Source organism: Osmia bicornis, chromosome 4 (assembly GCF_907164935.1).
Source record: "Osmia bicornis bicornis chromosome 4, iOsmBic2.1, whole genome shotgun sequence".
Taxonomy (NCBI): Eukaryota; Metazoa; Arthropoda; class Insecta; order Hymenoptera; family Megachilidae; genus Osmia; species Osmia bicornis.
In genome coordinates this window covers 10,597,165-11,072,747 of record NC_060219.1, presented here as the reverse complement: position 1 = coordinate 11,072,747, position 475,583 = coordinate 10,597,165, and the positions used below count along the sequence as shown (strand labels likewise).

General features: G+C 41.2%; 53 protein-coding genes across 112 annotated transcripts; 26 read left to right on the top strand and 27 right to left on the bottom strand.

Moving 5' to 3' along the window:
• Nucleotides 1-8,486: 8,486 nt before the first annotated feature.
• LOC114875615 (steroid receptor seven-up, isoforms B/C) lies at nt 8,487-48,643 on the bottom strand. Of its 3 annotated transcripts, none has more exons than XM_029186103.2 (4): nt 46,860-48,643; nt 40,617-40,766; nt 30,632-31,180; nt 8,487-10,980 (listed from the first exon to the last, which is right to left on the bottom strand). In XM_029186103.2, exons 1-4 carry the CDS (start codon nt 47,239-47,241, stop codon nt 10,706-10,708), a joined length of 1,356 nt encoding a protein of 451 aa, XP_029041936.1. In that variant the 5' UTR covers nt 47,242-48,643; the 3' UTR covers nt 8,487-10,705. The 3 variants fall into 3 exon arrangements, with proteins under 3 accessions (XP_029041936.1, XP_029041928.1, XP_029041944.1); XM_029186095.2 differs by having other exon boundaries at nt 30,632-31,183; nt 46,860-48,629; XM_029186111.2 differs by lacking the exon at nt 46,860-48,643 and adding an exon at nt 40,869-42,064 and having other exon boundaries at nt 30,632-31,183.
• Nucleotides 48,644-101,616: 52,973 nt separating this feature from the next.
• LOC114876352 (sorbitol dehydrogenase-like) lies at nt 101,617-105,733 on the bottom strand. The gene is made up of 8 exons (XM_029187733.2): nt 105,437-105,733; nt 104,762-104,795; nt 104,476-104,636; nt 104,251-104,414; nt 103,982-104,166; nt 103,731-103,912; nt 103,505-103,626; nt 101,617-103,351 (listed from the first exon to the last, which is right to left on the bottom strand). Exons 1-8 carry the CDS (start codon nt 105,488-105,490, stop codon nt 103,201-103,203), a joined length of 1,053 nt encoding a protein of 350 aa, XP_029043566.1. The 5' UTR covers nt 105,491-105,733; the 3' UTR covers nt 101,617-103,200.
• An 886-nt stretch (nt 105,734-106,619) lies between these two features.
• Nucleotides 106,620-108,830, bottom strand: LOC114875945 (serine/threonine-protein kinase RIO2). The gene is made up of 6 exons (XM_029186843.2): nt 108,566-108,830; nt 108,184-108,325; nt 107,715-108,093; nt 107,347-107,631; nt 107,024-107,283; nt 106,620-106,942 (listed from the first exon to the last, which is right to left on the bottom strand). The coding sequence occupies exons 1-6, from the start codon at nt 108,629-108,631 to the stop codon at nt 106,686-106,688; spliced, it is 1,389 nt and encodes a 462-aa protein (XP_029042676.1). The 5' UTR covers nt 108,632-108,830; the 3' UTR covers nt 106,620-106,685.
• Nucleotides 108,831-109,647: 817 nt separating this feature from the next.
• On the bottom strand, nt 109,648-114,407 carry LOC114876019. Of its 3 annotated transcripts, none has more exons than XR_003789327.2 (4): nt 114,202-114,406; nt 112,730-113,728; nt 110,659-112,654; nt 109,648-110,427 (listed from the first exon to the last, which is right to left on the bottom strand). XR_003789327.2 is itself a non-coding variant. In XM_029187019.2 (4 exons), exons 2-3 carry the CDS (start codon nt 113,627-113,629, stop codon nt 110,903-110,905), a joined length of 2,652 nt encoding a protein of 883 aa, XP_029042852.2. In that variant the 5' UTR covers nt 113,630-113,728; nt 114,202-114,407; the 3' UTR covers nt 109,648-110,824; nt 110,894-110,902. The 3 variants fall into 3 exon arrangements, 2 of the variants coding, with proteins under 2 accessions (XP_029042852.2, XP_029042836.2); XM_029187019.2 differs by having other exon boundaries at nt 109,648-110,824; nt 110,894-112,654; nt 114,202-114,407; XM_029187003.2 differs by lacking the exon at nt 114,202-114,406 and adding an exon at nt 113,895-114,155 and having other exon boundaries at nt 109,648-112,654.
• Nucleotides 114,408-114,541: 134 nt separating this feature from the next.
• On the top strand, nt 114,542-134,090 carry LOC114876033 (TRAF3-interacting protein 1-like). Of its 3 annotated transcripts, XM_029187049.2 has the most exons (5): nt 114,542-114,705; nt 130,842-131,018; nt 131,153-131,328; nt 131,434-131,631; nt 131,698-134,090. In XM_029187049.2, exons 2-5 carry the CDS (start codon nt 130,848-130,850, stop codon nt 133,628-133,630), a joined length of 2,478 nt encoding a protein of 825 aa, XP_029042882.2. In that variant the 5' UTR covers nt 114,542-114,705; nt 130,842-130,847; the 3' UTR covers nt 133,631-134,090. The 3 variants fall into 3 exon arrangements, with proteins under 3 accessions (XP_029042882.2, XP_029042867.2, XP_029042877.2); XM_029187034.2 differs by lacking the exon at nt 114,542-114,705 and adding an exon at nt 129,354-129,376 and having other exon boundaries at nt 130,842-131,328; XM_029187044.2 differs by lacking the exons at nt 114,542-114,705; nt 130,842-131,018 and having other exon boundaries at nt 131,259-131,328; nt 131,391-131,631.
• LOC114875944 (DET1 homolog) lies at nt 114,898-118,012 on the bottom strand. The gene is made up of 8 exons (XM_029186828.2): nt 116,898-118,012; nt 116,686-116,823; nt 116,474-116,618; nt 116,282-116,390; nt 116,013-116,205; nt 115,657-115,940; nt 115,383-115,589; nt 114,898-115,306 (listed from the first exon to the last, which is right to left on the bottom strand). Exons 1-8 carry the CDS (start codon nt 117,303-117,305, stop codon nt 115,123-115,125), a joined length of 1,668 nt encoding a protein of 555 aa, XP_029042661.1. The 5' UTR covers nt 117,306-118,012; the 3' UTR covers nt 114,898-115,122.
• Nucleotides 118,185-123,192, bottom strand: LOC114876124 (E3 ubiquitin-protein ligase Iruka-like). 2 transcript variants are annotated; one of them, XM_029187224.2, is made up of 8 exons: nt 122,298-123,192; nt 121,832-121,960; nt 121,582-121,748; nt 121,385-121,495; nt 120,096-120,268; nt 119,897-120,012; nt 119,696-119,793; nt 118,185-119,517 (listed from the first exon to the last, which is right to left on the bottom strand). In XM_029187224.2, the coding sequence occupies exons 1-8, from the start codon at nt 122,379-122,381 to the stop codon at nt 119,427-119,429; spliced, it is 969 nt and encodes a 322-aa protein (XP_029043057.1). In that variant the 5' UTR covers nt 122,382-123,192; the 3' UTR covers nt 118,185-119,426. The 2 variants fall into 2 exon arrangements, with proteins under 2 accessions (XP_029043057.1, XP_029043067.1); XM_029187234.2 differs by having other exon boundaries at nt 120,096-120,256; nt 122,298-123,186.
• On the bottom strand, nt 123,443-130,132 carry LOC114875902 (mucin-5AC-like). 2 transcript variants are annotated; one of them, XM_029186738.2, is made up of 6 exons: nt 129,760-130,132; nt 128,937-129,097; nt 128,636-128,855; nt 127,462-128,558; nt 127,087-127,388; nt 123,443-126,941 (listed from the first exon to the last, which is right to left on the bottom strand). In XM_029186738.2, exons 1-6 carry the CDS (start codon nt 129,821-129,823, stop codon nt 126,869-126,871), a joined length of 1,917 nt encoding a protein of 638 aa, XP_029042571.2. In that variant the 5' UTR covers nt 129,824-130,132; the 3' UTR covers nt 123,443-126,868. The 2 variants fall into 2 exon arrangements, with proteins under 2 accessions (XP_029042571.2, XP_029042580.2); XM_029186747.2 differs by having other exon boundaries at nt 127,462-128,546.
• Nucleotides 134,091-135,069: 979 nt separating the features above from the next.
• On the top strand, nt 135,070-137,310 carry LOC114875974 (very-long-chain 3-oxoacyl-CoA reductase-like). 2 transcript variants are annotated; one of them, XM_029186895.2, is made up of 4 exons: nt 135,070-135,176; nt 135,921-136,296; nt 136,376-136,719; nt 136,868-137,310. In XM_029186895.2, the coding sequence occupies exons 1-4, from the start codon at nt 135,085-135,087 to the stop codon at nt 137,127-137,129; spliced, it is 1,074 nt and encodes a 357-aa protein (XP_029042728.2). In that variant the 5' UTR covers nt 135,070-135,084; the 3' UTR covers nt 137,130-137,310. The 2 variants fall into 2 exon arrangements, with proteins under 2 accessions (XP_029042728.2, XP_029042738.2); XM_029186905.2 differs by lacking the exon at nt 135,070-135,176 and adding an exon at nt 135,697-135,800.
• Nucleotides 137,311-137,397: 87 nt separating this feature from the next.
• LOC114875857 (elongation factor-like GTPase 1) lies at nt 137,398-157,670 on the top strand. Of its 3 annotated transcripts, none has more exons than XM_029186647.2 (6): nt 137,398-137,732; nt 137,800-141,108; nt 141,175-141,297; nt 141,369-141,517; nt 156,887-157,074; nt 157,250-157,670. In XM_029186647.2, the coding sequence occupies exons 2-6, from the start codon at nt 138,563-138,565 to the stop codon at nt 157,436-157,438; spliced, it is 3,195 nt and encodes a 1,064-aa protein (XP_029042480.1). In that variant the 5' UTR covers nt 137,398-137,732; nt 137,800-138,562; the 3' UTR covers nt 157,439-157,670. The 3 variants fall into 3 exon arrangements, with proteins under 3 accessions (XP_029042480.1, XP_029042472.1, XP_029042490.1); XM_029186639.2 differs by having other exon boundaries at nt 137,398-137,737; XM_029186657.2 differs by having other exon boundaries at nt 137,398-138,323; nt 138,520-141,108.
• Nucleotides 141,542-149,358, bottom strand: LOC114876096. The gene is made up of 6 exons (XM_029187168.2): nt 148,794-149,358; nt 146,576-147,296; nt 143,791-144,045; nt 142,702-142,852; nt 142,488-142,610; nt 141,542-142,429 (listed from the first exon to the last, which is right to left on the bottom strand). The coding sequence occupies exons 2-6, from the start codon at nt 147,275-147,277 to the stop codon at nt 142,308-142,310; spliced, it is 1,353 nt and encodes a 450-aa protein (XP_029043001.2). The 5' UTR covers nt 147,278-147,296; nt 148,794-149,358; the 3' UTR covers nt 141,542-142,307.
• On the bottom strand, nt 150,804-155,298 carry LOC114875993 (protein giant-lens). Its single transcript, XM_029186940.2, has 4 exons — nt 153,476-155,298; nt 152,085-152,305; nt 151,683-151,854; nt 150,804-151,606 (listed from the first exon to the last, which is right to left on the bottom strand). The coding sequence occupies exons 1-4, from the start codon at nt 153,728-153,730 to the stop codon at nt 151,358-151,360; spliced, it is 897 nt and encodes a 298-aa protein (XP_029042773.1). The 5' UTR covers nt 153,731-155,298; the 3' UTR covers nt 150,804-151,357.
• Nucleotides 157,671-158,296: 626 nt separating the features above from the next.
• On the bottom strand, nt 158,297-160,727 carry LOC114875965 (serum response factor-binding protein 1-like). The gene is made up of 3 exons (XM_029186882.2): nt 160,573-160,727; nt 159,695-159,748; nt 158,297-159,612 (listed from the first exon to the last, which is right to left on the bottom strand). The coding sequence occupies exons 2-3, from the start codon at nt 159,719-159,721 to the stop codon at nt 158,458-158,460; spliced, it is 1,182 nt and encodes a 393-aa protein (XP_029042715.2). The 5' UTR covers nt 159,722-159,748; nt 160,573-160,727; the 3' UTR covers nt 158,297-158,457.
• LOC114875913 (ATP-dependent Clp protease ATP-binding subunit clpX-like, mitochondrial) lies at nt 159,729-165,014 on the top strand. 7 transcript variants are annotated; one of them, XM_029186812.2, is made up of 9 exons: nt 159,729-160,099; nt 160,186-160,482; nt 160,734-160,860; nt 161,343-161,486; nt 161,570-161,767; nt 161,858-162,006; nt 162,115-162,238; nt 162,547-163,448; nt 163,530-165,014. In XM_029186812.2, the coding sequence occupies exons 4-9, from the start codon at nt 161,417-161,419 to the stop codon at nt 163,779-163,781; spliced, it is 1,695 nt and encodes a 564-aa protein (XP_029042645.1). In that variant the 5' UTR covers nt 159,729-160,099; nt 160,186-160,482; nt 160,734-160,860; nt 161,343-161,416; the 3' UTR covers nt 163,782-165,014. The 7 variants fall into 7 exon arrangements, with proteins under 7 accessions (XP_029042645.1, XP_029042638.1, XP_029042630.1 ...); XM_029186805.2 differs by having other exon boundaries at nt 162,115-162,256; XM_029186797.2 differs by having other exon boundaries at nt 162,115-162,292.
• LOC114875958 (solute carrier family 25 member 46-like) lies at nt 164,697-167,054 on the bottom strand. The gene is made up of 5 exons (XM_029186869.2): nt 166,773-167,054; nt 166,375-166,657; nt 166,207-166,263; nt 165,845-166,121; nt 164,697-165,769 (listed from the first exon to the last, which is right to left on the bottom strand). The coding sequence occupies exons 1-5, from the start codon at nt 166,936-166,938 to the stop codon at nt 165,356-165,358; spliced, it is 1,197 nt and encodes a 398-aa protein (XP_029042702.1). The 5' UTR covers nt 166,939-167,054; the 3' UTR covers nt 164,697-165,355.
• A 1,515-nt stretch (nt 167,055-168,569) lies between these two features.
• Nucleotides 168,570-170,325, top strand: LOC114876440 (chaperone protein DnaJ-like). Of its 3 annotated transcripts, none has more exons than XM_029187946.2 (2): nt 168,570-168,638; nt 169,161-170,325. In XM_029187946.2, exon 2 carries the CDS (start codon nt 169,278-169,280, stop codon nt 169,947-169,949), a length of 672 nt encoding a protein of 223 aa, XP_029043779.1. In that variant the 5' UTR covers nt 168,570-168,638; nt 169,161-169,277; the 3' UTR covers nt 169,950-170,325. The 3 variants fall into 3 exon arrangements, with proteins under 3 accessions (XP_029043779.1, XP_029043766.1, XP_029043771.1); XM_029187933.2 differs by having other exon boundaries at nt 168,582-168,841; XM_029187938.2 differs by having other exon boundaries at nt 168,582-169,070.
• A 190-nt stretch (nt 170,326-170,515) lies between these two features.
• On the bottom strand, nt 170,516-172,103 carry LOC114876429 (vacuolar protein sorting-associated protein 37B). Of its 2 annotated transcripts, none has more exons than XM_029187911.2 (5): nt 171,998-172,103; nt 171,584-171,828; nt 171,332-171,503; nt 171,165-171,247; nt 170,516-171,087 (listed from the first exon to the last, which is right to left on the bottom strand). In XM_029187911.2, the coding sequence occupies exons 2-5, from the start codon at nt 171,713-171,715 to the stop codon at nt 170,818-170,820; spliced, it is 657 nt and encodes a 218-aa protein (XP_029043744.1). In that variant the 5' UTR covers nt 171,716-171,828; nt 171,998-172,103; the 3' UTR covers nt 170,516-170,817. The 2 variants fall into 2 exon arrangements, with proteins under 2 accessions (XP_029043744.1, XP_029043753.1); XM_029187920.2 differs by having other exon boundaries at nt 171,926-172,008.
• A 3,866-nt stretch (nt 172,104-175,969) lies between these two features.
• Nucleotides 175,970-212,958, bottom strand: LOC114876882 (protein split ends-like). Of its 7 annotated transcripts, none has more exons than XM_046285386.1 (18): nt 210,994-211,225; nt 206,032-207,066; nt 205,095-205,585; nt 202,813-203,113; nt 198,030-198,654; nt 196,358-196,816; nt 195,896-196,198; nt 195,368-195,787; nt 194,925-195,281; nt 194,365-194,849; nt 193,097-193,323; nt 182,464-182,781; nt 182,008-182,384; nt 181,593-181,865; nt 180,865-181,321; nt 178,890-180,790; nt 178,591-178,790; nt 175,970-178,467 (listed from the first exon to the last, which is right to left on the bottom strand). In XM_046285386.1, exons 4-18 carry the CDS (start codon nt 203,091-203,093, stop codon nt 177,756-177,758), a joined length of 7,395 nt encoding a protein of 2,464 aa, XP_046141342.1. In that variant the 5' UTR covers nt 203,094-203,113; nt 205,095-205,585; nt 206,032-207,066; nt 210,994-211,225; the 3' UTR covers nt 175,970-177,755. The 7 variants fall into 7 exon arrangements, with proteins under 7 accessions (XP_046141342.1, XP_046141339.1, XP_046141340.1 ...); XM_046285383.1 differs by lacking the exon at nt 210,994-211,225 and adding exons at nt 209,790-210,003; nt 210,341-210,747 and having other exon boundaries at nt 205,095-207,066; XM_046285384.1 differs by lacking the exon at nt 210,994-211,225 and adding an exon at nt 212,780-212,958 and having other exon boundaries at nt 205,095-207,066.
• LOC114877092 (mucin-5AC) lies at nt 189,542-192,297 on the top strand. The gene is made up of 3 exons (XM_029189238.2): nt 189,542-190,089; nt 190,651-191,098; nt 191,262-192,297. Exons 1-3 carry the CDS (start codon nt 189,771-189,773, stop codon nt 192,295-192,297), a joined length of 1,803 nt encoding a protein of 600 aa, XP_029045071.2. The 5' UTR covers nt 189,542-189,770.
• LOC114877098 (Meckel syndrome type 1 protein-like) lies at nt 210,933-223,958 on the top strand. Of its 2 annotated transcripts, none has more exons than XM_029189260.2 (4): nt 210,933-210,961; nt 221,616-222,309; nt 223,089-223,444; nt 223,517-223,958. In XM_029189260.2, exons 1-4 carry the CDS (start codon nt 210,948-210,950, stop codon nt 223,914-223,916), a joined length of 1,464 nt encoding a protein of 487 aa, XP_029045093.2. In that variant the 5' UTR covers nt 210,933-210,947; the 3' UTR covers nt 223,917-223,958. The 2 variants fall into 2 exon arrangements, with proteins under 2 accessions (XP_029045093.2, XP_029045086.2); XM_029189253.2 differs by lacking the exon at nt 210,933-210,961 and adding an exon at nt 220,770-220,859.
• Nucleotides 215,490-216,980, bottom strand: LOC114876946 (39S ribosomal protein L44, mitochondrial). The gene is made up of 5 exons (XM_029188938.2): nt 216,728-216,980; nt 216,285-216,651; nt 216,114-216,198; nt 215,714-216,017; nt 215,490-215,642 (listed from the first exon to the last, which is right to left on the bottom strand). The coding sequence occupies exons 1-5, from the start codon at nt 216,786-216,788 to the stop codon at nt 215,527-215,529; spliced, it is 933 nt and encodes a 310-aa protein (XP_029044771.1). The 5' UTR covers nt 216,789-216,980; the 3' UTR covers nt 215,490-215,526.
• Nucleotides 217,180-223,182, bottom strand: LOC114877109 (rhomboid-related protein 3). 5 transcript variants are annotated; one of them, XM_029189273.2, is made up of 5 exons: nt 222,443-223,182; nt 219,480-219,558; nt 219,211-219,399; nt 218,760-219,082; nt 217,180-218,681 (listed from the first exon to the last, which is right to left on the bottom strand). In XM_029189273.2, the coding sequence occupies exons 1-5, from the start codon at nt 222,493-222,495 to the stop codon at nt 218,171-218,173; spliced, it is 1,155 nt and encodes a 384-aa protein (XP_029045106.1). In that variant the 5' UTR covers nt 222,496-223,182; the 3' UTR covers nt 217,180-218,170. The 5 variants fall into 5 exon arrangements, with proteins under 5 accessions (XP_029045106.1, XP_029045145.1, XP_029045125.1 ...); XM_029189312.2 differs by lacking the exon at nt 222,443-223,182 and adding an exon at nt 220,913-221,027; XM_029189292.2 differs by lacking the exon at nt 222,443-223,182 and adding an exon at nt 219,979-220,068.
• On the bottom strand, nt 223,948-225,520 carry LOC114877135 (ER membrane protein complex subunit 7). The gene is made up of 4 exons (XM_029189338.2): nt 225,224-225,520; nt 224,809-225,067; nt 224,655-224,729; nt 223,948-224,576 (listed from the first exon to the last, which is right to left on the bottom strand). Exons 1-4 carry the CDS (start codon nt 225,430-225,432, stop codon nt 224,445-224,447), a joined length of 675 nt encoding a protein of 224 aa, XP_029045171.1. The 5' UTR covers nt 225,433-225,520; the 3' UTR covers nt 223,948-224,444.
• Nucleotides 225,521-225,883: 363 nt separating this feature from the next.
• LOC114875796 lies at nt 225,884-242,246 on the top strand. Its single transcript, XM_029186506.2, has 6 exons — nt 225,884-226,062; nt 228,342-228,547; nt 233,207-233,339; nt 234,447-234,580; nt 234,780-234,981; nt 236,176-242,246. The coding sequence occupies exons 1-6, from the start codon at nt 225,999-226,001 to the stop codon at nt 236,277-236,279; spliced, it is 843 nt and encodes a 280-aa protein (XP_029042339.1). The 5' UTR covers nt 225,884-225,998; the 3' UTR covers nt 236,280-242,246.
• Nucleotides 242,247-242,774: 528 nt separating this feature from the next.
• LOC114877327 (trypsin-1-like) lies at nt 242,775-244,808 on the top strand. The gene is made up of 4 exons (XM_046285390.1): nt 242,775-242,952; nt 243,271-243,405; nt 244,077-244,208; nt 244,590-244,808. The coding sequence occupies exons 1-4, from the start codon at nt 242,926-242,928 to the stop codon at nt 244,806-244,808; spliced, it is 513 nt and encodes a 170-aa protein (XP_046141346.1). The 5' UTR covers nt 242,775-242,925.
• Nucleotides 244,809-245,693: 885 nt separating this feature from the next.
• Nucleotides 245,694-253,554, bottom strand: LOC114875786 (angiopoietin-2). 2 transcript variants are annotated; one of them, XM_029186487.2, is made up of 10 exons: nt 252,480-253,554; nt 248,823-249,103; nt 248,077-248,609; nt 247,723-247,988; nt 247,296-247,632; nt 247,081-247,212; nt 246,626-246,813; nt 246,291-246,434; nt 246,084-246,208; nt 245,694-246,025 (listed from the first exon to the last, which is right to left on the bottom strand). In XM_029186487.2, exons 1-10 carry the CDS (start codon nt 252,650-252,652, stop codon nt 245,934-245,936), a joined length of 2,271 nt encoding a protein of 756 aa, XP_029042320.2. In that variant the 5' UTR covers nt 252,653-253,554; the 3' UTR covers nt 245,694-245,933. The 2 variants fall into 2 exon arrangements, with proteins under 2 accessions (XP_029042320.2, XP_029042329.2); XM_029186496.2 differs by lacking the exons at nt 245,694-246,025; nt 246,084-246,208 and having other exon boundaries at nt 246,636-246,813.
• A 1,998-nt stretch (nt 253,555-255,552) lies between these two features.
• LOC114876185 (SURP and G-patch domain-containing protein 1) lies at nt 255,553-260,207 on the bottom strand. 3 transcript variants are annotated; one of them, XM_029187377.2, is made up of 9 exons: nt 259,920-260,207; nt 258,166-259,652; nt 257,794-257,896; nt 257,087-257,271; nt 256,633-257,015; nt 256,229-256,553; nt 256,069-256,153; nt 255,867-255,996; nt 255,553-255,793 (listed from the first exon to the last, which is right to left on the bottom strand). In XM_029187377.2, exons 1-9 carry the CDS (start codon nt 260,141-260,143, stop codon nt 255,767-255,769), a joined length of 2,949 nt encoding a protein of 982 aa, XP_029043210.2. In that variant the 5' UTR covers nt 260,144-260,207; the 3' UTR covers nt 255,553-255,766. The 3 variants fall into 3 exon arrangements, with proteins under 3 accessions (XP_029043210.2, XP_029043220.2, XP_029043229.2); XM_029187387.2 differs by having other exon boundaries at nt 256,633-257,009; XM_029187396.2 differs by having other exon boundaries at nt 257,794-257,884.
• Nucleotides 260,208-260,289: 82 nt separating this feature from the next.
• On the top strand, nt 260,290-263,575 carry LOC114876195. 5 transcript variants are annotated; one of them, XM_029187420.2, is made up of 8 exons: nt 260,290-260,870; nt 261,006-261,204; nt 261,264-261,456; nt 261,734-261,869; nt 261,943-262,092; nt 262,171-262,300; nt 262,390-263,401; nt 263,483-263,575. In XM_029187420.2, exons 2-7 carry the CDS (start codon nt 261,172-261,174, stop codon nt 262,573-262,575), a joined length of 828 nt encoding a protein of 275 aa, XP_029043253.2. In that variant the 5' UTR covers nt 260,290-260,870; nt 261,006-261,171; the 3' UTR covers nt 262,576-263,401; nt 263,483-263,575. The 5 variants fall into 5 exon arrangements, with proteins under 5 accessions (XP_029043253.2, XP_029043277.2, XP_029043243.2 ...); XM_029187444.2 differs by having other exon boundaries at nt 260,290-261,204; nt 261,271-261,456; XM_029187410.2 differs by having other exon boundaries at nt 260,290-261,204.
• Nucleotides 263,576-263,763: 188 nt separating this feature from the next.
• On the top strand, nt 263,764-266,744 carry LOC114876218. The gene is made up of 5 exons (XM_029187457.2): nt 263,764-263,856; nt 263,926-264,194; nt 264,263-264,281; nt 264,461-264,565; nt 265,483-266,744. The coding sequence occupies exons 2-5, from the start codon at nt 263,997-263,999 to the stop codon at nt 265,527-265,529; spliced, it is 369 nt and encodes a 122-aa protein (XP_029043290.1). The 5' UTR covers nt 263,764-263,856; nt 263,926-263,996; the 3' UTR covers nt 265,530-266,744.
• A 1,225-nt stretch (nt 266,745-267,969) lies between these two features.
• On the top strand, nt 267,970-282,926 carry LOC114876494 (dynein axonemal heavy chain 7-like). Its single transcript, XM_029188015.2, has 43 exons — nt 267,970-268,038; nt 268,114-268,263; nt 268,324-268,898; nt 268,982-269,203; nt 269,276-269,573; nt 269,646-269,993; nt 270,059-270,324; nt 270,398-270,551; nt 270,617-270,843; nt 270,919-271,120; nt 271,201-271,438; nt 271,556-271,671; nt 271,734-272,012; nt 272,089-272,346; nt 272,401-272,685; nt 272,743-272,991; nt 273,160-273,505; nt 273,573-273,742; nt 273,821-273,952; nt 274,017-274,238; nt 274,295-274,746; nt 274,810-275,007; nt 275,111-275,719; nt 275,783-276,092; nt 276,154-276,399; nt 276,497-276,726; nt 276,792-277,011; nt 277,094-277,282; nt 277,410-277,784; nt 277,854-278,026; nt 278,090-278,335; nt 278,401-278,688; nt 278,749-278,940; nt 279,020-279,246; nt 279,325-279,695; nt 279,763-279,943; nt 280,008-280,196; nt 280,276-280,873; nt 280,947-281,157; nt 281,675-281,909; nt 281,983-282,134; nt 282,220-282,504; nt 282,586-282,926. The coding sequence occupies exons 1-43, from the start codon at nt 267,970-267,972 to the stop codon at nt 282,790-282,792; spliced, it is 11,190 nt and encodes a 3,729-aa protein (XP_029043848.2). The 3' UTR covers nt 282,793-282,926.
• Nucleotides 282,927-283,167: 241 nt separating this feature from the next.
• LOC114875520 (dmX-like protein 2) lies at nt 283,168-300,332 on the top strand. 4 transcript variants are annotated; one of them, XM_046285592.1, is made up of 41 exons: nt 283,168-283,450; nt 283,869-284,066; nt 284,157-284,310; nt 284,440-284,520; nt 284,856-285,068; nt 285,142-285,277; nt 285,355-285,552; nt 285,649-285,830; nt 285,891-286,100; nt 286,191-286,347; nt 286,416-286,780; nt 286,857-287,149; nt 287,229-287,435; nt 287,514-287,804; nt 287,872-288,018; nt 288,087-288,345; nt 288,427-288,668; nt 288,757-288,973; nt 289,048-289,410; nt 289,474-291,735; nt 291,946-292,266; nt 292,353-292,457; nt 292,528-292,698; nt 292,780-293,010; nt 293,082-293,219; nt 293,284-293,516; nt 293,587-293,768; nt 293,855-294,221; nt 294,308-294,556; nt 294,641-294,893; nt 294,982-295,186; nt 295,264-295,531; nt 295,601-295,774; nt 295,846-295,944; nt 296,693-296,779; nt 298,109-298,169; nt 298,247-298,455; nt 298,534-298,678; nt 298,745-298,962; nt 299,024-299,107; nt 299,156-300,332. In XM_046285592.1, the coding sequence occupies exons 1-41, from the start codon at nt 283,364-283,366 to the stop codon at nt 299,282-299,284; spliced, it is 10,191 nt and encodes a 3,396-aa protein (XP_046141548.1). In that variant the 5' UTR covers nt 283,168-283,363; the 3' UTR covers nt 299,285-300,332. The 4 variants fall into 4 exon arrangements, with proteins under 4 accessions (XP_046141548.1, XP_046141547.1, XP_046141549.1 ...); XM_046285591.1 differs by having other exon boundaries at nt 286,170-286,347; XM_046285593.1 differs by having other exon boundaries at nt 283,169-283,450; nt 299,168-300,332.
• Nucleotides 300,317-302,963, bottom strand: LOC114875503 (asparagine--tRNA ligase, cytoplasmic). The gene is made up of 8 exons (XM_029185874.2): nt 302,656-302,963; nt 302,183-302,593; nt 301,962-302,119; nt 301,752-301,895; nt 301,402-301,679; nt 301,069-301,318; nt 300,744-301,007; nt 300,317-300,662 (listed from the first exon to the last, which is right to left on the bottom strand). The coding sequence occupies exons 1-8, from the start codon at nt 302,687-302,689 to the stop codon at nt 300,531-300,533; spliced, it is 1,671 nt and encodes a 556-aa protein (XP_029041707.1). The 5' UTR covers nt 302,690-302,963; the 3' UTR covers nt 300,317-300,530.
• Nucleotides 302,964-304,507: 1,544 nt separating this feature from the next.
• LOC114876307 (WASH complex subunit 1-like) lies at nt 304,508-306,690 on the top strand. Its single transcript, XM_029187630.2, has 4 exons — nt 304,508-304,648; nt 304,739-304,868; nt 304,945-305,500; nt 305,575-306,690. Exons 1-4 carry the CDS (start codon nt 304,627-304,629, stop codon nt 306,373-306,375), a joined length of 1,509 nt encoding a protein of 502 aa, XP_029043463.2. The 5' UTR covers nt 304,508-304,626; the 3' UTR covers nt 306,376-306,690.
• Nucleotides 306,691-307,007: 317 nt separating this feature from the next.
• Nucleotides 307,008-309,643, top strand: LOC114876413 (adipokinetic hormone/corazonin-related peptide receptor variant I). The gene is made up of 8 exons (XM_029187873.2): nt 307,008-307,413; nt 307,663-307,942; nt 308,070-308,218; nt 308,406-308,511; nt 308,575-308,782; nt 308,891-309,014; nt 309,115-309,247; nt 309,328-309,643. Exons 1-8 carry the CDS (start codon nt 307,403-307,405, stop codon nt 309,397-309,399), a joined length of 1,083 nt encoding a protein of 360 aa, XP_029043706.1. The 5' UTR covers nt 307,008-307,402; the 3' UTR covers nt 309,400-309,643.
• Nucleotides 309,644-310,011: 368 nt separating this feature from the next.
• LOC114875678 (N-acetylgalactosaminyltransferase 7) lies at nt 310,012-313,594 on the bottom strand. Of its 3 annotated transcripts, none has more exons than XM_029186252.2 (11): nt 313,267-313,576; nt 312,815-312,990; nt 312,472-312,677; nt 312,221-312,387; nt 311,927-312,134; nt 311,665-311,841; nt 311,357-311,600; nt 311,038-311,259; nt 310,863-310,961; nt 310,670-310,795; nt 310,012-310,594 (listed from the first exon to the last, which is right to left on the bottom strand). In XM_029186252.2, the coding sequence occupies exons 2-11, from the start codon at nt 312,968-312,970 to the stop codon at nt 310,454-310,456; spliced, it is 1,746 nt and encodes a 581-aa protein (XP_029042085.1). In that variant the 5' UTR covers nt 312,971-312,990; nt 313,267-313,576; the 3' UTR covers nt 310,012-310,453. The 3 variants fall into 3 exon arrangements, with proteins under 3 accessions (XP_029042085.1, XP_029042239.1, XP_029042112.1); XM_029186406.2 differs by having other exon boundaries at nt 313,460-313,575; XM_029186279.2 differs by lacking the exon at nt 312,815-312,990 and having other exon boundaries at nt 313,460-313,594.
• A 277-nt stretch (nt 313,595-313,871) lies between these two features.
• Nucleotides 313,872-320,160, top strand: LOC114875710 (girdin). The gene is made up of 17 exons (XM_029186318.2): nt 313,872-314,604; nt 314,697-314,785; nt 314,862-315,171; nt 315,252-315,365; nt 315,436-315,623; nt 315,694-315,775; nt 315,852-316,030; nt 316,110-316,236; nt 316,303-316,429; nt 316,513-318,050; nt 318,130-318,330; nt 318,410-318,555; nt 318,635-318,727; nt 318,811-318,871; nt 318,949-319,057; nt 319,122-319,228; nt 319,314-320,160. The coding sequence occupies exons 1-17, from the start codon at nt 314,554-314,556 to the stop codon at nt 319,545-319,547; spliced, it is 3,756 nt and encodes a 1,251-aa protein (XP_029042151.1). The 5' UTR covers nt 313,872-314,553; the 3' UTR covers nt 319,548-320,160.
• Nucleotides 320,161-320,737: 577 nt separating this feature from the next.
• On the top strand, nt 320,738-333,144 carry LOC114875715 (NGFI-A-binding protein homolog). Of its 2 annotated transcripts, XM_046285336.1 has the most exons (12): nt 320,738-321,228; nt 322,279-322,621; nt 329,913-330,014; nt 330,187-330,324; nt 330,430-330,740; nt 330,817-331,029; nt 331,099-331,349; nt 331,544-331,646; nt 332,373-332,443; nt 332,594-332,705; nt 332,775-332,831; nt 332,944-333,144. In XM_046285336.1, exons 1-12 carry the CDS (start codon nt 321,058-321,060, stop codon nt 333,049-333,051), a joined length of 1,980 nt encoding a protein of 659 aa, XP_046141292.1. In that variant the 5' UTR covers nt 320,738-321,057; the 3' UTR covers nt 333,052-333,144. The 2 variants fall into 2 exon arrangements, with proteins under 2 accessions (XP_046141292.1, XP_029042189.2); XM_029186356.2 differs by lacking the exon at nt 320,738-321,228 and having other exon boundaries at nt 321,621-322,621.
• An 820-nt stretch (nt 333,145-333,964) lies between these two features.
• Nucleotides 333,965-335,809, top strand: LOC114875587 (protein AATF). Its single transcript, XM_029186027.2, has 2 exons — nt 333,965-334,283; nt 334,352-335,809. Exons 1-2 carry the CDS (start codon nt 334,072-334,074, stop codon nt 335,709-335,711), a joined length of 1,572 nt encoding a protein of 523 aa, XP_029041860.2. The 5' UTR covers nt 333,965-334,071; the 3' UTR covers nt 335,712-335,809.
• Nucleotides 335,810-335,929: 120 nt separating this feature from the next.
• Nucleotides 335,930-338,838, top strand: LOC114875573. The gene is made up of 3 exons (XM_029185991.2): nt 335,930-336,398; nt 336,480-336,803; nt 336,887-338,838. The coding sequence occupies exons 1-3, from the start codon at nt 336,310-336,312 to the stop codon at nt 338,355-338,357; spliced, it is 1,884 nt and encodes a 627-aa protein (XP_029041824.2). The 5' UTR covers nt 335,930-336,309; the 3' UTR covers nt 338,358-338,838.
• A 128-nt stretch (nt 338,839-338,966) lies between these two features.
• LOC114875567 (ribosome biogenesis protein BOP1 homolog) lies at nt 338,967-342,364 on the bottom strand. Its single transcript, XM_029185978.2, has 8 exons — nt 342,108-342,364; nt 341,133-342,017; nt 340,358-341,036; nt 340,061-340,270; nt 339,686-339,963; nt 339,518-339,617; nt 339,246-339,441; nt 338,967-339,162 (listed from the first exon to the last, which is right to left on the bottom strand). Exons 1-8 carry the CDS (start codon nt 342,216-342,218, stop codon nt 339,009-339,011), a joined length of 2,613 nt encoding a protein of 870 aa, XP_029041811.2. The 5' UTR covers nt 342,219-342,364; the 3' UTR covers nt 338,967-339,008.
• An 87-nt stretch (nt 342,365-342,451) lies between these two features.
• Nucleotides 342,452-344,000, bottom strand: LOC114875594 (RAB6A-GEF complex partner protein 2). Of its 3 annotated transcripts, none has more exons than XM_029186040.2 (6): nt 343,863-344,000; nt 343,671-343,792; nt 343,504-343,611; nt 343,288-343,437; nt 343,109-343,221; nt 342,452-343,036 (listed from the first exon to the last, which is right to left on the bottom strand). In XM_029186040.2, exons 1-6 carry the CDS (start codon nt 343,982-343,984, stop codon nt 342,506-342,508), a joined length of 1,146 nt encoding a protein of 381 aa, XP_029041873.1. In that variant the 5' UTR covers nt 343,985-344,000; the 3' UTR covers nt 342,452-342,505. The 3 variants fall into 3 exon arrangements, with proteins under 3 accessions (XP_029041873.1, XP_046141546.1, XP_029041593.1); XM_046285590.1 differs by having other exon boundaries at nt 343,291-343,437; XM_029185760.2 differs by having other exon boundaries at nt 343,109-343,437.
• Nucleotides 344,001-344,264: 264 nt separating this feature from the next.
• LOC114875469 (DNA repair protein xrcc4-like) lies at nt 344,265-345,586 on the top strand. The gene is made up of 2 exons (XM_029185781.2): nt 344,265-344,401; nt 344,486-345,586. Exons 1-2 carry the CDS (start codon nt 344,270-344,272, stop codon nt 345,299-345,301), a joined length of 948 nt encoding a protein of 315 aa, XP_029041614.2. The 5' UTR covers nt 344,265-344,269; the 3' UTR covers nt 345,302-345,586.
• Nucleotides 345,586-347,333, bottom strand: LOC114875604 (achaete-scute complex protein T8). The gene is made up of 4 exons (XM_029186067.2): nt 347,093-347,333; nt 346,696-346,873; nt 346,418-346,618; nt 345,586-346,239 (listed from the first exon to the last, which is right to left on the bottom strand). Exons 1-4 carry the CDS (start codon nt 347,132-347,134, stop codon nt 345,821-345,823), a joined length of 840 nt encoding a protein of 279 aa, XP_029041900.2. The 5' UTR covers nt 347,135-347,333; the 3' UTR covers nt 345,586-345,820.
• Nucleotides 347,334-347,370: 37 nt separating this feature from the next.
• On the top strand, nt 347,371-350,813 carry LOC114875442 (KIF-binding protein). Of its 2 annotated transcripts, none has more exons than XM_029185726.2 (2): nt 347,371-348,511; nt 348,631-350,813. In XM_029185726.2, the coding sequence occupies exon 2, from the start codon at nt 348,649-348,651 to the stop codon at nt 350,455-350,457; it is 1,809 nt and encodes a 602-aa protein (XP_029041559.2). In that variant the 5' UTR covers nt 347,371-348,511; nt 348,631-348,648; the 3' UTR covers nt 350,458-350,813. The 2 variants fall into 2 exon arrangements, with proteins under 2 accessions (XP_029041559.2, XP_029041569.2); XM_029185736.2 differs by lacking the exon at nt 347,371-348,511 and adding an exon at nt 348,528-348,546.
• Nucleotides 350,785-351,977, bottom strand: LOC114875476 (60S ribosomal protein L14). 2 transcript variants are annotated; one of them, XM_029185811.2, is made up of 4 exons: nt 351,877-351,977; nt 351,468-351,569; nt 351,057-351,251; nt 350,785-350,970 (listed from the first exon to the last, which is right to left on the bottom strand). In XM_029185811.2, the coding sequence occupies exons 1-4, from the start codon at nt 351,877-351,879 to the stop codon at nt 350,821-350,823; spliced, it is 450 nt and encodes a 149-aa protein (XP_029041644.1). In that variant the 5' UTR covers nt 351,880-351,977; the 3' UTR covers nt 350,785-350,820. The 2 variants fall into 2 exon arrangements, with proteins under 2 accessions (XP_029041644.1, XP_029041652.1); XM_029185819.2 differs by lacking the exon at nt 351,877-351,977 and adding an exon at nt 351,679-351,699.
• A 246-nt stretch (nt 351,978-352,223) lies between these two features.
• On the bottom strand, nt 352,224-357,590 carry LOC114876481 (chromosome-associated kinesin KIF4-like). The gene is made up of 13 exons (XM_029187988.2): nt 357,295-357,590; nt 357,005-357,230; nt 355,673-356,374; nt 355,148-355,588; nt 354,686-355,079; nt 354,217-354,583; nt 353,862-354,156; nt 353,666-353,793; nt 353,386-353,562; nt 353,125-353,310; nt 352,871-353,047; nt 352,736-352,800; nt 352,224-352,663 (listed from the first exon to the last, which is right to left on the bottom strand). Exons 1-13 carry the CDS (start codon nt 357,298-357,300, stop codon nt 352,645-352,647), a joined length of 3,183 nt encoding a protein of 1,060 aa, XP_029043821.2. The 5' UTR covers nt 357,301-357,590; the 3' UTR covers nt 352,224-352,644.
• Nucleotides 357,591-357,972: 382 nt separating this feature from the next.
• LOC114876361 (protein regulator of cytokinesis 1-like) lies at nt 357,973-360,458 on the top strand. Its single transcript, XM_029187743.2, has one exon. It carries the CDS (start codon nt 358,154-358,156, stop codon nt 360,092-360,094), a length of 1,941 nt encoding a protein of 646 aa, XP_029043576.1. The 5' UTR covers nt 357,973-358,153; the 3' UTR covers nt 360,095-360,458.
• Nucleotides 360,459-360,636: 178 nt separating this feature from the next.
• LOC114876400 (T-complex protein 1 subunit gamma) lies at nt 360,637-363,049 on the top strand. Its single transcript, XM_029187847.2, has 4 exons — nt 360,637-360,819; nt 360,916-360,977; nt 361,252-362,389; nt 362,471-363,049. The coding sequence occupies exons 1-4, from the start codon at nt 360,783-360,785 to the stop codon at nt 362,884-362,886; spliced, it is 1,653 nt and encodes a 550-aa protein (XP_029043680.1). The 5' UTR covers nt 360,637-360,782; the 3' UTR covers nt 362,887-363,049.
• A 494-nt stretch (nt 363,050-363,543) lies between these two features.
• Nucleotides 363,544-372,629, top strand: LOC114876372 (death-associated protein kinase 1-like). Of its 6 annotated transcripts, none has more exons than XM_029187769.2 (21): nt 363,544-363,752; nt 363,826-363,906; nt 364,200-364,278; nt 364,349-364,461; nt 364,531-364,691; nt 364,773-364,893; nt 364,984-365,284; nt 365,361-365,409; nt 365,696-365,812; nt 365,895-366,167; nt 366,235-366,417; nt 366,498-366,612; nt 366,688-366,879; nt 366,954-367,195; nt 368,117-368,206; nt 368,436-368,600; nt 368,675-368,893; nt 368,955-369,134; nt 369,201-369,494; nt 369,579-369,901; nt 369,988-372,629. In XM_029187769.2, the coding sequence occupies exons 1-21, from the start codon at nt 363,713-363,715 to the stop codon at nt 370,148-370,150; spliced, it is 3,501 nt and encodes a 1,166-aa protein (XP_029043602.1). In that variant the 5' UTR covers nt 363,544-363,712; the 3' UTR covers nt 370,151-372,629. The 6 variants fall into 6 exon arrangements, with proteins under 6 accessions (XP_029043602.1, XP_029043611.1, XP_029043621.1 ...); XM_029187778.2 differs by having other exon boundaries at nt 363,545-363,752; nt 363,826-363,920; XM_029187828.2 differs by lacking the exon at nt 363,544-363,752 and adding an exon at nt 364,010-364,125 and having other exon boundaries at nt 363,849-363,920.
• Nucleotides 372,630-373,121: 492 nt separating this feature from the next.
• LOC114875646 (tropomyosin-2-like) lies at nt 373,122-375,093 on the top strand. Its single transcript, XM_029186158.2, has 7 exons — nt 373,122-373,258; nt 373,363-373,658; nt 373,738-373,871; nt 373,955-374,143; nt 374,224-374,299; nt 374,365-374,497; nt 374,562-375,093. Exons 2-7 carry the CDS (start codon nt 373,419-373,421, stop codon nt 374,642-374,644), a joined length of 855 nt encoding a protein of 284 aa, XP_029041991.1. The 5' UTR covers nt 373,122-373,258; nt 373,363-373,418; the 3' UTR covers nt 374,645-375,093.
• A 380-nt stretch (nt 375,094-375,473) lies between these two features.
• Nucleotides 375,474-377,167, top strand: LOC114877034 (tropomyosin-2-like). Its single transcript, XM_029189124.2, has 7 exons — nt 375,474-375,561; nt 375,932-376,184; nt 376,280-376,413; nt 376,474-376,662; nt 376,737-376,812; nt 376,875-377,007; nt 377,085-377,167. The coding sequence occupies exons 2-7, from the start codon at nt 375,945-375,947 to the stop codon at nt 377,165-377,167; spliced, it is 855 nt and encodes a 284-aa protein (XP_029044957.1). The 5' UTR covers nt 375,474-375,561; nt 375,932-375,944.
• Nucleotides 377,168-379,399: 2,232 nt separating this feature from the next.
• LOC114876521 (Down syndrome cell adhesion molecule-like protein Dscam2) lies at nt 379,400-445,993 on the bottom strand. Of its 7 annotated transcripts, XM_029188139.2 has the most exons (31): nt 445,530-445,993; nt 406,307-406,657; nt 403,959-404,123; nt 399,214-399,360; nt 398,974-399,091; nt 396,737-396,898; nt 396,334-396,617; nt 392,857-393,001; nt 391,854-392,005; nt 391,498-391,770; nt 390,912-391,196; nt 389,593-389,892; nt 386,503-386,622; nt 386,240-386,413; nt 385,991-386,141; nt 385,762-385,910; nt 385,561-385,692; nt 385,176-385,476; nt 384,839-385,017; nt 384,586-384,755; nt 384,371-384,509; nt 384,181-384,298; nt 383,665-384,116; nt 383,404-383,585; nt 382,930-383,323; nt 382,653-382,796; nt 382,437-382,577; nt 381,553-381,764; nt 381,319-381,472; nt 381,145-381,247; nt 379,400-381,000 (listed from the first exon to the last, which is right to left on the bottom strand). In XM_029188139.2, the coding sequence occupies exons 1-31, from the start codon at nt 445,555-445,557 to the stop codon at nt 380,748-380,750; spliced, it is 6,078 nt and encodes a 2,025-aa protein (XP_029043972.2). In that variant the 5' UTR covers nt 445,558-445,993; the 3' UTR covers nt 379,400-380,747. The 7 variants fall into 7 exon arrangements, 6 of the variants coding, with proteins under 6 accessions (XP_029043972.2, XP_029043931.2, XP_029043902.2 ...); XM_029188098.2 differs by lacking the exon at nt 389,593-389,892 and having other exon boundaries at nt 382,653-382,781; XM_029188069.2 differs by lacking the exon at nt 390,912-391,196 and having other exon boundaries at nt 382,404-382,577.
• An 18,831-nt stretch (nt 445,994-464,824) lies between these two features.
• LOC114876263 lies at nt 464,825-465,891 on the bottom strand. The gene is made up of 4 exons (XM_029187521.2): nt 465,503-465,891; nt 465,351-465,396; nt 464,914-464,980; nt 464,825-464,828 (listed from the first exon to the last, which is right to left on the bottom strand). The coding sequence occupies exons 1-4, from the start codon at nt 465,719-465,721 to the stop codon at nt 464,825-464,827; spliced, it is 336 nt and encodes a 111-aa protein (XP_029043354.1). The 5' UTR covers nt 465,722-465,891.
• Between the last annotated feature and the right edge of the window lie 9,692 nt (nt 465,892-475,583).

Here is a 475,583-nt window from a genome sequence, read left to right as displayed (position 1 = left end):
TTTTCACGAGTATATCCTGGCAATGTTTAAGACACAAACTGTTTCGAACTCTGCGTTCTTCGTGCTCGAACCGCGACCACCCTTTCGCCGTGTAAAGTAAAACAGATTTCGATATATAATTGTACGACACAGAGCGTTTAGATTTACAGAGTACGATTTAAGTCGACGGTTTTTAAACGAGATAAAAAGGTTCAACGATAAAGGCGAAACTATTTTCTGCATCGATTGAGACAAAGTGGACGATGGAGAAGAAACGTATGCGAGAAGGGGGTGAAGAGAGCGGGATGGATGGGTGACAAATTGAAAAGAAGACGAAAGTTGACAGAAGCGTGAGTTGATGAGACAGAATGAGTGTGAGGGAGAGAAAGATTAATAAGCTTAGTAACCCGTTACTATCTAGTACAGATGCTCTAACGTCCAATGCTGCTAAGTAAATGAACGGAAGTGATCGCGATTTATTTATTTATTTAAAAAAAGAAAAAGAGAATTTTAAATAAACTAAAACAATAGCCACGAGATGCCTTCGATGCAGCCAAGCAAGTCTTTTCGGTGCCCTGGACGCGGACAGCTTGGAAAAGTGTCTAATTAAAAAGTGAGATTTTCAAGCGATCGAAAGTGAACACCGAAGGTGACTCGATGTATAACTTATTTCTATCGATTCTCTGTAAACGTATTCCGAAAGAAACTCCGCTAGATTATACGATATTCGTCGTCGGTGTATATTGTACATATTACGAGAGCCAGTCGAGTCGTAACGACGCGTGACATTCGCTGATTAATTATTCGGAGCAAAGAGGAAGGAATTCGTTTGCATTGTCCGCGCGAATCGTTTGCTCGCACGAAAGAAACAGTTTGCTTGAAATTGCTTCGAACAACGCTGTAAAAGCTGTTAAACGCGTTCGCTATTAACGCGATTAAAAGGAAATAATTTCTAATCATTCTGCATCGAAGGGAAGCGAAAGAGGTTTGATAGCGAACGCGTTGATCGGCCATCGATTGCTTGCTAGCGATCGTATTCTCGACGTCTGATCGATCGAATACGGTTTTCGAATTTAGAAGAAAATGTATTGTTGGTAAGTGTGCGTGTTTTACTCGCTATACGGCGCAACAAGATAGGCGTTAGTCGTTCCCCGTTAAATATTAGTCGTCGCTATATTCGATCGGCTGAAGATACTTGGCGAGCGAGCGAAAGTAAACGAGGCGAAGGAACTCGATCGTTTCCAAAAAGTCCGTGTCGATTTTTCTAGGTTCGCACAGCATCCTCTGGTCTAGATTCTGTCCAACATCGATTGGCCGGTTAAGTAGATTTTATCGAGTAAATCCCACCATTCACCACTATTTAGATACTTTAACCCTTTCGCTGCGAACGACTTAAGAGGCCCCATCGATCAGAGCCAGCGATCATTTATCGAGCGCGTCGAAAGGGTTAAACGCTCCGTCGCTCCATCTCTTGTCTTCTCGCTCCGCGTTTGCTCTGCTCTCGTAAAACGAAATTTTGCGGCATTGTTCGATCTAGAATCGTAGAAACATTTCGAGCCAAAACGTTTGACTCCAATGCTTTACTCGTGGCCAGTCTTGTGCGTATCCTTATGATTTTTAATTAGAATCGTTAGTATCGCTTATTAAATTACCCCTCTTCGCACTTTCTATCTTTCTCATTAGCATCGTCGCTGTTGTAGCTGTTGTCTTTGATCGTTGCCGGTGTCGACGCGTTTAATTCGCTTCGATCCATTGTCTTGCGGGAGATTTTCGAACGAGGACCGTGGATCGAAACGATCGATTCTCTTATCACTCTGCTTGGCGATGCGGTTTTATTTTTCGGACCAAGAACGAGACGAACGCGAAAGCGAGTTGACGAGAGCGTTCGGATATTTTATAGTAAGCTTGTGATTCGATTAAAAGAATTATCGTCGAGTAATAGAAGGAAAAAAGATAAAGAAACACGATGTATAAAGTGAAATATTGCTTTTCACATGCGATATACAATATTGTAATTATAGCGATTGTCGTTAATAAATTGTTTTTTATTTTACTTTTCGACAGTGTAATGCAATTTTCTTCTTTAAATCTTATTTATAGTGCTTGATTGCAGAATATTTTATTAGCGTTAGTCAAATGCAAAGTCGCATATTTTATTTAAAAGATAATTGTTTAATTTTATTGTAAATCTGTTGCGCCATCTATACAAAAACGGCTCAAACTATTGAACAACTCAGATCGATATTTTCAGGTACCACTAGCGCCATCTATCGGAGTATCGCGTAAGTCGTTAAGGTAATTTACCGACTGCCTGACGGTAAAGACTTGGCATTAGGTTTGACAGATGTAAATGCACTTTGGTAAATAAATCATTTGAAAATAGCAACTGAATTATTATTTAATTTACTCAATTTCATTTCTGACTTATTTATTTAATGCTAGTAACTTCTATTCTCGGCTATTTATTTAATTGACATAAATTCTTCTATCATTTTAATTATTTAACATTTCTTAGTTATCTTATATATGTAAAGCGCAAAGAGATTCCAATATTTTTATAAAAAGTCTATTGGTCGCATATTTTAGCTCATGGGGTCCTTGACACCCCGGATGCCAATATGTCGGTATGTAAAGAGAGTCACCTGTGCATCGGGGTCCCTGGTACCCCGGATGGCAAAATGTCGATATGCAAAGAGCATCACCCGTGTATCGGGGTCCCTGATACCCCGGATACCGTAAGTTCGGTATGCAGAATCATCGAATCACCGGGGTCCTTAGAACCCCGAGACAATAAAATTTAGGTATAAAGAATCGTCGGTGCTTCGGGGTCTTTAGAACCCCGAGACGTTATAATTTTGGTATGCAGAATCATCGTCGCTTCGGGGTCTTTAGAACCCCGAGACAATATAATTTAGGTATAAAGAATCGTCGGTGCTTCGGGGTCTTTAGAACCCCGAGGCGATATAATTTTGGTATGCAGAATCATCGTCACTTCGGGGTCCTTAGAACCCCGAGACATTATAATTCAAGTATACAGAATCGTCGGTGCTTAGGGGTCCCTGACACCCCGGATGCCAAAATGGCGGTAGGCAAACATTGTCACCGGTGCTCCGGGGTTCCTAAAACCCCAAGATGATTTCATGTCGGTAAACAAAAATGGGAATCGGTGCTCCGGGGTTCCTGACACCCCAATTAGATATCAGGTCGGTATGCAGAGATAGTCACTGGTGCTTTGGGGTCCCTGGTACCCCGGACGCTATATTATTGGTAGGCAAAGAGTCACTGGCGTTTAGGGGTCCCTAACACCCCAATATGATATCAGGTCGGTATGCAGAGATAGTCACTGGTGCTTCGGGGTCCCTGGCACCCCGGATGCTATATTATTGGTATGCAAATGTAGTCACCGGCGTTTCGGGGTCTTTAATACCCAAATATGATATCAGGTCAATACGCAGAAGGCGTCATTGGCGCAGGGGGTCTCTAACAACCCTCGATAATATCAGGGCTGTATGAAGTGGGCACAACCTGTATAATTTTTTTCCAGAGTTTATTTAATTTTCTTCATTTATTTTTTTTTGGTTATTAAATAAGCTCATCGAAGGGGAATAACATTTATGATTATATCCCTCTTCTGGGTCTCAGCCGTGGGCCCCATTTATTTTACTTTTTCCAGTTATTTATATAATTTTATCCCCCATTATAGGCCAAGGCCATCTCAGTATCCCTTACATCCCTGCATTCCTTATATCCCTGCAAAACATTAAATCCTTTTTTTTTTTTTTTTTTTTAACGTGGTGGAAATCTTCAGAAAGACACCTTCAGCCCCCCTGGGAAGGGGCAGAAGGTAGTGTGGGATTTTTACCCACTAAAACCACCACGGTGGCCTGCACTAGGGCGGAAGGGAGGGTCCTTAGGCCCTCCACCATGTGCCAAACTCCGCCGACATCGGGGGCCACACCCGATGCCGGCACTCCTCGGGCCGCATGCGTTGGGTACCGGGGCCCCAGCCCCGGACCCCTACGGAATTCCTTTACATCCCTACATTCTTTTCATCCCTACATTCCTTTCAACCCTATATTCTCTTCATCCCTACATTCCTTACATCTCTTCATCCCTCAAATCCTTACATTCTTATCATCCCTTATATCCCTTCATTATTATCATCCCTACTTTTTTTTCATCCCTACATTCCTTACATCTCTGCATCCCTTATAATAAATATATTATAAAGACTGCTTCGAGTAAAGGTAAGTAAAGGTAAGTAAAGGTAAGTAAAGGTAAGTAAAGTCTTGTGAAAAATAATTTTAAATCTAAATTTTTGCAAAATTTAGTTCCTTTTTTTACCGCCAGAGGGCGCTGATTCGACGTCGAAAATTTAGTTCACATTTTTGCCGCTAGAGGGCCAAAAAATTTTCGAAGTTTTCGCGAAATTCTCGAAAAAATAGCGACCCCTAGCGGTAAAAATTTGAACTAAAATTTCGATGTCGAATCAGCGCCATCTGGTTTTAGAAAAAGGAACTAAATCTTGTTCGATTTCTGGCCCTCTGGCGGCAAAAATGTGAACTAAAATTGCGATGTCGAATCAGCGCCATCTGGTTTTAGAAAAAGGAACTAAATCTTGCTCGATTTCTGGCCCTCTGGCGGCAAAAATGTGAACTAAAATAGCGATGTCGAATCAGCGCCCTCTGGTGGCGAAAAAAGGAACTAAGTTTGCATAAAATCGCAGGTCTTATAGCCGCAAAAATGTCAACTTAATTTTACTGGGATGTATGGAATGCAGGAATATAAGTGATACAAGGATGTAAAGGATACAGGCATGTAAGGGATGCACGGATGTAAGGGATGTTGGGATATAGAGAAGGCAGGGATGTAAGGGATGAAGAGATGTTAGGAATGTCTGGATGTAAGGAATAAAGAGATGTAAGGAATGTAGGGATATAAGGGATGAAGCGATGTAAGGAATGTAGGGATGGAAAGAATGTATGGATGAAAAGAATGTAGGGCTGAAGAGAATGTATGGATGAAAAGAATGTAGAGATGAAAAGAATGTAGGGCTGAAGAGAATGTAGGGATGTAAGGAATGTAGGGATGAAAAGAATGCAGAGATGTTAGGAATACTGAGATGTAAGGGTTGCTGGGATGTAAGGAATGCAGTGATATAAGGGCGCAGAGATATAGTGGAATCATAGATATAAAGGGTGCAAACGGAAGTAATAAAATTTTATTATAAAAGATCTTCAGCATAATGACAGTTGCTCCAAAAAATTAAAAGAACTTTTGCCCATAGAATATGAAACAGAAAATTTAAACGATTTCCGCTGTACGTAACGCGCTGATACGCTCTCTGTTGGCAAGATTCCTGAGTATATTTTGCGCATGCGCATTACAATTATTTATTATAAAACCAAGTTGTAGATAATTAAGAAATTATTTACTCAGAAACAATGAAACTGATAGATTTGTAAATCACAAACGATTTCCAATCAATTAAAGTTATCAGTTATCGCAAAATCAGTTTATTATAAAAAATTAATAAAAAGTAAGGCATGTAAGGCACCGCAGATTGTAGGAAATAAAATGATTTGTGGGATCCAGGGCTGTATGGGAAGCTATAAGGCATATCCTCCAGTCTTCTTATCTATCTGTAGTCACTGTCGTAAGTCTGGAGCTCTGAAAAATAATCAACTGGTGGCGCTACCAGTTTCGATATAGATGTTCGAGTATCGACTATCGAGTCTCGCTTATTCGCGCATTTGATTAAACTAATGTATTGTACAAATCATACGTGTTTCATTTTAATTGAACTGCGAAAGCGGCATGACGAATAAATCGATTAATTGAAATTCCTTCTCAATTACCTCCATTGGGAAATGTGTATAAAGCGAAACAACTCACCCACGTGTTACTATATATTAATTATGAAAACCGAAGAATCGCGAATGAAAAGAAAAACAGTAAAAAGAGGAGGAGAATTAAAAATTGCGGTATCTGCTAAAATCGGATAACCAACGAAAGGAAAGAAAGGTTCAATACGAAAAGCCTGTTAAGTCGGTCGGCTTGCGAAAATGCGACGCGTACAAATGGAGCGATTATGCGAGCCTCGTGACGCGTCGTTCGTCGCGAGGCTGAACAAACGAGGAGTCGGAAAATGTAATTGGATCGATCCTGGTGACGAATAGTTCTAGATTTCGAAAGCAGCTTCGATTTCGTACGCGGAAATGGTTCGTATCCGTCGATCGCGGATCCGCGATTATCCGCGATTATCCGCGTTCGACAGCCAAACCGCGTCCAGAGAGGAAGAACGAGCGATTAGCGGGCAAGAGAATGATTATCAGTAGAGTGCGATTGGCGATGCCCTCTGACCTCTTTCGGGACCGTCGCTCCGCCTCTCGTTTACGCGTTTACACCGATGCCACGACGCGTTTCTACATTATTTAAAAACACACGTAGAAACTCTATCCATAAACCCTTTCGGACGTTTGTTCCGCGAACAGAAGACGTCGCAGTCAACGCGTGGGTCGCGAATACCAATTGAAAGCCAACGAACGCGCATTACTTCATCAAGGAACGGAAGACACGGAAGTCGGATTACCGGGGCGCGTTTCCTTTGATCGCCGAGGAATTGAAAGGGTCGGCCGCGCGCGTCTCCACGCGACTCGTCGACCACGCTCGAAGAATCGGTTAATCGAGCTAGATCGAGGAGAGGTAAAGCCTCGCGCCGGATGCCTGCCTCGTTCAGTTTCTCGTTCCAATTTCGCGGAACGTGACGCCGCAATCGTTGTTTTCAACGCTGGTTATCGTCGCCGAACACGATTACAGAAGACGGGGAGGAACGACGCGACGGTTGTTTACTCGAATCGTCGCTCGCTCGACGATCGACGATCGATGGTTAACGAAAGGTGATGCAATCGAGGAGGACGATCGAATTTCTGTTATCTAGCTGAACATTTAGTACCACAAATATTACATATTGCCATTGGAAACGAGACGAAATTAATGCGCCATCGTTGCGTTAACATGGCAAATATTTGCACGTCCATCGCTGTGGGAAATGTCCGAGTGAAACGATTACTTTTGCGAAATCACGCGAACAGTTGCATGAAAATTTGATAAATTCGGAAGAAAGAGTTATCGAACCCACGATCTACGGGCGTATCTTTTCCAGAGGACGATTTAGCGAAATTCCAACGCTGGATGCGCTCCAAAATTTCTCTCTATCTCCACCTATCTCTATCCACAATGAAACTCGAACTGGTGCTCGAGATTCATCCGAGAGACCGCAAACTTTCCGCTCCGGAAGCGGCTTTTCACCGTTGATCGTTCGCACGTAAGAGCATGCCGATAACGCCGGGTTCGATCTCGATCTCGATCTGGGTTCGTAGGTTCGGCCGTTTCAGCCCGACGTTTACCGAACGTTCAGAAAAGAAGAAGCGGAATTTTTGAACGCGAGCCAAAGCGCGAGGTTATCCGTTCGAAAAAAGCCTGCCTCTCTTCCGCGCCCGTTTGTTTCTCCTGCCAAGTTAGATTTATCGAAATTCTAAGCATCCGGCTGGCTCTCGGAGCTGTCCGTTCGGCACGCTGCAGCTCTCTCGCGATCCAGCCACGCTTTTTGCCTCCCTCCACCCTTTCGCGTGATTTATCCGCCTTTTATGCGCGCTCTCGAAACACTCGCGGTTCCTAAGGGGAAAAAAAAAGAAGAACACCGAGAAACTTCACCACCGAACGGCTGCCGAATCGATGCGAATCGCGATCGATCAGTTCAGGGTAACAGGGTGGTGAGTTTATGGAAAATCGTCGAGTAAACCCGACGAAAGGGGGAAAAAGGCAGGCAGGCTGGAAGGGAAAAGAAAAAGAAAGGAACGAAGGGCAAGGCGAAGCAGGCGAACGAGCAGGAAGACTGGCAGGCAAAAGGCAGGCTCGCAAGCAGGCTGGCAGGCAGGCAGGCAGGCAGGCAGGCAGGCAGGCAGGCAGGCAACAAGGGGAGAGGTTAAAGAAGAATCGAAACGAGTCGCGTTCCTCGAGCGAGGGCAGCCGGGGTCGAGCTCGCAGACGGAGGCATCGCCGTCACGTCGGCCAGAAATCACTGCCGTGCGTCAGGGAAAATTCGCTCGGCGATTGTTTATATTGAAATACGCTCGTGCAGGAATGCTCTGAAACGCAGGGCCTCTGTGCGATCTTTCCGAGCCACGCCACTTGCCCGCTAACGACCGAGGCAACTGTTGCTTGATAAAACAAGATCAACCCTGACACCAGACTGTCTCTAATTCTTTCGAATAGCTTTGAAGAATTTCTTGATCCTCGAGGGCAAAGTATTTCGGCGATTTATCGTCTAAGATAACCGAAAATATTGAATATGTACACCCAAGGGTGGCTATCCTGAAAATAAATTAAAATTTAAATTTATGTTTAAGAATCTTTTATAGAACATTCTTAAAGGGTACTTACGTGGTTGATCCTCGATTCATCCCTATGATCGATGTCGCGTTTAATTGGTAGCTGATTTCAAAGTGTTTGTAATCGTATTTATATTTGTATTTATATATATATATATATATATATATGTATATGCATATATTAATTATGTACACGTTTTATACAAAAAGGTTCTCGCGTCTTTATACATAACTTTATATAGATGTCTTTTTCGGCCTACGTACATTGAACGGTCGTAACGCAACGGTCGTGTGTCGGTATACATATAATACAATTGTTCAGTTTGACGAGCACTCGCGCGCGTTTCGCGACGCGTACGCGTCTCGAGCGGAATCCGAACTCGAAAATTTGTTCATCCCCGTTTTGGATCGCGTCCGATCGAGACGCTCCGCGTTTCCTATGTATGTGTGTCAATGTGTATCGTGTGTCTGTACGCGTCGCGGGTCGCTTTTAAGAAACGATCGCTGGTTAAAAATATTAGAAATATCCCATATACCCCTAAGTGGTTCTCTAAGTAACTAGCTCGACATTGCCACATTTAACGTAACGCAGTACATTTGAAAATGTCTCGTTTCGCTCGAACGATACGCGCATCGTTCGCATCGCATCCAGGTATCGTACACTATTTATAAACTCGTTAAAAAAAGAAGCACCGTCTCTCGAAAAAACATTCGAATTCTAATTTTCCACGTACACGTGTATATCACATTGCGTTTGTCGAATATCCTCGCGATCCTTTCCCCGCGGATTTTCTCAACTTGCCCATCGATGGACCGCAAGGCTCGCCGGAAACCAAACGACCATCACCGTCGAACGCATCCGGAAGAAAAATATATTTGTCCGCGGGTTGCTCGTTTAGTCACCGACCAACCTTTCGCTTTCTCGCTTTAATTATTATTCGCTATCCGCCAAACTGAACACGGTGTCGTTAAAAGTTTCGCAAATCTACGAAGGAAGGAGAAGGTTTCGCGAGACAACGCATCGACGCTTTTTTTTTTAAATCACGCTAATCGGTAAATCAGGGGGATTGGTGATCGCAAACTTAAACTGGATAGCCGGGGCAAAGGCTATTAGCGGGATTAAGATCCGGAAGCTCCGCGCACCCCGGACGAACGATAAATAATATCCTCGCAGCTGAACCGTTACGTTCCGCTCGACGTTTCTCGGAGTTCCTATACCTTTCGTACAGCTCCCTTTTTATTCTTCTCCCAGCTATCGTTTCCTCGTTCCGTGTAATCGAAAAATTGACCGAAAACGTTAAAAATTGAAGGACTTTGACGCAACTCGAAGCGTAAAAGAAGGTAAAAAGTTTTCTCGGCGAGGCAACGTGCAGAGAGAAAGAGAGAGAGGTAAAATGAAGAGAAAAAGTTTGAAGGTTCGATAAAAAGTGCGATTTTACGGTGTCAGCGCGAAACGTGCTCGCGAGTAGACGCGGTGGACAGAAGGCGATCGAAAGCGAACTGTTTTTCGCGAGCAGGAAAAAAGAGAAGGATAGTGGAATCGTGGGGAGATTGGTGGGAACGAGGCAACGAACGGGGAGAACGAAACGTCGAAACGAATGACTAAGGGCTTCGGCATGACTGGACTAACGGCAATTACTCGACGCGAAGATCGATGCGAGATACCGAGCGAGGATCTACCAGATCCCCCGCCGTCGATTACAAATGCTAATTTATGATTTCTTCGCGCCACGCCATGCCACGCCACGCCACGCCACGCCACGGCGAGTTACATCTCTAACCAGCTATCCTTCTCCGTCCGTCGAAAGGTTGCGGCTATTCGGATCGTTCGGGACGCGTCCTTAGAAATTAGAATGTCGCGGATGCGGGTTCAGCAGGCGACGCGAACAGAGTCCTTATCTATTCTCGATCGATCCGATGCGATCGGCTCGATCGGGCCGCGCTCACAAAAGAAACTTTAAACGCTTTCTGGCCGTGCTGCTCGAAGAGCCAGTCGGCGCCTTCGATTCTTCGTCCGAGTAACGTCTTTATCGCGTCTCACCTTTTCTCCGCCCTTCCTTTCTTTCGAGCTGGCTTCCCTCGTAACGCGCACGCACCCGCCGCCCACTTTTCTCTCTACCTTCCTCGACCATCCACCGTCGTCAACTTTCAGCTGTTGTTTCTCATCTTCGAACGAACGAAAGCAACGGTGCCAGCTTCCGAAACGGTTAGAAACCGTGGGGCGTGGAGGGAAATTGGCCGGTGGTTTGAACGATCGCTGGCTCCGGATCGCGAGACGAGACGGGAAGCGAGCGACAGTATTAGGCGGAAGCTAGCTGTCGCCAGACAGAATGTCACATCGTGGACATGTACGGCCAGTTGAAGCTGCTACCGCTCAACAGCATGTCCCTGATCAGCGTCTCGATCGGCGTTTTCCCGACAAGCCGTACGAAGAACAGCTGCTCGATCACTTGCGACGACACCGTTCTAAGCGACGGCAATCTAAGCAACAGCTTGCCGAACCTCGTAGGTTGATTCGGGTACTGTGTCCTGCAGTATTCCTCCAGCGCGCACTGAGATTTTTCCTGAAGCGACTCGATGTGCGCCACGTCCGACAATCCGCATGCGTCTGAAACATAACGAACCAATTTCAATTAGATACAATTATTTTTCTTTAACTTAGAATTAAGGATCGATCGATCGTTAGAGAAAAAGGAACGAACGTCTGGTACGGCTACGGCGACGAAGTGAAAAAAATCTGCGAATTTCGGAGTCGGTTCGAGCTGTGGCTGGGGAACGTTTTAAGGGAGGAACGGATTCGCGGGGAAAATCAGCCTCGGGCGAGTAGACACGCAGCGGAGAATGAGAGCCAGGGGAGCGGTTGGAATGCGTGCCAACTAGAGAGACGTAGCCCGCGCAAACGTCGGACTAATCACGGGGCTCTGTCCCTCGGATACCACCCCGTGCCGCCGCCTCGCTCCCTCGTTTGCGCGCGCGAAACCTTTCGCTTTCGCGTTTTACGCGCCACCATTGTTTTTCTTTCCCTTCGAAAATCCAGCCTCCGAACGACTAACCCGTTCGAAGGTACAGTAACATCGGCGAAAGTATCGCGAAACGAAGGTTGCTTAAGCTTTGACGAAATCGATTCGAGCGAGACGCGTGTTTGAAAGGTGCGAAATCATATCGGGTCGGATACTTTCCCCGCAACCCTTCGCGCTATCCAACAGCCCTGTCCGTTACGGCATGCAAATAGCGTTGTTTCCACACGTACGCGTAATGGGCCATTAGGCGCACACGGCGATCGCTTTGATCGCTAAGGCAAGATCGGCTCCGTTTCGGCTGCGTCGAGAATCCGTTTAATTGAAGCATACCGCGAGGAATCCGCCAACGCTCGACCAATAAACAAACGGTCGGATTGGCTCTCCCGATGTCGTCAGCGCCAATTCACCGCATCAATTCGAATAATGCCGTTGAGTGGCGTCTCCGCGCCTCCACCCCTTTCCTCCTCCGAAACACGATCACGATTTCTCCTATCCCGTTCGCCTCTCCCTCTCGGTATGCTTCTTCGCGCCCGTTAACCGGCTAAATACCCTGGCGCCTCGTTGACCAGCCTCGCTCTCTAAATTGACCGATTTTAAACTCCCGTGTCTCTCTTTCTCTCTTGATCGGTCTGCGATCCGTCTCGCTCCGTTGATCGCGTTTGCGTCGAAGGACGAGGCTGAACGCGTCGAAGAAATTGATCGTTCCAACGTGCGACGACGAAAGGGGTGGGTAGAAGGTGGGTTAAGAAGACAGGCCGAGTAGGTAGGAAAGAAGAAGCGATCGAGACGAAAAACCGAGAGATTCGAGAGAGAAAGAGAAATAGAGAGAGAGTGGCGAGGATTCTTTCATGCCCTTCGGAAACGTCATATAGCTGTCGGGTGCCGCGGAGGCAATATTTCACGCCGGTAGGTCCGCCTGTCCTCCCGCTCTCTCCTTCGTTCCTACACTTTTCAAGGAGTTTTTACGGAGTCTCTCGATCTTTAATCACAGCTCGACCTTCCATTGTCAGTGACGTCACCTCCGACTCGGAAAGGGTGTTCGGGGGATGCTTTGTGTCGAGCCTCTCCGATCCCTCTCTCTCTCTTTCTCTTGCCGCGTCATTTGTCTCTACGACGACGACTAGGCTGCCTTATTTGTACGCGCATACATTCGAAGGTGCACGCGAACACGGCTCTTTCCCGGGCTAAAGATTTCGGTCAACGTTTCCGCTCGAACTCGGTCGCCTCGGTGTCGCGTAATTGCTCCGCGGAGAAAGCTCTCGAGACGTTGTTGGCTCGCGAGGAGAATAGCTAGAAACCGCGGAGGGATTATCGCGAGGACGAGCTACGTAAGCCGAACGTAATATAGGGTGCTTTGTTAGACGGACGGGAAAAGAACGCGTATCGATCGCGTCTCGAAATACACTTTTATAAATATGTATCTATTCCCTGTCGCGTATTTCTGCTTTTTTCATACGATTACGCGTTTTAATTACCCGCCACTCTTGGATCGAAGGAACGTTACTCGGTGAAAGCGATTTAGCGAGGGTAATTACGAGTTTGATGCGCTCGATGGCGCCTGAAACTTCCTCCTGGACGACGTTCCGGATAACGATCATGGTCGTAATCGACGGACAGCTTCGCGAATTTATTCGCTGCAGAAACGAAGCTGTCGTTAAACTCTGTCGTTTCGCGAAGTCTCTGGCCAACTGAGGTACACGCGTCGTCGATAACGTTTCCGATGCCCCGGGTTGGTCTACCGACGGAAAGGTTAAGCGTAGGAAACGGCAGGGGAGAGAAGAAAGGGAAAAGGTAGAAACGCATAATGGGTGCGAGCAGAAGGTTTGTACACAGAGCGACGGGGGCGCGAGGAACGATTATCATAACAAGGCTGGTATTTGGAGACAAGATGGCTCGACCCTATCGGATGTACGCATCGGGCGAACGCGACACGCATTTAATCGACCTACGTGCCTCCTCTCCTAGCCTGGTGGCTGCTACTTAGAACTCTACGCTACACCTCTCCGCGTATGTAAGCGTTTAGGATCCGTATTGTCATGTTAACGACACCGATGCCGATCCCATTAGGGCATTCGGGGTTACCTTTGCCCCTTACCTTTACACCGGTCGCTGCCGCGCAACCCCTATTCGAGTGGACCGGGGATGGTCTCTCGAATCGTGTTACGCGGTCGGAATTTCGAAGCGCATCGTGGCAGGTCGCGAGTCGAAGTACGCTGGCACGAAAGGAGGAGAAGCCGCGAACCCTCTCAGACGGATTATGACGCGCGGAAAGTTCGCGACCTTTTGTCTGGCGTTCGCCCTCGATGGCCGAACAACACCGGGGGTAATCCTCTAAACCGGGCCGTTACGCCGTTGTTGACATTTAGCCCCCGCGGCTGCTCTGGAAACCGGTCCAGGGTGTTATATCCTCGCGCGCGCCTCCGTCCACGCGAGTTCCGAGAGCGGAAGGAACGACCGGAATCGCGGGGAGAAGAGAGTCGGCCCGAAACCGCTCGACCCACTGTTGTCCGTCTATTCTTCCGTTTCGCGGGAACGGTCACGGAAGAGCGTGAGACGGAGAGAAGGGATGAGAGAGGGAAACAGGAAGAGGAAGAGGAAGAGGGATCAAACTTGATCTTCGCTGTACCTGCCTCGATCTACCTGCGAAAATAAAGCGAGCTGGATTTTCGCGCTTCTTTCGCTGGAAAACGCGAGACCATCGAGAGAAAAGGCGGAGCCGTGCCACAGCTCCGGGGAAACGCGAGTATTCGGGAAAGCGAGAGAACAACGGCGATCTATCGATAAATTCACTGGCCAGTGTAAACAATGTGGCAACAATGTCAATTATGCGGACGCCGATCGCGCGGCAGCCGTGGTAATTAATCGAATACGAGCGCGCGACTTTACGCCGTAATTAATTGCCACGTAGTTCGTGTTGCCCACCCTATCCCCTATACAGGGGATCGTTCCGATCGCCCTTTGCTTCTTACTTTTTAACTACTATTTTTTGGTGAAAAATACTTTTTTCTGTCGTTTGTACGTCGAAGGAGATGCTGAAAGCGACGGTTTCACGTGATCGCACGAATTCTCCGCAGGCGGAATCTGGAAACGGTAGACTAGGCGGCGCGTGGTGTGCGAGACGATAGGCTGGTCGCGATCGCGTGGGCGCGTAATATATTCTTGGGATAGACAATGTGCCGAGCACGTGGGCTATAGAAGCCAAGTCGACCGGACCCGGGGCCCCATAATGAAGCGTTGACGCGAGTATAAAACGAGCGCCGCTCGAGACAATGGAGTGATTGAGCGCGGGTAACGCCAAAGGGTTGCCCGCCGTCAACCCCGGGGTGAAAATGTCAGTAACCAAATGTCAGGCCTCGCCTCTAGCGCGCTCTACAACCATTCTCCGTTTCTCCGCGACCTCTTCCTCTTTCCCTACGTTCTTCACCCTCGCCCCCGTTCTTCCCTCTTTGGTCGCGAGCCCCTCCGCTCGTTTCGTCCTTCCCTTTTTCTTTCGTCCGCGTTTTCGAAACCCGTTCGCTGCCTCGACGATAATAAATCCACGGCACCGCGTTTCTAATCGAGCCGCGAGCGAAGCGGAACTCGTATCTCTCGGTGGTCGGGATAGTCGGGTGAAATCGAGTTTATCGCCTGGCGTTTCGTAGACGCGCCAATTTCACTCGCTTCCCCCGGCCCGTCTCGTTTCCGGTAGTTGTCAAAGCCGTAGCTAGATACGTAATCGTCGCGAAGATACTTTGCCGCGCGACAAAGGGTTACTTCGCCCTCGCCCTTACCCTAGCCTTCGGCCTGCTGAAAAAGATGGCTCGCGAAGAAAATAACGCCGGAGAAACGGACGTCGTTGGCGTTTCGGAATATTTAACCAGCCAGGAAGGATCTTTTTCTCACGCCACGCTGCCGAGATTGCTTTCTCCAACGCGAGAGTAATGCCATTTTCGGCTCGACGGATCGACGCGAACGAGAACGAGCGTCTCTTTGACGCGGCAAAGAACGGGTTAAGTGGGTTTTACTCGCGCCCCGCATCACCACTTTGCATTCGCGTTCATCCTCACCTCCGCCCGTCCTTACCCGTCCGTTTCTTGCTTTCCTTTATTCTCGCATCCCCAAACCTACTTAACCCCTCTCGAAATTTCTAGGACGGCTGGCTACTTTCCCTTTTCTATTCTTCCCTTCGGACTACCAATTGCATCGTTTTCTATTCCGACTCGATTGCAGCGGCGCGGAATTTATAAAATTTCGTAGGTTCGCCAGAGTCTGGCATACGCGCGTATACTCGACTCGGCGGCTAGCGAAGAGTAATGACTAGAAAACCAGTTTCATCCTGGCGAGATGTTGCACGATTCCGTTCGCTAGTACGCGAGCGGTGAATCGTAACGTGGCGTAAATCCAGCTTGCCTGTATCATGCGAGACGCGGCTCGATCGTGCTCGAATTAACGCAACCATTTGTTCGTTCCTTCGGCTTGGAACTCGTATAGCGGCTCCGACACCCGTTTTCTCGCGTTTCGCCCCGTTGCCTGGTTAAATCGGTCTCGTGTTTCCGATAGCAACGCGTGTCTCGATCGTTTTGCAAAGGAAAAGCCCGATATCCGTGATATTCCGTTCAAAGCCGACTCGAGAAGAAGAAGAAGAAGAAGAAGACGAAGCGACGCGATGGAAACGCGAATCCTCCGCGATAACGTGCTTCCGGAGACGATAGCCGAGGGATGCCGATGATGAAATCGACGCTCTCCTCGAAGATGTTTTACCGGGACTCGAGTTACGATAAACTGTATCGCGAATAGCCGACGCGACGCGACTCATGGACGAAGCAGAGCTCGTCGAGCGATAATCTATCTTTCGAAGCGAGACTATGACTAGCTTAGAAATTCGCGGATAATCGCGGAAATAGAATAAAAAGAGGCACGATTACCGTAGGTCAAACGCAGGCCTCGCCACGAAGGAATATCGAAGGAAGGAAGGAAGGAAGGAAGGAAGGGAATCTCTTTACGTTTGGCCCGCAATAAATTCAAGCGGGCGCTGCTTCGAGAGACGGGTTTCCTTCCAACCTCTACGGTGTCTCTCCATGTCGGTTCCGCCCATAGCTGATTTATACGCGCGCGAGATATACTGGCAAGCACCCAGCATACGCGCCTCCTACCAAGGACATCCGAAACGCGTAAGAAGAGAGCGAAGAGGGGATCTCAGAGGGGTGCGATCGCGGGGAAAAAAAAAAAACAAAAATCTCGCGAATCCATTAACTTTGCTCGCACGCGTGCAAACCCCTAAAATCGTAGATGAGAGATTATCCTCGGGGATACTCTGGTGTGCACGCGCGAAGGACTGGCTGGTAACGCGATAGATTGGACGTAATTAGGGGCTTGATAAAATTCGCTGGCAATCTAGGAGGAAACGCGACGCCCGAGGCGGATTCGTTTCGGCGAAACAGTACGGAACACGGGCCTGCTGGTTACTCGTAACAAACCGCAGACTCCCTGACCACCCTTGAGCGAAGCGTGCTCGCGTCATTCACGCAGACCGCGATATAACCTAATAGAATTATATTCCAAGTACGAGGGGTCGTGCTCGGTCTGCTCCCCCAGGAAGCGAGAGCCAGCAACGGCAGCAGCCAGCAGCAGGGGTCGCAACCTAACGCCACGAGGGATATCGTCTCGTGGTTCGCTTCGCTTCGATATACCCTTCGTGTGTCGCTCCCTCGCCACTTTGCTCGTTCCGTGGTTTCACGGCTCGGGATAATAACGACAGAGAGAGTGAGAGAGAGAGAGAGAGAGAAATAAATAATATCCAGAGTCCGAGAGCTTTCGACGGATTTTCATTTCTCTTATCTTTCGACCGCGATCGCTCCGATTACGCGAATCAAGAACGTTTGTCCCGACAACGGGTCCACGAATCGCGTTCGTTATCGCGAATCCTACGCGCGTAACGCAATTATCGCAATTAGTCGAGGGCTCGCGTTCGCGACTCCGCCAGCTAGATATTACGAATAGCGTGATTGCGCGTTGCTACCGTAAAAGCGTCACGATTTACAACGGGCCCGAGAAGCTAGTTACCGCGGATGACCGTGCAGCTTTACGAGGCGACGCGACGCGGGCCGACGCCGCGGATTTAGCCTCGATTCTCGGTCGCCAGCTGCGTCGCGTCATCTGCGCTCGCTAATCGTCTCGATCCTAGTTTTCCCTCCGATCACTCGCGTGGAATACAAATACTCCGGTGGAGCTGGAATGGAAAAGATAACGCGTTCAAAGGAGCAGGAAGACGCGTTCGTGCTCCTCTTCCTTCGAAGCCGGCTGGGGTAATTACGCTCGAATTTTTCCAAAGGGCCCTGGGCTCCGTGTATCTCGTTTTTCTTTCTCCTCGTTCCTTCCATTTGTCCACCTTTGCCTCTCCTTCTCCGTTCCTCTCGTCCAGCTCTCCTCTCCTTCTTCGACTATTATTAGCGGTAATGCATGCCATTAGCGTCAAGGTTCGTGCGCGAGAACGAGTCTCTCGATACACTCGAGGGAATCGGTCGTTTTATAAGCCGCGCGTGCATCGGCCTGCCTACTTTGCAGCTCCGAGCTTGCCTGGCCGCTTCGACGCCCGTTTGCCCGCTCCCCGTCCTCTCGCGAATCCGTTTCGCCGACCTCTTACGCTCCTCTAAGGCCAAAGAGGAAAGAGAAGAAACTCTTCTCCCGTTTCCTTCCTCTTTCTCGCGGAGCGAACTCGCGGCAAGCGAACCGTGTCGCGGTTGCATCGCGTCAAAGCGCGAAACCATCCTATATTCGCGCCCGTTGGCCGTTAAGGGAATGCGGAAACCAGCAACCGCTTGCTCGCTCCTCTGTTCGAGTTGGTCCGCGTCGAAGTATCCTGCCGCGTCCGCGGAAGCCAGCATCGGGAAAATTTATCGCGGACAGTTATCCGGATGGCGCGTGGAAAAAACCGGGCAAGATGGTACGCGACGAGTCGCGATCGCAGCCGGAGCGAGAGGAACGGCCCTTAAAACAGGGGAGACGCGGCTGCTCGTATCCCGTAGCCGCGTCGTTAAGCGGCAAAAAAATAATAAATCACCGGGATTTTTAGTCGGCGAGAGAGGAGATAAATTTAATAACTTAACTACCGCGAATCGTTCCTTCGGAGGCAAACGACGACTCGACTGTATTATTTCGGCGAGTGCCGGAGGGTACGAGAGGGAAGCTAGAAAAACCCTGGCACGATCGGTCGAAATCGTTAACGCGTTGACCGCCGCGCCGCGATGAAAATGGGTATGCTACCCGTCATCGAGTTATTAACGACCGCGGTCGGTTCGTCTCGCCGTTTCCTGCCGCTAATAAAGCTCTCTTTCTTTCCTCGTTTCCGGGACGCGAGCGTCCTTGACCGACGGGAACAGCGTTAAATATCGTTAAACAGGCGTGTACCATCGAAAGGTTCGGTCTCGACCGCGCGATAAATCGTCGGACCGATGAAAAAGAAATAATCGCTTCTCGGTCGTTCGATTTTTATGCGTCGCGTCGCGTTGGGTCGCACGCTCCTCCAGAAACATTACCTCGAGATATATCGCGGTGCGTTGGCAAGGTACGCGAACGGGGCTAGTCGCGAGGAGGATGTAAAAATCGAGGACGAAAAGGCAAAGAGAAATATCGAGCAGTATATCGCGGCTTCCCGTGGCTGGGATAAAGGTAACTCTTGGCCTGTTCCCTCTCCTTTTCGTCTGAGATACGACCTCGATTCCATACGGCCCGGTGAATCGGTCAGAAAACGTACGGACCTTTTTACCTCGTCTCTTCTCTCCCGTCCATCCGCGTCCCGTCCGTTCTTTCATTCGTGTACGGACCGAGGGAGGAACACCTAAATCGAGGCGGGTAAACGCGGCGGCCTCGTATTCGCGAGGATATTCACGAGCCGCATCCTCGCCGACTACTTACCGGCCGTGAAATATGAAATTAAATTCATTAAGCTTCTCGCGGTTATAATAAATCGAACGATTGTGGCCGGGATAGAAGACGTAGCGGGCTTATAACTCAGACGGTCTGAATGGAAAATGATGAGAAATGTCTCTCATTGAACGCTGGGGGGTCTCGGACCCTGTCCTCTCCCTCTCTTTCTCCACGATCTCCTTCTTTTTCTTCAGCTTCTCGTCGCATCGACTAACAGCTAAAGGCCTAACCGAGCAGAGTCGCGCCATAGCTGCGTTCTCCGTTTATCAAGCGATCTCCACGCATCGGTACAAAGAGACCTCGGAAATCTTCGACCGCCGCGTTCCGTGCCGCGTTGTGAAATTCGATTGGCCAAACGGTCGAGATAAGCGAAACCTTGCGATTGTCTGCGTACCAGCTGGATCGATCGATCGGTAATTCGTTTGAAAATCGCTCGAGAAGCGACGAGGAAGGTCGATTCGCGTATAAACTCGATCTAAGACTCCCCTCTTACTAATTTATTCGACGAACGCCGTTTCACCGCGTAAATCATTCGACGCGATAGAAAGGGAGCTGACTGATTCCTATCGGAGCGTTCGAACGAAACAAAGCTTGCTCGCAACAGTATCATCCTTCGATACCCCTTTACCTCCGTAATCGAAAGCAGGAATAACAAGACGTCCGGCAATGGTCTGCCTTTCGGAGCGCGTGGAGATTCTGTTCTGTTCGAAAGCAAAGCGTAAATTCCGTCAAAGTATGCACGCGTCAGTTGGCCGGTTCGCGTACTCGCGAACCTGTTCGATCGGGCAGAGGTTTATCTCGAAGCGTGCGATAAATTATATCTATCTGGCGGCCATCGGAACGACGACTAGGAAGCGTTTATCGTAAGCTTCGCTTCGCGAGGCGATTAAACGAACGGGTTTCCAGCCGGACAGACGGTCGAGGCGGAAAGCGAACCTCTACGCTTCGTGTTTCTTCACCGTTTCATTTCGATCCCCATCGAGTTGAAATTAATTTTCTAACGTGCTTTCGCACGATTGCAACAGTTTTCGTTCAAAGGTTCTTCGCGATCGAGCGATCGAGAGAAAGAGAAACGTGCTACGTAATGCGCGTGTAAGGTGAACCGGTACCCTCTCTGAATATCGAGCACGCCTCAAGATCGCGCCTCGAACACCTCAGCATTCTCTAATCAACTGGATGTCTAATGACTAGTTTGCGCACGCAACGGGCGAAGAGGAAGCAAAGTAAGTTCGTTTATCCGCGTAAAACGCGATAGGAGATTAACATCCGCTTGGCACGCGTTTTCCTAGAAAGAAATTTCCAAAAGATCCACTCGAAAGAGAAACGAGCCCACGGGACGAAGAAGGAGAGAGGTGGCCGCGTGAAAATTTATGACGGTGCCCCGTGTCCGAATGTCGTTAAACGAGCGGAGCATTCAATGGGGCAAATGGGCTGTGATTTGTACATTGACAGGCGCGTAATGCCACAACATCGAGAGGTATCGGTATTCTTCGTTCGAACAGCAGTCTCGAAGCGTGCCCGCACCCTTGCACCCATGCACCCTTGCACCGGCCCGAAGAATAGCCCGTGTTTTCCTCCAGTCGTTCGCTTTCCGCGCGTTCTGAAAGAGATAACGACCTCTCGAGCCAGTCTGTTCGGTCAACTATCCATTCTACGCTGTTTTCCTCTTTAAAAAGCAGAATCCCCGTAGGCGTGTCGCGTCGATTCCTGCCAGCTGCGCTAAACGGCCCGTTCGTCGAAATCGCTCGACCGAACTGCTTCTCCTCTCTACCTTTTATGTACTCCCTCTGTATATACTCTTCTCGATGCGAGAACGTTTGAAACGTAGCCGGAACACGCCGCGATCTCGGCTCCCCTCGAACCATCCTCCCGATTATCCCTTATCTTCTCGCTGCTTCGTTCCGCTAAACGTCGAATTCGCTAAACGATACATTCTTCGCGAATCCGGCTTCGATAACGGTAAAACCTTTGCCAGCGAATCGAATCTCAGCATCGATCGCGATACTTTAATTAGGTCTTCTTCTTCTTCTTCGCTGTGTTTCCTCCTTTGAAAGTATACTCAGGGATCTGTTTCCGTGGAGAAGACGTAGGATTTCTAACGGATCTTAAATACCTGTCGAATCGAGGAGATCGAATCGGTCGATTGGTCGCGCGCGTTTCTCGAGAGGCTGCCTCGAAACAGCTGGTGGCTCCTTTTACGGGCCACCGCGCCTCGGCGCACGGACAAATTTCGTTTTTCCAAGGCTTTTAGGAAGGTAGATAGAGATCAGCCGGAGCCGAAGGATATCCACGGTTTGTTGTCAATTGTGTACACACTCGTCGGTTGATTGGCTTCATTGTGGCCGATTCGGGCGTGCACTTGGCCCGTTTGGCGACTCGATGCAAGTTTCCTCGACGCGCGCCTACCTCGTCCACCGAAATCCTCCTTCCTTTTTCTTCCCTTCGAGGGGACGCGAAGTAGGTAGCGCGAAGCAGGGCCCCCAGACCCTTCCGTTTCTCTCTCTTCCGGAAATCTACTACCCTCTCGGTTGCGCCTTCCTTTCTTTCGAAACGAGCCGAACCTCGAAAAGCGCTTCTGCCAGGGCCCCATTGTCGCGCGAACGCGTCTTCGAGAGAAGAGCAAACACGCTTAACCTCCCGACCTATTGTCGCCGCAGATTATCCGATTTCCTCTGAGCGGCCGTTACGAGCCGCGTCGCGTCTCTCGCAGGTTGCTCCGTTTCTCTCGCAGTTTCACGCAACGCATCGTCGCAAGGACGAGCAATAATAACCCGTTCAATTCTACCTGTTTATCGTCGCTCGCACGTGCGCCCCTGCCTCCGGCGGCATCGCGACCGGACAATATCGGCCGACTATCCTTCGTTAACGAGACACCGGTCTCCGCGCGTTTACCTTAATATCTCGTTATTACAAAACGCCAAACACCGGCAGCGAACGGACTTTCCATAACCGGTTATCGGGGCAGGGGGTATAAATGATCGTAACGAGTCGACCGAGCGGAGTCGCTGCGATTTCCGACGGCAGAAAAACGATCGGTCATCGCGGAAACGTTTCGATTCTTCGGCTAGATTCGAAGGCTACGCGAGTAGACGAGGGTTTGGTGTTATTGGATTACGTCCGCATTGTCCCCGCGACGGACAGCTGTTCGTCCCGAAGGCGACGCAAGATGCGCACCGAATATGAAAATAATATTTCCTTTTCGCCAAAGCTATGATCGATATTTATTCAAGCGACCGTCGCGCGTCCGCCCCGGCATTGTGCGTCGTCTCGCATTGTATCCGAAACTTCGATGCACCGAGAGATGCTCTCCTCTCTCGAGATTTTCGCGTTCTCACAATGAACGAAAATCGCGCTTCTTAAACACGACCAGTCATCGTGATTTCCGATTTTTTCGAACAACGAGTAACCTTGCGTCGAGGATATCTGGTCAAGGTGCGATTTCTAAGGGAACTCCGGTGCCTTTCGTTCGACGCTGATCTTTCATTCAAACGAATTTCGTCTGTGGCTCGCGCTCTTCCATCGAGTTTCAGTTTGTTCGCGAAGAAAGGAAGGAAGGAAACTCTTCAATCCTACGGAATTGGATTCGCGATGCCGGTGAGTTTGAAACTTCGTTCGTGGTGAACAAACGGTACGCGTCTTAGCCGGCCAGCAACTTTGCGATTTCCCGCCGCGAAAGGGTTGCTCGCGTTCTCCTTTAATTCTCGGTTAAGTGAGAAGTTTTATCGGGCTTTCTTGTTTCCCGTTGGCTTCTCTCTTTCGAAGCAAACGAGAAAGCGTTATCGCGTTACCCGTCGAAAAACTGCATTGTCCGAAAGCTTTCGTTCGACGTTTGCATGGAAACGATTTCTACGGGGGTAAGCGAACCCGCGAGTTTCCGATCCGTCGGCGTTTAGAAGCGGAGGCGAGAAAGGGGAAAGTCCGGTTGTGAGATCGAAGAGAGAAGACTCCGATCTCTTACTCCTTCAAGCTTCTCTCGCCATTTCGCGCCGCGTTCCTCTATCCATCTATCTTTCCCCTCCTTCTCCTCTTTCGTTTCGTTTCGTTTCGTTTCGCTTCGCTTCGCTCGTCCCTACGTTCTTTGCTCCGGCTTTCCTCGTCCGCTCGAACGGCCGATAGATAATTGGCGTTGCGTGCTTCGAGATAAACGGCCGTGATTGGCGAAAATAACGATTAATAATTATCCACTCGCGGGATCCGAGGCGGTCTGCCCTCTCATCTCGGATCTCTCGAGAGATCCGAGCGAATAACCGGAGAGACGAAGGAAAAGGGTTCGAGAGAGAAAGAGGAGAAGCACGATATTCGACTGGTCGGGACCTCGTTTTCATCTTCCGTACTCACCCTCTTCCTCGTCCAACCGTGGAATCTTTTTTTTTTTTCTCAACAACCACGATCGAGTACCTGTATCGTAATCGCGCGACCGGCTAAAACGCAGCTCGCGTTGCTTCGTCAACGAGGCGACGACAGAGCCGGCCGAGATTAATCCGAGTAATCCCCGTGTCGCTTTTCGTTTGGCAGCTACCGTCTGCCGTGCACTCGCTTCGCGATAAACGACCGCTCGAGTGGCGCGTGCCACGCGTTTAGATTAACTGTCATTCACGCGTTCCCTTTGACTCTCGCGCGCTTCCATCCAGGCCCACCTACGTAAGTAGGTACTTACATGCACTCCATTTCCCTCTAGTTCTTCTTCCCATCGATGTCAGAAAACGACCAGACGGTTCTCGCGCAATTTGATTTTCCTCGGTAAACAGCTGAACGAAGGGAACTTCTCAAAGGGCCAAAGTAAACGGACCAACGGCGATACACGCGTCGACGTCGAGACGACGGAAATGTTGGCGTACCGTCGAGTTTTCGGGAGTTTGTTTCGATCGAACTCGAGGGCGGAGCGGTAATCGAGAACTCGCTCGTCCGATTCGTCGTTTCGTTAGGGAAAAAAAAGGGGAACAGGTGTACGCGGTAAAAAGCGCGTCCCGGTGGAATAATTGAAGGACGGCAGCGCGCCGGTGACGGGTCGGCTCCGTGACGCGATACCATTTGATAAGTTGTGTCAACTGCTCGTTAGTTAATTGTCGGTGCGCGACACTCTGTTCTACTCTGTCGCGATTTCACCCGTCTGCGGACACAACCGCACAACCCACACGTTCACCCTTATAACTTTGTCACCCTTTTCGCCACCCCCCCTGATGCTCGATTCCCGCAACCGCCAATGTACTGGCCGCTGTCCAATGAATGCCCTTCATTTCCATACTTCGTTCGACGGTCAGTGAGACCAGCTAATCAGATTATTTAACCCTCGTTCGACCCGCCTGTCATCTCTCGCTCCCTCTGCCTCCATCCCCTGCTCTTTCTCCTTTTCCACGCCGATCGACGTCCACCTTTTTTCCCTCGACCGACGAAAAAACGCGAACACTTTTACTCTTCTCTCGCGCATAAGAGATCTCGTCTCCGGGTAATCCTTTAAAGACCGAAAAAGATTCAACGCGACGAGCTTCGCTCTGGAATTAGTAGGAATTAGCATACCCTCGTATCGCGACAAAAATTCGCCTCTATTCTTTCCCGATCGAAGTACCTCGATTTACCTCGGGAAAACAAATAAGGAAGAAATTTAGCCCGCCTTTCGACTCCGACGAATCTGTTTTGCAAAACGAATTTCGCGGCGGGTGGAATCCGACCACGAGGTCGTTCGTAAAACGGTAGAAAGACGAGGACGGAGGGAGAAAGGGATGAAAGGATGCTGCAAGGGGTTATAATGTAATTGTATTAGTCGGGTAGGGTGCAGGGAGAGCAAAGGGGTCCTGCCGTAAAATTAATGCCCTTGGCTTATCAGTGGTCTGACACTTGAGTGGCAAAAGTGTCGCGGAACTCGAGGGGGCCGAGTAGGTCGTCGAGGAACGCGGACAAGCTCGTTTCGAGATACCGATTCGCGCATTCTAATCCTCCGGCATTCCGCTTCGCCTTCGCTTCGAGCGTGCAAAGAACGTGTTCCTCGACGGCCACCCTATTCTCCGTTTGCCGAAAAACACAGGGGCTCGCGCGGCTGTAACTTCTCGAACGTGGTGAACGTTTTCGGTAGCCAGTTTCCTTCCCTGCTAATGAGTGCCCCATTAGGAAGTAACGGAAGGTATGCGCCGCGGCTTCTGTCACGCTCGCGGAGTGCCGATCCTGCTCGATGTAAATCGGATTAATTAGGGGTCGGGCCGGCGCGGTGGGTCGGGAGGCGGAGAGGCATTTATTCGTGCGAGGATGACCGTGCTACTCGCGCTGTTAAGGAAGCGAACGAAATCCGAGAGAAAGAATCGACGAAGGAACGGCGTGAGATTGTTTTTCCCGAACTCTGACGATTCGAAAATCGAGAGAACGGGCGTCGATTTCCCGATTGTTCGTCGACACGGATTGAAAAAGAGAGGGAGAGAGAAATTGGTGGAGATCGAAGAGGCGGAACGTTTGAGCGGAATAAATAGATTCTAGTCGCGCAAGCTCGACGCGACGTAAAAGTGGAGTGCGCGCGGAGCGTGACGAATCTGGTTGGCAAACCCAATAGCAGCGAGTCCGAGATGTTCCTGATTGAGAAGTCGGAAGGAGGCGAAACGTGAACGCGATCGCGGGCATGAGACGGTGTGCGTGCGAACGTACGTGTATCGAAGCGTGGAGGAAAAAAATTGGATCGGTCACGGACACGTGGTGCAGCGGTACGAGATCTCGTTCGTTGCCGATTCAAACCGAAAAAGAACCCCGATGCGTTCTCCCTTCCCTTCGATTCCGTTTCGCCCCCTCTCGCCCACGTTCTCTCCGTCGCTCTGTCATCCGCCCTCCCTCTCAGCGCCGCAGAGTATATCGCTTTTCCTCTTTATTGCTCCCTTTTTCTTGCCGCGGTTCCTTCGGCACCCCTTAGACCAGGCAGAACGGTGGTGCGATGGTTGCGTTGGTGCGACAGCGGCCGCGGTTAGGGGATGCTGAGTCATAGAGGACGGTCGGCGTGCCGCATAGCGGATACATGGCGTGTCACCCCGAATATTATTCGAGTGCCTGACAGCGCAATCTGTGAATGCGCGATATTGTCTGGTGACGGCGGCAGCGGTGCTACGTTCCGACGGTTACGGCCGGCATGTGGGACTAGGAATGCCACGCATGGCACCCGCCAAAACATCATCCTTCCTTCCTTTCCGATCGTTTCAATTTTTACCTTCACCGCGAAATTCCACTTTTCTCGGATGTTTAAAAAATTCTTGGTAAGAAAAACACGAAGGAAAAAGAAGGCAACGCCTGGTGTCGTTAATAAGAGAACGTTGAAACGATAACAGAGACATCGTGGAGAATGGGAAACGAGGGAAGAAAACCGAGGGATGGCCCGTGTCGGGGTGGAACGCGTACGGTCTGGCGCATATTTAACGGCATCCCGTGTCAAACGAGGCCATAAAACACGCTTGCGTCTAAATAAAATGCCGTCTGCTCGTCGCCCATTCGGGGAAACTAGGCAACGCGGTCCGTCCTGAAGAAACAAATCTCTCTTTCTCCTAAAGCTTTCATCGAAGCATGGAAAAGCAAGCTACGAAGGTTACCCTCTGTATGCTGATACGGAAAAACCGTGTCCTTTGTGGTCGATTGTTTGGCATCTTTAAAGGCGATTCTACGCGTTTCCATATAGAACGGCTTGGCTAGTCGTTTCTCGAATAGCGGACTCGCGGAAGACGAAGGAATCTCGATAAAATACGGAAGAAGCTCCGAGGAACAGGTGTTCGCAGGCGCGTGTCGTGAGCAGTCTCTTTACGGCGGCTATTAAACGATCGGCGTTGATCCACGATCTCGCGTACTTCTTTCTAACGGTTACCTCCTAGTACGCCGCGAACGATCCAAATCCGGAATCGTGGACGGTTTATCGTTGAAGATAAACAATTCCAACGGAACGCCGACGGACTGACCCTTTCGAGGTTGTCTGCGGTGAATCGGTGAAAAGGATGGAGGCTTTGTTTCGTGGACGGCGTCGCCGGCCGATATCACGGTCGGATGAGTTTTCGGGGCAGCGAGAAGACGGAAGTACGGAGGATATTAGGTGGTGTTGGCCGACTAACTGAGTGGTAATACGCGCGAAGGAACGCGGGTTAGCTCGGTGTCGCGGGTCGTGGGTCGGGGGTCGGGGGTCGAGAGTCGAGGGGGCCAGCTAGAAGCCGAGGGTTCGTTTCGAGCGAGGACGTCGATAAGCGGTTCGCATTGTCCGACGGTCACGTGGCCACCCTTGCCACCCTCGCCACCCGAAAACGACGCCGCTGCCCGTCGTTTATATTAAACTCCGAGGTTAATACCGCAGCTTACTCTAATACCGGGGCAACCCTTTGCCCTGCGATACGCCGATAAGGGTTACGCGCGAGCTCGCGAATACCGTACCGATCCGTAGACCCTCTTTACGAGCAACCTCGCTCGCCCGCACAGAAATTTCCTCGAGAAAATCGGCCAAAACTCTTCGAACGTGTGCCAGCTTTTTACCCAGCCTCGCCTCGTTTCAACGCTAGACGGAGAAGAGAGAACGCGTCAAGCGGAACGTTGAAACGCGCGGTTGAAAAGAGGGCAGATAATAAAAGGAAAATGGGTAACGCTGAAAGTCAAGGGTTGGGGACACGACCCCGAACGGAACAGCGCGCAACAATGCGACAGATACAGAGAGAGTCGTGGATCGTGGTCCCGGATTCGCAGATAACGCGCGCCTCCCTTCCCAAAACCGTCCCTTCGCGCTTCCCTCCTGTCGTTTGCTCGTTTCGCTGGCATTCGAGGCTGACTCGCGTCCACCACAACGCGAAACTTTATTACTTACTTCTCGTACGATCGCGTATGATCGCGTACGATCTTTCGGCGAGGAGTTTGTTCGCGCGATAAGTCGACCGAGAAAGCGTAGAAATCCAATCGACTCTCTCCGTTTCTCTCCGGGGACGCGTCCAATTATGCCAGGCGAAGGCGACGTCGATGTTTCCCCTCGTTCGATCGACGAATCGGGGGATCGGTTCGCGTATGCCAATGGAGCCGAGCGAATAACGGATGCTCGCAGAGTTGACCGTGATAGACGCTGATTAGACGGTAACTCGGCTTTAGAACGCAACGTATCCGTCCTTCTCGCGCGATCCTTCCACCGGTTCTCGTTTCTCTGACCATCTCCGGCGGACGTTTCGAGAGCGCGACCGTTTCGACGAGTCGATAAATTATCCGAGGTTAACAGGTGAGCGCGAACGACGCGCGAACGACGCGGCGCGATAATAACGCGGACGATAAACGCGTCAATAATAGAGCGGACGGATCAGGGACAGCGATCGACTACGAATAGCCTCTATTAACTCGCGCATACCGTTACACTTCGATTTACTTTCAGCCGTGGACGATCGTACGAACTCTGCGAGATTAGCCGCTCGAAATCCGGTTGCCTCGTCGAAACATCTCGTCGCGTATACTTTCTCCTCGCGTCTCCGCGATGTCCCCGTTTGCTAGTCCGCTTCGATACTCTTTAGCCTTCCTTCTCGCGATCGGACGCGCAGAGGCGCGAAATCAACTCCGGGCAAAAAAGTAATCGTTACGCGTCCTCCTATCGGTCGAGAGAAATTATCGACTAAGAGCCAGAAATTTCATCGACAGTGATCGACTATGCGCGTCATTTACGCTTCAAGCGTTGCGACATCGTCTTCTCGAAAACGTCCGACGTATCGTTTCGCGGAAATTTACGCGCAACAGCGACAGATTAATCGTTCGCGAGTACGTCAAACTATCGATGCGAAATAAGCTTGCAAACGAAAAACGTCTCCGGTGCTTGCTCACCGGCTCGCTCGCCGAACCAAAGGGAATTGCATCGCATGCCACGTAATCGTGGGAGTGTTTCCCATCAAGATACACGTAGGTACCGGCACTCGCCGTAATGCCCTCCCGCATAAACATATCTGCATCGTGGCTTTGCATGCCTCTACGAGGTGGCCTCGAACCAGAGAACGCCGGAAACATCGGCCATTGGGAACGTCGTTTCCACTCGACGACTCGATACGAAATCCTCGTTGCTACAGGATTGTCGAGAAAAATTCGATGAACCTTTTCGGAGAATATTAACTGGAGTCGGCAAGAAAATAGGCAGACACGCGTTGAACGTTTCGTCGCCACCGAGTATGCGTCCTGTGCGCGGAGGAGAAAGCCAAAGCTAAACGAACTTTATAAACCGTGTCCTCGTTCCGCCGTTTTATCCGAACAATTAGACGCGTGATCCACGGTTACGAGCCGTATAAAAGAAAAGAAAAAAGGTCGCTGCCCCTCGAGATAAGCATCGAGCTCGACGTCGACGTCAGGGAGGAAAAAGGGCAAGGAAATCGTTCCCTTTTCAAAGGGATTTATAGGAAGAAATGATAATTTCGAAGAGTATCGAACGTTTACGGTGTTACGCAACGACGCGACGCGGGGATCGAGCACGCGTATCTTGAGAAATCTTGGAGCTGGAAGAAGGCGAACGAAGGGGGTGGGCGCGAAGGGCCTCGAAGGTAAAGGGCCCCGTAGCACGAGCGCAAAAGGGATCCACGCACGGTCCGTTCGAGGAGGAAAGAAAGAAAAAAGAAAAAGTAGACAGGAGAAGAAGAGGGTCCTTGGTGGCGAAGGAGAAAAAGGAGAAGAAAAAGGGGCCAGCAGAAGCGAAGGGTGGTAGGAGAAAGGACGAGGAGCGGGACATTAGCATACGCTAAGCCGAGCTAAGCGCACCCATATAGCACGGAAATAAATAGCCGCTTGTCTCGTATCTACACCGAGACGGTTTACCATGGAGCAGCCAACGGTGCCGGGGTCCCCCTAAAAACTGAACGCTCTCGGAACGTACGCCTTCTCGTACGCGTGCATGTTCGACCACCCACCGTAAAACCTGTATCCGTTCGCGAGCGAACTCGATCGTCTCGAAATTCTGAAATCGTTATCACCAGATGCATTCAGTTGAAACGGACTGTCGAACGGAGAGAAAGAGGATTCGCGAAGGGAAGCAGAAAGGCGAGAGCATTGTCGCAGCATCGACGAGCGAACGCGGCATTGTCGCCTCGACGAATCTGCAACGTTTGCTTAGAACGGGGATCGCGCGGTGGATGACAGTCGTGTAACCGCGATAACATCTTCGCGTCGATTAGACGAAGCTCGAACGGGCGACGCGCGTCAAGAGGCCGTCGCGATCCGAGAGTTCTTCCGGCGGCTCTGCCACCGTTCGCGAAACCGGCCAACACCATTGTCCCCTTTCTCAGCTACGCTTAGCTGCTGGTGGACCGATCGACGAACGAGAGAACCGCTTTCCAGATAGCATCGGCTAGTTAACGCGGCGATATAACAGTTGACGAGACTTACCTGTGGTGAAGAGGACGATGGCTTTCAGGCAACTGTACTCGGCGGAATCGACGTGCAACGCCTTCAGTTTTTCCACCTGTTCCTGAAAGATCCTGATGTGGTCCATGAAAGCGACGACCCGGTCCGCTGCCATTGGAGATGCGTGAAGACCGGCTGCCGCCAACAACGGCGCCACGTGCAGGGGCATCGAGCACTGGCTCGCGTTTAGCACGAACAACTCGCTCCAAACTAGCCTGAGCAGGGCGACCTGGTCGGTCACTTGAAGGTCCGGGAAGAACGGGATGTTCCTGGCCCACTCGACCGCGGAGAATAGCAATCTCGCGGCGAGTTCGCAGATGTTGTCGATTCCCATGATGTTGTTCGGTTGCATGCACTGGCCGTATCTGGAGGTCGGGTACGGTTCCGCCCTCAGCAGCAAACTTATGTAGGAGGAAAGGTAAGAGTGTCCGTTCAGGCTGGCGCACGCGACCGCGTCGCCGTTCGTCAGCGCGAATTGTCCGGGTAGACCTGGCAGCGACGGTTGCGACGGTGGCACTCGACCTCTTTGCACCGCTGTAACAAACATAAATCAAGAATTCTCCCATGCTTCTCTTAGCCACCTTTACTCGAACTTGCGCTTCCCAGAAGGCGAGTTCTCCCGCGAATCGTAAAAATTCCGACGAACCTGCTTCGCGATCGGCACCCGGCCACGCGTCGCCCTCGGCTCGTTCGAGATAACCGTGCCCCGCTCTTTCGGGAAAAAGTCAGGGAACCTCGGCTACTCGCACGCTCCAAGGGGGGACAGGGTACCACGCGTTTGTCAGAGTGTTGGCAAATATTGTGCAAAGGCAAACGTTTCGGTCGAGGGTACAGAAGGATCCTTGTTCGAAGAGAATCGACAAACGCGAAAACAAACTCGTATTCCTTATTATCCGACTAGACTTTGTTCCGCCATCGAAGGAATCGAAGGAGAAGCGAAAAAATAAAGAATGCCAGGGGGGTCAGGAAGAGGATCTTTCGCGTATTTCGCGTCCCTCGGCCATTCTCTCCTTCGCTCCGTTACTCCGTCTTTCTTTTTCTTCCGAGGCTCGAGGAGAAACGGCACCCTGCTGCGCACCGCCTGAATTCCAACCTCCACCCCGCGGCTAACGAACATCGTCTATTCCATCTTCCCCCTTTCCTTCTTTACTCCTCTCCGACCTCTCCTATACTCCTCCTCTCTGCTCCCGCCGAAAAAATCCTGTCCCGTGTTGCGACGTTCGCCGTTTCAGTCCTGGTACCCGGGGAACCACTTCCGCGATCTTCGATCCGGGCAGATATTAAACGCGACGCGATTCGCCCTTTCGAAACTAATCGCGGGCCGCGCCAGATCGCCGACTATCTCGGGCGTCGCGTCGCGTCGCGTCGCGTCTAATTCCTCGCGATAGCGATTCGCGATTCTTCTCGACGCCGGCGGGTCAGAGGTCGCGCGATTGTCGCGGACACGCGCGATTCCTCGAAAACCTCTATCGACGAGGAATTTTTTCCCTTGGAAAATCGGAGCAAGCGGCGAAGTAGCCGGTCGAATCGCGTCGAGGTTTGCGGAAGCGCGATTCTAGTCGCTCGCTTCGACGTTCGAGCGAACGGAATCTACGCTGTCTCTTGGAAAAAAACGCGTCGATAAGCTTATCTGAACGTGGCAAAGTCCGCGTTGATCGAACGACCAAGGAATTTTTTCGCCTTCCTACGCTGTCGCGATCGAATCGACTCGCAGAAATATTCGCTGCTCGTCGACGATCCACGGTATCTTTGATTTCGTGATCGAACGAAGAAAATTCGAAGAGTTCGAAGCGAGCCCCGTAGCCTGGACTCGACGCGAATAGACGATAGAGAAATTGCTGGACGTGGATTGATGATGCTGACGCGCGGTTCGAGAAGAAAGGGAAGCAACGGCGAGAATGGGCTAGCGGAGAAACGAAACGAAACGAAGGAAGAAAAAGAGAGAGGAGTAGATATCTATGGTGTTTGGTCGGTTCGAGGAGCGTTCGTATTTCAGAAGAATATCCGTCTCCGTACGCGGCACAATGAGCGGCAAGGCATCGTTCAAAATAATTATAAACATCGAGAAACGACGATCAATCTTCCGTTCCTCTTTGATAATAAACGAATTACAAGGATGACGTGGACTGGGAAACGAGAAAGCGAAGAAGACGCCGGTATGGGACGGCGACGAAGCCGCGAAAGGAGACGGATGGAATGGCATATGTAGGTGGGGAAGAGCGGACTCTAGGTGAGAAGAAGAAGAAGAAGAAGAAGAAGCAGAGGAAGGTAGACAGCAAAGGTGGAGGGTAGGAGCACCCGCGGAGCGCGTGATTTAAAATGCTAATTTTTTTCGTTCGCAGCGACAGCGCGTTGATTAAGATGATCGCGCGGTGGATGCCGCGTGGAAAGGAATTTCATTAGCAGCCATTGGTGTACGACTTAGAAATTTCACGCGGTTCTCGTTTATCCGAAATCTATTTTTTTTTCCAATAAAATTTTACTAAATATATCTTCGTCGCGAGGAAAGGATGGCGGAAACAGCCTCTCGAATTCTTCGAGCTGGTGGTTAATTGGAGAACACCTGCGAAATATTCGCGCGTACCCGTTAACGTCCGTCGTTCCGTTATGCGTCCTACACCGCAGGAATCTGCAGCTTGCCGGCTCGATTTTCCGGGGAACCTTTTTTTTCTCGCGTTTCCGCTCCTCCTCGTTTCTCCGAGACGACCGTCGACAAAATAAAACGCGATTCGCTCGACCGATCGCCATCGCCGGTCGATGGAACTTTATTTATTAATTCATCGGTCGCACGGCTGAGAATCCTCTAACGCGTACGTGAAAAGTCACGCATCGAGGTACGCGCGTTCGTTGTAAGAACGCGAGGAACGCGAGGAACGCTGAAAGAGAATGCAACATGCTACGAAGATAAATTAAGAGACGCGAGTTTCTCGAGTCTTAACGAGAAGAAGCTGTACACCACGGTTCACGATGTTACAAATACGAGGGATACAGTTATATTCGTCGAGTATAGGGGTGCGCGAGGTTAAACGAAACGGGGGATGTATTTTAGAGTCGTAATTGGAGCATCGAGCAGGGAAGATGAAGGAAGAGAAGGCGAGCAAAGAGACAAACAAACGGAGAGCCCGGAGCGGTTCGAAAGCTGAGGAAAAGAGAAGGGATGACCCGCGAATCCAGCTGCCTAGAATTTCACCGACGAAGGTGACGGCGACGCTGACGTGGTACACGACCATTGATACGAGGTCAATGGGTCGGTCGTCCAGCGTGCCCCTGATAACGACGCTCTTCTCGCGAATTCGCGTTTCTAAATCGATAAAACGCGTGTTAGCATCGACGTGGCGATTGCGCGAAGAAAAAGAGAGAGAAGCATCGATAACGGTACCATGTTCGCGCCAGGCTACCTCCTAGATCGTAAATTTTCAATCTAAAACACGGATGAGTTCACGGTTACCTGCGTCTCCCGTCGAACCATCGAGAAACGCCGGTTTCCAAACAAAATCCGCTTAATCGCGTCTTAGATCGCCTCGGGTGAACACGCTAGAAAGGAAGATTTTCTCGGATTTTCCCGGGAAAGCGAAACGTTAGGAGAGCGTTAGAATTGGCAAGATAATTAGTCGCGAAAGGAGGTTTACTGCGGGCGGCATCGATTCTCCGCGTGCGGCCTCCGACGATAAATAAACACCTACGTAACTGCCCGCGGCGGTCCCGCAACGGAACGACCTAATGATGGGAAGGAGTGCTCCTCGGCTTCTTATACCAACCTTTCGCTCGTCTCCTTTCCGAAACGATCAACGATCTCATAATTAGTCGCGTTCCGGTGTTCTTCGAAGCGATTCGACTTCGTTTCGACTCTGATGATCCTCGCGAAGTTGGAGAGAGGAAGGGTCAAGTATCGTTTGCTACGAATTAAAGGAATCGTTGCATGGAGAACGGTGGATGATAGAAGGAGGGAGAGGAGAGGAGGGTGTATCGCGTGGCCGATGCAACACGGACTGATTTTTACGCGGCTAATAAGCGGGTGCCGGTCTCCTCGGGCGGTAGTTCCGGCTCGAAGGTGGCAAGGCGAAGAGGAGTAGGCGGCCACGCCGAGAAGCGCCGCGAGTCGATGCTATTAAGATTTCCGTATCGTCGTCCCGTTAGGACGAGACCGGCCAACGTACCGGTTGCTAAACTCGCGCACCTTCCTTTCGTTTCTAAAACTCGCCAGTTAGTCATCACCTTGCAACAAGTTTCGACTTTTTTGCTCGTTATCCGCGTAGGTATATTCGAGTCGCCGCAAAGTTGCGTTTCCAGAGGTATCGAGGTTCGATCGGGATCCGGAGGAGGATGGAGGAGATGATCCCGAGAAGCGTGCACGAATCGGAGAGGAAAAGAGAACGGTCGGGGAAGGAGAAAAAGATCCGAAATACACCTGCGGATCGGGACGGGCAGAGAACCAGTCGACGCGGAATAACTGGTATTAATACGTCACGTAATTACCGTGCGAGAGAGGTGTACGGGTGTGTGCGTGTAGTCGAGGTTGGCCCGACAGGGCAACCCAGCACACGCGTACCCATCGCATCGCTTCGAGTCCGTTCGAGCCGCGGAAGATGGCGAGAGAAGGTGCATCGTGCAGCAAGTTTTCGAAGCGGAGAGGAGCTAGCTCCAGGCCATGCTTCTGTTCCGAGCCATTATGATAATTTCGCCGGAAAGAAGGTTACCGGCTTGCTCCGTTTGCCCTCGAGTTCGATCGTCGCGACGCTACTACTCTTATTAGTCGAACGCGTTCGTTTCACCCTCTGGATCTGGTCCCTTCTTCTTCCGGCGCGTCCCGATACGATTCAACCCCCGCGAAATTCTAGGAAAGCGTATTAAACCCCGGTGGTAAGAATCGAGGAAAGGATCGTATTTTGCGCGGATCGAAAAGGAGAGGAAGGGACGAAAGGAGGAGAAGAAGGGCGAAGGTAGAAAGGAGAAGAGAATAGAAGAGAGGGCAACGATGCACGGCCAGTGGGCCCGCCTAACATTCCCACGGTGCCTGCTCGCATGCTACTCCATGCTACGCTCTTACGTTATGCCAGATACATTAAGGTCGAGGAAGGTACGAACGGACGGTCAAGACGAAACCGAGTACCGAAAGGTCGAAAAGGGAAGCCGAAGGGTCCCGGGCGTGTCTCGCGAAACAGAAACAGAGACGACGAAGGAGTTTCGATCGTCCTTGCTCCTTTGTACTCTTTCGAAAAGAAAATTCTCCCTTCCGAGGACGGGACGCGTTTGTCATACGGAGAGTATGCGTGCGATTCGCGTGGAATCGCGCGGACCATGCGTGGGAGATTCTCGGCGAAAGAATTTCTTTCAACGATACGTCCTTCCTTCGTTCCGGTTCGCGGCCAAGAGAACGCTCTTTTGACCTACTGTCTTTCAAATCCTCCTTCGCGAGACCCTCCAACGTTTCATTTCCTCCGTTCGCGACGTTTATCGAAGGATTACGAAAACGTAAGTTTGAAAGGAACATGTGGAATCTTGGTTGGAAAGTAACGGCGCAATGGAAGGCGCGCAAACGGTCCGGGTTAAGCAAGTATCGGCCCACGTCTATCGAGGACTGGTTCGCGACGCAAGGCAGGTGAGTTCTACGAGTTAACGGCTGTTGATATTTGCATCGCCTTCTTTTTTTCTTTTCCTACCATAATTACCAGTACCCTTCTCCTCTTCCTATTTCCCCCCTTCTGCTCGGCTCCTTCTTTCTAGATTCCTCGCGTCTCCGTTCGTACGGCGAGCAATTTATCACTGATAATCTATTCCATCGCGGTGCTCGTATACCGTAGCTAAAAATATACCGAGACATTTTTCAGAGTTTCGCATAAATTGCAATAGATATTTCAATTGTTCCGTAGCATCGACAAGGAAGAAGGATTCGAACGATTGTCATCGGGGAATCGAGAATCGGTGGGTGTGCGCAAAGTCGAGTAACCTACGGTTTGCGCTGACCGCCTTTTCCGAGTGAACTTTCACATTCTGATCGCGCGAGAGCTCGAAGGTCGCTTCTCCTCGCTCGCAGCTGAACGGGTTACCTGCACACGTTCTTCCGTGAAACCGTTTCTCGAATGGAAACCGCGAAAACCGTGGAGGAAAGAAAATTCGTGACGTCGACGAAGAATAAAACTGATGGTTGGGACGAGGATAGGGGAGGAGGAGGGAAATTTAGCTAGACGTTCGCGGAGCAGAGGGGAAGGAACAAAGGGTAATACGCGCAACGTTGGACCTTGCACCGTTCTGAATATGCATAACGAGCCGGAGTTCCGATCGCAATCCCCCACGAACGGTGTCAGGTACTCTTGACCCGACGACAGTTTTGTCATGCTAATGCGACTATTTTGTATTTTAATGCTCGGAAGGAGATTATGCGTGTAAATAGGCAGGCTACGCCGCGGAGCCGTCCGCTTTGATGGCGGCCGAAGTATCGTTCGCCGCGGGAACCGTTTTCCTCGTTCCTGGTCCGATGTAAAACGCGGCTGAATCCGCGATACAAACCGCTTTCGGAGTTCGTCGACTCGTGCAACCTTGTCGAAAGAGTGGCTAGCGAAGCGATCGAAGAACTCGAGAACTCGAAAGAGAAAGGCGAATCTAGCCTGGACTGTGAACGGGTAAGGAGCGAGAAGACGGTAGTCTAGCGGATGGCAGCGCGGACCGAACGTTTCGACGCTATTAATCGTGACCCAGCACCGTCTTGGAATCCCGTCAAAGTCGTCCGCGTTTACACGCAGCCGTCTCTCGGACGTATCAAGAATCTTACCGCCTCGGGGAATCACGCGGATCGATTTGTTGGTACTCGCGCGTAACGGCTTTACCGTTCTCCAAACTCTATTCCGCTTCGAGCTCCAGTTCATCCACGCGTTCTTCGAAATACGGAACGAATTACGGTCGGTTTCGTAGCCCTACGATCGAAAAACGCTCCGTTTCCGTTCGGATTCTCCCCGGGGAGACGGCATTATCCGACGTTATCGGAGCGAGTTCCCCGTCGCGTCGTGTGCGGAGGATCAAGAATCGACCGCCACTCGGATTACTAATCATTTCCCGGGTCCGAGAAACCTCGCTAATTGATTAAAGTCACGATCCTGACCCTGCCGTAATATCGGCAATCTCTTCTCTCGGAGCGCACTGGTCTTCTCGGAGAGGTAGACATCGCGGACGTAGAGGAAAGTCGGGTGTGTGTGTATGTGTGTGTCAGGGAGAGCGCGAGAGAGAGAGAGAGAGAGAGAGAAAGAGAACACGTCGAAAAAGAAAAGGTAAGAGGCGAAAGAGTAGAGTTTATCCTCTCTCTCGCTTCGTATGTTGGCCTCGCGTAATTTTTTCCATCTCTTTCAGTCTTGGTTCCTTTCGAACCTTTTTATAATGCTCATCCTCTCCTTTCTCTCTTTCTCTCTATCTCTCGTCGTTTTGGAGTGCCCTGAACGCTCGTACGGAGAGGCCAACTAGCCACCTCCGTCGCCGTCGTCGTCGACGTCGTAGTCTTGGTCCTCCCATTGTTGCATCGTTCCAGCTCAGCAAGGGAAACAATATCTAATTTCAGTTAATGCGGCCATAATGGGCATCGTCGTTGCATTGGCATGCCGCGCGGCATGCTTCGACGCGGAGAGATAAGTGAAATCCAGCTTGCCGCAGCACCGTACACCTCTAAGGTCTACCCTCCATAACTCGGGTACGCTCTCTTTGGCTGTTGCTGTACCAAGCGAATTCTATACGTCGACCGGATGCAACGGAGCCTTCTTTATCTATACTTTCCTAATAATAGCTGCGATTCTGCGATCATCGGGATGAACGTGCGCGCAATTACCTCGGACGGTTAATCGATCGGGAACGTTGGACCGTGGAATCTCGTAGCGAACGGCCAGCCTCTTCCTCGACGGGTAAAAGTACTCGCTCGCTTGAGTTGCTAGCAAGCGAGTTCACCGCCCAACGTTCAAAGTAATTTCCCGCTCGTTCGACGATAACGGCATCGGGACTGGTTGGGTCGCGATTGATAGGGATTGCGTTTGTACAAGGCGTATGGAAAGGCGCGAGACGAAGATCTTCTTTCGGGATCGAGACGGTCAAGAATTTGCCGTGGTAACACGGCACGGCCACGGCGTGTATCGAAGCAGAGTCGCGCGAGGCTATTTTTCGAAGCTACCTAGACGAGGATAGGGAACAAAGTTCCACTAAACGTACCTTCTTCTCGAGCAGTCGCAATTAAGGGTTAATTAAATTGAGCGGCTTCCTAGATTTCTGTAATCATCGCGGACAGTATCTGCGGGGTAATCTTGAGCGCATCCTGTCTGCCTCGGGGCCCCACGGAAGGAAGGGGCCCCGAGGTAAGGTCATGCACCCCGCTGACCTCGGACCACCGACTCGCCGCCTCTTGCCCCGCGTAACCCCTTCCCCTCTCGCTCTCTTCTAGCCCCCTACCGGCCCTCTCTACCTCCTCTCTCCTCTCCTCTCCTCTCCTCTCCTCTCCTCTCCTCTTCTCGTCCTGGAGTACCTCTTCGCGTCTCGTCCCGTCTCGGCCGAGGAACGTCTTGCCGAGCCTCGACTCGCTTCGCTTCGACTTGCCTTGCCACGGCTGCTACAACCTCTATCCGGCATCCTTCTTACCTCTTCTTCCTATCCTTTCCCCGTTTCTCTCGCCTCTTCGCCTTTTCTCCTCACCCTCGTTCGCATTCGCGTTTCGCGCCGTCAATGTCCTGTTCCGTCGATATCGAGGCTCCACGTTTTCGCAGCTGTCGTCGGTGTCGTTCCGCGAGGATCTTTCTCCTTTTTCGAGGCACAGCTTCGACCCCCACCTCGTTTAACCTCCTCTCGAGCATCGTCGCGCTGCTTTTTCCCCTTTTGTGCGCGAGAACTTACGAGGCAGAAAGGACGAGAGACGGTTGCGTGCGTTGCGCGAAGCCAACGTTTCGAATTATCGTCAAAAGTCGAGGCATCATCGCGGATAATGAGCGGACGTGGCTGCGACAGGGCAGAAAACTCGGGCCGGGCCGCGTCTTCTCGTGGGAAAACCACGACGATCCTTCCTTCGGTGGAATCGTCGAGGAACGTAGCGACGTCCGCGATCGCGTTTAAGGGTTCGGAGCTTCTCGTTCGATACTAATTCTCGCCGATACGCTGGCTTAACCCCGCGGGGGTACGTTCCGCGAGCTTCCTAACGAGGTTTCTCCGGGCTACGCTCCCTGACCGGCGTTCGTGTCGATGACCGTCTCGCTTACGTACGCCTTCAACAAGGTCAGATGCTATCTGACCGCGAGAGCAGTCGGGATCGCGCAAACGCCATGGACATACCGGTCAATCTCGCGGGGAAAACGTGGGAAAATCGTTGATATTTCGCGAGACGCTAAGCGTCGCGTCGCGTCGGTGAAACGGGCCACGTTACGGCACGTAAATAAAAGTAGTTACACCTGGCCAGTCCGTGTCAGTGACCAGCTCGTGCGTGCTCTAACAAGGTCAGATGTTATCGCGGCTCGAACGGCCAAGTTCAAGAGGAAAGAAAATAAAAAAAAAAAAGAAAGAATCTCGGAAAGGGAGAGGCGTGGGAATCTTTCCGGGGTTTTCGTGAGGCCGCGACCGCCTCGAACCCCGTGCCCCTCTTTAATTTGTAGCTCGAGCGTGGCGATGCAGCGAGGGCGGTGGCGAATCGGACAGGTAAGGCGAATCTTTCGAAGCGAGTCGATGGATCGATCGCTGACGGATCGGTATCGGTGCGGGCCGATCCTAAAACGGACCGCGTGAAACGAGAACGCGTTCAGATATAAATAATCGCACTTGTACCGCGTTAGCGCGACGAGTTCCAAGGATGCTAGCGCGAATTCGTTCGGTTGCAAATAAACAGAAGCGTTTCCGTCTCGATGAACTCTGATCTTACCGAGCCGATTCGCAAGCGTTACTCTATTTTAAAAGCGGTCCCGGCTGTTCGGCGAAATCCGTTGGATCGATTCGAGCGAAAACATTCGATACGTACCTTCCCGACGCATGCCCATCTTCAGGCACTTTTTCAATCGACAAAACTGGCACTGATTCCTATGGTGTTGGTCGATCGGACAGTTCCTATTCCCTCGACACGAGTAAGTTAGGTTTCTCCTCACGCTTCTCTTGAAGAAGCTTTTGCATCCTAAAAAGAGGCAAAGTTTTACAAATTAGAATCTCAATCTCCTCTTGCCGATTTTCCTCGCATTCAACGGGAGAGATAAAGAAAGAACGAGAGTAACGATACTTTTAATCCTTGATTCGATCGCAAGATTGGCTGTCTTTAAATCGAATCGTGTTCGCTCGTATCGTACACTCGATGACTCGCCGTTTTCCCCGGCATCGCTTCCTCGAACGCTTCGCTCGAACTACCCTAGACCTTTCCCTGCTCACTCGTTCGCGGAAAGCATTTCGATTTCGTAACCGTGAACGAAACAGCGCACGATGAAATTCGGTGATTTCGTCGAACGAATGGACGCGATGGAGGGATCGTTGGTACTTGGAACTGATCAAGAGGCAATTCATATCGCGGCAACAAAGCGTCTTCTGTATGGAAACGCTCGAATCCCGATAAAGAGAATACCCTTGACGTCGTCGGCGATACTAATCGGAAATCACCAACTTTCCTTCCACTCCGGGACCGATCGTTTTGACCGACATTCAACCGGGATGATTCTGATCGCCTTATTTCCAGATTCGCTCGTTCCAACAGTTTTCGCTAATCGCGAAACCGTACAGCGAGTAAGTTCAAATCCGCGTCGTCGACGAGAACGGAACTGGCCGCGTCTTCGTGGTGGTCGTAATCGTTGTCGTCGCCGATGTTGCGAAAGAGAGCGAGGGGTCGCCGTAACTACAAATTGCGTCGTTACACGCAAATTACGCGATTATAGTACGCGAGTCGAGCACCACGAAAGACAGTTGATATGTATATACGCGAGTATGGCGAGAGAAAACGGTGAAACGGAGCCGAGGAAAATAGAGGAGAGAGCGAGGAAGAAAGGTAGAGAAAGGGAGAATACCGAAACAACTACTGTTTATACTTTCAGATTGCAACTCGCGCGGCCCTCGAGAGCTGAAATTGCTCGCGTCATTGAATTTTCATTGCTCCGCGCCTCTCGTTCGCGGCCATTCCACTCGATGCACTAGCTCGAAACAACAACATACGCGTCACGGAAGCGATGCTAGGAACGTCCTGCAGGATTTCGAGACGGAGCGAGAAACGATGGAGGGAAGGAAGAAGAAAAGGCAGGACGATTCGGTCAGTAACGTTTCGAGTCGGCCGCGTAAAATTAACGACATTGTTATAATTAATTAGTCGTATAGCTCGGCGCGGCTTGGTTGTTCGGGCAAAGCGGTGCGTAGATAGCGCGAGGGCTTCGTTAGCAAGATAATTGGTCACAGAGGATGCGTTCGGGATGCGTCTCGGTTGGTAACTCTATGCCCGATGCACGCGCCGATGTATGTACATACAATATAATACGCGTGTTCGCGTTAGATACCTCGCGTACCACTCGCGTGCACTCCGCTTCCAACTCGCCAGCTCCGAGGATCCTGTTAGTCGTCGCCTCGAAAGCCTCGGACCGAGCGGGTTGGCGCGATTTCCCGGCACGCAAATAATCGTCTCCACGACTGTTGTTGCACGGGCCGAACAATACGGTTGCGAGCTGGAACGCACGCGTTTCCAAGGGAAATGAGATTAATAAAGATTAGCAAAGTCGGAATAATATAATATGATCTCATTAGAGCGATTAGCCGGGGAACCGCGAAGCGGCCGGGCTGCAGAATGTCTGGCTTCTCGGTGCACGCGGTAGGGTATGCCAGGCATAAGTCCGTAAGTCGGTAAGTAAAACCGTAAGACTCGAAGGGAGAACGAGAGACCCCGAGAACAGGAAGCCCCTTGCGGGTGTACCTCAAACCGCGAGACCGGAATTAAATTTCCTTTTCTTCCCGAACGGTCCGCGAAACCCGCGCCGCCTCTCCCTTTTGCTCCAAATTTCTATCCCGATCCTCTCCCGCGTGTTTTTCTATTTCGTCGAGGATACGAGTTCCGTGTAATTCGTGACAAATAACGAGTCGGTCTTGAACGCTAGTTTACTCGCATGCCGCGAGCAATTACTATAATTGAGACAAGAGGCATTTTGAAGAAACGTTCGCGCCAAAGCGACCGACCACGCTCCTAGCTTCCACGCTTCTTCTCCGTTTTCCACGAAACGGGATAAAACGCTCTGGTATACTCGTTCGATTCGTTGAAATCGCTCGATGTTACGTAAAGGAAGTGACTCGATCGAAACTGGCGAGCTCGAAGTCTAAAGCGAGGAATTAACGTTATCATCGTGACGCGTGGAAAACATACATATGTATGCGGCGCGTACGTTCGCGTGCACGACACAAACGAATTAATTTATGTTCTTCGATGTACGATGTTAGCCACTTTCGAACTTTGACGTTGCTCCGTTAAATCGTTCTTTATTTACCAGGTATCCGAGGAGGAGGGAAAAATCTGCTGAATTTCGAGAATGAACGCGATCAAAAGGTACGACGATCTACCGAAATTCAGTACCCCGTGAAATAAAGGGTTAGCCGGATGGTTAGGACGGAATAATGAGAGGGTGTCCCGGGTAGAACGCACGAGACACAATACCATAATTATCGGATCGCTGGCGAACGACGCGGACACGATCGTGCTCGTTGGCTTTCCAATGGGTACTGTACACCGTGTCGTCTTACCATCGAACCGACTGCTTTTCTCTACGAAAGTTACTTGCAAAAATCAGAGACGCTCGGATAATTGGATAATTGCGATTCGTTTGGGATAAAAAAAAAGGAGGAAAAAACGTTTTCGATCAAAGATTTGTCTTCTCGATCGCGTCATTTTCCAAAGTTCGCACTGGCTGGACGTTAGTCGAGTTGGAGCAGCGAAGAGACAGGGGCGGAGGTGGGCGCCGATGATGGTGGAACGAAAAGAGAGAAAAGGGAGCGGCGATCGTGAAGGTAGTCGAGGTCGAACCGCGAACGACTATTGCGCAATAACCAAAGACGAAGAACCTTGTTCCAGACGCGGTACCGCGAATGGGAGGTTCCCGAGCCGCTGTAATCGGCAGATTAATGTTCGTTTCTCGAACTTAATCTCGGGCAAATCCAACGGACGGATTCGTCCGGGACAAGCGATTCGGGACGGTTCGATTCGATTCCGATCCGATTCGGTTCGACTGCTTCGAGAGAGCTCGTTCCGGAGATCGTCGGCCAATCGTTGGAGAATTTACGAGCGAAACGGAAAGAAGAGTCTCCGGTTTTCGTTCGTTTCCGGATAAAATTCGATTCCGATCGAGGCAGAGTTTCGCTGGTATCTCGGTCAGTTCGGCGGTTCCGTCGATCGACTCGATAACGCGATGCCGATCGTCTCGATCGAGCGCAACGAAAGACAGACGCGACAAATTGACGATAATTCGCAACCGTTTGACATCGGTTGACATCAAAATCAATTCGTCGTAATAAAGCGATCGCCGACAATCACCGCGATTACGCCAATGAACGTCCAATGTGGAAGGCGTATGCGCGCTCTGCCGTATCGGCCCCTCGATGTTTCTATGATTCTCAATAAAACGCGTCGTCGATCGTGCCAGTTGATGACGACGCCGTTGACGTCGTTCGATCGTCCGTCTCTCGTTCGCTCGATTTGTCGTTAACGAGTAAAATCCGCGCGGGGACGGGACAGATTTCGAACGATGAACGAGGTAACGCGCGAACATGGAACAAAACGGAAACGAAGGCAGCAGGATGTCGCCAGGTGTTAATTTTCTCGCTTTTCCAGTCGCTCAGTGTCGCTAGCGAGAATCCCGGCTATAATCGTTTCGGCCGAGAAACTAGCAACCGGTCACTGCTGGTTAGAAAAACGAGCAGAAACTATAATTAAAGCAACGGCTTGATCGTAACCGCACGGTACCGGCGCGGCTCGTCGAGTTACGAGTTTCACAGTCCTCCGGCAAGGTCACGTTTCCGGTCGTCCGGAAGAACCGAAATGGACGAATCCGAATTTAAGAGGGTGCACAGATTGGCTCTAACCCTTCCGATATTAACCTTTGCGTTTCGTTCAGTTGATCGCGACGCGACGTCTTAGAACTTGATCGAGTAACATTTGCGAAGAGTAGACGGATAAGAAAGCTTTTGTTTCGACAGATTTTTCGGATAAGAGTGTGTAACGAAGGTTCGAGCGAAAGGAAATGGGAAAGGAAAGGTTGCGAGTAGAGTACGGGAAATCGAGGGGAAGAGAAAACGAAGGGGTAGCGGGTAATTAAGATTGCCGCGAATAGAAATTATCGTCGGATTAAGCGCGTTATCGCGGTACCGCCGAGAGCAACGAAGCGACGAAGCGACAGAGAGAGAGAATGACTCGACCTAACAATGGTAAATATCGTTAGCGCGACTGTAATTGGAACACCAGGGAGAGGACTACTGGTCGAGCTGTAACTCGAGCGTTCAATTAAGAGACGGACTCTTAACCCGCTCGAATCCTACGTTTCCACGCGTCGAATCTTCGTACAGCTCGAGTCGGCACAAATTGTTGGGAATTAACGAGCGCGAACAGGCCGAAAGAGCGACGGGGAGAGAAACGGCCAGATGCGAGGCGACAGCTAATCTTTTAAGCATTATTTTTAGCGGCGCTTTAAACGCTTTGACGTCATTGGTCCCACTTCGACGCGGGGCGAAATCACCAGCTCACCACCGACGGTACCGAGACGTTTCTTTTCCAACGCGTTTCTTCGCCGTCCTAGAAACGATAATTTTTCCAGCCGACACGCGACGTTGAAAAAATGTCTCGTAAATATTTCATCGCGACTAGTCTTGCGCCAATCCGCGATGTAAATGCGTCGAACGAGTACAGCGTATACTTTGTCCAGGAGTCGACGTGGCCGTGCTCTCGCGTTCCTATGTATCGCATACGAAAGCGCAAACTACCATAGCATTTGCCAGCGACACAGAGAAGGACAGAGGGAAGAGAGAGAGACGAGTGCTCATGAATTTTAATGAGAGTTCGGTAGTCGGACGACCAAGGCGACCCATCAGCGCGCAAAAATATCCGGGGTTGTTACATGCGCCAGAAGAGATGGCGAAATGTATCGTCCGTCGACTCGCGACTCGATCGGGACTCGAAGCGTATCGAAAGAAAACGAAACGAGAAAGGTTGCGGAAAAGCTAACGCGATCGTCGGATCGGAATAATTAACGAGGACAACGCAAACTACTCGGACCCCCCGAAGGATGTTTCGAAACGAGAGCAGGGGACGAAAGGGCGTCGTCTCGAAAACTCAACGAGGCATCAAAGTTTTCGTCGTTAACAAAAAGGGGTACGCTCGCACCCTAATGTTGTACGTTTACGCCAAGCTCCCCGGCTTCGTCTCGACCAGGTGTCGCGCACTTGTTCCAGCGTAATTTCGGGGAGGAAAAATTTCGGAAACGAAAAGTCGAACGCCCGGAGATCGACTAAATCACTCGAACGAATCACGAGATATAAATTACTACCGACGATCCAGTATCGATGAGACGTAATTCGAGATAATAGGAAGGAACAGAAGCAAGAAACGAGGGTAAGGAAGAAGAGGGTGACCGCTAAACCCGTGGGAGGATGTATAACTCCTGATTTCCGAGAGAGCGCAATACATCCTGATTAGCCGTAGTCCATCCGACGCTTAGGCGGACCAGCCGTGACATTTTTCTTCGTTACACGCCGCGTTTCGAAGCGCGAATCGGTTGACGAGGATTCAACGAGGAATGCAGAACAGGGAAACCGAACGGACAAGCTCGAAAGCGAAGTAACAGACTCGTTTTCGGCCGTCGAAACGATTCGTTTCCCTCGTCCCGGAACGAACTTTGAAAATACCTACCGACAAAGAACGAAATAAACCCTCGCCCCGTAGCTTTTTTTCTCCCTCCCTTTCTGACTCGCGGTCTCCCTCTTCGACCGCTCTCTTCTCGTCCCTCCCGCCGCGTTTTCTCGGCCCTATTACATCGTTATTAGGCTCGTAACAGACGCGTAAGCGTTCCGGGGTACACCCCACCGAGTTATTAATGGCGAGTCTTTGTTTTTTCCTAGCCCGTGCGCGGCCGCCGGATCCAGGACGGTCCATTGCGTGGCGGCTCCAAGTAGAATAAGAAGAAGAAGAAGAAGAGGAAAAAGAAGAGAACTAACGGACAGGTCGAATCGATCGATTCGCGCGCGAGTAAACGAGGAGCAGACTTACCTTCGCAGGTGAACTGGCCGTAATGTTTACCGCTACTCTTGTCCCCGCAGACGACGCACTCGATGTTGGGCGATTTGTCGGTCTGCGAACTGCCGGATTGCGAACTGTTCGCTTGACTTCCTGGGGTAGTGCTGGGTGGCAAAGGGTCCCGAGGCGTGAGAACCGCACCGGCTGGAACTAGGCAGGTAATGTCCTCCGGCGTGGCAGAGGGTGTTAGGTGGGTCGGGGGCATCGGGGGCGGCGGCGCGATTTGTATAGGGCCCGGTCCAGCGGTGGAGGCTGCCACGGCAGCGGCTCCAGCGGCGGCTGCGGCTGCGGTCGCGGCCAAGCTGGCCCCGGGGTCCCGCGAGGGCCACGAGGGCGGCGCGGCCACCAACGCCATAGAGGCGGTGGTGCCGCGCGCCGGGAACCCCACCTCCAACGTGGTGGTGAACTCGGGGTGGTGGTGTCCAGCTGACACCCGGCCAGGGAACAACGTCGCTGTCGCGGCCGGGTAAACCACCCCGGCAGTCGCCAGGGCGTCAGCGCCTCCTGTCCCTCCTCGAACCACCCTGCCGGTTTCCTCTTCTCGGCCGCGACCACCGACCACCCCGAGACGGTTTCCGCCTCCTCGCCGTTTCTATCTTTCCTTTACAGCCCGGTTTACCACTTTTTCTTTATCCTACCGGTGATCCTTTTATCTTTCCTCTTTGCCTTATTCTACCTTTACCCACACCGGTCCAACACCGGTATCGTTCCTTTAGCGCGAACGCGCCAACTCGGTCACGCGGTCCAACAAAACCCACGCACTTACTTAGCTATATTCCTCACTCACTCGCGCACTCGTTCAGAGTACGCGCTACCTCGGGATCGACGTCCCGAGGGCGACATCCTTGTTCGTCACGCGCGTTCCGCGTTTCACTAGATATAGAGGCTAATGATCGAAGCTCCAAGTTTTCCTTCGTCTCTCGATTCGGATAGAGATCGAACGCGCACTAAATCGGACCGAGCACCGACCGTCGATCGACGATTCGTTCGCCTGTCGTGATTCACTGGTGTACGAAACTCGCGGTAACCCTCTTCGATGCTCCGTTTCCACGCACTTTGCACTGTCACTTGGGCTAACGCTAGTCGGAGAGAACACTCGTGCCGCGGGAAAACAGGTCGAACGCGTTGACACCGGGTCGAGTTTCGGATCGGAATCGAGATCGAGATCGGGATCGCGCGCACGCGGTAGATCAGCCGCGTATCCCCGCGTAGTAGTATCCGCGGTATCGTGGTATATCGACGCTGGGTGGATGCGCGGTGGCACGAGCCACCGAGACACAGGGCAGAGAGGGTGTGCGCTCTACGCACACCGTAGGGTGGGTGGTGGACACTGGAGGTGGGGGAGGAAGGAGCGAGAACAGAAGGAGAGGCGACGGCGGCGGCGGCGGAGGAGGCAGAAACGAGAGAGGAGCGAAGAAAAAAGAGAGTAGAAATAGGGGTGGGGTGGTGAGGAGGAGGAGAGCGAAGATAGAATGAAAGAGAAAGGAGAGAAGAGAAAGAAGGAGAGAGAGAGAGAGAGAGAGAAAAAGAGTGGGCGCGCGCACAGCCAAGTCGATAAGCCACGCGTGTGCCTGTGGGTACCCGAGTGCGCTCGTGCCGGCACTAGCAGCAGGAGGAGGAGAAGAGAGGTGATACTCGACTACCGCCTCGATACGACTATTCTTGGGGCCGACCAGAGACCGACTGCCGACTAAGACGACCCCTGACACCGACCTGTTCCCCACCAGGCCAAACTCTCTCGCGGGTTTCTCGCGGGTTTCACCGGTTGCCATGACTACCGAAGGTGGGGTCGAGTCCCGGGCGCGCCCCGATGCGCCTCTCATTGGCTGCCGCCCTGCCCTACCTCGCGCCCTCCGACCCCTCTCCATTCCGCTTCGCCCGTTTCACCCGCTTCGGCCGCACCGCGCGTCCTTCCGCGTACACTTTACCGCCGAACAGCCTACGCCACGATATCCTACCTCTTCTCTCTCTCGCGCCACCATCGCCACCGCTTTCCTTCCTCCTCCCTTTCACCACACTCCCGCTCCATCTTCTTCTAGCACGGTCAAACGCGCGCGGCCCTCCGCGCTGTCGCCCGTTCAAACTCTTTCCTCGACCAGGGTTACCGCGCTTACACTACCTACCGATTTTTTAATGCACTCGCCGAAATCGAACCAGTTTCCTAGACGAGCCAAATTACTCGACTCTTCATCTTCCACTTTCTCTCCGACAAAATGCGAAATCGCGTTTCGACCTCCGATGTCCGTCATAGAAAACCACCGTCGAAGGCTTCCAAGTTTTTTAATTTCCCTATTTTTTTTTTCTTTTTTCGTCTCTCCGCGTTTTGCTTCGTCTCGCGACAAACTTGCGCGTTTTCTTAAGCGGCAAGAAGGTTCCGTGTCGTCGGTTCATCTTCGGAAACTCGTCAAAGTTGAAGGACAAACGCGGTAGGATACAACGTTCTCGACGATAAGCGGTGCCGTTGGTCGTCTTTCACGGATTTTCTTCCGTTTCCTTGGATACTTCTTTTGCGAACGAGGTACGAGCTGAGATACGACGAGGGAAGCGAGGTCACGGGACTAGAGGGCGGCAACCAATCGGGACGAGGAGTCAAGTGGGGCGCGAAAAATGGGCCGGACCGTTTCAATCCACCCCCGAGGCTAAGGGTGAGGGTAAGAGCCGCGACGGAGTAGGGTAGACCGACAGGCTGGAAGACGACCGGGCCGTCGACGCAGGGTCAGTCAGGTCGCGGACCTGCACCTCTGCGTTTCCGTGTCTTCTACCTTTTTGCTTCACCCTGCTACGCTTCCAGGATTTGTTCTCCTTTCTTCCGCTTTTGCCCTCTGCTCCCTTTCTTCCCGAAAACATACCCATGCAACACGGGAGCACGTTTTCTTTCGCGCTTTCTTCGCTCGAGCGATGCAGCCTCTTTTTTGATACTTCTTCTTTCAACTAAAATATAATGAAATAAGATAAAACTCGACGCGCGATCGAGTAGAAGTTTACCGTAAGGGAAGAAGACGAGCGTAAGCGGTCTATCGATAAATCGAAAGAAGAATCTTAAGCGCAAGCGTGAAAATTAACGGTCGTTTGCTCGTTGATGAAAGATATAGTCGCGTGCGGGCGAATTTGTGTAATGGTCGCGTCGAATATCCGGGATGCGGTTAGCGAATCCGTGACTCGTAGAACGCGACAAGGATTCGAGGGTTGTTGAAGCTAGAGGAGCGTTGACGGTATTCGAAGCTGTAACAGGGAACAGGGAACAGGGTATAGGGAACGGGGAACGCGAAGGGGGGGCAGGGAAGAAGCGGGGTGGGTTGGCGCCGTGTACAAGTGCATATCGGTGAAGGGGTGGCCGAACAATGCGCTCGTTCAATGCGCTCTAGATATGATTACCGGAAACCATCCCATAATTACTTTTTGTACGTCGAAAACGCAGCGAGCCCCCTCGTTTCGTTTCCCTCCCTTCGGCCCTGCTTCTCTTCACCGCTAAAACCACCGACGGCCTTCTCTCTTTCTCTCTCTCTCTCCTCGTTGTTCCTTCTGTTGCCCCCCGTCGGTTCTTTTTCCCCTCTTAGCACCGCTGCCCTCTTAAAACGTTCGCAACGGCGCGGCCTTCTTCGCGTTTCAACCTGACACGCGCGATGCTTTTAAAGTGCCAGCCAACGTTAACGCCACTCTCGAGATGATTTATCGAAATCGTTGCGTTCGCCGCAACCGCGCTTCGACCATCGCCACTCCCGCGGCCGAATCTCTACCTCCGCTTCGTCTTTTTCTTCTTGGCGAATCCGCGCATCCACCGGATTCGATAACGTTCCGACGATATAACGCCGCTGGAATTTATAGTTGCCCATCGAGGAAAGTATAACGACGCGATCCAACGATCCGGGAATATCTACCGGCGGAATTGTCTCAACGTCTTTGACTGGTTTTAAGTTATTATCGTCCCGGCGCGAACTCTTCCCTTCGTATCGAGAACGGAGACACCGTTTTTCTCTCCCGAGTGGTTCTCATCGTACACCCGGCTACTCGGAGACAAGAAAATTCAAATTTCAACCGGTCGGAGTTGACCGCGACGGATAAAGGGTGCTGGATTCGATCGTTCGTATCTACTGCAATCACTGTTTTTACAAACTTTCTATGGTATTAAAGGAGAAACGGATTAGGAAATTGCAGGATCGAAACGGTATTGTTGAAAAATCGACAGGAAAGCTTATCGATCGTAACGAGTGAATCGGATTAGAAAAGAGTGGATCGGAGTAAGGTGTAGGGGGTCGAAGGGACGCGGAGGCGAGAAGATGGCAAAGGGGAGAATCACTGTTCGCTCGGAGCGGTGGTTACGGTGGCGGACGCGGTGGTGGAGGCGGCTACATTATGAGTGTGTTCATATTTCCTGCGTTGCCTCCTTCCTTCCCTTATCTGTCTTCCCTACCCTCCGAGCCCTTTTGTTCGCACTCTTTCGACTGTTAATGCCGCGAAATTAACTCCGGCAGGAGCGAGTTTAAGAACCGCTACAAGGTGCTGTATATACGTACTCCCGTTCCCATTCCCGTTCCCGTTCCCGTTCCCGTTCCCGTTCTCGTCCAAAGAGCGCCCGAAGGCCGTCTTCATTGTCCCGTCGGCGTATTATTTTAACATTATCTGCTACTCGACTGCCGCTTAATTAATTTATTTATGAGCCGAGGCGTACGACGATGGCCAACGATCGAAGACCAAGAGGGAAAGAGTCGGAGGATCGGACGGCCGAAGACGAGGGTGAGCGAGGGTGAAAGAGCTAGTGAAAAGGAAAGGGAAAGGGAAGGGGAAAGGGAAATGGAAAGAAGAGGAAACAGGAGAAAGAATGGAATCGTGCCGGTAGGAGATTTGTCTCCAGAGGTTCAACGGTTCAACCCCTTGTCACGACGACGGTGGTCGAGTTGCGTCGACTCGACGCTTCTTCGACCGAACAAGGTAGCCCTAATAACGCTTCTTCCTTTATTGCCTCTCCGCTTTATCGTCGAGCAAAGAAACTACTCCGCAAAGGGTGGCCGACCGGCAGCGTACGATCGCGAAACCCACCAACGAACAGTACCTAACCGGTAGTCAAGAAGAGGAAAGGAAAAGTTTTTCGAAACGTTTGGAAATTAATGCGAAAAATCGGTCGAACCTTTCTTTCCGAGATCGAGCAATATATCAAACGATTCCCTTCGAAGGGAGAAACCCCTCCGGGGTGGAAAGGGAAGTGGAAAGGGGCCATTTGCATAGGGGAAAGATCGAGGCACGGACAGGCTGGTCAGTCGGTCCGATTCGAGATCACCTGTCCCACGATTATCCGGGGTCAAGATTACCAGTGGGACTACTTCCCCGGGAACGGGCCCCTAGCCCGAGCGTCTTCCGGACGTTCGAGTTTACGATAAATTAATGGTTTTTCGGGGGGTCAACCTTCTCGACGGTCTTGCCAGTCGGTCTCACGCGAGAATTCAAATCGCCAACTGTCCTCTAATTATTTATGGTCGTTCGCTTCGCTTCGGCCACTCGGACACTGGTTGGACAACCTCGTCCGCCGAATTTTGTACCCGTTTCCACTGAAACTTCTTCGATCGAATCCGAAAATTTGCAACGAATTCGCGAAACTTTCGTTCCACGTCTTTCGAATTCAGAACGTTCGAATTTTTCCCAAGGTAGCCGAACAACGATTAGCGAAAGGCCGAGTTCGAAAACCTCTGTGTACTTTAGTCTGTTCGTAACCGTCGAACCGGACCCGGGACGAACAATGCCGGTAGGATCGTTAACGATTCCATGTCAGACCAGTGTGGTGATTCTATAAATCGGAAGAAAGAAAGAGAGAAAGCGAGCGGAGCGCAGGTGGGACGCTAATGGTTCCGCGTCAAACGTTGGCTGACCGTTTAAGGCTCTCGCCAAACTGTTCCGTAGTTTCATTAATCTCCCGTGAAATTTTCTCGTGTGTAAACAGCTTTATTGACAGCTTGGCCGATTTTTCGAGAGCGAGAGTTCAGCGAATCGCAAAATTTCAGGAAAAGGGCCGCTTTTACGTAACGTATCGATCGAAGAGCGTGTCGCTCGCAGATGCCAGTTCGTTTACCTTATCCTTTCCTTTTGCACGCCGTGTTCCGTTCGTTCTTTCCTATTAACCGTTCGAAAACGCGTTCGCGAGCAGCCGTGAAACAAGGGATTAATTGCGCGGAAAGGAAATAGCCGAGTTTCGACGACACGCGATGCGTTCGAGGATGAAAACGCGTGAGCGCGTAGGAAGGGTGATGGAAAGGCACCTACGCGCAGGGACCGCAAAGAAAGGTACTACGAGGGTGGCGAGAGTCCCCTGGGGGACCTATTGTCCGAATACCCTGATTAAAAACCCATTCCCCGGTTACGCGCTTTAGAAACCCGCTCGAATCGAAAATTTGAGAGCACCGCGCGATATCGTGCGTACACCGATTCGTTTAGGACCGATCATAAGGGAGAACCGAAGAAACCTCCTCGACTTTATCCATCTCTCTATCGCTCTTTCTCTTTTTCTCTTTACAGAAAACTGTAAACGCGGTGGTTGTAATAAAAATTTCGAACAGAGTATTATAAGAAAGGGGTTGGTCGGTGGGACGAGTTCGGTTCGGCAAAGGGAGCGAGTTTGGTGTATAGTTGGTGGCGTTAAAAGCCACTCGACGACGTAATTAGCAAAGCGGCGACGATAACGGGGTCGTGACGAGACGAGGCGAGGAGAGGAGCGGAGTCGAGGAGGCACCCTTCGTTCGCGAGAGCCAGAGCAGGGCGAACACGACTGTTTTTCTGGTCCATGAATCTTTTAACCGGTTACGCTTCGTACGGCGAGGGAAGCCCCTCGCGTGGAAAACGGTAAGCGGATACAGTTGTTTGCCATCTACCTGTTCACCTGTACGTTTTCTCGAGCACGCGAGTCGACATCGACAAAGGGGACGCGGAGAGATCGTTACCCCACCACGCGTACGAATATAATCGAACGAGTCCGGAACGAGAAAGGGTTCGAGCGTGGCAGCGTGGAACAAATCGAAGAATCGGTATGTCGAGAGTCAACGGATCCGTTTTCGAGAGGGATCGAACTCGGACGCGACAAACGCGGCAGAGAAGGTACGCAGGTGGTTATATAGGTGCATCGGTACATCGAGTCTGACTCGATAATCATCGGGGAGGCTGACGGTCAGCAGTTCGGGGGCCTATTCACGCGGCGTTACGCGGCCTTTCACGGATATCAGGTTGCCCATTAGCAACTAGAGAGGCTGTCCAGTAATTACGGCTTAATTAATCCTCCGAGGCTCGTCTCCGACTCGACTGATTAACGTGCGCCTCTCTCAAAGGAAGAGCCGGCAATACGATGACCTTCCACGCCGAAAATCCGCTACCGTGACCCGTGCTTGCTTCTCCACTTTGCCCTCTTCCATCTCTTCCTCTTCCTTTCGTTTCAGACCGTTCGAGGCCGAATTACACCATCGGTATCATCATACCTGGTTGTTCCTATCGTTTCGCAAAGAAGGTAAGAGCGAACGAGGAAGAAAAAGGAAAAGAGAATAAAGGGTCCCTTGGTGTTTTTCGAAGGACCGAGGATATACCGGCGCGGCACGGTGACGATGGCCGCCTCCCGAACGACCGAGAAAAGATCCTGAAAGGTAATTACTCCGTGCTAGGTGCAAACAATGGCTGTTCTACCCTTTGCTCCGCGTGAGAAACAAAAACTGCCCGTTAAGCTGGAACGAAACGCCGCTCCACGACGGCCTGTTTCGTATACCTGTTCGTGCGCTAACGGATCCACCGGCGCGGACCAACTACCTTTAACGTCTCACCGTCTTACCCAATGAATTACACGAGCATTAATCAACCGCATACGTCGAGGGATAGCCGAAATCGCTGGTAAGCGTGACAAGAGGGAACGTTTACGAGAAAATTTTTATCCGAACGCAAGGCATCGATTTGCCTGGAAAAGAAGCGAGTCTTCGAATCGAGGGAAAGGGGCTTTTAAACGTTCACGGACCATCGAAGGTTTCCCGTACCGTCAACGTTTTCTCCCCGATGAATGAGAACGGTGAAAACGGTTGCATACTAACCACCCACACGTTAATCGTCAATCCTGTTAGCGGCGCCGACAGGGCACCCTCCCGCGGCAAAGGATCATCCCTTAATCTGTTCATTCGCATCCCTGCGGCTCTCTCGCGGTGCAACCGCGCGGACAGAGACGACGCGATTTCGCAACTCGCACCCCGTGCCAAAACTCCCCCCACCTGACCGCCCCCTTTCGCCACCGCGACGACCGCATCCCCTACCCTCTCGCTCCGTTTCGTTTCGAGCCCTTACCGTACCGTTGCGCCACCCTTCTCCCCGCGTCTACCTTCTTTCTCTCTGTTACGCTGCCGCGCCCACGCTCACTGTCTCCGCTTTTTCGTCCGGCCCTCTTTTCGTCCACGCTCGATACGCGGAAGCGTACACGCGTACGCCCGCGCACCCTGACATCGACAATACGCATTATTTACGCGATGTCGCGCGCCCGTCCTCCGACCGAGTTGGTTATCCTCCGCCACCCCCTTTTCCCTCCTCATCGTCGAAAAAAGACACGCGAGTCGATCCGATCCCTCTGTTGAAAAGTTGCGCACACGCGAGCAACTCGGTCCCGCAGGATCCCTCGACCCCTGACCCGATCCGATGCGATGGTACCGATGATCCTTAGGAAAGAAAGGACGAAAGGCGATAGCTTCATAAACACGTTTTACGAGGTGGACCGATCGCCGCAGCCGCACGAGCCGCGGCGGACGCGGATACGAGGAACCGGGCAGGTAGGCTACCTTTTTCCTCTTCGTCTATCCGTCTGCTCGTTCTCTTTCCGTCTGTCCGTCGTTGGCCGGATTCTTTTCTGCTGCTTTGGGTCGGTGGCGCGACGGGTAACGCGGCGCACAATGGATAAATGAGATTTTTTGCGAGCGATTGAGATCCAAGAGCGGGTAGAGCCGGATGAAGACGCGAGGTTGGGAGCGTCGAGGGAGCCAGGGGAACGGGCATCATTGTCTCCCCGGGGAAGGACAGAGAGCGTACCGATGATAGGGTGCATCCCCCGAGACCGAGGGCTCCAAGAAAGGGTTGACAGAGGAGGCTTTTAATACTCGCGGTATCGTCCTTCTATTGTCGATAAAACGCATCCGCGGGATTACCATAAATTACGGCCGTTGCTCGCCGCGACACGAAATTTACCTCGAGCATCGATACGCCACCGCGTCGCGTCGCGACGCTGTCCTGGAAACGATCGCCGGGTGCGTCGCTGCCACCGAGTGCCTAGAAACTGTACCGTTATAAATGCGAGCTCCTCTCTCCTTTTCACTCTCTCTCTCTTTCTCTCTGTCAACGACGACGATGGTGGTGGTTTCGAGTTAGCAAATTGGCGAGCGTCGAGACACCGTTCTACCGTGCTGGGACACGCGGACAAGAAGCAACGAAAACGGTGCAAGGTTTCGACGCCGCGCCGTAACTGCCGCGAGACTGGCGGACACGCCTAATTAGGGGAAGCCAAGCCCCCGCGTCATAGCGAGATAATTAATTGAACCGTGGATTAATGCCGGAGGATTAATCTCTTCCTCTCCACCGAACGAACAACCGGATTTTACTTGCCACGCTCCGCGTCCGACCGGTCTATATATTCTTCTTCCTGGATAAATCCGCACTTTCGAAGCGGAATTACAACTTTTATCCGATTTACCAAATAGCTACGTCGCGTTTTCGATTCGATTGTACTAGAAGAAAATCGTATCTAAAGTGGAAGGTCTGTACCGTTCCGGTAACAAGGGCCACGAACGCGATCCTTGACACCGCGCACCATCGCGTCGGTGCTATCGATGATGCTTAGCAACGCGGAAGCCATTAGCCATATGGCATACGCCGTGCCACGTTGCATCGCGACCTGCACTCTTGTCCGTCCGCTCGTTCGTTCGCATTTGCTAGCTAACTCGCTTGCTCGTCCGTCGTTAAAGCATCAAGTAGCGTACCGCTACGCTCCCTGGCAATGGAATTAGACTCGATAATGGTAATAGATCCGGGAAAATGAAATAAAAACTCGACGATTTTGAACGCACCGATTGTTTCCTGGTATAAATATTCAACGCGTCACCCATGGGTCAACTCGGACTTCTCGGTGACGCGATGGATGCGGTCGCAATCGGCGCACTGGCGAACGTCGCGTACGCGGGACAAACACTAACGTACACGCGTGCATATACGTTAATCCTCCACAATGGGATCCTCTACAATGGCCTTTGTCCGCCGTGCTCGCGGAAAGAAATGAAAAACGAGGCTCTCCTCTAGCTCTTTTGCCCCTCGTACCAATCGTATCTCCGTCTTTCTTCGTTCGTCCACCAGTCTATTTCGTTTCTTTCCTCCTATCTAAACTTTCGAAGCTTCTCGATAGAGAACTGATCATAAAACTAGAGGAAAACGGGACGGCGGCTTCGAAATAACAGCGTCGTTACGGACGATCAAACTATCGAGTGGAAAATTGAACGGGACTCGGCTGGAGCGGCGACAAAAACTGTTCGCTGGATCTCGTTTAGGTTCCGCAGTGTCACGTAACGAAACTGTTCGGAAAAAGAGGTTGCTATCCTCGGGGCTTCTTGCCCTCTGTCCGGGATGGAGCGCGGTCCGAGGGTTACTCACGATTCGACTCGGTCTAATTGCAAACGACCCCTCCGAATCGAACGTTTTACGAGCCGTCGACGAATCTTAAGGAATTTGGTGGCGTTCGATCGGCGACGATTTCGAGGGCGCAAAGTTCTTGGAGGCTTGGGCGTCGAACCGGAGCAGGACGGTTCGAATGGCGCGAAGCAACGGTTGCACGGCTCGACGATCGTATTAGCCGGTAACGGTGCCTAATTCGCTGCAAAGCCGCTAATCCGGCAGAATTAATCCGCCTCGGTCGGTTGCTTTCCATCAATGTGTCGTCGTTCACGAAGCGCCGGGAGAGCGATGGGACACGGCCAGCTTCGGCCCTTGATTCTCCGCGGCCCCTGATTCTCTCGACCAACCCCTCCAGCCTCTCCCTCCTTTCCACCCCGATCCTGTTTCGTTCTTCTCTCCTTCTCTGGCCCATGTCTGTTTTATCTTCGCCCGTCTCCGTCGTACCCGTGGCCCCGGTCTGCGTCTCTGTCTCGGTTACTCCCGTCGAAGCATCGACGAGTCGACGACTCGGCTCGTTTACAGTGGGGCGTCAAGTTCGAAGCGAGTTTGCCGTAGCTCGAGCTGAAGCTCGGTCGGTCGCCTCTCGACAAGGATGCGAGCCACTCGAAAACGTAGCGTATTCTGCGCGGAATGCCGCGGGATCTGACATAATGCCCGTCATCCCCCGTCCTCCCGCAGCCCGCAACCACAACCCACCCTCTCCAAGTCTCTCCGCGCGCTGTGAGTAGGACGGATACGGTTGCGGCGATGGTTGCTACGGCGATGAGAGGACCGACACGACGAGCAACGCCATTCGAATCCATTCCCCAGCGATCGGCTCTCGTTCGAGATCTCCCGGCGTGCACGAAGATGCATTATTAAAAGCCGAACGAGTACTTTGTAACGAGTTACCCCCGTCGGATCCCTCCACCCTCTAACCACGGAATCGGCTTGACGTCGCCTCGCCTCGACGAACGCGATTCCGCCGAATCGCAACGCGGCGAATCCTCCGCACCACCGCTTTCCGAACCCATTCTTCGTTGCTTACAAAATTTCCCGTTACCCGATGCGATTGTTCGCGCTTCATCGCCGCAACGTCGATACGTTCGATCGAGGAGGCGACAACAACGCTAATTACCTTTCTTTCGGGAAACGAAATTCAAAAGTTTCCAACGATTCCGTCTTTCTGCCCCGTGTTAAATCGCTCCAAGCGTTTTTTGTTCCACAAATTTTTTACCCTGCCTTAGAGTTCAGATAAAGATCGAAGGGGTGAGTTGTGAGAACAAAAAACGAGCTTGGTTTTTCGACTTGTAGAACGTACACATCGATTTCGTTCGTAACTGTCAAACTGGAAAGAGAAATCGTTGCAGTAGGAATATCAACGAAGAGAAAACGATAAGAGAGAGAGAGTGTAATTCGGTTTTTTGATTGGAATGAATACCGCAGTGATTGCCATCGAGAACGAAATAGAATTTAGCGGAGAGACGAGGCTCGTAAGATTTCTACCGATTCGACGGATTGATATTCCTGCCGCTCGTTCCGGAGACGCGGCTCGATAATGGCGTATTGTTTTATTAATTTTATCCGGAGAACAGTCGCCTTAAACTATCCGAATATCCTCCGAGTAAAGTCGACGCGACTCTTCTCGCCCGAAATACATATATTTCAACGAGAAGCCGCAAAGGAGAACGGATCGAAAGAGAATAGTTGAAAAGCCGGGAACAAGGATCGATGGACGTACTGTTTGAAATTTTATGCGATTTCTCGTTCGTTCGGTCTCGCATCGACGATCGTCTATATAAAGCGCATCCGAAAGAATAGGGTGGAGAACCGCGCGCGGTCACCGAATTAATATCGGACTACCCTCTTTCGCGAAACCAGACCGCAGGTTGTTTCTCTATTCTCTGGTAACCGCGACCCCCCTCTGCTACTTTAGTAGGATCCCCTTGCTGCGAATTTAAATTTTCCCGAATTTCGTTTAAAACGTTTATGATCCGTGTCCAAGAAACGAGGGTCCTCGACTGTGTATCCCACGAGAGGTGTCTCGGCCCCAAGTTTGCGCAGCCGGACGAGTTCCGTGCGCATAGAGAACCGACCGAACCGGACCCGGACCAGGAAATCCATCGACTTTCCCATATCCGTGTCCGACCACATGCCTAATAAATTTCTCTCAGGATGGAAATCGCGTTCCTTCTCTATTCTTTCCGCTCTCCGTCCACCGGCTTCCTCTGCTTTTACGAGCGCGGACGAGACGTAAACAGTATAAGGCAAGGTTGAACGAGAAACGTTAGAAATTTCGTATCTAAATTTAAACAGCGAAAAATGATTGCGTCGCGGGCGATTTAGAAAACGCAGTTTAAGCCACGAACGATTTGCCTGGAAAAACCGGGGAAATGCGTTGGAATAGCGGAAAATACTTTAAGTAAGGAACAAATGGTCCTGGTAGAACGAGAAACGTTTAGAGAAAGATTGAAAGGTATGCCGTAGTTATGGTGAAAATATTGTTCGTAGTTGGAAAACGCGATCGTCGACGTGGTAGGGAGGAAGCAATCAAGAGCGTAATTTCTAAATCGCCACGCTAAACGATCTTTGTTCGTCGACGATCGTGTAAGGAGGTAGAAGGTAAAAACTACGTCCTGCTGGGATTCACAGGTAACGATTGCGGAGCTATACACGTAATATAATGGCAGTTAGCACCCTACTGCGGTCTGTAGTGGGTGTGTTGTGACACCGAGACCGGAACAAACAAACATCGTGTCCATTTTGGAAGGGTCCAGGACAAAGTGGCGGTGACCAGTGGCGAGAGAACCGCAAGTTTGCGGGTCGCGCGAACCTCTTGGACGCGTCATCCCCTCTCGCCTCTCACGAGAACTCGATCGAGAGGCCCTAAGGGTGCCGCTAAATAGCAGAACGATACACTCCCACGATCGACGCGATCCCATTTTTCTCCCCCTTAACCGAAGCGACGCGGTTCGTTCAGCTTTCTTCCGCGACATTACCTCCTCTAGCCTCGAGTCCGAACCGTCCGTCGTCGAAAGCATCGATCCTCCAACCGTCTATCGACTTACCGGTTTCGCGTTTGGCCCATCGTGGTAACAGGAATCCCCGAGGATCGAAGCAGAGTCGTCTTACGGACGAAACGCAACGACGAGGACCAGTAGAGAAGGGACGGTCCGAACGGAGCGGAAAACCGCTTCGAGGAACCGGACGGTTCGTGACCTCCGTGCTCCTGGCGTGCAGGACCAGCACGGATTCCCGGAGGTTTTCTTCGAACCAGTCGCGAACGTACTCGTGGCTCGTGTTCCCAGCCCCGGGATTCGAACGTACCCGGTTTCCTCCACGATCCACCAAGGAAATCGAGTTTCCTCTTCGAACCGTGCGATCTCACGAAGCGCGAAAGGACGACAAACGAGTTGTCGCGTTCGGGACGGCCGGATCCGAAAACCACGGGAACTCGTTTTTATTCTAGCCAGTTCCACCCGTCGAGATTGACGTTAATAAAAAAAGAAGAAGAAGAAAAATATATTCGATATTCCAGTTTGCCTGGGTCGTTCTCTAACCGTTTCTAAGGGAACGTCGAAACGACGAACTTGGCAGAGTTTCGGGTAAAAAATCGGAAGCTCTATCGCTTACGGCGCGAAGCGAGATCGAAGGGATCGAGAGCAAGGTGAACGGAGAGAAGGGCGCGTAATGGAACACCTTGCGGTGGTGGTGAAGCGTGGGTGAGACAAGTGGCGAAACGACTGGTGGTTAAAAGCGAGCGAAACCGGCTGCGGTGGCAGACGCAGCCCTCTGCGCGGCAACCGAAACCCTGCCGGTGTGGTGGACGGGTCCGAGTACCACTTTACCAAGCAGCATGTGTTCCTGTCTCCGATTTCACCTTCTCTCCTCGTCCGTTTCCAGCAAGTCGATACGATACGCTTTTTGCCTGACGACCCTCTGTACTCGGAGATCGAACGCGAACACCACCCGGATTCGATGCTCGCGATTTCGTGGTCTCCGCTAAACGTCGCTAACAATGAAAAATGGCCACCGTTGAAAATCGAAAATGAAAAGAGCGAGAGCAGTTTTGTTTGCTCGTCAAACGCTAAATCGATCTATGCGTGTAACGCGAGTAACACCTCGAAAATTTCCCGAGACTAGAAAAATGCGGTCTCACGGGTATTTGCACGTCTCCCCTCTTACCGAGCCTCCGCATCGAAAAATCGAGAATATAAATCACGATATTAGCCGTAGGAGCACAGGTCCCCGAGGAAAAACAAGCACGGGTTTCCTGTTTCTACTCCGTTCCTGACAAACTCGTAACTGAAAAACATGATGAAACTTAATTGTAAAAAAGGGACGAAGAATGAGGCAACTCGAACGAGTCGAGAGCGATGAAAATTAATCGGCGACTTTTCGAAGGACGAGCGCATAATATGCATATGCATATGCATAAACGTAAACGCAGGCATAAACATAGAGAATAGGTGGTTATAGAGCGAAAGAACGGTCACCCCCGTGAAAGCCTCCCTCGGTTTGGAGGGACGGAGGAGCCTGTGGTCACGCAGCTGTCCCATGTCCAGATGTCCGGTTTTCGGCCACGGGACGACGACTCACTGTGAGAAAACCAATCCTCGGCCTCCCTTCTTTTCCTTGCCTTTCTTCTTTCTCCTTCCCTCTTTCCCGTTCCGTTTCCTCCACCGATCCCCAACGCACATTAATTACCCCGCTCCAAGACTATCCTTCTGGATTATCCGAAATTTAATACACCACCCCGGTGCACCCCGTTGCGTTTCATCGCGTTTCATCGTTGTTTCTTCGGTTCGTTCCGCTGGTTCGCACGCGATCCTTTGCCCGTTGAAATTCGGCTGAATTTGAACCGAAGGTATTAGGACGAACGTCCTAATTGTAAATAGACGATCTAGAATAACCATAGCAATGGATTTCACGAAAAGCTAGTCTATCGAATCGACGATAAAGAGAATAATCGTAGTAAATACTAGGCTAATCGAGCGGAATTCTATCAAAGAGAATTCGTTGCGAATTGCTCGGGACCATTACGCCCTTTACGATTCAATTTCGATGGAAGAAATACGCTAAGAACCCGTATACTCTCGTTATTTGTCTCGGTTTTAAAACGCGTCGATCGTTGCCAGTTTTCGTGCGCTCGATGGAATAATTTACTCGTTAAAAGAACTCTTATCGACCAGCGACTCTTTTTTTTCCATTCGGATAACGAGTCACGCTGACTAGAGTAAAATCTGAAACTCGTCCACCGAGATCGTTCTTCTTTTCGATTTTTTGCTCTTCTTTCCCCCTCGAGCATCCCCGCTGCTCCTAGTTTTTCCCAAATTATCGACAACGATCGCAGTAAACTTAAAGACGGTAAAATCAGGCTACCAGTTTCGAAGCAGGAGCGATATCGATTTTATCGATGTCATAATTCAGTTGCTTATCTCGACGCAGCCGTAGCACGGGCTGTCGATAAACTTCCAGACAGCGAGATACGAAGCTCGTGTATGCAAGTAAAAAGCAAACTGCCAGCCGGTTCGGAGCCCGCTCCAGATTACCGTTTCAATCTTAGAGAACGTTTCACTTTCCCTGAAAACTCGGTTTACTTTTCATCAATTTTACAACTCGAAACGCCTTCGATCTGCAAAGGGTAAAAGAAACGGCGACACCCGTTGGTGAAGAACGCGTCTGCTGGTAAATGCGTGGCCGTCGAAGGTGTTTGGTAGGAGTGGTCGGCTATTATTAATAAACCGCGCATTAAAAGAAAGATACGGACTCGGGAACACGGACAATAGGCACGGGGGCGGCGCGGAAGCGTCCGCGAGCAGAATGATAGTTGTAAATCACCGAACGGCGGAACGGCTTTCGAAGGAATCGTTTTCTTTTCCAACTGCAATTTCTCCTTTATCCTCGGCGTAGTTTTCACGGGATCGTCTCTGATCATCTCTGAACGCAAGTTGGAAGGCAAGACGTCTCGTCGCGAGCACCGGTCGACTATTAATTAGGGTACGTGATGCGGCATAATTAGGCGGTGCGTAATCAGATCGTCGAATAGAATTGATATACGTCTGGTTACGCCTAACGATCCCCTCGGTGACAATGCATTAAGATGTCGCGGAGCTACCCTCGTATCTTCCTACGACGTTCACAGAATCGATCTTTGCCTTACGTTGCAACGTTCCTCGATCTTTCGCGTTACCACCTTTCTTCTCGGTTCATGCCGAGCTATCCGGTAGGCGGCTTGAATTGGCAATTCGAAGGGCACTTACCACCCGGGCCAATTCTCGCACTGATTAGTAATATTGTGGCCTGATGAACCGAGGGCTCGAACCGTCGCCTCGGTCGAGTAGGAGATGAGTCCGTAACCTCGTTAGCAACCCGTGGGCGATCATGCCACTACCCCAACTATAACGCCCGTCTCTCGAAAGCGTAAAATAGAAGACGCGAAGACGAAGTGGTGGAGAAGGAACGGATGGACGAATAGTTAGATAGCTTCAGGGATCGAAAGACAGGATTGAATTAACAACCGGTTGCTCCGTGTTCCTACTGTCGGTTTCGAGGAGGCAGAGGCGCGTGCGTTTTTCGAAGGGTGTTCGTTAGTGGTTCGCGGTCGAGCGAGCACGGGTACGGGTACGTTCGCACCCCATTGCCGACAACAAACTCGTGTCGTCCCGTTATTGCTAACACGGAGGTAGACGAACGTCACCGACACCGACAGCACACGGTGGGCGGTGCGTGATTTCAGGCTGAAAGGTCACCGCGAGAAATCGTCACGATCGTTGGATCGGAAAATAATGACCGGTGCAAAAGTCTATTGAACGAGCGTGGAAGAGGAAGCGGGTACAAGGGTTGCGATTGCGGTACACCACCATCGGTTACGGAAGAGGTAGAAAAGGACGGCTGGTATAGAGCGTGGGGTGAGCCGCGACAATGCTCTAATCAAATGTCACGAATCAGCGCCATTATGCGCATCTGCGGTATGAATTCGTAAATACGCCTCGAGGCGTTCGCCTTTGCTCCCCGGTGAATATCCATCGAGAGATTTCGCCCCTCGACCGATTCGCCATCGAAACGTCGATATAACACCTCCGAACAATTATCTCCGTTCGTATTCCGTAAGATTTCTGATCTTTTTTAGAAGAGTTTATCGGCGACCGTACGCTTCGCCACATAAATCCCGACAAAAGCTGCAAAGTCGCGACGTTTCGCCAGAGTGGGGAGAGGGAAAAAAAAAAAAAAGAAAACGTTTCGAAATACCGGCGTAGAACTTTTCCGTTTTCGCAGAGACGTCGAGCGAAAATAATACCACGTTCTAATCCGAAAAGCGGGAATCCGATTCGCGTGGCGAAACCGAGTTCCACGTAGCGAGGCTCGACTTCGTAGGCAGAGAGTGAAAAAATAAAAAGCTTTGCGAAACGATCCAAATGCTTCGTACGAACACGAAAATAGAGTCCCGACTGGCGCTCCGAAAATTCGAAACGGAACGCGTTTCGATCTCTCCTCCTTCTTTTATCCTCGGCTAGAAATTTCGCGCGGTAGAGAAACGAAAATGCTTCGGTTATTTTTATCCGCGCGAAAACCATCGGGGCGAGTGAACGAAAAAGAGAGGAAAATTAAAAAACTATGCGAACAGAGAACGGTGTAGAAATAGGCGGTGAGTTGCATCGGTCCGCTACGTAAATACGCTGTTAACGGGCACGGAATAAAAGTGTTGTTACCGATTTTTCGTTCCACTCTTGCAGCGTATCGGAAGACCTTTCGACCTGTTTCGATAACCTAAAAGTCAAGGGTACTCGCTCGCGCCAAAGTCCCGAGGCTTCGATAATCTTCGGTAAAGGGGAGGACGGCGCCGCGGAACGGGAGGAAGGGAGATAATCAAGAAAGTACGGAGGAGCGTATTCGAGTGTTCGATAGGGTTGAAAAATCAAAGAATAATTAAAGGCAATAGGATCTGGAGACACGCGAACGCAGGTTTTGTTATTTTTTTTCTCTCCTTTCTCTGATTTGGAGCGTGCACGAGGCACGAACGCGAACACTAGCGTTGGAAAACGAACCACCCGTTGCATTACCCGCTTTGTGGTGGTCGTGCTCTTTTGATCTACCCCATAATTAATCCGCGGAGGTAACCGGAGACGCGTATGGGCGCACCGGGACCCACGGGGCCGGCTCATTCACCGACGAAACTCTGGACCGAGTCATTGAAAGGGTATCGGATAAGAGGGGGGCATAAACCGAGGGAGAGAGGAGAGAAGGGGAGAACATCGGTGATTAACATTTTCATCAGAGCCGAGTCACGTGCCGTGCGTTTTGTATATCTAACCGTAATGATCGCCGCGACAATACGACCGGTCGACGAGCAAATATCTAATCGTAGGAAAGAACCACATCCCCGTCGACGGAAAAATTCGAATCGCTCGAAAGAGACTCGTGGTTAATGGAGTCCGCGCGTAATTTCGTATTCGCGAGGATCGTTAACGCGGCAGCTGCCATACTCTGCCGTTCCCTTCCACGAACGCGTTTATTCCAACTTTTGCGAGGAAACTTGGAACGATAATCTTCGATGCCATCTGCGAAGTATCGCGGCGATACGAGCCTCTTAAGAACCGCTTTCACCTTTTGCTCGTTCTCTCGCGACTGCGGGCAATATCGTTCGTCGAATCGCGATCGACGCATCCTCCGCGGAGATATTTGCATCGGTCGCAGCTGCAACCGGCCGGTAAACTCCAACATTTTTACGACCGGGGTCAAAGTGCGTTACCTGCCGTTGCCGGCCCATCTCTCGTCCACCGAAAAACTCGCTCCTGTCTTCCCTTCTCACGAATTAATGCAACTCTCGTCGACTCGTTAGGGAAGTTGCAAGCTGAAAACAACCGACCGTTCGACGACGAACTTTGAGTTTAATCGTGGCGCGAAAAAGAAATCTCGTTCGTGTCCGCGGACGTTGCGCAACCGGGGAGAAAAGGTCGAGCGTGCGCGACTCGTCGTAAACGAACGCGAGATTAGCGCAAAAACATACGTACAATTACGCGATATTTCTTCGACTCGCGTTCTCGACCTCGTCCTCCTCGTTATCCGCTCGACCCGTTCGCCTTTTTCTCTTCTTCGTCGCTCGTAATCTCTCATTCTCCCGCGCTTCTCTGCCTTTTTCCTTTTTCACCTACGTAGAAACCGATCGACTCCCTTCGAGGATCGAATCCGCTCGTTGCGTAAGCGTCACGCGTTTACGGCTGGGTAACGTCGTTTCGTCGGAAGGTTCGCTTGCAAGGGTGTCGGTCGAGGTATAGGTGACGGTGAAAAGTGGAAAGAAGGAAGAAAAATCTCGAGTTTCCAGTGGTCGCGTCGCGCGTCGCGAGCCGCACGTGTTTCTATCCTTATCATCGGCTAGTAAATTGTTCCGAGACAGCTTAGAATCCCCTTGACCCGCGTGACACGATGAAAAACATCTGTCGCCGTTGCGCTGGTACGCGTTCGTCCTCGCGTAAAAAAGAAACCGAATGGCCGAGTATAATTTCGATCGAGACGAAATGGAATTGCGAACGGAAGGTATAAGACGGTAGGCGAACGGGTCGAACGGGTCGTGAAATGGTAGAGAAAGAGCGAGGCAAAGGGAGAGAAACTGGCAGAAGAGAGGAAAGAGGAACGGGGGGAGAAGAGAAAGGGGGAGAGAGTACGCCTAAAATAGGGAGCAATAAATTGTCCACTATCTTCGCTGGGTTAAACACATTAAAGCGTCTTGAGATAAGGCTGGCTGGCGGCCCGTTTGTTCACGGGGTTCCTGCCGACCGGCATGAAGGACTGCAACGCGTTATCCGTGCCAGGAAAAGAGAGGAGAACAGGGTGCAGGCGTGCCGGTTCGCGAGGGATGGGAGAAATTTTTCCGAATTCGTTTCTCATCTCGCGTCATTCTCGCGTCGAAGAGGAAAACTCGAACCGTGAGGGTAATTTGTCCGGCGTTCGAGGGGTTAAGTCGAAGTTCGCGAGAATAATGGAAGCGACAGACGGCGACGGTTTAAGAGAGCCCCGTCGAAGAAGAAGGAACTCGGTTCCCTCTCGAATTTGCAATTACTCTGCAATTAAGAAACGATTATTTTGCATAGACGAGAGCGTGGCTCGAGGCTCGAAGCGCGAATCGCACCGCGTGTCACCAAGAACTTACGCCCGACTAATATTTTAACGAGCCTCGTAAACCGATTCCAAGAGCGAGCCGAGATCTCTCGCCCAAACCGACACCCTCCGACTGAACGAGTAAGCCGTTCGAGGAAAAACGTATTTTGCATATTCACCCCCGTCGCGTCGCGCCCTGCGCTGACTAATATCTTCGAAGCGATTAAGCCTTCGAAAGCTGGATCGTCCGACGATTTCCACCGGCTTCGCACGCGCTCTTAAGCTTCGAAAGCTAGCCGCTTCGCGACTTTGACGCGTTCCTCTTTTATTCCCGAAAACGGCTTTTCCCCGAAGGGACGCGGCTTCTACTTTCCGTTCCACCCCGTAACTTTTCTCGTCCAGATATTAACGTCGCTTTTTTTACTGCTTCCGCGAACGTAGGGTGCTTCGTCGCGAAAATACGGCAAAGTCCGCGAAACCGTGCGTCAAAGTCCTCCGCGTGATTTTCGGCTCTTTCGTTTCTTCGAAAACGACTAAACGGATCGAATCGAACGAGTTCAGGGATGTCGGAGGCGAGCAGGATCTGTTCGCACGATCAGAGAGTATCATCGTTATTCTCGGAGAGAGCTCGCCGAGACTCGGAGGTTGGACTCCAAGACGAATCAATTACGCTGCGAGCACGTACAACCGTTACGACTGGCTGTAAACGTGACTCGCGAGCCGCCCGTGACAGATATGGAGCAACTGGCACGTTCGGATGCGGATCCGGTGCCCGACGCGCTTCCCGTCACCATCGAGTTCTTCCTCGACGCCGCTTTCCACCTTTCGCTTCGTTAATCGACGCTAATGAACCGAGTTACCTTGAGAATTTTCACTTACTGTCGAATAAGGTATCGAATGATAAGCAATTTAAAAGAATCGATATAGCCGCGGTATCGAAGGGTAGGAAGAGGCGAGAAAAAGGTACGCGGAGAAATGGGCTAGCAAAGAGGAGGAAAGAAAGGCACTCTCGAGGGCTCGGTGGAAACGCGGTCGGTACCGGGAGGAAGAGCCGGCCGGGGGGTTACCGCTAAAGAGGCAATTACGAGACTCCTCGGTAGAAGATGCTCGTAAAAGTTAGAGCGAACGAACGAACGAGAGGAGGTCTTTAGGAACGAGACGGGATGAGAGGAGTGGAGACGGTACGAGACGAGACGAGACGAGATGGGACGAGAATAGAGACAGGCACGATAAAGGCGAGACCGATCGAGCCCTCTCGGAGATTTTGGCCCGAGGCGGCGTGTCATCGGTTCGCTCTTCTCCTCTTCCATCGGCTGAACCGTGCCCAATTCACGGACGGCTAGAGTCCGACGAATCCAGATCGCTTTCGAGCTTTCGAAATTTTACGACGCTCGAAACAACGACTTTGCTTTAAGTAGAAAACCAGTCAATGATCCGACGCGAACGAATTTTTTCGGAGAAACCTCTTTTGACCGAGGGAGAAGACAGCAATTTAGAAGCAAGGGTGGTCGACCAAGGGTGGATTGATCCGTGGTCATCGTACGACTCTCTCGATACTCTCTCGACTTTTACTTCCCTCTCTTTTTCTCCCTCGTTTACCCTCACCCTGAACGCCGATTCTTTCGTCCCCTTTCTCTCATTTTTCTCCGTCACCCTGCCGCCGGCCCCACGCGACCCTTCAGCCTCGGACCTCTCGTCTCGTTTTCTTCGTCTCCTCGAACCCAATGTCTCCGCGTACGCACGCGTCTATGTACGTGTGTAGGTATGTCGCTCGGAAGCACTCTAGGCTCCTTCGGTTCTCCTATGTACTATCAAGCAACCACCGGTCCACCCACTTCATTACAGCATCCCGACGAGAACGACAATGACAGCGAGTACGTCTACAACCACTATTCCCCCGAAACTTTCCCTTCGACTGCGCCCTTAAGTGAAATCCTGGCATCAATCTTGCTAACGACCTAGGATTAACGCTAATTTGTCGACCGCGCGATATTACCGAATCGCCGAGATATCTCCGCCGACTCTCTCTCGGTCGTTCCTCCTTCTACCTCCTTCCGTCGCTTCGATTCAACCTCTCAGCTTTTTCGTTAATTTGCAAACGCGTCGCTAAGGTATCTTCCGTTCGAAGAGAAATTATATTATTTCAACATCCCTCGAAATAATAACGCGCTTCCTCTAGTTTCTCGAAAAGAGCACGTCCGAGAGATGGGTGCGCGGTAGTCGAGAGCGTCACCCGCATGTTGGATCTCGTTCAAGATCTTTCTTTCGGGGACACGTAGCCCCGAAGAGAGATCCACTCGAGCCTGCTGATGACGCGGATTACGACAATGAGTTTTCGATGCTCACCTGGCTTTCTCGTCCAAAGTGGCGAACATCACCCCTAGAATTCTGTCGTTGGCGCGAAAGTCTTCCTGCGGAAAAGGGGGACGGCACCGTTCGAGTTCGATCTTCCAAAGTCCTTTCCCTGTAAAAAAATCCATCGTTTCGTTAACGAATTTCATTCCGCAAGTTTGTCGTCGCGTCGCGATGTTAATGGAATCGTCTTGCCAGGCATCGTATTCCATCCAGCAGAGAGAAATTTCTCGTCGCGTTTCCGACCACGACGACAGCAGAAACGGCGCGTTCCGATTCCGATACACGCGTATATAAGAGCGGTGAATAGTCAAGATCCGTTAGGCGTTTCCATGCCAGAGATATCATTGATCGTGTATCGGTTTGACGCGTGACGCAGATAGCGGCCAGTAATATTCTCCGTCGAGTCGCTTTTCTACCTATCGACGATGCGATTCGATGCGATTCGATTCACGGTTCGTCGTCCGTCCACGGTCTACCGCGAGCCTATAGATAAATCGGCAACGATCGGTTGCAGAATTTTCTGTTCCGTTCTTCTCTAATAAATTTCCCGACGAAGACAAATTGTTTTCGCGTCACCGCGAACGGAGGCAGAGGAAGCGTCGTTACGAGCGACGACGATACCTAAACCGCTGGCTATTCCATCGTATTGCGGCACGTAAGTTACGGCAACGATCGTCCGTTCGGTGTTCCAGACAGATGGAAGGGACGTAACGCGTAAGTAAAGGCCGTGTCGCGGTGCAAGAGCCTCGCGACGGCTATTTCTGAATCTTTAGTCGGTTTACAAGTAGCGGGGTCACGGGCCGGCCCATAAAGAAGCGTGACTTACATTGCTGCTATGTGGGCGCGCATCGCGAAACTCTCCCATCTATCTGCGGAGCCGAGCCACGAACCTTGCCAACGGTGGCTACCATGGGCAACCAGCGAAAATGGTCGTGGTCGATGGGAGCCGAGGAAGATGAAAAGGGTAAAAGGAAGGCATTTTCTTATCCGATCTGCGGACCATTGACGCGAAGAGGAAACGCGGAAAAGTAGGGCAAGAGGAAGCGAACGAGAAACGATAAAGGAGGAGAAACGGGCAGAGTATCGAACAGACAGGCAGGGTATTCTATCTCGAGTTTCGCAGCCACGCTGTCTAGAGAGGAAGAGAATCGAGAGAGAGAGGAAGAGAGAGGCGAAGCGAATCTCTTCTGGTTACGCGAACGGTACAACTATAAGGAAGAACCTCTTAATCGGGGACCCGGACCTCTACAGGGCACGGAGGTCTAACCCCCGTTGCTCTCGGGCGTCGTCGGTGTATCTCGAACGGGCTGACCTCGGCACCCCACCATACGTCCGAACGTCGACGATCGGCAGCCGAGAAACTTGCGAACAACGCTTCCCCCGAATCCACTTTCTCTTGCTTTTTCCCTCTAATCTTCTCCATCCTTTTTCTCATCATCTTTGTTTTCTCTTTCTTCGTTTACAACTGGTCGTTTCGAACATTTTAAGATTAAAATTAAAAGAGCTTTCAAAGATCGTTAGGTTAGCGCGTGAAACGGTCAAGATGGTTGTAACAGGGAACGAACGAACGAACGACGAAGAATAGGGGATCGAGCGAAGCGAATGGGGGTGGGATTGTTGGCTAGCTAGGCGGGTGTAGGTATCGCGGTAAGCCGCGCGGTGGTTCGAAGGGGGTGCGGGTCGGGGTAGTCCGGGCCACCAGGGGCCGGGACCACAATTACACAGAGTGCGGTGCCGCAAAGCCCTTTCAGCCTCTCCTCCTAGAGAGATGATGGATTCGCGTTGTCTTTCCAGCCTCCCCCGGCACATTGTACGCTCACCGGCCCGTGTCGTCCTCTGTTTACCGCCGCGTCTACGTGTACGCTTTTCGAGAATTGCTCGTTTCAATGGAAAGGAAGAGTCACGGGAACGGGGCGCGCGTGCGCCGCTACCCCTATCTACGCGTAAGCCTAGACGAACCTGCTCCGAAAAAAAAAGAAGAAATAAAAAATGGAAACCGTCCATCCGAAGAAAATTTCTTTAATCCCAGGAAAGGGGTGAAACGGATTCGACGAAAGGCAAGGAACTTTTCCAAACGACAGAGCAACGATAGAAATGTTCCATTGTTCATTTTCCACGCGTGTCTAACCAACCGCGTCTTTCAACCCTTTCCTCGTGTCGCACGGTAACGTCTGGCCACGCTGCTAGCCCATGCTCCCTATCATACGGTCCATTGAACGCTCCACTTTCCTACTCCTTTCCTCTTCTCTTCTGCCGATCCTCGATCGCGATCGTAACCCATCGAATTCCATTAGTCTTATACTCCAAGATACATCTAGGAAGCAACGATCTATGGATCTATGGATAGGTACGCGTAGTATACGCGTCTGGTGTACATATTCGCGTTTCAACGGAAAAACCACAAGCCGGTCGCGACCGCATCGAAACGGAAGAGGCAAAGAAGAATACCAGGGGGATGAGGTGGAGCGCGTGCGCGTATTCCTGCTTTCTCTTTCAGGATGAACAAACGCAGATGCAAAAGAAGTCTCTGAATGAGCGATGCCTACGGACAGTATGGAGCTTCTCCGTTATTAGCATCTACTCCGGTCTCTCTGGTTGTGCCCGTGTCCGTGTGCCGCACACTTGGAACGAAAGGGAACAGAACGGTCATTATGGAGATTGAAACACCGTTCGGTAACGCGTTCGCTCATTCTTTCCTTCCTTTCGTTTCGCTTCGTTTCCTTTCCTCTTTCCTTTTCTTTCCACCGTCCTTTCCAGCATCCTATACTCGCGTTCGCCACGCAATCATCTCGCGAATAAAGAGATACGTTACGCGACATTGTGGCGAACGTACAGCCCTAGCAGCGACGGCGACACATTTTTTTCTCGCTTTCCCGTTTCGTTTCGATTCCAGTCGCATTGGGTTTTCTCGATTTTCCCGATTCCAAGGAAGAACTTTGTTGCCTACTTATATACCTACGGATTCGAACATGACAATGGCTATCGGTTCGGGTTACGGGTTACGGGTTACGGGTTACAGCGACCGGCTGAGAAGGCAAAGTGCTCGGCATCCAATATGCAATAAACATACGAAGCTTTGACGTATTTAATAGTAACGTGGTCGTATAACGCTTGACACGCATGGAAGCTTTTATGGGGGATGGGTGGTATCTCTCGAGCCGACCGACCCGACCGTGTTTCTCTTTTCCCACGGATCGGCAGGTCCGTTTGCAGACCGACCACCGATCGGACATCGTCGAACCCTTTCGACTGAGAATCGCTGCTGCTCTGCCTTCGCAAGGTTCGAGCGTACCGGCTCTCGCGTTTTCTCCTCCACTCTCCTCTGCTCTCCTCCGCTATCCTTCGCCGGAGGAATATAGCCCGCGGTTAATTGCGTGTCTGCGCCCAAAGAAGGATCCTTAGGTTGTGCGACGGCTGTTCGATCCTCGCCAACGGACTCGACCGCGTCGTACAATCAGCGAAGCTTCGCCAAACGAACCGCTCGATCGACCGAAGCGAAACGCGTTTTCGTCCTAACGAGTTTCGCCGATCGACCAATTCTGACGCGCGTTCGTCGTTTCGTTGTCGCGAGCTACGAAGACGATCGGCAGATTTATCGGCGAAAGGGAGAACTGTATAGTCGTATCGTAATCTCGCACCGATGAAGATAGCCCCGCATCGATAACGGATCCCGATGAAATTGACACGTCCATCTATCATTCGACATATGCATGGCATGCATGGGAATGGACGAGAAGGCCGGTGCGCCGGTGTGCCCGAGCCCTGACCATGCATAATTCAGGATATCTCTGTAGACCAGCCCGAAATCTCGAATAATACACTCGGTCCTTCTTACCAAACGTTCCCTCTCCTCGATCCTTCCACCACGATCGAGGTTTCAACAATTTTTCAAGGGAATCGACTTACGATAAATTTCATATCCCCTTACCCCGTTCTTGATTCTTTTAAACGCGCGGAATCATGCATATTTATACCGGAAATGGACGCGTTTGCTTAAACGATAGCCACCTCCTGACGCGCTTCCAACACCCTCGTAAAATCTAATCTTTATCGTCGACTCGAAATCATCCTGTCCGCGACCACCCCTTATTTTTCGAATCCTAGATAAGAATCTTCCTTACCTGCGCGCCTAACCCGAACCTCGCTACTGCCTATTCCCTTCGAATCGACTTTCGACCGGTCATCGATAAAAACAAAACTCGAACAGTCGAAAGCAAGAGGAAAATTCTCGCCTTCCTGGTGTCCGAAGTCCGGTCGAGAATTAAGTACGAATGTTCATTCCCCGACCCTTGTCCCAATTTCTTCCGACCCATCGAATATTCCGCACGATGAACACTTTGTGTCGGTGAGTCCTTCGCACCCGGTCGACCGACCCGGACGAGACTGACCCGACCTCCTCTCACGATGTCCCGGTCAACTTGTCGTTTTATTTTGGGCGTGACGAAAAGGAAGAAACCGTTGCGTTGGTCGCGGTTCCTTCGACTTGAACGTTAGATCAAATCGAATGCCGAATCGAACAGTTTCGTAAGCGTAAAACGCGTCCCGCTAGTAATGCCCGTTACGTATGGTCAAGCGGCGACGTCGAAAAAGCATCGGGTCGGACGGATATTATACCGTGGCCTAAGGGTAGGAATCGAGCCGCACTTGCATACGTAATAATGGCATAAAGCTGAGGGGTGTCCTTCAGTCAGCCGGCCCTTTATGCAGGAATTTTAGTATAAAGCTGACGAAATCACAGGCTGCGGGTTTCCCTTCTCGTGCGAACCCCTCCCCAACGGCACCGACAGGAAATCCAAATGGTCATCGTAAATAGAAAATCCGTTTTTTCCTCCTGTCCGCGTGCGAAATGCCAGGAATACGAGTATATTCGTCGAATCGACGCGGTCTCCCTGTCGCGCTGCTAGGACTCTGCCGTTGGGGTAACGTCGATCAACCCCTGAGAACGTGGCTTACGAACGCGTTACCGCGTCCAAACTGCGTCCTCCTTTGTATTTCTATTTACGATTTTTCCCTGAATTGAAATTCGGATCGGTTGCCAAACGACTCGTAAAATTATACGAGAACGTAAGACTAAGCTAAAGGGATTCGAGTACCGCGGCTGGAACTCGTGATCGGTCGCGACGCCGTCGTCGCGACGAAACCGTTCTCTTCTCGTCTTCGAGTTCACGGGTTCAGACAGATGCGAGCAGAGCGTTAACGAGAACAATTAGGAGTTCCACTTTGCGCTAGCTCGGCTCCCTCTAAAAATAAACACGGCCACTTAATGCCTCGGTCTGTCATAACTGGCGCAGATGCGAGTCCCTCTTAAATTATTCCCACGAACGAGTGTTGCTTTCTCGGAATGCGTTGATCGTCACGAAACTCGCTTGCAACCGCTGCGCGACCACCTTACCTACCCGATTACCTGACCGCTGCCCCGTACGCGCTTCGCTCACCTTTCCTCTCTCGCTGCCTGCCGAACCCTACTACCTTCTTCTTACGCCCCTTTTTCCACTCACCTTCCGACCCGTTCAAGAAAGTTTATCCGGAAAAATGAAAGAATTCGGGAATTGTTGACCGTAAGCGTGCCGGTGAAGAGTAAAAAAATCGAGTCGGATGGGTGGGCGAGTATGAAAGCGGGAGGCGAGGAGGTCGGTCCCGACCGCTCGTGCCTTCGCGGACACTCCGCTATGCGCGGAATGCGTGTTTAACTGTCCGTTTAATTGAGACTAATCGAGCGATATTAAGCGTACGCGTTACGTACGGGTGTTACCGGCGGCGATTCGTTCGAAAGATCGGCACGAGCTCTCGTTGATCCCATTTCCCTTCGCGCCTTCTTTGTCTTCTCACGGCCGACGGAGGAGACACGCAGGAACGCAGTCGATACGCGGTACCATCGGTAGAGGATCGCGAACAGAAGAGTGCTGGCAAAGCGATGCGCACGAGCAAGGATGGCCACGAAGTAAAGAAGTAAAAAGAAAAAAAAGGAAAAAAAAGGGAAAAGGAAAGTGAAGGCGCGCGGCTGCGAAGAGAGTTATGGTTATCGTCGAATCCAGGGGTGTTTCGTGGCGGTCGAGGTATACCGGAGGTGCAGGAGAATGCGACCGAAGCGGGATACGCGCGGGGGACTGAAACTAACAAGGACGGAGAAGACGCGAGCGAAAGGACGGACGCTTACTTGGAAACGAATGTAACTTTATTGTGAACTTATCGCTGTCAGAAAGCAAACAATGGTGCGATCTTTGCACCATCTGCCCTTGCAATCTTTACCTCCGCCTCCTTCACCTCCTCTTTCCTCTTCGTCTTCGCTCTTCCATCCACCTATCGCAACTCTACTCTTCCATTCTTTCCGTTCGCGTTCGTTTTTCTCCCTGCCTTTCGCGCCCTCCTCGAGAACCCTTCTTCTCCATTTTTTTTTTCTCTCGTTCGGCGAACGGTTGAGGGAAGGAGAAAATGCGGGTGCGATAGGTGGACGAAGTGGTTGGCGCCGCGATATCACGGCATCGCATCTATCGCGAGCGTACAGCTCACCACCGGCGCAACGCGTATGTAAATAAAAGAGGGGACGCGACGGTGCATCGCCGACAGGTATCTGGGCCTCGCGCTTGCATTCCTACCATATTCCTTCCTCGACGTTTCTATACATTTTCTTTCTCTCTTCGTACGATACGTTCGATCGGAGTTCTCGCTAATTCGCGTCTCGGTAAAAACGTCAGGGTCGATTTCGAGTATCGAGAGCACGAACCGTACCTGTCTTCGCACTCCGAACGGTCGCGCAAGAAACTAATAAACATTGCTGATCGCTGTTTTTGCCGGCGACGTTTTCTTGGAATCGCGCGATACGCATATCGGCGACGATAACGGAAGCAGAAACTTCATCGAGTTTCGCAACGCTCCGAACGCGATATTTGCCACGGTTTGCGCAAATATTTTCAACGGCAATGGAAAACAGATTGATTCTTCTTTGCGATTCGAGACGTCGTAAAATCGTGCAGCAGCGGCGATTGATGCGCTACGAAATCTCTCGGTTGCTCGACGCTCCGGGCTACGCGGCGAGTAGGAGCCGCTCGTTGAAGCTTCGCTCTAATAACGATAATTACGCGATTGCGAGATTCTTTGTAGCGTACGGTAGTCGGCTCTGATTTATAGCCTCGTAGATTTTGCAATCGTCGCGGCATCGTGCCCCGTCAACGCTACGCTTCGTCGCGATCTCCGAACGAACGAACGTTTTGCGGCAAGAATCGCTATCGAATCGAAACGAAAATATCTACAATTAAGACCCCGAAGAGAGTAAATTCTAGGGCAATTCTCGTTAGAGCCCTGATTGTAGAAATGTACAAAAATTTCTTAGAAATCAAACGAGTTGTACCTTTTCATGCTCGACGCGTTTCAAAGTGTTATATATATAGGTACGTAAAGGTGTCTCACGTGGACCACGAGTCGTTAAGAAGTTCGAGGAGGCAGGAGGAGATGAAAACGGAGACGAAGATGGAATCGGAGGCAAAGACAGTGACGGACAGGGAAGATGGTAAAAGGAGTATGGCGAGGGTGAGGGAGAGAAATGGAAGGGACGCGGCATGTGCTCTCTCGTTCAAGCTGCTCGTTCGTTTCCTCGTTACGTATGCGCGTTACGTAGTCAGGCGGACCGAGAGATGCGGTGTGATATAATTTTCTAGCGGCTGCCTTTTCTTCTTCTGTTCGGTACACGACCGCGGCCACGCGTTCACGGCAACGGCATACCATTCCATCCGACAAGAAACTCCACGTCGAACGATTACTTGCTTTTCCTTTTGATAAATTAACGCTTTGAACAGGAAATCAACAGGCGACCAACATGGCTCGTTACTTTTTTAATCTACCGAGTACGTGTGACTCGCAAATCTGATTAAGCACTCCTAAAATATGAACTGTAACAGTCTTTCTCTCTCTCTTTCGTTCGGTAACCTTCGTGGTGGATGTAACGAAACGGCGAACAATCGTGCGACCGCAAAGTAGCAAGATTGCGGTGGCGGTTTCGAGGCAATTCGAAAAAGGGAGCACCGGACGACTTCCTCGCGCGGTTACCGTCGAGGTTAACCGACGTTTCGTGAATTCCGCAATTGCCACCTATCTAACGAGCTGCTCGAACCGAGAGGAAGAAGCGAAAAAGGAAAGGAGGATAGAAAATGAAGTATCGGGTTAGCGGTGGAGAAACGAAGCGTGGCGTACCGTTGAATTCGAGCGTACTCATTAGCGTGCCGCAGCTCCTTTCTGTAAGGTCGTCGATGCGAATTCAGCGTTCTCGGTAGTCGAGTACCTACTAGCCGAGCTGGTATTCATCTGCCGGTCAACGCGCACGATGGAACTTTTATCGCGAAGATCGTTGCTTTTCCGCGGTTCAGGTATCCCCGAAATAACCCTTTTATTCGACTTTCTTCGAAGCAATGATTCGACGAGGATGAGGACGACAAAGAGGAGGTAGATTTTTCAAGGAAACGTCGCGTGATCTCGTCACGATCGCGAGCAACACGGTCATCGCACTCGAAAAAATGTGAACCTTACTCTCCTTCTTGCTCGTTTTCTTCCCCGGACCCAACCATCTCCAGATCTTTATAGCGTCATTAAACCTTGCCTCGAGATATGACCCGTCCTTTTGTTGAATATTTTTCACCGGTTAACGCGACAGTTTTTTACGCGCTCGGTGATCTCGCGTGAGAACTAGATCCCTCCAGTTACCTCCGTACCGTTACCAGCGGTCTACCTTAATTCGAGCTGCTCGTGTAAACCGGCTATCAATTTTCGAAACAACGCGTCCATTCGACTAGCTGAAAATTTGAAGTATCGTAGGATAAAGGAAGTTGGCGGTCGTGTTGGTTGGCGAACACAGGTAGAAAAGATGGAGATTCATGGGTGGTAGGTGGAGAATCGTCGAGTGGTTCGGTACCGCGTTGCATCGTGTTCGTCGTCCCTGAAGTTTCAGTTCGGAGGTAGGAGACGGCGAATGGAGCGGCTCGGTGGTACCGGCGGGGCCAGGCCGGAGCACAGACCGGACAAAGGTCAGCGGGGTCGTTGCACCCGTAGGCAGGGCATATCTCGACGATGCCCTAGCTTGCCTCTCCTCCTCGAGTACCGTACCCGTGTTCGTGCTCGAGCTGGTACCCGTACCCGTGCCCATACACGTACCTCCACCGGTACCCGTACTCCTCTATCCATACCGTCTTCGCCCCTGCTGCACTGCCTTTCCATTCTCTCCCATTCCATTCCATTCCATGCCGTATCCTGTGCCGTTGCACCTTTCTATCTACTTTTCTCTCGCTTGCTTCCTCTTCTTCACCCTGGCTTCGACGCGCCGTCAATTCCTATCCACTCCGATCCGATTCCCTACCCTCTTCACCGAAGCCTAACTCTGACAAAGTTTCGCGCTATCCAAATATAGGACATGGAAGAGAACGAACTCTGTTTTACGAGTTAATATTCCACGAAATTTAATTCGGCACGATTCGCCACGGATACCACGGGAAAATCTGCTTAATCGCGCGTATTTCCGCGTTTATCGAGGCGCGTTAATTCGACATCCGCGTAACGGGAGGAGCCATCGATCGAGCGGATTTATAAACAGCGTCGAACGTAAATCGTTCCTCCGGACGATTACCTGTTAGCATCGGTCCGATGCGATGCTTTTTGCAAAATCGCCACGCTATCCGACGAAAGTTTACGAGGATGCTCGATCTAAAAGTATTATGCAGCGCCACGGGAGGTGCACGATTCGACGGAATCTAGCTTGTGGAGAGAGTCGTGTAGGCGCCCTCGGATCGAGAGAAAGAGAAAAGGACAAAGGACGGTGGAAGGGAAAAAAAGGATTGTAGGTAAAAAGCAGGGGTAGTGGTTCCTGGGTCTCGAAGACACGAGTCGCGGTAACAAAGGGCAATCTTATCTCGCGCACGCATCAAAACCGGAACACGAGCCGACATAGCAAGCATATTCAGCATACCACGGACCACGTACCGTATCGCTCCCACTCCTTTCCTCCTCCCTTTCAACCCTCTATTCTCCATACTAATGCTCCGATACGTTAAGCCATAATCCTATTGTGCTCTTCACTCTTTAGTTCAAAGTGCCTCGGTTGCTAATTTCCTTCCACGGATCGTTAACCGATCGATCCTTCGAATCCGTCGAAATACTCGCGGAACTTTTCGCGGAACGGGGAAAATGAAAAGGGCAGACGCGGAGAAACGTTAGGAAAGAAAGGTTAACGAGCAAAGGTTCCGTTAGCGTATCGCGAGGATTCGTCGAGCATAGGGTTGGTTGCTGGTCTTTTTTTGTCGGTAGGGTAACGATGGAAAGCGCGACGGGCGACGAGAGTTACGGCAAATTAGCGGAAAGCACTGGGTCACAGCTGGCCGAGCGCGCCCCAATCTACGTCCTGTGATTTAGTGGCGGCCGCTCGAACGGCGCACAGACTTCATTACTAAATTACACGATGGCCCGGCCGGTCGGTCGATCAATTTTTTTCCTCCTTTCAACGTCGCGTCGTTCGATTACCACGATCCCTGGTTAAACTACGCGATCTCTGTTAATTGCTTAGGCTTCGAATTCCTGTTAAAAACGCGAATCGCGGCGCGATCGTTGGAAACGTTGTAATTATCGATAAGAAACAGACCGAACGATCCGACTCATTGTCGTTAATGGCTTAACGCCGTTCCAGAGGAGCTGTTAACCGTTAATTGAAGCGAACGAGCGATAATAGGCGCGTTAATATCTGATTCGTAGGTACGCGCCAACGTAGATACATTGCTCTCCACGCGTCACGCGCAATCGCTTCGACTAATCGCTCTTCGAACGATTTCATCGATTTCGTACGATTTCTTGTATACGATAAAAAAGAAAGATGGTACAAATATCGAGCTCTCGTGGACAAGGAGAGACATGTTCGTTCGGGTTTAGGGGTTCGATGTCGACGACTGAAAGCGTCGAGTAGATGAAGAGTGGCGAGAAGGAGCGGCAGTGGTGAGCTACCGCTTCGGGGTGTACGGGGTTGGAGCAGAGGGAGCCACACGGGTATTAGCATATTAATTTCGCAGAGACTGCGACGCGCAGATAAAGCATCTTAGGTAGGCGAACTTCGGTGATGAATCAAGCTCATACCGGGCGGTAATTATTCAGAAAGTTCATCGCCAACGGGCGATCCGCGCGGGACGAAACGAAACAAAAATATTTTTCTTTCTAGGACCTTGGTAACGACGCTTCCCGCTATCCGTCTTTCCTTTAACGGCCCTCGCTTTTTCCTCTTTCCTAGCGAAACGTTTCTTCCGCGACGCGCTCGAATTTTCGGGATGAACTTCTAAGTTCCGTGCGTCGCCGACTTTCCGGACCGGATAATCTTCCGGTTACGATCTGCTTATTATTTATTTCTGTCTCGTTAAAATCGCGATACAACGCGTTTGCTTTTGATTGTTAGTAAAACAAATAGGAGTAGTCTTTGCGACACCGGTCGGGATACGCGTTTCGTAAAACGACGTTAATCTATTAACCAGCTGACGTACCCTCCTTTTCCCCACGTTCCAAAAACTCCAGTTTCAACCGTCTTTATCAAGCTCGTATTTCATCAGGGGCGTCCGATTATGAGCGAACAAGAAATTAACTTTTTCACTAATTAACTCCCTGGAGTCGCTAACGAACCACGACCAAACTCGAACATTGCCTTTTCCTTCTTTATAAAGGAAGAACGAAGAAATTTCAAAGCAAGAAGATCCTTCTGTTATCCTCTTCCTTTTCCTCGCACGCGCGAGCCGATCTTTAACCGAAACCTACTAGCCCTCTCTTTCTCTCTCTTTCAAGACTTTCGAACAATCGTAACTCGTTGACTGCGGCGAAGTATTCCGCTTTTTCTCGCGATATTCTTCCTCATAAATATAAATCGACTTTTTCTAATTAACCGCGAAGCAGCTGGTGAAAAAAGAAAGAACGCTAAGCGAGATCGTTGAACGTAAACAATCGGAAGAGCGATCGGAAAAGATGGAAAAACGCTTTCGCTATCCTATCAAGACACCCACGCAATTTGTCTACGTATCTGTCGCGTTCCGATCTTCTCGCTGTGTCTTCGGAGAAAGAGACGGGAGGCGCGGGAGTCGAAAGGCAATCGATAGCGAGCACCCGCATTGACAGCGTCTACCCTTCTTTCATGCATATGCTGATGTCACCCATATATTTGCCAGGGACATCGACGGTAGTGGCGAGCGTAGCGACCACTGGTCAACCGGCATGGACAGTTCGTACGATTGAATTTGTTATGTTGATTTCGGGAGGAAGACTCTTGATTTTTTCCCCATCGATCCACTTTGAAAATACGCTAGGATCGGACCTACCCCCGACGTTCGGACATCCTCTTTTACAGTTTCGAGGAGAATCGAGTCCGATTCTTCTAACGCGACTCGAATCAAAAGTCGAAACGATAAACGTCGCGACTGGCGGTTCGAGTGGCGGTAAAAAAGGCGGAGATGTCAGAGGAAGAAACAATAGGCCACGAAGAGACGCATTGTCCCGGGTTTGACTTCCAGAAGTCTGTCGCGAAGGAAAGGCTCCCAGAGGGAACAGCCAGCCAGTCAACCGGTATGAATACAGCTTTTAATTACGTTCTGAATAGAGACCAGTCTCGCGTTCGCGCCTTTATACGAGTCACGATGAACGAGAGCTCGCGATACAACGAGCACCCATAATAATGCGGCTTCACCGGTGAACGCAAAAAAGTTGCGCCTCGACGCGAGACAAGCCGGTAACCATTGGCTGTATCTGTTGCGCGAAAATACCATCCCATACAGCCCAGCTCACCCATACAGTTTTCTCTGTGTCTCGAACAGGACGCGACGACCGGTCAACTCTGTTTCTCTCCCTGTCCTATTCAATTTTTCAGCCTTTTACGCGGAAGCCCTGGAAACCATTTCCTCGTTCCGCTCAAATTCTTTCCTTTCCACTCAGTCTCTTCGATCCATCAACGACGGCAAAAAGCTCGATGGTTACTCTTCGTAAGCGTAAATGCAGTTAAACGCTCGCGATGACCTCGGTAGCAGAGAACGAGGCGGAGATTCGATGGAGAGGACGGAGGGAATCTTCGTCACGAGTCGGATCGAACGAGAATCGGCGTGTCCTAGAACGGCAATTGGACGCGCGTTTAGCAATAAACGTTTCCACGTTGTCTCTTTCCATCGTGTCGTCGATGACGTGATTTCGAGAGAAACGATCTCGATCAGCCGCGTAAACATGGCAGAAGGAAAGAAGAAACATCGATAACCGTTCGTTAGATAAACGACGAAAGGGAATTTTCACGAGTTTCGGGGAAACATGGTCGAAGCGAAAGATGGGAGCCGATGTGTTGCGTCGAGATCCAGACCGATGCGAGCTAATGTTTCATTAAGACGAGCAGCTGCGTCGTGGTCGCTTAACTTATTAAACGACACGCTCGTCTCGAAGGAACGGCACCGAAAAGCGCCTCGCGTTCGCCATTACGCTCTGACGTTGTAACACACCCACTGATCCCATAATTATTTCACTCGGTTCTCGCGCCGCTTCTCAACTTCCCTGCTCGCGCGTGCCGGATTTCTAGATCGCGTAATTACGCTTACAAAATCTCTAGGGGCCGTGTCAGCGAACGATTAGAAATTCACACGCCGACTTTGGCTTCTCGGAAAGAAAAGATATTACGGCGAAGCGAACGTGAAAAGTCGGCCTTCCGAGAAATCTTTCGGCAGCGTAGCAGTTTTACGAGCTGGACAGAACGCGGCTCTAGATCTACGGTCGCGATATAAAAACTGGGTGCGCGTACGCGTCCTCTTTATTCAAATATCCTTGTACTCCCTTTTGTACTCCGCGTTTCGTCCACCCGGTACCCTCGATCGTTATCGTCCTCCCGTCCCGTCGAATCATCGTCCACGTTAAATGCTCGATTAACGATTAAGCTGGGTCGTTAGCGCGACGATCGACACCCGAAGCGTAAAAGTCTGCGAAAACTCGGCATTTTTTTTCACCCCCCAGGGTAAAAGTAAAACATTGTCACATATGGATGTGCCGCGGACAGCTAGGTAAAGCGGTAACTTGGTAACGCAGGCCCACCTGACTTTCGTAAGCGGATCACGCTCCCCGCTGAGTGCTTTACGGCATCGCTTTTTTCCTGCGCCCATTCCCTCTCCTTCTCTTTTTCCTTTCTCCGCAGCAACCCTCCTACTTTCACGCTCTTCCACGCTATCGCGAGACTCGCTGCTCTTTCACCCCCTTCTTACACCTCGTTTCGGCGTAAACTACCCCTGCTTCGTCGCTCCGACTTTCTTCTCTCGGCATCGTTCCTCTTACCTCGACGCGACGAAAAAAGAGCCGGGGGCTACCGAAATCAAAATATCCTTCGCTGTTCTTCAAGAATTTCAGTCGTTCCAAGAGAAGAGAGAGCAACGTATCGAGTAGCACGCGCCCTTATGCCCGCGTGCCCGCACGCTTGTTTATGCGGCGTGTGTCGTCCACACTCGTCCCCTGGCAGCGAAACTACCGATATCCACCTACCCTCCTCTGTCTCGTCGTATCCACCGCGAGCTGCCGCCTAACAACTCGATTCCATATTCCCGTGACGCTTGTCGCCCGTGAAGAATTGAATGAAATAAAATAAAGCTCCGGATTCTCCGTGTTTTATGGCGAGGATTGCTCGTTCTACCAACCGGCGCGATACGTTTCTTGATTATACATAAGTGTGTGTGTGCGAAGGCACGCGCGCACTCGTCTCCATCCGTTCCTCCTTATTTTTCCCATCGTTCCGTAAACGATCGAATTAACTACCGATCCTGCGTTTAAAATAATCGAGCCATCGCGTGTACCGCGATGCGTTTCGAAAGAACAAACGAAAGAAACTTGGAGAATAATGGATCGCGTGGCTGCACGGAGATCTTGGCCAGCAAACGCGATCAGGGTGTCGTTTCGATTGTAAACGGACAACCGTGTTGCGAATTGCTCGAATACACCGGGTAACAATGTAAGAATCGGAAGGGAAAAAGTGTTGTTCCAATGAAAAGAACGATTAAGCGGTTCGTTGGAACGGGGCGTGACGCGGGCAAAGTGAGACGTTAAAAGCCGGCCCGGTGGTGAATCGTGGCAAAAGTCGGCGCGAAAGCGTGCCCGGTCCGTGACACAAGATTCCTGGCCCATCGCTTTTGGATCTTACCATCGGTCAACGCTCGTTGCGTCTACTTTATTGTCCTCGTTCGCTGGACGTCGGTTGTTCGGCATTGTTCCGGTATATTTGGAAGCCGTTCGACCCTCGTTACCCCCGATACTCGCCCACTTTGCCCGAATACGAGGAACACGCCCACGAGGCCAACTAACCACGTTCCCCGATCTCGCAGATCCAGCTGGCGGTTTTTCTTTTTTCTTCCTAAACGTTTCAAACACGATCCGATATCGATCGCAATCTGTCCCGTCGCAGCTTGCCCGGTATTCGAATTCGAGCAACCCCGTCTTTTCCAGTCCGTTCGTTTCTCGATCGAGTGTTTCCGCGACTGGCGGGAATAGCGTTCGGCTCGGCGGAGAAATCAAGGATAATCGTGGCACCGGGTGACAGGGCGTGAAGCGGATCCTCGGGGAATCCGAGGAAAGCGGCAGAACGGTCAGCCGGGTACCGATCGAAGACGGACAAAAGCGCAGATAGAGATAAGTAGCGAACGAGACGGGAGGAACGGAAACCGCGTTTACCTCGCGTACAGGAAATGTCAAGATCGCGGAGGAGCAACACCAGCTTCGAAAGCAATATCGCATCTGTCCGATCGCATCTAACCAACGAACGCGTTCACTTATAAGACGAGCCTACCTCTGCTTCTCGTTTCACTCGAATCGTCTTCGATTCGAGGAGAAAACGAAGACTATCCATGGGCCGCGAACTTTTCGTCGCGTCAAAGGACAATTTCAAACGATCGGGAATGAGAAGGAAAAGAATGAAACAAGGGAATCAGTGTCCCCGAACGATCTGAAAAAAGGAAGAAATCATCGGGCAGAATAGAAGAAGGAAACGAGAAGTTGACGGGCTATCGATTAGCTGTCGCTTTATTTGGGAAAAGTAAAAGAAGAACGGACTCTGGGGAGCTAGCAAAGTAGAGTCGGATTCGAAGTGGCAGGTTACACGGGAATACTCCTAAAACCGTCTTCCATCTCTTCCCTTCGAAGCTTCAACGTTGTTTTACCGGTGTTTGTATTCGAAGCAACTCGTTCGCAAACAAATTTGTCCACCGATCATCGGTGTACCATGATCGGAGACTAAACTGGGTTAGATCGATTTAGCGGCGAGAAAATGATCGAATTTTCTGGGTCGATCCCGCATGCACGGGATCTTTAATTGAACGAGATACTCGCGGTGTAGGTTTATCGACCTCGTGAGAAGAATTCGAGTAACTCGGAATGAACGCGTTAAACACCCGTATGCACCGCCAATTGCTCTGATCGCTTCGTTTTCTTACCAGCATACGCGTTCCTTCTCGAATTACCTTGCTTTAAACCGATTCCATCCATCCTCCCAAACTGGAATCAACAAAATTTTAATCGAAAAAGAAGTGGAAATACTCGATAACGACGAGCCTTTGACGCCCGTCTCGCGGAAAACGATTGATTTCGAATTCGGCGTTCGGCATACAGGAGTGAAAAGCAGAGCGAATCTTGATAGCGATTTTGTCGACTGGTAACGTGGACGTCCGCTTCGAAACGATCGGTCAATAGGAGCGAGATATACGAATCGTCTGGAGATAAAAGGAACAGTTTGGGTGGTCCTCAATTGGATGGGTCCGTTTGCATGTTAGCAAGCAGTCGACTTAAGTTCTTTGTCTGTTAATTTGCCGTTGAATTGAGTCAATCGTTTAATAACACGAGGGTTTACGTTCGAATATGCAGAGGCTGTTGCTATCCGTTGAAAAGCACACTTAAGTCTGTTCGTCGCCGAACAGTTAAAACGAAGGGAATACTTTAAAGCGAGTACGTAGAATAATTTTATCCATCGTTACTTAACGCGATGGCGTTGCTACGAAAGAGTACGAGAAAGGATACTTGGTCCCTTTCTCTGATCTCTCGCGATCCTCTTTGCTGCTAGGACCCGGCTGCTTTGTCTCGAGACACGCGGAAAACTTTGGCTCGAGAAGAGAAAGAGCTCGGTTTCTTGCCGTGCCTACCGTTCCTAGACAATGCGGGAACTTCTGTAATTAAAGTTATGTTCCCGCGTCGACGCCAAGTTACAGCAAGTTCTGCCATCCCGGTTCCTCTTTCGCAACCGTCCCCGTCCGCGGACCGCTTGTCACTTATAAACTGTCAGATTCGTTTCGAATCTTATCTGGTCCGGTGAAAAGACAGTTTTCCGTCTCCGGCCGATACAAAGTCCTCGGCCATTCGCGCAGTTTCCTCCTCGATTCGCAACTTGACGCAATTTCGAACGACTACGCGATCGCGTCGACAACGAGGAAAATGTGTTCTTCTCGACGAGCATTTTATACAGTTTTACCCTTAACCGCTATCATTTCCTTTACGTCCAACCATTTCCACGTCTAGCTATTCTACGGACTCTACGTTTGCTTAGCGCCGCGGCGACGCGACAGAAACGGCTAAACAGAGGGATCGTGGAAAAGGGTGAAGGTAAATAAACACAGAAGGAAAAAGGAAAGAGTTGAAAGGTAGGGGGTAGGGCGAAAGGAAAGGTGAAAGAAGAAGAAGAAGGAAAGGTTGTCTGAGGCGGTGAGGCGGAGCGTGGAGGTGGCGAAGGCGGGGCGAGCCAAGTTTCAGAGGCGTGATGTATCGACGGAATTTCAAAGTAAGAACTTACCACCGCTCCCGTTTCGCGGAAACACCGCCAAATACGTCCTCTTCGCTCCCTTAGACGGTCCGGCACTTCGAACGTTTTTCACCCTGAAATATTTCATCGGAACATCATCGTTTCGTTGAATTTCTGTTTTTTTTTTTTGTCCGCGGTTCGAGAGAAAGGAGAGCAGGGAAAACGTACGCGTTGAAGGAAGAAAGATAAGAAGGCGATGCATAATCCATCGGACGGGATGAGAAATCGAAGGCGAACGCGAGGTAGTAGGGTGCGGACGGTTCGGACGAGGAGACGAAGAGAGGAGAAGAAAGAGAGGGTGCGGGGAAAGACGAAAGGAGGAGAACCGCGATCCATCAAGGAGACTCGAGGGTTTGGGGTGATGTATCCGTGGATAGGTTGACCTCTGCGCCGGACACTATAAAATCACCCTTAAACATTCCTTCCTGAAGCGATCGCGGGCTTTTAACGAAACGCTTCCCCCTCGCTTTCGAATTTTTCCCGCTCGTTCGTCCGCCGAACGAGAAACTCGCTGCCGGTGATTGGCCCGCTTTTCGCTCGAGTATGAAAAATCCGGCTGAAACGGATCGCATAGCATCGCGTCGTCGTCGAGATTCGAGCCTCGTGCTAACAGAGAAAGCTGATTCTCGTACGAGACGAACGCGTCGAAATATCGAATGGCGTTTCGATGTATCGTTCGCGTTCCATTGAAAAGCCGCGCCACCCTTCTACGCGAAAAATGTCACGAAACGTCGGAAATTGGAAAGCTTATTCATATTTTTTCGATAGACGATAATGCGCTCCGCGATGTCGGTTCGGCCACTCTCATTCCGCATACGTAATGCGAGAAGCGATCGAGGGAAGAGGAAATCAACCCGAGAGGGTAGTAGGCAACGTGACTTTTTGAAAACTTTCCAACGATAGCAGAACAACCCGTAGGTTTTTCCGTGGATAGGAACGCCGATAGGAAAAGAGGGTGGAGGAAAGGGAAACGGATCGCGAATGTGCGAACACGGAGAACGGGCATTGAAAATTAGACATACGTTTCATTTCCTGAAGCGACTGTGATTTCCGGCGTTGCTTCAAATATTGGAAATATCTCGCGCCGTTCAATTTAACGCGAGATCCGATTCGATCCGATTTTGTAACGTTGGAAAAATCACGATTCGGCTATCCCCGACGCGACGCGACGCGACGCCTCTCCCGATCGACTATCTTCGATTCGAGTTTCATCATCGTTTCGCGTATCTCTTTTTTTCCCCGTTATCGATTCGTTCCACCGGTGACCCGCGCCGTTTATCGAACGCATCATTTTCATTCAACGAGAAACGATGTTTTTCGATTTAACATTGAAACGAAACGAGATAAAGTCAAAAATAAAACGCTGCGAACACGACGTAATTGTAATTTTATTACGATCCAGTATCAAGATGTAACTTTTGCTCATAATTTCAAATTTCAAAAATAATTTGTTATATAAAGTTGAAGTTGGCGCCCCGTAAGACAATGCAAGAGAGTCGCGTAGACTCGAACGCGTACGGTGCAGTCGATGTTAAGGCGCCGATCGTAATTTACACTTTGCATCGCGATCCTTGTTACGTTTTCGCGTGCGATCGAACGATCGCAGTCCGATCGGCCGTGAACGAAAGCAGAAGCGAGACGTCAGATTCAGGCACTCGGCTGAAAGAGGCGCTCGATCAGGAAGAGGGAGGCTAGAGAAGGGTGTCGGTGCGGAGGGTAGAGAAATCGACGGTGCACTTTATCGGTGCCATAAAGACTAATATAATCCCGAGAAGGAAAAAGAGCGAAGGAAACGCGATAGACCGGGCGAGTATTGGCGGGTGTCGACAGGCACGCGTTTTCGGGGGACGCGGCGCACCAGGCTGTTTTTTAGACCGAGTGGCTTTTTGCGGACGACAGGGCATTTAAGGGAATTGCTCCCTAGCGCCTTACCTCGAACCCGACTCTCTCGCCCCTCGGCCTCGTCATCGTCACCGTTCTGTTCGTCATCGTCCGAGCCTCGCCCGGCGATCGATTTAGAGTCTGTGTCGGTCGAAAAAATCGAGAAAAGATCTCGCGTGGCTCCTCAGGAAATTGGCATCTTCGAGACCAACCCCGTCACCCAAATCTCGAATCATCTGGTTCCCATTGAAAGAACTCCCTATTCGCTTCTCCGACGTCGATATTATATGTATCTCCTCGGGAACGTTAGCGACGCGACCGCGGCCCTACTCGTAATCGCGAACGTATCCAGAGTCTTGTTGCGGATTTCTCGCAATTTTCACCCTCCCATCGCGACGCTTCTCCCTCTCGAGTTCTACCCCTTGGCGGTCGCCACCCCGAACGAAAAAGAGAGAGTGCCGGTCGTTCGCGAGTGAGTGTCGCGAGAGGCGCGACGCGCGAACGAGCCCTTATCGCAAATGACTGCTTCCGCCGAGTAGCGAGCCATTTAGAGGCCGTAACGGCGTTGCGCTTCACACGGCGATCGCAAGGCGAGTGCCTAATCCAGACGATAATGGCTTACCGGCGCAACCAAACGACCGAACAAAGACAGCGGCCGGTCTTCCTTTGGGAACAAAAGGGACTGCTGGATAACGCGTCGAATCTTCCGCGTACCTACGCGTTTCTTCGTTATTCCCTCTGGCCAATCTACCCGAAACTCGCCAGCTCCTTGAGTCACCGACTCGCGTATACGACTCGCGAACAAGATCGTTATCCACGCTCGTCGATTCTCGATATCCCATTACCCGAGTTTCGACCCTAACTAGAATCCTACACAACCCTATCGATTACGCGACTCGCAAACGAATTCGTTCGTCTAACGAGTCTATCTCGAGATATACTCTAGCAAACTGTCTACTCGTTACATCGATCCCACGCTTTTTCAAAGGACAATCACGAGCCGTGTAAAGTTAAAGAGGATCGATTCGTAGGCGCGAGTGGATTGCCGTGGCTACCGAGCATAGTTTTAATTGAAACAGATAGAGCGATCAGCGAGTAGCGGTTAAACGGTGGGTGGCGATGCGGTAGCGGTCCCCTACGAGGGATGGACGTTCGACTAGGCGTCGAGGTCGAAGGGGTGTCTCGAGCACCGTATATACCCTTTCGTGGGATTATTCGGTGGGTAATGTATGGCAAACATAAATCACGGAATACGGGACGGACGGACGGCATTGCTACGCGAAACTCTCTGTCGACGATGATCCGGTCGACGCGCGGTTCGGTTAAACTAATTGCCGGTCGCCCGCTAGCCCATCGCCAACCTACCCGCTTATGTCTACCCTGATTCTCTTTTCACCATCGAAGCCGCAGAAATATTTTTCTCAAATTTATTGTGGTAAGTGCCTCTAGATTCAACTTGTAATAAAATAAGTATAAATTACGATCGTCTAATTATAAATTGCATGAAACATCCAGAAACTGGTAACGAAAAGAAAGAAACAAAAGAAGAAGCGCGAACCGTTAATAAAATAAAAGCGCACAGTTGCGAAGGTCGGGGGCGTAATTGTAATTACGCAAAGTATCCCGTTACAGATTTACGAGGTCGGCCGTACACGTGTACGGATCACTCGCGCGCCCTTTACACGTACAAACTCCCGTGACTTTTCTCCCGTGGTTCGCCACTCCATTTACATATGAATTAAACTATTACGCCCCATACGGCAGTGAGCATGCTAAACCGCTTCGCTACCGGCGCTGCCCTACTATTCCTGCCGACCTGTTCTCCGGCCCGTTACCCGCAATCTATCACCACCCAAGCCAAAGCCGACACCATTCGCTTCGCCTTTTTTCCTCTCTGCTTCTTTTCCTTCGATTCCCGTCCAAAGCTATCGAACACGGGCCCGACCAATCGACGAACGCTTTTTCGCGGAGAAGCATCGCGCAAAGACCGCTTCCCTTTATTTCGTACACGAACCGTGACTCGTCGTCGAAGCCACCCCTTTGACTTTATCCTCGATAAGTATAAACCGGTCCGTTAATGGAAAGCGCTTGAATATTTCATCCGGCTCTTCCCGTGGCGACTCGAATTCGACACGGCTTCGTAAGCGACTGAAAATTCGTCGACCAGCTGATAAACCGAGAATCTCCTTCAGCAATTAAGTTCTCCTTCAAATTGCTTTCGAATCGCAAAGAAGAGAGATTCGTATGAGCGACGCGACGAGTAATCGAGAGGAGCAATTGCGAGCCGATGACCCCGTCGCTTCTGTCCGTTAAAATCGATACGAAGCATGGCCGAGCGGGCAAGTTGGGCGCAAAACGGTCGCTCGGTGCTCTGCTTAATATTGCAGGATGCTAGCTAATGCGGTGCCCACCGCTCTCGTTAATGCCACAACCCTCTCGTTTCGGTCGCAGGACGCTTCCTCGTGGCAACGTTCGACCGGCATCGAATCGCTTGGAAAACGATGAGAATCGAAAAGGAAAAATATTAACCGTTCGTAAAATTTGACAAACGACGCGTAAGAAGAGAACCCTTCCTCGCTGATGACCGTTCCGCGCGGTATCCTACTAATTGCAGCCACGGATGTCGGTTACTGCTCCTCGGGGTTAATCCGCAACGGCGTAAGAACGGGAAAAGGGAGAATCCGGGCGACGCAGGTGTACGAATTTCGTCGATCCCTACGCCTTTGCGGTCAAAGAGTTGCGGCAAACTCGACCGAGGAGACGCTTACGGGCCAGCCGTTAGCGCTGTTACAAGACGCGCGGTAATTACGCGTGATTAATGCCGCCAATTAAAGAAACGCGGCTGAACAAGCTAGTACAGCGTGCTCTCGAATCAGTCGAATCTGTCGACGCGATTCGTAAATTACCATTTTCGCTTCCTCTCTGTATGTTAGTTGAAGCTTAAAGTTCTGTCTCGCCAGTCGAAGGGAAGAAAAACACTTGTTGGTCGATTCGTTGCAACAACGCGAACATAATGGGATGCTTTCTAAAGCGATCCCCGTGCTCCCTGCGAGAAAATTTCTCTACGAATCCGAGTCCCGCGCCGTCCTCGAGGATTTATGCGCGTTTTCGAGGGGAACGGAAACGCCAAAGAGCCAGGGGGCCGTCCGCGAGCCAGCCTATCGTTTACCCGTTATTTATTTCCCAAAATTTGAAAATTATACCGCATTTAATACGCTACCCTCCTTTCCTCCTCCGTGTTTTATTCATGTCGCAATAAATAAGGAACAAAAGAGCAGTTTGCGAGAAACAAGAACGCGACTGCGCGCTACCGGTTACCATTCGGATATCTACATCGATGATTCTTTCTTCTATTAATTTCTCTTCGAGTTTGTATAATTTTTCGACGGCAAAGCCTTTCGAAGGAAAACCGAGTACTCGGCTACGACGACGACGACGATGGTGGAATAGAAGGTCGAAACAACGGTGGGAGATAGAAGGAGCGGGCCTTGGCAGATGGCACCCGAGGGGATATCCTTGTCCAGGATATCAAGGGTTACCCATCACCGCGGGGACGGCAAACGCGCGCAAGTAAAGGGTAACTGATTCTAATCGCGCGCCCTTCGTGCTGTAACCTACTACGTTACCATGATGAATGGCCAAAGTGCCTCGTGACTACCGAATGCCCGGCCAATGCGCTCCAAGATATTAAAATCCAGCGTGATCGATCTACGTCGTACGGTTTCACGAGGGCAACAATATACTCGTCGCGAGGAACCGCTACATCGCACGCGACAATTCCTTAAAACGAATCGGTTTATCGTTACCAAACGGATTTAACGATTTCGACGAAAAAATCATGCCTATCGAGAAGAACGAGCCGCTTATACGGTCTGCCGGACACCGGATCAGATACGGAATTGCCAACGATTTTAATACGCCGGCTCGTAATTCATGCGACGCTGGAACCACGCGTATTTTTATTGGCACGCGCTGATCGAGATCGTAATCTAAATTGAATCGGATACGAGAATACCGCGTGGCGTATCGCGTTTTCATAAACACGCTGCAACCCAGACCGATCGGGCAATGTTTTTACGCCGCTTTTGCCTTTCGAAATCGAGCAGAGACAACGGGTTTCCATGGACGAGTCGCAAATCTTCCTGAAGGAAGTAGCTTGGTTTCTGTTACCGAAACCGAAGGAAGGAAGGAAGGAAGGAAGGCGTTAGCGGTTAGCCGGATCGATTCCCCGCGGTAAATCTTCTCCGGATGACGTTTCGATCTGTCGCCGGCGACGAACGATCTTCGAAACGAGCAGCAGGAAGCTAACCGTGAATCGTTAAAGCGACGACTAAAGATGGTTCGGATAGCATCGCGCTAACGACGCATCGCACGCGGACCGACGCGACCCGCCGATCGAGCGGATCCCTGAAAGAGGAAGAGACCGACGAAAACGATCCCCCCCCTTGCTTCTTCCAACGCGACAGACAATTCTACTTCGGATAAAATCGGTTGAAATCCTCCAAGGGCCACCATCGACGCGTCCAACGAGAAGGGGAGATGATTCAAAGATATCGCTCGACATAAAACCCTTAAGGTTCAAATTTGCATGTTACAACCCACCTACCCCACCTTTCGGATTTTCCCCCACGGTAGACTTTCGACTTGGACCGCTCCAACGCTCTCGCGTTTGTCCGCCTTCGTCGCAACCCCGAGCTTACCTCTTATCCCTGCTATTTTGAATGTAAGATACGCCCGCGTACACGCGTTCCCTCTTTTCTTTCTTTTCCAACCTCCCTTTTTCTCTTTCTCTCTTCCTTGCCTTTACTTCCTTCGTCGCTGCGTCCAACAGCCCTTTGGTCGTTCGAAGAACATCGCGCTTAAGCTTTTTCGTTTATAGACAGGATTTCGCGCGGACTGCATCGCGATAGCGTCGAGTTCCTTACCAAACTTTCTCGTCTCGAATATTTCGTTGAAAAACACCCCGAGTATAAATTACGATGTTTGTCTTTTTTACGATTCGTGCTCGTCAAACGATAACTATTTGACGATGGTCACCCCCTTCTGTTTGCACAGATTTCTGAGGGAAAGCGGAGGCGGTAGCGTTCTGTTGCGAGTAAAACATGACCGTCGCGATGCTACACGGCGAACATCGACGACGAGGAACCGTAAATTAAAGCACGTCGCGTCGTTGCCTCTATCCAAACAAACTTCGCGGATCTCCCTTGTTTGCCTACGGCTCGTCAAACCGAACCTCCTTCCGTCTCTTTCTCCGTTTACCTCGTCTCCTTATTCGAATCACTGCGCTGTCTACGCGTCTACCTCGCGATACGTCTTCCACCCCTTCTAAATACACCTTTCAACCCGAATAGTACCGCGCGAAATTACCTACTCGATTCCGGGTCCAACCCTTCTGGGTATCTAGGATTCACCCGAAACCTCCCCTTTCCTTCTCGTTATTTCTCGTAACGTAACATTTTTTTCTTTTTACCACTCGATCAAGATACCAGCAGATTTTTCAGGTAGGAAAAAGTGAAGAGAGCAGAGATAGAAAAGCGGAGACGGTGGTATTCTTTAGTGGACTATCGATTTCAGCGCGAACCGAGTCTCGCGATGACGAACGAGCACGCGTGCCGTTGCAGGACAAAAGTTTCATATTCCCGCGGTATCCGACCACCATTATTTATTTCTCGAGCGTATTATTGTTGTTTATTATCTGAAGTTCGGTACATTTAACCCGCACCGTTACGTCGTCGAGGACAATACGGGAGAAACGATTTCCAAGTAGCAGAATTTTCACCGACTGAAAGTTTCAGAAGGGGAGAAAATACCCTTCGATCCTCCCTTTCTCGCTACCTTCTCATACGTATATATATATACACATTCCTCGGGAAACCGCAAACGATCGCGATACACGGGTGCTACGCGATAAGTACGTTCGACTTATTTCCTCGAATGAAAGGGAGAAAAAAAGAGGTTGCGTCGTTCGAGCAAACGGCACGATTTCATTTCCGGTTTATACAGTTCGAGCCGGAAACGAATAACGATCCTAGCTTCCGCGCGGGCTAAAGAACGTTTCGACAGGAAGTCCGATAAGCGTCGATTCGAAAGTCGAAACAAAAGAGAAGAGAAGGTAAGCGACAGGTTTTTCGATCGTGCGACCGAAAGGATCGGCAAACGATCGACAACCGGTCGCGTACGACTCGCTAACGTCGCGATACACATCGAGACAGATGTTTCGTGTAAAATCACGGCGCGTTCACACGCGACGATTCGCAAGCGGACAAGTGGACAAACGAGAGAGGCCGGCCGATCCTACCACCTGTTTGCACGATCGTTACCACGAATCACGCAGACATACCGTTTCGATCGCGGTAAGGATAGCCGGCCGCCACGAACCCTCCGTTCGAATTTCCGTGTCGCGATTCGATCAAGCAAAAGAACGGAACGTGAAATCGAAACGCGTCGATCGCACGCGACAGCAAAGGCCTATCGTTACGAGGATTTCGTACTAAGCGAGAACTCGTGTAAACAAAAGGAATTAGGTGGCAACGATGCGAATCGAGTTCTCTTTCTGTATCGCAACACGATGGCAGGTGTATCAGTGTAGGTGTGTAGGGTGGGCATCTCCTGTCGCGGTCGGTATAAGGGCGGTATCGGGGGAAAGGGCGAGATTTACCCTAGAGCCCCGGGCAACCGCAACCCCCCGAGCGATTTCGATTATCGATAGCACTCGTTTTAAAACACCCTGTGTCGATTCGTCGCTCTCTACTGGCCCTCGTACCCTCCCCCTTCTTTTTATTCCCTTCTCGTTGACGGACGCGTCGAGTCGCGGACTCGATTGTCACGTGTGGGGGATTCGAATCCCTCGCAGATGCGATTCTAGATCCGTTCGATAGGTTCGCGATTCTCGATTCTTCGTTACACTCGTTCGTAGCCTCCCTCGGACATTCTTTATCTCGAAAAAGGTACTTTCGTCGGGCAACTACTTTTCGAGTAACTAAAAGAGAAGAGAGAAAGGAAAATGGTAACGGCGTTCTCGCGGAACTATCTCGCTGGATATCGTTCCATTAGTTTCCTCGACGATGGACCCATAGAGAGAGATAAGGCGAGCGACTTTGGATGGGGTGGCAAAACGGTCGCGTCTCGTCTAGTCTCGTCTCTTCTCGTCTCTTCTAGTCTGGCCTGGTCTCGCGTCGTCTCCGGGGAACGATCGCTCATCTCGGAACACCGTTTGTTCACGGTACGCCCGATGCGATCGGGCCAACCAACGAACCAACCAACCAACCACTCAACCAACACCCTCATCGTAATCTTCGCTATTCCGTGTCAACTATCTTACATCGATCATCCGACAGATTCTATTAAATTCTTCCTCGTTGTAAAAGCACCGCTACGTCCGCGTTTCCGGTAATCATCCTTGGATTTTTCGAAACAACAGCCGTGAAATCGAAGTTAAGAATTTCTCGCAACTGTGAATAAAGTAGCGGCCCCTTATGAAAATGATGTCGAGAAGAAAAAATGAAATAAGAAGTAATATATGCGAAGGGTGGTGGTAGGTGGCATATCGGCTGCATTTACATAGTCCGCGCGGACTTTGCCGCGGCGGAGACCGCCTCTAAGAACGTATCGACGCGCTGTTACCTAGAGTAACATAAAATTCCTTTTACCACCTATTAACAATTCATATTTCTCGCGCGAAAATCACGCGCCGGTGAAAAGTTTGCGACGGGGAAATTATCCTTCTCGCATCGAGGAAACGAGGAAGGTGGTGGCAAGCGACAGCAAAAGCACCCTGCTTCGAATAAAAAATTCGACCACGTCTCGCGACAATTTTGAACGGAATTTTTTCGGTAAAAGTGTTGAAGAAATTTCCAAAAATCGCACCCCGCCGGGTGAAAATGTTACGATTTACCCCTCGGTGGTTAACGTCGCTTCGTCTTGCTAGCCCTCGATACAGACCTCGACGTTTCCGGGGGAAGCTTTGAATGCGGATCTAATTACTTCCGGTCGGACATTCGCGCCGTTCAATACACGCATATCCGGAGTACGTATTACGAGGACGTAGATCGAATCCTAGCGTATCGACGCGACAGCTGCTCGCTCGCAACCCCTTCTCGTCTCGTTTTCTTATACCGGAATTTTTAACGTTTTAACCGAAATCGTGGCCCACGAGCTGTGATTTCTATACGATTGACGAAACCAGATTCGAAAGGAACGATTGGAGGGTGAAAAAGCGCGCCGGCGAAGCTGCAGGGTGGAGTAGAAAAGCGGGTGGACGAAGCTGGGATCGCTTTGAAGCTGCCGCGCCGTGGCTTTTGTCGCGACGTCCTTTGCGCCACCATCTACCCCGTTGCTTTTCATATTTTCAAAGCACTTCCACGAAACTCGACCAAATTACGAATTAGTGCCTACTTTTCATTTCATTCCCCAGATCGCTGGACGATCGACGAGCGGTATCGAAGAAAAACGACGATGAATCGCGATTAAACGAAAAAAAGAGCGAGAGGGAAAGAGGAAATGGCGTAAAGGGGACGATGGAACGTCGCGGAAGAATCCCCGCGTAGCTTCGACGCTCGTCACTCTTCGGGATTACGGTTAAGACCAAGGTGGTCGTTCAACTTTCTACCTCTCGTCACTTTCTAAACGCAGTCATTCGTGAAAAACGCAAAGCTCGCTTTTTATTTAGTCGAAGCTGAAACGGAAGGAACGCCCTCGCGGAACGCTTTGATCTTTCGAAATATCTTGCTGAATCGTCGTCGACCGTTTCCTACGAACCACCGTGCATACGAAATCCCGCGTTGAAACGTTTTCAAACTGCAATCACGATTTGTACGTAATCGCATAGGTACGTAGCCGACAAACTAGAGAAATTGATCGCTTCTACCCGATGCCTCGCTTTACATACCAATCAGGTATTCAGCCTTAATACGAGACCAAACAATGGACAGATCGATCAACGCGTTAACAAGCGATTCGATAAACGCAAGATACTCGATGGATAATCGTTGAAATACTGTTACTTTGATAAGTGGTAGAGGTCGAGGAACGATCGAACGAAGGTGATTCGCGAGATGTTAAAAGGAAAAAAGACGGTTTGGTCGAACGATGAAAGAGATTCGACTCGATTCTCGTATTCTAAGGGTGAGCAACTGTTCCGAGCTCGTGAAGCGAGATAAGCGGCCATTTTTCACGGATATATAAATGCGGGTTATTAATACGTCCGTATTATGAGGCACAGAGAGGAGGTAATTAGCCGGTGGTTCATCAGTCACTCCGGCACGTAGCGCCCTTATCCCTATCCCTGGCGCATCCTTACCGTTCCAGAGAAAAAAGACGGTGATCCTTTTTCGAGCGCCACAACGACCCGCAGGATACCAGACGCATTAGAGGACTAATGAAACCTCGGATCGTACGAGAGAACCTTTCGAAAAAAGCGAGAAAGAGAAGGAGAGAGCCTTTGAGCGAAAGGTTTAACAAAGCGGATAATCGTTAAGTGGAAAGTTGAAAAAATACGAAGGATATGAAAATTGAACTTGGCCCAAAATCACCGCCTCCTGTTCCATCGGTTCAAGTTACTCTATTTTTATAGAAAATGGTGGAAACAAACGAAATTACCGACAATTTGACAGATTTCCAGTGGAGAAACTCGTTAGAATTGGAAAAATGGAGGAAAGAGGGAAGGGTTGGTATTTAACCGGCGTTAGGAAGCAGTCGGTGCGCGTGCGACGGGGAAAAGGTGAGGTTTCACCTTTTAACATCGTGGGGGTGGTTTCTCGGTGATAAAGTGCAAGGAGAATCGCGCACGAGGTCACCCCGACAGCGTCCCCATTGGCAGCCCAGTTTCAAGCTAGAATCGTGATTGGTCGAAGGTCGTGGGTCGCCTCACCTACCCTCTATCCAACGTGACCTCCCACGCGAACTCGCGAGATAACTACCACCCTTCCACCTTTTCCGATTCTCGCTCCCTCTATCCTCTCTCTCCACCCTCGGTTTGCCACACTACCCGTCCTTCAAGCCACCTCGTATCACCGGGAATCTCCTCCCAAATTTCTCTCCTCGAGGATCCGATCGAACGTTCCATCTAAATCTCGCCACGCGGATCGCGTCGTTTTCCACCCCGTTCGCGAAACAATGCTTTCGAGAGATTCTGCGCTAAATAGAATCGAACCGAAGCTGAAGCTGAATGATAGGAAAAAAGTAGAGTAAGATAAAATAAATCGATCGAGTATATTTTGTTCGTCAACGCGACGCAGCTTCTACTCGATACCACTTGCTATTATTATTTGGGAAAGTGCTATTTGTACGCGTATAACGTAATTACTCTAACGCAATTACGAGCACCTCGCCGCGCCGCGGCCTGCTTCTTGTCGCGAGAAAATGGATTACCTTCCAACTGATTCCATTAACGTGATTTCGATGTACCGCGACTCGATCGAACGATTCGCCGAAACGATTATCTTCTGCTTCAGCTTCTTCTTCCTAACTCGTTCGCACGTAATTATGCCACCCCCATCTCCATCCCAGCTATGTGAAACGGTGGGAATTAACGAATACGAGGTGCAAAAGAACGTTCGTAGATAATGCGATTCTTTCGAAAGCTATTTAAACTTTTCTCCTCGGTTAAAAGACCGCAAACTAGAAACGGAAAGACGTCCCGCGTCACTTCCGTGACACCCACTCGCCCCGAACGTATCCTTCCGCTACTAAGGTATATCTTACCATGAAATATCATGGTCTCGCGCGGCGAAACACGCGCGCGAAAACCGCAAAGTGAAAGAGAATCTACTTGCGGTCTACCGACTTACACGCGAACCCCGTATACTTGTATTGTCCTGCTGCCAAGCTTGTTTTCATATTCGATCGAGAATAAAATTGCGGCCCTTAAGCTGGAAACATGGATGGAATCGAAAGTCATTAAAATCACACTGGGAATTATTCTCTTTACTTTCCAACGAATTACCGTTTGAGTAAGATACGATCGAGCACGTGTGCACGAACGTACACAAATGTGTGTATTCGTAAATGGGCAGCGGTACGTAAATACAGGAGCAATCGAGAAATCAGTCGAACGATCGTTTCAGCGACAATAATTTCGTTGATAGTACAGGTAAGAAAATTTCGTCGGTATTCGCGACTGCGACGACTTCCGTCGACGACGACGAATCGACGTTGATTCTCAAGGGAAACGCATCGACGTCGATTATGTTTGCCCCAAAGACCAAACCGAATATACACCGAAATCTTCCAGTCGGCCGAACCGAATTTACCACTCTGCCTCGTTCGACCGAATCTCTGTTTACATTCCCGCTGCCACTCTAATTAATTATCCACCGTCCCCGATAATGCACCGCTCAATGCTTTTCAAACCTACCGCCTCTCTCCTTTAGAATCGAAATTCTCTTCCAAACTGTCACCGAGCTTCTCTGCCTACGTCGGCAGCCATTTTGGCTTTTTACAAACGATACAAATTTTCGTTCATAAGTGATGATAGATTTTAGAAAAATATACCGCTTTCCGGTAAATGTCTACAATTAGGAATCTCAACGAGAAATCAATTGAAAATAGAGTAAATTCTATGTATTTTCGCCCCTCGAATTCAAAAGTGTTGATAAAATTTGGCGGTCGCTTGTATTTTTTAAGATACATAGGTTAGGTTATCAGAAAAAATATAACTTACCGCACGGCGAAAGCTTGGCCAGTCAACAATAGTCTCGTTGAAAAGAATAGCTTCAAAGTGTGAATTTAAATGAACTGTTAAAAGTGGTAGGTTGCTAGCTAATTCTAATCTTGATATCACAACGATTGCCCGTTTTTTATTCGATATTTTATCACGACGCGTCCCGCGCACTGTGCGTTCTATGAACTAGGGACTATACATTGGAACTAGGGATGTTCGATATCGAATCGATTTTTTAGAAGAATCGATTTTTTTGATCCATAAAATCACATTCACTCCTAAAAAAAGTATAAGAATAGTAATTAAAATATAAACAATGTGGAACATTTACTTTTAATATAAGAGCACGAAATATAAAAAAATAAAAGATCGATTCTTTACGATAATCGATGTCGCACAGAAGACTCGTATGGGATAGTGTGTTCACAAAAAGGAAACAAAAAAAGACAATTTCTTTCAAACCGATTCTTTTTAGACCGATTCTCACAGTATCGATTCTTTGGTTTCAATTTTTTAAAGAAATCGATTCTTTCATTCCGATTCAGAATCGATTCTTTCCGGTGAATCGAACATCCCTAATGGGAACTGAGCAAGGAGACTATTGTTGACTGGTCGAGTTTTTGCCGCGAGGTAAGTTATATTTTTTCTGATAAACTAACCTAACCTATATAGATAATGACGCTTTAAAAGTAATTAACTTTTGAAAATAATGATTTTACGTCAATATTTACCACAATATCATAGTATATACAAGCGACCCCGAAATTTTGTTGACAGTTTTGCATTCGGGTGGGACAAAAATACATAGAATTTATCTCTTTTCAATTAATTTCTCGTTGGGGCCCTAATTGTAGACATTTACTACGATTTTCTGCTCTCAGCCACCAGGTTGATCGATCGGTGTATATTACGTATCTTGATATAAAAAAAAGAAGGAAATTCGAGCACAAGAGTGACTCGAAAACAGACTGCGCGTTTCAAGTACCTCTCGTGTAACGTAGAAGGCTAATAGAAGAAGTCATGCGGTGTCATTGTTAGCAGACAATATCACAGATGGTTAAGTCTCTTCCTGTGAATACTCTCGATCCGTTTTAAATCGTTGAAACCCACCACTCGACACACCTTTCCTCCTTTATTTCAATGAAAATCATTCTTTTCGACAATAAATAGTATGGGATACTTGAACTTCAAAATCTAGAATCGCGTATTATGCGTCTAGACTCGTTTTCTCTAACGTGCCAATTACATTCGCGGTGAGATTTATTAGCAAACTTAACGGGTTTATTATATAATCAGAAATTAAACGATCTAACAATCTTTCCGGCACTTCAACTTTAATTGGACGATAATAAAAACAGTTCGCACTTGACGGCGAATCGAGCACTCGAAACAACTGCAATTATAGATTACAATATCGGAATTACGTAATATTCGCGTAGTGTAACCGCACAGCGTTCGTCAAATAAAAAAATCATAATGAAAATTTTCCATCGGAATATTTATCGAGAAGATATTACTGTTATCGGGTTTCCAGCGTATTAATATGGAAGAAAAATCACCTACGTATAACATCTTTGAAACGATATTCTTTCTACGCGGACCTGCCGCGTACAGTGCCATCGTTTCGCATCAAATATCCTAGAAACAATATTCTAAAAAACAACTTTAACCATACTGAGTTTAAAAGCGTAGATTTATCACCTTCTTCGAATACGTCTAATAAAAATTTCGTATAAAACGCGCGTTTATCTCGTTCGAGTTATTCTGATAAAAATCTAACATCGAGACCACTTAACGTCACCGATATTTCATATTTCACCGATCGTTCTCCGTGATTACCAAATCTTGTCCGTAGCGTTTAGGAACGAAAGGTTACTTTCGTTGCTCTAGTTACAATGTATCATGACCTTAATAACACCTTGTCCCGATTTCGAAGTTTCGAACGCTTCTACGGTCTCCTCTATTTTATAATTGTGAGTTATCAACGGTTTCACGTCGATTTTATTGGTTGCCAACAGATCCAGCGCGTCGGAGTAACTGAAAAAGACGAAAGGAAAAGATTCTTAAACGATTTCGTCACTTTTCTTTCTTACTTGAAATGTATCATAGCTATTTTTAAGAAAACTCGAGCTCCCCAGAGATAGCTGTTTATACGAATAGAGATTACGTATTGAGAGAATTGAAACGTACTCGTTTGCGTATCGAAACACGCCTCTGATATCGACTTCCCTTACGAGCGCGTTAATCAATGGAATTTGAACCTCTGCTGCACCCATTCCTACCATCACTGCCACTCCACCGGATTTCGTTGCCTGAAACACACCCTCTACGTTAGATACGTTTTCCACCGGTCTCGATGAAATCATTCGCGAAATGAATGAAATAACAAAAGCAGAAGAAGAAGAAGAAAACTCACGAGGATCGCTAAACGGATCGAGGATTGCGCACCGGAAGCATCGATCGTACGATCCGGTTGATCACCTCCGAAAAGCTGGTGAATCTTCGCTACAACATCAGCCTCCGCGTATTCGGGTTTAATTAACAACGTAGCATCGGCACCTAACTTCTTCGCCATGTTCAATCTGTTTTGCACCAGATCTGAAGACGATCGTCGGTTAATTACAAGAATCAAAGGAAGAAAAAGTATATTTTTGAACGTGAACGTACCGGTAATAACGATTTTACTGGCACCCATGGCTTTGGCTACCAATAAAGTCACCAAACCGATCGGTCCGGCTCCTAAAATCAAAACTTTCGAACCGATGCTGATGTTCGCGCGTTTACACGCGTGCACACCGACCGATAAAGGCTCCAATAGTGCTCCTTCGGCCAACGTCACATTGTCCGGTAATCTGAAAAGTAAACCGGTGATATTCGTAATTTTTCGAGAGAAGAAAGTATCCTTTCCTCGTGCTACTTTCTCGATCCTAGCTTACTTGAAACAAAAGTCAGCTGCGTGTTTGTAAAAACGCCTCAAATTGCCATGTACCGGTGGAGTTGCGCAGAACACCATGTCCTTGCACAAATTGTAACGTCCTTCTTTACAGAATGTACACATTCTGCAGGATACACCGGGTTCGATGGCCACACGGTCGCCGACCTGATACGAACATTCGGTACACGACGAGTAAATAATGGTAAAAAAGTAATCAAGTACGCACCTTTAAGTCTTTCACGTTCTTTCCGAGTTTGACGACCACACCGGCAGCTTCGTGACCCATGATCATAGGTTTTCGCACCACGAAATCGCCGATTCCTCCGTTCACCAAATAATGAACGTCGGAACCGCAAATCCCGACGCAACCCATCTGCAGGAGTACCTCTAATGAAAGAATTTAATTAAATTTTCGATATTTTAATCGTGAAATAAATTCTACAACATTTGAATAGAATTCAAATCGTCTGATTATAAACACTTTGATTCTTTTCGAACGTAATGATTCTCACCATCCTGATTGGGTTCCTCGATCGGAGTTTGTTCCTGAAATTAAAAAGTTTAGAAATAATTAGCAAAATAATTGAAAAAATTGAAAATCGAGGGATTTCGCAGCCTACAAATGAAATAGCATGACAAGAAGCGTATTGAAAAAATGATAGGGTGTTAGAAACGAGAGTGTCGCGCTATCTTGTAATCCGCTCTGTACATAGAAAACGCGGAAGAGATCGAGCGTAATAGACGATTACAAACAACGAAGATATAATGAGAAAACTAGCGAATCTCGTCCTTGCACGCGAGCAAATGATTCGTCTCGTCTTTGACATTGACCGTTCCGAACGGCACGCACCGTTTGAATTAATAATAGAGCGGACAGAGAAATTAAATCGACCCGAGACGATCCCTTCGAACGTTAGACGGTTCGTCGAGGTGAGATCGAATGATTCTTCCTCTCCCCTTGCACGCTTTTTGCCAAATTTGCAATTTATATTAAAATTACATAAAATTGAAGAATTGCCAAGAAAAAAGAAGGCGTTGAAATGAACGAACCATTAGAACAGGCGCGTCGAATACCGATTCACCGATCGAAATAATACGATGAAAATCGAACGATGACAAATTTGAAATGAAAGAAATTTCGCTTAATTTGTATGCAAATCAATTGGTCGGAAAAAATTCGTACTAACCAGTCGAATATCGTTGATACCGTAGAGAATAGCGGTGAGATTGTCCTTGGCCATGATCGATGAAACGAATTACGATCGAACGGGTGCAGTTAGAAGGCAAGGTGTCTCTGATATATCCTGAATATTTAACGAAAGAATAGCAGTGGAACGAAACTCGAACTAGGAAGGAAGAGCAAAACCGCGTCTATATATAAGCAGCCGTATGCTTAGTTCTCGCGATCACCACAACGAGCTACCTTATCATCCGTACCCTATGGGATCGTTTTCTCCTCTGGAAAATATCGCTACTCATTCGGCTTTTGTCATCTTCCCCCCATTTTCCTTCGTTACTCGGTAATTATGAAACGCGACAGACCCCTCGAACCGATCCCGTTCGAATCGAACGCACTCGCGCCCGATGCTCCAATCATTTTTCGTTCATTTCGGTTCAGAGTTCAGGATCGTTGATCCATTGCGAAATACCATGCCTGTGGAAAGTAAAGAATTCGATGTTTAAGAAACGATATTCTCGCTTGACGTAACAACAGCTTCTTCTTCCTGATAACGTTTCAACGATGACAGGCTACAAAGTAGCATTAAGTGTTTGCTCGATCCTAATCATCTTCCGATACCCATTACGCTGAAAAACTTTATTTAAAGCAATCGCGATGAAAAGTCAAGTGGCTGAAATATAAAAAAAAACGAATCGTCTGTATCTATGGATAGCAATGAACGATCATAATTTTCGAGCATAAATAAAATCTCTGTTTACCTACGCATAAACGACTTTCGACCTTCCTATCTAATTGCAAACTAAACGCTATCTTATCGAACCAATGCAAATTTCTTTTACACATATCGCTTCGTAACGCAGGAGATTTAAAATTGAATAGATTATTTCTTCCGAATTTTTACGTTGTAAATAAAAATTCCTCCGGGTATCGTTGAAATAATGTAGAAAAAAGAGGACTTGTCTACCGACGATACTCTGTAATCGTTAACGTTATCATATCGTATCGTTATGAGCCTGTAAAAGTACGGTTCGTTTACGTTATAGGTCGAGGAAAGTCAAAAACAGAAGCATATTTTTGGGTATCTGAAGATTAGATTAATTAACTGAACGATAAAAATGTTCAAAACAAGAAATTGTACAACACCTGGGAAATCGCAGTAGGGAATAATAGGGATTTAGTACAACAACGAATAAAGTTCCTTTTTCTTTTTTATTATATTATAAATATCTATAACGAGTAGCAAAAGTATGTACACTTCATTCCCAACCCCATATCCCTGTCGATTGTTTAATCGTGTCCTTGTTGTCTCTCCTTACTCTGGTCACTGCATTTGCCTCCCCTTTAACAAGAATTCTGCGAGATTGTTCTCTCTTTTCCCGTTTTTGCAACGCTGATTTCACCTTTTTCTTAATCACTTCTGGCGCGATTGTAGATACTGTAGTGGTACTGTACATGCTTTTCGAATCATTGAAATCTCCTGTTTGTACCTGGTCATCCTCCGAGCCAAACGTTGCTGAAACAGAAATAATACCTTCAAAGTTAAAATACTTAATTTTTATTTAAAATTTGAACCGCACAAATTTTCGTGCCTTACCTTCATTTGTCTCTGCATCGACCGATACGTCCTTTGGTGTGTAAATATATTCATTCCTCACACAGTCCTCAACTTGCTGTTGCAAGTAATTAATTTCATTTTCATCCATACTTTCCTTTTGCTCTTCAACGTTTTCCTCGCTTTCCTCTTCGGCTTCCTCGGCTTCGGATTCTATCATACCCATTTCTCTTAAAAGATCCTTTTCCATCTGTTTCGTCAGGCCACTGGCCTTAATTTCTACATCGATACAATCTTCTCTCCTAAACATAAATTAATTTCTATAAATATATCAGAAACATTCGTGTCTTATTTTTATCACTTACAAAATATCTTCAAACGTTGGATACAACTCGCTTTCGTAAGCGAAACGTCTTTTGAAGAAATCACGAACACAGTTCACGTCTCTTTCGAAATAAATTTTCGCATCCGCATGTTCGGTAGAAACCATTTGAGGAAAATCGATAAGAATCGGTTTTCCACTACTGGTTATCATGATATTAAATTCATTGAAATCTCCATGGATAACTCCGTGGTTTCCAAGTTTCACGATCAAATTCATCAATTCGTCGTAAAGCCATTCGATGTCGTCCACTTCGTACACGCCGCATCTGAAACAAGTTTATTTATATAAACTTTATTGATGTACACGGTATGAAACAATATAGCAGAAGAAAATAGTAATTCTGCTCACAGAGGTCCACCTTCAACCAGCTCCATTACCACGCAATGTCTGTTCAGATCAATCGGTTTCGGTATTGGGAATCCTCTATCGTAAAGTGCTTTCATGTACGCGAATTCTCTTGTCGCAGATATTCGGGATAGGTACAACCACGACGCCGATTTTCGGTGTTGATGATAATCTCTTTTATCCTTGATATTTCTAAAACAAGTTCTTCCTAATCTATGTAGTTTCAAGCAAACAGGGTTTCCTTCTTCATCGGCAACTATATAAATGTTGGATTCCTTTCCTACTCCAATCTGATTGCCAAAAGAGGAAACAGTGCCTCTTTGAGCTAATACCTTTAGCGCTAAATAATCGTATCCTGCATTTGTTAAACGATAACCGTCGTCTGAAAATTTACAAGAAATGTTTTATACATAAAAAATTGAAGGTTCTTTAATATTAAGAACGATTAAATTGATTTTCCATGTGAACTAACAATGTTTTCCTCGTTCATAGCTAAGAAGTCTGTGTTTGCATAATTCTTTCATAAATTTGTGAACACCCCCATAACGTAAATTTGCTATTTGAGCAGCAAGCGATGCAGGGACTAGTTCATGGTTTTTCATTCCCATTTCAATCTGTAACATCAAACAATAACTTATGAAAGAAAGTAATCAAAATTATTATAGTACATGCTTTAATATTGCTTCTTTATTTAGTGCATAGAAACGTACAATATACAGTAACGAAAATAACGCGCATCAAAACGTCGACATAACCTCAAATTGTGTGAAACAAGCTTATGTAAAAAGAAAGATATATACACCTAATGCAATGTTATATTAATTTCATATAAACAATGAGATAGAAATACTTACCGCTGTTAGAACGCGAAAATCATCGCGCGTTAAATAGCGCAAAATTGTTACATTTAATTTCCCCATGCTTGTGTCACGTTCCTTCCATGAACTTTGAAAGAGCTTAACGTTAAAATTGTTTATTCAATCAGGGTACAGCTTATATTGCGAAATTAATGAATTTTTCTAATTGTTTAATGCAATTCAAATGGATAATAACAATAAGTTATTGTTTCCCTTGTTTTGAAGGGGTCGGAGGGGTCATAAATTTGTGCCTCGAAAACGAGTGCCATCTGCTCTATCCTAACAGAAAAATAGTTTCCGCGATTTTCCTATAGATGCACTAGTGTTCCCCTGTTCCAAAAAATCCATCGATAAATTGTTGAGTAGTTTGAGCCGTTTTTGTATAGATAGCAGTAGAATCAAATTTCTAAAGTACTTCCTTTATTCAAGCTAAATTTACAGACAGGTATGAAACAATCTCAGAATGCTTATTATTAAACTTACTATTCGTTTTATTTCGTATGTATTTACATATTATAATTGATTTTGTAATTATTGTCTGTAAATTTGTAAAAAAAAACATATTACATTGAATTTCCTTAATGACAATATGCTTAAAAACTTAATCGATCATTAAAGAAACATAAACTTATTTTCGCCACATCCCCCATTATAACGCAAACATTTTTTTAAAGTATTTATAGCACGAGACATGTTATGTATACGTGAAACAATTAGGCATACAAAATGATATTAGCGCATTAGACTTCGAATAACATAGAAAATGAAAAATTATTCTTATTTTAAATAACCTGATTTAGTAATTACAAGTGATTAATAGCTTAATAAATTAACTAATGAAAAACATCATGTTAATTGCTTTAAAATGCTCGATCACGATTTGAATTCTTATAATACAACTATCACGTAAACAGTGATAACATTATTTGTTTGTAATTTTACAAATTAACAGTAAGCGAACATTTTTAACAGTAAACAAATCAAACTTCCAAAACTAAGAGTTAACATAAGAAGCGGCTATAAAAAAACAGATAATTATAGTCTTTATATAAACCTGATTAATTTTTAACTACAATAAATTGATAATCAGAACGTTTAATTTCCAAGGACGTTAAACGTAACAAATAGAACGAACAAATACTATCTTAGAAAAATGATCTATTTTGATTCGTTTATCTGTTATTAAACTTAGACGTACGTATTTTCAAACACATGGTCCTAAATTAGTATGTATAAGATTTTCTTCTCTGTGCTAGAAACATTTGTCTATTGTCGTATAGCTTAGAACTAAAACAAGTTAATACAGAATAGCTGACAATGCAATCGTTCAGAAAATAATAGAAGCAAAGTTCTTCGACGTTTTACTTAATCGCATAAATTTTGCATGACGATACTTGTTACGTAGTGTTAATCAAAAATGATCACGGATTTGATTTGCGCGCACTTCCTCGTATGAACAAGTTAAGCGTCGCCGTTTATGTACCTTTTATCGTGCACAAGTCGCATGTGCAATCAATTCATTTGATAGTTAACGCATTAAATACGGTTACCGCCATTCTAGATCACTCAACGTTACAAAAGGAAGACATTAGAAAAACGTAGCATCAATCGGATGTATACATACAGAGTTCCGCCTTATAAATTTCTGTACCGTTCATCGGTTACATATTACATACAGTATTTTCATAATGCACACGCATATTGCCACAAAGATCTTTTTTTTTTCAAATGGCCACCATCCTTCAATATCTTTGAAATTTGCTCCTTGCTATTCTTCTAATTATTACATAGTCCAATTAATTGTCATATTTCATCACTTATTATACAGATAATCTTACAGCGTAGTGTACTTAAAATAACTGAAACATATGAAAAGGGAAGATAAGAAATACCACTAATGTTAATTCCAATACCCATCGTTATCAAATCTATTCTACTTAACTTAATTGTGAAGCCTTAAGTTTATAACGAATTCTTTCGATTCGTGCAATATACAAAATAACACGCTACTTTAATTCACATCGATACATCGTGAAACTCCTACTAAAATACTATTCAATGAAATAACAAAAATAGAAAGACGATCCTACCTTCTTTTCGTTCTATTAATTTCCGAATGTTATCGTATTGAAAAGTGTACACTATAGAAAATGATTGTAGAACCAAGCATTGAGAATAGAATTACAATATCGGATTCGTTTACACTTGAATTACTCGATTGAAGTAAATGTTTCATGAACGTAGGCTAACAACCTACTAAGAAAATTCACCAGGTTAGTAAGTTACCTTTGAAAACATTGTAATTCTTTCTATCGTAGCTACTACCTATTATTATCAATCTTTGATCGATTGATCTTCGTCGCAAGTTAATTTTTCGTCATCGCCGAAGATAGATCCATCATCGGATAATTCGTTCGCATCAACTATCAATACTTGTTTCTTTTTATCTCGAACTTTTTTGTGCGATCGCTTAATAGAAGTTTCCTGTATCAGTCTCAAATAATTTTTTGATTTCAAACAATTTGGGGGTGTTACATTCGATGGCGCGTCTTTTGTACTAACGCTCGCACGCTCCTCGTTACATATGCGATCAATGGATACTTCAAGTTGACCATCATGATCGATTGATTCGTTTAGATCATCCACCGTGATGCAATCGTTCGAACTCTCTAATGCTTCAACTCTGATACTTTTCACCGATGCTTGCTCTTCCATGTAACTATCATTGTTAAACAAACCGAAACCTTTCCAAGAACTATTCGCACGTTTATTCTTCTTATGCGATCTTTTAATGGAATCTATATTAACGTATAATTCTGTAGTTGGCATATCTCTTGGTGTCGACCTGCCATTTACATCGGTAGAATCACATTTCTTTGCTTCCATATCGTCCTCGTCCGTCTTTATATAATTATCCCGAAAGTTTGGAATGGGTGTCAAACACCTCGATAAACCAATATCCACAGCAAGGTCTTCTGAAACTTCATTTTTTCCAGACGGTAAATCGTAAAAATGAAGATATTCTTTAACGCCTGAACCATCTGTTGATCTCTTTCTTTTAAGAGGAGTGAAAATCTTGAATTCCTCTTTCGATGAATCGGCTTCCTGTAAATCAGAATCATACGACACGTTCGGTTCGCAGTCCAATGATACGTTTAACGATCTTCTGCTTTTGCGAGGGGATGATTTAATCAGAGGTGTATCGTGTAGGCTCGTGAAGGAAGCAGCATCTTTCACATTTTCAGTATTATCAAAATCCGAAGAAACATCTGCTGTACTGTTTTTGCATTCGAATGAGTTATCTGCTTCCCTTTGACATAGATCCATTTCTTTATTGAAATATTCCTGCCGTTTCAGAAACCCTGACAGTATTTTATTATGTTTGTCTTTTTTATGAGATTTTTTGACAGAACTGAACTGCGACAATAAAAGTCGACTAGAGTTAACCCTCTCGGGTGTACATGCTCGTTCTTCCCTGTGCTCAACCGACGTTTCTTCGCTTTCGTCCTGTTTAGAATTCACAGTTTCAAATTTACTTCGCAAAAATTTTGGACTAAACAACTTCTTCTTATTATCATCTTTGATTTTTTTATGAGACTTTTTTATAGAATCTTTAAGAACATTCTGTAAGAAGTTTATACGATTCTCTGGAGTAACTGATGTTTGCGATTCCGATATAACTTCTGCCGTTGCTTCAGGAGTCGCTGATCTAATATCAAACTTTATATCGAGATCCTGATCAGGTAAATCATATTTATCAACGTCTTCGCATTTTTCGAGTGATTTGTTTTCATTTATACTTTGTATTTCCAAAGAATTTTCTGCACTTTCTTCTGACTTTATTTCATTAATATCGAATTTATGCTCCTCAAACAGAATATTGTCACAATTCGATGCTTCCCCAGATTCTTTAAAGCTACTTTCCTCTTCTTCTGTGTAATCAAAAAGCGAACCTGTGTCTGATACATTTCCAGAATTACACAATGGACTGTTTTTCAAATCAGTACTAGAATACAAATCGGCAGAATCTTCTAACGAATCTGTATGTTCGGTATATCGAGAATCATTCCGTCTTGAAGATCTTTCCTACATAACATAATATAATATATTAAAGTAATCTGAGAATAAAAATGAGTGATTTATTCAAATTAATCCGCTTACCTTTTTATGGCTCCTTTTAATAGCACTCGTACTTTCTGGAATTATATCAATTACATTTTCGGGTGTGCTCGGTCTATCGTCGTTATTATCATAAAATTCATGTAATAAATTTCTAGAAGTACTTGTAACTTCATCTAATCTGCCTTTAGTACGTTTCAAAGATTGCGAGTTAGGTGTTGCGGTAATGCTGACAATATTATCGATAGTCTCCCTCAGTTGACTGCGTAACGATGGTGCCGTCGGAAACAACGATCTTTTATTTAACTTCGTATTAGGCGTAGAATAATGTAATATCCCACATTCCTTTGGGTTTTGTTGCAATGGTGTTTCATTCTGATTTTCGTCGATAGATTCCGAAGATGAATATAATAAACTATTATCAGCTGAATTATTTGGGTTATCATCAAAATTCAAACATTTGTTTGATACAGACAATGGAGAATTAAAATTTAAACTCAAAGTTTTTCGTATACTTTTTTTAGTAGGCATGAAACGTTTTGGGCTAGGAGTTAAGTTAAAGTTCAGTGACTTCTTTATTTTTGTTCTTCCATAATAGGAGGGACTGCTGTTGAAATTCAAAGCTCTCATTATTTTAGCAGATCTAGATAGATGTTTGTCTTCTTCAAAAGAACTATTCTCTGAGTTGGAACTATGAACGTTTGCATCAAAATTCAATGATTTACTTATCCTGTACTGAATAAAACGTTTGTTTCTACGTGGAACTGATCTACTACAAGATATATATTTTTGTTTAAATAAACGTTTATTTTCTTCTAGAGGACTCCAGGCAACAAAGTACTTCTGATCCAGCTCTCTATTATGACTAGCATATTCCTCTTTAATTTTATCATCATTCATTTTTGTAGTTGTTGTATAATTATCAAATAGAGCTTTATTCATTATGTTTTAAACATAAGAGTAAATATTTAAATAGGTATATAATTATTTAACACATAATCAGAACATTCCTTCAAAATGTATCTGGTATTTGTTTCATAACTGCAACAAAAGAAGAAACCAAATATTAAAATATAATGAACAATATTTACTATAACCTAAAATAACGTACACAATGTAGATATTATAGTACGTAAAAGATATACAAATTAATTGTAACAAAATGCTATACATACAATTAATCGAAACTACGTACATTTATACATACATTTAAGAAAAGTGAATGAATTCATTTACAGGGTGTGTAATATACTATCTATTTTATCGTACACATACTGTATACACTGCATACTGATTGTGAGCTATATATTCGTATGCAATACACACGTATACAGAACAGTAGTATGATGCACGCGTGCATATGCCCTGTAGTATATCATTCTTCATTTCTTCATTGAAAAACAAGTACGCACACCGATTAATTACTCGTTATCAATGATGAAATAAGTAAATTGTAAATATTACATTCTTACAACTCTGAATAATTTGTCTTTCAGAAATAATATAAAGCTTACCGTCGTGGTACGTAAACCTCAAATATGATTCTTTCGTTTTGCCCTCTTCTCTTTCATATATATTAATAGATAAATGACAAAGCATCAAGTTTCATTTATCTAATTAAAAATACATAAATTTATTATAACAAAACTTAACTCAAATATCACGCACTATAACTCAACACAGGACATAGTATGGCTCCGCACGTCTTTTTATGTTATTTTATTCGTTCAACGAGAGACCATACCTGTTGTACGACCAATTTTCATTCGTTCTGCGCATGCTTCGAGTACGCAGGTTTTGTTCTGCGCATGCTTCGACTGCGCATGCATCATCTGCGCATGCGCTTGATGGCATAGAGCAGCATATCCAGTGGCTCACATTTAGTAATACTTCAACCATCGAGGTTATCGCTTCCTTTTTCCGTGTATACTTTTGTGCCCACTGTGTATACGACCACGAAGTGCGATGAAGCTGGAAGAACGAGTAGATAGAGGGCCTCCCTGAGCTGCGCAAATCAGGTATGTTCTCTCGTTAAACGAATAACATATACAAGCGTTTCAACATGTTGCTTCGAGTCGCCACAACTCGTTTTAGGCTTCCCCCCCTTTCCATGTTCATTTCTTATAAAAAGCTGAATTAAAAATTCGGATTTAAATAATATTTCTAGATGTTTTAAGAGATGAAATAAGGGTTTTCGCAACAAACGTTACTACTAGTCTCTCACACTCTTTATTTCTAACATCTAATTAATAATTCTAACATTTAACAATTTTAAATTGGAACTTGTAGAGATAGCGATGAACAGTAGTAAAAGATAAATCTTAAAAATTTTTCGAAAATATCAAGTATCATTACTAAAATTGCATACTGAGATCGATTTTATTGAAAAGGAAAGTATAAAAATAATGCAACTGTTAAGACACCTCGATAAAAGTTTAAACATGTCTAACGTGGAAACTGACGATGTATTCTGCGTTCGTTCGCTGAACTGAAATAGCAAACGGATCCGTCGGATGAAAAGTAAATGCGACCAGTCGTCTCGCGGCCGTAGGTGTTGTACGACCCAACATCCCTGCGTACATTCGAAACTTTAAAAGACCAGAATCTCGGGCGTAAAATCTATAAAAATCCCATGAATAAGTAACAGGTATTCGTACCGGGTAACTGTTATAGATATCAAAGATCAAAATTATACCGTATGGGATGTTCACCACATGCTTTGGGACGCTCCATCATCGATACCCATTTGTCGTCGTAACAAAATAGAGATAGATCTAGATATGGAGAACTAGAGTAGGACTGCGCGCATATTGGCAATTGAGCAAGTAATCTTTTGGTAGCCTCTGTAACTCCTCCATATCTAGCACTTACTATTGTCTGTTTGAATCTTTGTTGTAACAATCTGCAATAACATGACAAATTAACGTTATAGCTATAACGCGTCGTTGTATTTATATATTACATTATACCTTGCGTATATGTTATTAGACGGTGAACACATATACTGACAGTCAGTACTCATTCTAGCATTTCGAAAGAAATCACTAAAATTCTCAAATTGTGTTAATAATTGTGTGGACGCGTTATCGTACGCGGCTAATATTTTAGCAGAAACCATATCGTAAACTACTAAAAGCGCTGGTTGGGCATTAGGTTCATTTGCTTGAAGGGTTGCCACTTCTTCGCTCGCAAATCTTACAAGTATATGATTTGTATCTAATAGTTGCATCTTCCACATTCGCAATGCGTTCAGCTGAAATATTAAAGTTTCATACATTTATGATATTTTCAAGGTTCTTGTAGGTATTAAAATTTTGCGTCGTACTTGGTCAAAATATTGATAAAAACGTCTTAGTTCATACGGATCCTTTGTTGTCTCACTGATGTATGCTGCCCTTTTATACAAATATACTAATAATTTGTGCTTAAGACTATTTATCGTAACGTCCCTAAATGGGCGGCAATTTACTCCTGGACAAGCACTTGTAACTAAATACGCGTCATCTTCTAAACAAAACCTGTTAAAAATTGAAGGAAGTAATTAGTATTGTTAATCTACAATGAAGGAAATACATTTATCAAAATAAATGGTACCTTCCTATTGTCCTAACATTGATAAACATTCCATCAAGAATTTGAAATATATGAATAGTTTGATGTTGTACAGATAATACTGCCAATATATCTTTATACAAATAAAGGCCTGCATAAAAGAGAAACATATTCCTATTAGTTTGTTCATCAAATAATCGAGATAATCCATGTTTGAAGTAAAATTTAATATACCTTGATTGTGAGATAAATATATTTTGTCTACTTTAAAATGCCTAGTATCACATAATTTTCCTCCGCGTAAGTCAACAAGATGTAAACTATAATCTTCTAGCGGTGATCTAGGATTTGGAGTCAATGCTTCATTGTTGGTGTAAATCTTAAAAGATAACATATTGTTAGAAAACTAAAATACCAGATATTACACTGTTTGGTAAATGATATACTTGATAAAAATGTGGCCTCAATTCATCTGGAATGTGGGCAGCTGAACCAACAATTACATATCTGCCATCATCAGTAAATAGACTACATTCTCTATTTAATTGTTCATTACTTTGAACAACATTCACGATCCACTTAGCCTATAAACAATATTAGACATTCATGGCTTTCCCTTCTTCTTGCAATTCAAAGTTCAAAAGCAATAACTGCATACCTTGAAAAAACGACTGAAAATGTTGCTTCTAATTTGAAAGCTATATTCATCATTTTTATGACCAATATATTCCCCTTCACAGTTTGCTAATAAATCAGCAGCTGCAGATGCACCTCGATATTCATAAACTTCTATGGAAGTTTGATCAGCACTAAAGGCAATTAAGTAACGACCATCAGGACTAAATTTTCTGAGAAAACATGGAGGTTTCTCTACATTCATGACAGTGAAATTTGGAAATACATTTTGATAAAACTGTCTAGCATTGTGAACATGGGTTCCTGGATAAGGACAACCAAATATTTCTCGCCGCTTTAGACGTATCACTACGTTTTGTGGCCCTATTTTACGTGGTTTGATCGGGCATGGTTCTGTCACGTATTCAATTTTTGCCTCTTTTTCTGCCATTCTTTATGAATGTTTAGAAAATACACCAAAATATTCATTTCACTTAATTTATTTATACGTTTGAACGACACAACGTGTTCACTGTTATTTTCTCAATGAAATTTAATTGAGATTAGTTGAAACGCCATTTCAATGGTTATGTTCAACGCATTACACAAATTTTTCTTAATTTTAAAATTCAAGATAATTATACATTGTATAATCTTGATTACTAATTAAACAGAATTATTTAGCAATACAACAACATCATCCCAATAACTAAAAACTCAACAATTGATGCAAAATAAATTTTTAAGTAACTATTATTATCCTCCTTTCTTTCTTTTATGTACACAAAGTGTCATATCGCTCCAAGTCAGATGTTCTTATTACATCTTCTTTTAGCCACTTCTTTTTATCATTCAACTATGCGATATAAAGATAACAATTTTTGATACATGTACTTGTATTTATAAAAATTACATCATGGTATTACATACATACAACCTTCAAAGTGTATATGTAGTACGCTATATACATTCACGTACAGATTGGTACAGATGTGTGTTTGTAAATACATTCGCACAATTAGATATATGTATGTCAAATATAAATATCAAATGATGTTACCAACAATAGAGTTGATGTATTTTTATATTTTTCAATTAGTTATTACACTTTAGATCTTCTAAACAAAAACCATTTATTTATTTTTTAAAATTGTTTACAAATTTCTTGCAATTAAATTATATTTAATTATAAGAATTGAATTTATCAATTTTTTGAATTACAATTTTGTTTCTTCAAATTTATAATTGTAAACAAATTAAATTTTATTAACTTAAGGGGACAATATTACATCTTATCATGCTCTATGTAATATGGCAAATTGAAGGAGTGTCATATATATATTATTATTATTATTATCATCATCATTATTACTGTAGGTAATAACAACTTCGGTAACGTAATACATTGAAAACTATAAACATATAATTATGTAATCATTTCTATATAGACGCTATTCACATTTCCTATTATATTTATATATCTAGGATGTTTAAATTTATCTCCAACTGTGAATTATGAAACGAAAAAGTTTATATTTGCATGAAGTCGTATACCACGATTCCTTTGTCATGGTATATGTATCCACAATTTTATAAACTTGGTGAATGGATAATTTAAAGATGACATGAATCATATAAAATAAGATTACATTTAAACAAAAATAAAACATCATTTTGAACAGTGATACAGATATTTCGTGTTGTCAGTGCTTTTCATTTTTCACATTTTTCGTTACTAAAATAATATCCATTAATGTATATATATATATTTCACGCATCGTTAGCTGAATCGAACATTTATTAATAACAATTAAAATAAGATGTATCAATGATAATTTACAAAACGATACTAGTGCAAACATTTGATTCTAAATAAGACTCAATTTCGAATCCCTCTGGAACTTAAAAAAGATATATGATGTAGTCAAATAAGTATCAAGGAAACCTGTTTAATTTATCACACATAATGGAAGAGGAAATTTACAAACCTCTTACTTAAAATCATTAACGTTTGTAGCGTTATTTTTCTGTGTAATATTTTCTGTCTTTTAGTTATATTACATTTCTTTTTCTTTTGTAAATATTATTCTGCTACATTAAATTTATTAAACATCAAAATTTGAACTTTTATAAAGAAACGTACATTTTTTTTTTTTTAATTTTAGACACATTTGTTTGAGAAACTTAATAAACTGCGTTTTTATCAGAAACTATGAGACAGCATATATATATATATAGCAACAAGGATTATTTCAACTTCAAATATATGTGTCTTTCTTTGACTTATTATGACCATACTTCATTATAATTCGCACGAAGCAAAATATGTATGTTTAACCTTGATATTGCATTATTTTTTTTCTTTTTATGATTTACATTACACTGTTGATTAAAATATAAAGCTTGAAATTTATGTTAGCATCAGAATACAGTATTTACGAAGTATATATAAGCCTTGCTCGAGTGAACAGTGCCGAAAAATAAATCTGAAGATGTGAAAAATAAATGTATATCGTTTGTATATTTATGTATCCTGCTAAGTAGAGAAAGTGTAAATGCAGGACGATCAATCTCAAATCTCACTCGTTGAATTATTACTGGAGTTATTCCCACCCGAAGATGACGTTGATGACGTTCTAGTACTGTTTGATTCATTGGCTGCCCTAAAAAAACAAAAGGGTAACAAATAAATAAAAAAGAAACGAACACATTTACATGATTTTTCCATCTTCCATCAAAGAAATATTGAAATTTCTGCGAACTAATATTAATGTATTTTCTCGGTTATCTTTATGTTAACATACGAATATATAACGCAAATAAATTATACATATAACGTACCTAAAAAGAGCAGCTAGGCTAGGTCCTACAGTATCTTGATTTACTTCAGCTGAATTTTGGTCTCCCAAATTCTGTCTACAAATAGGGCAAGTACCATGCTGAAACAAAAGAGAAAAAGAAAACGAGGAAAAAAAAACACATGGCAAATATATCTATACCAATTAGGAACATGCTTGTTCTAAGATTTTCTGCTTAACTCACCAATTCTAACCACGGTACGATACACGGTCCATGATACAAATGTTGACACGCAAGTTGTTTCACTGATTCAGACAGTTTAAAGTCCTCCCAACAAACGGAACATTGAAGTTTACTCTCTATAGGATAAAGTATAATTTATTAAACATAATTTGAAGCCTAAATATAATTTTATGTTTATGTATATAAAAGTTGTACTCACCAACATGAGTTTGAGTAACAATTGTATTCGGTATTTCATCTATTTGCTTTCGTGGTAAAGGAGGTGGTCCAGTTCCATCCAGTTGGTTTAATAATTGCGTTACGATTGCATCCAAACCATCCTGACCCCAAACATAATCTCCAGGATTTCCCAAGAACAGTCTAATATTGAATCTACATTATTGTGTTTTATTTTAGTAATACCAAGTATCAAGCAAAATAATAATAACTTTTATCCTGGGTGAACAAGTCCTTTTTAAAAAATACGTTTTAAATTTTGCACATGCCATGCTTATTAATAAAATACATACAAAGCAATTATCATTTTCGATCTCATGTTTCTAGGATTACCATTATTTATAATAAATATTCAACATAATTTATAATTTATACAAAACTAAATGATTTGATCGAAATTCGACCAAGAACAAACCAGGATTACTTTATACCTGTATTTAGACTTGCAATAACCTATATAAGAAAGAGAATAAATTAAAACTTAATTTTTACGATATTTTCACGATATCTGTATTAAAAAAGATTTAAAAAATAATAATAACATAAATATCAATTCAAATTCTCCCGCGTAACCGTTCGAGTGGTCCGCCACAGGCCTATATATACGGGGCCTTCTCCCACACATCGGCAGTCTCTCTGGAACCGCCCCAGGGGACGGATGGGGACCCGGGAGAGAGCCAGGGGCCCGTGGAAGCCCACGGGAAGGGTATCGCCATTTATGAATAATACTCAGTACTGTAATTACGCATGCACACAGCCACTTGTACATGTAACACGTACAAATACATACGCACATTTCTGTTCACATGCTACTTCAAAAATATTGCATACACACAAAAATACTAGTTCTAAATCCTACACAAAACGTTTCTACAGTAACAATAATAAACAAATTCTTTAGCAAATATGAAACACATATTGACGTTTTGAATGATGAAATAACCAAGCTAGGAAGAAACAAAAATATTAAGCAATATTAAAAATATTCTAATCTCATCAATGATCATAAAATCCTGTTTTGTATGTCGAACGGAAAAATTATACACATGGATAGAACAGAAACAAAAATTATTCTTTAATTCACTCAGGATAATATAGTATATAAATAATATACACAAAGCAAAGAGAATTGTGTAAGATCAGCTAGCATAGTAATATTATTTACTGTACACATATATTTACATTCGTACAAACACGCATACACATTCAAATATACATACAAATTTTCACAAGCAACAGTAAATGTACAATAAAAATTAATTCTGTACATACACGGGTAGCTGTCCAGGTTGGGTTACAGTTTGAGCTACACCTACTCCCGAGAGATTAAGTACAAATTCTTGTATGAAATTCTCTACAGATACAGCTTCTCTTCTCCCAAGGCTATTGTTAAATATGAAAATAATGAATTATTATTATTATAATCTTATACTGTATATTAATTAATTTGTACAGTATAAATGACATACCTGTTAGAACGACGTCTGTCTTGAGCATTTCTATACCAGTGAACTCGTCTTCTACCAGTAGGACCATTATTTCTGTTAGGAGCATTCGATGTTTGCCCTTGATTGGAAATCCCCAGTAACATCTCTATTAAATCACGTTCTGCACCATATAAATTTCTTTGTGGGAACTATATAAAAAGTATTTAATCAAAATAAATGTGAAATACATAGTAGAAAGCATTAAATCTACAAAACATCATACGGTACTGACATTATACGGTGGATTATCATCAATGTCACTTAAATCTTCACTACTAATGTCCATTCCTGAACCACTATCATTGCTACTGCTTTCTAATTCTTCTATGAACCCGCTTGCACATCTTGGACACGTATAATCCTATAAAAAAAAAGAGAGAGAAGATTTAAAAACCAAAGGAATACAAAGACACAATAGTAAAAGCTATTAAAAATGTTCTCGAAACTGCGTAATTTCGATAATGTAAACTTTGAACTGAATTTAATTAAATGATAACATAATGATCGTTTCTAAAATCACTAGAAAGTAACGAAGTGTATAAAATTAATTTTATACGGTAAATGTAATGTAAGGGAAAAGAAGTTCTCATGCGTGATATCGGATGACAGATGAAAACAAGAAACTTTAGATTTTAAAAAGAGAACTATATTTAATCTATAGCCGTTAGTGTAAAAGGAATGGGGATAAACATACTTACAGGTAATAAACGTTCAATTTCGATACTGCATTTATGACAAAAAAATCGGGACATCGGAGTCCCGTCTACAACGGCATCCGCCATGTTTTACGTGTCCTCTTTGCTCCTCTTGCTTATTTCTGACTATCGTAATGGATCGTAATCCGTCACAATTCTTGGTGTAGTTGATTGCGTTTTAAGCGAATGCCGAATCAGAACTGGAAAACTACTGATTTTACATGATACCTTTGCATAGCACGAGATGGCGTCTGATTATATTAGCGATTGCGTATCAATGTATCGTTGTTGCATTTAGTTACAGTCCTTTGATCTCATTTATTCGTATCTTTCTTTTCGTTAATACTTTGATTTTGTTTTATAGTAATCAATCATACGTTACCTTTGTGATCTTATCTTTCATACTTCCATTCGATGGATATGTATCAAATGGTCATTCGGTTTAAAACATTCAGCTATCAGCTATTTAAGAAAAACGAATAATGCTTATTCACGTGTAGACTGAAAATTTATTACTTCTCATAGAATGAAAAATATCGAACCTACGAAACTGATTACTTATCGATCGTAAAACGTGTGCGTATCGTTCACAAACTCCAAATATATCTTCCCAAAAAGATATGTTCTATAAGGTTAGGTTAATGAGCGCACGCGCGCATACGACTTCATATGGATGCCTTAGAAACCATTTGTATATACATACATATTTCTTCGAAGAATATATCCCCTTTAGTCGGCCACTTGATTTCGGTTGTACATACATACAAGTGAAATAAAGATAATTGACTGTTATTTAAAACAGATTTGAAAGTCCGAATAATAATTATATTATTTGGAAAAACATGAACAACATTTATAGTTTCTGATACATCGTAATTTGGTCTCATCAGATTGTCCTTTTGCTAGGATGATAGTTAAAATGTATCACGTTGCGTGTGCACGCGTGTAAATATATGCACATACTTACATACTATTTATATGTAAAGAATTTTTTAGTTGCGCGCATGCTCTTTCTACACACGTATATAGATAGGACGTCATACATTATCTTTCTTACCACGTGTAGTCTTATGTATGGTCGATTTCAAAAATAAATGAACAGAACCAAAATTAATTCAATTAAACGCATAATAAATACAAATGATAGCTTATGTAAATTATTGATTTATTACAATTAAATGATAGCTGCTGACATAAGTGTCCTAATACAACTTATATTAATTTATAATGTTTTATTTACGCAAGTAAGCGCAATAAAGATCTTTATTTATTTATTTTTTTTTTTTTTTTCGTTTTCTAAACCTACTCAGACAGATATATTACAATATTTTAGATCACTAGACGAACAATTAAGTAATTCAGGTGTTTGTACCGTTTTAACTACAAGAGTCTTGAACGTTTGTTCGAGTTTGTGTTAAGTCCAGCTTGTTGTACCCTCGCTCATCGAACGATTTAATGCATATTAGAAAGAAGTTTATTATATTATAATGAACACATTTCTTTCAAGAATGGAATACAGTCGAGTTTAATGAACACACGAAATGCGTCGATTATCGTAGGAAGAGATTCTGACTGTTAGAATCCGTTTACAATTGGAAGTATAAATATATCTACATACCGCTTTTGGATCACTTATCATGCGTTTTCTTCATTTTAAAACATAACTTTATCAGTGTAACAATATTTTTATAGTCGCGTATCTCGTTGCTATAATTTTATAAGTTCGCATATCTCTTTTATCGGGTGTCTTTAATTCAATGCAAATTTGGTGGAAGGTCAATCGCTTTACATGACTTTTATAATGAAAATTCAGCAATTTTAAAACTGTCGGAAATAATCGTTTTACGTATTACAATTCTTTTTTAACTTCAACTTCCTAGATAATTGAAAATTACCGAAAATCATTCGTAACTTACATTTAGATGGTATGTACTGTTAATACATATACATATGTAATAGTTCGATGTGTATCATTGTTTGTTTCCGTGTTTTACCAATGACTTTCAATTTCGAATATGTTACCTTATCGTTCGATATTTCGTACTTTCAGAAAGTTGTTATTAATTTATTATCATGGATTTTACTAACAATTGAAATTTCGATAATCACAAAGAAACGGAATTTTACAAACCAGATAGGTACATTTTCCAGCATTACTTTATACCATTTCTATCTGTTTTAATCGAAGCACAAACTGATATAAAAAAGAAGAAAAAAAGTATTAAAATTCTTGTTACTAGAGATAAAAGATTACGCCTAGAAAACTTGTAGCAAATTTATCTTTTTCTTTTCGTATCATTATCATTGTTTTCTCTTTTCGTTCACTTTCATTTTGTATTTTAATAAAAAATACAAAATGCCGATAATCAGCGCACAAGTTATAAGCCCGTCCATACTCTGGAATTGATTAAAATTCGTCGTTCAAAAAATGAAAATCGATGATCCCTAATGATTCACTAAATTAAAGGATCTTATTCGTATATTTTACACGGCTCTATTCTCCCCTCGTCATTAAACTATCTGACGAATGTATACATTTACAGGCATCGCGAATGCCGATTAAGTATGAAAAATAAGTTTTGATTTCATTATCTTTCTTTAAACCTACCAAGCATAACTTATTCAAATCACGAAATCCATAATTACGTAAATTAAATTATTAACAGAGTTTCTGAAAGTATAATTGTACAAATAATTTACGCTCACGTTAACAATAAATATTTATAAATTTACAAATATCAAAGAGTATCACGAAGAAATAATAAAAATTTATCAAAATAATGTACAAAGAAACTGTTTTAGTGATTCGTTCGCTCTACAGTTTATATTAACTTTGTAAAATGTTTATCATGATATTCATGAAACGAAACCATCTTTATACATACAATTGAATAAAATCATAAGGATTCTTAAATTTATATAAAAAAAAATGAAATTACGTTAATGACGTTGTCAGGGATGCATCGTAACTTCGTTTCTCCTTTTACACATCTTAGAGATTCTTAATCACCGATCGCAGATAATGAGCATTCCATTCACAGTATGTTTAGAGCATGTATAAAGTTTATATTATCACAAGCAGTCACCAATGTACGGAATTGTTCTCGTCACCTTTGCAGGGAATACAATTGTATAGACTTAAAAATTTTCATTCTGTTTTTAAAATCAGTCGGTAGAAATTTTTGCGCGATTATTATATGACCAATCTTTTTTTTTCTCTTATCAATAAATTATTTGGAAGAAGAATGGATCACGAAAAAATGTTTTACACGTGAAGTTCACATAAAGATACAATTTTCCTGAGTGTTAATTTATGTTTCAAGATGATACAATGTACGTTGTACGCGTGTACAACAGATGCATCAAGAACATATGGAAAATCAACATTGTTGCATGATCGGTGAAGAAAATAATAATAATATTCGCGTTAAGATTGATTCACACTATTCGAACCAGTGGAAATCATTAATTTCATCGGAATGCATAACATATGGAATGGAATGGAATGAAAAGTTAAACTGAACATATATTTTTTGTGTAATTTTTAAGTATAACCGAGCAGTCGTACTGCATATTGATATGTATCTTTGAACGTAAGCATTTCATGGTAATAAATACATTTATAAATTTCTTGCAAGGAGAAATTAGAACAGGAAGAAATTCTGTTTTTAAGTATCATTGAATCACATTTAAAATGTATATTATAACGATACTATATACACATCAGTCGATGAAAATTACTTAATGTCTAATATACAAATGAAACGCTAGTTCGAAACTCGTCCTCGATGCTTTGTCGTCAACGATGATACACTGAACCGTAATAACTATTCAATATAATCGTCAGTTGTTTGTCACAGTACGTATAGTGTGAACCAAGAGTGTTCTTTGCGTTTTATTGTGTTACCTGATTTCAATAAATCGTACTCGTCATTGCTCACGACGATCAAACTAAATTGTTACGCGACTCCAATGGAGATAAAGCTGTCAAAATTGCATTTTTTACTCTTTTCTTTTGATTACTTTTTAACGAATGATATGCATCGAACACAGTTAAAAAAATTCTACGGATGCTATACAGTTAGTTTGTTTCCTTATTATTTATTGATTCAAACTTATCGAAATCGTACGTCGTGATGCTATGTATATGTATAGTAGGTATACCTAAAAGTTGCTCCCACAGTTTAATGTGTAAAGAAGAACTGTGACAGCAAAGGTGTGCGGCTCATTTTTTTTTTTCACGGAGATCGCACACTGTCCGAATACATGAATAATTCAGACTTCGACAGTGTACGAGATGGAACACATTTCGCTGTAATACTGAATTTTTCTCGGTGATCGTACACTGTCTGAATACACGAATAATTCAGATTTCGACAATGTACGAGATAGAACACATTTCGCTGCAATACTGAAATTCTATTAACAACATCGTATCGTTGCCTGTAACGCAATAAAACATGAACATCGTTCATCTACTATAATATTCAATTTCGATCATGGTAATGCGTCATAGGTAATGATGATTTCAATAGCTATACAAAGTGTGGGAATTATACACGATAAGTTCGCGATCAATTTTCGTCCGAGGATTCTGTAGAACTTTGAGGCATAGTGTTGAACCAATTCTCTCGAACTCCGGTACTCCTGAACGCAAATAACACGCTGTTCAACGTTTGTTTATCTTGTTAACTTTTGTTAATTGCACATTTCAGAAACAAACAAGAACGCTAACTATAAAGTGAAACAAAAGCATGATATACATCGGCGAAGAAAAGTCTTATATAGTTACCTTGTTCGTTGACGGGTACTTATAGGCAGTGTAAGCGAAGTTCTGTAATACTGAGGAGTAGTACTCGAAGTCGTTTCATCGGGTCTTCTGTGTAACGTCATGGTTTCGTGTGGAGATGTAACTAATTCATCTTCGTTATCTAAGTAATAACGAGACCCTGTCGCGCTTTTACAATTTTCACACTCGCTCCTATAATCATCGGTATCGTCGTGAAGCGTAGGAAGAGCTTGCATGCTGCAAGCGCACGTAACCGATTCGAAACTTCCTTCTTCGTTAATTTCATTGGCTACATTTAACGGGGGCTGAAATTGACAAAACTTATTACATGATCCATATTTCAAACATCTCTCGACATAGACGTAGATCCTAGTGTACCTTAAAATCTTGAGATTTCTCTATTTTACGATCCAGCTGTTGCCTTTCAATTTGTTGTAATCCTACAGAAGAAGTAACAGAAACAGGGGAACGTTGTATTTGTACACCTTCATAAAATGTACCTTGACTCGCGTTTTCCCTTGTATTTTCTAGTTTAGTTATGGCAATTTGTTGCACAGAATGTGATAAGTTTGACGGGACAATGTTGGTGGTCGTTGTCGCCGTCGCTGTGGTCGTGGTAGCCGCCATCGTCATAGTCATCGTGGTTGTGGTCGTGGTCGTCGTAGATCGTAAAAATTCTTTCTGGGTGCAATCGTTTATAATCTCTTGCAGCTTTGTACCAGATCGAGTCGTTATAGTCCTAGGAATTGTACGATGAGCGTTCACATTGGAATTTGACAACGTGGCAGATATTGTAAACGCTCCGGTTTGACGTGGAAGAGTCGTATGTGATTGATAACTTTTTGGAATAGTGGGTTGTAAGTTAGACATAGGCTGTGCGGTCACGTCTAGACGATGGGTAGTAAAGTTCAAAATCCCAATAGGCGTGATAGGTAAATTTTCGTAGGTACCTGTCCCCAGAGTGAAACTTGTGGTAGAAGTTCCTACGTTAACACTAGGAGACAGCGTCTCGTTTTGATTCGGTTGACGATAACAAGCATATATGTTTGGATTTGATATTGGTCTATTCGGCGCCGAAATCAAGCCACCTTGATCCGTTACACCAGTGTCGCACATTACTGTTGCCGTGTTAGGGTTCAATCCAGTTTGCGCGTTTCCTACTAACGATATACTCGTACGACTATTAGCATTTGCCAAATAAGTATTTGGAAAATTTATTTGCGGCAACGTTTGCGGATTCATTGCTAAGAGCGCTTGTTCCGCGCGAGCTGCTGCTACCGCTTCTTCGTAAGGTGGCGGTGCCTCTCCTCGTGGAAAGTAATTGCTAGGCGGTTTCCATAACGGATAATTAGCTCCGCACGGAATGTCGTCCATGGGAACACCGTGCGACAAACCATCTCGTTCTATATATCCCATACTACCTAAATTTCTTTGGTCCTCTGCCAACTGTCTGCTTTGTCTTCCTGCGATGCAAACTTTTACAAAATAATCAACATATTTATTCAATGACTTTAAGAAAGACGGGCGCGATATATCGTAAAAGACTAAATACCTCGTATCTTTCTTTGACGTAAACGGTGTATCAAGAAAAACAACAGACTCAGAGATAACACGGCTGTCACAAAACTAGCAACCGATCTAAGTCCTATATCATAATTTGCAGTCGCGTCTGTGGTATTGCTGCCCATTCCATCGTTTTTATCATTTGAAATTGACGACAAGCAAATGTACTCGCAACAGATATCTCCGCGTCTAGAAGACTTACAATCCTCCTGTTAAAATACAGAATCAATGTTTAAATGGCACGGAAGAACCATGAAAGGGATAAGGCAATATTTGAACATTTGAAATACCTCTGCACGTGAGTTGCAAAGTAATGCTTTGCACAATTTTGGATTGCCATTTTCGCAAACACACAATGTACAAGGTTCTGGGCCCGGAACAAAAAGGAAACCAGACTCATAAGATCGTCCTTGTTGATCTTTGCAACTAACACCGCTTTCTGCCCGAATAACTGCAAAATATAAGAAAGAAAATTAATTGAAATACTTGTTTGTCTATTCAATCATAACTTATACTTATCAAATAAAATTTGCTAACAAAATAAATATAAAATACGGTCACTACTCTTTGTTCCTTATTGTTTATTGTATTAAAACAGTGACCATTCAGTTGGTTATAAATATTTTCGGACACAATCGGTGCAACCGTAATTTGTATGCGTTTGATGAAAAAAAAATGAGCCGCGCATATCGTACTAAATGAGCGAACGAGCGAGTGAGCGAATAAGCAGGTGAGCGGCAACACATGCGTCATATGCACGTTACGTCAATCGGGCCATCCGAGTAGTGAATTTTTGTTAAAAATTGTCGCTCGATACGAACATCAGAAAGAATAAATCCGAGAGAAGAATCGTCGACCGATACACTGGTGAATAGTCCTAATCGATGAATTACAGGATACTTCTAACCAATAAATAATGTCTGTTCGACTGAATGAATTTTAGGCGCGTAGTTTCGAAGGGAAGCTAAAAGCTGATCAAAGTAGTGGAATGACACGGTAAGATCAGTAAGAGGGATGAAAGAATCGACCGCGAGACGAAGGAAATAACCGGGAAAGAATTTCAAAACATTAGAATGGTTGGAATAAAATAAAGAAAACACGGGTTTGACTCACCGTTAAAAAATAGAATAAACGCGAAAACTGCATAACCGAGAAGGTTACTGTCGCTGTATTTCATTCTGTGTTCGTTATCTCATCATAATCGTGACCACTTGACGCGGTGCAGCAACGAAGCAAGAATATCGTTGAACGTTTCAAACGGTGTCCCGTTCCGACGACTCGACGTTGCTTCTCGACATTTTTTTTTTTACGACACAATGCCAGCTAGCATCTTGTACTAATACACCTGTATCACGGGTCGCTTATGCAGGAGCAACAGTTATTTTCACACACCTGCATATCTTAGAAACTCTTCTTTTACTCCCAAGTGTCCTTGTACAGTATGCGTCCTCTCAAATAGGCACACCAACTTGCACCTACTTGCATCGACTCCCGACACCCGGAATGATCGATTAGTGAACGGAGCAGCTATCGGTGTCGAGCACTGATATCCTACCCATTGCCATCTTTCGATGCCTTTCGTAATCTCTTCCAAAACGGTCAACTTTCCCGATAAAACATTTCGGCTGTTTTTTGGAAAACCGACATGCTCTGATTTAGATCAAATTTCGTAAATAAGTTCCTTTTTGCAAAAGGAAACATTTGTGAAAATGGTTCTTGGCGACTCGACAAAATTTTTTTTACCATTTCGATGTCATTCCCTACCTTACCGACGGTCGATTCTTCTGAAAATGATTCCGCGAATTTTGAAAATAGTTGCCTTTTGTAAGTCTGAGTAGGTTTGGGTTAGATATTCTCGATTCGATTGAAAATGAAAAACAATGATGCTAAGGCAAACAAACTAGGTTTCTCTAACCTAATTTCTTCAACATGTTTTAAATAAAATGTAAACCAAATTTTCAAGTATTCTGGACCTTACTGAACAAATTCTAGTGTTTAAAATAAAAGAAGCTAAAAGAAGAAATAGAAAATGCAATAGCACTATTTATCAGTAAGATGAAATCTTCGATATTCCAATAAGGAGACTAGATTCTGTTTAACCATTCGCATCTCATAAAGTAAAAGTAATGTTTTTAGAGGAATTTTATATATTATTTCTGTAGATATATGCTATTATACATATATCGTGTTATCAGAGAAAAATGGACATGGAAAAGCATGACGACGCTCCGAAGGACGTAAAACGTGCTGCTCCTGTTGAGCGGGAAATAAACAAGGGGCAAAAGGATGACACGTTTGAAGGATATCCACAAGTGGTGGAGAAGAAAAAAAAATGGGAACACTGCGATAAACCTCCTTCGAAGAAATTAAAGGCAAATCGAAGATATTTCATTTTTAGGAACATCTGTTTTTCCATTTATTTCCTTTTTCTTCCTTTTCCCTTTCTGTCTGTTAGTAATTGATTCGTTAAGAGTAGAGGTGATTCGATAAAGGGTTTGTTCGGTAGCATTCAGCGAAATCAGACAGGGACTGTTGCCAGCAACGAAAAGAAAAGAGACAAAAGGCATCAAAATACATAATGATTTCGGTGCCTGAGAAACCGTGTGTACTTCCAAAGTTAGACATCGTGCCTCGACATTGCTTGACCAAGCAAAAGTACATCGACATGTTGGCCACTCCAAGGTGACAGTTTAATCGACACGAACTCTTTGATGATGTAATTTTGATACTTTTCAACCAATCAGGGGAATGGAAGTATAACGAAAGGTTCTAAATCCTTCCATGTAGTCGGAAATGCCCCCCGGAATGCTATTCAAAGCCGGTGCTTAGGAAACTAAAGCCAGTGTCGCAACGAATTAAAGAATTGGCCCAACCGACGAGGCAACGAATGTTAATCACATTGCAGCAAGGCGCGGCTACGCTACCACCGGCATTTCTGGATAATCTCGTTCGAACTTTGGAAAACGAGACTTGCTTGACGCCCGAGTAATACATTTAATCGTACGATCTACACGCGAATATTCGAACGATTCCATAAACGATATGTTTCAGACAAGCGGCGGTGGCCTCGCGGAAGAAGAAACATCAGAAAAAGGCAAAGGGAAGAAAAAGTAAACGGCTGTTCAAAGAGACGAGAAAATCGAGGAAATTGACTATCGGCGCAACGAGCACAGGATCGACGTTCGACAAGGATCCGGTCTCTTGCCAATACCTTCTAGCCGAACGTTTCGTCCGGAGTATCTTAAAATGGAAATGTCCAATACCGAAAGCGGAGTTCAACGATATCTCGAAAGTAATAATTCAACGTTTAATCGATACGCTCGAGTACACTCCTCCGCAGGACGAAGACCGGAAATCGCAGCAGCTACGTTTCTTGGCCGACGCGATAGCCTGTTGGGTAACTGGAGTATTGTCCGAGGTTGCGGAAAATCAGGAGAAAAAGTTGATCGAACGATGCCGGAAGAAAGAAGACGAGATGAAGGGGGACGAGGACGAGGACGATGACGATGATGACCGTGGCGAAGATAAAGGAAAGGACCAGCTGGAGGAAGACGAGGACGAGGAGGATGAGGAAGATGAGGATCTAACTGACAGGAGCGGAAAGAGCGAAGATAGGGAAAGAGAAAAATCAAAGGAAGAGGTGGTGGAAGAGACGGAGGTGATGGAGGAAGAGATAGAGGAAGCATCGGGTGCCGAAGTAATCGATGAAACGGACATCCAAGAAACGGAAGGTGAGGAACAAGCAGAGACCCAAGTAGAGGAACAAGATTTGGGAATACAGACGGAACCGAAGGTGGAAGAAGGTACGGAGCCGCAAGCTGAAGTAACAGCAGAAGCGGAAACTGAGGCGGAAGGTCCAGATACAGCAGACGCAGCTGTGGAAGTAGACACGAGCGCGAAAGAGGAGACGGACAAAGAACAGGTATTAACGGCAGAACCAGCACCGGAACCGGAACCGGAACCGGAACCGGAACCAGAACCGGAAACAGAAGTAATAACGGAGCCACCGGAAGAAGCAGAAGTAAAATCAGAAATCGAGATAACAAAACCATCTGAAGAATTACCAGTGGAACCGATAGTTGAGGAAACGGAAGAGCAACCAGCCGAAAGTGAGGAACCAGTTCCCGAGGTAGGAGAAACAGAAGAAATAACCGACGAGGGTGCAATTCCCACGGAGGAATTAGATGCGAGCGTGCCAACAGAAGGAGAAGAAAAAGAAAAAGAAGAAGAAGTAGAAGCGTTAGAAACCGAGGAAGGCGCAGAACCATTAGAAACGGAGGAAGGCAAGAAAGAGGAGTCTATAACCGCGTTAGAGACGAAAGCTCCATCTGAAATGGGACTTCCGAAAGATGTGATGAAGGATCTAGTCGAATTATTCAAAACCGATCTTCCTTTCCTTACGTTTGGTAAAATTATCGACACCATTAATAAAATGATCGCGGAAACTCCGGAGAATACCGGCGAGGATCCGATAACGAACGGTATTCATCGTGCGATTTACGAGAAGCTGAAGAACATCGTGATGCTGGAAAATCCTGAACTTTTAACGGAAGAGTTAGAGAACGTGATGAACGTGGTATGCGGAAAGATTGCAATTTGGTTAAGATCGATCCTGAGCAAATCACAACTGGCGTTCATGAAACAATTCGTGCCGGAAGTGGAATCGAAGGAAATCCGAGACTGGACGAAATGGTTGTCGTACATCAGCGACGTGGCTAAGGATTGGAACGGATGGTTACGCGACGTGATCGATAAGATGTTTGAAATGGAAAGCGCGCCGATCACTCGAGGTGAATGGCGAGATTGGACCAAATCCGTGGACACGAAAGCGTTGCTTTGGAGGCGGTTCCATCTTCAAATTAGACATCAAGCTCATCGCAACGTTACCATGATATCTGGTCGTCACGTTGTTAAAACGGGCACTAAAAAACCGATCTCTGCCCATCAGTCCGAACAACTATTCAGTACCGACTTGAATATCTGAAGTACGAAAGAAATCGTACAACGATATTATCGGTATCGAGTAATCGTCGTAAATAAGGAACACAGAAGCGGGAAAGTCGCACGACCTCGATCGGAACCTGTCGAACGATTCTAACTTTCAACTTCGTTGTTCGATAATGAATACATAAATTAACTTACTCGCGATCGATACAATGATCAATAAAACGAAGTCGTTATGTAATGATCTTGTTAAGCAAACGGATACTAATGATAAGAAACACTCTACAATTTTCAATCGGTAAAATATACTTGTTTTTCTTGAAAACCAGACTAATAACTATCGTACGTAATCAGCATATCACCAGCTAGTATATAAGTAGCTAATTATATACAAAATGATGTATAACGATGATAGAGATATTTTTCATAGAAAAAAGAACGAAACATTTTGTTTCTTTTGCCTTAGGGTAGGCGAGAGAAACGTGATTAGCTAAAGAGAAAGGTATATTCTACTTTTATTTTTTCGAGATTGTACATGTTACACGAGAGATATCTTAAAGTGTGTCAAAGAAAAAGTGAACTGTTCCCCTCTCCTGCCGAAGGAACCGAGCACTTTCTTCTGGGATAGCCTAACCCTGACATTGCTACCTCAACGTCCACAACCACGTCCAACGTTCTCGTGTTCATGACCGTGCGAATTCGCATCCGCATCCACCCCCGCCAGCGTGCTTTGCGGCCGCGCAAACTCTCCGCGCCTCACAGCATCGACCGTATTTCCGTGTCGCGTTTTCTCGCTTCCTCCAGCTTCTTCTAAATTCGTTTCCCTTTTTCCACGTGTTACACACCTCCTCCTCGTTCATCCTCCTTTTCTAATCCTTGTGCATCTACCTGTGTGCGAATGCGCGCGCACGCGGGCGCAAGCTTTCTTTTCTGCTTTCTCCTCGGTCCTGTTTCATATACCATCTGGTCTCTTGTGCAGTTCGGTCTTCCATATCGCAGTGGTTGATATCGTTTAACCATCGTTCGTCCTTACGCACTTCCGTCAAACGGAAGTTGTTCAAACAGGGGTGCGAGTGTATCGATTCGTTCATTTTCGACGGAAGCGTCTTTACCAATTCTTTAATGAGCCTGATCGACACGCGGATACGCCGACGTATCTATCGTGTCAAAGAAAAAACCATTGATCCAACGGACGAATACTATCAGATTTTGAATATATCGAACACAGGTGAGTTCTCGCGTCGAACACGTTGATAAAGCCAGCTGCAACACGACTAGAAATAGAAGCTACTTAGCAAATGATAATACGAATTATCAAGAATTATCGTCGCGTTTGTTATTTTATCGGCGATCGAAGGCTTTCTTGTTCCTTCTTTTTCAATTACTCGCTCGAAATAAATTTAATAAGGTCGCGAGTGTTACGCGTTTATTGCAGTCGTCGTGTGACGATAATGTAATGAATGAATATTTATTATTTTTCTACGAACGGGCACAATGACAACCTCGAGTGTTTTTTTGTCAAATACTAACGCCAGTGTGACGTACGAACCAAAGTTATCAACAGTGAACATTAGTAATTCTAATGTGTAAGTAATCTTACGATGATGTTCGATTATAGCACAGCCACTGCTCACGGATAATCTTATCGATAATTTATACCAATCATTTTCGTTATACTATCGACAAGTAATAGCGATAATTTATTCAGCAAATGAAATTTTACTCATCGCCACCTATACTACCATATAGAAGAAATTATAATAGTACCATCTAAAAAAGTGATCTTTTACTCCAATAAAATATGCTCCATTTTTTCAGTAATAAACGTAAATTTTCATCGCATTAAATATTCTGTTACTGATTTTTATTAACTAACGAGTTCTGTTCGTTGCATATTCGTACATAATCAGCTACGTATTAAAATGCATAATGTGACGTTATCACTTCAACGACGCTTGATGTATGTATACAAACAGTTTCGCGATATAGCTAGCGCAAATGGCATTACAAGTAAAAATAGAAGCGCGATAACGTGTAGGAATATCTACGCTAGGTGTAAGAAATGAGTTTCCAACCGGTGGACTGACAATGGAGGTCGCGACCGCGTGCAGAGCGACCGGTAATGACTAGCTTGATCGATCGCGTTATCATAATGTCGAGTTACGAGGGAGGGAAGAGGTGGAACACGAAGATTGCCTCGAAATCGATACGTAAGATATAACCGACGTTGATAGACGGGTGCGATCGTTCGTCGAGATCGATCGTATCAATCGTATCGTACGGGACGGGATAGTTCAGATCCGATCTTGCAGAGTTTCGAATCGTTTCAGGATGACGTTGACATGTTGGGAAAAACTGTCGCTCGTCGTATTGGCAGCGATCGGATTGCGAATTTTGTTACGACTCAGCCTGATCCTATGGAGACAATACATAGGACCGACTCTTGGTTTCGGCATCGATCCAAAGGATCAAGGTCGATGGGCAGTGATCACTGGTGCAACCAGCGGTATCGGGAAAGCGTACGCGGAACAACTGGCACGAAAGGGCATGGACATTGTGCTGGTCTCGCGATCCTTGGAAAAGCTCGAGGAAGTTTCAGCGGAGATCAAAGAACGGTACGGCGTCAAAGTTCGAGTCGTCGATGCAGATTTGACCAAAGGACAGGTAGCTTACGCAAAAGTTGCTAAAGCCATCGAGGAACTCGAGGTATTCTTTTTATTTTTTCATCGTCTGAGTTAAATTTTGCGCGTGATCGCAATTTCGAATTTAAATTCGTTTGCTGCAGATCGGCGTGGTGGTGAACAATGCTGGGGCTAGTTACGAGCATCCAGAGTTATTCACTCAGATCACCGAGGAATGCGTAGCGCAGATCTTGCAATTGAACGTCGAGGCAATAACTGGCATCGCGAAGATCGTTCTTCCAAAAATGTTCGAGCGGAGGAAAGGAATTTTGATAAATATAAGCTCGCTATTGGGAGTTATGCCGGCGCCTTATTTGACCGTGTACGGTGCTAGCAAGGCTTACGTCGTCAAACTTAGCCAAGATTTAGCCGTAGAGGCCGAACCGCACGGAGTCACCGTCCAATGCATAGTTCCTGCCATCGTGGCGACCAAGATGTCAAAGATCAAGTAAGCTAAATTGAATTCGTTTAATCCATTTCCGCGTTTCCCTCTCTCCTTCTCGCGTGTGTTACGTTACCGAACCATTATACTTGTTAACTCCTTGACGTACGATTTAATTAAAATTTATTTTCTCTATCGACGCTGTCGTTTTCAGGAAAACAACATGGATGGCACCGAGTGCGGAAAAATTTGTAGAGTCGTCGTTAAAAACGATCGGCATCGAATTGATTTCAACAGGCTACCCACCACATTATTTATTACTAGCTTCCGTAAACGTATTACGTTGTATATGCGAGAAAGCTACTATTTGGTTGATCGCGAAGACAATGTGCAACGTAAGGCGTCGAGCTTTGCAGAGCAAAGCTCGACAGCAAAAGAAGGCGCAAGAACAAAGCTCACCCATCGCTGCAGAATAGTTTCAATTTAAATTCAAATCGATAAGAACCTACACCTGAAAGTGCTGTAATACTTCTTTTTAAACGGAAAGTGTTGTTCAACTTTATAGTTACCTGTTAAACTATTTGTTACATTGTTTGTACATATATTTTGTAATGTATAATTATTATAACAACAAATAACATTGTTTCCTTAATCGTTTTGGCGATTGTATGATTTTTGTACTGTACCGCCACATCGTACTTTGCACGAATGTTTGAATTTGCGGTAAGTTTCGCGGTAGGTAAGGTAGGTAGTTATCGGTAAATCAATCGTGTAGTGGTTAATACAGGGAGGGGAGCAGAGAGGGCGCTCGGTGTACTTTCTCTCGCACGTGTGCGTCGACGCCTGCGCTCTAGGTTTCTCTCGGCTTAACGATGAAGTAGGAGAGGAAGCCCCCTCCACTTGCATTCAACCAGGAGAATTCGATGCGCGACGATAAAAAATTACCTCTTTTGTATTCGTGCGCAAGCGCAAACAGCTAGTCAGGACGAGAGTGGGAGAGTTCTTCCCCTACACCGGTATACTTCATCGTGAGAAGGTTAACGTGCAGTTGCTTCGCATATAAAATTTCTGTTAACAAGGTCTTGTACGTACAATTTCGTATCAATTTCAAAGAATATAAGTTAACCTTGGATTATTTTTAAACAGCGCTGTCTCTCCAACGAAAGCAAACTGCGAATCAAATCGTTTATACGGTTGTATGAATTGTTATGGCCACGTCCATGGTATCCGTTGGATGTTAAATTTTCGATACGTTTTTCGTTTATCGATGGTTTTTGGAATAATGCATCGTTAAGAAAAGTTTGCTTTTTGGTGAAAACTGGAACAGTGTTTCCTTTGAAGGAGAAAGAGATAAGGATAAGGTTAACCAGCAGGCAAGGTTGCGCTTCATTAATGGTCCTAACCTGTAAAAGTAAGGAGAAGTGTCGAGCAGGTTTTCGGCTCGACGAATATATGCTCGGTGGGATCGACGGAAGAAAGAACAATTTCAACGGTCGACGTTTGGCCGATAATTTATTCCCATTATTGCTGTTTACGCGGTCGAAACAAGTGGTATGCTGGGGAAGACGAAGACGATGCCAACGAGGCTACCGTACATCCTTATGTTTGTCGAACGTTACGTATTTTGGAAACAGAATAAAGTGAAATAGTGTTTACTATAACTATTACAAGTTAGTATATTTACACGCGCATCGTGTACGAAAACCTATTGTACGTTGAAATTTCGTTTTCTAACACCCACACGTTGTTCCTTTTTTTTTTTGTTGTTGTTGTTGATAAATTCGATAAAATCAATATTTTTTTACGATTTTAAGAATTTCAGTTAGACACTTTCATCGTACTTAACGTATACACGCGCATCTTTAGGAAATCCTTGGGGTATACGTTGGTTTACCAAACAGTCAGAAGGATGCGACTCGTTAGCCCAGAGAAGTTGAGTGAGATTCAGAGTAATCCTGCGAGCATAAGAAATATTTGTATATTGGCTCATGTTGATCATGGCAAAACTACATTGGCAGATTCCTTGGTTGCTAGCAATGGAATCATATCCAGTAAACTTGCTGGCAAGCTACGATACTTGGATAGTCGTCCAGACGAACAGTTAAGAGGAATTACAATGAAATCAAGTTCTATTACCCTGTACTACCAGTATTGTCCGGAGGAGTATGTCATTAATTTAATAGATTCTCCAGGACACGTGGATTTCGCTTCAGAAGTTTCAACCGCCGTTAGACTTTGCGACGGTTCTCTTATCGTGGTGGACGTAGTAGAAGGCGTATGCCCGCAAACACGTAGCGCACTGAAAATTTCATACGCGGAGGGATTAAAGCCAATTCTTGTATTGAACAAAGTCGACAGATTAATTACAGAAATGAAATTGTCTCCGTTGGATGCTTATATGCATTTGACTCAAGTTTTGGAGCAAGTAAACGCGGTGATGGGAGAACTGTTTGCCAGCGACGTAATGGAACGAGAGGAAAAGGAAAACGTGAAGAAGGAAAGTATGGAAAACGATTCTGAAAGAAATTTATCCGACTGGCAGTCGGTGCTGGACGACATAGACGATTCTGGTTTATATTTTTCTCCGGAACAAGGGAATGTTTTATTTTCTAGCGCTACGGATGGTTGGGGATTCGGCGTGAAAGAATTTGCCAAGATATTTTCAAAGAAATTGGGTTTCAGCGAGAAAGTTTTATTGAAAACGCTTTGGGGCGATTATTACGTTAATTCTAAGACAAAAAGGATCATGAAAGGAGCTCAGGAAAAGGCGAAGAAACCTCTGTTCGTCCAGCTTATATTAGACAATATTTGGACTTTGTACGAAACGATAACTATAAGAAAGGACAAGGAAAAGGTAGCTAGTATGGCCGAGCGGTTAGATATCAAATTAACAACGAGAGATTTAAGGCATACGGATTGTAAAGCTCAATTACAAGCCGTTTGTTCTCAATGGTTGCCTCTGGCACGCGCGTGTCTCGATGCCATTTGTGAAAAAGTTCCAGCACCTCACAATTTAACGTCCGAAAAGGTGGAACGTTTGTTAAGCGGCAACTTTGATTTTTCCACGTTGCCGGAAGAAACGCAACGATTAAAGGAAGCGTTTCTAGCTTGCGATCCTTCCGTGGACGCGCCCGTAGTCGTGTTCGTTTCAAAAATGTTCCCAGTAGAAAAGAAGGCATTGCCGGAGAATAAACCTAAACCATTAACGTCAGAAGAATTGGCGCAACGAAGGGAAGTGGCGCGAATGAAACACGCGGAGAGACTTCTGAAAGAGCAACAGGCGGAGGAAGCGGCGCAGCAGGATATAAACTCGGATCATTCGAATGCGGAGGGTAAATCGGAGAACCCAAGTCCGGAGGGAAGCGTGAAAGGTGACGAGGAGAATTCGGAAACCACGTTGATAGCATTTGCAAGAATTTATTCCGGCTGTTTGAGGAAAGGGAGCACGGTGTTTGTTCTTGGACCGAAACACGATCCCCGGGAGGCACTGGAACGGGTAAAAGCAGGCGAGTTACCGGCAGAGGAGAACGTAACATTAAAGGATTTAAAGGCTGGAAGACACGTGACCAAAGTCACCATACAAAGACTCTATCTTATGATGGGAAGAGAATTAGAACCCACCGAAAAAATCACCGCTGGTAACGTGTTCGGAATAGGCGATCTAGAGGAACACGTGTTAAAAACGGCCACTCTCTCCACGACTATCGCGTGTCCATCCTTCTCGGAGCTAACTTCCCTAGGGGTGCCCATAATGCGCGTAGCTCTCGAACCGAAACATTCGAACGATTTACAAGCGCTGATCAACGGTTTGAAATTACTTAACCAGGCGGACGCTTGTGCTCTTGTTCACATTCAGGAAAGCGGGGAGATCGTGTTGAGCACCGCCGGCGAGGTACACTTGGAAAGATGCTTGGAGGATCTCAGAGTAAGATACGCAAAAGTCGAGGTGAACGTGTCAGAACCCATCGTACAGTTCAGGGAAACGGTGGTACCTCCACCGAAAGTGGACATGGTGAACGAGGCGATCGAGAAGAAGGTCGAAGAAGGTAGTTTCTCCGCTTGGACCGCGAATCGTCAATGTTACTTCGAAGTGGACGCGAGACCTCTGCCGGACCGAGTGACGAAAATCTTGGAGAAGAACGTGAATTTGATAAAGGCGCTTTATTATTACTATGGTAAATCGTCGTCGGAGAGGGAAGGGGAAACGAAGAAGGACAAAGAAAGCGGTAAAACAGAGTCAATGTATTCGATGTCCGAAAGGAGGCAAAGAGAATTGGAATCGTTCAAGAGCGAGCTGGCGACTGCTTTTGAAGAAGCGGGACAAAAAGACGTGTTAGATCGGATATGGTCGTTCGGGCCGAGAAACTGCGGCTCTAACATCCTGTTGAACGAAACCGACTATAAGCAGCAAAAATTTTGGGAGGGACATCCAAAGTCGATCGATCCACGCGCTCCGTGAGTATTCAGTAACAAAGTTTCACATTTCCATTGAAAACTTTAACAATATTTTGAATGTACTAGATACGAAAGCGGTTTGATGAACGGCTTCCAATTGGCAACATTAGCCGGGCCTTTGTGCGAAGAACCCATGATGGGTGTCTGTTTCGTGGTAAAAAAGTGGGAGATTCATCAGGACTCCGACAGGTACGATACATTCTCGTCATCGTCTTCCTATTTCTTCTTCTTTTATAAACAAATGATACATATGTCGCTAGTGAAAGCAGCGGGCAGAATCAAAGTCAAGCGGGTGGTCATTTGATGTCGACGTTCAAGGAAGCTTGTCGTCGCGTATTCAACTCCAGGCATCCTCGACTAGTCACACCCATGTATACCTGCAGCGTTCTAGTCAATTCCGACGTACTAGGTAAGTCTTGATCGCACTGTTATTGTTAGCGTAGCTTTCGATCGCGATTACGTTATATTACGTATTCCTATCGTTAAGGTAAAACGATTCTGCGACCGCAGAAGTTTTAACGGTCGTGCTTGCGGTCAATCCCATCAGAACAGCAGTTGTTCGCGACCGCGGCACAAACGCTTTTCTTCGTAGAACGAAAACCCGTGGCTTTGATCGTTACAGAATTAAAGGAAAGATCGTTACCAGAATATCAGAGTTTTGCTTTGCTGAAAACGTTTAATTTTACAAATTTCGTGTGTTTTATGATACACGTACGTATGGATTTATGCGAATACCATGATTAATCTACTTACGCTGAAGGGATTCACAGTCTGTTTGTAATCATTTAATATCCCCATTTCTACCGATCGCTTACGAGCTGCTTCTTAATATCCGATATTACCGTAATCGATCGAGAAACGGAATAGTTCGAACTTGTCACAACTAGAGCGTAGAGTAAAGTGTATTTTTAACACCTTGTATAGTCTCGCCTATTTTACCTTTTCTCGTTCGGATTCAATTGTACGAGTACACAGGTATATTATAACATAATTACAAGTTACAATGGTAAGTAAGAATAAGAATAAATGGTGATTTGCTCTAAACCGAAGGGAGAGGAAGCTAAGCGAAGCGAAGCAAGGTGCTTAATAAATAAAGAGACGAATGAACGTCGAAGCAGATTTTCAACGAACTTCGAACGATACTTTTCCATCATTTCACGGACACTGTTGCGCCGTCGAAATTTTCGTTAACGATCCTTCTAATCCCAGACGGCCGTGTTCATTAATTGTTGCACCTTGTACCACGGAAAGCTTAACCGATCGTTCGTCTCCGCGTTCTCTTTGGGCATCGAGTTGTCGTTGATCTCGCCTATCGGGCTATCTGTGGACATAAAGAATCGTACATAATCGTCGTTTTATCCACGAAGTAACGTTCTTACCTATGAGACTGCGGACGTTTCGCAGCGGTCGTCCTCTTCGGGTCCTTTGAACGCACATCATCCCGTAAACGCGAATACCCGGCACGCTGGCGTACGTCGGTTGATCGTGACTCATAGGACCTTCTAGTGGAGTCAATTTTCAATGATTATACACTCTGGAGGAACTTGACCAATTTATCGTAGGAAACCCGTTCTCGATGCTTATCGTACTTACCGAGTATGTTAGCGTCGGGACATCGGCATATCACCAGGTAATGAGACTTGCCTGTTCGCACGTTCTGCAAAGCGAGAAGGGACCAATCCCTCGGTGCTCTACACTCGCGCATTTCGGCCACTGGCTCGCAAGTTTTCACCAAAGTGAGAGCCTAAACCCAACAAGATTCGATTAATCTCTTTCTCTTTTCGAGCAATTCAAGCTCTTTTAATTGCAATCTACTAATAAACAAATTCGATGTACCCTGTTTGCGTGCAGAGACGTTTCGAAAACTCGTTACACAAGATGAAAGTGAGTGAGCATTTCTTGCGTTCTCACCGCGTTCTAGCCTAGCGAGCTTTCCGCCGTTACTCTTTATCGCTTCTTCTGTTGCGCGTATCTCGACTTTCTCGTCGATGCGACAGTAAAATCGTTTTTGCCCTCGGCAACAGGGTCGGTTCACTTTTATATTTTTCATCGCCGCAAGCACTCGACACGATTACCAAGTACGAGTGTAAATATTGTACGACGATTCGGTGGTTTAAGCGAGAAAGAAAGCAGCAAAGAGAAAGATTGGCGGGAACCGTTCCCGCGGCGCGGAGAGAGAATTAGCTTTCGCCTCGAAGCGCCTACGCGATTCTTTCGTTCTACAATCCTACATAACGCGTGTACGTGTACCTACTCTACCTAATGTTGCACGGTTAGCTTTCTAAGCGATTTGAAAACTTTTGCCGCGTTTAATCGTAGCCGGAAAATCATCGGTACCATGGGGAAATGGTATCATTCGTTTGCCTCCGGGCAAAGAGAGAACATCTGTCACGGGAATTTGCGCGCGAAATCGAGCCACGAGTGTGGATATTCCGAGAAGAACGTGCCCGCGTAATTTATGCACACCTCTATCTACCGTTCGAAGAAAGGAAAATTGTGCTCGCGTGAAATCGTAAATTTTTCGCGTAAATAACTTTTCCCGGTTTACGCGTGAGTTTACGGTGATGGGTTTGAATAGAGTTCCGTTTCGTTCGATCGTATAGGATTATGGTGGAAGAGAAAAGTAAAGTAGAGAAAGCAAAGTAAAAGAAAGGTAAGGCGAGTAAAGGAAAGGCGACTAACCTTGGTTCGAGGGTCGGTGACCAGCTCCGTGGTGTGGAGGTCGTCGCTGTCGAGAGAAGCGCTGCAAGGGTCGCGGTATCTTCCTGGACAGGCGCACAGTGGCTGTGTAAAGTTCAATCTAACGTAAACTGCATTGCAAACCTGCTGCACCGCGCACTCCGGTAGCAGGTAGATGTGTTGATTGTGCGGATAGTAATGATACTTGGTTGGTTTAGCGAGTGCCGCGCTCGCACCTTCCGGTAATCGTACACCAGTCTGCAAATTGTTTCGACAAATGAAATTATCACCGCTCGATTACTCCCCTCATCTTCGTTTCCATCTTTTATCTCTGTTCGATTATGGAAAGTAGAATTTACAGGACGTTATTCCAACCATTCGCGTCGTCGTTTTCTCTGTCCCTTTTCCTTATTCCCTTTCTTTCTTTCCGATTACCTCGCCGTAGAGTGCTTTCGCTTCGTCTGCAACGAATCGTGTCTTCGTAATAAAACAGTAATTGAAAAGAAGAAAAGAACTCGCGAACCGTGAAACAAAGAGAATAATCCGATGGAACGGTTTAAGAAAAAGCGACGAAGAAAAACGATGAAAAATGAAAGAGCGGGAATCGCTAAGAGACGATGAACGAATCAGAATCTGCCGAGTCGTGAATCCGCGATCGTGAGCCTTGCCGGGTTCTCCTGAACCACAAGCTTGACCGTTCTCTATTACGAATAACACCGTATTATTACGGCTGTAATACCGATGCCGATAGACCTTGGATTCTAAGAATCTTTTCTACCTTACGGACAAAGAACCGTTTTCAACGACCATCTTCTACTTTTTCACCCTTTTCGTTGGAAAACGACAAAGGTTCGTTTCAAAAATTTCTGCGATGTCCAGTAGCAACAAAATCTAACGTGTGATAAATTGTTCGTTATCTCTTTTGCTCCTTCCTCATTCATCGCTCTTTTATTTTTATTCTGTTCTGCTTGTTTTGGTATCGTCACGTTCCACTACCGATATTAACATCGGTCGATCCGCACTCGCGTCACGGTCATGAACGCTTGCCCTCATTTTGAAATGCTAAAGCGAGCAACGCGATTCGTGACAATCTCTTGGAAAAAAACGCTGCTGTTTAATTCGTCGAAAAATTCCAACATTCCCTGGAATCCACCCGTTTCCTCCTCCTCGCGGCCATTATGATCCATACACCGTGATTTCAACGCGATATCGATCGCTTATCATCGATTAAGATAGTACGATCTTATTAACATAAATTTATCTCGTATCGTATCGCTTCCCACGGCTCGCGCAAACGATCTACATTTTTCGCGATTTTTATTCAAAATCTTGTGAAAATAATCGGGCACGCAGGAAATTATCCGTAAGATTTAGAACGCATGCTGGAATTCGAATAATTCGGTGTTAACGAACGCGAATGTCTGCACAGTGACAAAAGACGATTTCTCTCATAGGCGACTTTCTTATTTCTTTGCCTCTTTTGTTAAGAAACGCGTACACTCTTTCGCATAAGTACCTTATGAACTGTTAAATGAATGATTTTTGAAGGAAGATATCTTTAGTCGATGCTTGTAACGCGGAGGTTTTGTGAATTGACTTTCATTTTTTCTTTCTCTCTTTTCTTTTCCAGACACGCGCGGAACGTGTCGTACATTTCGCGCGAAATAAGGGAAGTCGCGATACGATATCCGAAGCCATCTTATCGATGGCGCGAAACTGGTCATGAGTACTTAATTATTAATCGACTGGATGAAATATATATATATCTCGCTGTCGTGTACAACCGTTTTACCGCTCATCCTTCCAGCTTATAGGGATCGATTTTACTAATTGCAACTTAAGGTGAGGTGTACAAGTTCCGAAGGCTGTAATTTCCCAAGTGAAACACGCGGTACGTTTTCTGTTAGAATAATTACCGGATGTCAGTGGTGCAGCGGATGACGCGAGAACGAGAAGACGAAGGAAGGCATAGGAAAAGTAATAAAAATGTCACTTGAGATAACGTTATCGAGAAAAATTTAGCGGTAAAATTTGTTTCGAAATCAAGCAAGCGTGCAAAGTGAGCGCATACCTTGGATTTTATTCGAGAGAACCGTGCATCGCGATCGAGTACGTAGAAAGAATATACGTATCCGTGATCGAACCGATCGGAACGAAAAGAACGAGGAGAAGAGTGTCGTCGAGCACGCGACGATTCACTCGCGACGTATCTTTTGACCCGTGAAACTCAACTGCTTAATAGCAGCATACTTACGGTACTCATGGTATAGTTAAACGTAGTTACGGCTTGAACAGTTATACTTTGCGCGTGAAACGTCCCGTGTGTATAAGATACCCTATTTAAAAGAACCCGAAGAAAATGGGATTAACGAGCTTGATTCGTCCGGTAGAAAAGACCGAGTGACGTTCCTCGTTTCAACAACCTTTGAATCGCGCAGGATCTAGTGAAATTGCTCGTAATTACGATTTTCCCTAATGTCACAGAATCACCAAGTCCATCATCTTTGATTTCTTGAATTTGATCGTTAAAATGGAAAACCTTCTGCCGAATATCTTTTCAAATTACAAACACCGACCTCTAACGGTCTCCATAACGATTCTGGTAACGATTTCCGTAAACGTGCTTGAAACGGCATATGGCATTTAACCCTAACGACCGTACTTTCGACGGCGCAACTTTCCGGTATCCTCTTTCTTCCGGATATCAAACCTTCGGTACGGTCATTTTACTTTTCCGATAGAATCGAAGCGAGTAGCTTGTGTAAGGAAAAGGAAACAACTTACTCACCTCGCTGAGACTGGTGTAGTTTGTCGTTAATTTGATTTGCGGTCGAATTTTCCCAGGTGATTCTCGCGTTTCCTTCGCGGAAATCGAAGCGGGGGTGGTGGTCGATTCGTTAAAGCTGCTGGTCGATTTCTTCGAAGATGAGAGAAAAGTGCTCGCGTCTTGAGTAGAGACGATCGTTCTCGAGGAGGTTTCGGTAGGAGCCACGCTCGAACCCGTATTCGAATAATTACCATTTATGGTTGTTTTCGCGTTAGTTACGACATTACTTTTCGTCGTCGCCATTGTGGTGGTGGTAGTCGGCGTCGATTCCGCCCCCGCGATGGACGACCGAGTCGTCAGCGAAGTCTCGACGATTTCGTCTGGAGACGAGCGATTCTCTAAAATCGGCGTCACCGATGACGATCTCAGCGTCGTTTCGTCGTTGCCGATCGGAGCGGAAACGTCGAGAGAAACCGGCTTCGATACGGTGCTACCGCTGTCATCGTTATCATTAATATCGATGTCGAGGCTGTTGTTAGCGCTGTTGGAGGCGACGATAGCGTTGCTGCTGTTCGATGAAATCGTCGAAGGAGCATCGAAGTGGCCGTCGTTTCCGGTTACAGGCATCGTTTCCTTCCCTTTGCCGGTTTGCGATTGAGGCGGTAAAGCCATGCTTCCAACGATCATCAGAACGAACCATTTGCCTCCTTGAATCGGCTGCATTTTCTTCCCGAGCTATGCGCTAAAACGAACAAACGAGTACGTGTAAAACGAATTGCAGGTAGAAATGATTTTGATTAATCCCGGAGGGGGAGGTATCGTCTTTCTCATTTTGCTTTCACGTTCGCGCTCGTGTTTCGCGAACACAAGAAGGTACGAAACAGAAGCAGATCCAGAACAGAGAATACGAGATCGACGTGGAATCTCGAGACTCGTAGATACTCTCGTTTCTCACGCGTCTCTTTGTAGCTTTCACGGTGTGTATAGTAATAGTGCAAGACTTAGTCGAGCTGTTTGAGCGAAGAGAGCAGCAGGCTGTAGAGAAGAGTGAAAAGAGAAGGAGATAGGGAGGAAAGTGATAAGGAGAAGGAGAGAAACACAGAGGGAGAGTTCAAGCTCCCTTAACGGTAACGTTGTGTTTTTTTTTTTCTTCTTTTTCTCATTTCTTCCACCGGCAGATCGAACCCGATTTCCTTGCCGTTCAATTCGATCGCGAAATTCAAAGGCGCAAACAGAGCACTGAGCAGCGGACAGTGAGCACGATGTGGCACATCGGGCCACGTGTTTCTTCCCCGCCAACTTCTCTGTCTCCCCTCTGAGTATCCTCGATCATTTCCTTCTCCTGTGATTCTCCATGCTTTTTACCTCTTTTCCTTCGTCTTTTAATCCTATTTTTTGTTTCTCCTATCGGCTCGGACCTTGTTTCTACGGACGGGATGTCCGCGTTGCATCAGTGTCAGTTGACAAGGTGAATTTAAAAAACATTATATCATCCCTTATAATTAATCTTTGCTTAAAAAAAGGAACGCGTAGGAAGTTGAGGAGCGATCGCTATGCGCTCCTAGTCACAGTCGATGATCCATCGATCCGCTGGCTTCCTTATATTCTCGCGTGGTCGTGAATCGTGGCCGTGGCGGTGGACGTGTCCGTGTACGGGGTGTTATGCCGTAGTAATTATAGCGCGATATAATTCAGCATGCGGATACGATGAAATTAGGTTAACCTGGTACGTTTCTCGCGAGCCGTTATCTTTGCATTTTCAAGGCCGTGCTGCATGCAGTTATACCACTAGGATCCGCTCGAACGACCGGTGCATACATATACGTATCTATCCGTGACACTCGAACCGATATATCTGCTCGTACTTCCTTCGTGTTTTAACGTCCTTTCGTTTTCCTTTTTTCTGCGACGCGCTAATTATCTTAACTTCCTCTACACCTCGATTCGATCACCGCAACGCGACAAGTTCCAATCGGTTCGTATCAGAAATTCTTAATTAGCGCAGTGATCGCGTGTTCGTTGAACGAACGATTAGAGATTAACATCTCGTTTTCACTCGACATATTTATTTTTCCTAGTGACGCGTTGCAAAAGCTTACAAAAAATGATTTAATTCAACGTTCGCGTGACAAAATAGTCGAGGTACATGATTTAGCGCGGAAAGGGTAATGATTATACCTATACTCTTTTCATTTTCGTTGAGAAATAAGTGTCGATAATAACGATCCACCGAACTCACCTTTGATTTCCAACAACGACTCCGATGGTGATCTTGATCTGGGTCTCGAGTTCTTCACCTTACCCTCGACCTCGACCTCGATTTCGATCTCGATCTAGCAGTCTTCTGCTTATGACCGGTGCTCCTTTAGCGACGATGGCTGGCAATATTATATTGCAGCGTATCTCCGTCGCGTTCATACACCGGTCGGTATTTCTTCGAAGCACGAGAAATCGAAAGAGGATCGCGAATGGTTCGATGTGAAAAAACGCTTGATTACACCGAGGGATAACTCGAGATCGAGTTAACGAGCGATAATATTCAGGCCGTCGGGGTGTTTTCGTTGTTCCGCATTGTCGAGCGTTCCATCGAGTATCGAAATGAATCCGCGAATCGAAGGCGAACCGATGAAAAGTAAATCCGCGCTTAAACGCGTTCCAGAGTTTCGAATGGGACTGCGAGCTCTCGTAGAAGACATGCTGCCTATGAGTCCCGGCTAGTCCCACTTACCAACCAACCAGAAACCCCTTGACTATGCGTGGAATTCTAAGCTGCATCTCCGCCAATCCTCTACCTTCTTTCGCGCTCTGCGCCTACCTACACGCTACTACGATCTACCTCCACCGGACCTACCGTTTGTATACGTACACCAGCACACCTACGTTCCCATCGCGACCCGTCCTCCTCGGAGAGGGACGGAACCACGGAGATCGGGGATCGAGAATCGAGATCCTCGAACCACGAGGGACCGAGGACCGACAATCGAGAGGCAACAATCGAGAATCGAGGCTCGAGAGGCCAGATTCTTGGGACGAAAGATCGGTGCATCGTTGCAGCCTCGCGCTGCGATATATTGCGAAAACTTTCTTTCTTTTTCATTTTCAATTTCTTCCTTTTCTTTCATTTTCTTCGCTTTTACCTCGTTTCCTCTAGCATTTTCTTCTATTTATACTAGTTTAACCTCGTTGCATCGTAGGATATAGTATTTACGCTCGTTTTTAAAAACATCCCGTTAGATGGAAGAAAACAGATTGCTATTTCAATTTGTTTAAGTCAGCGTGGTAACGTTGATGGAATATTCTTCGGGCAGAGTCGGTCGCGTCGAACAGCGAGTACCCTTCCTGGGAAAAACGAAAAGAGAAACGAATCGGAGCATCGATAGCGGTACCGCTATTTTTCGCGCGTTCGATCGAATACCAGAAAAATATATCGAGCATGAAATCACTCTGTTTCTCGTCGGCAAACTAGTCGGCTGCTAAGTTAATCGCCGTTCGAACCAGATCCCCCGATCAACAAATCTTCCTAGCGGCACGATAGATTTTTCATCCGCTACGCCAACGAATCCTTCTATCCAATTGAAATACACGCGTGTAAGTACCTGTATGTATAAGAACGGGACATCCGCCGATTATTCGAATACAGCTGAGTCGCTTATCGTTGCGCACCGTATCTATGAAATTAGTAATTTACTCGCGTTTAACATAAGATACCGTACGATATTCTTTCGATCTCTCTTCTTTTCGCCATTCTATATCCACGACATATCTATTCCGTGTAAAGTAAAATTGTATTCTGCTGTTTAAAAAATTTTTAAATTTCACGCGGCCCCTTTAAAAATGCTACTTGCAAAACACCAATCGTGGCCCTCTATTGGGGAGAACGGGAAATATACCTGTAGCGACACCTACGAAAGATAAGGTAATGACTAAAGAAAAACGACATCTATTGGAAAACGAAGAAATCGAATTGAACGCGTAAAAATTTGAATAGCTTGAATTACTTGAGAATTTACATCGATTTAATTGCATTATTACGTTAAATAAGAAGAAGTAATAAAACAAATAGTAATTAACGGTCGACCGTTGATGTAATTACGGTATAATTATCTTGTAATTAAGAGTAGTAACAAGACAGGAGTAGAATATAAATCAACGACAGTAATCATAACGATTACGATTTAATAAAACCGATATTAATGATGATGATGATGACGGTGATGACGAGGGTAATAACAATAACGGTAATGCCATGCACATATGTAAATTTCTTTAATTCATTATCTTAGAGAATCGAATATTTACAAACACGATGTTACGCAAGTAAAATAGTATAATATAATATAATGCCGAATAAGAGTCACGGGCAACTTGGTTGACAGTGACGGTAATAGATAGAGGCTTTATAAGTAACGCGTTTAAATATACAAGCGTTACGCGACATTATAAATAACAAGTATATTTCCTAGCGAGGTCCGTCGGCAACATTCCAATTTCCGCAATACTTGATCGGATAAAACATTTAGGTTAGCTCGAATAAAATACTAAAAGAGCGCTTAATATCTACGTATCGTTATAATTAAAATAGGAGAAGGATGAAAAAAGAAGAGCGTTTATCAATTAATTGGCAGTGGACGCGGATAGGAATCGTCGGTTTCGCGATCGTAAGTTCCTTTCGACGCTAATGTCGCGAATATCGGGCGACTAGCTTAACTCGGCTCGTTTTATTTGAAAATGAAACGAACGGGTGTGCCAGCAGCTCTAGGTATGTACAGATGCAATATTCTTATAGGAGGCGTCGTTTCGATATCAGACGGTGTAAACCGCTTCGGAATGGTGAGGCTGCGAAGGTACGCAGTATCCGCTGTAAGTCTTAATCTCCAAAACGCCGGAATACGATCTTGCCGGAAGTGATCCTGGATCGGTGTGTCGCCTAGGACATCGGTGACCCTTTGGACATTGACATAGAGGAGAAGCGTTCACCTCTTCGAGTTGCGAGGTTCTTCTCTTTCGTACGGTAAAGAGACGACAGGGTTCCTTGTGCTGGCAGCGTAGCCTCTGAAATCGAACGTCTCCTTTTTTCTCACGATACCAGTTAAAGAAAATCGAAGAAGAATAGAAAAATAAAACTTACGCTTTGCGGAGAGCAAGCAAATGCGTAGAGAAATCCTGGATTTCCCTCGGAAGATCTATAGGCTTGTCTTCGAACTAGATAAGGTACGCTGCCCGGTCGACATCGGCAATAAACTCGTTGAACCGTTGCGTTAGCCGGGCCCCCTCCAGGAGCTAAGGTCCATGTCACGTCCCTGTAAGCAGTAAACGGCCATCTTGTTCGCGATATACGCCTGCGTATTATGCGTTTGGTACGCATTCGTTTAAGGCATTTTTGAATCGGTAAGTTCGATTGCTCTGCCGTATATGTTACTTGACCGAACGTAAGAACGAACGTACGTACGCATCTAGTACGGATTCGTTAGGTATGCACGTACGAACGAACGAACGAACGAACGAGCTAACGAACGAACAATCGACTAACTTGAAGTAGCGACAGATAGGAAGACGTTTCACCGGCTCGCAAAGCTTGTACTGTCGCGTCTTGTCGACTATAGTGTGCCCATCGTCTCCGTGTAGACTACTAGGACAACTTCGGCCAGCCGGGCAACGACATTGTCTCTCGACCCACGGTGACCCATATAAATCCACCTTGCTGCAAACCTCGCTTCGATCCGAGCACTCGGGCAGCTCCTCCTCGCTATCCTAAGAAACAAACATTTCTTCGTTAACAGTCGCGAAAAATCTGCTGCCAAGACTCTTGCGGGCTTCTCAAAGCTTCTGCTACCTTTATACGTGTCTCCAAGAAAATCAGACTTCAATTCGAACTACAGTTACAACGATCGTGAGAACATTTCATCCTTACTTTCCAGTATGAGAACTTTCATCGCGAATGTGTTTGGAAGAAGTTAATAAAGGAAATTGACGTTGCCGATTTGTAGGAGCCTGGTAACCGCAGGACGAGGAACAACTTAATCCAGATCCGTTAGTTCTTTGAAGGATAGAATAAAAGCAAAGACGACGGATCACGGCTGACCGGGTAGTGTTCTCTACCCCGGTCCTGATTTTTCAAGAAAGCCTACGAAAAGATCGGTAAAAGATCTCGAAATCGAGAGAAGTAAGTAGAGATGAAGGACGAAGGAGAGGGAAGAAGCTTTGTAACATGCTCGAGAGGTACGTGCCTTCCCTCTCCGTCGAAGAATAGACATCTGGTCTAACTGCACTATTCAAACGGCGTCGGTCAATCCACTGAATGAGGCAATCACGTACGTCCTGTCGACTGGTCGTTCGCAATCTACGTTGCTCTTCTCGAACAACTCGAATTTAATTTCTTAAATTCCCTCCACTTTTGCCGCTACGATACTTTGCCCTCCCGTCTTACGATCTTTGCATCAGGGTATTTTAATTTTCTGCAAAATCATCGTCATCGAGTACGTATCCCTGAGTTCGTATATAATAAGTAGTGGAGTCTCTTTGAAAATGATCGACCAGTTTTCCCACTCTTTGTAACTGGTTGTTGGTTCCCTTCCGTTCGGTTCCGTTCTCCCATGTTTCCTTCTCTTTCTTTTCTCCCCTCGTTCCCTCTTCCTCCCGGCATTCCCAGAAGATCGAGCGTATCAAAACCTTCGGTGGCAGCAAACTAAAATGGGATAATAGGGGGACCGGAAAGGCTGCGCGATCCATCCGGAAGTTCTCACGCGTCTCTTGCTTCTCTCGTGGCCACAGTGAAAATGACACCTGGTATTCGAGGGGAACACGTATGCGTGCATACTTACATCGACCGGTATCCCGAGATACCAGCGTGCTTCGACCGCGATCCGAAGGGTGGACGCGCGAGACGACCTTGCGGAAAATATCCCGAGATATCGAACTTACCCCAATTTGATAGAGAACCCTCGGTGGTTGATGCATCGGTCGATGCTTCCTCTTCTGATCGATCAGATCGAGCTCGATCGCTGTGTCTTGAAACGGCTGCAACTCGCCGAGGTACTTGCCTTCCTCGAGAGACAGATATTCGTTGAGAAACTTCTGCCCGGTCTTGTCCAGTTCTATACCGAGAAAACTACCCTTGCTTCCACGAACGAGCAGCTGCCCGAACATCGCTAATAACAAGCACGTCAACTCGGCCATCCTTTCCCGCGCACCCTTTTCTTTTCTGTTCTTTTTTTCCTTTTCAAACGTTACGTACGATGAAGAAGCGTTCGTCCGTTTTCAGGATCGGTGATCGTCGCGATCACCGATCACAAACATTCAAACTACAGGAAAGATTAAGAACGACAGTCGTTGAGTAAAATGGAAAACGTTCATCAGAAATAATAGCACGCATTCATCTAATCGTTAAGAATATTTTACAACACCCATCGATCGGTTATCACGTGCGTAACGATCGATCGTAATCTCATCGTAACGATTGAAGAGCGAATACGAAAGATAGTAGTCGTATCAAATCTGCCAATAATTTATTCGGTCAAGTTCGAAGATCAATGAAGATCTATCGATCAAAGGTTAATTCACTTTGAAAGGTTCACAGTCGTTTTATCTTGTGAAAAAGATATACACGTTCCACCGAGAACTAAGAAAATCGTCCAATGTTTCCTTCTCGTTGATCGCTACACATGATATATGTATCCCACACTGTTTCCAATGTCCTTGCGTTCTCTACCTTCTATCATCTACGACGAACGGGTTATATACGTGTTACGTTCTCTGTTTTGCGACATGATTCGAGCCGGTCCGAGATTTAAACGGCTCGCAGCATTCGTGCTGTGCGCGAACCTCAACCATTCGTTCGACTGAACTTCTAACAGTTGGAGGCAAAGCATGAATGAGTACTCCCTTCTCTGCTCTTCTTTCTCCGTTCCACTCTACTCTACTACACTTCACTCCTCTCCACTTCACTCCACTCCAATCCACTCCACTCCACTCCACTTCACTCTACTCCATTCCAATCCATTCCATTTTGTTCTCTTTATATTCCATTCCTAGTACATTCCTGTTTCACCATTCCACTCCATTACCTTCGTTCTTTCCTTATACTTTATACATTTCTCTTCAAGATGCAACCGCTGTACCTGAAACGTACTCGTTACGCGGATTCTTCTTGCTCCACCTTGTCCTTCTGTGTTTCCTACCTTCTATCTCTTTCCTCCCTTGCTTACCTGTACTCCTTCTTCCTTTTTCACCCTTCTGTTCCATTTCGTTTTTCTTTTCGTTCGATTATTTTTCGTTTCTTCCGTTCTCTATCCTACTCTTTCGTCTACCACCACTCTGTTATTTCTTTCAACAATTTTGTTGTTTCTATTCTCGCGGCACACCTGTTCCTCCTCTCTCGTTTGAGCCTTGCCTTCTGCTATTCGATACTTGTATTATCGTTGCCAGCGAGATCCTCGTATCGTCTCTTCTTTCCCTGTAACGTGGATCTTTTTTTTTTTCACCTTCGTTAACATCGATTACCATTTGTCCGTGGAATAAGAGAGAAAAACAATGACCGTTTCGTATGCAACTTGCCTTCAACTTGCATTTAATTGGAATGCCGAAGTCGATCGGCAAGCTTGCAATTCAATTATGTAGTTACTGGTATGCGCTGTTTCTCTCTCTCTCTTCGTGTTCGCGCGCACAGGCGTTCACCTTCGTAAAATCATCGATTACGAGATTTTCACGAGAAAAATTAGCTCTACAGTTTTTCCTTTTCTCCGTTGGAGCAAACATATTCCGATGATAATCCAAAGCGAAGGGTTGCGATTTTTGCAAATCTCTATTTAAGTTGCGTCCCGACATTGCACGTGCTGCGTTAAGCCATTCGATTCCTTCGAACGTTGTGAAAACGCGGTGAGAAAATAAAATGAAAATAGTTGCTCGCCTGTGGAAATATTCCGCGAGACAAGCGACACGAAACGCATAATCTACATTCTACGTACATCCTACGTACTTTGGTGCTCGTACTTCGTACACGTAAAGCGCGTGGGCGTTTAGCGCAGTTTGCACGATTCTTGGGATCGACTCGACCGTGTTCGTATTCCAAAGACATCGTTCGCAACCTTTTCAACCTTTCGAATTCGCGTGGGTGTTCGATGCTCAAATTATTTCCGTCTACTTTCCTTTTCGCATTTCTATTTCTTATCGAATTTATCTCGCAAAAAAACCTCGGTTACCTAATCTATCGTTTATCTGAAAGTCTAATTAAACGCGATAGATGACGATGAGATTTCTGCGCATCCATAACGATCAATGAATCAACGAACGTATCAGGGAATGTAGAAAATCCCGTTTGAGAACCGCTGTTTCATTGACTAAGGCCGTAATCCATTCACTCCCACCTCTCTGTCTTTCTCTCCTTCTCTGCCTCTCGCCGTTCGTACATCAATACGCGTGTTACTCTTCCTCTCCTCCTCTTGTTTGTAAAAACGAATAGAACGGGATCGGATGGGATCGGATCGAATCAGATCGAAGCGAGTGAAATCGAGCGTATCGTAGACTGTCCTCCAATTTAACCCAATCGTTTATCCTACTTTCGAAACTAGTACTCATGTAGATCGGTAAGGCCTTACCGATTTCGATCTACGTTCTCCGGAGTAAGAGACAAGGGACTCGATGCACCGGTTGCTCTTCTAATTGCGAGAGTTTATCAATCGAAGAACCACTGGCTAGCATGAATGAACTCTCGCCAGAAAGTGGGAAGCGACGCTCGGTTACAGCTTGTAAGTCGTCGTTGGTCGACGAAGGGGTGCAGGGGTGAGGGGGATTTTAAAGCAAGGTAGTGTATCGAGGGAGGGAGGGACATCGAGATGGGTCACGAAGGGGGGATTATACGGTGTTGAAACGAAAGTTGTATAGTAGCTTTAGCCAAAGCTCGAGGGTTGAGGTTACAGCAGAGGGGGAGAGGGAAACGCGATTGTGTGCGTATGCAGGAGCGCGAACGCCGAGATCGTTAACGTTACCGCGAGAAGGTAAAAAAAAAAAATAAAAAGAGAGGGGGGGAGATACGCCAGATTCTTGCATGCACCAGCGATGAGAGAAGGACGGAGGAGGACAGGTGAGCGCAGGTGCCGCAACCTACGACCGGAAACTCTATGTTCTCTTACACGGACTGAATTCTGCACCGCGCAAATCGAGTTCGCTACGCTAAGGAACAACATCCAGCAACTGTCAATGGAAGCAAACTCGATTTTTCAACTTTACGTCCTGCATATTCCAAAAGGACCGCTTTTGATTCTACTCCGCGCGACAACCCTTATTTGCCTCTCGCACGCGCCCTTTCTTTCTAACGTAATTTCAATTTTGTTTCAGGAAAACTGTACGCAGCGTTCGGTAAGAGACACGGCCGTGTGATCGCAGCGGATAGCGCGCTCGGATTCGGAGGGCAATTTCGTGTGCTAGCAACGTTGCCTGTGCCAGAGAGCTTTCAACTTGCCAGAGAACTGCGAACGCAAACGTCCGGGCTGGCTAGTCCCCAACTGGTTTTCAGTCATTGGGAGGCAAGTTTTTCCATGCGAAGGGAACGCACGATATCCCGCCGTTTTTCCACTTTTCGCGATCTTCGATCGATCGAAGAATAGCCGTCTCCGCCGTCCACCGATCGATCGATCCGTTTCATTGAAACCGATTCCAAATTATTCCTTGAACTTACGTAGAAGTTTCTTTCTGTTTCAGGTAATCAAACAAGATCCCTACTGGACACCGTCCACCGACGAGGAATATCTGCATTTCGGTGACAAAGCTGACAGCGAGAATAGAGCTAAAAAGTATATTGATGCGGTCCGTCGACGGAAAGGGTTGCCCGTGGATTCTCAGCTTGTCACGCACGCGGAAAAGCAACGCACCCTCTCCAAGAACAAATAATTCCTATTTAGATCATTTCGTTCGTTCGGTTTTTCTTTTCAAGCAATCATGCGATTCAATGAAAGAAAAGGAATGTGCAGGTTGCATGATAAAGTTGTTTCTTGGTCTATCGAGAAGCTGCATAATTTCGTAACGTCTTCTATTCTCGTATGTTCTAATAAAATTTCACGATACCTTTGCGCCTCTGCCCTTTCTCTTACAGAAAAAGGAAAAAGAGACATTTGAAAAAAGAGATAGGCTCTTTATTTACTTCACCCTATCTACTACCCCGTTTACGTTGACCCTCTTTAAAAATAAAATATTAATATAATTAATATAGCGCGTTGTCCCAAAGTTTACCCATTATCTCAACCGATTTAAAAATACCTTACAAAAGTAAGGGAATCAGGAAAGAAAATACTAATCCAACGTTTATTCCTATTATAATTTATTTTCAGAATTAGACAAGTACATGTAAAAAAAGATTTCGTTTCCTATGCGTTTGCATAACTTAACATCTACTTCGATATACAACATATTGAAAGTCTGAAAAGAACTCGCCTTAAACTTAAAAGACTAATTCCCTATGATTAACACGATTCACTTCTCGATTAATTACAGTCTGATCGTTGAGTTCTGTGAGCTAACGTTTCTTCGACTAGAACAGAATAACATTGCATCGATCATTTTAAACGTGAATTATACCACGATTAAATGCGTATCTTTTAAAGATCGTACGAATCCTATTTGAGCGCTGGACGCGGATAAAATTTCTCATCAAATGCACCTTTAATGTCTGCATAACTAACATTGTAAATGATCCCTACCCATTTTGTACGATTTCAAATTATAATTAAATATTTCAATGAAAAAGAATAATCATACTGTAATGTTTTCTGTAATTCCTATCGTCGAATTATATCAGGCCATACAAAGAAAGGAACCTTCCGCCCAATGGAATTAAAACAGGACCATTTTCTATTCTAGGTATACAATAAAAAGATGCTGATACAGTAATAAATATACTGAAATTAATTTCCTTAATCTTCGTCAAACTTAATTTTTTTCCCTTGGAAACCTTGTTTCAGAATTTCTTGCTGCTTCCTCCTCGCTACCCACGAAGGATGCAGGTTTTCATCTTCTGTCTTAGTGGAGTCGCTCTCGATGTTTCTCTTAACAGGATTGTTCTTAACGCGCATATCCCTGTTCTGTTTAGAATGCGTAACGTTTGTTTTTCTTGTATTACTCGGACCATAAGAAATATCTTTACCACTTCCTATTTCCCCTTTATCTTTAGAGAATTTCTCGTCTTTGCTTCTTATGCGAAGCGCCTTAAATGCCCGATGATCAATGTCAGAGGTAGGATCCTCGTTCCTCTCAGCAGAGATGACTGTAACGCTTGAACCGGCTTCGTCCGAGCTCAGAAAAAAGTCATCCGTACTTTTTCTACATTCTCCTGCATCGTTCGACGATTGTTCATTGTTATTCTCTTCGTGCTCGCTAGCTTCCTCCTTTCTATCTGTTTCTTGCAACACTTCTGCAAATCTTTTAACAGCAGCCTCCTTACTTATAACTTTAGCAACTGATTTCGACTCGTCCCCTTCCAACTTTTGTTCTGCTGATTCTTTCGATAGTTTCATAGACTGTTCATTGATCTTCTTCTGTTGACGAGTGGTACATTGCAAATGATTGGTAGTACCGGTACTGTCTATGTTCTTATTGCCTCTCTTTTGCGTGCTCACTTTTACAGTATTTGTATCTTTTCTTGATCTTTTTGGATTCTCTTCTAGATCATCATCTATGGAATTACTTCCTTTCCTTTTCGATGGACGCTTTTTTTTCTTCCAGGAAATGTACTCCCTGTAATCTGGAAATTTCTCCATAAATTCCACTATTCTCTCATGTAAACACTTGTATCGGGCAACTTTGATCATAGCTCTAGTTCCTTCGTCTGTACGAGGATTTTTTAATATATCTTGCAAATATTCAAAATTAATTATTCCAAATGTTGATATATCATCATCTTTAATATGCTTTAATGCAAATACTTCCCTCAATAGTTTATCCGATTTAGTCTTGTTCTTCTCCAGTTGTTTCTCATTACCACGATAAGTGCGTAATTTTTTAGCTTCTCTAATCAACTTACTTACCACACAGATACGAGCCTGATGAACAGGTTGCCTTAACAGAACAAGCTAGAAAATATAATGAAAATAAATCATCTGTGAATTTGATGAAACGTCAAATACATGTGTTTAAAATACATAACACGCTTACTTCGTTGTTTATCTCCGTTTGTCTCATCTTATCATCAAAGATATTATAGTAATCCTTTAAATAAGAAAAAGGAGTACCCACCAGATTAATTGCAATTTATCGAGTTTATATGTTGTTAATAATGTGACAATGCTGTTTTCGATATGTTTTTACGCAACATATATTTACGGTCAAAGAGAGCGCATCTGTCGTATGTGCAACCTAACCTAACAATCTGTGATGGTGGTTAGGAATCGAACACATAGACGAGGATTTACTTATTTGTATAAAGGGAGAAGTAAGCAAACGGACGCGCGCGCGAGAAAGTAAGGGGTTAAGTGGGGGCTGCGAGAGTGAGAAGAGGAGGAGACTTAAATTTACGATTGGTCGAAATTGTTTGGAAAATTGATTAAAATCGACTTCAAGGTAAATAGAACTGTAATTATTGACACATGTTCAAATATTTAATACTAGGTGCGTAGATACATCTATATATGTTTTAATAACTATAGGCACATTCATATATTAAGTGCCCTCGAGTGACCGTACGTGTGCAGACGCACTGACGTTTTGTTATTTCATACAAACGTCACTGCATTTGGTTGCACACATGTATAAAAAAATATTAGTAAACATCGAGTAAAAGTTTTCACGATAAACAGATAAAGATTATTCACGAGTGAGAACAAAGTGATCACATTATCGGGACGATCGTGACATTTGAATTATTAAAAAGAAAATCGGCCATTAGTGGAGCATCGTACCGTGACCGTGACTGACTGCAACATACACATTCGCCACGTATGTAGGTACGTGTATACGAAAATCCATCATGTCTCCAGTTTTCTCATCGTCTTTAGATATTTTAGTGATATCGAAGTAAATTGCGCCCAACTTACCCATCGGTTATTGTCAAGATAATTTTAAAACAGCAAATGTTATTCGAAAATTTCGGAGGGAACCCGACCAATGTCCTTGAACCATGCTTCGAGCGATTGTTGTACCTTGTAACGCAATGTGTCAAATAGTCGATTTATTAAATTATCATTTCTTTCTCTAGTTCATTCGTGGTAACCAATTTGCATAAGATATTTCGGATCGTTGGATTTATTACATGTTTCATGACAAAAAATGACTAAATTATGAGTAATGAGGAACAGCATATACGTTAGTTTTAATTCGCAAAGGTTAGTATTTTCGATATTTTAGTATTTTCGTTAACCGCGAGCTGCTCCTTCAATGTTTATTTTTACATTGACATTGCGTCCGTCTTCGTATTTTACTTTCGAGTGCATACGTTTCAATTTTATTTCTTTTTAAAGTCAATCTGTATTTTGATACTCGTTGTTTTCATATTTTCTTATCATTGTTATTTCTTTATCATTACACGAAATAAGCATCTGGTGTCACCTTTGAATTTCATATGAATTTAGAGAAATTTTTACAATTTTCGATATATATTTTGTTTGTAATCAGTATCGACGCAAATCGTATAATACGATAAGTACAAGTTCTTTCTTTTAACTACATTTGCGACATTTTTTTTATTATATAATTTCCATAATTTGTACAAGTGAATAACATGTAAAATTATAACATATTTCACCTATCTTTGACTTTCCTCCAAGAAAACTTAAATCTCATTTTACTGTATTTTATTTCAATTCAGGTTTTGCCCAGAGAAGTTGTAATACTTACCAGAAAATATTTTTATCCATTTTTCTTGCTTGTATAAATTCAAAAATGAGTTGTGTTCGTTGCTGTTTAATCAGTGCTGGTCGTATAGCATCTTCCAATCATGTGGCAAACCATGGTAAGTTTGAAATGTATACATACACAATGTAAAAAATTACTTATTTTAATCTAATTATAAATAATTCTATATTTTTTTACTAGTTCACAAAATTGTAAGAGTGGCTGTAATTAGATCATTAACGATTAGCAGTACTCTAGGAAAAGCACCCACAGAACCAACTCCACCAGGTAAAGATAGCAGCGGTGGAGTGTCCTCTGTTGGTAGTAATGGAGGAAAAAAAAACACACTGACGTGCCCAAAATGTGGTGATCCTTGTACGCATGTAGAAACATTTGTATGTAAGTAGAGATGTGTATAAATATTTGCACGCATAATAAAACATAATAAAGTTATCTAGAATATAAGAGTATCTTTTTTTTTTTTATTAGCATCAACGAGATTCGTCAAGTGTGAAAAATGCCATCACTTTTTCGTTGTTTTATCAGAGGTAGATTCGAAAAGAAGCCTTAAGGAAGCTTTAAGAACAGATGATACAAAACAAGGATTCTACAGAAAACCACCGCCACCGCCGAAAAAGGTAATGAATTATTAGAAAATTTGCCTAAGCAAATATTTCTATAAAGAATAAAGACTAATTGTGATATAAATTGTTACAAAAAGTATTAATATGTGTCGGTATTTTCAGATATTTGAGTACCTAAACAAACATGTTGTAGGGCAAGAGTATGCTAAAAAAGTTTTGAGCGTTGCCGTGTATAATCACTACAAACGAATCTATAATAATTTCCCAGTGCAGAATTCAATGCAAGGTTCTATTAATACTACTGGTACACAAGATCTGAATCATCCCTTCACTCATAGAGGTCTTAAACCACGTAAATAATAGTTTCCCGTTTTCGTACTTAACTCTACGTAAAAAGTGAAAATAATAATGGAAATCGTATTAACGTTTCTTTCTTAACATAGATTAATTGTACTTAGGTGTAACGAATCTTTACGGAGATAACAGTTATAACTATTACACGGTTACGTAAACATTCGCACACACAAATACACGTGCACGTACACACTCCAACACACGTTCCAATTGACAATATTTATTCTTTTTCCGTTGTAGACCTATTGCATATTTCGACCGTCGGAAATTCGCTTGGTGTTGGATTCCAACAGTTCCCTACAGGAAGTGAACAAAAGTCAACTGATAATCAGTCGTCTTCGGGATCGGATATCCTAGACAGCAAGCAGCACCAATTAAAATTAGAGAAAAGTAATATTCTATTGCTCGGGCCAACTGGTAGTGGAAAAACATTACTCGCTCAAACAATAGCTCAGTGTTTGGACGTGCCTTTTGCTATTTGTGATTGCACGACGTTGACACAAGCAGGATATGTTGGTGAAGACATAGAAAGCGTTATAGCAAAATTACTTCAAGATGCTAATTACGTGGTGGACAGGGCGCAAATGGGTATTGTATTCTTAGACGAAGTGGATAAAATCGGTGCCGTTCCTGGTATACATCAATTACGTGACGTTGGCGGCGAAGGTGTTCAACAAGGAATGTTAAAAATGTTGGAGGGTACCATTGTAAATGTACCTGAAAGAAATAGTTCTAGAAAATTGCGTGGAGACACGTTACAAGTTGATACTACAAATATTTTATTCGTTGCTTCCGGTGCATATAATGGATTGGATAGACTGATCTCGCGACGTAAAACTGAAAAGTATCTTGGATTTGGTGCCACCCCTGCTTCGGAGAGTCCAGGTAGGAGAGCGGCAAATTTGGCCGACGTTGCAAATATGACACCTTCTACAGAAAAGGATAACCAAGAAAAAGATCTTTTATTAAAACAAGTGGAAGCAAGAGATTTAATTGATTTCGGTATGATTCCCGAATTTGTAGGCAGATTTCCCGTTCTTGTACCTTTCCACACTCTAGATAGGGATATGTTGGTTAGAATATTAACAGAGCCTCAGAACGCTATGGTGCCACAGTATCAAATGTTATTCTCGATGGACAAGGTATGAAAATTATTCACCATACTTGAAAAATAATTTTACTTGCGCCTAATATTTATATAACAATTTTTTCTTCATTTATAGGTGGAATTAACGTTTACTGCGGACGCCTTAAATGCTATAGCGTCATTAGCGATGGAAAAGAAAACAGGCGCAAGAGGACTTCGTGCAATCATGGAATCATTACTCTTAGAACCTATGTTTGAAGTACCGGGTAGCGACGTAATGTCCGTTCACGTAACGGAAGGCTGTGTACGAGGACAAGACAAGCCACAATACGTTAAAAGGGGTGATGTCACCGACGAGGAGTTGCAAGCTCAACAGATACAAAATTAACAAATAATTCATAAAACGGGCACTCCACATGTTTGACACATCATTTTGTTTTCTTTTTTAAAGAGCAAATTATTTGCGCAAACTGTTACGATATTTTCCAATACGAAGTGAATTATAAACAGTTCCCCTTTCGTTCTAGAATTTCTTTTCAGTTTTAAGAAAATAACACTATAATGTGGTGAATCATGCCGTGAAAAGACTCGATACAAAAGAGATTGGGAGAACTTTGCAGTTCTACAGATAGCATATATTCTGTAAAAATATGTATAAACAAAAATGTGTATATACATAAAGTCCTCACCCGAGTTTTCACTTACCAAAAAAGTGAACAAAATTTTAATTGCAGGTAGAGTATACAGTCGTTTAGACTAGAAATATTTTGACCGCCTACACGAAGGTAACACGAACATTTCTGTCTTTTATAATTCTAATATTTGTTCGTTATTGTATTATAACAAGCAACAGAAAAAAAAAAGAAAAACGAAATCAATCTTGCGAATTATATTGTGTAACATATGCTAAGGATAAAGTTTCTACGTTACACGAAATAATTGCAACTTATTAGCAAAAGTTTCAAACAGCTAGTACAAAACTCATTGTGTACTAACGCATGTTATTATGTGTGTGTATATATATATATATATATCTATCAGAAGTGGAAATGTTCTGTAAAATACTTCGATTCGATAACGTTTCTAAATAACTAATAAATAACATTGGAACAAAAATTTAGGAAAATATAAAGTTATATAAAACATACATTTGCTTTTAAAACCAAGGATGACGTTATGTTAATAAATAGAACAAGAATTTTTGTAACGTATTAAATAAATTAGGAAAAATAATCAAATAAATAGAAGTTAAAAAATGTATACGTTTTACAAAAGTAATGGTAAACACTTATTAGAGATGAAATACTTTCTGGTCAATTATTTTATTTTATTTTATCTTATTTTACAAATACGCAATAGATATAATTGAAAGGCTGTGTAATATACGATGCAAGTTAGAAAGATGTGCAAGTGTAAAACTGTAACCGATTGTTACTGAAAGTAATTTGATTTAGTGATATATCGAAAGTAACTACAGACGAACTAAAATACTTTCAACGACTCCTTAACTTGCATCTTTACGGCGTTTTTAATTTCTACAACGTAAATATTCTACATAAAATAATATGTACATGTCATCCTAAAAAAATGTTTAGAACAAATAAACTGTTTTTTATATATACCATTGTTGTTTTAGCATTTTGAACTACAGTATGCTTAAACCAATGAATACTCGTGTCTGTATTCGTTCCTTAAACTTAAACAATTTAGAATTTTTTGTTTTTATTAATGTATTTTTAAATATTAGCAACTTAAACTATATGTACAATACTTTCAGAGTCCAATTTGAATTCATGTTAAGATGAAGGAAAAGATTAATGTGTTCAAGAAGTTACTGAAACTGTCAACCTATCATTGCCACATTTATCATTGTACGATCTACAAATGATATACACAGAAAGTATACTTAAATAAACATTACTTAACGTTAATAATCATTTTATTTCATCCGTTTTTCCCTTTTTATGTCTCATTATAATACCAGTGTTGCGGTGGATCGCGAATTGATTTTGGCTTTGGCCTCAATATCGTTTCTAATTCTGTTACAATCCATTTAATTACCCGTACTATTACAATATCTACAGTAAATTCCAAAATGAAAGCACCAAATCCTTTGTATAAACCGAGGGGACCTTCGGTAGAAATTATTGTACTATAACAATCGCGTGCCCCGCTATATCCAGTTAACAACGGTGTTACGCTACGTCCTGTATCCAAGTTATCGATAATAGTACGCGTACCCTGAAGATGAAGTCTATAAATCACTGTTTGCCAAGGATAAAATAATGCTTCTGCAATAAATGTGGAAACCAATGCCGACTGAAGTTCAATGTCTTGCACCGTTGCCTCGGACAACAAATCTCTGCTGTACGCACCCTGTACGTGATGCACAAATACCGTTAAACATCTATCCATGATATACTTCTTTTTTTTTATTAAGAAAAAACTTACCCTTATCTCTTGCGAATGCTTGTGTCTAATGTGCATAATACGACTAGTAACTCCCCGTACAGCGAGGGTAAAAAGATATTTGGATACTTTATAAGCAATAGTTGGTGGTAGAAGAGCATATATAGGAATTAGTCTACCCTTGTTGCTCACGTCAACCAAGCGAATTGCGCCATCCCGAAAAACGTCCAATATTCCAGGACTCTCAGATGCAATTTCAGATTGTACAGTTTCAACCAATGATGCAGAGTAAAATGGTGTCACTAAACCTATAGAAACACTGTCATATTTTTCATTAATTTTTAATACAAATTTTAAATGAATGAAATATATATAAATATATACATGTACTAATTTATTGTTACCATTTAAGAAGAATATGTTGACCAAATGCTTTTAATGAACTGTTACATGTTATTTCTCTGAAAACAATAAAAACCTTATTAATTTAAACCACATATATTCCTTTTGCAAATGTATATATATTATTATATTTATATAATATTGTATATATTACATAAAGGTGAACTTACTTTGGCCATGGTGTAATTTTAGAAATAAAATCTTCAACAGCTAACAACATCCCTTTCACAAGTAGTACTGATCCAATTCCCTTCCATAGAGTATGTATTCCTTGAGTTTGGTGAAGACGTATAACTACAGGTATTAAAGTAATTGGTACAATGTGATAGCTCTTCAATCCTGGATTTACTTGACATTGTCTCCTTAGAACAATGAGAGGATGAACTAGTAATGTTTCTGCAATTAATGTTGCTAATCCACAACCAGCAACCATATATTTTTTTACAGAAAGATCTGAAATACAAAAAAGTTTTGGAACATTTTTTGTATGTCAATTTTTATGAATAGTTTATCAAAGTTCCATCATTTAAAATATAATGTTATTCTTTCTTGTTATGTTGAAACTCACCTTCCTCAGAAGGAGGACTGTCTTCGGCCAAATGATGTACAGCAGGAATATCTAAAGGACGAATAACCTCTCGTCCTTGATAAATATACGCTAAATTATTTTCAGTTTCCCAAGATTTAATAGATTTTCCACGATACACTCTGTCATAGCTCTCTAGACCCGCCATTGTTTAGTCAACTGATTTTCAAAAATTGCTATTACATATTTGGAAGATAAAAGTTCTATATACACACAAGTCTGTTTCGTTCATACACCATCCAGCCAAAAAGTAGGTATATTCAAAGACTGGACATGCCTTTGATCGCGAATGGTCATGATTTGGGGTCCCAGATACCCCAAATGCCATAGTGTCGGTAAGCAAGAGTGTCATCGGTGCTTAGGGGTCCCTGACACCTCAGATGCCAAAATGCCTTACGGAATTCCTTCATATCTCTACATTCTTTTCATCTCTACATTCCTTTCAACCCTACATTATTTTCATCCCTACATTCCTTTCAACCCTACATTCTTTTCATCCCTATATTCTTTTCATCTCTATATTCTTTACATCTCTTCATCCCTCAAATCCTTACATTCTTATCATCCCTACATTCCTTTCAACCCTACATTCTTTTCATCCCTAAATTCCGTACATCTCTGCATCCCTTATAATAAATATATTATAAAGTCTGCTTCGAATAAAGGTAAGTAAAGGTAAGTTAATTCCTTTTTTTGCCACCAGAGGGCGCTGATTCGATGTCGAATCAGCGCCATCTGGTTTCTGGAAAAGGAACTAAATCAAGCAGACATTTTTGGCCCTCTAGCGGCAAAAATGTGAACTAAAATCTCGACCTCGAATCAGCGCCATCTGGTTTTTGAAAAAGGAACTAAATCAAGTCGAGATTTTGGCCCTCTAGCGGCAAAAATGTGAACTAAAATCTCGACCTCGGATCAGCGCCATCTGGTTTTTGAAAAAGGAACTAAATCAAGTCGAGATTTTGGCCCTCTAGCGGCAAAAATGTGAACTAAAATCTCGACCTCGAATCAGCGCCATCTGGTTTTTGAAAAAGGAACTAAATCAAGTCGAGATTTTGGCCCTCTAGCGGCAAAAATGTGAACTAAAATCTCGATATCGAATCAGCGCCCTCTGGTGGCGAATATAGGTACTAAATTTGTATAAAATCACAGGCCCTATAGCCGCAAAAATTTCAACTCAATTTCAGGGAGGTACTGGGATGTATCGAATGCAGGAATATAAGTGATACAAGGATGTAAAGGATACAGGCATGTAAGGGATATTGGGATATAAAGAAGGCAGGAATGTGAGGAATGCAGAGATGTAAGGGATATAGAGATGTGAGGAATGCTGGGATGTAAGGGAAGCAGAGATGTAAGGAATGTAGGGATGTAAGGGAAGCAGAGATGTAAGGGATGCAGAGATGTAAGGGATGAAGAGTTGTAAGGAATGTAGGGATGAAAAGAATGTAGCGATGAAAAGAATGTAGCGATGAAAAGAATGCAGAGATGAAAAGAATGCAGAGATGTTAGGAATACTGAGACGTAAGGGTTGCTGGGATGTAAGGGATGCAGTGATAAATGGTTGGGCCTTGTGAGGCCCTTAAAGGCAAAAAAATAATAAATAACTGGGAAGGTTGAGCGGAGGCCCATGAAGGGGGATAAAATAATAAATGATTTGGGAGGGTGGTCCACGCGAGGCCGGAAAATAGGGGTAAAATAGTTTACAACGAAGTTTTCAATTAAAAGTTTCATTTGGTTTAATATCATGGTATCCCCGTGCATCATGACCCCTCGACAAATACTGGTCTTTCTATGTCTGCATAGTCAGTGCTGACAATGAATAGAGTTTGAAGGTCCTGAATTAGATAGGTTAGATTTAGATTGTATACGACTTTCAATATTTTTGAAATACTTGTGTGTTAATGATTTTATCGGCTAAATACACAAGTATCAATTTCTGTTAAATTATGTATCAGAAATTGCCCATTTAATTTCATTATGTATCTGAATTAAACTTTTTATCTAACAATTGCCAGTTACTGTTTTAAAGTTTTCTACACGTTTCTGAACACGTATGTCAAAAATTATTTAAAACATCTTAAATATCATACATTTTTTTGCGAATCTGTAGCAGTTTTAGAAAACTACTAATATCTATTCGAAAGAAAAACTATTAAAATGTCTGTATCATACATACATCATTTTATAAATATGAAATGATTTATATAACCTTCACATTGCACAATTATCAATATTAAACAGTTGGAATAAATATATGTTTGCGTAATACAAATTATAATGGTTATGTATTATTTAACTAATTATATTCACTAACATTTTCAACGACAATTTACGTTTTAATGTAAACATCACTGTATCTTTTTATCATAGGTTATACCATTGCGATAAGCATATAATTGTACGTATCAGGAAGAATGTAATACTTTTCATTAAGTATGATAAATTATACGAAAAGTCAAAAAAAAATGTTAATTGCTCATAATACGTATGTATAATGAGTGTCCATCAGTAAGAATAAAAAATTGTGTGTTTAAATACAATTTATATAAAACTATTAAAATGTATATCCATAAAAGAATTAGATTGAAATTATTAAAGCAATTGATGGTACAAATTAATATGCGTGTAGCTGCATCCACGAAGAGTAAAACGCATTATGAGACCTTGGGGATACGTCCAAATGCTACGCATAACGAAATAAAATCAGCATATTACAAATTAACGTTAAAATATCATCCTGATAAAAATAAAAGCGAATCCGCGAAACACATGTTTCAAGAAATTTCGAATGCATATACTGTACTTGGTAACTATCAGACACGTAAACAATATGATAGAACTGTCGCAGTTAGACATGGAAAAGTAAATGTAGTTTATAAACCGGTTTATAGACCAAATAATGTTGCACAGAGCGAATCGCCGAAGTACAAAGTTTATGATTTCGATGAATGGACTCGTCAACATTACCAGCAAACATTTGAAAGTGATATGCGGAAGAAATGGATTAAAGAGCACTTTGCTAAAGCTAAACATGAACAACCCAGACCAAAGGAGGGCAGTCAACTGCTGGTGGTGGTAATTTTCATTGGATTTTGTTTAAGTATTTATTTTAAACCGAAAGAAGATTATGATAGACCATTAGAGAAAGAAACGAAATAATTATGAATTTTATTCTTAGTAAAATTATTAATTCTTTGAAGAATATAAGTTGTTAATATAGAAGTGCAATTAAAAATAGTTGTACAGACTGTCGCAGACTATATTTTATCAGTCCCTTTTAACATTACATATATATTTAATTCCTTGATTAGTAATATGTGAAAGATTGAAAACCAAAGTACTTTAAATTTGTGTTAAATTGAGACATTGTATAACAATAATGAAAACTTACTGATTAAATGGAATATACATTTAATAATATCAAATAAAATGCGAATAGCAGTACATGCTAATTGTACATATGTAAATAGTAATAATCTAGATGGAAATACTAAATAAAAAAAAGGTGTGAATAATATATTAAGTAAAAAATGTATGTGTAACTTACAATTTTTCTAGTACACCTTATATAGACGAACATGTACATTGAGTTCCATCGAAGTGTCGCAGTGAAGTTGGCGGACTAACACATTCACGCCGCGTCGGTGAGCCGATGGGTGAGGTGTCGACGACACGGCGTGAATGTGTTAGTGAATGTGTAGCTAACTTCACTGCGACAACTTCGATGGGACTCAATGTACTTACATATTTATTAAAATTATACATGTGTTGTAATTGTTTTAGAAAGCATTTCCACGTGTCACTTATTGTTACAATTATTATAATACAAAATTCTGTACACTAATTAAACTGCTTGTGTCATTAAATTTTGTAAATGTTTTAATTACATTTATTTGTTGATAACGTTTACTGTTAACTTGATAGCATTTTCGCTATATTGAAATAATTACATACTTTATGTGTCAGTAAAAGTAGATTATTTAAAACGGAACTTCATTTATAATTCTTTTTTTTTCTTGGAGATAACTTAATATGGTCTATAATGTGGTAACCCAGATGGCACAGGCATTGGCATTGAAACAGGTCCAGTTGGATAAGGGACTGAAGGTGCTATACCAGGAAAATTACTAGCGATCGGGTAACCGGGACCACCAGTGACAGAATGCGATTTTCTTATTAACTCTCTTAATTTATCTACCTTTACTTTTCGTAGATGCATCAATTTTCGTCTGGACAAAAACTGCTCTAAAAATTCATCTACTTCCATATCACCAGCCAAAAACTTCTCTGCTATGGTCTGTACATTCAGAGCAATTATTATTACCATTCATTATATATAACATTCTTAATTACTAAATATCAGATGTAATGTACCTCTGATTCTTCTTCAATTTCAGTTGCTGCTGTTTGTAATAAATCTAATGCAGTATTAACTGTCATCTCTCCAGATTTTTCCCCTGAAAACACAACATTAATTAGTTGCATCAATATATAATTTAATGTATAATCAAGCTTAAAAAAACTGATAAAATTAGATGTACTTATTTCATCCAGTTTATCCTTAACACTAGTGCATAAATTTGTCCCTTTTTCACTAAGTTCTCTTAGTATTTGTTTTCCATCTTGCAATTCTGGTTGTTTTGATAAATTAAATTCTGCCAATGACCTGTTACTTGCCATTAACATTTCCTTTTCTGTTTCCAAGTCCTTAAACTAGTTTAAAAATAAAGATTTTAATTGCATATAATTTTGTACAAGTATATTACAATATTACAAGAGTAAAAAAAAATTACCTGTTTTATATCTTTTACGATGTCTTCAAATTTTCCATCGTTATTTAATAGTTCCTTCAGTTCATCGTTGGTCAGGTGAGAAAGTAAACCTAGAGCCGCGGGTATGTCAGGCTCTTGATTTGATTGAAACATTGTTTGGTATTGTTTAGTTCCACAAAATTGCGAAAAACCTCATTAGATAAATTTTATCTCAGAACAAGACTTATTTATAGCACATATACAATTGATATATGTCACCTAAAGACCTGTAAAAGGTTAAATAACAATATGTTTATCTTAGTCAACTTCACCAGACACATTAAGAGTGGTAAATGTTAAAATGCAAAATTATTTATCACTGACTATAATTGTCGATACTTAATGCGATTTTAATTTTGTCATTTTTACAATATAAAACTTAATTGACAATTGTACCTGTATGTACTTGATTCACTTATAAGCACCATGAACCAATGAATATAAACCAATATAAAGCTGCGCAATTTTCTGTTAAAGCAAATTGCAGCTGACTTCACATGAGTACGAGAACATTTCTACAGGACTTACAGTCGTGCCTGTTTTAAACTGAGAAAGCATAAATTTTGACTCCCTTTTATATTTTATTTATTTAGAAACCAGTCAAAATCAATACAAGAAAGTTATTAAAATAATTGCTTGACAAACTTGTATTCACGAACTTGTATCTTAAAAAGACCGCCATAAATTAAGTATATTTAAAATTCGATTCCAGTGCCATCTATACAAAAACGGCTCAAACTACTTGACAACTTACCGATCGATTTACCGTCACAGGGGAACACTAGCGCATCTATCGGGAAATCGCGGAAGCTAGTTGAGAAGTAGTTTCAGCCGTTTTTGTATAGATGGCGCCAGGATCGAATTTTAAAAATATTTAATTAATTGTTATCAAGCAATTATTTTTTCGATCTTGTACTGATTTTGAATGTTTAAATAAAAAATAGGATTAAAGGGAGTCAAAGTTATGTCTTTTATGGAACCGGTAAAACAGGTATGACCCTCATCGTCAATATGATTGTACTCCCTACATGAAGGTTTAATCTCACATGGGGTGTCTAGGACCCCACATGACCAAAGATATATTCATTCTTTTTGTATCTGTGGTCACCTGTGCTCACCACAGGTTTCCATCTTACAATTAAATACAAAATGGATAATTATGAATATATAGCATTGCTCGTAATTATTTGGACAAATTTATTCATTGTATAACATCAAGAATATTATTTTTACTACGAAATGTATTTTTTATTCGTTTGTACTATTTAGTATTACAAAATTTGTATCCTGAACAATAATCAATACTAGAATAACTTATAGATAATGATGTAAGCAGAAATTTGTATTGTCAAAAAGAATAAAAAAATATTTTCCCAATAAAATAAGTCAAATTAGAACAAAACCTTTGAATCAATTAAAAAACATATGAGAAAACAATCATTTGAATAAATTTTGAACTGATTTTTAATGAATATATTTTTTTCTTATATTTACAGAAATTACATTCAATATTGCATTACGTGTTCTTTTAAATATATATTTGATAGACATTAGTTCAAAATTTATAATTAAAAAATAACATGATCAATTCTATAAAGTAAAAATACGTTATCGTTCACACAATTGCGAGCAATGTCGTATAGTTTTGACTTAAGAAATAATTGTTAACTGGATGCAAAGACAGAAATATCTACATTATTTGTATATTTTGTACGCGTTCATCTTATATGTATAAAAAGGAATTAAAAAAAAATGTAAACGAAACCTCGATCGAAAGGGATACAATATTAAGAACAGGCATCTGGTAAAATGATCCTAATTAGATTTTACCAAGTACATACCATTATTTTCAACAGGTACATTATATTTATATTGTATGTTTATCTTCAGTCAAGTGTTACGAAAAAAGGAAAAACATTAAATTCTATATAAATCAGATTAATTTCTATCCCCAAAAATCATTTAACACGTTCCGTGCCGTGCCAGTCACCGGTGACTCATGAAATTAATTAGAGGCACATTACGTCATTTTAATACTTAAAAAATTTTTCACTACAATCGAATATTTGCGGCAGAAATTACAGATCTGAACGATCCTCTTAATTAGAAACTTCATCCGGCACTGAATGTGTTGGAATATATTATTAATATGTACGCTCTGTGTATCGGCTGTTCAACAGGCAAAGAAATATAAGAGAAACAATCAAGAATCAGAAGCTTGCTCGTTATTATAACGGAGGTGATTTTTTATTTCAACAAAAATAACAATTTACATTGAACTGTTTTGATAATAATATTATCGTGTATGCTACACCTGTAGTTTACTGTAGGCGTGGTATGCTCTCGCTCGCTATTAATTGTAGTTAATTTTATTTGAATTAATTCGCATTAATAGCGGTTTCTCGTAGGTAATATCGCTTCTTAGCCTTTTTCATTATTATTAATAATAATATTATTATTATTTCACTTATTCTTTTCTTTTTTTTCCTTTTTTAAATCCTGTTTCGTTTTTTTTTTGTCACCTTAGTTTCTCGCATAAAGCGTAGCCGCATTATATGCATCATCATCATCTATTATGATACAATGTTTTTAGGAGGGAGCTGAGTACCTCGGCGTGTTTTTATCATTTACCTATATACAGACTTCTTGCATAAGAGGGATCGAACGATAGATATCGGTCTTCCTTCGGGTTACAAACGAGTAGGTACATATACACGGCGTTTTACGGTTACGTTACGTCGTCTAGTCTATATAATAATAGTCCGAGATGCGATTTGCCTGTCCATATCAATGATATATTCGTATCTTTCCTCTTAAGAGGCTACAAAGTATCTTAAAAGATGGCTGCCATTGATGCATCACCTTATCTTCTCTTGTGTTTCTCTAAAACGCGTGGGTAGTAGCTGAGCAAACATTAATCTTGAAAATATTTATACAAACGATTGTATATTGTATATATACAAAGGAGCTCTTCAAAATTCTTAAACACATTATGGATAAATGCAGTGACTCGTTTTTCAAATTATGCGCGGGAAGAATAGTACGGAGAAACATAAACGCGCGTGGGTTCAATCGTGGAGTTTTAGAGCAAAGAAGAAAGCAGAGAAACGCAGAGATTATGGTGATCGGGTTAGAAAATTGTCCTCGACTACTACCCTTAGTTTATTCAATGTCTTCGTATTCACCTCCACATCTTTTATTCTGGAAGCATTTAACATGGTATTTCTTCAGGATCCCGATTTTCTTCTTCGTCTGAAATATTATCTTTATGGAAAATTCTTGTGTATAGTGTCTTCGCATAAAACTAGGATCGTTGAAATTTTGTTTGCAAATTGTTTCTGGCGTCATGGTAATTGAAATAATACTGATTATGAGAATATGCGGCTTTATCTGATACTATGAAAGGATAACAATGTTCGAACGCATCCAATAATTACTTCAAATAATAGGTTTAATGTGAGAAATTGATGATTCTTCGTTTTGTATTGTAAAGAAATAATGATAAGGTATGTACTTGGTGAATAATGAACAACGAATTCGCAATCCTGAAGTGTCCCGATATACCATTATCTGTTATTATAAATTATGGAGTATTTTTCCTTCTCGTTAAAGAGTACGAACGATTAGGAAAAACTCAACCTCTCCATAAAAAGTGCAATGGTAGAAGAAACATGGTAATCAATACACGAGTCTTCAAATTTCACATCATTATTTCGATCGGACCCCGATCCTTTAAGGAGGCTTCGTAAGATCTACGACATCAGTTTCGAGACGTATTTCGACATTATACTCTAGACAATCGTATTGTATATATGCAACAAATTCTATTTTACCGATACTATGATTCGAATATTTCCTATCGAACACGTATTTAACGTGCGTGCAATTTGTACAGAAATGGACACTCCGTTCAATATGAACCCTCGTCAAATGAAAATGACACGTGTTATATTAATGAAACGAAGATGATGTTACCGTGATCCACCATATAAAAACAGAACGATACGTGTTTATTCAAATAACAGTACGTGCAAATGTGTAGAGGCACTCGCGCATTATCTGACCGAATGTGAAATATATGAATGAAATGTTACGTATACCGCAGTTTACCAGAGTCCATAACTACGACGCGCAGGTTGGAAGATGGTGGGGGAACGCAGCGAGCTCTCCGCCAATCGCTTTCCACTTCGTTTGGGAGTATCGCCAATCAGGGCGAAGATGCGCACTGGAGATGCGCGAAGAACGAAAACTGGTCTTTTCGCAGTTATGGGTTCTGGTGAACTGCGGTCTACGTATACATATCATTCATAACATATGATAGGAGCAATTTAGGGTGTAGCAATAATATCATATTACTAAATAAAGGGGCACGGTTGAAAATTAGGCTATATAAAAATTCTTTAGGTGTACAGAATATATGTTTACCAATGCTTGATGCGTTTAAATGTTTAACTGCGTAATGTATTTTTGTTGATAGTCAGAGCGTACATTCGGAGTTTTCTTGAAATTCCAATGAAAATCAAATAAATTCACATCCATTCGCTTGACGGATGATATTCCATCGATTAAATTTTCTTTTGAATCGCCTGCATATATTCATTTTATTAATAAGAGAACGTAGGTTGGGAATGACTTCCCTAGTCAGTTCATGGCGTCTAAATCCCTAAATGCTAGCTACGTTTACTTACACTAAAATCTAAACTCTTACAATTAGCATACGATTAAACTAGCGGATCATATACCTACTTGTTCAACTTAAAAATTAATATTGTGTACTATGTACAACACTTAGAAATTACACTTTTTTTTGTTTTAAAACCCACTTCACCAAAGGAGAGAACATTTAAAGTGATTCTTACGTAAGACAATAATGCAATGTGCGAGAATGCGTTTCTATATTATGTCTTACACACATTCGACGTAAACTCTTCTTCGAATTCCCCTAACTTTTTTAATCTTTTTTATTTCGCACTGGTATATAACAGTTGAAGCTATTTAAATTCCAGACACATCACAGACTCATTCCAAATAAAAACACGTATGCTTTAGCGTTGTATCATCGTTTAACGATTATATATCATTCATTATGTACAAAAAGAAGCGTCTCCATTGTGAACTTGGGCTAGCCTGGACGTTCCACGGGTCGATCTATAAATAATGTGATTTGAACCGCGATCGGCCCAAAACGGATGATCATTGCTCCGAAAATCTGATCAAGAACTTACGTACGATGTATGTACACAGACACAGTGTAACACCCAAAGAACGCAGAAAAAATGATATTCGTCCGAAAGAAAGACCGTTAAGGTGATTAGAGTATTTAATACATTAAAATTAAATTCGTTATCAACAAGTTTCACTGTGTTGATTCCTAATTTGTTTCGGATACATTAAAAAGAATTAAATATCACGACGACAAATGTACAAACGTCGTACAGAAGATTTTATCATTTTACAACTATAGCCTGTACAGATCGTTTCGATGTCGTTTTTAAAATTATAAAGTTCTCCGTCCCTTTACCGACGATAAGTTAGAAAACAAACAGTATCTAAAAAGCGTTTTCTTAAAAAGAGAAAAAAAAAAAACAAAACAAAAAAAAAATGTAATAATGGCGGTGAAAACAGAAATATTTATATATTTAATTCTAGCTGATAATTATACACAACTTTAGTACATCTTAGCGCGGGAATAAGTAATACGTAAAAAAATATTAATTAAAATTACACTATTGTTAATTAACGTGTGTTTTCATGTACTGAACTAGCATCTTTAAAAAACGGCTACTTTACGCGTAGTACGGAGATGATCATCGACTAAAAATATAATGACGAAATTCGTATAAAATAATAAACTATTTTAAAACTTCGTACTAGAATCTCGATTTTGGAATACGATGGAAAAAAAAAAATGAATGAGCTGATGAATGAAACTAAAAGAAAACAGAGAATACCTTCGTTTGATCAACTGAAGAGAATTTCGACGACCAGTTAGAACGTAGTAGCTAAGAGCCCGAAAAATATATTGGTAATCATGAAACGTTCAATCGTTAGAATCCTAGTCTGTATGAGACTTTCGTCGAGCATAAAGAAATTGCATAAATAGCCTAAGAACCTTGTCACAGCATAATCTGTAGGTGGCTAAATTATTAGACTATCAATCCTCGTCGGAAAGTGGTTCGTACTGCGCGGAAAGCAACGGTGCCGGTTCAGCCTGCATTTGTTCGGATTTAGTCACAGAAGTAGATCCCGATGTTGGAGGAGGAGGTGCCGGTGGTGGACCAGTATGCACGCCTAACGCACTGAACGGATAGAAGGTGGTGGTGGGTGCTGGTGCGGGTGGTTGCGGAGTTTGATTGGGTGCCTCGTCTACCATCATTTCCCCACTCGAAGGGCTCTCAACGTTTCCCCCAATTTTCTCGTCTTTATCCCCACTTGTCACGTTCCCTCCGTTTCTATCACCTGCGTTACCACCTTTATCGTCCTCGGATGTACGCATCACTTCGACGATTTTATTCTTAACGTAATCCAACGGTGAAAGGTGCGGCTTGTTGGAAGGAGTTCCGGAAGTTGATGTGGCAGTGGTCGTTTCATACGCGCGATGCGTATAATGATTGGTACCCGCTTCCGGAGGCGAAACGGGCTCTACCGAATGGAACTGTTGCTTTCCTACTGACGAAGCTGTCTGTTGGTGTTGGTGTTGGTGTTGGTGTTGTTGCTGCTGCTGCTGTTGGTGGTGCTGCTGTTGCTGCTGCTGTTGCTGTGATTGTTGTTGAGTTACGCGAATTATCTGACGCTCGTCTCCAGCTTTCACGGAATCGGCTTCGTTAGCTTTTCGTCTCTTCCATTGATCTTCCGAGATTTGATACCTAAATAAATAAATATAATGACAAAGTTACACGTTTTACTCTAACTTAATCATTCCCCTTAACGATATCGCACAAACTAAGAACATGGTTACAATTTCTGTTAACATTATACTAATGACTTACCCACTGTATGGTCTATACGAGGAATGTGGAGGACCGTAATCTTTTGAAACAATATGATCAACGTGTTCACCAAGAGTAATCGGTTTGTTTCCATTTCCATTACCACTCGCACTCCCTGGCCCGTTGTTTCCTCCATTTCCTTCGCCGGCAGGACTATGCGCCATTCCATTAGGTTCTATCGAGGCTTCTCTGTGAAATCCCTGAAAAGTTTTCTACCGTGTAAAAACACATCTACTTACATGAATGTCCGACGAATGAATAACAGAATAAGAAGAGTATTTTGAGGAACTTGAACATACCTGGAAAAGACGATCACCAGGTCGTGGTGGCTGAGAATTTCCACCAGTATTCTCGACACTCTGATTAATTTGATGCGTTATAATAGCATCTATCAAGCTGGCAGCGGTTAAAGTAGACGCAGATTCATTTTGCTGTTGACCGGAGGACTGACTTTGTCTAGAGGATGATTGTTGTTGTTGTTGTTGTTGCTGCTGCTGCTGTTGCGATTGTTGGGGCTGTTGCAGTCTGGACTGAGTGAATCCACTACTTATTAGCCTGCTATCCCTATCCAGTTGCTGTTGATCTCTGTACAATTGAACCATGTGTCTTCTTTCAGCCTCCATTCTTTGTTGTTGAATGTGCTGTTGAAGGTGTTGCTGTTGTTGCTGCTGCTGTTGCTGTTGCAAGTGCGCCAGGTCTCTTTCTCTTTGCTGCTGAACAGCTAAACGATGCTCCTGATGTTCCTTTTCACGTTGAGCAGCAGCCACTGCCATCTGCTGATGAATCTCTTTTTCTCTCTGTTGATGGACGGTAAGACGATGGTCAGCATGTTGGTTATCCTTTTCTCTTTGCTGAGCCATTCTATGATCTTGCTGCAGAATCTCTTTCTCACGTTGCAATCTATATTCTTCCTTTTCTCGCAAGTGAACCAGATCCCGTTCTCTTTCTCTGTCTCGCTGATGATGGTGAGCCACAGCCATTCTGTGATCCTGATGTATGGCTAAACGATGCTTATCTCCGTAACGATCGGCCAACAGTCTGTCCGCCATTGTCTTACCAAGGCCCTCGTGACTACTGCTTCCAGAGGCAGGATGACTGTGCGGATGGGGAACTGGAAGACTCGGTTGTTGCACAGCGACGTCCACTAAACTGGAAAATGCTTCCAGTCCCGGTGGCGGAGGTGGATAATGTATCTGTTTCTGTGGATTATGCCTCTGTATGACCCCTTGCCGGGGTTGGGTATGCGTCTGGGGCGGAGGAGTGCTCGTGTAATACAACGTCGACGGCACCTCGTTCTTACTGCTACTTTCAGATGTAACGCCGCTTCTACTACGCGCATGCATTTGTTGACTGGTTATATAATCGTTTATGATAATCTGTCTCGAGGACAGCTGCTGTTCCATCGTGTAACTAGGCGGTGGTCGGCCCGAATAAGAATTGTACTGGTTGCTATGCGTCACTACCACTGCCGCTGTTCCTGCCTGACTTTGTCCTTGTCCAGGAATGTTACCCGTCGTCACAGGCGAAGGTCTGATAGTTCTGTGATAATCGTACATCGGCGCACGTTTGTCCACCGCGAAAGGATGTACCGGGGTACCTTGAGTAATGGATCCCGTCTCCTTAGGTCCTTGATTGCTGGGAGCATTAACAGCGCTAGGACCGCTCGTTACGCTCGGGGTGCCAGCGACACTGCCAGGATTTCCTGGAGGTGTCATCTGTCTGAGAAGACCCTCGTAACGCGCGCTAGAAACAGGTGTACCGTGCGTGATTGAGCCGCTCTTATGACCCGTCGTTCCCATAGCACCTAATTTCGGAGACAACTTAGGATGCGGTGGAGGTACGGCAACTTTATTCATCTTAGGCGTTAGAGGTGCTTGAGGACGTGGCGAAGACGCGTAAACCAGAGGACTCTTCGCGCCACGTCCTTGTTCAGGATGAGAATGAGGATGGTAGTAAGCACCAGGGGGAGGTTCTGGCCGATAAAGAGTAACCGTCGGTGGCTTGTGAAGCGTCTGTAAGGAATGATTGTATTCTTGTTGTCGTGGCTTTTTGATACTCAAGTCGAGCGTTCCTTCGGTCTCCCGAAGCGCTTGTTGCACTTGCATTACAACTAATCCCTCTTTCGGAAGAATATCCGAGGTTGAAGATTGGCTGCTCGATGGAGCGGGTACACAGGGAGTAATTGTTGCTTGTATTTGACCTAATGAAATAATTTTCGTACAATTCTCGTATCTTCTGCTTGAAATCATCAGAAATAATTGATTATAAACTTACCAATTTGCTGAGGACTAGGAGCAGAACGATGACCATGATGGGGACCAGATACCACTGACAAAGTCGCCAAATTCGAGTCCCTTGGCATACTAGTATTCGCCATAGTGGACGACGGTTTATATTCTCGTACAAAAGTAATGTCGTTCCGATGATCTGTCCTCAATATACTAGATATCGTTGGTGTTCCAGAGTTCACTGGTACCGACGATCCGCCAGTACCAGCTGGACTATTAGGATTGCGTTTTAATTGCATTTCAATCACGCCAAGCATCAGATCTTTAACGGTTAAAGGATTAGAGTTGCTCGTTGTTGAAGGTGGCGAATGAGAAGGTGGCGGAACCTGTTGATGTGACTGTTGGTGTTGTTGCAATGGCGTACCGTTGCTGGGAGTTGTCAGGGTGACGACGACGCTACTATTCTCTAAATCAGTACTTCCCTGACCTTCGTCCGCCGTCTCCTGAAACAATCAGCGAACCTCTATCAGACGGCCCTATCAAGATGTAAAGTTCTTTCGCATTTACCAACTAGAAAATAATAAAAAAAATATAAATACATCCATTTTTAATACGTTCAATGTTACACAACGTTGTGCATAAAATTACATATTTGATTGTTAGATCTTTTTAACGAAATGGCATAGAACGTATTAAAACATCTGTTTCATACATGTTCTATTCATATTTTACACATCTTATCCGATTGAAAATTGACTAAACAGTTGGTCTTACCGTGGCAGAACTATCATAATCTTCTCTAGTGCCAGCTGAAGCAGCGTTGCTACCTCCACTGGTGGAAGACTGTTGTGATGAACTTATGCTCACCGGTGGAACTAAAGATACTACAGCGATATCCGCTAATTTATCGCCAAGCTTTTGATCTGTTGATCGTGAAAATGGCATAGGTAAATTAGCGGATGCAGAAGCACCTGGTGTCCCTGGTGTACCACTTGGCATATTGTTAGCTGGACTACCTGCACTGGCTGTGTCGCTTGAGTCATGAACCTATAGATAAAAAAAACATACACATTACTTAGGATACAATTATTATCAACTAATTATCAGTTCATCGATGTCCACCACAATATCCACTTATATTGAAAGCTTGAACAATCAGTTAATCGTTCAAAGATCATCAAAAACATACCGCCAGCTCGTCACAGCTACTCGTACTGCTGCCACTTTCTTCTTCATCCGTTAAACAAGGTCTTCTCTCCTCGCCTAAAGATTGATAATATTCTGCAACCACCTGATCCAAGCTTAGCTTCTTCCGATAAGCGAAGTAGTAGTTTTTACACTGGTGATTCGTCTTCCCAGGTATTTGTTCGGCCACTTTCACCCAATTGGTACCGTGTTCTCGAAGAGCTCTTCTCAGTTGCTCCAACTCCTCGTCCGTCCATTGTCGAGCCAAAGAATCGGCCGTGTCTTCGGGCACTTCGGTACCTCCGGTTAGGTGAGGTGCCAATCGCCGGGATATTCGATTGAAGCAGGCTGAACAACATTTTGTCGCGTTGTTTGGAATCTCTGGAAGAATTAATCAGAAATAATATTCTTCTATTACCGGGATCACACTGGTGAACCCTATGATTATGCGTGTACTTACGAAATTCCTGTATAATAGGATCGCGAACTTCAGCTGGTAAATCAAACCATTTCGCGGGCAGTGCTCGCAACCTCTTCACCTTTGTTTTCGAGCTGGTGTTATTCAAATTTGGACATCCTAGCAGCGGACACGCTGTGTATCGTCCTCTCACAGCTTTGCACCTACAGGTATTGCAGACTCGTGCACCAGGTGCCACTTGATCCTCTCGCAAGCCGTACTGAGACGCTTGCCTCGGTGGCAACGCTCTACTCTGCGTGTTTCCCTCGACGATGTTCTGGCAAACTGCGCAAGCATGAGGACCGATCTGCCTACCGCTTTCTGTAACAATGCAAATGAATTTTGTTTACAGGAATCATAGCTAATCTTAGCCGACGTGTCTCCAGATTTCTATGAATGAATTAAACATAAGTGATCCTCGATGACACGAGAATTTCACCATTTCCTTCGTTATAAACTCGAGCAAACACGGAAGAATAATCGTGGCAGGTTGTCGGCGAACGAACTCGAGTGAAAACACGAGCGCCATTCGTTTGTATGGGGAGAGTCAAGGGAGAGAGAGAAAAGATAGAACTGGAATGGTGGTGAAACGAAGAGAAGGAGGCAGAGGAAACTGAGCGAGAAACAGAATAATTACCGAGACTTTGCTGGTTAACTAATTAAGGGTAGCCAATGAAAAAGTTCTCTCGCCCGCAGTCGCAAACATTGGCGTAGAGGTAAGAGGAGACACGGTTGGATCTCGCTTTGCTGGTTTTACCGCAACGGTGTTCCGGGTGAAAAATTTAACTTTATTCTCCTGACCATTATCGCGAGTCGTGAGCTGATTTGCTAAGTAACCCAGCCATTCAAAAACCAGTCAATTATTTAATTATATAAAATAAAAAAGATCATGGAAAGCGTCATATGTATGTGAACAGAAGAAGATAGTAATATGTGACTTTAGGATGATGGTTAGAGATTTAACAATTGTTTCACACATTCCCATATTGAAGTTGGACGAACGTGCAACAATCGTGTAGCAATCTCCGGAGACCTGTCACACGCTGTACTCGTACCTTTCGAAACGTGGAGAAAATTACTGTTGACGCAGGACTGCTGATGTTATATTGGTCGCGTTATAACAAGAAGGGTGATGGGCTATCGCGGGAACGAGAGGAAGAATTGTCTACCGAACAATCGTACAAACGCCATACGAGAGGAATATATTCGCGACACTGATTGGCAGTTATTCCCTTGGTGGTGGAGGAATAGCTTCTCATAATTCAATCGTTCCACAGCATCCTCTAATTTTATGGAACCTGGATAGAATTGATCGGATAATTGCTTGGATTACTTGTTAAAAGTACGACATTTTTAATTAACGCGATTGCGATTCATTTTTATTATCGAACGATTTTATCTAAATTAATTGCTTCAATCGGTGCTTCTGATAACAGATTCAATCTATACATGCTTTCGGGCGTAGACACAATTGGATATTAAAAAATATATATTGTATATTTCTAATAAATGAAACTATTTTTTTTTTTCTATTCACTAAACATTCAAGGCTGCATAATAAAGGCTACGATCGGAAAGATGTCACGGAAGCTGGTTCAAACGACACCAAAAGGGAAGAAAAAAAGGAAAGGGTAAGGGAAGCATTACCCACGTGCTAATTAAGCTAACTCGAAACGGGCCAACGACAAGGAGTACACCTTGAATATTTCACAAAGGGTATCGCGAGAGAACTCGTCTTGTACATCTTTCCCTCTTTCTCTCCACCTCGTTTAACTGGCTTCACCTCCTCCCACGCGTATAATTCCTCGTTTCTCTTTATACGCTCGAATGGTTTTCATTCAAAATTCTTATCTGTATTTTCATTGGTGGATGATGCTTGTTGTGCGATCGATCAATTATTTAATTAATCATTAATTCGATGGCTTAAAATAATTTTAATTACCACGACGATAATATATCATGTAACAAATTTTACATCGCAATTAATGATCATTACTTTTTCAACACCCTATACGTGCCGAGACCCCGTGTTAATTAAATATTCTCTTTGATTTCGACCGTCTATGTGTATATACGTAAACACAAAGAAAGCCTGATCATTTGTTATGAGCCGGGAATTAAGGGCAGGAAGGAAATTCGATTAACGCAGCTTAAATAAATATCCAATTTAAAATAGCAACCATTAACGGTAGAACAATATAAAATGAATGATTCCCTCTTAAATGTAAATCATTTCATATTTTATTTTCAAAAAACATTAAACTTAGAAAAATTGTCTTCTACCTGTGCTGCCTAGGGAACCCTAGACTGTTATGCTGGTTCTTTTTTCTCTTTGACAATTTTCCTGCAAACATTTCCTATAAAAATTTACACCTGATGGTTCTTATAGTGACTTTTCGTGTCTAAAGGATTAAAATTCATTGTCAGGATGTGTTATTACCAGAAACATTTGAATTGTGTACTTTTTAAACGGTGTGTTCGACGAGCAGATTCATCTCGCGAACAAGATACGAAAATTAAAACGAATAACCGAAAGGGGGTTCTCTCCTCCCTTTTGCGCCAGCGTTTCGCTCGAAGCATCGAGACGAAGCGTTTTTCTATTTACTTATTTATGAGATTACAGAACGGTCGGTCCGACAAAAATGATTAAATGTAAATATGTGGTTTTTTTTCTTCTTTTTTTTTTATTCGTGCTTCAGCTTCGATTCATGCAGAGACAAGGAACCCGTGAACAAAACGGCAGATTGATCGTGTTCTATTCACAATTTTATCTTCAATTTTCTTTGCCATTTTTTTCACTTTCGCATAATTATTTTAATTGTAATTAAACTTCCATCTTTGCTTTTTTAAAAGGTCAGGCACAGAAGTTTATAAAAAATTATACGTTATACCTATACATTAGATATTTTGTTAAACCTTCCTGATATGTGTATTATTTTATTAAACGTATATTTTCATCGATGCAAACGATACCCTGGGGGACTGAGTTTAATCTTCTTTTTATTTCCATTTAACTTCGTTTTTCATTAGCTAAATGTTAGCCAATGAACGTGGAATATGGTATAATCAACTGGATTGTAGTCGAACAATAAAAGTCAATGAATTATTTTATTCGTTAAGCGAATAAAATCTTCGAATTGGAAGCTACACCCGTAACAAATTTGTCTGTAAACACGAAGCTTAAAATAATTTGATTATCGTATTTGGTTACCCGTGTTCAGTGCAGCAAATTTTAATAATGTACAAATGTATAAAGAATAATGATAGAAAAGGTTCAATTTTGGTATTCGACGAGAAATTTTTATCATTTTTCTTTCTACAAATTTTAAATTTTAAGTATAAGTAGAAGACTGAAATTGATCAGACTCAATTATTAGAAAAATTTATTATTTCCCGATAGACTTATTTATTTTATTCTATCAGCAAACTGATTCCACCCTTCTCACGACGACAAATGGGTATGAGGTGGAGCAAATAGAGGATGGTTGTAATGGTGCACTGGAATACGGATTGAACCGGGTTTGAACGGTGATCTAGCCGTGTAAACAATGTCTGTTAATCGAAAAGGAGGGAGGTTCGAGGGAGATGTAATGGTATCAACGATCAAATGACTACTCATTGTCACGGGACGAGGGGGGGGAAATTTATCTTTGCAATCAATCATTTCAAAGAATGCTTGAAACAATTACTTTTATAGTACAATATTCATTGCATTATATTTTCTAAACTGATCGATCGATTTTGCTTCTTATACGCAATACATAATTACTGTAAAAAGTTCTCCACATGGAGAACATTCTTTTATTCTTACTCTCTTTTTTTCAAACACATTCGACCCTATTCACAATTGAAACTCCCAGGGTAGCCTGTACACTTACAGGCGTGCAGCAAGTAGATCATGCACAAAGGTATATATTAAAGCTCACGCGATGTGTACCCGTACGTGGATAATCCATTATTTGCAGAACGAAAACGCAGTCATGGCTCGCGTCGAAATTCAACCGGGCCTCCTACCGTCTAATGCACACAGGAACGCGAGGGTTGTTGCAGGTAAAGGCATTAATTGGGATTAAGTAAATCAAGACGCTAATTAGCTCGCACGAAGAGCGCGCGCGCGGCCTTTCGGCCCGACGATGAGCCATCCACCCCTTCACCACCCACACCCATCCCCTCCTCGTACCATCAAAATGTTAACCCATCCCCCTGTTATACCCCAGACCGTCGTCGACGCGTTCAACTCTAACCGTAACCGTGTAACGAGCACCGTTTCCACCAGCATTTAATTTTCCTACCCATTTGCTATGGCTACTACGATTACAGACACGGATAACGTACCCTGTCCATTTATTTATGCAACATCATTAGCGACGCCACTTCAACCACGTTCAAAAGACAGACACGTTTACACTGAGCCTATTGGGCGACAGATTAGCTTTGAAAAGGGTGATCCGTTCCATACTCACTTTCAATCGGTTATCAGAATTTCGTGCGTACTTTTTGTCATTTATTCGATCAACGATCAATGTTGTTTCACGTGAATTTCGTTCTTTTCGAATGACTCGGTATTGACGAACCATGGTACCATCATCGATAGAATAATAATTGTCAATCAAATGAAAAATCGTTATCAATTCACACTCGATATCGATCATTAAATTACATTTTTTATTATAATGTAATCATAGTCTAACGGGATCAAATGGTTTCATGAATTTCATCAGAATCTTAGCGGCGGTAAGTTTGATGAATTTGCCGATATTACTCGGCAACCGATTTAAATTAGAGGAAGAAGGGTAGATAGCACCGTATGGGTCGATGAAACGCAAAGAAAGAATAAGTGAATTTCTGAGCAGGTGAGTATTTATTTCATTACAAGCGAGAGAGAAAGAGAGAGGAAACGAAACCGCAGAGAGCCCGTACGGATCCTGGTAATATCGCGAAAAGTGTTTGCTCAGCTTGTCTCGACCGAGCTCGGAGCATTAAACCGCGGGCGTTCTTTCGTCTCCCCGGGATCCAGGGAACGATACCGACCTCTTCAATGTGTACATTTCTACTCCCGATTATACGTAGCAAGCCCGAAGGGCTATTTCCTTTCCTTTCCACCGCAGTAAATTTCGATTTTGCCGATTGAAAACTCCGATCACCGCATCTAACGTGACAATTTTCATTAATAAACGAATTCATTACCAAAACGCAAATTCTAGAAGTATATTTTAGATCGATAAGTAAAGATTTTATAAAAGATGTCAAGTTCATAAACTGGAATAATTGTCTGATTATACTTTTCTAAAAATAAATAGAAGAGAATGGAAAAGCTGATATAATAGATGGAGATTGGAGGATCCAATCGGTACTATATCTGGCTAATCGTCGCTGTTATTGCCAACAACGACGGCAATGATACTAATAGCTATGCAAACGACGATTATGGTAGTAGTTGTTGCTTTTCGATTGCGATGCAAAGGGATAAAGGGGCCGAATGGAAGAGGAAACGAAGGGATAGGGGAGGCAACCGGGTTCTGTTAACTCCGGTTTGAAGCTTCGCTCTCTTGGGAAATGTGCGTAATCGCTATGTCCCATTCTAAATTGGTGGCGACGCATTCTTGCTCGGAACCGCGTTCGTTTCGTGGCATCCATGACCCACGATTAACTTGAACAACCGACTCCATTATTTATCTCAATTCTTTCCACTCATCGTTGAAATTTACCTTTCGTCGCGGCTAATATCCCGCATTGATTAGCATTAATTACCAGTAACCCCCCCAAATGAAAGGATTCAATTATTTTTCTTACGTTTAATATTTATTTCATATTATTGTCCTCGATCGAATACTTTTTGCCGGAAGCAGTATTCGTGAAAGGAAGGGGTTACCAGGTGGACGGTTTGGTACATAGGTTATGGTCTCTACTATGGAAAGAGAAGGAAGGAGTAAGATAGTGGGCTCATTGATAGAAGGGTAGCCGAGGGTCGAAAAGCGAAGAGAGCGAGCAAACGAGCGACCTGCACGTATACGGGCCACCAGGCGGAATAAAGTGGAATTCAGCGCAACCTGAATTATAAACGATATTATGCAAACACCGTGGAGAAAGAGTACTCGTACCGCGAGTTAATTTGATGAAAAACATCAGAGAGCAGGGAGACCGAGGAGAACAGGAGGGCTTGAAGAGCGAGAGGGGGACAGGCAAAAGACGCATCCCGAAAAGACCGTTCTCGAGGTGAACACGAGCCTCTTCATCCACGGTCGGCTTTTGCACCTGAAGACACTCTAATCACCCAGAGGTCCACCGAACCAAACTTTCTTCTTTTCCTTTTCTTTTTTTCCCTCCTGCGACATTAACATTGATTTCGCTTGATTATTCTAATAATGCAGCGTACCAATCTAACGCTAATCTATCAGATTGCTTTAAATCAAACAATAGGAACAAAATCAGAATTGTGTATTTAACGCTAGCAATTCACAGTTCCCTTTTTTAAATGAACAGATGAGACAGTAGCGTGATTAAATTGATTAACCGTGATTAAGCGTAATTGATACACAAACGAATTATTGACAAATCTGTCGCGTTCGTGAAATTCGATGTATTTAGTAGTTAAATAATTTAATTAAATCATTAACGATCAGCTTCCCTTTTGTCCATCGATCAAGGAACAAGAGCAATGAACGAAAAAGAAAAAATTGCCACGGATAAATCTGAATATTTTTGCCAACAACGTATAAAAACTTTTTTTCCTATCGTTTCATTTTTTCCCATCGATGCAAATAGAATAGATAGCCGCGAATGCAACTCGGGTAAAGGAAAGAATAACTGGAGGGGTGGTTACGCGCGGAAGACGAAGAAAGCGACGGCTACAATCCTCTACACGGTAAACATACCAGGCGCACGTGCAGCCCTGCCGTAATTGAGCTAGCACCACCAATCTGCACTCGTTGGGGGCGGTTCTTCGTTGGTCGGGGGTTGGAGTATGCTGCACAGGGACTGGCTGATATCAGCCGTCTGGAGGAGGAAAGTAAAGGGTGGTAGATGTACCGTTGGAAAAAGCTTGTGCCTGGTGATAACCGGCGGTGGTGAGAACGTAGACGAAAGGCCAGAACCGTCCTCCTGGCGTTCAAATCACGAGCAATCGCGACGCTCGATGGTCAGCCGATTAGAAATGGTACCAATGGTGATTGGTATCTAAATTCCTACCAATTTCAACGTGTTGTGCTGATTCGTTTAGTGAAAGGATATCGTTTAGTGAGGACTTTTCTGTGAACACGTGTCTAACGATGCAAAAACGTAGAAACTAGAGAATAGATCTCTTTCGGACGATGTACAGTTTATACAGAGCTTGGTTCGGCGACAGCGTTAACGCGGACAATTACTCGCGAATTCAGGAGACTCTGTCACCACCAGACACGGTGGTCAGGGTTGGCAATGAAGGAGAACATCAGTTCATCGCTCATAAAGGCGTTCTGGCCGCGCATAGTGGTTATTTGAAAGCATTGTTAACTAATGCTACTAATACACCTAGCACCGTTGCTAGCTCCTGTTCGAATTTACCAGCGACCGCCATCGCGGTCACCGCCACCAATCTTTCGGAACAATCTATGCGACAACCGGTCACCTCTGTGTCCGTTTCGTCCATTGGTAAATATTCTTTGGTTATCTGTAGGTGAGATATTTGGACTTCGTTTGGTCTAATCATAAAACTTCGCAGTTTTATTATCGTGACACCATTTAATTCTTTCAAGATTACCGAGTGTATTTTTGTTCCAAGTATTATTGGGATACCTGTCATTTCAACCGTGATAAAAAAAAGAATGTTTTGATTTTATTCTTAAAATAAATATTAAAAGACGTACTGAAATGTAATTGATTAAGAATCAATGAATCAAAATATATAACTGAGTGTTTACTTCAAAATCCGTATTAGTTTTTGTGAACATAACAAGCAATTTGTTAATGAGAAATGAATCAGTGTAAAAACCTTCATAGTGTAATTGTTATTCCTACAGAAAAACAAAAAACATATTTTTCACATTATTTCACCACTCACTGTAATTGATTTTATGATTCTAACAATGAAACTAGAAAATAATTCAATGCTAGCTACTACACACAGTCGCTAGAAATTCGTTAGAAATAGTTTATCGCATTCACTCTTCAACTATTTGGCCATATTTATTCTTACGATAGGAATATTTTCAGGAGGGGAAGCTTTCGCACCATTATTGAACTACATGTACACAGGCCGATTGGAAGTGACCTTAGACAACGTGTACAGTGTATTGTTAGCGACCCATTTATTGCACATGCCAGGAGCGTTGGAACAATGTCGAGCAGCGTTGCTCAGACTGAGGGCTCCACCGCCTCTACCGACGCCGATGTTGGTGCCAACAGGGCCTACATCGACGTTGACATCGACGTCCATGTCGACGTCGACAGGCTCTGGGAACATATTAAGGCCGATACCTAACAGGCTGATGATAGATCCTAGCATGTGCTGGCCACCAGCTACACCGTTGTATCCGCCAACCGCACCCGCACCCGCGGGCATACCGCATATGCCTCAATTACAACCATCAGTACTGATGCAATCAACTGTTCCCATCACGGTGGTGCCCACATCCAGTGTGCAAGAAACACAAAGCTATAGGTTTGTTTGCTAAGGTTCTCCATGACCTGGTTTGATTGTAATCAGCTTGGTACCAAATACCAAGAAAACAAAATCCATGAAAAAAGAAAGAGTGTTCCTTCCATCTTGCCTACCTAACTCCATAAGATAAGCGAATAATACCGTCCCGTCTTTTTGAACACAGGGAAGTACCATCGCCAAAGTCCTCTCTGTTCCAAATGGAGCGGAACCGTGGATTGAGGATGGACAACCGAGCAAAATCCCCAGAAACTACAACGTCTACCTCCCTGCCACTCGTGGCAGCAGCCGCAGCTGCGTTCACCGCGTTCACCACATCGAACGCGGCTACTTCTACAAGGACATCGTCACCGTCGCAGTCAATCTCGCCGACACTGTCCTCGGAATCTCAATCCCCGCTGCCGGCTTGCCAGAGCAAGACGTCGGAGCAGAGGCAAATTAAAGAGGAGACCGAGTATGAACAGAGGAATTCGAATGGGAGGCAGACGCAAAGTCGGTCATCGCCGGTCACTTCTGTGGAGGAGACCAGTTCCACTCGAGACAGAAGCGTGGAATCTGGTGAAAACGATCGGCAAAGATCGTCCAGAAGAAGAGGACGAGGATCGACCAGCAGAAACGATGGTTCCTCCAGTGGAGTGCTGTCGGTCGTCTACGACGTCGCCTGCTGCGACGGTCCAGTGAAATTCCATCGCGTGTTGAACAAAAATTACTCGTCTTCGGCATCTAATCCCGCGCTACAGCCTCGTTTACAGAGATCCTGCTTCGAACCGGAAAACGTTTCCACGGAGAACGACGAGAACGGAGGACCTGTAGAGGTCAGACCTTGCGACCCGATTAGATCCGACATCGATACCGCGAACACTAGCGGAAGCTACACTTGCGGATACTGCAGACACACCTTCAAGTCCCAGTATTGTTATAGGAAACACACGAAGAGACACTTGCTACCCACCAGGGTGAACGAAACGGTGGTCAACAGACCCAGGCAAGACACTGCGCGTAGCAGAAGGGAAGTGAGGCTGCTTGATTTGAACGTTCAGTACTATCCTTGCAAGATCTGTGGCTGTAAGTTCCCTAGCTACTATTTCGTACACAAGCATCGGAAGTTGTGTCATGCGAACGCGGAGGAGAGGCCTCAAGAGGAAGCCAGCACTGCTGCGGAGGATTTGGCGTCGACCACCTCCAGCAACGAGAGACAGTGAAAGAAGGCAGGTTAAATAATATAATATCGTTATGTTAATAGATTATAAAAGAGGAAAAATTAATTTTTCTTTTTCATATTGTTTCAGTGGTGTTTGAAGATGAAGAGATCCATAGGAATGTTTAAAGTGATCAAAATCCTGCTTAATACACCTTTGGATTAGAACAAGAATCTTCTTGACAACGGGAAAAAATTAAAGATTCATTCAATAGTTTAATCAATGAATTACTTGGAAATTATGAAGTTACTGTAAAATTGAAATAATTAAAGAAGTGTAATTACAAAAAAAAAAAAGAGTTTTTCTAATTGTAGCTTACCACCCTAATTATGGAAAAAATTAAAGATTTATTCAATAGTTTAATCGGTGAATTATTTGCCGAATATATCCGAAGTTTATTTACAATAGTTTGGATTTTATTCTGAAATTCATAATTTATTCTTGATTTCTATTATATTATTAGTATTCTGTTAGTTTTACCTACATTTGAGCAAAATCAGGATTTTCAATTTTAGTGAAAAATAAGCCAAGCTAAGAAAAGAAATATGTAGACGAGTTTGACCATGATTTTAATTAACATTCAAATGATTAAGTAAAATTATTAACTTTGAAATTTAAAGTGAATTCATTGTTACTGTTTCAAAAATAAAAATAGCTTATCTCGAAAATATGCAGAGATTAAATATTAGACCTTTCAGTTTATATTTAAATACAAATAGAGCGAGTTGGCATAGTTATAATAAAAATGAACAAGGCAAAGATTGCTAGAGCAAACGTGCGAGACAGATTTTGTCAGACTTACCGATGGTGTCTATGGATTGGGCTTCCTCGTCGCTGGTCTCCATAGGAGTGGCATGATTATCCTTTTTCTTCTCCTTGATCCGACTCGCATTTCCAACAGTTCCGGATCCGCCGCTGTTTGCTTCCCTGCAACCCGTTTTCTTTTTGTTAGAATCTTTCAAATCTGACTGTAATGTCGAAGCGTTTACGCTCAATGACGACGACGACGACGTGCTCTTTCCGTCGATTCTACAACACAACGAGCAAACAGAATGATCTGTTAGTTGCGTGAACCAAAACGGTTTGAGCTTCTTGTCGAAAACTATATTCTAAGTTTGTTTCTTCTAACAAAGAATGTAAATGGATGAAAAATTTACTTTAATATTTTTTCCCATATTTTCAGATGAATATTAATGTAATTATAAGAATGAATAAAACATTCTACATATTGTTTCTAAAATAAACGAAGAGAGGCAACGTCCCGATTTTCCCGTAGCTTGGAATCAGATTTTCAACGATCGACTCAATTTCGATGATGAATGCCTAGGTAAACATAATCCACTAACCAGTAACCATTGATTAGCATTACAATCTGCTAATAACTACCCTTGCCATCCCTCTCGAACCATCCCCCATTTTACCACAGCGTTCTATTTCTCCCCACCTTCCTGTCTTCCTCTACCCCCACCATCAGCCGCCATCAACCCTTCGTTCCACCAATTTCATTCTTTTATCTTCCCTGATACTTTTCACATAATAATTTTTTTTATAACTTTCATCTTCGTCGGTGATACTGAAATAATTATTATACAAGAAGAAAAAGTAGTCACCCTGATTGTAAGGTTCGATATTCTCGACTTTTAATTATCATTATTGTTATATTTCGATATAACAATTAATTTGGTGTCTTTTTCATTTTAATTAAAAATTTAATCATTCTAATTTCATTTTTTTTCTTTTTTAATTAAAAAGTTCAAGGGAAAATTGATTACAGTCTATATGAAATCAGAAGGGAGACTTTACCATCATGTGGTAAAGCTTACGAAAAGCTATTAACTGATGGTATAATGAAAGGAAAGACCAAATTTAATTCAGATAAAGAGCCAAAAAATCCAAGTTTAAGAAAAAACTTTCCCATTCAGGAAAGCAGTGTGATGGTTTAAAAGATTCGATTCTTTTTATTACTACTTTTCAATAAACGAAGTCTCAAAAATAGCCTTCTTTCTTAGCTGGTTCTTAACTAGTTTCCTCCTTATTTGTGTAAAAATAATGAAAGAACACAATACGTACATTACTTTGACGTCCTTGCCCGCCACTGTTTCCGAATTCAACCACTGTGGTTCTTCTTTTACTTCCACTTTGACGAGGTGCTGTTCTTTAGATTCCGATTTAGTTTCTTTATTTTCTTTGTTAGTTTCTCTATTGTCCTTCGCACTTGTCGTCGTCGAAGCCGACGACGTTGTAACACACGTGGTGATACATGGTACAGACGTCGTTGTAGCCGATGTCGTTGATGCTATTACAGACTCTGTACTTATACATATACTCGACGTAGGTGTACTTAACGCAGTGGCTGCAGTAGTAACTATCGTCGTTGGAGCTGGTGTAGACACACTCGACGTAGTTGTAGTCGTGGTAGTGGTTGTGGTCGTTGTCGCTGCCGAATTAGTTTGAGGATTCTCTTGGGTTTTTTGTTGCTGCTCACGTTGCAACCTTGTCGTAACACCCGTACTTAATATGTCTATAGGTCCAATACTAGGAGGGTTATTATTTGCCTGAAAAGAGAATAATAAATTTATAATATTGGAGGAATATGAATTAATTTGGTTCCAAATACAACGCGAACTTACTTTATGATTAGGATTATTCCGAGAGCTACGTGTTCGTTGCCGCGATTTTCGCAAGAGCTGCTTATAATTTTCTGCTTTTTTAGTGAGGTAGTAATGATGCACACAATCTGGAACGGACTTATGTTCTAAAGATTGAGCTATCGTTCCAAAGTTCTTAGGATGCTGCAAATATTTTTCCTTAAACAATTCATGCTCCACAGCACTCCATACGTTTATTAATTTTCGTTCGCTGTGAAGAGCTTCTAATTCTTCTGGCTGAAGAAGACCATTCCGATTTTGAAATGCAATTCTTCTTTGCTTTGTATCCAACAACAAAGGTGGTATCACCGCGTACGACCGCATCTTCTTATCTTCCATCTGTAAAAATCATTTTACAAGAAATCAATACAGTTATCATAGAAATAATTATGTAAGATAATAATAATGTAAGATGATAATTGTACCTCTTGCTCTTGAAGGCCGTCCATAATTTCCTCTAGATCAGCTTCACTTTTAATTCGAGCACCGACTCTATTAAAACGTTCTTTGTCTTCCCTTTGCTTCCGCAATTCTGGGAAAACCTTCTCGAAAAATTCACGATTCTTCGCTTCTTTCGATTTCCTTTTCTGCGTTGCTTCTAACCGCTCCACTTTACGATGCCACTCCTGTACCAAAATAGCGTACGTTTGTGACTGTTGTCGATGAAGAGATGCGCGTTCCGCATGTTCTCGTCGAAGCCTCGCTATAAGCCTTGCTCTCATACACGTCTGATGTTTTGTACGATTTTCCTGATATACACTTGTATCTGATGGCTGATTATACAAAGGTAGTTCCACTTTTGGACCCAGCCTTTCTAGGAGTCGATGAGCTTCTTCTGCTTTTCTCTATAATTAAAATTATATTATCATTATTTTTTCTTCAGGTAACATCCTTGATTTTGATAAGGAATTGTTTAGAATATAGCTTTAACCTTCTCCATTATCAGCCCTTACCCTATTTTCAGCATAAATTTTTTGTGCCAGAGACTGATGCTTTGGTTGCTGAGATTGTTCCTCAACCTGACGTTTGAGCCCGTTCGCTTCTAGAGGTTTATTCGCTGTTTCTTCTAATTCCTTTAACTTTTTCCTAAGTTTATTTATCTGTGACTCCCTTTTGGCAATCTCTCTGTCGACCTTGGCGATCTGTTGCAGCAGATCATCCTTGGTGCTTCTGAACTGCGCATCTTCCTGTGTATTCGGTTCCGGAAGTGTTGGTGAAATAGCTTCTGTTTGCGGCGTATACGCTCCTGTAGTCGGCTGCTCCTAGCAAACACTTTCCATATAATATCATCCTGAATTAATGTATCCCCTAATCTCTAATAAAACGCATCTAACGCATCTTCATAATTTAAAAAATAACATTAAAATCCCTTATTCATCCTACACTCTATATATAGCCGTATACATATTACCCACCCTAGTGTCTATCCTAAGTGGTTGCTGCAACTGCACCACGTGCTCTTGTTTTACACAGGGGTCGGCAGGTGACAAACTCTGACAGCGAGATTGCGATTGGGATTGTGATTGAACTTGGGTTGGTTGACCGAGGCGTATTTTTTTGAAGGGCGGCGCCTCCTGCAGGTTAGCCATCTCAACGGCCGTACGACTGCAATACTGATCCGGTTGGACGGGCATCAGGCCTATTCGTGAATTTCTTACACTGGACACGTGCTGATAGTCTGGCGCTGTTGGCGAAGGTGTCGGCGTCACCGAAGCAGGTGGTAAAAGAGATATCCTCGGTCTATCCCCCCTTCCGCCAGCCATCGCACTACCTATACCGCTATTCGCCGCATATTCGGCTGTAACTACTCCAACACCGACTCCAATCTGTGATAAAGGACTACTGCTCACGCTAATAGCGATCCTTTCGTTCACCTGAAACAAAAATAAGGAAAACCCGCTTCAATAAAAATTCATCCCCTCTATCAACTCTCTCTTTCATCTTACGTTCTTTTCGCACGCGTTTTATTCAATTTATCTTGCCTAACCTTCTCGGCGCGAACCTATTTCAAGAAAATCGATGACCCGGTTCAAGAGGGCAGACGGTATACTATCAATATACCTACAACACCGTCATACGTTCCTTGCACTCTTATTGTGTCTAAGCTCAGCCATTATTCTCTTTCCCTCTTTCTTTCGTCGCTTTCTACTATTCATCCAGCTTACACCATCTATGACCGTAATCTTACACACGCATACACATAAACAGATAACGTTTCGAACAAGTTCGAATCACTGATTTAAAGAGTTGTAAAATGAAAAAATAAATAAATAAAAACAAAATGTTGATTAAGTAAAGGTAGGAAGGGAGGAAGGAAATAGGCCGATTTATTATTTCAATAGTTTATTGAATAATGAAAGATGCTCGATGAGAAAAATCCAGTGTTATGTCACTGACCTCGTAAATACGTTACTATGCATTTTCTCCTACTAATAGATATCTTATAAAATTCCGTATGCACTGATAATTACGATCGTTCTATTAAACAAAAGAAAATCGAATTTTATAAAAACAAATATTAACTTAAGATTTCGTTTCAAAATAAGATAATATTTCATTGTGTAATTATTTGATCGACGATACCGGAACACGTGACTCTACGATAAAATTCAAAAGCATTCAAATAAAAAGACTTTCGCGTACGCTGATAAAAAAAAGAATCCATCTTAAAATTTATCGCGAGGTCTGGTTTGAAATTCGTGCCATGATTAATTCAAATCGACGCAATGTTTGTAACAAAGGAGATAGGTTATATTGTTAGTCAGAGGGGGGAAAAGGGGGAGGGCTTAATAGTGAGTGAAAGTCAAGGGCAGACTCGAGGTAATACATACATACACTAGTTTCGTGTATGTTTCGGTTCCAACATATTCAATCAGACACAGAAGATTATTCTGTTCAACACAAACTCCTTGATGTTTGTAAACATAACCAAAAACACCTATTAACCCCACTTTCTCGATTCACTTTCAATCTGATGCACAGTTTTAACGTACACGCACCTAGGAACGAGAAAATCGAGGGGGTTACATTTATCATGGGATTATCAGCTCGAACCATAATAAATGATTCGAAGATGAAAATACCTACATTGGTGGTGGCGCTGCGATATGCATCTCTCGCGGTATAAGCAGTTCCCGAAAGCGATGGTGGTGGCGTCTGACTAACTGTAGGTGGATTCGCAGGTGCGGCCGCAGGTGCTGGTACTGGAGTCGGTGCCGACGAAGCCGATGTGACCACCGTTGCTACAGCTGGCACCGACGCCGATGTTGGTGTCGGTGGATACGGATGAATATAACGTAAACCACCGGCCATGGGTACGGCAACGTAACCTCCTGGTGCGCCACTCACTGTACCACTGTTCCCGCCACTATTACTCCCTGCACCGGCGGCACTGTTACTGGTACCGCTGCTATTTCCACTTCCGGCTGCACCTACGTTCCCTACAGCACCACCAGCACCAGATCCAGCCCCAACGACTCCGGTTCCGCTGTTTGCGCCACTCGCGTTGCTAACACCAACACCGCCGCCACTACCGCCACCGCCACCGCCTCCGCCGATTGAAGGACCTCCAGCAGTTCCACTCCCAACTGTCCCCGCTGCTGCCGCCGCAGAAGATGCAGCTGCACCACCCTGGACATACGTAACTGCTGTTCCTACCGTTCTTGGAGACACCGGACTGCTGCTCTTGATGTTTACGTAATTCTGTGTTGGCCTGTAAACATTACAATTATCTGTTATAAATCTCAGTATTAACGTATTTGTTGTTGTTGTTTTTTTTTTCGTTTTTTTTTTCGTTTTTTTTTTGGGAGGGGGGAAATGTAATTCGTGAGTGCGAAGATTGCTGAGAAACAAATTTTCCGAGAAGAATACACGAGAAGTGCAAGTGCATTGTGCACACATCGCGTCTGACGATGAAATGTGTTAACGACTCGAATTTACTTGAACGTAAATTAACGCGAATATACGAAAGAATCATACACTTGGATGAAATTCTAAAATTCGCTCCAACTATGTTTCTTGATATTTTTGGTTCTTAGATCTTGGTATTTTTAATGTAACTTAAATACAAATGTAACTACAAATAGCATTTGTACTTTTAATATAAGTCCACGCAACCGTACTTTTCATTGAAATTTATTTATGTATTCATAATTTGGTCCATTGCGTATAAACATTCAAATATAAATAGTAATGAATCTTATAAATAAATTAGTATAGATATATTGAATACTACTGAACCTAACCAAGAAATGTACGGAGAATAGTTTTGAAAAATTTCTATGTAAAAATTTTGATTTGAATAAAAAATTAAATTTGATGATGGTTCAACTAACCAATCGTGTCATGCAGCAAAAATATGCTTCGCGTGAAATCTACCATTTAGTTATTGTATATACGTATACATATGTATGGCTGAATAGTAGATACACGACCTTTCGGCGGTAGTTTGTCACATGTGGCAAAATACGGCACGCATGCGTCGTAGGCTATAACGATATGCGGTGTCGCAGTATTCCACAGATCATGGTTCCGCGTGCCGGTGCATCGGTACCTATTCTGTGTAGAATGATTGCGCATGCGTTGAACATCACAAAGGGTGAATGTGCCTGTCTGCTTTCGTAAGGCGACGTTGCTAACGCGGCGTTGCCAGATTGCTAAAATACAAGGAGATTTACCGAGCGTTTCTGGCATTATTTGCTGGCGAATTATACCGAAGGATTAATCGGTGTTGGCTAGTATTTCATTTTTTAGCTCAGCTCATTTCATTTTATGTATTACTTCTGAAGAACAAAGAATACATATTTCTAAATTATACTAATTCATATGTACACATCCAAATTACCAAACTACATTCTTTTGTAAATTAATGTTTTTTTTTATTACATATAAGATATCGTACACGAATTAAGGTTAATATAAAAAACAGATCTTATGGTTAATGTAGGAAGCGCTAGCGTGCAATTCCGAATACAAGAACATTTTAGATTTACTTGGAAACATACTTTGGACTATATCCAAAAGGTACAAATAAATCATTTGGTGCTGATAGTACTGTTCTTTCGATGCTTTATTCAAAATGTTTAACATCACTGTTGGCATTAAAGATATTTAAATAAGGTAAAAAAAGATTGAGGTTAGAAACCTATAATCTGTAATATTTTAGAGTTTATACACATTCAGATTCCTTTTTAATAATGTTAGTGATTTTCAATTAACTTTTCTTAAGAAATATTATTAAGACGGTACTGAATCGAAGGATTAACAGAAAATGGACTCTGTGCGGTGAATACGAACACCGGCATACTTATTAATAGCATCGACCGTATGCTGTGGGATCTTACCGACAAATTATCAAACAATCGATTTTCTTGCATTTGAATCCGTAAACATAATTGTTTGGCCGCTTTATGAATTTCCCTAGACTATGAGTTCTCGATGATGTAACGGTCACTGACCCCCTCCTCCCACTTCTAAAATCTCCCTACCATGTATCACCTACTGTTTTTCCCTTTTATGAATGATGCGCATGCGATAGAACGTTATGTATAGAACAAAATACGCATTCGATGATGATAAATTTGGCACGTTTCTAAGGGTGAGAGTCAAACTGTTCATTAGAACGTATAAAATCACTTTGGAACTTCGAAACACTGATAAAAACATAATTATGTAAAGTTATAACAACTGTATTAATATTTGGCAGGATATTCAAATTTTCAAATTACTGAATCATAACATTTGCTATTTGAACAACATTCTTACAAAATCTATGATTTATTCAATAATTTTAAGCAAGGTACATTATTAGATAATTGAGTGTTATGCGCAGAAATGTACTTTTTTTGTTCTCGTCCAAAAGAGAACTGCAGGAAATAGAAATCAGCGTAGCCTTGAGCCCCTTCCATCAATTCTAGTTTTCTTTATCGCCTCCGTTAACGTCTCTAAGTCTTTCTTCACTTATTTACTCTCTCAGCAATATGTTCAAATACTTGCAGGTAGACACAAACTATGTATATTTTTCACAAAATTTATGTAACCAAATTTCTGAAAATCCGTAAATTTTACATAAATTCATAGTTAAACACGCACATACACACGAGCACTTTCATTCAAAGCTAAAAAGTTATGCATTTTCGCCATTACTGCCATCTTTTATTCCCCTCCGCTCGACCTACTGTTAGCTTTCTCTTTCCCCGTTCAAAGGTTTTTATACTTATTCTCATTTTTCACCAATTCAAACATGAATCAGCAATTCAACATTCATAAATGAATGTGAACTAAGCTTTGTAATCGAAATTATATCAGTTATAATTTACTTGTAAAGTTATATTATTTTAACAGAAAATTTAAATTAGGTATCACCTGAGCAACGAATTGCGTGAATCTTTTTTTTTTTTTTTTTTTTTAATTTTATACTATCCCCACTTTTTGTAATGTATTTACTTGACGATCGAATTTATAATCCGTGGTGTGTATATACATGTATATATATAACGACATTGTGTTCCTTCTCGCTGCTTGGTTCATTTGTGCAGTCTTCAAGTCGTACCTAACCTAACTATCTTTCCCGCGTTTTACACGTTATTTAATTTTATGTTTTGATCAGTGGGGTGGATATGATATTTTGAATTCCAGAAACGTGAATTAAGGTCTGTTAACAGAATTTCGTACAGTGGGTTGTAAAAAATCAAATTACATCGCGTAACGTTAAAAAATAAAAGTTTTGCATCAGAATAGAATGGTAAGTAACTATATAAATAATACTGTTTTATGATATTTTTTTCGTGTTTTTTTTTACATAGTTCCTTAAATAATCGTTAAGAATATATATATTGTTTACATAAGTACAAATAATCCTTTGTTACAAATATTGAGCACCCATGAAACACCAAAATTCATACATTCAAAAAGGATAATAAAAGGATTTGGTATATAAATGAAGAAGAAGAACGAACGACGCAACAGAAATAACTGAGTGGACTTACTTCATCATGCAAACGGACAATCTTGGAGTTTCAATGAAATCTTTCCTTTTCTGCATACATTCTCTATTCTCACATCTGGTATATCGTATTTAGAAAGAATCACAGTTTCACCTTAACATTTCCGTTAAAATACACTTCACAAATGTTCACATATATACTTGAATAAACTATTAATCTTAAATGTAAACCTTCGTGAGGTTAAAAATCAACGTTGCACGTTGACGTTTGAGGTTAGAATCGACAGGTAGCAGTAGTGGTAAAATTGGAAGCACGCATGCGCAGAACACCGTACGGTATATTACGTATCCAACTTCAATCTTGTCCGCGCCGCGTATTTCAAGTTTCGATAGTGCAAGCATGTACAGTTCATTGCAAACAAATATTTCTATAGTTTCTCAATCACCTAATTAGCTTAATCGATTAAAATATAACAAAATAATAATTATTTTATATGAATAAAACTATTATAAAGTACATACAAATTTTGTTTATTTAATGAACTTCTTTTCTGATAAACCATTGTCGCGGCAATCGAAAGAAGTTAACCAACAATTATCGCTAATTGTAAATATACCCATTCAACGTTAATCGTGGGTTATGCACAATCAACGTAGATAACGATGTGTAGTAAAGCTTGGAATTAAATGCGTCTATGTTCTAAGAAATCTGGAGACAATGTTCTAGGAAATATACCAATATAATGTTTGTTGATTAATCCCCCCAAAGATAGAAGAAGGTATAGCGAATTGTACCAGTATGATCCAGTACAAGGGGTCAAAATGACCCGGCATTTGGCGTGCGAAGGTTAATTATATCGTACCCGGCATAAAGCCGCGCAACGTGAGGCCATATCAACACACTCACACATACGTGTATGAACTTACCTGTGCAGCTGTACTGGAGTAGATCTCGCGGGTAAATGCTGGTTATGCGAGACCGGTGGTTGCGTCTGACCCCTGCCAGGGGTCGACGTTACGCCGACCAGTGAGTGGCCATGGGTCCCATGAGGATGACCGTGGGGGTGGGCGTGTGGGTGTGGAGGATGGGAGTGGGGGTGAGGATGATGATGGTGATGCAAATCTCCCCCCACTGGACCCACAGGGCCCACTGGACCCCCCACCCCCAGTCCGCTCACTACCTGGACTTGCTTGCCCACTGTCTCCATCACCCCTAGCGCATTGTGTACTGAAACAAGTCCCAGAAAAATTCCTTTGAAGTTTCACGTTCAAGTCTGCTTTTGGTTCGTGGTCGACGATTAACTTTCGCAAATATACCGATAGTTTGGGCGACGGACGATTCATCCGGATAAGGATTTTCAACCGACAAGGACAGACAATGATCTTCGGAACAACCTTGAAAAAAATCAACAAAAAAGAGAATGGGGTCAATTAAAGGCGACGATTGAAACGGTAGACTAAGTTGAGTTGTAAAACTTCGAGTAATTCAAATGAAGAAGTAAGAAATAAGCATTTTCTCCGGAACTGGGCCAAGCTATTTCAAGGTCGTCTCTACCCTTTTTAAATTTTAAAAAAATTTTAGAAAAATAAATATTTTACTGAATACCCTGTGTATGATAAGTCATCCAATCAATAAGAGAAATTGCGTTGATAATGTCCAGCGCGGCTGATATTTTAAGGATTCAAACGTCAAATCAATCAACATAAAAATTCCTGTTTTTTCAGAGATTTAACGAGGCAATTATTCATTACGATGATGCGTCGTGTATAGATGCTTAAGGTTGTGCAAATAATTGATAGCAGCAATCAGGAACAATGCGTATACGTTTGATGAAATAAATGAAAATCAGTGTTAACGCGTAATGATCGCGGTACGTCATCCTTAAAAAGAAGGAAAAAGTTTACAAGGACGTCAACGGTAGGCATCATCAAAGTAACGGTACTGTAATGACTCTCAGCCGGATGAAAGCAGTCTAACAGCGGAATGACCAAAAATCCGTCTATATGATTTTTGATTTTACATTAAAAATATTAATCAGACACTTAACAGTTTAAGTAAAGCTAGGTCATCTGGCCGACATCGAAAGAAAATTCTCAGTTATCTCAATGTTAGAAGGTTAACATACTCGAAATACAAGGCTGAAGCGAGGTAGCCTGTATAGTGGAGACTACTATAAATTAAAACTAGTTTGTACTGGTACAGTAAATGGTAAAGTAAGTATCTTGAGACGAGTAGGAAAACTACGTTTACTATACTCAAGTCTATTTTACATTGCTAAAATAAATATTAGAGTGAATACAAACTTTGTTTATTATACTTAAGCTTAATTCACACTGGTAGGGACTTTACAGAGGCGTAAATCAAACATTACCGTTACTTGGGAATATTTGTGACCGAATGTAAACAGTAAACAAAATGTAATCGTATTTATCTATTATTGAACGTCAAACAAGTGTTTAAAGTGCATTATCTCCCCCAACGCAATGTCCTACACTTTTTATTAAATTTCAATAACAAACTGGTTCCAAAAGGTAAACACTGCCCTGCATCATTAAATCCTAGCGACGGATATACTAAATACCCTATATAAATATTCGCACCTTTTTATCTATAATAATCTTTATCCGAACGGATAATATAAATTTACCTCGCTATGTTCAACAAGTGAACTTAGTAACTGTAAACAAATCCGCGTAACAGTATTTAAGCAGGACAGGTGTGTTCGATCCTCAAATGTTTTCCGTTTGAAGTAGGCGTACTTGAAATTGACTTTTTTAAATTTTACACCATTTGGGCGCACTAGTTGGAATGACTGTACGTAAAATAAGATCATCAGCGTTGAGTTATCGGTAATCTACGCAACGTAAACAAGAAGTCACACGAAATCAACGCGTAAAGACCCATTTACATGCAACCGTGCCATATCCGGAGCTTCTCTCTCTCTCTCTCTCTCTCTCTCTCTCTCCGTGTTCATTCTCCCTCGCATACAGTAAGTCACAAAAGTATTCGTATCCTCTCAATTAACACGTGAAAATGAATTCCGGAAAAACGGAGTATTTTTTCAACTGTTCAAAGCGATCTAACAACTTTAGCGATCCCGATCACCGATACCCCTTCCATTCCCTTCCGGGAGCGATGGGTCAAGAAAACGCAAATGAAAATATTGTTTTCCTTTCAATGTCGCATAGATAACGGAAAAACAACTTACCGGTAATGACGTCAGCTGTAGAATGTAAGCTGAATCTTGAATTTTCTCCGCAAGTAGTCAATCCTGGCGAGAATAATTTTACTGCTTCACTACCGAGTGAAAATCACGTACATGTGGGCGCGCGATCACGCACATATACGCACGGGTCCACATATGTGACTATACCAGCCGATCTATTTATAAATTCTATATCGATTTTAAAAACTTTCGCAGAACACGCTACTCCACAACATATTACTGTACGTCGCGAACTTTGCTTCTCACTGACTTTACTAATATTTCTTTTTCTTTATCATTTCCCTTTCTTCGTTCACTCACTGTCTTCTCTTCATGCCGTTGTTAATCCTTTCCCCCTTTTAACTCTCTCTCTTCTTTGTTTTTTCCGTACACTTTCATGCGTTCCACACAACTTGGCTAGTACACACTCGCGAAAACACGATTTAACCGACTATTGAAATTTCTTTCTTATGCTCTTCCTCCACCGACGATCTCTACGGATAACAGTTGGAGAAAGATGAAAATTAATGCGTTAACCTCCTTCGCGGATTAAGCATGGACGGCGCGCTACTCATTTCGGTATCGAAATTTCAATAAAGTGCTGGAATGAAGGTTGTAATTTCTCTAATGTAAAGTGTAACGAAACATTTTCAGGTTATTTATTATTATTAACCAGGTTTTTTTTTGAAAATCCGTGTTTAGAGAAGTATTCCTTCATTACTGTGGAGAAATTCTACGTGACGAATTCTTGTTTGCATTATCCTTCCGGCAACGTTTTCAATTACGCGTTACCGTTTACCGATTCGTTACGAATATTTAATCGTGATAAAATAGCGTAAAGAAAGTAGCTTGCGAATGAAATGGAAACTGAAGTGAAACGAAATGAAATAGGAAATAAGGAAAGGGTGAGAAAAGGTGATCGCGAAAGATGCCGCGTTACCGTCGCTTCGAACGCCAATTTTCTTCTTCTTTTAACCGACTGACCCTATCACCGATTGGGCGGAGCGCGTTGCACTCCACTTGTTCTCACAACTTCCGGTTCAGCTGTTCGCACAAAGGTCCGCATATCTTTCAGTGCCCCGCTCTCCACGAGAGTCTTGGCTACTATCTCTCTGTCTCCTGCTTTCTCTTTCTCCTACTAACACTCACAATCAGTGCGGATATATCTCGTAAAAATGCAACTGCTCGAGAATCTCATCACTGCCACGTGGCTTACTACACTTAACACTGTATTCCAATCTTGATTTCTTGTCGCCGTTGAAAACACTGTCATTTCCGTTGTTGTTGCTCTTGTTGTTACCGGTACCACTACTCTTCCTACCGCTACGGTATTCTTTATCACTTCCACAATGTTGTAATGTTATCGACAGACCCGCTTTCATCGCGGTTCTATCGTGCTGTCGATGAACCGTTAGTCTCGCAGTTCCGAACCGACGACGTTTCTTAGCTGGTAACCTAGCACAGTGCGTGTACGATGCACGCACTGTGCACGTTTCCCGCGCACGTGAGCCAGCGCCTTCGAGAGAAAAGAATATTGGATGACTTTCAATATGGCAGAACGAGAAACACACACGCGCGCGCTTTTAACGCGTACACGTAATCACACGCGTACTCACACACGCGCGAACATTCAAGTTGATTACCGTGCGGAAAAAAAATAACCGAATCTCAACGTTCTTCTCTTGGAAGTTTTTTTTTTTCTTTATTATTATTATTTCTCTATATCGTTCGATTTCACTATCCTTCTGCTACTATTTTTCCTCTCCTTTTTTCTTTTTGTTTTCTACGCTTCGTTTCCATCCGTCCACCAATAATGTATGCTTGACGTCGAACCACTTTTTAATGTGTAACCATGGCTCTTCAAACTTTCACACGAAGCACTTTATGCGTTCGGATGTTTCATGCTCAGCCACCACTCTTTGTCTTGTGTCTTCGTAGCGGCGATGGCGGCAACGGCAGTAGTCCGGCAGTGTTTCTGCAAGAACAAAATTATTCTTTATTAATACCCTATTTCTATCTTTCTTTTATTAATAACTAATTATTTTAATATTATTAGCATCTTTAACTCTTAACTAGCGAATAGCAATCTAGAAGACTTTGTTGTGATCTAGTGTTTTTAGTTCCACGTACCGGAAGTTGTGGTATTACTATTAATACGAAAATGAAAACCTGCTTATTCGAACATTTTCAGATAATTTTCGAAATGAAAAAATTGTATTCTTTATGGTAAAAATATAATACATCTTGTTACATAAACTTTAACAAAGCATTCGAAGTAAAATATTTGAGCTTTCCTACGGTGGTACGAATGAAAACTTTTTCCCAAAAATCCCCGCTAGAGGTTGAATTCTATTTTAAAATATAACATGTACAGACGCTGAAATAATATGTAATAATAACTAATACAAGAGCGTGCGAAGCGTACAAGAATTCATTCCATTCCCAGTGAATACATTCCATCCGAATTATTATTATCTTGCTAAACCTAGAACGGTCGATAGCTCCGCAGTCGTTGTGACTCAAAGTCGAGCCGAGTCGAACCGAGAAGAGTCGAATCAAACCGAACTGGACTGTGTAGTTTTGTAGCGCGTCAACGCGTAAAAAGGGCAAGTGCGAAGCGATAGATCACACCAATGAAAGGATTCTATGTATGTATGTCTCGTCTAGAAAGTCTTTCTTTCATTTCAATACTTTTCCGCCTAATTATGTCAACTAACGGTGACGAACAATTTTAAATAGAATTCTCATATCTACTGCAACGATAAAAAAGAATGCATAGACGAAGATATCATCAAATCAATAGTACTATACAAAGTGTGTAACTTATTCACGTTGCACATTCAATGGACCAAAATTTATAGTATCAAACTTATTGTATAAACATAAAGCGAAATAAAATCTATTGTTTACCTATTGCAAGTAAAATATGCAAATTGAATTAAATTTGTATTTAGTAAGAGAATGATGACTTCAGGATTAGTTGAAAATAATTTTTGCAATTCTACCACTGAAGTCACAAAGTACCGTCGCATTCATTGAAACGCTCCATCAAAGTCGTATTTGTTGAAAATTTTACTTGTTAATATAAGAAAACTTTTCCTTATCTGTTGCATCAAATTTACACGTATCAGGTATTTCAAATATATAAAAGAATATGTAAGTATGTTGAAATGCAGCCCTAACGTTTGCTAACGTTTTCATGATTAAGTGGAAATATGGTCAGTGTGATCTGTACATCGAGTGTATCGCGTAAAAACAATTCAGACAGAAAACAAAAGTGACGCAATTGTTAGTAAGAATTGTTGAAAATAAAAATGAAAAAGATATTCTTCCAATACAACAGATTTATTTTAATGTAAAATAAAATTATATTACATTTCACAACCATCTTACAATTCTAAAAAATGTGTAGATTTTTTTAAACGATACAAGAGCCTTTCGAGCACATACCTATGTATGTACGAACGAATTTGACGCTTTTGTAAGCAATAAATATCTAAATGATATACAAAAATATTGAATGTAGCAATTACCGGTGGAAATTTTTTTCTTATTTTTTAACATCTAAAATTCGGAAAATTTAAAAGAAATATTCTATGTAAACATATGACTCATAGTTTACATAGTTTTAATTATTTTAAATTTGTATACACAAAGAATATTCAGAAAACAGTTTCAAGAACTCTAAGATAGCAAAAACTTTGACACAGAAAGATAACGAAAATAAGAATAATATAAAAGAGTATTAAATTTGGTTGAAAAAAAGGAGATTTTTGAAACTTAAAAAAAATGTTTATTCTATTGCATCCAAAGAATAATGACAAACTTTGATCCGTAATGGTGAAACTTTTTATTCGTATCGTTTCTATGAATCAAGGTAATTATGAATCATAAGACCGCTACAAAACATCGTGTCATTTTCTCAAAGTAAAAAAAGACTAGAAAAAGTTGGTTAAGATGAATTGAATGCAACAAGTTTAGTGTGTGTTGTGTACTTGACAGGTTTAAGGTGGGCATTTATAAAATATCAATATTGCAATATCGTGCCGTTATTTCTAATCAAAGTACCTCGCAGATAACTGATAAAGTACTATAGATTCTTCACTTACATAACAGTGGGCGTGTACTCAAAATTAAATAGCCGATTTAAGACAATTCAAAAATAAGCGTCGAATTTTCCGTACTCGTGTTTCACGGGCTCCGAGAGAATAACGAACGTGCAGTTGAGGATGCACAAAGTACCTTCTTCTCTCGAATTAATCCAAAAATAAAACCGAGCCTAAACATCACTAATATTCAACAAAAGTGATAGTCGGGACGTGGTAAGTTAGCAAATCGTTGAAAATACTTGCAGACATATTGCCATTTAATTAAAAAAAAAAAAGGGAATAAATTTATTATCCAAAGGATATTAATTACTGTTTTCTTATTAGTGGCTGTAATAGCGAATCGGTAATTTCGTTACTTGTTCAAAATATAATATAATCACTTGCGTTGAAGATATTGCAAGAAAACGGAGCCGATATATACGGAAGAACGACACGTCACCATAGGTTCAACAGTTGCGTTTCCCAACAATATGCATTTCGCAATTACGACTTGTAGAGTGAAGAGGAAGAAAAAAAAAAGTAGCATCGTTAATTCATCCATCTAGAAATACGATATTTTGAACATGTAACAATTATATAACATACGTACGATTTTTCTTATTTTTTTTGCTTTTTTTTTAATTAATCACACGATGCGTTGTTATCTTCAAGTTCATACGAAAAGTGGTCGGAATAAGATATCGCCTATTATTAGATTCGCTATTTCAGGATCTTGAATACCCTCCAGCATGCTCACATTGTTCCGGACAGTATTATTAATACCATTTTTTTGCTAACCGGCGCAGAAATCACAGGGTATATCACTAGAACACAATGGGTTTGTTGAGGCAACACCTTTAAAATCATTGAAAAATGAAATAAGCACGATGCACACAGTCTAAATACGCAGGCAGAGGCAGACACAGCAATTGTAGCACAGGAAAATAGCAGAATAACACTCGGTCGGTAACTTTGCCACCATAAAGCACTGCGTAAACACGATATTTTTAATAATCCTTCGAATATGGTTAAATATATACACGAAATCTCACAACCACAGTATGACAGACGATCAAATGGAATGAAACGAATAAACTACCACGGATATGAATAAACGAATGAACGAGTGACTAAAGGAACGGAGAACCGATTAGAACGCACTTCAAGTGTTGCAGATGAATACACGTTCGACGAGTACGGGACACAATATTGCGGTAATACATTTTCAGCTAAAACGCTATCGAATACGTGGTTTCACTCTTGTACACTATTCAACACTAGCACTGTATAACTGTTTAGGCTTAGATGCAGGTGCAGAAATAACCATTTTCTTTCTTTTCACAATACCCTTCTCCTTGTTTATCTTAACCGAAGAATAAACAATAACTGGAAAAAGAGGGGGTGAGGACAGAGGGGAAGGGATAGAATGCATTTTAAAATGTAATTTAATAGTATACGTATATATATATTCGACATACGTAAGAGAATGAAGTGGAGAAATTACGTACACTTAACGCATATTGTACAAAGAAAGGAAGATGGAAAGGAAGAATTGTGTGTATGCGTGCGTGCGATCGTGTATGTGTACGTGCGTATGCGCGCGGGCGCGCGCGCCGCGTGTGTGTATGCGTATATGTATATATACGTGGAAAAAAAAGAAAGATAACAGTATGAAATATCTGTTTTAGCAATTTTTCCTATACACCAGACATTTCTTTGTCGACACTGCCTACAGTTTGTAACACTCCTTGCAGGAGGTTAAACACAAATGAAAACGGATCGGTTAGTTTCACCACATATTTCTCTTCTCTTACCCGAACTAGTCCGTGGTATTCCTGAGTGGCGGCCACGGTGATTAAAAAACACTCGCGTCTTACATTCGCGCCCCAACGAAGGGTAGTCGAAATCGTACGGTCAATCCAACGTTTTCAGGGCCGCCAGGTTAACGTCACGAAATCCACCGACACAACCATAGATCCAAACGGTGGACGGACGGACGTAAGGACGGACGGCTGGCTGGCAGCAGGCAAGGCGGAACACAGAGAGGTCCGGGGGAAGGGGTATTGAATGCGGCAGGGTGAGGGTAAAGTTTCTGGATACGGGGCAGGTGGGGTCATAAGGGATCGGGGATGTATGGAGTCGGAGTGGGGAGAAAACGAACGAGAACGAGCGAGCAACCGAACCGACCGACGACGTAGCGTCGCGGGGGACGGAGGTCTACGCTAGCTCAGGACCGTTTTGTCATGGTTTCTCTGGCACCACGGTTGATTGCCTCTGACATATTTTTTCCTCTTTTCTCATTATTTTCACGCATCTAATCATTATCAAATTCTCCATCGTCTATGCTAAATACGTAAACTTTCTAACGCTTCGAACATATGAAAAACAGAAAAACATTAACGACACTACGAATGTCGACATATACAATGTGTATTCCGAAAGATCTGAGCAGCTTAAAGGTGATAGCTTAGAAACTAAATCTGATACATGTACATATTGATAAAAATGTGTGACAATTTTAACTACATGTTGATGATTATGCAATATTTACTAGTAAAAACTAAGTAATTTGTTATTTGATACATCTTTTCAAATCTTTCATTTGAATTTCATCATCCTTTATAAAATGTGCAAAGAATTCTTGTATATGTTTTTGCATATAACAAATATAATGATATTGACCGTAATTTCTAAAATAAATTTCAGTAACGGACAGCATTGTAATGTTTCATCTGATTATACTGGTTTCATAAGTTTTTAATGCATTTAAAGCTGAACATGAATTTGAAGAAATAAAAACGCAAATCATCTTGTGAAAATCGTGATACACTTTTAAAAACAATGCATTTCTAGCTATACATGATACATTATCAGCAGTATGAACTTTTTATAAACACTAATTTCCGAATAGTTTATGTACACGTTAATGTACTATATGATTGTGGAATACGTTTTAGTGAAATTAATATCTTGATTCAATTTTCAAATGCCTTGGTAGTTACGTACAAATTATATAAAACTACACGTTCACAAATATGCATAAAACCTAAGATAAAATGGTGTATACGGCACTGCATCTGGCACAAGCAAACTTGCTGCCTTGTGGCCGGGTAGAAGGGAAGAGAAGGGCTGGGGAGGGAAGAGTAGAGAAATGAAGAGAAGGGAACGAGGGGGTTGTGAATAGTACGGGTAGGGATGTCGGCCGTTGGCGGAGGAGGGTATATGGTTGATCCTAGCCGCGCAAGTACGTAAGTCTGACAGAGACAGAGGAAAAGTACGAACGAACGTAAAGGAGCGAAATAGAATGCAAGAAGGCTCGGCAACGATGCATTACTGGGATACGTATGGCAACGTCGCAAAAAGCTTCATGGACGCCAGGCAATCCACCAACACATGAGTGTACGGAGAACGGCAGACCAGAGAAGGAAAGAATCCCGTTTTACCGAGTTGGAGGAGATAGAAAGAAGAAGAGGGGACCAAATACACAAGAGAATGAGAGATCTACCAAGTCTTAAACAGGCTACGAAGTTTTCCACCAATCTCTTGAAATTTCAGAAAAACGTTTGACATATTCTAAATATACGTATTTTATATACGCACCAGTGATGTAGTTCCGTTCGTCTAACGCGTCACGCATCTTCTATTTACACCTCTACGCGTCTGAATAGCATACTAGAATACATTCTATAATTAATAAATACACTGGAATCTTATAGTAATACCTTAGTATTTAAGATATACAGAATCTTCATAACAGTGTATTCTACTCACATTGAAACAAATTTTAATCTTTTCAATATAAATAATTTATACAAATTTATTAATTTGCCAAAGAAATAAATATATACTATATTGTAAAATATGATCATTTTAAATGAAACAGAAATTGTTCATAATTACAAGACTTTAACATACGACATTACATTATATAATTGGATCTATAGTGTAAAAACTTGTAGACTATTTTCAATTGAAGTAATAGTTTAAAATATCTGAATGAGTAATGTTTACAGCGAGTTATCGCTTTATCTTACGAACAGTACGATTGTAGTACAGGCTGCAAATTTTAAAGTTACTTCGAGACGAACAGAATATGGTGTCTGAAAAACGAGGTCCCAACATCAATGTCTCACGAGGGGAACTACCCAAGTGTTACGCTCACTTTTAGTAATAATGAAACTGCCATCGAGTAGAACTCGTCGAGCTGAATACGCCTATGTCCATTTTGGAGGCAGACGTCTAATTGTTTAAAAGATATTAACAATTAAAGTTAGTTACTCCTTACATTGTGAAGTATAACAAACTCACACGTGGAAATGGTTAGTTCCGTAGTCAACCACTCCCAATCTAAAGATGCAGGGTTCAAATCTTTGATTCCTTGGCCTTTTTTTTTTTAATGGTAGTTTGTTTCTTTTTGACTACCTAGTACAGTTATGCTATAGTCACTGTATTTATTAATAATTTATTATATACGCTGCAATTTTTATAGAATTTAAATTATGTTTTCCATCCAATACGGCATCGTATGTTTATTTGCCATTACACACAATTATTTCTTGCAATTTCAGTTTTGATCTTATTTAATAACAAATAAGCGCGTGTAAATTTATGATGCCGTAGCGATGTTAATGTATGTACTAGATAGAAAACATAATTTAAATTCTATAAAAGGTGCAACGTATGTAATGAATTATTAATAAATGCAACGACTATAGCACAGCTATAATAGGTACTCAAAAAGAAAGAAACTGTCATTAAAAAAAAAAACAAGTTGGAAACCAAGGATTTGAACCGAGGACCTCTAGCTTGCGAGTCATGTGTTCAACCGCGGCGCTAACCGTTTCTATGTGTGAGTTGTTATACTTCAGAATGTAAGGAGTAACTAGCTGTAATTGTTAATATCTTTTAAACAATTAACCGTCTGCCCCCAAAATGGGGTATAGGAGTATTCAGCTCGACGAGCTCTACACGGTGGCAGAGTTTCATTAATAAGTGAGCGTAACACTTGGGTAGTTCCCCTCGTCAGGGGCGTAGACTACACGCAAATTGGTTCCTGTATCATTTCTCATTTTACTATTCGACATTTTATGGAAATCATGCCTCTTGTTTTTTTTTTTCATTATTTCGTTGAAACAAGTGCACCGGTTCCTGACGTTTCTAAATATCTCTAATCGATACGTTATACTCTTTATACCGAGAAATAATAACAGAAGTGGAACTATAAAACGATAACACTGATTACTCGATGGCGAAAGGGTGTGGCAGCGCCATTGAGTCGTTACACGCAGGAATAGAGCAAGTAGTGGGATAATACGTGCGATTGCGTATATTTGTGTGTGCGCGCGCATGAGCGTGTGTGAGTGAATAAATGAGAAAGAAAAAAGAAGAAAAGGAAACAGAAGAGAGAAAGAGCGAGAAGGGGGAGGGAGGAAAGAAGGACAGAAAGAAACGATTGAAGTGCAAAAGAAATGAAGAGGACAAAGAGTGAGACGAACATACAAAAAGAAAAACAAAAATGAAGAGAGAAGGAGAAAGAGCGAGAAGGTGGTAGAAGTGGCGGAAACTCAGAGCGGCGGAGTGCGGATGGGGACAAGGATGAACCACCTTAAAGGGGATAGTATGAATCATAAGTAATCAATATTATACCTGCGACCGATATAGAAAAATTTTGGACGACCTTTAAATGCTGTTGCACTTAACTTTTTATTTTATTTTTCAAAAATATTTTTAATTGGTACATAATTTTTCTAAGGAAAAAATTAAAACAGCTGCATTTTCACTAACATTTTTTTTTTACATTTGTTCATATTAAATATCCTGAATTCTATGAATGCAATAGAATGGTTCTTACGTATATTTAATTAATTACAATTAATTCTAAAACAATTTTTATTTAGATATAAATTTATTATAGAAAACAATTTAAAGAATTTGGTTAAATATCAATTTATATAAATAATATAATGCACATATTGTAATACTTTTCCCATATGCACAAAATTTGTAGATTATATATCAGAATTGTTACTAATTCGTGATATAGTTATTTATTATGAACTACTTATGTATATGTATATACTTTGGTGCGTTTGCAAGACGCCAGCAAAGATAGGATAATATAACCTTTAATGTTTGAAAGGTGTCTTACGCCGTGATATTTTTCCTTTTTACTAACAATGAATTTTAATTGTTAGTATTTACTTATTTTTGCACTACTTTATTTGGATGATTTGTTTCCTTAAATGAAACTAATAAAAATATAGGTTAGGTAAATATGTATACGATTGTTTTAAATAATGAATATGAAACATATTTATATTAATTTATTTATTACACAATAATTATATTTACAAATATTTATTGGCAAATGGTAGTGGTTGACTGGATTCTGATATACCATACATGGCAGATAGTATTTTAGCAGCAGCTACATTTTTTGCTTCTTCAATAGTTTGCCCAAATCCTGAAAATATAACATAAACTATCAGTTATAAGATATTTATTATTTATATTTATTTTGAATTCATTCACTACCTGAACCTAAAAATTCTCTATCTACATAAATTCCAATATGGTATGCTGATAAAATAGTATTTGTTCCAGCTTGTCCAATAATTCTTGCTTCTATAGATGCTTTCCTTTCTGTAGACATGATATCACTTAACATTTCAAATGGTTTTGCTGGAGTCCATATTTCAGTGAGATCTTTGTCTGCTAGTCCTGTTATTAAAAAATCTTGAACAAAATCACTGACATGACCTTTATTTGTACTTTCAGTAAGTGCTCCAACAAGTGCTAGAAATGTCTGAGCTAATGTTTCTTCACTTGCTGGATGTTCCTAAATAGCATATGATAAAATCATAATTATGCAACAATATATAATGAGTAAAATAATTTAAGTACTTCAATGTAAAATAAATTTATATCTACTAACAGCAGTTAAAATAATGTCCTTTGTTCCAATGTGTAAGGATGCTTTGGCCAATATCTCTTGAGACATAAGATGGTCATGTAATGACCTAAAAATAAATTTATGTATACACATATATATCAAAATGAAAGGATCGTGTTATAAAAATTTATATTCAATATATTTCACACATACACGAAACCAGATTCAGGAAGATCTGGTAAAGCCATATTGAGATATATTGTTACAATTTCTGAAGTTATTTCTTTGCCTTTTTCAATCAATTCTCTATTATCTTGTATATCAAGTTTGGGATCTGTTATTCCCATTTCCTTCTGTTTCTTTAATTCTTGAAGAATATATGATTTATGTATAAATGCTTGATTTAGCTTTTCCATATCAAATTTCTCTTTAAGTCTTTGATTAAATGCATATAATTCTGCTTCTCTATTCCATTCTATAAAAGTACTTCGTTTTGGTTCAGGTTGTGGAGGTAACTGTTCTTTTCTTTTACATATTTCTTTCAGAGTTGGAGCTACCCATCGCTTAAAGTGTCTGCAACCTATTTTAGAAATTAACATATAATACATATTTTATGTCACATAAAATATAATGAATATTACAATTGAGATTCTTACTTCCATAATTTATAGCGTTTAAAGTTGCGATACTTGTTAAACACAAACGTAATTTATTCATAGTAATTTATGGAAATTAAATACAATGTAAAATGTCTATTAAAGTGTCATACACCACTTTAAAAAAAATACTTCATCACGTAACATTACATATATTTCTCTGTATTGCTCTGTATATATTTGTTGAATTCATACACTATCAGTACACTTTAGGGTTAAGATTAGTTTCAATGATGATGGTAGGTAGCGCAATATGTCGATGAAAGGACCTACGCAACTTTGATCGCAAACTTTTAAAAACAAAGTGATAGACTTCTCTAAAAAAATTGAAGGGAAGACATTTTTAAAATTTAATTAATATTTGATATTTATTACAAAACTTACGTACAGGAGATAATACATAAAAAGCACTTACATGCAAAAAACCATATAAATACCAGTAACAAATATAATTCTTTAAATGAGGTTCTTTATTCATCTATTGTTCAACACGGTTCGTTGTAATTACGTTTCCTTTTTATTTATGCACAAACTACCCTGTCTCTTGAGATCGTCTCAGTACACCTAGTGTGTAACATCTTTCTGAAGCAATACACTCACTTCAGTGTTCGTCTTTTACAATACTTCTTAAACTAGCAGTTCATTTTAATATTTAAAAAATATTTTCTTTTTATAATGTACTTGAGGATTTTTTCAACACTGTAAAAACACACAACGCATTCTTATAATATTATTGTTTGTTATTGTTTGATTTTAAGTTGTTTCAACGTTACAATATACAAAAGGACAACATCTGGGCCTTATACATTATAATCAAATTATTTTTGCAACTCATTAGTAATTTACGAATCAGGTACATGACATCGTGAATTATAAATACATGATACAATGAAATGTAGTAACTTATTACGTAAAAATTCTTGATAATTCATCTCATATCAATAATACTTAAAATTTATCATAGTAGTAAAAATTGTTCAAAGTTAAATACTATGAGTAATAAGAAAATTACTCGGTTGTGCGTAAAGATGTTCAAAATATTGCAGTATTAATACCACAATAACCACAATGTTTCTCCAATTTAAAATTTGTCATTCTTCATTGGTTTTTTTCATACAACTTTTGAAGAGTTATTAACAAATTATTTCTAACAAAATAGTTCTTAATTAACAGTGTCTATTGTCAAGGCATTTTTTATCACAGATATCTAATTCGTCTAAACGATTGTGCGTATTAAATGCAGTTGTATATAAATACATTTAAAAAATATGTAATCTGTTCATTCAAATATGTAATACGTTAATTTGTTATGTTTCTTCAACTATTTTTATGACAAAATTTCTATCCATTTTTGCTCGTATCATGGCAAGATCATAAACTCTATTTACAGTAAAAAAAAAAAGAAAACACCAAAAATAAATATATGAAAGGTAATACTAATAACTACTCGTAATGAGAAGTGTATAAAATATTCCAGAAAATGGCAGCTGTCATGAGTGCAGTGTAAGTAATAATACTGGCCCACCAAACAACTTTTTCCCAGGTTTTCACTTCAAGATTACGAAGTACATTTATGCCAACAAGTAGGCCTGCAATAGCACCAGCAAAATGTGCGACATATCCAACTTGGTCGTCGGTTGCTAATACATAACGGTTATATATTGCTTGACCAATGTCAGCGGACGTTACAACAAGAAATACTAACAATTGCAAAACGGCGAACTCCATCTGAGACCAGTTCATTAAAATAGTTGCAACATGAGCAGTTATTAATGCATATACACCACCCGATGCACCCGCCAAGTACACTCTAGGGTCAGACACGGATGTACCAAGAGATCCTGCCACCACTCCTGCTAGATATATGATTAGTACTCTCCACCATTTGTGCACCATTTCTAATGGAATACCCAACATTATCTGTACAAGTAAGTTTACCACTAGATGAAATACCCTGTTGGGAATAAAATTCTTAATTAATTCAACATAATTAAACATGATACTTAATGGTAATGCAAAGTGAAATACATACCCTACATGTACAAACATGTATGTTATATACCTCCATGCTTGATACCTTTTGTGTGGATTATAAATAAATAATGTAGCTGCTGGTCCTTCCACGGAAGGCGTTCTGTATACGATCACATCGTACAAAAATAAAACAATTTCTAATATTGATATAATTATCATGGCTAGAGCTGGAGGGTTACAAGTATATTCTTCTTCATACTGTCCATCAGGAAAATCACTGGAACGTGTTAAATGTAAAGTACTAGGTCTTTGTGGTACCATTGATTGTACATATCGTTGTACAAGATGTCCAAAAACACCTTGCATATCTTTCCTGTGAATCTGGAAAAAAAAAATGATTTGAATTGCTATATAAATTTTTGTTAGCTACAAGTTATAAATTAACTTTAAATATAAAAATATCACAACAATGTATAACATAAATATAAAAGAAATAAAAATGAGGATACCATAGCTATAAATTCTGGATAATCTAAATATCCAGAATCATCTAAATCTGCCTTACGCATTATTAGATGAACAACTCTGGTTGGAATATCATTAGAATAAGCAGAACTTCGTATCATTGCTCTTAATTCTTGGTAAGAAATTTTCCCATCACCGTCAAGATCATATTTTTCAAATATAGACTTCCAATGCTGAAAAAAATTACTTGTTATAATGATTACATATTGAATTTATGAAGGTTTTAATGAAAATGATAAAAATCAATTCTTACAGAGTTATTATATTGTAATGGTATTGTTATACCCGATTCCCCATCTTGAGTAGTAGACATCCTTATTAGTTTGAAACCTCTGCAAAATATAACAGAACACAACTTAACAATAAAGCTATTGTTAAGGTATATTTTAACCTTTAGGTATATTTATAAAGGTATATTTTATACCTTTACTTGATAAATAAATTATTTGAATAAGCAAGCGATGCGAGTTACACCTATATTAAACACGCGTACGGACATCCGTCCAACAGTCGAAGGTGCTTCGTCAAGATATCACGGATAAATTAGTCATTTTCACTGAGCAATATTGTTTCAATGGTGCACGCCTATTTTATCTTATCAATCGATGAACTATTCGGAAAGTCGACGATGATAACTTACGTAGCATCGATGACATATTCAATCAACAATGTACGTTAAATCCAACTCTCATTATTATATACACGGTATATAAACATACTTCATTCATCAATAAATATCACATATATTATACCTGTACACTTGAAGATCCTAATCGATATAATAACTTGAATTATCTTTGAAAAAAATTTTCCATTACTGTACGATCAATTAAATCAGGATAGAAACATTCGTTTCATCACGCAGAACAGGATATGTATGTTTGAAAATACTACACGTTAAAGTCGCCAGCGTCGCAACAGGTGAACTCAACGACCAAAAGTATCGTACAAATAGAAAGTACCGCAAGATAGAATGTTGTAATCATTCTTTTACCGATTGTCAACACAGTACCTTAATTTTTATTGATTGCTAATTATCCATACTTGAACAAAAGTACAGAGTTTAGAATTGCAAAAAGTTGCAAACGAAAAAATATATTTGAAAAATGGGTATCGGTTTAGAGAATTTGTTTACATAAACGAAAATTGGATCATGCAATTATTTCATATGAGTTACGATTAATTGAAGTCTAAAATAAACACAAAGGAATTTTTATTGTTATCAAATAATCTTCGAATCTACAAGTTACAGCAAGGAGAATCGTTTTTCGCTGATTCATTTCATTTTATACAGAAATCACAAAAATTCACTTGTTTGTATTAGATATCTTGAAAATTATCAATGAAATCTATCATCATTGCCTCGAATACGTAGATCTTACACCATATATGTAAATGTATAGTTCAGTCATTTGTGGCTTATACTAGTTACTAAGCAACAAGAAAATCGATAAACAATGCATTCGCATACGATTGTCGGTGGTTAGTGGTTCCTTTCCAGACTTCAGACTTTTAGTTTACCTTTTGCACGAGTGTCTGAAGGTTCTTCGAATAACATGTCAAACAAAATACGAAAGAAAAAGATTACAGCCAATTATAAAGTTAAAGAACCTATCGGTAATTTTAAATTAAGGTAATGACAAAAAAGTTGTCTGAAAGAAATTCTGTATTAGAAAAAATGTATACCTTTGTTTTCACCACGATATCACTTTATGACCGACCAAGTTTCATTGTTATCTACCTGTTGATGATGGTCGCGACTGTTTATTCGAACGTCGAAGCATCACCAATTTTCCTCGTTCATTTTTCAAAATAGAAGGTGCGATTGGTTTGAATGTGTTCTCTTAATTGGAAGACGGCGATGACGTCTTCCCTTTTTTTATAATTACAACCTGGTTTATATTTTGATTGGTGAAGGAGATGCCAAAAAGTGGTGGAAACAAGAGTAGTGGGGAAAGTAATGAAAGTACGATGTTTTGTATTTTGGAAGTCGATTTTCAACGAAGTTAAAAATTTTGAATAACCGTAATCGGTTGCAATATCATCATATCTTAATTAATAATAAGAGGAAAGGTAGACGAAGGAATTTCCCACGATTAGCATTCGGTCTTATACTTTAGTTAGGGAATCCCGGGAAATCCTAAGGTGATCTAGGAAGATGACCTTAAAAATGTTATCCGATATTAACTGACAATGAGTCAGTTTATATGTTATCTGAATCGATATAATTAACTTGGATCGTCGAAACAATTGTAACGAAACAACTGTGCTGTTTAGCCGGCTAAACTTGCGGGCAGATCTGTCGATAGAATTAAATCCCCTAGCCATCTGGCAGAGATTGTTTCTACCTACTAAATTGTATTTACCTTTCGCGTGTTTATTGTTACAGAGTCAAAATCGTACAGCAAAGGCCTTTGCTTGCAGATCTCCTCGAAAACGAAGGGGATACCAGAGACTCGAATTTTCTTGAAGAAGAGGATCGTATTTTTAGCTGGCAAGAAAAAGTATTTAGCCCGTTTGAAGCGACTTTTTACAGTGACCAGAACAATTGTCTGACCGAACAACAGAAACTATATTACCAACAAATCAAAGATAACGATATTCAAGGTTCTCAATTGTACACATACACCAAAAATGATTCTTATTACTTGGAGAATGAATTATTGACAGAACCGTGTAAGACAAGATTAGGGATCAGAAATGAAACTGCATTACCGGCCTTGCAAAATCGTAAACCTTTCCAGGAAAGGTATAATAAAATAGTGCTGGATGATGTACCTAATAAAACAAGGATTCGTATAAACCATTACCTTTACATGGAACGTTCTACGATGTATGTCATGGTTGATTTATCTCAACGAGATAAAACCTTAACAAGTTCTGACGATGATATGGAAACGGTATTGTGTGTCATTACGTATGACGGGTTGCACAAAATTTTCTCAATCAATCCTGATTTTACGGACGATCATTGTTACATTATCGCGAATTCCAATGGTGTTAAATTTAATTATTGGCTCGAGCATGCTTCCGAGAAACCATCGTCATTGGAATTGCAACAACAACAAAACGAAGCGCGACGAGTAAGTTTATTTAAAATGGATCTGTCATTATAAACCGGTTTGCGTAGGTTTACAAATTTATTCAGTTTTCCCATTCGAATGTATTAAATAAAAAATAAAAAAAGATTAAAAATATTTTGCAAAAGATACATACCCTACATAAGAGATTTCAGAGATTTGTCTCATCACTCGTTGCGGACTAAACATGTTGATTGAATTCAATAAAAATTTATCAAAGATACCAGTAATCTTTTCATACTTGAACAACTGTCACACTAAACTGATTTTAATTGTTTTATTTTACATTTGGTTAAAACACGCATAGGAAACATGTACGTGTTCATATTTAATTCAGTATTGCTTATCATTTTATTATACGTTAAGTATTAATAAAGTTTTACAAATTATTAACAATACTGAACACGCGGATGATGAACAATCAAGCAAGTTAACCGGTGTGATTTCAAAACGCAACTGAAATTCTATAGCGATGAATGGCTGTTTGAATACTTCACGCTTGTCTGTTGAATCATACGTGTATATACCTATATACGTATACCTACACATGCGGGCATACGAGTTTGTATTTTTTACACGTGTATATAGAGTATGTTGCAATAGTATCATTTAACAGAGAACTAATTTTCGTACAATTTCCGACTAGTAATGATCATGCAGTTATTTTGTGCTATCATCCAATGTTATGTTACGTAAAAAAATATGTATTTACTTCATTTGATACTAATATTTATTGTATAAATTAATAGAATTTTTTGTTTTTTACATAATTTATGATATAGGAAATCAGGAACCGATCATTGTACAAGGAAGCAGAAATATCTCATGGTATACAGTTGACATCACCTGATGTATACAAATTCTTTATAAAATTGGATATTCTGTCGGTTCATAATTTTTTCTTTGATGGACTCTCTGTCTCTTACCAAATGAACTTACCAGAACAGTGGAGCACAAATAAAGAGGACAGATTATTTGGAAGAACCCAGAGATGTAATTTGATAAATAATTCTGCATATTTTAGTTATGCTACAGAGATGACACTAGATCTTCATTCAGCAAGTATTGAAACAGAAGATACTGTACCGTGCTGGCCAAGATTATTGTTATCAGTTATATCCCTTGATAGTTGGTCCAGGTACTGGGTATAATGTATGTACTAGTTTTTGAATGCAATATAAAGAATGTTTAAAATTAAACAAAATTTCAGGTATCGTACAGAAGGTTATGCTAGTGTACCTTTGCCTGTATTACCTGGTTCATATAAATTCAATATTCCAACATGGAGAGCAACAGGAAGTATTATTAATTCTCTTAGAAGGTTTTTTACAGGTGGTACTTATGAACTGGAAGATATAACATACTGTGGTATTCCTCAAGGACACGAAGGTAAAATGTTAAGTAAGTCACAATTAAATGTCACTCCAAGTGGTAATATAAAGTTAAATATGAATATTGTTCATCAAACTAGTTCTGCTAAAGATAGAGATCAGTTAGAGTATCTTCAACATTTGAGTACAGATAAATTTATGACTAATATAGAAAATATTTTTGAACAGTTTAAAGCAGCTAGAGAACATATGTTGAAAATTAAAAATTTAAATATTTAAATGTAAATAATAAATTAATAGTAATAATAGATTTTTATTTTATCATACGCTTTTTATTTGAACTACAAACACCGTTTTTTAAGCACTGATTCATCTAGTGCCAAATAATTTTTCTTTTGTTATATTCAATTTATGTCTTTTACGTACACTTTATATACGTGCATCCGAACGATTTTGAATCCGAATCTTAATTAATATTTAGTATATAAAACATAAAAAGTATATTTTGTTAACATCTTCCAAAATGTATTTTTTTTGTTTGCTTACGAAATTTACTATTTTACAACAGTAATTTATAAAACATTTTTATTATACAACTAACTTGTGATAAGTTGTGTGACAAAATTTTATAAATTATATTTAAATTACACATTAAAATAATATTTTGTATGATTCACTGTTGTTTCTTCAATTATAAAGTTACATGGAAATCAAAAAAGAGTGAGGCATAATTTTATATTCTAAATTGGAGCTAAGAATTAAAAGACTAGAGTAAAAGTGCAAATATATATCCTAAAGACATTTAAATCATTGCCTCTTTTTTGCAGCTTTTACTGCTTTTGTTTTTTGTTTCTCTCCTCCAGATAAACAATACGATGTTATTACTTCTGACATTTCTGGTATATTATAATTGGTAAAATTATTTAACTGTTCCATTTCCTGTAACAATAAAACAGAAAACAATGTTGAAGTCAAATGAAAATTTATTTAATAATCTTATAAATCTATTTTACCAACCTTTCTAGTTTCAGGATCATTCATAATTTTTGGTATAATCATAATCAACAAGAATGGTAGTATCATCATTAATACCTATATGAAAATAACACAAAATGAATATACAATACAATTTCATTTATCTATATTAATAATGATATAATAAGTTTCATACCATTGGATTAAATAAAAAGTCTGTTACTCTCCACTGTTCTCTGACTTGGAAATAGCGAAATGGTGTTAGTGGTCTCATTTTTAATGGGTATGGAACCTGTGTTACTTGCGCCGTTTGAATTAAATTAACTTTGCGAGCTCTGAATTTTCCTTTTGAGTTAATTTCTACTCTTACAGGTTCATAAACACAATTTGGATTTACAACTTCAATTATATAGGATCCAGATGGAACATTAGAAATAATAAATGTGCCATCCTCCCTAAAAGTATCAAAAAACATAATACTAATCCTAATCTATATAGAGTTTTAGAAACATTATTCTGCGCAGTTTTGATGTTTGAAAAAAATTTTATTGTTCTTCATAGATAAATACTTTTTTTAATTATTAATAATTGCAGATACATAGTCAATGTACCTCAAAAAACCATAATGCTCTCCACCATTAGCCATGACGTGTGTCATAAGTTGCCATCCATTTGAAGCACCGTTTTCCCATGGAAAAACTTTTCCCTCGATAACGTATAGCTCCGTTGATGTGTCCTCATCGTTTTCGGCAATTACATACTTATTTGATATATTGACAATAAGGAAAAATAGAAAAATAACACTTCTGTGCATGATCATGTTGGATGTAAATATACTTAAATACACTTTGTACAGTTTACATGAAAACCTCAAACCTACAAGAAATCATACTTGTCATACGACGAATTTTCATTCGTTCTGCGCATTGGCTGAAACATGCTTCATCTGCGCATTGGATCAAGCGTGCTTCGTCTGCGTATGCGCGTCGTAGTACCGAGCACAGTATACCCGCTGGTCTCATATTCAGTAACTCTTCGATCGTTGACGTTGTTACCTCGACAGATATATTTGCGTTTACCGTGTATATAACCACGAAGTGTCACGAAGCTAGGAGTACGAGTAGAAGGCATCCCTGAGCTGCGCAAAACAGGTATGTTCTCTTGTTGAACGAATAGTACTGTCTATAAACACAGTGAGTTTCCGTTCTACGTATTACATTCTATGGGAGGTGGTCGAACGATCGAAAAGCTTCGTCAGTTGTAGCGCCGACTCGGCTCGAAGTTGTGTAGTTTAAAGGCACATCACTGTACAAACTAGAAGCACGTTTTTTTCCTATTAAGTAACGTAGAAACAGTAACATTCGAGATAAAAAAGCTCATACGACAATGCCGCGTCAACCAGCACATTGGAGAAAATTCGTATTCGTCTATATTTTCCAGTTATTTTCATGTAAGTTATACGCAATCGTAAACACCCACCCGGCCAGTTCATTCTGTTTTCAGACAGTGAAAATAAGAATTATTTCGTTATAATTTTAAGTGTCATACTACTTAAAATACAAAGTAATTTATAAACTAGTTTACTTGATCATTTTTTTCTATAATTTATGTTTAATAACGTGTGATAATCTGTATATCGTGGAGTTTGAATGAAGGCTTGCGTAAGGGCTAGCGTTCCATTGAGTACGAGAGTAAACAAACTCTTTAGTGACATTTGGTACATATAACAGTGCAATTCATGTAAATTGTTTCTTTCAAATTAATACACAAAGTTGTATTATTAGAATAAATAGAAAATTTATCAGAGACAATTACAACAATCGCACTTAATACATTTTTCTATAAGGTTGTATTTATCAGATTTCTAATTAAGTGATTCAAACGAATTACCTAGTGATTAAAGAAACGCGTGCACATTTTTCGCGGTTTTTTTAAACGTCACTCTCTTAACCCTATACCTTCTTTTTCATAGTGTTTATAACTAAACTTTTTTCGATGTTCAAATTGTACAATTTTTTATAAATTATACGTCATTTTATTGTCCCTGAGAGTTCCAACATTTTTGTCCTCCAAAGAGTACTCGAGGTTAGAAAATAAAAAATAAGTTTTGTGCTTGCTTTTGAGAGGATCTCTGCGACTCCTCGAACGACCGTTTAAACACGAGTGAAAAACCATTAAAAATCTCAAGTGTTACGCGACGGTGGTTCGGAAAATGGAACGATTTCGTTTCTACGATTCCGTTGTCCTCGAATATGGTGCTTTCGGAACGTCTTGAACCGCTGGAATACCGTGCGCCCGTGTTGGTAACACGCGCTTTCCAGTGATCGATACAGTAACACCTCCCAGCAACAGGGTACTGCCACAAGTAGTTATAGTCAACCGAAACCTCTCCATTCTTCCGTACGCTTTTATTACATCGAATGTATTTTTCAATGCGTTATTCGCGTTCTTCCTCTCATTTTCTGTCCAACAAATCATATAAGATCCTATCTGCCCAACGAGTTAACGCTGGAAGTTAACAGGAAATTGACGATCCTCCAAGTCGACCTAGATATCGATGAACATCGTTGGCGAATTAATAGACACGTTCTTATCGAGCCTGATTATTATGTTATTGACAATTTCATTGAAAATAATTTCTCGTATGTTTATCGTTTAATTTTTACTTTTATGCGCTTGAATATTGTAATTGGATCAGTTTTCTTAACTGACGTGGCAAACTTTTCCCGAGGATACAGTATTAAATTGTTAAATTATTTATTTCTAAATTAATATCACGTTGGAAAGGTTAAACAAATTTCCAATGATCGCTAAATTTAGCCACTAGTAAATTAATCCTAAAAGCATTGATTTCCAAGAAATTGATCTCTTCTTTTAGTCTAACAAAGAATTAGACCGTTGACCCAAGTTATTTTTCTACCACTTCATGAGAAATGAAATACTTCAACATTTATTTTTAATTAGAAAATGGTAACAGAATTAATTCCGTCTAATGTTCTGCATCATAAACCGTGGTGGAAATGTTCGTTTTATTTCGTGCATAAATTAATGAATGAATTTGTTGTTAACGAAGTTGCAGCAGCGAGTGAAGCGTTTCGTTGTTGAATGGTAACGAGGCAAGTTTCGAGCGTTAGAATCGTACTCGCGAATGTGTTTAAGCGTTATTTTTAACCGGATGTAACGATACATTTGAGACTTGATAAATTAAATATTGTCTTTCACTGGTTATTATCCACGAATTCAGACCGTGGCTTTATTTCGTGTGTCCATTTCAAGTGGCCATACCGGGACGGATTTTCGCGCACATTTTCCACCGCAACGCTTTGATTTATTCCTCGCGAGCGGCTTTCCCTTTGAATAGCATTTTGCATGCTCCCGTTTAGCGTATCCTGGGATATGAAAATTCATCGGAGGCTATGATATATTTTCAGCCCAGCGGAATTAATTTATTTGCGAACGAGAGTAAAATGCATCCACTGAAATGTACAATGAATTCATTCGTGAATATTTACAACGAACAGTTAACAAATCTTCTATGTATTTACATTATTCTATGTGTTATTATTGGAAATCACTGCGGTGAATTGTATTATTTCTGAATACATTATCATACCAAATAACAACACTTATAGTATATCAATTTGTATGGTATCTCGGCCATGAAATTAGGTCAGATTTTCTATATTTCAAAATCAGCCAACTAAATGGTGATTATCGATAATTTTTCAGATGCAACTTCCACGGTGCATGTACAACTGATAGCACCGCGCTATGTAACCTACGGGAGCACAGCAGTTCTCCATTGCAATCATAGTGTCCCAGATGCTTCCTTGCATAAAGTCGAGTTCATGAAGGATGACAAGACGATATTACGATACATAAAGGATAGGAAACCGCCGTTCCTTAAATGGGGGGTAGACGGTGCAAACATGGAGGTGAGTTTGATGCAATTAACCCGTGCCATCTCTGTGTTTCAATTATGCTTGCTTTAAGCAATTGCATAGTAATAATTATCCTTGCCATTAACTCCAACAAATAGGACATTTCTTACGGAAATTTATACTAATTACTTACATCAATTTAATCCGTTAATGACTGAGTCTAAATGTTCAATTTTTAATTATTATGATATATGATAATGAGAATTTATCTCTCTATTTTTTGGAGTATATTATATTACCTTGTATTAGCTGAATTTTATTTCGAAAAATTGAAAATTCTATCTTTATTCTGATGCGTTGCTTCGTTTCTGTATAATTGGGATCGTGTACTTATTAATAACTTCGGCAGAACAAGGCTCTAATGATACTTGCGCACGAATATTGTACCATGAAAAAGTAATTCATCGGTCTAATGCATTTAACGATTCCGCGATGCCTTGATAAATGATCGCGTGTTCCCCCCTTTTCCTATTGTTCGAAAAACTTTTTACAATATATTTTGCGACCTTTATGTATCGGAACGTGGAAACTGGAAATTTATTTCTATCTGTATAGTCAGCGGCCATTCAATTCTTTTATTTTTATTTTCGAAAGGAAAACAATGCCAGTGAAAAGAATACACTGCGATCGATTAAACCTCAATAAAATCGATTATAAACAAATACATAAAGCGGTGTACAAATTATTTCTGAAATTTGTAGTTGAATTTTGTTTTACGTTTTTGTTTATTAGTGGTCCCATGTACGAGAATACATTTGTATTATTTTTTTTTTCTCGATAAAATATTGCAAATACAAAAAAATTTTAAAGCATGCCGCATTTGAAAATTGCTGGGTGTCTTTTAAATCGAACGAGTCGATAAAAATGGCACGTTACCTCGTTCGTGGATCAATCTGTTTGAGTAATACTAGTTGATTAATCGTTTAATTTGCAGTCGCTTTGCTTTTGATAGGTTGTCGCGTGAACGAAAACGTGGTAAATTCCGTCAACGATAAAGTTCCGCTTAAACGACGAATGCTTCCGCTCGTCGAAGACGAATTTATCCGGAAAATTTCTCGATAAAATCAGAATTTATCAAAAGTAAGGAGAATAGTCTGATGAAAAAGAATTTTCTGGTATTCGAAGGAAATTCTTAGGATTAAACATTGCTTGTTCCATACGAAAATAATTAGTTCGAGTACCTATTTCTTTGATTGCGATGGCGATGAAAGAAACACATCGTTTTTTTTTCTTCTTTTTCCATTTCTCGTGAACTTTTAAACGTAACCAGCCTGCCTTGCAATTTTACATCCCTCGTGTTTGAATGCCTCTAATATGATGGCTCTTAGAGAGTTGTTCGGATACAGGCCGCAAAAGGAAAAAAAATTTCATTTCGCGAACTAATGTCGTAATAAAGTAATGAAAGCTTAAAGCCCGACTGAAAAGAAACCGTGTTTGTACCTTCGTTTCTTCTAACGTGTAATTACACAAGGGTAGAAAAAAAAAGAAACACATTTTGGTAGATGCCTTGGAGCCTTGGACAAGAAAATTACATATTTTTCTTCGAATTTTCCTGTTAGTTTCCTTGTTACTTCTTACCTTATAATCTTTCCTTCCCTTCGTCTGATTAAAATCGTTTCATACTACTTGCCCGTGGAAAGTTCCCAACTTTTCCTATCGCATCTATCTGAACGAGACACGGTTCTTTACCCAACTTCTGTATTATTTGAAAATTCTCATTTTCTTTTACTTGATGCGTTCTACTTGTTCCATTAAGTAGTATAGACCGACATTAGTCAGGCGAAGTATACTACTGTCTGACCAAATGTTGTATCGTTCTACTTCCTTGATCAAACTTTTTTATGATTTAAAAATTTTTATTTTCTGTAACTGGTATATTCTAAATATTAAAGCAGAACAAAGAAGTGTAAAAGGTATTCGAAAAGAAAACTTTTCAGTTCTTCCTTCTGCAGCTGTCTGATCAAATACGGTACTATTCTACTTGATAGACTAAGCTTCCCGTTATCTGAAATCTTTTTCTTTGTTTGTTTTGAGAATAAGGAAGGGAAAAGTATCAGCGGGAAGAGTATTAGTTTGACTAAACTCGTTCTATACTATTTGCTAGGGCAAACAAACTTTTAAGATCGTCTGATCAGATACGGTACCATTCTACTTTCACGGCTAAACTCTGCATTATCTAAATAGCCTTTTCCTTTCTTTGTTTGTTGCGTTCTTTAAGCGAAATAGAAAGAAGTTGAGAGAATAGTATTCGTCCGATTAATATCATTCCATTCCACTAACCGGAATAATGAAAGTTTCAAGGTTTCAAAAGTTCCACATTATCGGCAAATTTTCTCTGTATAAATTACAAAGGGGAAAATAAAGCAAATGAAATTGATAAAATGAATTAAAATGAAACTTTCAAAAATGAACCCACCGTGAATGCAGATACGAAGATATTAAGTTTATGAATTTCGCTCGATATTATTTACTGCAAATAAACCGTACTCGAAATAACAGAACGTATCGTATATCTGAATATTTACGTTTCGAAAGTTAGAGGAGATTTAATAAAATATTAATGCGACACCACGCGAACGCAGCGTATTCGTGTTCGACGTTTCGCAATATGCATAAAACAGTTCGTGTCGAAAGAAAGATGAACGAGCTCTCGTATGCATAACGCGAAACTTTGATCCGATAAAATTAATATTAAAATATCACGGTCAAATATCGTTTGAATTATCCGATGGCTTATCTCGTTATCGACGATATAATCTAGCTGTCGTTGATCATCGATTATAATTACAAGTTAGTTAATTATCAATACAATTTAATTTATCGGTCATCAGTAACATTTAGTAAAATTCAAATAACTCTGTTAGCAGTCTGTTATTAATTATAAAAGAATCGGCTTAAAACTGCAGGAATAAGTGTTAATTCTCACCACACTTGCATTCGTGCATTGCTAATAAGGAAAGGGGTGAATTTCCCGAACAATGGTAAGGTTTAACAGTCAGCATAGGAACAGGGAAAATTTCCGTGATCCGTGAATAAAGTGTTAAGTTGAAAAGGGTTATTCGTGCATAGCACGAACGATTTAGTTTGCGTTGCAAGGTGCATTGTACCCGAAACGTCAGTGGTAACCTAGAAAAAGTGACGCATACACTTTATCGGCGGCTAAACGCGTGGGTTGTTCTGTTTGCCTTGTTCCCTATGCCACGGTATATCCGGCTGCGATAATACCAACCAGTAGACATTATAGTTGAGAAGCGTGGCAGCTTGAATACCCGTAAAGATGAACAGTCAACGGTAAACAGAATTATACCCTTTCATCTACCAGACGATGCTTGAACAACGCTTTGTTACGATTACTTAATATTCAACACCCGCTTCTTTAATACTTTTTATACGGCTATAACAATATCTATACTGCAGGGACGACCCCTCCAAGATCCAGGGCCTCCATAAGACGATTTTGCGTTTAAGAATGCAATTAGTTATACGAGCTTCAATGTTAATTTTATAAACTTAAAGCGGCTACGATATTATCTACGTTTATTAATTTTAACGAAATAAGGAATGGAGGAACATTATTTATTCGAGCTACACAGCTTACAAAGAGACAAGTAATATGTATTAAACAAATAATTTGAAACTATTCCGTGATTCTCTGGTAGTGGTTAAGGCATGAATTCCGTAAACACAGTTATATACCAGCCTTTCCTCAGGATACGTACTTCCACCTCAATTTCAGCCGACGTTATCCAATCTCGTTCCACATTTCCTGCTATATTAATCCATCTTCTAGAGCCACCGTGAAAAGTGCTCATCTCACATACTCGGTTTACTCCGAGAACCTCGGAGAACACTGTAAACTGCAAGTTTTTCTTCCGCTAGAAATTTACAGTCACTCGGATACTCGCTCGCATAGTTTTCAATTTTAAAGAAAATGAAAATATCTGTTCTTTCTCGTTTCTGAAGTGTACCGTGTTTATATAAAGATTAACAATTATTTTCCAATGGAAACATTTTACTACTCCTTGTAGAATAAGATAGAAATGAAGTAAAAACGTCTGTTCCAAGAGAACAGTGCGAACGATTTACCAGAGGAAATTGAAATTGTGCGGGGTATTAACGTAACCGGATGTTCCTATCGGGAGACAATATCTAGATAGACATCCTTAGACAGTAGTTATGTACACGAGAGGACATGCAACTTTTAATAAAAACGCGAGTTCGTGACGAGTTCCATTGTCTTTCTTTCGTTGCTGTAATTAGGATTTTTTGGTGGGATGGGCCTGACCTTTTAGGATTATTAATTGTATCAACATTTTTAGAATGTTAAAACATTAGAATCTTAGAATGGTGAGATTTTCGGGAAGGGCCAAGTCTACCCTAGTTCTTTTCTAATTACACCGATGCTCCCTTTCTAATTTTTTCTTTGCTAACACGTACACGATCAAACCTAAATCGTTTGATCTATTTTCAAGAGATCGATACGTCCTTTTTGAGCGTGCTCGCATGCAAGGGTCAATAATAATGTCGAGAGTACAATGTTGAAGGGTTCAGAACAAGTACGTGGAAAACAGTTGCGTGTTATTTAAGAGATGTCTTAGATAATCGGTGAACTGTATGGAAAATTAACGAAACGATATTATTGATTGCTTACAGTATATGGCAAATGGCACGACAATCAAATTAAAGGACGTTCGTTTCGAGGCGTCTGGTTCGTATTCCTGTCTGGTTTCGATGACGACTCCTATTTATGCCCAGCCTTCCGACATCGTTCAAATGAAAGTCATAGGTAAGTCATTTCTTTGAAATAGAAATTTTTAAATAAATAATACTTAGAGAGAATTGAAGAACCTACGACATAAATCTACTACGTTTGGTCGCAACTCGCAAGATTCCAAACTTTCATACAAAAGCTATATAGAATTTTTAACTCTTTCTGTTGCTATAAACGCGAAACATTCAGTTCCTCGTATTATACGATTTACTTTTTCTGTTACGAAGAATTCCAACTTCGAAAAGTTTCCCCACGGTTTGTACTTGTTCAATAAACTTCATATACACGACTGTTTGCACTCGTATGCTTGCAGCCAGAAGAGTAACCGAACGAACGAAATGAAATAGATATAAGGTGAGAGGCAAAAGTAAGTAGACACTGTTCAAAATAGAATATCTCGGTTAAAATTCGACTAAATAATTTGAGGTATTTTCATCGTTTTAAAAAATAACAGAACTAATCACGTTGCTAGGTGAAAATTCGCGATTTTTGGAAATTTTAGTGAATTAATTTTTATGGTCTCTCGAAAAATCTCCAGTTATTTAGTTCAATTTTACTTTCGCCTCTCACTGTACGTAAACATATGAGGCAAACGTAATAGTAATAAAACTTTGCGGTTCTTTTCGATCGTAACAAAATCTGCTCGAATTTTACAATCGTGATTGGAAAAAAACAATTTATCTTTTGCCTTTGGCGGATTTCATACAAAATTAAAAAATGTCGAGTAATAAAGCTGCTTCTGATTCGTCCTTTCATCGATCGGCCAACTAATTATACAATCGTTCCGTCTATACCGTGCAATAAAATCGTGATAAAACACGATGTCTTTGCAATTATAATGCACCGTTCGAGCAGAAAAATGTTATATGACCGGCAGCTGCATAAAATTGCAGCGGTCGCAAAGCAATAATAGATACGAGCAAACACGGTGAGAATATATTTACAAAGGTAATTTTTCGAAGGTGAAATGATTTTTCACGGAAAACATTAATTTTTCTCCTATTAAATTTAAAAGTAAGAATATAAACTGTAGATTGGATGAAGTTTGAAAATACTGAACGATTCTTACCTGGTTTTCAGACCGTACAATAGTGTTCTAATTAGTGTTATGAAATTATACAGTACCACAGACTGAAAACCCGAAAATCACATTCAAGAAAGGAATGTACATGGTGGGCGAAATTTTAGAAGCGAATTGCACCTCCTCGGCTGCGCATCCAGTTCCTCACTTGACTTGGTATATAAACGGCAAGGAGGTGAGTAAATATTACGAATAATCGATCAACCTTCTACTTCGTAAACGTGTTAATTTTGAATTACTAACATCATCAAATATTCTATTAATTTCTTATCTGCACAAATAAATGACTGAGGATTGAAAATGCAACTTCTGATGATCGCCTATATTTATAAAATTCTTGTTCATTTTGTTAATGTTAACGGGTGTTCCGTCAGGTGGATATTAGCCTGGTTAATCATTATCCTCACACGCGTCACAAGGACCAATTGATGTCCGCGACTGCGAAACTAATGATAGAGGTTTCCGCGTTGCATGCAGGGGAGAACGGATATCTAGAGATCAGCTGTTATTCCACCATTCCGGATTACCCGTTGCACCAGGAACAGTACGCTGATGTCAGGGAGGAAACGGTTTCGGGTAATTATTTAATCCTTGAATGATTTCATACATTGCACTTTGAGGACGATCAAGTCTTTTATGAATTATCTTCTCTTTTAACAACGAGAACCTGCCTCCTAAGCTTGAAAATCTTGAGAAGGGGGCTATAGCATTTAGACTTTCTGTCACTTTTGTACAGGCCAAACGGTAAGAGTTATCGAAAAAATTCTTGCGCCATTGTGTTTAGTGGGTCAAAATTCCAAAGAATGGCCGATTTTTTTTTTCTTGCCACTTCCGGTGTAACCGGAAATAGCCGAAAAAGAGTTGGCTCTAGAGCGAGTCTCGCTCTAGTTAATTTTGGCTTGTTTTAATATTAATAACGATCCGAAGAAATATTTAATGAAATCGATTAAATTTGCAAAGGATACACTCGCGCATTATATGTTCGTGTAATTAATTTATCGAAAAGTTCATTTTAGATACATTTTCAGTACAGAGTGACCTATTTATTTTTATTATTTTTTGAAACTATGTAATCGATCGCTGATCGATTCTACCCAAATAAATATGTACAAATCACTTAACTTTTTCTATAATACTTTACAGTTACAATTCTGCAGCAATCAGTATATTGCAATTATCGAAATGAAATTGAACAAAGAATGTGTGGGGCACATATGTCTATGTAATCACTATTGCAGAGGATTTTATTTAAATTCAGTTTCACTGTTACAGAAAATTTCTCTGTAGTCATTGAATATTTCTAAAAGAATTCCAATTAAAAACTGGAACAACTCAATATTCATGATCCCTTTCGTATCAATTTTATAGATTCTCTATCGTAATATAAAATATTTTATATTCTGAATATTTTTTATATTGAAATGAAATATTTTCCAAGTTAATTCCATTCTGGAATGCATCCAATCGAAATTCAGTTAGCAGTGCCTTTTGACATTTTCTTTCCCTTGAAATCTCTACGGCCCACGCCAATCAGGATGCACTCAAAACTGTTGAAATTAGCAAATTAATTCGCGGATGTATACATCCCACGCTGCGAGTACATTGGCAAACGATTGGCAATATCTACACCTACATCATTATACCATTTATAAGTAATTATACCTGTAGCGTTTTTTAGTTTATCAGATAATTACATTTATTAGAAACATTTTCACCATCTTTCGCCAGTGTACCAGCTTGATTCTCTAACGCGAAATCTGGTTGTTCCAGTGGAAATAAAACCCGCGCCGATCGCTGAATCCTCGAGGGCCCGTGGATGGCCTTTAGCTACATTACTATGCATCCTTTGTACGATGCACAAAATCATTCCTTAATAAAAAGTCAATTGCTTTAGGATAATTTAACGAAGGAACAGGAAGAAAGAATGAAAGAAAAAAAAAAAAAATGAACAACCTAATTGTGTAATATACGTAACGAGGAGGTAACAAGCGGAGATAAGGGAGAATCGAGGGATATATATATATTATATTATATACATATACGTATATATATATATTGAAGAACGAACAATCACAATGTCTTCCTTGATTATACCGAAATACACGGGGGGCAGCGATTTTATTGTCTTGCAGAAAAAGAAAAAAAAAAATTTTATAAATCATAGACGCGGCTTCTTCGTGCAACTATTTTCGATTGTCGCTTGTATCGATCGTTATCTATTTCGCGAATTATAATGAATCGTGGCCACGGAAAACGGCGAATGAGATACCGTAGCGCATAGTCGATTCGCCGATGATTAATAATTTCTTCTTAACACTTCCGCTACCGCGCCGTCTCTTGTCATCACGCGATACCGCGTGCTCGACCGTCAACCCTTTTAACGAGAAATAAAAATATACCTTGACCCGAGGAGAAAGTTCAACGTATGGTAGCGAACGTGTTAAAGAGACGAAAAATAGGAAAAAAAGAGGATGAAAAGGGACACATATTCGTAAACAGATACATACATACATTACATACACACACGGGCGCATTTTCTAACAGATACATTTGTCGGGTCGACCGCAAGATTAATCCATTTATCGTCGTTCGTATATTCGTGTTTTCCGTTCAAATCCTTTAACCACGTTGACAGACTATTGCATAGAATAATTGTGTTCGTGAGAGATCAAAGTGGGGGAGTTTAATGTATTCGCGATAGTATATATCAATTACTGTTTCACCTAGTTTTTAGACGGCTACAGTATTACTCTCTTTAAGTGAGACACCGGTTCTATGTTAATTAGAAGGGGATAGAACCATCTATTTTGTACTGTTCACAGTTTTATGTGATAGAGATGATAAATTACCAGCAGGTACCAATTAAGTTATATTATTAAGAATTGAAAATGAAGGGTGACAATTGCAATAGCACTTGAAACATCATATTACAAATTTAACTCGTTAAAGAAATTATCCACATCTTTCGTTTTTTATTTTTAGTCGATCAACATTCGTATTGAAACGGTATAAATAGCAGGTGAAATTGGATTAGCGAATTATTTCAGAAATTATTCATCGTAAAAGCAATTATGTGTTCCTGAATAGATGAGTTTATTAATTCACCGCTTAAAGGGGTAATGCTGTACCCTTAATATGTGTAAGATGCAATCTTGAACGTTCGATGAATAGATAATTGATTCGATCGAATGTTTCTATCGACCGATACACGGTGTAATTGAATGTCAATTCGTAAGTCGAATTTCTTGTTCGAAATTAAGCTACGTAATCGTTGTTCGAGGTAAATGTTTTTTAAGCGTGTTTCTTATTTCAAAGTTAACTTGGAATAGTTCAAATCTTTTATAGTGCTAATCGACGTACCTTTAAATTGTTATTTTCTAGTCATTAACTTAATTTTATATTCACACCTGTAACTAAAGATGAGCATTGCGATCAATTATTTGAATCTATTTTACATCCTAGTTCGAACATGATCTAAGTGCTCGTCCTAAATGCTAATTTTTAAGTAAAATCGACAGATTACGATGTACCTATATATTTCATATATATATACATATATTAAGAAAAAAAAAACATATTATGATAAGTTGTAAGTACATACGAGCTTCGTACGTGTGCACGTGAAAAAAGATTTCGTTTTTTCGTGTTTCTCAGATCTATTTATATACACGTATATTAAATATAGCGTACGCAGAATGTATGTTAGTCTAAAGCAGACATCCTATCGACAAATCAGAAAAACTAAGACTGTTATACCTTGTTATTATATCGACGATGTTATTCGTTTATGCTAATACAGTATAGTTGCTTTTCGTCGCGTTCCTCGTGTTTAAAAAAGAGAAATATCACAGATGCATCCTGTATACCACTATCATTAACAGATTACCTCTATTTCAGACATTTTTCTCTACAGGAAGTGTTTAATTTTCATGGAAATTTTCTCTTTAAAATACCAGTGTTTGTAGAGGAGATACAGGGACAATTGTTGGCAATTTTTTGTATTAGTAATTAAAATCAGAAAGGATTTGTTAAAAAAAGTTAACAGGTTTCTGTAAAAAAAAAATTCCCAAAGAGAGAAGCTCGTTTGGCCCCTCTGAGTAGGCATCCACCCTTAAGCCCTTTGATCGTTTTTCATTGCAGCGATTTTACGATCGTCCTTATATCTCTTCGATCGACGATACACGCACACGTAGCTTGCCCTCGAGAGCCTGCTTCATCGCATAACAACGTGTACTATTTTTAACAAAAAAAAAAATATGTAACGATACAGAGGGGTAGTGAAAGAAGTTACAAAGTTCGCGGTTATTTTGTTATCGTTATCAAGCTTGTAAAATCAGTCCGTAGGAAAACAAGGTGTAATTATAGAATATCCTTGCCTACGCACCGAGCTCACCACCTCGATCAATAAAATTGTGTATACGAGAGCTTTCCAGGGCATCCCACGTGTGCACAACTCTAAAACGCTTCCGTTCCCTTTTTTTCCGATGTAATGCGTTCTGTGAAACCGAGAGAGAGAGAGAGAGAAAAGGAGAGACAAGAGAGCGAGCGTGTTTTACCTATAAGTAATCTCTAGTAAGTGATACTTTTGAGATATCGTGCAACATATCGTAGCGTTATAATTACACGTAAAGAGTTAATCTTTCCGATCCTCACGGCTACTCGATAGTGCTCTGTTGTTCTCGAGAGGTGCCCAATAATAGCCCCCCCGACACAATGGATACGCTGACGAGAGCACGTTCCAACTCTCTTTATCCTACTGGGTGAGTCACGATGAATAGAATCAACCTAAATACAACAATATTCGAGTGACGTTAAATGAAATATTCCGATAGACTGTGTTCACGCTGGAATTGTTGAGGGACTTCAAACTGGGGGGTAGTTAATTTATTTGATTTTCCAGTTCACGCTATTTTACCTCGTGGGAAAGATCCGTTTATTATAAATGACAGAGTACTAGAATAAAGAAAAATGAGAGCAAACAAATTACTTGCGCTCTACCATTTACTCTGCTAATGTAAACTAGCCTTCGAGCCTAATAAACGGATTTTTTCTATCGGCCTTACTCTGCCAATGTAAACTGAACTTTAGAGAGCGAATCCGAGCTAGTATTACTTAGGGAGGATACGATAGTGTCCAATGCTGAAAGCATAGCTTGTGCCATTGTTATTAGAGAAGAAAGTATCTCCTGGACTCTGTAGAAAAATAGTTTCTTCTCTCTTTTACAAAAACCGTAGCGATTCGTGTGTAGTGTTTTACGACTCACCTTGTATAGAGGCAGCGAGCCGCATATCGGGAAACAAAAGGTGGTTGAGCCGCGAAAAAGGCGGCAATTCACGGTGCTCGCAAACGATCAAGATGTTGTTGTTGTTCCTGTTATTGTGCTCTTTTCAAGCGTTCATCCAGCCTGTTGACGTAATACTTTCGAACGAGTTGAAGAGAAGCAGGAAAATCCTGTCGACAAAGTCGATAGCCGTGAGGATAGTCGGCGGGGAAGTGACCGACATACGGAAGTATCCGTTTCTCGTAGGTGAAATGCGCCCGTGATGTTTCCTATATACTATTTAATCTGTACAGGTTGTTTAAAAAAAAAAAAAGGAATTCAAGATTTTACAGAGAAAAGAAACAGTACTCGTCAATTTCGCCATCTGAGAGAATTTCTTTTTAATCACAACGAGTGCTGTATATTCTGTAATGTCTAAAATCTTGATTAAACATCCTGCAGATATTCGAATACCTCTGATTACTTTCGAGAGATGTAAAAAGATAAAAGAGGGAATCAGTGTCGAAACTATGTCAATTTATAATCTTTCCTAGCACGTGTCGTAGGCTAACGAAGATCGGTTACGAATTATTTTATTATTATCCGTAGAAACTAGCGGTGTAACGCCCAATATCCTATCAATGGAATTGAAGGAAGATCGAGAGGAGGTTGTTTGATTCCTTCGAAAACAGGGAAATAAGTTTTTGTAAACGAAAGGATGGATCTCTCGAAATGATTCAGAATGATTCGTACGCGTGTCACGAGAGGTTCGCGGATGACGAAACCGAATTTTTAATGTCAATTTCTGGTAGGTCTCGGTCCAAAGGCGACATATTAGCCATACCTGCGGAGGTACTTATATAGCGCCGAGATTCGTTTTGTCAGCCGCTCATTGCATGGTCAGGTGCGTTTTAAAATGTCTGTAAGACTGCAATACTTAAAGGTAGATTTATATTATCCGTATCTGTGATCCATAAAAACACACGATAGCAATAGAAAAAATTTACTCTCAATATTTTGCATTTGTTTTATAATAAATTATGTGATTTAGTACAAAATTTTCCATTAGGCAATGTACTTCAGTTTGAAACGAAAAATATTTTAAGAAAAAATCTTAACGTTCATTGTTTTCTGTAAAATTTTAATATTATCAATTATACCACCTGTTACATGACACTCTGTATATGCAGACTGTAATTACTGCTGGATATTCGATATTCTCTCTTGTAAGTCTTCAAGCAAGTCAAGCATATTCGAGTTTCAAATTACCTCGATAATTACTCAAAGTGAAAAATTACTGAAAATTCTAATAATAATTCCAATCCAGTATAAAATAATTACTTTAAACCCGGATGTGTTCCATGTTTGAGCAAATAATATAAATCTATCTTAACCAAATCTCTTTGCTCTTCACTTTAAAATGGTAGCAGAATCATCGACACATCAGTTTTGATTAAATCTTTCGCTATGATAGAGTCTTTCGTTCATAGCGAAAGAGTTAAACATTTTCACTACTGATTCCTCCTACTTTATAATCCTATCATCGATTGCAAAAATGTTCTAGTTGCAAATCGATGAAAACTCTTGCATTGGTGCTTTCAAGAAGATCCTATTTACTGATAGATTCAAAGTGCTTAGATAATCATTTTTGCATTGTTCTATTCATTCTAATAAGAAACCAAAGTGTGAGAGAATGTAGTTAGAGAAAATTAGAATTTTTTATAAATATTCATACTTGATCATAAATTTGTCTTTAAACAGTAGGCGTTCAAATTCTATAATAGTTGATACAATAAATAATTAGGAATGTGAATTGAATGAATAGAGTTCCATGATAGCTATTAATATTAGAGAATTAATTGAACTTTCGTTTCATCATTGAAAATTTGCAATCAATCTCTTCAAATAAATAGAAAATCGATTTCATTTCGAGTGCTTGAAGCAACGATACCATAGGGATTAATTAGCTGGGTCGTAACGAAGCGGGTAGTAATTTACACGTGTGTTATTATTTTTCTATCGCGATCGTGAATGAAAGAGGTGATTTCATTGATTCACGCGTATTCTCGTGCTACCATTTTACGGTTGTAGAGCAGTCTTCGCTCGTAGCGCTTTCATTGCTATCATAGACACACGTATGCTGCTTTTCAGAACTTTGAACATGCTGAATACACACGTGTGGAATTAATTGGTCGCTCAGGGTGAAGAATAACCCTTCCCACTACGCTATCTAGACCAGTGATTGGAATTAAATTAAATTGAAAATAAATTCCTTTCTTGAGCGACCAATAAGAACCATAAATCTTTAGATTGCCGAATGTGCAATCTAGAGCAAAGTGTCAGCGTAGAAAGAAGCTGTTAGACTATCACACTATATGTACAAAACAAAAAAACAGATACTTACATTTTCTAAACACAAAAGACACAAAGTATGATTCATGTTCCCGTAATTATTTTTAATTGCGAGTCAGCATACGTAGTATTAAAAACAAGGAAATAAGAAAACAGTAGCGATCGCAGCAGTGAAAGGGTTAGTGGCGTTAGATGTTATTAAACTTGTGTAACGATTAAAAAAAAAAAATAAAAGATGAGGAAGAGGAGATAAAATTAACACCTTACCTACTGAAGTGGATAAGCATTATCCTCTAAATATTATTATTTTAATTGAATTGTTAACTGTTAATTGTTTATCGATTGCTTTTCAGTCAGCAAATTATAGAAGTCTATTAGCTCTTTTATTGCGACAGAATTAGACCCTCCGATCTACTTTTGTTAATACTAATAATTAGGGTCTACTATTTTAATAATAATGAGCAAAGAGAAGGACCTTCACACCAGCCTTAAATCCTGAAGGAGTTAATAGACTTCCGGTTGGTAAGGTGTTATCAGTGCGTAAGTGACAGAATATCATTGTGTAATCGTGTACACCGGCATCGAGGGCGCGTTTATCATTTCCATGAGACGTATCAGCTTTCTATCCAAGTTTTGGAAACAAGGAATCACTGGCCGCCCGTGATCGATCCATTGTATAAACATGGCACTGAAGAACGAAGAAAAATTCTCCAGCTTCCGATCGGCAAAGAAACTGATCGATTTTACGGTTGCTTAGACCGGTGTCCCGTGGCAGATGGGTACCAGAGAATCCTCACCGATTCTACGTGATCGCTGGATCCACTTACGTCTACTTTCCGGCCTGGAGTTCCATACAGTTGGAATTGATCGACGGGATATTCCCGCACAGAGACTTTCAATTCACGGGCATGAATCACGATATTGGATTGTTCAGGGTGACTATTATGTGTATATATATATAAACTTTATGTGGAAAATAAAATGAAAGAAACACAGAGAAGAGAAGAATAGAAAGATATTGGTGATGAAAGGATGATCGCGTACAGTCAGTCACATCTAAGCGATCAAGTTTTCATTCATTATTATTTATGGATTTCTCTGAGTTTTTTATTTTAAACATATTGATAATATCATATCTACCGATGTTCATTATTTTATCTAACGTGTATTTGTTTCTTTTTTTAAGTGGAATATACGAACAGCAACACGTAGACTCTCGTGACTGACTGTAGTTTTGTTTGTCTCGTATTTAGCTACGGAAAGCCCTGTTGATTAACTCATTCGTGAAATACGCCACCCTTCCACCTGCTTATGACGCAAATATTTTTCAAAGCTACACCGCCTCCTGTACCGTTGTCGGCTGGGGAGTAAGCACACCTGGATCTAATGTACGTAGTTTAATCATGTTATATTTAGTTATTTGTCATTTTCAAACCCTTTTGTTTAAATTATAATTCATCTACCTCTTTTCAAAGCTAGAACCCCACGGAACGTTGAAGATATAAGGATTAGTATTTAGAGGGTAAATTGAAGAAAAGATGTGGGGTAAATATAGATCGTAGGCGTGGAGTTTACGAGTTACAGGGGATTAACCCCTTCCGAGGGAAAAGTGAAATTACACGGTGAATTATTTTCACAACGGGGGTTGAATGAATACATTCACCCCAACCTTTACCTTCTTTTTTCCCCTCCGGGTTGCTACTGGTTTCATTCATGTTTGTTAAAAGAAGCATGAGAAACGCTTTTGTTTATTTCCTCTCTTAGAAAACAAATATTGAAATAATTTAAAAGAATTTTTAAAATGTTGAATAAATGAGAATTTAAGGAAAGTTTACTTTTGGAGATAGTAGCAGGATGGTCATAAAATACTCCTTGGTATTATGAGGGTTGAAATAGGATACGACTATAGCAGTGCGATATTTTTTTCTATATTACAATCTACACCCTTAGGAAATTCTCATAATCAAAACCATAAATTTAGCGCTGAGATGAAAACACATTAGCGTCGTTTAACTTAGAGTAATCAAGCCAGTATTAAAATATCGTAAATTTTATTTAGGGAGGAGGTGGTACCTACCTTCGCCATGTTAATGTTTCACTAATCCCATCGGATAAATGTCCTGTGGAAGGACTAAATAAAGAGCAGCATTTATGTGCAGGCTGGCTGGAAGGTGATCGAGATGCTTGTCAAGTTCGTCATTTATTCATAGTGAATGTAAAGAAAAAGTAAATTGAAAATATAATGATCCTTATGGATATTTAAAAAATCCACTTAAAAATAAAAAAAAGCAAGTGGTGCCATCTACTGTTTGCTGCTAAAAATGAGCTTTTTGTTTTCGCCCATAGGGAGCGCAAAAAGTATTTTTCCTTTTAGTTCTCCTCGTTAACACGAGGCGACTCCACCGTTTCATGGCGGCCTTTACTATAAATATAAAAATTTCGATGAATCTTTAACATTGATTTATTAAAAAATGAAGGCTTACATGAGAAAATATCGCTCTACATTTTCAACTTATTTTTTCATGTAGATTCTGTAGATAAATTCTATAATACAGGAACAATGAAATTTCAGGGTGACAGTGGTGGACCATTATTATGTAAGGGGACACAAATAGGAATAGTTTCCTGGGGAAAAGGTTGTGCTCGTCCAAACTTTCCTGGCGTATATGCCCGATTAGATTTATATTTAGATTGGTTAAATGAAACTATGCAAAGAAATATTGCATGCCAAAGAAACATTCTTGATGTTATAGTTATACTTGCAGCAGTAGTGCTCTGTGAAATGCTATAATTTAATTTGTAATATTATGTATCGTTTCAAAGTTCTTAGGATCATAAAATTAATAACAAATCTGATTTTCTTGTTTAAATTTATGTAGTGGGATATATTATTACAAAGTATATGTCGCTTGCCATACACGGAGATACATTTCTGTAATTTTTCAGGCAGATGCAATCCCTGTGAAATGTAATAATACTATCGCAAATATTTACAATAAAACACCTTGCAAGTTGCAAACGATCTGAGACACAGATGAATTAATCATGTCGAAATAATTGAAATACGAAGTATCACGTATTGAATGCTTCTTGCAACGACATAATAATGGTAAGAAGAAGAAGAAAAAGATGATCAGCTGAAGATGACCTGCTGTCTAATTGAGCAATAAAGAATCAATAAAAATCTGAACTTGATATAATCATAGAATAAACATCAATCGATCATACGAGTCGTGCACGACAAGAACAACTTTTTTGAAAGAATAGATACAAATAAAGTAAAGACAGGAGCAACCATATAAGGAAAGAGCAATCACCAGCTAAAACAGAGATTGAGATAAGAACAGAAAGAAACACACAACATGCACGCAAACACAAAGGAATGATTAAAACTCCTTTCAAATACATCTATGAATAGAATAGCACGCACGCAAGTTTCGCATAAGGAACACGAAAGCATAACACTAGATAAAAATTAATACAGATATTTTAGCTGGTGCAGAATATGCTAAATAAAATACACATTGAACTCGCATGAAAATACAAATTTCCAATCATCGCACAAATATACATATACACAGGCCAACCAGTCATGGGAAACACAACGAATAAAATAAACTGGGAGTCTCTGTTAACGGATAAAACAATCATAACAAACAGACCAGACGTCACGATAATTACCAAAATAAATAAAATTACATATTTCATTGACATAGCCATATCTCGTGATCACAACATCGAGGCCAGATACTTAACACGCATACATTTAATAGAGAAAAGGAAATAGAAATCAATTTTATCTTTCAGAAGAAAGTAAGAATAACAAGGTTGTTGTTCCTGCTCAGCACAACTTGTGAAAAATTTTTTAGCTCATTTTCTTCTTCTCCCTCTTCTTCTTTCGTATCATTTTAATATCCTATGGAGCTGCCGTGGGTCCTTTTGGTTTGATCATCATCATGGCGCGTTTTAGAGTGTAATCCCAGCCTCTCCAACGAAACCATACGATACCTGATATGGAAAACATTTGTCACGAAAGAAAATAATGGTAGACAATAAAACCACGTACCTTGCCGAGCAGTCAAATCCTGAGGATCGTTCAAGTAAAGACCATTTAATCCACGACCGCATGATTTCCACCACCATCCACCTTTCAGCATGGAAGCACAATTCAAGGATGACCTGTCGTTATCTCTGTGTGATCCAAATCAAAGGTGCATATCAAAGACACAAATATAATTAACATCAGAGAAAGAAATAGGAATGATCATTTTACCTGTTGTACGTGGAGAAAGGACTATTGTTTGAACCGTACCAAGGATCGTTCAAGGAATCACCAGCGTTCCCATCGTATCCATCTATTTCCAATTTGTAATATTCTCCTTCCGAATAGATTTTGAAATGAGAGTATTGCGCGTACCTGAAGAGAAAGATTGATGTGTATTTTAAACGTTAAAAGATATCAAATTACTAGGAACTGTTAGTTAGAAGAGGTTCGGGGTGATTTGAAAGGGTTAATGGTATACGTACGTACAAAGAAACGCGGACGAATGAAAACTCACTGCCCCATCGAATACAGTCGCGTTTATAACGCGCATCTTTTACTTTTACCTTTTGTTACCTTCAAAATCTTCCAGTTCCACTCTAAGCATGTAATCTTCGTTATTTGTTAACATGTATATGTTTTCATTGCCGAGCCAAAATTCTCTGGCAGGATCGCCAAACCCGTTCTTGTAGTCTGCCCAATCGCGATTGAAATTCTCCCTTGGTTCACCGAAATCGTCTCTTCTTTGAATAACCTGCGTATACGTGAAGGAAAAGTCTATCAAGTCCTGCATACGTTGGATTATTTTGATGCGATGACAACCCTTTCTAAGTAACGCGAAGCGCTAATTGATACCTTGGTACCGACTTGACATGGTAATTACCAGTTGCACACTTGCTACAATTTTGATCCTTGATTTGATATTTACATCATTAACAGGTGTTGCAACGTCTTTCACGATACGAAGAATAACCGAGGACGTTTGTAAGCGGAATGCAAAGTTTCAAATTAATTCCCTTACCGTCCAACCACCTTCGGCTATATCCTGCTCGCAGTAAACTTTGAGGAACCAGTAAGTTGTCCCGCGTATCTGAAGATAGTAGACACCACTGTCTCTCATGCCTGCGTTCAGTAAATCAACGCACGAGTAACCCTGTAAGAAAGATAAAAATTATATGATTTATTAATTTTGATTAAAATTTCTTGTGAAAATTTTAATTTTCTTGTAGGTCTCACCTTAACATCTTTGAAACTGAGGAACGCATCGGTGGCGAAGGTTGAATTCGCTGGGCTTGGTTTATTCTTAACGCTCGGGAATATAACTCCACGATTTTTAGCCGAGGATCGTTGAGAGTTCGAAGAGGATCCAACTATCCCAGGACTAGTGGTGGAGTTGATGGAATTGTTGAGACCAGCGCTGATAATGTTAGAATTGTTGAAACCAGTAACCGGGACGATATTCGACGACGTGGAGGACGACATCGACATGGAGACCGAGGAAGACACGATGGTAGTTGGTGTTACTGGTGTAGCACTTGTCTCGGTCGTTATTTCTTCGGTCGATCCAACGTATCTGAATCAAAGAGAAAGGAGGTAGGATCGTCGTCCGAGATATCTACGAGGTAACGAAGAATAATTGATATCTTCTAAAACGGAAACTGACCTACTCGAATCGTATTCCACCAGTCGATCGATCGTTGGATCGAGCAACAGTTCCGCAGGAATCGGACGTTGACCAAGAGTACCAGGTACATCGTCTACCTGTTTGCGCAACCTGTTCTCAACGTCTTCTAGATTCTCAATAATCTTGTTCGTCTTCAATCTGAAATCTTGTTGAATCTCACTGATCGCTCTTTCCTGTCTCTGCGTTTGAGAAAGCAATTCGTCCGATTTCGGTAATAGATTATCCACGGAACTTTTGGTGCCAACCTTTTTTGAAAACGAAGATATCGGTATCGAGGATTTAGTAAGAATTATTTGCAACGATTAACAATAGGTATACATTAATTTTCCTTACCACCACGTTCCAAATTTGATCGATTTTATCGGACACCGTGATCATTGGATACATCTGTTGCACCAGTCGATCGATTTTACTTTGCTTCGGTGACACTTCAATAGCCGGTGTAACATTGAAGATTTGTTGACCGTTTGCGGTTGCTCCGACGAGTATCGCGTCGTGTACGTCCGTCACCATGTTCTGTATAGCACCCAAACGATCGGACACCAGATTCGTATGGAATTGTAATTTCCTATCGATATTGGTGGTCGCCTGTCGAAGATTCTCAATCTCGATCGTAACATGGTTGATCACTTCGTTGCTCATCGCTTTCGTGATCTCGATCACGCTCATGCTAATTGGTTTTTTCTCGCTAGCCTCGGCGTTTATGTCGTCGTTTTGTAAAAAGTTATTGTCCAGTTGGTTCTTTAAATCGATCAGTTTGTTATCAATGTCCGAGACCTTTTGATCGAGGGACAATAATTTTTCACCGAGCGTTTCCGACGCTTCTGTGTCTTCTTGCTTCTGATTAATCGTTTGGATCGTCGAACCTGTTTCATCGGATGAATACGAGATTGTAGGTTGAACGTGTGCAAAACAGGAGAAAACGATCGTCAACAGAATGTAACAGGAATAAAATCGAGGAGAGAAAACGTTCGAGAAGAAACGACGGACGTATTAATTACTCCCAGTTATCTTAAACTATTTTTCTTTTCGATTTTTCTGTTACAGACGTTTACGATTTCACGCGTATCTATACGTACCGCTTTTAGCCGCGCTACCATTTTTGTTGTCAGAGGTTCTTGTCCCGTACGCAGGTTCGACCGGAAAGAAATTTGATTGAGCATTGAACAGCTTTAAATCCAGTGTTCGGAGTTTCGTGATAACGGCATCGGTTTTATCGATGTTATCGTTCACGCGTGAATCCAAAGCTTCGACTCTTCTCATCAAATGTTCCACCGCTTTGTCCAGATTTTCGATTCGCTGCAATTTCGATTCCAATGTCGAAACTATCACCTCGAATACGTTGAAAAGGTATTGTTCTCTGAAAGCACAGTTTCAGAAAGATGTAGCGTCTTTGGAAACTCGAAAGTGAATTGGCATTTTAAATAGATCCTAAATTTTCTATAATTATCTCCACCTCTAATTGATAGGATGTTCATCGATTTATTTGTACGATAGAAATAAGTCTTATAAAACGAACGTATCAACGTCTAAGCTCGATAAAATACAGGTAAATACTTGCTCGTTTCGTGGACCAGAAGTGAAAGTGTGCTTTTTTTAATGAGCCTCAACTCGTACCGTAAGTCTCGACGCGTTCGTTATTTAAGAAACAAAATTCTCGTCTCGGACGAGATACCCGTTTTTCCCGAAAAAAAAGGATCCATGTAATACCTGTATAAGTTAAATGCTAAAAGGTGTCGATTTCAAGATCGATAATAAACGTGATCGATCGTTGGTACCTAATTAGGAATAACGCCGTTCGTGTAATCAATTTATAACGAATTTATTAGCACGACGGTGGGATTTTTTTTTTTTTTATAATCTTTGGTACGCGTATTACTGCAGTTACAAACGCTGTTACAGGGTCAGTGATCGTTACTCTGGATACCGGAGCGTTTCTATATTTTGTTAGAACATTTCTCGAAGGAAATTGTTGACGAAAGGGGGAACAGTGAACGGTACTTTGCCCCGAGCTAATAAACGATGTGCCGGTACAATTTAAGCACTGTTAATTTTATAATGCTATTACAAGATAATTCCATCTACGATGATTAATAAATATCAATTAATAGATGAATGGTATATAAAATAAAGCTTGATCTGAAACAGTTTCCAACGAGGTATCCTTTCTCTTGTTACGATGCAAGTTGTAATTTTACGCAATGTATTCGTAGGTAGGTCAATAGTTGTACCCTTGTGCTTACCACGATCCTTTCGAATCTTATCGTCATCGTCCAATCGTCTAATCGTCTAATCGTCTAATCGTCCTTTCCCGCGCGGTACCGATATTTAAGGGAGATTCAGAGACATTAGAAATTATTCGAAAGCGTGAATGAAAGGTGGATAGGAAATTGTTTGACGATACTCGCGGAAGAGCCGATAGATTTCCAAGGTTTACCGATTCTTCTGCGCTTTCAATTTTTTTCAATGTACCTAACCGAGTCGTACGGTGAAAGCGCAAACATAAAGATTATCAAAATTATTCGTCGTAAAAGTAGTTTAGCGAAACGAGAGGAGAAAAACTAGCAACCGACTGGATGGAAAAGTGGAAGTGGAACGTTTAACAGTAGAGAACAGGCGACATTCCGCGATAGAAAACTTCCGTAAGGTTGCAAAAAGTGAAGAAAAAAGAAAGAAGAAGGTATTACGAAACGCGAATCGGACATTTCTAACAAAGATCCAGGTGAAATAATGCACGATCCTCTAAGGAAACACGCCTGCCGTTGGCTTACGTGGTTCGAGAGGACAAAATTCTGCCACGTTGTTGAAAGTAACGAAAGTAAAATATTTCGAATTAGCCACGTTCGATATAGAGTCCTGGTATGTGTAGTTGTATCATGATTCGCGATCGTTCGTTCGTTCGTTCCTTCCGAGGAATCTAGCGAAGCTTGTGCAACCATATTGTCATAACTAGATCTTGGATTTGTTGCGCAACCAAAAGAAAACCAGTATATCCCATTATCGTCATTGTTGTTTCCATATTTGCTATTTAATCGATTCTCATTCGATCACCTGTTATAACGATACCGATGTGTTTTAGACACTCAGACAATTTATTCAACAATTACCCTTTCTGGGACACGATGCATTTCTAGTGAAACTAAAATTTCTTTTACGCAACGATAATATCAAAGGATCTGATTTTAACCCTTTCATCTTTTTTCTTTCTTGTCGCGTGCACGTTTGCAAAGGAAATAGCGGAGGGGAGCAAGAGAAAGCAGAGGCAAATTATTCAACTGAAATTTAATAACTGATAAAAGTGAAGATAACGAAAACGATAGAGTTTTACTAGAAAATGAAGAGTTTTGAAAATGAGCCGATATTTATGATACATCGAGCTGAAATTATTATGCATCATGATTCAGATAGAGTTTTAATTTATGCGTTAATACAGGTGCGTGTATGGGCGTGTGTGCGGGGGAAGGGGATACATAAAATAGAATGTACATACACAGTTCAACTCTCTCGAATGCTCATTAAAATGATAATTAAAAATTTTCAATAATTTACTTAAAACAAATAAGGGAATTTCGAGAAAGGGAAACGAAAAAAAAAGAAAAGGAAGAGAAAGGAACAACTTGATCTCTCGAAGCAGTTCATAGAAGGTGTCGTAACAAAGTAACGTAAAGAATGACAAAAAATATTTTTCTCCTATTATTGAACACCAAGTTTTTCCCAATCAAGGAAAACCTGCTACCATTAAAAATCGTACCTTGCCTGTTGTTTTGTCATGTTACATAAGCGAAAGTCTAACATAGTTCGACAAGCCGACGGTACTGCACATGGCAATATACATGTAAAACAATGTGCCGATAAAATATATATATTTTTCCTTTTTGCAGCAATGCTCTGCTGTATCAATGCGCGAATTGAGAAGATAAAAAGAGAAAGCGAGAAGAAGGAGAATATAAACCTGTTCGAGACAATAGCGGAAATTCTTACTTTAATTTCTTACGATTAACGCGATCGTAACAGAAACGACATCTCTTTTTTTTATTAAAGATACCTCTTTCGAGGATCCTTAGAAAAGAGACATGTTTGTGTTCTTCTTCAAAGGATCAATGACACGTATCTTTTATATTTACACTTATATATTTCACGCGGTATATGGATACACAAAAAGAGACCCGAATGCTACAGACACGCAGAAAACATTACATGATTTCTCCGACCTCCATTCATAACAGAAAAATTGAAGAAGAACGAAAAAAGGAAGGTTGAAAGGTGATAATGAAACATTGTTAGAGGAACTTAAAGTACCTGATTGATTTACTGATCGAAGGGAATTATATCAAAAGTAAATTGCCGATGTCCATGACGTATGGTTACGAATCGTGCACCACCTGTTTCACAATCGAAGCGCGGCGTGAAATTTTATGTAACCAAAATCTCGAACGATCACCTTCTCTTTTTTCCTTCTTCTTCTTCTTCTTCTTCTTCATCTGCTTTTACTTCTTTACCGTTAAAAACTCATCGATCTATTAACGAACGTACAAAACGTAAACGCGATTCATTATAAAGAAAGAAGCAACATCGCTCAATCATTAATGTCCTTATTTTTATAGGAAGAAAGTCGGCATCGTTTGATCACCAGCGATGATTAGCGTCTCGCCGACAAGCATTGGGACCGATCCTCTCTTGTTTTCTTTATTTTTAATAAAGAAAGTTGAATGATATCAACAACACCTCTAACTCACCTGTTTCGTTGAGAATTGCGAACGGATGCCGGCATCGTGTTTCCAGCGACGTTGCCTCCATTGTTACTAACGTTACGCGTGTTACGTTCATCGGCAGAGGTCCTGGGCAGTCTAGGACTTCCAGCGAACACGGCACCCAACAGGCAGGTGGTAATTATTATAGCCTCTCTCATAATCGAAGAGAAAAGGGTAATGCGAGGATCGATGAAGCGAACGAATACAATGGACCGGTGGTTGCGATGACGAAGAGGAAAAGGGAAAGAAGAAGAAAAAGAAAAAGAATGACGATACGATGATGATGTCGAAGAGCAAGAGAAAGAGATAATTGTAAGTATTATAAAAAGTTAAGTACCGACACTCACGGGACGAGGATCACTTAACAATCGGTTACTTGTTCGCGCAAGTATACCGTTTTTCTTTACCATTTACCATTACCCGGCAAATGAATAAACGCACAAAAATAACTTGTCAACGATACACGCACCAGATGAAGTAGAATTTACTCTGAAGAAGATCGGTGAAAGAATCGGCGCTGTTCACAGGTAACAACGATCACTGTCAACGAGAATTGATGATTTAACGTAGAATCGGAAGGATAACCAAAAGGATTTTCCTTTAAAATTATCCATTTGATTGTTTACAGTCTATTAATCGAAGTGCCGATAATAGCCACTACAATATTTCTTCTTTCAAACTTTCTCCTCGGAATGACATCGATTCTCCACACGTGTATTATACGTTATATTATATCACCGTGTATGTCATCCCGTTCTTCAAAAAGTTGTGCGAAGATCCGAGTTTTCAGATTCGATGGATAAACGTCGAAGAATAATGCTGCACCGTGATACTTTTCCAAATCGACTATATTTTCCCATATCTGCTTCCTCGGTGGGCCAATTTCTTTTCTCTTCTTTTTACTATCTCATCTTGGACTTTCCTTCGAACGGTAGACCACCTTGGATAATTTTTTCCTTTTCGATTCTTTTCGAAGGAATTGAACTTTAATGGGAGCAAGAAAATCGAAATATCGTACGTGATGTAACGTTGTACAGTTCGAAGGGCTTTTAGCGAAGAGATCGCAAGGACGTACTGGTGAACCGCGCGTAATATTCAAACTTGAATAAAGTCGCGATCGTGCTTAACGATCCGAATGGAGTTCGATTACGATCGATGAACTTATCGTTGACAGTAGTATCAAGATCTTGAGACGATTATTAAATTGATCCTGTTAATTTAATTGAGTAGAGATGAAAAATGAATTAAACGAAGTTTCAATGAAGAAGATTCGTAATCGGGGCCTGTTCGCGCTTGCGCGATTCTATCTCTAGATCTCTTAGATCGTTTTACCGAAATTTCGGTGAAAATTTGCACACCGGTGCACAGCTGTGGCCACTGGTATCTTGAGTTGCAAGTCAACGACGAGACTACCGACACCATAAAGCACCAAGAAGTGTACGATCTCGGCTGAACTGTAAGAGTTACTTTCACGTACATACGTGTCCGCGCTGAAAGAGTACCTATACCTCTCCCCACTGATCTACCGACCATTCTGGTCTCTTTCCGTCCTTTCCCCGAGTAAACCTGTGATCCGATCTGAAACGATTCGATCCGTTTGAATCCGTTCTGTTCCGTTCCGTTTCGTTTCGTTTCGTTGCGTTGCCACTTGTTCCCCTTCCTTTTTCCGTCCCCTTCTCTTCCCTTTCCTTTCTTTTTCCTTTTCCTTTTCCTTTTCCTTTTCAATCTGTTACGTAGGTGACGAGAAACGAATGGGAATAATTTCGGGTAAAAAGAAAGGTAAGATAGGCCCCCCCCGGAATCGAGCATCTTTGATTATACTACCGCATAAATCTTGATCAGTGAGCTGCGACGAGCGGGTACTAAATATTTTAATCAATTTTAGTCTTCGAAGAAGGAAAAAAAGAAATCAGTGGTTATTTATTCAATTTTATCGCACCGACGTTTCAATTATTGAAAATAACGGACAACTATGTAGCAATATACGTATTTCATTTTTATATAAACGTCGGAAATCCATCAGATAACAGGGGTCTTCGGACGATAGCGATCATTCGAAGAAACTTTGTTTCATTTTTCTTTTTTAAACATCGAGGAACAAGTAAGTGTATAGATAATACAACTTTTTAATTGTAAACTTTGTTCGACAGAAATTTCATCATTTTTTCGTATGTGTACCGATAGCTAAAAGCTACCATATGGAATGCGCTATCAACTTTGAAATTGCGCGCTCTTTCGAATAATTTTCTTCTTTTCAGTTGAAAGATAGGAGAATCGTTAATGTCAATTTTTTTTAAATAAAAATTTCTACCAAATATCAATTATCTGTAGGAATTTAAAGAAGAAAAATGGAGAGATTCCTTTTTTTTTTTCTTCCACTTATGGTTCATCATTGTGGTACCAAATTTATTTCTTCCCTGTATGGGAGTGGAGAACGATAATCAGAAAAACATTTCTTTTATCTCTCATATTTATCGAGTATCGATTCAATGCAAAATATGATTAAGTACTTAGCTGCATACCCGCTGTTGCCATGAAGTTGTACATTCCATGATTATTAGGGCGCATCGGCGTTAGAAGTATGCATTAAGATTCCAAAGATGACCTCGGGGATGAAGAAACAGAAACTGAAAAATTGAATCTGGGATAAAGTAGAAATAGGTGTGATCTATGGAACGAGACACGCGTGCATACTTTTCATATTGTTTATTAACGTTCAATGTTTCAATATATGAATGGATAACATAAGTTCGATTCGCTTTTATTCTATTCTGAAAATCAACAGAAAAAGAAAAGAACCCTTACAAATTATTTAAAAAAATTCTAGAAACAATCTTCATCGCGTATATTCACCTATAGCGAACAAATTAATATCACCTTGAAACGGATACATTCGATCCGTTTTTTAGTTGGCGTAGAAGCAGCGTGCTCACATTCGCGTGACAGACGAATGCTATCGAACGTGTAATAAATACACGTTTTTAAATTTATGCCTACACGTTTCTGTCGCGTTAAAGGCAAATTTTGTGCCGCAAAAGGAATAAAATGAACATACGCATTGATGTAGAAACAAGTTCGGGACTTCATTTATTGAATTATATATAGATTGCGCTTTCGAGCAGATAACATTGCTTAGGCATCGTTATTCTCGCTTTTACAGACTTTGAAATATACAAAATAACGGTGATTCTTTGTTCCAACTAAATAAAAAATTTATATATATATATATGTATATATAATGCCACAAATATAAACTATCGATGCTCTAGTTTTCAATAATAGGGTCTCCGAGGATTATTCTACAAAATAAAATTTTAGTTAGTCTTTAGAAAATATAAGGGTATAACTAATATTACTGAGAGTAATCGTTACCAAAGGATTAGGCCTAAATCTGTAGGCAAGCATCATTCTTTTTCTATAGGCATCGAATTCATCGTCGTCTCTGGATACACCGTCCGGTCTTTCGGAACCTAAACCAGCGCTATCGAATCTATTTGTTGCTCTGTAACAAAAGTTTCTTGTAATATACCATTTTATTCCGAAACGCGTCCAGAAACGAATTCGGTTCACTTACTTATTGATTGGGTCGATACGACCGTTACCTTCGCTACCTAATCCTTGCCCTTCGCTCCAACCGAGCTTCTGCAACATCTGAAATCCTAAAAAATAAAAGATCCTTTGATGCAACCATTGGAAATGATCATACGATCTAGCTTGACGAGGGTCGCGCTTACCTATGTTGTCTTCTTTGAGTTTGTACTCCTTGTAATCGCTAAGATCGGGTTCTTTCCCTTGCTTGACCGCGTTATATTGTTCCATAAATTTCTTAAGTTCATCCGGTGGTAAAAAGTCACCGATATGATGTTTCCCTTCCGCTTGAGCGGTCAGTTCTTCGGCCCACATTTGAGTGGCCTCCATCTCGGCTGACCTAAGCTTGTGCTCCCACGTACCGCCTTCTGTTTCTTCGTCGCTATCGTACTCGTATTTATGTTTCCCTTGCGCTTCTAAACGTCTTACTTCTTCTCGTTTCTTCAATAAATTTTGGTACAAAAGATTTATCTGTAGGGAAAAAAGTAGATGTAACACCATTGAAATTGAAACATCAGCAGAATAACAGAAGAATAAATCCGTGTCGAACCTTGTAATGATCCTCTGCCTTTTTCCATTGCTCTTCGGTTAAGTCCAACGTACCAAAGGTTTGTCGAGCATACTGTATCAAGGCAGGGTCGTTTCGAGAAATTTTAGTCAGCATAGGATTCTTTGCCTCCGTACGTTGCATTTTTGCTGATGGAATAATAACGGCTGGTTGCCCAATTTGTCCAGGAATTGCAATGCCAGGTTGCAAAAGGCTGCTGCTTTGTTGCTTACGGGCGGTCACTGTATTTATTTCCGTTATAGGCACTTTGTTATCCGGATCACCCCAACGACTGCGTCTTTTTCGTTTACGTTCTTCCTTGTTGTCCTCCTTTGACCGATACGTACAATTATCCTCCGACTCCCTCTCTCTTTTCTTTTCTGTTTCTAAAAGATAAAAGGCATTATATAAAAGCTATGTTTTCTTCTTTTTAATATAATTCAGATTTCTGACCGACCTTGCGTAAAGCTGTGCTTGCCGATGTTCGCATGATCGTTATCGTCGTTATCACTGAGAGCTTCTTCCGGGCAATAAGGTTCCGCGCCACTGTTCTTACTCTCCTTCGTGGATCTTTCGGCACGGTACTTTGCCACTAACCCCCTGTACTGCAGATACGCTGCACTTTGCTTTTGGTGCAGAAACCTTGATTAAAATAATACTTAAGACTCTGACGAGTAACATATTTTCCTAGATTAGCTTCCTTCGTTAGAAAAGAAAGAAAGATAGTAAAACGTGTAACTAATTGTTGATTTGTTATAACTACAAAAAGAATAGCAGATTAACGATGAAATAGAAGTGAAAATTTTCTTTCTTTTTTTCATTATACAAAATGATATTTCACTGAGAACTTTCGTTAACTAGTATTATGGTATACTTGATCAGTTGGATAATATTACGGGTAATGGAAATGTTATTGATACAATGCTGATAAGTTGTGAAGCAACTTTCCGTATCGTTAATTGTATCGTCCGCTACTTGATCGGACAAGATTAAGAAGAGAAAAAAGGTAGCGTTGCAAGATTAAGCCTGCTCAAGCGGAGATCTGGTTCACACGTGTTGAAATAAAAAGAAAAACGAACGATACGCAAGTTGAAGGGTATCTCGATGGAAGGGTGATGCGACGCGTTAAAACACGAGACGAGGACCTGAGAGGACAGTAGTTACCATAATTTAGGATCTTGGGCATTCTTCTCTCGCGCTTCCTGTTCGATTTCATCCCCGCAGTCAGCGACGATGCGTGCCAGCTGCTCAGCCTCTACGGGACACACTTAGAAGCCTTTGTCAGACATGCGTAACAACGCTAAAACTTGTTTTATTTCTGTTCTATTCGCTTGTAGATCTTACAAAATTTCATCTTTCCATCGTATATACACGATATATTTCCTATTGTATTCAACGTATCGCGTGCATGCCTGTGCTTAACTCTTTGCCAATTATATTTACAACGGGCAACTTGGCCTTGGGATTAAAACGGGCACGAGGCGATACGTCGAAGTAAAAATATATATATATATGTAAATAATCGACTTATCGTACCTAGCTGTTCCGAAGGCCGAAGACCGATCATTGGCCTGACTGGTGGTGGCACTTGAAGATTGGGTGGTCCCATGGCTACCTGACTAACTTGATTAGGAAGAGGGTAACTCGTGGACATCAATGGCGGTGGGGCAGTGTTTTGAATCAAGGAAGGAGGTGGTGGAGGCGGTGGTACATTCGGCGGAGGGATGTTCAAGTTTGGCGGTGGAACTGAATTGATGTTCGAGGGCACGTTATGAACCGGTGGCGGAGCTGGCATCATCACAGGGGGTGGTACATTCGGTGGAGGAACGTTCGGCACGTTGGTCGCGTTCGGTACGTTAACCGTGATCGTCTGCGAGCCGGGAATCGGCATCATATTTGGTGGCATTTGTGTCATCGTCGACAACAAGTTTGGGGGAGGGATGTTCGGAGGTGGTAAATTTGTCGGTTGTAATGGTCCAGGAGGTGGCACACCGCACTGTTGCGCGTTTGGGAACATACGCTGTTGCGTACCGGATGCCGTCGACGTTAACGTCGCGGACGGTGTAGATGGTAGCGAAGACATCGACAGCGGGGTCGTCAGCGGTGACGAGGACGACGTCAACGGCGATAGATGCATCGTCGATGACGTTAACGGTGAACCGGACGAACAGGTAGACGCGCAGGTGGAAGTGAAAGAGGAAGAGGAAGAAGGGGAGGATGATAATGGCAGTAATGTCGTTGACGAGGAAGGCGTCGATGAGAGCGGAGGTGGTGGTGGTGGCGGAGGCGGCAAGTTTTGTACATTAGGCGGTACTGTTCGAGCCATATGAATATTCGGAGGAGGTATATTGGTATTGGGTGGAACGGATTGTACGGAAAGAGAAGGCGGAGGTTGATGTATAGCGTGCGACGACGGTATCTGCATTCTTGGATTTCCGGGCTGGTTGTTCGTTCCAGAATAACTGTTTCCCGTAACTTTCGGAGGTGGTAAGCTCGATAAATTTGGAGGTGGAACGTTCGTTATGATATTTCCCATGTTAGGCGGTGGTACACCGGTAAGATGTATCATAGACTGAGGCGCGAAGGAAGGGACGTTGGATGAATTTCCATTTGGAGGAAGAAATTGCTGTTGACTCTGCTGCATACGCTGACCATTGGAAGATGATTGATTGAAGGAACGTCGAGCTTCCGGACTTTGAGACGTAGAACGTCTGGTAGGAGACGGACTCGAAGAAGAGCTGTGTCTTTTGTCGGAGTTTCTTCCCCAGCGAGAGTCGCCTCTTCGACGATCTCTTCTGTTCTCGGAATCTCTGATTCTGTCGCTGTTTCTTTTTTGTTCTTTCTCATATGCATTTTCTCTGCTCGCTTCTTCCTTTTTCTCTTCAGATTTCAATGGAAACATAGATTCTGTTTCCCCTCCGCCTTTACTATTATTTGCAATTTTTTTGAACTGATCCAAAAAACTACCATCGTTAGCAAATAAATTGATCGTTTGCGATGCTGTCGGTTTCTCCTCTTCTTTTCTATAGGAGAAAGTTTTTTTTTAAATAATAACGAGACATTCTTGAACATAAAATCGAATGGAAAGCAGTATATATGAAATTTGCATAGTCCAAATATTAATGACTCAACGTTCGTTTGTATCTTTGTCCTTAACAATACACGTCACTCACCAATAACAATTGAAGAATTATCATGGATGTAAATAGTTACTATAATCGTGTGACACGTAATAACGCAGTTGCCACGATAATAAACTTAATATACGTTCGAAAGTGAAAATTACTCACTTGGTAGAATTACTCGCTTGATCGCCTGCCGAATTCGGCAATAGCGCGTTCGTTTTTCTCATGTTTTCCACAGCTTCTTTCGCTTTTTGCTCTTGCATCTTTGCCTGTATTTCAAGCTTCTTTTGTTGAATAATCTGCTCCTGCTTCGACATTTGCGCAAATCGCTCATTTCGTGATGTTTTTGAAACAAACGGATCAGAACCTTTCACACCACGATACGCCATATTTGTTATGTCGCAGACGATTCTTTGCAAGTATCAATGACTACAGATCCAACAAGACTGGACATACCATTGCTATCGCGGAGCCTTGAATCTCTGCCTCGAGAATAAGCGCCCTCTGGTCTATCCTATATAGTATAAAAATGGATAATCACAACGGAAAAAACACAATTTTGACTCCCTTTGATTCTATTTTTCAGAAATCAGTTAAAATCAGCACAACACCTAAATAATAATTGTTTGACATACTTGTATTTCAAAAAGACCGCCGTAAATTAAATATTTTTAAAATTCGATCCTTTCGCCATCTATACAGAAACGGCTGAAACTACTCAACAACTTACCGACTGGGTTTCCAAGACAGGGGAACACTAGCGCACCTATCGGGAGATCGCGGAAACTAGTCGGTAAGTTGTTGAGTAGTTTCAGCCACTTTTGTATAGATGGCGCTGGAATCGAATTTAAAAAATATTGCGGTCTTTTTGAAATACAAGTATGAGATTCTTACAAGGGTGTTTGAAATTCCTTGAGAACAAAGGCATGTCCAGTCTTTTTGTATTTGTAATTACTGCCAGTATTGAAACATTATGGCTTCGAATTTCAAATCAATTAATCTTCTGATAATTTCATGTCGATATAGCGACACTAACAACCCTAGTGGCAACGCAGGTGTAATAAAATAAGAAATTCATCAAACGACGCAGGACTTTTAAATTTTCTTGCTAATTAGGTAATATTAATTATTTATACATATATTACAGTACGTTTGATTTACTATTACGGATCGTTACTAATTTTATATAGCCTAATCTGTGACTGATAATGACACAGCTTGCAATTAGTCATTGTTTAAAATCTTGTATAGGTATTGATACACTTAAGTAAATACTTCCATACTTATTGCGAAAACGATGAAGACGTATATAGCATATAAGTCATCTAATTAATACGGTAGTAACTATGGTTACATAGGAGTTATCGATGTCTTCTGAGGGATAGGAAACAGAAAGCAATGTGATTTTCGATTCAAAATGGATGAGTTTTTAACGGTGCTTGCAGAGAAGGTAGGTAACTATAAAGATATCGTTTGTACGTTTTTTTAAAATAAATTTTTTAATAAAAGTATATAGATGTTGGAGTCGGAAAGACAGCCACAGAAAACTTTTATTCAAAAGGAAAAATTTTCATTGGAAAGATCCAGTTATTCTGTCAAATGGTAAAAAATAGTCCAAAACGATATTTGATAGAACAATCCCAGAAGACCGAGTTATACCATCTTACGGCAAACATTGATACTCTTACACTTCAAGTAAAACGTACGTATGATAATAGCAATTTTGAATTGAAATAATCAGCAAACAATGTACAGTATCAAAGCATGGTAGACCTTCCCCGGGTTCCCGAATTCCCGGTCCTGATCGGTCCCTCCCAGAGGATTCCCCTTCCCCGTGTTCTCATCGCTCCTTGGCAACGGTCCTAAGGCGAGTGACGATATAGGGGTGGAGGCGCTATGTGTATAGGTCCGTGACTCCCCTTGTGCTTGCGCGCGAAAATTTGAATTAATATTTATTTTACGATATTTCTTCTCAACAGAATGGACAATTGCTCTTGAGGAAGAAAGATTAGATTTTTCTCGCTTCCAGAAAAATGTTGAAGCAGACTGGAAAGTGGTGAAATTAACAAAGAAAAATATAGATGAAAATTTAAAGGAAAAATTAACAGCTATCACGTAAGTTTCCCTGTATAACAAAGTATGATGTACTGATAAGTCTGTGATAATAATTGATAAGAAAATGTTCCAGTGCAGAATATTCGTCGAAGATGTTAAGCAGAAATTTGGAACACGAAACGCGAAAGAAGTTGCTACAAATGGACGTAAAATTGTTCGAGGATCGTTTAAAACGTACCAGTAATATACGTTATTCGAGAAGAAATGAGTTATACGACGCATGGTAAGAAAAAATTTTAACAAAGAAGAAGTTACGAAAACCCATTTTTATTAACGTTAATTTTATTACAACGGTGTACAGTCTTAAAGCGAAAAAGGTATGCTTCGATCAACTGAAAAGGTACGATAACAATATCGGAGTACTTCATACTTGCAAAAGTACTCTTCTGATCGATGCAGATGTTATTGAGAAAGAATATTTTATTGTTCAGGTTCGTCTTATCATTTGTTCAATAAAATTTACCAACCATGCAGTTCTTTGTGCAGAACACAGTAGTAAGCTATGCGTGTTTGTTTGCAGAATCAGCTGATTCCTCAGCGTGCATTGTACAGCCAGTTGAAAAAGGAATGCGAATTAAACGCGAGAGAAGCCCTTTTAAGGAAAGTTGAACATTATCGTCGAAATCGCGCAGCTAAAATCATTCAACGATATTGGAGATTTTACTATATACGCGTGTCTTGGAGGAAAAGAAAAGGCAGAAAATAATAGATTCGATTTAACTTTCACGCGGCTTTGCAATTACTATCTCAAATAACATTAGTAACATGTTTAGCTCAGAGCAGTACGTTTTTTACCCGGAAAATTCTTGTTAAGTATTCAACTATATTGATCTTCAGCTATGTTTAGAAAACCCCTCTAACCCCTCTATCTTACTCTCTCACTCTCTCTCTCTTTCTCTGTCACCACCCTCTCCGCGATACTCTAATCCTCACTCGAACTTCGTCACCTCTTCTTAACTCTTTCCTCTTCTCACCTATGATCAGACTACATTGTGTATTTCTTTGCGTATCTAATAGAGACCTGTTGAAAAGAAAAAGTCTAAACTTGTACAAAAATCGGTAGTTTTAAATGTAATTCGACGATTATTCTTAACTACTTTTTTATTTCCACTTCATGGAACTGGATCGAAGAAACTGAAATTCTTTTCAAATTTTTCTAACATGATCGCTATTGGAAAGTGAAGATAAATAATAAAAAGACCGAGAGAAGAGGAAAAAGGGGTAGAAAGTGAAAACACGATACGCTGGACTGATGTCGAGGACAGCAGAGAGTAAGCTTAGAAAGAGGGTGGTAAATCAGACAACTGAGAAGCAGGGTTTAGTTCGGTTAATAGTCGCGCGTAGGTCCGACGCATGCTCCGAAAGATTTTCCCGGGGTGATATTCAGTCGGGCAAAGGGAGCCACGAGCCAGCAGCCAAGGCTGGGAAACGTTCGATCGTTACGAAGTGAATCAGTTGGCTGGCCGGGCGTACCGCGAACACGACAATTTGGAACATGTACAAGTATATCGATCGCTATCCTTCCTACCTACGTACGGTTTGCTTTTTTTCAACTAATTTATCCAACGTCGATGTACGCGTCTGACGAATGTCTAATAAAATATAGTTTACAGGAATACTGATTGTTCGATTTGTTAAGAGAACGCGCGGATACGAAGGAGATAACTGTTGAAAGCAATACTCTACCTACTGTCCAGACGAAATGAAACCGTTCGGCATGGAAAACTTGATGAATTAAAACTGGTTGCAATCACGGAAGAGAACTGGTTAGGATTACAAGTTGATCGGCAACGAAGAAGTCGGAAGCAATATTCGATAAAGATTCAATTTATCGTCTGGATGCACGACGACGTGGAATAACCCGACCCGACCCGACCCGACCTGAACCCGACCCAGTCTCCCTTGTAAAACGAATGCGCACCACCTGTAGCTCGATATCTACGCTTGAAAGGTCAATCGCCTTTCGATCGAGTTTCTCTCATCGAATGTAAGTCAAATGAACGTTCATTTTCGTCCCTCTTTGCGCCGATATGTACATTATAAATGATCGCTACAGTTTCATCAAGATGTAAGAATATTTGACTGGAAAGAAAAGGAGAACATCCTCGGCGTGGATACGTGCGAACGATGGGCGAGAAAGGAAAAAGTAACTCTTCTAAATGGAGTATGGAGGAACGTGAAAAGATTTTGGCTACTGGAACGCTAGAACAGAAAAAAGAAGCTTTCAAAGATGACGAAGAGTTGATGAGAGAAACTACAAAATTTGTAAGCGAGGTGATCGAAACAGCAGCCACGGAGGCTTCTAAGAGGAAAGTGCACTCGGAGGTAAAATTTCATTTTTCAAATCACCGGTCATCCTGATTATTTGTTAATTATTTAATGTTACGTTTCAGTCGGGGGATGCGAACGAAGGTAAGGGTAACATTGGAAAGGTGATAAAGAAACGTGGACAAATAGATATTACGAGAATTTCTTTCGTTTTTGTTACCGTAATTGAAGTACATTTTCTCGATATCTTTGCCACGTTGCTTCTTTTACAAAAGAAGATACACTCGGTACTGATGAAACAAATAAAACGTATGTTTACGTAGGAAGTAAATTGAAGGCCATCGAGAGCATCACTGGCTGGAATCATCGTGCACGTGGATTCTGCAATCGAATAATGAACGCGCTCTGTCCGTGTTTCACCAACAATGGTAAATCGTAGATCGTTTCGAACGTAGTATGCAATTGCTATTGTCGCAACTCATTTCCTAATCAAATCATAACACTAATTATATATACGTATATGCACGAGTCTCATATATTTTACAGTTCACGATCCAATATTCGACAATTGTTTTTCTTTTGTCAACAGCCAAAACTGTTTTGCCAAAATTCTTCCGAGCAAATTGATTGTTAATATTGATAAAAGCAGAAATGAAACGAAAAATACGACAGGAAGACGAAGATGTAAAGGAAGAACGAGTAACAGAGAGGCTCGCATACATTTACGACCACGTTAAAACCATATGCATTTCCCACAAGATTAAAAGAAAATGCTTTTTCATGCGACATTTCTCATCGTAGGCACACACAGAAACGATTAGAGCAAATTCGTTCATTTTCATTGGCAAGTAATCAACGCATGCCACCATTCAACTTGTCCTGTAGACCGTAGGAGCTACAACGCCCCTTGTACTGTTACTGCCACTCCATTACTTGAATCGAGATGCCAACGACACGTGTATATCATCTAGCATGCGTGGCAAGGAATTATAATGCACAGAATAATTTCGAACGTGCGCTCATTCCTTTGAATCGACTTAACTTCACATAGTTGATAACTGGTATCACGTGTCCATACACAAGTAACGCAGGGTTCCAGATCATCATCGCATCAACGATACCTCGATACTCGTTTCATACAGTCGTTTGCTCGAACCGTGACCTACTATTTACACGATTTAATACGATAAACCAGAAGAAACGAGAACTTCATTTTTACAGACACAAGGTATGAAACGGTATCGAGACGTAAGTAGTACCATCGCGCTGCACGTTGCAATGCGTATGTACGATACATATTTAAAAAGAATATTTTACATTATCAGTGTGTCTGTTCTTTTCATAGAATTATTCGCCTGGACACCGTACCGGTATCGCTTCACGAGACCTTAATCGCTTGCCACGTTCCAGAGTTACCCAGCAGCAGCCATTAATTCGATCGATAAAATAATAAAGAGCGCCGCGAGTACTCGTCGTTTTGCCGAATAATGTGAGTTAACCGATGGCGAGAAAGAACAGCTCACTGGCAACGACCAACCTCTCTTTGCGCTATTCGACATTATGTAATTTAGTTTAGTTTAATGTAATTTTATTCCGTTTATTTAAGCTACAGTTTGTTTACACTTTCATTAATATTTCATTTCTCTGATTTCCAGCGTGTAGAAGCATACATATACGTACATCTATACGTGTGTATTTTTCTATGTACGTATGTCCTGTGTGTCTGTATGTATGTACGTATACATTTTAGGATACCCGTTTACACTTAACTAGATGTACCAACGATTGAATTAACTTTCGTTGATGAAATTTCGTGCTCCAGTTTCATGACTAAATCTGGCGAACGATCCTCTTCTTTGTTGTACCCTGTCACGTAGAAGGTACTTCACCGTTGGTACAACGCATGAAAAAGAAACGACGTCGGTGTAAAATAAATTGGTGGTATGTTCGTTGTAATTTTAAACGCATACATATATCGTTACTGTTTCGTGTAATATCATTATATGAATGGTGTATGCCTTGATTGAAAGTACAGGAACAAGAGAGAAAGAGGAGACGAAGAGAATCAGATGAATTGTAATTGAAAAGCAGGAAGGAAGCAAAGAGAGAGTGTAAAGAAGAGAGGAGGTGTAAGAGCGAGCGTGTGAATGAGAGAGAGAAAGGTGAAAAATAAGAGGTAAACTAACTGTAAAATTACTTAATGTGGGATCAAAAAAATGAAAAAAAGAATCTATCGACTGACAATCAAAAGAATACGTTATAAATACATGCAAATATATATTTACACGCACACATTAGTTGCGTAAACATTGTTTCTCTGACCGGCATTATAAGTATCAGTAAATCACATGTCCAAGAACTGCTTTTTTTCGGAAAGTATTTTTACTAATTCTTTACTAAAAGAGTTTATTCGCCGCTATAATAAATAAACAATTGAACGTATTGCTGTAAAGCGGCCGAATAAGCATAAAACTGTCCAGTTACCTACTACAGAATACGTGTGCATATGTACCATATACATACATCCATTCAATTGTAAGTTACGTAAACAGATATAACATTAATTTTCTGTGTATCTGTTAATAAACGTACAAATGTAAACAAGAATGTTCATTAATTATTTCGTTTGCAACTTTTTCTTTAAACTTTTACAATGTTTATTTGTACCATAATTATTGGAAAAAAAGTTGGAAATGGAGGTGGACACGAAGAGAATAGAGAAGGTAACGTATTCGGTTGTCATAGAAACTCACGTACAAGCCTATATTATTTAAAATGGATAGGTTACAAGTATTGGGTATCGAAGAAACATCTTTCTTCGAGTGATACCTTGTATTGACGTACAGTGATTTCGATTCGATTTAGATTTGGCATCGTTCAAAGAAGAAACCAGGTATCTGAAACATTCAAGGAACGTAAAGTAGTCGACAAGCAAAACATACCATAGGAAAAATACTACAAATACAGTCATGAAATGTAGCAAGAAGAAATCGGTTTCAAAAACGTACAAGTACCTATTGCTTTCTCAGAAAAGAGAAGAATTTCGAATGCATCTTCTTAACGTTATAAAAGAAAAGAGGAGAAAGGAAACGATGCGTGCTAAGAGGAAAAAATGTGTACAGAGAATGGAAGAAGAAGATGATGATGATGATGATGAAGAGATAAAAGATTTTGTTACGAAAAACGACAGGGATATATTGCGGTATTATTATTATTTAACACAAGGGATCGATGACGATTACGTGGGATCAATGGGCAGTGATCTTTTGGAAAACATCTTAAGTGTTATCCCTATTAAATGGCAGCAAAAGTATAAGGAATGTTTGAACGATTTAGTGAAGGAAGTAAAAGAAGAATATGTATTAAGCATAAAAAAGTCTGTCATTGAATTTGTTATCGGAAATTCTCTGTACTCTTTGCTAAATCAGGTACGTTTCAGTGGATCATTTTTAAATTTGAGGATTGAAGAAAGGAAGAATAGTGAAAAAAAGATGAGAACTCAAAAGAAATTATATGATTTTCAGCTAGTCGCACTAGAGAAAAATAAAACAATTGGAGAGATGCAACTTCCACCAGATCATGCGGTTAATTATCAATGGAACATGACAAAACTCGAAAGAATAAGTACACTTTATCGTCCCGTCATGCGACGAATTTTCGACTGTTGTTACCGAGAGTTCAGGTTGGTTTCATAATCGAGAAAATTACAATTGTTAATATCAAACTTCCTTTTTCTTGTAACAACAGCAACCTTAAGCTCATAGATGGAAGTGAATTAGCAGCACATGGCGATTCCTACGAGTTGGAAAATTTCGAAAGAACCGTCTTACGAATGTGTCACAGGGTGAAGGAAAATCTCTCAAAGAACTGGTTGCCAAAAATTCAGACAATTTTATCCGTGGTACGAATCAAAAAATACAAATTGTCTTTATATTATTCGCGCTCGAGCGAAACAGTTTACTTATAGTACTTTTAGGCGTTTGAAAGAAACGAATTGCCGTCGATGAGTAATTCGGTAAAATGTCGAAGATTTTTTAATTGCATCGCTCTTATCATGGAAAGTCAATTACGAAGACTTTATATACAGACATTGGAGGATTATGTAGATTATCTTTATAACAAAAACGTGAGTTACTGAGGCGAGAAGTATAACGTTGAAATAAGAAGGAATTATTATCGTTTATAGGGTACATGCCATGGTTTTGACATAAAGGTGATGGTAAGACACGCGATTGTCTCGTTCGATCCCCCGTTTAATACATTCGTTGAAACGTTATCGACGATTATGAATTCAATGCAAGAAGCTGTTACCGGACTACCACGAGTTGAGACACTATTATCAAACATCAGTTGTATCGATTCCAATGAAAAATTGCTCCAGGTAAAAGTATCGGATAAACGTTTGGGACGATGCGCCGATGAAATCGAGAAGCTGATCGGCGAAGAAAAAATCGGAGCTACAGAGCAGCTACAAGAGTTTGAAAAATACGAGAATTTAATATACGGTGAAGAGAATGATAAGATCACCGATTTTATAAATTCAACGGATACGGTTGAATATTTCGAACGTTATCAGAATCTGATCGAGCATTATTATCGTTTGTATGGACGAATAAAAGTGGAGTTTCCACGAACCAGTTTCCATGGACTTTTTGTAGTGTATCGAGGGGACTTAATCGGGCACATCCTTGCAGCCGCTCGACAAATCAAGGAAGATTTACTTGCTAAAATGATTCACGATTATCAACGAAAAGCTCGAACGTAAGATTGCTGTTTCTTCTTTCTTCTTTTCTTGTTAGGATCCTTTTGATGGTATGAATAAAAGATAGATAACTTGAAAACAGCGTAGGGAACGCGTATCAGCACATTGTGGATCGTGCACTGACCGTTCCAGCAAATAGCTCGGAATTAATAAAACTGGAAGAGTTTATAAACGTTACCAAAACGGAAACTACTGGTGAGTTAGAAAAGGAATTGAGAGAAATTATAAAGTACATCCTTTTCTTAACGGATTATTCGATTCTGACGACCATCGAATTGAAAACCAACAACTTTGCTTTTCAATGGTAAATAAACGACAAATAAGTTGATTAAGAAATCAAACGGGATTGAAAGATTGTTTCTGTTTTTATACCAAGGTATCATAAGCTTCCTGAAGTTTTCAAGAGCCATGAAGAAATAGTTGCGAGCAAAACCGAAGAGTTTCAGAGGAATCTTAAGAAACGAATCGAACAATTTCTGCGAGATCTTGAAACGTACGCGAAACAATGCAACGAATTACAGTACTGGGGTAACATCGATGAGATATATCGGTACAAGAAAAAGGCAGATCGTTTGGAGAACAAATTGATCGCCGCGATGGATACCATCGACAGATTCAACGAGGAAGAAGTGTTGTTTGGTTGGGAAATGTCGCAATATCCATTACGAAAGGCGGTAGGTACTGGTCTATTCAATTTTTCGTATTTCCTAAATTGAATTTTTAATCCATAATGCAATGCGACGTAGACAGCGGATAAACTATCGCCATACAAGAAGCTGTACGATGCAGCTTGCGATTTTCTATCCAACTACGATACGTGGATGGATTCGATGATTGGCTCTCAGGATCCAGAGGACATTGAGATGGCTACAGGAACCGCTTATCGTACAGTCTTTAGATTGGAGAGATCTATCCAAGAACCGACAGCGAAGAAGCTTGCGGAAACGATTCGAATCAAGATAGAAGAATTCAAAGAGCATATGCCTGTGATATCCACTCTTGGAAATCCTATGATGAAGAGTCGTCACTGGGAACAAGTGTCGGAGATCGTTGGCTTCCCTATAAAAGTTGATCAATCGACGACGCTTGCCAAGGTATCCGACGCATACTTCATCTTTTATAAAATTCAGATTCCTTATTACTCTTTTATTGGTCACAGATCCTTGATTACGGCTTGGCCGATTACGTCCCGAAATTCGAAGCGATATCGGAAGCTGCAACGAAGGAAGGTAGCTTAGAGAGGGCTCTACTTCGAATGCATGTCGATTGGGAGGAAATTGCGTTCACCGTGAATCCTTATCGAGATACCGGAACGTATGTGATTGCCAGTGTCGACGAGATACAATTACTTTTGGACGATCATTTAACTAAAGCTCAGACTATGAAGAATTCTCTTTACATTCGACCATTCGAGAAGGAAACCCTGTATGTAATAATTTTGTCGTTTGTGTCCAATTTCCTTTCCCTTTAAATCACATTTCTTTGCCATTACTTTTAGAGAATGGGAATCCAAATTACTCCTCTTACAAGATATTATGGATTATTGGCTGCAAGTTCAAGCCACGTGGATGTACTTTGAACCAATCTTTTCCTCGGCCGATATACAGCAGCAAATGCCAGAGGAAGGTCGGCGATTTAGTGCTGTCGACAAGGTATTATTGTGTCCAATCCATAGATGAAATCAATTACTAATATCGATGAAATGCATCATGTACAGATTTGGAGAGAAATAATGTCGCTAGTGTCATCGGATCCTCGCGTTATGTCTGTCATTGGAATAGACAAGATGCTTGAGCGATTAAAGAAATGTACCAATCTGTTGGATTTGGTACAAAAGGGACTGACCGCTTACTTAGATAAGAAGAGATTATATTTCCCACGATTCTTTTTCCTCTCGAACGACGAGCTGTTGGAAATATTGTCCGAAACGAAAGATCCTACCAGGTAGTAATTTTCAAGCGAAACGATATTAGCACGCGTTTCTATATTAACGTGTTGTTTCTAAAATCAACCCGGCAGAGTACAACCGCATCTGAAAAAATGCTTCGAAGGTATCGAACGTCTAAGTTTCACGGACGATATGGAGATAACGACGATGCAGTCGTCCGAAGGAGAAAAAGTTATTCTCGAAGATATCGTGGACACAGCAGCGGCTCGAGGACAGGTGGAGAGGTGGTTATTAGATCTTGAACGATCTATGAAGAAGAGCGTCAGGGCGCAGGTAATATTAATTGAATTCTAATAGCACCATTCTATTCAATTTGTTCATTGTTCACCATTTCATTCCTTTCGTAACTGCAGGTAATCGCATCAAAGAATGCGTTCTTAAAACAAGTCAGATCGATATGGGCATTGGAATGGCCTGGTCAAACAATTCTTTGCGTGAGTAAACTTTACTGGACGGCCGACGTGACCAAGGCTCTATCGTCCGACCCTTTGCATAATGTAAAGAACTACATTAACACCTGTACGCATCAGCTGAACGAAATAGTGAAATTGGTTCGTGGAAAGTTGTCGACGCAAAATCGTACGACCTTAGGTACGAAGAAAATTGAGAAGAAGAAGAGGAGGAGGCAGAGGAGGAGGTGGAGGAGGAAGGCAACGCGGTATCAAGTATAAATTCTGAATTTATCTGTTTATGGATTATTCGTTTCAGAGGCATTGGTTACGTTGGATGTCCATGGTCGTGATGTGGTCTCGGGACTTGTTGGGCAAAGAGTTACCGATGCAACCGACTTCAATTGGTTGGCTCAACTAAGATACTATTGGATGGTAAGGAAAAAGAATGTAAGGAAAAATCTCGTCTTCCAACGATTTTCTTTTCGTTATCCTAGAATAACGATTTATGGACAACGATGATAAATACTTCGTTAAAATACGCATACGAGTACCTGGGCAACACGTCGAGACTGGTAATAACGCCATTGACGGATAGATGTTATCGAACGTTGTTCAGCGCGTTGAGCTTGCACCTCGGTGGTGCACCTGAAGGTCCTGCTGGAACCGGTAAAACGGAAACTACCAAAGATTTGGCCAAAGCTGTGGCTAAACAATGCGTGGTGTTCAATTGTTCCGACGGTCTGGATTACATTGCTTTGGGTAAATTCTTTAAGGTACGAGAATGTACAGCGACGAGTCGTTATGAAAATTCAGAATATTTATATATTTAATGTCTGTTTGCGAATCCAGGGATTGGCAAGTACCGGCGCGTGGTCTTGCTTCGACGAGTTCAATAGGATAGATCTGGAAGTACTGTCGGTAGTGGCGCAACAAATTTTAACCATTCAACGAGCCATTAATGCTGGACTGGATCAGCTTCTTTTCGAAGGTACCGAGATCTCGCTAGATCCTACCTGTGCCGTGTTCATCACGATGAATCCAGGATACGCAGGAAGAACCGAGTTACCGGATAATCTGAAGGCTCTCTTCCGACCGGTCGCGATGATGGTTAGTTACAAATATAAAATACAAGATAATTAAGCTTAATTGGAAGTCTATTAGGTTCCAGATTACGCATTGATCGCTGAAAACACCTTATACTCGTACGGATTTTACGAAGCTCGGCCGCTTTCAGTGAAAATCGTCACAGCGTATAGATTGTGCTCGGAACAACTGTCCAGTCAGAATCATTATGATTACGGAATGAGAGCGGTGAAATCTGTCCTGATAGCGGCTGGAAATTTAAAGATTAAATATCCGGATGAGGCCGAGGACATTTTAATACTGCGCAGCATCAAAGACGTGAATTTGCCAAAATTCCTGAAAGAGGATATACCACTGTTCAACGTACGTATACATTTTATTTCGAAGCAATCGAGTTTATTTTTAATTTTATCTATTCAGGGTATAACGTCCGATCTCTTTCCTGGAGTGAAACTTCCGGAACCAGATTACACCGACTTGAATACGTGCGTTCTTGATGCTTGTTCCGAGTCAAACTTGCAATGCACTTCTGTCTTCTTACAAAAGATACAGCAGATATATGAAATGATGATCGTTCGGCATGGATTCATGATCGTTGGTTATCCGTTTGCTGGGAAGAGCGCGGCTTATAACGTTTTGGCTGACGCTTTGAAGCTTTGCGAGCAACGAGTAAGTCACTTATTAATAGAAAATTTTGAAAAGGAGGCTATAGCATTTAGACTTTCTATCAAAATCTTTTTTTTTGCCACTTTCGGTCTGACCGGAAATCTCGCTGCAGTTCACTTTAGCTTCTTCTTCCTGAATTAATGGACGCTTTCAAACTATCGAACGTTTCAGAATCTGATAAACGAACATGCTGTAGAAAAGTTTGTTATCAACCCTAAAGCTGTTACGTTGGGTCATTTGTACGGAGAGTTCGACCCGGTGTCCCACGAATGGTCCGATGGAGTTTTAGCGATCAGTTACCGCGCTTTCGCAATTTCCACCAACGAAAATCGCAAATGGCTTATTTTCGACGGACCTATCGACGCGGTATGGATAGAGAGCATGAATACTGTACTGGACGATAACAAAAAGCTTTGTTTAATGAGCGGCGAGATCATCCAGTTATCGCCAGTTACGAGCTTGCTCTTTGAAACGATGGATTTAGAACAAGCTTCACCAGCTACTGTTTCTCGTTGCGGTATGAAATTTTCCCTAACTCTGTTTAATGGCCACTTTGTCACCTATAATTTCTATGTATAATTCAGGAATGATCTACATGGAACCTCATACACTTGGATGGGATCCTTTGCTTAAATCATGGCTAGCTAAAATCCCAGCTGTAATTGACGAATGGCTAAAGAACTTTATATACCAATCGCTTTTTCGTAGGTTTTGCGATCCTCTGCTCTATTGGTTATTTAATAATAACGTTCAGGTTCTTATTCTATTTTCAAAGTTGCTCCTTTTCATATTCATCAGATGTTAAAGAAACTTGATTCTTCTTATGTTGCAGAAAATATGTCCCATGCCGGAATCGAATCTTATACGCTCGCTGACTTATTTGATGGATTGTTTCGTCAATGAATACCACGATGAGAAGATTGCTAAGAGTATAAGCGAGTTAGACCTCCGAGCGCAGATCGAGGCAAGTCACTGTTTCTCAACAACTTGTACATTTGTTTCAACATGTTTCTTCGATACATTTTCAGGGCTCGTTTTTCTTTTCGTGTATTTGGGCGATCGGAGGGATTTTAACCGTAAAATCCAGAGAATCTTTTAGCATGCTGTTTCGTGGCTTTCTCGAGAAGAACTTCCCTACAGACTTGATGGAAACGTTTGAATTACCAGGACCAATAGAAGCACCTTTGAAACCGTACATCTTTGTTATGCCACGGGATAGTTTAGTGTTCGATTACAGATTTACCAAGGAAGTAAGTGTGAAGATACGGGTGTAAGAAGGAAGAAAGACATTCATTTGGTGTTTCAGGGGAAAGGAAAATGGAGATTATGGTCCGACGAGTTGCTCGACAGTCCGCCGATTCCTCGCGATATTCCCGTCAATCAAATAATAGTACCTACAGTCGAAACGATAAGATACACGTCTCTGTTTCGATTATTGATAGGCCACCAAAAACCCGTGTTGTTTGTCGGCCCTACTGGCACTGGAAAATCAGTGTACACCGTAGATTTCTTATTAAGAAAGAACGATCCTGCGGTGAACAAGCCGTTGATCATCAATTTTTCCGCCCAAACAACGGCGAAGCAAACTCAGGACACGATTATGGGGAAATTGGATCGGCGAAGAAAAGGCGTTTTCGGGGCACCGATAGGGAAACGGTGGATCGTATTCGTCGATGATCTTTCGATGCCTATGAAGGAAACGTACGGAGCACAACCGCCGATCGAACTTTTACGGCAATGGCTGGATTACGGAGAATGGTAATGGTTTCGTTTTAAATCAATTAACAGATTTTCATCTCCGTTCGTTGATTGTCGTCACAGGTTCGATACGAAGGATAAAACGGTGATCAAACTGATCGATGTCAATTTAATGTGCGCTATGGGTCCACCGACCAGCGGCGGGAAAGACGTTACCCCTCGATTTAAAAGACATTTTACTGTTTTAACGATATCAGAATTCGACGACGAAGTAATGACGATGATATTTAGTAAAATTATCCTCTGGCATCTTGATACAAGGTTTATATAGATTTTAGTGCTCCATTATACGTATTAATGTGGTAGAATCGTAACAATTGTCATGCTCTAGTTATTCGAAACGTTCCTTTTTCATTTCTTACAGAGGATTTGGTAAAGAATTCGATCCGTGTATCGAAGAAATCGTTCTAGCCACGTTGGATGTGTACAAAGAGAGTCTTAGCAATCTTTTACCAACACCTGCCAAGTGTCATTACGTGTTCAATCTCCGGGATTTCTCCAGAGTGATACAGGGTGTTTTGTTGTCCGTCCCGGAAACGATGCCAGCCTTAACAAACATGAGGAGACTCTGGGTTCATGAGATACTTCGAGTATTTGGAGATCGTTTGATAGATGATAACGACAACTCTTGGTTGGTGGGGCAAATACGCATTAGTCTTGACAAACGTATGAACGTGATAATGGAAAAATTGTTTGATGATCTTGTTCCCTCGAAGGAGAAAGATAGCAAAGTAAGTTCATATTTTTTGTATTTCCATTCTCCTTCACCGTGTACGATATTGCAGAAACAGCCGGCGCTAATCACCGAGCAAGAACTTCGAAACTTGGTGTTTTGCGATTTCGCGGACGCGAGAGTGGACAATCGACTTTACCAAGAGGTGCCGGATCTCGAACGCTTACGAGAGATAGTAGAAAATTATTTAACCGAGTACAATGCGATGAGCAGAAAGCCCATGAATCTGGTTTTATTCCGGTAAGTAGCAACAATTCAACGAAAGCGTAAACGATCAACGCTAGAAGAAGAAACTGATGCTAGGTTCGCCATCGAACATTTGTCGCGCATCTGCCGTATCATCAAGCAACCCCGAAGTCATGCCCTTCTTGTCGGGGTCGGTGGTTCAGGAAGACAGTCGTTGACCAGATTGGCCTCGCATATAAGCGACTACGATGTTTTCCAAATTGAAGTCAGCCAACAGTACGGAGTGAACGCGTGGCACGAAGACGTGAAGGATATCTTGAAACGCGTTACCTTGACCGAACTTCATTCCACCTTTCTTTTCTCTGATACTCAGATCAAAGAAGAGAGTTTCCTCGAAGATATCAGCAATATGCTTAATTCTGGAGAGGTGAGAAATACCTTTCTTCTATCGTTTCGTTGATCTACCCTTTGAATATCGCACCCTTTAGATACCAAACATATTTACCGTGGATGAAGTATCAGAGATATGCGAACGAATGAGAATAATAGATAGGCAAAGGGATCGATCGGTACAGACGGACGGAAGTCCGGTGGCTTTGTTCAATCTCTTCGTTCAAACAGTACGGGATCAGTTGCACATTGTAATAGTGGTATCTCCGATAGGCAATAACTTTCGTAATCGGATCAGAAAATTTCCAGCCTTAGTGAATTGTTGCACCATCGATTGGCTTCAGGTACGAACAATTTCCTTTCTATCCCGTTCATTTCAAACACGTCCACGCCTTGCTCGCAACTCACCAGTTCTTTTTGCATACTTCATTTTTCTTCAAGTCCTGGCCCGACGATGCTTTGCTGGCGGTTGCGACCCGATTTTTGTCGACGATCGAGCTAACGGATCAGGAAAGAATAGCCGGCATCGACATGTGCCAATTCTTTCACGTCTCGACGCAAAATCTAAGCACGGAATTTTTTCTTCGATTAAACAGACACGTGTATGTTACCCCAACTTCGTATCTTGAGATGATAAATACTTTTAAGGATTTGTTGGAGAAAAAACGTCGGTAAGCATAGTTTATCTCTTGGACATTTTGAAGTACAGGAATACAAGGATTTTGAACTAAAACAGGAACATCATGGACGCGAAAACTCGCTACGAACGCGGTTTGGGTCAGCTGGACGAGACGCAAGTGCAAGTGGTCGCGATGTCAGAAACTTTGCAATCGTTGAGGCCACAATTAATTGTCGCTACGCAAGATGTTCAAAAAATGTTGCTCGATGTCAATAAAGAGAAGGAGGAGGTAGCCGAGTTTGAGAGAACGGTGAAAGAAGACGAAAATGCAGCCGAGGTTAAAAAGCTAAAAATTAAACTTAATTATAACGTCAGACGATCTATCGTTAGAGATTGAAGAGGTCGATTAAACGTTGCAGATTTACGCAAGCGAAGCGGCTGCCATCAAAGCGGAATGCGATGCAGATTTAGCTGAAGCACTGCCGATCTTGAAACGCGCTCAAGCCGCTCTGGACACCTTGACCACTGCCGATGTCGCTGTGGTCAGAGCGATGAAGCAACCACCTCAAGGAGTTAGACTGATCGCCGAAAGCGTTTGCGTTCTCAAGGTGCGAACGGTCACGTTTTCTCTGGGCGTGCACTCTGTTCTCTCAGACTTCTCGACACACCTACATACCACGTACATTTTTCTTTCTTTTATCCTTATTCCTGCGCATTTGTCTGCATTTCAAGTAGCAAATAAAGCCAGAAAGAATCCAGCAACCAGACGGCAGTTTTCTAGAAGAATATTGGAAAGCTGCCCTTCGAATGCTAAGCGACGCAAGGTTTCTCGACTCGTTGCTCAATTTCGACAAGGATAACATTCCCGACAACGTGATCGAGAAAATTCGTAAAGTATACTTGGCCAATCCGGACTTCGATCCCGAGAAGATCAAGAAAGTATCGACTGCGTGCGAGGGACTTTGTCGATGGGTGTACGCGATGTCCGAGTACGATAAAGTATCAAAAGTCGTTGCCCCGAAGAAAAGAGCATTAGCCCAAGCTCAAGAAGTCTACGACACTGCAATGGGGACTCTTCGAGAGAAACGAGAGCAACTTAAACGCGTTCAGGTACCTATTCTCTGTTCCTTTGAGGGAATTATTCCTTATAAATCAAGCCGATTCATTTTTCTCGCCTAGGAAAAACTGAGAACACTGGAGGAACTGTTGGAACAAAGAAGAATAGCATTCCAAACGATGTCCGACAAAGTGACCGATTGCGAAACGAAACTGAAGCGTGCCGAAGATTTGATCGGAGGACTAGGCGGAGAGTACACGCGTTGGTCTCGCACCGCGATAGTATTAGGGGAAAGGTACAATTTGTCTTGTGATAAAATATTCAATTTTATCTAAATTTCTACGCATACGTTTCTCAGGTATTACCGATTGACCGGTGACGTGGTAATCGCCTCTGGTGTTGTGGCGTATCTAGGCCCCTTTACCATGCCTTTTCGACTTCAACAAATGTCCATGTGGATACAGCGTTGTACCGACTTGAAAGTGATCTGTAGTACGGACTTTCAATTACGCGATATTCTCGGAGAGGCAGTTTTAATAAGATCTTGGAATATTTTCGGTTTACCGAACGACGCGTATTCCGTCGACAATGGTATCATTATCACGTAAGCATACTTCTAATACCTTCGTCTGTTTCTTTTTATAGACTGAATAATGAATGTATGTGCAGAAATGCAAGAAGGTGGCCGTTGATAATAGATCCACAAGGTCAGGCAAATAGATGGATAAAGAATATGGAAAGGAAGAATAATTTAAACATTATTCGATTAACTCAATCCGACTATAGTCGAGTTTTGGAAAATGCATTACAATTTGGACAACCGGTGCTTTTGGAGCACGTCGGAGAAGAAATAGACGCTGTCCTCGAGCCGGTTCTAATGAAAGAAACGTTCAAGCAGGGTGGCGCACTTTGTATAAAGTTTGGCGATACGATCGTTGAATACAGTGATCATTTCAGGTAGTCGATATACGTACGTGCTTATGTATAATGCATCTCATGATTCTTTTCAATTCACAGACTCTACATTACCACCAAACTAAGAAATCCGCATTATTTACCAGAAATAGCGGTCAAGGTAACGCTATTGAACTTTATGATAACGCCAACTGGTCTGGAAGACCAATTACTGGGTATTGTAGTTGCGAAGGAAAGGCCGGACTTGGAGTCAGAGAAAAACGCTTTGATCGTGCAAGGAGCCGCAAACAAACAGTGCGTAAACTGTAAAATATTTCTTTGCCTCAACGTCGTATTGTAATTTTATTGTAATGCATTGTTTTGCTCGTTTAAGACTTCTCCAAGAAACGGAGGATAAAATTTTAGAGATTCTTTCGTTAGCGGAAGGCAATTTATTAGACGACGAAGAGGCTGTTGAAGTTTTAACATCCTCCAAGGATTTGAGTAACGACATCCAGGTGAAACAAGCGGCTGCTGAGCAAACGGAAAAATCAATCGACGATGCCAGGTTGCAGTACACTTCCATCGCAGTGTATTCGACCGTGCTTTTCTTTACTATCGGTAAACCACTCCTGCTAGTTTCTTCAATTATTCTCGAGAAATTAATAAATTATTCCCTTCGTCGATGTTCTGTTTCAGCCATGTTAATCAACATCGATCCTATGTATCAGTATTCATTGGCATGGTTCATAAACTTATTCGAACTGGCTATCGATAACACGGAACCAGCGGATACGGTCGAAAAGCGATTAACCGATCTCACTAAATATTTCACCTACTCTCTTTACACGAACGTTTGTAGATCTCTGTTCGAAAAGGATAAGCTGTTGTTTTCTTTCTTATTGGCGATCAATTTGCTCAAGCAACAGGGAAAACTTTCTCTGCCTCAATGGATATTTTTACTAACTGGCGGGATCGGTATCGATAATCCGTACGCCAATCCTACAACCTGGCTCCCGTCCAAACAGTGGAACGAATTGTGTAATCTGGATAGTGTCGATGATTTTTCGGTTAGTCGATGATCTACCATGATGAAAAGATCCATTTATTATCTTTGATCTTCGATCGTTTGATTAGGGTATTCGAGAAGCATTTACACAACACGTCCAAGAGTGGAGACATTTATTCGATTCGAGGGAACCGCAAAACAAGGCGATTCCTCCACCATTTCACAAATTGAATTTGTTTCAAAGAATGTTGATACTCAGATGCATTCGTCCTGATAAGATAATTCCAGGTGTTCAAAACTTTGTCGAAGGTAACGCTGTTCTTCAATATTCTTCAACATTATAATATATGTACTTGTATGCCTACATTTTTAGAGCAACTCGGTTTACAATTCGTCGAAGCACCACCCTTTGATTTACCTTCGTCTTACGCCGATTCGAATTGTTCCACTCCGTTAATATTCATCCTGACCCCTGGTACCGATCCAGGTCAGTTGTTGCTCGCGTTTGCAGATGAACAAGGTTACAGCGTGAGTCGTCTGTTTTATCTTTCCTTGGGTCAAGGTGAGCACCTGTTTTAAGGTTCTACCAAAATCCTTTGATTAATAGTATAAAATATTGCTGTTTTATGCGCATGTTATAGGTCAGGGACCAGTTGCTGAAGAAACGATTCAGAAAGCCGTGATGGTCGGTAACTGGGTAGTTTTACAAAATTGTCATTTGGCGATTAGCTGGATGGGCACTTTGGAAAATATCTGCGAAGGTCTGATACCCGATACGATCCATTCGGAATTTCGTCTCTGGCTAACCAGCTATCCGTCGGAACACTTTCCTTCCTCGGTTCTGGAGAACAGTATAAAAATGACAAACGAACCACCTAAAGGGCTAAGGGCTAACATCCTCAGGTCGTACACGAGCGATCCGATCAGTGATCCGGATTTCTTTGAATCTTGCGCTCAGCCAGAGTATTTCAAGAAGCTACTTTATTCGTTATGCTTCTTTCACGCGATCGTTCAGGAAAGACGGAAATTCGGTCCGATCGGTTGGAACATTAGCTACGAATTTAACGAGACCGATCTGCGGATCAGTGTTTTGCAGTTACATTTGTTCCTTGACGAATTCGAAGACGTGAGATTCGATGCTATCAGGTATCTGACTGGAGAATGTAATTATGGTGGAAGGGTGACAGATGAGTGGGATCGAAGAACGTTGAACACTATCCTGTCTAAATTTTATTGCAAGTAATTACATTTGCATGTATTATACGATCTTCACTCGTATAATAGTTTTAACAAATCTGCTATGATTTTCCAGGGAGTTGCTCGACGAAAAAATCTATTACTTCGATGAAACTTCAACGTCTTATTATGCTCCAAACTTACGAGAATTTGAAGCCTTCATGGAATATACCAGAGACTTACCTTTAATTACCCAACCAAGTGTTTTTGGCATGAACGAGAACGCTGATATCATTAAAGACCAGCATGAAACGAACCTTCTGTTCTCGTCACTTATATTAACTCAGGTAGATTTCGGTTTTCTTTCACTTCCTATACGTTCTTTCATTGGAGCGAAGCTCCGCTATTAAATTACGCTTAGTAATTAGATAGATTCGCGAGTAATAGAGTAATTAAAGTTACTTTTACTGCAAATCAATCGCTTCGCTCCAATATATCAGCCACGAAGCGGATACCGGTCTAATTAATCATTAAACGTATGTTTTATTTCATTACTGTAACGACATTTGTTCAGGATCGTGTGGTATGTATGCGTCGTTGCATATTTTACAGCAAGTACAAATGAGTTGTGTTATTTAAATCAAATGAAAAATGATTTATTTGTACTTGCTGTGTTTATTGTCTTTTATTGGATCTTTGTTAATGTTGCATTGCATATCTTGTTACGCATTCAGGATAAGCGATGGCCGATTAAGGTTTGTAAATTTACGACATACAAAGTAACATTAAATTACAACAATTAAAATTATGAAAAGCAATAGTTATTCGGTAAGCAGATCCTCTAACGTTCTCTGTTTCTCCTAGGAAAGCGTTGAATCTGGAACTGGACTAATATCAAACGACGAAATAGTATTCAAAATGGCAAGTGATATTTTACAAAAACTACCAGCCGATTATGATATCTTATTGGCCCTCAGAAAGTACCCTATGTCTTACGGACAAAGTATGAATACAGTTTTGGTACAAGAAATGGGCAGATTCAATAAACTTACTGGTCACGTTAGAACCAGCCTGCAAAATATTAAGCGAGCCATCAAAGGTTCAAAAGATTACATCGATTTTTCTGTATTTTATTACTGAAAGTTAACTTATACTTATTTATTATTCCGTAGGTTTCATTGTAATGTCTTTTGAACTTGAAGATATTTATGAAGCAATTTTGACTAACAAGATACCTGCTTTATGGTTGCGATATTCGTACCCATCATTGAAACCACTTGGTAGTTATATTCATGATTTGTTGGCTCGTTTGAATTTCCTTCAAGTAAGACATTATCTTTTTCAGCAGAAATTCTCAAAATCTTAATTTGCATAAATATTATCAAAGTGTATTGTATATTGATTTTTAGAAATGGTACGACGAGGGTCCACCAGTCATTTATTGGATTTCAGGATTTTATTTCACTCAAGCATTTCTCACAGGAACTAGACAAAACTATTCGAGAAAATATCAAATACCTATAGACTTATTGATTTTCGACTTCTTTGTGTTAAACGTACACGAAATTCCTCACTCTCCTCCCGAGAATGGAGTCTATATACATGGACTGTTTTTAGACGGTGCTCGATTCAATAATGAACATATGACATTGGACGAAAGTTTTTCGAAAGTACTTTATGAAAGCATGCCCCGTGTAAGAATATTTTCATTATTCTTCCTCTTTAATCCACGCTCCTTTTTCAATTAACATTTTCCTCTCTTATTGTGGATCCAGATGTGGCTGGTTCCAGTGAAGAAAGAAGATGTTAAAAAGAGACTCACGTATCTTTGTCCTGTGTATAAAACTAGCGAAAGAAAAGGAGTTTTATCAACCACTGGACATTCGACCAATTTCGTTATTGCTATGACTTTACCTACTGCAAAACCGCCAGAACATTGGATCATGAGAGGAGTAGCTTTACTTTGTCAGCTTTCTGAGTAAAAATCAATATAAAATGATTAAATTAATCTGTAACTATTTTTAATGTTTTCATTGAAGATAAACACTATAAGAAATGTAATATGACTCTTAAATTTAACGAAGAGTTGAAGAATTCACAACGCTAATAGGATTCAAGAAAGGAGGAATACAATTTATTTAGCTCTTTTATTCTTTGAATTTGAATTTTCATCTTTGCTTTATTATATTTTCATTCTTTTGATTTGTACATTATCAGAATGATCATTCGAATCTTAATTCAATGTATTTAGATATAATTAGATGATTCAACTGATAATGTACTTCATAGATGTAAAGATAAGAAATATTGCATATGTGTGGGTAAGTAGTATTGCTTATCCAAGACAAAAAGTGGCAGTATAACGCGCCGAGAGAATCCATTTAAAGATGGCTTCCAATCGAATAAGGTGCTGCCGTGTGATGTCAGTTTGAGACGACGTTTCGACGTTGTAGCTCGTAAAAAGTTCTTTACTGCTGTAGGATCCAGCTAACATCAACGTATCTAATTAAAAAATCAATTTCATAAAGAATGGAATAATTTTCAATAACAATAATGAATTGTCATCAAATATTAAGCGGAGCTTGCAACGCAGGTGATCGTTGCTACGCTGTCGGCTCTGTTGAAGGAATTTCTTTCACTGTAAGGAATTTCACATCTTGTTTTCTAATTTTATGAAGAATTACTCACGTTTCATGATTCTATTTTAACATATCAAATTTCATACTGTATCTACGAATCATCGAAAATACTTTTCTATTCATTAAAGAACAATGTATAAAATACTTCTAAACGTCATACTCTAATTAAACAAACACGTTTGACGTACTTTTTAAAGTACGTTATCATATGCGTTGCTTCTTCTTGATTACTATAATATTTGTTGAATTTTTATGCATCTCCATGTAATGTTAAGCATTTAAATATGTAACTGTTACATATGATTATAAATTATGAACAAATTAAATGGAAATTAATAAATAGACATCCAAGTATCAACCATATATTTTTCAAAGTTTTTGTTTCCTGATATATTTTTAAATAAAATAATCTGTTACAGGCATATGCGGCGGGATGCAACATAGTAATCTTAGCCAGTAACTTTGAAAGAGTTCAAATAATTCCAGGAGCTGTACATAACTACATAAGAATTAGTTGTTTGGACTGCAGCACCGATACAGGAAAAATAGCAGCAGCGTATGAAAATCAAGTCTGCATTTTTGAGCCTACTCCCCTTATCCACAGCACGTGCTCTCATGTTTGTGTCTTTTCTTTCTATTACATCACTTTATTGCTATATATATATAGTGCACGGCATTGTAAGATAATTTGTTTTACTAATATATAGCAACTGGAGTATCGATGGGTTCAAACTGGTAGTCTGACCACGGATTCAAATATTACCTCTTTGTCATGGAACTTGGAAGGAACAAGATTGTTAACTGGTGGAGAACTTTTACAGCTATGGCATCAAAATATAGTTCCTTTTCAAAAAGAACACAGTAAGCTCCATTTATTAATTTTGTTTAATTTGTACATGTTTATGTAATTAACGTTCCATTTAGTTCCATCTATTTAAATTTACATAATACCACTTGTCTCATTTATCAAAGTAATAAAATTGTGTACAGCGACAAAGGAAAACACGTTACGAACACAAGAAGGTGTTGTAACTGGACGCGAAGAAAATACTTCAATTGTTCTTCCCGAATGTGAGTTTGTTTAATTAGGAAACATATGTTCGGACGTAAAGTCCAACAATAATACATGTGGAAAAAGTATTGTGTGTTGTAGTGTGTTCATATTAATGTAAATATTAAACAACTTTAACTTTCAAAGGATCATTTCATACTAAACGTTATTGCTTTAAGCTTTGACGTCTTGCCGCTTTATCGCATCATCAGTAAGAAATATAAATTATAAGTAACAATCTGTTTCCTGATTAACGTCATCTATTTAAAATAAAGAGAATGGTCTGTTTCGTAAAGCCTGGATTTATAAAAATGAAAAATGTATATATATATAAAAACATATCATTTATTTCTAGCGAGTACAGTTACATTCTCGATCGGTGGAGATGCCGAAAGTCCGGCACCTAGTGATACAGCTACTGGAAATGAGCCAGGAGCGTGGAACTGTGTTTGGAAATGTCGTACAGCTACACCAGTACATCTTATGAGTTTTAGTCCGGATGGTACATTATTTGCAACAACAGGATTTAACGATAGATTAGTCAAGATATGGTTTGAAAATAAACAATGTAAGATTTCTGTATCTGATGAGTATAAAACACTTAGCTTTTATTAATCATTAATTCAAATAAAATTACATAGTGTTTACAACAAGAAATATCGATCATACAAATACGTCGCAGTCCATGGGTAACGACAGTTACAGCTTTGTCTACATCGCTCATCCTCGAGCGGTAACACATTTATCTTGGCGCAAAACTAGTAAACATATGCCTAAGTACGTACAAAGTATATTTAAAAGTAATCGATAATGATAATTAACTAATTTTCATAAATTTATTATGCTTTGTTTAGGGGAGCAGTCTCCAATATGTTGGTTACATCCTGCAGAGATAATATCTGCAGAGTATGGGCAGAAACAATACCACCCGAAGTCGAAGGCTTAGCTAATATGAGTCAGTTTGAAGGTTCCGATAGGCATGGTCATCATGGAAAACATCGGCATCATAATATGCACAAGCATCGATTTATGCAACGACTCAAGCACATGAAGTGCGTTCAGATACTACGTTTCTTGATATTTCAAGATTTTTGTTTCCTACATTTATTTTTTAATACTTAAACAAAATGTGTATATACTTTTTATAGAACATGTTTCCATATTCGTCGACATGCAAAGCAGCAACATCAGGCAGGACATGCCACAGCTCCAACGTTACCAACATTACCTTCCACATATTCGGTGCACGATTTTCACAATAATTACCAAGGGACAGGTCAATATCCAGGAATGCATTTTCATTTGGCAGCTAGTATCAATGCTGAAACTGGTACGTCGAATTTTCTTCTTTCCTCTGTATCTCTTTTCAATGAAATGTTTCATATTTCAGATATACCATTGGTACCAAGTTTGATTACTGGAGATCCTGATAGGGAGCCAAATTTTATTCTCCACTGGTTAAATAACAAGGAAATGTACTTCACGATGCAAGCGGAAAGCTTTTTGCAAGAGCTTGCTCGTATAGTAGTGGAGAAAGAAGAAGGGTTGCACCAACAGGATGCAGAACGCCCGGAGCACGATTCCGAGGAAGAAGGCTTGAGTGAGTTTCTCGATGTGACGTCGAAATTTAGTCGAACGAGTATGGTATATAGATGATAAATTATATAAGTTGATAATTATGTAATCATAGAAAAAGGAGTACGACTGCAACCTATCCAAAAACCAGGAGGAGGCACAATCCGGTCGACGAGCCAGGAGGAACATAGTAGTGACGAACATCATACAACTCACACAGTTTCATCGCATCATAGTTTACCACATAGCGTACATTCTCACCAAAGCTTAAGGTACAACGTTGTCACTGTTTCATTGTATTCCCTAGTTCAATTATTACTACTGTTCTTCGTTTATATAGCAACACTACATCCATTAATTCCATTGCAACGGATGTAACATCTTCGATGAACCATGCCCCGGATTCTCTGGATACCAAAATAGAAACATTGTTACGGGATTGGCATCACAATCCGGATTTATTATTTTCAATTCATCCAATAGACGGAAGCTTTTTAATATGGCACATTGAATGGTTAGACGAGTATCATCCAGGCTCGTTCCGGCAAGCTCAGATATCATTTTCAACGCGAATACCTAACGCTTTTCCTCTTGGAGACGCTTCAACAATGAGCCATAGTGTGTCATTGTATTCTCACAATACCGGAGGTCCATTGTTGAATATAAGAGAAGTGGCAAAATCATCCACGAAATCATCTAATGAGGGTAAATCTATTTTATATTCCAGAATTTAATAAATTCGAATCCTACAATGTTCTGACAAGTTTTTTTATGGATCCAGCTACTGAGATTGCAACACCGTTACCGAGTTTGATCGAACAAGACGAAGAACAATCTACGTTAACTTCGAAAGCAGGACAGGAATTGTTAAAAAATTTAGAGAACTCGGCTGATCCAAATCAGAATGCTAACAAAGATAAGAATGGACAGTTGGAAAATGGCAAAACAAATCAGGAAACGTACAATGATTTATTAACTCATCCGAGTCCGATAGTTTCTATGGTGACGAAGCATTCGAACGGAACTTTAAACTTATGGCAATTGACGTTTGCCGACAAAACTAAATTTTCCCAAGTAAACGATCAAATACATACGCACATGCTACTATCTATACACCTATAAAATAAATGGTATCGTTTATTTTCTACAATAGGTATTAAGTATTGGACATGCCTCGAGAGCTTCGGGACATCGTTTCCGAGTGAACGACATCACCTGTCATCCGGTGTTACCTTTATTAGTAACAACGTCGCATCATAACATACCAGAATCCGGATCTCAATGTAGGAACTCCGATTCGAGCGAAACTATTGATAGCAAATCAGATCCTAGCAAAATGACGAAAGAGCTATCTCCTACCGTAAGTAAAAATATGTCAAATGAATTGAATTTGAACTGTTGATTAACCACCAATCGATCTTACTGTTGATAATTTAAGGGATTCTGCAGTGAATTGATACTTTGGCGCGTAGACACGGTCGGGCCTTTGTCGAAAAGCGGGGGTGTCTCTGAATTAGCTCGTATCAATTCTCCTGAGATCTCAGCGTTCAGTAACGTGGCATGGATTCCAACTTTGTTACCAAGTACCACCTTGGGTAATTTATCAAATTCTCCAAGCGCATGTTTCGTTGCTAGCGATGGCGAGTGTTTAAGGGTTTATCAGGCTGTTATAGACGCTAGAACTTTGCTAGCTGAAGTGTCTAGCAGCGAAAGACGAAGCAGAATGATGGTAAGCTGGACACGTTTCAGAATTTAAAGCGATTATTAATTCAATTCGTTGCCATTTGCGCGTCTAGGACTCCATGGCAAGTCTCTCAACAGATATATCATCGGACGATGGAATCAGACATTCGATTCACGATAAAATAAAGATAGTATCTCAACAGTCGACAGCAAGACCAGGTTGTGTGATACAGTTGGATGCTATTTCCGACGCTACACACGTAAGTATTTTAAAAGAAAATCATGATTAACAAGGATAACGAATGAAGTTGGATTTGTATAAATTTAGGACTGGCAGAATACCCAATTTTTGCACGTGTTCCAAGAACAATTGATCACCGGGGATCGAAATGAAGAGAAGCAAGCCGGTGTCGATACATCGATAAATGATTTAGGTTTGATGGAGTCTACTTTAGATGCTATGGTAGACTTGCAACAATCGGCGATTTTCGAAGAACCATTCTACATTGTTGTATTAGAGAGAACGCAACAGGGTACAACGGTACATATGTGGCGTTTAGTTATAGCCTCTCAGCCTGAAACTACCGGTAGATCAGTTGATAAATTAATATCAGTATCATAGGGGCTGAACAGCTTACCTTTATTTTTTATTTTTTTATTTTCAACAGGATTATCAGGTTCGATGATGTACGTTCCTGATTCTCATTTGGTACAAGACGAGGAAGAGGAAGGAACACCCTCGCGATACCATCAGGAAGGTAGAAGATCTCGAAGACCGAGTCAGTCTCGTCGCGAGAGCCAGGGCGAATCCGATACGTTTTTCCAAAGACGAACAAATCCAAATAGTCACGTTCTCATTACGACCACGAAAGTATGCACTCAGGAATTACCATTGCCGGACGGAGTTGAGGTTCGAGTCGTATTCTTTTATTGCATTCCTTCTTTTTATTTGTAAAGAAAGAAAAATAAGTAGATACGAGTATTTTGTCGACACGTAGGTAATACACGCGGCACCAGCTGCTGGACATTTGAGCAGCTCTTCCATATATCCTGCTTGTTTCGCACCGTATATTATAGTGACGGCGTGTAGCGACAGCACGATACGCTTTTGGAAGTGTAAAGTGACGAAGGATCCACCCGACGATAAATTACAGTACGAATGGTGCGAATGGGAAATGATACGAAAAGATCAAGAATCAACGATCGATATTACAGGTAAATTGAACGCTACGTGTTATAAAGAAGGAAAGGAGGAGAATAATAATTATTTGTTATGGGCTATATTTTAGGACAACCATTAAACGTAAGCGCCGCGTATAGCGGACGTATTGCTTGCGCGTACAAGTATGGAAAATCATTTACACGTCCTACCAAGAGCGACCCAGATTCACGATACGTAAATTTGTGCGTGGCTATATACGAATGCGAAAGTACCGGTGGGAGCGAATGGATTTTGGAGGATACTATACATTTAAAGAATATACATTTACCGCGAATAGCCGTGGATCAGCATTTAGATCTAAGCTATCTGTACGATAGTAGATTTTTGCAAAAGAAACAAAGGCTAACTCAAGTATTACAAACGCTTAGTCACGAGGATGTAAGATTACCGCGAAACGGAGAAAACGGAGAAAGTACAAAGTCCAATGCAGGTAAGCAAAGGTATATTGTATCAATGGAATCATTTTCGTAAAAACGCTTTTATTTTTCCAAAGGTTTACTGGCGGTTCCATCGTTTAGCACTCTTCAATCGTTACGGAAATCAATTATAGAGAATGGCAATACTTGTCCACTCACGCAGAAACATTTGGTTCAGTTGGATTGGGTATCGAAAGAAGATGGTTCTCATATCTTGACTGTTGCCGTTGGATCGAAAATCATGCTATTCACGCCGGTGTGCTCCGATCTTGCGCAGGCAAATATGAAAGCGATGAAAGAATCGCAGAGTAACAATCGACCGATATTACGAAAAGCCTCGTCGTTGGCACAGCCACAGTTCGTCGACGAAATTCGTTGGATGAAATTACGGAAAATCGAGTTGACCACGGCGGACGGTTTGCCTCCTCTGCCCATGCAGATATCCTGGGTGAGGGACGGTATTTTGGTGGTTGGGATGGATTCGGAAATGCACGTTTACTCGCAGTGGAAACCGAATCCGAAGAAAGAGTGTTTCCATTCGAACTTGCAACACCAGGAATCAGACGAGTTTCAAGCTAGTCGAAACCTAAGGGATGAGGATTTGCGAACGTTGGCGAACGAGACGTCGCAAAGGCGACTGGCCAACGTATCCTCGATGCCTCATCTGTCTCGAGTGAGCAGTATCAATTTAACGATGCTCGATGCGAAAAAGAAACGAGGAATGCAAAGCGAGAACATCAGTTTCGATTACATGCCTGATTACGGTCTCTTCGAGGCTTCGAGGATCGCTTGTCCCGTTCTTCCACAATATCATCCGAAGCAGTTGATGGAATTATTGAACTCCGGTAAAATTCGATGGGTAAAAGCGATATTGGCGCATCTGGTCAGATGCATAGGAAGTTCTTGCTCGTTGAGAGCCGACGACGAGAGTCTGATGAAACAACGAGGCGGTGCATGGTCCCGTTCGAGAACAATGTCTGTCAGTTACGTCGGTACAACGTCCCCTCTTGAATCTAGAGGCTCTACCACTCAAATACCCGAGGAACTGATGTTGGATTATGCAGAAATAACCTCGATATCACCGTTACCACTTTGGACTTTGTTAATCGCGGACAAAGAAACGAATTTACCGCATCAGGTAACCGAGGACAAGCACGATTACAACGAATTGTTCGACAGCAATTTGGACGAAGGCGAGTCGTTGGACGATATGCTGGAGGAAGATTACGATTGTTCGCGGCAGAAAGACAGACGTTCTTCCGTGCCAGAGCGACAAGGTATATCGCATTTCGGGCCGAGACAGGGTAGATTATTGTCTCGATTGCTAACGCATACTCACCTGCCTGGACTGTCGAGTCTCGATCAGATGCATTTGCTCGCATTGGCCGACACCGTGTCCACCTGTAACGTAGACTTTGCCGAAAGATTTGCGATCGATGCCGCGAAGAACGCGATCGCGAAGGAAAATCTCACCGGCATTCCTGACGGAGAGACAATCTCGACCGATTCTTTGGACGATTGCGGCCTTCGATTTTTATTAGCCATGAAGCACTACAATTATCTGATTCGTTGCCTCCCACTGGCTCAGAGAGCACACTTCCAGAAACAGGGTGTTTCCTCGAACAACCTGGTATGGGCGTTTCATTCCGAGACCGAGGAGGAACTGTTGGGTTTGATACCCTCCTACGCGAAGGGTCAACCAAAGTGGAGCGTTTTGAAGGAGCTTGGTATCGGCTGGTGGATCCGAAGTAACACAGTGCTGAAGAGATGCGTTGAAAAAATTGCAAAGGCAGCTTACCAACAAAAGCAAGAACCTCTCGACGCTGCGCTTTATTATCTGGCTATGAAAAAGAAGAATCTCGTCTGGGGGCTATTCCGAAACAAGAGAGACGACAAGATGACCAGTTTCTTCGCGAACAATTTCACGGAGGTTCGTTGGCGGAAAGCAGCTTTAACGAATGCGTTCGCTCTGCTTGGTAAACAGAGATTCGAACATGCCGCTGCATTCTTCTTACTAGCCGGAGCCCTTCGAGACGCTATCGAGGTGTGTTTGGACAAATTAAACGATATACAGCTGGCGATGGTAATCGCTAGACTCTACGAAGACGATACCACCTCGCCGAACATGAGACGTTTACTTTATGAAGAGATATTAGGATACGACAAGGATGGCCAGTGTCAAGATATGAACAAAGCTCATCCGGATCCGTTCTTGCGCAGTATGGCTCTTTGGATTCTTAAAGATTACGCTGGATCTCTGAACACCTTGCTGTTAACGAACGTCGGAACTTTGCATCCGCAATACAACGACGAATCTGATAAACCTGAAGGGACGACAGGTGAACTAGATACCTGCAGTGGCTCGGAAAAGTATTCGGACGCTCTTTAAAAATTTCAACAAATTGTAAATTAATTTGTATAACTTCTCAAAAAATTTCAAGTCATTTGGTCGAATTTTAAATGAGGTATTCTGTTTTCAAGAGTGTCCGAATACTTTTCTCTATCTTTGCTACTTCATCTTCTTACCATTTCTTTTCCTCTAATTTCAGTTTCAGCTAATCCGAACGTCTTCAATTTCTACGTGTACCTTCGTACGCATCCGTTGCTAATCAGGCAGTACATCGCATACACCGCTCAGGATAAGAAAACGGGTCATTCGGTGGTTATATCTGGCTTCAGTTACGGTACAGATACCAGGACTCAGCCCGACAAACAATTAATGTTGGAAGATAGTATTACGCCGTTAGAAAGACAATTGTACTTCACGACAGCGCACGCACATTTCAAAGCCGGATGTCCGGCTCTTGCTCTCGAAGTTCTCTCTAAGCTACCCAGTAAAGTGATGGACACGAACTGCGAAGATTCACCCAGTACGTAACCATATGCAACTATATTCCTCCTTCTGTTATGGCCTTTTGCATTGATGTAACTAAAATTTATATGAATATGCCGACAGGTTTGCTAAACAGTCCAAGTAAAGCGAGGACGCAAGACTTCCAAATAGACACTGGTATCATCACTTGGAACGACGACAATTCGAAGCAAACCAGTAATGACACAGGTACATTTTCCTATTTCAATTCCAATTAGCTTTCGATGCTAATTAGGTTTAATAAATAAATTCGTATCAGGTGCCGCGGTCCTTGATTGGTCCGAACCTGTGACGAAACAGACCGAGGATGAATTGGTGTTGAACTGGGACGACGAAGAGGCCGAACAGGGCGACAGCGATAGCCCGCCTTTAAGTATGAAACTGGATAAAAAGGAAACCGACGACAATCTCGCGGATGCAGAAAAAGACGGTAGAAATTGTTTTCGATGCGCTTACTAATCTTAAGAATCTTATTACGAAATAAACATGATCGTATTAACCGAACTTTTAGAGAAAGCGAAAGCAGCGGGTCAACTAGATATTATGGCGCAACAATTAAAATTTGTGGCTTGTTTAAAAATTTTAATGGAAGAGTTGTCAACATTGGCAACGGGTTTCGAAGTGGACGGAGGACAACTTCGATATCAGTTGTATGTGTGGTTGGAAAGAGAGGTTGAAGCTCTTAGACAGCTTTGCAGTTACAGCGTCAATGCTGATGGAGACGCGAACAACGCCCCGGAATGTAAGAGTACTAAAAACTTTGGACACCGATTTCGAGATGGACGAAATTAATAATTATTATTTCTTCTTCAGACGAAGGTGGCATGGTGGACGATGTGCAATCGTACAGGCCTGGCGAACAGCCAACGTTACACGAGATACTAGTGGCTGACAAGTTGGACTTCGAAGCTAAAGTGCAGCGAGCTGTTAAAAGAAAGAAGTGGCTGAAAGGTGAAATTATATTTCTCCCTCTACACTACAGTGTTACTAAAACATTGTAAATGTGTGCTTTCAGCAAATGAAACGTTACTGAGAACGTTATTATCCTACTGCTCGTTACACGGAGCGTCCGGTGGCGGTTTAGCATCGGTAAGAATGGAACTGGTTCTCCTGTTGCAAGAATTGCAGCAGGAGAAAACGCAACAACAATTGCTTAGTCCTCTTCCGTTCCCAACTACGCTTCCTCTGCTAAGCGCCAGTGTTGCGTGTAATAAAACCGTTGTAGCGGATCCAGTTAGACATTTGCAGGTACGACACATTGCAGTATTTCCCGGTACATGAGTGTTGACGATATTAATAACGAAATTCTTCTTTCTAGTCTCTCGCTCACGACATGCTGCAGACATTGGTGGAATTACGTAATCCACCAATGCCGACGAGAAACACGCATTATTGTGAAGTATTTATAATGAGGGATTTGGCGGTAGCTCTAAGTGCTTGCATCTATCAGTCGCTTTGCGATTCCGATACTTTCGTTATGAAGCATCATCAACCAGACAGGTAAACGATTCTGAATCGTCCTCTAATTTGAAAAGATGGTTTGTTTAAACCTTACGGTTCATTAAACGTTGCCTCTCTGTACATAGTTTCCCAGCTGTTGCCGAGATAGAAACATTTTCCGGTGGACATTTGGTAGCATCGAATCGTCATCATCGAAGATTCTCGACGGACGATGGCGTGTGCATTACCACGACACCTTCGAAATGGCCAGGTGTGACCAACTTGCGCGCACTGTTAGCCCGCGAGAAGGACGAGGACACGCCGAAATTGAACGTTCTTCTATGCGAAGCATTCGTGGCTACTTACATGAGCTTGTTCGTGTACGCCATGTGGAGTTGCGACAGTCACATTCTATATAGACTGGTGGGTCAGCATTTCGATAACAGTACTTGGTCCTGTCTTTTTGGAGGTGGAGTGAAAAAATTGTTACGTGTCGCGAGCACGAGCAGTCAGGTATGCGAACGATAGTTTCTCAAAAAATTCTTTACTTGCTCTTTCGTTTTTATACCATTCGTTTGCTGTCGAATCGAATCGTCTAGGCCAGTGGATCAGGAACGACGGAGAAAGTAACGAGCGGTAGTATCGACGCCGGTTCGAGCGAAATACAAACCGCCGCCGGTGCAATGTGGAACACCATGGCTTCGTTGACGAAGCAACGGGTTAAATTGAACATGAAACTGTTGGGTCCGTTCACCGGTCAACAACCAAATATGAAAGAAGACAAACCAACGTATAGAGAGCAATTCGTTTCACCTCAGATGAGCATGATATCGTATTTCTTGATGAAGGTAAATTATTTAATTTTCAACGAGCGTCCACAGATTTTCTTCGCTTTCTACAACTCTTTTACTCGTTTTTCTGTTAACGCGTAGCCACAGATAGATAGCGAGTACGCGGACGAGATCGATTACGATTCGTCCGACTCTGCTGTTTCGGATTTAGACTCATCCGAGGAGGAGGAAGACGTATTCGATACCAATTCAAAACCAAAGACTAGAGTAAAGGATAACACGGAGCATTCGAATCCGAATTCGTACAGTTGGTGCGTGATGAGGCTAGCTATAGCGAGAATATTGCAACAGCAACTTCAGGATTTCTTAAACGTAGCCGGCATCGAGATGCAAGGTTAATACCTTACTGTAATAATTTACAGTAGCGATACCTTACGGACAGATTGGACTGTAGAGAAGACCTTTTTAATGTTTATGTACAGAGTTACCTGTAAATAGTCCTCTAATTCATGGAACGCTGGCTGTGGTGGCGCAGTGGCAAGAAACGTTACGCGAGGAATTAGACAGCAAGGGACCACCGCTGGTTAATTACATTCCTGGTTGTGCACCGGATCCAACGCCTACACCGGGCAAACCAGCGATTCACAAATATCGTTCGTTACTTGAAAAGGGCAATACACCGTTCAAGTAAGAGGAATCAATCTGATTCTCAGCATCCTGTTCACCGATAGTCTAATTTAACAGCTGCCTGTTGTTATGTTTAGTACGCGTTTAGCGTCGGCGGCCCCTGCTAATCGACTATGGTGCTATTTAGTTAGACAAGAATCGGTGCAAGACATCTTTATTCGCGCTGTATTCGGCAAGCGTAGATGTTTGTCGTCGATTTTAGAAAACAATCAAAATACGATCGACAATTTGAATCGAGGAACAACCGAAGATAAGGGTAGCGATAGTGGAACCACCAGTTTACCCGAACCTGTTCGAATTATTCACAAGGAACAAGATAGCATCAGTGCCTTTTGCCTAAATCAGGTTTGACAAATTAATCGCTATTTCATTTTATTTGGGACAACAACGTTGATTTTTAATTAACAATAACAGGTCAGTCAAGGTTTAATGGCTTTGGCGACCCCCCGAGAAGTACAAGAAATGAATATATCCTTGTTACTCGAGCTTCCATCCTGGTTAGAAGACGAATGCGAGTTCGACATCATCAATTTGAACAAACAACCAGAGCCTGAACCGGTACAACCAACTAGCTTTTTGGTTATCCAGGTAATCCCAGACGAATCCCTTGTGTGTGCACTCTTGTTCATGATATTTTAATCCTGTTTCTTGATATGTAGACAGCAGCAGATCGACCATTACTAGCTCAAAGTCCACAACCGAACAGTCCGCAACCTCAATCGGGTATCGCGAGTCAAAGTGGAAGAGGAGCTAGCGTGGTAAGCTCTTTCTAAAGATCATTTAACGAACGTAACTCGCTCTTATATTAATCATCGAGCACTGTACAGTCGTGTATTTGTCTTTATGAAGATTTATAAGTTCACAACGTGCCGTACCGTACCGTGCCGTATCTTATCGTGTCGTGTTCCCGCTCAGACCTATCCAGATGTTTCTGATACATATTACCCAAATACGTTATTTTCCTTCGTATGTACATATCCGCGTGTTTGTTGCATTAAAAGAAAAAAAGGTGAAGAAACAAAGCGAAAAGAAAAATAGGAAGAAAATCAAGAAGAAGGAGAAGAGGAAGTAAAAATTGAAATCATTGCTTTTCGCGAGAATATGTATACCGTATAACGATGGCTTAAGCGAATGATTTTCAGCGAATGGGAAATGTTTATGCGAATTTGCACCGCATTGGTGAACGTTTTATAAAAACGTGCGGTCGGAACGCGATTATCTGAGGCTTGTTTTTCGCGAACGATCCTATCACTAACAAACTTCCAGATCACTTTAGAAATACATATGGATATTGATCGTTGGAGTGAAAAATTCGCGGGAGAAAAGCCTCGATAATCGTAAAAAAGAATACGTATCGAGTTACGAGTAGCCGACGCACTGGGTCGCGTAAAAGTAGTACATCTGGTGACGGAAACAATGTTCCTTGTTCAATGCTTGCCTAACTTGGTCTAACTTGGTTTGCGTCTGACCGACGTCACTGACCTGGTGGCTCGTTCGCTCGCTCAGATGAAGGGGATGCCCGCTTTTCCTGGCTCCCACGACCTACGTTTCTGTCAGTTTGTTGCCGATAGGAGCAAACACTTGTTGCAACCGGTGAGATTAACTTCTAACAGACCCCTAGCCTGTATTATAATCATAATCTCCTGACATCCTGGCGTCGATCTTATACTTGGTTTCTTCTTTTTTTCATTTTTCTTCTTTTCCCTTACCGTTTCTTTTTCATCTTTTTTCATTTTATATTTCATTTTCTTCGCGTATCGTTAACGAGCCGCCCCATTTTCCAGCGATACTTAAGAGTAAAAAATTCAATTTAGTTGTTATGTCGCATCGAATAATCGTATCTCCCGTTATGGTATTATATAATAATCGACGCGACATAATGCTCCTTGGCAAGGCATGTCACTGTGAACAGAAACCTCTTTCTTTCCTTAACTTCTTTTGGGTTTTACTATCGTCGATACCGTTTAGCATAGCGATTGTGAAATATTTCCGTTTGCTATTATAATTATTATCACCATTATCATTATTGTATCGTCGTCGTCATCATCACTGACAACAACATTATTATTGTTATTGCTATTGCTGTTGTTACTGTTACCGCCATCATCATCATCATCATCGTTGTCTTAATGTTCATTATCCATCGCTGATCATCGTCATCGTCGTTACTGTTGCGTTATTATATTTATTTGACGTTAATCAAAAGGGTTTAGTAAAATTTACTTCACGCTCTTTCACTTTGCTTCAGATAAAATTGTATCATTTTTAGTGCAATCATAAGTAGGATTACGTAGATGTTGTAAACGAAATGCAGCTGAGAGAAGAAGCGATCACTGGTATTGTATATTGTTGCGAATTCTCGAAGACACCCGGTGATACTGCATGCCTGATTAATGTATTCATTTTTTCGTGTATTTTTCTGGCTTTTCAGTATTGCCTTTTAAACGTTGTTTGTAGTATATATTTGGTGTTGTTTAACGCTGTTTACCGTTATTTCCTCGTCAAATCGTGTCGCGTAAAGAAAAGAATATACCCTGCCTTGGCAGATACGTGCGTCGTTGATACAATTCGAATAAGAATCGTTTAGTGGCTAGGCTTTGGCTTCTCGAATAGCGACAGGGTAATACGACAAACACGGAAATTAAATAGCATGCGTTTTTTCAAACGTACAGCTCGGCTAATTATTTTCCCTATTCTAGACAATAGCTGTTCAGTGTAAACCTTATTCATTTTTGTTCATTTCTTCTTTTGTTCTTCCATCGTATCCCAATAGACGTGCGCTAGTATTTATAGAATTACTCCTTCTATTTTATATCAAACTATAAACATGTACGTATTTCTTAGTTACAAAATTTACAACTATACCAACACTATAGATTATTGTCGATTTAATCCGTCTTTAATATTTTATTGTTCCAACAGATCCTGAAGCATAAAATCGACGGCATAAGAAGAATCTCTTCGCATCCGCTTCTACCATTATGTAAGAAAATATGTGGTATTTCTATAAATAGTTTAAAAATGATTGTTACCATTACTAACATATGTTTATGTCAACAGATCTGACCGGTTCTCAGGATGGTTCGGTATCGCTTTGGGAATGGGGACATCAAACTGCTGTAGCAACTCCTAGACCACCGGGAACGTTCGCCAAGGTAACCCGCGTACGTTTCTCACAGCATGGAAACAAATTCGGCGTGGCCGATTCCGATGGGCATCTCAGTCTATTTCAAGTAGCTTGCAGAGAAGGGTCAGCTCGACCATTCTTCGTAAGAACCCTTTTATTATAATCTATGTACATAGAGATAGCTACTTGACACGATAATACTCGATCATTTTTATTTCAGAATTATCAGTGTCATAGCAAGGTGACGGCTGATTTTGTCTTCCTCGGTGCGTGCAGCTTAATAGCGACAGCCGGTCACGGTTCCGAAGGACGTAACGTTGCTCTTTGGGATACTTTGCTTCCTCAAAATAAATCATTAATTCAAGGTGTGCATCATCCTCCTTTGTGCTTTAAGTATATATATGTCTTCTATCATATTTATACCCTCTTAGGTTTCACATGCCACGACCAAGGTGCCAGTTCATTAATACTCGCGCCTCAACACCAGCTTCTAATCAGCGGAGGAAAGAAAGGGGACATTAATATCTTCGATGTTAGACAACGGCAACAACGGCATCGTTTCCAGGCTCACGAATCTGCTATCAAGTGTTTGGCCCTCGATCCGCACGAGGAATTCTTTGTCAGCGGTGCAGGAGATGGCGACATCAAGGTTGTACACGCGAACATAATGAATGTGAACATAAATTACATTTTCAATTTCTTTGTTTCAGATCTGGGGTTTGACCGTCCATTCTCTGCTGTATTCATTTCCCGCTGAACATCCACGGTCTAGTTTCTTCAAAAATATTGGACAAGTAAGTTAGCTTTTCTTAATGCATGTTTCTATAAATAATGATGTCAAGAATGTTTTTCAGGGTGTGACGCAGTTGCACGTCGATTCAGCTGGACGTTTATTTTCTTGCGGTGCAGATGGATCTATGAAAGTTCGTCAACTACCGGAGCGCGATTGCGTTGTACACACTTTGTACTAGAATAGTCCAAATATGTCTAACCTGCTAGCGAAATATTTGAAAACAATGCATTCGTTCAACCAGGATACGATAAACTGCTAAACAACGCGCTTCTATGCATACGGATTCGTACTCTTCTCGTTACCTCTTTCCTCCACGAGATTTCTATATCAATGCTCTTCTTCCTTGTTCGATTATAGTTACGTATAAACAAATCTTTAGTTAAGTAACGATTCCAAGATAATCCCGTTCTTTTCGCTTCATTTTCCTCCTTATCGGTAGCGATTGCAGCCGAGAAAAAGAAACGGGAGCGAGGAATCGTTAAATTATCATGGATGTCGGAAAAAAAATCTTTCAAACCCCTTATTTCTCCTAAAATTCTATCCCCTTTTCCTCGTATCGTCGGCTCTAACTTTAATGAAATATTATTTTTAGTTGCGTTACATCACATTTCTTTGTTGATTGAATTTTGATCAAATGGCGTTTACCCGTTTCCAAATATTTAAGTATTCTTCGTTTCCTAACTGCTTCAACACCATACTAATTATTGTTGTTGATGTTGTTGTTGTTATTGTTTTTGTTTCAATAACTTTAATTTGTTGTTAAATGTACATTTCTATATTGTGAACACGTGTCGGGTTCATTGAATTGTTAATAGTAATTATTTAATACATATGTAATAGTACGTTATCCTGCTTGTATGATCGCAATTTAATATTATGCAATTAACTTCTTATTAGAAGAGCGCAAACACAGTCGTATTTATTTACTTCGTGACGAAATGTATTTTCAAGAATGTTTATCGTGTAAAGAACTATTTAAAACAAATGATAAATTATATTCATTATTCTGTAAGTATGTATATTGACGCAATGGAAATACAGTTGAAATCGAACAGCTTTATTTTAAGTCGAACCATATAAATTGTATCATAGAAAAGCTTGATGTTTTGAAAGAATAAGAAAGTGACTAAGAGAGGAGAAATGGAAAACTATGTTTTCTGTACATGTAGCTAAGTGTGTATACGTCGCAGATTATTCAAACGAAATATAATTTCGTTGAAACAACAGTTTTCTATGTTGTGGTTTTATTTATTAGTTTATTACATAACAAATAGAAAAAAACAATTGAACATATTTTGATATATTTCACGATTTAGGACTTACATTTGTTTAAAGATTTTACTGAAGATTCAATTTTCAAAGGTGTCAATAATTATATATCGTATAGATAAGCATAGGATGACCCAAAAACAAAGAAGAAAAACCTAAGGACGGCAACGTTCCAGGAACCGTGGATAAAGGCATACTTCGCGTATATGATACCTGTTCAAAAGCCAACACATAAACCTTTCTAAGCCTAATCCATATCCACCATGGGGGCAAGTTCCATACTTTCGCTGCATAAAATTATATTAACAATTAGCAAAATTCCTTATTAACGATTGTACGATAAAATGAGTAAGTCGTTGTGATTATACCTGATCCGTGTACCAATAATATGGTTTTGGCTCGATATTTGCACGATTGTAACCCTCTAACAATTCGTCGTAATCCCAAATACGCATTGACCCTCCAACTATCTCTCCGACGTTCGGTAAAAGCACATCCACTGATTCGGTCAGAGATTTATCTTCGGGACAACGTTGCATGTAAAATGACTTAATCGCTGCAGGAAATCTACAGAGCATTATCGGTTCATTTATTGCATCAGTCATTTTTCTCTCTGGCATTTCTGGAATGTCCTAGAGAAAGAAAAAGGATTACTACCTTATTAAAATTCTGTTTGAATCTGTTTAAACCTACTTCGCCAAACTCGTAAAATGTTCCATCTTCTTTAGTTATATTGTTAACTCGAAGGTATTCGATAGCTTCGCTATAATTCATTCTCTTAAATGGCTTCTTTGGTACTTCAAAATCAGGATTCAATTCCTTGACAAGATGTCCAAGAGGTGACTTTAAAACACGATCAACTACATCGCATACCAAATCTTCCAATCGATCAAGTAGTTCATCGAATGAAATGAAGGGACACTCCGCCTCCACGTGTGTATACCTAAAAATTCAAAATCTTACATAGAATACAAATTTATTATAATACCGTGATCTAAATTTTATAATTTTATTATTCATATTTACTCTGCAAGATGTCTTCGAGTCCTCGATTGTTCGGCTCTATAAGATTGGGCGATACAGTATACATCGCCCATCGCTGGAATGCAAGTCTCGAGATAAAGTTGTGAACTTTGTGTTAGAAATGCTTCTTCTCCAAAATAATCTAATTTAAACAATGTTGACCCGCCTTCTACCTGAGTTTGCACTAATGTCGGTGGCGTTACTTCGCAGTAATTCCTTTCTTTATAATGATCTCTAAATGCTTGCATCAATACAGATCTCATAATTAATATACGAGATGTCTGAAATAAATAAAGTACTCAGGTAAAAATGGATCAGCAAGTCAAAGGTATTCGATTATATTATAATCGTACGTTTTCACCGCGAATCATAATATGCCTATTGTCTAACTGCACATCAGGAAGAGCTTCCTCGTTCAAAATAGAATCTGCACCGCCGGGAGGAGATGCTCCTATTAGCACCCAGTAATCAACCACCAATTCATGCCCGTTTGGAGCCTAAAAACCAAAATCTGAAGTATTTCGAAAAGCGTTCGTCGAACTTAATTTCATATAATACAATACATTTTTTCCTTCTGGTACAATCTTTAGGATTCCAAATACTTCAACAGAAGCTTCTGTAGATAGTAACAATGCATCATACGTTTGACACAAAGTATCATTAAGTACACATTGTAGGAAACCAGTTCCATCTCTTAGTGTAATGAACATAAGTGCTTTCCCTATAAGGAAACAATAAGTTGATACTTGTAGAAATATAATAATTCATATTATTAACATTATACCTTGACGTCTAAGCCTGTGTACCCATCCATAAAGTTTTACTCGTTGATCTCTATGACTAATACTGTCTTTAATTTTAATACGAATCGCAGGTGGCAAAGTACTATCCTCTTGAATTACAAGCGCTTTAGCTTCCTCCAAATTCTTCAACCTCTTTCCTTCATCTTCTAACAGCTTCTTTTGTTTTTCTTCGCTTTTATATTGTTCTCTTACCCAAACTTTTTGCACCTTCTTTAATTGTGATTTAGATACAAGTTCATACTTTTCATTGCCCTTAGTACAATCTTGATAAATTGGTGGAAATGGTTCTTTTCCCGCATGATGCATTGCTCTTAAAACTGTTTTGAAAGGGTTAGTATCAGAACCATCTCCTGTTTCATCATTTCCATTTTTCTGCGAAGTATAAATTGCATCTAAAACGAAAAAAGAATTGCAAATATAAAAATAATTTAGTATTTTTAATAATAAAATTTACCTGGTACAATATGGGAGGAGTCTTTCTCGGGCATTTTTCTTTTTTATATCAAACTGGATTTAGGAAAGTTAATTATATGATATCTATGATCTATAAAATGTTTCAAATATGTAATAATTCAAACTTTGAAATCTGAGATCGGATAATGCACTTTGAATGATGCAACTCGATAAGAAGTGAATGCAGGTGAATGATGCAACTCGCGCTTTCCACTTCGTTTCGGAGTTATCTGGGATTATCGCTAATCGGGGCGAAATGCACAATGTGCGCAATTTTATATCCTTCACGTATTCGCAAGATGGTATGTATCATACAACATATACAGGGTCTACCATTTATCTCGCAACCCATGCGCGCGCAAATTGATGAAAATGGCAACAGCGCAAAAATTCTAGAGATGTAAAAATCCGTACAGTTAAGTTGGTAATTGATTCGGGATACGAGTACACCGAGTTTCATCGAAACACATATTCACGCCGGAGAGCCGATTGGCGAAGGGCACACAAAGGAGGGATTGCAGCCAATTGACTGCCGTCGTGAATATGTGTTAGAGTCACATGCCGCGACAAGATCGATGAAATCCAATGTACTTGTATCCTGAATCGAATCTCGGACCACAGTTCAGTTGATTACCAACTTAACTGTACGGTTTTTACATCTCTCGAATTTTAGCGCTGTTGCCATTTTCATCAATTTGCGCGCGCATGGGTTGCGAGATAAATGGTAGACCCTGTATATGTATGCACAATACACACAACGATAGAGTCATGCACACTGATGCATCTCCCAATTTTTAAGTGTCTAATCGTAAAACGTAGAAGAGATCAATAGCAGAAGAAGGATACATGAAAGGCGCCATGTGACAAAACTACTTGACAACTTACCGACCTATTAGCGCCAACTAATTTTACCCTTGGCGCCATCTATACAAAAACGGCTGAAACTATTCAACAACTTACCGGCCTATTACCATCTACTAGTATGGAGTCTTGCGTTATGCATAAGAGGCCCAACCCTTTATCACTGCATCCCTTACATGTCTGCATCCTTAACATCACTGTATCCCTTATATCACTACATTCCCTATATTCCTGCATCTCGTACATGCCGGCATTCCTTATACCTCGGCATCCTTTCCATTCTTGCATCCGTTACATCTGTGTACCCTTTATATCTCTGTATCCCTTACACTCCTGAATTCTCCCTGCAGCTCTTGTATCCTTTCAACCCTTACAATAACTATATAAATAATATACTTATGGCTACTGGTTCGAGTAAAGGTAAGTAAAGGTAAGTAAAGGTAAGTAAAGTCTTATGAAAAATAATTTTAAATTTAAATTTTTGTAAAATTTAGTTCCTTTTGTTACCGCCAGAGGGCGCTGATTCGACGTCGAAAATTTAGTTCACATTTTTGCCGCTAGAGGGCCAAAATTCCGACAAGATTTAGTTCCTTTTTCTGAAATCAGATGGCGCTGATTCGACATCGAAAATTTAGTTCACATTTTTGCCGCTAGAGGGCCAAAATTCCGGCAAGATTTAGTTCCTTTTTCTGAAATCAGATGGCGCTGATTCGACATCGAAAATTTAGTTCACATTTTTGTCGCTAGAGGGCCAAAATTCCGACAAGATTTAGTTCCTTTTTCTGAAATCAGATGGCGCTGATTCGACATCGAAAATTTAGTTCACATTTTTGCCGCTAGAGGGCCAAAATTCCGGCAAGCTTTAGTTCCTTTTTCTAAAATCAGATGGCGCTGATTCGACATCGAAAATTTAGTTCGCATTTTTGCCGGTAGAGGGCCAAAATTTTTGCAAGATTTAGTTCCTTTTTTTACCGCCAGGAGGCGCTATGATGGGATGCTTACAAAAGGGATGCAAGGATGTAAGAGATCTGTCGTATTGCTATAAATAATAATTGTGAATGAATGTATGGACAAATTGATATACTTATAATCCCACCAAAAGTATTTGATAATGCCAGAACGAATTGAAATTGGTAAGCAAATCTTTTGATATAACAAATGAATTGACCATTGTTTTATTTCAACTGTACATTTGGTAAGAACAAGTATTATTTTATATATAGGTGTTATTCCTGACAATCTCCGACACGAAGAAACTATTGTTCAAATAGCAGAAGCTCTTGACAATCTGGGTTCTGCTGTTGACTATGTATTTGAGTCTGTCGATAAAAGGCTTTTCGAAAATGGTCAGAGGTATCTTTTGTTTTTTTGAATCAATGTTTAGTTAATTAAAATTTCATATAAGAGTATTAACTTATTTCTTCTTCAGATTATCAAACATTAAAAATAGAGCAACAAAACTCCAAGATCGATTACAATATTTGCAAACTAATTTGAATTTAAAAGCAGTGAAAATGTATTCTGCTGCAAAGTACCCTGCCAGTCATACCTACAAGGAATATGAAATGACTATAAAGCCTGAGTGTAATAATACTAGTAAAATACCAAAAGCATACAAATGTTCTGTACCCATAAAGAATGTTCCTGAAACATACCTATCCTCTAATTGTAAAACAGAGGATGGCCAATATGTAGCAAATAATAATTTGCAAGAAAAGTTACAATTTTATCATGTTAGATCTAAATCAAATAAAGAAGCTTATCTAAATGGCAATGAAGCATCATTTCCTCTTCATATGTCTTCTATTAATGCACTCTTATTTAATAGTATGGACAATCCCTATAAGGTATCTATAAAAGAAAGTAGTCACAAGATAAATGATAAACAAGAAATTGAAGATGCACCTGATTCAATTATACAACCATGGAAATCAGCAGAAACAGACTCCTCTTCTAGTTATCTTTATACGCCAACTCTAGGCGAGGTAAAGTATTTAAAACTATTTCAAAGGCAATATTGTATGTTGATTTTAGGTGATAAAAATATTTTGTTTCGTAGGTACCGCAAATAAATGTACCACCGATGCTTCCAGATTTACCTGGTATTGTGGACGATGAAAAGTTTGTTTTAGATCTTAGTTTTCAAAGTCCGATCGCACCATCCTCAGCGGTAACAACGCCCACTGTTCGACCTGACCTTCCAACTCCCACATCAACAACAAATAAGAAGGATTCAAGTACAAAATTCGAACATAGTGTACCGAATCTACCTGGTTTTTCTGAGAATGATTCTGCGAAAGATTCTGTTCAAAATATTGCACCGCCTCCTCCTCCTCCTCCTCCACCATTGATGCCATCCGACAAGTCTATTTCAGCTCCTTCAGAGACTCAGCAGCCTTTACCCTCTGTTCCCCCGATGGTACCTCCGCCACCACCACCGCCTCCACCGCCACCACCTTCATCAAAAACTAACGTATCAGATTCTCAAAAAGATTCTAAAAAGAATGAAGTTGTTGATAAGAAAAGTAAAATAGCAAATGTGGATGATCGTTCGAATTTAATGGCAGAGATTCGTAACGCGGGTGGCATAGGAAGGGCCAAATTAAGACACACAGTGCAATCAGACGAAAAAGGGAATCGCTGGTCTTCTGCGTCAGTTGGAGGAGATTTAATGGCTGATCTACATGCTAAACTGGCTCTCAGGAGAAAAGGAATTGCCGGATCAACGGGCAGTCCCTTGGAAAGAATGTCCAGCCTAATTCCTCCTCCTCCTAAGCCGAATGAAACAACTACGTCGGATAGAAACTCGGCTACCAGTGAATATGATTCTCAACCAGACACCGATGACTGGGATGAGTAACGTTTAATGTAATATCACTAGTATGTACAATTTTTGCATTTTTCAAGGAGAAAGAATGAGCTCAGATGGTACGAATAACTCTTAGAATAACTTTAAGCATTTGAAAACTTAAGGTACAGGAGAGGAAGTTTTCTCAAGTTCGTTCTTTTTCTTTGATCCTGATTACAGTTTGAACAGTTACAAATAAATTAAATAATGCAAATATCGTATTAGCCGACACAAAATAACACTACTATTTAAAAAAAAGAATAAATACTTAAAAAAATGTAACACTATTTTTTGATACATACATAGATTAAATGCATTCATTTATTATGGTTTCCTAATTTTTATGAAAACCTATATAAGAAAAGAGAAGAGAAAAGGGGAGATTAAAACTCATTTCTCATTAACTGGTGTGTAAAATGATTATTAGAGATAGAGAGTAACAACTTTCTTTACTGTACTGTTTCTTTTTTTTTTTAATTGGAAAAGCAATTAAAACAAGTTTATCATATTCTGGTAGAAAATTGTCCTCATTTGTCATTAAGTTTTGAAAGTGTCTTTGTAATGGAAACGTGTTTGTGCAGTTATCTGTTTTTATTTAACACTTGACCCTAGATTACTGAACCAGCCTTCTATATGGGTTTATAAATCTCAGTTTGAGCCGTAGGATTTATAATTTTTGTTTGATCATTGGTACATTTTGCTAATTAGACAGTTTATTTAATAGTTGAAGTGCATCAGTCTTTATTTAGGTCTCTAACAATACATCTTAAAAATATTTAAAATAAGTAATTTATTTTATTACCATTAAAAAGTGTATCTATTTAATAAACCTTTATTTATTGGTTTCCAAACATTCAAATGAGCAATATGTGTTTTCAAATTCATCTTGTTATTGTATGAAAATTATCTTCATAGGATTTGAAATATTTAATCAGGAACCAAATCAAAACATGGGTGCCGATTTTTCTTGCAGCACGTTCAAAGTGCAAATTAATAATTTCCTATTTCGTGACACTTAGCAAGTCCATATGTCTTTCGTATGTTAGTAAGGTAAGTTGATTTAAATGCAAATCATAAGTTAGTTACTCTTAAAAGTCTAGCATGAAAGATCATAATATAAATTGTGGTCTGTGATAGAAATGACACAATATCAATGTGTTTTTGATTCGTACCGACTAATTTACAAGTTGGTGGTGCACGCTTTTCGCGCGTGATGCAACACAATGTGATAAAAGCAAGGAAATATTGTAAGAAGATTAATAGAAAACAATGATCTGTTCTTATTGTGTCTGCTAACAGAGTTTCTGGAACTGTAAGATCAATCATGGGGGGTGACATAAATGAAGCTACTTCTACTGAATTACCCCAATTAGAAGGCAACAGCTCAGACCATTTGGAGTTACCAATTGATATGCGTTTTAATGAGGGTCACATTGTTAGTATTTTCATTTATAGCGTGTTAATGATAATATCTGCCGTGGGAAATACAACGGTGCTAGTGTTAATTGTGCGTCGTAGGCGTACAACTAAATCAAGAATACACAACATGTTAATGCATCTTGCAATCGCCGACTTACTAGTAAGTAAATGTATTTTCCTCTTTGTTGAGACCGCAACGAGAAGACTTTTACAATTTAATTGAATGATTTATTTATAAGAAGTTATGGAATATATTCTTAGAAATGTAACAAAGAGACATTTTCCAGGTCACCTTTCTAATGATGCCACTTGAAATTAGTTGGGCAATCACGGTTTCCTGGAAAGCAGGAGATGCAATGTGCCGAATAATGGCTTTTTTTAGAGTATTCGGGCTATACTTATCATCCTTTATTCTGGTATGCATAAGTATCGACAGGTCAGGATAATTATTTTTTATATATACAGTGTTTTATTATTGGTGATTCTGGAGACAAAGAGAGAAATGTAAATTTTTTATTTGAATAGATCTACCAATAATAAAACATTCTGAATTATACAGCATAAAGTAACTTCATATTAATTACATTCATTTTGATTTAGTACATTTAATTGTTCTATTTAAGATATTATGCTGTGATACATCCTCTTCAGTTATGGGGTGTTGATAAAAGAGGAAAGCTTATGTTGTGTCTTGCATGGGGAGGATCTGTTGTATGTTCTATGCCTCAGGTATGATAAATACATATATTATACCGTTTATTCGTGAATACATATGATGTATTTTATTTTTAGATGATAGTATTTCACCTAGAAACCCATCCAAATATCACTTGGTATTCTCAGTGTGTCACATTCAATACTTTTCCAACATATACTCATGAAATAACGTACTCTCTTTTTGGAATGATTATGATGTATTGGTTTCCCCTTGTTGTGATAATATACACTTACACGAGCATTTTATTAGAAATATGTAGAAGATCGAAAAAGAGCGAAGGTGGTATGTTAGAATTTATTTGAAATTTGTACTGGAATTTCACATGGATGAATCTAACTTGATATTTGCACTTTCCTAGTAATTTAACATAAAAAAATTAATTTCATTCAGATAAGATTCGTCGTTCTTCTATGGGATTTCTTACTCGAGCGAAAGTAAGAACTTTAAAGATGACAGTGATCATTGTTGCTGTATTTTTTATTTGTTGGACACCATATTATGTCATGAGTCTTTGGTATGCACTGTTATTTATTAACACCAGAACACCATAACTTGTCATAATTGCATTGGTCTGTTCTATGTACATAAGTCATGTAGTAAATTTCATATTACAGGTATTGGATTGACCGCCATTCGGCATATAAAGTTGATCAACGAATTCAAAAAGGTCTTTTTCTATTTGCATGCACTAATTCTTGCATGAATCCCATTGTTTATGGAGCATTTAATATTCGTGATCGTCACAAGGTGATCATTCTTTATTTTTATCTTGTCCAACAAATGTAAAAACCTTTACACAGGTATATAAACATTAAGTATTATTTCAGGCATCCGTGCGACCAACAACCATTGAAACTCGAGTTACTCCATTGACCTTGTCGCTTAAATTACTTGACTGATGTTCTTTTAAGTACAAAAAACATACATATAATGTAAGTTAAATCTAGTCGTTAGCATCAAATTGAACTGTGATCGAAGATCCAATTATTAACATTGTGGTCGGTATTGTACGCGCCGTATTTAAGAATTATTAAAACAGAAAAAAGCATTTAAATCAACAATAACAGGTGAAATTATGAAACTTGATAAAACAAAATATATAATAAGACTCACAAGACAGTTAAAACATATTAAATTATTACAAATTATTATATTTTCTTCGATTTATTAATACATCATTTTTGAAAAAAACCATTTATTGTTTTCTTTTTTTTTTTAATTTTTTTTTTTTTATTATATTAAGTAAATTCTTGCCTGAAAGTATATTTTAAAAAGTTAAAAAAGATTATGGATCTACATCAGTAACATGCTCTTTTTAAGAAGGATCAGTCAAAAATAGAAGCGTACATTCTCACGTTATAATGTAAGCGAAATGCATTCTAAAATGAATGAAACGTGTACATTCCAAATAACTGTCTTATGGAATAATAGTCTTCCTCTTTCTATTTTGAGCATACGTAAGGCATATTTATTTCAAATAATAAAAATGAATCTAAAAGCTTTGAAAAGAGTAAAGTTGGTAGATAGATTTATTTGTTACAAGAAAAAACGTGTAAAAGAAATCTCAAACATAGCAAGTATTTTTACCGAATCAACAGATTTCATCGGAATCGTATGAAAAAGTTTCTTAGCTGTATTAAAAATTGTAACGCTTTAATTGTATATAAATACAAATATGACTTTAAACAGTATAAATGTAAAAATTAAATGTACAGTTAAAATGTTGTGCCAATGTTGTTAAAATGATACAACACTAGTATTTTATAATTGATTAAATTGTATTGGAATTTTAAATTCCTTTCAAGGATTTTCAATTTTCAAAAAGTAAAAGATTGCGTATCTTAACTATAGTCAGTTGTATAAAAGAAAAACGGTAAATGCATAGCTTTGCCAGAAGTCTTTAATTAGGCTTTAATTGCCTGAAATGCAAACAGCACCGGTACTTACGTTTCTTCACCAGCGTGGATGAATCTGATGGAAAGACCATTGTTGATAGGTATTATTAATATCGCATGGCATTAACGACAGCTGTTGCGTTTGAGGATGAAGTGCCATACACTTCTTGAGCACTCTGTGCAGAAGCGTTTTGGTTTTCTGAAGAAGTAATAGAATGTATGATAAATATAAAAGAGATAATAAAAATCCTGTAACGTATTTATTGACACTTACTTCATCGTATTGCCATGGACCATCTACAGTCCCTAAGCGGCAAAATACGAATTTTATACCTAGGCTATCAGCCGATATGCATCGTTCTCCGACACCTAATTGTCCTTTTGCATTTAATCTAATTAGCTAAGAAATATTATATGAATGAGCAAATGAAGAAAGAATTTTTATATAAAATAATTCAAGAAATTACCTGATTATTACCAAATCCATGACAATGTGATGTAGCCATTAAACTAGGCGGCGAATGACTCATTGTATCCAAGCATGTTCCGGTTGCCACATTGCGTAACTGTAATTTAAACAAAAAAAATAGTTTACAATGTAGATATAGGTAATATTTACAATATAAATACTATTACTATTACCTCTCCCCAATGAATGTTTGGTGGTAATTCAGGAAATTTATCAAATACGTCGTAAGCCACATTTTCCATGTACCACTGAAAACTTTTACACCTTTTTCGTTTCTTAAAGGCTAGTTGTTCTGTTATATCACCATGATCAAGTAATTGTGCTAATGGTTCTCTTGTATAAAAGAATTCCTTGTATTTATCGTCGAACCAAGTCTCGATAACTCTTTTGTAGTTCTATAAATGAATGGACGATTTTCATAAATGTTACATTATTTAACTTTGAATTTAAGTTATATTCTAATTGCCAATCTGAAATGAGAGTTTTACTTACTATGGTTATCAGTGGACCTTTTTTCTTCTGTGCCAATTTGCCAAACGTATAGGGCATAAATCCTCTGTATACGTGACCAACGTGCGAGCATGGTACCCAAAGGATACTTCCTCCGCATTGCCATATCTTAAACGATAATTCAAAATTTTCTCCACCCCATACAAGCAAACCTTCGTCATATCCACCCAACGATAGAAAATATTCACGATTTATTGCAAATAAACCACCAGCATGAGTAGGAGACCTAGACAAAGTTTTGTCTAATATATAAATGTCAAATAATTTTGATATAATTGGTTAAGAATTACTTGTATGGCATGCTGTTGTAAGGTCGCGTTTTTTGTTCCCGTGCAGGAAGCTCATTTTCCTTATATAACATTCCCCATTCAAAAATACCTCTATATAAGCGTCCTTCCTGGTACACAGGTCTATATTCAAAAGTTTTGTGATCAATTCCATCTATGATAGGAACTGTCATTACAGTTCTAAAAATGTTTAAAACATCACGAAAAATAAACAATTAGTTTTTCTTACATTACAATGAATTAAATGGAAGTAATAAAACATTACCTATCAGCAGCTATTGGAGCTAAAAGAGGTGGTAGCCAATTAACATTTACTTCACAGTGTGCATCCAAAAATACTATAACTTCACCCTTAGCTTCACGTGCACCACGCGATCTAGTCCTGATCAGACCTTCTCTTTCATAATTCCTTATTAATTTCACTTTCCCATTCCATTGTTCTATATAGGACTCTAAATCCCCTTTTAAATTATCTGTATAAAAGCATATCAATGATTTTCAGTTTATTTGAATTTTTTCATAATTCAACATAGCATAATTTAATAAGTATTTCATTTACCTTTATCAGAATAATCATCTACTAGCAAGATCTCCTCTAAAAATTGAGGGGGAGTACGATTTATTACACTGTGAACAGTTCTCATCAGTACTGACCAACCTTCATTATGAAATACTATAATTACACTAGTTCTAGGAAGAGTCTCTGGATAATTCCAATGTTTGCATCTGTCAATTAATGTTACAGTTTGTTAAAGCTCAAAATTTAAGCAATATTGCTATAAAATTTCAAATTAAAAATTGTCAACTTACTCAGGCATTCTTGTATCAGGAACTGATCTGTCTAATGAAATTTCATCTGAGCATACCATATTCATACCATACTCAGACTCTGATTGCTGAACATCATTTTGTTGATCATCCCTAAGAATATGAGGTTTACCTCCTTCTCCAGATCCAGTTCTAATTGATACATGTTTTGCTTCAAAGTTACCAAGATCTTTTACTAAAACTGGAACCTATAAAAAGATATTAATAATAGTCAATATTTATTCAAATATAAATAGAAATCATAATTTTTAATTTAAAAAAGTATTGCTATATTTTTGTCTATATACTTATTTTCATATTTGTTCTTATTATTGTTTTCATTTACCTGTTTACTCTTTAGACTTGCTGACCAATATGTCTTTATATTACTGACAGGTTTCTCGGCAATAAAATTTATAATAATATATAATGTAAAAAGAACAAATATACTACAGACAATAATACTGAAAAGACGGTTCCTCTTTAGCTGCACAATTCTCATTTTGTTTAAGGTAATTATATCTGCAATTAAAAATTCATTAGTGTAGCTTTCTTATTTATTTGTTTATGGTTTATTTAATATATTGAAGATACGATCAAACTGTGAAATATTTAAAACAGAAAAATATATACAACTTATATCTCAATATTTTTAAAACTATGTTAAACAATGTAAACAATAACACAATAAATTACTATTTTCATGACCTTCTAAAAGATTAAGATATTTATCAGAATACTGTAAATAAAGGTATGTATTAACTACACTAAAGAAATGTATTACAATATATAAATTACCTTAAGTAAAAATGTATCAAACAAAATAGAGTTCACTACATTAATGTACCGAGGATGTATTAAAAGAGTATTAAAAATTATAATGTAATAAACTGAATCATTATTTAAAAAAGTCTGAGGCTACGTTGCTTCACGCAATAGCCAACGTGTCTTTCTTTTTCCCAGATTTACACATACGGTTATATACTTTTACCTGTATACGTGTCGGTATTTACACTTTCATTGAAGCCAACACGCGCTCGACCTTTCTATTTTTGAAAATTCTTTATTAAAATATCATTATTCTTAATAGTTAAGACTCATTAAGAATTCAATATTACAAACTTAATAGAAAAGCAATAACTTGTTTACATTGGACATTAATTTTAACATATATGTAACCTGCTTGTAAAAATTAATTTGTTAATAAGGGAAAATGTATATTATAAAATTATATTTGCTATATAGCTAACAAATGAACATGTGTATACAAGTACAGTTTTAATAAATAAACATATTCAAATAGGTTTGATTTGAGTAGTGCATGTATTGCAATATTTTGATTATTTATAAGATGTAAAAGTAAAACCAAATAAATTTTGTAATTCTTGTAATTACAGATTAGATGGCGCTGCAACAATTTTTGTAATGTATGCATTGTGTGTATATGCTACCTGAATTGGCTAGATGTTAGTTTTGTTTATACAGTTTAATCATTTACATTTAGGTGTTTTAATTTCTTTTTATGTTTCTATAAAGTGTTTGAAAAGGTTGTATGATGTTGTACGCACTTTAACTAAATGCTGATAATGTATTAAATAAATTAAATAGCATATTTAACATTGAACAGAAATTCAAAATTGCATGGTTGTATTTTCTCTTGTTGCTAAATACATAATAGTGAAATGTATTTAAACTACATATACTGAGCACACTGAATAAACTAAATAGAGGTTTAATTAAATGTTAATGAGAAATATTAAAATATTTGTTTGCATCATACTGCTAACATTTTTTTATACATCATAGAAATGTAATTTATGGACTTTTGCTTTTAGATTTAGACTACTTTTATTATGACATTTCAATACATATGAAAGAAATATGTAATAATGTATTTTTAATCAAATCGCCAAAATATATCTTAATATTTTTACCAGTTGTTTCATTAATTAAATTTTAGAAAAGAAGCATTAAAAAATTTCAACAATTTGCATTTATCTGTATACATGTATCTATTTTGTAAAAAGAAATGTTAGGGTCATTTATGAAATATTGTTTCAATAATTAATGTGAGAACCCATAAAAATGGCTTCTTCTGAAATTGATGATTTATTATCTGGACCATTGGTGACTTGGGTAAGATCTGTAATATAATTATTAGATGTTATTATTTTCAAAAGAAACTTTTAATATCTTTAAGTGTATATTTGAAATTTTTTTTATAATAGTTCACCAGTTGCCTAGAGGATCCTAATTCCTTAACCAGTTATTATGATCTAGTAGACGGTGTATTATTGCATAATGTATTTTTGCAAATGTAAGTACTTTGATGCATATCAATTTTTTTTCAAACATACAAAACATATAACATTTGATATGTTTATAAATCATAGAGATCCAGAACCTATACGTGATGAAATAGTCCCTCCAGAAGGAAATTCATTGATTCGCACAAAAAACTTAAGAGCTGTGGTAGATAATATGAAACAGTTTTATGAAGAGGAATTAGGACATTTAGTTCTAAGGTTACCAGATACAGTAAATTTAGGCAAAGAACCAGAACATTATGTTGCAGAAATGAAATTATTATTACTGTTACTCCTTGGTTGTGCTGTACAATGTCCTAATAAAGAAAAATTCATTACAAACATAAAAACATTGAATGTTGACACTCAGCTTGCAATAGTGGACTGTATTAAACAAGTATGCTTTCCAGTATATTTGATTCATATTATTTAACAATAAATTGTAGTGAATCATATTCAAATGTAATATGTTAACAGGTAACTGATCATCAAGATATAGTTATTACTCAAGATGCAATGGAAAATGTAAATATGGGTTGTTTATTTGGGCAAATAAAAAAATTGACTCAAGAATTGGATTTGTATCGTCAGGTATGTTTTATGCAATTAATATTATCATTAAAGAAAGCACCATACTAATGACATTTTGATTGAATAATAGAAATGGAGAAATACTGTTATAAACGAAAACGTCGAAGGAAACGACTCGTCCATTAGCGGGGAACCCGAAGAAATAAACAAAATACAACAATCTAATCTTGTTATTAAATCAGAAAATGAAGATAATCATCATTATGCAGTTGAATTAGCTGATTGGAAATCAAGAGTTAGAAAACAAAGACAAGAATTGTATGTACTGCAATTAATTGTATAATAATTCCTATGTCAGTTAATTTTTTTCTCTATGAATTGTTTATAGGGAGGAGAAAACTGAAGCTTTATTAGAATGTAAAGAAGAACTTGAATATCATAAAATGTTAGTAAATAAATTAAAGCAAGAGGTAAGATGATCTGCATTTTAAGAACGCGAGAAGTAGCATAAATACATATTTTTATTAAATTTCTGTTGTATTTTAGAATCAGGAATTGATGCATGAAGCACGCACAGCAAAATCTTATAGAGACGAATTAGATGCAGTAATTGAAAGAGCTGATCGTGCCGATCGATTAGAATTAGAAGTAGTAAGATACAGGGAGAAACTTACAGACATAGAATTTTATAAAACTCGGATAGAAGAATTACGTGAAGATAACAGGTACTTTGCAATAGGTGCATGTCATAGAATATAACTTCATCAAGTTTTCTTTATGTTAGACATCATTTATTTATTTTAGGGTTTTAATGGAAACCAGGGAAATGCTTGAAGATCAATTGAATTCGTCACGAAGAAGAGCAGACAAAGTATTAGAACTTGAGTCTGAAATTATTAAATACAAACAGTTATTGAATGACATGGCATTGGTACGTGTACATATAGAGAAAGTGAAGTTTGCAGATTTAATTCCTTTGTATAATTACATTTTTTAGGAACGAGCAGCCGATAAAGAAAAGTACCAAGAATTAGTCGAAGAAAACACTCAGTTGCAGAAATTAACAAAAGCTGCTGCAAATGAAGCTGCACTAGCTGATTCTATAAGTGATACTGAAGAACCTGGTAATAAATTATTATATTTAATGCAAAATTCTATTTACCTGTTCAGTATATATAAATTTAACATATATTTAAATTTTATTTAGCACACACTGATAACAGATTATCCGAGCAATTGACAAATAATGCACAAACAAGAGCATTAAAATTAGAATTAGAAAACCGTCGACTAGTTACCTTAATAGATTCCTTAAAAGAAAATTCATTTCACGAAAATTCATCTCGTGTTCTAGAATTAGAAAAGGAGAAAAAGAAGCTATCGTTAAAAATTGAATCATTAAATGATAATATTGAAAGGTTGACGCAACAAAATTCAGATTTGGAATTAGTATGGAAGCAAGCATTGGACGAGAACAAAAAGCTACATAACTCGTTGAAAAATCAAAAAGTTGCATCCGAGAAACAACAACAAGAATTTCAGGTTCAACATGTAAAAGTGATAGAGTTGGAAAAAAATTACGATACGGCAGTGAAAGAAAAACAACGAGTTCAAACTTTGTTGGAAAGTGTACAAAGACGTGCAGATGACTTAGAACGTAATTTCGAAGTTGCAAACCAGAAAGTTGAAGAATTAAAAATTGTTGAAAATAATATAAAAGAAATTAATTCCAAGTGTCTTGATCTTGAGTCAAAACTTGTGGTAACTGAAAAAGAGAAAGACATAGCACAACGTGATATTCATCGTTACCGGGAAACTATAGAGGAAAAGGATGTCGCATTAGATAAAGCAGCAAATAGTATTGAAGTTTTGGAGAGAAAAGTAATGCAACTTGAACAGGATCTTCATGATTCTGTTACACAGATTTCAAGGTTGCAAGAGATTGAAAGGTCTAGCAAGGAACTGGATTCGCGAGCTGCTATTGATAGAGAAACATTAGAGATTTTACAATCTAATTTAGTAGCTGAAAAATTGAACACTCAACAATTATATACTGTTTTAGAGAAACTTGGGTTTAGTGATAACACGTTGTTGTCACTTCCCTTGGACAATATTCTAAAAAAAATCGCACAAATTCCGGAAGTCGTTAGTTACGTACAAGAATCAAATGATTCTTGTTGCTGTGACAAATCGATACCAGAATCTAAGACTTTTGAGAGCAATGAAACTGGTAATCTTCATAGCACATTAGAAGCAACGGTAGAATCGCTCAAAAAGGAGCAAGAGCATTTACAAATGAAATTAGCTACCGCGCAAACAGCATCAGAGAATTTACTATCTGAACATGCAAAGCTTCAAGTGCAGATTACAACGTTACAATCTCAAAACAATTCATTGGCAGCTCAACATACAGCCTTACAACTTGCCAATTCGCAGCTTGTCGCTGAAAAAGAAGAATTGCTGAAACAACGCAGTTCACAACAGCAGACTCATGCAAAACTTGTTCACGATCAAGTCACTTTGCAATCTTTACATGAACAGTTGAATAACGAGTATGAAAATTTATTCCATGAACATGATACTCTGAAATCAAGTCTACGAGATGTGAAAAATGAAATCAGAATGTTACGCGAGTCTTATGAAGGAATCAAAGAGAAAAACAAACTATTGCAAACTGAAAAAGAATCATTAGTAAATGACGCGAAGAGTTTAAATAATTTACGAGGAGAACATTCGAAATTAAAGGTAGTCAATCACCTAATTGCTTTTTATAAGATGGTTATATATTGATTCTAAATCTAATATGTAATTTTAATAACTTTAGGATGACTTCCGAAATTTATACACTGCTACAGAAAAGTTGAAAATGGAATATAGAAATTTGCAAGAAGATTATAGAAAAAATAAAATTGAAACAAATCGATTAAGTCTTAAATTAACAGAGATGCAAGGAGAACTTAGCACCAAAGATGAAAGATGTTCGAATTTAGAACTTCAAGTGAATAAACTAAATCAACGTTGTGAAGTACGAATAAATTTTTATTTAATAGTGTACTAATTAATATGTTTTAAATCATTGTATCCTTACGTTATTTTTATTGTAGGTGTTACTACACATGAATTCCGGTTTAGATAACGATAGACGATCCTTAATGGATCACATTAGTTTGTTATTTAGTCAATATCATGAACTTTTAACTCATTCTCTTGAAGATAAAGAGCATTATCACATGGAAGAAAAAATGTATACGTAAGTGTTCTGAAAAATTGATTGTTAACAAGTTATATTTACTTTAGATTGATATCTTAACTGAGTACTTTTATTACAGAGACACAGTAAATTATCTATACCGACAAAAAGAAAAATTAGAAGATAAAATCATGGAGCATTACAAAAAGCTAGAAAGTTGTACTGCAAAAAAGTAAGTTATACGTTAATTTATATATGTATTTCAAAATAATTATTTTGCGCTAATTTTTAATATTTTTCATATATTTTTTAAAGGAAAGGATTTGGATCGAATTTAGTACGAAGAGTTCGCAAAGCATCAGAGTTTCTTAATAAGGTAAATAAATGAATGTATATATGTGTATTGAATAAAATAAATTTCAGATGTTTTATACTAAAAGTTATGTGAATTAGAATCGACGATCTTGGGCTGAAGATTCCAAACATTCCGAAGGAAAAATATATGAATCGGAATCTGGAGGAAATGATTCCGATGGTAGTACAGAGGATCATAGACTAGCTGGTAAATATTTATTTTAAATATCTTATTGTTGCGTTTATTAACATAAATATTTTATATTTGAAAGGATCTGCTAGAGGTCTTGGATCGGACGCATTGTCCCTTGGTCATCCGGGAACTAGAAGAACAGTATATTATACGGATGATTCGCCGCCACCATCAGCTAATTTACCAGTATGAATTTTCCTTCTGTTTTCTTCATATCTAGTTTTGTTACTATTTTAGAGTGTACATATAACAAAAAAATGAATTGTTACAGGAACAAGGAGATGATAGACGTTCAATTTTACTAGAACAAACACCGCGATCAGAAGTGCAAGTAGAACCTCGACCAGTTTTAATATATAACAAAGTATCAGCAGTTATAAATGAATCAAAGAATCTTAATAATAGTGATATGAAGGATGTAGAGCAAGAAGAAATTGTGGAAACTCCTGTTGATAAAGATACGAAAGCAGGCAATCCGGTGTGGTACGAGTATGGTTGTGTATGATTCAACGTTCTTTCCATTCATTGTGTGCTTATCACAAAATTTGTGCTTTTTTACCGTATTGTAATAATGTAACTCTATTTTCTAATCATTTAATTAACGAATGTTTTTTATAATTCGTATTGTAATTGAATGTTTCAAAAGACTTTCTACATGATAGCAATTGTAATTGAGCATTTACGAGTTCCTAGAAAAGTTTTATGGCAACAGCGCTTATTGCCAATTTATTTTCAAATGCAGTATTTATTTTACACTTGGTACTTTTAATATATCATTGACATGTCTTCAAACAGATTTTTATGTATTTATATATAGTTTATAAATAGTTAACTGTACATCAGCTTGTATGTAATAATGCGAGATACGCATTTTCTTTTGAAAACAGCGTAATTATTGTGTGTATAGCGACCTAAATATTCAACGAATATTACCAATATTTAACTTGTTTCTTATGATGAACAGTTAAACTAATTATACTAAGTCTATTCTTGCTTTTATTAGAAGCGAAAAATAACAGTGACTATATTAGATAAATGTGTTCTTCTTAATTATGCGAAATTCCATATTTTGTTTTAAATATTGTAAATAATAATAACTGATGTATTCTTTTCATTAATTCGATCCGATTAATTCACCGACTCATTTTGACAGCCAGAGATTCAGGGTCTCACGCGTCCCATCATTGAAAGGACACACACCTTACAGTTTTTTATTTTCTTACGGTGGGGAGCGGGGAGGTTGCGACGAAAAAAAAGTGACCACTGTCTGCTTAAACCCTTTCTCAGCGTTTAAAAATTTGCATACGACGCATATCCGACGAATTATATCGCCACTTTGAAGGTCAGATGTTCAAAATTCTTTTTTCCTTACATTGTTATAGATACAATAGAATATTAAGCGCAAGAATGCATATTTAATTCGAACCTTAACCCAATGTATTTTTATTATTACTTAACGAAAGAAAAAGTTATTTAGTCTTTACAAACTTTACAGAATATCGTAATCTTTTCTTTTTTAAAGATAAACTTTAACAACCTTATCCATTCCGTCTCTTCTAACTTACCCTTCGACGAGTATGTCGACGACGAGGGTGAAACAAAAAATTTCGCTCGCAGCAGCGATTGGCTGGCAAAACCTCCATCTCCAGCACGCTTTTTCCATTTACGAGAATAACAATCTTTCCCTCTATTTCTACTGGCGCAGAAAAGGTAGGCCAATGGAGTGGGAATGGTATGACGAAGGGTAGTGGTAATAGTAGTGGGCGGATGGGTGCAAAAATACCGCTGGCAGAAGCAAGGGTAACAGACTAAAGTAGAGAAAGAACTATAATGCCATTGAACGGTTAAAAAAGTAAGAATCATCCAACACGATAGCAGGAAACAATAATAATAAAATATTAAATTAATTTGATCATAATTTAGATATCATTCGAAATTTGTAGATAACGCAGTATTAAATCTACAAAAATATTAGCTGCTTGTGGACCAATGCAATGGTTGGCTAAAGAAGTGGTATGTCACTGGGGGGTGCACACAACGAGGGGAGGAAAAATGGCTTTTTAAGGGGGACATCTTCTTTCTATCTCTCTCTACTACCACTCGTTTGCCGAGATGGTAAAGTTCAAAAGGATAGTGGAGGGATAGTTTTTGCACCGACGCGATGGACTAAGGAGGGGCATGTACATGTAAGTATGTCTACATATACAATCATATGTAGTTACCTATGAAGGGAAAATGATTGAAAGATTTTATAATTTTCTAAACTTGGTCATTTATAATAATATGAATTGTAAAAGCTGTAACTGTAGAATTCCTTCAACAAATCATTTGAATATAATGATGGAACATGATTTGCATTATTGTAAAGATAATAATAATAACTTACTATTTATTGAGATGTAAGAATTAAAGAACATAAGAAAGTGAGATTTACGTACTGTGGTTAACGCGACAATGCCTATCGTTACTCATCGCATACTGGAGTGGGGAAATTGCAAAGAGTAGTGGGGATAACCGCACGTGAATGTTGAAATGGTGGGGAAACGTTGCACGTTGTGTAGTCTAGTAGAAGGGGCACTGTAACAGACACAGTGGAATCACTTGATGGCCGGCAATGTATACCGCGTTATCGTTCCAAGTGTCTCGCTACTACTTTTCGAAGTGTTAGCACAATTTTTATTACTTTTTTATTTAATAGTTAAATTATTTCAAATATATAAATATCCATACGTTTGAAACATAATTACCGTAAAAAGTCTCGATAGTCTTATACGAAAATATAAAGATAGATCAAATGTTAATTCACCGAGTAATTATCTGTTATAATATCGCAATTAATTTACACGATTACATATGATTTTAAGTGCCGTCCGCAATACGTGTTTATGATAATAGGAACTCACGTTCGTTAATTTTTTGCTTCCATTTTTACTGTTATTATTCGCGTTTCCATTTATCATGACGATTGGTCGATGACGTTCAAGTAACAATACTTTATTATAATATAAACGATTCGTAATCTCAGCACAATTGGTGCTAGTTACTATTTGCATCGGTGTCATCGAAAGAAATGTATGGGACCGATCGAACCTGTATCGTATTATAAATGCATAAATCTTTCGATGCGTTGGAATGCAATAAACATTGTTCGAGTGTTGTGAGTGAACACTGGGAGGTAACACCTCAGTGTCGTCCTCCCTCGAGAAAAGAACGAAGAGTGGTATTACCTTTCGAAGATGGAGAGTCGTGTACTCGGTGGACCCACAACGGAGGAGTCAGCAGTGGCGGTAACAACAACGTGCAACATCGGTACACCCTCTCCAGTGCCAACGACACCGATCAACGCAGTTCCTGGTGTTGGTGGTGCTGGTTCTGGTACTCTTACTTCAACCACTTGTACTATTCAGAATCCTGTGGTCGTCGTAGCAAGCCCACCGACTAAACACCAACAATCCGCTACCGTACTATCCACTGCACCCGTCATCCCTACTGTTCCTACTGTCCCTACTGCGGTGTCCACTGTCACTGCTGTTACCGCTACTGTACCGAAGATACTTAGCAGAAATGTCAACGGCACGTGTAAGTCTACTATTTTCATTTTCTTTTATAATCTATTGTTAAAAAGTGACTATGATAAATTTATAAGAAAATTAAATAAGTATATTACTAGTGATGTACCGAAATGTACAAAGTACCTATAATCAGTAAAAAATGATAAACTATCATAGGAATCAATTTTGGAGATTAAAAAAAAGCAAATCAGAATTTTCCGAAATTTCCCTGAACAAATTTCTATCGATTAGAATTCAGTTTTGTAAAAATTTAATGAAAAATCAGCTGTGTGTAAGTGTATAACGTAAAGATACGTGTGTGCCCAAGTGGATGAGCATTGTCTACTTGTGCTAGGAAGAAGCATGAGTCAGGCAATGAGTAAAAAGCGTCGCGCCAAGCAAAAAGGCACTTTTTCTTCCGCCATCAGTGAGCAACTATTGCGAGATCTGTTTTTGCGGGTTTCTTACGAGATGAACGGCCATCGGAGGTAACCGTATAAGCAAGGAGTTGACCAGTGCAGACTAACGGTAACAAAAAAAAAAGTACTGGTTCACGGTTTTGCTGGTGTTTCTGCGAAAGTTGAAATTGCGGGAGAGATCTCACGGAGACGCCAGTTGGTCCATGCTGCAAATGGCTGGCTACTCTTTTCCGCTTCTTTCTCTCTTCCTCCTCCCTTTCATTCTCCCTCGCGATCTTTTCCTTTTCTTTCTTTTTTCGATTGCGTAAATCAAAGACTCTTACCCATTAGAAGTTGCTAAACACTTTATCGCCGGCCAATTTGTACTTGCAATCATTGAAGATAGCGAGAAGTCTAATGCATTCGTTCTGCTTTCACTCTCTTTTTATTAAGTTAAAAAATTTTGCTAAATAGTTTTTGTGAACAATTATAGAAGAGAATACTTTCTATTTCTAATCGTACAGAAAATCGTATGGTTTCCAATATTCGTCTGAAAATGATTAGTTTTCAGCGGATATTTTCCGTTTAACACAAAATATCTGTCGGTATATTAATACGTCCTAAATGTATCCTATTCGAATGACGAGTTGACTCATCTTCTCGAGACAATAATAATCCCACATCCTTTCCATCCTTCTCTTTTCCACGGATATGATGACACGAATGGAATGTCACGTTTTCGAATATCATCCTGGCAAACGAATCAAGCGGTATGTTTGCTTAGAATTAGTATGCCAGAGGCGGCCTATTTGAAACACGAGGATAATTCAGAGCGTCATAAATTTGAGCCCGAACGCGTGTAAAAACGGCCACTTGCTCGCTCCGCCGCTATGCAACTTGACAAAAAATCTCTAACCTTTTTGCGGCAAGTTCGCTGGATTCCCGCGCTTACTTAGAACTTATTGAGCCAAGAATTTTTTCCCTCGCGAACGTGTCCACGGCAGTAGCCAGCACTCTCTTGTATCCTCGAGACTCCTATACATGTACTATCGTTTTATGATTATCTACTTGACGTAAGCGATCGAATTGTCCACTTATTTTGGAAATAAGAACAAAAAACGGTATTCTCGTCAAAAGTTTCGGATCACTTATTATTAAGGATGCTCAAGTTTTTTAACGAAAGACTTTGATATTTATCTTAATATTTATTCTTATAAAAAAAAAATCAATGTTCAGATTTTTCTATTTGAAGCAATTCGTTCGTAAAATCTGAAATGTCTGACTAAACGCAAATATTGGCGGCGTATATAGACGCAGCTGCTTGTTCTAACGAGCTCTTTCATTTCTCCTTGTGTACTCTGCACGCCTTCTGAACGAGTTTTCTGTGCATACCTCCGACGTTAAAGGGATGCTTGAATGTAATCTGAATACGATCAAGAAATCGTGCGACCTGTGGGTGGATGCACTCGAATACCGGCTAATTCGAATGACGAGCCGAATTCGAGGGGTTGAGATGACTGGTGAAGACACGGTGAAATCGAAAGGGATACGGCTGAGGCAGTGGAGGATTACGTGAAACCAGCCTCCCATAACAAAAGAGAATAATTTTTATATTTCATATCGCAATAAGCTGAGATTAATCGTCGATCACCATTTTGCAAAATTTATATAAATTATGGAAACGTAATTAAGGAAATTACACGTAACCGGAACCGCATTACAAGACACCACGTAGGACCAATTCCGTTCAAAAAGCAATCATCGAGGAGGCAAAAACGAAACATTCGATCATCGTATCCGCAAACTCACCGAGCCAGGAAAAAGGAAAAGAAGAAAAAAAGAAGAAACCAGCGTGGGTGTAGTGGGATCGAGTTCTCGATAACATCCGTTTTCTTCGAACAAACAATTGATCGGAACAAAACAGACAAATGTTCGATCAAGGAGAGGAGAATGTTCCCACCGGAGGGGTCTCCTTTATTTCGTTCACGAATAAATTAAGAAGCGAGAGGTGTCCGCGACGAGGGGGCACACACGGTTGTCCCACGTTTTCTCGCGTACACCTTTCCAACTTTTTTTTTTTTTTTTTCAAACGACATAATCCCGCGAAACGATGCACGGCTGCGCCCGCTACCTGTCGCACCCTGCGAGCTTAAGTTACGTGTGCTCGTTCGTTCTTCACCAAAGCGACCCGACCGGACCCGATAGTCCGGCGTAACCCCCTTCGTTCGACACTGTTCCGCGGCCCTTCGCCCCGACATATGCATATCGTCACCCCTTTACATCAGTCGGTAGAAAAAAGAAAAAAAAACTCGGAAGAGGCCTGACCCAGGGAAAAAAAACAAACAGCTTAGGAAAGGATTCTTTGTCTCTTCCTCCTGTGCTCCTTTCTCTCTATCTGATCTCTTCCTTTCTCAGGCTCTTTTTGCTCTCTCCCCACCGAACCAGATAGAACTTTTTCTCGATGTTTTTATCAGTGTTCAACCTTGCGATCCACTAGGTGGTGGGAAAACATGCGTGCTCACGCGTCTTCTTTACCATTTTCGTATTTCTTTTTGCGGTACGAATCCCGCGAAAATCAAAGGGGAGAGGGTACGTATTGTGAATTCGAAGATTCTTCTTTTTTTTATCTCTTTAGATAGATGGGAAATAAAAATGGCGAAACTGAAAGGAGGAACGACGCGCTACGTGACTGAGAAGTGACGAGCGCCCTTATTAGAAAAAAATTAGCCCTCGATGCTTCGCTCATAACCCTTTGATTCGTCTTCACCGGGTCAGAGAAAAAGTGATTGAAAAAATGGTTTATTCGCTTGGTGGTCGTGGGAAAGGGTTCGTTCATCGTTTCACGATCTTTGTGTCTTTTTGAGAATCGTCTCCTTCCGCGTTTCGCTTACTCTTCAAGTATAAGCGTAACGAGTGTTAATTTTATGATGTTATTTATCAAATATTTATTATAAAATTATCGCCTTTCTGAATTTCAAAATCAATCATTTGCCTCTAAAATGTTTATAAAATGAGGTTCGACGTTGTTAATTTTAATGAATTCATTCCGAGGAAACGATCGGTTGCATTTCTCAGTCGGATGAAATATTAAATATATCCGAAGAAATGCAATTTATGCATTTCATGGACAGGTTTGTCTCGGATGCAGGTAAAAATGCAATGCAAAAACGATTAATGTGCAAGTGTATCGCTAAACTCGTCGCTATTTACAATGGAATCCAGATTTATCCTGTTTATTCGGTCGAAGCTCGTCGTACGACTTTTTACCCGATGTGTTTTCGTACGTAGCCAGCCAACAATCGCTTGGTCGACCTCCGAACTCTTTCATTTATTCTTGGCTAAAGTTGGTATATTTTATTTCTCGCTCGGGATTCTTCATTTTTGCGAGCGTGTTACGTGGAAACGTCATTGTTTCCATGGAGAGAACTTAGATTAAGTATCTTGATGTCTTCTACTTAAAAACAAGTACACAGGAATACGCGGAAAGAAGTAAGTACACCATACAGGAATACGAGGGTCAACCAGGTAGAATTTATCATAATGTTCATCGTGACATTATTGCAAATTTTTTAATTATATACTGTATCAAAATTATCAAGAAGCAATTATTGCTTGAAAAAGGGACGGTTACCAGTAAGAATTTTTACCCTTTGGTTTCGTCGTTAAACGAACGTAATCTGCCATTTAAAACCGTGTCAGAATATTTTACAACTTCAACGGCCCGTTGATTTTTTCAATGGCGGGGTAGAGAATCAGTCGACCATACTTTAAAATGCTTTTAAGGGAGGGAGTTGGAAGGTTAGGGGATGGAAAACGATGGAGGTTGGTCCCTGACAGAAGGATGCTATAGGGGCCCCACCCCGTGTACCCAAAAACGGCACCCAGCCAATGTCGACAGAGGTATTAACTACCCCTTTGTAAAAAATGCATTTCCTCGCCCCTGGTCTGATAGTCGAGCACATCGTGCTACCATTTTTATACAACGCTCGATGGAAGTATAAAACATACTGCAATAAATTATTAACTAAAATTTAAACTAATTAATTCTATAAATTAATTTTTATAGATTTTATCTTCTCTAAGATCAAGCGTGCCCCACATATTTTTCCAGACACACGAATGTCATAAATAATACCGAATCTCAGGTCGGTTAGCAACAAATCCGTTAAAATACCTTTTGAAATCGTGCGGAAAAAAGAGCGAAACAGAAAAGAAGGTCGCATTATAATCACCTATAATTACAATTAATCCCTTTCTCTAAGGGTCCCACGCGGTTCTGTTTGCAGCCCCTCGGTTGATCGTCTACCGGCAAATTAGTTTTTTTTTTTCCTCCTATGGGGATCGAGCAGGGGAGAAAAAAGGTGGGGATAGGTAAAATCGTATCCTAGAGAAGGGTCTAGGTTGGTACGATGATGACGGTGGTGGTGGTGTATGTCGAGAGGAGGAGCGAAGAGGGCAACGTGAACGAAAACGGTAAGGGGTGGTGCACAGAGAGCAGGAGGAATGATAAAAAGAGGGCTGTTCGGTGTGTAGAGGGGGTAACCAAGAAAGCGAGGGGCTGAGCTGGAGAAGGGAGGAAAGGCTAGATGGAGAAAGAGATAGAAAGGAAAGGTAGGGAGATCGAAACGGCGACTCAGTCCATCTGTCCGGTGTTTTGTCCAAGCGGCGGCAGAGGCACTAGACAAAAACTCACCTAACCCTTCCTTGATTACAATGCCGGCAAAAAGCGAAATACTAACCGCTGCCGCCGCCGCTGCCGTTGCCGTTGCCGTTGCCGTTGCCGTTGCCGTTGCCGTTGCCGGCGCGAGAACGGCCGCTTCTAAGAAACTAGACTCGTTTTTGCGTACCATCGGAAGAGCGTCCGCACCCGTGAGCTATCGGACAAAGAAGCTATAGCACTCGTTCGTTCTCCCCTTCGCCACCATCCCGAACGTCTTTTACCCTGGACCAACCCCCCTCATCACTGATAGCTCTCCACCGCATCTAGCTTCGCTGCTGCCTCACCGCCTTTCTTTCCCTACCGTGATGCTTTCTCTTTCGCTTTTCCTCTTCGCTTACATGCCACCATCCTCCTGTTTCTTCTCCCCTTATCCATTACCCGCCAGCACTTATCGATTCTACTTTTCCTTCGAACCTTTGATACATTCGGCCAACTTCTTCGTATCGGTACTAAAGGAATTATCTTCTTTTATTAGAACTTCGATCGTCCAAGTTAGATATCTGGGCATAGGAAAGGAGTAGAAACGTAACCAATTTTCAAACGGTAAGAAAATGAAGTGTCATAGGAGCGTGTCCCTGGTGAAAAGCGAGGGATCGTTAGCGGAGAGAAAAGTCGGTGGTGACGAGAAGACAGCGCAGACGCTGTGTTCCCAGGGAGGCTGAGGAGGCCACGGTAGGATCAGGTTTTTCTTAGCGCGTCCCTGGTGCGCGGTATTGGATGCTATGCCGTGACGATTCTGCCTCCGGCTCGCGTACGTGTTCCCGGCTAACAAAAACGATTATCCTCTGCCAAAAAAGTTGTTATGTAAATGCACTGCCTGTCCTAGACTGTCGGTCAGAAGCATAGCTACTCTACTTGATCCGGGGGAAGAGACTCATCGATAGAGTGGTATGCAGTTCGAAAATAAATTAACGGCATCGTAGGATGCTCGTATCGTGGACTGTTACAGATTCAACATTTTTTCACAAATTTATTCATCCCAAGATTAATTCCAATCTGAATGAATAAATAATATTAATGAATTCCGAAACGTCGAACAACTGGATCTCTGTTGCCGTTTCAATACGTCATTAGACTACTTCTGTCGTATTACATTATGTACTCGGGAATATTATGTCACGACGTGACGTAAGATAGTTACCGCGTAATCGTTTAGAATAATAACGGCAAACAGAAATAGTGTTTCCGTTTACTTTTTAATAATCGTACCCTTTCTATTTCTACAAAGTTTCATAAGGGGTATGTTACCAAAAACCGTTCGATTCGTTATCTACGATGGTATCGGTTTCTAAGTGAAATAAGGCAATCGGGAGATGAGCGTCTCAGTAGAAAAATCGACATATCCCTTTGGTTCTCGTTGCTGCAGGGCCAACGTCAGAAAAATCTCGCGGAACGAGTCACCCCGCTGCTGTCAGGGACTTACTCGTATCTCGGTCGGTGTATATAAGCGTGAGACCGGGCCTCAGGTTCGTAATAAGACCTGACGGCCAGGTTTTTCAGCATCGCTCTACCGTATTGCTCCGTATCTCCTTCTGCATTTCTTCTCTCTTTCGTTCTCTCTTGGCTTCCTGTCACTCTCTTTTTTCCCCTCCTCCTCGCTCTATCTTTCTCTCTCTCATCCCCTAGACATATACGTATCTCTCTCCCTCTCTTCCGTTTTATCTTCTTTCCCTTTGTTTTAATTTCTATCTTTTCATCTTTGTTCCACCACGCCAGTTCTTTCTTCGGGACACTCTCGCTGCCCCCGTCGTCGCGGCGTCTGATGCCATGCCAGCGGTACCGGTATTAATTTATACGCCGTACGTGTGTGCACGCCGCTTTTTCTTACAGTTCCTCGAAATTTGCAAGAAACTAGTCGGACACCCTAGCGGCTCGACCGTCTGCCACATACTGTTCGCGGTGGCTCGGTTCCCCAGTAAGCATCTTGCTGAACGCCTCATGAACCCGCAATCGATAAAGAAAAGATTCACCCTTTCGTTTCGAGGAATTCCGACAGTTTGGAATGCCGGGATTAAAAAGAACAGGAGTACGAGACCGAATTCAATTTTTCGAACAATGTCCCTTTTCCTTGGATCTTAATTATTAATGAGATAGCGTTGGAAAATCGTGGGGGATCATTGATTTAATAATATTTGAATATTCGGTATGCAACTTATAATGTTTTGAATGAAGTTAAAAAAGGATTCCGTTAAATTGTTTAGTGGTACAGACATCAGTGCCTCAGAACGAAGCAGAACTGCAACTATACAGAGTGATGCAACGTGCTTCTTTGTTGGGCTATTATGATACTCTTCTAGAAATGGGTAAATATGTATTAAAAATAATAAATCAAATTCAAATTTTATAATTGCAAAAAGAAAATGAAAATTCCACGTTTATGAGTCTTATGTTTTTAAATATACGTAAAGGTGTTTTGTTAAACAATAAAACAAAAAGTAGCAGAGAAACTCAGCTGTGTTATACAAAATATTTTAGGTGGTGACGACGTCCAGCAATTATGCGATGCTGGAGAAGAGGAATTTCTAGAAATTATGGCATTAGTTGGTATGGCGAGCAAACCTCTTCATGTCAGGAGACTTCAAAAAGCTCTTCAGGAATGGCTCACAAATCCTTGTAAAGTACCACAGTATTGAACTGAATCTTATTCAAAAATTTCTTGGATCTTATTCAATTAATTCTTTTAACAATCACCAAAGCGTTAATTGCATTTTGTTGCAGCACTTTTTCAAACACCGGTTGTACCAACAAATGCCACGTGTAAAAATCCAGGAAGCATAGGATTCCCTTGCGCGAGTCCCAGGCCGCAGGTACAGAATCTTCAGGGTTTCACGACAACTTCGCAAACAGTAACCGCTACCCCTTACGTTTCGTCGCATGTATCATTAACGCCATTGCCATGCAGAAGTACCAGCCCTATTGTATCTGTAACGAGTGTAACGGCACCAGTCGCTTCTACGACTTTTCGACAGAGTCCAAGCCCTAACACGTCTTTACCTTACGCAACGTCTCACAGCCCTGGTGTATTACAAGTACGTTTCATACTACTTTGTTCTGGGCACATAAAACAAGAAGTTGTATTCAAAAAAAAAAATGTTATTTTTACAGGTAGGAACATGCGAGTCTTCCTGTGGTAGTGGCACAACACCAAGTCCTAGCGGTGGCGGTGGTGCCCCTGCGAGTCCGACCCAGCCAACTCCAACCCTTTTACAATCACAAATACAAAGACTCGCCGAAGCCGCTGAAAGACTTGCTGCTACTATTCGACCGGTTGATCCAAAACCACATAATGTTAAGAAAAAGATTTGCAAAAATTTAGAGGTAGATCAACAGTGTCGAATTTTTAATATTGTCTAATTGGACTTAGGTATACAACTGTGTCACTTTTAGATAGTAATGGCTATGCCTGATAGCGATCCGCGTAGAATGGAAGAAATTAGGAAATATGCAGCAATTTATGGAAGATTTGACTGTAAGAGGAAACCAGAGAAACCATTGACATTACATGAGGTGTCAGTAAATGAAGCTGCTGCACAAATTTGCAGGTTCGTACCTGCCCTTCTTACTAGAAGAGATGAACTGTTTCCTTTGGCCCGGCGCGTTGTGAGAGATTCTGGGTATCATTATTCAAAAAGTCATTAGTAAGTACTTTAAGTGTGTATCAAATGTTGTTAATCGTATTAGATATCTAAAATTCAAAGGTTGAAAGTTAATATAAAGGTGAAAATAGTTTGAGTTACCGCCTGCTGTTCTTATTTTTCAGATATATAAAATCGAATGAAGGTAAATTTATTCATTATTGTATTGTTGAATACATTCATTTCAAATGTTTTAGTTTATCTGTATCGAGGTCGCGTGAAAATGGCGAAGATAACGAGCCCGAACGTACAAAACGGCAAAAGCTTGAACTCGATGGTGAGAATGAAGATGCCACCCAGGTTAGCTCACCCCGACCATAAAAATCAGCCATATGCAAATGATTCGGTTTAAAGTTATCACAAACTTTGGATGAAATCAGGGATTTTGACGTAAATGCATCTTCTTAATATTAATACACTTGAAAAAAAAAAAAAAATCAGAGATATTTTAATAATATTTTTAAAACAGATTAAAATACTACTGATACATCTCCAAAATTATGATAACTTAACATTGGGATTATACATAGCGAATAAAGTTAATATAATTAATATAAAATATTTTATGCATCTTAAAAAAGCGTATTCAAAGTCCTTGATGAATTCTCATAGTTGTGATTGTTTTGACGGGGGATCATTGGCATATTAATGAGCTGCTGCACTCGCTTGAGCGCTAACCACTAACCATGCATCCAGCACATAAACTACCACTACATTGCACAGGCAGAAAAGGTCAAGTATAGCTTTCGCATAACATGCACGGCTTTGCACTAACTGTTTGTATATTTCTACTTATTTCTATCTAGTATTTTAAATATCCTGTTCGATTAGAACAGAATTTATTTTATTTCACACTTGTTAGGACTCTATGCTTTGTTCCTGGTGTCCTGACAAGTTGTGCATGATCGTTTTATTATTTCTCATTTTATATACTTATTAACTACGGTAATAACTATCTCTTTTTCTTCTTTACTATCCTATACTATATTTGACACTTCTACTGTCTCTAGCAGTTCATTGTTTTAGGAGGAGTTGGATCTTCGGTGTCCTGAGATAGATATAAATAACTCGACGATGAGAAGACATAGATCATCAAGGTGATTATTTTGAGTTCACTTAAAATGATAGTTAACAAAATATAACATAGCAAGTGTATAATGGGTAATAAAATATGATGAATGTTTAATATCTCGCAACAAATTATTTTGCAAGTATATATTGATGTTCAGACATTTGCATTGTTTTAGTCCAGTTTGGAGGAAGAAGAATAACAATGGTATGTTCGGTGGAAATATTGAAGAAATCAGCGATTCTGATAGCCAACTCTCATTTTCAAATGAAGAATCTTCATCGATACATGTAAGTAAAACCACTATACTAAACATCCTATCATCTACTTTATTAAAATTATTAAATGACTGTTTTCAGGATACTAATGAAGTTGAAGCAGATAATACTGATAAAGAGAGTGATTTCAATCTCAAGGTATATTTTCGTTCGGTCACTGTTACTTTTTCTCGTAACGAAAAATTATTATTTTTTTATATAAATGTTGCATTTTCTTATAGTACTAGAACTATGATTTTGTTAATAATAGGTAATAGCCTCGCGTGGAGACAATATAATTGCAGTAGCAAATCCTGCATTAATGGAATGTAATCATCCCATAAAAGAAGAACCAACGGACGAAAAACCTACGCTGTGATATTGTTGAAAATATTGTATTATCTTATTTAGTATCATTCCTAAAAGTGTATTTCAGCTTGTATTAGAATTACAATTATTATCATTATCTTTACTTGATTATTGCCATGTTATTTACTATGATTCTTATATTAATTGTTGTTATAGTTGTAAAAAATTTCTTTATTAGAAACTATTCCAAGATCAGAATTACTTAATTTTTAACACTGTTTCTGTATGTTAATACGATATTGATGACCATACAATTTTAATAAAATCTTGGCATACATATGTTAAACTATAAAAATACCTTTAGACATTGTATATACTGTATTTGTTTAAATCAAAACGAAACGTATACTGACTGAAATATAATTAGATACTGTATAATAGTAAAGCTTGTAAATATTAAATATTAGAACAATTACACATTTTTTATTCTTTCTACTGTATTTTTCAAACAATTTACATATATGTTAATGCATAATAAATATATACAAAAGCAATTATTTCATGTTCTAACAAACTGTATAATTACTGCAAAATCTAAACCTTTAATAAAATTAAAATTGCCCCTAAAAGTAGCTAGTTTCTGTACTCACTGATTTGAATAAACGCAGCCGGCCATGCAGGTGCAGCGCCGGCGGTGGATTGACTCAACAAATTAGCCACTTTGGGTTGAAGCGCGTCTTGCGAAAGAAGGGGAAAAAAAATTTGTTTCCGACCGCCGCGCCATCTATACAAAAACGGCGCAAACTATTCGACAACTTACCGACCGATTTTCCTAAGCAGGAACACTAGCGCCATCTATCGAGAAATAGCGGAAGAAACTTGTCGAGTAGTTTCAGCGATTTTCGTATAGATGGCGACAGTAGTTCCTGGCCTGGGGTATCTGCGACCCCAAAAATCATGATTTTTTTAAGAATAAAAACATGTCCGATATTTTGTATCTCTAGTCACTAGTATAGGTTATATTTACCATTCATATAAAAACGCACGTGGTAAATAGGGGTAACATTAATCAACGTGTTTTATTTCAATAATGGCTTTAAAAGCAAAGAAAAAAAGTTTAGCGGACAAGATTAATACATTAGTTACCACGACACCAATTAATTTTGGTTCCGATGACGAGGCTGAAGATACGAAGGCAAAAGTGGTTGAGCGCTATGACGAAAGCGATAATTCGGAGGGTAATTTTCAAGTTTCAGAGATACGTAAACGAAATGTGGATCCTCTGGATCAGATAGACGAAAGGTGAATAAAAAATTTTATTTTTTTATTCTAACCCATTTCGTCAACTAACATTTTTATTTATATTGTAGATACAAAGGTAAGAAAGTTTCAAGAAAGGATGTATATGATAATGAGGATGATAGCATGGAAGAAGAAAGTAAAAATGAAATAAGTGATAATGAAGATGAAGATGAAGATGATGAAGGTAATGATGATGATGATGATGATGATGATGATAATATTGGAGTTGATGATAGTGAATATGAAGATAAAGAAGACAGTAATGAAAGTAATAATTCAAATGACATGAGCTATGATAGTGAAATTGATTTGAAACAAAATTCTGAAGATGAACATAAAAGTATTAGCAGCAAAGAAGAAAAAGATTTTAAAACAATGTCTCATACAAACATGAGAGAAGATATAGATAAAGGCAATTGTGTTCGAAGTCAATTAAAACTTTGGGAAAATATGTTAGAAATAAGAATAAAATTACAGAGATGTTTAAATACAAGCAATCAAATGCCTCAGCATGATGTTTATACAAATTTTAAATCAGATACAGAATATACAAAGAAGGCAGATGAAGCCAAGAGTCAACTAAAAGCATTACTAAACAATATGTTACAGTTGCAAAGTTTTCTGTTAAAACAGTATCCTGAAACAAAGAATCTGTTGACACAAAATAATAAAAGAAAAGCTGAAGAAAACATAGATAAAGAGATGAAAGATTTAGATGATTCAATGGATGAAGAAATTCCTTCTGATACAGAAGATGAAAATGAAGATAAAGACACGTTAGTTCCAGCCGAAAATGTTGCAGATTTTGATGAACATTCGTTCAGGAAAAAATTGAAACTTAATAATTACGAAAAGATATTAAATGACAATCATAAGTTGTATACAGATTATAGAAATTCAGTTATACAGAAATGGAATGAAAAAACAAAGATAGCTACTGGTAAAGTAGGGAAAGCTATGAACGAAACTACCTTGAAGCAAATTGAATTTGCTTTAAGCGATAAAGAAAAAACACGTAAAAAGACCCGATTGAAACGTTCTGAATACAAAATTATTGGCAAGGCAGAAGCAACCGACGATAACGAGGGTAGAAGGGTTCAAGAATATGATTCTGAAATTTATGACGATGACGATTTTTATCATCAACTCTTAAGAGATTTAATCGAATACAAATCAAGCGATATTACGGATCCTATACAACTTAGCAAACAATGGATTCAATTACAAAACATGAGAAGTAAAATGAAAAGAAAAATAGATACTAAAGCTACTAAGGGTAGAAGAATAAGATATAATGTACATAACAAATTAGTCAATTTTATGGCTCCCATTACGGTAAACGATACATGGACGGATCATGCGAAAGATGAATTATATAGCTCTTTGTTTGGTAAAATTAAACCAATGAAAAGGGAAGTAGATCGTTGAGTATACTTTAATAAAAACGTATGACTTGTAGAAATTTTATAATGTAATATAAGAGGAAATTATAGTTGAAGTTGTATAACAAAATAAATATATAATGTATTTATACTTTTAAAAATCGTCATTATGTATGTATGTATAATAGAATATTTTGAATTGCAAATAGTTATTGTTCTCTTTTATAAATAAAATAAATCCACCATTTACTTTTAGTCCCACATTATGTCATGAAATATAAGTAAATATGAAAAAACCTTTATGGTTTGTTCTAGTCCCTCTATAAGCCCAAACAACGTTACAGTCGGTATAGTAAATTCCTTATATTTTTCTCGAATTTATAATTTTTTCATTCATTACTCATACTGCTTTTTGCCTACTTTGCCTGCTAAATTCCCCTTTTAGTCGCCTTTTACGACAGGCAGGAGTTACCGTGGCCGTATTCTGATCCCCGAGCCACAGGGAGTAACTTTTTAGCGCAGGATGAACGTACAATAAAACCAGGATTCTATCTTTGGCGTTTAGCTACTTCATGGTGTAGGTGCATCTGACTTTCTTCCATTTGATTTGACCGGTGATTACGTTCAAGAAAAACAGCAGTAACATGGATTGTAGTTGTCAAAATTCAAACTTTAATGCTAAATATTTACTTGGTCAGTTGAATACAGCCAGAAAAGAAATTAATAATTTGAGGTAGGTAATTATTATAATATTGGTAGGATATTATAATATTGTATTTGTTAATCACATGTAAATATTCTTCATTATTTACAGACAACAAATAAAAAGTCTTCGATACATACATGAAAAGGATATTGATACCATAAAGCATTTATTAGAATCATTCAGAAATGAACCTTCTGCATCACGAACAAAAGTTATAGGTCCAGATGATGTGAAACCTAGTACTAGTACCGATGATGAAGCTATAAAATTAAAGCCTATTGGGGTAATATCTACTTGGTTTCCTAGTAAACGTGGTACTCCTAGACAAACAGGAATTTGTGGAAAAGTACCAGGAAAACTATTATTATATAATTCAGTATTTACTAATCCTGATCATGCGCTTGAAGGACTACAAGATTTTTCACATATGTGGTAAAATAATTTTAGTATAATATCTTTGTCTATCTTTACTTGTTACAATATAATTAATTTGAAATCATCTTTTTTTTCAATAGGGTTTTATTCTACTTCCATAGAAATGATTCAACGCACGTTCGCGCTAAAGTTGCGCCACCAAGATTAAACGGCACAAAAACCGGTGTATTTTCTACCCGTTCTCCTCATCGTCCATGTCCCATCGGTTTAAGTTTAGTAAAGATTACAAGAATAGAGAACCATACAATTTATTTCGAAGGGGTGGATATGGTAGATCAGTCGCCTGTATTGGATATAAAACCTTATATACCTCAATACGATAGTCCGTTAGCTTTCGATAAGTCAAATAACAGATCGCAAGAATCTAGTATAAACGACGCATTGGGATCTATCGAAGAGACTACCAGAAACCAAACCTGTAGCACGTTCAGTGCGAATATCAATGTTGCGGATGAAACAAGGAATCTACTTTCAGATTCTTATTACAGAAAAAGCAGCAGTAAAAGTAGTCAAGAAACAGATATATCTAGAGACGAAGAGATTGCTTTAAGATTGCAAGCTGAGGAATTTCAGAGGAACTCGAATTTTGAAAATTATAACAATGTGAGACATTTTTTTGAATTAAGCGACGTCAATGTGCACAATAATAGCATACTACAACATAATATAGATGTGACAGGAATACATAGATTATCTCAAACATTTACTAACACATTGTCTGATACAAGATCAAGCTTGAATACATCTGTTGGACATAATACAATTTCATCGAATATGGAACAGCAGCCTGAAACTTTAATTGATATAAATAGTAGACTACAAAATATTAACGTTAGTGGTCATACTAATGTTGAGGCGGCATATACGTCAAGAAATAACTATGTAGAAACACATGCATCTCGCTCGAGGCTTTTGGACGGTGCAGACGGACCAAATACCGTTTGCGGTACTGATATAGACTTAATTCAAAGACGATCGTTGAGTTCGAGAATTGATAATTCTCCTATAAGAATGGGAGTGAGAGAAGCTCCTGACGGAGAAGAAGGTTTCGAACCACAAAACCTTATCCCTTCGCAATCATTACCGAATAGTCAAGTAATAAGAACTACGTCAGACAGTAGCTTGCTAGATAGCGCAAATACTAATTTAGTATTCACTTCCGACTCGGGAAACGCTGAAAATAGAGAGGCGGAAACTAATTCTTCATCAGAAGTAAGAATTCCAGATTGGATATCAAGACCTCGAACGCCTCTATGTGTGGTATTTAACGATCGTGCTCTGATTCAATTAAACGAGATTTTAGGAACGAAAATTAATGACCAAAAGGTGGCTATTGAAAATGTACTTCGTGAAGATCCGAGATCGGTGTACCTAAGACAAAGATGGGGTAGTCAGTTTTATACTTTCTTAATTCATGATTTACACATCACTTGTAGATTCGATGATAACAGAGGTATAGTTACAGTTTTTCAAGTTAGACACGCTGGTCGTATTTGCGAATGTGGAGAACTTGAATGGCAATGTTTGGGTCATTCTCCACCACCCTCTTAATGTACATATATCTGTGAATGTGTACATACATTCATATATAACGTATGCATGTGTATTTACTGTAGATAATTTTAGTTCGGTTAATTATTAAATTAACAATAACATCTATGGCAAAACGAATGATTTCGTTTTGTACAGTTTTAGAACTTTTTATATCACATTATTCCATATCATTAATTTTTGATGAATTTTCATTGTTACAACAAAAACTAGTGAAAAATCCATCTCTTTCTTTGAAGTTATTTTTTATATCAAATGTCTAACTTGATAGAACATACAATTATACACGTGTTTTATATCTTTAAACGTTTACCTGATTTTTGATCAAGAGAATGTTGTAAATTATGTTATATAAAATTAGGTAAACCTTTTATTATTTTAATTATGGAATATTTATTGTACAGTTTTAGTATAATTAAACTATCATGTAGTTATGTGTTGCGATATAAAAGTTCCTATATGTTTAGTTTTTATAAACAATGCACAAGTTACGTCAGACATTTTCATATAAAAATAAAATTAATGGTAAAATTTATTTCACTTTTTATAGCATTATCAAAAATGTGTTCTATTCAAATTTTTATATTTTATTTAGGAAATAACGCACAATACGTTTAATACCTTTAATTGTTAAACGTATATACATATGATTCAAGTATACATTCGGATTGTCGCATCCGCACCGGCAGAGAATACCCATGGTTGAATAGGGTGAAACATTACGTCCAGAATTCCAAAATCATTGTAACTTTCATGATTGCATAATCTCTTTAAAGGTACGATCAATGGATTTTGCAACAAATCACTGAAATATACATATATCACAGAATAAATATTACATAAGAAATCATAATGTGAAATAATTGCATATATAAATTATCATCTTACTTGTACACCATTCCATGAGAAACAATGAGACCTTTATCATCAGCGCCAGATGCAAAAAGAGGATATCGTTTGTGAAATGCAACACCTCGAACACCTGTACCGTGTAAACGTAACGTTTGATAAGGCTTTGTGCTTAAATCAAGATCGAACCAAAGCATTTTACGATCGTAAGTGCCTACTAAAACATTATCACCTCCTACAAATATATGAACACAATTATTTAATGCAATTATAGTATTACAAACAGATAAGTTGATAAAACATTTAATCACCAGGATGTATTGCCATTGATGATATCCATTGTGAATTTGATAATAATTTTTTAATCATTTCCTGTTTTACCAAATCGTATATTCGTACGTTTCGTTGAGTCTGTAATTATTTGAATGTAATTATTAAAGTAAAATTTGACTATGATTTATAGAAAATTCTTTACTTACCGCTACGAACAAATAAGGTCTGATTGGATGGAATAACACACACTGTATTAAACCTTTCGACCTATTAAAAGGTAACTGAGATCTCCGTTTTGATAACTGATTTATTAGGACCGATCTATTTTGACCATCTGGCATGACAGTAGCGAAATAATCACCTTTACCGTGCCATGTTACTTGCTTCACTGTTTTAAAGTGATTTAGAATTACCCTAATGCCTTGAGACCAATGTTCACTTTCAGCTTGTTCCCACTGAACAGCAGTTTTCACTCTGTCACTTACTAGCATAAAAAATATACGAGATTATTTCAATTTTAATGCATTTTTATACTATTCCAAAATTCTAAAAATACAATTAGATTGTTATGTAGTAGATACCTATAACATCACTTTGAGGTATTATTTGCAACAACTGATCTGTTTTGCTAATAATCAAGCTATCTCCAACCCCAGGATTTATTAAAAGAACTTTTTTGTCTGCAGCCACTGCTATAAGTGATAGAGATTGATTTGGACACCATGCTACAGATCTGATTATTCCACCACACGGGACCGTTTTTACGCATCTTCCTGTTGCTATTTCCCATACTATAGAATAGTTAATTATATAAATTCATATATTGCTGGGAATCCATACCTCTTCTCCTTTCACTTACTAATAACTTTTATACTTACTTTTCAAATCCATATCATCTCCACCAGAAGCAACATATTGTCCCATCGGTTCAGCGGTAATACTCCTTACCATATCTGCATGACCTTTAAATACCATAGACATTGTTGTAGGAAATGGTTGGAGATCTTTTGGACTAGGTAACTGAGGTACTAAAGCTTCAGGTTCTATTGTTAATCTCATTTTTAGAGCTCTAGGGCACAGATACAGATCCAAACACCTTTGGAATCTTTCTTTAATATATTTAGGATAAGCGGGAACTTCACGAAGTGAATTATACTTTTGCGGAATAAAATGTAATTTTCGTTTCCATGGCGTTCCCTGTAATTTATCCCATTCTTTCAATTCCTTTTTATCAAATAGATACTCTGGCGGAGGATTATAACTTTCTGCGTGTCCAGGTAAATATCTTTTGGGTGGTGGAATATGTTTATGAATACGGCGCATTTCTTCCGATTGATCGTCTGATTGCCATAACATATAAAACTGTGGCTCACTGTTTTTCTGTTGTCTTTCTTTTTCTAGCTCAGCAGTAGATTTCATCCAACCCATTTTAAGCGCATGAACTAATTTTGATACTTTTCTAGCTTCTGGTTTAGACGGTAAAAACGAACGTTTATGTTCCGGAAATTTGCGTACTGGTGTTTTCATTACCTCTGAAGTAAACCACTCGATCCATGGCTATAATTAAGAAAACAAAAATAAAAAACTGAATTCTTAGAAATTATAAGAAATAGAATTCTTATTAAGATATAAATTATTATAAGAACAACTTACAGCATACTCATCAAAAGTTATCTCAGGAATTTTCTGTTTCTGTATCCTGGTTATTAATTCTATGTCTGCTTCACTTAATACAACATCTTGACCAGTTTGAAGATCCTTTATTGTTCTCCAAAAATCTGGATCTTCCATTCGTTTTAAAAAGTTATCTAATTGATCACCTTTTTGAGGTTTTATAATTTTTTTACCATCCCAGTCATAACCAATGTGATCATAAGTATCATACCATTTCATTGGTATATTTCCAACTGTGTTACGAACATCTTCTTCATCAGAACTATCATATTCATATTCATCTACTGGTTGATTTACTACAGATACATTATCTACATTTTCACTACTTTTATTATGTGCAACACCTTTCTTAGTAGTTGTTTTATTCGATTTTTCTGATACATTTTGTTTTAAAGTAGTTTCCCTATTTTTATTTAAACTTAAATTTTTCTTATTTTGTATTTTACTGCTTTGTGCAAGTTTAGGAATATTTGATTTATTGGACTCATCTTTATTTCTTTTTTTAGTTTCTGATGCAACAGATACATTTTTATTATCTATTTTAGACTCTTTTTTAGACTTCAATTGTTGTGATTTCGCAGCAAGATTTTCATTTTTCTTTCCTACATTTTTAATTACATTACTTTGATCAGCAGAACCATCTTCAGAATCATCTTCAGAATCATCTTCAGAATAACTTTCGTCTAAACCTAAATCATCAGAATCTGATTCAAAACTTAATTCATCTTCATCGTCAGATTCAAAAACAATTGGATCTTTTTCAGTATCAGATTCAGGAACATCTTCATTTTCATCTATTTCTTCATCTGTACTTTCATCATTATTATTTACCTCAGCTAACAGTAAATCTTCAGTACCCGAATCCTAAACAATTTTTATTAATATTATTTGAAAAATTTTATTAAGCACTCATTACTCTATAGGTTAGAATACAGAAATAAAATAACATTTTACCGATTCTTCTTCATGTTCAGATTTCATCGAATTCTTTTCTTTTTCCTCAACATTATCCTCAACCTTTAAACTGTTCAACTTTCTCTTTGTTACTCTTTTTCCAGCTTTCATTTTGTTTAAAGTTTAAATACATATATATACACAAATAAAATAAGGTTATGTACCTCTCACATGTCGAAATGACTACAGATCCAACAAGAGTGGACATGTTTTGTTTTCATGGGGTATTGAATGGGTCTCGAGAACGAGCGCCATCTTGTTACGTTAACAGTAACGGTGTAAAACTCAATTCAAATTATAATACCAATTTGGATATGCTATATAAATAAAATATTTCATGTATATACATTTTTCTGTACAAAATATTATTAAGATTCATACATTATACTTTAAATTGGCTATATCACTATATTATATTTTGTTTGTTGAGCAGTATTAGGAGGTGTGGTAGTTGGATGAATATGAACAGGCAAATCCCAAATCATTGTTTCAACATCTAACGTCAATGGACCCTGCCAATTCATAGTATTTTTGTTGGGCGTTTCTATCAGTTTAGATGTTGTAACAAATTCAAAGTGTAATCTCCATTTTAGAGTCATCAAGTCAGTGGTAAAATCTGGAGTTACATGTAATGGTATGGGTAGTACCAAGTGAGAGTACTTTAAACCCATACACATTTCATGATGCTTATTGTAACTAACTAAAGTAGGAGCTGTATTCTTTCCTCGTCTGTAGTCCTCTGAGATATGTTCTTCTGACTGTAATGCAACAGATACTTGTGCACAGGAAACAGTAGCATTTGAAAAATCAAATGTTCCAACTATGTCCTCCCCAAGTTTGTAAGAATTTTTAAAAAGGCAGAATCTTACAACGCGTCCTCGTCCGTTAGTAATATTATAAAAATTCGGACTACGTCTTGCAGTTAAATTCTAAATAAAATCAAATGGTAATTAATCTTACTTTCATAAAAATGCATAAATCTTTTGACAGATTTAACAAACCTGAAGAGTTTGCAATGCAACATCTAAAGAAGTTTCTCTGTGTTGTGTTTCCATGAATGGATTATTAGGACTTAAATCAACACTATCATTACAAGCAGTCACCTCAGGTAGCTCTGTTGAAATTGTAATGGTTAAATGATATGTAACATGTTTCTTCAAAACAAATGTATCGATCTTACCACTTAAAGAAAGTACTCTGAATGGAACTCTTAGCAATTTTATAGCTGTATTTACTCTTTGAGTTCCAACTGTGATTTTATAGGAATACTTCACTGCATGTCCTCTATAAGATGGAGGTGCATCACTTGGAATTATTTCTCTATAGATATCTACAAAATTTAAATATATAATCTCATGATCTTAATAAGTACTACATATTTCTTTTAAGGACTCACATGTTTTACTTTCACCAGGAGACAATCTCAAATCACAGAACAAAATTTTGGGTTTTGTATTTAATACAACATGGCCATTATCCTGTTGCCACGGTGCAAATGTTGTATCTGTAAAATACTTATTATAAAGAATAAACTGACAAATTTTATTAATTTCATTAACTTACTTGCATTAATAGCTACTAATCGGGCTGTAGTATTCAATTTTTCTGAGACCACAAGTTTACTATTTGTTGAACATTGGCAATGAACTTGAGCACTAGCCCATGCAAGACTCTCAAAGATATCACTAAAATTATTTATAATTCATATGTAGAAATTTGATTTAAATTTTATGAAAAATAAATTAATGATATTACCTATTACTTTGAGATATTTGATGAATTGGATTTGGTGGGTTACTGAATGTAACTAAACATTCTATAACTTCTCCAGAAAAATATACAGGTCCCCTAATTAATTTTGCCGTTATTTCAATCATGATGATTATTATTATTATTATTAGTAAGTAACTTGTCAGATGTCAAACCATATGGGGTTATGGCCACAATGGCACAATCGAGCTGCGCGAAATGATACTATTCTCTCGTGAAATTTAATTATTTATTATTTTGACACATTATAAAATTATGTGATGGATGATTTATAAAAAGAAATTTTTGTTACAGAGATATATCACCCTGTCAAAATGTATTTTTACGAATAAAGGGGTGAAACAACCTATCAAAACATATTCAATCTTTGTAACCTTTAAAACAGTAGAATAATGATAAAAATAAATACATGTGAAATTGTTAATCAGGTTGATAATAAATGTTTAACCCTTTACGTGGAATGGTTAAATTCACATTTTAAAATAATATTGTTAGAGCCAACAATGCCACCGCTAAGTGGTGAGGTTTGTATACATCTAGTTTAATTTGAATTTTGTATTTTTGATAGTTTGGAAATCTTTTTAATAAAATACAGTTTGATATTGCAGATGGTTGCTGAAGATATTGATTACTTTTGCAAGGAATTAGATAAATCATCTGATGAATATCTACAAGAAACAAAAAATATATTCTGTGGCAAAGATGAAGAAATTCAATTTTATATTCAAGATGACATACTGAGATGGGAAAAAAAGAAAACATGGACTCTTGGAAAAATTACTTTGTGCCCTGTTTTAGATATCAAAGTTTTTTCTGAAGCTTTTCAACAGTTATTAAAATTGTATCAAAGTATTCAAGATAAAATAGGCACATTAGAAAGGGAAAACAAAAGTCTAAGAGATACAAATGCAGACTTACTTTCCAAGATTAACAAAATGGTAGAATGTAAAGCTACTATGGAGCAGGATCTTTATAAAAAATTTATATTGATCTTAAATTCAAAGAAAAAAAGGATAAGGGAGCTAGAGGCTGTAATAAAAGAGAAACAAAATACTGCAGAATCAGTTTTTGATGCACATACAGATGAAGGCGAAGAATCGGAGGATGACGATCAGAAACCTGACGATAATCGTATTAAAATTAAAAAACGAAAATCTCTTAATAATGACAATCCTGAAAGTACTCAGAAAGCTAGGAAAAAAAATTCTATTGTAAATAAGAATCACATTGATAATAATGAAACAATTCATAAAACAACTGTTAATAAAGTTTGTACAATGTATAAAGCACATTCTATAAATTATTCTACAGCATCAAGAAATGAGAACATTCCTGAAGAACCAGGATGTAGCTTTACAACCAAATCACCAAGAAGTAGTTTAAATTTTGTTGAAGAAGAATCTGGGGACGAATTATTTTCGTAATGACGGAAAATTATTCTTTATTATTTATTATGAAAATTGTGCAATTATTAATCAAAATTTACGTATGTTTTATACGTAGCCAAAGTTATTGAAAATAATTTATTGATTTATATTATTAATTGTACAAAATATGTTGTAAGATAAGGCAATTTTATATAATAATAGCAATAGCTTTAAATTCGGATGATAAATGCTATTATGTAATGTAATTGTTACAAAAATAAGTTCAATTTTGTACATAAATATAATAATTGTATAAAAATAGAACTATTTTCTACGTTAAAATGACTTTTAAATTAATTACGGCATTGGAATTTTTTTCCAGTATAGTTTATAATTAAATTTTGATTTTATTTCCTGAGATTATGTTTGAACATCAGACCACGGATATATTAAAATATTATATACATAAATTACCTAAGTATATATATAAAAATACTATGACAAATCTTGAAAGAGAATCTTATAAATCTGGACGAAGTTGAAGCTTGTCTTTTAATTATTCTAGCGTAAAAATGATTAATGTCGTGTTTCGTAAGGAAATTGTCGGTCGTCTTGTTCTGTTGGTACTCGAGGATGAATAGGCGGAGATAACGTAGCTGAAGTAGGATTAACAAAAGGTGTATGATAGTCATAACGATAATAAGCAAACGATTCCCATCGTGGAGGATGCTGTACATCAAAGGATGTACTTGAAGTAACCGACGTGCTGGTAGGATAATAACCTCTTTCAGGTACATTTGGAACATAACTATATTGTGGTTCTAAAAGGCTTTGTAAATGACGTATATATGTTATCGCGTGCCTTAGTGACTCAATTTTTGAAAGTTTCTTCCCGGGTGGTTTGCATATCGGTAATTTTGAGCGTAAAAGTTCGAAAGCACGATTCATATCACGCATTCTTGTTCGTTCACGATCGCAGGCTGACTTTTTGTAATCTGAAAATATTTAATAATACTTTACTTTAATATCGTGCCTTTTCCTTTTTATCATTGAACATTTATTATCAAAAAGCCATGACAAATTCAAATAATAAAGTAGGTAATCGATAGTCTCGCGCCAATCGATAGAAGCGCGGGAAAAGATTCAAATTTAAAACACTAATTCTTGTGTTACCTTTCTCAGTTTGTGATGGTTCTCTTTGTACAGATTTAATGTTAGTTTCATGAAGAATTTCCAAATGTGGATGAGTATTAATTACTTCTGGTTCGGGTACTCTTATTACGAACACCCGATCACTATTTTGATGGCGTTCTTCAAAGTTTCCATCCTGCCATGATTTCCTTCCTGATTGTCGACGGGGTACGCTTGAATTTTCTTCAAACAAATTTAATTTATAACAACATTTTTCAAAGACCGATCGAATTCTATACAATATTTGTCAATAAATATACCTGATCCTTTTTTTATCAACTGATCCTGCAAATATTGTCCGACAGGGGATAACTTTGTTGTTGAATTTTCTCCTTGTTTCAATATTTCTTGTTGTTGTTGTTGCTGTTTAGAGTTTTTGTCTAGATCCAATAATATTGGCGAGTGAGTACAATCCTCGTTATTGCTATCATTTTCGGACTAAAAAGGCATTACCTTATGTTAATTATTTTCTACGCAATAATCAGTATCTCGCTTCTTAATTATAGTTAAAAGCTATTATAATATATCATGTTAAGCTGTGTAATTTGAAAATTAATAATTACTGCAATGTCCTCCAAATGTCTTGACAATTATATTTAAATACAGAATATAATTTTTTCTTTGTTCTTTCTAGACAAAGGGGTTGAAAGCTGTTACCTCGTTTCTTGACAATTCGTTAGTGTATTCTTCCGAATCCATGCCACAAAATCGATCACTGGTGAATCCTTGCTTTTTTTTTTCTCCCGAATACTTTGTCCAAGAAGAAGCTAAGGGCACTGTCGATCCACCTTCTTCGAGAAACTTTCCTAAGGTATATATCACATGCGACTGTCGAACACGTTTGTCGTCGGATAAGATGTGGATCGGTCACAGACAGTCGTTATTAATGTTAATTTTATCCATTTATTAAGTATTCAGGTGTTCAAACAGAGGTTCCCAATTCACGGAGATAAACATCTCCGTCTATGCGACTATAAGTCAACAGGGATGAGCCATAATCCTCCGCCAAGAATACTTCAAATCAATTTCTATAGTCATACAATTTTAATAATAACATTTTTTAACTTTATTCTTTGTCTTTCAAAATGTACCATTGAACTTCGTCGTAATTTGAGAATCTGAAATGATTAACAGCCGAAGTGCAACAGTGTATTCGGGAGGTAAAGGGGTATGCCTAACTAAAAACTTAAAAATTGTTGAAGTAAAGCATGTATGATGTATTAAAATAAACACACACTTTTGTAGGGATTAAAAAATGTATATATCATCCCCCTATGGATGAGTAAATTTTCACTTTTCAGTCTCCATCGTGGGGGGCATCGTATCAGCTAATTGAGAACCACTGGGATGATCGGAATAAAAGTGGGAATACAAACATCGTAACATAATAGACGCCCGTCCGATGGAAATACTAATGAGACGAACCGTGCAAGTATAACGGATTGCAAAGAATAGCGATCGCTTTTTAAGATGCAGCGGAAAGTGTTTGACTTCGGATGAAAATTGAACATCCGTTTTCGTGAAAAGGACCGATAAGACCATTGACGTAACTAGATAGGGATTAGAATGAACTCCTTTCGCCGGAAATTATTAAAACAAGTGGGAAAACATTCTTCGGTTAACAGAAATTAATATTTAAGTAAAAAGGCTGTATGCAACACAATTATCTTGTTAATACACAATATTTTTAGTTGCTGTCCCCTTTATGACTTTTTACTGTCTATTTAGTATTATAAGTGATATTCATAGTGTTATAAGTATCGTAAATAACATTTATAGTGCATAAATGTCGAGGGGTGAGTCGATCGCTGTGTGCCGTAACATTCAACTGTTGACAATCGGGCATGCGATATCGCATGATAATTGATATCATTAAATATGTTTGCGTTCAAAAGTAATTTATCGTTAAACTTATTTTCTTATTCTGAGCGTAGTCTTGTTATGTATTTTGAATGATGTCAAAGTTTCACCGCCATCTTATGACGTCTTCCGGAAACCACTAGGGAACCAGCCGAGTGAGCATGCTCAGAATATGTTTTGTATTTACATTATATAGAAAGGCTATATAGGAGAAAAGTAAGTACGTTGTAGAATGATAGCTGAAGATCGTGGTAATGTCAGCAATAATTCGTTACAATAACATTTAAAATACGACAAGAATCAAGTTAAATATCGCAATAATTCGTATTTAACAGTACCAAGAAACAACCGGCATGGAAGCGGATACAACTCGACAAGATATGCAAGCAGATATGCGGGCAAAATTTAAAGAGGTTCGTAAGATTTTGGACGATCATGAAAAATTTACTAATGAAAGGGAACCATATAAAATAAAGTATCAAGCTATTGAAGTTTTGATGGGAATGGAAACGGATCTCACTAATGCTTTAACAAATGTGCCAGAAGAACAACTAAGTATGGAGGTAATAATGCTTGCAGTGGTACATTTAAATCTTGGTATACTACACACTGACACGGAAGAATTAAAGGCAGGTGAAGAACAATTTATGAAATGTATAAAATTATTGAAAAACAAAGAGTTGGAACCGGAAGCAATTTTACCTGTATTAAGTGCTCTTAATCAGTTAGGCATTATATGGTCTCAATGGAATCAACCTGAAAAGGCAAAAAGCTTCTTAGATCAAGCTGAACAGATTTACAATGATTTCAAAAATATGAATCGTCAGTGTAGAGATCCTGTTAACATGGCACAAAATTTTGGCATTGAAGAAGTGAAAAATGAATTAAGTGCTAAAGAAGTACTTGAAAAAATTCATACTTTAACATTATATTATTTAGCTCAGATATATAGTTCTTTAAAAGACCATTGCAAGTCTGCTATATATTGTCACATGACTTTACGTAGACAGTTAGGTCATAAGAATATAGCGCAAGACTTAGATTACATTGATTGGGCTTTAAATACAGCTACATTGTCACAGTATTTTATGGAAAACGATACATTTTTTCAAGCAAGGCATCATTTAGCAGCTGCATCTTATGTACTTGAAATATATGAAAATATACTGAAAAAGAAACTTGAAGATAACAAAGAGAGCGAAGCGGTTGCGGCGGAATGGGAGACTTTTAAACATAGAAGCGCAGACGTTGCTAGATGTTGGGCTAAGTATGGAATTTTACTTATGTGCTTATCAAAACAAAGACTTCTACAGGAAACTGAAACGGATAAAAAAAATCAGTCGGATAATAAGGATTCCTCGAAATTAAAAATAATCGACGATTTAAAGTTTGATGTTTTAGAAAAGGACATAGAGCCGATCGTGAATCAAATTACTGATAAATATTTATTAACTTTTGATGACGCAAGATTAGTATTTATAAATGTTCAAAAGTGGTTAGAGCAAGCAAAGTCATATTACACCTTAGAAAATCATGCTTCTGATCATATACAAATTATACAAGACATTTCTCAGGCATACAGATATCTAGCATTTTTCGAAGAACAAGAAGATAGACAAGCAAAGATGCATAAAAGGAGAATAGACATTCTGGAAAACGTTATCAAGGAATTAAATCCTCAATATTACAAAAGTGCTTGCAGACAAATTTGGATCGAGCTAGGGGAAGCTTATTCAGAGATCCTGGATATAAAACTTGATCGTCTAAGAGCTTCTAATGAAAATCCGGCACCGCAGGCATTGACAAAAATTAATAATTTAGCAAAAAATGCTATAAAGAATTTTGAAAACTTTTTCGATTCCATAGAAAATCGCAATTCTGATTCTGGAATGAAACCGTTTCCTGACGATCTAATGCAACCGGCATTAATCGCTTATTTTCATCTTGGTAGATTGTACAATAAGATAATAACTCCTGATAAAGCAATTCAGTTAGAAAATACTCAAAACAGTCTAAACGCATATAAATTTGTAGTCGATTATTGTGAGAAATATCCTAAAGCAGCGGAGTTAATGCATGTTGAATTAAATCTTTGCAAAGAGTTAGTGAACTTGTTACCAATGAAAATAAGCAGGTTACAAGAAACAAGTAGGCTACAATGAATTAATAGAATTATAAAATTCCTTTCGAGCATGATTTGATGCGCGCGCATTTTTGAAGATACTCATTTTTCATAACAATTAATTATTTCTATTTAATTCTGAACAATTTTATATTTCTTCGTTCATTTATGAGACGATTTAATATCTATTATGTATTATAAAAAATATAATGTACATTGTATTTTATTTTATTTCAAACTGAACCTTGTATTATATTTTTTTAATAATAAATAAAAAAATGTATTACTTAATTTAGCTGATGTTGCTTCTGAATTCCTTAATTTAAAAAAAATTAAGGCAACAGGTATGTATTAAATGTTACTATCATAAGATAATTTTGTATTTATTTCATACAACAAAAAATCACTTCTTTTCCACTTTTTTGTTTGCTCCTGTAGTTTTTACTTTCTTAACCTTCTTTTTTATTCTATAGAATGCGTCCGTTCGTAATTTATTTCGAATTTGTCTTGCTTTTCTTAACTTAAAGCGGTCAAAATCACTCAATTCCAGACGCTAAAATTGAATAAAACGTACGTGTTATTTGTTACTTATAAAATAAATATTACGAAAAATGAAAGAAATACAAAATTAATATTCACCTTCTTCTTAGCTTCAACTTTTCTTGCCCACATAGTTTCTTTCCAGAGGTCACTGATCTTTGCAGCATCCCAAGCTTTACGTACAACGCGAGTGGATCCAGTATATGGGAAATTTAATCGGAATTTAGTTAGATGCAGCTGATTTAACCTCATCTCACAACGTGGAACACTTGTGGAGGGACCATCAACCAAAACCTACAAATGTTATATTAACTTATTACAATGTTTACTATATATCCGCTACAAAATAGTTTTAAATTTTGATATCAGCTGAAAATATTGGCATCAGTTAAACATCAGCCGGCAATTCCTATCAAGATATTGGATCATCATTAAGTGAAGCGAATGAAATACAAGTACAAAAAAATGTTAATTAACGAACATTTTTATACATTTGTATAATTATCTTACCCGATTTTGATCAATGATATCTACGATTGTAACCAATTTACCCAGGTGCGGGCCATCGCTCACGTAAGCCACGCGGCCAGATTCAACGAATCTTTCGAACGGCTATAAAAAGAAAATTATTTAAATTATTAATTTAATTTATAAAATTGTAAGATTAGCGATTATTTAAACTCATATGTACAACTGTTTACAAAGGCAAGAACTTTCCTACCATGTGGTTGAGAACTGAAGTAAGTACAAGGTTAGATTAAATATTGTTAACTTTTGAAACATTGTGTAAAAGTATATAAATGAAATCAATGTATGTAATTAATAAAAATGAATTTTCTATTGAAATAGCAAATTTTAAGTCAACGCCGTAAATTATACGCGTGTAATAACGATAAGTTCCAAACCACACTGCACTTACCATGATTTTCCGGAAGCAAAAGGCCTATACACTCCATAACCGGATGATGTGCCAACAATACCAACTGTTAATAAAAATATGTTTCTAATGTAGCGATCGCTACGTGGAAACCCGTCTTGTATTATTCGTTCAATGAGAGAGTCTGCGCAAGCGCCTCGTGGCACGAGCGGTATATTCAGTGGTCTTATACATATATTATTTTATAATTAAATTGGAACAAATCCAATTGAATTTGTATGGGTTTGTATCAAAATTATTGATACAGCTTTTTGCTTCACGGCCAAGTTTTTCGGAACGTATCTAAGCCGTAAAGCGAGGTATGGATACATAATAATATATTGAAGAAATTTAGCATGTAGAGTAAAATATATATTTTTTGTTAGAAACTAGAAGTTTTTACAATTGTAATAGATACAAGTAAAACGTATTTAGAATCCTCTCTCGAGGACTTGACTCAGTCATTGACGTTCGCAACGGATCGACTATCGGTAATCTAAAAATTGTTCGATGTATCGAACCGTGGACGATAGTTTTTAGTCAATCGCTGAGCGAACGTCAGAAGATACAGACATTTCTTTTAAAGGCAACGTTCGAGACTTCGTTTGCCTTTGCAATAATAAATAGCTAGGTAAATGAACGCGAGTCATTTCTTTAAAACTATTAAGCCATTAAGCCTATCTCCCTACACAGTTAACAATAAATAAGTTCTATGTACAAGATGAATTATGTCTATCACGTTTTGAATAATGTTACATTTCTTCAGTTAGCCTATTTGGCTCCAGTTAGCCTATTTGAAAAAAGAAAGAAATTAGCGACAGTAGGTATTACATAAAACTATGAAGGTATAATTTAAACGTACCTCGGTTTCTTTATTGTATTCTTGGTTTCATCCTCTTTATAGTCTAAGAATAATGTACGATTTATCTGGAAAGTACAAATAATATTAAAATTAAACTTCACACATAATGGTTATTAAAATTAACTATGAACTTACATTATCATCTTTATTTTGACACAATTCTGGATTGCAACTGCAGTTATTACAGGAAATTTTATTTTTACGGCATAAGCAAAGATGCGAGGCACATTTTGTTTTGCAAGCACATTTTATATCTCCGTTCGATGATCGTTTCAATGCCGTGTGTTCTATTGAAGAATTTTTTGTTGTCTTCTAAAAATGAACGAATAAAAAAATATATTTCTCATATTTGGCTGAATATTTCGTGTTCGTTAATTTCAATTAATTACCATAAGTTTTTGTATACGATTATAAAGCGGTGTCCGAGTCCAATCTGGATCATTTACGGGATCATCATCTTCAACAATGCTATCATCTGTTGGAAGGTCTAAATCAACTGATTCTGTACTTTTCTTTACGTTTTTGTTGACTTTTGGTTTAGATATTTTGTTTCCGGATTTAATTTCATTTAAACCCTGCAAAAATTTGTAAATTTATTGTTTATATAATCACTGAAAATGTAGTTAATGAAATTAAGAAAGTATATTAACTCGTTTCAGTTGCTGAGTTTGATCTTTATAGTATTCCAATTCTTCTCGCAATTTGATGATTGCCATTTCCTGATTATCACTTTCTGTAGAGTCATTTGAGTTATCTGGTGTTAATCGTCTGTTTTTTTTCTTTGTTTCATATTCATCCAATTGTGCTTGTAACAATGCATTTTTCTCCTAAAGTTATATTTTTAAATATACATATAACAGAAATTGCACATCAAAAATTGTTGTTAACAAATTTTTACTGAATTAAAAAATTAAGTGTATATGTACAAACCAACAACTTGGATTCTTTTACACACTGTCTCTTTTTCTCCTCTGTAATATGTTTACATAATAATTTAAAAGCAGTGTGTCCATCTTCCATTGTTTGTATTTTTTGCCGCCTTTGATATGCTCTATTTTCTAAATAAATAAATATTTATGTACGTGTAAATATATACTTCAACACAATAATATAAGAAAACACTTACCTTGATCTGATTCAACTATTTTTTGCTGGAGATCAGCAATTTGTATATTACGTAAATTTAAAAATTCTACGAGTTCACCAATTTTTTGTTCATCTGTATCGCTACTGTTTTGAAGTTCATTTAATATTGATGTTAAATGTGCTCTATCTTCCATTAATTTTTCAAGAGAATGTTCTGCAGCAACTGTGCTTTCTAATATTTCTATTTCTTGGACCAGCCAGTTTTTAATTCTATCAGTATTATTGCTCATTTTATCTTTTCTCATTGCTGCTCTTTTTTGCAAATCAAGAGCTTCCTAAAAAACATTAATTACTGTAATTACAAGATATTGATCGTATTATTTTTTATTTATTACCTTTAGACGTTTATTAGCTGCAAAAGCTTCTTCCATTTTTCGCTTAAAAACTGTTTCTTGTTTATTATGCCACATTTTCAAACGTGTTACTTCATTTGTTTGTTTTCTATTTTGATCTTTTAATCTGTTCAATTCTTTTTCTTTAGATTGTTTCCATTTTGTAAACTTATCGGATTCAGTACGCATCTGTCTAATTAATTTTACCCTCGTTTGTTTAAGTAACTGTGTTTCGCTCAGTAACTTTTTTATCTGTTGATCTTGTTTTTCTTTCATTTTAACTATTTTATCTTGTTCTACTACCTTCTTTCTTAATTCTGCCATTTTTTTCTCTAATTCTTGTACCTTTTTACGCCGACTTTCTGCCAGTCTACATACATAAAATACACAAAAATAGTAGATAAGAAAATTTCACTGCAAAAAATATTGTAACTAATAAAAATTAATTGCTGTACATAATTAAATTTCTTACTTTGAGCTAACTTTACTCGTATGAACATTTTGTAACGCTTGCAAAAGTTCTTCCCTTTCTGTTTGCAAGGCTTTTATTTCTTGTTCCATTTCTTGCCTTTCTTTAGAATCGTCAATTATATAAGAAGTATCTTTTAAAAGTTGAGATATCAGAGTTTCTTTAATAGCAAGTTCCTTATTTATATTTTGTACTTCGTTATTCCTTTTAACTTGGAGCAGAGTATATCTTTCGTTTTTCGCATCAAAATCATCTAAAGTATCTGGAGTTTCGTAGTTTGTCTCATCTATGGACGTCTGTTCCGAATCTTTTTCGTCACTTATCGTTTTTGCATTGGCAATTGATATTTCATGATTCATAAGTTTTTCTGATATTTTCTGCTGATCATTTTGGATATCTGTTTATTAAAAATCAAGAAATATTAATAAATTTGTTAACAAAACAAATAAAAATCATACTACTCACCAAAAATTTTTGAATAAAGAGCTTGTAGTTTCATACAATGTTCACTATGTTTATCCGGATTTTTATTTAAATCATCCAGTAGCTCTTTACATTCTTTTAATATTTCCGTCATAACAGATTGAATTTTTTCTCTAGCCTGTTCAGCTAGCTCCGCTCTTTCGTGCATAACTACAATTTCGATTAAACTTGTATTTAATTTTTCTCTTAAATTTCTTATCTTTTCTTGCAAAGACTGATTTTTCAGTTCAAGTTCTTCATATTCAATTGGAATAGAAGTCTTAATTTCTTGACCTACTAAAGCAAGTTTCAATTCTTGCACTAATTTATTCAGTCTATTTATTTCAGCAGCTTTTGGATCTTGATTTATTACAGGTTTATTCTTTATTTTACGTGCTCTGTCCGCGTATCTTAATGTGCTTAAAGTTTCATCCAAATTATAATCTACAAATATTTCAAATAGAATATGAATTATTTTAATAATTATTATTGAAAATATAATATCATATGTATTATACAGATAACAACCTGCTGGGCTGACACATGCTATCATAAGTGTCATAGAGTTACCACCAAGAGAATCTTGTAGTAATCTCGTTAGTTTGCTATCGCGATAACTAACGTGACACGTAGTGCTACCCTCTCCTAATTGGGATATAACATTTCCTAATGCTAATAGACCTTTGTTTATATTAACCCCTTCCTTAAATCTCTCTCCAGTTGCCTGGGTTTTTTTACTCCGTTCGGAGCCAGCTAAATCCACCAGATGAAACTTAGATGTGGTTGCTATATCAGGATTACTTTTTTTTTGTTGATGGACACACAAAGTAAATATTGCATGACTCCGACTACTGTTTGCATTCATTGCTGTAGCCCCTGTCGCACGACCTGAAGATCCTTGTGTCAAATATTGTAAGGTTTCCGCGGCATTGGTGACTTCGTTTTCTACAACTCCGGTAACCTTTATATTTTTGCCATCGTCTCTGATATCCACCATACATTGACTTCGTTGCTTATCAGCTAATAAGTCATATAATTGCTCTTGATAAAGTTCCATAAAAGAAACTGTAATTTTAAAGTTCCACTCTTGTTTTAAGGAAACTATATCGAATATATCGTGTACTGCTTGTGGAATAACACCTGAATTATCAGCTCCACTATAATTTGTACCCATTGAATGAGTTTTACCGCTGCCTGTTTGCCCATAGGCTAATATAGTGACGTTATAGCCTGTAAAAATACATACAGGATGTTCAGTAACTGATAGTACAAGCGAGGGGGTGATTCTACGTGAAAAAATAAGTCGGCTGAACTTTACTTTAGCGGACACAAAATTATCCATTTTTTTCTCCTCAATCTAATAGTTTTCTATGCGTAGAATCCAAAAATGCAAGTTTCAACTGTCGGAATGCAGCGGTTTAAAAGTTATGATCGTGTAAAGTTTAATACTTTTAGTGCATTTGCTACGTTACTACGACCCCGTATTGGTTTCTTGTCCAATGAACGGTGTCGCTAGCTACCGTATACCAATAATGTATACATATACACACAAGGCACTTTATTGAACGCAAAATGCTGTCGAAAATTTATGTAGCCTTAAGATAACTATTTTCTCAAATATCTCGAAAACTAAAAGAGTCCGACTATTATATGTATAGGAAAAAGTTGTTCAGAATGACGACCTTTACAACATATTTCAAGGTGATCGAAATCGGAGGTGGTTCCCTTATTCTAAATATTTACCTATCAATTTTATGAGTGATTTAAATACAGCTAGTGATAGAATCCATACCCAAAAAAATGTGCTGTCCCCTAAGGTAAAGTTTAACTGAAATTGTTGTCGCATGAATATAATCTTACCCTCAAAAATGTTTTTCACCATATCCTTAACAGCAGTATTATAAAAATCCTCTTGACCAATAGTAGGGGGAAAAACATAATTAAATGTAAAAGATTTATCTGTATTGCGAATTACGATTTGAGGTTCATCAGGAACAACTTCTAGGCATGTTTGGCAGCCTCGTTCAATTTCTGTTTCTATTAAAGGACGAATTCGTACTGCCACACGAACAGTATCATCACTCATCTGCAATAAAATATTCTAAATAATATCTTCCTTTACATTAAAACTATTCTTTGAAATTACTTACCGTCATTTAGCGTAAAATAAATATTAATAATTGAATTAAATGTCCGTTTATGTAAAAAATCTTCTCTGGATTCAGCTGAAGGCACTTGTGTACTGAGAAGTGACCGTTACGTTCAAATGGTTCAAATCAAATCAGACGCAAACGGACCTATTTATACCGCAGTTCACCAGAGTCCATAACTGCGACACTCAGGTTGGAAGATGGTGGGGGAACGCAGCGAGCTCTCCGCCAATCGGTTTCCACTTCGCTTGGGAGTATCGCCAATCAGGGCGAAGATGCGCACGAAAGAACGCAAACTAGTCTTTTCGCAGTTATGGACTCTGTCATAGTGTCCTTTCGTCTAGTGAAAAAGCACTAAAGGGGAAAGTGCCCCTACCCCTAATTCGAACGAGAGGCGGTTTCGTGCACCATCCTATAGGGCGGAGGGAGCCACCTTCGCCGTCCGAGGCTCGACGCAATTAATTATTTCGACAAGCGAGTTTTTCAATGGTGCTGGTTATATATTTTACTCGTTGAGGAATGAACCGCCTCACTCCTCCGATTAAGCATTTATTTGAAAAAATTTCTTTTCTCCTAAATTACAAAGGTATTTCTCATGCGAACGAGGCATAATGGCTGCGCGCTCGCGCGTGACCCGGTAGTAGCGGCACCTTCCCCTTTAGTGCTTTTTCACTAGACGAAAGGTCACTATGACGTATACTGTAGAAAATCAAATTCAAAAGAACAACGGTTGATCGTGTCTCGACGAGTAAAGTTTGTTCCAACTAATATATATGCGTCTAGTCGTCGAAAGTATTGAAGAATATTTAACAGAAGTTGTAAGTTGGTTCATTAAGCTTCGTAATTTAACGTTAAAACAATGTCGGATATATCGAAATGGGAATCAATAGTGCAGGAAACTATTGTAAAACTTCGGAGTGCATTCTCCCATTTAAACAAAATATGGGAAGACATAGGATTTAACGAAGAAACCTGTACTATATATTGCGAACAAGCGTCCAATCATATAAAGACTCTATTAAATGAAATGGTTTCCGAATCAGAGTCAAAGAAAGACATAATCTTAAACAATGTTAAAGAACTAATGGAACAAATCGCTGTGTTATCAAAAGAGTTAGAAACGGATGTAGCAACTAATGGATATGAGGATTTACCATTAAAAGAAGTAGAGCAAGTACTTATCGCAGATCTACATAAATTACAATACTGTAAGGAACAGCGTATGGTACGTTTAAAAGAACTACTTGCAAAAGAAAGAGTTCTTTGTAAATCGTTGGGCACTCAACCGATAAATATAGAAGAGAAATTACCTTCTGAGGAAGAAGTTAACAGTTTTAAACTTTACCTTGAAAAACAAGAAGCTGAGAAAAATCGTTTAGAAGCTATGTTTAAGGAAATGCGTAGAGCAGTTGTTATAATGATGGATGATTTAGGTATATCACCATCTACAAATTTTGAACATTTAGTATATAAAGATAGTGAGAATTTTGTATTTAATAGTAGTAACATGAGCAAATTGAGAGAGCTTAGAGATGAACTTAAACATCAAGTAGATCAAGCAAAGGAACATGTAGAAGATATTAAACACGAATTAATTGCATTATGGAAATATCTTGATGAACCTCAAGATATTTGTCAATCATTTCTTAATAGCTATGTAGGATATAGTGTTGCAACCATAAATGCATTGGCATCAGAATTAGAACGATGTAAAGAAAAAAGAAGACAAAACATTTCCAAATATGTAGCACAAGTAAGATCTGAATTGGCCAGGCTATGGGACTTGTGTAAATTTAGCGAACAACAAAGAAAACAATTTATACATTATAATTCTGATACATATACAGAAGACTTATTAACTTTACATGAACTTGAAGTGAAACGAGTTCAAGAGTTTTATGAAGCCAATAAGTCTATATTTGAACTTTTAAAAGAACGTGATAACTTATGGATAAAAATGAAGGAATTGTTGCAACGCGCGAATAATCCCGATCGATTTTATAATCGTGGCGGTCAATTGTTAATGGAAGAAAAAGAACGTAAAACAATCCAGAAAAAATTGCCAAAAATAGAAGAGCAACTTCAAAGTTTAATAAAAGAATATGAAAGTCAGCATGGTGAAGTATTTACCATAAATGGAGTGTCTATAGAAGAACTGTTACAAGAATCATGGGAACATCTAAATGAAGAGAAAGAAACAATAAAGCAAGCAAGAAAAGAAGCAAAAGACAAATCAGTGAAAAAAGTAACATTAAGTGCCTCTAAAAAGGCTGCTTCAAGTTCAACAAAGAAAACTCCAACTGTATTAAGTACACGCCATCATACGCCGCTTAGTTCATCAAAGAGAAAACTATTATTTACTGCTTCTCCAAATGCCACAGCAAAACGTAGAAATGTATCCATAGTAGGTAGTGGGTCTAAAATTCGAAAAAGTGGAAAAGTTGTCAAGAATACACGACGCTCCGGAAATAAAAATTCTGAGAAGGAAAACTCAATATCCCAAAGTTCATTAGATACAACTTATAGTCAGTTTAAAGAACACTTGAAAGATAAACAGGAATTACGTAGCTCTTTATTATCAGAAAAAGTATTATTCAATGCAAATAAATCTAAAATGAGGACACCAGTAAGAACACCTGTTAAACCATCAAGAAAAAATTTGTTAACTCCAACAGGTGTGGCAACAGGAACACCTTCAAAGTTCCCACAATCACAATTGCATAGATCACCTCGAAGTCCCAGAATTGCACAATCATCAACAAGGCTTGCAGTTACAACACCCTTACCTATAATATTTTAAAGCCCATGTAAATCTATAAACAAATATTTTTTACTTGCATAACTTTGTTAGTACAAACTTTATTACCTTATTTATAGTTAAACAATATTTTAAATAATATCAATTTTAATTACTACTTAATCAAAATAATTGTATATTACATATTTGTACTAGCAAGCAGTAATGCATTTTATTGAAATGTGTTTTATGTCGTTTCTTTCTTCTGTATATTTATTAGTTTATTAATGTCTTTCATATTTTTATTTCAACTTGCTATATATCCATATGTATTTAGTATAACACAACTAACTATTGAATTGTATTTGTATACATAAGTTAGTGTATCAATGAAAACAAGATGTAAATAAAATACTCATTTCATTAACACTCTAATGTACATATGTGAATGTTTATTAAAAACAGTAGTGTATCCTAAAATTATTAATGTTGGCAGTAATACAGGAATCTCGCTGCATGTATGCAAGTACTTGCACATGTGTATGTATATTTGTAGGGATATTTTATATATTTTGGTGGCAACGTGTAAGCGGCCAGTGTATTTCATTTTAGAACTATTTGCCAATCGTTACTCGTATTTCTAACCAATTATTACAAGATCCCGTCTTTCGTTTTCTTCTGGAAAAGTCAGCCGTCTATTTGAGTGTCTTTTACTGTCAGAACATTTCACTTTTAACGAAATTAAAGAAAGATGTTCGGGTCAGGGGCTGCTTCGATCGTAGTTTTAAGTGCGTTAAAAGAATAACGTTCTTAATTTTCATTTGTTTAGATATTCAATTGCAATATTTCCTTTTTCATGATGTTTCGTGCTTTGATTATTGCAGGTCCAAATACTAAACGGGATACCGGCCGGAAAGTACAGAGAGAAAATATTCAAGCCGGAAAAGTAAGTTTATAATATATGATTTAATGTATTGCCCTTTTAAGGTACTAGTTCAGTCATTGGTACACCCACGTGTATTTTTTCGTGCAAAGTGCCTTTTTAATGTTAACAGCGATACTAATAATTTATATATTATGTATTTAATAAATTTGTTATGTTAAAACAGATTTCAAATTCTCCATAGTTACATTATTTATTGTATCATATATATTTAAATATTTTTCTGAATTTGTAATTAGTGTGAAGATTATTCATAAATGTACTTTTTTTTATAAAGGCTATTGCAGATGTTATTAGAACATGTTTGGGACCCCAAGCAATGTTAAAAATGTTGATGGATCCAATGGGAGGCATAGTTATGACCAATGATGGGAATGCTATATTACGTGAAATAACAGTACAACACCCTGCTGGAAAATCAATGATAGAAATAGCTAGAACTCAAGATGAAGAAGTTGGAGATGGTACCACATCAGTTATTGTATTGGCAGGAGAAATTTTAGCTGTTGGTGAACCTTTCCTTGAGCAGAATATGCATCCAACAGTTATAATAAGAGCATTTCGGCAAGCTTTAGAAGATATGGTGACCATTCTGAATGAACAGATCAGTGTGGATTTAGATCGCAATGATAGAAGCAAATTAATCCAGGTCATAAATTCTTGTGTTGGAACTAAATTTATTGGTCGTTGGTCAGAGTTAGCATGTCAGATTGCTTTAGATGCAGTTAATACTGTAATGCTCGAGGAAAATGGCAGAAGGGAAATAGATATAAAGCGTTATGCAAAGGTAGAGAAGATTCCAGGTGGCAGTGTTGAAGATAGTACTGTCCTTAAGGGAGTAATGTTCAATAAAGATGTTACCCATCCAAAAATGAGACGTTATATTAAAAATCCAAGAATAGTTCTGTTGGATTGTTCCTTAGAATATAAAAAGGGTGAATCACAAACTAATATAGAAATAATGAAAGATACAGATTTCACCAGGATTTTAGAATTGGAGGAGGAATTTGTTAAAAAAATATGCGAAGATATTATTGCTGTAAAACCTGATGTAGTGATCACTGAAAAAGGAGTATCAGATATAGCCCAACATTTTCTTGTGAAAGCTGGAATTTCTGCTATTCGAAGATTGAGAAAAAGTGATATTAATAGAATTGCGAGGGCTTGCGGGGCTACTGTTGTTAATCGTACGGAAGAATTACGAGAGGAAGATATTGGTACCAAAGCTGGTCTTTTTGAAGTCAAGAAACTTGGAGATGATTACTTCTGCTTTATTACTGAATGTAAAGATCCTAAAGCATGTACTATAATTTTGAGGGGTGCTAGTAAAGATATACTAAATGAAACTGAAAGAAACTTACAAGATGCTCTTCATGTTGCCAGAAACCTTCTTATTGAACCTAAATTAGTACCAGGTATTTTAACATTTAATTACTTTCTATTGAAATTGTATATTAAGGTTTTTGATTAATATATAATTATAATGTTTGCTATAGGTGGAGGTGCAGTAGAGATGGCAGTATCAAGACTTCTGACAGAAAAAGCAGGAAGGCTTGCTGGTGTGGAACAGTGGCCGTACAAAGCTGTAGCACAAGCACTAGAAATAATCCCAAGAACTCTTGCACAAAACTGTGGAGCAAACACAATTCGAACCCTAACTGCATTACGTGCAAAGCACGCTACTGGAGGAGTGACATGGGGTATTGATGGAGAAACTGGTCAATTGGTTGATATGAAAGAACGTGGCATTTGGGAGCCTTTATCTGTGAAGTTACAGACATATAAAACCGCTATCGAAACTGCCATTTTATTGCTAAGAATTGATGATATTGTATCAGGAAGTAAGAAGAAGAAATCAGATAACGAGCCTACTCCACCTGCACAAGTTTCAGAAGAATCCATGAAGGAGTAGAAATGTTAAATTTATATTGCACTTAAAAAGCTTTTATTTGTGTTAACATTTAATAATTCATGCCCACGATAGTTTTATTAAAACATAATTCATATTCACGGAAAGCATTATTTCTCTGCTTGTATGCATTTTCATATTAATAAAAGTATTGTACTTTGATGAAGTATTGAAGTTTGGTACATGTACTGTATGTGTCTATATTATTTTCAGTATGCTGATTCCTTATCTGTAATAAACTAATAATATATATTTTCACAAGTAGTAACTAATTTATTGCTGTAGCTTGATTGTAAAAAATGACAATGAAAATGTATTTTATATAATTAAATACATATTAGCGATATTTCATAAATAGTATTCTTTTACGACTGTACCGATATCTTATGATAATCTTTAAATAGAATCTTACATTATTATTATTTCCTTAATTTTCATAAAAATTTAACTTTGGTAAGTATGAAGAAGAAGAGTTTCAATTAAAAGATATACATATAAAAAATGGAAAAGTTATAGTAGTTGTTCGTTGTGTAATAAGTCTCTGAATCATAGCATTCGTTTGCAATTGAAATTATAGGTAGTTAATGATAATTAGTGATACGAAAATGAAGCATCATGATTTAAAAAATTATCGGTTCTACAAAATCATGTATGGAATTTTAAGGAAGGTGGCGTTTCACGCGATACAGGTATGTATCGATTGTATGTGTGGGGTGGCCGGCATGAGTGAAGGCCGACGAATGGGATACAATTTTCGTAACGGCTCTTTGCGAAACTTAAAACTGTTCGGATAAACCGGGATAAACTGAACGATGAGCATGAACGTGAGATGATGCCAGGCACGTCTCGCCAATTAGGAACTTTGAACGGTAGTAAAATCCTATTTCCTTTTTAACTGTTTTTTATCTCTGTATGCAATATTGTATCAATGTTTCTGTTAAGGCTGGCAGATGTTCAATAGTTTTTTACAATTCAATACAATTGAGGGATGCAAAGCGTGCCAACAACGTTTTCAATATACGAGTATTGTCTTTATAGTAAGATTACATCCACGTGGTTAAACGTATACGGAAGTGATTTCCGTATCTGTTTACTACGAGATTGACAGGTGTCTACGTTTTGTTAGTTTCAGATATTGGTTGTAAATAAATAATTGTTACTCAGTATTTTGTACCTATCTATTAAGGAGATTCATAGAAAGTATCTTTTGTTACTGTTTCTGTAGAATAATAGATATTTTTAGTTAGTATTCTTTGAAACAAGTTACGAATTCTATTGTAATCACAACTATGTATAAATATCAATTTATTAATTAGGTCCTGAGTGGGACACATTGATGGAGGTTCATCATGAACCAATTGAGAAAAACTACAAACTATTGGAAGAAATTGGCAAGTAAGTACTTACAATAATCATTTTTTAAATAATAGTAAGTATGTGTTGTTTAATTACTAATCTATTACAGAGGACAATTTGCAATAGTACGAAAATGTATGGAAATAAAGACTGGGGAGTTATATGCTGCCAAAATTATGAGAAAAAGACGCGTTGCCAGAGGTGTGGCAGCAGCAGATATTGGTAGCTATCTTTATTTTTACATTTATTATTCTCTTTTTGTACAGAGAAATATTAATTTTTCATTTTAAGCTCGAGAAGCAGGTTTATTAGCAAGGCTAAGGCACCCAAATATTGTTTCATTGCACAAAGTTGTGGACACAGGCACAACAGTTGTTTTACTCTTAGAATTAATTTCTGGAGGGGAACTCTTTCATTGGGTACCATCTGGTGAATTAGAAGCTGCACATGTGGTTTGTAACTGTTATAATTACAATTATAATTTCAACAAGAATCTGAATAACAAATTTAATTTCAATCCTATTTTTCTATAGGTTCGACAAGTTTTAATGGCACTTAATCATTTACATTCTCATCAAGTTGCTCATTTAGATATCAAGCCTGAAAACATTCTTTTATCAACCCCTCCACCAATGCCAAGTATTAAATTAATAGGTAATTTTCAATCCTATGAATTTGTTATTAAAAAAGTATACATGGATTAAAAACAGTTAAAAAACTACATATAACTTTTTTTAAATACAGATCTAGGTCTTTCGCATAGACTGATACCTGGGTCTGAACACAGAGCACTATTTGGTACACCTGAGTTTGTAGCTCCAGAAATTGTAAATTATGAACCACTCAGTTTAGGAACTGATCTTTGGGCAGTTGGCGTTCTAACATACATTCTTTTAAGTGGTGCATCACCATTTTTAGGTGAAGATAAACAAGAAACTTATGCAAATGTTGCTGCATGTCAATATCAATTTGACAATGAATATTTCAGTACAGTATCCGAAATTGCCAAAGACTTCATACGGTCCTTGTTGATCAAGGATCCAAAGTGAGTACAAGAGATGTTGGGCCACTAAGATTGATTTAAAACACAATTAAGTAATAATGTGAAATTTGTTTTTCAGAGAAAGAGGAACTGCAGAATCGTGCCTTAAACATCCTTGGATCCTCACGGTCTGTTCCTGAATGCAATATTATACTTTTGTTTGTAATAACCAGAGCTGATTATAATTTACATTTTCAATCGCTCATTTTGTTTTTTTTTTATTTGCATGAAATAATGTTTATTTATTCACATCGCGTGACTAGAGTTAGTATCATTTTTTCATTGAATGTATTAAGTTAATATTCGTATGCATCTTATATGTACTGACCATATATTGTAGCATAAATAATAACAAAACACAATAAGTATAAAAATATATATTTGATATCTATATTTTTTTTTGTTATTCTATAGGAATCAGAAGCCTCTCAAGGTCTTGGTGAAGCTATGATTAGCGCTGTTAAACGAGGCTGTATTGAGGCTGTTTCTCAGTTATTACTGCAAGGAGCACCATTGAATGTAAAAGATTCTGTGAGATTCACTTTATATTAAACATACTTCAAACTATGTATAATGTGGATAAGATGTTGAACAGTTACTTTTCCTCAAATAGAAAGAAGACACACTTCTACACCTTGCATGTGAAACAGGAGACGAAGGAATGGTAACTTTTTTAATAGAAAGTGGGATAGATCTGGATACCCCTAATAAAAAAGGCTTAACACCACTACACGTGGCTGCTAGGCATGGTTTCATTAATCTTGTTAGACATTTGTGCCTTGCCGGTTGTGATGTTGACAAGACAAATCGAGGAATCAGGGCTGATGTAACAGCAATTAAATACGGACATCCTGATATTGCATCACTGTTGGATAAGCTTCGAAACGTATGTGTTACGGAATAATATATTTATTAGTACTTATATTTTGTACTAATATTGATTTCAATTGTAGCCTATTCAACGCGAAAATTACATCAAACAGCTGCAACCAACACACAGACCAATAGATCGTTTACACATAAGACTTTTGGGGCACTGTGCATCGGGAAAATCATCTTTAATAAATTCTTTAAAATCAGGAATTTTTAGTTTCGGATTCTTTAGAAGATCAAGAAGTCAGAACTATACAGCAAAGGTAGTTATTTTCAACAACAATCTATCGAGGATTTATTTATTTAATTAAGATGTCTATGAAAATCGATTATTTCCGTTTAGAGGGAACCAAGCATTGAACTAGATGTAACTAGCAAGCATGGTTCACTTAGTTTTGAATATAGCGACAATGAATACGAAGGTACACAAGGAGTAGATTGGAGCCGCGGTAACGTAGGTAAGGAAAATAATCCTTCAAGTCTTTTTCAAGATAATACTAAAGATACGAATCGTTATGAATTTAATCCTTAAGGCGGAGAATGTATATTTTGGGAATTATGCGGTCGCGAAGACTTTTTAGCATCTTATCATTATGTTCTTACTTTTCAACAACCTGCCGTACACCTTATCACAGTTAGCCTTAGAGAACCTCTCACTGTGCAACTTCAGCAAGTAAAATTTTGGTTGCGATTTATCACAGATCGTATCGCGCCTACTAATTTTGGTGAGTTTAATTAATTATATCTAATGTTGTGGTATGTGTGAATATGTTTTACTAAATATATTTTTATAACATAGGTTTCGGTGGCAAATACAATGATGTTAAAGTAATCTTAGTTGGAACTTATGCTCCCGAACCTCTTGCTCCAAATTCAAATAGTGGTAGTCTACTTGCTCCACTTTTACCTTTTTTGAAAGAGTTTACACCAGTTTTGGGAGATGAACCTCAAATGGTCGCAGTAGATGCAACTAACCCTTCTAGTCCTGGTCTAAAACTTCTAAGATCTTACTTGAATAATGCAAGGATGGAATTTTTAGAGGTGAAGTGATTATATGATTTATCAAAGTTATTACACTTTTCACATTATTTACACATACTACAAGACAATTTTTTGTTACTATTCATCATTGTAAAATATATAATGGAAAAAAAAAATAATTACGAGTCTCTCAGTCTTAACCGAGATTTTTAAGCAATTTGTATTAATTTGAAAAAAGTCAAGCTCGGCTAATCGTGTTAACGAGAATTCTATTAATAGCAAATATAATTTACACTAAAAAATTTGAAATGGAAACCTAAGTCTTTATTTCGAGCTTGGTTGCACGAGCGACTCGTTCAGTCCAATCATATACTAGCGTGAAACTAATGTAAAATACACGGAACATAAAAAAAAAATTCAGGTTCACTTAAATATATTTGTGTACATAATTATACTTCCACATTTTTTTACAGGAATAACGCCACTGTTTGTACAGCATGCAATAAATGTGTGCATTAACATTTTCAAAACGATTCTAATTAGAATCGGTTCATTTCATTTTGCATAATGCTAATTACATTTGTACTATTCACGTCTATTTAATTTGAAATCCTGCAATGTTAATACCATGTTGAACAAAGTATTGATTTCTAAATATAATGCAAACATTTTTGTTAAAGTTATGATTCAGTAATCCATGGTCATTCATGATGCATGGTTCATTCAATACACGTACAAGTAACTAAGCTCACCGAAAATAATATATTTCGTATTTTTCATATTTTTCAATTAAAGAAGTTATTTACAACATTTAATTAAGCACATTCCTTGAAAATGAAGAAAGAAAATACATCAAATTTTTTATATCTGCTATCACTCTATCATATGATCAATTTACTAACAACATATATTTTAGTTGCTGATTATTTGGTCATTAACGTTTATTAACATCAGCCTTACTGCATGCAATGCATGATGTAGGAAGGACCGGAAGTTGCAGAAAGTATTCTTCGACGTGACACGCCGCGGGCCGCGGCCTCGTATGTGCCCTTGGCGAATCTTGATAAACAGGTCGAACTATTTCTCAATTCCTTTGATAAAAGTGATGCGTATAATGAAGCTGTAATTTATTTAATAACTGCTCTAATGCTTTATTCCATTAATACATACATGCACTACTGTCCAATGCAATTAAAGAATAAAAAAAAAACTACCCTTGTATATATTTTCTGCATCAGTGTATTATTTCATATTTTTTCTATTATATTTTATCAGTAAAGATGCAAATATTTTATTATAGAGTGCATTAGTGTGGACTGGTCTTGCCGAAGCTTGGAGGTCGTATGTTCAATCTTTAGAGGTACCTCTGGTAATGCTTACACAGGAAGAATTTTTGAGGGAAGTGAGAAAAATTAATCCGTTAGCTTGTTTAGAACATTGTAGACATCTTGGACTACAGTTACAGGTTTGTGTTTTTACCATGATATTTAAATCATTTATCGTTTATTCATAATATATTATGTAGGTGTTAATTCTCAGAATTTAGGAGAATGTATGCTTCTTCCTGGAAATTTAATAGTGTTAAGCCCAGAGTGGTTTTGGCAGGATGTAATAAACTGGCAGTTAAGTCCTGAACAAAGAGGACGTCTCGGAGGTCGCACAACAGGAGTTTATGCTTTAGAGGATTTTCAGGCTCGTTGTCCTTGTCCTGCAGGCCAGGCCTTGCAAGCTTTGCAAGCTGTGAATTTATGTGTTCCGGTAGGTATAATTAATATAGCTTTTATGCTTTGCTTTATAACTTAACAAAGTCACGTTTCAGTGCGAAGTGGACGATGATGAAGTGGAATATGAGATACCCTGTTTGAATCTCGTTGAACGTTTACCAGGATTATGGGAACCATGGAAACCGTGTTCCAATATTTTACCTCATACCGGTCTTCGTCTTTCTCCATCCGAAGCACCTTTGTATCATTTAATTGCAATATTTCCACACTTGCAGGTACGCGAAAGTAATAGTAAATAATTTTATCGTATTACAAGATGATAAACAAATGTTTGAATACAGTCACAGTTAAGGAAGATCACTCAATCGTGGGATCCATCAAATTCAGATTTATATCAATGGTGGCGAGGATCAAAATTATGTATCGGACCTTGCGAAAGTATAATCACTTTCGAAGATGAAGATCAAAGTTACGTAGAAGTAAGAGTACGCGGACCACGAGGTACCAGCGCTCAGTGTTTCGCTCTTCTCAGTATTATTCTTGATGCTGTTGAGACAACCATAGAATTAGTTGCTCCTGGGATGTTACTTGAAAGACACTGGTTAAGTCCTAGCCAGCTTCGGGAGTACGATGAAGTTAGTTTTGGTCATAAATACTTTTGATATAAAATCGTGTCATTAAAATGTGTTATTTAAATGTTCTTCTGTGAAACTTCATAGATTATACATTCTTGGGAACCAGCGCCGATGATATCAGCTTTGATAGACAAAGGTCTTGAAGAAGCAACTCTTAAAAATCCTTTGAACGAAAAAGAAGAAACTGTGTGGGAAATAGTAGGATGTGGATTACCGTTGATAGAAAATTGTCTTCCTGGACCAAAACAGCCAATCAAGTACATCAAATCTGCTGTTCAAAGAAGATTAGCGCAGATGTTGGATCCTCCTGATCGTCACGGGAGAGACTGGTGTTTACTCGCTGTAAGACTTGGCTTGGGAGATCGAGTCGCTCAGTTAGATAGCACAGTAGATAGTCCAACGTTGAGGTAAGTAAAACTTTTCTTGACGAACCGAAGAATGATCTTTTATTATATACTTAATCGTATGTTTTACAACGTTCATTTCTCGTCAGGTTACTTAACAATGCTGGCGCTGATTGCACTGTAGGTTCTTTAATACTACAGCTCCGAGCTCTTGATCGTGAAGATGCTGTACATCTTTTGCTTTCTTATACACCAACATACATATTATCAACAGGTACTGATTCCGAAACAGGATCAAATCTTTCTAGATGACAATGTTGCATTTATCAATGGTGCGTTAATACTTTTTAAAGACGGATTTCTGAAGCAAATTTTTTCCCATACGATGGGTTTGATAGACTTATTACATCACTGCTTCCGCCCAAACAGTAAATTGTGCATTGCTCTTTAAGCTAAGTATGTGCATTGTAATAGTACATTTTCTGTGTACTTCCATAGAAGTATATTAAAATGCACACGCACTGATATGTACTTTTGTATACAAAATATTAGAATGCACTTTGAGTGGCACAAATTTCATTTAACTTGTTCATTTTATTATTAAGTACTTACGTACATCTTGTATTCGAACAGAGTTGCATAATTTACACGAATTTTCATATGTTTTCTTATAAACTTTTATAACACATAATAATTTAAGTATATTTGTTAGCATAACAAGAAAGTATTTATAATTCTACGTTTCTGTTAGGTTTTGAAATATTTACTTAACAAGATTTATTACAAACGAATAATTTTTAACAACTAAAGTTTCAGTTTTAATTTTTAAGTCTACTCGTAAGCGTTTGTATTGTGATATTACATTAATTGCATCTTTCATCGAGTTTCTTAAGTGAATTTATATTAGAGAAATAATTCTAAGTAATATGTGTACACACGTGTGACCCATACGAAAATGCATTTACACACTATAAAACACGATACTATCGTATTTGATACTAATATTGTTTTGAAAGCTTTTATTGATATGCATATATACTCTACCATGCCAAAACTCAGTGTCAATACGCGCTGCTTTCTATGATATTTAGAAACTATTTACGCGAGAAAAAGGAGTGAAACAGTTCGCACAATTATTTGCTTTTTCTACATCTATGAAAGCTCTATTCTTACGTGGATATATCTTTTACTAAATCGACATTCCTGCGATGTTTGTTATGTGCCATAAACGATACTTGCTCATCGTATCTATTAAAGCGTTCAAACATTTCTCTGAACTATCAAAATTGATCCTTTTTTTTTTTTATATATGGAAACAAAGTACTTTCTCATTAACAAAGCCGAAGCTTGCAACACGAAGGATCACTTGTTCAACAAATTTCAGTAGTTGTTTTGTAGATTTAAGAACATTAAAACATGGTGCACCGTTCGTATGCGACACGCATGGATATTATATCATTAAACCAGTGAAGTTTGTTGTTCGTGGAGGATTTATTCTTTGAACATGTGTCTATTATGTAATCTCCACTATTTAAATGTAACGTAGTGTTAAGTAGAGTATCGTTTGTATTCTTACTTTACCTAACACGACGTTTGATACAGATCTTGAAACACGCGAAAATGTTTCTTTGTATTAGAAAAATATTTGTAAGGTGTATCTAAGATACTTCTGTTATCTCTGTGTTCTATTTCTATGTACGTGTTTATTGTAAAATGAACATTTATTATACACCCTGTAAAGTGATACAGACTTTTGGTACTGATGTACTTTTCTAAATTAGTACTTTTAAAGTATGTACGCATTTCTCACGCACTGTGTTCATCTTACATTTACACGTTGATGTTCAACACGCTGAATTTTCTAATGTTTCCTGTTTGCTAATCGACTGTTTTCGCACTTTATACGTATGATTCTGTAAAAATGTTCGATTGAAGATTTTTCAATCGCTTGGTATTTGTTAATTAATTGTACGACGTTGTTTATTCGTTTTGCAATCTCGTTGCAACAACACATTCGATTTCTCTAAATACGCAAATTTTAGTATTTGCGTTTCATAATGTTTGCTTAGTACAACGTAGAAGTAACGACATAAGCGTTAATTAAGGCGAAATTTAACAGCACGAAGGTACGCGCAGAATAAGAAATTCTAAGGCTACGATAAATCGTTGTTATTTATATATCTTGCATTAAAAAAGAAACACTAGAACAATAGAGATTTTCATTTTGTTGTCATCAATAGAATTTACATTTTTCTAGTTTTTATAATAACTTCGATGTCATACAAAATTGCCCTTTCTAAAACTGGCCTGTAAATTCGCTTCAAAAAACCTAAGAAACCTAACTAATTAGTTTGATGAACTGTGTCATTAGCAAATCGATTTCGTAAGATTGTAATCAAAATCGACATAGAAATATCGTGTTAGCGTTCCCTTGAACATTAAAAAATATTGACGAGTAAAAGAGTTACTGTTAAATAGAAATATCTCTATAAGTTTCTAAAACGTAACGTAAATTAGATTAAGAAATCGTGCTCTTAAATTAAACGCTGTTAAAGTGTCAAGAATTTGGGTGCCGTTTGATTTAATAGAATGTACTTAAGTTTCTTGTCGGAACCTTTGTGAAAACATCTGGTCGATGGTAGTGAAAGCTAACACGAATTCTGTATAACAATTATACGCTGCGCATTTATTTGTAATTACAAGAGATAAGAAATACATTACCTGAATGAATGTGTAATTATTCCTTTTATACTAGAAAAAAGATGTCAAATAAAATTACGTTGCTTCATAAGCTGGCTTTGGTTCGTTACAAATTCACTGTGCCTTCTACGTTTCTTTTTCAATAAACAAATGGAATATCGGATTGAGAATACTTCAATTCTTGAAATTCGTACGACAATTTACAACGATTGCAATAACGAGGATAGAATTGCCGCGGTTTCGACGCGTTACCGAAGCATGGACGCTTTCGCGCGTCGATTCGATGTATCGATCAAAGTCGGCCGGGTGAGCGGGAAAATTCAAATATTCGAAACGCAACGCGACTCGTCCCAAGGCACGATGAACGAAATTTTGAATAAATCGTGAAACAAAAACAGTAATGTTTCTCGGTATGGTGTTTATCGTAGAGGGATGGTTACGTGGTCGATAGGAAACAGGAACGGAATTCTTTCGAGACGAGAATAGCATAAGGGAGGTGGAGATCGCGTTTCGTTGGTGGCCACTGCAGCGAGTAGAAATCAGCCAGTGAAGAGCCGAGATAAAATCGGGACGACAGCCAACAAGGCGACAAGCAATTATAGAATTGGATTGGATCGAGAAGTTCGAGGAGGCTCGCGACGCCGGTTTCGTTTTATTTTAGCTTAGCTTTCGAAGGCATCCGGTTGTGCATTCTCATCGCGGATCATCGCCACGATTACAGTGAGTGTTGTCCCCCTTTCACGTCTAACTTCTGTGTCTCTTCCGTGGTTATTTGTTGTTAAACGTTGTTTAGCGGTGATTAGTGATACTGTCGAATTTCACAGCCTTGAGGAGCCGACCAGGAGATAATTGATAAGAAGAAGAAGCGCGAATCGTCATCATGGAGGCGATTAAGAAGAAGATTGCGGCATTGAAGCAGGAGATGGACGCCGCGAACGAGAAGGTTGAAGCGAATGAAACTAAACAGAAATTGGAGAACATGCGAGCGGATACGTTAAACGACGAGGTAAGGGATCTGCAGAAGAAACTGGCTCAGTTAGAGCGAGATTACGAAGTCGCCAAGGCTAATTTAGATCGATCCACGGCCGATTTGGAGCAATGCGAAAAATCTTGGTCCAGGGTACGTAAAAGAAAAAGGTGTTAGATCGATAGGAAGAATGTTTTTCACTCAAAAGTAATCGATGAATCTCGTAAAACAGGCAGAACAAGATCGAACAACATTGACAAAAAGAGTGCAAGAAATCGAGGCGTCGCTTACGAAGAAGGAGGAGCTGCGTCTCACTGCTCAGACGAAGCTTGGACGTGCCTCAGAGCTAGCGGATGATGCGCGAAGGTTTCATTTCGAATACACAATTTTTCTAAACAAATTGAATCAGTGCAAATTGAAATGCGTGAATATCTTTCTTTTCATCTCAGAATGTGCAAAGTGTTGGAAGACAGAAGTCGGCTGGACGAGGAGCGTACGGAGAAGTTGATGCAGGAATTAAAGGACGCTAGATTAATAGCTGAAGACGCTGATGCCAAGTCTGACGAGATCTCGAAGAAGTTGCAGCTCGTTGAAGAGGAATTGGAGGGCGCCGAGGAGAGGGTGAAAACCAGCGAGGCGTTTGTATAATTACGTTACCTTCTTCTTTTCTCTTCTTATCACGGCACTTCGTTGATACGCATGGTGTACGTTTTTGTAGGAAAATCATAGAACGAGAGGACGAGCTGTTCATCGTGCAGAATATCGTGAAATCTTTAGAAGTATCCGAGGAAAAGGTATCTTAATTTGCATTCGATTATCTTTCATTTCTATTTGAAAAATGAAAAATTTCTTCATCTAGGCTAATCAACGAGTAGAAGACTTTAAACTACAACTGAAGGAGCTGAAGAAGAAATTGAGGGCGGCCGAGAAGCGCGCCGTAATGGCTGAGAGGACCGTGAAGAAATTGTTGAAGGAGGTCGACACGAAGGAAGGTAAAGGATCGGACGCGTTATCGATGTTGATCTTTTATATTTTCAAATAATTCTTCCGTTTCAGACGAACTCAGAGAAGAAAAGGAGAAGTACAAGGCGGTCTGCGACGACATGGACGCGACGTTCGCGGAAATGACAGGATATTAATACCACTCGAACGGACCGAGTTCCTTTTTATTTTTGCCATTCTGTGCATCCGCTTATTCGCTACATTTAACAACGAAACGTTGTTACATCGGTCGGCTGTGCCTCAGCTATGCTGGCTTCATTCGTTATAGTGTATCGTGGACCAGTTTATGGGGCTTCATGAATAACTTGCTACGCAAATTCTGCAATTAACACGATGAATAAAGAGCGCACACTGCTAGTTTCCTAATAAAATTTGCTTTGCTTCGCTTAACACCACGCCAAGACTTCGGGTCCGGTGAAAACTGGCCCTTTAGTTGCTTTCAGAAACGATCGTCTCTTTCTTCCCGATTGATTTCACGATTCCGGTTATTTTTCTTTCAGAAACGTCGAAGAAGAATTGCTGATCACGAAAGCAAGATACTGCGCCCCCTTTTTATCAATATCTCTCAAATCTGTATTTTCAATAAATGGTATTTAAAAAAAATATACGTCGCTCTAATTAATCAGTGTTTTCCACACCTTGTTCCTACACCTATGTCTGATTAAGTGATTAAAAATTGACTTTTCAATTCTCGAGTCACCCATAGACCTTTATGATCTCTTATTTTTACCTTTGAAACACCCTCTATAGAAGAGAAATATAGAAAAGTGTGAAATTTTTCTAAAAGATGGTATTAGATTCTTTAATATTTAAAATGAAATAAGAGGAATAAATAAAATTCCAATTGCAAGTGTAATCGAAACGTGAAAAATATTTGCATCAATTTTGAATAATACAAAAAGACTTGTTAGTTAATGTTATCGGTACATGTAAATTTTAACGTGTACCTGTTAACATTCGAGCCAACAGCTTTGTGTCAATCGAGGGATTGAAAAGAGTATAAACGTCTGGAGAAGTCGAGGAATTCGTTTGCGTCTAACTAAAGAAACGGACTGTTAGGTTCTTTTGCATTTCTTTGAGTCTATAAAGCATTGTCCTCGCCGGTCACCGAGTGCAGTAACCCGCGAGCTTTGCTTTGATAGACCGTAGAATTTCGTCTACACGAATTTTGTTTTTAATACTTATCACACGAGTAGATCGGATCGGGTTTTAACGTAGAAGTGTACGAGTGTCGAAAAGTGTATTTGTCAAGGGGTAGCGAGGAAGTGCATCAAATATTTTGCCCTTCTTTAACAAAATATTAATTAGATTTCCTTCTGAATAATAATTAGCTTGATTATTTTCGCACGAAAGGAAAGATAGACGTTGGTAAGAAGGAAAGGAATTTTAATCGTAAGATTTACCTGCTCCATTTTTCCGCATAGTTCGACGTCAGTCATGAACGCGATCAAGAAACGATTGCAAACACTGAAGATTGAAAAGGATCTGGCGATGGACAGGGCTGATATGTGCGATCAACAGGCGAAGGAGGCGAATCGACGAGAAGAAAAGCTGAGGGACGAGGTCCGGGAACTTGCAAAGAAGCTGGTGCAGATGGAGCGTGATTTGGAACTGAGCAAAGCTCAATTGGAAAAGTCGAACAGGGACCTTGAACAGAAAGAAAGAGTGTACATCGTGGTTAGTAATTTGTTCAAATTGTGTGTAATATCCAAGAATCATTAGATTTTTACTGAAACCTTCCCCCCTTTTTTTTTTCATTTCAACGAGGACAGACACAGTCAGAATTGGCGGTTTTGAATAGAAAGATGCAGCAATGCTTGCAAAACTTAGAAAAGTCCGAGGAACGTCGTTTGACGGCGCAGGCAAAGCTGGCACAGGCGATGGAAACCGCGGAGGATGCGAAACGGTTCGTTTTAATCAAACGTTTTCAGGTTTCGTTCGATGAACGGTTCTTCTCTTTTTTTAGTATCTGTAAAGTTTTGGAAAACAGGAGCAAACAGGACGAAGAGAGAATGGACCAGCTGATGGCTCAGCTGAAAGAAGCGAGACTGATCGCTGAAGACGCTGATACAAAGTCGGACGAGATATCTAGAAAATTAGCCTTTGTAGAAGACGAATTGGAGGCTGCTGAAGAGAGGGTGAAATCTAGCGAAGCGTACGTAATTATGTATAATAATAATATTCATAAATTTCCTTCAATTTTTCCTCTCTTTTCTTAATAATTTATAGGAAGATCGTGGAACGAGAGGATGAACTCTTCATCGTTGGTAATATATTGAAATCTTTAGAAGTATCCGAAGAAAAGGTAGTACCATTGTGCTTTGTAACATAATTAAGCAATCGATTTCGTCGTTTTTATTTTCGTAGGCCAATCAAAGGGTGGAAGAATTCAAAGCACAATTGAAGGAATTGAAGGTGAAATTGAAAGCTGCCGAAAAGAGGGCCATCATCGCAGAAAAGATGGTTAAAGTCTTTTCCAAAGAATTGGATGCAAGAGAAGGTATATTTTAACGCTCCTCTCATTTCTCTAATTATAATGAATATTTTAATATATTTCTCTTCGTTTCTGGCTTTCAGATTTTCTGTTCAGGGAGAAAGAAAAATACAAATATATCTGCGACGACATGGACTCCACGTTCGCCGAACTAACTGGATATTAGTCAAATTCTATTTTCTGTGTGTCCGTATTGTACTTTTTCTATTAAACAATCGTATTTGTAACAACAATCCGTTCTCGAGTGTCTATTGTACTCTTGTTACGTAATCGAATCGTGCTTGTGAAACGATTTCGTTGCTGGTGAAACGATTGATTGATCTGGTTCGATCTTTCGTTTGCCAGAGGATGGGGCAAAAAGAATCGTCAAATTCTCGTCTAGTATCTTTACAGGATATCGATTTATTTTATCGACTCTACGATCGACGCAATGCTTCGAAACTTCGTAGCATCTGTTTAACACATCGTTTGCTCGATGATCGCGTGAAACAGAGAGAGAAAAAAATACGGGATTGTCGATGAGGCATTCGACGTCCCTCCACACATGGCTACACCACCATAGATTAGAATCTTGCTTCACTCTCGCACAATTCCCATTCGCTCCATGAGATTTCTTCTCTTCTTTTTTTTTTTTTGCTTTTCTTATCTCTCATCTTTTATTATTGTATTTTTTTTTTACAACGATGCTAATAGTAGTTACAGTAATAATTGTTCGTTTGATTTGCTCACTCCCCACGTCTTCGTTCGTTCGCAAACGCGGTCAAATCGGTGACGTAACTTCAAATACTGACTTGACTGAAAATAAACGTGCTTCCTCGTACAAATTCAACGAGAAATTTAATTAACAGACACCTTGTAATATCCAGGAGTCCAATATTCGGAGTCCATCGTTTGACGATCAATTATTAGCTTTCAAATGATCCGGAGTATTTCTCGATAAGATTCGTCGCTTGAAAATATAATTTCACACGCATGGTTTACACCATCAATCTGGATTCATCAGTGGAGCATGCGTCATTTAATTCAATAATCAATTACCTTCTCTGATCCTTGTATGCACGCGAGTGCAACACGATGCATTCAGTGTATTTCGAGTTGTTCCAAGTGACGTCACCGCTTTAATTAAAACCTACCGTTCGTAGCATCGTGGGGCTCGATTGTTCGATCAACGATTAACGGAGAGAAAATGATTGGCAGTAGGATTCCGAAGAATTCCTGGCTTCCAGTCGCGCTGGAATAAAGTTTCTTAGATCGATAAAAAAGTACGATAGAGTTCCACTTATTTGAATGAAATTGTAGCGTCTACGGTATAATTGTGCGCGAAAGAAACGGACAAATTTATCACACGAAACGTTGTCAAATATTCGGAGCTGATCAACCGGAAGCCAGGAATTCTCGGAAGAAAAAACAATCGGATATCGAAAGAATCCGGATAAACGTATGCAGTCGTCGTTCTGTCGGACGTTAGTCGGTCGGTGACATAAGAAAAAATGTACAAAACTGTTATCGTTACTATAAAACGATAAAACGATACCCGTTTTCCGAATAAGGGTCTAACAAATTAATCGAACTCTACGAGTTTGATTGACGTGCTTTCTCGTATATACATTCATATATCGTATCGTATGTGTTGCGGTTACACGCGCTTTAAGTACATATATATATTTATATAAATTTATATATGTATACGTATACCTATGCCCTGGTCTTCGCAGTGTCGCGCACCGATAATGGAACTTAAAAGATCATCGATCGTTCGACGAGTATCGTAAAGTTTCTCGAAAAAACACCCATTCGTTCTACGGTTCGGAAAAAGCCTGCTAACGGATACGAATGAAAAGATCACGTAACAATTATCGTTTTGCCCGGAAGTAGGAAGTCGGCCAGTGAATTTGGCACGTTCAGAATCGAGTAGTCAGCGAAATGGCAGTGTCGTGGAAGAATTGAAATTCGTCATCACCGAACACGATACGTGTAAACGAGCCCCGTTTAGATTCTAAATAACGCGTCGCGTTATTTTTACTTTCGAAATCAGTCTGTGAGAGGGTACGCTCGAATTTGTCGCGGCTCGAGCACGCTCTTTTCTTTCTTTGATTTCAACGCCCCCGATTACGCTTCTAATTAACGATTAAGAAAAGATACGAAACAACGCGTCAGTCGTCGGCCGCGCAAAACGATCAAGACGCGAGTCTTAACGATTAAAGTGCGCGACATACGAAGATGGATATCGGTGTAAACGATGAACTTGTCGCGTCGAAAGGGACGCCAAAGACTAGCGTTTCGTCGGCACGGCAAAAATGTACAGAGCGGGAGAGGAACGTGCGACCGGGGCACGCGAGGAAATAATGCCTTACTTAGAAGTCTTAGGATTAATAATGGACTTAAAGTAATCAACGGTGTTAGACGTACGTATAAACTTTACAATGCAACAGAGCCCAACCTTCGACGATCGATCGTCGTCGTCATCGTCGTCGTCGTCTTAACACGTTCCCTCAATAATTCTAATAGATGCGTAAAACGGCCAAATCGCCACTCGCCTTCGAACTCTCATCCCGATTCTAATACCACGCACGCACTGGACACAGGTGAGACCAGCGCGACCATGGAAAACGACGCTCTCTGTTTCTCGAAATAATCGGATGGCAGCAATGATAACGTAATCTATAATTGATCGGAAGAACGAAGGGAATCAGTCTGAAGAATTTAAGAGGAACGCTTTTCTACGAACGTTGCTCGTTAAATTAATTTGAGAGTTGCTGAATGTCGCAACAAGCGAACCCGGCTACGTGGCTGCAAAAAATAACAACGGACTTGTCTAGAATCTAAGAACGAGTCGTATTAGAACAGCGAGTACATCGTGACCAAAATAAATCCTGCCGGTTTGCATCGAGAGTTACGCGTTCGTGGTAATTAATTGCGTAATAATGAAATCCTTCGGAATCTAGTAAACGTTTTCTCAATCTTTAATTCACCTGTTCTTCCATTCGTAGTTTCTAACTCCGGTTGAAAGGAGCAACGTTCGAAGTAGGCTGGAAACGATCGTGTTTCGCGTTTCAAGCGAAACTTCCTCGTATCGGTAATAATTTCCGCGGCGTCGTTTTCCATGACGAGCCGATTCTCGGAGGACTTTCCCGTGCTCTGTTCGTACGATTAAGTCTTTGGTCTCGAATGGGTCGCCAGCAAACGAGTCGCAGCGGTCTGAGCAAATTGTCGTTTGGCACGCACTCCTACACACGCGATTAACTCATTCAATCTCTTCACCATTCGCTCAAATTCATCTGCACGCATGCACGGTTGTAATATCTCGTTATTCCATAGATAAAGAAGAGAAAGACAATGGTACGACAAGGTTCCGGTTGAAAAACATTGCCGTGTATCAGGCTTTTCATACTTTCAACGATGTCGCACGCGTGTTCCTCATTCTCGTCAACGATTTCTCCTCGTTATCTATGATCGAGCCATCTGCCGTTCCCTAGCAACGAATATAATTCTTTAATTTTCATCTATAATCGACAGAGAGAAAAGTGGAAACCGGACTCGCGTCCTGTCTTCTGTCTTTCATCATTTTCTTTTTCTTTTTTAATCTAACCACGTCGGAAGATTCGACGAGACACCAGATAGAAGGATTCGTTTATCTAACTCTTTGGACCATGGGGGAGAAAAGGGTAAGGAAGAAGATACTTACTTGGCCTACCGTGGACACACGGGAAAGAAGAGGAGGCACACGGGACGAGATAGTGAACGAATTAAACGGCGATAGAGTAGTCGGAGGAAGGATTATTTTGGGTACTCGGCCTTGACCACAGCGAGCTCCTAAGACCGAGTTTCAGCTTCTTCAAGGAGTCGATGTCACACTCTGCTTCGCTGAGCTCCGGCCGATCGGCGCGATCACCGTTCCCCGGCACAACGTTCCCCTGATTACCTCCTACGAACGTGGTCTCCGCCACCGAGATCGGCGGTAATAGCGTACGTAGGGAGCTCCTGCTGGGAACATGCCATCTTACGGGACAGCCAAAGAAATGAACTTACTACGGGTGAAAATATGATTGATACTATGTTTCAGTTTAGTATACTGTATTGTAAACGATCAACGATGCATTTATGCGATTCTTATTACCTAATGAAAAACGGAAGCTAGATTACCTAGATCGTCCTCTTCGAGGGAGAGACTTCTGCTCTGACATGGGTGAGATGTCTGAAGAAGTGCTCGACGTACCGTGATAAATGAAGTCTGAAACGGCTCGAACTGAAATAACAATTTTCAAACATTACAGGATCGAAGAATAACTAATCTCTTAATTGTAACGATAGATTTACTATGTTTGAGTTTCCCAGCGTCCAGCTGGTTGGAAGACTCCGTGCGAGAGCTCGTCAGTTGATCCGGGTCAGACTCGCTCTCGTCGCTCTCGACGTCGCCCGGAGTTTGTTGCTTTCTCTGCTGTCGCCTCCTCGAAGAAACACTCTTCATGCTCTGTAATTATCGTAATTGAATTGCTTCTAATTTCAAACAAAGAACGATGCTTCGGAAAAGCGTATCATATCAGGTAATACCGTCGCGGCAGGTGGAGGGCTTGCGCAGCCTTCGGTCATGGCGTGCTCGTGATACATGAAACTGTGTAGAAGCGTATTGTTCGGGTGGAGACCGGCCGCCGAAGCTTCCGCCGCGCTTCCCAGTCCTCCCAACCCTCCCAACCCTGCCAGGCTTCCCCCGCCACCCTCCGAAAGCTGGAACGTAGCGTACGGCGAGATGTCCTCCGCTGTCTCTGTAACCCATCAGAGGCATTGCCTACCTTTCAAATCGCGTCGGGATGAATTGTTTAGCTGTCAATCGATTTTCACTTCTATCAATACGTCTCACGATTCTACTTTGTCCGTATGATTTTTAATTTTCAATGGAAAATCACTGCTGTCTAAACCAGGTTCTTTATTATAGCACAAAAATAGGCAAACGAAGACAGCAATGACGCGAATCACGATTTTGAAAGACGAATTGTTACTCGAAGAGAACATTACGAGAATAGAACATTTCAAGTATCATTCTCATGATGTTCTCTGAAATAGAATGATTCTTCAGCGCACACTGCACTACAAGCTTCCTCTAACTTATCTCATTAAACAATTTCCCAAAGTTCTCGTAAGGGAATGCTATGTCTAAGGAATACGAAAAACAATGAATGGAAACAAAAGCGATGCATGAGAAAACATTCAACGAGAACACTGAACAGCGATCGCACGAAGAGAGGCAACATAAAATAAAAATACAATGAATTGATGGAAAATGTTAGAAAATAATCCACCTTCGCTCGTGAACTTGAATCGATCGCTAACGGGTCTGTTCAGTTGCCGTCTGAACAGCGCTACGCGTGCGACTTTTTACCTGAACAACAATTATAGTACCAAACCTGGCTGCCGTCCGTATCGTAACAAAGGTTCACCTGGAATCTTGTCGGGCCCTGCACCTTGTTGCAAAGCCACCTTGTGAATCGTCGCGTAGTAACGTTCCCTTTGAGTCTCCGCGTTCTGTTGATTCTCCTGGGTCTCTTTCATCGGACGTTGCATTCTCTCACCTAGATATCCTGCGGATATACGAATCGAAATGCGTGCGTCCAACTTGTAGAATAGCCTTCGTACCAACTGACAATACAACTTACTGCTTCGCCAACGAAGGGCTACGATCACCACAGCAACGAGCAGGGCAATGGTGGCCGCGATCAAAGGGAGCATCACCTTCACGTCCGCGTAAAACGGTACCGCTGACGTGATCCCGCGTTTCGACAATTCTGGGGGCGGCGGTTCTGCAACGTATCAGGAACACAGTGCTTTTGGATATAATTGGTTTAATATCGAAACGATCACCAGACACGTGATTTTCTTATTCGTTCGGGACTGGTTGATGGTTCGCTGTAAAATTTACATTCTCAAGCTTACCGCCTTCCTTCGTCAACGTTACGAACGTGAACTCCGCTTGGTTACTGCCGGCTACGTTATGGGCTTCGACTTTAAGCTGATAGACGGAGCTTGGCTGCAGATTCGTCACGACGAATCGTCGTTGCATTTTCACGCTGTTCGACACCAGCGTCCAGTGGAACTCGTTGATAGGTCTGTATTGAATCACGAAGTAGAGGATCGGACAACCGTTGTCGGGCCACACGTGAAGTCGAAGAACCAGCGTGGTCGAGTTTGGACTGAGGAACGCTGCGGCTGGAGGTATTCCTGGCGCCTGTCCTTGCGTTCGAACCGAAAGGACAGGCGACGATGGGCTGCTACCAATTTTATTATGAGATGTCAGGTATAATTGGTACGTGTTTCCGCATAGGAGACCCTGAAGATTAATAAGAACGATTGGTTCGCTTTATGTTAGCGACAAGTTTTGCATATCTTACTAGTCATTTAAGAATCTACCTTTAATTCGTGACTCGTAGCATGACGAGATAATTGTAACTCGTCCAGATTGCCATGAGTGGTTCTATAATGCAACGTGTACCCTGTGAGTGGAGCACCACCAGAGTGTCCAGGTTTCCAGTGCAATAAAATACTACTCGACGTGGAACTTGTTACGTAGAGAACAGGTGCACTGGGCGGCACTATGAAAAATTCAAATAGTATTTCATTTTATATATTAATGCAACATTAGTCACCAGTTGACTTGATTTTAAATCTCACCTTGCACGGTCAAAGTATAGTGCAGCTTGTCGCTTCCTTGAGCGTTCTCCACTTGGCAAGTGTAATTACCGCCATCTTGTGATTGTAAATTAGATAGGACGAGCTCGCCGGATGGTAAGATTTGTATGTTTCTGGTGGTGTCTGTACGAATTTGTTCGGCTGCACCTTTGTACCATTCTCTGGTTGGATCTCCAACCGCGTTGCAGGCTAGGGTGGCAGAACCTCTCCACGGTCGCACTACGTGACCTCCGAAGGAGGTGATTCTCGCTGGTACCCGATTCGTTGGTACCTGTGCAGCCACCCTGGAACTTTGACCTTCGCCTACGCGGGTGCTACCGGTCACCCAAAATTGATACTCTACGTGCTGCTGTAAATCAGTGGCCTCGAAGAAAGTATTCGTGGCTGGCAGTGTTTTTTTACCATGATTCAGTTCCTCTCGACCATCCACAACCCTGTAAAATATAATTTTCATAATTGTTAAAGTGTAGAAATATAATTGATGTAATGAAATTATACCTTGTATAGAGATTATATTTTATAATAATTCCATTTGGTTCAAGGGGTGGAAGCCAAGAGATGAAGAGCGCCTGTGGCGAGCTAACTACCACTTTAATGTCTGCTGGACTTCCTGGCACTATAAAATTTCTTAATCTTGTAAATAACTATTTCAATGATTGAATTTTTAATTAAAATAAGAAATTTTTACCATCTTCTTCGGTTTGACAATAAGTTGCAGTGGTAGGTACTCCATCTCCCACTCTTGTGAAGGCTAATACTTGAATAGTGTAATTAGTATATTTTCTCAGCCCCGTAAGCACGGTAGTCAGTGCGCTAGTTTTACGAACCTAAATACGAACGTGTAATCGAAGAAATTTAGTAGAGAACAAGTTGGTGATCAAAAATGAGATAATTCATGCTTACTTCCATTTCATCGACACTGCGCCAGATGTCTGCCAAGATCGGTTCGTAATGCAATTTGTACCCTTGAATAATACCATTACTGTGCGTATTAGGAGGTGGTTCCCAAGTTACCTGAAGAGACTGCGAAGTCAATGCTGCGCATCTTACGTCTTCCGGTGGCATACTCGGAACTGAAGAAATTTCATTTTCTCATCAATCTATTCCTAATATTTCAAACTTTACGGTAATTCACGTTCCTAAGAGTATCTCTCACCATCTTCGAGTGTCTGTGTGAGCAAGGGCTCGGAAAGTGGTCCAGATCCAACTTGATTATACGCTTGAACCACCAAAGTGTACTTTGTGTAGGGTCGAAGACCTGTTAGTCGAAGTTCTGCGCCCCCTTCTTCTCCGTCCCCGGACACGGAGCTGAAGTTGTACGAGGGATTTGCGGAACTGAAAGAAGATTCCTAACGTAATGGAGTTTCTCAACTCGAACCGTTAAATGCGTTCCAAACTATTTGTATAATTAAATTCTGAATTATCATTTTAAACTTTATTATATTTGACGGAATTATTCGAAGCGCAGTTGCATCGAGATCGATCGTTTCTACCTCGTTTCTCTGTAGCCTACGTTGAATCCCTGGATGTCACCGTGTCGAAGTTCGGGCAACGGTGGCGACCAAGTGATTAAAATTTCAGACGAGGACAGAGCTCTGGCTGCAAGATTAATCGGAGGTCCAGCCGGTCTTTGTGGCTCGGTCCTGACAACCAGCTCAGCCGATGGTACCGATCTACCAGCTGGTCCTTCCGCGATCACGCGTATCGTGTATCTGGTTGCTGGTTTTAATTCATCGATCAGGGCAGCGTACGGTAAAGGTGGACCAGTGAATTCTTGCTGCTGCCACATGCCACCTATTTGAATAAGAAATAATGATATTTAAATATTGCAATTAAAGTGTTGCCTTGATTATACTCTTTAAATAAGGCAATAATCACCATCGCCTTCTTTGTACTGAAGAATATATTTGGTCACCTCGCTGCTATCTTGAGATTTATGTTGCCACTTTACGTTGATACTTCGACTGGCAACCATCGCTGTTTCCAGGGAATTAGGTGGCTGAGGTGGTTCTGGAACAAGAAAATTCTCATTATCGAACCGTTTCCACGTGGATTTTCTCGTCGATGGATTAATTGTACCTTGCACGAGGAGTTGCACCAGTTGTTGATCCCGACCGTAGAGATTACTCGCCTGACAAAAATACGCGCCGCTGTCGGACGCTTCAGCCGATGAAATTTGTAATTGTGCTATCACACCGTCCGGTGTTACTTCTCGTTTCACCGTGACCCTTTTATCCGGAAGAAAATGTTCATTGAAAAGCACGGCTGAAATTTCCTTAAAATGTTTCGAAATTAATCTCAGCTTTACCGATAGTTCGTCGACGGATTTAACTCGATTTTCCCGCCCTTCAACCAGGTGACGGTGACCGGGGTGTCACCGTGTACCTCGCAATGCAGCGTCGCGGTGTCACCCTTCTTTACCGTGACCAGCCTCGACGGTGCGGCAAAATACGGAGATGCTGTTCCATGCGATAAAACGAGAAATATTTATCGAGAACGATCTCGTCGCTCGTTTCGCAAACCATTCGATTTCTACCGCAAATATGGAGGTACTTACAGTTCACTTTTAACTGTACCACTTTGCCGATGCCGCTTCCAATTCCGTTACTCGCTTGACAGAGATAAAATCCTTCTCTGTCTTCTTTCACGTGTTGCAATAACAGGGTACCATTACTCAGGATTTTCGTGTACGCTCTTTCTCGCAACTCCTCGTATTCACCGGATTTGCTTCCTATTTTTATTTTTTTTTTATTTCAAAAGGGTTGTTTTAAAGAATCGATTACTTTCAACATTTTACTTTTTTAAAAATGAATTTCTCACCCGTGGCTTTTTTCCAAACGATCGTCGGGGTAGGCACGCCCTGAGCTTGACAATGCAAAGCGACGTGTTTGTTTCTTTCGACGCTCACGTCCGTCGGCTCGACGATCCATCGCGGGGGTACTGAAAATCAGATCGTACAGCTTTAGATGGATCCATCGTGAATCTAACGTGCACGTTTTGTTTCTTTTCTTTTTTTTTTTTTACTGGTCGTTAGCGATTTAGAGACAGGTACGTCGTGAAAAGCGCGATCAATGAAGGACGAGCTCGTCGACGGAACGGCGTTACGTCGTCCGGCCGAGCGGATACTCGGGTGTGGTACTATGTACAAACGATAGATACACTGTACAAAGTGAAAATTAAGTACAAAGAGGAGACGTAGAACGACGTCGCCTGTCGTCGACGAGTATATTTCGTTCCCTTCTCGTTCGGTAAAACGATTCGTCGAGAATTTCCCGGATCTTGAAGAAGAAGAAGAAGAAGGTAAAAAAAAAGAGAAATAAAGAAACGCGAACAAATTGACAAACGCGAATTGAATTTTGACGAATCACGAGAAATTTCGTAACGCGTGGGTGAATGGTACAGTTCACGTAATGAACAAGTGACAGAGACATTAAGACAAAGTGAATGAAGGTTCGTAGGTGAGGTACAGTATGGAAAATAGGGTTCGGCGTCGATGCGAGGCGTCCATCAGTGTCGACGATACTTTCTCGATTTTCTAAATCATTCACGAGGAAAACAACGGACTTGTTCTGCTTCTACCAAAGGATTGACCAATCAAGCGATTCGATCGATACACCATAGACGTACAGTAGCCCAAAGAACAGACGAAGAAATATATACGAGAGACGAAAGAAAAAAAAAGAAAGAAAAACAGGAAGGTACACAGTGCAGAATGAAGCGTCTATCGAGATTCTGTATATCTAACTACGGCTGGTAAAACGTAATCACCACTAATGTGTGTGTGTGTGCATCGTCTAAATGCGACAAACGCCGGAAAAGAGAGAAAGAGACAAGTAAGTTATTATACGTATAGGTTCCCGTTCGTCGTACGCCGCGCATCGACATTTCATTTTGAGAGTTTCAAAGGTAATTTGTTGTTATTAATTAATTCGTTTTTTTTTTCTTTTCTTTTTTTTCGGGTGTACTGTTTGGCGGGTTCTACTTTTTACGGTGGTGAAAAACGCTGCACAAGCGAGATACTGTGAGTGGGAGTTCCAACGTTTTACAAGACGGCAAATACCGGCCACGCATTTAACGCGTGCGACAATATAATATATATATATAGATATATATGTATGTGTCGTGTGTGTTTGAGATCGAGTAGATGTTATTATAATATATATATAATACTCGTTCAACGGTGGCGTGAAACAAGTAGAACTCTCGGAAGAGAAAAGGCGCAATTGGGGAGGAAGTGTGAGGTACGGATGAGAGCATGTCGGCGGAAGATCGAAAGATATATCGTGGATAGGCGAATAATAATAATAATAATAATATATATGTATATATAGATATATATCAAGTACCCGCTTCTAACGACTAGTTCGATGAATACGAATTTAAGTTAATAATAATACGTACTACTAGCCTACATTACCGGATCGCGTGGAAAGTACACGGGGCAAGAGTAGAGCACCGTCTTCAAATTCAATTTCCCATTTAAATGTTATCTTGAAAAATTTCGCTCCGTGTGTGTATAGAAACGTATTCTGTATTTTCGTTCGATGTAACGGGATGAAATAAAAATTGTATCGATTTTCAGGAGCGTCGAAGTACGTTGCGCTCGTAGCCCCGTGCGTTTCGCAGCCGCGAGGGAAAGATCAAAAAAGAGCGTGACAGATAGAAAAGACAGTGAGAAATCATGCAAAAGTGTAATCGAAAAATAGGTTTGCCTTCGAACGAGCCCAAAGGAGAGCCAGCGCATAGGTTGGTGAAGATCGATATAACAATTATTATTTTGTTTGGTCGTGGGCAGAATGGCACGTGCTCGTATTTGGGTGATCAAAGAACGCTTAAAATTATATAATTAAGTAAATACGTATGTACAAACACGTAAAGGTTATGCAGACAGAAAAAATCACTACTTCATAGAGAAAAGATCATGCAGATAAAGTGTGTGTAAATGCTCACATACACGCACGCACGCACGCACGCAGGCCAGAAGATAGAGTTTCTTTTAGTATTATTTTGCTTGGTTGGTTGGTTGCTCCGTATAAAAAACCAGTAAAATAAGGAAAGGTGCAAACTGTTACCTTTATTATTCGGTCAAGTCAAGCAAACCTCGGGGGGTCCACGAGATACCGACGCATTCCCAGAGAGCCAAAGCAACGTAAATGTAATACACACTGTGTCTGAGGTAAGGATATATCGGTCGGGAATCGAGGATACGGCTTCGTAATTATTAATTAATAATTCAAGGGACGGATCGATGATGAGAACGTGCGTGATCTCGCTACGAATGAGACTCGATCTATCGCCAGAAAGCGCGCAAACTCAATTCATTACTATTCCGCTCGACAATTTCTCAACAGCTGGTCTTTGATCCGTGCGAGAACACTACGACGATTAACGAATGGTGATGCAGGAATCGAATTATTAAGCGTTATGAAATAATGACGATGATGATGATGATGATGATGGATGTTGATCAAGACGATTACCGGGAATCGATGGATCGGTAAGGATATTATCTAGGATCTTAGGAATGTTCTCGACCTCGACGATATTTCTACTTCAAAACACATCAATTCTTCGTATCAATTGCAAAATTGTACACGGAAAAATGTCGCGTGATTAAACTTCTAAAAAAATTCATTCAATCTTTTATTACACGATCGAATAAAAAAATTTGATAAGCAAAAAGCAAAGAATAATCTCAACGTCTACAGAAGTGAACACAAGCTAGAGGGGTTAATTAAATTTATCTATCGCAAGTTTAATAAATGTCGAAGGAGATGCAATGTTTCGTTGATTATTCGTGTGAAAAAAAAGTGAGAAAGGAAAATTGATTTTCGTCGAGATCGATATTGGCAGGGGTTCGATTTAGGTATCGGGATCGTGATGGATAAGGGTCGCCGATCATCTAGTTACCTTTTACCTGTAGCTTGGCCGTGTACCTGACCTCGGCGGCGGGGTTCGCGGCGACGCAGGTATAGTCGCCGGAGTGCTCGGCCGCGAGGTTCGTTATACTGAGGAGGCTCGAGTAAGGATCCAGTTGGGAGACGTTTGCGACGGATGCCAAATTCGGCGGCAATGGGAAAGGAGTTTGGCCGTCTTTTAGCCAGGATATCGTTAAGGGTGGATCACCCGCCGCGACCCCGCACACCGTCCGCGTCCGCATCCCCTCGGATAGTCCCTCTTGGAACGTAAATGGCTCAATAATAGGGGGTACTGGAAAAGGTCAAGAGAGAAGAGAGAACCATACGTGAGAGCGAGAAAAAGATGGCACCAAAAAAAACGCAAGAACCATTTTTGTACCAGGTACATGTGTTCTTTATATATATATATATGTATAAATATAAATATATATATATATATATATATAAGATATGGTTCATATAGTAGCGGTATGTTTTTTATATATATTATATATATAGACAGTAGTACGTCAATGTATATGTATAGATATATATATAGAATATAATATGTATATATATATACGTAGAATATGTACAATAGAGGCAGTATAGTAACGTAGCAATGTAGAGGAGAGAGAGGGTGGCCCCGCCGCGGACCTGCCCCTGCCGCCCTTAAACACCTTGTACACTTAATTTGGCATCGCACACTCACTCGGCATACGGTCGTTCTCAACGCAAGAGCTAGCATTTCGTCGACCCTTTGGAATTGAATTGAATTGAATTTATTTGAATAGCACCGTAATCGTATCGCGAAAAGATAAAGAATGATTTTCCAAAGAGTCGAGAGAGGAACGAAGGGAGAAATAGGTAGGAGAGGGTGGTGGCAGGTCTCGTGCAGGAGGATGAGCCACGCTAAGCGTGAGCCGTAATCGAGTAAGCGTCACCAGGTCTCTACGTTCCTGGATGACGGTCGGTGGCGTCGTATTAAAATCCTTCTCGAATGAACGCGTAAGAACTGAACGAGCTGTGCGATCACAGTTTTCTTCATCGTATGAGAACGATAGAAAGACGTTGAAAGCTATTTACAGCGGCGACAGCGCGCACACTGGATGTCGGAAGTTCGAGAGGAAGCTGAATAGAAATGATTATTTCTTAGCGAACCGTTAACCCGGTTGCTTATCAATCGAAACAGCATAGCACTTTATGATCCTCACGCGCTTCATTCTCGAGTGTGGGCAACCGTGTACGCACTCGTACGATCAGACTCATACGGATTTCGGGCGGACAGGCGGTCGTCGGGCAAAAATTGAAGGGGGCCTAGAGGAGGATTACCATGAACCACAAGCCGCTGCGTGTGTGATACCTCTGCGGCCAGATTACGAGCCACGCAAGAGTAGTTGCCGTTGTGATCTGGAGATAAACTTTCAATCATCAGTATGCTATTGTACTGATCCATATTGGTGACAGTGACGCGTTCCGACGGTCCCATCGCGCGTCCATCCTTCAGCCAAGAGATGGTCAATGGCAGATCACCTCTTGTCACCGAGCAAGTCAACGTGGTTCGTTCGCCGAGATGAATATCACGATCTGTCGTGAATGGGCTAATTTTGGGAGGAACTGGAATAATAACAACAACGACAGCTCGTGAGCCAGAGAAGCATAGACGAAGTGAAACACGTCATCCCAGCTAGTGTCTTCAGCTGATCGTGGGATCCTGAAATTACTTTCTTTCTCTCTTTAATCCTTTCTCTATCGTCTTACGATACGATTCGAACCACGGCTCTTTTCAACGATCATCTATTCGTTTTCGCTTCGTCTTTGCCACGCGATTAGCGGCTAAGCCAAGTGGAATCGGTCAGCTCCGTCTTCCAGAAACCTGTAACAATCCTGAAACAAGGAATCGTACGTCAACCCTTACCGATCACTGCGACGTCTCCCGATCTCCTCGCGCTGTGCCCTTGCTTGTTCCTCGCCGAACACGTGTAAACACCAGCGTCGCCCTTCTTCTGCACGCTGGTGATCACCAGAGTACCATCCGGAAGCACCTTCTGCCGAAGATCGTCCGGTAACTCGCGATTCGCTCGTTCCCATTTGATCTCCTCGATTGGGTGTCCGGCGACTGGACACTTCAGACGAAGAGTCTCCCCTGCGACCGCAGTTACTTTCGGTATCAGTCGAATGTATGGAAGACCTGAAATCCGCATGTACATCCACGTATCGTAAAAGTTTCATCGCGTAATTCGTGAATGTTTTAAAGAAATATGTATTTCTTACCGTAAACATTGAGGCGAGCAGCGTGAGTGACTTTTCCAGCTCGATTTTCAGCGGTGCAGGAATATTCTCCTCCATCCTCCACCATTACGTGGCTGATATTCACGTGCGATATCACGTCGCCGTGTACCGTCACGTATTGACCAATCACGAACCTTCGGACGAGAAATGATATTTTAATAAAACTCTACCAAACAATAACATCTATTCGTGCTCCAAGTTAATGAAGAAAATTTCGTTAAATTAACGAGTAACTTCGCTCATGGCTGACGGTAATTTTTTACCTCCGGCTACACGGTACGAGGCAGCAGAGATTGCTTTTTAATTATCGCGACGTTGCGATGAATATTCGCAGGCAAAGCGAGCTGGCCTCAATGAAATAGCTAATTTCACGTACGAATAGGATGGGAAAGATTTTTTGCGCGGAGCCGGGCTATCTGGACGCGCGTTTCGCCTCGAGCTACTACCGGATGCTCGACAACGGACGGCTTGATTCCGTCACGAAGAAAGGAAATGGTCGAGAGCGAGGAGAAAAGACGATAAAACGGTACGGGCGAAGAATCAGAGGATGTCTTTTATGCCGATCACTCGTTTTACCATGCCACGATCTCGCGTTATGCTTCCGTGTCCATTCCTTTCCTCTTCTATCCACGACCGACCTCGTTCCGGTTGAACGCAATAAATATTTCACCTTCTTCACTGGATATTGCGCTGGAAATTGAAACTGGCCCGGTGCAGATGCGACCGCGACTATCACCGTCGATGTCGGTAGATTGCATTTTAATTGCGAGGCATCGAGGGCGCGTTAAAACGATCGTTTGCGAATTTTTCCCGACAAATTTATTTGTTCGTTTCTGTCGTCGAGTAGAACGAGCCAGTATTCGCAATTATCTCTATTCCGAAGTGGTCTCGGACGATATAACGAACGTCGGAGGCAATCATGATTCAAGAATCGTTTCCTCTAATTTTCATAGAATCTGGTTAGGAACAATTAAATGAAGCTCACCTGCCGTTAGTTGGCAGAGGAAATCCGTCCAACGCCCATGAGACTTGCGGTGTAGGGTTGCCAGCGGCGGAACACTTCAAGGATACCGCAGGACCGGGTTGCAAGGTTTGCTCGATGAACGAGTAGAGCAGCATCGGTGGCGCATCTGCGACGAAACAAGGGTGAAACATGTATTTCCTAGCCGATCCTTTCTTTCTCAACTCCTTCCTTTGTGCGCGCGTTTTTATACGACTTCAAAGAAGCATTTGAAGCGCACACGCGTTATGAAACGGCCAGAGAAATATCGAGAGAAATAGCAGCCGCGACAGAAACCCCTTTTTTTACCCCTTTTTCTCTCTTTTACGTCCCGAGCTTTCGATCGCGTTGTTCCTCTTTCCAGTTGAATCTGGTCGTCGATGGAAAGAATGAAAAAGAAAAAAAAAGAAGAAAAAAGAAAAGAAGGTCGAAGCGAACGATCGAAAGAAGGCTATTCGATTCGTACAATGACCGCGACGCAATCGAATCCATCTCGTTAAGAAGGATACACGGGAGCGTCGGGACGCGACGACGGAGCGGAGGCTATTCGTGGGATATCAACGAAAGTAGAAATCCCTGCAGCCTAGCTGGGACGAAAGAACAAGAGGAAAGAGCGTGAAAGACCACGGGATATTCTTGATTCTGAAAGCAGCCGCGCCTGCTGCGCCTGCCGCGCGCATCGCGATAGAAAACGAAAGACAATGGGCTCGCTGCGACGGAAGCGCGGTGAATATTTTTTTCTCTCCCGATGTTTCTATCTCGACGACACGACGAAGGGAAAGAGGGCTTGGACGGGAGTTACCGAGGTAAAGAGGGATAAGCAGGATGGAACGGAGAAGGATGGAGAAGGTCCAAGAAGAAGATCGAAGCCGGGCTTCTCGGAGGGGCGAGGCTGCAAGGGCGAGGGACTTTTCATAATTAAAAAGTGTCGATTTCGTCGTCATTAAAAATGCTCGAGCGTCGCGTTACAAAGGACAGTTCCGTCGTCTAGAAGTCGCGAAAGAGATATATAGGAAAGGATAGGTTGAGGTGCCTTTCGTCTAGGTGAATACCAGAGGCCTTAGCAGATGGTGCTCGTGGATCCGTGCGGAAATTGATGAATCTCGTCTCGATGCCTTCGAGCGATCGTCAATACGTAGTCGCGAGACCGCGAAAACTCATCCTTCGTTTTCAATAAAACAGAGAACTCTCGTTGCTATTTATTCAGCCTGTCTGTCTTGGAAGGTTCCGGGAAACGCCAAGTAGAGAATGCCGGCACATACGCGACCAGGAGAAACCTTTCGAAATCTCTCGAGCGTACGCTAATTCGAAATATTTCGCAGACATTCCCTCTACCTATCGGAATAAAATCTCTCGATTCGAAACTGCACGGTAAAAATTTTAATTCCATTCGAACAAAAAACCAGAATATAAAAACCTTTGCCGGTACGTACTACATCGTCGAAATGAATTCGCAAAATCATGGATCTTTATTCGAGCGAGCCGGAAAAATGGGAGAGTCGCATCCACGGGTAGAGGGAAAAATTTCATAACGCACCCATGGCTCATCGTTTCCACGAGAACGTAATATTCCATCACCGCTTTTCTACCGTCGCGTTGTTAATATTCGCCGAATACCTGTTTGGTCTATCTTTCTTTCACGATTCCGCCGGAACGGAGAAAATTGAAGGAACCAGCACGGTGCCGCAAATCGAAGCGGAGAAAATCGCTTTAGAGATTACCAGCGGTCGATCGAAACGCAATTCGTTTCCATTTGGCTTCAGCTCGTCGACGAGACGACTCTTTCCCGCTAGTCTCTTGGTATTAGGACTTCTATCTACTTCCTTCCTCCTCTTTATTCCTAGTCACGAATGTAAGAAATCTAACCGACTAGTCGTGTCGATTTCCTAATCCTGACTTCTTACTTTCGATTTTCTTTGCTTAGGATCATCGTATTAAAAATGAAAGGGTTAACAATGGGAGTCTTTTTTTTCCATTTGTTCGTAGAAAATTGAAACGAATCAGCCTGGTATCTCTGCTCTCTCTTCGTGCCGCTATTCTCTGCCCAGGGTATATGTATAGTACGTCCTTACCACCGTGCCGCTTGTTCGAATTCCCTTTGACGTAAATTCCGTGCATTACCGACGCTGACGAGCGAGAGACGCTAACTTCATTGTTGTTTCAAAGGCTCTCCTCTAGCTGCTTTCCTCCTCGTCCCTCGCCAACGGGACGTTCCTCTTTCATCCAGCACTCCTCCATCCATAGGTGGGCGGTCCAGATATAGGGCAAACGACCGACAGAGATGCTACGTAGCGGTTACCAAAGAGTACCGGGGGGGATGATGATGCAGGTGGTGGCGCGAAGCTGGTGGTAAAGGTAACCGGGGGGGATGAGAGGAGTTAAAGCAGCGTAAAAGAAGCCTTCTCCACTTCAAAGCGTAGCCCTGTACTCGAGGTAACGTGCCACGTGGTCGACACGCTCTTTCCACGGTAATCGAGTTCTCTGTAATGCGATCGGTTATGCTGACTACCGATCCTCCTGCTTCCTGATACTTCACCGCGTCAATTTTGACACCTTCACGTTTTCCACCCGCTTTCGAAGCGAATTTCGGGGTACATATTACGATCTCATTAGCGGCAAGGGATTTGAAATGTAACTATGTTTAAATCTAAGGGCTCAGCTGTACAGGCTGGTTTATGTTTCGACGTGTAACGATCGGATAAACGAGACTAAAGCGACTTTCATTGGAATATTATTAATGGAAAAAGTAGGGCATTGAAACCGTGAAAGATTAGTCAGTTGAAAAATTACAGATAATTCAAAGTTTTAATTAGACTTGGAATTAAAATGTAGAAGCAATTGGGATTCGAGTAAAGTGGCATTAAATGGTTAGAAATTTGTAGGCACGGTTCAACAGGAACAGAGGAGCAACGGCAAACATTTCTATGCTAATTGTATTACACGAATTCGCGCGGAAGCGACAAAGTTTAGAACGGCAGAAAATAAATCTTCGTGAATGACCTAATTTGCTTTGAGCCCGGCCGAAGGTGGATAGTTTGCTGGGAAAAGTGAATTTATACGTATGCATAGATCTATTGAAAAGCCCCCTCATCTGCAATTCCGATCGAAACTGCACCGCAACTTTCCATGTAATTTTCCTTTGTGCTGTCGAAGTCAAAATGAAGCCGAGTATGTTGAATTTGGTAATTGAGATCGAACGAATTGAATTGGGTCGGGTCGTGTACTCGCGTATCTTCGCGTTTCTGCATACCTAAACAATATCGTGAACTAATTCTACTTCAATTATTTTTCTAAATTATCTGCACTTATTTTCAAATAAATAAATTCTTTATAAAAGACTGATGGCAGAAACTGAAGAGTGCCAACAATTTTTAAATCCTTTGTTGGTTTTTTTTTTTTTTTTAACACGTTGCCTGTCACTGCGAAAACGGTGAAAAAAAAAATGAAATATTTCGTACTCACCACCCAACTGAAGCTCGGCAGAGGCTTGTGCAGTGTCCCCTTCCGCCCGTCTGACGATACATTGATACATTCCACGATCTTCTCTGCCGATGCCGTTCAACCTCAATAATTCTGATTGTCTGCCAGTGCCTGGCAGCTGGCGGCCATCCTTGTACCAGGTAACAAAGTGTGGTCCAGCTTGTGGATGTGTGCTGACCTCGCATCTAAATTCGGCATTACCTCCCAAATGGACGCTCAGCAATGGCGGTGTCACCTCGACGTGTAACGGGGCGGTTACGATCAGTCTGACAATGAAGTTGCACGAATCAAACATTCGAGCAAATTCTTATTACCGAATACGAGATGGACACAAAATGCTTATTCGATGAAGCATGAATATTCATAAACTTTGAAGAAATTTTACCGAATTTCAGCACTGGCTTCTCCCCCAGGATTAGCCGCGGAACAACGATAAATCCCGCTATCTTCTAAGGTCACTGCTTCGAGAGCCAGAACAGTGCCGAGCAATCTAGTCCTTGGTCCAGAGAGTACTAGCATTGGTTCGGAACCAGTTTGCGCGTACCATCTGAAAATTGCACGTCGATAACGAGTTAGCCTTCCTTTTAATTTTCATTAAATTCATTAAACAGTAAATTGCTATTCCCTAGACTATAACGCGTTCTCTGTAAAATAAAAAGAGAAAAAAATATGTACGAACACCATGAAAATTCTTTTGTGGTAACAGAGAAAAATACGGTACGGTAGTGTTCCATTCTGTCCGTGTACGGAAGCGGGGAAAAATTTTCGAACGTTACGCAGCCAGAGCCTTTAAAGGTAACGCAGTTTGCATGATTGCAAGTTAATGCGCTTCCCTTCTGCCGTACTACCATCCCGTTCCGATTTTTCCGACCGCTCTCTTCCCGCGCCCCGACCAGGAATAATTTTTCATCGAAAGGCAGACCAGCCGGTGGAGCGAAGGGGAAGAGGGCGAGGCAAAGGGAGTGCTGCAATTTCACTGGCTTTCGGGTACGTCGACCTAGAAACGACATCGAGTCGCATCCACCGCCGAGCATTTATCCCACAGATTCCTCGCTTTCTTTTGCCTTCTCAACTTCCTGACAGTTTTCGATCGAGGCACGTTCGAAGTATCTCGTCCTCCCCGTCTCTCCGCTTTACATCTTCATTTTCTTACATCGTTTCTCCAGCTTCTTAGCTTGTTTTTACTTCACTCTACGTAAAATACTTCGGGCGATTTCATCCGTTACTGAAATCCACAAGTTATCGACGAGAAGAAGCGGAAAATTGACGTTGAAACTCGTCGAGGAAGGAAAAGTTTGTTCCTTTTATTCGAAACGCCAAGCGACCTGGAATCGGATGCTAATTCAAATTAGCCCGAAACCATGCGTCTCTCTTTAAAATTGATACCGAGCAAACGGTGTACCGTTACCTTATCGATTTCACAACCAATATGTACTTTCGTTTGCAAACAAGCTATAATTATTAGTAAATTGGATGAAGTTTGTAGTATGAAACCGCGAGGTTTCCCTTCTACCGACTACAGAAACCGCTTTATGAACAAGTTCGAAACTCCGATCCACTCGCAAGTACGCGTGTCCACGTATTAATTCCGTGGTATTACTGTGACGTGCTTTTTGCCAGCCAACTTGGCAGAGGATACGTCGTTCTGGGCGTCGGTGTCACCGGTAAATTCTCATCCAGATGTTTCTTGCTGCGCGCACGGGAAAATCGTGACCACCGGGGGAAACGGTGTCCGGAAGCTCTGAGAGAGAAAAAGGCTGTAAAGTGGAAGACTTCTAGTAGACCTGGAGCGACATGGAGAGTTTCCGATTGTGCTCCGTTCGTGAGGCTTCACGTTCGAGTGCTCCCACTTTTCCTCGATCAAAGTCGCGCCCAGTCCTTATTCCTTTACTTACCTTCCACCTCGAATATTTCTCTCTTCAATCTTCTTCTTGGCTCTCTTCCTCTCCGCCGTTAGCTCCCTTATCCTCTACCCGCTTTCATCCCCTTTCGATGCGTCCGAAAAACGCTAGTAATTTTCTTTCAGAAAGAAACGACGAATTAGAGAACAGGCTGTCTTTCTCTGCCTTTTCGCGATCCACCTTTGTCGGCTTCAAAAGCCTCGACGAACGTTAATGGGAGAAGCTTTTCTTCTCTTTTTTTTCTTAAACTTCAAACGCAGCAACACTGTCTCGATTGGAACGTAGGAAAGTGTCAAAGTAACACGAAGATATTTCGAATTTCGATTCATTCGCTTATACAGTTAAGGAAACTGCTATTTCCCGGGATATCGAGTTTTCTCGGCGAACACTCAATTCGCGGGAATTTCACGTTTCCGTAAACGGGGCCATTCGATTTCGTCGCTTTGAGCTCGGCCATCGTTTTGCCTGGCAATTACCGCGTTAAATTCATTTACATCGTTTGCAATAAATAATTGCGCGGAATTTATCAACAAACAGGCTATTGGTTTTCGATTACGCACAATTATTTGGACGGTTCGTATATAATAATCCCTTCGATTTGTATTATTCGCCAGTCAGTCGATTAGTCGGTTCGGCGACTAAAAGTAGAGATACCTTGACCGATTCAGCCTGAACTGTTTCGACGAGATTGCCTTAATTAATCTTCGTGATTGAAACTCACCGATATTCGGGAGTAGGACAGGCCTGCGCCACGCAGACTAACGACGTTGATTCATCTTGCGCGACGTGAACGACCCCAGAGTTTTCAAGAATCACCGGAGGCATTACCCCTCTGTGATCTGTAAAAAATGAAGAGGCAAGTCGGGCCGGTTAGTTAATGAGACGAGCGATGAGAGAAACTCGACAATTTTTTTGTTTTCTCGTTAGAGAAGCAGCAAAATGGATATAGCAAAACTTCTACCTGCTATCCTCACGTTAGCCATGGAACTGACGACCACCTGTCTGGTGAGACGATGCATCGTTCGACATCTGTAACCGTGTATCTGATCGTTGAATTCGAGGCTATGGACCAGCAATTCGCCGGTGGGCAGCAGATGAAATTTGCCGTCTGAAACAATTCGTGTTTCACGAATATTTGTATATAAATTCGGATTCAGTCGCTGAATTATATCAAAGTTGTCAGGAAAGGAAAGATTTAGAACAGGGACTTCGCTGGAGCGTACACCGCTGATAACAAGAATAAAGTTTGGATCACGGTTCGTTCGAGCACCGCTTGGATCCTCGAGCTTCTGTCACCGGAACAGAAGCAACTTTCGACTGAAACGTTCAATCACGAGAACGTCGGAATGAAAAGGACTATCTCGGTGAATGCGATTACATCACGCAAGGACAGAGGAGTTATTTAAAGAGGAAAGCATGATCGATGCGAGTGCACGCCGTTCAAACAGAGAAGATAACGCGAAATTTCCTAAACGCTCTCTGTTATTCCTGTCTGGCGTACGATGCAATAATTGGCTCGGACGTTTTCCAATAAACGGAGACGCGATTCGGAATTATCTTTTAATAACATAGAACCAGCGACACGATATTTTGTCCGAACCGAACGAACAGTTTTACCGTTACGATAATTATGCTAATTCTAGGATTTCCAGCGGCCTGTTTCGGATGACACGGCGATACCAATCTCTTCGTTCTTGCCTCGCTTAAACTGCTACTCGTTCCTTAGATAAGCCCGAGCAACGTTAATGACCGTAGTTATCCTAAACATTCGCAGTCGTTTCGCGAAAGCCATCCTCCTCGGCCATCGCCTGGAAATCTTTAACATAGTTCGTGAATACACGATTATCTTGGACGAGAAAAGTCGTCTTACCACTGCTTTCATTCTACCCTTCCTATTGTCTCTCCGCGATATTTCACTTTCTTCCCGCTTTCTTCTTTTCTGCTCCGTTTCATTTTAATTTTCCTTCCTATCTACCTTCAACGTTTCATCCCCCAATTTAGATATCAGTTTATTTCTTAACCGTGTCCCTCCAACTATCCTCGTACCATTTCTACGGTAGATTTTCTTTATCATTTTCAATTTCTTTTAACGTTCTTATCATTTATCTTCTCTTGCCTTCTAATATCCCTTATCTTAACTCTCATCCCTTTCTACGCCCTTTGCTTTATTTCAAGCATACCACTTTATTTAATTTCCACTTTTAATCATTCTCTTGCCTTTCTCCTAATCTCATCTCTCACGAATTCTCAATTTCGTTCGTTATCACCAGCAATTTCCTTTCTTATCCTCGATTTCGTCCGCGTGTTTTGTCCAGGGAAACCGTGCTCCTTTTTGCCACACCCTTGCTCGATTTCGTTCTTCGTCACGGCCGGTGCCACGTTACCGAGTATCCTTATCTAGACCCCGGTGTGCACGTTTATTGTGTCTACGTGTTAGAGCACATTCGACCACGAGACATTAGCACAGCTAAGACCGGCTGAGATAAGCAGCCCTCCTAAATAGCGATTGTCGGCCAAGTCAGCCGGCTTGGATGGGTTATGTAGTTTCGGTATTACACTCGATGCTACTACCTATGCCTGCCTGCCTGCTCGCATCTATTCAAGGTAGATAGGCAACCTATGTAAGCTATGTACCGGCTTACATACGTGTATACACGTATATACATATATGTATACCTATGTAAGCGAAAGGGGAACCGTCACTGACTACCTCGAATTACGTGCAGTCTGACCGTGGCGCTATTAGTAAGATGGATATGTTACGGTTACAGAAATATAGCGGTGGAAAGTGAACAAAGGCATCCTAATATTGTGCCGGTGTGGAAGAAACAGAGCCATGAAACTTTGACCGATGTTTGGCCGGGTTGGGTGAATCGTTGGAGCGAACAGTGGTTCGAAAATTTTCAGATATTCGGGATATTTGTTGAAAACAAATATCGCAACGTGAATTTCTATAGAAACCACCTGCGTAATTGTTTGATGATTTATGACAAATGGTATAGGATAATTTAACGCGTTGACAATTATTATCTAATTGCAATTATTCAGAACACGCGGAATATAAACGTTGTTTGACAAATGTTCATTAATTCTTTTCATTTAAATCGTAGCGCCTTTGTGATTTCACGCGACCTTTAATTATGTATGCTGTCCAAGCATTATAGAAAAATCTAATTCACGTAATAACAGTTTCTTGAAATTGTATTTCTATTAAAAGTTCTGCTTACAGAGCGACTCGTAGGTAGCGGCTATAGTTGGCATCTGGATTGAAAGGGTTAAACAACGTCCAGCTCGCGTCGTAATTACAAAGGCTATTCAATTGGTGCGCTCTTGCGTAGACAATTAAAACTTCGCGGTCGTTTCTCGCTACTGTTCCGAGCAAGCATTAACAAATCCTTTACAAGAAAAAGAGACGAAGAAATGAATTCGAAACGGACCCGACAAGGTGATTCTAACGATATACAAATGTTACAATTACACCGCGTGCATTTGCTTTTATCTAAGACTGTTATACGATGGTATTATTCCGGTTAGAAAATAAAGTTTCCATCCAACGTCTTTCGACGATCGAAGAAAAACCGGGGAAGACAAAAGAAATTGACGAAATTTAATTTCCTCGGGGCAACCCGTACGCCGAACACGTATTCGTTTCGATTGGGATCATACAATAGATTTTGTAGTGGATTTGTTGCTTCTTCGTTGGACACCGATTACCTGGCCAAACAGTAGACCACGTTTACGAGATGAAACACCTTATTTTCTCATTTTCAATATGTAGTAAAAAATAAAATTATTTGTTTCATCGACAATAATATCTTTCTTGATTAAAATTTTTATTACCGACGATAATTCCGAGTGCATCGTAGCGACGATGCTCACATAAGGAGTTGAATAGCTACCAGACGTCGTAAATCTATGACGACGAAGACAATATCCTTGACAGGTTGATCTGTGACCTCTTCTTCCGCGTTTGCCACCGGTCTTTACTTATACAACTTCTCAACTACATCCTCTTCATTGCCTCTGTTCCCATAGATACATACTCCACCTTGAACATCAAGTATTCCCTGTCTCTACGTGACGGTTCCTTTAGCTCACACGAGAAGTTCAATAACCGTAATGTATCATAAATTTACGACATCGATGCTGCTGGTAGCTGCGACAGATGTTGATCTATGGTAGTCACGCTAATTCTTGCTCAGCTGCGTCTATTCCTTCGAACAGATCCTGACCTCAACACAGTGTTATCACAGACCAGACACGAGTCTGTTGATGATAGTAGCAGGGAGCCTTAGTAATGAGTTCGCATGCGACACCCACGGTGTGACATAAATCTCGCCCGATGAAGACAGCATCCTTGACAGCGGTTTGATCTGTGGCTGCACCTTCCACACTTGTCGCTATCCTGCATTCCATCGATCTTTCTTTCCTCTTGATTATAACAGCATTCGATTTTTCTAATTTTACACGATATTGTGAAGAAATTTTAACGAGAAGGTACTTACAGAAACGAAGGTATAGAAAAATGAAGCAGAAAGGTGAGGTCTGGTAAAACAAGAGGTACATAGGGGTGAATTTTACGTGTCGCACGATAACAGGAACGGTTCACGGTGCACCAATATCTTCGCGTCGAGAGAGGTGTGCGTTTTTACGGCGTCTTTTTGTACGATCGCATAAAAGTTACGCTAGTCCGCCGTTCCTCTCTCGAAAACCGAACGACAATAGCCTTGTTGGATGGCAGCCAACGTTGTATTTTTTTTTTCTCTCTTTCATCCGTTATCGGCAATGAATATGTTCGCCCTGACGGCCTGGTACAATTATAAAATTTGTCGGTGCGAAAAGAAGACAAAGGGAGAGGGTTGGAACAAGATGAAAAAATAATTACCGACGAGAAGAAGATAGATGACGAAAAAGAGATCGCAAGATCATTCTCAAACGGCATTAACAACGCTGCGTCGCGTCTAATTAAAAGGATTACTAATTAAGCTTACTAATTAATAGCGCGACTCGGCGTGATATTACGTTTTAATTACCGAGTATCATCTTTTTCAATCCGTGTCCCGGCGCAAAAGCAAGCCGGCCGGCGCGGCGTTCTTAAATCTAATTAATTTCTACGACTATTAATGAGTCCACCATCCTCCGTTACGAGGTCGATGTCCTCGACAATCCCGACCTACGGCAACGCTACGGGAAGGTGATGCAAGATTATTGTGGATATTAAATTTCAGTGTAGCGGCCGGCTACACCCCGTGCCGGATATTAAATTTTAGTCCCGGTAAGCAATGCCGCACCGGCATAATACTTCGTCCTACCCAACCACCTACGTGAAAATCGTACCGACCTCACCCTCTGCCACCCTCCGCCGTGCCGTATAATTCTTCGTGCTGTGCACCTATCGGTCGTGTTACTGCATCTGCGCCCCTGGAATGTCCCTTGGGCTTTTATTGCCCTCTCCTACCACGAGAACCGGCCCCGCGGAATATTACATTTTGGTAGATAGGCAAAATTATCGATTATACGATAGCGCGTCGCTTTTCACGTAGAATAATAGCGTTCGAGCGGGGACACCGGCGACCTGGTTATTAGTCGGGCATACTCTCTTTCTGGAATACGCTTTCCCGCGTGTTCCTTTTTTTTCTCGCGATTCGCTTTACAAGATTAGAATAATTTTAGAATAATTTTGTTATATGAAAAGTGACGTCTTACCTCCTTGTAGGGAAGGATAAATGTAAAACGAGGGCTCCTGTAACCAGGACACTACGCGCACCAAATCTTTCACGAAGCTAGGAACGACGCATCGTAATACTGCGGTGCATCCCCTTGAAGCACCCCCGATCACTTCCACGTCCACTTTGTACGCTTGGGCCACCACTGCGAACATAAAAGATTGAAATTTGTGAAACGGTAAACGAATAAACCTTAAGTGCACAGTTTAACTGCTAAACACGATAGATGAAATTCATTATCGACCAATATCATCCTTCGATTACGTTGTGTACCATTTAATCACAAGTCAATTCCGCATTAAAGCTAATACAGGCTGGTTGGTACACTTTACACCCACCCGTTTGAACTAAATGAAATTAATATCGCATCACTGGTTTAGTTAATGTAATTGTAGATAACAAAGGTGAAAGCTTTGAATGCGCATAAAAAAAGGAAATATTTTATAAATATTATAGATACGTTTCTTTTTCTGGGATTTCACGTCTGTTATAAGCGAAATTTTTAACGAGAAACAGAGTTATATTAATTCAAATTTTCGACCTACTCGACACGGCCATCCGGATAGTCCCGCGGAACGATAGTTCGGAGTGACGGTAATTAAAACGCGTTCTACGCAATTTGCCGGAGAGTGCGGGTTACCACACGCGCGTCGCTTTTCCGTTGCTGGTTCAGAGTCCCGTATGCTCGTGTACACACATAGGGTTGGCAAGCGTACGCGTATGTAGCTTTATGTACAGGGTGTCATGTCGACGTTACTCGTCGTCGACAACCGGGTGAATCTCGACGTCGGCGTCGGCGTCGGGGAAGCGGCGAGGCGTGAGGCGACGCTAGCGTAACGAACGCCTCCTCCTCCACGTCTGCCGGTCGTTTTTCTCCTTTCCTTTTTTGTTTCTACCGTCGCCGAGCCGCTCGAGAGGCACTATACTCTTCCGGAGATTTTATTTACGTGGAAATTCCAAGGGCGACGCGACGGCCAGCTGCCAGCGACGCTGCAGTCTGACACGCCGCGTCGCGACGCCTACCAAGACTCTCCCGTCTTCTGCCACGTAACGCTGAATTTCTTCTTTCTTGCCATCTTTCCCGAAGCGAGCAACTTCTGAAATACGTGCCCGCATCTTTTATTTCCATCGTTCACCATCGTTTTTATCTTGTATCGCGGAACGCGCGAATGTGTTAATTAAGTGGCAGAGACAGATTTAAATTCCAATTTCAAAAAGCTTTCAGGATGTTCGAAAACTTGTGTAGAAAGCAATTTATCATATTTCTACGATACGACGGTTTGAGATCTCAGGATATTCTAGTCTTTCCAAACTTCCAAGCTTTTCGAAGTCATCCAGCACTTTCTCGGTTTACTCGAGATCTTTGAACGCTTTTCGATTCGGCCCGAGCCTTTAGATCAAATTGCCCGAAAGTCTGTGAGAAAACTAAACGGCAACCAGTCACCGAGTATCCGACCAGATACGAGATAACTTTTCACTTAAAACTTGTTTACGATCAATTGGTTACTCAAGATCAACCTTACGTATTGTTACAACGTCGATCGTTCAATTTATTCTATTGTTAAGCTATAAGGAGCATTCACACGGGAATCTTATATTGATTTTACCTCTTTGCGGAGATGAAAATCTCTTAAGTGGAAAATGTTTGAAAATAAAATAGGAAAAACGAGATAACAAGGATCGTGAAACACGTTTCATCGTGAACGGAAACACGCGTTGTTTGCTGTCGGCACGTTCTTAATCGTGGCGAAAGAAAAATGTTTCTCCGGCTGGCGGAAACGCTCAACAGGAACAAATCCCGGGGAAATGGGGCGAAACAGAACGGCGATGCTTTCTCGCCGTTGGATTTCCCTCGTCTCACGACGAATCAGCCTGCAATGGGCCGCGAAAACTTCGGCTCGGACCAGCGGAGCGAGGGTCCGGATAGAAATTTCTTTCGTTAAACCAAAAGCAGGAAGTAAAGTTTTAATTAACGGCCACACGTCCGGGCCAGAACTTTATAGCCGCGAGGGAGTAGTTGGCAATCCTGAAAGCGTCGGGTCGACCTCGCAGCTGCCTCGGATTTGCATTCAGATTGCATTTTTTTTTTATTTTTTTTTTTTATTTTTAAGAGGTAATTACAGCGAGCTTCGCGCGGTGCCCGGCATAGAAGACCTGGTCTCGTCTCATCTGCATCCGGCTAGGTTTAAAACGTCCTTCGTCAGGACTCGCTTAGATTTCGCTTTCTTCTTCAAGAAACATGATCAACGTAACCTCTAATGATTTTTTAATTGCTTCGTCTATTATTCCGAATGCGCTTCGCAATTAATTGAAAATTAATTTTCTTACCTGCTCTGACCTGCACGTCACGGCTGAGCACTCTGCCGACGGAATTGCTCGCGACGCATCTGTAAGCCGCGCTGTGCACATCCTGGCGGAAAGCGGCAGCCGGAAACGGTAAAAGGACCAACGTGCCGTTTCTGAGCACCCTTCGTACGCCCGATACGTCGTTCACCGGATGTCCGTCCGCGGTCGACCAATCGATGTTGGGCGGTGGACTTCCCGTCGCGGTACAGTCGAGCCAGGCTCCGCTCGAATTTGAAAATTCCACCCTCGACGACGGCTCGATGACGAAACTGGGTCCACGTAAATGCGCGTCGAACCCGTGACCGCCGGCCGACGTCACTGCTGCGACTGCACCTGTGAACAAAACGAACGGTCACCGCTGGAAAATTCGCATAAATCTGTCGTCTGATTGCGAAAAAACGACGGCTGCCGTCGCAATCGTTGTTCGTCGACACGCGCGACAGTTTAATTGCGCTAACCATAAATCTCGTCCCTCGATTTCTCCATATTTCCCCTCCGACCTGATAAAATACATGCACGAAAAAAAAAGGAAGAAAAATTAAAAGCGTTCCGATTCGATTCTTCGCGACAATTTCACGCGATTACGTGTTCCGTTCGGTGCCCGTGGCTTCGCAAGGGAGCCCTTAGACGTTTATTGGATTACAGACTAGAGTGCTTTGCATTAAATTGCTATTTACGGTAAATTGAAGAGCACTATCATCGTGAATATTTCTAACGAGATAGAGTTTTAACAGGGAACAGAATTGATGCGTCAAGGAATAAAGAATTAAGTAGTATAGGTAAGTAAAGTATCAGACGTAGACGGCAAGTGATACAAGATACAAATATCATCGACCACGGTGAGCGGAAAAGAGTATAGGTCGTAATTAAAATGATTTACTCTCGATTCTCGATGTAGTTCACCGATCGGTCGTTTTAATTACGATATAGCTGATCGAGTTTCAGAATTGATTAAACGCTCCGGTTATCGCGATTGTCGAACGAACGAGCCGCGTGCTAGCAGGTCGGCCAAGTTATCCTACTCGAAGTGTATCAGACACGTGGTACTTGGACGTAACTCTTTGATCAGGGGTGCGAAAACACGAGTCAGCAAGTGCTCGGCTCTTACATCGTTAGAAGCTACTTCAGGCTAATAACTCCGGCTAGGCCACTCCCCGTCGAGAGTGCAGTTTAATTGTCGACGTTATTCGTACGGTGGTAAAAGAAACTTCGAGTGCAGTTCAATTTCACTGCAGATACAGATAATCTCACGTGTGCGAACGATTGAGAGTCTGACGCCGTTGAACCACCCCGAATTACCCTACATATATTTCATATTTTGAAAGAAGAAATAATATTTCACTTCGGTCTACCGTTCCAAAGTACGCGATACGTTTTATTCGACGACCACGCGCGGCGTTCTAAAATTTACCTATCGATCGCCACTCCCTGTGGCCGTGTGTTAATTAAAAATTCATTTATCTTAAATTCAATTCCCCCCGTTCCTCCCAGAACGAGGGTTGCGCGCGCACCGTGGCGAAAGATCGAAAAATTGCCGCGATAGGGTACGAAGTCAGAAGTAACAAACGCGACGATAATGCGAAATTAATTCGTTTAACGGAAGGGAAGCGTAAGTTTGCCGAGGGAAAAGAAGGTGGCTATTCAACCGCAGGTAGCAACGTTGCGGATGCAGACGGACGTACCGAAATAGGAGGAACGATATTGCATATCTCTCTTCCAACGTCCATAAGCGAACAGCGGTTCGGTGGAAACGTGGAACTCATAACGACGTCCAAGGGACGGACGTAACTCGTTTATAACGACGTTCGAGAGAGAAATTTCGCGTCCCGACCGAATTTCGTAATACCGTCCAGGCTAGTATGCGCGTCGCATACAAAACACAAAGTATGCAAATCCTCGCGGCGACCGAATTGAAATCCCCCTAGTGTCCGGCAATTACAGACCGTCACGGTGACTCGCTTCCAGAATTGTCTCGAGCACTTAATTACTAATTCCGGCCAAGTATTTCGCTGCTGGCTTCGCGTCGAATTACACGCATGGCACCTTAACCCCTTTACTTCGTTTCACGCATGCCCTCCTGCAGCGATTCGTTTTCCAATTTCCTCAACATTTTTCCCAGCACGAATTTCCACGAAACGTAATTAATGATTTGTATCGTTCCGTCCTTAGTAAACTTCACTGCAAGTCTCGTTAATATTCCGTACCGATATTGAACGCGAATCAGCGTTGTTCAATTAACGGACTAATTAGCGAGTTATTAGTTAATCCGTACCGGACGTATGGAATTTTATCGCGTTCCGGTGAAATTAAAATATGATTTAATGCGCGAATCACCGGTAACATTTGTACGTAATTGGGGATAAATACTGTGAAAGGGTTGCGGTGGTCGGCGCATGAAAAAGCGACGGTCGTTTCAAATGGAGGGGAAAAAGGGATGTTGTTTTGAACAAGTTGCTCATAGACAGCTGCGAACTGACTACAACCACTTGGTAAACTGGAAGCTAAGAACAGGAAGCTTTTTATCGTTTGCCTTTATGGTACGCGAAGGAAGGTATTGAATCAGGTGCAATTACACAACGGTACAGTAAAAAGTAAACTTTTAACGTTTTAAACAATTTTAAAAAATAATTTCCATACAGGTGCCTTGCATAAAGGGTCTGAAACGTTGAAATAAATTAAATCCGTTTTTGGAGTGAAATTCAAAACGCATGGTGGAAAAATATTTTTCTGCGATTCGAACTTTACTTTTGGCATTCCTTTTCTTCACAACAGCAAACTGCACTTTGTTTCAGCAAATGGAACTATTGATTATTTTTAATAGAAACGCGTAGGTACGATCGTTGAAAGGTAAACGTTTTATCATATATTTCGTGTTTTATCCCGGCACAGCGCGGCGCACAGAAACCATGCAAAATTGTTCTCCATTGTGCGTATTTTTTTTTTTTGTCTTTGCTTGAAAAAAGAATTATGGCTTGTCCCAGTTTCCGGAATTACCCTGTGCACACGCATGCACGCAGACAGTTTCAGCGCACAGGTGCACGGTACGTAGGTTCGATATTTCAAAATTTAACAACGTTAAATCTTCGTCCGACAGAATGAAAAAGTATAAACGACGCGTAGAAAAATAAAGCTAAATATAATAAAAAACTTTCGATCGATTATTTTCAATTCTTCCATCAATTCGTTCCCCTTCCACCGACTGGCGTCGATAGGAAACTCAAGATATTCTCGTGTTCGGCTCGCTTTCGTTCGATTCCTCTCGAGGAAGTCTAAAAACGCTTCGACTCCGGGGATCCGATCCAACCAGACGATCCGTCTTTGCGAAGCATCGTCGCAGGCATTTGTTCAGCGACGCGGAAAATCGAACGAGAGTTGGATGGATGACAGGAATTCCCGACAACATAGGGAATTGCGAGGATTGCAGGGAACCTGAGACGACCGACGACAACCATCGTGCCTCCATAAAGGGCCGGATGCTAAATAGCGAGCGGAACAATTAGACGAAGAAGATTGCGAAAAAGAAAGAAGAACCAGGAAATTGTTCTTCTGTTTGTCTAACGAAGAGGGTGTAATAAAAGAAAGGAGTAGTAACGAAGGAAAAAGAAAATAGAAATAAATATTTGAATGAAAATGTCTAATGAAGTAATAGAGAAAGTAGAGTGATTGCTAGAGCGAGAAGGTATGAGAAAGATGAGAAGGGTGAGAGGGAGCACTCGGCAGGTAATAGCTCCCAATTACCATAACGCTTGGCTAAGCCGACTAATCGGTTCCGCTTATGCCGACCGGCAAATTATTATTAATCACATTGCACGTGGATTACCGTTTACGCGCATCCATAGCTATGGCATTTGCACTCTGCTCTACGTCACCCGTCCATGCTTCAACCGCTATGAATTTCCGAATCGGTCTTTGATCTCACGGTTACTTGCGCTCCAGTTCAACCGGATCCTCGTGAAATGCTAAAAGCACCCCGTGCAGCTTACCTCAGACGTTACTCCACTCGAAGATATAGAAACCCTGATAACAGTCTTGTTTCGTGTCCGAATTCGTCGCGGATTTCGAACTCGCTTTAACGCCATCGAACCTGGTTAACGCGGAATATTCCCAACGTTTAGGGTGACGGATTAAAAATGAATCGACGTCGATCTGTTACATTATTGGCACGCTGAAGAGATTAATTCCTCGCCGTAAATCGTATCGGTGTACCGGTGGGAACGACGGGTCGGGAAAAATTGATAAAGAGAGAGGATTATATTCAGAACAAGTTTCTTTCCGTGAAAAATTGGGTTGCGTCCAGAATCAGAGCTTTTGTCGGGGATTTCGGGACGTCGGTAGAGTCAGTTTCCATGAAACGAAGCAGCTCGGTTCGGTCCAGCCAAGGTAAGCCCGAATACGGACTCGGAATCAATAGGCGGAACAAACTGTGTAGGTGGGTAGAGATCGCTGGTAAGATTGAATTTGCAGACTCTGCTGCCCTTGTCGGCGAGAAAGGAGCGAGTAAAATAAAAAAAAAAAAAAAAAGAAGAGGAAAAAAGGGTGGAGGGCAAATCTAGAGCGGATAAGAGTCTACAGTCTCGAGGAACGAAGGTGGTTCCTCGCCGGGGTGTTTTCGCTTTTCCCCTCTTTTCTTTTTTCCGCCAGAGTTCTGGTGTTTGCACTACCGATCAAGACAGCAATTATTTGATCCGGCTGTTGAAATCGTATTCTCCCCTTCTCTTTACTCGAGACCGTTCATTTTTTTCAGGATAATTTCATATTCATATGACCGAGTGAATTTTAAATATTAAACGGCAAATTTGCCTTTCAACTATTCAATTAAGTATGAGGATGTTGAACAAACAATTCTGGTTGCATTCGAGAATGAATGTTAATAGACCTATTCTTTATTTCAGATATTAATTATGAATTCGAAAGGTAGTTTCAGTGGTAGTGTTGAAAATTTAAACCGTGTTACGCGAGAGCCGGACTCCCGTTTCTCTTCGGAATAGCACTCAGAAGATGCTATTATACTTGAACTCGTTATGACTCCCTGGCTGCAGAATCCCGAAGAAGAGCAACCACTTTAATATGCATTGAGATTTAAGACGCGGCGCGGTGCACGAATCGCCCTGACAGATTGGATTCAACGGTCAGATTGAAAGTTACGGGAGGCTGATGTGGCTGCATCGCCTCCGGCAAGCCATCCAGTCGGAAGACGAAGAAGCTGTATCGACCATGAACAACCTCACGGTTTCTTCCCTTAGCATCGAGGAACACAACGACGACGTCGCGCAACGGCGACCAATTCTCCTTAAACTTTAAATCCAGAATTCTCGAGAGGAAGAGAGAGTGAGAGAGATAGAAAGGCTGACGCGAGACCCTAACCACTGGGACGAGGGTGAATATTTCATGCGACTCGAGTGTCCTCTAAAATACACCGATGAATCCCCGCTGCTGGCTGTACGCGACAAGATACCCCGAATTTATATAGAGCATGCATCGAACGGTCCTCATCTTGATTGCTTTCAAGGTGTAAAGACAAAAGTGGTAAACTATCTGATGTTTCGTTGGAAGGAGGAAGCGATTATTAAAAATCAATGCTACGAGGAAAGTTGGAGGCAACAAGTTGGAAAAGTTGTTTGGACAGGTTGGAACCGATCGAGGAACGTTTTCTGAAAAACTATGACCGTACGACGGGACAGGAACGATTTTACAGGGTACAGCAAGTATGGTGGAAAAGTTTTCGCGGCGGGCAACAAGTTGGAAAAGTTTTTGTTATGACCGTGGTAGAAGTTCGAGATTGCTCGATACGGCGTTTCGAAAAGTGCAGAACTGCTAATCTTACGCTTTCCCGAAGCTCGATACGAGAGCGTGAGAGCATCCGTGCGAGCCTGGCAAGTTCTACGGATCGTGGAATCGTCGTTCAGCTGATCGGATAAGGAGAACCGAATTGGCCCGATCCTTCGACGATCTACGATCTCTCGATTCTCTCGAGCAGTTCCTTAATGTTCCAGATTATGCCGCGAAGTGATAAAGGAAAGTTACGGACCGTTCGATTTAATCTTATATACTTTCTGAAAGGTTCTGCCTGCAGCGGAGAAAGATTCATTACCTACACACAGTTACATCTGATTGCGCGGTGATTTTACGAACTCAACTTTACCGCCAATGAAATTCATTCATTCTTTTCGAACTGTTTAAATTACTTAAAAATAGCATTTTAATTAATGATATTTGTTTCAAAAAAACCGAATAATTTTAATTGCTTAAAATGTGAGAACACGATAAGCCCATTTTTATGGAACATTACCGGATCACCGGGGCTTTTGTTTCAACAATGCATTTTTCATAAATGGAAGGGATTTAATTTGTAAATGAAAAATTTGTTTCACCGTTGAAATATGAAATATAATGGAATTCTATTTCGGGAGCGATCATGAACGAACCTTTTGTGAGGAAGCACGCTACAGGGGATGGTTCAGAAACGATCCTTCGAGCATTAATAATGGGCTGCATTCACGAAAACGTTGTATCTCATGCTTCAATTTTGCAGAATTTTAATTAAAAAAGGGAGAAGTTAATGCGATTAAAGCATGACCGGTTACTTGGCGAAGGGGTGAAAATGCAAAAGTTCAACTTGCGTATACCCCCGCCCCGCCTTGGCGTCGAGCTCTTCAAGGTGTTAGTAGTTTCAATTTCTCGGACAGTGAAAAAGAATAGAAGGAAAGAGAAGAGGAAGAAGGACAGCGGGGACGATTGTTAGAAATATGAGGAAAACTTTCAACCCCAACTGTTTTCCCCACGGTATCTCCTCTGTTAAGACGAACCCAACTTTTTCTATCTCTCCCTTGTCTTCTCCTCTCTTTTCTCTCTTTCCACTTACTTTTTTCTCTCCCTTTTAGCCTCCTTTCCTGTCTTTTAGTACGCGCAGATTTCGCAATGTACCACGAGTGCTTCGTACCGTAACCTTTTCGTCATTTTAAAACGCTCTGAAAGCAGGCACAGAGTTTTCGGGACAAAAAGCTGCTTTTCTTCCGGTTACGTTAGTTTCATCGCGCTCCGTTCACCTGTCGACTTACTTTCTCCATTCTCCCTTTCCTTTTCCTACTCGCAGCAATTTCTCAGGAAACCGTGGCACGCTCTTTCATACAACACCGTCGCCTTCTAGTTGATACTTGCGATAAAAGAATCTTCTCGAGTAAAGTTCTTACGGAAGTCTTCGGGCTTTTGTTCGATGACCAACTTCCGCTCCAATTTGCCACGGCGCGGAGGGAACGAGGATCGCGTTCGTCGAACAAACGAACGCTATGTTAAAATAATAATTATAATTATTTTCAATTCGTTCCCAACTGTATCTTACAAACCTGAACTAAACAAATTCGAGTCAACGTAAAAAATTGATGGAAAGAATAGGAAGAAGGAATTTGCGTTCCTTTGACTACGAAACCAACAAGAAAACACATCGCGATTCCTTTCACGACTCACCAAGCGAGAGGCAGCCTTCTCCCGAGAATACCTAACCAGGGGGTAAAAAGGATTTCCCGATCGTCGGGCAGAACGTAACAATTTCATTTTCTTTGTCTCGAAAGAACGGGTGTACAGCGGTGGGTTGGCAGGTGCAACGGTACAGAGGTGCGCCTGGAACAATGAGCGCAATCAATGCGGTGTGGCACCCCCTTCGACGTCAATCAAACGACCGGCGTACGCGCCACTAGCCCATTGGCCCCGATTGCCTTTTGTCGCCCTGTAGTGTCCGCTGGATCCGACAAAGAGGAACCGGACGAGCATGGACGATGCTTGCCGATCGACGCAGATAGCCAGATCTACACCCGAGGGAGATACGGGGTGCTTGGGTGGTGGCTCGAGCGTTCAGGGGTGGGAGAACGATGAAAGAGAAGTGCAACGCGTGAAAAAGGATGAAAAAGCAGAGGGAAAGCCGAGGGAGAAAGAGAAGGTACGATAAACGAGAAAGGATTGGAAGAGAGAGCGCGAATTGCGGAGTTGTAAGGGGTGGAATAACGGGTGCAGGAAGGGATGGAGGGAAACGAATGGGAGGAGAGAGAACGGATAGAGAGATTGCAGCGCACGGTAAATGGGGCGAATTCCAGCCGAATACTGCCGGTTGCGACACGCGTGTTGCAGAACTGACCAGTCCACGACCCAATTTCGAGGGGTCGTTCCCTCTCCTGCATCCCCTCTTCGTTTCGTTCGCCGGTTCACGCCCCCCTTCCATCCGGATCTTCTTGAATCGAGTGCGTACGTGGCCACGATATACGTTCGAGGGCTAATATATAGGCGAACACGTTGATTCGAACGTATTCCATTGGGGGGATGCGGACCGATCGATTATCGTAACACGTGAGTCAGGTGAAAGCGGTGATCCTCGTCTCGACGCTGGATACTCCCTGCTGATTGATTGGTCGAACTCTAATATATCGTCGATTACTTTGATATGAATTCAATTCCGTTCCACGCGTTTGAACGAAACAATTTCGCGTGTCGGTGAAGTAAGAAAAGCACAGTAATGAGGAACGGGAATGAATTCATGTAATTAGCGAACGAGCAGGGTGGAATCGTTTTTTCGACATCGAAGCAAGTCTGCAGAGTGAAATAATTGAAGATGCATCCAGCACGTCCTTGCTGGATGTTCAATGTTTCCCTCGGTCAATAACCCCGCTGTTGATCGATAAATACAACTGTCGCGGTGTATAATTATAGATAATACTCCGTGGAAACGTCGAGCCGCTCTCGTTTTCAACTTTTCCACGCACTCTGAATGGAGCACGTTCAATCGATATTTCGAAAGAGAACGATTTATTATTCCATCCCGTTTCAGACGTTCTATTTAACATTTATTTTTACGTTTAGAAGAAGGAAAAAGAATGTTACAATGATATTGAAAGGTGATAAAATTCGACGAGTTGCGCTTTAATGCTCAACGGGGTTGTATACCTTTGGTCGACAAGTTAACAAGGGTAGCATCATCGTTTCGGAGTTTATCGCTTTCGACGGATTCAAGAAGCCAACGAAGATGCTTGTCACAGAGTATTATGGCAACGTTTCTTTGCGAGAGGGAAGCGACAAGAAGGAAGGTAGGTGGACCAGGAAGGAAAGCAAGGATGGGTAAGGACACCGATGATTTCCCAGGGGAGAACGTCTACTACCTTTCATCCTCCTTCGCTTGCCTCTTTCTACTATTTCTTCGCATCATTTTACCCTTGCTGCAACGTGGACCACGTCTTAGACCGGCAACATCGTTATTTTGCCCATTTTTGCTGCTGGCAATTTGTCTTCCGGCCGATAAAGCCGGAAAAAGAGGCCGGCACAGCTCAACGAATTTTAATATTTCACCTTTCGAACATAAAACTTGAAAGCCGGCAATCTATACACGGTATATCCGAATCAACGGTCCGAGGCATTTCAATATTTTTCAGGCTGGACGTGCGTTAATATTTTTTTCGGACTTAACGTTGAATCGAATCGAGCCACGTCGAATGCTATTTACGAACGTTTCGCGCTCGTGTTCCGTTTTCCAAATTGCTCTCCGATATCTCTCGGTAAACTGGCAGGAAATATTTTTTTCACCTCCCACCGCGTATTTCATCCTGCGAAATTGTTGTCATTGGAAAGAAAATAAGCGTCGATATCGCGCGTGAACCGTAGTTACTTTCCTCTTTATTCAACGCCACTTTTCTATCTACGCTCATACGAGCAGGCGATGACGACGCTACATTTCGTTATTCCTTTCCTTTTATTCGTCGCTCGAGTTCCGCTAACGAACTCAATTTCACCCGAGACGTAAGAGAGATGAATTCAGTATTTCATGCCGCCCGTAAACTTCCATCCAGCGTTATCAATTTATTTTTCCCCGGCTCGGTGGCGGCGTAATTCAGAAAAGGGAGTCATAACTTGATCCCTCTTTCGGATAGAAAGCCTGCCCCGGTATAACGCTGTCCTCCTTCATTTTCTCCCGGTGCCCGTTTCACCTGCGGGAAGTCTTATCTCGGTGCACCAGGCACACTTCGGTTATCCACTTTGTTCCCTTCTCCTCATCCTCCTCCTCATCCGGTGACTCGTACACAGAACGCAATCGTGTATTCTGAGAAAAATTTCAGATGAATTTATTTTCCAACACTGCGACGTCGCCGAGTCACCTTTCTTCCGGTTGAAATATCTTATTTTGTCTTGCGTTATTCTATATAGATTTTATAGAAACTTCGGTCGACCAACACATTCGATACCGTTATTCCCCGTAATCGAATCGAGTCGCGCTCGTTTTCCATACAGGAAACATAAATGCATCGGCCGGTGCATGGAGCCAATGCAATCATCGGCTTTCCGGTGAAAAATCGTTTATCTGTAGGCTCCAGTCGAGTCCCGAGTCGAGTTCTTGGTATCAGGGGATGATATCCTTTTTTTCCCGAGCTACTTTCAGCACTGGTCACCGTGACCCAACTAGAAATCCAACTATCGTGCCATTGTGCAGCCAGCCCTTTCCTTCCTCTCCAAACACCTGCATAGGCGCTTATCTCGAGACGCCAGGCGCACCCTAACACCTCTTCTCCTTCTCTCCCGTTCCACTTCTAAGAAGATTGCGAATTCGCGAGTCAATCGGCCGGGGTGACTCCGGTTACGGAAACACGAGAACCACCCTTAACTGCCTCGCGCCACCATATTTCACGGAATAACGGCTCGCAGGTGTGGTAGATCTCGATGTGTCGTCGTCTTGATTGCAACCCCCTCGCCTAACGATACTCGAATCCCCGTGGCGGTATTGAACACGCGATGTTACGTGCCGAGGGAGGGTCGTTAACCGTGTTGCTCTTTTGATAGACGCAAGATAGCTCGTTGATACCAAAGGAGCTTCTAGTTATCGCGTAACAGGAATGTGCTTAATTTGACGGCCGTGTAATTGGTTGCAAACACGCGTAGACAGGGCGGACGCCTCGTGAAAGAGAATCGAGAACAAAGACATTCAGAGTGAAATGAGAATTTCGCGGGGATGCGATTGTTGCGGAAACGTTTCAAGATTTTCGCAACGCGATATTCGGAATATTTTATACCGATTTGGTATACCCGAAACATCGAAAATTTCTTATCGGACCAGGTCGGATCAGGTTCGATTGTTGTTCGGTCGTGAATGCGGGCTTATCTCTTGGCCCGTACAGTAAAATTGGCGACGCCTTTTGGTGTCACGAGGCGTATAAACACGTATAAAGGTTACCCGTGTAGATGGTCTAGCACGATAGTGCCGGTTTAACGACGGCGACCCTTGGTAATAAGAGGCGTCCGGGTAACCAGTGCCACGAAAGCCTCGAACCACCGACGCAGTCGCTTATCACTCGCGTTTATCTGCTTCACCCGTGAACCGGTTAACGCGACACCCATACCTTACCTCTATTTAACGCAACTTCCTGACTTCCGAATCAGGGCAGAGATAGGATTTTCGTAACATAAAATCAGTTAATTTGTTTACCGAGGTCCAAGTGTTTGATTAAAATTTTCAACCCTTTTCAAATAATGCTTCGTCAGCCATAATATTTTATACAGATACTTTTTATAAGGAAACAGTGACCTTCGCGTAACAATCGAAGGTTCAACGAGAGTCGTGCATAAACTATTCAACGAGAACATCGGTGTATTTTAATCAAGCCGCGCAAACGTACACAACGCAGCGAAACAAAAATAATCGAAGATATTGATCGTTAGTGTCGCGTTTGGAGAACAAAGGTTCGCCTATCACGGCCCGGTAATTCGAAAGTTAAAAGGAAAGAGAGAAAAAAAAGGGAAAAGGTAGGAATAAATTCGGATTTGTGGTTCTCGACGAACGACGAGCAGACCGGGTGCCGCGCCAGGCCGGAATTTCGACTCGCTGAAAACAAGCAGGAATTTCGGCGAACGATTGCGAATAGCCGGGGAAATAGAGTGTATCCATAGTCGAGTTGCGTTTCATTCACGTTCCATCGTGAATTCCATTGTCGGTTAAAAGTCTCGCTGAAGCTACGGTAGCCTGGAATCTCGTACGCTCACGGATGAAACGCACAGAGAGGAAACATTGCAGCACAGGCAGAAAGAACAGAGATAAAAATTACATTGCTTCAAGTGAGAGAAAGAGAAAATGCGAGAGAAACATCGAGCAGTAAAGTTGAATTGCAAGCGGTGGAACAGGGTCGGGAAAAGCTCGAGGTTCATTCGCGTAACGATAATGGGGCAACGACGCCGCAGGAAAACAATATGTAAATCGTTCGTTCGCTTCCCAATCAAAGTCAGAATCCGCGACGGACTTCCGCGTCTCCCTAACGACGCAATCTAAATTCCGAAGGCAGCTTCGAAGTATACCAAGATATATATCAGCTACGGATAAAGGAGATTCCCCGAGTTAAGATGAACGAGGACAGGGAAGAAGAGCAGTGAAACAGTCCTAGAAGTGGGCGGGTGTAACGGAGTTGCATCGGGACGAACTACCGTCGAAGTGACTTTTGCAACTTCCGGTGATCTTGCTTGTCTCCTCCGCCTCTTTCTCCATCTTTTTCTTTTCCTTCTTTCCGTTGCTCGTCTCCCGGTCGCATAAGCGATTCCAGCGCGCGGCTCGCAACTCTTTTCAGATCCACGGTTCGAATAAGAATTGGATTTCATAGAAATGCAAGAGTCGCTGGCGGCCGTGCATCGGCCGGAAAGGGTGCAATGCACTTTCCCCCCACGTACGTTCCGACATTTTCGAACGATCCGGTCTAATATAAAAATAGAGTTGTTCGAAATGGATCAAATTAAAATTCTCATTTCTCTCGGCAAATTAAATTATCGATTTTGCGGAGGAGTAAGCACCTCGCAGCCGTCTCTGTCAATGAATATAATCCTAATATATGGCTCAAAGCGGATCCATCGTTCTCTGAAATTTTATCCCTCGCTGCGCGGACCGGCGACAGCTTCTCGGATAAGTCGATACCGAACGAAGAAGAGTAGCGAAAATTCGATCCGCGGTGCATCAACTCGTGTACCGCTCTTTTGTAGAGAATTTTGATGGATCCTGTCAGGAAAAAAAAGAGACGGAAAGAATGCCGATTCGATTTGCCGCGTGTACGTTGGTGTACATGAATAATTCAACCTCCTGCAAACTGACTGGTATTCTAAGCTCGCGGATTCGCGGCATTGAATCGCGTGTACCGTACGATTTCGACCTCTAATAAAATACGAGACAACCATGGAACCTGGTTACGTTCACGTGCGTCGCTACCATTCACCCCGAATCACGGTATTTTCGCTCGAATCGATATCGAACCGAATAGAAATGCGAAAAAAAAAAACGCTAAGTGAATGCGCAGTGGATAAACGTTGGCGTTATCGATTTCCTAGACTCACTATAAAATCAACTATGGAATAATTCAGGAAAAGAGGAGTAGCGAGTTTACTTGCTCTGAATATTTCAGTAAATTTCGTCGGATAATAAGTTGAATCGAGCTTTAGGAAACTTAAGACGCGTGGCTGGAACTTTTAATTACTTTTAGAAGTGTTGAACGTCACCGTGTGAAACATGGATGCGAATGTACCTATGTTTGACGAGAGTTAGTTGAGATTCAAATCGGAGGAGCGGATAATTAAGGTAGCAGGTGCATTCTTTCGGCGAATGAAAACGGGAAGCGCGTAAACGAATTCGATGGCAGTCGCATTTGAATGCGAACCGCGTAATCTGGAGAGAAAGAATGAAACGTGAACGAGGTAGGAAAAAGTCGAGGGGGTGAAAATCGAGGCCGAGCGCGTCAATGTAAACGTTGGCCAGTTAATGGTCAACGAGACTTTCCTCGTCTCGTCTCGTTCTGAATGTCCGAGAGGGAGGGGCTAATACAGAGGGTAGGCGCCGGCTCGACGTTGAAGTATCGGCATATAAAGGCCGGTTACGTTCATAGGATGGTTGAAATTACCAACCGGCAATGGCGCGGAGCAAGGGCCCGCCTGACAAACGACGAAAAATTTAGCGGTAATCTCGAGGCAGGTCTGGACCAGGCAATTCCCTCGTTGCCTCTGCACTCTACACTCTACGCTCTGTAGACGTTGCTCGCTTTATGTGCGCCTCTTTGACTCGCGCACCCACCAACAACCTTCTTCCACCCTCTGTTACCCTTCCCGGTTCGCCTCCTTCTCGCCACCGCACCGCGTCGAGCTGATGCTTCCCTCCGCTTTTCTCGTCCTTTCATCTCCTGCCTCATCTTTCTCATCCGCCTTTCTTCAGCGCCGGACTGAGAGAGTCTGTACACCGTACAATCGCCGCGGAAAGTTTTCGTCTGGAAATTTCGACGAGGATGCCTTTCCACCCTCTCTCTCTCTCCCTCTTTTACCTGCAATTCTCAACAACCCCATCCCCTCTTGCTCGAATAGATATAGAAAAGGAAGATTTCGCGAGGAATAAATTTTTCGACGATTCTCTCTCGTTCCGGCTGGCCGAGCCAACGACCAACGGAGAATATTTTACGCCGCAGGGTGAAGGCGAGAGAGGACGATGCCGAGGGTGGTAGTAGTGGTGGTGGTGGTTGATGAAAATATTAGCGACGGCGTACGAAAGGGAAGCAGCACGGTTTCTTGCTGGCCGGGAAGCAAGAACAAAGATGGTCGAGAATAATGAGGCGGCAGAACGAGCGGAAATACACGGGGCCTTTAGCTTGTACGACAGAGAACGTTCGAAGCACATTTAACTATAGGAAGACCGAAGTTTTTCTTTGCGTCGCTGATCATTTCGAGAGGCCTGGGGGATGGGTTCCTTTGTCTTTGCAACGATACAGAGTAGCTTCCTTCGCGCTCGAATTATTTCAGAGTTGTCGGAAAAATTTCAACGACCCATCCCGTCTCGTCTCGTCTCGTCTCGTCTCGTCTCGTTCCGTTCGTTCCGTATTTCTATCCCATCCACCGGAAACGCTGGATTCTACCGAACGAATTCAGTCGATAGATTTTTATCTTTGTATCGTCTGTGTAACGCGAGCACCAGGATCGTTGGTATTCTCGCGAGATACGCACGAAGGAACATCTCGAACAAGCTTATCCGCGTAAGGTACACAAAAGTCCTGAGAGCTTTATATACTATTTGCAGCTGCAAAGGTAAACACGTACACGTGAGAGGAGAGGGATAAACGGTGAAACGAGAACATCCTTTATATATTTGATCGTGGACTACGTTTAGATCCATTTCGAAGGAAATTGGAAGAAAGTGCAGGACTGAGAGAGGGAGAAAAGGGACGCGTCGATGTTGGATCTACTCAAATATTTGTATTTTCTTCGACCGGTATCGTCGATGTTTGCTACGTTTAACTCGAGTATTTGTGGTTGATAGTAAACACGATACAGGGGACAAGTACGTAAGAAATCATCGTCCTTCTAAAAAATTGAAACGTCAAAGGAAAAAATAACGTTTACAGAAGTATTCAAGAAGTAACGAACAATCCTTTGAAAGTATCAGTCTCGACGTTGGCATTAAAATATTAATGCCAAATGAATGAACGCTTAGCCTCTGTTCCAAGTCAGACGAGAACTGGAAAGAACTCCGGCTTTATACGGAGATCCTTCTTTGGAAATAATACAAAAGGCATGCATAATTCCCGGTATACATTATAATGTGCTCCATCTGCGCTGCAGGACGGTTACGTTCATAAAATTTGCATTTACCCTGAACTCGCTTGGCAAACTACCTCCTATTCGCGAAAAAGAAGTTGGAATTATGCGATACGCGAGGAACCTCGTAGTCTGATTGTGGACAGATGTACAATTACGTAAGAGGGTTTTCCAGCACTAGAATAAGAGAGGTACGTTTTCAGGAGGATAAAAGAAACGTTGAAGACGAAACCCTGCAAAATGGCTGACTCTGTGCATCGACATCAGCACCAACTACACCGTTAATTCGAAGATAAAAAAAGAAAAAAAGAAAAAAAGAGAGGAAAATACATGCCAAGGGGCCCACAAGGGAAATGTTTACAGTGCTGAACTGATGCGCCAACGATCCTGCGGAATGCGAGAGGGTGGTTATAGCGATAGTTAGGAAACCAACAGCGACGATGAAAGTCGTAGCATGGTTTTTCCTCTATTTTCATGGAAACGGCACGCGAAACTATCTCGTTCTTTCGTTACTGCAATTTATTTTCAACCGGGCGCAGTTAATGAAACGTATCTGCACGCGGCAAGAATTTAGAAGTGGGAAAAATAAGACTCGATGAAAATTCAAATATTATCGAAGAGAAAATTTTCTCACTGTTCCAGATATCAAAATATCATCATTCCTGTAAGTCAACCTGTACCTAGTCGGGATGTTTGTCTTTCGAATTGGAAACTTTTGCTAAAACAGTCACTGTGTCGTTCGTCTTTACACTTGTTGACTTTTCCACATTCTTGTAAACGCCCCATGACTTTCCCTTTCTCCTGACATTGGTCCATTGAAACTTTTAAATGACCGCGAAATGATCTTGAACCAGAAACTGATTCGAGCTCGATCGCTTGCCAAACTTTGCAATCGTTCCTTCATCGATCAAAAGTTATCTGATTATCGTGTACGATTGAAGAATTCGGCTAACTCGATTGGAAAGTTTTTATTGCGAGACAAAACATTCCTTAAATCATTGAGAAGACACGGGTAACTTAAAGTTTCTCAATCATAAACGTGGAAATAAATAAATGCAATTTTGGGTGGCAATGTTAAAAACATTCCAAATAATTAAAAAGAATAATCGAAGAATAAAATAGTTAAGGTAGGTTATAAATTCTAATCGAGCAATCGCGGTGGAAGTAAACATCGTATCCTCTAAGATATCCTCTCTTCTCCTTTTCCTTCCTCTTTCATCCACGAACAGGCTGTTTGTTTGTACTCGTAGTCTCGTTAGAGGCACGCTTGAATACTTCTAACGAGGAACGAACGAGAACGAGGGGATAGACCAGCCAGGGTAATCCAAAATATATTACTGGGGCTTTGTACCTTTGTACCTTGCCCGAGCTGCCCTTGGGGGTGGTCTTCCCCACCAATCTCCCTTTTCCATCCTACTCTTTTTCCATCCCAGCCTCCTTCCTTTTTTCCCTAGCCTCTGTTTCTCTCTCCCTCTCGCGCCACCCAGCAACCCCTTTTACCCTGGAGTTATTACCACGCCAGGACCGAGAACCGCAAGCCCCGCACGCATAGATAACGGCTTGGCCGCGCTCGAAATGAATTCGAATCGCGGAGAATTTAAAAGCCCGCAGGTAGAACGTTCGAAAAGTATTCTCGTGCGCGTGCTCGTACGAGAACGGTTTGCGGAACGCGTAAACGCGGACAGGGGGAAAGAAAAATACCTGGCGTTCTGGGACAAAAATTTCATCGTGCCCGATTTTTTTTATCACCACGCCCACCAGCCGCTACCACGTGCACGAGGCGAACAATCGATAAAGCCCGAGATTTATTCTCGTGGACGATTCTCGACCGTTTCGCGTGTATACTATTTCTTGGATACGGTAAGACGACGAGGAGATAATTAAATTAAGTCCTACATCGAGCTAAACCTCGCAGCACCTTTTTGTCGAAAGCATTCAATTCTATCCGTTTATCGTTACAATTGCCGCGCTGCTAAGCTAATTGAAACGCGGCACCGCGACAATGTTGAATACTACACAACAGGTTCGAGCGACCGTTATTGATTAACAATTAAACCCGTCACGTTGTATAAACGTGTCCGTTGCGATGGTTCGTTCGGTGGGTTCTTGGAATCCTTCTCTTAGGGGTGGGTTACAGTTCGATGACCCGTAGGGGTAGCGGATCGTATATTCTCCTGTCAGAAACATTTATTTTTCACATCGTATCCGCGGCGATGATCCGCGTAGCTGTTCATTCGCGTATGTAAAATTGCGGCCGCCTGGCGGTGTCTGTTCTGTTCAAATAATGTATCGCATCGTGTGCACCGGCGAAAATTTACTGCTAATTACTTTTCCCTCCGCGGTTCGGTCGACCCTGCTGGGATTGTAAATAGGTAGCAAGATTCACGGATGGACGGCGATATCGGAATTAATTAAACTCGAGATTCTTAATTAAATCAACGCTCGCGGGCAAAAGGGATTGTCTTTGTGACACGAACGATTGTCCATGCTACCCATTGCCCATTAGTATATCGTAGTATGATATTTGATTTTACCGGTGACCCAGTTTTCCCCTCAGATTCCTCGCGACCTTTGATCCCCGTACACCGTTGTAGTTTACAGAAGACTGACCGAGCCACGATAGAATTGCACGTTTTTTAACCTCTTTTTTTTCAGCCGTGGAACAATGTCCTCTTGCTCTAATTGCCGCCGTTAACGTATTCACTCATTTTGGTTCGAGCGAACGAATTAACACGCCAGACCGGGCGGAAAATCGTGGCGCACGCTCGAGCGTTAACACTTTGCTGCTCGACATCTGGATCGAGCTTTTCACCCTTTTCGGAGATATCGAACGTAACCTTCCTTCTTGTTTTAATTTTCAAGCCAACCTCGTCGCGCAGGAAATCTGACAAACGAGCCAAAAATACGCGGGACGCGAAGACTGCCTGGTTGGATTCCCTTCTTAGGAAGGTAAGATACTTTGAAATCGAGTTTGAATGGAAAGCACGGAACTTGTTAAGAAGTATTCAGAAATTATAGTTTCCTACGTGTATTAGCTGGCTGATTGTTACTCGACTTTCATTCTTCCCGCTGCTAAAGTACTTTCCAGCCACTTTGAATTACGCTGATGTAGGTCAACGTCTATCAACTCGTACACGCTTCGTTATTTGGCTCGTTACCTAAAATACGAGACTGCGAAACTTTCAATCGTTTGCTTGTTCGAACTAAAGCAGATGATTTGTATTTTGAAGTCGTTGCTTCGTTATTCGAAAATAATTTAATAATTAACACCTCTGGGATCAGCTTATCACGAGCTACAAGACAAGAGCGCGAAACGAATCTCATAACTTTACGATGGGCGGCGTAAATTGAACAACCGAGCGTTTACATCCATGGATGCGCCGTATTTACATAGCATTAAGACAGTAAGCGTACCTGGGTAAATACCTCAGCGAGTAATTACACTAAACGTTTCACCTGAATATAACATTCGAAATGGCTGAGGGAACTCATTCTAATGTAAACTGTACGATTAAGCAAAGGACGATTAAAAATTGGCAAGTATATTTTACAGAGCCGTTCAAAGGGGATATTTTTCAACCCGTTTCTCTCTCTCTTATATCTCATCCATTCTTCCAAGCTACCCTGATCACCTTTCTCCTTCTTTTCCCCACGGTTCGCGATATATTTCACGATACGAATACCGAGGTTCGGCTGGGAATCCTGACGTCGGTAAACGCCGAGTCTTCGACGTCGAAGAATGTCGTAGCTACCCGTCAACCCCCGTCAATCCTTCTCTGTCCACGACTACTGCCCTCCACAATGATGTTTTTCTCTCCGTGGTACTTGCTACCGTCAAAGAAAACCCTTCCCCCATTCACCGGCGGTACCATTATCGAGACCGTTTCACCGGTGATCGGCATGCAAGCCCGATGCAACGGTTTTCGAAATAATACACCTGTATATCGCGAGTATATTTTTATCGGTCGATCCGGTCGGCTCCATCGATTCGTCGCAAGCGAGGCGCAAAAGCTTCGACCCGAGAGAGAACGAGAAGAATCGGATACGGGGGTGGAAGCGTAGCGGAGGAAAAGAGCGACGAAGACGGAGAGGAGAAAGAGAGGCAATGAAAAAGAGGCGAAAGAGGAGGGGAAAGAGGGCCGCTGAGAGAAAGGGTGGAAAACGGGGAAGGAAAAGGAAAAGAGAGAAAGAGGTTCGCCCACGCCACCCACGGTAATTATCGAAGGCGGGGTTGTCGACCTCTTTTAGTCCTGCCTGCTTGGACTTTTACCGCTGCTTGCCTCGAGGATGGTGTTCGTCTCAAAGAGAGCTACCTATGTTACGTAGCAGCGTGATATCAGAGATACACTGACGGACAAAAGAAAGTTTAAAGGATAAACGATACGATATCTAACTACCTTTCCGCGAGAGCAATGAATTTTTCTTACGAATACGTAGAGCAGTATCGAAATATTAATTTTTAATATCTTCGATAATCTATTTTATGGCGTGCCGCGCTAGATATGAATATTTCTACTCTGGCGGTTCGCATGTGCTTCGTGGATAAGATTTTAATAAAAATCTTCGTTAAAAGATAAGTAGCGGCCGTATGAAATGAACGAAATTGGAAATGAAAAACAGAAGAAAGTTACTCGTTTATTGCCGTGTAGGTACACTGGCCAGCTTAACGGGGTTCCGTGCGTACACTTTTCAGAATAACTAATCGCCTCGATATTCGATCTCGCAGACGTTCGCGTAGCCGTTTATCGGATTTCGATTCCAATGAAATTATACGGTTCGCATCGAATCGAGCCCGATAGTTGGGCTGAAATTAGCTGGCCACCAGTGCACCTACGTTTTCAAGCTACATTCTTTCCTCTGTAACAAATGATACACCCTTCTTCGTTCACCCCTGGCATTCGGTGGGTGTAGTTTGTTAATTCGAAATACGTTAAACTCGATCAAACTAATGGTTTATCATTTGCCACGGTATAGAAATAATATATGGGTGATTGAAAATTCGAGATACGAGCGGACCGGTTAAAACGTGACCTATTTAAGTATCGATATCATACACGTTCTATCAGCCCTTTGATCGAGCCTGGGCGAATATAAATTGGCTTCACATTGGCGAAAAATTGTTTGAAAGTTACTTAACGATTTTCGATATCATTTCCCTTGGAACAATTTATCTTTAACGTTTTTAGTTACAAAAATGTTCCGCTTTCTGATCATTTCTAATTAAGATTTCAATTAAAGCAACGAGTTCTTTTACGATAGTTTTTATTTTATGGAACGTTAATAATAGTACATACCTCGATAGAACAAGATGCAACGAAAATCTGACTCTTCTGAGATTTCTATGGACTCTTCTAACTGCTAACGAGCCGAAACTTCTGCCTGTCGAACTAGAACACTCCGAGTTGCCTTCCTTCACTTTTTGTCCCCCTTTTTCTCGTTCCTCCTGTCTCGCTTTTATCCCAGAGAGTTTTTTAAACGAAGAAGAGGAAAGTCGGCGGAAGTTCCGGCAACTCTGCCACGGTTGAACGAGCGGAGTCAATTTTTCATCGCTTTTAGTTGCACTTTCGATGGATCACACAAAGAATGGCTACCGAACACCAGAGGAGACTTATTTTCCACTCACGCCATGTTGAAACCTTTACGAAAACTACTACTCGAAGCTTTCTTCACTTATATAATTCCTATTATATTGTTAAGAACAGGTATCTCATTGGCTCAATCAGTTAAAATTCCACCAATGACAAGCGTACAGTGATTTGGCGCCTAATATAGCCAACAGCCAATCACGGAAGAGATTACTTCAGTGACCACGTGACACGATCGCTGCAATACTTTTTGACAAGAAGCTGGAGAAGAAGCGTGCGTCTCGTGGCTGTGAATAATTTCACGTTGTTTAACGGTATATAATCGTCGAAAAGTTCCGAATATTTAAGTATTTCGAGTCGCGTTTGCTGTGCGTTATAAGATTCTATTAATTTAACCTCGTTTTATCGCGTGTGGTGTGTTTAAAAGGACTTTAACAATTCAACGGGTGACATCGGACGATGGCGTCCTTTTTCTTGAACAACAAGAGGGTCTAATCGTAGCGTCTCTCCACATGTAAGTACCTATTTACATTTATACTTGTTTATTATACGATCAAATACGAATGCTCGCAGCAAGGTTAATGTCGTTCGCGTTCAGTACAAAACATTGAAAAAAGGTTAGAGAGAGGGGGCACGTAGACGGCGTAGAAAAAGCAAGCACATTAGAGTGATATCGATTCCCTCTCGTCTGCCTGTTTGTCTCGTTGTTCTTTCTCCGGTTTTCCGTTCTGGATTTACGTTAATGGTTGTACAGAGTGTACGGGGTATCGCGAGATCACATTACTCGTTCGAACGGCAAAGTATCTCGAGTCACGTAATTCCTTGAGACGGCCGCCAGATTTCTCTTCGGGTAACGTAGTAAACAAAGGAAAAAAAAATGACGTTACACAAGTGTATTGTGTATTCGCGTTTCAACGATGGAACGTGTAGTTTGTCGAAAATATACGCGCGTTGCTCGGTACGATAGAAGGAAAGGGAACACGGTCCATCGTGTAGGGGAAGATAGAGAGATGATTTATGTAGGCCATGCAGGTACAATTTGTATCATGTCAGTTTTTACCGACCGAGACGTAGCTACGAGGGTGGCTGAGTTATTGCTCTAGTCAGCCTTGTCGAGGCACTTCTGAAACAACTAAAATGATGCGATCAACGTAGAGAAGGGGCCGAAAGAAATGTCTTGTCCCGTTTAACGTTTAATCCTATCGTTTTATCAAACATAAAAGCCATTATTGGAGGTTATATAAGATATTTATAAGAAGAATAAAATAATCGTTGACGGTTAGATGATATTTTCAAAAATAGAAAAAGAAATCTCCCGGAGGGCGTTGTAAAAATTCATTACCATCCGGGAACACGATATTCGACACAGAGACGAGCAACGGGCACGGTAGCAGCGCCGTGAGAATTCATTTTCCCCATGTTCCACGTATCTTTGGATTTAGCCGAGCCGCGTGACGCGAATACGGAGTTGCCTGGAAATCTCTGAGCGGATAGGATAGGATAGAATAGGATAGGCAGTTTTGGCGCGGAGCCCGTTGTTTAAAGGAGCCGAAGTGGTTGAAACAGGACCCTGCCGGTAGTCGGACAATATTACTTCCCATCCAGTCGAGCACTTGCTACGGTAACGTCCCACTAATTCGCAGACTCGCCTCGTCGACGAGGAAAACGGAGTATTACTGTCTGCCGGATGCTCCTACTAGCATTTGAATCTCCTCTCTCTGAGAATCGTCTGAGCGCGTATCAGACCGTAATAAAGACGCGTACCTTGCTTACGTTCCCTACGTGGCTGGGATAAGGGAACTTTTTCATTCAACAAACTCACAATCAACGTATCAATCTTCAAATTTCCAATTTTACGATTCACTCAAAAATCCTCAATAATCTCTGTTATTCAATAGTATGAAAGTTTGAAAATATTCGAAGAACGTGCTTTATTAAACGCGGTAGAAAATCTTATTCGGAATTCGTCAGTTGTAACGCGAATAAAGAAATACGGTAAAACGTATTTCGAGCGTTTCGCAATTACGTTCCCGGTTGTACGTTGGTAGAAAAATACTTTTCGCGTTAAAATATGAATACCTTTGGTTCGTTATTCTCTAGGTAAAAAGTCGACTTTGTAAAAATTCCTTTTAGCAGAAGCGAATAAAACGTCGGCCGTTATGTAGTAGCGGTCGGAATTTTACGCCATCCATTGATATAATCGAGACTATTCATTCTGTGTAACAGACCATATCGGGCGTACTTGCAATGAAATCATCTCGTCGAACGTATACCGTGCATTCAGTCTTTTACAGCGATAAGAGCTCTGAACAGTGAGGCATGAGAGCCGCTTCTATATCGCATACAGCATAATTCTGGAACCGGAAATAAAAGTTACCTTAACGTTTGCTTTCAATTGCGCGAATACGTTTTTTCAGCCATGAAAATGAATGTCAAGCATCGTACATTTCTATCGAGAAAATTTCGATTCTTTTCACCCAACCGTGCGCCTATATAATTCCCTAACGAGAATTTATTTTTCAATTTCACTTAACGTTCGAAAAATGTTAATGGAAAAAACAATTTCTGAAATTGCTTTCAACTCTTCAAATATAGCCAGAAAATGATTCCCTTTGAACTGTATAAATATGACTATTCATGATATGATAAGTAATTAATTACTTATCGATTCGGCGCGAATTCGGTGGCAATTGAGAATAGAGATCGAAACGCGGAAAGGGTAAGGAGGCGAATGAGAGTCGAATGACTAGCGGACGACGAGGATTCGCTGGACTAGCGGGGGTGGCGAAAGGACGGCTTAGGTCGAAAGCGTTGAGTTTTGCCATGCAAAACGCGACAGGGCCCGCGAGCGATCGGACAATGACATCTTCCAGAACAATTCATTGTTCCAAGGAAGCTCGTTCGCTTACAAGCCCCAGCCCAGTAGTAGCGGTAGAGCGTCTCTGCTCGCAGTTTCTCCGGTTGCCTCCGCCCCGCTGACGGTTAGTTGCCGCGGGCCGTCTCATTGAATACACGCGGGGACAATGTAGTCTGCACAATACCGGTGTCAGCCGGAAATGACGCCACGGGGAGAGGTGTACGCGTAGTGGAGTTTCACGAATTGCCGGCGTTAAGGCAGCCAGTGCACAACCCCTCTGCAAACGTGTTCGTATCTCTGCTAGTTGCGCGTTACGCACAATTGGCCGTGTCGCAAAGCTGATACAAACGCGAGCCCGCGCTGACTGGCTTGTTCTCCCCGTTCTCGCGCACTGATACTGTCATTACCGGGTCCATGTGTTTCTGCAAGTTTTTCGACCAGTCTCGCCGGTGTCTCGATAAGCGAACGCCGTGTAACAGGATTCATTAACGTCGCCGCGAACAATCGTCACCAAACTCCGACGGGAGTGGTATAATGGTATCGATCAGACGAGTTAGATGGGAACGGTTTTAAGTATCTTCGCAGGACCGCCATTGAATCGGCTTCGGTGTCGAATGAAATGATTCTCTGACGATTCGGTCGTCCTTTGTCACGGTTACGGAACCAGGAAAGTTTGATTGGCAACGCGGGGTGGAAAATACGATATTGATTTTGACGATCTTCGAATTGATAGGACGGTATTTGTGTAGTTTCACGGGTGCGATTGTGGTGGTTTTAATTATTCGTATCATCGCGTAATGAACTATGACAGTAAACTTTTCTGTACTAAAGGGTAATGCTTTAGGAATAGACGTCGAAAGTTTCTCGGGTATTTAATCGATAATTCGTTGAATGAATTTACTCGATGCAAAATCGTCGTTGGTAAATGTCTGGTCATGATATTGCCTTAATTAGACGGATGAATTAGAAAACTTTTAATTAGTTCCTCGAAGAATTAAATCTTGCAGCGGAACTTATTGGTATTGTACGATGTATGCCGAGAATAATTGAAAGATTTTCATAAAATTTTCGTCAAATACTTGACATAATTTCCTTATCGTATATGTGGAAAAAAAAACAGCGACTGTCGTACGAACACCTTTTCGAACTGAATGGAATCAGGTTGTTTGGCCGCGGTACACTTTCCAGACAATGATATCAGCCGCAACGAGTCGCAAAAGTTGGCGAAACTTTTTTAATTAACGCATTACATAGCCACTCTGTGAAATGGCAAATTCATTTATCACGAGCGCGAAGTTTGTTATAAAAGGACGAAAGCTCGTTCAGAAAGTTTATCGCAACGCAGGAATCAACGATCGCGTTGTATAAAACATGCATTTATAAACAGTCTTCCCTTTATTTTTCAACTTCGCTCAATCATTTTTCTAATTTTCAAATCATTATTTTGCTATGCGAAAAATTCAATTGAATTAGTTGAATTATTGTCCGTTCTGTTATAATATTCGACTCCGGAGAAAGACGCTCGTTTCATCCGTTGCACTTTCACTGGCCATTCGAACGGAGATCAATGTCCTTTGCCAAGGTTCGCAAGTCGTATTGACCTCGGGCCAAGAAAGATACGAGCGGGGATGGTGGCCGTTCTAAGGAGTGTAACGATTGCAAGAAAGTGGGCCAACAAAACAAACGGTTCGCTCGACACGGCATGCGATCCACACGTTGCAAACTGTTGCTACGCTTCTGGCAAGAACCTGCTACGTGTACCTTTTTATTTACAACGGTCACATAACTGTGTTAGAGGGACAGGCCGAAGCGAAGGGACGACATCGCGTGTAGAAGGAAGGGTGGTTCGTTGTACGGAAAGGGTAATTTGCAGTCGGTCGACTGGTTGTAAGAAAGAGAGAAAGAAAAGAAACCGTTCGGAGCAGGACAGAGGGATAGAAAGAAGGATAAATAGAGATCGTGGAGGAAGAGAGGAACCAATGTCCCCTAGAGATGGGTGAACGCGACTGAAGGAGAACGATATTGCTCCTTGGTGGTAGCTACGGCCACCGTTGCCTTCTACTTTTTCTCCTTCCTCTATCCCGCTGAGCATGAACACGAGGGAAAGGATAAAAAGATTACCGGAGCAAATACCCGAGCTGAGCGAATTCGTCGTCGAATGGACCAACGCGAACAGATAGAAATCTTTCGCCTTCCTTTCAAACGGCAAACAGCCTGCACAATCCCTTATCCACCGGGATAATCGATCTATTAATTCTTTCATCGAAATCCCTTTTAGCGCTGAACTTCGATCGAATCTATTGGATTCATTGATTTCCAACGAAAGAATCCCAAGCTTTGGAAGAAAAAAACACCGATTTCTTTAGATTTAACGATTTGCGTTATATTATATTATATTTTTTTATATTTTACGTTGAAAAGGATTCTATATTGTTGTTCGTAAAACTGAAATTGAAATTGTATCCCAAGTGACGTATACGGGTCTTAAAAGAGTGTACATCAGCCTTCTGTTAGTCGTATATCCTGTCCGGATCAAAGGACAGTAATCTTTACGGGATTTCACGGAAAATCCATGGAATTTATGAAGCATCCTGCTGACATTTTTTCAGCTTTCGAGAATCTCAAAGTTAAGAACACCTGGCAGCTGGAAACCCTCGTTAAAAATACACCCCTTCTGTGAATTATTTAGTCCCGTTCATTTTGTTGCCTTCCATTTGGAGCGAGGAATAGTTACGAAATAATTTTAGCTACATTCAATGCTGCATCTTATCAAAGATTCAGAAACGTCGAGATATTTTAAAAATTTATCAGACTTTTCCACTTTAAATATTTATTTATCAAAGTTAATCCAAATAATTTTCAAAGACTTTTTTTTATGGGAATTGCGCGCAAAGTACGTAGATCTGGCTACGGTTTAGACAGCGCGTTTACCATAACGCTTTCCCATTGTGTATTCTCCATATGAACGTCCCGTCGAGAAGGTGCGTTCTTTTGATCCACCCTAGCTCTTCAGCCCTCGAAAAAAAAGCGGATCGTAGTAGGAGGAGGAACGACGTCCTTTGCGTATCGCCTACCAGGCGTGCGAGACACGAAGTCCTTTAGGAAGGACGAGAGCAAGCATAGGCGGAAATAATATTTTACCGACGAGTCAACGACCGAAGAAGTACGCTCTTATCTCTAGAAGGAATATCTTTAAAATCGGAAGCGGGGGAGATTTCGATTAAAAAAAAAAAAAAAAAAAAAAAAAATGGGGAAAAAGATGTTCCGCGCTTTTTGCACGGAACGTTCGAGGAAACAGCATCGATGCGTGAATGTAAAACGCGACGCGAAACCCTCTCGCTTTACTTCGTGAAGTGAGTTTGCTTTGGAAGAGAATTTTATTTGATCTCAGTCGGAAAGTTAAAGTTCGCTCGAACGAAAATTGAGAAGTTCCACTGATATTCCCGTGACTGGTTAACGTTGAACTGTGCCCTCAAAAGTTGGGCATAAATATAGATCGTTTCTTCTTTTTTCTGAAAGAATGAGAAATTCTATTCGTTAGATATTCTCAGAAATGAAAATCGCCGAAGGGAAGGGTGGAGGAATTAATTGAATTCAACGAATTAAATTTCCACTTCGGACTAGTTTTGGTCCCGCTCCACGGCGTAGTACAACTTCTTTCTAGATCGCCGACCTACATTTCTCATTTTCTTGGTTCATTTCAATTTTACAAACACCCGCGATCTATTTTATATCCCGAAACGTGTTCTCACGAGTAAACTTGTAAGCAAAGACGTTGGCCGATTCCCTAGCCGGCAGCGTAGTTCGCGCGTGCCTTTCTAGGGCAACAGACAGGCTGGAGAACGGTTGCGGCATCAAACCGGAAGGCATCTCCCCGAGGGCGTTTACGTCGCCAGGCGACATCAGTCAAACCGACTGTTACTTTGGTCGACGCGCGTTATCGTGAAAAGCAGAGGTGGATGGGATAGGGAAAAGATGGAAGGTGAAAGAGGAGACAGCAGAGAGAGCACCCAGAGGGTGGTGCTAGTCGAGTGGGTGAAAGGAGGGTTCGGGAAGGAGAAAGCTCGACTATTCCCAGGTGTAGTCGTGCCGTATCTCATTCTCGACGTGAGGCGTCAGGTTGGCTGAGACGAGATGCCTCGTATCGAATTTGCGTCGTATTTGCTCGGGGAAGGTGACGAGACGACACCTTCCTTCCGCTTCCTTCGGCATCCTTTCTGTGTACGCTGTTCGAGCTACGCGATTCCTGTTACCACGCGAACGTTTTAAACGTCTAGAAAACACTGTGCACCCTTTTCTCTTTTTTCTCGATAAGCACTCCACTCGAGTCTCGATCGAGGAGCAATAGATAAATTTAGTATGGAATCTTCTACTCGTTTTAGTTTACAATTTACATGAAAATAACTCTGTGCATATATAATATTCGAATTTCGTATCGACGGCAGTTCTCTTTTCCCTTTCTCGGTATCGTTAAAGCGCGAACGTCCAAGATAGCATGGCTTACGGTGCTTTTTTCCCAGCGTACGCGAGAAAAATCGTGGGTGGAAACGCGTTTACACGAAGCGAGCAGAGAGTCGCGTAGCTAGCATACAAAGGTCGCCGTCTCTCAAGAAGAGCCGTCAAAACGTTTTCTCTGGCGGTAACCAGCGCTGTCCCACTCGACGCACGACAGGTGAAGGGCACCCTCGTGTCAGCCTGCTGGCTGGCTGGTCGGTCCTGAATTTAAAGTTACGCCACTGGCAGCGAATAGACGGGGACAAGGGTTGGCCAGAGTGGGTGAGATGGAATGAGAGGTAATGAGAGAGGAAGAGAGAAGGAGAATGAGAAAGAGCGAATAGGGTGGTTCGAGAGGGCAAGGCGAAACCATGAGCCATCGACCCGAGAGTCGGCTTCGAGCTCGTTATACTCTCCTACAGGATGCATCCACGTCTCTGCATCTCCATGCAGTTGTACGAAAAGCGGGGAGGGGTTAGGGCACATTCACCGCAGCGCATCGTGTACTACCACCACCCCCGCCCTCTCCGCTCCACGCTCCTCGTGCCGTGCCATTCAATGTGCCACACTGCTACCACCCCCCTCGGTCACGGCTATCGTCGTATCGCGCGCTTGATACGAAAACTGTGCATACACCGGCTGCGATGAAAATCGTGTTGCGATCGACTGTACGCGTCGCCTCGCCTCACCTCGCCTCACCTCGCTGCTACATTTCCGAAAAGTAAATCCAACTCGTGGAATAAACTGTCCGCCGCCATTTCGCAGCTCCTGTTTGGAAAAAGAGAGAGCAATTTTGAAATTGGACAGGGGTGCGCGCGCGTACTCGTTACCGACTCGATTTTAATAGCTTCCGGTATAACCGTTTCACTCGCACCGACTTCAGAATTCGGAAAAGCGATATTCTCTCGTTAATTGAAAGTGTGCTTCGAAAATTGAGTAGGTTAATTAAATCCGCGGTCGGCCGTTGAACGAGGGCTGGGAATCGTTTCGAAATTAATAAAATATTGGATTACGAGTATGATTATGATAATAAAAATACAAGATTCAGGTTTACCTCTTTTTATCTCGACGATGTCACGATTTCCATCGCACCCTGTATATGCCAAGAGGGGAAACGCGAGAGGAAAAAGTGGGAGCTAGAGTTGTGGAAAAAGCGTGTACACCTTCTCTTTTTTTCTTTTTATCGACTTTTCCATTTTCTACGACAGAGACTAGGGAAGTGGAGATTTAGCGTTCGAATCGATGCTTTTAAATGACATTTATGTCTATATGAGAAGTGGAAGTTTTAAAATGCCGCGGGAATAATCGATACGCTCGAGCCGTTGGACAAGCCGTGAAATTGCAGCTACATTTTTGGATAACTTTCGTTTCGTTCGATGGTGACCCGTTCCTTTCCGTCTAGTAAATTTCGATTCTGATCCAAATTTTCTCGAATGCGGTGGGAAAATATCGAAAAACGCGTGAAACACCTACGTATCATAGAATCGGTCGCAAAAATATTCGAGAAATCCTAATAAACTTAGAAAAATGTAAATAAAAATAGGAATTTAACGCGGCAACAAAGCAACGAATTGCAATTATCCGTCGCTCGGACTTTCCTCCCTTAAGATATCGATCGTCCATCCTCTCTCTTTGTTTTCCCGTGATAATTCGCGCTCGTCAAAGGTTCGCCACGGTTGTAAACGAGTCCCCGCGGTACTCGCCGCTTTATCGCGGAAATTACATTAAGCGTGGGCCGCGGTAAATGCGCGTAATTAGCCGTCGGGAGTAGCCATCAAGCTTTCGAGTCGAGTGGCAAGGAGTCTGAAATGCATTTTCTTATTTCCTCGAGGAAGGAGGATGTACGAGCGGTGTCGTTCATATTTTCAAAGTAGCCAAGAGTGTTCGCCAGCCTGCCATCGTATGAATATTAAATAACTGACGCGTACGAGAGCGCGGTCGTGTAAGAAGCAAAGCAAGACGCGTAAAAAAGTCGCGAGCTAAAGAAGCCGTACGAGAGGACAGGGAGAAAGAGGAAAATTTTATGTACTGTCGGTTTGGCTACGTTTTCACATGTGACTTGAAATCATGGTTTCATGAATTTTCCTTCTTAACGAGCCTCTCAATTTACTGCCGTGACATTTCTCGTGACATAAAACGTCGTGATTTATTGTTACGTGAAAATGCATCTTCGAACCCCGAAAGGAGGCTCGTAAAAAAGAAAAAAAAAAAAAAAATTGCTTAGCCGGGCTCGTTTCCAAAGTTCCAGTTTTCAGCAGGTTAACGAACGGGAGGAGGCTTCGTCCTCTCACCGGGGCATAAACTCGTGTCTTTTCGATGAACGAGGAGGGAATAGCCTCCCCTAAACCCTACAGAAACTCGGGATAGGCTGGCAGGAGGGGGTTAATGGATATCGAGCGAGTCGTGCCAGCCTGCTCCGCTCTGTATCTCTCTCTACGCTCGTTCAGAAGCTTCTTGAAGACCGTGAGAGGAGGACGAGTTGCTGGGCGAGTTAGTAGTTGCTTTATAGAGATCGTGGCACAACGGGTACGTAACGTTGTTCGGTCATCGGTCGGGCATGATAAAAAGGGAGGGAGCCTTGGAAAAGTAGGTGTACGAGATGCGGTCGTGTGTACACGCCTTCCAAGTACGTGCACAACGCTCGAGAATTCCTTCCTTCGTTCTCTGCCCTTTGATCCATCCCGTAATCTCTGATGCGCGAGGAATTTCTAGAACGTCACGTAGCCGATAAGAAAATTCTGTTGACGGATAATGCTTATCGAGAGCAATGGTCAGCACTTGCGATTTCTTGAGAGATAAGACTATAAAGAATCTAGCACGCGCTAATCGTAGAAAGGTTGGTTTTAAATTGCAAAAAATTCTGAAATAATTCGCGAAGAGAACGACAGTAGTCTCTAATGAGTTATCACTGACAAGAGAATGGCCGAGAGGTCGTTTGTTTTACTACTGGACGTGCGCGACGAAATTATTTGTTCGAACGTAACCGCGTTTACCGGCGATATTTCTTCTTTTTTCCTCCTGCTTCCTGAAAATGTCCCGCGAAATGACACGAGAAACGGAGAGACTCTTCGCGTGCCGCATTTTTCCGCGAATCCATTAACTCTAAGGTAATTACGTTAGCTCGAGCTAATGCAAGGTAAATTTTTCCCCGCTTCCCAGTATTCTTCCTTCGCGATCAATTCGGTACCGACAATTTTTCTCTCGAAGGAAGATAACGATAGACGAGCTTGTGGCAAGTTTGCAATCGCGCGATATAATTTCCAGAATCGACGGACGTCTTTATTCCCTCCCGTCCGTTACTTCTCCTCGATATCCTCGCGTTTCTCTAAACTGCATTAAGACGCGCCGCGAACTTCAATTTCCTCGACGGAAAATCGAACTAATCAATTCTCTATAAACGGGAATCGATCAGTTTTAACGTCGATTTCCGTTCCACGCTAACCTTGTATCATCGTTCGCCACCTTTCGTTTTTCCCGGCCAACCCTTTCTACTTACAACGAAAATCCCGCCTTTGTCGTGTTACCGGTCAACCAACGATGAATATGCGAGCGTCTCCTTGTTTCTCGCTAAGTGTTTCACTTTGCAAACGAGCACGCCTCTTACTTGTTAGAAGTTCGTATTAGCTGCGAGTGAAAGCTCGTCTAGTTTGCATTCCTGGTGTTTATTAAATTCTCAGGGTACCGGATGCGCCTCAGCTTGTCAGAGTCGAATATTTCTTACAATAGCGTGTAAAACGATTATAGTATTTCCAGATCATAATTTATCCCGCGTAGAATTTGTGCTTTTCCATTAATTGTACGCTAATGACGAAAGTATACATATAGAGGGAAAGAATGCGAGCAGTTTTCGCTTGAATTTTTCAACGTGGACAAACCTCGTTTAGAGGGTAGACAGCCGAGCAGGTGTTGTTTGTCTCGTTTAAAAATTTCATCGATGTTACATCGTTTTATCGAAAAAACGAGCGAGTTCAAGCTGTTTAACTTATCATTTATCAGCCTCGTTACGAATTCGATCGAATTAAAGTAGCCCAGGCGAGTCTGAACGTAGGTAAACACGTTTATCCTGGAATAATTTAGTAGCTGAAAGCGTGTACACACGTGACGCGTTCCGAGTTCCGCTCTACCGGGATCTAGTCGAATATCACGCGCACACGTCGTTGATGACGCTTTAATTATCCCACACGAAACTTTAAGCGGATTTCTTGAAAATTTAATCGACGCCCCCGCTTTCGCGTTTCCCGCGACACGTCTCGCAACGCCCAAAGGTGCGAAACGATTTACACGGCTCGAAGTCGCTCGCTGGACACCGATTTCAATCCAGTCGATTTCCGAACGGAGGAAACGATTCGTCCGCGGAGAATTGATCCGTTTCGCGCTCGTTGTATCCGCTTTGTCAGCCTATGAAAGGGAATTCTCGATTGCAACTGTCTTGCTCCTTTTTCGCTTTAAATAACGCGGAGGACGTTGAAGCAAGGAATGGAAGGGTTAACAAATGATCGAGCAATTTTTCTCTTAACATCTTCGTTCTAGAGAATTGGTCGAAGATAATAATCTCCTTTTTTCGTAAATTAGCTGCGCGAACGAATCGAATAGCATAAGAAGATATTACACGTTCGAGGATGTTGCGAATGGGTTTCATTGGAAAAGTAGGCGAAAAATGAAAAATAGACACGCGTACAGCTTTTGTCGTAGGAGCGTGCAACGGAGCGTCAATGAAAAGCAATGCCGACGAATGAAAATAAACGGTTCGACGGACCACTCGACGAAGCAACTGGCGTGCGTGTTACGGTTGAGAGTTTAAAGAGGGTCGATCAGGGCGTGGAGGCAAAGGGGCTGAAAGAGCACGTTCCAAGACGGTGCACCGTGGTGTAGCGAGGGCGGAAGTTAAGGTTCGACGTTTCACCCATGGTCGATCAGCAAATTGGCCCTCCTTTCGTCGTTTTACCGCGCGTAAAACTGTGACGCCTTTAACTCGACGAAGACTTAATTTACCGGCACAATCCTGCCCCGTTTCGAGCTCGGAGAACTCCAATTTTCCTCTCAACGTTTCTCGTATTTCCGCGACATCGGGTAACGACTCTCCATCGATTGAAATAAAATATATTTTATACATTCTCACTTTCTGTCCCATGAATTGGCGGAATGTGAAAATATATTCGGTTTATTCGGCTTTCCGATCGTGTATTCACCCGAGGAGGCTTAAGAACGACTGAATGAACGGTCGCGCGATAATTCGAGTGTTTAGGCAAAAGGATTATCCCTTCTCGGAGCGCGGTGCCGATACATAAACATCGTCTTTCGTATTTACGCGCTGGCCTTCGTAGACACAGGAGCCTACACCTGCTAAGGTAAGAATCGGCGCAAACTAAAATCCTTACGATTAGAATTTTACACTTTAAATAAAAAAGAAGTAGAATAGTCTAAACTTGGTCACGTCGATTCCTCTCGTAAACCGTTATCGAACTTTCCCCGTTTGAAAATTGGTTCCAATATCCTCGCGATCTGTTCCCTTCAAAATTTCCCGAGTGATTCTCGTATGGAATCTCGTTGTAACTACTCCGTGAAAGAAATCGAAGCATAACGCCGAAAGTTTGATCGAAAAGAAGGTATACTTCGACGAGTTGCAACAGTTCAATCCTACCACTTGAAATCATATTTTACCTTTTATCTTTGTCAACCCGCGTCGTTTTAAATCACAGTCCTTTATTAATGAAAATTGAAGTTATTTTTTCTCTATATCCAACGATAATTCTTAAGAGAAGAAAACAAGCTGGAAAGGAAGAATAGGGCGATGAAATTCGCCCTGTCCTCGAGGGACAAGAAGAGGATTTCATAATGACGTGATACGACGCGACGCGACCTCCAGGCAAATTCTTTTCCACCTGAAAGCATCGACGACGCAAAATAAAGGACATAAAAAAAGAAAGAAGTTTCGCGATATTCGTGAGCAGACTTTAAAGTAATAATCCAGAGGGGGGGAGGAGCAAAGTAATTTCAATTGTAAATGCCTAGCCACGTAACTTTGTTCGGCAAGGAAAATAGCCGGGACGGGAAGTAAATTTTCTTCCTCCAAGGGACGACAGCCTTAGTTTCAATCCTGATGTATCTAAATCGCTTTCCCGTCGACTTTCCGCCGCGATCCTCGCTTCTTTCCAACCCTCGATTTCACCCTGCAATACCTGCCATCCTGGCTCGATGTTCGACGGGTTAAAGGCTGCTATTGTGGTTTCACGAATAATGGTCTTAGCTTGTTTAAATGTGTGCACATTTTCGATCGAAATTTTGTATAAACTTACAATCAAAAAGATCATAATGATCATTTTAAAAACAGCCTTCGAGCCAGGATTGGATTCCTTTTTTTCAAATTATAAATAATTCGTATAATTTAATTATATTCGTATGAACGTCGGTGGTAGCAAACGCAGAGTCGAATAAATAATGATCATCGCTGACACTCGCAGCGAAACTCGACCACAATTCTTCATTAACGTACGAGACGAGTGTACTTTATTATTCATGGGTCTGTGATAAATCGTTCGGAACTGGAAAATATTTGTCAAGAAAACGTGTCGTTGCGAAGGATTCGCATGCGACCGGCGATGATCGATGATAAGCCGGTGAAGTTTAACGCGTAGGAATATAATTTTCACGGTGAAGAAAAAAAAAGCAAAAAAACAAACAGTAGATTGATGATGGAAAGCGAATAAAAGATACAGAAAGCGAGGCAAACGAGAAACAAACGAGAGCAGGAAGGGATTTGCCAGACGGTCGAGATGGATTTCTGGAAAAATAGAAGGAACGCCAAAGAGACTGAACATTTTTCAGTTGCTCTCTTGGCGGAAATAACAAGAGGAAGAAGAGCGCGGATATGGCGTGAGCAAGGGAGAAAGAGAGAAACATCTGTCGCGGTTTAGTTTCATTCGTCGCGAGAGAAACGAGAAACGTTTAAAAATTTCATTCAACTCGCACTCCTGTTTTCCTTCTATTTTGTCACGGTTGATGAACAAACAGTTGCGCGCATCCAGTTTTCCATCTGATCCTTTATTTCTGCCGTTCGCTTTCAATGCTTTTGAGGAAAATTGAAACGAGCTTTCGGATCGAAGAGAAAGCTAGCCGACTGGAGGCGATCAAATTAAAAGTAAAGAAATACAGAAGAAGATGACTGACAATTGAGAACGTGAAAGTTTCACGCTGTGGAACAGCGTCGGGGGTGGAAGAAGAAAATTCAAGAAGTAACTATTTAAATAAACCGGAAAGGATAAAAAAAGTAAAAGATATTCGAGCTGGTTAGATAGGCAAAATTAAACGCTACCTGGTTATCGTTTGATATTTTCTAAAAACATAAAAATGTTTCTTTTTCATAGAATGATAGAAGAAAACGGCAGTGGGGATAAAGTTGAACCGAAGGAAACAAAGAAAGTTTTAGAGGAAAAAGATATGAATAGAAGCGGAGGAAGCGAGTCTGTCGAGCGACAATGGTAGCAAGTTTTGTCGTGGCTCGCAAAGAATATTTTCCTACCATTTTGTCTTTTACTTTGCCCGCGGTTTAATGAGCTAAGTTTCAAACTTTCCTTCACTATTAGCCGTGACGTCGTCTTATCTCACACGCGATAATGATTAACGATCGACGACTTTATTGTAGAAGCGCTTTTCATTAATTCACTCGACTTTTTCTCGGACAATATTATTAATATCATTCAACGAAACAGATGGGCCGATGATAAATGTTCAAAAGGAGATAATAATAATAAGAGCGATAGTTTGAAGTATACTTACGATTAAATAGCCGCGGTAGAAATCAGTTTGGCGGAGTTTGCATTCGTAATGAATAAGTTATTCAGGTGGCTGAGGTGTGCCCATTGGGTGTGTATACGTAGGCCCGTCACGTTGTCTCGCATTATCCACATAATCGGAGAACGTGCCAACGAGAGAGGCGTGCTTCTACCCGTCTCGCCTTTCCCAACAGTAGTCTCTCCAATCTACTACGAGCAACCCTTCAGATTGTCTAGGGATCCGTGTACAAACCTCGGGATACTTGAGCGATAATTTTCACAGTGACTGACAGCTTTCTCTCGGAAACCTCCTCCCTCGGTATCGTTCGGGGCGCGGTGCCGCGATATTTCATCCTTTTTTTATTTTCCAGACAGAGTATTAAGCTATTTGCGTTCGCTGGATCCGTTCGCTTTGTGTTTCGACGACTTTTCCTGCTTGACGTTTCGCGATAAAACTCGATCGATACCCCCCGGTTCGTTCGTTCTTTTTTCACGCGGAATTGTTCCCCGGAAAAACAAACCGCATCGAGCAGCATCGGGAAACTTTAATCCCCTGCAATTATATCATATTTGGAAAGGATGATTTTTTTTTTTTCGAACCTTTCCCTCCGCTCCATCGAGCTACCCCGAGTTCCCTTTCGAACGGATAACTTTGCACTTTCGCGAAGTAACTTTTCACGGAAAATTTCCCGTGAGTTTCGGTTTGATTCTCCTCAAATCCAGCCTGATTTTTACACGATCTCCTACAATCATCCGTGATTGTTGAACGTTATCCAATCTCTTCTACGTGGAAAGATAAAGATCGTCATTCATTCTGTTGACATTCCGAGGTCGAATTAACGTTAGAGCGTTGTCGTAAGACAACTTACACCTGAGTACACCTTATCTACTTATCCCTAATTTCGCACAATGCACTCTTAGCGGGGACAAAGGTTGATTAAAGGTTTGCTCAGCCATTAAAATATTCCATTAACGTTGTCGCTTCTGAGGAGAGTAGGTGAGGTCAGGTTGAACGAGGAGGAAAGATGGAAAGATGAGTCGACGAGGGAGAGACGAAGGAAGGACGAGACGATGGAGGAACCTTATTAAGGGTGTCTGTTCCGCCCCCTTGAGCGCTTAAATTTCAAACTGTCGCTCTACGAAACACGGCGACGTCGTTAAGGCTCGACCGTCGAGATTAAAGGCTTTCGAGATTCGAGAGATTTAAAGTCTGGAATTGTCCGCAATTAGTGCGAAACGGTAGGAGAGGACAGAGGCGCGGCGGGCCGAGGACGGTGGGGTTGAAACGGGAGGCGAGCTCCTTCAGGAAACTACAGAGAGCTTCCTGGAAGAAGCGAAAGAACCAGGGGAACGTTAACGAGAGAGGTCTTAAGATGCGTCGCGATCATTATCGACGTTCTTCATTGTCTGAACGATGTCGTCTCATCCTTGCTCAGACAAACGTATTATTCTTCGAAACGCAAATAAGAAGACGGTTTTCCTTTGTGGATATCGCCGCGATTTCCTCCTTCTAGGTATCTCGCTTCGCGTAATTATGCACAATTGTTGGCAAACGCGACGTTTAAGTGGAAATTAGAGAAGAACGGTTTAACCTTTTCAGTCGCTAACCCTTTCCTTTCATCGTTTCATCAATTTCCAACGGCTAGTTCATCATTTAAATTACGTTCGAAGCTAACCGAAAGGCTGCTCCGTTTTTAACCCGATCCTTTGGCAGATTTTCCAATGAAAATCGTACACCGTTGACTGAATACACCCTCTCCGGAATAAAGTTACAATCTCCCTTTGCGCGGGGAACGACGGAGAGGGCTCCACTCTAACGAGACTTTTTCACGAGAAAATTCCCGAGAAATATTCTTTGGACGAACGTGTGGCGTGCGCGGAAAGTTGATCGAGAATTTTTATACACTCCAGAACGAAACAGGAAGATGTACTTCGTTAACCGTCTTGCTCTACGCAGAGTTCAAATTGGAATTTAAATAGAGACTCGACGAGACTGTCGCAATTATGGCTCCTTTACGCGGATACTGTGCAGTCGAATCAGTTCCCTTTTTGAACGAATCAAATTCGTGGTCAAAGGAAAGTTAAGGAGCAAAGTCAAAGGGAATTTTGTTTAAAAACGGCGGCTTCCACGACGCGTTTCATATTAACGATTGAAAAACAAAAATTGTTGCTTTTGTAATACTTTCAACAAAATATTGCAAATTTTATACAAATATTAGCACAACGATATAGCGAGAGCTCATTTTTTAGTTAAACCAATTCAATTTCAATTCACTTTATTTGAATACTGAAAAAAGAGAAAACATTTTTCCTTTTTGTTCTTTTTTTTTTTTTTTTCCCGAAACATCCGAACCAGATCCGTGCGTTACGTTTGAACGAAAGAAGCAAGTTTTCAGGCATGATTCGCTGACTGTATTGAAACCAGCATTCGGCCAGTTAACACAAAAGTTGATAGCCTGCAGCGATCCTTTTCAGTTCCCTTTCAATAGGAACGCGAATTCGCCGTGTCTATTTCACAAATTAGATTTACACGTGTGTCACGTGTTATCTCGTTTCCGGTATCCGACCGATCGAAAGTAACTTTCGAAGAACGAATGCACGTACGTGAATTCTCGGTGGAAAAGGTGCTCGTTCGTTTTACCGAAATAGCACTCTTGGACGCCGGAACTGCCGCTGAAACTTCCGTCCTCGTCCCTTTTTTCCCAGCAATTTTACGCGCCAGCGAATTCTGACCGAGCTAGAATATCTGTACGCTGTTTCATCGGTCGCAGCGTTCGAGCCAGGTCGAAAATAAAAATCATGGGAAAAACGATAACGTTCCTCGAAACTTGTGTATCGATCATCCGGCACACGCAGCTTCTATCGCGCCTTTTTTCCCGTCGAAGAAACGCGAAGGAAGTATAATCGGAACACGGACTTACCGATACAGATTAGGCAGCGGGCCAGCATCCTTTGATCTTGTCCTTGGACCACGGTGAACCTTGCACCCGGTAGAATCGCCGGTCGAACGTCACACGGTCGCGATCCTCGTCGTGCTCACGTTTTCGCGTTGTTCCTCTTCCGCGCCACGTACAGGCGAGCACCGTACGAGATCGTGATCGTGATCACGATCGCGATCGAGATCGAGATCGTCGGCGTACGCGGTAAGGAAGCTGGCTATCACGGTGGTGTCGAGGTCGATGCTGATGTAGCCGAGCGCGAAAGTGCACGCGGTGGTGGCGATGCAGGGTCATACGTGCGCGGCCAGACCACCAGACCAGTCGTCGCGTAATCGCGATCAGCAGACGGAGAGGAGAGGAGGGGACAGATAGGTGTAGATAGAGCAAAAGAGGTCCGGCAGAAAACGCGGCGCGTCCACCCTCGCGAAAGTCTTTGGCCTCCGGCACCGCCGGCCACGACTGATCGTGCCGGGCTACCCCCGCGAGTACTGCTGCGCATGCTTCCAACCCTCTCTTCGCTACCCTCCGCCATCCTTCTCCGTTCAACCATCCCTATCCACCCTCTTCCTCACGCGAGAGTCGTTCGCCTCTCGTACCGGTTGGAAAGGGTGCAGGTGCGACGAAGAATGAAAGGGAGGACGTACGGTGTGCGCGGTCGTTGCACGCATCCAGCATTCGGAGATGCGAACGCGACGCGTTACACTTTTGTCTTTCCATTTTTTCCATCCCTCCTTCTGTTTTCTTTCTATTCTTCCTGCACTCTTCCTCGTCGGCTGGCATTGTTTCCAACTTCTTCCGGGCACGTTACGTCTCTACCTTCGAGACGTTCGACTCGAGTAGGATCGAGCGACGGAACCAAACAACCGTCTCGCTTTCGTTCTTCCGAACATTTCGCGCGTTCCTTACAACGAAAAAGTTGTCGCCCCGCATCACCCCTCCCTTTTCGCGTCACGATTTTTCTCTCGCTTTGTTACCAACCCCGAACGATCAGGAAAGAGTGTAGGTGTAGCTGTTCAGAGCGAAGAATGAAAAGCTGGTATTATGCTTGACGATTGTTGCGCACGGGTTCAACTTTCGACAACTCGCCCCTGTATATCGCGCTTCTCTTTTTTACCCGGGAAATTGTTACGTTCCTTTCACAACGCGCTATTAACGTAAAATGGCCAGACGTACTTAATTATATACCGTTGAAAATTATCTAGATTTAAATTCGGTTAATTTAATGGTAATTAAAAGCGTTGGATTTTCATTGGAAACGTTTCCAACGCGCACCATTTTCGATTCGTTTCAAGTTTTCGGGTCGAGTGCTTCCAGTAATTTCTCCTCGAACGGTTAATTCGTTAAAAATATTTCCTCGCAAAGTATCGGTTATATAAATATTGTTTAGAAGCTGAACGTCCTTGCAAATGGCTTCGCGATTTCTCGTATAACAAGGATTAAAACTTCAGCATGTTTGCTATGTAATCCTTTTCAAACCACCTACCAGAGTTTCGCGTCGTTTGTTGTGGCTACCGTTGAAATCTACCAAAGTAGGAAAGGCTGAACTATACGCGACCATTATGCGGGACGAGTTTTCAAAAAGTTTTTAATACGAATCCGAGATTCGCGTCGTACGATAATTCCCTAATATTTTTCTACACCATGAATGGGTGCGTCAGATCGGTCGAATTATAAACTCAATTTCGAATCGCATATCTCGAGGAAACTTTCGTTAACAAGTAAAATTGTTTTAATTCGAATCGAAACTTTTGCTTTGAGGCTAGAAAATTATTGCGGAAACAGGTACGAAACTCGAGGCTAGAAACTCGCGGGTTCTAGCTTTAAAACTCAACGTTACACATCGCAGTTATAATTCAGTGACGTACCATTTTTTTTCTCACGACGTTTAATTTTTAAATGCGTTCCCTTAGTGTCCCCGCTTTTCTAGCTGACACACGTATACGCAAACACCTATGCAATATTCATTCCCGTACCACTCGTGCCTTGTTTTCTACGCCCTGTTATCGCACCTCCGTTTCTCCGCACGAAATACAAAGGAAAACAATGGAAATTATAAATATATACGTTGGTAATTTCGAGATTAAGAGAAATTCATTACCATCGTTATTTTCCGATAGATTTAACTGGGTACCATCGGCTTTCTCGTTCTTTCGAGAAGTGTAGATAAGATTATTGCAAATTCTACGACAGACAGTCTTGGTCGCTATGATTTTCTGAAAATTTCCGCCCCTCGCTCTTCTCGTTACCGGTTGTCATCTTGAGGTTTCCTGAACGAGCTGCTAGCACCGTCGTAAGGGTGGCAAAAGATGGCTGGATGCAAGTATCAGCGTGCATAAAAAAGGGAGGACGTTTTGCAGTCGCTGCATCTTTGAGGAACTGTGTAAATTACGAGCACGCAGGGGAGCAAGCGAGTAAGAAGATACCTCGGAATGTATAATTTATTCTTCGCAGTTCTTGCTTCTTCGTCTTTTCTTCTTCTACATTTTTTATTCTTACTTAAACAAGTCCCGTCGACCTGTTTTCCGTCCCTTCCTCGTGCCGGCTGTTGTCCCTTCGTACGAGAAAGAAGGAAAAAAATAAGGAAACTGGAGCCGGAAAAATGGCGTTTCGATTCTTCAATTTTTACGCAGTTATTTGCAAGAGAATCTAGCATCGGAGTTTTAACGACTTTGTTAAAATATTCCCTCGGTTTCTTCGGTATCCCGGAACTCGCAGGAAGCTCCGGATGCTCGTAGTTTCTTCTCGAAACAAAGGATAACGTCGCTGCATTATATTCCCGCAGTTTTTCCAAACTTTACGGTAATCGTTTCTTATTCCTACGCGAGCAACATCCTCTCGTTCGTCAGAATCTCTGTTGGAATATGTAGAATATATAGAGGGGAATGAAATTCTGATTGTCCCTCCCGGAGCACCGTTAAAATTCGATACGAACCTCGTAACCGAACCCTCGAACTTAACGACACGTCCGTGGACGATTCCTCGAAACGATCGCCATAGACCGACCCGGAGACGTTCGGTCGACGACGAGCTCTGGTTATCGCGTTCGTAATAAACCTGAACACCCTGTACGCGGGACGAGAGAGCTAGAGGGACACGAAAGTTTTGACGTGTTAAGCGACGGAGAGCTTGCAGGCAAGCTTGCGAGCTGTATGAAAGGAACGGAGGACAGAGAGGTAACTTTCGCCAGGTTGAAGAGGGACGGTTTCAGCAAGACGAGCAAAAGTGGCGCGAGAGGGTTGCTTGGAACGAGACGAAAGCACCCGGAGAGAGATGGGAGGAATAAAATGCAAGAAGAGACGAGGAATACTCGAGAGAGAAAAAGAGCAACAGAGTTGGAGAAATTTTATTCGAAATTAAAATAAGAAATATCTGTTTGAAATAGTATTTTCATTATGTATTTGCGGTACTCTTAATTTGAGTAAGTATAAATGAAAAAAAAAAATGTTATTTGAAATGGTATCATTTGAAAAGTGGCCGAGTCTGGGTGCATGTCGTGGCAGCGAAGGTAGAGCTTGCGACGTGTTCCGGGGTTGCCTGCATGCATGCACGAAAACGAAATGAGAGGAATGGTATATGCGAGAGCGAGAGACAGATGGAGGTAGGCCAAGTAGAATGAACGAGGAGAGAGGGTTGCACAGAGCGTGGATCGGAGGCAGAGGGATGCAACGACTGTGTCCGAGCACGTCGTTAAAACCCGACCCGGGGCTACGGATTCCGAGTCGTCTACTGGTAGCAGCAGCCCCTCTTCGGCATCCTCGACACCCTCGACACCCTACAGCAGCGCAGGTCTATCGCTCGCTACTCGTTCGACTATTGTTTCGTCAAGTGCGACGTAAAAGACTCGAAGATCCGCCCATTGTACTGGCTATTAAGGCTGTTGTCTTGACGCTATTTCTCCTCGTCTATCCCGCGACCCGTTGCCATTCTCTTTCTCCGTCGTACGAGAGAACCGGCTACGTTTCCATCTCGTGAAAGAACCGGCGGAAATGGTTTGCACGAATTCATATTTGTCCCCGGGTCACGTTCCCTCGAGAGAAGCGAATTAGAGAGCCGAAAGGGCACACCGGCTACACCGAGGGTTTCTGGGTGAACACCCCACCCTGATACCAATTTTGACCTTAGTATTTAGGTACTCGATTGTTTGAAATCTCACTACTTTTAACGACCATTATAACGTTCGCAAAGTGACTTCGAGACGAAGATTTCTACGTCTTTCGGTATAAAACTTTACGTTCTTATACCTCGCAGCGTTGACCCGGTTAGATAAATAACGAGCATCTTTTCTCGAAAGAAACTCTCCCTACAAGTTGTTGGACTGTTTTCAAAAGTGATTGCTGTTCTTAATCAATCTGTACCCGAGGCTGTTTTCCGTTCAATTTAAACAAACTTTGTGGCAAAAGGGAGAGGAAAAAAAAGGAGCTGATTTAAGTAAATTTTAACGAATAATTAAATACACCGTCGTGTTGCTTCTGTCTCTTTTAACGATGAATTACGACCGAACGATTAAACGAATTAGAAGGTTTTATGAAATGTTTAAACATTAAATTCCCAACAGCAAGTTTTTAGCAAACGGAGCTCCCGGTGGGACACGATACGTTCGTTACGCTAGATTTGTCCGTTCGATATAAAAACGCTTTTAAAAACGTGTATTTATCTGCTGTAGAACGGAGAAACGTTCGTAATTTAAGTTTATTTCCATCGTTGATTTACCGCTACTCCAATAATCGAATTCTAAAAGCAACGAGGGAAAAGCAACCGCGATACAAAACGGGAGCCTAGAATATAACGTAATATATCAATGCGGGCTGAGTGGAGAAGCGGGGATCGTTTGTTTTCTACTAGTTACCCCTTTCCTTCGCATTCTTCCAACCGTTTCCTCCCTCCCATTACTCCTCTTTCTCTCTGTCCTCTGGCTCTCCCTCTTCCCTCCCATCTTCATCCCTTTTTATAATATCTAGGCGCAAATTGCACTTGGCGACGGTGCAATTGTTCCCTTTTATTTCCTTTGTGATGCACCGTAGGCACGAAATTGACATAAACAGTAATAGTAGCTCCCAACTCGTGTTTCCTCTTTCCTACTCTTCGTTCTTTATTCCTCGTCTTCTCTTCGTAACGACAAATGAACTATCAACGCGTAAAGACACCCTGAAACACCTCGAAATAATAGATAACATTAAATCTTTTGATTCCGTTCAATTAAAATAAGGGTGATTTTCATTTTGGGAAATTAACGTCTCGTTTTTTCCAACTAATTCCTGTACCCTTTGACGCGATTGGATGTTCAGGTGATTTCCTCGAGGAAACTCGTCGAAACAGAGTGGAAGAACGAACAAGGAGGGTAGATAAAAGGTGATCGGGAAGAGAGAGAGAGAGAGAGAGAGAGGGAATGGCCTGTCGCAAATTGGCTAGGTAATCAATGCCGGTCTTGGGATTCCAAGCCGAGATCAGACCGTTGTACCGTTTAATTAGAATACAGCTGCCTCTCTGCTGTGTCAAATACCGGAAGAGCCTTGCCTCCAATGGATTCGGCATCCGTAGATTTTCGGAATAGATCGATCGAGCGCGTGATCGTTTCGCGTGGATCTCGCGAGTACCGCTTGCTTTCCGCGAGCGTACCGAGCGACGATTCGACGAGTCTACGAGCTCGAAGATTTCATTTCACGCTCTAATCGCGTATCACAATTAGCGAGGAGATACCTATTTATTTTGCGAAAGCAGCCCTAGCGATCGACTAGATGCTACGATACACGGACTCGTTACTAGCCGAACCGGCAGGAATATAAACCATCAATTAACGGTTGCCGGTTTGTTTAATTGGCATTAGCTTAATTGCCGTTGGTAACCACGGGATCTCGAACGGAATCGACGTCGAGGTAGTAATGAGAATATTGAAGGACCGAAGAAAATGCGAAGGGATAAAAAAAAAGCAGCGGCGAGTGGAAAGGGAAGGGCGGAAAATGAATCGAACGGAAGAAAGAATCGTCGACGTGGATGATTTCTAAAGGATAATCGAGACAGGAATAAGATAGCGCAACAGGAAAAGAATTAATCAGCAGACGATCCGTAACCGGTACGGAATACATCTTTTCATAATGCATCCCCTCATTATTTCTTTACAAGGGTAAAGATCGTTTATTCAACGATCAATCGATAACGCGCACAGCCCGACCGTGTGCACGATACGCCTACGTGAACCCGCGACGATCGAACCGTTCGAATTTGTTAAAGAATTCATGCCAATTACGGAAACGACCAAGGTATCCTCCGAGATACTTGTATCGCTATTAACGTTCCACGATTTCAACTTGGTCGATCGGTTTATCCCAGCGTAACGTAAAGTGTCTACCGAGTTGATACAATTATTTGGGTGATATCGAGAGTAATCTGTAATTTGCGGCAGCCATTTAATTGGTAGCCACGTCTATGCTTGTAATCGCAAAATTCGTTTATCGAATCACGGGCGAAGATTGAACGACGGAAGAAGGGGCGCTAGTCGAAAAGTAATAGGAGGGTTAAACGCCCTTTTAAAATTTAAGCCTCTCCCCGTGCCGTTCTCCTCTACGATCGTCTAGCTGTCTCGGCTAGAAAACGAGGGAAGGAAGCGAGAGGGGGATGGAACGGGTGAGAGAAGAAAGGTGTGCGCGTCTTAACGGGGGTGGAGATGCGAGAGCGAGATAGGCCACGAATCGCGGTGTGAGGATGGAGGAGTAAAGCGGCTACGTGAAGGGTCATAATTAAATTCAGATTTCGCGGGAGAGGGTAGCCGGTGGAGGAAAAAAAAAAGGAGGCCGACTCGGGGAGATCTGAAGGAAAAAGAAGATGGGAACACGCGAGAGACTCGCAGAGTTACGAGTCGCCCGTTCTCCTCGACGTCGTCGTAATTGAATTAAAATTTGAATCGTCGAAGAAACGAGTATCTTAAATGGCCGAGAGGGGGATGAAGCGTCGGGAAGTTCGATAAAGACGAAAGACCGCCACCGGCATCGAAGAATACGTCCCCGACGCGGTAATCCAGCGTCGATTTCTTCTTTCGGTGCAACGTAAAAATGCAAAGTGAATTCTCCCCGCGAGAAAACCGACGGATGCTATTTTACCCTTACCTTCTACCGAATAAAATACCCTTTCGTTGTATACACGTACCTGTACGCGCGATAGACGTTTTAAACGATCAAGCGTTCCGCGGCAAGTTGTGACATGCATTCAATACTGAAATTGCTTCCAATTTATGTTCGGGATAAACTTTCCACGCTTCTGTTGCGCGAAAGCTTCGAATTTGTTTATATCCCGTTAGGTTGTTTAACTTATTGCACGTTAAACGTCAGCCTTTGCTTAACCAATTTACGCAAACGTAAACCGTGCTAATCGAAAGTTTGAATTTAGTTAGTCTTTGATCGGTAGACTTTTTCTACTTAGCTTTCAGTAGTACAAACATAATCCACCGATTGCTAGCATTTTATGAGGAGAAAAGAATTATATTTATTGTAAAATGTAATTTCGATAAAATGGTCCGATACTTTTTGCCGGTAGCGTATATGAAGCAGGTTGCTCGGAGTTTTCCTTTGAGGAAAAGAATGGTTGTATGTACGTATTTGAGAAGAAACGGCAAGTTGAACGGGAATCTTTCTGCCTCTCGTTTAAAGAGCGATGGCCGCTGAAGGACGGAAACTGCAGCCTTTCAAGTCGAACTTGGGACCGAGTTAAGAGTTTCCTCTCATCGCTTCCTCTCGCTTTCTTCTCGATCTACCTTTCTCCCGTTTCTCTCTTTCTCTGCCTATTTTCGCGATACGAATGCCACTCGTCTCTCCACTTTGACACGTTTCGGTCATCCCTCGGAGTACTTTCGATCGATCGTTTTTGCTTACCGTTTCCGATTTACTATTTAAACAGAGTAAATGAAATTAGATCGGCAAGGAAATAATGCAGGTGATACGATAGAAAGTTAAAAATGTACGCGAACGTGATAGTAAGGTGAGAAAGGAGGAGTTAGCGGGTGAAGGTTACCTATTTAATTAAGCGATAATTATTTTTTGGAGCAAAGCTCCTCTATAAAAGACTGATAGGGATTTTTTTGTGACTTTTTGACCATTCTTTGTAAGCCGATCACAGTGGTCGCTGCGAGTGTTTATATAGAATTACAAGATTAATATTACAGGCGGCCTAGTAATTATCTTCTCCGCTGCTCGGCCAATTACTCAGCAGTATCGTCCAAGTTTTCGCAAGTCGTTCCCTTGATTCGTTCACAGTGCGCGCAATCATTCTTCCGGTTTGAAGGCGAGCGTTGACCGCAGTCACGATTGAAGATTAATTTCTGGAAAGCCGTTCATTGCCAAATTAGCTTTTACGCATCAAAGGCCGTTTAATCGACGGACAGCAACGTCCACTTTGATCACACGCATCGAAGCAATCGTCATGCGCTGTATATTAGGCCGGTGTTTAAAATGGATCAACTCGATTATCGTGAACTGCAGCAGCGTTCGGGCACACCGGTTAATCTGTAATCACAACCAGCCAAATAGCGACTAATCTAATTAACACAAATGATCGGCATCGTTTCGTTAGAAATCCTTGATGAATATTTGGATAGAAACGCGTTTACCAGTCACGTATATTTTTCACGATACCATTTCCTCATAAGATTTTAATGAGTTAGAGCTCCATTAATGTTTGAAGAAGCGTCTGCATATCGGCGGAATATTCTGTTTTCACCCTTCCATTTCGAAAGATAGTAACGCCCGTGTCGCCATCAGAATAAAACGTGCTTCAGGGCTGCTACGAGAATTTTCCCCCGCGATGCAAAATGAAACCACGTTCAACGTCTATCTTGCATAAATGCATTTCGAATTTCTGATTAATTTTCCTGATGGTTTCTTGCATTACAACCAAATTTCATTGAAATTTTACGAGACTCTTTGTTACAGGAAATATCCATTTTTAATTTTACCATTTTTATCTCTTCCTTTGTATATTTGAAAATTTTATCGATACGATTACTGATCGTCTATAATTTTCAACTCTGTCGTATGTGACTTCGAGTGGATTACACGTCCACGCGCAGGGGTTGAAGGTTCTTTAATTCGTCCCTGCACGGTCTCTCGTCGGAGGTAGATTCTAATCCGCAATTTCAATCTCTCTTTCTCCGGTAGTCCCGAAAGATGCGCAAGTCCGGTAGTCGGATAAAGATAGGAGATAGAAGGAAGGCGTGAAAGGTAGGAAAGGAGAGGTCGTACAAAAATGGGGGGATGCAAGCCGTGAATCAACGGACGATTCACAGCGGGACTCATTCCGCCTTCCTTTTATTCCTGAGGCTTGTGGATTGATGGTATCGCTCGCAGATGGAAATGCGTGTAATTTTTATAACGGCCACGCCTCGCGATCGTCTGCGACTCGAAATTCTAAAGAACACCCGTCCGTGTACCGAGCCGACGCCCTACGAGTTAGTTATGCTTCGTCAATTTTCATATGTCTCGCTTTTTGTCGCTTTTGTACGCTGGAAATGACGATTTCAGGATTCCTGAAGGGGTGTAGCACGGGCTTAAAATAATCAAAGGATTGTTTCTAACGTCGGCTGGCTCTTTGTGCCGATCGTTCTTTGAAAACTTCACTTCGACACGATTGAAATGGTTCCTTTGTTGAAAAATATATATCGAATGATAATTTTAAGATATATAGTTTTATTAAAAATTATCAAATTAAAAGCTGTAGAAATCGTGTTTAGTCGTTTAGAAATTGATTTAGTTAAATCGTTTATTCGACGACTGGGTAATCACACCTGTGAACGTACCACCTAATCCGGCCAGGATTAACGCAGAAAAATGATTTTCCTGTTGCAGCAGTGGATGGATGCAATTGAAACGAGCCGTGAGAAAAACACGCTGGATAACGAAGTTTCGTATCGACCAGGAGGACCTGTAGGAGCCGGGTTAAACGGGCCGAAATTGTTCGCGATTGGTGTCCAGACCGAAATCATTTATACACAACCGGAATCAGCCGATTTTATCGACCGCCACTAGGTGAGTGTCACTTTTTCCATTTCTGTTGAATCTTCCACCCGCTGTTCCGCCTTTCAACCCCGTCGCCTCTCCGCCCTCGGTCAATACGACAAATCCGCCGGCAATAAAACACCGACTCGCGCGTTCTCGTTTTTCTTTTTTGGCATTTTTCCCCCGTCCTTTGTCTCTATTCCTCTCTTCTTTCTTTTTTTCTTTTTCTCTTTTTTTTTTTTTTTTAACCCTCGGTCACTACCACCTACCCTCTCTCTTTCTCTCGCGCTCACCCGCTACGTTTTTTACCGTTTCATTCCGTCTCTTTCTCGTTTCGAAACGGCTATCGGCGCACACGTATTCCAGAGCCACCCTATATGGAACGAAGCCGGTGGTCCAATGGCGAATAATAAATTATCGTCGCCAGTGGCTCGGGTGCATTCGAATTTTCCGGCCCCATTTGCCCCGTCCCTCTCTTTCTCTGCCTCTTTTTTCCACTGCGTAGAAAATACCGCGGTGAGTAATTCGTGCAGAATTAAAAAAAGAAGAAAAAAAAAAGGAAACATCGAAAACAGGCCAGTCAGGTGGAAAGAGGGACGGGATATAGGGTCATGTCGATTGAATCGAGGCCGACGCAAAATGTCCGTGAGGTCTTATTTGTTTCGCCGAAGTGTATGTACGGATTTTTTTGTCTCCATTTTTGTTTTCTTTTTGGCAACTATATAGTGCCGCAACGCAACTCACCGGTATAGTAGAATTTTGCAGTTCTGGGAACGCGCAGCTTTCCAGTTAACGAACAATGAAACGATATCGCAACGTTTCCCCTTTTCCCGGAAAAAATGAATAGATCGCTCGTGATCGTGTCTAACATGAAATTTTAACTCTCGCGCAGGCGACCGACAACCTATTTCCATGTTTCCTTTTTTTTATAAAGAGGATAATTGAAATTTACGTAAAATATTTTAAATATTAAAACTTCAATGCGTGTTCGCGTTCACCGGTTAATCCGGTATAACACGTGTATTATAATAAGTTACGTTTAACGATGACATTCTGTTCCGGTTAAGGTGAAAATTAGGTACACGAGCGATACACAAAGGGCACGGCAGCTTGGAAATTAGTTTGTCACCGACTACTGTACAAACTGGGATTCTTGAATAGTCGTTCAGCTCGTTTATCTGGCTTTGAACAAGGGGGTTTCTAACCCCCTTAGCCGTTGTAGGCTAGTTAGCAAGGGAACTTTGTTATATACGATCCTCTTGTTACATCGCCTCTTTGCGTTATACGTTACGCTCATCTCGTTACTTTCTACTTCAACTATAGCCCTTATGACGTTAAAACATCGTAAAAGCAGCCGTGGAAAGAGAAGGATCGACGAGGATCTACTTAATTTTATTTCCCTCGTGTTCGCGGGTTGCACATTTCATCGGTGCATATGAAAAATACAGTCTCGTCGATTCGTAAGTTAAATCTGTCCCAATTAAAATTAACGATACAGCGTATTTATAACACAAAGGCTAAGTATCGGAACTATTGTAAGCCTTTAATTACACTTTTCCCGATTACGACTGTCTGAGACGAGGTAGCTTGAACGCGAGTGCAACGTAATCCGCATCGATTGATCAGGATAACGAGCCGATTACACCGCCGACTTGGAAGCGTACAATCCCCGGATCGTTTCAGGTCACGCTCGTCGCGTTTAATAATATTTCGTAATCGTCGATGAAGCGAACAGGGTGGTTCGATGGCCGGGAAGGGGCGCGATCAGGTGGTAAACGGTGCCGCCTTCGTAGCGGCCGCCAATTTAGATCCAGCGAGCGTAGGTGTGCGCCTAATTGGTCAGATTTGTAATCGGCCACGCTGAGCGTCAGGTCGATTCGGGTTTGGCACCAGGAGCGTGTCCCCGTGCTGGTGTGGCATGAAACACGGCCACGGAGGAGGGTGAACGAGGAGGGTGGTACGGGGCGAGATGGAGAAGCGTAGCATTCGTGGCGCCTAGCGCAGGTGGAGCGATGCAGACAGGTAGAACGATAGGGTGAAACGAGCCAGAAGGGAAGTGGAGCAGGCCTAAAGAAAGACGGAAAACACGTGAGAATAGGAAGAGAAATAGGTGAAGAGAGAGAGAGAGAGAGAGAGATCGTATCGTTTTCGATGGCGAAATCGAAACAGAAGCGTTCAGAGAGAGAGAGAGGGATAGATTGGTAGAGGGTAAGAGGAAACGAGACGATCGAGGTTGTGGCACAGATGTGTTTGAAACATGGTACTGGTAGCGGGCCTACCCCAAATTTATACCCGCACCCTCTTGTTCCCGACCGCCTACGCGGTCGCTCCCTATTTCACACACACTGACGCGCATTTCGTAATCCGCGCTAATTTAATTGCTCCTCGTCATCGATGGCCATTAACCGGAATAGAATTGTCGGCAATGCCGCTTCCTGATACAAGGTGCAATTTCTGTAAACGCATTCCAACTAGAACGCAAAGTTGATTAACCCTTGCGTCGACCCTGAAAACGATCGAATTAAACGGGTTAAAATTAAAGGGGTAAAAATTTACTATCTGCTATCGGGATTATTGATTTCCATGATTCGCGCGTGATCGATTTGTCAGGCTGAATATGAAAATAGGCATAAGTGGAAACGTTGGACCGTTGTGCCGGTGAAACGAAACTGTTTCCGGTTTTACCAGTCAACCGGCCAGCGGACGGTCTCGTAAATTGGTGTCAGTCGATTGCACGGCTACCAAGCCATCAACGCGTCCAATAAATTTATGCGACAATTGATGCTGCCCGGTCGTCTACGTTGAAGACCCTTCACTCGAAATCTAATTGGTGGAACCGCGGTTGAACGCCCGTCGAATACGCCATTAATCGAAACAGAGTTGCTAGAGCGTCGTTACGTCCCGCGTCTTTCGATAAACCAACCGAACCTGAGAGACCTTGTCGCCAGCTTGCTTTTCTTCGTGTTTGCTCAACGCCCGAGGCAACTTGCGTTTATCTTCGCCTACGAATTTCACCTGTTCTCAATGCTTGTTAATTACAAATAAATAACGTTATTTTCGAAGCAAATATTTGAGGGTCGAGGGCGTCGAAATTTTAATTACGAATTCCTTTAATTACATCATTTTATACGCGATCTCTCAGAAGCTTGTCCTCGTCAAGTATAAACGGAATATTTATGCGAAACGTAGGATATTTATGTAAAAATGTAAAATTGAGATATGGATAACCGGAATAATTTATAGCTTCGTCTCTGGTGGATCCGCATAGCGCAGTTTCTAAATATTACCTTTACCGTGAACGATAAACCGGCTGAAATACCATAAACGAGCAACAAGACGAAAGAAAACTTTCTCGTTCGTCGAAGAAATTGCCTCTTTCAGCAGGAACAACTTTAGCAGCGATTCATTCATTTATAGATTCGATAGGTATGAGGTAGTCGATCGATAATTACTCCATGTATTTTTTAATATGGTATCGAGGGGCAAAAAGTTGTAGCTAATTGATCGCTCTAGAAAGCGATACAATCAACGTGACTTTAATTTTTCCAATCAGCAACCTATCGATTCGGGTGAATTTCAATGATTCGCGCGTAGGAGGTTGAAACGAGTTTCGAAGAAGAATGAAATATCATTGCGTGTTAGATGCGAAAGAAGCATCATCGAGGGGCGAGGAAACGGGGTCTGGGTGGAATTCGCGCGAATAATTCCAAGACGGACGCTTGCTGATTATTCAGAGTAGATATCTGAAGGGTCCAATTAGCGTTGGATGCTTTTCGAGCCTTTCTTCGAGGGTACCGGCGAGTTCTGCAAATTGGCTGCATTAAAAACAACACGAACGTGGATACGGGACCTTGAGCAAAATTTCTTATCTTTCATTGATCGCTATTATTTATCGATAATTGCATTTAAGGAGTACCTAGTCGATAATCGTAGAATAAATTACAAGGTAATTAACTTATCATTAATTTCATTGGAAGAGATTTCACGGGTAATTTAATCCGAAAGATTTATAGTATTCCTATCAAATTTATACCTAGTTTCGTATATAGAAAAAAAAAATAGTTTGGGAACATTAATCATCGGATATCGACGTGATCGAAATTTCGGGTAATATTTTCCCTCTCATATTTTATCCTATCTATTTTCGGTTTCCTGCAAATACGTATTTATTACCTCGGCTTTGTATATTTCAAAGTTTTGCCATTGCGTGTTTGTAAAATTGAATGCCGATCCCTCGGCTAGATCGATTTTATTCTGGTCGCGTTGTTCGTCAGAGATGAATGCACGTGGTTATTCTAATGATAGTGATCTAGTAAATTGTCGGGAGAAGATAAGACGGAAGACGATAGAATCGTTACACTAATATCACACTTGTGATCTGTGTTTACACCGTGCTTGTAATGAATGGAAAACTAGTAATTAACGGGTTATTAATAGATCAGTTACAATAGCTATACTAGAAGTTCATTGTTCATTGAGCTCCTTGTTTGCAGTATCAGATTTGTGAATTAAAGTGTATTTTGTAATGGTAATATGAATCCTAGGAATTTGAGCCAAAAATAGATTCATTATGGGAAGTGAAATTATTGGAGATTATATATTTTGCATTGATTAGAATATCGGGATATTACTTGTATTTCAGGAATTCTGACAGAATTCCATTTCGCTGGAATACGTTTAATGTAGATAATTATTACATTTCGTTGAATTTACCGATCTCGATTTCTAACTTTATCATTTTTACTCCGTACCGTGGTCTCGGTAACGATTACGCGGTACAGTTTATTCGAGCGAGTATCGTTCGTTTAACGAACAAATAAATAAACATTGATTCACGATAATTTCTTGAATATTACATTACAAACATCGCATTACGATAATTATAGCTCGATAGACCTGATAATATTATTTAAATATTATTTATAGGAGGATAGTCTACTTGATGTAACAGCACCCAATTAGCAAACTTCAATTAAAGCACACGCGCGAATTAACCGTCCGAAAATTATCCGGGGAACGTATAAATTTTCATTTGAATCTTTAAAATCATAATTCATTTATTACGAACGATATAAATAAGAATGAAGTCTTAATAATCTCGTTATAATTTCATATAATTAAGATTTTCTCTCTTAAAAAAATAAAATAAAAAAAAAGAAACATAATAAAGAGAAAAAATTCTCGACCATTAAAAGCAGGTTTCCCGGTATGGTTACAGCTTTATTTTTACCAGATGAAATTTTATCCCTTCACCGCCCTAGCATCGAGAATTATTAGGGCGCGCAACCGCGTAAGTGCCTCCATTGCCGCGTAACTCAATTACGTAAATTAATTAATTAATCGGATATTGACCTAACCGGGCGTCTTTCGTGGACTCTCGGTAAAATTTCTCAAACGGTTAACGGGTCAGGTTGAAATTCATTCTCACGGCTTCTTTTGTGTGTACGCTCCGGATATATGTATCTGATGATCTGATAGGCGCGTTAATAATTAAGTAACAAAACTCGCTTCGGAGGGATGTCGAAAAAGGAGAGGAGAGGCATTATGAAAGAATTACAGCAATTAACGAAACGCGTCCCGGTTTCTCCTCGGACGAAAATTACTTTCGCGGCTGTTGCATCTTTAATGCCGTTTCTCGGACGTTGTTCGCGAACAAACTTGTACTAACGTATCGTATACTTGTTTCTACTGTATTTTTTCATTACCCGCGAGGAAACTGCTGTTAGAACATGCAAACATTCATTATTTTTCTGTTCTTTAGAAATATAAATAGTCTTCAAAGTTTATTTTCAAAGTTGCAAAGTAATAGCCGTACCCTTTACCCAACGAAACAAGATATTAATATCTTAATTATCAGTTGAGGTAATTAAAGGAAAGTTCGAGCCACTGTTTTACAAGTGAATTGTTTGTTCGCGCAGCTGTTCTCGTCATAAACCGCTCGTCAAGTTTCACGAAAGTATCGATTCTAATATTATAGAATCGAAGCTTTAAATGACCCCTTTGTCGGGCGAATTCAAGGGAGAACGTTCCGTCGACGTTTTCGCAAAGAAAATAATTAAACAGTACGCAATTTTCCAATTAAGGAAGTCGGACGGACACCTGTATGCAAAGGGTGTTTCTGAATGCGTGTAACGAATGAAAGTTGTAAGCAAGGATGAAATCGCTGGAGCTGTTGCGCCGTTTGCTTTTCCTGATTATTTAATACCGTGTGTGTTTGTTTTCCTCTCGTGTACACCAGCTGCTGATTACAAGCTGTTTCAGACGTAAATTCTGAATAATTTTGCGTTTAACCGTTTATATTTTTGATGAAGCAATCTTGTAATTCGTCGCAATGCGAAAAGATGGTTTCTGAATATTTCACAGAGCCGAAGCACTGTTCGAAATTTCTTCAAGATACTAAAGTAAAAAAAGGTTGAAGTAATATCTTGGCGTATCCCATTCTCGAACTTTCAGCATCAGAATCTTACTCGAAGTTCGAAGCTATTCTAATTTTAAGTACCTCGCTCTTTGAAGTTTTACAAGTTAAGACGTTATTTATGGTAGAACTTATTTACAACTTTCCACGCTTCTTCTCGTTTCAAAAATGATTAATTTCCACGATGATTTTATTCCTACAAATATTGACATAAATTCGCGTATCCCCATCGTATGAACAGCGTTGATTTTACGCGACGCGTTAATATTAATAAAAATCTCGTAAATATTAATAAAAGTCTACGTATGAAAGCTGGAGCTGCGTTGCTGGAAAATGTTCAGTGTTCCAGAAAAAAATTGGAAAAAAAAAATACAAAGGCTAATAGTAGAATTTTAATCAGTATCAAAATAATTCAATAGCGTTTAAATGAGTTTTCTTGTTTTGCTTACATATTGTTTCTCATTTATTTTTAACTTTTCGTTACTCTTGTAAACAACAGAAACAGTTAGCCTTCCGGTCATTTACCTTATTTTAATTCTTTTACTCTGCCTAATACCGTTTGTGGAAAAGCAAGGAACAAGAAAACAAGGATGTTCCTCAAAGTAAAATGTGCGCGAAATTAAATGAAGATTTATGCCATTCGCAGATTAATAATAGAATGGATGTGCACTCGGTTAAGTGGAAAAATGAATAAAATAAAAGTGATTTTTAATGGATCACTTTTGATCTTTTTATTTGTTCAACAAGCGTGATTTTCGTTGGTCGTATGTCAAGTTGGGCCAGCATGCACGTTGCGTTCGCGAAACTTTTCGAGTCGATCATTTTTACCATTTCACGTCCATGATATTTACGCGGTTGCAATATCGTAAGCTGGAATGTTATTGCCAGAGCGGCGGCGATAGTAAATCCATTCGTTCTGCAATATCGCGCTCCAGCCACGCCCGTTTTGCAACCGTTTACCCGATTTTAATTTTCCACCCTGCGCAAGATGACCATGGGATCCATAAATCGAACGTGCAAATGTTATCGTCGATGCTTTCGGACGTTGTTTACTTTTGTTTCTGTACGGGAGCAGGGCTGGGTGAAACGGATGGAAACAAAAACACCTGGCAACGTTTTGTGTGTGAATGAGTTTTAATTGTTGCTCGTTGTTCGAAAATGCTTTATACGAAAAGTAGTACAAAAAATATCCTACGCAACGCGATCGTTCCTCATTTTTACAATATTTGCATTTTTTTGGGAGGGCTTTTTATCGTTTTGTTCGCGCTGTTACGTGAAATTGAATTTATCGTATACACGGTGTGAAAAAATTACAATCTACGGTATTATTTTCTAAATACTTTCGTCGAAGAGTAACCCACCACCCATCCGGTGCTTCGTGTCAATTTGACGAAAGAAGAAGAAGGTGTTCTCGGAAATCGGTGTTGGAGATTTCATTGTTCTTCCGTTTCTTCTTTCCATTGGTCCTCGTTGACGATGTTATCTGTCACGTTCTTCAGTTCTCTTCTGTTCTCTTCTTCGAGGATGATCTTTGTCGAAGATGGTACCGGGGGGTCAGGGTCTCTTCGTGAACCGACAATCGGTAATTACAGCCAAGATGTGCACTGGTGATCGGTGAGCAAATTCCCTTCTAATTATCCGAGGAATCGTTCGGTATCTTTTACCACCAGCCTGGAAAAGGATTTTTCGTGCGTTAATCGGGATGAGGGACGTTGTGTCTCTTTGTCGGACGATGCCCCCAGGGACTTTTGTTTACGTATCCTTTTGTCCCCCTAGAAATCCCTGGATCGTTGTGTTTTAATTGTTTCGTAACGCGACGCGGTTCGCTTTAATCAAAAGCAGCCAGGAAACAACACAGCGTTCGCGAGCCAGGATTGTTTGTCTGTCACGTTGTTTCGTCCCAATTATTCCCACTCGCAAGTTATTTGCGCGTTATTTCGCGCCACCCTTTCGTTAATTAATCGCGATCGTCCCGATCACGGAACGGAACGTCGCGGTTCGAGAGTTTATCGTCGATTAGGCGAACTGTTTTGTCGTGATCGATTTCGAATTCTCATTATTTCACGCTTCTTAAACGCGAATAAAAGTTAATTGCCATTCGCCCCCTGTAAATTTAGACGCTCCTTTATTTTCGCCAAGATATATCGGGTTCAACGATCGCGACCAATTGATTTCGCGGAATTTACCGTTCCCGGGGATATTCAGGTCAAAAAGTTATTAACATATATTATCGGTTATTAATATTAATGCATTTCGCTGAATAAACCGTGTCTTCGAAACAAAATATTTTCGTCGAACCCTTCGCGCCCTCGATTTCCAGTAAATTCAACAATGAACGCGCATTGTACGGAGCTCTTATAATTTACCGGTGAATTTATTCTGAACGTAGAAAATACTGTCGAAGTAAATACGCCGTTTAATTAATGGTTAACTTCGTTAACAATTTTCGCGAAATTTTCAAAGGAATACTGGAACAATGAAAATTTCACTCCCTTAAAATGAAAATTGCCAAGAAAAAATATTTCTAAACAAAACTAGTAATTCTGAAGGAGGTTCCCTTCTGTCGTAAACAAATCACACGGAGTCGTAAACAACAATGTTCAATACACGAGTGAACAAATAACACTTGAACGTATTTATACAATCACCAGTGGCACTCGAACGATTAAAACACCCTTGATCCACGTTCTCTGTATAAAAAATCGGGATTACAAAAGAGAAAGAAATTCTGTTCTTACCACCACCACCGCCGCCGCTGCTCCATCCACCACCGCCACTGGGCCATCCACCGCCACCGCCGCCGCCGCCGCTCCATCCGCTCTTCCATCCTCCGCCGCCGCCTCCACCACTTGGCCATCCACCACCGCCCCCGCTCACCGTGATCACCTTGATGATTTTTCCACCGCCTCCTCCACCACCGCCGCCGCCGCCGCCTCCATATTTCCAGCCACCGCCGCCTCCGCCACCTGACCAACCACCTCCTCCGCCACCTGACCAGCCACCGCCTCCACCTGACCAGCCGCTACTTATGTAACCGGCTGTAAGACGAAACAAAAGTATCGCTCGAGTTTCTCGCCCCGTCTCGTCTTGCCATTTTTCCTTAGCTCGTTAACACCAAACCGGCGGTGTCAGATACTCTCGAGCATTCCCCGCGACTAATTTACGTCAAATAGTTTCGCGATCCGGTTAACGATCGATACTAACTAAGGATAATCGCGAATAGCTGCTACGATTTCGTTCGATCGCGCAGCGTTACCGGTATGAAATCGCGACGGCAAGAACTTCATTCCAACCGGATTGCAAATTCTCGATTCCCTGTTTCTTTCCTCTTTTATCGCGACGCGTCCAGACTCTTAACCCCTGATCTACCTTCCGTTGGAAAATCACGTTGGTGTGGTGGTTACTCACCGTAGGCTGTGGCTACGAACGCCAAGAGGAGCGTAATCGCGAACACCTGTAACGAAAATATCCAGGTGAATCGTTGGAAAGAAAAAAAGAAAATGAAAGAATGATCGAACACCGTACGAATTCACCGTTCACTCACGGCTCTTACCACGTACCTTCATGTTGAGGTGTTTGATGCCCATCGTCCGGACCGGCGCCTCTTTTATAGCACCTGCCTTTCTTCGCAGATCCCCGCCCTTCTTTTTCCCCCTTTTCGCTCGATGTGTCTTCTGTTCGTGGTTCATAACCACCACCATCTCCACAAAAATCCCCCTACTATCCTCTGTATGTGTGCGTACACCTCCGGCTCCCTCCCCGTTTGGTCGCCTCTCCATCGCGACGATGTAACAATCCGCGTGCCACCGCTTAATCTGACCGGACGATCGTGAATCTTCGAAGGGGACCGGTTGTCTGGGTTACAGGGTCGTGCGAGTCATCTTCGCCAACGAGACCGACGCACTCGATTGTTCGTGAAAATGGAGGATCCTCGGGGAACCGCGATGATTCGTTAGATAGATAATCTCGATGCTTAGAGAGTGTTTAGAGGAGGAGGATGGAAAGGAACCGCGTGACCGGGCCAAACGTCATCAGAATTTCATGCAATTGCGTGGAAAACGGGCCAGCCACGGGAACAGACGGATTTGACTACGAAACCCCGGGTAACCATCGTTTCGATAACAGAATCTCTGTTATTCTTCTGCGTTTTTTGTACCCCCACCCCACCCCGCTGGGATTTCTGAAAATGTTTCAGGTATTTTATAATTGGATTCGTTAGGTGTGTTATGCAACATGATTCTGCATAGATACCATAGGATTCAGGGGAGATTTGTGCGCTTGAAAATTGACAAAATCTTTCATTAAATCGCTCGTTAACAAATCGTTCCGAAGCTAATAATCCAATTTTGTCCGATTTCTAACGAAACCCGTTTGAATTGTTACTCAACTTTCAGCAGAATCAACGGCTAACGAATGCAACAGCAGACATCGTTGTTACGATAGCAAAATTAAATTTCATCGTCTAATTGAACAGGTTCGCCGTGCTTCGTAATCGTGCATGATGGCTATCGCGTCAGCCTACTTTCATCGGAGAACAATCTGATCCCTTTCTCACCGAGGGTGTCCATTATCGTCGCGCAATTCTCGACGATTATCAATTGGCGATCCGGTTGATAAGCGTTCCACGTGATACGGTGGGGTGTCGATGGATAAAAGGCGCGATTCGACGAGCCATCGGCTCATTCGTCTCGCGACTACTAATGGGATGGTAATCGATTAGAATATCGTTTGAAATTAGAAATTCTTCCAAAGCTCTTAAAAGGAATAATGTATATTTTTATATTACTGTGTTTTTAAAAATTTTTTCACATTTCAAGAATCTTTGCTCGAAAATTTTGCGAAAGAGAATATCGAATTTCCGTCGCTACTTCGTTTCTCGTTGCACCAGACACGATCGTCCGTCAAGTAAATCACGCTCAAGTCTCGAAGACAATGGATCGACGATAATGGATTCGAGATGACTCACGCGATCACTCGTTTCCGCTAATGCGCCAACTCGCGATACAGCTCCAGGGTACCTACAGCTCGCAGAACGATCTCCTCGTGCGAAAATTTCGCTTTCGTTCCGACGGAATAAAGGTAACTCGAGAGATGGTACGGGCCATCTTGGCCTTTCACCGTTCACATCTTGGACTCGACCGACTTCTTACGTATCACCTGATCCACAAAATTGCTTTAAAATATTCCTTTCGACGTACTCCTAAAATTTCATTTGCCAATTAACGCAAAAGTTAATAATTACACAATTTTATTTTGTCCAACATCAATAGCAATAATAATTACCTGAAGATGTTGGTAATTCTAGGACCTAGAATCTAGGTAGAGTAAAGACAATTACTCATTCTCTAAGGCAAAGCGTTTGACACCAATCAATCGATCAGTCTTGCTACAATGACTTCAATTGCTGCAATCGATAGGTAGAAACATTTACCAGTGTATTTACAATGTTAACATGTGGAATGTCACAATGGAATTGTTTGATTGCATTGAATTTATGACGTCAACAATGTGGACGTTTGAATCGTGAAATACGATAAGTTATCACGCGTTCTCAATTTTGCTAATGAAACCACTGTCGTTTACAAGATAAAGCGATCGGCATTCGATCGGATGGAAACCGCCGCGTTACATCATCGATGCTCTTTGTTCTTCCTGCTCGACGATGACCCTTCTCGATGCTGGCGAGCGCTCGAGTTCGCGTGGATTTGAATGATCCTCGTACAATCTCGTAGCAGTGAATCGACCTATCAAGCTCGATCTTGCTGCACTTCACCGGTGAAAGTTGCACTGTTCCAGCCGTGAACAAAGGTGTACGGAAAAGATACACACTGGACCGTCACGAGGGTCCATCCGGAATCTCTTACCGTTTTCTTCTTTCTCTTTCCGTCATATCTGTTTATTTTTATTCCCGTCGATGTTAACGGATGGGATTTATAGTTTTATTGGATGGTGAAATATCTCACGTTTTATGCTTTGCTTTTCACCTACACGGTTTTTGTTTTATTTCTGGGTGAAACATGACGTAAGGTGGCTGAACAGATTCCTCTGGAAATTATTGTCTGAATTTTGAGGTTTAATTCATTCAGACTGGTTAGCATAGAATGGAAGATTTATCTGTTTGGAAGGAAGCAGAGATTAGAAATGTTGATTTTGTTGAATTTTGATAGTGTAGCTTATTTTCGAGCTAAATTCTTTTACTCGATTCCTAAGTTGTAGAAAATTTTCTATTCAGGTATGTACTCGTTATTTGTTCACGAACATCCAACATCCGTAGGTATTGTTCAGCCGTCATAAAGAAGGTGAATTTGAATTGAATTCCACCGCTAGTGCATTTACATCTCATAGAACGGCTCTCGCCATTCACAGAAGATTCAGCGTCAAGAAATTTCGTTCGTCGCTCGTAAAACGTGTTGACTCGAATAGAACTCTTTCGCCTCGCTAATTTCTACACAAAATCTTGCTGTATTATTCACGCCGGAGCGTCGAGTCGATCCTCCAAAACTTTGTTCATTCGTTGCAAACTAAAAGCTCATCTGCAATGACATACTTAGCTTGGTTTAATCGAATCTTGCATGGTAGAATACCCATCTACCGTTTCGTTGCCAACGCCAGTAGATTTCTAATAATTATTCCGAGTGAACGTTGCAAATTTAAATGTATTAAAAAATCTTGTTTAAGTCATCACGAAAGGAACTCGATTTAAATTGTGCACTCTCGATCGTCCTCGATCTCTAAAACATTATGTGAGATGGTGAAAGTTCCGCTGTTACATCGTTATCACCGAGATGTTGGGGAATAAATATAGTGTTGGAAAAATTGCCGTGGAGCAGTTAATTAGACGTTGCAGCAGCTTCGCTGCAACATTGATTCACTTGGATTTGTTGTTGCTACAGAATTCGGGGAAGCGGTTATTTCATCGTTCGCCATGGTAAAATAATTCTATGGTGTTTAGATTGAATAATCGACGGTCAGTCGTTGCACTCTGTTTACATATGCATTTTGTGATGCAAGATTTAATTGACTCTATTAATCACCATTACTCTTCTCATCCTTTCAAACAGATTTACATAGACAGAAGTTTGCAAAATTGATTACTTAACAAAACAATTGCTAAAATGTGTATTGAATTATTAAATAAAAACTGTGGATAAGCAAACATCGTAGTTGAAACATAACTCAAAATCGAGCGCAATCAAAAGAGCATTCATTACACGAACGAGCGTTCGTTACTTTAGGACAAATTCGATTTTGTTTCATTAAATATAAACGTTGGAATCGCTAGACGATCAAACAAGCACAACATTTCGACGATTAACGTTCGGCTGCGACCCGATGCGGTGTATCGTTTGCGAAATCCGTTGGACGCGTTGCACGGTAATCGTAAATGCATACAGAAAATATAAAATATCATCGGTAATACGTAATCGTGTGTGTGTGTGTGCACCTATATCGATAGCGAATTGCGAAATAGCCGGGCATTCTCGGCATCGAAAGAGCAAGGGAATCTCTTTCGCCGCGAGATGCATCCACGGCACGTGACGTAATATTACGTGCCTCACGGTCAAGAGGTGAAAACTGGTCGGACCTGCTTCCCTGGGAAAGATTTTCGTATTGAAATACTCGGGTATCGTCGAGTTTACAGGTAGCCAAGGATCGTACGATCGGCTTCTTTCTTTTTCATTTTTCTCTGCCAGCTTACTTCCGCCTTCTGCTCCTTACCGTTCGAAAGTATGCGCTTAGCTATTTGTAAGCGTACGCTTCGAACCGACAAAAGGGAGCACCAAGAAATTGATAGTAACTGAAGGGAAGGGAACAAATGGAGAGACAATATTTTGCCTTTTTATCGCCGAGAAAATGGACTTCTTTCGTTCGTTGTTAAAGGACGAATTTATGCGCGAAAGCGAGACGATCGCTTGTCTCGATTGAAAAAAATTTCATTTAACTCGGTTATGAAGGTTTTGTAATTAAACGGGCTGAAAGCGACGACGACTCGATCGAGCGGTATCGATCGTTGATGAAATTAAAGCATATTGTGTGGGTTACGAGGAAATTTCATATTTAACGATATTACTTTATCAAGTATCCTTTCGCGAGAATATTTATTTTATTAGAAAAAAATTGTGAATTTAATTATACATCCGCTGTCGGAAAGTACGAAATTTCCAACCTTCGACGTACTTTCGATAATTTGAAATTTTTTAAAAAAATACCCTACCTTCGAGTCGCGCATGAAAGGTTCGTTTCGAACGAGAACATGCACTGTGGTGGACGAGCGTTAAATCTAAAGCACCACGACACCCGGGTAAATTGAGTTTTAGAGCCGGGGTAACGAGTTGCTCGCGTGGTGCAGACAAAAAAAAGTGTAGAAGAATTCTTTAGTTTAATTAATAGTTTAGCCGTTGCAGCATCGCAAACAGGCGTAGGAGAAAGGAGGGAAAGAGGGTGAGAGGTAGAGGGTGATGGCGTTTGCGGTGTGTCTAACGAAGAAACTTCCCTGCTAAGACGCCAAAGGAAACGTCTTGCCATCCAATTGATTTATCGATCGTATCGATCGATCGATTCGCCGGATGGCCGCGTTCGAAGTTGCTCGAGAACGTCTAACCGGCGGCTTCTCGTCGCGTTGGCCCAATCGAGGTAGAAAAACAGCAAACGATGTCCTGAAAATACCGGAAATTCGATGTTCTTGCGGTAGGTACGGTTAATGGGTATCGAAGGAGCAACCCGTGGTTGAAGAACGTGAAAGAAATACTGGATATCGAACGATACAACCAGCCAGGACACGAACGTCTATATCTGCCATTGTTATTTCGATTTTAACCGTCAAATTAATCATTTCCAAATGGCTTATAATTTCTGTTTAATTACCGACCGACGTGACCGACTTACGCGTCCGCATTGTTCGTTTAAAATTGATGAAAACATCCATTTCATTCCTGCTGCTGGGTCACGATTAATTTCGTATTAACGACGCGTTACCCGCAATCTGCCACTTCGAAGCTTCGTTTTCCTGCGTCCATTTCTCTGATTAGAATGAATAATTAGGAACCCCGCTTGAATTTTCATTATCCTTTTCCGTAGATACTGTTTTATTTTACCTACCCTGAAACATCGATCTACGCTGATCGATCGAAAGCCGAGGAAAAATGTGTCACAAGAGTGAACGTGAATCGTTCGAAAGCTGAGGGTGTGAACGAGTATTTGTTGAGCATGAACGATAAGTGTTTTTCAGAAACAGGGAGAAAGAGATCGAGTGGTTGGTAGTGGTACGAAATCGGTTTCGAGGGTGTTTTTGGAAGAATTTTAGCAATTCCTCTGATGTTTTGATAATGTATAGAATAGCGCTAAAATTGCGCTAATAATTGACGGATTAAAAGAGATCGTTCGATCGGATTATTCAGGGTTGATTGTTAAAGGTAATTGATAATGAATAGGATCGCATTAAGGATGAACGACTCCGACGATCGGGTGATCCTTCAACTGCGATGATTATTAGGTTATCAGGGTGGGAATCAGGAATACCGCTACTTGCATCTCGTTACGAGGACTCGAGAGTTTCGATACGGACTCGGTAATGAGCGGCATTGTTTGTCGGTCGATGCTTCGCCGCGGGTTTTCATTTCTCCTCTTCTACGGATACGCCGTTAATTATTAAGCGCGTACTTCGCTGCCATCCATTATGCGCCGCAACGGTTCTTAATATCACCCTACACCGTCGAATAATCGACAGTCCTTCCAACAGTGAAGAAAAATTACGAATAAGTCTTGGACTTATTCATCCTCGAGGCTAAAGGTAACGCTCCGCGAAGTCTTGATTAGATTTTCATCTCCATCGCGGTCGTGAAAGAACGAACGGCTCAGGATTTGATATCGCAGAATCGTGGACGCAGGACCGTCAACTGAATTACAATTAAACGAAAGTCTAATTAAATCTGGATCAAGCCCGCTGGCAGTTTCGTTGGCGAAACTACGAAATGTTTCGCAAACTTATTCCCGAGGTTGCGCTCTCGAAAAGCAACGAGATTACAAATCGTCGTGAGAGATCTGAAATTTAAGTCGACCATGTTTTTGAAATTATAATGTTCTGTGAGTGGCGTTAATTGAGAAATTAAAGAAGCAGGATACACATTCCATTTTCTATTTTGTTTTTTTTTTACTACAAAAAACACATCGATACGTCATAGAACAATATCCTGAAACTTATTTTTTTCAAGAAGGAAACAAAAAATTAATCCTTTCACTACCAACAAGCGATACTTGCGTTTTAAAAGGACAAGCATCCTCGTCGAAGCTGACGTTCACCGCGCGTAAGGCTACGAAAACGAGGAAGAAGAGATGAAAAAAAAAAATTCGGCCTATTAATTATTCATAGGCAAAAGAACATCTCTCTATTAAAGGAATAAGTGGCCGGGAGGGGAGAAAAAAGGGAATCGCCGCGATGAATACCCATGACGATCTCTTCCTGCCCGACAGACAAATGCCGGAAAGAGCTTTAAAAGCCGCCGAGACAAGGATACATTGCGAACAAAGTATGCAAATGCGGCCCGTAAAGCGTGCACGGTGCAGATACAAACGGGATGAGATGAGATGAGTAACCGACATGCTTGTACGAATGTAGAAATACACGGTGTATCGCCGCCGGTAAACAGAGGTAGAACCTCTCGATCCGTGTAAGATACGCGAAGTTAGATAAACCGAGAGAGAGAAGTTCGCCTTTCATCTGCGACTGTGCGTTTTCAAATCAAACGACAAACGTAACGTCGACAGCTGTCAGCCGAGCAGATAAGTTTGATCGTTCCAGAGCGAACCGCGCCGTTTACGTTTCCGTTTCCGTTTTCGAATACGTATGTACAGCTAATCGTGGAATAACGATGTCTGTTCAGAGTACGAATTCAACCCTTAAAATAGAATGTAGGGCATGGTTAAACGGAAGAAATTTTCAATTTTCTATGCCATGCCATTTATTTAACTTTCTATTTTTAATTATTCGCGTATGCTAAATTTGGAGAAAGTAATTAAAGAAGATTCTAAAATAGCTGTAAGCGCGAAGAAAAGAAATAAATCTATTTTTATAAAACTAGGAATTTTGATAGTAGCACGGTTAAGCGATCGGTAAATAGAATTTTAAATGGAAGAAAATTTGGAAGATGTTGTTTGCAGAGTAACGTCTGCGGATCGAGTTAACAGGTTTAAATGCACGCGTTTTCCTTGCGCCAGAGATTGAAGAATTCAGTGAAAAATTTGATAAAGGGACGCCAGTCTGAGGAAGAAAGGGAAAAATCCTGGTAAAGGTGGATCGGCGAGAGGCAACCTTTTCAGAGATAATAAAATAATTTTTAACAAAAAATACAACCGACTTCGAAATGCACTAAAAAGTATGAAATAATTTCTACTTCATTTATACAAATACCCAACAGCTATTAATAAAACCTATTTACTCGTTAAATAGTATACTAAATACATTTCAACCTTTTCGGAGGCGGCGCAAAATTAAAAATACCCGAATATACGATGCTGTCAATAATGATTTGATAGGTTATCGACGCTTGAATCTTTCTAGTATAAGAAAAGTTTTTAATTTTGCGCCGCCTCCGAAAAGGTTGAAATGTATTTAGTATACTATTTAACGAGTAAATAGGTTTTATTAATAGCTGTTGGGTATTTGTATAAATGAAGTAGAAATTATTTCATACTTTTTAGTGCATTTCGAAGTCGGTTGTATTTTTTGTTAAAAATTATTTTATTTCACACTTTTTAGTGGAACGAGCGGTATTTGTAGGATGCCGTAAGGTGGTTTACCGTTCTTATTGGTTAATTGCAACAACGATAGTTTTTAGTGATAACAAGTTCCATACAAGTTATAACAATAGTTATTAACAATAACAAATTGCATAAATTTTTGCAAGTGAGATATCGCGGAAATGTGAAAGGTTTCATCGCAATCGGTTCATGCCTTGGAAAGTATACATGTATACAAGAAACAGTAGAGAATCGGCGACTGCATGTTGACTCATACACCGGTAAAGACACGTAGGCATACGTAGAATTCAATGTAGTAGTAACAATAGTTTTTTACGAATATCTCGGAAACTAAAGCTTTCCGTTAATTATGCATAATGAAAAAGTTGTTCAGAATCATTTCCCCGACAACATATTAAAAGTTCATTGAAATCGTCCAATTTTGACATTAAAAACTTCCTGTATTTTACAATAACAATGAAAAAATGAAAAATTTTTTTTCAATGGGACCAACCGGAAGACATACCCTACAAGATGTAAAAGGTTTCGTTCCGATTGGTACACTCATCTCGGAGTAATCGGTGAACACACACAAAAAAAAAAAAAAAAAAAAAAAAAAAAAAAAAAACATACATACTGATCGAATTGAGTAACCTCCTCCTTTTCGAAGTCGGTTAAAAATCGTCTCTCTTTAATTCGAGTAAAAACTCCTTCTTGTCGAACGGCCGTCTACTCTGTCTGAATACCTCGACGGAACACGTAAAATAATGTTCGCGAAATTATTCTTGCACAAATTGCACACTCCGCGTCGCTGTAGATTTCAAATATAAATTTCCATTCGAATATCTTTTCTGCATTTTCGATGATCATCGTCTAGACGTTTAAAACCCACGCGGAATTTCATTAATACTTAACACCTCATCGATATAAATAATTCATAAGTATTTCGGTTTCTATTTTAAAAATTCTACAATGTGAATTCCCCTGGAATTTATTTCCTGAATCAATCCTTTCCATCGATGGTTCAATTAACTTGAAATTACATATTTCTAATCGCATAATGAAGTAATGGATCAATTAGCGTGCACTCGGTGCTTAAGTGCTGGATCCAAAAGAAATCAACAAGTCATCTATCTCTGACACGGTTACCTCGGTTCGAGGTGTACATATATCTATTATAATCGAAACGCTTTCTAGAGAAAGTTAGCCAGGTTTGCTAAACGTCTCCCAAGAGCACCCAAGTCTCTGTAACCGCGGACCAGCTCGATGCAACCGTGAAAAGTATCAGTGATTTTCGTACATAGCTCAGGCTCGTCCTTAACCGCTATCATAGTGGCAATAAAATCATGATGGCAAAGTTGTCGTGGTTGGAAACGTGCAGCAATCGAGATTCTCGAGAGGTTTTCAAGTGCGTCAGGAAGTTTCAATAGAAACTGTCGACAAAGGAAGCCAGATGGCCGGGGTTAGAGGAGTTGGTACCAGCCAACCAGCCAGCCAGCCAGCCAACCAACCCTTAGCTTCGTTCCCGAGAATTATACGGATCGTACGAAATTCAAAGGGAACCGGAGCATAAATGAAAGCTGGCCACGAACGATTACGAGACACGAGGGACGGAAGAGCGTGACCAGTTCGGACAAATTGCCTCTCGATTTATGGCGACAGCCACGAGGAGTGTGATCGTGGTGGTCGCGCGATTTGTGAGCCCGGCATGCAGGAAATACCGGGGGCGAAAATACGCGCGGATGATAAAAAAAAAAAAAAAGGGAAAAAGGATCGTAACGCGGTATTACGTCGTAACCGTCGCGGAATATCGTCGGGATGATATCGATTTAACCCTTTCGTTGCAATGCCTGTGTATCGTATTCATCCTGAAGATTAGTTATTTTTTCTGAAATATTTTCTAAT

Coding starts and splice junctions, on each gene's coding strand:
- LOC114875615 (XM_029186095.2), bottom strand. CDS start 47,241: ATGGCGTTGGTGGCCGCGCCGCCCTCGTGGCCCTCGCGGGACCCCGGG. Junction 31,184..40,616: donor GATGGGCATGCGTCGGGAAG/GTACGTATCGAA, acceptor TGTTTGTTACAG/CGGTGCAAAGAGGTCGAGTG. Junction 10,981..30,631: donor CATCGTCCTCTTCACCACAG/GTAAGTCTCGTC, acceptor GTTATGTTTCAG/ACGCATGCGGATTGTCGGAC.
- LOC114876352 (XM_029187733.2), bottom strand. CDS start 105,490: ATGGCCAAGGACAATCTCACCGCTATTCTCTACGGTATCAACGATATT. Junction 103,627..103,730: donor CGATCCGTTTAGCGATCCTC/GTGAGTTTTCTT, acceptor GGTGTGTTTCAG/GCAACGAAATCCGGTGGAGT. Junction 103,352..103,504: donor GTGTTTCGATACGCAAACGA/GTACGTTTCAAT, acceptor CGTCTTTTTCAG/TTACTCCGACGCGCTGGATC.
- LOC114875945 (XM_029186843.2), bottom strand. CDS start 108,631: ATGGGGAAATTAAATGTAACAATTTTGCGCTATTTAACGCGCGATGAT. Junction 108,326..108,565: donor ATTTTCGCGTTCTAACAGCG/GTAAGTATTTCT, acceptor TTGATGTTACAG/ATTGAAATGGGAATGAAAAA. Junction 108,094..108,183: donor CTATGAACGAGGAAAACATT/GTTAGTTCACAT, acceptor GTAAATTTTCAG/ACGACGGTTATCGTTTAACA.
- LOC114876019 (XM_029187019.2), bottom strand. CDS start 113,629: ATGAATAAAGCTCTATTTGATAATTATACAACAACTACAAAAATGAAT. Junction 112,655..112,729: donor TTAAAAGGAGCCATAAAAAG/GTAAGCGGATTA, acceptor TATGTTATGTAG/GAAAGATCTTCAAGACGGAA.
- LOC114875944 (XM_029186828.2), bottom strand. CDS start 117,305: ATGGCAGAAAAAGAGGCAAAAATTGAATACGTGACAGAACCATGCCCG. Junction 116,619..116,685: donor TGAGGCCACATTTTTATCAA/GTATATCATTTA, acceptor TTATCTTTTAAG/ATTTACACCAACAATGAAGC. Junction 115,941..116,012: donor TTTATCAATATTTTGACCAA/GTACGACGCAAA, acceptor TTAATATTTCAG/CTGAACGCATTGCGAATGTG.
- LOC114876124 (XM_029187224.2), bottom strand. CDS start 122,381: ATGGCGGATGCCGTTGTAGACGGGACTCCGATGTCCCGATTTTTTTGT. Junction 120,013..120,095: donor TGTTACTCAAACTCATGTTG/GTGAGTACAACT, acceptor TTTATCCTATAG/AGAGTAAACTTCAATGTTCC. Junction 119,794..119,896: donor TCGTACCGTGGTTAGAATTG/GTGAGTTAAGCA, acceptor CTTTTGTTTCAG/CATGGTACTTGCCCTATTTG.
- LOC114875902 (XM_029186738.2), bottom strand. CDS start 129,823: ATGAAATACAGCGACAGTAACCTTCTCGGTTATGCAGTTTTCGCGTTT. Junction 129,098..129,759: donor GTTTATTCTATTTTTTAACG/GTGAGTCAAACC, acceptor TATATTTTGCAG/TTATTCGGGCAGAAAGCGGT. Junction 127,389..127,461: donor AGAAATCTCAAGATTTTAAG/GTACACTAGGAT, acceptor TGTCAATTTCAG/CCCCCGTTAAATGTAGCCAA.
- LOC114876033 (XM_029187049.2), top strand. CDS start 130,848: ATGGACATGGAAAAGCATGACGACGCTCCGAAGGACGTAAAACGTGCT. Junction 131,329..131,433: donor GACATGTTGGCCACTCCAAG/GTGACAGTTTAA, acceptor CCTTCCATGTAG/TCGGAAATGCCCCCCGGAAT. Junction 131,632..131,697: donor GAGACTTGCTTGACGCCCGA/GTAATACATTTA, acceptor GATATGTTTCAG/ACAAGCGGCGGTGGCCTCGC.
- LOC114875974 (XM_029186895.2), top strand. CDS start 135,085: ATGACAACCTCGAGTGTTTTTTTGTCAAATACTAACGCCAGTGTGACG. Junction 135,177..135,920: donor AACATTAGTAATTCTAATGT/GTAAGTAATCTT, acceptor GAATCGTTTCAG/GATGACGTTGACATGTTGGG. Junction 136,720..136,867: donor ACCAAGATGTCAAAGATCAA/GTAAGCTAAATT, acceptor TGTCGTTTTCAG/GAAAACAACATGGATGGCAC.
- LOC114875857 (XM_029186647.2), top strand. CDS start 138,563: ATGCGACTCGTTAGCCCAGAGAAGTTGAGTGAGATTCAGAGTAATCCT. Junction 141,298..141,368: donor ATTCATCAGGACTCCGACAG/GTACGATACATT, acceptor ATATGTCGCTAG/TGAAAGCAGCGGGCAGAATC. Junction 157,075..157,249: donor TGGTTTTCAGTCATTGGGAG/GCAAGTTTTTCC, acceptor TTTCTGTTTCAG/GTAATCAAACAAGATCCCTA.
- LOC114876096 (XM_029187168.2), bottom strand. CDS start 147,277: ATGCAGCCGATTCAAGGAGGCAAATGGTTCGTTCTGATGATCGTTGGA. Junction 144,046..146,575: donor ACTACACCAGTCTCAGCGAG/GTGAGTAAGTTG, acceptor AACAATTTGCAG/ACTGGTGTACGATTACCGGA. Junction 142,430..142,487: donor AAACGTCCGCAGTCTCATAG/GTAAGAACGTTA, acceptor TTATGTCCACAG/ATAGCCCGATAGGCGAGATC.
- LOC114875993 (XM_029186940.2), bottom strand. CDS start 153,730: ATGGCCGAGTTGACGTGCTTGTTATTAGCGATGTTCGGGCAGCTGCTC. Junction 152,306..153,475: donor GGGTTCTCTATCAAATTGGG/GTAAGTTCGATA, acceptor TTTGTTTCTTAG/GATAGCGAGGAGGAGCTGCC. Junction 151,607..151,682: donor TTGCTTGCTCTCCGCAAAGC/GTAAGTTTTATT, acceptor GTTCGATTTCAG/AGGCTACGCTGCCAGCACAA.
- LOC114875965 (XM_029186882.2), bottom strand. CDS start 159,721: ATGAGACAAACGGAGATAAACAACGAA. Junction 159,613..159,694: donor AAACGGAGATAAACAACGAA/GTAAGCGTGTTA, acceptor TATATTTTCTAG/CTTGTTCTGTTAAGGCAACC.
- LOC114875913 (XM_029186788.2), top strand. CDS start 161,417: ATGAGTTGTGTTCGTTGCTGTTTAATCAGTGCTGGTCGTATAGCATCT. Junction 162,007..162,114: donor CACCGCCACCGCCGAAAAAG/GTAATGAATTAT, acceptor CGGTATTTTCAG/ATATTTGAGTACCTAAACAA. Junction 162,305..162,546: donor TCATAGAGGTCTTAAACCAC/GTAAATAATAGT, acceptor TTTCCGTTGTAG/ACCTATTGCATATTTCGACC.
- LOC114875958 (XM_029186869.2), bottom strand. CDS start 166,938: ATGGCGGGTCTAGAGAGCTATGACAGAGTGTATCGTGGAAAATCTATT. Junction 166,658..166,772: donor CAGTCCTCCTTCTGAGGAAG/GTGAGTTTCAAC, acceptor TTTGTATTTCAG/ATCTTTCTGTAAAAAAATAT. Junction 166,264..166,374: donor AAAATTACACCATGGCCAAA/GTAAGTTCACCT, acceptor TATTGTTTTCAG/AGAAATAACATGTAACAGTT.
- LOC114876440 (XM_029187946.2), top strand. CDS start 169,278: ATGTATAATGAGTGTCCATCAGTAAGAATAAAAAATTGTGTGTTTAAA.
- LOC114876429 (XM_029187911.2), bottom strand. CDS start 171,715: ATGTTTCAATCAAATCAAGAGCCTGACATACCCGCGGCTCTAGGTTTA. Junction 171,248..171,331: donor GGATAAACTGGATGAAATAA/GTACATCTAATT, acceptor TTGTGTTTTCAG/GGGAAAAATCTGGAGAGATG. Junction 171,088..171,164: donor AAATTGAAGAAGAATCAGAG/GTACATTACATC, acceptor CTGAATGTACAG/ACCATAGCAGAGAAGTTTTT.
- LOC114877092 (XM_029189238.2), top strand. CDS start 189,771: ATGTACAGTTTATACAGAGCTTGGTTCGGCGACAGCGTTAACGCGGAC. Junction 190,090..190,650: donor TGTGTCCGTTTCGTCCATTG/GTAAATATTCTT, acceptor GAATATTTTCAG/GAGGGGAAGCTTTCGCACCA. Junction 191,099..191,261: donor CAAGAAACACAAAGCTATAG/GTTTGTTTGCTA, acceptor TTTTGAACACAG/GGAAGTACCATCGCCAAAGT.
- LOC114876882 (XM_046285384.1), bottom strand. CDS start 203,093: ATGGAGACAGTGGGCAAGCAAGTCCAGGTAGTGAGCGGACTGGGGGTG. Junction 198,655..202,812: donor ACTCCAGTACAGCTGCACAG/GTAAGTTCATAC, acceptor TAATGTTTACAG/GCCAACACAGAATTACGTAA. Junction 182,782..193,096: donor CCAATCCATAGACACCATCG/GTAAGTCTGACA, acceptor GCATTGTTACAG/AAAGCGGTAGGCAGATCGGT.
- LOC114876946 (XM_029188938.2), bottom strand. CDS start 216,788: ATGAATAAATTACGTTTGTGTTTAACAAGTATCGCAACTTTAAACGCT. Junction 216,199..216,284: donor CTTCCTGAATCTGGTTTCGT/GTATGTGTGAAA, acceptor ATTTATTTTTAG/GTCATTACATGACCATCTTA. Junction 215,643..215,713: donor TAGAGAATTTTTAGGTTCAG/GTAGTGAATGAA, acceptor TTATATTTTCAG/GATTTGGGCAAACTATTGAA.
- LOC114877098 (XM_029189253.2), top strand. CDS start 220,783: ATGTCAAACAAAATACGAAAGAAAAAGATTACAGCCAATTATAAAGTT. Junction 222,310..223,088: donor AACAAAACGAAGCGCGACGA/GTAAGTTTATTT, acceptor TTTATGATATAG/GAAATCAGGAACCGATCATT. Junction 223,445..223,516: donor TCCCTTGATAGTTGGTCCAG/GTACTGGGTATA, acceptor ACAAAATTTCAG/GTATCGTACAGAAGGTTATG.
- LOC114877109 (XM_029189273.2), bottom strand. CDS start 222,495: ATGTTTAGTCCGCAACGAGTGATGAGACAAATCTCTGAAATCTCTTAT. Junction 219,083..219,210: donor ATCCAGAATTTATAGCTATG/GTATCCTCATTT, acceptor TTTTTTTTCCAG/ATTCACAGGAAAGATATGCA. Junction 218,682..218,759: donor TACATGTTTGTACATGTAGG/GTATGTATTTCA, acceptor TATTCCCAACAG/GGTATTTCATCTAGTGGTAA.
- LOC114877135 (XM_029189338.2), bottom strand. CDS start 225,432: ATGATCATGCACAGAAGTGTTATTTTTCTATTTTTCCTTATTGTCAAT. Junction 225,068..225,223: donor GAGCATTATGGTTTTTTGAG/GTACATTGACTA, acceptor TGATACTTTTAG/GGAGGATGGCACATTTATTA. Junction 224,577..224,654: donor ATGATCCTGAAACTAGAAAG/GTTGGTAAAATA, acceptor TTATTGTTACAG/GAAATGGAACAGTTAAATAA.
- LOC114875796 (XM_029186506.2), top strand. CDS start 225,999: ATGCCGCGTCAACCAGCACATTGGAGAAAATTCGTATTCGTCTATATT. Junction 226,063..228,341: donor TATTTTCCAGTTATTTTCAT/GTAAGTTATACG, acceptor ATAATTTTTCAG/ATGCAACTTCCACGGTGCAT. Junction 234,581..234,779: donor GGTATATAAACGGCAAGGAG/GTGAGTAAATAT, acceptor GTGTTCCGTCAG/GTGGATATTAGCCTGGTTAA.
- LOC114877327 (XM_046285390.1), top strand. CDS start 242,926: ATGAATCACGATATTGGATTGTTCAGG. Junction 242,953..243,270: donor ACGATATTGGATTGTTCAGG/GTGACTATTATG, acceptor TCTCGTATTTAG/CTACGGAAAGCCCTGTTGAT. Junction 244,209..244,589: donor GTGATCGAGATGCTTGTCAA/GTTCGTCATTTA, acceptor ATGAAATTTCAG/GGTGACAGTGGTGGACCATT.
- LOC114875786 (XM_029186487.2), bottom strand. CDS start 252,652: ATGAGAGAGGCTATAATAATTACCACCTGCCTGTTGGGTGCCGTGTTC. Junction 246,814..247,080: donor TAGCCGAAGGTGGTTGGACG/GTAAGGGAATTA, acceptor ACGTATACGCAG/GTTATTCAAAGAAGAGACGA. Junction 246,209..246,290: donor CCTTTCTCCACGTACAACAG/GTAAAATGATCA, acceptor TGGATCACACAG/AGATAACGACAGGTCATCCT.
- LOC114876185 (XM_029187377.2), bottom strand. CDS start 260,143: ATGGCGTATCGTGGTGTGAAAGGTTCTGATCCGTTTGTTTCAAAAACA. Junction 257,897..258,165: donor TCGGCCTTCGGAACAGCTAG/GTACGATAAGTC, acceptor AAGGCTTCTAAG/TGTGTCCCGTAGAGGCTGAG. Junction 255,794..255,866: donor GATTTAGGCCTAATCCTTTG/GTAACGATTACT, acceptor TTTATTTTGTAG/AATAATCCTCGGAGACCCTA.
- LOC114876195 (XM_029187420.2), top strand. CDS start 261,172: ATGGATGAGTTTTTAACGGTGCTTGCAGAGAAG. Junction 261,870..261,942: donor GAAAAATTAACAGCTATCAC/GTAAGTTTCCCT, acceptor AAAATGTTCCAG/TGCAGAATATTCGTCGAAGA. Junction 262,301..262,389: donor AAGAATATTTTATTGTTCAG/GTTCGTCTTATC, acceptor GTTTGTTTGCAG/AATCAGCTGATTCCTCAGCG.
- LOC114876218 (XM_029187457.2), top strand. CDS start 263,997: ATGGGCGAGAAAGGAAAAAGTAACTCTTCTAAATGGAGTATGGAGGAA. Junction 264,566..265,482: donor TCCGTGTTTCACCAACAATG/GTAAATCGTAGA, acceptor TTCTTTTCATAG/AATTATTCGCCTGGACACCG.
- LOC114876494 (XM_029188015.2), top strand. CDS start 267,970: ATGTGTCACAGGGTGAAGGAAAATCTCTCAAAGAACTGGTTGCCAAAA. Junction 278,027..278,089: donor GCGATAGTATTAGGGGAAAG/GTACAATTTGTC, acceptor TACGTTTCTCAG/GTATTACCGATTGACCGGTG. Junction 278,336..278,400: donor GACAATGGTATCATTATCAC/GTAAGCATACTT, acceptor ATGTATGTGCAG/AAATGCAAGAAGGTGGCCGT.
- LOC114875520 (XM_046285591.1), top strand. CDS start 283,364: ATGAATTGTCATCAAATATTAAGCGGAGCTTGCAACGCAGGTGATCGT. Junction 293,220..293,283: donor AAGAAAGAAGTGGCTGAAAG/GTGAAATTATAT, acceptor GTGTGCTTTCAG/CAAATGAAACGTTACTGAGA. Junction 298,679..298,744: donor AAATAAATCATTAATTCAAG/GTGTGCATCATC, acceptor ATACCCTCTTAG/GTTTCACATGCCACGACCAA.
- LOC114875503 (XM_029185874.2), bottom strand. CDS start 302,689: ATGCCCGAGAAAGACTCCTCCCATATTGTACCAG. Junction 302,594..302,655: donor CTCCTCCCATATTGTACCAG/GTAAATTTTATT, acceptor TTTTCGTTTTAG/ATGCAATTTATACTTCGCAG. Junction 301,008..301,068: donor CATTTTACGAGTTTGGCGAA/GTAGGTTTAAAC, acceptor TTCTTTCTCTAG/GACATTCCAGAAATGCCAGA.
- LOC114876307 (XM_029187630.2), top strand. CDS start 304,627: ATGCCAGAACGAATTGAAATTG. Junction 304,869..304,944: donor CTTTTCGAAAATGGTCAGAG/GTATCTTTTGTT, acceptor TTTCTTCTTCAG/ATTATCAAACATTAAAAATA. Junction 305,501..305,574: donor ATACGCCAACTCTAGGCGAG/GTAAAGTATTTA, acceptor TTTGTTTCGTAG/GTACCGCAAATAAATGTACC.
- LOC114876413 (XM_029187873.2), top strand. Junction 308,512..308,574: donor TTGTATGTTCTATGCCTCAG/GTATGATAAATA, acceptor TTTTATTTTTAG/ATGATAGTATTTCACCTAGA. Junction 309,248..309,327: donor ATATTCGTGATCGTCACAAG/GTGATCATTCTT, acceptor GTATTATTTCAG/GCATCCGTGCGACCAACAAC.
- LOC114875678 (XM_029186252.2), bottom strand. CDS start 312,970: ATGAGAATTGTGCAGCTAAAGAGGAACCGTCTTTTCAGTATTATTGTC. Junction 312,388..312,471: donor CCTGATACAAGAATGCCTGA/GTAAGTTGACAA, acceptor ATTAATTGACAG/ATGCAAACATTGGAATTATC. Junction 310,962..311,037: donor CAAACATTCATTGGGGAGAG/GTAATAGTAATA, acceptor TTTAAATTACAG/TTACGCAATGTGGCAACCGG.
- LOC114875710 (XM_029186318.2), top strand. CDS start 314,554: ATGGCTTCTTCTGAAATTGATGATTTATTATCTGGACCATTGGTGACT. Junction 314,605..314,696: donor CTGGACCATTGGTGACTTGG/GTAAGATCTGTA, acceptor TTTTTATAATAG/TTCACCAGTTGCCTAGAGGA. Junction 318,051..318,129: donor GAGAACATTCGAAATTAAAG/GTAGTCAATCAC, acceptor TAATAACTTTAG/GATGACTTCCGAAATTTATA.
- LOC114875715 (XM_046285336.1), top strand. CDS start 321,058: ATGTCACTGGGGGGTGCACACAACGAGGGGAGGAAAAATGGCTTTTTA. Junction 331,030..331,098: donor AGATTTGCAAAAATTTAGAG/GTAGATCAACAG, acceptor TGTCACTTTTAG/ATAGTAATGGCTATGCCTGA. Junction 332,444..332,593: donor AGAAGACATAGATCATCAAG/GTGATTATTTTG, acceptor GCATTGTTTTAG/TCCAGTTTGGAGGAAGAAGA.
- LOC114875587 (XM_029186027.2), top strand. CDS start 334,072: ATGGCTTTAAAAGCAAAGAAAAAAAGTTTAGCGGACAAGATTAATACA. Junction 334,284..334,351: donor CTGGATCAGATAGACGAAAG/GTGAATAAAAAA, acceptor TTTATATTGTAG/ATACAAAGGTAAGAAAGTTT.
- LOC114875573 (XM_029185991.2), top strand. CDS start 336,310: ATGGATTGTAGTTGTCAAAATTCAAACTTTAATGCTAAATATTTACTT. Junction 336,399..336,479: donor AAAGAAATTAATAATTTGAG/GTAGGTAATTAT, acceptor CATTATTTACAG/ACAACAAATAAAAAGTCTTC. Junction 336,804..336,886: donor CAAGATTTTTCACATATGTG/GTAAAATAATTT, acceptor TTTTTTCAATAG/GGTTTTATTCTACTTCCATA.
- LOC114875567 (XM_029185978.2), bottom strand. CDS start 342,218: ATGAAAGCTGGAAAAAGAGTAACAAAGAGAAAGTTGAACAGTTTAAAG. Junction 339,618..339,685: donor GACCTTATTTGTTCGTAGCG/GTAAGTAAAGAA, acceptor AAATAATTACAG/ACTCAACGAAACGTACGAAT. Junction 339,163..339,245: donor TCTCATGGAATGGTGTACAA/GTAAGATGATAA, acceptor TGTATATTTCAG/TGATTTGTTGCAAAATCCAT.
- LOC114875594 (XM_029185760.2), bottom strand. CDS start 343,984: ATGATTGAAATAACGGCAAAATTAATTAGGGGACCTGTATATTTTTCT. Junction 343,793..343,862: donor CAAATATCTCAAAGTAATAG/GTAATATCATTA, acceptor AAATAATTTTAG/TGATATCTTTGAGAGTCTTG. Junction 343,612..343,670: donor ATTAGTAGCTATTAATGCAA/GTAAGTTAATGA, acceptor AGTATTTTACAG/ATACAACATTTGCACCGTGG.
- LOC114875469 (XM_029185781.2), top strand. CDS start 344,270: ATGATAAAAATAAATACATGTGAAATTGTTAATCAGGTTGATAATAAA. Junction 344,402..344,485: donor TGCCACCGCTAAGTGGTGAG/GTTTGTATACAT, acceptor TTGATATTGCAG/ATGGTTGCTGAAGATATTGA.
- LOC114875604 (XM_029186067.2), bottom strand. CDS start 347,134: ATGGATTCGGAAGAATACACTAACGAATTGTCAAGAAACGAG. Junction 346,874..347,092: donor ACGAATTGTCAAGAAACGAG/GTAACAGCTTTC, acceptor ATGCCTTTTTAG/TCCGAAAATGATAGCAATAA. Junction 346,240..346,417: donor ACCATCACAAACTGAGAAAG/GTAACACAAGAA, acceptor AAATATTTTCAG/ATTACAAAAAGTCAGCCTGC.
- LOC114875442 (XM_029185726.2), top strand. CDS start 348,649: ATGGAAGCGGATACAACTCGACAAGATATGCAAGCAGATATGCGGGCA.
- LOC114875476 (XM_029185811.2), bottom strand. Junction 351,252..351,467: donor ATATCATTGATCAAAATCGG/GTAAGATAATTA, acceptor TAACATTTGTAG/GTTTTGGTTGATGGTCCCTC. Junction 350,971..351,056: donor AAGTTGAAGCTAAGAAGAAG/GTGAATATTAAT, acceptor ATTCAATTTTAG/CGTCTGGAATTGAGTGATTT.
- LOC114876481 (XM_029187988.2), bottom strand. Junction 356,375..357,004: donor GGTGAAAAACATTTTTGAGG/GTAAGATTATAT, acceptor GTATTTTTACAG/GCTATAACGTCACTATATTA. Junction 352,801..352,870: donor GTCAAAATAAAGATGATAAT/GTAAGTTCATAG, acceptor TGTACTTTCCAG/ATAAATCGTACATTATTCTT.
- LOC114876361 (XM_029187743.2), top strand. CDS start 358,154: ATGTCGGATATATCGAAATGGGAATCAATAGTGCAGGAAACTATTGTA.
- LOC114876400 (XM_029187847.2), top strand. CDS start 360,783: ATGTTCGGGTCAGGGGCTGCTTCGATCGTAGTTTTAA. Junction 360,978..361,251: donor AAAATATTCAAGCCGGAAAA/GTAAGTTTATAA, acceptor TTTTTTATAAAG/GCTATTGCAGATGTTATTAG. Junction 362,390..362,470: donor TGAACCTAAATTAGTACCAG/GTATTTTAACAT, acceptor TGTTTGCTATAG/GTGGAGGTGCAGTAGAGATG.
- LOC114876372 (XM_029187769.2), top strand. CDS start 363,713: ATGATGCCAGGCACGTCTCGCCAATTAGGAACTTTGAACG. Junction 365,813..365,894: donor CATTGAATGTAAAAGATTCT/GTGAGATTCACT, acceptor TTCCTCAAATAG/AAAGAAGACACACTTCTACA. Junction 366,613..366,687: donor TTGGAGCCGCGGTAACGTAG/GTAAGGAAAATA, acceptor TTAATCCTTAAG/GCGGAGAATGTATATTTTGG.
- LOC114875646 (XM_029186158.2), top strand. CDS start 373,419: ATGGAGGCGATTAAGAAGAAGATTGCGGCATTGAAGCAGGAGATGGAC. Junction 373,659..373,737: donor GCGAAAAATCTTGGTCCAGG/GTACGTAAAAGA, acceptor CTCGTAAAACAG/GCAGAACAAGATCGAACAAC. Junction 374,300..374,364: donor TAGAAGTATCCGAGGAAAAG/GTATCTTAATTT, acceptor TTCTTCATCTAG/GCTAATCAACGAGTAGAAGA.
- LOC114877034 (XM_029189124.2), top strand. CDS start 375,945: ATGAACGCGATCAAGAAACGATTGCAAACACTGAAGATTGAAAAGGAT. Junction 376,414..376,473: donor ACCGCGGAGGATGCGAAACG/GTTCGTTTTAAT, acceptor CTCTTTTTTTAG/TATCTGTAAAGTTTTGGAAA. Junction 376,663..376,736: donor AGGGTGAAATCTAGCGAAGC/GTACGTAATTAT, acceptor AATAATTTATAG/GAAGATCGTGGAACGAGAGG.
- LOC114876521 (XM_029188139.2), bottom strand. CDS start 445,557: ATGCTGGCCCGCTGCCTAATCTGTATCG. Junction 406,658..445,529: donor CCGCTGCCTAATCTGTATCG/GTAAGTCCGTGT, acceptor TTTTGTTCACAG/GTGCAGTCGCAGCAGTGACG. Junction 384,117..384,180: donor AAATATAATCTCTATACAAG/GTATAATTTCAT, acceptor TATATTTTACAG/GGTTGTGGATGGTCGAGAGG.
- LOC114876263 (XM_029187521.2), bottom strand. CDS start 465,721: ATGGAGAGGCGACCAAACGGGGAGGGAGCCGGAGGTGTACGCACACAT. Junction 465,397..465,502: donor TCAAACACCTCAACATGAAG/GTACGTGGTAAG, acceptor TTTTCGTTACAG/GTGTTCGCGATTACGCTCCT. Junction 464,981..465,350: donor GTTCGTAGCCACAGCCTACG/GTGAGTAACCAC, acceptor TTCGTCTTACAG/CCGGTTACATAAGTAGCGGC.